The 576716-nt window shown below is 39.0% G+C and overlaps 3 protein-coding genes and 1 pseudogene across 4 annotated transcripts; 3 read left to right on the plus strand and 1 right to left on the minus strand.

The window, feature by feature from the left end:
* The first annotated feature begins 36197 nt into the window (after positions 1 to 36197).
* On the plus strand, positions 36198 to 36539 carry LOC136128747 (putative G antigen family E member 3). The gene is given in 1 exon segment (XM_065884631.1): positions 36198 to 36539. A coding segment is annotated over 1 exon segment (342 nt).
* Positions 36540 to 70645: 34106 nt separating this feature from the next.
* TM2D1 (TM2 domain containing 1) lies at positions 70646 to 122986 on the minus strand. The gene is made up of 7 exons (XM_065888402.1): positions 122799 to 122986; positions 120798 to 120871; positions 110807 to 110915; positions 100732 to 100823; positions 85570 to 85643; positions 72869 to 72998; positions 70646 to 70961 (listed from the first exon to the last, which is right to left on the minus strand). The coding sequence occupies exons 1-6, from the start codon at positions 122978 to 122980 to the stop codon at positions 72888 to 72890; spliced, it is 642 nt and encodes a 213-aa protein (XP_065744474.1). The 5' UTR covers positions 122981 to 122986; the 3' UTR covers positions 70646 to 70961; positions 72869 to 72887.
* An 18463-nt stretch (positions 122987 to 141449) lies between these two features.
* PATJ (PATJ crumbs cell polarity complex component) lies at positions 141450 to 481899 on the plus strand. Of its 2 annotated transcripts, XM_065889002.1 has the most exons (44): positions 141450 to 141471; positions 141570 to 141736; positions 143606 to 143800; positions 145119 to 145258; positions 150851 to 151046; positions 153053 to 153181; positions 171403 to 171621; positions 173819 to 173921; positions 176228 to 176319; positions 178244 to 178385; positions 182567 to 182710; positions 186167 to 186243; positions 188273 to 188329; positions 207840 to 207974; positions 212572 to 212733; positions 215975 to 216106; positions 236091 to 236300; positions 240190 to 240306; positions 242103 to 242498; positions 248692 to 248815; positions 254262 to 254436; positions 265387 to 265458; positions 266719 to 266896; positions 280333 to 280443; positions 285161 to 285238; positions 289241 to 289340; positions 338332 to 338528; positions 366227 to 366318; positions 384076 to 384148; positions 393430 to 393510; positions 419497 to 419611; positions 422685 to 422818; positions 441146 to 441229; positions 445892 to 446085; positions 448612 to 448759; positions 449867 to 449953; positions 451339 to 451347; positions 453579 to 453684; positions 454433 to 454470; positions 457563 to 457685; positions 458643 to 458747; positions 474369 to 474475; positions 477693 to 477816; positions 481753 to 481899. In XM_065889002.1, the coding sequence occupies exons 1-44, from the start codon at positions 141450 to 141452 to the stop codon at positions 481897 to 481899; spliced, it is 5637 nt and encodes a 1878-aa protein (XP_065745074.1). The 2 variants fall into 2 exon arrangements, with proteins under 2 accessions (XP_065745074.1, XP_065745083.1); XM_065889011.1 differs by lacking the exon at positions 477693 to 477816 and having other exon boundaries at positions 481753 to 481780.
* A 75613-nt stretch (positions 481900 to 557512) lies between these two features.
* LOC136134602 (phosphatidylinositol N-acetylglucosaminyltransferase subunit P-like) lies at positions 557513 to 557910 on the plus strand (annotated as a pseudogene).
* Positions 557911 to 576716: the final 18806 nt, after the last annotated feature.

The raw sequence follows: 576716 nt of genomic DNA on the forward strand, positions 1-576716 counted from the left end.
AAGATGTGGCACATATATACAATGGAATATTACTCAGCCATAAAAAGAAATGAAATTGAGCTATTTGTAATGAGGTGGATAGGCCTAGAATCTGTCATACAGAGTGAAGTAAGTCAGAAAGAGAAAGACAAATACCATATGCTAACACATATATATGGTATTTAAGAAAAAAAATGTCATGAAGAACCTAGGGGTAAGACAGGAATAAAGACACAGACCTAGTAGAGAATGGACTTGAGGATATGGGGAGGTGTAAGGGTAAGCTGTGACAAAGCGAGAGAGAGGCATGGACATATATACACTACCAAACATAAGGTAGATAGCTAGTGGGAAGCAGCCGCATAGCACAGGGAGATCAGCTCGGTGCTTTGTGATCGCCTGGAGGGGTAGGATAGGGAGGGTGGGAGGGAGGGAGACGCAAGAGGGAAGAGATATGGGAACATATGTATATATATAACTGATTCATTTTGTTGTAAAGCAGAAACTAATACACCATTGCAAAGCAATTATACTCCAATAAAGATGTTAAAAAAAAAAAAACTACAATGAGGTATCACCTCACACTGGTCAGAATGGCCATCATCAAAAATCTACAAACAATAAATGCTGGAGAGGGTGTGAAGAAAAGGGAACTCTCTTGCACTGTTGGTGGGAATGTAAATTGATTCAGCCACTAGGGAGAACAGTATGGAGGTTCCTTAAAAAACTAAAAATAGAACTACCATACGACCCAGCAATCCCACTACTGGGCATATACCCTGAGAAAACCATAATTCAAAAAGAGGCATGTACCACGATGTTCACTGCAGCTCTATTTACAATAGCCAGGACATGGAAGCAACCTAAGTGTCCATCATTGGATGAATGGATAAAGAAGATGTGGCACGTATATACAATGGAATATTACTCAGCCATTAAAGAAATGACATTGAGTTATTTGTAGTGAGGTGGATGGACATAGAGTCTGTCATACAGAGTGAAGTAAGTCAGAAAGAGAAAAAGAAATACCATATGCTAACACATATATATGGAATATAAAAAAAGAAGGTTCTGAAGAACCTAGGGGCAGGACAGGAATAAAGACTCAGACCTAGAGAATGGACTTGAGAACATAGGGAGGGGAAAGGGTAAGCTGGGACAAAGTGAGAGAGTGACATGGACATATATACACTACCAAATGTAAAATAGATAGCTAGTGGGAAGCAGCCGCATAGCACAGGGAGATCAGCTCGGTGCTTTGTGACCACCTAGAGGGGTGGGATAGGGAGGGTGGGAGGGAGACACAAGAGGGTGGAGATATGGGGATATATGTATAGCTGATTCATTTTGTTATAAAGCAGAAACTAACACACCATTGTAAAGCAATTATACTCCAATAAAGACGTTAAAAAAAAAAAGTATGACTGTAGAAATTGCCTCCTGAAAAACCAAAAAAAGATAATTCCATTCTTGTCCCTACCCTATTTGTGGAGGAAATGATTAAGCACCATTCCACTTTTTATATCACTAGGCTGCTCTCTCTAAAGTATGATGACTAAATCAATGATGCATAAGGTCTGAAATTCTCTCCTCTCTGTATGAGGTCCGCAGATATAGGAGCAAGCTGCATTAAAGCTGTATCAGAAATAACTAAAGTCACAGGAACTTCTGATAATAGGAAGGTAAACACAGTAGCCCCACTATCCATGGGACATATGTTCCAATACCCCCAGTGGATGCCTGAAACCGCAGATAGTACTAAACCCTATATTTACATACATACCTAGGATAAATTTAATTTATAAATTAGGCACAGTAAGAGATTAACAACAATAGCTAATAATAAAATAGAACAATTAAAACAATATATTGTAATAAAAGTTATGTGAGTGTGGTCTCTCTCACTCTCAAAATATCTTGTTGTACTGTACTCACTCTCCTTGTGATGATGTGAGATGACGAAAGGCCTCTGTGCTGAGGTGAAGTGAGGTGAGTGATGTAGGCACTGTGATGTGGAGTTAGGCTTTTACTGACCTTCTAACAATACGTCAGAAATAGGATCATCCGCTTCGGGTGATCCTGGATCATCGAGCTACAATGATGTCGATGCTTGGATGTCAGGAGCAGACGATGTTGGTGGTTGCCGAATCCCAGGAGGGACAGCATGGGAGGGCATGAGATTTCACAACAATGCAGAATTCTAAAACTTATGGATTGTTTATTCCTGGAATTTTCCTTTTAATATTTTCAGACTGTGGTTGACAAAGGTAACTGAAACTGCAGAAAGTAAAACCGTGGAGAAGGGGAGACTAGTGTGTGGTTAAAAATAATTAGATGGCTTCCCTGTTGGCGCAGTGGTTGAGAGTCCGCCTGCCGATGCGGGGGACACGGGTTCGCGCCCCGGTCTGCGAAGATCCCGCATGCCGCGGAGCGGCTGGGCCCGTGAGCCATGGCCGCTGAGCCTGCGTGTCCGGAGCCTGTGCTCTGCAAACGGAGAGGCCACAACAGTGAGAGGCCCACGTACCGCAAAAAAAAAAAAAAAACATTAGAGATCCCCTTTTTACTGGGGTGAGGCATAAGGCTCATGAAAAGTCACCTGTCCCCACCTTTGCTGCAGACAAAAATGTTTTCTGCAATATCTCTCATGAGTCCTTTAGCTTCAGGTTTGCATCATGAAGATGACTGTCCAAACCAAAATTCATGACCTTACCTAAAACTTCTGGTTGTTTATATTGGTGAATTACAGCACGTCCTAAACGAGTTTCCAAAGGTAGAAATCTTATAATCATCTCAGACTCCTCCCTTTCTCTCACTGACAATATCCAGTCAGTTGTCAAGTCCTATCAATAATATCTCCTAAATTTCATTACTTACTTAGGTGTTTACCATTCTTACTCAGGTTACTGCATTAGGTCTCTCCCTCAGTTCCTGTGCCTTTTAATCTATGCTCCACATGCTGCCATAAAAACACAAGCTTGGGACTTCCCTTGTGGCCCAGTGGTTAAGAATCCGCCTGCCAATGCAGGAGACATGGGTTCAATCCCTGGTCTGGGAAGATCTCACATGCGGAAGAGCAGCTAAGCCCGTGCACCGCAACTACTGAGACAGAGCTCTAGAGCCCGTGAGCCACAACTACTGAAGCCCGTGAGCCATAACTACTGAAGCCTGCATGCTTAGCCCATGCTCCACAACAAGAGAAGCCACTGAAATGAGAAGCCCGCGCACCACAACAAAGAGTAGTCCCTGCTCGTCGCAACTACAGAAAGTCCGCGTGCAGCAACGAAGACCCAAAGCAGCCAAAGATAAAAAGAAAACGAAAGAAAATTTATAAAAACAAAAACACGAGCTTGATCAAATAACTCTCTTACTTTAAATACCTTAGATCCTTTGTAGTCTTGTAGCTCCCTCATAGTGTAGCCCTGTATACTTTGTTAGACTTTTCTCCTGGAATTCCCTAGGAACTGCTGCCCTCCAGCCATTTCAAACTATTTCAAGTTCCTCAAACAGCCCTTATGCTCTGTCATCTCCCTGCTTTCGTTTGTGCTATTTCTACTGCCAAGAAATCTATTCTGCACTCCCCCATTCTCCTGATAAACCCTGTTTATTTGTCCATCAAGACTCAAACAAGAGGTGTACTATACAGGAAACAGTCACTGACTTCTGCAAATCTTGAGTTGTAGGTCCCCACTCTGTGTTCATATAGTACTCTGTGCTTATCTGTAGTGTATTAGCTTTCATCTCACCATTGCAGTTGTTTATATGCCCATCTCCATCATCATCCTCAGAGTTTCTTGAGGAAGGGACTAAGTCTTTTATTGTGGACATCAGTTCTGTCTTCCCAGGACCATTCTTTCCACTGGGGAAGTACCATGCCTTTATCCCATGTGCTTCTGCATAGACTGTTCTTCACAGTGGCCTGCAGGCGTGGGCATGTGATCCAGGGCTTGCAATTCCTGGTACCGTATAGCCTCTTGACGACAATGACTGATATTAAGCATAGGCATGTGATTGAACAGAGTCTTTCCATGATATTAATATATAAATCCTGGAAAGACAAGATTTCTCTTTTCCTTTTGGATTGAATACTATAATGATACAGGCCTTGGACGACCAACAGTCATCTTTCCCATTTCATGAAGAGAGCATGTCCGTGGAGTTGAGCTAACTCTAGAGAGGAATGCACAGTTAGAATATGGAACTAGAGCCCAAATAACATAATTCAGCCCCTGAATCTAATAAATGAGAAACAAGTGCATTCTGCATTTCCCAGTTATATAAGCTGATAAATTCCCATCTGCGCTTAAGGCAATTGAGTTATATTCTGATACTTGCACCCAAGAATCCTGATGAATACATCTTTAGAATTTATGTCCCCTCTGAATCACAGTAATTGGCACATAGGACTCAATAAAAACATGTTACATGGATGAACAAATAACAGCAAAAGGTTTAGGAGTTACCTCTGTGGAAAGTGAATTTCTTCTGTCCCCAAACTGCTTAGTGTGTGCTGTTCATCAACAGCACCCCCAGTTCCTGCATCTTGTTGTAGAGGCCACACCATCTGTGTCGACATGCGGTTTCTCCTTAAACAGTATTTGCCTAGTTAGCAAGTGCCTAAAATGTCTATTAATCTGTAAACACTCGGAAAGACTCCAGTTTGTATTCTTATTTTCCTAGTTTAACATGCTAAATGGACCTCAAGTTAGGAAAGCTCTTATCAGAAAAGCCATGACGCCTGGTCCAATTCACTGAACAAAAACGATTGAGGAGCCCTCTATATGACATTGGACTTTGTAAAAGGAGCCTTGACTTAAGTGTGCTTGAGCCTCGTGATTGTGGGTCATGGAGTCTGAGGAGTGATTTTCTCTCTTGTAGGAATCGATTGGGTATATCCTCCACTGCGTAGCTACTGAGGACTCTGCCTTAAAGGAAAGGAAGTAGAGCTTCTAAACCATTAGTAGAATAATCCCCTCTTTTGGTTTTTAGAGAATAAAAGACAGTGTTTTGTTAATGAGCAAACTTTATTTGATTTTGAAGCATTTTCTCCATATAAGGTAAATGTGCTATTCAAAGTTCTCTCCCCTTTTTTAAATATAGCAAATCTAATCCTCTTTCAACATACACGTGAAAGTCATAGCATTTTATATATTAAAAACAATTCAAGGTTCTTTGCATCAGAAACAATCCTGTTTGTATCCACTTAACTCATATAAATATTTAGCAAGGTCAGCAAGGATGCTTCTGAAATTTTTCCTTTCAATTATTTCTTAAGGTCAGTAATCTAAAATGCCCCAAATAGTGATGCACTTTTGCAGCAAAAGATAAGTACATAAAGAAAAATAAAAGCAAAAATTAGAACTGCCTTGTTCATGTGCTTTTGAGTGGTTAGGAAAATGTGTTAGGTTAGGAAAAGCATCTGATGGCTTCTGCCTGAAAAGTAAGTGTAATGAAAGAGCCAAAACCAGGCATGACCCATCCCCCAGCAGAGAATCAAAGAATACAGTGGTGTGGGTTCTTACATGCAGTGTAAGACGGAGTTCCTGCATTTACAAAGAAAAGGCAGGGATTGCGGGGATTTAGAGTAGGGTGAAGAGGGTTAGACTGCTCTGCATAGATGTTGGGAAGAATTTGAGAAAACCTTTTGTTCCTGAGAGGAAGGGGGAACAGGAGAATGCAGGGGATAATGGGCAAGGAGGTGGAGGGCTAGCAGAAAAACTTTTAAGAACAGGTCTAAGTTTACTTTTAATCTATCTACATTGCTCTATCTCCCATTTGTCTTAGTGAACTTGAGTTTGCCACATATACAGAGGTCTTTGGTGAATAATGGGTGTGTATATATATATATATATATATATATATACATTTGTGCATAGTATTCTATATACACACATATGTATATGTATTATATATGCACATGTAGATGTATACATATGTATGTATGTGGAAAAGAAAGTATATTTAAATTCCTTTGTGATCAATACCAAAGTGAAGGAGACAAATGACCAGCCACAAAGAGGCAGAATGGAAAATAAGAACTGAGTAGAAATATGTGACTGGATTCAAAGATGACTATAAGAAATTAAAGTCCCTGAGAATTTGCACAAATGCTGAGGAGGGCATTAGACTTTCCCATGAGGCATGGAATGTGGTTCAGGTTAATCTTAGGAAGATGTTAAGGGGTAAGGAAGCCCCAGGTAACAAAACATCTATATGATATGATTGCTCCCGAACCCTGAGATCTAAGCACTCAACTAACTAGGGATGGGTCACATTGATGATACAAAAGGAGGGTCTTTGTTGTATATTCTATGAATAACACAAGCAATAGAATTGACAGAAATAACCGAAGATGATTGAAGATAAGGCCAGAAAGCAGAGAGGCATGAAAGTGTGGAACAGCAGCCTTTCAAATCATGGTAGAAATAGAAAGGAAAGAGTCCATGAGGGTGATTGTGAAGGGTAATAAAAAACTGTAGATAGGCTTGGGCAAAGAAAGGCCAGATTGAAAAAAATCTACATATTCTGTATAGGAATGAAAATGGATTAATACCATATATTATTTCACTCTGCATGTAGACACATCCTTTGTAAATAGAGCTAGAAACTGTAATTATAGAAAACATCTCACATGGTCTTTAATATTTAAGTAGTCTCCCCACTGGAAATCAACCATGTAGAAAAGAAACGCTTTCTCAATAGGTTAATATTAATTACTTAACAACCCTGACATCGATATTTATGGAATACTTAAGAAACAAGCATTCGTGAAGTGGAAGCATGTTCATCCGTCTACTGGGAGGCTTACAGCATTTTTCAAAGTGTCGAATTCACTTTGTGCTCTGCCTCTTTATGTTGTGAAAATTTGAAATTACTGTTGATTTGAAGGCTGTTCAAAAGGCTCTTTTTTTATTCCTAGCTGAGAAAAAAAATCAAAACAGATTAATCTGGTATTCTTTAAGTATGTCATTTCTCAATCTTGCAAAAAGAAGATGACAACCATATGAGGAAAGGAAATCTAATAGAGTAGAAGAAACTAGAGAGGTAATAACATCCGTGTATGACAGTCAAAGACACAAAAGTAAAAATTATTTCAAGGCAGCAACACGCCTTAAGAAGAAATGGAGGAGGAAGGTATCTGATGTGATTTGAAGAATCTCAGAAAAGATGCTCACCAATAGAACAACCATGTCAGAACCACAAAAGGGTGATATTTAAGACTCTATCTCCTGGGGCTTCCCTGGTGGCACAGTGGTTGAGAATCTGCCTGCCAATGCAGGGAACACAGATTCAATTCCTGGTCCAGGAAGACCCCACATGCCACGGAGCAACTAAGTCTGTGCGCCACAACTATGGAGCCTGCGCTCTAGAGCCCATGAGCCACAACTACTGAGCCTGTGTGCCGCAACTACTGAAGCCTGAGTGCCTAGAGCCCATGCTCCACAACAAGAGAAGCCACCACAATGATAAGCCCAGGCACCACAACGAAGAGTAGCCCGCACTCACCACAACTAGAGAAAGCCCGCGCGCAGCAACAGACTCAACCCAGCCAAAAATAAATAAATAAAACAAATTTATTTTAAAAAAAAGACTCTATCTCCTGTGCCTGGCAATCATTCATTTGTTCATTCATTCTTTCAGCATTCGTTCGAATCCCCGCTCTGTCCTACCTTGGCCTGGGTGCTGGGATACAATAATAAATAAAGCCCAGTCCCCATCCTTAGGAGCTCAGAGTCCAGCTGGGGAGACACACGAGTAAGAAACAATTGTAGTTTTCTGTGCTAAGAGCACCACAGAGAGAAATACTGGTGAGAATAGGAATTCTAGGTAAGGAGTGATAACTTTGTATGCAAACGTATGTTGAATATTAAATAAATACACATCTCAAAATATTTTTCTCCCTTAGTACCTGAAAATTCTTTAATTATTTATGTTGTGAGAGCTTATGTGTAAGGGTGCAAGGTGCCCTAGACCCCAAAGCGGTTCCGGTTTTTGCTCTGCCCCTTACTAGCCCTGAGATCTCTAGCAAGTCCCGTGAGGCCTCAGAGCCTCAATGGCCTCCTTTGTAAAGTCAGAGCATTTGTCCTGATGATCTATAAGCTACTTGCTGAGCTTGACATCTAAGAAGCTTCATTTAAAATGCAAATGTTATCCTCAAGGAGTGATCCATGAAGCCAATGGGACTTTATCGTGCATTAGTTAATTAAATTTGCTAGCCAGTCACCTTGCAGAGCCCTGAGAGAAAGGGACACAGGTAGGATTCGTCTCAGAAATGGAAGAAAGGGCCCTAGATTTGGGTGGGTAAGACAATAAGAGATCTTGACAAATAGAGTCAGTGAAAGGCATTCGGGCTGAGGAGGATATATCAGGGAGAAAGGAGAATCATAGACAATATTTTTAATACGTTATAGGAAAGTGTTTTTCGATTTTGTTTTCAGGATAAAGCATTAGAACATGCATATATTCTATGTGATCAGACTATAGTAGCTGCAGATTATCTACATTGGAAGGACTTAGGGCAACTGCTGGTTGAAAAAGGTTGCTCAGGGACCTGTCTTCAGGGCATGCTGGCACTACATTTGCACAACCGCTCTTAACTGGATTGTGGGTTTATGTAGGATAATGGATGTGCAAGGGGCTGGGGATGAGATTATATGGGACAGTTTACGACCTAACCAAGTGACCTCTTGACACCAAGAGTAACCAAAGAAGAGGAAGAGGGAAACTGGAAATCCTCTTACGTCCCCTTGGAAAGCTCCCTCAAAATCACCACTCCCCTCAAACGTTCTGTTCAACCTTCACACCTCTGCTCCATCTGGGAAGACACGATCACATCATCTAGAGAGAAATGACTCACCCTAATTTCCTTACACACAAGAGCCCCCGTCCAGGTGTTTTATTTTTATTTATTTATTTATTATTATTTTTTGCGGTACGCGGGCCTCTCACTGTTGTGGCCTCTCCCGTTGCGGAGCACAGGCTCCAGACGCGCAAGCTCAGCGGCCATGACTCACAGGCCCAGCCGCTCCACGGCATGTGGGATCTTCCCGGACCGGGGCACGAACCCGTGTCCCCCACATCGGCAGGCGGACTCTCAACCACTGCGCCACCAGGGAAGCCCCTATTTTTATTTTTTGTCCAGGTGTGTTAGACCAGCAGTCCTAGCAAAAGACAAATGTGAAAGCAGGCTGCATTCTGCCCTAATCACCTGCTTTTGGTCTTCTTACATGACCTAATCCAAAATGTCTGTTCTTATCCCATCCACTCCTAATTTTTCTGTACATTTGTACAGTGGATATAACCTCATTGTTATATTATTGTATTTTTCTATAATATTGTATTATTTTTGCCAACTAAAACCAATTTACTTTTCACGGGCTTACAAAGGGCCACGCCCACCATGGTGAGAGTGAAGTGATGGAGACCCACTGACCAGCGGAATGGAGGACTGTGTGTAAGAGCCAGGCCTGAGCAGAGCAGTGTGGAGTCCTGACTGATCCGTTGATCCAGTGTCTGGCAGCAACACACATTCACGAGGAAAAACAAAGTGGTTGTGGAACAGTGCTCATATTTTACGTGATACAGGTTGGATTTGATCTGTCCTAAGTAAATATCTTGAGAACAAGCAGTTAAAAATATTCGAAAGATGGTTTGACCCCAAATAAGTTCTGCATTTCCAAAAACTGAAACTACATGCACATGCAATACTCGTATGACTGAAGTAAGCATGTGTTTGCCTATGATCAAGCTCCCTGATCTCTCACACCTGGAGGGTCCTTGCATGTGATAGATCTTTGTGTGTTCAAGGTCCTGGCATGACTCTGTGGAGTAAAGCTGCTTCTCTTTTTGGGGCCAACCCCAAAGCTTATAACCTTGATCCCTCCCTTCCCAACTCCTCCAGACCTTATTAGATCAATTGCCCCTGATGTCCTATTCTAAATCCTCAACAAATCTCTTCTCTACTCTTCTCTCCCCCTCCCCATTCCACTTCTTAAATCTCTTACTTCTAAATAGAAACTCTTTCCTCTGAACTCTCCCACTAATTACCATCTCATCTCTCACCTCTTCATACACAAATTCTTTAAAAGAGTATGCTATTTTTGCTGTTTATATTGCCTCCTTTCCATTAACTCTTCACCTCACTACAGTTTATCTCCGATTTTGCATAAAACGACAGAAACGGACTAACATATGCCAATTTTTTTTTTTTTTTAGTTTTTTGACATACTGAATAGTATCCATTCTAACCCCCTCAGAGACCTTAGAAAGTGAAAAACTATGTCTCCCAGACTCTTTTGCAGCTAGGGTTCTGTATGCAAATAAGCTTCTGCCAATTAATACATTCCCAAAATTTTGGAAGACAAATATGGAACAGAGGCACTCTTCTGTTGTTATTTCTTTTAACAAGCAAGCTCATGAAATGAAAACTTGCGTGTCAAGAAGCAGGAGGCAATGATGACCAGATTCAGTGTCTGGTTATCACCTTTATGGGTGGCAAGAAAGTTTCAACGGTGACAGAGGAAGTGGCTTCCTAACCCCAAATACCTGATCTCTGAATAGCATCTGTGATGATGAGCACTGAAATTAATAGTGCCAGTGGTGGTTTCCCAATTCATGATATTCTAGCATCTCCAACCGTTTTAAAAGCACCCAATTTCCTATATAAAATCCTTTTTTGTTTAAAATACCTAGGGTATTTTCTATCTCCCATACTGAGCCCTAGTATAGTTTGTGAAACTGGAAGTGGTTATAGATAACTGACTCTCAAAAACAAGAATTTGGGAGTGGTTATCTTGGTTTGGTTGGATGTGAAGGTAGAGATGATTCATTACCCACTGAGAAATGGGAACTGGCAGTCCATGAGAGTTGCAAGCAGAATTACTTAAATTATCACATTTTTGGACTTACATTAAGTACCTATTGAAGGCAAGCCTTTTGGTGGATTAGTATGGTAGAAATGGGGCAGACAAGGATGATGGTTCAAGCTGGACAATTCTGAATCCCTGGAGAGCTTAAAGAAAGGCACTATAAGCTCAGGCCTTACATTTCTTTGAATTCTACAATCTAGGCAAAATTAGAGGATTAGAAAGTTATTGTAACTGCCATCAAACAATATGTAATCTCTTAAAGGCAGTAGGCTGCCATGTCCAAATAAGATGTCAAGGCTGATCATGTGAGTTTTGAAATGAAATTGAATTCACAGCCTCACCATGTCTTTTATGGTCAAGACAGACTTTGATTAAGAAAGAGTTGGAGCCCCCCCCCCAAAAAAAACAAAAACAAAAACAAAAAAAGAGAGTGTACTCCTGAAAACTGAGATGGGAACATCTGAGTAAAATCAGATGAATATGAGTTCATGGAGCCCCCCAATACCCACTAAGCCTCACTTGCCAGAAGAAGCAGTCCTTCCTCCCCATTTGATGAAGTTGACTCTGCCTTGAGTGGAGACCCTGCACTGACCTTCCTTGAGCATCTAACTTCAGAAGGATGCCACATAACCTCATGTTCCACCATGACAATTTCCACTGTCTCTTGACTTATTAAAAAAAGAACAAACCAAACAAACAAAAAACCAATATCACATCTCTGGGTGAATTACATATAAATATCACAATCAAAGACTTGAAGGACTCACCTGTAGCTTGCTACAATCTGCATTTCCCAAACAGCAATTCCTCTGTTATTCTCCAATAAACTCAATTTATGATAATTTCGGGGAAAAAAGATTTGAATTGGGAAGATGGTGGCAGATCTTGTTGAATCCCCACAGAAAAACTGATATAAGACCAAATATAATCAATATTTACAAAAAAGCTAGATGATAAACCCCAAAATACAAATGCATGGGGGGAAAACACTAGTAAAATACTAACAACAGCAATAATGTCTGTATGTTATTGGTGTCTGTGTTGGAGAAATCAGAGAAAAGCAACAGTGAAACTGATAGACTTAAAAGCCTTACAAGAGGAAACTTGCACAAGCCTCTTAGATAGCCTCATCCACCAGAGGGCAGACAGCAGAAGCAAGAAGAACTACAACCTTGCAGCCTGTGGAACAAAAACCACATTCACAGAAGGATAGACAAGACGAAAAGGCAGAGGGCTATGTACCAGATGAAGGAACAAGATAAAACCCCAGAGAAACAACTAAATGAAGTGGAGATAGGCAACCTTCCAGAAAAAGAATTCAGAATAATGACAGTGAAGATGATCCAGGACCTTGGAAAAAGAACAGAGGAAAAGATCGATGAGATGCAAGAAATGTTTAACAAAGACCTAGAAGAATTAAAGAACAAACAGAGATGAACAATACAATAACTGAAATGAAAAATACACAGAAGGAATCAATAGCGGAATAACTGAGGCAGAAGAACAGATAAGTGACCTGGAAGACACATGGTGGAATTCACTGCTGTGGAACAGAACAAAGAAAAAAGAATGAAAAGAAATAAAGACAGCCTAAGAGACCTCTTGGACAACATTAAACACAACAACATTTGCATTATAGGGGTCCCAGAAGGAGAAGAGAGAGAAAAACGACCTGAGAAAATATTTGAAGAGATTATAGTCAAGAACTTCCCTAACATGGGAAAGGAAATAGCCACCCAAGTCCAGGAAGCACAGACCGTCCCATAAAGGATAAACTCAAGGAGAAACATGCCAAGACACAGAGTAATCAAATTGGCAAAAATTAAGGACAAAGAAAAATTATTGAAAACAGCAAGGGAAAAATGACAAATAACATACACGGGAACTCCCATAAGGTTAACAGCTGATTTCTCAGCAGAAACTCTACAAGTCAGAAGGGAGTGGCATCATATACTTAAAGTGATGAAAGGGAAGAACCTACAACCAAGATTACTCTACCCAGCAAGGATCTCATTCAGATTCGATGGAGAAATCAAAAGCTTTACAGAATAGCAAAAGCTAAGAGAATTCAGCACCAGCAAACCAGCTCTACAACAAATACTAAAGGAACTTCTCTAAGTGGGAAACGCAAGAGAAGAAAAGGACCTACAAAAAACAAACCCATAACAATTAAGAAAATGGTAATAGGAACATACATATCAATAATTACCTTAAACATGAATGGATTAAATGCTCCAGCCAAAGGACAGAGCGTTGCTGAATGGATACAGAAACAAGACCCATATATATTCTGTCTACAAGAGACCCACTTCAGACCTAGGAACACATACAGACTGAAAGTGAGGGGATGGAAAAAGATATTCCATGCAAACGGACATCAAAAGAAAGCTGGAGGGTTTCGCTGGTGGCGCAGTGGTTGAGAATCTGCCTGCCAATGCAGGGGACACAGGTTCGAGCCTTGGTCTGGGAAGATCCCACATGCCGTGGAGCAACTGGGCCCATGAGCCACAACTACTGAGGCTTCGTGTCTGGAGCTTGTGCTCCGCAACAAGAGAGGTCTCGACAGTGAGAGTCCCACGCACTGCGATGAAGAGTGGCCTCCACTTGCTGAACTAGAGAAAGCCCACACACAGAAATGAAGACCCAACACAGCCAAAAATAATTAAATAAATAAAAAAAAGAAAGCTGGAGTAGCAATACTCATATCAGACAAAATAGACTTTAAAATAAAGAATGTTGCAAGAGTCAAGGAAGACACTAGAAAATGATCAAGGGATCAATCCAAGCAGAAGATATAACAATTATAAATATATTTGGACCCAACGTAGGGGCACCTCAATACATAAGGCAACTGCTAACAGTTATAAAAGAGGAAATTGACAGTAACACAAAAAAAGTGGGGGACTCTAACACTTCACATACACCAATCGACAGATCATCCAAACAGAAAATTAATAAGGAAACACAAGCTTTAAATGACACAATAGACCAGATAGATTTAATTGATATTTATAGGACATTCCATCCTAAAACAGCAGATTACACTTTCTTCTCAAGTGTGCTCGGACCATTCTCCAGGATAGATCACGTCTTGGGTCACAAATCAAGCCTCAGTAAGTTTAAGAAAATTGAAATCATATCAAGCATCTTTTCTGACCACAACGCTATGAGATTAGAAATGAATTACAGGGAAAAACACGTAAAAAACACAAACACATGGAGGCTAAACAATACGTTACTAAATAACCAAGAGATCACTGAAGAAATCAAAGAGGAAATCAAAAAATACCTAGAGACAAAGGACCATGAAAACACGATGAGCCAAAACCTATGGGATGCAGCAAAAGCAGTTCTAAGAGGGAAATTTATATCTATACAAGTCTACCTCAAGAAACAAGAAAAATCTCAAATAAACAATGTAACCTTACACCAAAAGGAACTAGAGAAAGAAGAAAAAACAAAACCCAAAGTTAGCAGAAGGAAAGAAATCATAAAGATTAGAGCAGAAATAAATGAAATAGAAACAAAGAAAACAATAGCAAAGATCAATAAAACTAAAAGCTGGTTCTTTGAGAAGATAAACAAAATTGATAAACCATTAGCCAGACTCAAGAAAAACAGGGAGAGGGCTCAAATCAATAAAATTAGAAATGAAAAAGGAGAAGTTAAAACAGACACCACAGAAATACAAAGCAACCTAAGAGACCACTACAAGCAACTCTATGCCAATAAAATAGACAACCTGGAAGAAATGGACAAATTTTTAGAAAGGTATAACCTTCCAAGACTGAACCAGGAAGAAATAGAAACTATGAACATAACAAGTAATGAAATTGAAACTGTGATTAAAAATCTTTCAACAAATAAAAGTCCAGGACCAGATGGCTTCACAGGTGAATTCTATCAAACATTTAGAGAAGAGCTAACACCCATCCTTCTCAAACTCTTCCAAAAAACTGCAGAACAAGGAACACTCCCAAACTCATTCTATGAGGCCACCATCACCCTGATACCAAAACCAGACAAAGATACTACAAAAAAAGCAAATTACAGACCAATATCACTGATAAATATAGATGCAAAACTCCTCAACTAAATACTAGCAAACAGAATCCAACAACATATTAAAAGGATCATACACGATGATCAAGTGGGATTTATCTCAGGGATGCAAGGATTCTTCAATATACGCAAATCAAACAATGTGATACACCATATTAACAAACTGAAGAATAAAAACCAAATGATCATCTCAATAGATGCAGAAAAAGCTTTTGACAAAATTCAACACGAATTTATGATAAAAACTCTCCAGAAAGTGGGCACAGAGGGAACCTACGTCAACATAATAAAGGCCATATATGACAAACCCACAGCAAACCCACATCATTCTCAATGGTGAAAAACTGAAAGCATTTCCTCTAAGATCAGGAACAAGAGAAGGATGTCCACTCTCACCACCATTACTCAACATAGTTTTGGAAGTACTAACCATGGAAATCAGAGAAGAAAAAGAAATAAAATTAATACACTTTTGAAAAGAAGAAGTAAAACTGTCATTGTTTGCAGATGACATGATGCTATACATATAGAATCCTAAAGATGTCAGGAGAAAACTACTAGAGCTAATCAACGAATTTGGTAAAGTTGCAGGATACAAAATTAATGCACAGAAATCTTTTGTATTCCTATATAATAATGATGAAAAATCTGAAAAAGAAATTAAGGAAACACTCCCATTTACCATTGCAAGAAAAAGAAGAAAATACCTAGGAATAAACCTACCTAGGGAGACAAAAGACCTTTATGCAGAATATTATAAGAACTGATGAAAGAAATTAAAGATGATACCAACACATGGAGAGATATGCCATGTTCTTGGATTGGAAGAATCAATATTGTGAAAATGATATACTACCTGAAGCAATCTACAGATTCAATGCAATCCCTAGCAAATGACCAATGGCATTTTTTACAGAACTAGAACAAAGTCTTAAAATTTGTATGGAGACACAAAAGATCCCGAATAGCCAAAGCATCTTGAGGGAAAAAAGTGGAATTGGAGGAATCAGACTCCCTAACTTCAGACTATACTACAAAGCTACAGTAATCAAGACAATATGGTACTGGCACAAAAACAGAAATATAGATCAATGGAACAAGATAGAAAGCCCAGAGATAAACCCATACACCTATGGTCAACTAGTCTATGACAAAGGAGGCAAGGATATACAATGGAGAAAAGACAGTCTCTTCAATAAGTGGTGCTGGGAAAACTGGACAGCTACATGTAAAAGAATGAAATTAAAACACTCCCTAACCCCATACACAAAAATAAACTCAAAATGGATTAGAGACCTAAATGTAAGAGCAGACACTAAAAACCTCTTAGAGGAAAACATAGGAAGAACACTCTTTGACATAAATCACAGCAAGACCATTTTTGATCCACCTCCTAGAGTAAAGGAAATAAAAACAAAAATAAACAAATGGAACCTAATGAAACTTAAGCGTTTGCACAGCAAAGGAAACCATAAACAAAATGAAAAGACAACCCTCAGAATGGGATAAGATATTTGCAAATGAATCATTGGACATAGGGTTGATCTCCAAAATATATAAACAGCTCATGAAGCTCAATATTAAAAAAAAAAAAAACCGGTCTTCCCTGGTGGCGCAGTGGTTGAGAGTCTGCCTGCCGATGCAGGGGACATGGGTTCGTGCCCCGGTCTGGGAGGATCCCACATGCTGTGGAGCGGCTGGGCCCGTGAGCCATGGCCGCTGAGCCTGTGTGTCTGGAGCCCGTGCTCCGCAACACGAGAGGCCAGAATGGTGAATGGCCCGCGTACTGCAAAAAAAAAAAAAAAAAAAAAAACCCAATCAAAAAATGGGCAGAAAACCTAAATAGACAGTTCTCCAAAGAAGACATATAGATGGCCAAGAAGCACATGAAAAGCTGCTCAATATCACTAATTATTAGAAAAATGGAAATCAAAACTACAATGAGGTATCACCTCACACCAGTTAGAATGGGCATCATCAGAAAATATACAAACAAGAAATGCTGGAGAGAGTGTGGAGAAAAGGGAACCCTCCTGAACAGTTGGTGAGTATGTAAATTGATACAGCCAGTATGGAGAACAGTATGGAGGCTCCTTAAAAAACTAAAAATAGAACTACCATACTACCCAGCAATCCCACTACTGGGCATATACCCAGAGAAAACCCTAATCCAAAAAGACACATGTACCACAATCTTCACTGCAGCAGTATTTACAATAGCCAGGTCATGGAAGCAACCTAAATGCCCATCAACAGACGACTGGATAAAGAAGATGTGGTACATACATATATACAATGGAACACTACTCAGCCATAAAAAGAACGAAATTGGGACATTTGTAGAGACGTGGAGGGATCTAGAGACTGTCATACAGAGTGAGGTAAGTCAGAAAGAGAAAAACAAATATTGTATATTAATGCATATATGTGGAACCTAGAAAAATGGTACAGATGACCGGTTTGCAGGTCAGAAATTGAGACACAGATGTAGAGAACAAATGTATGGACACACCAAGGGGGGAAAGCGGCAGGGGGTGGGGGTAAAAAAAAAAAAGGATCCAGCATGCCACAACTAAGACCTGATGCAGCCAAAAATAATTAAATAAATAAATAGAAAGAAAATAGGATGTTAAGTAACCCATGGCATGCAATGGCATTCACAATTAATGAAATTACATACCATCTATGGTTGATTATGATGAAGTGTCTACACAAGCACTAAGACATATTCTAATAAAATTATTGAAATTTAAGGAAAAAAATCTTTCCACCATCTCGGCAAAAAGCATATATGACTTATAAGGGAAAAAATGATATTATCATCAGATTTTTCAACAGCAACATTTTATGCCAGAAGAAACTTGAGAAACAGACTTAAGATGCTCAAAGGAAGAAAATGTGAGCCAAAGAATTTTATATATAGTAAAACTGACCTACAGTTATAAAAGGTGCAGACTGTTATCAACATGCAAGAACTTGAGGAATATTGTTTTTATGAGCCCTTCCTAAAAATTCTACTTGAGCTGCCCTGAACAATATGGTAGCCACTAGGCACATGTGACTATTTTAATTTGAAACAATTACATGAAGTAAAAGTAAAAATTCAACTCTTCTTTTAAACTAGCTACATTTCAAGTGCTCAAGAACTGTGTGTGACTATAATATTGGATTGTGCAAATATACAACATTTCCATTGTCATGGAAAATTCTATGGGATGGTGCTGTCTTAGCCAATGAGCTTCAGGCAACCAAAATGACTTGGGAATCATTGACATAAAGACCAATTGTGGGTATTAAATAAATAGTTAACTGAATAAATAAGACTAAATGAGGCTTAAAAGGGAGAGGTTATGGTATACAAAACCTGCATAATTTGACAAGTTACATATAGTAAAAATGGGTGAGATGGAAATAGTTTATGCAAAATAAAATATTTTTAAGTTATATTCTCAGTATTAATAATTGCTGGTGGTAGTATTACTATTGCTATTCTGAGACTATTGTATATGTAATGTGGGACAAAGCAGATGAATAATTATGGGATATTCTAATTCTATCATGTCTTTGAAAAACAGGATTCCAGTGTGGAAGAAGGAGATGCAGATGTAATACAGAGGAGGTTAAGTGGAAGATCCTACAGCCTGAATTTAAATTGGAAATATTAGAATGAACTAGAACCCATGACTGACTTAGTAATAACGGGCATCCCTATGGCCCTGACTGTGGTTTTGAACTACCATTTCAAGATGATACAAATAGATGGAGAGATATACCATGTTCTTGGATTGGAAGAATCAACATTGTGAAAATGACTGTACTACCCAAAGCAATCTACACATTCAATGCAATCCTTATCAAACTACCAATGGCATTTTTCACAGAACTAGAACAAAACATTTCATAATTTGTATGGAAACACAAAAGACCCCAAATAGCCAAAGCAATCTTGAGAAAGAAAAACAGAGCTGGAGGAATCAGGTTCCCTGAATTCAGACTATACTACAAAGCTACAGTAATCAAGGCAGTATAGTACTGGCACAAAAACAGAAATATAGATCAATGGAACAGTTTAGAAAGCCCAGAGATAAACCCACGCACATATGGTTACCTTATTTTTGATAAAGGAGGCAAGAATATACAATGGAGAAAAGAGAGCCACTTCAATAAGTGGTGCTGGGAAAACTGGACAGCTGCATGTAAAAGAATGAAACTAGAACACTCCCTTACACCATACACAAAAAATAAACTGAAAATGGTTTAAAGACCTAAATGTAAGGCCAGACACTATAAAACTCTTAGAGGAAAACATAGGCATAACACTCTATGACATAAATCACAGCAAGATCCTTTTTGACCCACCTCCTAGAGAAATGGATATAAAAACAAAAATAAACAAATGGGACTGATGAAACTGAAAAACTTTTGCACAGTGAAGGAAACCATAAACAACACCAAAAGACAACCCTCAGAATGGGAGAAAATATTTACAAATGAAGCAACTGACAAAGGATTAACTTCCAAAATTTATAAGCAGCTCATGCAGCTCAATATCAAAAAAACAAACAACCCAATCCAAAAATGGGCAGAAGAACTAAATAGACATTTCTCCAAAGAAGATATACAGATTGCCAACAAACACATGAAAGGATACTCAACATGACTAATAATTAAAGAAATGCAAATCAAAACTACAGTGAGATATCATCTCACACCAGTCAGAATGGCCATCATCAAAACATCTAGAAACAATAAATGCTGGAGAGGGTGTGGAGAAAAGGGAACACTCTTGCACTGCTGGTGAGAATGTGAATTGGTACAGCCACTATGGAGAACAGTATGGAGGTTCCTTAAAAAACTACAAATAGAACTACCATATGACCCAGCAATCCCACTACTGGGCATATACCCTGAGAAAACCATAATTCAAAAAGAGTCATGTACCACAATGTTCATTGCAGCTCTATTTACAATAGCCAGGACATGGAAACCGCCTGTGTGTCCATGGACAGATGAATGGATAAAGAAAATGTGGCACAAAATATACAATGGAATATTACTCAGCCATAAAAAGAAACGAAATTGAGTTATTTGTAGTGAGGTGGATGGACATAGAGTCTGTCATACAGAGTGAAGTAAGTCAGAAAGTGAAAAACAAATACCATATGCTAACACATATATATGGAATCTAAAAAAAAAAAAAAAAAGGGTTCTGAAGAACCTAGGGGCAGGACAGGAATAAAGACTCAGACCTAGAGAATGGACTTGTGGACACGAGGAGGGGGAAGGGTAAGCTGGGATGAAGTGAGAGAGTGGCATGGACATATATACACTACCAAATGTAAAATAGATAGCTAGTGGAAAGTAGCTGCATAGCACAGGGAGATCAGCTCTGTGCTTTGTGACCACCTAGAGGGGTGGGATAGGGAGGTGGGAGGGAGACGCAAGAGGGAGGAGATATGGGGATATATGTATATGTATAGCTGATTCACTTTGTTATATAGCAGAAACTAACACACCATTGTAAAGCAATTTTCTCCAGTAAAGATGTTAAAAAAAAAAAAAGAAGAAACCAGGGGGAATTCTCCAGCAGTCCAGTTGTTAGGACTCCATGCTTTCACTGCCAAGGGTGCAGGCTGAATCCCTGGTGGGGGAACTAATATCCTGCAAGCTGCACGGCATGGCCAAATTTAAAAAAGAATAAAACGAAGAGGGAGGAGGAGAAGGAGAAGGAAAAGATGAAGATGAAGAAGAAGAAGAAGGAGAAGAAGCCAGTGATTTGGGGAGAAATGACTGATTCCAGGTCTGGGGTAGGATATATACAAGATGTGCCTGGAACATCATAACATACCAGATAGCAAGGAAACTCTCAAAGACCACACGGGTCATGTCAAAAAGACTCAGAAGCCAATTTAAAGAGGCTGTTATTGGCCGATGGGAAATTTTCAGTTTCAATAAAAATTGCAATAGATCGGAACTCCTCAAATATGTTTATTCTTTTAATAAATTTATTTATTTTTGGCTGCATTGGGTCTTCATTGCTGCGCTTGGGCCTTCTTTTTAGTTGTAGCGAGCGGGGGCTACCCTTTGTTGTGGTGCTCGGGCTTCTCATTGCAGTGGCTTCTCTTGTTGAGGAGCACGGGCTCTAGGCGCATGGGCTTCGGTAGTTGTGGCACCCGGGCTTAGTTGCTCCGTAGCATGTGGTATCTTCCCGGACCAGGGCTCGAACCCGTGTCTCTTGCATTGGTAGGTGGATTCTGAACCACTGCACCATCAGGGAAGCCCCTCAAATATGTTTAAATCCATGAGTTATTTATAATAGTAGTAAATGAAAAATCAACTTATTAGTCACCTTCTGAGGATGAAAAGGAACTCAACATACTTCCTTGAGAACTGGATAAATGAAAGGAAAGAATCGAGTATGTACCTTGCTTATTCTACATGAATAGGCTAACCAGTTAATACACATGGGCAAGTGTCCCTTTATAAAATTATTCCAGCTAATATGAAAACAAAATGATAAAATATCACAATTTTGAAACCTCCAGTAAGTAAGTAGGTATAGGCCTTGAGCTTCACCTGCAATTGAAATCATAAAAAAGTGAAAATAAGATATATATTGTTGTGTCTTCTAATGAAAGAACAAAACATCACCTATAGTATTGCCAAAGTGATTGAATCTGAGTCCAATCAGTCCTCTAGATCCAGCTGCTAATTTGCAGGAAATACAAAGGGGGAAGAAGCATGTTAAATTGCTCCACGAGGACACAATAAAAAAAAAAAAAAAATCCAGACTTTGGGAAACTCTACGGTTCCAATGGGCTGGGATAAATTGCAAAACTTCCAAATAGGCATGATAAAACTGTAATATTTAAGAATGCACACTTAGGTGACAAAAACATGAGAATTCAAGGAAGTGATAACTACATAGAAGTCAGGAAGGGAGGAAGACGGCTGTGATTGGGATGAGGCAGCTGTAGATGCTTCTGGGATGACTGGCCAAGTCCTATTTCTTGAGTCATGTGTTGGTTACAAAGATGTTCACCTTAAAGTAATTCAATAAACGATTTCAAAAATAAGATTTGAAAGATGCTGGGTGGTGATTTTTAACATAGCCCCATCTAATTCACCACTATAGCCGTGGCGGAAGATGTATGCGTTTTGGAGAATGACAATGGATTCTCTTAAATTTAGTCATTTGGCAGCACTTCAAATGCAACTGCTTTTTCAAAGATGATCTCTTTACTGGAGCAAATCAGCGCAGACCCTAGCGTTTGGTATGCAGTTATCAGTTGGATAAATTTTTCATTCTCTACACCAGTAAGCAGAGAATATCAAAAGAGTTTGATTCATCTGTCAGGAAAGCAATTCACCAGTACTGTTTTACCTCAGGGCTGTAGCAACTCTGACCCTCTGTCAAAATGTAGTTAACGGGACACTGATTGCCTCACCATCCCACTGGACAACACGGTAGTTCAGCACATTGATGATATCATATTCTTAAGACATAGTAAATAAGAAGCAGCTGTAATCCTAGACTCTTTGATAAAACACCTGTGCATGAAAGAGTGCGAGACAAACCTCATAAAAATCCAGGGCTCTGTCACCTCAGTATAGAGAAGCTTAGAAGATCTCTTCTTTAGAGGAAACTCATAACACATTTGGATAAACTGCTGGACACATTTACTAAGTGAGACCTAAGGACTGTCAACTTTGATTAGGTCCCAGAGCAAGCTATGATTCTCCAGCTGGTCCAGGTTGAGAAGCAAGCAGCTTGGACATATGGTGTAGCAGAATCATGGTGCTCAAAGTGTGTATGGCTGACGAGGAAACTAGACAGATGGTGCCAATAGAAGAATCAGAATACAAGCCCCTAGGGCTTGGGGCAAAGCCACCTACTCTTCCACAGGTACGTAGTCTCTTTTTGAGAAACATCTCCTGGCTGGTAGAGACTGAATGCTTGGCCATGAGACACCAAAGAACCATGTGACCTGAGCTGCCCATTATCAACTGTGTACTGTCTAATTCATCAAACCATAAAAGTGGGCATACATTGTAAGAGTCCAAAATCAAGAGGAAGTGTTAAATATGAAATTTTACTAATGCAGGTGGTAAAGGCAGTGTAAGCTGCTGCACGGGTGGGTCAACAACACTCCCCATGCACGTGCTCCAGTGGTACTGCCACCTCTTCTTCAACTCATTCGAATAGCTTTGTGGGACGTTGCTTATGAAAAGTGACCTGAAGAAGCCAAAAACATCTGCAGGAATATGAACTAGTTAAAAGTGGACTGTGGAAACAGTGTGACCTACTTAAGGACAATAAGGGAAGAATTCCTGCAGCAGGCAGAAACTCAAGCAGCACATATCATTGCCCCTTTGCCTGGAAGGAAAAAGAAGGGGTACAGATCTCTAGAAATTTGTGGGTAGTACTAAGTTGTTTAGCTAGATGGTCATAGACTTGGGTGGAACAAGATTGGAGGGTTGGTAAAACAAGGATGGATGGGAGACCTCACAGAATGGCCCCAGAAGGTGAGACTATTTGTGTTCTATGGGGATGCTCATCAGAGGGCACCCCACTGCAGAGAAGGCTCTCAATAACAGTAGAGAAAGATGATCTGATCTGTGAATATCAGCCAGCATCTTTCCTAGTAATGCCAGAGTTTGCTCGATGCGTACAAGAATAAAGTAATTGCCCTAGTGACAGAGACAGTTGTTATGTATGGGTCCAATAACAGAGAAAGACTTCTCACCATGTTGGATCTGGATGGCACTGCTCACTCTTCCAACAGTGGAGTCCCAAGCTTAGCCCCCTATCTGATACCATACTCTGGAAAGATCAGATAATTACCTGGTGGCAGATTAATTGGACCACTGCATAATGGAGGGGGCAACAATTTGTCCTCACTGGAACAGAAATTTGTTCTAGGTATTGTTTTACCTTTCCTGCCTGCAGTATGTAAGTATGTAAGTATGTAAGAGTATGGAAGTATCATCACCATACTCTACCTCAGGAAGAATAATTAGTGACGTAGAAAGGAGAGATTAGAGATGGGAAGATCAATTATCAATACCATTTAAAAAAAACAAAGCTACTCAAAGTCAGGTTATATCTGCCATGTGCTATCACAATCTCTGTAATTCCCCTGCTGTAGCACTTTTCATGCTTCATTACAACAAAAACTCATGAGAGCAGGGTGGTGTCTATGTTGCTCTCCATCATATTTCCAGCACCTAGCACTGTGCCTGGGACATCACAGAGCTCGACAGATATGTGTTAAATGTTTGTTGAATGTCTTCTACACTTTAATATTTATCAAAATGCCTTAAAAGTATTTTGGCCAAAGTAGGTGCTAAACAGACATTTGTTAAGTGAAAAAAAAATTATGCTCAGCTAGATCAGAAGCCAACCAACACCAGCCTGTGGGCCAAATCCAGCCTGCCACCTGGTATTGTATGGCCCATGAACACAGAATAATTTTTACATTTTTAGAGGGTTGGAAAGAACTAAAAGAAGAATAATATTTCATGACACATGAAAGGTATGTAAAATTCAGATTTCAGTGTCCATAGATAAACTTTTATTGGAGTACAGCCATGCTCATTTTTGTACATGTTGTCTGTGGTGCTTTCATGCTACCGCTTGAGTAGTTGTGACGGAGAACATATGTCCTGCAAAGCTGAGAGTATTTATTATCTGGCCCTTTACAGGAACAGTTTGCTGACCCCTGCACCAGACCTTGCAAAGTACAGAGCACACCAGTTTTTCAGACACTGGTTAATACGGTGCTTGGCACCTTCCTTGGCAGAGAACCACTGCTTCACTTCAATTTCTTCTAAAGAAAACAAACTGTGTTTCTTATACTTCATGGCTTCAGGGTGAGGCTTGTTCCAAGACTTGCCAGAGCCCTTAGACCCCTTCGTGCTATATTTGAAACACCAGATATATAGTAGCCAGGAGAGATAAATACACAGAGAGACATGGAAGAAGAGCCATAGAGAACATCAGAGGAAGAGACTTTGGCACACTGGCTCTGTAAGGGAAGCTTTACTCCCTGTCAGAATCGTTTCAGAACTGTGTAATGTGGCCTTTTCCAAAGCTTCATTCTATTTTTATTACAGTAAAATGTTTATTGTGATTGCTGAGAGAATTGCTGTCTTAAAACTGATGTTTTCTATGGTAGAGTTTGACCTGTATTTGCTGAAGCTATGTTTTAAAATAATACACTGAAGTTTATGAAGGAAACGTTGACTCTTCCCAAAGACAGAAACTAAAGAGTTTCTTCTCCTGAAATAATGATTTCATTAAATTAGAAAAGTGGACATATCTTTGTTATTTAACTTCTTCCTCACTCTCTATAAAATGCATGCCTCCATTTTATCTACTATTTATCTAGAATAACCACATGCTAGTAACTGACTTCCCTTTATTTTGCACTACACTCCAGCAATTCTTTATCATTTAAGTTTAATACAGGCAGGCAGAGCCTGATCCCGATTAGAATGACAAGGACTATTTCCTTAATTACTGTACATAGATAATAGCATTTATTCTGGCAATTCCCATGCTATTCAATCAGGCAAGATTCAATACAAAAAAAAGAAGAAGGAAGAGAAGGAGAAGGAGAAGCTGATTTGAAAAAAATCAGACATTTGTTAAGCGAAAAAAAAGTATGCAGTCACATTCTATTTTTTAAAGTTTACAGCTCTCAGGGAGCACTTCTTATTGGAAGTTCTATTTTAAAATTACGGAAGGGGCTTCCCTGGTGGCGCAGTGGTTGAGAGTCCGCCTGCCGATGCAGGGGACACGGGTTCCTGCCCCGGTCCGGGAGGATCCCACATGCTGCGGAACGGCTGGGCCCGTGAGCCATGGCCGCTGAGCCTGCGCGTCCGGAGCCTGTGCTCCGCAACGGGAGAGGCCGCAGCAGTGAGAGGCCCGCGTATAGCAAACAAATAAATAAATAAATTACGGAAGGATTACAGTACTAGCAACCACTGATACAGGAAAACGAGAAAGGCAAGTGGGCCATTTTAGAAATCTTTTTTTTTAAAAGAATTGTGTTGCATTCTTTTTTAAAATTAATTAATTAATTTTTGGCTGTGTTGGGTCTTCATTTCTGTGCGAGGGCTTTCTCTAGTTGGGGAGAGCGGGGGCCACTCTTCATCGCGGTGCGCGGGCCTCTCACTATCGCGGCCTCTCTTGTTGCGGAGCACAGGCTCCTGACGCGCAGGCTCAGTAATTGTGGCACACGGGCTTAGTTGCTCCGCGGCATGTGGGATCTTCCCAGACCAGGGCTCGAACCTATGTCCCCTACATTGGCAGGCAGATTCTCAACCACTGCGCCACCAGGGAAGCGCCCTAGAAATTACAACTTTTAAACTAATTGCAATTTCTAAAGTAAACCTAATGGTACTGCACAGAACAAAAACGTCTCTAATCTAATCTTGGCAGCATTGTGATTTCAAACTGCTAAACCACAAGGTATATTCACTTTTCCTTTGTGTGGGCTTGCATATTTACCTTCCCCAAAGATCTTTCTCTGTGTCCTGGTTGTGTATTGAAGCACTCATGATTGATGAATTATTGTCAAGAACAAACTAAGGCTCCTGCTTTTTACCAAAACAACTTTTTATGGAACACAAATTTTTTTTCCAGGGGAGACGTGCAGATTTACCACTATGTATTTTTGTTAACAGGTTAAAGAGGATGGTCTAATAGAAAATGGTGAACAAAATGAGAGTAAAGCTGGGAAAGCCACTGCTAGTGGGTGACTTGAATTAAAGGTAGATATATGTAAACTTTCCTGGCCTTAAAGCTCTCTTCTAAGGAAAATGCCAGTGCCACTGACTGTTTTTCAGAAATTAAGATGGCAATCAACCAATTGTTTTGTCCTTTACTGAGATCACTAGAAGGAAATACTTCTAACTCAACCAAAAATGTCACTTCTAAAGAAAAATTATGTATATATATATGCCCATGATGGCCACAGAGCATGGGAATATTTTGTTTCTGAACTGTTAAGACAATGTCTTGATCTCTCTCCCTATACCTCCAACAACCCTCGTCTGCTGTGGATCCTTGTAATCTCACCTACATTATAGACCAGGAATTTTCATTGAGTCCATTTCAACACCTGAAAAGACTTACAACTGACAGGTACTGTAATGCCTGTGATAAGATGCACATCCACTCAATTCAAGCGTGTTAGAGTATGTCAGGACTGAATTTATAAATCTCATGAACACCGTGATCTAATAAATGGTGGTCCAGCTTTGGTCCCAAGAAGCATGAGAAAGGATTCATAAAAAACAAAGACAGGGCTTCCCTGGTGGCGCAGTGGTTGAGAGTTCGCCTGCCGATGCAGGGGACACGGGTTCGTGCCCCGGTCCGGGAAGATCCCACATGCCGTGGAACGGCTGGGCCCGTGAGCCATGGCTGCCGAGCCTGCGCATCCGGAGCCTGTGCTCCGCAATGGGAGAGGCCACAACAGTGAGAGGCCCGCGTACCACACACACACACACACACACAAAAAAAAACAAAGACAAAAAATCTGATGGAAATAGGAAAAAAAATGATTATTTGTTAATTCTGAGTGGTGGGTACAAGGTTGTCTGAAGTTTGCTCTATTTTCCTATATTTGGAATGCTTCATAATTTTTTTTTATTGTTTTTCTATGGGAAAAAAAGAAAGCTAAAGAAATTCCCAGGTGCTCAAATTCTAAATGAAGAAGGGGAAAATTGCACAGCTTTTTTCTTTTTCAGGGGTAGTAAGTTGAAGAAAACTCTGAACTGCGATTGCATTGGAGGGACAGTGATCTAGGGGGTCCCTGGGAGCAATATTCCTATTCCAGTGAAGGAGGTGAGCCAAGATACTTATAAGCTCTAGAGAACCTTTAACACAGGAAGCTATTTATCATAACAAGCTTGGTTGATACTGTTCCCATACTGAACCAATTAGGTTCGCCTATTTCGTCATACTTCATAACTTGGGATGATAGGTTTCCAAGTATGGTACAGCGTAGTAATTGAATTTTGATCAAACACACATGGCCCATAACCCAGTATGTGAAATTTTCAGAACAGTTCACAGCTTTTAAATATCCAGTCAACATGTTGCCAAAAGTACAGGATGTACTTGATGCAAGGGGGAGAGAAAGGGGAGGGCTGAATCTTGGTAGAGCTGTAAAACAAATATTTTTGTTCTTGTTCTCTTCTTATTTTTCAAATGGCAGTGGAGAAGGACCATGGGACATCATATCATAACTCAAGTCTTCCCCTTGCTTGCTCCGTGTGCATAAACAGCTTTGAGTCTCACTGCAGATTACCATTTATTTTTTTGCATGAAACTGTTTTCATGTCACAGGCCTGTTACACATGACTTGCTACATTTCTCGTTGCAGCACTAGCCAGAATATTTCTTGACAACCTACTATATGTCAGGCACTGGGTATACAGGTCAACTCTTTTGAATAAAGAGACACGATCCCTGTCTTCATGTGATCTACTGTGGATGGGGAGATAAACATAAAATAAATAAAAACATCAGTAATTTTATCACTGTAACCTGTGATCCTTAACATGAAGGAAAAACAAGGCACCAGGAGGGACAAATAGTGAGTACCTAATGTATCCAGGGGAGAGGAAGAGGGGAGGAGAAGCAGAGAACACATCTCCAAGAAAGTGCCATTGAAATTGATTTCTGAAAGACGAGAGATCCAAGAGAGAGAATGAGTATTCCCAGGAGAAGTAAGCACAGGGATAAGCTTTGAAGTAGGCAGGACTCTGGCAAGTTCAAGGACCTGAAGGCTAGTATATTCAGTGAGAAAGAGGCTCAAAAGATAGGCGGGAGCCAGACCACACCAGGCCATATAAAGGATTATGCTAAGTGCAGCCATTGAAAAGTGGCTGGCCAGGGAGTGACATGACGGGAGTCAGGCAAGACAAGAAGCAGAAAGACTAACTAGAAGGCCTTGGCAGTTGTCCAGGTGGGAAGTGATAGTGGCTTGGAATGGCTCAATGGCAGAGATGAAGAACAGTGGACAAATCTGAGAGATATTTTGGAGAAGTGACATGACTTGGAGATAACTGGACGTGGGAAGTGATGGAGAAGGAGGTTTCTGGCTTGAGCAACTTAATGAATAAAGTCTAATAAATAACAGCTACTTAGTGTAACTCATAAGGCTACATTTAACGATAGAACTCCATCATTCTTACAAGCTCCTGTATCTGTGGTGATATTCTGCTCTCACCACAGACACCACAGATTTTGTAGGAACAGATGCGTTAATCAGATGGTGGGGATGTAGAAATTTTCCACCTACATGCATATCAAACTTTCCTTACCATAAGCAGAAGAATGTCTCTGAAATATTAAAATCAGACTTTAACATAAACCTAGAATTTTTACTCTCAGCTCTACAGACGCAGTCATAGATGTCTGGCCGTTGAAATAGAAGAACCTGAAAGGAAACAAATTTCCCCTTTGAAAATGTTTTAAAACCATGTCTTTATTCATTCACGAGATTTTTCTCCTAAGCATTTTTAGTGTGAGAGGTATGAGGTAAATAAGACGTATTTCCTGTCTTAGCAAAGAGTATATTCTATCAGGGGAGAAAGAGGCATAAAAAATATGCATAATACAGTGTAGTATGTTACATAGATCAAGCAATAGGATTATACTAAACAGACCACAGAATGATTAATTCTACGGGGGGACTGGCACAGGGGCATGGCTATGAAAGACTTCAGAGGGTTACATTTGAGAAGTCTTGAAAGACAAGAGTTTGCTAAGTAGAGCAGTGGATGGGGGAGAAATTCCAAGAGGAGGTAACAGCACAAGCCAAGGCATGAGGGTCCTAGAGAGGACGGAGTACTCAGAGCTAGAGTCCTCAGGGTGAAACCATAGGGTGTCTGACCCAGTCTGGAAAAGTCATCCTTCCATTACGAAGTCTGAAAAACACTACCAGTCTAGTCCGATTTATCTGCTCTCATTTGACCCAGGTAGAGAATTCTTTTGTGTGGGCCCCAACCAACAAAGACCTCTTACTGTGACTACTGCCTGAAGATTGCCCATGTTTACATATTGAGATGAGCGGTCCTCTCTCCCACAGTCATAATCAGTCCCATCACTGGGCCAAGGCTACAGGACACGTAGCTTCGAAAGTGCCTAGAAAGATGTGACCGTCAGACTTCCCTGGTAGTCCAGTGGTTAGGAATCGAGCCTCCACTTAAGGGGGCATGGGTTCAATCCCTGACTAAGATTCCCTCATGCCGTGTGGCCAAAAAAAACGAAAAGAAAAGAAAGAAAGATGTGGCCATGGCCCAAGGTAATGCTTCTGTGGACTGGAGAATACAGACAATAGAATGGCTGTGACTTCTAGTCTCAGTCTGGCTAATTGGTACAGCTGTCCCTACACAACAGTCAGATGTAGTGAGTGACCGCCACCAAAAAAAAAAATGTGTGTGTGTGTGTTTGTGTGTGATCTTTAAATTTTAATAGCTATTCAGACAGTCCTTAGAGAGAGAATTGGCAGCTTGGACCTGGAGGCTGCTCCCCCCACCTGTCTCCAGGCACCGCAAACACAGCTGTGTAAGAAGGAGACAAAGCTTCCAAGGAAAGAAATGATACAGTCTGGGGGGGAACAAACAATGGAAGTGCCTTTCTCACAAACCCACTTGGGACAAGGCCTGTCTAGCAACAACAAAAATGAGCAAGAAGGATATGATCAGGATTTTTTTTTTTTTTAAGAAAAAAACTTCACCGTGAAGTAAGACCATTCCAGACCCAACTCAGCGGCCACTTTAAAACCATTTTTTAAGGATGAGACAGATCACACCATTCAAGTTGAAGGGAGAACAAGGTAGCACGTGTTTCTGGCAAGTTTCACATTCAGGTGCTGTCCGCGCATGGAGACGAAATGAAAAGACGATTTATGCTCTGTCATAGAACTCGGAGTTCCCCACACGAAACGCAGGAGTCCCTGGGAAAGTGCCTAGAAACTTCTTTATCTGGATTTCTCCAGGCTGCAAAGCGCAGGCATTTTTAAAGTTCAACTCTTGAGAAAAAAGTCAGCAGAGGCAAGATTTCCACAGATGTTAACAGTTCTAGAGTGGTCAGGGGGCTGCGGCTCTCCGAAGAAAGGGAAATTCGAAGAGGGAAAGAAGTCGTTTTGGAAGAAGAAAACCCAAGCAAGGAGGTATTTTCGGTATCATTTAAATCACAAAATAGCACGAATGCGGTCTCTGCCTGTGCGCTACCCAAACGTCGAGCTGAATACCACTGAACGCTGGTTTGAAAATTTCCATTTTTGTAATTTGCTTTCCTTTGTTAAGCCAAGACTTGAGAGAAACCTGGCAGCCGTCTCCAAAGTCTGGCACGATTTCCCCTCCGACGCACTCGGTTGGTGGGGATGAGGAAGGGACCGCACAAGAGAGGAGAGAGAGGGAAGGAGGTGGATTGAGAAGTGCCCGCCGGGGGCTGCGGAGGGAGCGGGCCGCAGCCTCTCAGTCAGGGGGTTTGGCTCCACCTACAGGAAGCCGAAAGCGCTCGAAGCAGATCCCTCTGCTGCCACGGAAACCAGGGGTGTCGGCGACTTGGGCAACTGCTGGAGAATTTTCCAGCCAGTGGGAAAGGGGTGTAAGGAGCTGGCGGTAAGGAGTCGGGAGGTAGGGATCTCCATCACCAGGTCCACGGCGGCATATCAGATTCAGCACAGGGGTTCGTATTTGGAGGAAAAAAGACTCCATGCCTCCTCCTGTAACCTATGACTGATTTCACTGGTTACATGTAAGCCCCATTTGAGGACAAGGGCAGTTTCTATTCCCAGTCCAGGCCCATGACATAGCCAGTGTACTCAACTGCTCAATGAACAAATGAATCTAACCCACTGGATAAACACTCGGTTAAACAACAGCGATCTAATGTGATAACAATCATATACCCCCACCCCCCCCAGCTATATTTATGAGTTGTCAGGCATTTTGTTAATGGCTGTAATTGCTTAAAAAAAAAAAAATCCTGCACCATCTACACTATTCCAGTGTTCTACCTCCAATATAGGTAGCACTAATTAAGTACCACTCATTTCGTCTGATGCTCTGAATTTGAAATGAGTAAACAGAGGCTTGGAGAGGTTTTTTTCCCTGGGTCAACCAGTTTGTTGGTGATAGAACTGGTTCGGGGCTAAATTTTCCTGACCTTCTCTCTGGTGTTTGTTTTCTAAGGCAAGAGAATTATTCTGCCGGACTGTGGATTGACCTGCACGGATACGCTTAGCCGATTGGCTCGCTCAGGCGGAAATTGGCTTCCCCACCTGCCTGTTGTCCTGTCCCTCAGCTTCTGTCTCGGCTTCTGCGAGACGCCAAGGCAGCCGCTCGTGCTGCTTTACTCCAAAAATCAAGTGCTCCTGGAGCTGGTGCCCACTGGTTGCTAAACTTATGAATCCATTTTTTTTTAAAGCCTAAAGGACAGAATCTTTGAGCTTGCAGATTTGTAAGCTACAAACAGGCAGATGCTGTGTTTTAGCAAACCAGGTGTCTTATATCCAATATCTAGCACATCTACTTATCCAAAGTGCTTAATAAGCAGTTATTGAATTTCCCAATGATAGTTATAGACGAAGATAATATTTACCAATTGAAAAAGAATTTTTGCTGTAGGCAGTTAGCACTCAGTTTCCAAATTTAAAAAAAGTGAAGATTCTTCCTGTAAATGAGACTCCATTTGCATTGTGTCAGATAAATGATGATGTAGTGAAAGTTGGAGATCAGAAGATCCAGATTCTAACCACAAGCCATCTATAAGATGGAAATAAATAATACTGTCATGACCTCCAAAAGGATTAGACATGAATCATTATTACAATAATAATCACAGTATTAATAATAGTTTTTTGTGCTATTATTAAGTGCTTACTACATTCCAGGCTCTCTATTAACCACTTTAAGTGCATTATCTAATTTATCCTTGTAGCAACCCCATGAGGGTGACAATTATTATGCCCGTTTTACAGAATGAGAGAACAGAAGCTCATAAACATTAAGGTACTCACCTACAGTGACACAGTGGTGAGGCCAGTATTGGAACCCAACTCCTACCTGACTCCACACTCCTAAATGTTATGTTACACAATAGATACCTATTGGCTGATTCCATGCTGGTGGCATTCAAATCTCTATCTCTAGTTCTTAGTTCTCATGGGAACTCTATACTTTTATTTCCAATTACTGAAATAATACCATTAATTGTATGCTCCACTACTGTTTAAATTTAGAAGGACCTAAGCCAAACTCCTTCTTTTCTTTCATAAGCATTTACTCAGAGCCATCCATATTCAGGCCTCCAAGCTTGGTCTAAGGCAATGGTTCTCAACTGTGGTGGGGGGGGGGGGCGGTTTGCCCTCCAGGGGACATCTGGCAATGTCTGGAGATAATTCTGGTTGTCACAACCAGGGGTAGGGGGATGCTATTGGCATCTAGTGAGTGGAGGCCAGGGATGCTACTAAACAGCCTACAGTGCACGTGACGTTCCGCCACGACAAAGAATTATGTAGCCCAAAATGTCAATAGAAGTGAGTTTAAGAAACCTTGGCTTAGGAATATGGAGATGAATCAGGCAGATATCATCATTAATCATCTGCTATGGGAGATGTATGTATAAATTTGAGGCACAAAGTTTATGCAGATTCTCGTGTCATGACAAAGGATAAGTGCCCCAAAGCTCATAAAGAGTTATGGGGTTTACTAGGGGCTGGGGAAGGCTTGGTGGAGGAGGTGGCACTTGAGCCAAGTGCAAAGAAGAGAGAAGATCTGGATTCTGGATAAAAGGACAGTGTGCAGGGTGTGGGTGTATGTAAGGAGGTTATTTTAATTGAAGTGGAGGAGGTGTGAAGAGGTGTAGTGGAGAAAAGGAGGTAATGTTTTGTTGGGGCCAGATCAAAGCGCCTTGAGTGCAAAGACTTCAGTTGTAAGTAATGGGAAGCCATCTAACATTTTCACATGGGGGGATAATGTGATCAAAATGTTCTGGGGGGATGAATCTAGCAGCTGAATGGAATCGGATTGCAGAGAATAAGAAGCCGGAGGCAGGAAGACATGTTAAAACACTACTATCATATGTCTTGCTATTAAAAGGAAACCACTTAGCTCTTTTCGTTTTTATTAGTAGCAACCAATAACTGAGTGATTACTGTGATTCAAAGCCAAACACTATATATACAATCTTACTTAGTGCTGCCCTCTGTCACAAGGATCTCCCCATTTTACAGATAAGGGGATGGTCAGAGTGGATAAAAAGTGGCAGGGCCAGGATCTGGCTACCAAAGCCTGCACTCCTAACTGCTTTGTATGCTGGGTACAAGGTTGGGATTCTTAACCTCTTGACCAACCCAGACTGTCCTTTCTAAGGCAGACAATAAAACAAGCCAGCCCAGGCCCCACTGGGAATGGGAAGGTCTAGGACAAACAGCCTCAGGAAATCTGCTTCTTCTTGGCAGACAGAGCTGACGGTAGGGAGAAAGGGGGTGTTTCTCTGGGCTAATTTTGGGGGCATGGGGAGCATAGGCATATGCCTTATTACAAACACACCTACAGGATAGATTCCTTTAATTTATTTGGAGGTAAATTGGTTCCTCCGGGGGGGATGGTAAATGAGAGCAAAAATGGGGACGTCTGAAGCAAAGATCGAGCTTCTCATGTCAGGCATCTCTTGGCTGATGAGGTAGCAAGCAGAAGACATGAAGTGGGGGATAGAAAGGCTGTGACTCAGAAATTCCTTGTTTACTTGGCTCCTGAATAGATTGCTAACTGGATCCAGGTGTGTGCTCTGGTTTTGTTTTAGAGCCTCTTCGCCACAGGCAGGGAAGGAGAGGAAAGGTGTGGACCATATCCGTAGACAGAGTGGGTGGCAGCATTAGAATTGGTGGAGGTGCTGACAGAGGCATGGCCATATATACTAGCTGGCTATGTGGGCTTGTGGTGACCTGCAACTAGAGTGTCTTTGGTCACCCAGGGCATCAACTTTTGTCATGAAAAAAGATTCATAGCAGGAAGTTAGAGAAGGATACGACCAAAATGGTGGCCACCACCGAGTAGCCAAGGACCAGTAGGTAGAGTACATATGAGAACATCCTTGAAAACTTCCAGGTCTACCTGGAAGGAACTGAGATGGTGGAAACTCTCACAGAGCAGGCAGCGGAAGAGTCAGAGAGACTTCGATGGCCTTTGATGGCCATTCATTTCACGGTGACTCTCCATCGCAGGATAATCTTTAAACTATTTTGGAAAGTTTGTGATCTACAACTTAAAGGTCAAAGGCTCCAGGATTCCAGAGTTCCAGTTCTTCTTTCTAAAGTCCCACAGTGTTAAACAAACATAAATTCTTGCCACGATCGCTTAGATTTGACAGCTTAATAAATAGATTAAAAAAAAAATTCAAGACACAATCTCCTCTGTAGACCAAAACTCCTGAAGGTCAAAGATTGAATCTGCACCTTCAAACTCAAGAGGTGCTCAAGAAGTACCTGCTGAGTTAAACTCAGTGCAGTGTTCTCCTGAAACATCAAGAGTATCCACTAGACGCAATAATGTAATTTTTAAATCCAAATTTTATTTTCACCTCATTAAAAAAAAGCCTAACCTTATGTATCAATATGCCTGTTTTCACAAAGCCTTTGCCCACAGTCTGTAAGTTGTCCTAATACTAAGACCAAATGACAAAAAGCAAATGTGTTTTCCCCGGAGAAAATCTGGAAGAGGCAATTATACTAGACATACTACTCAGAAGGATCTGTTTCAGTGTTTTTGCTTTTGTAAGTAGCATCATTAGGCCTCTTCAAACCAAACAGTGACCTGAGAAAAGAGTGAAAGCCAGAAAGCAAAGTTCTCCAGCCTCTAGAGAGCTAAATGGCTCTAGCCTCTCCATTTTGTTACCCTACATGGGATGTTCCATATGGAGATGACGAATGAGACTCAAAGCACAGCTCTCTGGGCTTGAGGGTCTCACACAACTGAAAATGTCCCTGGTCATTTCACACACACCCCACCCTTCAAACCAGCTACCTTGAATCCAATCTGGTGGATGATGTATTACTTAACCTTGAAGTACCATGTTAGCTTCAAGTTTTTATTGAATACTTACCATGCATATGGTGCAGACTTAGAAGATATAGAGGTAAGAAAAAAGACCAACAGCAGCTGTGCAGGGCAGATCGTGTTCTTGCCATTTGGATTCTTCCTTGCTGAATGAAACTCAGCCAATAGATCCTCATAGCAATACTCCTGGGAGTTAAGTTGGGAAATATGAGTGGGCATGTCAGAACAAGATCCAAATCTGCAGGAAGAAGAAATGATGGAGAGTCTTCCCAGCCAGTTAGACCTCTGGTTGCTCAGCAGTCCAGTGATAAACAACCTCAACTAGAAGAACCACAAACTGAGAGTCAGGATATTATACCTGCTTATGACATTGAAGATGAAGGAGCATCTGTAGCTCAAAGGGCTGATATGGAAGCTGATCAGTAGAAACTGGTTCTCTTGAAGACTGTGGATGAGCCTGGAGGTGGTCCTGATGTCAAGAAGGAGATTCTACCAAGTCTAGAGCCTGTTAAAATGCCAGAAGCTGGTGAAGGACAACCACAGACTTAAACAGAGACAGACTGAAGCCAAGCATGCTGTCCTTGTGTCGGAAATTTGACTGCTAACCATCTCTCAATAAAGTTTTACAACTTAAAATAAAAGGAAAAAGGAAAAAAAGGCCAAAATAGGACCCTGGCCCCCAAAGTTTGGCTTATAAGCTAGTTGAAGAAAACACAGTGAATATGGATGAAGAGAAGAAAATATTTGTTCCTCAGACACTTACTGAGTGCCTTCTTTGAGCCAGGCTCTGTGCCAGACAACAGGGGTACCAAAGCTGAATTGGTTCCATTTTGTTCAGTTCAACACTTGTTATTCATTCACCAGGTATTTATTGAATGTATTTGTAGTAGACCACTGCTTTTCAAGCCTTAATGTGTATGGAGATCATCTGGAGATTCTGATTCCAAAGGTCTGGGGTAAGGCTTGAGATTCTACATCTCCAGCAAGCTCCCAAGGAATGCCAGTGCTGTTTGTCCCTGAACTACTCTTTGAATAGTAAAGGACCATACAATGTTTTAGTCCTTTGCTATACCGGGGAAAATAAGATAGCCATGGCCCCTGCCCTGATGAAGCTGATATTCTAACAATGAATATAAATATTAAACAAGGACTCACAGTGAAATACAATATTAATGGATGTTCAAAGTCTTTGGGGGAGCATTTTGTGAGGGGACCTAATTTCACCTAGGAATCAAAAAGAAAAAATAAAAAAGCTTTCCTGAGGAAGTGATGTTTAAGCTGATAGGAATTTGCAAACAATAAAGGAGGAAGAATATTTCAGGTAGAGGGAACAGCATGTTTGAAGGCCTGGAGGTGAGAGAAAGCTTAGATATTCAACAAATATTTTGAGTTTTACCATTTCCAGGCTCTGAGTGTAAGACCCTGCCCTGGACAAAAGCACAGTGGGAGAAACGGACATGGAAACAGATGACTTCAAAACAATGCAGCAAGAGTTCTAACAGTGGTGAGCACAGGGTGCCAGAGGAGTACTGAAGAGGATTTCCTAACCCAGCCCAGGAGAGAGAACATTTGAACGGAGCCCTTGCAGATGAGTGGGAATAAGGCAAGAGAAAAACATGTGGCAAGGTGGGAGATCTGGTCCTTGCTGCTGAGGACACACAGTCTAGTGGGGTAGTTGGCAAGTTGTGTCATATGATCCTGATTTTAATACAATTTAATCATTGTCTGGGAACAGTGCCTGGCACATAGTAGGCACTCATTAAATATGTATTGAAAGGATGAATATCTAAATGCCATGTAAGTGATAGACTCAGGATGTCCTAGACATAATTGGGTACTAAGTTGTTACCAACTCCAAGTGCCCTAAGAGTTCAGAGCACTAGGGTGTGAACAAGAACTGGGCTTGAAGGAAGATTAGAATCTGTGGGATGTAGGGGAGATCAGTAGACATCCATCCTGAAAAGGAAAAACTACCGGTTCATGGCTGGGAGTAAAGGATTAAAAAAAGAAAAGGGGGCTTGCCTGGTGGCACAGTGGTTGAGTCCGCCTGCTGATGCAGGGGACACAGGTTCGTGCCCCGGTCTGGGAAGATCCCACATGCCACGGAGCAGCTGGGCCCGTGAGCCATGGTCACTGAGCCTGCACGTCCGGAGCCTGTGCTCTGCAAAGGGAGAAGCCACAACAGTGAGAGGCCCGCGTACCGCAAAAAAAAAAAAAAAAAAAGCACAGAGCAGGGTTTCTTAATCCAGGGCCCATGGAGCTTCTGGGGCATCTATGAAGCCCCAAAGATTATATGCAAAGTCCTAGGTGAATATATATGTAGGACTATTTTTCTGGGCAAAGAGACTAGAACTTTATCAGATGGTCAAAGGAGTCCAGTGACCATTATTAGGTTAGGACCCTTGGGGAGAGAACAGGTAGCCTATTCTAGGTAGCCTCTGAACCACTTACTGATTACAAATAATTGTGTCAATGGAATTCCAACACAGAAAACCTCAGTCTGAGTGTGCTGGATGGTTGCAGCACTGCCTTTGAGTGGCATTTTAGCAATGTCCTTGCTGCTACTTATCTATCCAGACTTGTCCACATCGTCAGGGTATCCTCAGCAGCTGATGGAGGTGCCTCCTTCCAAAGGCTATTTATATGCACCCAAGTCCTTCCCCTTAATGAGTTTCCAGAGGGGACAATGGCCTCTTGTTAGATTGTCAACTGTTGACATTTCTCTGATCTTTTCTCACAGTTTCCGTTGAGCAGCAGTTGCTGCAGCCTCCTGAACATCGAACAGGCAATTAATTGGTACAGATTTAATAAATGTATTAGAGAAGGAAGCTGCATGTTTATGGACCACTTTCATGGTCATGCATACTGGACAAGGCATTTTTCCACCAACCTACTTATGCTACCACAGTGAACACAAAATTTACATATCTGGAAGAAAACAGTATTTTTCTGAAACATTAATAATAAATGCAGGAAATTTGTCTGTTATGGGTAAACGTCTCCATAGCTTAACTTTGCACCATTCTTTTTTGGCTAAAAATATCTACAGTGTTGCCCCTTATCATCTTCCTTCTAAAATATACTGGTAATTGAAATGGCCCTTCTTTCATCAAGAACTGGGGTTTTGCAAAATAGCAATGAGCAATCCCTCTGTTTGAGGATGCAGGCAATGTTTAAAGCTCTTAGAATAAAATAACCTTAGAGTAGAAACCTTAGCAACCAGGTTGTACTAATAGAAGTATAATGTTCAAAATGAGGGCAGCGATAGTCCCTGTCTCCCCAGGGCTAGACATACCATGTAAGAAATATTTTTTATTCAGTACTTAATGCTACATTAGAAGAGGCATAGCAATAGGCACATGAGGCTGGTGATCTTGAAATGAAGGCGAATGGCAGTAGCTAACATTCTCAGAGTCCTTACTAAGGGCTGGGCGCTGTGCTTTGCATTGTACATTTAATCTTCACAACCACTCTACTATTATACTACTATTAATAGTAGGGCACTACAATTATTATCTCCATTTTACAAATCAAGAAACTCAGGTCATGCAGATAGTAAGTGGTGGAGCCAGCATGACACTTGTTCTTTCTGACTCCAGTGGACCCTCAGCATAGGCAGCTGGTGTATTTTCAGTTAATCTTGCTAGAGATGATTGGTAATCATGAAAATAAAATCATTGCCACTGTGTGTGTGTGTGTGTGTGTGTGTGTGTGTGTGTATTAGTCGTTTCACTAGTCAGTACACACACACTGTGAGGGCAGTGACCATATTAATTATGCACATATTTACTTCTAAGGTTTAGCACAGAGCTGGGCACAAGGTAGGTCTTTCTTACATCTTTTACTGAATAAAATAACTAATTTCAACTATCACCCTGATACCAAAACCAAAGATGTCACAAAAAAAGAAAACTGGAGGCCAATATCACTGATGAACACAGATGCAAAACTCCTCAACAAAATACTAGCAAACAGAATCCAACAGCACATTAAAAGAATCATACACCATGATCAAGAGGGGTTTATCCCAGGAATGCAAGGATTCTTCAATATATGCACATCAAACAATGTGATACATCATATTAACAAATTGAAAGAGAAAAAACATATGATCATCTCAGTAGATGCAGAAAAAGCTTTTGACAAAATTCAACACCCACTTATGATAAAAACCCTCCAGAAAGTAGGCATAGAGGGAAATTACCTCAACATAATAAAGGCCATATATGACAAAGCCACAGCAAACATCATTCTCAATGGCGAAAAACTGAAAACATTTCCTCTAAAACCAGGAACAAAACAACGTAGTCCACTCTCACCACTACATTCAATATAGTTTTGGAAGTTTTAGCCACAGCAGTCAGACAAGAAAAAGAAATAAAAGGAATTCAAATCAGAAAAGAAGTAAAGCTGTCACTGTTTGCAGATGACATGATACTATACTTAGAAAATCCTAAAGGTGCTACCAGAAAACTACTAGAGCTAATCACTGAATTTGGTAAAGTTTCAGGATACAAAATTAATGCACAGAAATCTCCTGCATTCCTATACACTAATGATGAAAAATGTGAAAAAGAAATTAAGAAAACACTCCCATTTACCGTTGCAAAAAAAAGAATAAAATACCTAGGAATAAATCTACCTAGGAGAAAAAAGACTTGTATGCAGAAAACTATAAGACAATGATGAAAGAAATTAAAGATGATACAAACAGATGGAGAGATATACCATGTTCTTGGACTGGAAGAATCAACATTGTGAAAATGACTATAATACCCAAGGCAATTTACAGATTCAATGCAATCCCTATCAAACTACCAATGGCATTTTACACAGAACTAGAACAAAAAATTTCACAATTTGTATGAAAACTCAAAAGACCCTGAATAGCCAAAGCAATCTTGAGAAAAAAAAACGGAGCTAGAGGAATCAGGCTTCCTGACTTCAGACTATACTACAAAGCTACAGTAATCAAGACAGCATTGTACTGGCACAAAAACAGAAATATAAATCAATGGAACAGGATAGAAGGCTCAGAGATAAACCCACGCACATATGGTCACCTTATCTTTGATAAAGGAGGCAAGAATATACAATGGAGGAAAGACAGCCCCTTCCATAAGTGGTGCTGGGAAAACTGGACAGCTGCATGTAAAAGAATGAAACTAGAACACTCCCTTACACCATACATAAAAATAAACTCAAAATGGATTAAAGACCTAAATGTAAGGCCAGACACTATAAAACTCTTAGAGGAAAACATAGGAAGAACACTCTATGACATAAATCACAGCAAGATTTTTTTTTTTTTTTTTTTTTTGGCAGTACTCGGGCCTCTCACTGCTGCGGCCTCTCCCATTGCGGAGCACAGGCTCCGGACGCGCAGGCTCAGCAGCCATGGCTCACAGGCCCAGCCACTCCACGGCATGTGGGATCCTCCCAGACTGGGGCACAAACCCGTGTCCCCTGCATCGGCAGACGGACCCCCAATCACTGCGCCACCAGGGAAGCCCCAGCAAGATCTTTTTTGACCCACCTCCTAAAGAAATGGAAATAAAAACAAAAATAAATAAATGGGACCTAATGAAACTTAAAAGCTTTTGCACAGCAAAGGAAACCAGAAACAAGACGAAAAGACAACCCTCAGAATGGGAGAAAATATTTGCAAACAAAGCAACTGACAAAGGATTAGTCTCCAAAATATACAAGCAGCTCAGTATCAAAAAAACAAACAACCCAATGCAAAAATGGGCAGAAGACCTAAATAGACATTTCTCCAAAGAAGATATACAGATTGCCAACAAACACACGAAAGGATGCTCAACATCACTAATCATTAGAGAAATGCAAATCAAAACTACAATGAGGTATCACCTCACACCAGTCAGAATGGCCATCATCAAAAAATCTACAAACAATAAATGCTGGAGAGGGTGTGGAGAAAAGGGAACTCACTAATCATTAGAGAAATGCAAATCAAAACTACAATGAGGTATCACCTCACACCAGTCAGAATGGCCATCATCAAAAAATCTACAAACAATAAATGCTGGAGAGGGTGTGGAGAAAAGGGAACCCTCTTGCTCTGTTGGTGGTAATGTAAATTGATACAGCCAGTATGGAGAACAGTATGGAGGTTCCTTAAAAAGCTAAAAATATAACTACCATATGACCCAGCAATCCCACTACTGGGCATATACCCTGAGAAAACCATAATTCAAAAAGAGTCATGTACCACAATGTTCATCGCAGCACTATTTACAATAACCAGGACATGGAAACAACCTAAATGTTCACTGACAGATGAATGAATAAAGATATGGCATATATAAACAATGGAATATTACTCAGCCATAAAAAGAAATGAAATTGAGTTATTTGCAGTGAGGTGGATGGACCGAGAGTCTGTCATACAGAGTGAAGTAAGTCAGAAAGAGAAAAACAAATACCGTATGCTAACACATATATATGGAATCTTAAAAAAAAAAGGTTCTGATGAAACTAGGGGCAGGACAGGAATAGGGACGCATACATAGAGAATGGACTTGAGGACAAGGGGAGGGGAAAGGGTAAGCTGGGACAAAGTAAGAGAGTAGCATTAACATATATACACTACCAAACGTAAAATAGATAGCTAATGGGAAGCAGCTGCATAGCACAGGGAGATCAGCTCAGTGCTTTGTGACCACCTAGAGGGGTGGGTTAGGGAGGGTGGGAGGGATATGCAAGAGGGAGGGGATATGGGGATATATGTATACATATAGCTGATTCACTTTGTTATACAGCAGAAACTAACGTAACATTGTAAAGCAATTATACTCCAATAAAAATGTTAAAAAATAATAACTGATTTCAGAATGCTTCAAAAACCAATTCACCCATCAGATTATTGAGACTGTAGGGGAAAAGGACATTCTTGGGGGGTATAAATTGTTACAAGTCATTTTAGAGGACACTTTGGAAACAATGATCAAAATGTGAAATGTGTAAACCCTTGACCACAGCTATACATCTAGGAATCTATTCAAGCTATTCTATAGAAATACTGATACATATGTAAAAAGATTATGTGTGTGTACACACATACAAAGATATACATATAAATGCAAAGATATTTATGTATGTATGCATACAAACATTTATTTGCAAAGATACATATATATATACACACAAAGACATATACATTTATTTGCAAACATATATATATATATATATATACACAAAGATACGTGTGTATATATATACATTTATACTTGTGAGTGCACATTCATTACAGTTCTGTTTGTATTAGGAAAATAAAATGGAGACAACCTAAATGTCCATCAATATGCGAATGATTTTTTAAAATTATCATACAACCATACAATGCAATACTATGTAGACATTAAAATACTGGAGTAGATGTATTAGGTTAACTATATGAAACTGTCAATTCCTTCCTGTTTAGATCTACATAAATAGCAGTTTCACATGGTTCAACTTCATCTGTGTACAGATATGAACAATTTCTAAGCATATTAGAAACTGAAAAAGGCAAGTTGCAAAGCATGATGTATTTATGTTAAAATATAAGAAACAAAAATATAGAAAATAAATGAGAGATACTCACCAAAGAGTTAACATGATTATTTCTGGGCCTTTTACAATGAGAATTTTCTTTATAATTTCTTTTAAAAATATGTTTACCACAAGTAATCCCAAAGTGTTTCTATATTTTGTAAGCATTTTTTCTGATCTACAAATTCCAAAACCCATGAACTCACCATGTTTCTCCACTGGCACAGATGAGGAGAGTAATGAAGAATTAGCTTTAATTATTCAGGCAAAGAAACCCAGATTATTATGAGAACAAGGCAAAAAGCAGAACTTTGTCTTGGATTATCTCGAGACAATTGCCTGAAATTTTCCTGCTTATTTTTCCTGTTTGAACCTGGCTTTTCAGACTAATGTGAGGTGATCTGTTTTTCTGTGATTCAGAACCTCCCAGAACTTGGCAGGCAAAGAAATACAAAGAAAGGAAGAAAAGGAAAGGGAAAAAGTTGCGGGGGAGCGAAAGAAGATGGGCAGAACTTGAGAAGGCTTTATAAAGTAATACAACACACCCCATACCCTCTGGGAACAAAGGAACAAAGCTGATGGGAGACAACAGATGTTCTTCCCAAACCATGAAAGCATAACACTCTACACCCCAAACTCCTCATTCCAAGGAGTGGCTAATACCTCTTACTAGAATACCTGTACAACAAAGGATTTGTTTTTCCTTTTTCCTTAGATGATAGATGTGAAAGGTAAAATCACTGTTACCAGGTACTTATCAAGTGTGAGTTAGCCAAATTGTTGGTTTCTCTCGATTCTTATTTCTCTAAATCAGTTTTATTGAGGTAGAGTTGACATAAGGTAAAATGCAACCACTTTAATTTTACATATCCATGAGTTTTGACAAGTAATACACTCATAACCACCTCCAAAGTCCATTTTGGATGAGGTTCCATCATCCAAAAACGTTTCTTTATGCCGGTCAATCCCCACTCCCACCTCTGGCTCCGAACAGCCACTCTTCTGCTTCTATCATTACAGATTATATTTGTCTTCTCTAACATTTCGTATAAATAGAATCATACAGTATGTACCCTTTTGTGTGTGTGTCTTCTTTCACTCAACATAATGTTTTTGAGATTCACCCATCTTACTGTGTGCATTTATAGTTCATTCCTTTTTTTTTTTTTTTTTTTGTAGTTCATTCCTTTTAATTGCTGATTTCCATTGTATTCCATTGTCTGGCTACGCTATAACAACAGTTTATGCATTCACCTATTGAAGAACATTTTGATTACTTCTAGTCTTTGGCTATTATGAAGAAAGTTGCTGTGAACATTAGGTTGACTTACTTTTGCAGTAAGTAAGGGGTAGTTTTTTTCCAATATAAAGTCATTTGTTTTCAAATTAGCAATAAAATAAATCAACTTTACATTAAAAAATGAATAGACAACCAAAAACCCTTCAAATCTGATTTGAAACTGATTTGAAATTAATATCTGTCCATTTGGTTGGGCCATAGGGATGGGAGATAAAACTAATATATCTTAGACACCTACTAAGTGCTTATTAATATGCACAGATTATCTCTTAAATCTTCACAAGCACACTACACCGTGAGGTAGCTATTATTCTTATTTTACTAATAAGGAAATAGGGGCACCAAGAAGTTAAAGAACTTGCCCAAGGTCACAGAGCGACTAAGCAGTGAAACCAGGAATTTGCACACAGAACTGCCTGACTCCCATCTGATGCTCTGCAACCCTGCTTCTCATTGCTGCATCTCTGGCAGGAGGCGTGGTAAATAGACTCAAAGGCAGACAGATTTTGGGTTGAGGTATTGTATTGACCTAGATGGGGGAAGCAGAAGAGGGAAGATGGCAGTGACTGGGTAAAGAGAGAAAAGAAAGAGGAAAGAGGATAAAAGGAGAGGAGGGAAAGGAGCATTCTCTCCATTTTGATAGAATAAGAAGGAGTCTGAAGATCCAGCACGAAGCTGGACTCCCTGGAAACCGCCTAAGGCCTGAAACATTTCTGCTCACAATTGAAGGCAAAACCTTATCCAGCCTTGGCAGTTCCTTCCCTCTTCATCTGGGCTACACCTCTCAACCATGAAGCTCACAGAAAGCCAGGAGGGGGAGCACCTTTTCAGTTGGGTCGGCATTGCTATTTTGCATGGAGCAAATGCCACTCACATTTGTGTCTGAAGTCAAGAAAAAAGCCGTGCTTGGGATTAGAGAAACTGAAAACAAGTAAGATGACTCGTTTGAAACAGTCTGAAAAGTGTAGAAAGTTTAATGATTTAGCTCAAAATTAATTCAATGCTTACAAAGAGAGAAAGGAGACAAAGTAAAAGAAGAAATGCAGAAAGCGTTGTAGCCCTCAATATGTGTCAAACACCGAGCTAACAGCTTTGCCTGTATTAATTGAGTTGATCTTCATAATCCTATGAAGTATGTACTATTTTTATTTCTACTTCACACATGAGGAAATCATGCCCCAAAGAAGTTAAATATCCTGCCCAGGGTCACACAGTAAATGGCAGAGTCAGGACTCAAACTCACTAACTACTACTCTGTCCTATTCCCAGGGCCTATATGCCAGAGACTGTGTATACATTTATACAAAAATGTATAAAACATGGTCCTGACCTTTGGAGAGCTCATGGGTAAACACTGGACAATACTTTCACTTTGGGCAAGTGACCTAATATTTTTCATTAAAATAGGAATTAATAATCCCTTTCTTGCTCTCATTACAAAGTTCATTTATTCCAAAAATTTTTACTGAACATCTATTATGTGCCAGGCATAGTGCTGAAAGTCTCTCATGAAGCTTATATTTTAGAAGGAAGAGAAAGGAATAATTATGTAAAAAACAGATACGTAAGTAAGGAGAGAGAAAGGTAGAGGGAAGGAGAGGGAGGGAGGGTGGGTGGGAAGGTAGGAAGGAAGGAAAGAAGGAAGGAAGGAAGGGTGGGAGGGACGATGGGAGGGAGGGAGGAAGGGAGGAGATATTTTGTATAGTAATAAGCGCTATGAGAAAAAGGAAATCGAGTAATGAGATGAAGGATGATTTTAGACTGAGGGGTGGTTGTTATTTTGCAAAACGTGGTCAGGGATGTTCTTTGTAAAGTGATGACATGGAACTGAGACCTGAATAATAAAAAGCAGGCAGTCATGTGCAGGTCCAGGCACAGTGAGTTCACTCGGGGAAGTCAGTGTGGCCAAAAGTTCATGACCAGGAGGAAGAGTGGTAGGAAATAAAATCAGAAGTTAGCAGGGGCCAGATCATGGAAGGATAGGAATTTGGATTTTATTTCAATAATAGTGAGATGTCATGGGAAGATTTTGAGTAAGGAAGTGACATGACCTTATTTTCACCTTTAATAGACCATCCTGGCTGCTTAGTGGAGAATGGATTTGGGGAAGTCTAGAGGGGAAGCAGGAAGGGCAGTGAGAAGGGCATTGCAGTAGGCTTGGTGAGAGATGCCAGTGGCTTAGACAATGATGGTAACAGTGAAATGGAAACTAGTTATTGGATTCAGGATTTATTTTGGAGGTATAGGCCACAGGACTTGCTGATGAATTGAGAAATCAAGGGTGTCCTTCAGGATTTTGGTTTGGGCAACTGTTTGAATGATAAAACCCTTAGCTGAGAAGAGCATATTTGTGGTTAATTTTAGAATGGAAAAGCATTTGCAAACTACAAAGTGCTTTCCAAAAGCAAGCTGACACTGAAGAAAGAAGCCACCATGAGTCCTACAGCTGCAAGGAACCGAATTCTGTCGACAACCTGAATGAGCTTGGAAGTAGATTCTTCCCTGGTCCAGCCTCCAGATGAGAATGAAGCCCTGACGCCATCTTGATTGCAGTCTTGTGAGATCCTGAGCAAGGGAATCTACTAACCCATGCATGTACTCCAAACCCACAGAAACTGTGAGATAACAAATGGTGTTTGTTCAAGCCACTAAGCTTATGATAATTTGTTACACAGCAAGAGGAAGCTAATACAGGTGAAGAGTAAATTATCGACTGGCAGAAAGCCCCAAAGTGCTATTGATATAAACCTAAAAGACAGGGACAAATTTGATCCCAGCTGGGCCCAGTCACACCTGGCTCCCCATTCCTGGGCCATGAGCACTTTCACCTTTAGGGAAAGGGGATTTGATGATAATTTGATAATTAATCTTCATCATCCTCTCTTCCTTGCCTATAACAACAGTCTCCCAGTCTCACTGAGTTACTCTATTCTTTGTTCGATCACCACATTTGGTTTTGCTGAACTTGCAGAAATTTAAACTCAGAAAAAGCTGTATCTATAAGGCTGGCATCTCTTCTGCTATAGGAATAAGAAGGAGTTCCCTCAAAACTGAGACCACAACACCTACCTACTTCTTGAAATCCTCCCGGACCAGAGGACCCCAGGGTTGGGAGAGAGAGTGTTGGTCATGCAGTTAATTCTCCCAGCAGATGTCTGAATTCTCCACAGCCGGTCTGCCATGGCCTTCTGCTTGAATACCTCCAAGGAGGAAGTGTGGAGACAAAACTGATTCCAAATACTCACCCTGTTTCCTACTACCTGTTGATCATGGACAAGTTTCTCAACCTCCCTGAGCCTCAGTTTCTTCATCTGTAAACTGGGAATAGTATACCTTTACAGAGTTGTTTTGGTTGGTCTAATACATGTGAAGCGCTAACCCTTGCTTCTCTCTCTGTCTCCCTCTAGTGATGAAAAACCCCGGCTCAGTTCACTTTCTCCCTTTTCTGATTTCTTTTATCTTTTAGTCTCTTTACCAGCCATTTTGAACACCTAATCATTTTATTGTTTCTCAATTACTTTGTATGCATGAGTCATGACCTCCCAGGAGGCTGAGGACAGCCAGCCATATTTTATACTTCTGGGGGTCCCCCAAAGGAGTTAGGTCAATCCAGGGCATACAGCGAGCACACAGTAAACCAGTAAAACCTGCCAAATTAAATTAACAATCCATCATCATCAGAGTAACTTAAAACTGGCTATACACAATGAACTGTCATTTAATTGGAGCTTCTCGTAAAAGGGTCCCCTTTCTATAATATCCATTTTCAAGTTTAAAAAAAAATACTGACTGCAAAGACCTTTGCTTTTAAAAAGAAATCTTTTCATGCATCTCACGTTTGCATTTGAACTACAACTTCCTAACCAAGAAAAAAAAAAAAAGGAAAGAAACTAAAAATGAAGCATCCTAAATTGTACAATTCAGGCTTTGTTCCCTATCTTTAACACCCACGCATACTGAGCCTCAGATTCTCCCCTTTCCTTTCTCATATACTTATCCATTTTTGCATCCAAGAGTTAAGATTTTTAAAGGTTGATTTTTAAAAGAAATGAATCCCAAATCTCCGTATGAACTGTAAGGTTCTCATTTCAAGTGGATACAGGTTAGAATACATTTGACCATAAAAGTGGAAAGGCTGGAGGAAAGTGCCATGAAGAATCTACTGGAAGAAATGGGATCAGATAGATGTGGTACACTTAAGTGCATATCACTTAACTGCATAATCAGCTTGTGCTCCCAAGAATTATGCAGTCTCTGTCTGGCCCCCATTAGACTGAATGTGTTGCTACTCCAGTTAATTGAGTATCAGCAAATTGCAAAATTCAGCTATATGCACCCTGAAGCGAGTTCCAAATGCCATCCGGTACAATATAATCAAACTAGGGAAGTGAAGAGCTGGAATACTTATGAGATTCTGCCCATTTGTCACATTTGGTTTGGAGAGTCTGTGCTGTAAACAAGGCTGCCCACTAGTCATAGGGCTATGTACTTTGGATTCCTGTCCACCCCCTCTCCATCAAAACAGAACCTCATGTCCCCATCCAAAAATTAATTTTAAATGGGTCCAAAAGAAAACAGGATGTCAGCATGTGAAAATTTGATTAAAAAACAAAATATCTGACTCATAACTATGGTGCTCTACTTCCCAAGACTGATGTTATTTACATGGCAGAGCAGAAAAAGCAGGGACTAGTCTTAATTCTACCATTAACTAGCTGGGCAAGTCTTTTCGTCTCTCTTGGCCTCAGTTTCCTGTTCCGTATTACAGAAAGAGTATTACTAACCTTGTCAGCCTCAGTAAGCTGTTACGAGTGTTAAATGCAACGCTGCTTGGTGACCTACAAAGTAATGTGGGATTCTATTACTAGATGCAGCAGAGGGAGGAGAATGGGCTTTGTATCAAGAAATGCAGAGAGTCTATCAAGCTGACAGAAATCTTCAGTAAGGATCCAGGGCGGCAGAAAGTGGTAAAATAAAAATGAAAAGAAGGAAATGCTACCAACTCCATGGCAAACCCTTCAAGGGTCAGACATTGTCCTTGGTTTCAGTTCTGTTCTTACTCTGTAAAGATTCAGAGCTCTTTCTCATACATGGGTACACACGCCATGCAATGAGATCCTCGTTACATTGCCTGTTTAGCAGAAATGGCAGCATATCCACATTATCCAGGAATAACTATAGGGTCTAGTTGTAAAGAAACAAAGCACCCATCACACAATGCTCAAACCTATCCAACTATCACAAGGAGTTTGACCTGCAGGTGGCTACATCTTGGGATCTAGAGGAAATGCTCACATGCCAGCTTGTGATTGGAGGGCAGCCCAGAGACTTCAAAGGTCTCCTTTGCTCTTTGCAGATTTCCTTCCGTAGATGTTTTATCTGCAACTTGTATCTGTTAAGACTATGAGAAATATTTCTTAGCCGTCTTTCCTGCCTGTAAAATGGTCCTCCTGAGTCACTTGGAAGAGTCTTTAAGTCAACAGTTGCCAAACTCTAGAGTAGTTGGTGGCTCCTTTGCTGACCGTGGAGTGGTTAAGAGGAGGGGATGCTTAGCTTAGCCCCTTACTAGTTATATTATCCTGGGAAGGGAACTTAATCTCATTAAGTCTTGCTTTCCTTTTCTGCAAAATTGAGCTAATAGAAGCACCCACCATTCAGGGCTTCTGTGAGGGTGAAATGAGATCCTGTATGCCAAGAAAAGGTACAACGCTAAGCTGTGCTACACTTTACTAGCACACGGCCCGCGGATTACTCAAGATAAGTTAATGTGAATTATGCATCAACGTCTTCACAGAATTCTGAAATAACATTTATTTTAACAAACATGTAGTGGTTTTAGGCAATTTAATCTGCAGGTTTTTGTCTTACTTAAGTGCCTAATAAAGTATTTTTGCTGTGGAATGAGGACATCATAAAGTAAAATGTGAGCACAAATGATTCTAGAAAATTACCAGGGAAGGAAGTGACTCACACTTCTACTCTGATCAATATCATCAGGTTAAGGCACATTTCACAGTTTGAGAGGACAATGATACTGTGCCTGCGAGGAGCTTGCCCAGAGAAGGCGCATAAAGTGTTGGCTGAGTTGAATTAAGGGCAGAAATTCAACTGACCAGTTGTTCCAATTCGAAGAGTCTACTGTTTCTCAAGAGATGGGTCAAAAACTGAACAAGCGTTTTAGTCTAACATTCAAAACCTTCCAAAATCTGACTCTTTCATTCATCACTGTAGTCTTAGCACCTAGTACAGTGCCTGGCAGATAATATGTGCTCAATAAATAATGGTTGACTACATTAATGAGTTTGTTAATTAATGATTCCAATGTTTCTTTCTAGCCTCATCTTCTACTATCTTCTAGCATGAGCCCTTCACTATAACCAGGCTGATCTACTAGTGATTTCCTAAACACTAACTTACTCATTCCTACCTCCAAAACTTTGCTCACAAACCTTCCCCACAAGCAATGTTCACTCCTTCTCTTATGCAGATTTGTCCCACTTTTTGAGATGTGATATTTTGAACTGTGTAAACTTGGCTAAGCTAGAATAACATTTCCCAGGATCTCTTTTCCTGTATGTTTCCAGGTTAGAGTTGACCAAAAGAGGAATTTGCAAGAGTTCTAGAAGATTAAAGTCTTGATTAGATGTGGCAAGAGTCAAAAACAGTGGTGCTAGCAGGTTCAAATTTGTCTTATTTCCCCTGCTCCATGACCAGCTCTTCTTCCCAACTGCTGGCCCTGATGACCACCAGCCCACCACCAGATGCAGAGTCAACCACCTCCATGGGCTTCTCTATCAGTTCCCCTTGGTGGTCCCATCTCAGCAGCTAGATGTATCCTGGCTTCCCAGATTTCCCTTTCAATTCCTACTTATCTACCAGTGCCAGTGTTTCAGGAAGATTAGTTAGTGACTTTATCTCTGATCCTTCAGCTCCACTTTCTGGATTTTACTTCTCCAGATCCTCCCACAATTACATAATGTCTAATTGCTATAATAAATCCCTTATTCCATAACACTCATAGTGGTTCTGCTTCTCTGATGAAACCCTGACTGACACACAAGGCTCAGTTCATGTAACAGCTGTTCCTTGATGACTTCTTGACCATCCAGAGCATTTCCTCTACATTTCTCTGGTTCAATGTGTTGGTGGTCCTCCACTGGCATTACTCACACATTGCTTTGTATTGCATTTACATCCACATATGCCTTCATGGTGCTCAGAATATGGCTGGTATTCAGTAAGAGTTTAATGAATAAATGAAAGTTTACATGGCATATGTGTCACCATTCTCCTCTCTCACACTCACAGCAGACATTATTAATTGATCTTACTATGCTTTCTCATCATGCTTGAGCTTAGCCTCACAAACCTTCTCTATGCAGTGCTATAGATGGACAACTGGAGCTGGCCTAGAAGAAGAAACCTATCTGCCATACTGAAACCTTTGAGTCTAATGACTTATACTTCTTAGGCAAATTAAATAAGCATAGAAGGTTGCAGTGCATGCACATACTCAGCTCAGTAAATGTGAATTCCCTTCCCTACCTCCTGCCCCACTGCACCTGTCTTTCACACAGTAGGTACCCAATAAATATTTGTTGAATCAGAGAATGTCAGTGCAACCTTCACAAAATAAGCTGTATGATCTCTACAAACCAAAGCAACTCACACATATCTAACCTTTTAAAATAATGAATAAATAAAAGGGCAGCTAGAGTGAACTTCCTGCATTTTAAGAAGGCCACTCCCACCATTTATGGTACTTTCAGAGCTAAAGAAGACAAAATACAAACAAGCCCAGGCCGCAACCAACAAAAACATGTAACATGCTGTTAAGTACTTGGAAAGAAGGAAAACCCTTCTAGCTTCTGTCCTCCTGGTATGATTAGTTCACTTCTTAGTAGCCATAGAAGACTACATAAGAGAAAAGAAGTCTGGAGAGAAAGCTTGGGTTCAAAGGAGTCAGGTAGAATTATTAGACAGGAAATATAGGGGCTAGAGAGGAATATTTCTTGTACATTTCTGATAAGGGAATCAAAATAAGGACATGATTGACTTGACGCTTGGAAATATTATTTTTGGTTTTTTTTCTGTTTTCCTGGCTTTGCCTTGGTTCCAGGCTACAACCAAGGCCCATATCTCTAAGAATTCTGGCAGGTACTTTCCATCCCTGTGCTCATTCTTCCCATTCCATTTTCTATTTCTGTGTGTAGGATGTGATGATGTCCCTGGTCATCCTGGCAATCAATAATCGAAAGCATAGATGTGAAAGAAACAAAAACAAAACCAGCAGTGTGTTTATTCCAATGGGTGAGAAGGTAAATGAAATAAGCTTACTCTATTGGATAGACAATGTCCAAAGCAAATTTTTATCCCTAATCTTTGCAATGTACACATAAAGCCTTGGTGCTAAGTGGAAAACAAAATGCAATATTGTCCTTCCACATTCTTTTTCTCACTTGAAAATTGTGTGCCTGATTCCCATTGGTTTCTCATTAGGAGAGCAATTTCAAGACTACCTCAACTTAATTGGCATGGATTCACACACCCAAGCCTAGGGAATGCATACCTAACAAGTAACATGCTACATCCATTTTCTGCTTCTCCATCAATCAAAGTGGCACTAAGTTTTGGGTAACTGTTAAATGTGAGACATTCTCATTTCCCCTCCACATTTTGGGAAGTACCATCATAAGACAGAGCCACCGCCTTCAAGGTTTCCCTAGACTAAAAGCCATGTGAAGAATAGATATTGTTTTTATTTGTTTGCAACCCCTGGGACTGAAACAAGGCCTGGCACAGAGTATGTGATGAGTACATATGTGCAGAATGAATGAATGAGTTTTACTATATTGGTGTGGCAGGCAAAATAAATGCCCCCCAAAGGTGTCTCCATTGTAATTCCCAGAACCTTTTCATTATCTTACTGCAGAAGGGACTTTGCAGGTATGATTAAGTTAAGAATCTTGTGGGACTTCCCTGGCGACCCAGTGGTTAAGACTTTGCACTCCCAGTGCAGGAGGCCTCAGGTTCCATCTCTGGTCAGGGAACTGGATCCCACACGCCTCAACTAAGAGCCTGCATGCTGCAACTAAAGATCCTGCAGACTGCAACGAAGCTCCCGCATGCCGCAAGGAAGATCCCACCCGTCGCAACTAAGACCCAGCACAGCCAAATAAATAACTAAATAAATATCTATTTTTAAAGTTAAGAATTTGGGATGGGGAGATTATCCTGGATTATATGCGTGGGGCCCAGGGTACTCACAAGGGTTCTCATAAGGGAAAGAGAGAGAAGGGAAAGTGAGAGCCAGAGAAGGTGATGGGACGACAAAAGCAGAGGTCAGAGTGATGGAGGGCCATGAGCCAAGGAATGTGAACAAACTCTTGAAGATGGAAAAGGCAAGGAGACAGATTCTCCCCTAGATCCTCCAGAAGGACACAGTCATGCAGGTACTTTCATTTTAGTCCAGTGAGACCCAGTTTGGACTTCTGACCTCCAGAACTATAAGATAGTAAATGTGCATTGTTTTAAGCCAGAAGTTCGTGATGCTTTGTTACAGTGGCAATAGGAAACTAATGTATTAGCATTAACATTAATAAACCACAGCAGTCTATTTTAAAATTGAGATATAATTGACATATAACATTGCACTATTTAATGGACAATAATCATAATGACAGCCAGCATTTATTGAGCACTTAGGGAGAACCACAGTACAAGATACTTTCTAGACATATCTTATTAATTCTCAGAACTATATCATAAGGTAGGTATTAAATTCCACTCAATTTTCCGCTAAGGAAACGGAGGCCTAAAAAAGTGAAGTTACTTGATCAAGATCACATAGTTAGCAAGTGGCAGAACAAGGAGTTGAACTCAGGCAATCTGAGTCCATGTCATACTGAGGTAGGAGATAGATGGGCCCCTGGGATGGACAGCTGGTGTTTGTCAAATGGAGTAAAATTGAACTTTGTTCGCACCTAGGCACTCCAAAGACAAAGCTAGTGGCAGAAGCTGAGCTCTGCTGAAGTAAAGAGATAAGGTGCTCACTCCTGAGGTCAAGGAGGACTTCCCTGTCTGCACATGCGCAGGAAGTCTCCTTGGGGCTCAAAAAAGGAGGGAGCCCCCCATCCCATTAATAAGTGTGGACATGCACCCACAGGATCCTTTGCAGTGGGATCCAACTTGGCAAAAAGTTGTGCACGCATCTTGGGGAGGGTCCTAGGACCAGTCAGGTGTGAAAAAAGAAAGAAGATAATTGGCCAAATGTAAACAAAGACCTGGAAGGACTATCCTATGTAAGTGATTTAAATCACCTCCTTAAAATCACCTCCTTACTGTGCTCCTCATTCAGGATATCCCCACTCCTCTCCGGGTGTGTATTTCTGTCCTCCTTCTGACTTAAATAAACAAACTGTTTCTCTGTGTGCTGTGTCTCTAATAATACATTTTGAACCTATTTTTGCAGTTTTTGCCTCCTTGAAACATTCTTGCTTTCAAAGGGGGTTAGAATCAGGGAACTTTGCTTCTAGCCTCTAGCCCCTGGTGGACTGGTGGCTAGGTTCAATCCCTGGACAGGGAGATAAGATCCTCCTTCAAGACTACTGTCCCTCCAAGAACAATACCATCTTGTATGCTCATGCTGAGAAGTGTGGGAAATGATAGAGAACCATAAGACATAGCTCCAACCTTCAAGTAACTTATAGATAGAATAGGAAGGACGATTCCAACACAGATGCCATGTTAGAGAGAGTATATCACAGATGCTAAAGGATTTATGACCTACATTTAAGAAAGTAAAGAGGACAAGAAAGCTGGAATATTCAGGATTGGATACAGTTGTACCTTGTAGGGCACCTGGACCATGTCAGGCAGTACATGGTGGAGTTTCCTTCCAGTCTGGGGAAACGGAATGAAAAAAAGCATGTGAGCACAGAAATGGGGAAAGAAAATGGAAAGCCCTCAAGGGGGCAAATCTGAGAAAGAAAAACAAGAAGATAAAATACTTAATTATTTTTATGGGAATGGTACCACTTATTGAACACCTATTCCACCCTAAAGGGAACATTCACATTTGTTATTGTATTTAATCCTCATAAAACCTCTGCTAAATGAGTATTGTTAACCTCATTTTTACAAAAGAGGAAATTAAACATCCAGAGAGATTAAGTAATTGCTGAGAGGCAAGTACCCAGTAAGTTTCATTCCAAAATTCATGCTCTGTCCTTTGTTTCTTTCTGCCCCCAGTAATCTCAGCCCTTCTCTGAGGAGCAAATTTCCATTGAAGTGAGAATGACAGGTAGAGAGTTGTCTTGAAAAATGGAAAGAGCTGCTTCAGAAGGTGGCAAGTTGAGAGCAATCAAGCTGAGGCTAGTTTTATCCAGGCAGCTGTTGAACGAGCATTAGAGCATTATTCACAATCCTTGGGCTAAGCAAGGACAATAGAGAGATCACAGCAAAACGACACACATCTTCCCTGCCTGGCCTTATATTTAGCAAGGGAAACAGAAGAGTAAAAAGACTTTTCCACACCAACTTCAGGTTAGTATTTACTTTTAGGAAGGGTTTGGGAGGGGTGGAGCTTTAGTTATATCATAACTTCTTATTTCATAAAAGAAAAAAGAGAAATCTGAAACATGTTTGGCAAATTACTAACATGTATTTAATCTCAGTGCTGAGCACAGATATCTGTTACATTACTTTTCTTCATTAGTTTGTAATGTGTCACAATAAGGCTCAGATCAATGAACTTAAGAAGTATTGTCTTTAAAACAGATCATCATAATCATAAATCATTAGTGCCATGCTAGTGGGAAGCATAGGTTACTACAGAAGGACAACAGAGGGGCATCTAACCCAATTTAAAAAGAAGCTGGAAAAGCCAAGAAAATGGATTCTCCCCTAGAGTCTCCAGTAGGACACATCCCTGTGAATACTTTCATTTTAGCTTAGTGAGACCTGATGGGACTTCTGACCTCAGCCATGTCTTCAAGAACCTGTAAGAGATACTTGGAAGTGTGCGATCAGAGAGTTTCCAACAGCAGTAAGCAGACTTCTCAGAGTAAGGGAGAGCAGGGCACCTCTAGGGGTCAGCTCACAAGTCCTGACTGTGCAGGGAGAGGGGAGGGGAGGGGATCGATGATGGCTGGGACTCAATCAGGATAAACCTATGAAGCCAGGAAAAGGAATTTGGGTTTTATGGTAAATGAAATAGGGAGCTTCTGGGGAGTTTTAAGCCAGATAGAGATGATCAGATTTGCTTTTCAAAAAGATCATTCTGATGGGAATGAGAAGGTAAACTGAGAGGAAGGTGGGACTCAACCAGGTAGGCCAGGCAGGAGTTCATCACAAGATCCTAGATGTCCAGGGCTCTGAAATAACAAAGTTGCAGTAAGGATGAAGTAATGTTTACAGAGTATTTATGAGGCGGAATTTTAAAATTTGGTGATCCATCAGATGTAGGGAGGAGAGAGCATCGAAGGTAACTTCCGAGTCTCTTTCCTGGTAGATGTGCTGCTATTTTCTGTCATAAGGAACACAGGAGAAATAATTTTTTTAAATGAAGATGAATTTTCTACAAATGGTGCTGGAAAGACTAGACATCCATGTGCAAAAAAGTGAATCTTGACACAGAACTTACATCTTTCACAAAAATTAACATAAAATAGATCACAGAGCTAAATGTAAAATTCAAAATAAAACTCCTAGAAGATAACATAGGAGAACATCTAGATGACCTTGAGTTTGGTGATGACTTTTTAGATAAAACACCAAAGGCATGATCCATGAAGGAAATAATGATAAGCTGGACTTCATTAAAATTAAAAATTTCTGCTCTGCAAGACACTTTCAAGGGACTTCCCTGGTGGCGCAGTGGTTAAGAATCTGCCTGCCAATGCAGGGGACACAGGTTCGAGCCCTGGTCTGGGAAGATCCCATATGCCATGGAGCAACTAAGCCCATGCGCCACAACTACTAAGCCTGCATTCTAGAGCCCGCGAGCCACTACTACTGAGCCCAAGTGCCAAAATTACTGAAGCCTGCGTGCCTAGAGCCCGTGCTCCACAACAAGAGAAGCCACTGCAATGAGAAGCCTGCACACCACAATGGAGAGTAGCCCCTGCTCACTGCAACTGGAGAAAGCCCACACACAGCAATGAAGACCCAGTGCAGCCAAAGATAAATAAATTAAAAAAAAAGACACTTTCAAGAGAATGAGAAGACAAGCCACACACTAGGAGAAAATATTTGTGTAAGTCATATCTGATATAGGACTGTTATCTAAAATATGAACTCTTAAAACTCAACAGTAAGAAAAATAAAACCTCATTAAAAAAATGGGCCAACGACCTTAACAGATACTTCACCAAATAAGATATACATATGGCAAATAACCATACTAAAAGGTGCTCCATATCATATCTCATCAAGGAAATGCAAATTAAAACAGTAAGATACAACTATACACCTATTAGAATAGCCACAATCTAAAACACCGACAACACCAAATGCTGGTGAGGATGTGCAGCAACAGGACCTCTTATTCATTACTGGTGAAAATGTAAAATGATACATCCACTTTGGAAGACAGTTGAACAATTTCTTGCAAAACTAAACATACTCTTACTACAAAGTCCAGCGATCATGCACCTTGGTGTTTACCTAAAGGTGCTGAAAACATATGTCCACACAAAAACCTTCGCACATATGTCTATAGCAGCTTTATTCATAATTGCCAAAACTTAGAAACAATCACGATATCCTTCAGTAGGTGAATGGTTAAATAAATTGTGGTATATCCAGGCAATGGAATATTATTCAGCCCTAAAAAAGAAATAAGCTATAAAGTAATGAAAAGACATGGAGGAACCTTAAATGCATATTACTAAGTGAAAGAAGCCAATATGAAAAGGCTACATACTGTATGATTCCAATTGTGTAACATTCTGGAAAAGGCAAAACTATGGAGGGAGTAAAAAAATCAGTGGTTTCCAGGGGTTAGAGGGGAGGGAGGGATGAATAAGTGGAGCACAGAGGATTTTTAGGTCTGTGAAAATACTCTATGTGAGACCATAATGGTGGATACATGCCATTATACATTTGTCTAAACTCATAGAATGCACAACACCAAGACTGAACCCTAATGTAAACTATGGACTTTATGTGATAATGATGTGTCAGGGTAGGTTCATCAATTGTAACAAATATACCACTGTGGTAAGGGATGTTGATAATGGGGGAGGCTATGCATGTGTGGTGGCAGGGAGTGTATGGGAACTCTCTGTACCTTCTGGTCAATTTTGCTGTGAACCTGCTCTAAAAAATAAAGCCTATTACATTTTTAAAAAAATGAAAATGGGAACAATTTTGAGAATGTTGCATATAAGTTCTGAGAATATATAAGTAGAAAGGTTTTAATGGGTAGTTTAGTATTATTACTTTATCCTCAATTTATAGGAGGAAACTGAGGCTCAGAGGGGTAAAGAATCTTGCTCAAGGTCAAGCAGCACATTAAGTGCAGAAGGTAGAATTTGAACAGTTTAACTCCCAAGCTCACACGGGTAGCCATTGTGAAATGAGGTTTGAGGCCTATCTTAGTTTCTTATTGCTGTTGTACCATTTTAAAAGTGGGAAAAGTAAAGGGACCTAAATGGAAGTAAGCTTTCAATACTTTACTTAAAGGGGTAAAATGTTGATACCAATAGACCAAGATAAGTTATGTATGTATGTTATACATATGTTATATGTATATGTATGCATGTGTATAATTATGTGTGCACACACACACAATGCACATATGTAATGTATATATGTATATAAGCATACACATATGCGTATGTGCGTGCGTTATATGCATATGCATGTATGTGGACACACAAGTACATGCATGTATGTGCATGTATATGTGTGTATGCATGTTATATGATATGTATACATGTGTATGCATATTTATGTATAAATGTGCATGTATATTGTGTGTGTATGTATATTATAATTTCAATAGCAACCACTAAAGAAAATTATGCAGGGTGATGTATTCAAAAACATTGAAAATACAGGAAAATTGATTTTTTTAAAAGTTCAGGTAATACTCAGAGGCATAAAAGACAAAATGAGAAACAGAGGGAGAAAACAGAAAACAAATGATAAAATGGCAGAAGTAAGCCCTAACATATCAATAATTAATTTTAATGCAAATGGTCTAAATACTCCAATTAAAAGACAAAGATTAGGGACTTCCCTGGTGGTGCAGTGGTTAAGAATCCGCCTGCCAATGCAGGGGACACGGGTTCGATCCCTGGTCCCAGAAGATCTCACATGCTGCGGAACAACTAAGCCCATGCACCACAACTACTGAGCCGGTGCTCTAGAGCCTCTGAGCCACAACTACTGAGCCCATGTGCCACAACTATTGAAGCCCGCATGCCTAGAGCTCATGCTCTGCAACAAGAGAAGCCACTACAATGAGAAGCCCATGTATCACAACAAAGAGTAGCCCCCGCTTGCCGCAACTAGAGAAAGCCCGTGTGTGGCAATGAAGACCCAATACAGCCAAAAACAAATTAAAAAAAAAAAAAAAAGACAACGATTAGCAGAATAGAAAAAAGGTACGATCCAACAATATGCAGGCTGTAAGTAAGACACTTTTTTTTTTTTTTTTTTTTTTTTTTTGCGGTACGCGGGCCTCTCACTGTTGTGGCCTCTCCCATTGCGGAGCACAGGCTCCGGATGCACAGGCTTAGCGGCCATGGCTCACGGGCCCAGCTGCTCCGCGGCATGTGGGATCTTCCCAGACCGGGGCACGAACCCATGTCCCCTGCATCGGCAGGCAGACTCTCAACCACTGTGCCACCAGGGAAGCCCATGACACTTTAAATATAACAACTTATTAGTTTCCTATTGCTGCTGTAACAAATTACCATAAACTTAGTGGCCTAAAGCAACCCACACTTATAATCTTACAGTTCTGGATGTTATTAGTCTGCAGTCGGTCTTACCAGGCTAAAACCAAGGTATCAGCAGAGTCATGTTCCTCTGGAGGCCCCAGGGTAGAATCCCTTTCCTTCTTTTTCCAGCTTCTAGAGTCCATCTGCATTCCTTGGCTCATGGCCCCTTCCTCCATCTTCAAAGCCAGTGGCATAGAGTCTTCAAATATCTCTCCTCTCTGACCTCTGCTTCAGTCATCTCATCTTTGGCCTTCCTGCCTCCCTCTTTCCCTTATAAGGACTCTTGTGATTGTATTGAGCCCATTCAGACAATCCAAGATAACCTTCCCATCTAAAGATCCTTACTTTAGGGACTTCCCGGGTGGCGCAGTGATTAAGACTCCATGCTCCCAATGCAGGGGGCCCGGGTTTGATCCCTGGTCAGGGAACTAGATCCCACATGCATGCCACAACTAAGAGTTTGTATGCCACAACTAAGGAGTCCGTGTGCTGCAACTAAGGAGCTAGTGAGCTGTAACTAAGAAGCCCATGAGCCGCAACTAAGGAGACCACCTACCACAACTAAGACACGGCACAACCAAATAACAAATATTAAAAAAATAAAGATCCTTACTTTAATCACATATGCAAAGTCTTTGTTGTCATGCAAGATTCTGGGGATCAGGACATGGACATCTTGGGGGGGGGCTAGTATTCTGCCTTCCCCAAGTCTCTAGGCAGAAAAGACAGGCAGACGAATGATTCTTCACAAATACAGGCTCAGTAAGAAGGCTGTAGCCTGATGTGTCATTAGACCCTCCTGGGGCTAAATCCTTCCTAAGGACCAGTGTTCCCTGGGGATGTAAATAGTGGACATTTCCAGATTCCACTGTTTCTTAGGGAGAGGCCACTCTGCTTTCCAGGTCTGGTTCGTATTGACCCAGGGTTTGGGTGGGGTTGGACCTGCAAATGGCAGGTTTTACTACAGGTGGCAGATGCAAGCAGGGGCTAATACTCCTAAATTTAAAGTGAATGGACAGAGATGGGGAAAATCTGAAAAGGATGCTTGTCAGATATTCCTAAAAGGCTCTATGGAAAATTCCAGTGTGGGGAAAAGTCTATAAGAATTTAAGTTGAGTAACAGCAAAACAACAAACAAATAAATCAAATGACACCACATATATGCAACTCAGAACATGAAATAACTCACTTTGGAAACCACAAACTAATCTTTCCATAGGAGGCTAATCTAGGAGTCAGCTAGGCCAACAGGTCATTTTGACCTCTCAGAGGAAACTCTGTCTAAACTTTCCTTTAGGGAAAAAAATGCTTTTCATAATCAGTGAAGGGTATTATGGAAGTACAAGGCTAGGCATCAATAACTTGTATGAAACAAGGAAGAAGGCTGACTTACACATTTCTTCCAGCTCAAGGTTCTACTAGTCCAAGCTCAGAGTCAAAATAGTGTTACATTTGGGGCTTCACGGGTGGTGCAGTGATTGGGAGTCTGCCTGCCAATGCAGGGGACACAGGTTCGAGCCCTGGTCTGGGAGGATCCCACATGCCGCGGAGCGACTAGGCCCGTGAGCTACTGAGCCTGCACGTCTAGAGCCTGTGCTCCGCAATAAGAGAGGCCGCGATAGTGAGAGGCCTGCGCACCGCGATGAAGAGTGGCCCCTGCTTGCCGCAACTAGAGAAAGCCCTCGCACAGAAACGAAGACCCAACACAACCAAAAATAAAATAAATAAATAATTAAAAAAAAATAGTGTTACATTTGGATGGGCCCACAGAAGTCTTATAAACCAAACTTTCTTGATGCCAGGGAACCTCCCTAAATGGACCATAACAAATGGACCTCTGGCCTCTGCTTAAGAGAGAGAACCTATCTATCTATTTTATGGGCCACCTCATGGTAAGAGGGGTCTTCTATGCTGAACTGAAATTATTCTCCACACCAGTTAGTCTTGTTTTCCTCTTTAAGCTACACTGATAGCTACATTCCATCTTCTTTAAAAGTAGAAGCCAGTTAATGTAAAAAAGAACAACAATATCAAGTGTTGGAGAGGATATGGAACAACTGGAGTTCTCATGTTTTGCTGATGGGAGTGTCAACTGGTACAACCACTTTGGAAATCTGTTAGACAGCATCTACTCAAGTTAAAGACATGCCTTCACTGTAAGCCAAAGATTCCACTTCTGCACATATACACAAGAGAAGTAAGGGCATATTGCTTTAAATATATCTCTAACAAAAGACATGTGTAAGAATGTAAGAGTGTCCATCCATCTCAGCTCTATTTATAATAGCCCCAAACTGGAAACAAACTGACAACAGTAGGATAAATAATTTTTGGCATATTCATACAATGTAACACACCATAATAACGATGAGTAAAAGAAACCGATCACAGAAAAGGGCATACTATATGACTCCATTCATATGAAGTTGAAAAACAGGCAAAATTAAGCTATGGTGACAGAATCATAGAAGCATGGTTACCTGTAAGGGGTAGATACTGACTGGGAAGGAGTAAAAGGGAACCTTCTGGAGGGCTAAGAATATTCTTTATCTTCAACTGGGTGGTGGTTAAGTGGGTGTATACACATGTAAAAATTCATCAAGTTTTATACTTAAGATTTGGGCATTCTATGTATACCTCAATAGAATATTTTAAAAATGAAGTCATTAGACCCTTGTAATTTTGTTTCTTCTGTTTTGGTTAAAAAAAAAAAGGCTCCAGGGGGGCAGTTATAAAAGAAATAGATCTATGGTCAGTTGTCCACTCACATGGGATTAATAAGGAGGTAGAAGGTGTAGTGATTAGAACGGGCAATGGGCTTAGGAATCACAGACTTGGTTTCAAGCTTACTAGCTGTGTAAGGATAGTCGAGCCATTTAATCTCTCTAACCCTCAGTCTCATTATGCATAAAATGAGTACTAACCTTACAGAAGTGTTGTAAGTACTACAGGAGATAAGAAATATAAAAATCTTAAACAATCATCTGTCATTTATTAAATACATACTATGCACTACACACTATGAAATACCCTACAACAATCATATGAGGAAGATAATATCTCCATTTTAAGAATAAGGAAACTAAGATCCTAAGAGCTTGTCCATAATATGTGGCAGATTTATCTGATCCTGAAGTCCATGAGCTTAAAGCATTACCCTGTGTAGCCACTGGTATAATTGGATGGTGGGTGGATAGTGAAAAGTTGAATCAGAAACTAGCCCCAGTTCTGCAGAGGAGCACACTATTTAGCTAAAGCGTCCTGTTAACATCTTAGAGGCTGGCAATCTATACCTATAGCATAAAAGATCTTTATCACTGTAAGGGAAGCTAATTCCTTACAGGGTGACCATGAGGGTTAATGGAGATAATCAGGTCAGGAAAATATTGATACATAATGACACATCATAATATGACACATATTAGGTGATTGAGTAGCCCGCCTCTGCCCACTCCTTCCTATTCTTTCTAATAATCTCCTGGCTGGTCTTTTTTTGAGAACTACCTCCAGTAATTACCCAGTCCAAGGTAAGAATTCAATGTTTATAAAATTCTTATGTGGTGCCAGGCATTGTTCTAAGCACTGGGACCACTGAGGACATGAATAAATCAGCATAGACTCATTTCCTCACCCACCTCCTGAGACAAGAGTTAGGGTTAGAACCATGTTTGCATGACAACTCCTAAAGTAAATGACCTAAAGCAGATGGTTATTTAATCTCAGGTTAATTTATACTCCTGTTAACCCATCTAGTGTTCCCATTCACTCAAAAAACATTTTTTAAAGCGACTTTTATGTTCCAGGGACTGTTCTAAACACTGAGGATACAGTAATAGATGAAATAAAGTCCCTGCCCTCACCAAGCTTACATTCGAGTAGGGGAGGGAAAGGGAGAAAACATAAACATACGTAATTTCCAGTAGCAATAAATGCTGTGAAGAGAATGAAGCAGGATCAGGATTCAGAGAGTGACCAGTGGAGGGCTGGGGTAGTATTTTAGAAAGGATGGTCAGGGACAATACTTGAGCGGAGACCTGAACGAGTGAGGAACCAAGTCATGCAAAGAACTGGGAAAGAGTGCTCCAGGCGAAGGGAAAAGTCGGCATAAAAATCTTGAGGTGGGAACCAATTTGGCATATTTGAGGCACAACAGGAAGCCACTGGAGATTTGGCAGAAAAGTGACATGTTCTGATTTACTTTTATCATTTGGCTGCTGTGTGAAGAATATATAGTAGGAAGGCAGGAAGGCAAGAGCAGAAGGGGTACACAGTAGGTCAATAAATAATTAATAATTAATAAACAATAAATTCATTTTTGAACACCTTTTTAAAGACGTGCTACGTTTATTTAAAGCAATTTGTGTCGTGTCTCATGCAGACCACTCAACCATAAATCATATAAAGAAGACATGCCATTCTTTCTTGTGCTATAAAAGTGAATTTCATAATTCATTCAAATAAGTCATCAAATTTTGAGGTATATCTGAAAATCAAAGATGGGACCGTGAGCCTTCATAATCGTACCCTCTTAAATATAAAATTAGCTCACATGATTAAAAGTTCAAACACTACACACTTTCTAAAGTGTTCTGCTAAAACAACATTTTTCTTTGGCATATGCAGTGCAAATAGCTCTAGCCTTAATCATTTTTCAAGTTTTAATCTCCACATGTTTGGCATATTCTGATAACATTGACAGGTTAAAAGCAACATTCTGTTGTATGCATAGCGATTCCTTGCAATTAACCTTAATTTAGGCTGAAAGTAGATTGAACAGCTGCTTCATAGCAACATTTCTAAATTTATTAGATAAATATCTCCAGAAAACTTCGGATTAAAGAGCAACAAAAACAAAATCTGCAACATTGCAGCCTTCCCTTAGTAAGGAGAGTCTTAAAACATTGCAGGTACCAATAAAAATACGTTCTTGAGAAAAGTGACATTTTGGGCCCTTATTACACAGGGTAGCGAGAGATAACGATAACAGAGATAAGAAAAATGTAGGTAAACAATGTCCGAAGAACACATCCTACCTTCCTTCTGTAAAAGGAATTTTTGAGTCTACTGGAATTTTACTGAAGGTGTAACCACACTACAACCCCAGTGTGAGGAACCCCTTGCAAATCCCAGATGGTGTGAGGAACCTCTTGCAAATTCCAGATGGCACTCCTCAATGCCTAATGCCATCATTCCATTCCTTTAAAATGTTTAATAAATGGTGACTATTATCTATGTCATCTTAACCTCTCAACATTAACTGATATTATTATCCCCATTTATATGAAACAGAAGGGCTCAGAACTGTTACAGTAACAAAACAAGTGGCGAAGACAGGAGACAAACTCAGATCTGATTCCGAAGTCTGTGCTTTTCCCATCAAACTGTGCTGTCTGGATGAAAAACCTTTGATATGTGTTAGATCTGCCTTTTTCTTTCAAATGCATCTATCCTTTAAAGTCAGAATCATGTCAGAAATCGGGATAAATGTATCTTGAAGAGGAGGGCAGGGGAGAATAAAATTTTCTTGGGCTCTTTGTTCTAATTTAACCCATACTATTATTTATGGTGTCAAATACATGCATGTTTATTGTGGAAAAATTAGAAAGTTCAGATAAATAAACTGAAAGAAAAACTCATCAAATAAATATCACCTGCAATCCCACCACCCCACAGCACAGGTGTCTCTAGCTTCATTTGACCTCAGCAAGACGAAGCAGAGCATGACAGTATCATCCTACCTAACATCTCTCCTCTTGTCACACAAACATAATCAGACTTTGGTCTAGAAAGTGCTGCAAATGTCAGATGAGGTAACAGCAGAAAAGTCTTTAGGTTCTGACAATAATCACTGCTCTATCATAGTCTCATTTTAATATTCGTAAAACATTTTGGCATTTACATGATGTAAAGTTGAGAAGTTTGAATAAATAAATTCTTTTTTCCTTTTTAAAGCAGCAAACTATTTGTTAAGTAAAAAGACTCAGGATAGGCAGATAATTCCATCTTTACTGAAAACATTAAACAGCATACTAAAAAAAATCTCTAGTACACAATCATTAGCAGTATATTTCAAAGAATGAGATGATTCTAACTATCACAATGCAGGAGTATAGCAGTTAATAGACCTGGGTTTAAATCCTAGCCTCACCACTTATTTCATGAACTTTGGGCAAGTGACTCAATCTTTGTGGGACTCAATTTACTTATCTGTAAAGTGGGGATAATGATAGTGACTCTTTAGGAAGATGCTATAGAGCTTAACATCGTGTACATGAAGAGCAGTAAAAGGAAATTTTAACAAGTTCAAATCTTGAAAATTTAAGATTTTAAGCCTTAATTTTTTAATAAATATTTTTTCTTAAAAAATCTATTTTCTGGGCTTCTCTGGTGGCGCAGTGGTTGAGAGTCCGCCTGCCGATGCAGGGGACACGGGTTCATGCCCCGGTCCAGGAAGATCCCACATGCTGCGGAGCAGCTGGGCCCGTGAGCCATGGCCGCTGAGCCTGCACGTCCGGAGCCTGTGCTCTGCAACGGGAGAGGCCACAACAGTGAGAGGCCTGCGTACTGCAAAAAAAAAAAAAAAAAATCTATTTTCTAAGATAGTGAATACCAGTGTCTCATCATCAGACAATAACTAGCTTTAAGAGCATTGCTACATTTACTAAGAATTAAGATATTAGGCTCTATTTTAAAAGATATGGGAATGAGTACCATGATGATTAACTCAACTACAAATGTACTATTCTAGGGCTCCATTGGGTACTCAGAGCTGTATAGCATTTTTATTCATTTCTAACCAGCAACTTTTCTTATTTTCCAAATTTACCTCCCTCTTTCCCTCTCAGCAGCTCAGAATAAATACCATTATGAATGAGCTTCCGATGTACTCCTTAAAGCACTCCTCCTCTCATCTAAAAGATGGCAGTTAGATAATTAAACTATTTGACACTGTGCCAACTAACAGATATGCTATCATTCCCCGATACCCACAGCCAGCATCCTTTCTCTAGCAGCTATCCTGTTCTCAAAGTTTGGTTTTTCTTCTCCAGCCTGTGGGATGTGAGGAGCAGGAAAAGGCATGGTAAGCAGTGGTCTAACTGCAGAGCAAGGGGTAGTTGCAGGTCCCTGCAGCATTTTATCCGCAGTTCATCTGCACTGGAATAATTAAGAGTTGACTGTGGTTTTGTTTGGGTTTGGGCTATTATATTTCATTCTTTTTCTATTACCCTGGTTAACTAAGACTGTATGTATGTAGCAAAAACTTTAATATATGATTACTTTTTGACTAAGAATGATGATTCTTGAGAAAAAAATCAGAAATGTATGTTGTTCATTTATTAAAATAACTTAAATACCACATAACATTATTTATCATTACATAAATGATGATACAGACATGGAGTACCCAGCAGCCATTAAAAATAATTTTGTAAAAGATTATTGAAATAGAAAAACATTTACAATGTGAAGCAGGCTACAAAACAGTATGGAGAATATATCACTTTTGTGAAGAAAAATGAAAATACATGCATGGAAAAACTACTAGGACATACAATAAAATATTAACAATGTTATCTTAGAGCTGTGGAATAAATTTTTTTTCTTTGTACTTTTTGGTGTTTCCCCAAAATTTATGCATTAAGCTTGTATTAATTTTGTAAATAGAGAAAAGCAAAATGAATGCTGATTTAATGAGAGAAAGGAAGAAGGAAGGTGCCAGAACCCTGGGGAATATCTACATTTAAGGTATTTGAATGAGAAAGAGGAACCAACATCTTAGACTTGCACTTTTTAAGAACTAACCTTTCTCTTTTGCTAGTTTCTATCTATTTTAGCTTCCTAGCTGCCTATCAGTATAATAATACTTAACTAAGCCTTAAGCATCTAGGTTAAAATAAGGGGAAAAGACATAGAAAGTTTTTGTAAAACAAAACAAAAACAAAAAATACCCCCAAACTAATATTTCTTAGAGTCCTAGTGGTCCCATGAACAAATGCTGGCCATAGACATGACAGAATCTCTGAAATTTTAGAGAGGTCCTTTAGTTTAATACAGTGGAGGTAAGAAATCTTCCTGGGTAAAGAGGTACTTCTGGAAATTGTATTAATCCTTTCAGGCTAAAGTAGTACCATTTATAAATGCTTCTGTAGAACACTAACTGTTTCTATAGAACTGAAAGAATCCTTTCCATTTTACTCTAGAGGGTTTAGGAGTAATCCCAGGAATGACTGAGCTAATCCATCTTACAATTTTGGCCACTGTCCTAAAATCAGGGTTATCATATAAAACATCTCATACAGAGGCCTTAACATATAATTCCTACACACACTACTAACAAATAGCCATAATAATATAGTGCTCTATGAAACTAAAAAACAAAACCAAAACAAAACTGTATTCACATGCTTTAAACGTAGTCCCATAATAAATAAATAAAAAGACACAGAAAAACCATCTGTAAAAGAATTACATGTATTAGGCAACAGGGAATTACACAAATTGGAAAAATGAAAGCGTTTTTAGGAATTTAGGAAATTATAGTGAAAATTAAGTCTAAAGGTTTAAGAGTGTACTGTGAAGGGACTTTATTTCTAGATTTTACCAAAAACTCTTTCAGAGTACAGCTTATTTGAATAAATACTTTTGAGAAGCACCTGCTTGGAAACAGACTTCCCACCTGGTCAAGGTAACTGTAACAATTACATAGGAAGCAAGATTTGTTTCAAGATGTGACTGCAGGTATTTCTCATGTAATTGAAGTTACATAGCTGTGGAAACTTACAGACTTTTAAATCTGAGCTTAGGTAAGTAAACTTCAAAGCACTGTGAGCAACCAAAAGGAACTAGGGAATACTAGAAAATGGGCATCTAGCTTAACTGAGGCCAAAAATATCACTGTGAAAAAGTGGATCCCAAAGAAATATAAGCTCCTTAAGGACAGAGATGTTAGTGTTTTGTCCACTGCTGCATCCTAGAATCTAGAACAGTGCCTCCCAAATGATAGACACTCAGTATTTCCATTAATGAACAAATCAGAGACCCTTCCTGGTGTATATCAGGAATCAATCCAAATTCACTTCTTATATCAATACTTAATAATCTCCCATCAACTGGAGAAGCTGTTACTGAATGACTAACATACTATGAAGGTAACTGTACTATACTGTATATTTTTGAGTGAAATGAGTGATGAAAAATTATGGTTTTTTACTTTTGAAAAGCCCAGATCCCAGTAATTTTGAAATTGGTATGCCTGTTACTAAAGTAGGAGTATGACAGTATTTTGGGGATATAGCATTTCATGTATTTCCATCTTCTTAAAACCCTTCAAAACACGGCAAGAAAAACTAGTGCTAACGTACAGGTGCTGCTTCCTCCAGACACTGATGCATCACTTAAGACACTTGTGCCAGCATCTGCCAGGCAGTGCTAACAGATGGAAGACATTAATCATCTGGTTGGTGTTCCCACTTTGTCCATCCAGCTTCAAATACAACTGCACTGAGCTAGATGAGTCAGCATCTGGTCCACCAAAAGCTAGTGCATCACTCCCAAAGCAAAAAGGAGAAAGTTCACACTTCAGAGTCCTGAATCAATGCCAAGAGTATCTGCGTTGCCTCAAGGTTTCAGACTCTCTGATGATCTTTAGCTCCCTGGATACCAAGGCAAAGACAGATCTGAAAGCTCCAAAAAACAGGTAGGTTGTCATATACAAGACTGCAGCCCCAGGCAATATAGATGGTATTTGTTCGCACCATGGATTAACTGCTTTGAAGGATCAAAATGCAGAAGACAGAAACATTCAACATTTAAGACAGTTTTCTTAATAATAAAGCACTAAAAAATGTGAATAAGTCATGCTTTCATTTCTCAGAAGCGAAAAGGACAAGTGGCAACTTGCCTTTGGAAAACACATTAATATCAGAGTAATAAGCTATCTATCTCATAGAGACAGTAGCCTAAGAAAGACTATTATCATATAAATCTCAAAGTTCTATTAAATAAATATCAGAATAATGTTTTTAACTAAGACAACAAAACAAAAACATCAGCAACAACAAAAAATTAAACAGAATCTGTAAAGTGGTATATGAAGATGGAAAAAGGAAAATCTGGAAATCTACACACTGAGAGTTCTCTATTAAAATCAAGGAGGCCCAAATCCTAAAACAGAAAAAAGAAATATGTTAAAACACAATCTTTTAAGAGAATCCAATGAGGTTTTTATAGATACACATATTAATGCTTCATTTATTCAAGATATTTTTTTCTTACACTGGGAGCACTTCTGCAGGTATTGTAGGAGATTATATGAATGACAATGCAGAGATATGCCTTCTCAATAGGCCCTTCTAGTTTTAAATTTTAAATCTGAGTCTGGAATCCTAATTAAATGTTTATATAATAGGCTACAGATATTGTTTTTTAAATTACATTTGCTTATTTTTTATACATTATAGTTTTAAAACAATCTATATACTTTAAAAAGAGAAACAACAATTTACAGTGTGAAAATAAGGTTATGTAAAACTACACAACCCTTCTCATAAAGTTAGCAGTGACAATTTCCAAAATGAAGATACTTAATAAAAAACAAAGCAGTTAGTGGGGGTGGGGTAGAAGAGAACCAGTGGAGTGCACAGAAGACCTAGGTTCTAGATTCAGTTTTGTACTGATTGTGTACCTTAGTCTCAACTTCCTTAGGTCTTAATTTCTTCCCTAGTAAGAAGAGGCAGATGGATCTCTATGCTTCATTTCAATTTTAAACACAGAGACTCTTATGGTTTGTAAGAAAAGATCTGAAGAACTTTTTGGACAACGAGTTGAATACGTTCCTCAGATCTTAACAGGAAGGGCCTGTCACCATTCAACTCTCATGGCAATAACTATAAAGCATATCCTATAATTTTACTGTGAGAAAAGAAAAAAATCTACCCTAAGGGCAAAATTATACTTCATATCCTATTTATACATTAAACATAGAAAATGAATGCCTAGTCCCTTCCTGGACTCTAGAAGCACTCTCTGAGATAGAGTCAACTAAAAATCCTAGGATTATGATTGTGGCCAAAACATTCAGCCTATGTTTCTCTCTGTCTTCCCTGAAAGCTGCTAGACAGTTCTAAGGCCAATTAATAATTCTCATGGGCAGGGCCAAACTTCAGCTTAAAATAACTGCTTATAGTAGTTCAGGGTTGAAACTCTATCAACTTTCAGATTTAGGAAAAGAGAAGAGAAGGAGGTTTAAGGATCATACTGACCCTAAGAAGGATGGACAGTAGAAAAGATATGCTTTATCATCTATAACACATACTTTCATCATAACCATTATATAAAACTATGGGATATCTTTTTGCTTTGATGTTATTTTTTTCTTGTGAACCTTGTCCTTTAACTATATTCACTGCAAAGAGACAGTCTGAATTGAGAACTGCAGGAGCAATGAGCATATACAAAAATGCTTTATAGAAGATTAGAGACCTGCAAGACATGGATGGACCTATAGACTGTCATACAGATTGAAGCAAGTCAGAAAGAGAAAAACAAATATCGTATATTAACACATATGTGTGGAATCTAGAAAAATGGTATAGATGATCTTATTTGCAAAGCAAAAATAGAGACAGAGACATAGAGAACAAACGTATGGATACCAAGGGGGAAGGGGGGGATGCGATGAATCGCGAGACTGGGATTGACATATATACACTAGTAATACTATGTATAAGATAGATAACTAATGAGAACCTACTGTATAGCACAGGGAACTCTACTCAATGCTCTGTGGTGACCTAAATGGGAAGGAAATCCAAAAAAGAGGGGATATATGTATATGTATAGCTGATTCACTGTGTTGTACAGTAGAAACTAACACAACATTGTAAAGCAACTATACTCCAATAAAAATTTTAAAAAACAATAAAAAAAGATTAGAGACCTGCCTTTCCTGATAAGCAAAAAGACAGGTTTACAATACTAGATGATCTCTTAAATTTCCCCTGGTTCTCAAATTATCATAATTTTATACAGATAATATACTATAATTAAGATTACACATATGTATCACTTACTGTTTCTTTTAAACAATATTCATGGATATAACTGCGTTTTTCTAAATGTCTCATTGGTAATACTCAGTCTTGTAAGTCTGGTTCCATAATAATCTATAATGTAACTACTTCCATCTGAAGGTCCAACAATCTAGAAGAGAAAATTTTCCAAATTACCCATTTTACAAAAGATACTTTAAAAATACTTTGAGTTTACTTTTCTTAGGTGTTAATACAATTATTTCAGTAGCACCAGAAATACAACTCTAACTCAAGCAAAAAAAAGTAATTGTGGCTCATGTAGCTGAAAAGCACACTGGGGAAGCTCACAGAATCAAGAGAGCTGCAGGAACTAAGGGCCTCAACGACTGAAACCCCATGCCCCACAAGGCCCTTGGTTTGGCACCCCTGCCTCTTCGTGTAGCTCTGCCTGCCTTCTTTCTACAGACAGGCACCCTCAATTGGTTGCCAACAGTTCCAGATACACATCTTTGCAGCTCAGTAGCTCCCAACAGAAAGAAAGTTAAATTTTCTTCCTCAGTGTTTATATAACAATTTCAGGGAAGAATATTCATTGATCTGCTTGGTTTTTACACCTGTTGCAGAACAAATTACTGAATCCAGGGTAATAGGATTAATATTGGCCAGGCCAGGATCCCTCTGGGAGATGAGACAGGATGACTGACAGTCCTACCAGAACCACACGGAATGGAAAAGGAAGAGATTTAAAAAAAAAAAAAAAAAAAAGCTCATCCATGCTAATGACAATAATCTTGTCCATTTAATCACATTTGTGACAATTCACTTAACATGATCTCTCTATTATCCTTTAAGATAATAATCTTCACACTGTAGCCTTAGGGGTACACAAGGATTTACTAAGGTATATGTAGACCCAGATAGTTTCAAGGGAATTCATTTTGAGATCCTTAATTCAAGTAAATACTCTTTGTAAAACTGATCCAACTGATACCACACTAGACTTAAAATCAGCATGCTAGGTCCCCTGCCCACTTCTTTGCTTTCACTGTGGTCCCTTCTCCAACTTGACAACAGTAAAGCATACCTACAGTAAGGCACACCCTGATGGCACATTGCCATGAGGTATAAAAGTCTCTGATGTGTCAAAGAAGGGGATAATTCAACATATTGGATTTCAGGAAATCTCTTTTAAAATCAAGAATCCAAAAATATGCTCTGTCACATCTTGTTCAAAAGATGCAGTCCTAGTAAAACTTTACTTTTTTTTAGCTTAAAAATAATTTGCTAATATTTGTAACATGTTTATGCTATTTTGATCAACTGTATATCAGTAATTATAATGACAACCCAATCCAGAAATCACAGAACATTCTTTAATATTTTAATGAATGATATGATCAGTAGAAGAGTTTCAAGCATAAAAACATATGGGGGGTAGGGAGGGTGGTAGGGAGGGAGGGAGACGCAAGGGGGAAGAGATATGGGGACACATGTATATGTATAACAGATTCACTTTGTTATAAAGCAGAAACTAACACACCATTGTAAAGCAATTATACTCCAGTAAAGATGTTAAAAAAAAAACAAAAGAAGGGGCTTCCCTGGTGGCGCAGTGGTTGAGAGTCCGCCTGCCGATGCAGGGGACACAGGTTCATGCCCCGGTCCGGGAGGATCCCACATGCCGCGGAGCGGCTGGGCCCGTGGGCCATGGCCGCTGAGCCTATGTGTCCGGAGCCTGTGCTCCGTAATGGGAGAAGCCACAACAGTGAGAGGCCCGCGTACCGCAAAAAAAAAAAAAAAAAAAAAAAAAGAAATATATTTCTAATTTGTATGTAATGAATGTGCATTGTTTAAAATCTGAGTTACTTCTATTTAAAGTTTCTTCTTTCTTCAACTTGAATAGAATAATGTGTAGCAAAACTATGCCCTGAAATTATATTTAAAATAAGCTAACATTCATCATTTTTTTTTTCTAAAGAAGACCTGACATAGGAAACCAGTTGACTGGCCATGTTGCATTCTAACAGAAGAGAGGTTATTTGATTCTTTGCTCTTGGTTGAGCAACTCTCATGGTATTGAACATCTCAAGACATCGTAGAGAGATTATTTTAATGATAAAAATAGATGATTTTAAGGAAATTTATATTTTGTATGAGTTTGTGAAAATTTCAGTAGAGGCAATACTAAGAAAAATAAAATTTAAAGTGTATAATATACCGAGTAGAACAATGAAGAACCAAAAAAAACTGAAAAAAAACCCATATTGGGGGTACTTCCCTGGTGGTACAGTGGTTAGGAATCCACCTGCCAACGCAGGGGACATGGGTTCGAGCCCTGGTCCGGGAGGATCTCACATGGCACGGAGCAACTAAGCTCGCAAGCCACAACTACTGAACCCTCATGCCACAACTATTGAAGCCCGCGCACCTAGAGCCTGTGCTCCGCAAAAGAGAAGCCACTGCAATGAGAAGCCCGCGCACCGCAACGAAGAGTAGCCCCTGCTCGCCACAACTAGAGAAAGCCCGCGTGCAGCAACAAAGACCCAACACAGCCAAATATAAATTAATTAAATTAAAAAAAAAGATTAAAAGAAACATATTGGGGTAAAATTCTGTTGGAGAATGGGAATAGAAATAAAAATTCAAGGAGAAAAAGAAACAATGTAAAAATTATAATAGTGAAGGGTTCATTCATGTCTTTTTAAAGTCAATGATATTTTAAATTCTATGGTATTTATACTCTGTTGGATACATTTTAAAATTGATGTAACAGTTTTATTTAAATATGTCAATATTTGCAAACTAGAAATTATATCCTTTGCAACTATTTAAACTTATGACAAAACTTAAATGTCAACTTAAAACATGCAGAGGGTAGGGATTTAAAAAAATTTTCTTTTAGGGGTTATGCAACCAGAGTTTGAAGAACACTGCTGTAGCACATTCTTCACTTTAAAAATAAGTTTGGTTTTAAAAACTATTCAACAAATACTTAATTCCTACAGTCTATGCACTGTGCTAGGCATTATACACAGAACAGTGAATAAGATACAATCTGCCAACAGGGAGTTTATTCTAGTGAACTATAAATGTTAATATTCAAATAACACTTACAAAGCACTTATGTTCTAGATACCACGCTAGGTGCTGTCACGTACTTGGGGATTTCCTCCGAAGATCAAATTGCTTTGTCTTGACATTTATAAATGTTATTTATGAATTTAAGTATAAATTAAAACCTTTTTAATGGTAACGTCACAGACGAAACTACTATGAGTATTAAGCAAAGAAAGAAAAGAATGGGTGACTGGAATTTACATGTTTTGAGACCATTTAAGGAAACAAAGAAAAAGGAAAGCCCAGCCAGTAGAAATAAGTTAAGTCATATGGTAAAAACTTGCCTAATTTGGAATATGTGCACAGATTGGAACTGGGCCTTTTGTCCTATTATTTTTTTCTTCCTATGCCATCTCCTCTGACAATCTCACTTATCCCTGTTGAAAAAAAAAGTATTCAGAAGTTGGAAATAAGGAAAATATAAGACTGGATGGCCTTTTAATATCATGCATTTCTAATAAGCCCACCTGCAGCTCATTTGACTCTCAGGAAACAGAACTATTTAACTAAAAATTGATTAGGGCCCAGATGATTTACAATCTTGTCACATTACCAGTTAACATATAGAAAAATGATACAGTGTCGTTTTAGTCTTGTTTCTCCTATCCTGTAAATAGCCCCAAAGATTATAGTTTAATTACCTATTAATACATGATCCAATTTTGTATCTAATTTAGCAGTCTTATTACAGCATTTCTTACCCCTCAAATTATGTAATTCTGGCTCCTCAACACCTAGTTCTATGGTGGTAATTCCATCCTCTTTCCACGGGTTTGGTTCAGCCTGGGCATGTAATCAATCACCAATGAGATAATAATCTATGAGACAAGTTCAATGGGAGGCTTATCTGCTTTTAAGAATATACGTGTGAGAGAAAAAGAGATGTTTTTCCGCCTCTGAAAGTAACTACATAGCAAGTGGTGCTAACCAAAGGAACTGAAGATGGCAAAGAGAGGGAAGGAAGAAGGGAAGAAAGGAGGGAGAGAAGGAAGGGAAGGAGGGAATAATGAATTTGGATCTTTCACTTTGTCTTTAAGCTCTAAATTAACAAATCTTAGAACTACCATATCTCCAGATCCTTGGTATATAATATAACAAACTATCACGTTATTAAAGCCAATTTAAATTGAGGTTTCTGTTACTCATAGCCAAAACTCCAGATAATGCACTTGTCTTCAATGCCTCCTACACACCACTGCCAGATCACCAAAGCATAGCACTAGTTGCTATTCTCTGCTAAGACAATTTGAAGACCTGCTCCAAAGACAACCAAATTAAGTCAGTGTGGTAAAGTATTAGACAGAAAGGAAATCTTGAAGAGAAAACTGTCAATAACTAGTTGTAGGATTAATATTCTCTGGACCTCCGTTTTTCTTAGCTGTAAATTGAGGAATAGAATAAACGAATCTGTATGGTACTTTTAAAATTTTATATCTTGTTTGACTGACATTTAAATGCAAACAACTCTACAAGGTATTGTCAACATCCTTTTCTATCAATTATCCCAGCAAAGAAGAAACTGCTCTCCCTACTTAATTTTTAAGAAAACTATCAGCTGTAAAGGTTTCAATTATTTAAGTCCATATTCCCTCACCAAAATTAAAAATTAAACCTGTTTTTAAGCATCTATATTATACACTTATGTATAATACAGTGCCAATTATAAATTACTTTATTTATTTTTGAATTTTATTTTATTTTTTTATACAGCAGGTTCTTATTAGTCATCAATTTTATATACATCAGTGTATACATGTCAATCCCAGTCTCCCAATTCATCACACCACCACCCCCACTCCCCCCACTTTCTCCCATTGGTGTCCATATGTTTGTTCTCTACATCTGTGTCTCTATTTCTGCCCTGCAAACCGGTTCATCTGTACCATTTTTCTAGGTTCCACATATATGCGTTAATATACGATATATAAATTATTACAAGTATATTATTGTACTGTTAAATATAAAACTACAAATTTTAAAAAATATCTCATACTGAGAAATATTTTACTCAATTAAATATGCCTATGTCTACTTGTTCATTGACAATAGAGTATGAAACCTAAAATTATGTGTTTATTTCTCTCCTACAAAATAGCCTGAAGCCAAATTCTATAGCATGAAGTATTTGTTTGATAAGCTAGGGCAGATTTTTTGAAATCTATTGGGAAAAGAAAGACCACTTAACAATTAATGGACCAAGAGGTTACTACAGGTCTTCCAAGAGGGAAAACAGGAGGGCTACTACATTGTGGGAAGCTATTTTGTACAAAGGGTGTCAACGTCTCTTGTGTGAGAAGCCCTAAAACCACAAGAAAACAACTTCATATTTGTCTACATTAGTTTCCTGCAGCTACTGTAACAAATTACCACAAATTTAGTGGATTAAAACTAGAAATTTACTCTCACAGTTTTGGACGCCAGAAGTCTAGAATCAAGGTTATCAGTGCAGCCGTATGACCTACAGAGACTCTAGGGGAGAATCCATTCTAAGGTGCTCCTTTGGCATTGCTTGGCTTATGGCCACATCACCCCAATCTCTGCCTTTGTCTTCACACCACCTTGTTTTCTGTGTGGGTGTTTGTGTCTAATCTTTTGTCTCCTATAAGGATACTTGTCATTGGATTTAGGGCCCATCCAGATAATCTAGAATAATCTCTTCATATCAAGATACTTAATTTAATCACATCTGCAAAGACCCTTTTTCTAAGTAAGATAATATTCACAGGTTCCAGGGATTTGACGTATCTTTTGTCCTACCACACCCTTGTTCTGTGAAGATGGTTGGTGGTGGTTTGGAGGAATTGGGTGAAATTTAATTTCTCCTTTCCTGTCATTTCTGGTTGTTTTCACCATGAAATTTTATTTGCAGCCTAAATGCAAAAAATCTTGAATTGTTTACTTAAAGGAGTAGGCTTTTCTATAGGTGCAAAGTCTATAGCAGGAAAAGTAAATCAGAAAACTTTAGAAGTACACATTAAAGTCAGGAATGTTAAGCAGTGATCATCAAATTTCCTGTTTTCCTGTTCTTAATCTTTGATCTCCACTATAATTCTCCATAATCCCACTCACCCGCCCACAGGCACCACACAAATAATGGGCATATACTTAACTTGGTATATGACTTGGAAACATATTTATTCTTGAAAAACATGTGATGTTCTTTGAATAAATATGCATTTTAAATTTATCCAAGTGATACTGTTGGGGATCTTGTTCAATTTCAAACGATTTTCACAGTACACTAAGATTTTAAGACATTTCCATGTAGCTGTATGTACATCTAGGTAAGTGCCTGTAATTGTTGCCTAGTGTTACAGAAGATACATCCATTCTCCAATTAGTGTACACATCTAGGTTAATTCCAACTTCCTGCTACCACAAACAGTGCTATAAGAGACATATTTGTACAATGTCCCCTTGTGGACAGGAGTATGAGCATTTTGGGGTAAGTGCCCAGAAGTATCTCTTTATTTACACATTAGTTATTTGGGTGATTTTGTGAATCATCTTTAGTTTATGGTGCTCATTTAACTATTAAGTTCCCTATCATTTTCTTGTTGATTTGTATATTCCACATATCAATTCCTGTTGCTAGTATTCTTTAACTCAGTCTATTAACTGTTAACTTGGTCTATGATATTCTTTTTAGAAAAGAATTTCTTAATTTTAATGTATCAAATTCAATGATTTTTTTTTCCTTTATGGTTTATGTTTTTGAGATCTTGGTTAAGAAGACTTAACCCATCTAAAGTCATGAAAATATTTTCTTCAATTAGCTTTCTGTAAAAGTTTTCTTCTCCTAGATACATACCCCAAAGAATTGAAAAGGGGCTTAAACAGATACTTATACACAAATATTCATAGTAGCATTATTAACAATAGCCAAAACGTGCAAACAGCCCAAGTGTCCATCAACAGATGAATGGATAAAAGAAACGTGGTACATACATACAATGGAACATTATTATTCAGCCATAAAAAGGAATGAAATTCTGCAACATGCCACAATATCAATGAACCTTGAAAACATTATGCAAAGTGAAATAAACCAGACATAAAAAGACAAATATTGTATGATTCCAACTATATGAAATATCTATAAAGTAGGCAAATTCTTCAGGACAGAGTAGATTAGAGGTTACCAGGGACTGGGGGAGAGCAAAATAGGGAGTTACTGCCTAATTGGTACAGAGTTTCTGTTTTGGGTGATGAAAAAGTTTTCGAAGTAGTGGTGACAGTTGCACAACATTCTGAATGTAATTAATGCCAATGAACTGTATACTTACAAAAGGTTAAAATGGCAAATTTTGTATTGTATGTATACTTTACCACACAAAAAAGAGCTTACCTTATTTGAACTTTAACAGTGTTGTAGTTTTGTTTGTAATATATAAACTTTTGATTTTGTTAGTGGAAAACGTATTTTTGTTTGTATATATTTAAGTATCACTCTAGTAAAAATAAATTAAAGGAAAAAAGATGGTTACCAGTAACTACTTTAACACCTAAACTTTATCAACAGATGTGATCCCTCATTTACTGGCGCTTCCTTGTTGTTGAAGTCAGACTGCTTAAGTAACTCAAATATCTTATACATTTAAAACGTTATGAATGAATTCAGGAGTGAAGGGCAAAAGCTTACATTTTATGCAACTCTATCAATGTACCACTATCTAATCCACTTATGAGTTTCTTCATATAAAGAATGCAAATATTAAATTAAAAGGAATGCAAGATCATACCTCCTGAAGACTTGGTAAAAAGTAAAATGACACAGCTGCCTCCAATTAGAGGATAATGATGCAACCTGTGTCCACCCCAGTTCCCCAAAGAAGTAAATTCATATTCTCTTAAAAGTCAAATTACATGTTTGTGTCCAGAGCTGACTTCTGTATGTCGTTAATTTTAACATAAAACCATTAAAAACATCTAATTTGTCACATTTTAATTAAGCACCAAAATTCCCACACAATGCCAGAAGTTACACATTCAGATCCCCTGACTTCATTTGATTTAAAGACTGGTTAGTATTAATCCTTAATGACTGATATAAACATCATTCCTCAAGAAATGAATAGGATTCAGCATCCTATCTCCCCAGGAAAACCAGCGCTGGGCTCAGTTTCAGAACTACTTTGTCTTTTGAACATTCCTTTAATTCACTAAATAAAAATCTGCCCACAGGTAAGTGAACTAAGTGAAATCTACTGATACTTAATTGAGATGATGTGACAAAGCAGAGACTACCCAAATTATCATTCCCCTCCATTTTCCAGTTCATTTCCCCAGTAAATCACACCAGGGTTAAATAAATAATACAGAGAACTATTTGAAAGGCTTGATATCTAGTTTTTATATATTGCTGTCCTACGTCTAGTGAACTATCAAGGACTTTGACCAACTTTTCCACTACTGGAAATAGATTTAGGGTGATTACATGTTTAGTACTTTTGATCAATGGCATGTATTTCACGGAGCAAGGGCATAGGATATGTCTTTGACAAAACAAACTGGCTTACACAGAAGTGAACCTATTAACCTGAGCCTTATTTATGCTCTAAACTGAAAAGCCTAGGCTTTTAAAATTTTTAGTAAAATTCAAGAATTTAAACAAGATAAAATCAAGATAACTTCTTTTATTTTCAGCTTGCAGTTCCAAAGGACATATTTCTGATTATAAGTGGGATGTTATTCTCACACCACTTTGGGGAGGGTAAGATTCTAAGTTCCTTTAGGGCAAGGACCCCAACTTATACCTATTTCTACTTTATCATACCAACTTTTATTTTTGTTCATTACCTCTCAAGTGACCCACGAAATTTAGAACTTTAAAGCCCTAAAGAAGAGCAATCATTTTTTTTAAACTATGATTTTCAGCCTCTCATCTTCCCTGTAATTGGCACAAAGCCACACTTTTCACAAGGTATACTGCATTCAGCTTAAATCAGCAAAAATTTTGAGAGCATACTCTATGTTGAGCATACTATTAGTGCTACAGGAGATTAATAAAAATCTTTTTTTCTCAAGAAATTTATGTGTGAAAAATCAAACCTGGTGTGTAAAAGTTAAAAAAAAAATACAAAAGCAGTATATAACCCAGGGCTAAAATGAGTTACATATATTAAATGCCAAACTAATGAGATATTTAATAAATTTATTTATAAATTTATAAAATTAAAAAAATGTCTTGGAGACATTTATAAAATTAAAAAAATGTCTTGGAGACTACATTGCTTTGTGTATTTTGCTGCTTATATAGTTATTAGTTCTTTAAGGAACCTACTCTGCAATTTTTTTTTTTAAATTGGGGTATAGTTGTTTTACAAGATTGTGTCTGCAATGTTAATAGGAATGAAAATAAAAGTAATTTCTTCCACAATGCATAGAATTTTTTAAATTGTCACGAAGAACCCTGACATACTTCCTTCAACAACTTTCTACATTCCAATGCAAATTTCCATTTTCCCTGTACCCATCTTCATGTTTCTGATTTGTGGCTGTCTTGTCTCCACTGAACATAATCAATTTTCTTTCCTTTTTGTTGGTGGAGTACACATCAGTTGTTTTGGTATAATTAAAACTATTCATTGTGTGAGTGAGAAAAGAGATTTAAATGAAATCAAATATTCTCATATTTTTTCTGATAAAAGACCAAATTATCTAATCTATCCTTCATGATATATATAAATATAAGCACAAAACAATGAGTATTTTAAAATCTTCAGACCTGCCTTATGAATAACTATATATACAGCAACTATATATAGTTATATACAATGGTTGCCTATAATTGAAAAACTGTATGCTATCCATGCATCACTGATTTAGATTTTGTTGAATACACAAAAGAATTAATTCTATGTATTGTTTTATACCATTCATTCACACAGTGCCATCCGCATATTTTTTAAGAACAAAAAAACAAACAGAAGAAACTTCAAAAGTTTACTAACAGATAAATTCATGAAAGTGTTTTTAGTAAATATAGCTACATTTAAAGCTTACTTACTTTAGTAATACATGTGTTACACTTTATATTGTTTCAGTTCAAAGATGAAATAACTACAGCTTCCCTGGTGGAGCAGTGGTTAAGAATCCACCTGTCAATGCAGGGGACATGGGTTCAAGCCCTAGTCCAGGAAGATCCCACACGCTGTGGAGCAACTAAGGCCGTGCACCACAACTACTGAGCCTGCACTCTAGAGCCCGTGCTCCGCAACAAGAGAAGCCAAGACAATGAGAAGCCACGCACCGCAATGAAGAGTAGTCCCTGCTCACCACAACTAGAGAAAGCTCGGTGAAGCAACAAAGACCCAATGCAGCCAAAACAAAACAAAACAAAAAGAACAAATAAATAAATTTAGAAAAAAAATTACAGGGGCTTTCCTGGTGGCACAGTGGTTGAGAGTCCGCCTGCTGATGCAGGGAACATGGGTTCGTGCCCCGGTCTGGGAAGATCCCACATGCCATGGAGCGGCTGGTCCCGGGGGCCATGGCCGCTGGGCCTGCGCGTCCGGAGCCTGTGCTCCGCAACAGGAGAGGCCACAACAGTGAGAGGCCCGTGTACCGTAAAAAAAAAAAAAAAAAAAAAAAAATATATATATATATATATAAAAGAAATAACTAGGCCTATTTTTTTTAAAGAGGATTTTCCTGGATTTTTGTTATAAACACTGTGAAGCAAAGTATGTTTTTATAGGTCTTGAGTTCATGCACAATATGTTTCTGGGATCACAGCCCAAAAGAAAAACACTGCAACTCACTGGGGAATAATATTTAATGGCAAAAAGAAAAAAAAACTGGGGATGGAGAGAATGAGTAAGGAAAGAAGAATAAACAAAAAGATGATAGACAGAATGTAAAAGGTTTATGAGAAATTGAAAAATATATTTAGGACAAAAATATTAACATAGTTTATGATATTTATAGTAAAAACTTATTTGGCTGAAAAAAATTCTCTAAAATTAATGTAGTCAACATCACATGTTAAGTATATTAAACAACATGTAGAATAAGGATACATGTCTTATTTGGCTACTTTTGAAAAATGATTTATTTTTCCCCTAATCTGAAAGCAGTCTAAGGTAGCCATCCCTATTAAAATGTCTTATTTAGGGAAATATACTGTAGAAATTCAAACATTCTAATTCTACCTCAATAATTTGTTGATGTAATAGTCTCAATTCTAGATCTTTAAGAACTATTAGTTCTGAAAAGTTTAGGTATACATGTACTAGAAAATAGTGGCTGAATCAAATAAGCTCTGTAATTTGATATAAATAAAGCTACAAAGCACTGACATCACCAAAGAAAGAACGTAGTGTGAAATATTAACTAAATGGTTGGGTTTTAAAGATGTGGAATTCTGTATATCTCAAAGAATCCCAATAATACATTAAATTCCTTGGATCCTCAGAGAAACCCATTTCCAAGCATATGTGCACAAGTACCTTAGCCTCTTCATGCCTGCTTGCCTGTACCACAGTCAGAGAAGGCAGGATATTTGGTTAGGCATATGTTTATGAATAAAGACAGGAAAATTCCAACTTTAAAACCAAATATTTTCCTTGTTTAATTCTGATATCTTATTGGTCCATATGTTGCCTCCTCCTCACAGTATGGTCCCCTCCTCACAGTATGCTACCAAAAATCTAGATTTTGACTTTCTTTTAAAGCATAAGGATAACATCAAGCAGACAGAATTGAGGAGTGGAAATACTGTCTGAGAAAGAAGAGCAAAACTGATGATAATCTAAATACATACTGACACATTTACTGAAGACATTAGGTGCTCCATAAATGCTTACTGAAATGCTGTTTTGTGACATTTGTTGTGATAAATTCATCTCTTTAAGAATCCTCATGAGTTAACCACAACCAGTTCAGTATAATTTAATAGAAAACATCTGGTGGCACTTTTAAACGCGTAAGAAGAGCATTTCACAAACCACTGCAGCAGGAGAAAACGAGGCTAACACAGAGAAGCAGAGATGAAGAGCAGGAGAGTCCTGAACACATCATTTGATTATATGAATTGGGTCTTGCCTGAGACCAGCCCCTCTCCTAGATTTTCCAGAGTGCCCAGAAATTCCTTTTCTCTTTTTGGCTTAAGCTAGCTGCATTTCAGTTTCTACAATTTGCAACCAAGAGAACGCTAGTATAGAGTACCTGTCCAGTGCAAAAAAAATCTTGTTTCTGCCTCCATATATTCATATGTAAATATCAGATTCCCATCAGTATCCTATTATAGTAATTGACAATGTGGCTGTAATAGGAAAAGAAACAATAAGCCTGAAATATAACCTCAATCCCACTTAGAGATTCATAATACAAACTATAAAGATTCTGAGTTCTCCAGTAAAGAAATCTCTATAACTCAGCTGAACTCACATTTACAAATCATATTAGAGCACAGAATCCTTGTTAATGAAGCTCTTATGTCTTTTAGAACTGCTAATTGGCACAGGTTGGGAAATGCAACTTGAAAACATGGCCGTGAACCTTTAGATCTAGCATCTGAAGAAACATTGAAAAAGCATTCCTAACTGCTTTCTAACATACATATCACAGAAAGCAAATTTGAATGGAAAAGCAGTTCATCTTCTAGATTGAAACTAACTTACCTGCATTGAAATAAGAATGAAATCAATTAGGCTCCCAATTCCACAAAATCCTACAGTGCAAAACTTTAACAAACCTAGAAAAGAAGGTAAAGTCATTTACAACCTGGAAAGTCTTATAAATATTAATAAACTTTTCCATTTCCCAATAAACCATTATATATAACACAAATGCTTTACATCGACAATATAAAATTAACACTTTAAAAAAATCAAATCTTGGGCTTCCCTGGTGGCGCAGTGGTTGAGAATCTGCCTGCCAATGCAGGGGACGCGGGTTCGAGCCCTGGTCTGGGAAGATCCCACATGCCGCAGGGCACTAGGCCCATGAGCCACAACTACTGAGCCTGCGCGTCTGGAGCCCGTGCTCTGCAACAAGAGAGGCCGCGATAGTGAGCAGCCCCCGCTTGCCACAACCAGAGAAAGCCCTCACACAGAGACGAAGACACAACACAGCCATAAATAAATAAATAAATAAATAAAGCAAACTGTCAACAAGTAAAAATAAAGAAACACTATTTAAAAAAAATCAAATCTTCACCTAAAAATATGAGAAAAGTTTAAAGGGCCCTCTACATAGAAAAGCCAAAAAAAATTAATTCACTTAAATAAATAATAAGAACTGAAATAAAAACTCAATGTAATCTTACAAAACTTAAGAGAAAAGTTTTGTAATCTTACAAGACTTCTAAGAAAATAAATCTTTAAATCTCATTACACCACAGTTACAGAACATCTTTTAGTCTTAAAATCCTTATTTATTTATTTAGACTTAATACATTATGGATCCAAATTTTAATATGCATTTACAGTAGAAAGTTCAAATAGACAGACTGTCAAGGCACAGAAAAAATAATCAGAAAAAAACACTGATCTTGTAGTTAAACAGCAAAATTCTATCAGTAACCCAATTATCTTGAAGTTATCCTATACTGTACTTTTTCCCTAAGCATCTTATGTTTTTTATTAGCCCAATAGTCAAAATCAACAATTCTGTGAGCTATATACACCTGTCCTTGGTTCCAACCTTAAAGCTAAGGTACTAAAATAGATGATAATAGAGCATAGAATCTAGGACATATACAATGATATAACACAAAAATATAATGATGAAATTAGAAGAGGCAGATTGGGGGTGGGGGTGGGATGAGTAATCTCTCTTCTATATTTAAACTTGAGCTGCTTTCCAGATATCCCATTTGAGATATAAAAATGGTATGAAGCAAGACTCTTCGTGAAAGGGTAGTTCTAAGCATCAACTACAAATATATATCAGCTAAAATTGTAAGACTGGATGAGATCACCTCTTGCACACATTTGGAAATACATAAAAAAGACTGAAATATGTAGGCAAATTAGATGATTTCCACCCACCCCACCACCTCTTATTAGTATTAGATATACAGTAGAACAATGTTTTAAGTACTGCTATAACACATGTTGGAAATGATTTTAAAACTTAAAATATAGATACTATATAAAATTATGCACTTAGTTTTCTTCAAAATACTTATTACCTACCTAATATTTTATATTGTTTACTATCTGTCTCATGGAAGCCCTGTTAGGGGAGGGTCTTTTATGTCTTGTTCAATTCTGTGTCCTTATTACCTACAACATTGCCTGGCACATGGTAGATGCTCAATATTTGTTGAATAGATAAATTTTCTCAGCTTTTCTGTCTCCTAAAGACCCCTAACTTTTTATCCACTATCTTACATAACAACTCCTTTAATTATTTTTTTCATTCATTGCATTTTACTATATTTGCCCAAGGAACTTTATCCACTCACTCAGTACATGTACTATATCCATTCACTCACTTATTTTATTTCTAAAATGTATCCCTCTTCACAGAGCATTTTGGAAATACCACAGTTTCCCTTCCTTCAATTTGTTTACAAAAAGAATATTAAGAATGGTCAAAAAAAGTTTGTCTTTAATGAACTGCTACTCTATGAAAAAAATGTAACCATGTCAGAGCCTTTGCCCTTGTCATCCCATCTTCCAGTGATGTTCTTCCTGTAGCTCTTCTTCAGAGAAGTCTTTGTAACCCAGCGTGCTGCTCCCCGTAGCAGCCCCAGCACTGTTATCACATCTGCCCTATTTATTTCCGTCATGGTGCCGATCAGAAATCATTCATTGGTTTGTTCATTCATTCTCTTTCTTCCTATGCCATGTAAACTCTTAAAGGCAGGGTTCTTATTTGTCTTATTTAAGTCAATTCCTGGAACAGTACGTGACAGAAAGTAAGAGTTTAATAAATATCTGCTGTAAGACTATCAAAAAATTAGAAACAATCTAAGTATCTAACAGGGAGAAATTGTCTCAAGAAATTAAGATAGACCTATCAATAGGAGAAAATACTATGAAGTCATTTTAAAACAATGATATAGAAGTATATTTATTGGCAAAGTAATGATAACACACAAAACAGAGAAAGATGTGAGTCAATTAAAGTCTAGATATTCAGTTGCTAAACCCCTTCTGTAAGGATGTTTCAGAAGATTGAACACGAAAGGTTCTTGTTCAGATAAAATATTAGATAAATTAGATAAATATTAGATAAAATGTTAGATACATGTATTTGGAACTTTGGTAAATTTTACCTACTCCTGCAGTAACGCTTTTCAGAAACTATAGAACAGATCCAAGATGATATTTAAGCATTTAAGGAATCTGCAAACTAATCAATGATGGAAAGCAGGTGAGTGCTTGCTTGGGAAAAAGCAGGACAAGGAGGGCCAAGAGGCAGGGATTACAAATAGGCATGAGGACACTTTGGGGAGTGACAGGTATGGTCATTATCTTGATCATGGTGGTTGTTTCACAGGTGTATACATGTCTAACTTATAAAACTGTACATTTTAAATATGTGCACTTTAAGAGATAATGAGTCAAAGTAAAAACTTAGAATAGTACATGGTACATGGCAAACATATGATAAATGTTAGCCCAGCCGTTACTTGTGCTACCACTATTTCTATCATATTACAATTATTATTATAATTGAGAAATTTATACAGCATAAACCCACATCATTTACAGTAGCATCATCTAACCTAGCCTCACCTCTCGCAAATTCCTTCTGTCTGTGTTACATTCAAACTACCCGAAGTTCTCTTCCAATGGGCTGTGCTCTCATACCTGCATTTATAGGTGCTATGCTGTCTTCTGCCTTGCCTCCTCTGCTGACCCCCACTATTCCCAATCATCTAGCTAACTCTTTTTGGGCCTCTCACTGCTGCGGCCTCTCCTGTTGCGGAGCACAGGCTCCGGACGCGCAGGCTCAGTGGCCATGGCTCACGGGCCCAGCCGCTCCGCAGTATGTGGGATCTTCCCGGACCGGGGCACGAACCCGTGTTCCCTGCATCGGCAGGCGGACTCTCAACCACTGCGCCACCAGGGAAGCCCCCTAGCTAACTCTTAATAGTCTTTCTTAAAACTTCTGGAAAGTTTTCTCTAATGCTCCCAGGATGAATTTAATGCCATCCCTAGATGCTCCCTAGCACCCTGCCCTTAACTTTCAGCAGAGCACATATCCCATGGTATGATTTATTACATATTTATTTGTCTGACTTCCCCTATATCCTTCCTTCCACAAGCAACTTGAAGTCAGGGCTGTGTCATTTCTGTGCCTAGTCAATACGGCTACTGAAGGAATAAAATATATCAATAGTAAATTATCTTATTTGTAAACAAACACTGAGCAACTTGAAAAACACAAAGTAGCATACATTCTAAACAGCATTTATTAAAACTGAAAACGAGCAGAACCCTGTGGGGCCCCTGGGCACAGAAGTCTTTCTGTCCCCCGTTTTCTTGTTTGTAGGGAAGAGGATCCAGTCTCCATGACCTTCTCTGAGTTCCAAAGGGCAGACTCAAACAGTTGCTAATCAAGGGAGGAGCAGCCAAGAAACTACCTGAGGTCAGGAACCAGAGAAGCTCATCAAGATTATCTGAGACCAGATTAGAGAAGTGCAGGCCCTGTACGCACCCTAATCTTGTCAGCAACCCCACCCTCGAACTACTGCTATAAAACACCTCATCAAATCCTACTGGGTTGGGACACATAGTTTTCGACTGCAGGAGCCCGCTGTGTTCCCCTTTGGCTGGCAAAGCAATAAAGCTATTCTTTTCTACTTCACCCAAAACTCTGTCTCCGAGATTCAATTTGGCACCGGTGCACAGAGGCCAAGCTTTCGGCAAAAAACAATGCAAACCGTTACTCTTACAGATTTCATTATTTTGAGCACCAATACCAGTTTTTAAAAGATGGGGAGGTATTAGTGAACTACCAAAAGTAGACTGACTTTTTTGTCCAAGTAAAAATTTGTTAGGTCTCTTTGTACAGACCCTATTTACTTATCTTATTGTGGAAAGAAATATTATATTTAGATTTTAGAGATTGTTTTCAAATTCCAATTAACAATGTTTCCAATCAAGAAGGATCCATTTTTATCTTGAACCATTACTATTGTAGATTATTTTTCCAAAAAGATTCTGCTGCCAGATGACATTAATAAACCTCATGTTCTTAGTGTACTTTATTTATACTTCAGTAACTTAAACTTTACATTTAAAAGTACACAAATTCAGGGCTTCCCTGGTGGCGCAGTGGTTGAGAGTCCGCCTGCCTATGCAGGGGACACGGGTTCGTGCCCCTGTCCAGGAAGATCCCACATGCCGCGGAGCGGCTGGGCCCATGAGCCATGGCCGCTGAGCCTGCGCGTCCAGAGCCTGTGCTCCACAACGGGAGAGGCCACAACAGTGGGAGGCCCGCGTACCGAAAAAAAGAAAAAGAAAAAAAACAGTACACAAATTCAATAAAAGAATTTATTTGGGTATAAAATAAAAAGAACAGAGATTCATTTTTGGTATTCTAAAAAATTTTGGTATTTTTTCTTTTATTGCAGGTTGAATCTTGCAAATACTTTTGTTTCTGTATAACTATTTTAGAGAATGCAGATGATTATTTCATACTGAAGTTGCTGTTTGCCAAATCCCAAGCATTCTATAACGATTTGGTAATTAGTTATCACTATTCATTTTGTATCTATACCTATAAAGAAAAGCTTTCAAATCTTAGAAGAGTTTAACCTACAAATCCCTTTACCTTTATTTGTCCTACAATCTGTGGATATAATATGCCAGTACAAACTAGTAACTCCAAACTCAAGAAGAAAACAAGAATAATATAACCAAAGATTTATAAGTTTGGGGCTTAAAAACATGCAACATTTTGTTATTCTCGTAATAAGAAAACATTTACACTTAAAAGTAATACTACTATGAAAAGAGTATCTCTCCCCCATTAACTGCTCAAAAAGAGCTATTATCTTTGAGAATCCATAATCTTTTAATGCTACAATGGACAAAACATAATATACCAGTTACTGCATATTAAAAAAATCACAGGGCTTCCCTGGTGGCGCAGTGGTTGAGAGTCCGCCTGCCGATGCAGGGGACACGGGTTTGTGCCCCGGTCCGGGAAGATCCCACATGCCGCGGAGCAGCTAGGCCCACGAGCCATGGCTGCTGAGCCTGCATGTCCGGAGCCTGTGCTCCGCAACAGGAGAGGCCACAACAGTGAGAGGCCCACGTACCGCAAAAAAAAAAAAAAAAAACACAGATGTTAACATGGTTAAAAACACAAAGATGGAATATTAGAAAAATAAGGCTTCATGGTGAAAAAAGGCTTCCAGCTAAAGCAGCACTGGAATAATAAGTCAATTAAAGGAAATAAAGCTATACATAAAGTAATAGTTCTGGGCTAAAAAGAAATTTGAAATACCTAGAAAGAAAATTTTTCTTAAAGGAATGTTTGGATCTTATCAAATTTAAATTAATCTCACCCTCAACATATTTCCCTTACTTAATCCTAAAGTAAAATTTATATAACGAAGTATCACATTCAACACTAAATTACTTAAAAAGAAACCTACTGTATAGCATAGGGAACTAAATTCAATATCTTGTAATAACCTATAATGGAAAAGAAACTTTAAAAGAAAAAAATACATATATATTTATACATATACATATATATATGACTGAATCACGTTGCTGTACATCTGAAACATTGTAAATCAACTATACTTCAGTTAAAAAAAAAGAAAAAAAAAGAAATTACTTAAGAGCAAGCTTCATCATATCTGCATTATTTATTTGGTTCTTATAAAATTCCAGTGATCATAAATGGTATCGAAAAGGATTTTAAAAAGCTATCTATAAAGGAGCGGTGTCAAGATGGCATACTAGGAGGACGTGGAATTTGCGCCTCCTCACAACTAGAGCACCTACCAGGCACCGGTGGGGGACCACGGAAACCTAAGGGGACTGGAGGAACCCCAGTGACCGGACTGGGGTCTGTTTTACCTTGTTGATTCACTGTTGTTGATTCTTTTATATTTTTATTTTTCATAATAAATCTTTTATTTTTCTAATTTTATTTTATCCTTTATACTTTGTTATTGTTCTCTCTTTTTGGCTTATTTCCCCACCCCACCCTTTTTTTCTTTCTTTTTCTGTTGTGCTTTTAATTTGTTGTTTCAATTATAGTTTTATTTTTGCTAATATATATTTTATCTTTCTAATTTTATTTTGTTTTTTATTCTTTGATATTATACTGCTCCTTTTTTTCTTTCTTTTTCATTTATTTATTTTTTTAACCATGCCACAAAGCTTGCGGGATCTTGGTTCCCAGGCTGGAGGTCAGGCCTGAGCTCCTGTGGTGGGAGCTCTGAGTCCAAATTGCTGGAATAACAGAGAATCTCAGACATCAGAGAATATCAATCGGAGTGAGGCCTACCAGAGGTCCTCATCTCAGCAACAAGACCTCGCTCTATCCAACTGTCAGCAAGTTCCAGTGCTGTACGTCTCAGGCCATGCAACCGTAAGACAGGAATACAGCACCACCCATTAAAAAAAGTATGAAATGACAACAAACATGTCACAGACGAAGGAGCAAGGCAAAAACCTACAAGACCAACTAAATGAAGACAAAATACGCAACTTACCTGAAAAAGAATTCAGAGTAATGACAGTAAAGATGGGCCAAAATCTTGGAAAAAGAATGGAGAAAATAAAAGAAACATTTGACAAGGATCTAGAAGAGCTAAAGAGCAAACAAACAATGATGAACAACACAATTACTGAAATTGAAAATGCTCTAGAAGGAATCAATAACAGAATAACTGAGGCAGAAGAATGGATAAGTGAGCTGGGAGATAAAATAATGGAAATAACTGCCAGGGAGCAGTATAAAGAAAAAAGAATGAAAGGAATTGAGGACAGTCTCAGAGACCTCTGGGACAACATTAAATGCAACAACATTCGACTTATATGGGTCCCAGAAGAAGAAGAGAAAAAGAAAGGGTACAAGAAAATATTTGAAGAGATTATAGTCAAAAACTTCCCTAACATGGGAAAGGAAATAGCCACCCAAGTCCAGGAAGCGCAGTGAATCCCATACAGGATAAATCCAAGGAGAAACATGCCGAGACACATAGTAATCAAATTGGCAAAAATTAAAGACAAAGAAAAATTATTGAAAGCAGCAAGGGAAAAATGACAAATAACATACAATGGAGCTCCCATACAGTTAAGAGCTGATTTCTCAGCAGAAACTCTACAAGCCAGAAGGGAGTGGCATGATATACTTAAAGTGATGAAAGGTAAGAACCTACAACCAAGATTACTCTACCCCACAAGGATCTCATTCAGATTTGATGCAGAAATCAAAGGCTTTACAGACAAGCAAAAGCTAAGAGAATTCAGCACCACCAAACCAGCTCTACAACAAATGCTAAAGGAACTTCTCTAAGTGGGAAACACAAGAGAAAAAAAGGACCTACCAAAAAAACCCCAAAACAATTAAGAAAATAGTCATAGGAACATACATATCGATAATTACCTTCAACGTGAATGGATTAAATGCTCCAACCAAAAGACATAGGCTTGCTGAAGGGATACAAAAACAAGATCCATATATATGCTGTCTACAAGAGACCCAATTCAGACCTAGAGACACATACAGACTGAAAGTGAGGGGATGGAAAAAGATACTCCATGCAAATAGAAATCAAAGAAAGCTGGAGTAGCAAGTCTCATATCACACAAAATAGACTTCAAAATAAAGACTATTACAATAGACAAAGAAGGACACTACATAATGATCAAGGGGTCAATCCAAGAAGATATAACAATTGTAAATATTTACGCACCCAACACAGGAGCACCTCAATACATAAGGCAAATGCTAACAGCCATAAAAGGGGAAATCGACACTAACAATCATAGTAGGGGACTTTAACACCCTATTTTCACCAAAGGACAGATCATCCAAACTGAAAATAAATAAGGAAACACAAGCTTTAAATGACACATTAAACAGATGGACTTAATTGATATTTATAGGACATTCCATCCAAAAACAACAGAATACACTTTCTTCTCAAGTGCTCATGGAATATTCTCCAGGATAGACCATATCTTGGGGCACAAATCAAGCCTCAGTAAATTTAAGATAATTGAAATGGTATCAAGTATCTTTTCTGACCACAGTGCTATGAGACTAGATATCAATTACAGGAAAAAAACTATAAGAAATACAAACAAATGGAGGCTAAACAACATGCTACTAAATAACCAAGAGATCACTGAAGAAATCAAAGAGGAAATCAAAAAAATACCTAGAAACAAATGACAATGAAAACACAATGACCCAAAACCTATGGGATGCGGCAAAAGCAGTTCTAAGAGGGAAGTTTATAGCAATACAATCCTACCTCAAGAAAGAAGAAACATCTCAAATAAACAACATAACCTTACACCTAAAGCAATTAGAGAAAGAAGAACAAAAAACCCCCAAAGTTAGAAGGAAAGAAATCATAAAGATCAGATCAGAAATAAATGAAAAAGAAATGAAGGAAACGATAGCAAAGATCAGTAAAACTAAAAGCTAGCTCTTTGAGAAGATAAACAAAATTGATAAACCATTAGCCAGACTCATCAAGAAAAAAGGGAGAAGACAAATCAATGGAAGTAGAAATGAAAATGGAGAAGTAACAACTGACACTGCAGAAACACAAAGGACCATGAGAGATTACTACAAGCAACTATATGCCGATAAAATGGACAATCTGGAAGAAATGGACAAATTCTTAGAAAAGCACAACCTTCTGAGACTGAACCAGGAAGAAACAGAAAATAAAAACAAACCAGTCACAAGCACTGAAATTGAAACTGTGATTAAAAAGCTTCCAACAAATAAAAGCCCAGGACCAGATAGCTTCACAGGTGAATTCTATCAAACATTTAGAGAAGAGCTAACACCTATCCTTCTCAAACTCTTCCAAAATATAGCAGAGGGAGGAACACTCCCAAACACATTCTACAAGGCCACCATCACACTAATACCAAAACCAGACAAAGATGTCACAAAAAAAAGAAAACTACAGGCCACTATCTCTGATGAACATAGATGCAAAAATCCTCAACAAAATACTAGCAAACAGAATCCAACAGCACATTAAAAGGATCCTATACCACGATCAAGGGGGGTTTATCTCAGGAATGCAAGGATTCTTCAATATACGCAAGTCAATCAATGTGATAAACCATATTAACAAATTAGAGGATAAAAACCATATGATAATCTCAATAGATGTAGAAAATGCTTTTGACAAAATTCAAAACTCATTTATGATAAAAACTCTCCAGAAAGAAGGCATAAAGGGAACCCACCTCAACATTAACAAAGGCCATATATGACAAACCCACAGCCAACATCAATCTCAATGGTGAAAAACTGAAAGCATTTCCTCTAAGATCAGGAACAAGACAACGTTGCCCACTCTCACCGCTATTATTTAACATAATTTTGGAAGTTTCAGCCACAGCAATCAGAGAAGAAAAAGAAATAAAAGGAATCCAAATCGGAAAAGAAGTAAAACTGTCACCTTTGCATATGACATGATACTATACATAGAGAATTCTAAAGATGCTACCAGAAAACTACTAGAGCTAATCAATGAATTTGGTAAAGTAGCAGGATACAAAATTAATACACAGAAATCTGTTGCATTCCTATACACTAATGATGAAAAATCTGAAAGAGAAATTAAGGAAACACTCCCGTTTACCTGTGCAACAAAAAGAATAAAATACCTGGGAATAAACCTACCTAAGGAGACAAAAGACCTGTATGCAGAAAACTATAAGACATTGATGAAAGAGATTAAAGATGATACAAACAGATGGCGAGATATACCATGTTCTTGGACTGGAAGAATCAACATTGTGAAAATGACTATACTACTCAAAGCAGTCTACACATTCAATGCACTCCCCATCAAACTACCACTGGCATTTTTCACAGAACTAGAATAAAAAATTTCAAAACTTGTATGGAAACACAAAAGACTCCGAATAGCCAAAGAAATCTTGAGAAAGAAAAATGGAGCTGGAGGAATCAGGCTTCCTGACTTCAGACTATACTACAAAGCTATGGTAATCAAGACAGTATGGTACTGGCACAAAAACAGAAATAGAAATCAATGGAACAGGACAGAAACCCAGAGATAATCCCACGCACATATGGTCACCTTATCTTTGATAAAGGAGGCAAGAATATACAATGGAGAAAAGACAGCCACTTCAATAAGTAGTACTGGAAAAACTGGACAGCTACATGTAAAAGAATGAAACTAGAACACTTCCTTACACCATACACAAAAATAAACTCAAAATGGATTAAAGGCCTAAATGTAAGACCAGACACTATAAAACTCTTAGAGGAAAACATAGGAAGAACACTCTATGACATAAATCACAGCAAGACCTTTTTTTTTTTTTTGCGGTACACGGGCCTCTCACTCTTGTGGCCTCTCCCGTTGCAGAGCACAGGCTCCGGACGCGCAGGCTCAGCAGCCATGGCTCACGGGCCCAACCGCTCTGCGGCATGTGGGATCTTTCCAGACCAGGTCACGAACCCATGTCCCCTGTATCGGCAGGCGGACTCTCAACCACTGCGCCACCAGGGAAGCCCACATCAAGATCTTTTTTGACCCACACCCTAGAGAAATGGAAATAAAACCAAAAATAAACAAATGGGCCTAATGAAACTTAAAAGCTTTTGCCCAGCAAAGGAAACCACAAACAAGACGAAAAGACAACCCTCAGAATTGGAGAAAATATTTGCAAACAATGTAACTGACAAAGGATTAATCTCCAAAATATATAAGTAGCTCATGCAGCTGAATATGGAAAAACCAAAAACCCAATCCAAAAATGGGCAGAAGACCTAAACAGACATTTCTCCAAAGAAGATATACAGATTGCCAACAAACACATGAAAAGATGCTCGACATCACTAATCATTAGAGAAATGCAAATCAAAACTACAGTGAGGTATCACCTCACACTGGTCAGAGTGGCCATCACCAAAAAATCTACAAACAATAAATGCTGGAGAGGTTGTGGAGAAAAAGGAATCCTCTTGCGCTGTTGGTGGGAATGTAAATTGATACAGCCACTACGAAGAACAGTATGGAAGTTCCTTAAAAAACTAAAAATAGAACTACCATTGACCCAGCAATCCCACTACTGGGCAGATGCCCTGAGAAAACCACAATTCAAAAAGAGACATGTGCCACGATGTTCACTGTAGCACTATTTACAATAGCCAGGACATGGGAGCAACCTAAGTGTTCATCAACAGATGAATGGATAAAGAAGATGTAGCACATATATACAATGGAAAATTACTCAAGTATAAAAAGAAAAGAAATTGAGTTATTTGTAGTGAGGTGGATGGACCTAGAGTCTGTCATACAGAGTGAGTTAAGTCAGAAAGAGAAAAACAAATACCGTATGCTAACACATATATATGGAATCTAAAAAAAAAAAAAAGGTTCTGAAGAACCTAGCGTCAGGACAAGAATAAAGATGCAGACATAGAGAATGGACTTGAGGACACGGGGAAGGGGAAGGGTAAGCTGGGACAAAGTGAGAGAGTAGCACTGACATATATACACTACGAAATGTAAAACAGATAGCTAGTGGGAAGCAGCTGCATAGCACACGGAGATCATCTCAGTGCTTTGTGACCACCTAAAGGGGTGGGATAGGGAGGGTGGAAGGGAGACACAAGAGGGAGGGGATATAGGGATATACGTATGCACATAGCTGATTCACTTTGTAATACAGCAGAAAGTAACACACCATTGTAAAGCAATTATACTCCAACAAAGATGTTTAAAAAAAAGCTATCTATAAATATACTATCACTGCTTTTCATTACCATGAAGAAAGATTAAATAAGATTATAAGAAAAATAGTTTTAGACTCTACCTGTAACTATTTTCATACCAGTCAACATTGCATTCTCCATTTAAGAATTTTTTTAAAATGGCAGTAATCATTTTAATTGAATACCAAAATTCTTTAACCTTGGATTCTTAGTAAAAATTAAAACTTAATTAAAAACATTTAAATGTTTTAAGTTTACAAACACGGTAATTTTACATATTAGATTAGATTAAATTGATAAAACATCAAAATCCTTCACCTTTATATAGCTTAAATGTAAGTAAGATAGGGATAAAAATATTTGAATGCTTGAAGAGATATAAGAACTTTCAGTTAAAAATAATGTATTTGACATGCCCTCTTAACTCCTCTCACTCCAGGACCCCATTAAAGGATAGTAAAGGGATTTTAAAGCCATAAACCCAGCAGAATAAAGAGAATGGAAGAAAATTCAGAAGCAGATGAATGAGAAGTGACAGACTTAACAATCTTGAGAAAGTTGTATCTTAAGCCAACAGTCAAAAAACTTGTTGAATTAATGAACATCCAAAGGTTGTTGTAATAATAAAGTTACTTAAAGATTTTTACACTAAGAAATAAAGTCAAATGTAAAAATTACATTTGCAAGTTTATAGAATCTCAGCCTCAAACTGAAAGGTTCTCTTTGACTGAAATTAATTAATAGATTGGAGTAGCAGTGGTTGGAGAAAGGGAGCTCGTGGCAGGGAACTAAAATTCACGAACCAGAGTCACTATACAGAGCTTTATATGGAGCTTTATAACCTAGAGTTTTATTTTGTAGGAAAAGAAAATCATAATATACAAACCAACATGTTATTATGTGCTGCAATAAGTCAAAAAAATTAACTTAGACCATATGACATGACAGCTCATTTGACACACATCACAGGAAGCTAAAAAGTCACTCATTAAGCCAAATATTTTAAATATATTTACTATTCAAAATCATCATAGAATAAACTGTTCAAAGAAATAGTATTTCTCCTTCCCTCAGGCCAGACTGCATCCATCTCTTTTTAGCTTCCTCTGCCGCCAGTCTTTCTCCGTTCTAAGCCATTTCCCACAATTTCTCCAGTATCATCTTCCTGAAATATAAACCTGACCATGACACTCCTCTGATTAAAAACTTTTATGCCTTCTGATGTTTAAAGGGTAAAGTCCAAACTCCAGAACAAGACACTCAAAGCCTTTTTTTTTTTGGCCACACTGCACGGCTTGTGGGATCTTAGTTCCCTGACCAGGGATCGAACCTGGGCCCACAACACTGAAATCGCCGAGCCCTAACCACTAGACTACCAGGAAATTCCTTCTCAAAGCCTTTTATAATCTGACCACAAGCTACCTCTGCAATCACTTTTCATGTTCTGCCACATTTCTTCCTACACCATAGGCTAAATTATCCACCATTTTCTCAACACTGCACATATGCTCTTTCACACCCTATGCTTTTGCACATGCTGTTCTGTAATGCCCTAAATCTCTAATCTGTTCATCCTTAAAAACCTAGTGCAAATGTCCCCTCATCCAACAAGTTTTCCCTCAAATCCTAAGGCTGACTAAATCAGTCTTTCACTTTACTACAGTTCTGTAACAGTGCTGTAGCACAAATTGGCCTACCATTTATTACTTATTTTCTTCTAACCAGTATGAACTGTGATCTCCATCGTTATTTCCAGAGAACTTCATTACTTACTTAACAGCAAGTAAATTTTGAATAAATGTTTGTTAACTGAAAAAATTTCAGGTATATAGTATTTTAAACTATGACTTCTATTTATGACCTTCTAACACTGAGTTTCAGTTAAGGTTAACAGAAACATAATTCCCACCAACCCCACAGTGAAAATTCCTCTTTGATCTCTGGTGGGTAGCAACATGGAAAGAATAAGATTAGCTTTGCTAGCTAGAAAGCAGAGCATTCAGAAACTTTAAATTTGCTCAGTGAAGGGCTAATACAGAAGCAAAGTACTACAGTAAATAAAGCATGATCTCTTGAGCCAGAATATTTGGGTTCAAAGTCAGGTCACTAGCTGAGTGTCCTTGGGTAAATCTCTTAATCTCATGACAATTTCGCTATCCATAAAACAGTGATGATAACAACAAATATGTTACAGTATAAAGCAAGGCCTCCAGAGTCAGTAAATCCCTTAACCTCTCTGGTGACAATTTCCCTACCTGTTAAAGAAGATTTAAACTGGTGGATAAACTCAGAGAGTTTTAAGGCGTAAATAAGGGCAGGCATGTGAAAGTATTATTTAAACAAAAGCTATCATCAAATGTAAATAGTTTTCATAAGCCTTAGCAACTATGGTAAATGTAAAGATTATAGCTAGGAGGAAGGTATGGGGAGGGATGCTAAGGGTAATAACCAGGCTCCACACCAGCTCACGCTGGCTGCTGCAGTTCCAACACCAACTTCTCCTGAAAGAAGTAGTTTCTATTCCAAAATCAACACTTATAGAGGTTCAGATAGAAGGCAAACATTTTTTGGAGGGATAGGAGAAGATATGCATTTATTCATAAAACATTTATTGAACATCCACTCTGTGCCCAGCACTAGTATTGACAGCTCAAGTCTACTGTTCTAATTAGTGACTACACTATCTTGAGTGTGTGTTTTCATAAAGATGAAAACACAAGAAAAGTCAATTTCTTATCCAAGTTAACTACAGAGCTAATTGCTAGCTTTATACTCACACAAGAACACTGACCTTTCAACTCCAGCTACATGGAACTTGTAACTATTAATAGTATGCAGAGATTTAATCTATAAGAGTAGGTACATTAACCTACAAGTTTCACAAGAATTTTTTTTAAATGAAACATACTCACCCAAGGCAGGGTATCCAAGGTAAAATCGATCTGCTCCCAACCATCCAAGAAAAAGAGACAGTGCAACCGCCACCTTGTATGAATAGCCATTTCTGCACAGAATTGGAACATGAATGTCACATTCATATATTTCCAACATGTAAACATTTTAGAAAATAAAACTGTTAATTATTATTATTTGTTAACTGGTTCATTCATCCACTCAATTAATGCTTTTTGGGTGGCTACTGAGTGCCAGGCACTATCTTAGGCTATTGGAATATATTAATGAACAACAGAGACAAAGATCCCTGATGCCTAAAGAGCTTATAATCTAGAGTAAGTGACTTAACCATGCCATACCTCTGAGGGAAGAGTTCCAGCCAAAAATATCGCTGTTGCAAAGGCAGCATACCTGACAGTGCAGCAGGAGTGGAGTAAAAGAGGGGAAGAATAGTAGGAGACGAGGTCAGAGAGATAATAGGGGGCAAAGAAGGCAAATCACGCAAGGCCTTGAATATCATCATTAAGTAAAAACTCTGTCTTTTACTCTGAGAGATATGTGAAACTACTGCAGAGGTAAGTAGAGGTGTGGAGTGTGATCTGATTTAGATTTTAAAATAATCACTCTAGCTGCTGTGCTGAAGATGGACTGTAGGGGAGCATTTGTGAGCTATTGTCACAATAATGTACAACAAACCTTTCCATATCAAGCAGAGAAGAAACCATGAAGGAGCTAACAGTGAGGAAGAAGTAAAACCAAAAGAGTGTGGTATCTTGGAAAGTCAAGTGAAGACAGTGTATTAAGAACAGAGTGATCAACTGTGCCGAATGTGACTGATGAATGACATAAGAATGCCTGAGAATTTACTACTAAATTTAACCAAGAGGAGATCTTTAGTGACCTCAGCAAGAGCAATTCTGGTAACGATGAGGGCAAAAGACAGAACAGAACAGGCTTAAGAAAGACTGGGAGGGCCATAGTGGTACCTGTGACTCTACTCTCCCCCACAGCACACCCAAACCTGGCTCCTTCCCCCCATTCCCCCTTCCCTCACCGCTACAGCAGTGCCCACAACCCAGGCAACCCCACATATGGCAGAGGCACCCGCCACCTCAAGGCACCAGTAACCCCAGAGGAACAAGCAGTGATGATGAGGGCACTGACGACATCTCTGGCAAAGGTGATGGAGGGTGGAAAGTGCCAATTCTCAAATATAGCCAGAAGCACTCAGGTAAGAGAAACTAAGCTATAACTTATGCTATAGCGCCACCTACTGAAAAACAAAAGAAAGGACTCTAATTACCAACCTGTTGAACTGTTAGAATCAAAGTAAATAAAGGTTTACCTAAATAAGAAAGGTATTCACTACTTCAAACGTGCCAGCAAAGGAACAACTCACCAAGCACTATGAAAAAACACAGTAACACAGTATCAGAAAAAGAAAACGACAGTTCTCCAGAAACTAAAGTCACAGAAGACTGTGGTCTAACTGACAGAGAATTCAAAACAGGTATCAGAAAGAAACTCAACAAGCTATATGTAAGAAAACAGAAAAGACGGTTCAGTGAACTAAGGAATAAAATTAATGAACAGAAGGAATACTTTATCAAAGAGATTGAAACACTAAAAAAGAACCAAACAGAAGTTATGGAGCTGAAGAACTCAATAAACAACATGAAGAACGGCATTAGAAACTGTTGGAAATAGAGTAGAACACATGGAAGAGAGAATTAGCGAACTCAAAGACAGAAATTGAGAAACGATTCAGGTAAAAGAGGAGAGAGCTAAGATTTTTGTTTTAACTGAAGAAACTCTACAAGAACTATCCAACTCCATTAGAAAGGCAACATAAGGACAATGCGTATCCCAGAAAGAAAAGAGAGGAAGAAGGGAACGGAGAGCCTATTTAAGGAAATAATAGCTGAGAACTTCCGAAATCTGGGAATGGAACTAGATATACGAGCCCATGAAGCTAACAGAACACCTACTTATCTCAAAACAAGAAGACCTTCTCCAAGACACATCATATAAAATTGTCAAAAGTCAATGACAAAGAAAGAATTTTACAGGCAGCCAGGAAAGAAAAAAAAAAAAAGAAGAAGACAATAACCTACAAAGGTACCCACATGAGGCTATCAGCAGATTTCTCAGCAGAAACTCTACAGGCCAGAAGAGAGTTGAATGACAAACTCAGAATATTGAAAGATTAAAACTGTCAGCCAAGAATACTCTATACAGCAAAGGTATCATTCAGACAGAAAGGAGAAATAAAGGCATTCCCAGACAAACAAAAGTTGAGGAGTTTATCACCACTAGACCTGCCTAACAAGAAATGTTGAAAGCAGCTCTTCTACCTGAAATGAAAAGGCAAAAGTACACAAAACACTGAGTAAGGTAATAAATAGACAGAATCAGAAAATTGCAACTGTATATCAGAATAGGTTGTTAAACACTTAATTACAGCAAAGGTTAAAGGGTGGGGAAAAAAAGCACTAAAAATAACTACAGCTATGTCAATTTGGTAACAAACTCACAGCATTTTGTGTTGAGACATACTTGTGACAACAAAAACATAAAAGGAGAAGAGGAAAAGGATGAAACCTGTAGAGGCATATTAGGATAAGATACTACCAGCAGAAAAAGGACTATTTTATATTTAAAACATTTATACAAACCTCAGGATAACAAAACAAAAATCTAGTGCAGAGACACAAAACATAAAAAAAGATAAAACTAAGAAAAACATCATAGAAAACCACCAAACTAAAACAGCAGACAGAAATGCAAGGAAAAAGAAACAATGGAACTACTGAACAACCAGAAGAGAAAAGATAAAATGTCAATACCAAGTCCTCATATATCAATAATCACACTAAATGGGGACTTTCCTGGTGGTCCAGTGGTTAAGACTCCATGTTTCCACTTCAGGGGGCATGGGTTTGATCCCAGGTTGGGGAACTAAGATCATACGTGCTGCAGGGTGTGGCCAAAAAAAAAAAAAAAAAAAAATCACAATAAATGTAAATGGACTGAATTCACCAATCAAAAGACACAGAGTGGCTGGATGGATTAAAAAATAAGACCCAACTATATGCTGCCTCCAGGAGACACATCTCAGTTCTAAAGATAAATATAAGTGCAAAGTAAAGGGCTGTAAAATGATACTCTAAGCAAATGGCAGCCGAAAGAAAGCAGGTGTAGCCATACTCATATCAGACAAAACAGACTTCAAACCAAAAAAGTTAATAAGAGGCAAGGATGGACATTATATACTAATGATAAAGGGTACAACCCATCAAGAAGATATAACATTTATTAATATATATGCACCTAACAAAATAGCACCAAAATATATATAAAGCATTATTAACAGACCTAAAGGGAGAAACTGACAGCAACAGAGTAAGAACTTTAACACCCCTTGTATATCAAAAGACAGATCATCTAGACAGAAAGAGAAGACGGAAAAGTCAGTCTTAAATGAAACACTAGACCAAAGAGATTTAATAACAGATGTATGTATACAGAATATTCCATTCAAAATCTGCAGAATACACATGCTTAAGTGCACACAGAATGTTCTCAAGGATAAACCATACGCTGGGACACAAAACAAGTCTCAATAAGTTTAAGAAAACTGAAATCATATCAAGCATCTTTTCTGACCACAATGGTATGAAACTAGAAATCAATTATAAGAAGAAAACTGGAGAAATCACAAATATGTGGAAACTAAACAACATGCTACTGAACAACTAATGCATCAATGAAAAAAATTAAAGGAGAAATTTTAGGAGTACCTGAAGAGAAATGAAAATGAAAATATGAATGACATACTGAAAATCTAAGGGAAACACACTGCAAAATCAGTACTAAGAGGACAGTTTATAGAAATACAGGTCTACCTCAAGAAACACCACAAATAATGTAACCATACACCTAAAGTAACTAGAAAAAGGGGAAAAAAAAAAGCCCAAAGTCAGTAGAAGGAAGGAAAACATAAAAATCAGAGTGGAAATAAATGAAATAGAGACTAAAAAGAAAATAGAAAAGATCAATGAAACTAAGAGCTGGTTCTCTGAAAAGATAAACAAAGTTGACAAACCTTCAGCTAGACTCACAACAAAAAAAAAAGACAACTCAGATAAATAAAATCAGAAATGAAAGAGAAGTTACAATGGATACCAAAGAAACATGAAGGATTATAAGTGACTACTATGAATGGCTGTATGCCAGTAAATTGGACAACTTAGAAGAAATGGATAAATTCTTAGAATCATACCACTTTCCAAGACTGAATCAGTAAGAAATAGAAAATCTGAATAGACCTATCACTAGTAAAGAGATGAAACATTAACCAAAAACCTCCCCCAAAACAAAAGTCCAGGACCAGATGGCTTCACTGGTGAATTCTACCAAACATTCAAAGATTTAATACCTATCTTTTTCAACCTCTTTCAAAAAACTGAAGAGGAGGGGACGCTTCCTAACTTATTTTGCAAAACCAGCATTACCAAAACCAGACAAGGACACCACAAGAGGAGAAAATTACAACCCAATATCTCTGATGAACATAGATGCAAACATCCCTAACAAAAGATTAGTAAACCAAATACAACAATACATTAAAAGGATTATATGCCATAATCAAATGGGATTTATTGCAGGGATGCAAGGATGATTCATCCACAAATCAATCAATGTGACACACCATATTAACAAAATGAATAAAAACCATATGATCACCTCAAAAGACTCAGAAAAACATTTGACAAGATTCAAAATCCATTTATGATAAAAACTTTCAATAAAATGAGTACAGAAGGAATGTACCTCTGCATAGTAAAGACCATATGTAACAAACCCACAGCTATCATCATATTCAACAGTGACAAATTGAAAGCTATCCCTTTAAGATCAGGAACAAGACAAGGATGCCCACTCTCATCACTCTTATTCAACATAATATTGGAAGTCCTAGCCAGAGCAATTAGGCAAGAAAAAGAAATAAAAGGCAAGAAAGGAGTAAAACTGTCACTATTTGTGGATGACATAATTTTATATACAGAAAACCCTAAAGAGTCCACCAAAAACTATTAGAAATAATAAACAAATACAGTAAAACAGCAGGGTAAAAAAATCAATGTACAAAAATCTGTTGTGTTTCTATACACTAACAAACTAGCAGAAAAAGAAATTAAGAAAAGAATCCTATTTATAATTGCAACAAAAATAATAAAATACCTAGGAATAAGTTTAACCAAGGAGATCAAAAACCTGTATACTAAAAACTATAAGACATTATTGAAATAAATTGAAGAAAACACAAAGAAATGTAAAAATATCCCATGCTCATGGATTGGAAGAATTAACATTGTTAAAATACACATTACCTAAAGCAATTTACAGATTCAGTGTAATTCCTATCATACAACTCAATAAAAACAAAACAAACAACCTGATTAAAAAATGGACAGAGGATCTAAACAGACATTTTTCCATTTAAGACATGGCCAACAGGCACTTGAAAAGATGTTCAATCATCAGAGAGATGCAAATTAAAACCACAATGAGATATTACCTCACACATTAGAATGGCTATTATCATAAAAACAAGAAAAGACAAGATGTTGGAGAGGATGTGGAGAAAAGGGAACCCCCATATATTGTTGGTGGAAATGTAAATTAGAGCAGCCACTATGAAAAACAGTATGGATGGACTTCCCTGGTGGTGCAGTGGTTAAGAATCTGCCTGCCAATGCAGGGGACACAGGTTTGAGCCCGGTTTGGGAAGATCCCACATGCTGTGGAGCAACTAAGCCTGTGTGCCACAACTACTGAGCCTGCACTCTAGAGTCTGCAAGCCACAACTACTGAGCCCGTGAGCCACAACTACTGAGCCCGCATGCCACGACTACTGAAGCCCATGCACTTAGAACCTGTGCTTCACAACAAGAGAAGCCACCGCAATGAGAAGCCCATGCACCGCAATGAAGAGTAGCCCCTGCTCGCCACAACTAGAAAAAGCCCGCGCAGCAATGAATACCCAACACAGCCAAAAATAAATAAATAAATTTATTTTTAAAAAAGAAAAGAAAAGAAAAACAGTATGAAGAAAACTACCATATGATCCAGCTATTCCACTTCTGGGTATTTATCCAAAGAATAAGAAAACACTAATTCAAAAAGATATATGCATCCCAATGTTCACTGCAGCATTATTAACAATAGCCAAGATATGGAAACAACCTAAGTGCCCACCAATGAATGAGTGGATAAAGAAGATATGGTGTATATATATATACAAGAATATTAGTCAGCCATTAAAAAAAAAAAAGACAAAATCTTACTACTTGTGACAACATGCATAGACCTTGAGGTCTATGTGCTAAGTGCCATGTGCTAAGTGAAATAAGTCAGATGGAGAAAGATAAATATGACAAATACCATATGATTTCACTCATATGTGGAATATTAAAAAAAAGTAAATGAACAACAAAAAATAACAAAAACAAACACATAGAAACTGAGAACAGACTGGTAGACACAGAGGTGAAGGGGGGTGGGAGGTAGGCGAAATGGGTAAAAGGGATCAATTGTATGATGATGGATGGAAACTAGATGTGGTGAGAAGCACCCTGCAGTGTATACAGAAGTTGAATTATAATGCACACATGAAACTTATATGTTACAAACCTATGTTAACTCAATTAAAAAAAAAGGTTGGACAAAATTAAAGCAAAGAAGTATTAGGTAACTCTTTCAAGGAGTTGCTGCAAAGAGGAGTAAAGAAATAAAAAGGTAGCTGGAGTTATCATTTTAAAGTCAAATATGATTATGTCAGTCTCCTGCTTACGATCCTGTTTCTTGCATTGACTCACAATCAGGACATTTTCAGGGAGTTAGGGAAGATGGTAAACAACCCAGAGATTCTGTCTATGCATCTAATATTATAAGAACGTCAGATTTTACACTGAGGGGAGTAGTGCCCCTTCTACATTGCAATGGGTCACCAGACTAGGAGTAGAGAAATAAATTGGGAGACTTTGTAGAAACTCAAGCTATAACCTACTGGATAGTAGCAGTGGGAGAGAAAAGGAAACAAAATTAGGAAATACTAAGAAGGCAGAAGCAGCCAGAAGAAATGTGGGGAATGAGAGAATAGGAGAATGACTCCAAAAGGTTCTGCTTAAGAAAATGGGTAGAACAGCTGCATTCACTAATACAAAGGAGGAAATGATTTGAAGGAAAGGACCTTTATATAAAGATGGTGAGAGAAACCAAAGGGGTGGATGAATGAAGCAGAGAAAAGGACCAAGGACATAATCTTGGGAATATCAAGATTTAAGGAAGAAGGAAAGGAATAGGAATCAAAAGAAATAGAAGTGTGTTTTATACTGGAAGTTAAGGAAAGAAACTATTTTAAGAAAAGGGAATGCCAAATGCTGTAGAAGGATTAAGATATGGACTATAAATATCCATTTGATATAGCAACAAAGATGGCTAGCGAATTTCAGTATGGCCAAAAGCCATACTGCATTAGACTGAAAAATTCATAAAAGATAAATATTATAGAAACAAGCCTCTCAAAAATCTTGGCTGGTAAGGGGAATGAAATCAGAAAAGTAGTTACCTACATAAATAAATCATCCTAAAGGATAATCTAAAAACTGGTGGTGTAGAAGAGATTTGTCTAATTGTTTACCAAATCATTTCTCTTTTTCTCATGTACATACAACGAAACAACAGGCAGACCTTGTTTGGTGTGCTTTGCATTATTGTGCTTTACAGATAAACTGGGTTTTTTACAAGTTGAAGGTTTGTGGCAACCCTGCATCAAGCAAGTCTATCGGCACCATTTTTCCAACAGCATTATTTTAAAATTAAGGTATGGTTTTCTTAGACACAATGCTATCGCACACTTAATAGACTACATATAGTATAAACATAACTTTTATGTACACAGGGAAACCAAATGATTCATGTGACTTGCTTTATTGCACTGGTCTGCAACCAAACTCATGATATCTCTGAGATATGCCTTTGTTTACTGTAGCTAACTTTGCAGTTAAGTGCAGCCATCACTTAGTTTTGGCCAATGGAATGAGGACAGAAGTGATGTATGCCAACATTTTATGTCTGGCCAATAAAACATTCCTGCAGGGGTTTTTTCTCCACTTTCCATCTGCTGGGTGAATGGAAAGGACTCTAAGGACTAGAGGAAGCAAAGCTACAAGATGAAAGCACAAGAGCCTGCATGACTGCATGGAGCAACAATCACTCCCTTCACCCCATCCAGACCCCCAAGGCAACACAAATTGGACTATGATGTGAGTGAGAAATAACTTTTACTGTGTTAAGTCACTGAAATTCTTAAGACATTTGTTACAACAGGCTGCTCCAACTAATGCAGATGGCCAGTATAAATAGGTGTGTGAGTCGGTAACCAATCAGACATAGTTACTAGACTTCAGTTGCTGAAGAATACATTATAGAATGGCTATATCTGCAATACTGAGATGGAGTTCTAGTCAAGTATCAATATTATAAAAGGATATGCCTACAGGAGAAGGAAAATATGTAAACTGGAAAAGGGACACTCAATGAATTAAGAATTTGTCAGTGAGTCTTTACTCAGTAGCTAACTAGCAGCTGGCTGTTTGGTAGGCATGTACTGAATATCCTGATAAAGGAAAGTGATATATCAGGTTATGTTACTTTTGTGACTTATTAAAATTATCCATCAATCTAACTCCCCTTGTTCTGATTCAATGCTCATCAAGCAAATTCTATTTTGGAATTGTAGACTTTACTACAGGAGGGGAATAAGTTGGCCAGTAGACTTGGAGTATCTAGTTTCCTTGATAGTTATATTTCCTATCACAATTGAAACCAATGTCTTGTGAACATGATTAGTACAGCTCAGTTGCATTGAGCCTAACTACTCAGAGACAGTAAAAGGAAAATCAGAGTTGATTTGGAAATTAAGTGGCAGATCATTGTGGTGTGACCATTATAGGTAATATGAACCTGCAACATCCAACCTGAATGGTTAGCTGTTCTTAATGGATGATTTTCTTAGTTGTTGTATTATAACCTTGGACCAATACTTAACAAATCATTTGTCATTTGGAAACATCAATCTATAAATCTAAAAACTGACTAAACCATATCTAAGTACTTTGGAAATAATTCCCTTTAACAATTTTTACTTTACTTATGAGCAATCTTGGAACCCAAGAAGCTTAAAGTGATTGGATTACACAGCAAGATAGAATCTAAAGCCCCTCATTAACTCAGTGAAGTAGGGTCAAAAAAAAAAAAAAACTCTAATAGTAATTTCTAAGAATTCTAATAGAACTTGCAGAAACAGTCAAATAGTGGTTGTTTTTTGATATAATTGCAAAATAGGTGCCATCATATAAAATGCAACAACATACAGTAAAAGATAAAAATATAAGGCCAACAATTAATAAAAATGGGTAAAATTAAATCATGTTTTCAGGACAAAGCATTAACATAAGAATAAACTGTTAGCTTTACTGGAGCAAAAATAAATAGCAAACTTAAAAGTCCTTTAAACAAAGAATACTCCCAACAAAATAAAACCATTTGTCTTAATATACCAAACTAACTTTTGAATTCTGTTTAACATTACCATTTATCATCCAAACCTATTACAAATAATGAAACCAAGTTTCAAAATGCAAATGATTACTAATTAGCATTCTTTTAATACTATAGGTACACAATCCCTTATTTGCACTCGAGAAAGCCCCCAAATTTTGAAAACAGAATTTTTTCATAAGCCATTTGGTAGCAAAAACTGGCTGAACTGACATGGCATGAAGCCATTCATTCTATTTATCCCACATAGTGAACTACTGAGCTTTACTTGGTTGGTAAACTGCATATATATATAACAATATGCACACTTAAAATAGAGATTTTCTGACAAAAGCAAAAAGGTATAAATTATATTAGTGCAGGATTCTCCTTACAAATTAACTCTTTTCCTCTTCACTCCATTCAGTCAAGATACAACATAGGCAAGTAACCTGAAAATTTAGCTTCAGTAAGGTAGGTACTTACACATTTCGGCAAGATATGGGCTTGAGAAAACCAATTTCGTTTCCAGTAAAATGTGTTTCATTGCCGCCAGAATCCTTACAAGTTATGTTAGGTGCTGGAAAACATGGAACTAAAGGCAGAAAAAAGCAAAAATCCATTATTTTTTTTCTTGTGGAAAAGTATGTAATTATGTTTTTTCCTAAGGCTAGCAATACACACAAGAAAATATAATGTTAAAACAAACCACCTCCCAATATAACATGATATACTTTAATTTAGATAGGAAAAGCTACATTTTATATATATATATATATATATACACACACACACACACTCATGTACAAGGTAAGATACAGATAAAAAAATAAAAACAAAAAAAAGATACAGATAATATGATAGAGTAGTCTGAACACAAAAGCATAACAATTGCCACACTGAGTTAGATGCATGACCCATCAAGTTCAATCCCCTGCCTCTGACAAAGGTAACAAGGGAAGAATTGCACATTACTATCCTTTACTTCATCTCTAGGATAAAGAATACTTCTCGAATTTTTGTTGGTATCTCATTAGGTAATTCATTAAATTTAACATAATCTGATTTTATATTTTCAGTTTATAAAGTTCTTATAGATGATGGCTACAATAAACTAAGATTCCTCTTTATTCTAAATAAATTACTTTCATTTATTCTAAATGTATAGAATTTGTTTTTTGTTTCTCTATTCCCTCTAGGATTTGATGTAGTGTATTATCTCAGTATTTAGTAATTTTGATCTTTATTCATACCCGAAATGACATGATAATACGAGGCAGTAACACTTATAGAGCTTACTATGTGCTAGGCAGGCACTGTCCTGAAGTCTTTATGGCACATCATGTAAAGAGCTAGAACTCTGGGGACTTCCCTCGTGGCGCAGTGGTTAAGAATCCGCTTGCCAATGCAGGGGACACGGGTTCAATCCCTGGTCCGGGAAGACCCCACATGCCGCAGAGCAACTAAGCCCACGCGCCACAACTACTGAGCCTGTGCTCTAGAGCCCGCGAGCCACAGCTGCTGGGCCCGCGTGCCACAACTACTGTAGCCCGTGTGCTGAGTCCACGCCCCGCAACAAGAGAAGCCACCGCAATGAGAAGCCCATGTATTGCAACGAAGAGTAGCCCCCGCTCACCGCAACTGAGAAAGCCCACGCGCAGCAACAAAGATCCGACGCAGACAAAAATAAATAAACAAATTTATTTTAAAAAGGAAGAGCTAGAACTTTGGAATAAGAATGACCTATCTGTGCATTGCCTGTTTCAGAACCTTGGATTCCTTGTAGATAAAAATAGCACTAAGATCATAATAAGACTATTGTGGGGATTAAATGTGATACAGAATACCTAGTGTAAGGCCAGCATTTAGTAGGCATTCAATAAATGTTAGTGCCTTTTCCTCCTTCATTGTTTCTGACTAAAAGGTACTAATGTTTTTAGGCTAGTTTCAGTAAATGCTTATCTCTATGTTTAGCAACAATAATTACAGTGGGGTTTTTTTTTTTTTGAGAAAATGAAAACAGAACTTGGTCTAATAGTCTAAAACAAAAAAAAAAAAACACCCACAGACTCCAGAGTTTTATTATGAGAGAAAAATGGTATTTATTTTCTGTCTATAATTATCTTAAGATTTTCAACAAATCACTGTCCTTTTTTTATGCCAGAGTAGTATACTGAGAGAATGAGGCCAGGAAAAAAACTCTATAATGACTTTGCACCCTTCTGTGTGTTATTGATAGTTCAAACTATACCGTCCCATAAACTTTATTTATTTAATGTATTTACATTTCCAACACAAGGAGGTGCTTATGCTAAAAGGCATAGATAGGTTCAATACAACTGAGAACCATTTAAACAAGAAAAGAAGTAATAAGATTAAGGGAAGAGGGAGAGTGAAGAAATAATTATACTGTGAAACAACTAAGGGAAGACAGTATAACCGACCACCAATGTAGCTCAGAGATTCCTGGTAGTTAAGGCAAAAAGCTTTACAGAGCTACTGTGATATAACTGAAAGAAAGCATACCAATTCACCTCTAAACCACTGTGGGAATTTGGTTTGGTTCATGACACAAGGGTAAGAGAATGTAATAGAGAAGGTCCTCAACTAGAACTTTATTAGAACAGTAGAGAAAAGGTTTCCACATAGCCATTTCTCACACTGACTCCAGATATAAGAGCTTATAATGTTAAGATCTACAGAGATGGGGAAAAAGTTAACACATGATTTATATGTAGTTGTTTTGCCATCTGCCTTGATATAGGGATAAAACTTACTGACTTTTGTGAATGAATTATTATCATGTCCCTTAAGTTATATCTCTCAATCTGCCATCTTAGGTCATGCTTTTGACTGGAGCTATATAGTAGACAACTCAAAACCGAGATTAACATACATCTGAAATGCTAATATATATTCTATGTTACCAATTGAAAGGAGATCAGTATGCTCTATTTCTATGATGAGGGAATGATGGAAAGTAATTTTGCTTTCCAGGGGATATCTGGCAACATCTGGAAACATTTTTGGTTGTCACTACTGGGAAGCTCCTACTGGCATCTAGTGGGTAGAGGCCAGGGATGCTCCTAAACATCTTACAATGCACAAGACAGCCTTCTCACAATAAAGAATTATCTAGTCCCAAACATTAATAGTACTAAGGTTGAAAAACTGCTGTAGATCAGTGGTCTTCAAAAAATGTGGCTCACACGCTCCCTAAAATAACTTTTTAAAATTTTTCACCATGGGTTTAAATTGTTGGGAAAAATATTATTTCCAGCATACTGTAAATACTGCCCTTAGTATTGAAATATTATAGCATTCTTTAAAATGGAATCTAAATACCACAGCAATTTGATAGCCACTATGATCCAACCAAGAATATGAAAGGGCTCTTCTTTAAAATTCAGAAATTTTACATCAACTGTAGGAAAAAATACACATATAAAAACTGAGGATCTGGAAATTGATTATTTTAAAGACACGTTGTGGGCTGAATTGTACCCTCCCAAAAAGATATGTTGAAGTCCTAACCCTCAGTACCTCAGAATGTTACCCTGCTTAGAAATAGTCTGCAAATTTAACGAAGTTAAGGTGAGGTCATTAGGGTGGGCCCTAATGCAATAAGACTGGTATCCTTAAAAAAGGGAAAACTGAACATACACAGGGAGAAGATGATGTGAAGACATACAGGCAGAATGCAATGTGAAGACAGAAGCAGAGATTAGACTAATGTGGGGCATTCCCTGGTGGCCCAGTGGTTAGGACTCGAGGCTTTCACTGCCAAGGGCCCAGGTTCAATCACTGGTCGGGAACTAAGATCTCACAAGCTATGCAGCATGGCCAAAAAAAAAAAAAAAAAAAAAAAAAGAGAGAGAGAAACTAGGATTGATTAGGTTACAATCCGAGGACTGCCAAGGATTGCCAGCCACCCCTAGCAGCTCGAAAGAGGAAACAAAAAACTCTACCCGGAGTTTGAGAGGGAACATGGCCTTGCCAACACCTTGATTTCAGACTTCTAGCCTCCAGAGACAGTAAACATCTACTGTTTTAGGCCATCCAGTTTGTAACACTATTACTAACAGCCCTAGAAAACTAATTCATCTATATCTGTTTACCTCTTGGAAAGCTTTGTCCACCCCCAGGAGTACATGTACTCCAGTTAAGGCATCAGGCATGTAAATAAGTCAAAGCAATGTCTGGTTTAAAAAATTAAAGTTTCTTGCCTTGGTGAAGACCACTCCAGCTCCACAAAGAAGTGACCTGCAGGAAGATCTATAGATAGACGCAAGTTTTTCTTCAAATAACACCTTTAATTTTTTTTCAAATCCTCAAAGTAGTAAGTTCTGGATTGGAAAATTGTGCAATAAAACAGAATTCTATTACTAAATTTTGGGTAATTTTCCTCTAAGTGTATTACTACCTTGTACTTGCTCAGTTTGAAGCTGTCACTTTCCTGCCTTATAGCCTTGTTAGATCTTCCTGCAGACTATCTAAAATTAGATCTTAAAGAGATAGTTGCAATACAAAACACTATGATTCCCATTGGGGTTATTGTCCAATATACCTTGCCTAACAGAAATGTACTATTTTTTGAGATTACAGGTTCCTGTACAAAATTTGGAAGATCAAACATTTATAGGTGAGTTGTAAAAATGCTTTATAAAAATATTAAAAACTAAGAAATCATAGCTATTTTTTGGTTGGATACTATTGTTCAAACTCCTATATTTTGACAATTTTAGTTTTCAATGCTATTGTATCATTTCTAATATAAGAAATGATTTGTATTCAATATGAGCTGCTTTGTATTTAATGAGACAGATAAAGGAGAGAAAAATGCCCAACGATCTAGGCTTAGAACCTCAGGAAAGATACAAATAGTGGAAGTACCAGAGTGAAGGGGAAACCACATTGCTACAATAATTCTGGAGAAGTTTGACAGAAGTATGAGCTAATTATTTCAAGGGATGAAAATTATGTACTTTAATGAGGATGGATGAGCTGCTGCTCCCAGTATAGTGAGATAACATGAGAAAATATTAAAGAGCAACATTGAGACTGATCCGATTTGTTTCAACTGATAGAAAACTCCAAAAAGCAATACTTTAGAATGGGACAAATCTGTGCTTAAGTCCAAACTCTGTCACTTAACTAGTATGTTCTTTTGGGCAAATTACAAAACCTCACTGAACCTTGTTTTGTAATCTGTGAAATGGGAATAAGACCCTTGTAATGCTATTATACACATATTAAAAGCATATGGTATGTAAAGCATGATGCTTGGCTAGAGAAAGTGTTCAACTTCCTTACTCTAGGAAATTAGAGAACTTCAACACTGAGAAGACTAAGAGAATGAACCTGACACGAGGAATAAATATAACACGTGAGTGGCTGTAAATTTAATAGATTTTGTGAAATGAAATTAATCTATTCAATAGATGCCTACAACCCTAGAATTTAATCATTTTTACATATTTTATAATGATTTCATTTGACCCTTATTTTATTTTATTTTTTTTAAAGGAGTCCTTCCTTCCTTCCCGGCTGCGTTAGGTCTTTGTTGCTGTGCGTGGGCTTTCTCTAGTTGCGGCGAGTGAGGGCTGCTCTTTGTTGTGGTGAGCGGGCTCTAGGTGGGCACGGGCTTCAGTAATTGTGGCATGTGGGCTTAGTAGTTGTGGCTTGCAGGCTCTAGAGCACAGGCTCAGTAGTTGTGGCACACGAACTTAGCTGCTCCGCGGCATGTGGGATCTTCCCGAACCAGGACTTGAACCCGTGTCCCCTGCATTGGCAGGTGGACTCTTAACCACTGCGCCACCAGGGAAGCCCGACCCTTATTTATTAAAAAAAACTATTAAGTAGGCAGAACTAGTAATATGCTCCTTTTTCTTTTCTTCCTTTTGCAAACAGAAAAACTGAGGTTCCAAGAAATTAAATGAGCTCACCAGTGTCATAAATAGGTAATATTCTACAAGTCCTAGACTAACTCATCACTTTTAATCAGTACTCTTTTCATTACACCATGATAATGCCATGCTTACACTGATATCAGGAACAAGCAAAAATAAATCAATATGATGAGATTAAGGAAGCCAGTTACCAATAAATGTTAACTAGTTGACAAAATTAAGCAACATGCCAGAAGCTTGAAAACTATTCCATTTGCAGTTTTCTTGCAAAATGTTTGGCTCTGGCTAATGTCTAGGATTTAGATGGCATCAATTTAAGCATGGTACAGTTATTTCTCAATTATAAAAAGCAGCACCGTTTTTTAAATACGAAAAAGCTAAACTAGAAATAAAATAATGAAGTTTCATCACAGTAAAATGGACTGACCTAGAGAGGAGGTGGTTTGGGACCCTACTCCAGTTAACATCATGCCTCTGCACTCTGATCTGATCTGTCATATAAGAGGGTCAGACTCTTTTATTTATGATTTCTGTGTTATACTGTGTAATCACCGGATAATTAAATGTGTCAATCTAGAATTTGGGTGAAAGCAAAAGATAAAGTTGGTAAGAGCCAACCCTATCTTCATATTTCTAGTGTTAAAAGACACCTCTCCTCTGGAAGTGCTGGAATTGGAAAATCATCATTTTGCAACCATTACAGTAAAGAATGATTCGGAGGACTTCCTTGGCAGTCCAGTGGTTAAAATTCTGTGCTTCCACTGCAGGGGGCATGGTTCAACTCCTGGTCAGGGAACTAAGATCCTGCATGCCTTGCGGCGCAGCCAAAAAAAAAAGAATGATTCGGGCTAGAATCATCATGGATGCTAAGTCTAGGGGAAATTTTTGATGAGGGATAGGATATTTGCATGGTCTAAATGAGTCTCATCAAAGACTGTTTATTAGTTGCAAAGGAAAAAATATTTAATTGAAAAGACTGAGTGATCAACACTTAATATCATCAATGAGAGGCAGATGGGTATCACGTCCCTCAGCTGTGAGATGCAGAGGACACGCCATCACTTATGTAATTTTCCATCCTGGGATGCAGAACCTAAATCTAGTTGTAAGGAAATATCAGACAATCCCAAATGAGGAATATTCTATTAAAATAAAGGGGACTGTAGTCTTCAAACTTGTCAGTATCATGGAAGACAAAGCTGTGGAAATATTCCAAGTTAAGGAAAACTAAAGGCAAAACCTGATCTTGGGATCCTGTACTGGGGGAAAATGCTATAAAGGCTTTATTTGGGTCATTTGACAAAATCAGAACGTGGATGGTAAAGTATGTGCATTAACACTGAATTTACTCAAGTTTTACAACTGAACTGTGGTTATGTCAGGAGAATATCTCTATTCTTAGAAAACACACACAAACATATTTACGGACAAAACATATATACACAAATTCAGAGAGAGACAGAGAGCATGCATGAGTGCACAATGATAAAGCCAGAAGGATAATGTTTAACAATGGGTGAATCCGGGGAGAGGGTGTATGGGTGTTCTTTGTACTATTCTTGCAATTTTTCTGTAAGCTTGAAATTATCTCCAAATAAAAAGTTTAAAAATAACACACCCTTTGCATAACTAATTTATGCTATTAGAAGTTAGGATAATAATTATCATTAAGGCAGGGCAGTGGCTGTAAGAGAGCATGGGGCAGAGTCCCAGCATGTTGGTAAGGTTGTTTCTTAATCTGGAAGCATTCACAGGTGTGTTCAGTTTGTGAAAGTTTATTTGAGTTATATTTAAGTGTACTTTTCTGTATATATACTTCAATAACATCTTAATGAAAAAGACCTTCTGCCAAAGGACCAGAGCAAAATTTCTGGAAATGGAGTTTAAATACTTTTATATTTCACTACTCAGAAAATTAAAAACACTTGCTTATGTATGTCTTTATGTATATATATGTTCTAGACAGAACACTCCTTGAGGGCAGAGATTGTCTTCTTTTATGTATCATCTATACCATTTAGCAGAAGCCTCCCATATAATAACTTCTCAATAAATAAATTTCTCAATAATAAATAGTTTATAATACAAATGTTCACTGTTAGTTGTCTTGATCCATTTACTTATTTAAATTTAATTATTAAACTATTACAAATAATTTCTCAATAAATAAAGATGCGTGTTAACTGGTTGGGCTAACTGGTAACCATTTTAAGACCACACAGTTTATTGTCATAGTTGAATCTCCTTTGCCTTTGGTCCCAATTCTTACTCTCTACCTCCAAACTCCCCTCTCTGTAAAACATTCCACCCACTCATTCCTTACTAAAAAGTATAGTTTAAGAAAATTAAGCTTAGTTTGAGGATTCTGCAATAGTCCTTCATATACTCAAAAAGACAGAAGAAAAATTTTCGCTCGAGAAACGAGAGAGATCACACTTTTCACAACTCTAATATATTCCTATGTCAGGACCAAAAAGCATGTTTCAAGGGTCATTTTGATGTCCTCTCTGATCAGCACTCAGAAGTGACTCACCACAGCCACTCCACTAGTCTTGCATGTTCTAAAAAGGACAATTAAAAAAAGCATCCTGTGGACAGACATAGCCTCATGAGGGCTGGGCTGGTAGAACCTATCCCAGATCTTGGCTGAACACTTCTGGGTCATGCATAAATTATAATCCACATGCAGAAGCCCTGTAACTCATATTTGTCTCAGAAATGTATTTTCTTTTTAAAGTCATAATAATAATCTAAAGTCATTTATTTATTAATTTATAACATTTTATATGTATTTCCAGATTGTTAGGCACTTATGGTTTATTCTCTCCAAATGAATAACCATACCATTCCCGTACATAGAAAGCCTTCCTTTTATTTTTCTGCAGCTCTCCACTTACATCATCTATGATAACTTACCTGACAGGTCACAACGTGACCATAACACCTCCAAGGCCTTTTATACTTCCTAGCAGTCTGATCATTTGATTTTGTAGTTGTTTATAAACTTATTTAGCAATAATTACTTAAGTGGATTCAAACTTATTTTACAAAAGAGACACCTGACTGGAGGGCAGAGCTCTTTCTGGTCAGAAACTATTCTTTTTAGTTGTATAATTTCCTTCAAAATCCTCATACGTACAAAGAATTCTGCAGACAAGAAAAGGCTTTTTTGAGATGGCTGGCTGCCTGATTCCTAGTTTAAAGTGACCTCAGTCACAATAGTATTCACAGATTTCCAACATATTTCATATACGTGGTTGAATATCTGAAAGCTCATTGTTCTTTATGTGTGTTAACACTATTCTCTGTATTCTGAGAGCACAATATAAAAGACTGAACCGTAACACAGGCAAATCAGAATATACTTATAAAGCAATTTAAAAAGGAGGGGATTCCGTGCAAAGCTCCTCTAAGTCTAACACAACTAAATTAAATAAATGTACACATATTGAGCAATATTTACTATAAAAATCATATATATAACCTATTAGTGTTTATATGATAAAATTTCATTACTCCAGAATAGTAGCAAAACATCTGTTATAAAAGTTTAACACAAGTTACTTTCAAATATCTCTGCTGACTAGAATGGGGCTAACAGTGTGTCAAAATATAAAGGGATAAAAAAGAGAAGGGAGATCTTTTAAAAATATATACAAATTCATAACCAAGAGCTCAGTTATTTGACTATAAGATAATTTTGAAAAACTGGAAGTTTTTTGCAGTTAAAAAAATCCCTTTAATCTGGTTTCCAAAATGAATCTGTTTAGTAGCTTTCATTTATAAAGAAAACATCAATTATTGCCTTATTTCCTGTCTAAACAATAAAACAATCAGTATATATTCAATAGGTGTTCTTTTCTCAAAATAATACTAGGTATTGACCATCATTATGTACCATGTCAAATAAGAATGCCAAATCCAAATAGCTCCAACTTACATTTATCTGCCTCCTTTCCAACATATAACCCTTTAGAAGGCTAAACAACTTATTAATTTTTATCTAGCATTATGTATTTTTTGGAATAACAGAAGCTCCCCCAAATCATTAGGTTGAGGGTGTTATCCATTACCAAAACGTCTAAGAAAAAACTGATGCACACTTCAAATCTTTACCGTATTCTTTTCACACTTAGGATGTACCTAAGTATATTTTACAAGTGCATGATATGGGTGATATAGCGCCTCACTGTACCTTATTGGACTAAAAGTCTCATTTCAAGTTCTCTTTGAGTAATTAAAAGTCTAAAGAAGCATCTTTGTAAAACATAACTTGATAAATAAAGGGCAACAAGAAAGCTATATAAATTATTCTAAAGGTTTTTTAAAAAAATGAATGAAAATAAAAAACTCAGTTTATATAATTAATAGAATAAGATTATTTTTTAAATTAAACATTAACAACCCCTAGCCAGTTCTCCAATATTAAGTTGTTCTGAAAACTGAATAATAATAATGTTGTAAATCAAGAAAAAACACATTTATTAATTACTGTTAGCGATCACACATTCATCTATGAAATAATGTTTTTAAAATTATTTTAAAAAACATGTTTCTGCAAGTCTTACCATGAGCTGTGTAGTTTGTACAGTTAACTGGTTCTTGTGTAGCATCATTTATTTTTGGATCTTTACAAATATATGTAGAAAAGTTAAGGAAATATGAACTACATTCCAATACAAAACATTATCATCTTGTCTTTAACATGTCATCTTATATATTTATGATTATATTCACATGTAAAAAGAGGCTGTTAGTTTGTCCAAGTCAACAAGCACAGGTATACTTCTAGTGTCACTAAATAATACCTGAATATTAACTTATTACAGGAAAATTGTATTAAAAACTCTAGCAGAGGGTGCTATGCTTATGGAACATCAGTCAGGGTTTAAGCACAAAGCACACAAAAAAAAAGAAAATAAAAATCTTTACCAAATTATATAAGAGAACTTCAAGTTAAAAAAATCAGTTTCCAGATATCTCACTGAAATTATTCACAGGCCCCAAGTATTACCATATACATAATTTCATGTAACACAAATAACCCTGTGATGTAGATACTATTATCCCCACATTACTGAAGCAAACTGATGCTCAAGGTTTGAGTGATTTATCCAAAGTGGTATGAGTGATAGGTAGTAAAATCAGATTTCCTGATTCCAAGCCGAGGGTGCTTTCCATCAGACTGCGAGGAAGATGGTTGTTTTAGGCGGGTCTACATGGTCTCCCCAACAGGATTTTAAGGTTTTGTAAATGGATGTAATAATCATCTTCTCATAGATGTTCACAACACTTGTGGGTCGGGGTTCTGTTTCCTAAAAATTTTATTGACACTAATATAAGTAAGGTACTCACAGGATGTCTCTGGAGACAGAGTCTGACACCTCTTTAGGGTTTTTGAATCACTATTGGAAATCTCATCTTTATGCGAGGAAAACCATTTTCCAGTTAACATCATCTTGTATGCTCAGGCACTTCTAAGTTTCAAAAAGCACAACTCTTCATACTGCTCAATTATTTTATTAGAAATAATCACCCCGACATTTTTGCCAAGAAAGGGACTCAACTTACTAGGTCAATTCTCAAACTCCTAGCATAATGGTAATCAGCAAATTAGAGCTATTCTGTAAAAATTTAATAATGGCCTCTCCTCAACTCTTAAAAATACTATCGAATTTTCTTAATTTTAAGATTTCTTCTCATAGAATCTTTTTTATATCTCCGGCTTCTATTAATTTTTCTGTTCTACAACTTGTATGAAACTGTCTAATTTTGTACAAAATTACCTATTTTAATTTGAATGTAACTCCCATTTCATATCCTCCTCCACTTATCAGAGCTGCTGCTACGAACAGATCTACTTAACTCCTCCAGCCTGTTTTCTCATCAGTAAGCAAACAGCTAACACACATAGCCCCTACTATGTGCCAGGCATTGTTCTAAGTGACTTACCTGTACTAATTTATCACAACAGACCTTTAAGTTGGTAGCACTGTTATCTATATTTTTACTCATGATAAAACACAGTTCGAATAATTTGTCCACGGCTACAAAGTGGAGCAGGAATTTGCCCCCTTGCAGTCTGGGATCTCATGAAGGTCGAGATAGTATAAGGTAATAAATGTAAAGTTAACAATAAACGGGCAACATACATTGGCTATATCGTTATTAATTACTGTACTTGTCTTCCCCGAAGTCGGTAAATTTCCAGGGTAGGGTCCATCAACCTTTTAACTTAATTCCAATGCTTAAAAACATGGCCTAACATACTTCAGTGTCAATGTGTTTGAACAAATAAACCCACCGGTTAAAAAAATGAATTTTTAAAAAAGAAAGGGGGATCACAAGAGGAAGCATCAACGATCAGTAAAATCCCAAGGAAATTACACAGGATAGCCTCTGTCCGTCCCAGCCCCACATCTCTCTTCACCGCCTGAGGTCCCTCGGTCATTAAAGGACACAGGTCACCTTTCCTTTCAGTAAAACCTTAGCCCGTGCTGCGAGCCGCGACCCACTCTCGACCCCGAATCTACCTCGCCCCATGGGGGGGGGCTCCTCACAGAGGATATTGTCCCACTCTGAGGTCCTCGCACTTAAGTGACTCTTCGCCACCGCCGGCAGCAGCTCCCCAAGGTCCCGTAGTTACTGACACGACCCACAGTACAGCCAGGAGCCGAGCAGCAGCAGTCTCAGAAGCAACCGGCCCGGAGGGCCGAGAAGCCGCCATGCTGGGGACCGGCGCATCCCCCATAACTTCCGGTTCCGCCTTCGCCTAGGCGAAGCTGGGAGTCTGGCGGCGGCGGGAGTGAGGCTCTTAAAGGGACCGTGCATCCGTTAGAGGCAGGTCATCCCTCTAGGCCTACGGAATCACCTGGGAGAGCTTCGATTGGTCTTTGAGAATCAGAAGGAGGCAGCTCTCTTGGAGTATCAGCTGACCTCCGTCCACGGCTTCCTCCCAAGCTAATCCAGCTGTGGCTTTTCCATCAGCAAAAGTGCCAGCGGCGCCCGGCAATTCGATAAACCCTTTATAAACATTATCTCTGTTAGTCTGGTAGGATTTGGGTTTACAGATAACGAACCAGACTCAAAGACGCTAAAGAACATGTTGGCCTTAGTTACTGAGTTGGAATAGAATTGATGTTTGCCCGATTTCAGAAACTGTGCTCTTACTATGATATGATGGCCTCCTTGTTGTCTTAGAGAACTTTTTGGAAGGCTGGTACAAATTGATCTTGAGGACTGTATCACAAAAATAAGCATTACACCTTTTCTCTTCTAATTTTTTTCTTTTAAAAAATTATATATATATTTTTTAATTTATTCATTTTTACACCTTTATTTTTAACAGTGAAAATGTAGGTGAAGGAAAGGGCCTAAAACAAGAGGAGACCAAAGAGTTTACGACTAAACTAAGTGAAAGGTTGGAGGGTTTTTCCTCCATCTCTTCTTTCTAAATTTCTATGTATTCTAAAGTAACGGGGGTATATTTTATACAGAACAAAATGTGTACTATTTTTTAGTGAAATTTTAGTTGTTTTTCTCTAACGTAAAAATATTTGAGTTTGAGTGGTGCCTCTTCATCCACAGTAGGACTAATTTTCAACAATTGTGCTGTGCAGTGGTTCTCAAACTTTAGGGAGCATCAGTACCACCTGGAGTATTTGTTGAAACTCAGATGGTTGAGCCTCAGGTTCTGATTCTGAAGATCTAGGATAGGGCAGGATAATTTTCGTTTCTAATGAATTGCCAAGTGATGCTGATATTGCTGGTCCAGAGACCACACTTTGACAACCCTGAGATAATGTATTACAAGATGTATCATTTTTGAATGAGAAGACATGAAACTATTTGCAATAATATCTTAGTATTGTAACTACATTTAAAATTTTTCTTAAACCAACTTTGCAGCATTAGTATGCTATTTTAAAATTAAAACATTTATGCTTAAAGACTTAAGTGATAAGAAATTTACTAGTTCAATTTTTAAACTTCCCATTTTAATTGGACTTGCACCTTCTCTCCTTTTTTCCCCTTTTTCCTCCCTCCCTTCCTCCCTCTCCCACCCTCCTTTCCTTCCTTCCTCCCTCCTTTCCTTCCTTTTCTTTTCTCTCTCTTTCCCTCCTTCCCCTCCATAAAGATATTTATCAAGCATTTACTTTGTACCCAGCATAAGGTGAGACCCTACAGCCTCAAAAAATAAAGAGGCAAGAACCCAGTAGTTAAACACTTTGTGTTTGCTGGGGGAAAAGACAAACTGTTAAAATACTGCTTGGTAATTGTCACAATAGAAGCATGTATTAGTTGCTGTAGTAGGACAAGGGTTTTGATAAGATAATCCCCCAAACAGTATTTGGAACACAATATTTTGTCACTGACATCAAAATAATTCAAAATCCAGGCCAAACTGGAGGAACAGAGTTGGTTCTTCATAGGATGCATGACCACCTAAAAATGTACAACCTAGAAAATTAACCATTAACTTTGAGTTTTAAAAATTACCAATAATATGTATAACATACAGCTCAACACCATCCCTCATCCTCATCCTGAGATGAAATTTAGGAAAGGGGTTGGGGCCAAGGATTAGGTAAAATCCAGGGATAAGGATTCGAATATCTGTTACACGTAGTATCTGGTGATAAAAGATAGTGACTTTGCATTTTGACTACCATTTTGGCACTTTCAAAAAGTTCTGGTTTGATTTTCAAAATACAATCTAAAGAAAATCAGAAGGTGAAAGGAAGCAACTTTCTAGTTTGAGTTTATTGAAATTATGACAAAATTAGGTATTTTCCTGCTGACTGCAGGAATAATGCTGATATTTGTGTCATTTTTCATATAGATTCTGAACAATTAACTATTTGAAAATGCTTGTGCTTTGCTGATTAATCGCACTACAAAATCTGTTTTTATGGTTCTACTGATTATCTTTGTTCTCTCCTACAATGTATAAACTGAAAAGAACAAGAGTCTTCCCGTGAAAGTAAAGAAATACAAAATATTTGACTCTTGAAGTGATTCAGGTTCACTTTCTCTTCTTACTGCCCCTTAATCTATTTTCTCATGGCTCAGTAAAATATATTACCTTATACCTTTGCAAGTATACTCTCTGATAACAAGATACTACATTGTCTAATTTTAGTAAGAACGTTAAATCTCAATCTTAGGCATGTTTTCAATGCAAAGTTTCTTTGTCTCATAAAAATTCTATAGGATTCTATGGAAGTTCTATAGAAAGTAAAGGATATGAATAGCACAGCCCAATACAGAAATTGCTATGTAGAAACATTAGAAAGAGGTTTGCCAGTGAAGCCTGAAGCAAAGCTTCCTCTGGGATTCAAAGGCTCTGAACGTTGGATCTTTTCATTCCTAAAGTTCTAGTATACACCTAATTACATTAATAGATAGTTTTGTCCTGAGCAACCTAATCCCTGTTTCCATGATTAGAATAGAATCATTAAGAGATAAAAGATGGTTACTCTCCCCAAATTTCTTTTTTATTTGAGATGGGGATTTTTTTTCCTCTGGTGGTAAATTCATAGTATCAGGTCCTGGTAAATCTTTATTATAGTCTTCTGCACATTGGGAATTTTTCTACATCCATGCTGTCTCTCAGGTATTTCTGTGTCCTCTCTTTGGTGCACCAGTCTAACTGCCATCCAATTCAATTGACTCATCACTTAATAAGGCCTACTCTATGCCAAGTATATTTCATCGTGAATGTCAAATGTAGGATCTAAAACTGACTTTATCAGAATCTTACTTCTCAAAAAAACAAAACAGAATAAATTGGCTTTTCTAAGTTTCAATACCAACATCCATTTTATCAGTTTCAGAGCTTAGAATCATCTTCGCACTTCAGTTTTCTCCTTGTTCTTCTTTATCCCTTTTTCTAATCACTAAGCAACTGATATTTTTAAGTGCTCATTTTTTAAATCCTATATTTTCACCCTATTTCAGGTATATGACATTTCCTAGGTACCTTGCTATAGCAACTTCTTACTTCCTCTTTCTGATTCTAGGCCTTCTCCCCAACTTTGTCAGTCTATTTTTCACACTGCTTCCACATTAATCTTTCATTTAGGAAAACATAAAACCTATATCATATCTAAAATCTTATTCAAAATCCTATAAGCTCCTTGTATTTTACCCAAAGGAGTTGAAAATGTTTGTCCAGATAAAACCTGCACACATGGTCATAACAGCTTTATTCATAATTGACCAGACTGGGAAGCATAAGATGTCTTCTAGTAGGTGAACAGATAAGTAATCTGTGGTACATCCAGAAAATGGAATATTATTCAGTGCTAAAAGAATTGAGCTCTTAAACCGTGAGAAGACATGGCGGAAGCTTAAATGCATCTTACTAAAAAGCCAATCTGAAAAAGCTACATACTGTATGATTCCAACTATCTGACCTTCTGGAAAAGATGAAAATGTGGAGTTAACAAAACATAAGTGGTTGCCAGGAGTTGGGGAGGGAGGGCAGCAGCAGGGGGATGCATAGGCAGAGCACAGAGGGTTTTTGGGGCAGTGAAAGTATTCTGCATGATACTATAATGGTGAATACATGTCATTATACATTTATCCAAACCCATAGAATGCACAACACCAAGAGTGAACCATAATGTAAACCATGGACTTTGGGTGATTATGTGTCAATATAGGTTCATTAGTTGTAAGACATGTACCACTCTGGTGGGGGCTGTTGGTAAAGAGGGGGGCTATGAATATGTGGGAGAAGGGGGTACATAGGAAACCTGTAACTTCTGTTCAATATAGACCCTAAAACTGCTCTAAAGAAATCAAGCATTTTTAAAAATAAACACCAATCATTAAATGTTTTTTAAAAAGCAAAAAATAAAAATCTTATTCAGAAATTTTCAGTGGCTCTTTAATTTCTTAGAGATAAAGGATAAAGTCTTATAAAGTTCTCCGTAGTATTTTCAGGTCCTCCACCATCTGCTCTGGCCTCACTTTATTTACGACTACTCTTGGCTTTCTCTTTGCTGTCACAAGTATCTGTCATGTTCATGCCCATCTATGTGCTGCTTCATTTATTCAGTACTTTCTATGTGCCAGGTATATGAAATACATGTAATTTCTTCATTTAACCTTAAAAACTACCATATGAAGTATTGTAAGTACTGGCACTGAAATTTCACTAATGGGAGTTAGAAGGTTTAAATAACTTGTCAAAGTTGCATATTTTAAGAAATGGTGGAATTAGAATTCAAGCTCAGATCTTCTGACTTCAGAGATGTGTTCTTAAAAACTGTGTTCATCTTCATCATTCTGTGAATAAAATACTCTTGAGGGTTCTCAGAGGTTGAGAAAACAAAAAACCAAAAAAAACTCTGTGCCAGAAAATGTTTACCACAGAGTATGTGCCTTAAAAAATGTACTGAATAAGTCAAACATTTTTTAAAATTCCAGGTAAGAGCCAGAGGAAAGCAGAAATTAAAATAACCATACTAAAATATGGAGAAAATGGGATTAAATGTGGTGGAGATGGATGTTTTCTGGGAATGATCATTGAGGCCCTGGGGGAAGGGTAGGGCTCATAGGACATTCCAAGCATGGAAAAGGGGATGAGTAACCAACGGAAAAGTCATGGTGTGGTCATTCCAAGGTCATAGAGTAGACCAGACCATTTGGCCAGCATCTGATCTTGGAGAGTGAAATGGAAGAGTAGGTTGAAGAGGCAGCAAGGAGAGAGTTTAGAGGGCCTTGGATACTAAGAAAAGGAGTTTGAACTTTGTTTCACAGTCAATTAAAAGTCACATTGTTCTTGTTATTATTTTTACCCAAGCTACTTAGCCTGTGGGATCTTAGTTCCCCAACCAGGGATCAAACTAGGCCACTGCACTGAAAGCGCCACTGGACCACCAGGGAATTCCCCAAAGTCACATTATTTTTTGAGAAAGGGGGAATATGTTCATGACCATCATCAAATGTTAAAGTAAGAAGAGACCTTACTCTATGTTTGCAAGCTGATGCTTTCAGATAATTGGTCTCCACCTGTATGCTGCCCCTCCCCCCACCCCAATTTAGGAAGCATTTCCTTCTCCATTTTACCTTAAGCAAATCCCAAACACCTGTTAGACCTGTTTAAATCCTAAGAGATGCTTTCAGCAGGCGTAATAGATCTCTTTATTTTCTGAAAGTTCTGGTTTCATTATACATATTTGGTAATTTAAGTTGTTGTATAAGTTTATTTCCTTCGATAGTTTGTTCATTCTTAAGAGGTAGAGTCCATGCTGGAATTTTGTATCCTGTGTATCCTTTTACCAGGCCTAACAAGTGATAATTTCTTAAAAACAAGCAAACAAAAAAACAACTAACGATAACACTAAGAGGTGTCAAGTGCATGATCTTACAACAGATGTCCTTACATTGCCCCTGTCTTGTACATACCATCTTCCTCGAGGACAGGTAACCCTCATGTTTAACATTTTACAAAGTCAATCACAGTGCTTAACAAATACTATATTTAATGAACACAAACCTGAAGATTGATTCTGTTTACCGTTAATGTGTGGACTGTATTAGACAAAATAAAACGCCTATCATCAAAAACCTAGTTAGTTACTTTAGAGTCTAATAAAGCTGTTGTAGGTTCTACACAATCTTTCTCAAAGTCAAGTTATGATATCAAGAACAAAAATGTTAAAACATATAGGGAAGTCAACACTGGACTTATAGTCAGAAGATCCCATCTGGGTACCAAATTTTGGGCAAATTACTTAACCCTTAGGTGCGCAGTTTCTTCATCATTTTTTTCACAGGGCAAATGAGGTAATGTATATAAGTTAGCGCCCGGCATATCGCAGGCAAATACTGCTAGGTTGGTTTCTTTCCTTTCCTCAACTAAATGAGCAAAAAATAACCCCGTTATACTTAGAATTTAATGTGGGGTCAGCGGATGAAGACACAAGGAGGGATGACAGAACGGGAAAGGTAAGGGACAAAGAGAGACCAAGCAGATTTGACGAAATCCTTTTATCAATATCCTCCTTCAATTTCCATGATTTCAGGTCTCCTCTCAGCCCAGCCACCCTACACCTGTCCAGCCGGATCTCCCCACCACTTGGCTTTTCGTCTGCCTAATTGGCCCTCAGATCCCACCTTTTTCTGCCTCTTTAACCCTCCCTCGCCCAGTAGAACTTTACCTGCAGAAAGTGGAGAAGCCCACAGCCCCCGCGTCCCGCCCCCGCCCCCCCCCAGAGTCGGCCTCCCGCGGCCCCAGGCTCCCCCGCCCGCCCCTCCCGTGCCACCTCGGCGCCCCGCCCCGGCGGAGAGAGTAGGAGGGAGGGGAGGGCCTGCCAGGTGAGGCGCGGTCCTCCTGGGCCTCTCACTTCCGCCCAGGTGAGGGAGGGCTGACGCCGAGTCCGCCCGCCCGCTCCGGGCTCCCACCGGCGCCGCCGCCGGACCAGGTAAAGCAGGGGGCCGGGAGTGCGGGCGTGCGCTGCGCGGCGGGGACCCCTCGCCCCGCGTCAGAGCCTCCGCCGCTGCCCCGGCGCGCTCTCCGCCCGCCCTCCGGGAGGAGTGGGCACGGGAGACCCAGGACGCCGCCGGGCGCTCGGCCGGGCCCGCGGAGGGTGCGGGGCGCCGTTCGTCTGCTTCGGGCCCGGTGACCCCACCGTGGTCCCCGCCCCTCGGTGCAGGGCTTGCCGGAGGCCGCGGGCCACGGAGCCGCCCCTCTTCGGCAGGCCCTGGCGGCACTCAAATCTCGGCCCGGGTCTGTACCAGGAGTGGCGGAGATCAAACTTTGCACCCAAGTGGGTGCCTGTGCTTCGCCCCCAGAGCTGGGCGGAGTCTTTCCCCAACTGGTGACGGTGAAAGGAGTGACCAGGTGGTGGCCTGTTCGGGGTCCCGGAGGAGGGGGTACTCAGATCCCAGCTGAGGGGCCACTTGGCCCCAACCCTATCTGAGAGCCTGGTGGTCACGTAGACGAGTTCCCAGGCCGACGATCAGGCCTGGGCTCTGCTAGCCTCACTTTACAGATGGGGACGACCAGGCAGAGAGTGCTCTGGCTCCAGGCTTTGGGGAAATGGCTGGATTCCTGCTTTATGTCAAGCTCAGGAAAGCATTTTCAAATCCTTTCCCCCCACCCCCTCCAAAGCGCCTCAGCCCTCCTGAGACACTCTAGCAGGTCGAATTAATCTCCCCCTGGAGTGTTCTCTTGGCAGTTTGACATTATGTCCAGATGGCTCTTATCACTTTGGATTCGAATTAGTTGTTTACTGGTTTGCGCGATTGAGAGGGTGGCCTTTAAGGACCTTATTTCCCTAGGCTGCTTCTCAACTGCATTGAGAGTCTGGCCATGGGTAGGTGTGCAATAAACAAGTGTTTCTTAAAAGAACGAAGAAGCCTTCTGGAGACTTAGAAGAAAAATCTGTTACGCCGAGTATGGTAATACTACTAGGCCGTCTAAGCTCCTATTGGTTGCGAGTTCATTTGCGCGTAACTTTTTAAAAGTAAAGCTAGGGAGGAATGGAGGTAAAAACTCAAATTGGTTCATTTTGCAGCATCAGAAAAAGGTGAGGTCGGGGCTTTTAGCTAAAATGAGCTTGACGTTTCTAGGCCCCTAACAACCTTTATAAGGAGAGTTCAAAATTTAAAAGCATTAGAAAGTTAATAAATAACGGAGCTGGAAGGTACTTTACAGATAGAATTTGTAAACTGAGTTAAGACATTTGCCCTTTGCTAATTGAGGTCCTATTAACGGTCACATAAGGTGAGCTTGGTATATCAATAATAGTTGTGTTTAAGGTTGAAGGTAAATTGTATTAATCCGTCATTTGTGTTTAAAGATGCTTTATTAAGTTCAAGTCATGTATTCATATTTTTTATAACTATAAAACTAACATATTCATTGTAGAAAAATTGGAGAGAATTTCCAGAAAAGGAACTAAAAGCACACCCAGACCCACCTACCATTGAAAATAATCACTAATAAAATTATGGTATCTTGCCTTTCAGTTAGTATTCTTAAAAAGAAAAACCTGTATATTTTCCCATGATGAGTTCACTTTTAGAACCTTGTGATTGAGACAGAGGCTCAGCATTCAGTAATCCTTGTAATTGCATTTTTATTTAAAAGCACTTAATAATTATCCTTAAACTAAACAACCAAGCAGTCTGAATTTCCTTGCTTTGTTAAACTTTAACAAAAATCCATTAGTTTGGGGAAACTAAAGTGGGGTTTAATTTGTTTACTTAAGATTTTGCTCACCTTGGTAGTAGAGTAAAATTTTGAGAAACAGGACTATTCCACCTTAATTTTTGGGATCGCTTGACCATTGCTCTGTTTTTTTTCCCGTACTCTGATGTTTTTTAGTAGACTTGGATGCCTTTTATCAAAGTATTCATTCTAGGTTCTGGTGCAAATGGAGAGAGAAGACGGAAAGCCTGCTTATTTTTTGCATTTGTACAACTGTGTAGCCTGTGGAGTTTGGAGACATGGGATTAGGTCCACCTACTGTGTAACTCTTGGCAAGTCACTTGACTCTGCTTCTGTTTTCCCATTTGTAAATGATCTACCTCACTGAGTTTGGGGAAGTCAAAACGAAATAATGTTCAAGGATGAGTCTTGTAAACTGTAAGCCACTCTTCGCGCACTTTTTGCTCGTTCACTGAGATGTTTAATTCTGATAAAACTAAGGAGCTTTGCTGTTTTTATTGGGAAGAACTCAGATTTGGGAATGGTCTCATACTGATAGTTACTTTGATAAAAGGCATAAAGGCTGCATTAGCTGATAAACAGAAGTCTGCTAAAAACACTGTACAGGGCTCTTTCTGAAAAGGCCTAGGTTAAAACTGCACTGTCAACATGGTTAGCCAGTTGCCCCTGTGACTAGGCATTTGAAATAGGGCTAGTTGGGATTGAGATGTGCTGTAAATGTAAGTACACATCAAATTTTGAAGATTTAGTTTAAAAACCTAAATACCTTGTTATTTTTTATATTACTTACATATTGAAATGATAGTTTATATAAGGATAATTAAAATATATTATTTAAATTAATTTTACTTGTTTCTTTTTACTTTTCATGTGGTTACTAGAAACATTTTAAATTACATATGTGGCTCACATTTTATTTCTATTGAATAGCACTGGGTTAGGATTCAGTGTATATTTATCCTTAAGAGGGTTTGGTTTACTGAAGCCCTTACATTTCAATTTATAAACCAATTTTTTTTTTTAAAACTCCCAGCTTTATGCCTCCCCACTCCCACCTCCCTTGTATTCATTGCACTGGTGAAATTTTTTGTTCAGTCTTTTGAGAAGCAACCACTATTGATTACAAAGGGAAAATCTCTGCTAAAATAATTATTAGCTCTTTTGAAGCCCCCAAATGTCTTAAATAATTTTGATTGAAAAGAGTTATTAATGATAATAGTAGCTACCATTTATTGAATGTTCACTGTGTGCCAGGCTGCTTTATATCTTATTTAGTCCTTTCAACTGTAAATATTTAATATTTTTTATTAACTATTTTATAAATGAGGTAACTAAAATATAGGGAGATTTAAACAATTGACTGCAACAACACAGAGCTGGTCCCAGGAGTAGAACCCAGCTCTCTATGATTTCACAGCTTGTAAGCTATAGATTCTTCCATATTTCGAGAATTGGTTATTGAACCAACTGGAAAAATGTTGGTTATCAAAGTAGATATTTAGTTCTAATCCTGTTTTTGTGTTAGTGACCAATAGGAAATGCTCATCAACAGGAGATTAGCTGTGTATGTCATCATGACTAAATCTTAAAAATGTAAAGTTGAGTTAAAAAAAATTGCTGAGGGATATACAGTATAATTACCATTTATATAGTTTAAAAACCTGCCAAACAATAATATTGTAAACAAAGATAGTGTGTTTTAAGAATTTCAGATTTGAATTCTGTCTATATTGATTGCATGCATTTGTGAAGCTGCCTTGTGATTGAATGAAGTTAGTAAAATCTCTGTGAAATGAGCATTCTCTAATGTTGATCTTACTCTTAAAAGAACAAAACCAAACTGGTCTTGTTCTTTGCTTTGATGCTGTGCCCACGGTGTCTGGTTGGTAGATAGCTTTGAAGCCCAGGTCTGCAGCCTTTCTGGGACTGTCCTGTTTTCATTTAGCTTTAGCCTTTAATTGATGGGCGTGACTTTGTTAATTGGGGCTGGGTAAGGCTTCTGCCTTGAGAAAGGCAGTCCCTCTCCATATTTTCTGAAACTTGAAGCTCCAGGGCAGTGTGGTAGAAGAGGAAGATGAGTTAAGTAGATGTTGACAGTCAGGTTTACAAACATTCATTCCCTCTCTATTGAAAATTTGTAATATCTGACTCTCATTTTTAAAGTAGTTACCTGCTAAAAATGTCTTTAACCGTTTGCCGTCCCTCCCCGCAAGGTGAAATTAATTTCACTCCGTTGCACTGTCTTCCTGTCATTACCATTTTCAAAGTGCTTTTGTTTTTTTTGAAATTGTAAGAAGTTTAATGTATTTGTGAAATGGAGATTAGACATTTGTTAAGAAGATAAATGAGATATTATACAGAATGATCCTGCAATGCTCACAGTAGACACCAAAAAACTAGCTACTTGAATTAGTGACAGATAAAATGGATTCTGGGAAAAGACCAAGAGAAGGAAGAATGGTGAACATTAGTGGGAAGGGTGTCCAAAGCAGAGTTTGGCCTATTTGGCAATTTGTTAGGATTGTTTTGAATATCACAAGCATGCCAAAAGTGGCATGACTCTATTTCTGGAGAGAAGCTAAGGGCACACAGTTTGCAATGTGGGGAGAATTGAACAGAATATCTGAGGTGGAAACTGATCATTAGTGAGGAGTATGAATGCCTGGTTCTTTCAGTGAGTGACTGGCTACACATCAGAGATCCCTAAGTGTGAAAATTGCCCAGATTTGTATTTTTTGCTGATCATTGGAGAAAACTGCCACCAACAGGAAAACAAGAGCATATCATAAAACAGTTTAACTTTGTTCATACACAGTGGCCAAGTTACAGGCAGAAACTGATATGCATTGGTTAACTTTGAATAGTTCAATGAGAAAAATTAGTATTTAGCTAATTGGATTATTCTGATGAAGTGACTCAATTTTCAGTTCTGATTCTGAGTTTAACATGGTGTCTTTCAGCTTTGATGTCCTAAATGTCCAACATTAAGTGGACTTAAAAGTTGCCTATGGCTTAGGCACATGGCCCCAAAATATCAGGATGGCTTTGGAACTTATATATATATCTTTTTCCAAAATTCCAGGAGTACAGTGTTTTGGCAGCAGCCAAAACTATAGTATTCTTTACATCTAAGGGGTTTGGAAAAGGCCTTGCCATTTGATAGGGACACAAGGCCAGGACACCTGTCTTGACTATACATTAGGATGACAGCAGATGTGTTTATGTGGAGTTTGAGTGAAGAGCCACCATTTACTCTCTGGCAAGGTGAGTTTGTGTTCCATTTAATCAGTACCTCATAAATGCTGAGCTTTGAGGACAAAGCCATGGTAAGTAAACACAATCTGAGCTTTGCACTCCAAAGGAAGCAAAAGAAATTTAAAGTTGGTCATGGACTTCAATTTTTGAATAACTTCTGAAATCATGACTTCATCTACAGTTAATAGCACTTAGATTGTTCAGAGTCCCTAGTTCCCTTGAGCTCTGGGGAATTGCCCTTGAGGAGTTACATGTAGTCTAATTGTGATCTGCCCAATTCACACCTGCAGTTACAGGCTGACTACCTGTACTTCCCCAAACAGATTGCCAGTAATCTTTTCTCTCAATTTTTTAAGATAGAAGTATAAGATGTCTTGTTAAACCAGATTTTCAAGGTATAAGGTATCTTGTTCAGTTCAAGAAAGAAACATAAGATGTCTTAGGGAGTTACATTTTTGTGTGCTACTGGGAGTCTGAAGAGTGTGTTTCTCAGGGTCCTTAATTGGCCTACATTCTTGAACTGAGGAGGTTAATAAATCTTTTCAATAAGTTTCCTCCACCTAGAAATTTGAATTAAATTAAATTTCTAACTCTGCATCAGCTTTTCTCAAATATTGCATTAATTGGTGATGGCTGAGGGCATGGGTATTTTTTAAAAGCCACAATATTATAATAATTTCCTTCAATCAAATACCGCAGTGAACCAGACATGAAAAATTCATGGCACAAACTCTCTTGATCAATGATGGAGTGGAAGCTGTTAAACATAAAAAACTACTGGTTCTCTGGAGGCTGTGCAACTATGAGGACAGTGGCACACTGGCATTTTAATATCTAGGCTCTGAATGATTGTAGGTAGCCTATCTATGACAAGGTAGACTGAGCTAATTTACCATGTTTAAACAAACTTGAAATTCCTTGCTGTAAGACCTGTTAGTTTCTTAGCCAGGCCAAACAGGTCAAAATTGTTTGGTTGAAGATTTCCTATGACCATAAAATGAGTGAAACATAGGTTCCTTTTAGTGTACGTGTTACTTCCTGGATGTTCAGCTATAGAGTTAATTGCATTTCTTCTTCTGTCCTCATATACTCTGAAGGCCTTAGTGCCCTTCCCTAGATATTACCCAATGCCGTGAAATTGTAGTACTTTTCCAGGCCTGCTTTGTGGACATAGTTTAGCTTTTATTAAATATGAGTCATAGGGTTGGATGGCCAACCAGTTTCTAACCTTAACCCTTACTGAGAGACATCTACTACCATGGTTTCCAAAATGTGCAGGACAATCTACTGGGAGAGTAGGAGAATGACAATAAAATCTTGCTTTTTAGTTTTTACCTTACTCTCATGATGTTTCTATTTTATATGTTTTAAAACACATATGACATATAAATATATTAATATGTTTATAGTTATAAAAAATAAGGTGAGTGGTCAACATACATTTTTACTGCTAGGAATGTGTGTTTAAAAATGTTTGAAGACCACTAATCTATCCTGTTACCAGAATCACCTTTTTATTTTTTTAATCAATTTGCATTTTCTTTTTTTAATAAGCAGATATTCATTTTAAATTATTATTTATTTATTTTTGTCTGTGTTGGGTCTTCGTTTCTGTGCGAGGGCCTTCTCCAGTTGCGGCAGGCAGGGGCCACTCTTCCTCGCTGTGCGCGGGCCTCTCACGGTCGTGGCCTCTCGTTGCCGAGCACAGGCTCCAGACGTGCAGGCTCAGTAGTTGTGGCTCACGGGCCTACCTGCTCCACGGCATGTGGGATCTTCCCAGACCAGGGCTCGAACCCGTGTCCCCTGCATCAGCAGGCAGATTCTCAACCACTGTGCCACCAGGGAAGCCCCACCTTTTTAAATAGAAATCTGGACTCAATACTTCCCTACTTAAAAGCCTTTGATTACTTCCTGCTGCTTACAGGATAAAGACCAGTCTACTCAGCGTTGTTGATAAGAACCCTCTCAAAATAGTCTATCTAAACCAGTGTTTCTCAAACTGTCGGTGGTAAAAGATTATGGTTCCCCTCCCTCAGTCTTTCAAGGACTGACATTTTTATAAAATTATGAGAAAAATGAATTGCTGGAAAAATGAAATTACAAAAATAAGTACAATGTAAGTTGTGTTTTGTATTCCTAAATTTAATAGATCTACTTGACTCTGCCACATTCCACGATTTCTAAATGCTTATTCCCAGTTTTGGTACTTATCTCTTTGTGGATCGAGCATCAATCCAGTCCACATTTATAGTAACACTGGTCTAAATTACTTTTTTGCCCTTTCTGTTGCTTTTAGAGACCTTGTAACAGTTCATTTAGAGCTAGTTACTAGTTTCACTGACAGTCGTGCACTTCTACACCTTTATGCAGCAGTTCTCCAATTGTGGTCTCTAGACTAGCTGCACCAGGATCACAGGGGAACTCTGTTAGAGATGAGGTTCTCAGGGTTTACCTTAGAAGTACAGAATCAGAAACATTGGGAGCGGGCCCTGCAATTTGTGTTTTAGCAAGTCCTCAAGGTGATTCTGATGCACACTAAAATTTGAGAAGCACTAACTTAGGGCAGCCCTATATGTCATTCAAACTAGAACACTTTTGAGAGTGAAGTGGAGCACTATTAATAAGGATGCTGGGTAATCTGAGACTATTTTAGGCAAATGAGGACAAATGGTCACTCTGCTTTTACACTCCATTCTTTTTCTTTTACGAGAGAGGTCTCTACTGTGTTCTCATTCCAGCATTCCCAAACTTCCCCAGGCAGGGGAGTCACTCTGCTTTTATGATTTCTCTGAGCACATGGTACACACCTTTGCCATTGTACGTATGTGCCTTACAATATAATTATCCTATTGTGTTGTCATTATCTTGCTGTATATCTGTCTTGCTCTCTCATTAGGCCATCTTAGCCATTACCTTTTTGTCCCTTTTACCTTTCAAGTTATAAACATAATACATGCCTTTTAAATAAAATTCAAACACTAGTATCTACAAAGTAAAAGTCTAATTTTTTATTTCCCCATCCCCATTTCTACTTCCTGTAAGTTAGCAGTATTATTAAATTGACTATCTTTCTAAATCTAGAAACGTATGCACACACAAATATGTATTTTTTTCCTTGCAAAAAGGGGCAAATAATGCATATATCCTGAAACTTACTGTCTTCCCTGTTTGGTTGTATATATTAGATAATGTCCCTGTATTAACACAAAGGTTTGAATTGCCAAAGCATCCTCCTGTAAATGAGAGATCTTACCCAACACCAACCTTAGTCATGACTTGAATGTTACAGGCAGGAGGCTAACACAGGAGCTAGGCACCAACATTCCTTGCCGGAGGGGCCCCCAGCCAGTAGACACAGCTTCCAAAGAATGTCACTTTCTCATATAGGACATCTCAGCATGCTTAAAATACCTACTTATATATAGACTGACGTTAAGTCACTTATAAACATATTCATAACAGACTTTTACTGTGATTTTTAGTGTGTTTACAGGAGCAAAATTCAACCCTGGGACACATTTTTGTTTGTTTGTTTCGGGTTATCAGACAAGTTGTGAACAATATATACAGAAACATTTTCTTAAAGGAAGCCTCTTCTGTTTGGGGAATCCCAAGGTTTGTACTCCATTAGTTACCCAAATAGAAAATGTCTTTGTGATTACCTCCCATGTTCCAGCCAGCCAAGCTCTATAAATCCATGTTCTCAGATTATTTACAAAAGCAATTAAGATAGATCAGGTATTTCCTGACATTTTAAAATGAGGACTCTGTTATCTATTAAAAACCTTTAGCTTGTTTGCATGGAGGTCTGGTATCAAGCTGGGAATCCCCAGCTGAAGGATTGAGCCACAGGCTTGCTGTTAACCGTTTCCTACCCATTCCTGTTTCAGTACTTTCCGACCAACTTTATTATTTTAATGGCTGATTACGTTTGATAGTTGAATTTTTCCAGGAGTTTTGTTATTAAAAACAATGCAGTAAATATGCTTGTACACACATCTGTGTGCCTTTTTGCAAATACTTCTTTAGGAGAGACACTCAGAAGAGATATTCTGGGTAGAAGAGAATATAAATTTAATATATTGATAGATATTGCTCAGTTGCTCTCCTAAAAGAATGCAAATTTATATTCCCACCTGTTTTTCTGTGACATCTGGAGTACAGTCTATTATTAGAAAAAAATGCCAATCTAACAATAAAAAATAGCACCTCATAGTTTTAGCTTACCTGCTTTGATTTAGAGAGGCTGATGTATTAAATGATCACAGAACTGCTCTTGTCAGTCCTTTTAGTCTAGTGCTGCTACAGAAAAGGACATCGTGGCTGCCCTTCCATTATTCACAGTTACCTGTCAATGGGTAGTTTTAAGGGTTTCACAGTTGAGATGCTGAGCACATCAGAAGTGTTTCTGTGATGCTCTATTCAGCAGTTCTTTTGGTAGTTCTCATGGAACCCTATGAATATTTTGATGGAATACATGAACCTTTTATCAACGCCAAAGGCATTCCTTACTGGTTTTTAATATGCTTTCTTACTTAATGACCTTGAATTAGAAGGTAAAGATTGTGTTTAGCAACTGTATCCAGAGATGATGTAAGTGCCTTTTGACTGTACAGTGCTCATATTTCTTAGATGGTTTATTATAACAGTGTACCACTAGTGAAAATGACCACTGTGAAAGTGCCATTTTTGACACAGCAAAGGGTTTGCTAGCTTTTTGAGTTTTTTTTTAAATGAATTTATTTATTTATGTATTTTTGGCTGTGTTGTGTCTTTGTTGCTGCACGCAAGCTTTAGCTGCGGTGAGCGGGGGCTACTCTTCATGGTGGTGCGCAGGCTTCCCATTGCAGTGGCTTCTCTTGTTGCGGAGCACAGGCTATAGGCACGTTAGCTCAAGTGCAGGCTCAGCAGTGGTGCACGGGCTTAGTTGCTCCGTGGCATGTGGGATCTTCCCAGACCAGGGCTTGAACCTGTGTCCCCTGCATTGGCAGGTGGATTCTTAACCACTGCGCCACCAGGGAAGTCGCAGGTTTTTGAGTTTTGATTACATTTTAGGCTAGTTTTCAGCAAATCACTGGAATTAAAAAAAATCCATGGAAAATGCCATATTGGGTGATTACCTTTTGGAGACTCTCTCAGATGACTAGTTTGAGGGTTTTTTCCCCTAATCTCTCTAATATCTTCTTGATCCCTTATTTGTATATTCCTTTCCAGTCTAGAGTCTTTTTTTCTAAAAATTAACTTTATTAAAGTATAACTTACATACGATAAAACAATTAAAAATATATAGTTCAATGAAGTACAAATGTGTACATCTGTGTAAACAATACTCCTTTCAAAACATAGAACATTCCCATCACCCCAAAAATCTCCCTCAAATGTCTTCCCAGTCAACTCCTTTCCACCCTGCCCAGGTAAACTAATCTATGACTGTATATTCAACTTCATATGAATGGAATCATACAACTTACATCCATTTTGTCTGTTTTCTTTCCCTCAACATAGTTTTTGAGATTCACCCATGTTCTGTGTGTCAGTAATGTTTTCCCTCTTTATTTCTGGGTATTTTATTATGTTTACATACCATAACTGATTTATCCATTCATCTATTATTAGACATTTGGGTTTTTCTAGTTTGGTGCTTTTATAAATAAAAATTCTGTGAACATGTTTTTTTTTTTTTTGCGGTATGCGGGCCTTTCACTGTTGTGGCCTCTCCCATTGCGGAGCGCAGGCTCAGCAGCCATGGCTCACAGGCCTAGCCGCTCTGCGGCATGTGCGATCTTCCCGGACCGGGGCACGAACCCGCGTCCCCTGCGTCGGCAGACGGACTCTCAACCACTGCGCCACCAGGGAAGCCCACTTTTTTGTTTTTTTTGTTCCTTTTGTTTTTTTGGCCAAACCCTCTGGCTTACTGGATCTTAGTTCCCTGACCAGAGATTGAACTCAGGCCCTCGGCAGTGAAAGCGCCAAGTCCTAACCACTGGACCTCCAGTGAATTTCCTGAGCATTCTTTTGTAAGTCTTTTGCAGGCATATATTTTCATTTCTCTTGGGTAAGTATGTAGGAGTGGAAGTGCTGGGTCATATAGTAAGTGTAGTTATAACTTTCAAAAAACTGCCAAACAATTATTCAAAGTGTTTGTGCCATTTTACATTCCTACTAGCAGCGTATCAGAATTCCAGTTGCTTCACATCTTGGTCAACGCCTAGTATTAGATGTTGTTTTGGTTTTTAGCTATCTTAGTGGCTGTGTAGTGGCTTTTAATCTGAATTTCCTGAATGAAGTTTTTTTTTTTTTGGGTGGCTGCGTTGGGTCCTCGTTGCTGTGCCCGGGCTTTCTCTGGTTGCAGTGAGCGGAGGCAACTCTTTGTTGTGGTGCAGGGGCTTCTCATTGCAGTGACTTATCTTTGTAGAGCACGGGCTCTAGGCGCACGGGCTTCAGTAGTTGCAGCACGTGGGTTTCAGTAGTTGTGGCTCACAGGCTCTAGAGCGTAAGCTTGGTAGTTGTGGCACACAGGCTTAGTTGCTCTGCGGCATGTGGGATCTTCCCGGATCAGAGCTCAAACCCATGTTCCCTGTATTGGCAGGCGGATTCTTAACCACTATGGCACCAGGGAAGCCCTGAGTGAAGTCTTTTGATGGAGAATGTTCTTGAGGTTTTCTTTAATTTTTCTATAGGGCTATAGACTTGTATACACTAATGGTAAATCTTTTTTTTTTTATTTAAAATTTTTTCTTTAGGTTTCTTTAAAAGTGATTGAAGACAATAATTCAAAATGCCTGAAAATCCTGCTACAGGTAAACTAGTTATATACTTCTATCACTAAATTAATTATTCAAAAATGGAATATAAGATGGGATTTAACTTGTACTCTTATTATCCTTCTTCAAACAAGATAAATTGCAGGTCCTGCAAGTTCTTGATCGCTTGAAAATAAAATTGCAGGAGAAGGGTGATACTTCACAGAATGAGAAGCTCTCTATGTTTTATGAGACACTAAAGAGCCCTCTTTTCAACCAGATACTCACTCTTCAACAGTCCATCAAGCAATTGAAGGGGCAAGTAAGTTACCCATCAGGGTTTTACATGTTGATATATTCAAACCAGCAAAGAAATATAGAAGGAGATAGGTGCAAACTGTCTATTCTTTTTTTTTTTTTTTTTTGCGGTACGCGGGCTCCTCACCGCTGTGGCCTCTCCCGCTGCGGAGCACAGGCTCCGGACGCACAGGCCCAGCGGCCACGGCTCACGGGCCCAGCCGCTCCGCGGCATGCGGGATCCTCCCGGACCGGGGCACGAACCCGTGTCCCCTGCATTGGCAGGCGGACTCTCAACCACCGCGCCACCAGGGAAGCCCTGTCTACTCATAATTCAGCAAAGAGACTGTATTGGGACTTGTGACCTGTGGGTAGCATTGGCATGGATAGTTTAAAAATTTTGGTAATAAATTTTTTGTTTGGCTTTGGAATATGGTTTTTGTACTTATTTATGTAAAGGTCAGATGCTTTGAGAATTCTCAACATTTTCTTCAAGATTACAGGACTCATAGCACCTCTGCTTAGAGTGACCTAAATTAAGAGTTTTAACTGTCCTCTTGGTTGTTCTCTTTTGGGGTCAGGGATGGCAAATTGATTTTAAATCATCTATTCTAGAAGCTGAACTTGAATAGTAGCTATATTATAGATTAAATTTGGGCAGAATTTTAAATGTAATTGAAGATAATGTAGGAGAGTTGTTATGTGAAAATTAAAATTTAGAAAAAAATGCTTTTTGCTGATAAACCAAAATGCCTATCCATAAATATTTAGCAAGTGATTTTTGTATAACTAACTAAGGATTAAATTCTGCACATATGTCTTACAGTGAATTTCTGTCTTTAGATCAAAATTTATACCAGAATTTTAGCACTTCCCATATTGAAGTTTAGATTTCTGTATTCTCTGATCATGGAATGAGTACATCACAGCAATGAATGCTGTTGGTAGGAATAGAAATTGGGAAAGATTACTACAAATCAATCACTGTTACTGGACTAAGAGTGGACTTAACCAGCCTCTTCATCACAATAACAATCTTTTATATTTATATAGTTTGCAATTGTTATATAAGTAATCATATCGTATTCATTCAATTATAAAATCCCCGTGATTTTTTTCCTGTCATTGTTTTCGTAGAGTTTCTACGGGTGTTGATTTTTTCTATGAAGTCCTGTTGACATTTGTTCTTGATGTTACCTTTGTTCCATTGTGTTGGCACTTGTTTCAGCCAATGATATTTTAAAAATTAACTTCTGTTTTCCTTTTTCCATAATTACTGGATTCTCCCCCCATTTTTTTTTAAATTAGTGTTTAAGTGGCTCTGAAATTCATCTACTAATCTTGGGCAAGTTACTTAATCCCTGTGTGCCTCAGTTCTCATGTTCACAAAATGAAATAAGAATATCTCCTAGGGCTATTGTAAGGATTAAATGAGATATTACGTAAGAAAGTTTTAGTATAGTACTTTGCTTATAGAAGCACTTAATAAATACTGAGTTATTTTTGTTATATACCACCTGCAGATCTTTTGTGCCTCTCCACATGGAAATGTATAGATGAATGCAAAAGGGCTCAGTGTCTTACATGCATGTTTATATGACTGAATGTGTCTGTGTATCTGAAGTGTAATAAGCTGTTGAACGTGCTATTAACTTGAGGTAATCGTAGAAGGCAGGAAATGAGAACAAATTAAACATTTTGTGTAATACTAAATAAAAAATTTATAGCCTTATAAACACAGATTCATGTATCTGTATCTTATTTCTTTCGTGTGTATGTATTTAGCATGCCATTATTCATGTGATGAACAAAAATAATATTTAATAAATAGAAATATTTTTTGTCTGTAGATTTCTGTTGATAATTTTCTCTCTCTCTTTTTTTTCTCCAACAGCTCAGCCATCTCCCCTCAGATTGTTCAGCCAACTTTGATTTTTCTAGGAAAGGTTTATTGGTGTTCACGGATGGTGCCATTACTAATGGGAATGCCCATAGGTCCTCTAATAACTTGACTGTATCTGGGTTGTTTCCTTGGACCCCAATGTTGGGAAATGAAGATTTTAACTCAATCATGCAACAGATGGCTCAGGTAAAGTTATATCTTGTCATGGGAATATTTAGTTTTATTTCTCCTATTATAGGTTAAAAAAGAAACCTACACTCACTCTTTTTGCCTTTAAAATGTGTTAGTCTGTGTTTTGTTTGCTTGTGGTTTTATATTGTTAGGAGGAATTGATACTATTTTCTAATATGTGTGTTGGAAATTTATTTGTTTAAAATTACATAAGGAAAGTATCCATGTGTGTGGTGAGGAGAGTTTTCAAGACACGGACTCCAATTTGACACATCTGTACACTTGTAAGGAAAAAGATTCTTACGATTTTGCTCATAGGAGGAAAATTAATATGTCTACCAGAAGAGGTGTAACTCCTTTGAAACTATTTTATGTAAAAAAGAATTAGTGGGAGTTAGAACTAACATAATTTGGAAAATCTGGGGAAACATTTGAAAGAGTAATCCATTTTATTCTTAATACCTATTAAAAATTAAATAATAGACAGTTGAATTTTTGGATGTTAGTTTTCTGTTTGTTCACCATACCTTCTAACAAGTATCCAAAAAAATGAAACTTGAGTTTGAAAGTTAAAAAGGATCTGTTTAAGGTGTAATAGTTAAATAATATTCTATATACCTAATTCCTTTTTTGATCTTACTGCTCTATACCCTTAATTTGACTAATAATTATTTTTATGTGATGCTTTTATTAGTTGTTAACATTTATGATGTTTTCATGTCATAAGTGCAATTATTAGCCAAAGTAATAAAATACTTGTTTGTCACAGGTAAACCCATTTGAATGGTGGCCTTTCCATAATCTTTTGAATTAACCTAATAAAATGGAATATTAATTTATTATGATAGAATTAAAAACAGAACCCTAAAAAATGCATCTTCTTCTGACTTAGGGACCAACACTAGTATATTTTTGATAAATCTAATTTATTTTCCTCGTTTAAAAATTTATTTTGCTTCAAGAGAATTTGAGAAGTTCCGTGTACAAAGTAATTTAGAATTTACTGTGGGAAAAGACATTTGTCTCAGGAATTTTCATCCAGCTAGGAATTCATCTCATACTGTGAATGAAGTGTGAAAATACCTCTCCAATTCCCTGAGGTTGCAGAACACTGCCCATGCCCTCTTATGTTCTCCTGAAAATAATCAAGTGAGAGGAGTTCCATAAATAATTTATTACTGAAATGCTGAGTTTATTTGGTTTTCTAGAAATGACTTAGGAGAAGTTATTTTGGGGCTATTCACAAAATAGAAACTTCAGTTCTTCAGAAAAAGTGTGTTGGTTAAATGTAAACTTCTCTGACTTTTATTTTTTTTAAATCCCCCTTCATTAGGGCCGGCAACTTGAATATATAGATATAGAACGGCCCTCAACTGGAGGCCTTGGATTCAGTGTGGTGGCCTTCAGAGGTCAAAATCTGGGAGAAGTCGACATTTTCGTGAAGGAAGTGCAGCCGGGGAGTATAGCTAGCAGGTGAGGAAGGATGTTCATTTTGTGTTTTGCTAATTTTTTTTCTGACAATTCTGAAAACGTTATTATAAAGAGAATAAGAAACAAGTCATACAAAACAGTTAACAATAGCAGCTAACATTTTCTCTTCCTATGCAGTTTTTAGGCCTTTTGTAGGTATTCTCACATATACTTGTGGCAGCAGTCTAGCTAGTAGTATCATTAGTCCATTTTATAGATGAGAATGCTGAGTTTCAGAGTTTCAGTGGTTTACCTATAGTCACAGAGCTATTAATGCTGGAACCATGATGTGATTCCAAGATTGTCCAATGGCAAAGCTAGTGTTCTTTCTACTCCATCACACAGTCTCACAATTGAACATGATATTTTAGCTATGGTCTGATCAATAAGATAGGCATATTGAAATTCACGTTCTGCATACTATATTGTTTATTAAACTTGATATTACAACAGTTTTTTTGGTGGTCATAACACACTGTTGATTATTTCACTTATTGTCAATGAAAATCCCTCTCAAGTCTATATGACACCCCCACCCCCCCACCCCCACCCCCAGCCCATTGCACTTGTGTCTGGGCTGTATTTTTTTAAGGGTTGTGTGCAAGACTTGTATTTTGTTTCTATTTGATTTCAGACCTGTAGTTTATTACTCAGTTAAAAAGCACAGTATTCATTATATTACTGTTGCCTGTTAGAAAACTAGCAGCAGTAGCATAACTATTACAAAAAATTTCTCAGTTAATAATATATTTTTGAATTCACATTATCCATTCATGGGGATCAGAGTTATAGTCTCCCCAACTGAAAGTTCAGAAATAATGGATTTCCACGACTTTGTATTACTCTACCATCTAATGTAGCATTTCCTCAAGTTTCTTCTGAGGAGCCATAGCAATGGTCAACTATATCTGAGAAACTCCTGTTCTTGGAGATTGGTTATACATACTTAGGATAATCATATAATTTATTGTCCAAGTTGGGACAGTTTTGGGGTGAGAGGGTGTGCCATTAATAATGACACTAAGACAGCAGGTATAAACTAGGACTATTCTGGCAAACCTAGACAATCCAGGGTAAACCTGGACTTAGAGACACTTAATATTAGCTTCTTTAAGACTATGAAGTCCCTTGACAAAAAGCCTAGTTAACACTGATTGGCCCAAATTTTCTTTTTAATATTTTTACCTTAAAAATCATTATTGGGATATAATTCACATGACATAAATGTCACCATTTTAAGGTGTACAATTCAGTAGTTTTTAGTGTATTTTCAATGTTTCAACCTTTTTGTGGTCCATTCTTATGTCTCAGTTACTCTGTACTAATTGTTCTGTAAGTACAAATTGAGATGAGCACTTCCAAAAAGAGGAGTTTCATATTTGAGTATGCAAAGATGCTTGACCAAGGCTAAGGACTCAGGTGGCTTCCCATAGGCAGTGGTGCTTGAAGGGAAATTTGAGAGGTGATAGTGGAGTCCGCAGAGGGCAGAAGGTGTCAGGGTGAGGAATAGACGCTTTACTGGTAGCCCTGGTAAACTCCATCTTTGGAGTATGTCTGGCATTTACCTGGTGTGGGAGCTTAGTGCAAGGCAGTATAAGAAGGGGCTGGAGAGAGGAAGGGGCCAGCTATGCAGGACCTTCCAGATCATCTTAAATGGTCTTCCTTTCTTCTGAGGACTTTCCACATAGAACTGTGTTATTTTGAGCTTGCCTAACCCCTGTTGGCTCTCAAAGTCATGGAAATCCATCATTTCTGAATGTTGCAATGGAGAGACAAGAGCTGTTTTCCCCTTGAATGGAAAGTGTGAATTCAGTTATACATATAGTATGAGAGAGTTAAATTAGAAGTAGTAGTAGCAGTAAAATGAATACTATTCGGCTTTAGAATGCATCAAAATCATATTTTCCAGGAGACTTCTCCTCTGCAGCTTGTTTATTTTGGGTTGAGTTTATATTTCCTAGGCAGATACTAACTGGAAAGAAATTAGATGTTCTGGAAGTCTACTGGGTAGAGGGAAAGGTAGATTAAAATAGATTGATTCCCAGAAAATAGAAAATTTGAGTGTGAGTAAATTAAGGTCTGACTATGCAAAATGAGTTATATCAAGGTTAAAAAGTTTTAAGAGTAACTTATTCATTTGGGAATAAGAAATTTCCCTTAATGAACAAGCTGTGAATAGGAATTTAGGTGATGAAGTTAGAGAAAGGACAATGTAGGAGATGGGAAAATGGAAGGTATTCCTGGATATTGTCCTGTAGTGGTCACATTTAAAAATAAATGTTTCTGGGCTTCCCTGGTGGCGCAGTGGTTGAGAGTCCACCTGCCGATGCAGGGGACACGGGTTCGTGCCCCGGTCCGAGAAGATCCCACATGCCGCGGAGCGGCTGGGCCCGTGAGCCATGGCCGCTGAGCCTGTGCGTCCGGAGCCTGTGCTCCGCAACAGGAGAGGCCACAACAGTGAGAGGCCCGCGTAACACAAAAACAAAACAAAACAAAAAAAAATGTTTCTTGGCACAGTTCTTGAAGGCGCTAGCCTCCTGTGTTCCCTCTTTGCCTGGCAAAGAATACAACTACTCTTTCTCTTTCCTCCTTTAAAAAAATAATGTTTCTTAAAAAAAAAATAAAGCAGTTTCTTTAGGACTAGGGAAAAGTTCACAAGCAACATTTGCAATTTTAAAAATATATATTTCAAAATGATGAAAATCATTATGAAAATAATACATGACTATAATATAAAATATAGAAATATAATTACCCTGCCCCCCCCACCCCCCCAAAAAAAGCTCTTGGACTTTGACCACCCTGAGACAACTATAGGAAATACATTAGAAAGTTTTTTTGTTTGTTTGTTTATTTGGTTGCATCAGGTCTTAGTCGCGGCAGGTGTGTTCCTTAGTTGTGGCATGTGAACTCTTAGTTGCGGCATGCATGTGGGATCTAGTTCCCATGCCAGGGATCGAACCTGGGGCCCCTGCATTGGGAGCGTGGAGTCTTAACCACTGTGCCACCAGGGAAGTCCCTAGAAAGTTTTCTTTTCCTTTCTTCTTCTTTTTTTTTGGCCGTGCCGTGCAGCTTGTGGGATCTTAATTCCCCAACCAGGAACTGAACCTGGGCCACAGCAGTGAAAGCCCGGAGTCCTAAGCACTAGACAGCTAGGGAATTCCCTAGAATGTTTTCTTTTTATAAAGACAACATCTTAGAATATATGCAATTTTATATCATTCTTATTTTCTTATATAACATAAGCCTTTCCTAATAGTCATAAAAAGATATATAAGCAACATTTTTAATGCAACATGATCTATTGTGAGAGCCACCCACAATTTTGGCATAAAAAATTGAAATATCCAACTTAGTTCCAAAGGAGAATCTAAAATGTCTGAATCCCTGTCCTCAGAAAACTTAAAATCTAACGGTGAAGGATATAGTTAGCTCTGTGGACAGCATACTTAGTATAAATGGATGTTCAGTGAGTGATAAACAAGTGGCTCAGAGCACCATGATAATGAGGTAAGTGATGAAGGGAGAGAGAGACAGATGAGACACTCAGTTGCAACGTGGAGGGTGGATTGAATTTGGCTGAGCAGAGTGGAAGGGCATTAGAGATGGAGAAAACCATTTACACAAAAGCAGGAAATACCAGACGTGTTTGAGAGGGAAAGAGTAAATCAGGATAGTTGGAAAAGAGGTTTATATAGGGAGGAAGCCAAGTTGGAAGAGTACTTTGGGGCCAAATGTAGAGACCTTTGAATACCAACCAAGTTTACATTGTGTCCTAGAGGTCAGAAGTTAACCAAATTCTGGTCCATGATAAACTTTGCTGAATCTGCTGTGACCTGAGAAAAAATAAGGGCACTCTAATGGAATTTTCATAATTCTAAATTTATGAGTTAGACTGTTCTGAGATGAATCCCTTCTCAGGGAGATTTTTTTATAATGAAGGTTAAAGATATTCTTTTATAAAATAGTCATGACAAGCATTTGTTTACTTTCCTTTGACTCTCTCCTTATTGGTCAACAACTATAGATAATCATATACTTTCGAGTTGGGGAATACTAGCATGAAGAGAGCCTAGAAAAATAAACCTTGAGGAATTTTACAAGTTAGGTTTGAGGTATTCGATAAGGATCTCAGTTGGATGGTTGACATTGGGAATAGAAAGGAGGAGATGGGTGGTGCAAGAGAGATAAAGAAAGATAAGAAAGAATTGTGGTGATAATAAAGAAACAGGAAGAGCAGGAGGGGTGTATAGGAGATAATGAAGTCAAATACAGCAGACCAGAGTAAATCCTACTCTTAGTATGCACTTTAAGAAGTTAAAGAGTATGGTTTAGAGTCAGACTACTTAGATAAGATGCTAAGCTTGCTTTAATTTCTTGCAGGTCAAATTTAACTAAGTACTTTATTTATTTTTTTCGGAGTTACGCGCGGGTCTCTCACTGTTGTGTCCCTTGGGAGAGGACGCGCGCGCGCGGGTCTCTCACTGTTGTGGCCTCTCCCTTGGGAGAGGACACGCAGGCTCAGCGGCCATGGCTCAGGGGCCCAACTGCTCCGCGGCATGTGGGATCTTCCCATACCGGGGCATGAACCCGTGTCCCCTGCATTGGCAGGCGGACTCTCAACCACTGTGCCACCAGGGAAGCCCTTAACTAAGTACTTTAAAAGGTGATTGTGAGGAATAAAGGAGATAATGCCTATAAAGCATTTAGCACAGTTGCTAGCTCATAATAAGTGCTCAGTAAACGTTAACTATAATAGTAATTTTTTTCTTAAGATTTTGCTCATTTCTTTTAAAAATTTCTTTTAAAAAATCCTTTTTACATTGGTTAGCAGTTGGGAAATTTGTGATTGGGACAGTGAGAAGGGCTCAGATACAGATTTGGAAATAATCTCTATTGATTTTCATGGAGAGTTTGGCCTCTGTTGACAAATGTTGGAGAAGTAAAGGACAATGGGGATGGGATGAATCTGTTAGAGAGGAGGTTATTGGTGAACATATAGCCCTGTATGGTCCATGCAGAAGTCAGATTGGAAGGGGTTCAGGAGTACAGGTTTGGTGCCGCAATGAGGACAATGTCCATACTTGCAAAACCTTAGCAGTGGGGCCCTATACATTGTTTTTGCTTATTTTTCTAGCCATATGGCTTTTAAAATGTGTGTGTGGGGCTTCCCTGGTGGCACAGTGGTTGAGAGTCCGCCTGCCGATGCAGGGGACACGGGTTCGTGCCCTGGTCTGGGAAGATCCCACATGCCGCGGAGCGGCTGGGCCCATGAGCCATGGCCGCTGAGCCTGCGCGTCTGGAGCCTGTGCTCCGCAATGGGAGAGGCCACAACAGCGAGAGGCCCGCGTAACGCAAAAAAAAAAAAAAAAAAGTTAGAAAAAAAAAATGGGTGTGTGTAGGGATGCACTACTTAATTGGTTAATTAGTTAATAAGTGCTTTAATGAAAAGTCTGAAGAGCTCTTTTATATTATACAATTAAATATTTCAATAAATGTACTAAGTGAAATAATACCATAATATATAAACTACCTGAATAGTAGATTTTAAGAATCAGGCTATTATGTCACTTAAAATTTTCTTATTTCATCAAGGGATCAAAGGTTAAAGGAAAATGACCAAATACTGGCTATTAATCACACACCACTGGATCAGAACATTTCCCACCAGCAAGCAATTGCATTGTTACAACAAACCACTGGATCTTTGCATCTGGTTGTGGCCAGGGAACCAGTCCACACAAAAAGCAGCACTTCTACCAGCCTAACTGATGCAAGTCTGCCTGAAACAGTGAGTTGCAAATTTGGAAAAACACTTAATTTCGAATTATGCCTTTGATTTTAAGAAGTGTAAAGGTATTTAGAAAATGTCGTTTTATTTGTTGTAGTTCAAGAAAGATGATTATATCTCCAAATGCAGCATTAGCATGTTAAACAAGATATTTCATGGGGGGTTTCATTTTGTTTTTTCAATGTCCTATGATTCTCCTTGTTTAAGATTATTATTTAATATAGAGGGCAAATTGTAGTATTGGGTATAATTTGGTGAAGGAAGGAATTCCTTGGTGATGTAACCACTTAATTAAGCTGGGAGTTTTTATTAGAGATTTACTATTGAGTTTTTAAATTAAGATTTGGTTATTTGTTTCAAAAACATTTTTTAAAATTATATTGGGTGTTTATGACTAGATTATGGATACTGCACAATTATAGAAGTTTTTCTTCTTTTCATGTAAGGATGTATACTGAACAGTTTAAAAGAATAAAAGTTTATGTTCCGTTGGGAGTCTTTAAACTTGCTTTGTAACATTTTACAGGTTTTGGCCTGCATCTTCAAAATGCAAGCTAATAAATCTTATTTTCTTATAACACTAAGTGCTAGCTGATTTATTTAATTTCCATTCATTGGACAAAAGAAAAAATAGACTGAGTACAGTACAAGGTCACAACACTAATGTATAGACATTTTCCCTGTTGTAGTCAGTAATATTTATATAGCACAATTTACATAATAAATAGAATGAACAAAGTGGGAAGTTGCTTAGCATAGTGGTTAAGAGCAAGGGCTCTGGAGCCAGGCTAAGGTGGGTTCAGGTCCACTTCTTAACTTTCGTAGGTGAGTCTTACTGGGCAGATGCCTTGACTTCTCCATACCTCAGTTTTCTCATCTGTTGCTTGGAACTAATAACAGTTTCTAGTTCACAGAGATGTTGTGAGGATTAAGTGAGAATGCATGTGAAGAGCTAAACACAGTGCCTAGGGCAGAATAAATACTCTATGAATATTAATTGCTGTCCCTAATTTAGGCATTTTTAGCAAACATTGTTGCTTTCTGGATACTAGGTATTGTTCCAGGTGTGAATTTATTAAATAGTCCCAATATCTCTGGTTATTTTAACATTGCATAGTAACTTTCCAATTTAGTGTAATAGAAGAACTAAGTAATAAGTATGCCCTAATGTCTTAAGGGGGAGACTTTTGCTCTGCAGGCGTATTATGTGAATTTAATGCATACTTCTGATGGAGCCTGCTATTAGAGGAAAAATGCTTATGTCTCTTAGTCTGATTTGTATAATCCTATTGCTAATATCTTCAGTTAGGCCTACCTTTCCTCTCCTTCATCAGAGTCTCTTCAATTATTCTGGTCACTCTATGTCCTCACAATCGCATGCTTCATATTGCTGCTAGATTAATCTTTCTAAACCACTGCTTTGCTCCTGTCGTTCCCTCTTCTAAAACCTTCAGTTATTCCCACTTATCTGAGCCTAGCTGTGCTCTTAAAGTTCCCTTTTGCTTGAATGTCTTTTTTCTCTGTAGAGCAATTAAAATGCTACCTTTTCCTTGAAGCTTTCTATAAGTTTTCATTGGATTTGACCTCTTGTCTCTACATTCCTCCCATCTTTATAATATTTTATGATTCTCTTTTAATTCAAATAAACACATATTTATTGGTTCCTACTAGGTGCTTGGCGCTGTGCTAGGTATCAGGCATAGACTGGGGAATGAGACAGTGTGTTTCTGTCCTCTTAGAGCTACAGTGTCCTATGGTCCAATATTCTGTCTTATAGTTTAATTTTTTATGTTTTAGTTTATCTCTCTACCGGATTATAATATCTGTAAAGGCAGGGACCATATGATCATCTTTACGTATCTCTGAGCCTCTAGAAAGTTGACTTGATTAATTGTATGAATATTAAATTTTTTGTCTACCTGTTACCTTAGTAATTTCTGTATTGGTAAGCGATGAATGTATATGCTTTGCTAACACTTTGCTTCTTACTTGCTATTAATTTGTAGGTTAGTTGGGGCCATATTGAAGATGTTGAGCTCATTAATGATGGCTCTGGATTAGGTTTTGGAATAGTTGGAGGAAAATCGAGTGGTGTAGTTGTGAGGACTATAGTTCCTGGAGGATTAGCAGATCGAGTAAGTTGACCTTCTTTGATTTAATTTTGGTTTTATACAATTTAAATTGTATGGCTTGAAATGTAATTTTATAACATGGGTTACTAGGATATATGTTTCCATGACCAGAATTTAAGCATAGCTAAAAATGTTTTTTTCTGTAACTGTTAATATACACTCACTCTGCTTTATTTTAAAAAGCTCCTAAATCAATGTTTTTGGGGGTGGTTTTCTTTTTTTTTTGGCCTGTGATTGAAAGTCATCTTGATTCTATCAAAAGACAATATTTTTTATTGAAAGGAATCATTAATGGGTATTGTATTCTGAATATCTATGTTATTTTCTCCCAGTGTATCTTTCAAGGTCCTAAATGTTAAAATCAGATGGTACAGTGATTACAAACTTTTATCTCAATATTGTTTGTGGTAAATTTCACTAGAATTACAAATTTCTGGCATTATAAATAAAAATACTACCCTTCATTATTTAGCAGTTTTCAAACTGAAATTGGGCCATTTTAAAACTTATCAACTGTTGCTGATTAGTTTTACGTTGAAGAAAATGTTAAATACTACATTTAGTTTAAAAAAGTAGTTTAGAAATTTGAAACTACTTAATACAGTAATGAGTTCATATTATATAGACTGTCCATGATAATCAGAATGATTTGTAAATTTTACTGATTAATGTCTAGTCACATGTAAAAATTTATCCCTTCTAAAAAACATATAAAGTAAAACTGAACTTGCTGTGCACATGCAGCTTTGAGGCAAGTTCCTCAGCTCTCTATTTCTAGTCAAGATTGCTCCACCTTGGGTTAGGACTCCGTGCTTCCATTGCAGGGAGCACAGGTTCGATCCCTGGTCAGGGAACTAAGATTCCTCAAGCCACACGGCCAGGCCAAGAAAAAAAGAAAAAAGGTTGCTCTACCTTATACAAATTGTGGAGCTACTAATTTTCCTATTATCCTTTCAGCAGCTAAGTGTATTTATTTAGCATAATGCCTCTCAAAGTTCTGTCTGTGGGTCCCTGAGTCTTTTGCAGGGTGTGTACAAGATCAAAACGACTTACATAATAATACTAAGGTGTATTAGCCCTTTCACCATGTTGGCGTTTGCACTGATGACATGCAAGCAGTGGTAGGCTAAACCTGCTGGTGCCTTTGTGTGAAACAGGGCAGTGGCACACAACTGTACTAGTAGTCATTGCATTCTTCTCCACATGTGCTTGCCACTGCAACAGCAATAGCAACAGCAACAGCAACAATGCCAGTCTCACTTAAGAAAGTGCAGTAGGGCTTCCCTGGTGGCGCAGTGGTTGAGAGTCCGCCTGCCGATGCAGGGGACACGGGATCGTGCCCCGGTCTGGGAGGATCCCACATGCCGCGGAGTGGCTGGGCCCGTGAGCCATGGCCACTGGGCCTGCGCGTCCGGAGCCTGGGCTCCGCAGCGGGAGAGGCCACAACAGTGAGAGGCCCACGTACTGCAAAAAAAAAAAAAAAAAAAAAAAAAAGAAAGTGCAGTAAAAACGAATTTAAGTAAATATGACCTTTAAGCGCATGTCTTTTTAATACCATGAGACAAAATCGGATGTACTGTATAGCACTTCTGTCAGGTACTGAAGTATGGTGGTTTACTTGAGGGAAAACATTTGTGAGACAAACTAGCCACGTTTTAATATGGAACAGCATTTTAATTTTTTAAATTTATTTTTTAATTTTTTTGCTTTTTTCCCGAAAGTTTCTGAGATCTACTTTTTTGGAAATGCATTATTTTAGTTTCAGGATTACAGCATAATGACTTGATATTTCCATATATTATGAAATGATCACCACAATGCGTCTAGTTAACATCCATTATCTCATAGTTAGAAATTTTTTTTTCTTGTGATAAGAACTTTTGAGATCTCTCTTAGCAACTTTCAGGTATACAGTACAGTACTGTTAACTACAGTCACCATGCTGTGGTTTATATCCCTATGATTTACCTGTTTTATAGCTGAAAATTTGTACCTTTTGATCTTCTTCACCCATTTTGCCCACCCGCCACCCCCCTGCCTCTGGCAGCCACCAATCTAGAATACCATTTTTATTTTTGAAAGGATAACTGGCAGAAAAATTATGATTATTCAGACTTGGTTATTTGGTAGTTCCTTGAAATGAATGAAGCGAGCCTGTTACCTCAAGGAAAAACAACTGACAGCATTTGTTGCTGATGATGAAATTTGAACTTTCAAGCAAAAATTAGAATTTTGGAAAAATTTGTGTTTTACCATAAGCTTGAAATTTTCCAATATTTAAATACTTCTCTGATTAGATTGTTGGTGATATTAATAAATATGATTTTTTTAATATTGTATAATGTTATATGTCAATATTTAGAAAATCTACATAAATCTAGGAATCAGTATTTTCTGAAGATCAATGTGTAGTGTGGGAAAATAATATATAGGTAAAAAATCCATTCAGAATTCAAGATTGATCAATAGATTTTAATGAAATAGTATCTGAAAGTTTATTGATGTTGTTTCAGATTCCACATTGCAACTGATCTTTAAGAAATCACCACTTGTCAAGTTTTGGTGTGTTATCAAAGAATGGGCTGAAAGGGCTATTAAAATACTCCCCCATTTTCCAAATATATATCTGATTAAGACCAGATTTTCTTTATATACTTCAACCAAAGCAACATATTGCAATACACTGAATGCTGAAGCAGATATGAAAATTCAGCTGTCTTAAGTCAGCTATTAAAGAGATTTGTAACAATTTCTTTAAGAATACAACTCTTCTCACAATTTTTTTGTTTTAGAAAACATAACTTTTTAAAATAAAAAAATATCAATATGTAAAAAGTATATATTACTATATTACATATCTTAAATATTTAAAAAGTTTCTCAGTGTTGTTTCCCAATTCAGTTGATATCAGCAGATAACAACAGAGAGAACTACATAAACAAAAACTCTGAGATCTCAGTAATTTTTGAGATATAATTGACAAACAATAAATTGCACATATGTAAAGTATACAGTTTGACATGTTTGCTGGCGAGTCTGAAATCTGTAGGGCAGACCAGCAGGCTGGAAACTCAGGCAAGAGTTGACATTAAAGTCTGGACTCTGGGCTTCCCTGGTGGTGCAGTGGTTGAGAGTCCGCCTGCCGATGCAGGGGACACGGGTTCGTGCCCCGGTCCGGGAAGATCCCACATGCCGCGGAGCGGCTAGGCCCGTGAACCATGGCCACTGAGCCTGTGCGTCCGGAGCCTGTGCTCCGCAACGGGAGAGGCCACAACAGTGAGAGGCCCGCGTACCGCAAAGAAGAAAAAAAAATCTGGACTCTGAAATTTGTATGGCAAGTTGGCAGGGTTTCTGTTACAGTTTTAAGGCAGAATTCCTTTTCCAGGAAACCTCAGTTTTTGCTCATAAAGTCTTCAGCTGATTAGATGGAGCCTATCCATGTTATCAAGGGTAACATTCTTAAAGTCAACTGATTGTAGATATTAATTACATCGACAAAATACCTTCACAGTAACATCTAAACTAGTGTTTGACCAAACAACTGGGCACCAGAGCTTAGCCAAGGTGACATAAAATTTAACCATGATACCATCTATCACTACAGTCAAGAACATATTCATGACCCACAAAGATTTTCTGTGCCCTTTTGTAATCCCTATTCCTCCATCCTCAATTATTTTTAAGAATGTAAAGGAGTTCTGAGACCAAAAAGGTTGAGAATGCTTGTTATAGGTTCTTCAAAAGACATCTTCAGCACAAAACAAGTAATAATCTTTAAGGATTTTTTTGAAAAATTTTGAAACCTGGAAAGGGATGAGATATTGTGGAGTATTTTGGCGTTTTTTTCTCACCCCAACCCCCCTCCTTTAGCAATTTTAATAGACTTATTTGCTATAGTAGCATTTTTCAGGATGCAAAGTGGAGTAGTTGTTATGAAGAACAAAGGGTCAAATAAATTTGGAAAGCACCAAGTTAAGCAAAATCAAATAGATTACTGTACATTAATGTACATTATGAATTTTCACAAGAAGAATATGATGTGCAGAGTTTCCCTTTGTGACACTGTTGGTAAAACCCATGTCTGATTTTTCACCCTTTCCTGGAAGGGATTGTCACTGTTTCAGGTCTTCAGGATGGGGGGCATGTGCCTGTCAGAGTCATAATGGAGAAGCAAGTGTTTATGCCCGATATGGTCAACTGCCTAATACACATTATTCTCGTGTAATCCTCAGAACAGTCATAAATTTTATTCACAAATCATAGGTATGGAAACTTAAGAAATTGCCCAAGGCTATGCAACTAAAAAAAGACAAAGTCAGGATTGAGCCTACATCTGTTAGATTTACTGCTTAAATCTACTTATACAAAGTTGATCCCGATGTTTTCATTTTCCTGGTGTACACCTGTCCAGGGTTGGTCAAGCCTATGAGGGAACTGCCACCTCTAACAGCAACATTGCTATTGGTCCTTTCCTGTAGGGAATATGATGAGACCTAAACATAGGGGACAGAGCAGTATTCACTTCTCTCTTCTCCTCATCCCAGCCAAATGGCAGATAAAATCTCTTCAGCTAACTCTGCTTTGTTGCTAAATCTCTAGTGTTGTTGCTCACGTAGCCTGATCATAGCTTTAAAATTATTAAAGGGAATATTGCTTTTCATTTAAATGTACTCATATTTTGACTGTTAATGCTCACTGTTGACCATGGCAATCTTCATGGTAAGGGAATATGGATGTCTTAGGTCATTAGTTAGATGTGATTTAGATTGATCATAAAGTGATACTTACATTCTGCTAAAGGGGTTAACTAATACTACTTTCTTTAAAGACTATGAAATTGTATAACAGAAAGTTAGAAAAGCAAGTCAGTATTTCTTATTTAAAAGGGTTTCATAAAAGAGCCCCTTGTATTTTCTTTTGTGTACAGATAAGTCAATATGGGGTAGAGGTGAGGGGGCAAAGAATACCTAACTGAGCCTAAAGAAGTATCAGAAAAAAAAAAAAAAAAAAAAAAAAAAGAAGTATCGGAAATGGATGCATTTGAGGACTTGCTGTAAGGAAGGCACTAGGCTAAAGCTTTTACATATAGTATTTTTTAAGCTATTTATTTATTATATTTATGGACTTTATTTTTGACTGCATTCGGTCTTTGTTGCTGCATGTGGGCTTTCTCTAGTTGCGGCGAGCAGGGGCTACTCTTCCTTGCAGTGCGTGGGCTTCTCATTGCGGTGGCTTCTCTCGTGGAGCATGGGCTCTAGGTGCGTGGGCTTCAATAGTTGTGGCTCGTGGGCTCTAGAGCACAGGCTCAGTAGTTGTGGCGCACGGGCTTAGTTGCTTCGCGGTCTGTGGGATCTTCCCGGACCAGGGATCGAACCTGTGTCCCCTGCATTGGCAGGTGGAATCTTAACCACCGTGCCACCAGGGAAGTACCAAACGTATAGTATTGAGTTTAGTGCTCACAACTCAGTGAGAGAGGAATCTATCCCCATCTTACTTAAGAGGGATCTGAGATTTAGGTAGGATCAGTAACTGACCTATGGCCCTACAGCTTGATCAAAGTAGTGCCAGCATTTGAACTTGGGTGTGTCTGACTCCAAAGCCTTGTCATTCTGCTGTCTACTGCCTCTACTGTTGTAAAGTAAATGAAGTGGAAAAATATTGACTTATACGGGTTTTTTAGAAATGTTTATTGAGACCTAATTATAGTGAGCAATCAGTAAATGTAATCAGGGCCAATTCCCTGAATAGGGAAATTATATGGTATCGTGTAAGGGGAGCTAAAAGACCTATCTACCTGTAATCCTTAGGTACTCTCCAAAATTCACAGTGCCTGAAACATCTTCTGAGAATTCTGTTCAGCTATGGAAAAAAATTTCAGAATTTTTCAGCAGTTAGAGGTTTTGTTTTGTTTTGTTTTTGGTTTTTTGTTTGTTTGTTTTTAAATAAATTGATATGGGCAGTGTAAAACTTCTTTGTTTTGCAGAAATCTCTTTTATGTGGTCTGGAGGAATTCTAGGGAAATCAGGTACATTGAGTTACCCCGTTGTCTCCCAAAGGTGATTATTAAAGCACAACCTACTTAAAAGTTGTCATGAATTATTGACTTTTTGGTATCAGGCAATTGTAATATGAGTCCTATTACCTATCTAGTAAACTTTAATACTAAGAAGGAATGGAACCAACCAAAGATTGGAGAAGTAGGTGTGGACTATGAGGAATTTTTAGTCTAGAATAATAAAGGCCCAGCTTGAGGACACTGAACAGTTCGTTATTCCCAGTAATTTTGCTTTGAGTGTGTCTGTAAACTGGTAGTTTCCTTATCCTTAAAAATCATCGATGAGCGCTCTGGAAATATGAGAAGGATAGGATAGATGTACTTACACTTAGTACCTTTAATTCCTTGAGGGAAAGAGCATTTTTTTATGGTTCTAGTAATATAAATTATATCTTTATAAAAGGCTTGCAATATTCTTACTAGAAGTCAAGATAAAAGAATACCAAATCAAACTAGCCAAGGATCTAAGTAATCCATCTACTGATTTTTGGTCAAAATACAGGATTAGGATTATTTTCCTTTGGAGATTCAAACCTGAGACACTTGCCATGAGGTTGACATTTATTTATTTTTTTCTTTTCTATTTTTTTAATGTGTATTCTTATTATTTGTTTATTTATTTAACATCTTTATTGGAGTATAATTGCTTTACAGTGTTATTTTCTGCTGTATAACAAAGTGAATCAGCTATACATAGGCATACATCCCCATATCTCCTCCCTCTTGCATCTTCCTCCCACCCTCCCTATCCCACCCCTCTAGGTGGTCACAAAGCACCGAGCTGATCTCCCCCTGCAATGCAACTGCTTCCCACTAGCTATCTATTTTACACTAGTAGTGTATATATGTCAGTGCTACTCTCTCACTTCGTCCCAGCTGACCCTTCCCCCTCCCATGTCCTCAAGTCCAGTCTCTACATCTGAGTCCTGCCCCTGTCCTGCCCCTAGGTTCATTAGAACCATTTTTTAATTTTTAATTTTTTTTTAGATTCCATATATATGTGTTAGCATATGGTATTTGTTTTTCTCTTTTGCCTTTTGATTAAAGACCAATGGTAGAAATGTCCTGGAATCAGAAGTGGTAATAATTTCATTTTCTGAGTTGTGGAAGTATTTGGTACCATTTTTTAATTTTCAGAGAAACAAATTTGATTTCTTTCTTTTGTAGCTCAAGCCTGAAATCCTTTAGGTTTTCAAATATCTTTTGAATTGAAATTATCATCTACAACAGCCTATCAGAGAACTTAAAAGTGCAGAGTACTAAATGTTTTTTTAGCCAATAACTGCTAACTTGGATTAAAGTATTTTTTCTTTAAAAAAAAACTATATGAATGATACTGTTAGTGTTTTCACTGTAACAGTGTGTTACCCTGTTACATCAGCTATTTTAATTTTTTGCCTTCCATACTATCTTTTCCTGTATGCATATTTTTTTCTCTCTTTTGAAAGAATCTATGGGTTAATAAACTTTTATATTTCACTGTTAGATTAGCATGCTATGGCTTTGAATCTTGACATAGCTATTTGTTGGCTACCACTGACTTATGATTTCTATTAAAGAACTAAAAGGACTCTATACCTTTTAGTTTCCTTCCACAGTAGACAGGTTATGAAAGGAGAATATTGATCAGAAAGTATCAGTAAAATGCAACGTTTGGGGCTGCTGGACTTGTAAAAGCTAGCTGTCATTTTGGTGTCTTTCCTATCAATCTGATTATGATTGTTTTGCACTTATGAATTCCTTAGAACACCTGTTTACTTTCAGTGACAGGTGCAAATTATCTACATCATTTAAAATCGAGTTCAGGTAATATAGGAAAACAATAGTGCTTAGGAGGTGACTGTACTTACAGTGAAATGTCCTTTGCCCAAGCCAAGTATGAAAACACTCGCCATATTCTTTATTCTGTGGTCAGGCCAAAATTCTGTTCCAAGAATGGTTTATTCACAGAGGCATCTTACCCTTATTTTTCATCATGAACACTTGACTGTCTCTTAAGTAGGTGCTTGTTTTGTTTCAAGTTTGTTGCATTGATAAAAAAATAGAACATCAAATTAGCAGTGCTTAAAGTAGAAATCCAGCAATTCTTTGTTCCTTTTTCCACAGTAATTTCTTCCTTGCATCTATTTCTGTTCTAAGTCTTTCCAAATGTTTCTGACTTGAATTGCATTTCTGTTTCATGGCTCCTCTTTGCTTGCAGTAGCTTCTAGTGCCTTCTGCAGAATTCACAACAAAGCATATAGTTTTCTACTCACTGTTTTGATCTAACACCTTCTTTCATACAGGTTTCTGCAAAATTGGAGAAAAGGAAGGATGGGGAATCGACTTTTAGTTTTAAGGCCCTCTCTCTTTTGCTCTTTTCCATCCCTCCCTCCCTCCCTTCCTTCCTTTCCACTTTTTTTCTTCTGAGTTCCATCTGGAACTTACAGATGGTGCCTCCCTTAGCCAGGAGTATGAAGCTTAGAACTGTACTAGCCCAGTGGTCATGGCTCTATTCTCAGGTTGTCCTTCTCTCCCAGGTGCAAAATATCTATTTTCATCTTCATTTTATTTCAAGCTTTTTGACAGTTACAGGAAATTTCTTGGAGAATAGGAAACAGTATATTTATTATCTACTGATATTACTTTGGAGATATCAAAGTATAAGACAAATGATTAATAAGAACAGGTCTTCAGTGAGACAACTTGGGTTGAACTTTGGCCCTGCCACTTATTAGCTTTGTGATCTTGGTCAATTCAGTCAACCTTTTTGAATCTCGGTTTTCTCATTTTAAGGCTGTTCTTCACTGAAAGAGATGATATATGAAAAGTGACTTTTTCATCCTGTAAAGTGCTCTGGTGGTGTAATTTTTCATAACTGGTTCTGTTAACGTTTTGGAATCTTTAATATATTGTAGTAAAGATAAGTAAAGAGAATTCAGACTTTCTGATGAAACAAATTTAGTGAAAATGAAGTGGATCAACTATTCAAAAATTTCACAAACAAAGGTAGAATGGAACTGATATACTTTGAAAAAAATTTTTTTTATTTTTTAAATTAATTAATTTATTGTTGGCTCTGTTGGGTCTTCGTTTCTGTGTAAGGGCTTTCTCTAGTTGCGGCAAGTGGGGGCCACTCTTCATCGCGGTGCGAGGGCCTCTCACTGTCGTGGCCTTTCTTGTTGCGGAGCACAAGCTCCAGACGTGCAGGCTCAGTAGTTGTGGCTCAAGGGCCTAGTTGCTCCGCGGCATGTGGGATCTTCCCAGACCAGGGCTTGAATCCGTGTCCCCTCCATTGGAAGGCAGACTCTCAACCACTGCGCCACCAGGGAAGCCCTGATATACTTTTTTTTTTCTTTTATCTAATCTATATGCCTTTAATTTCTTTCTGTTTTTTTTTTTAAAATCTTTATTGGAGTATAATTGCTTTACAGTGCTGTGTTAGCTTCTGCTTTATAACAAAGGGAATCAGTTATACATATACATATGTTCCCATATCTCTTCTGTCTTGCGTCTCCCTCCCTCCCACCCCTCTAGGTGGTCACAAAGCACCAAGCTGATCTCCCTGTGCTATGCGGCTGCTTCCCACTAGCTATTTTACATTTGGTAGTGTATATATGTCCATGCCACTCTCTCACTTTGTCACAGCTTATCCTTCCCCCTCCCCATATCCTCAAGTCCATTCTCTAGTAGGTCTGTGTCTTTATTCCTGTCTTACCCCTAGGTTCTTCATGACCTTTTTTTTTTTTTCTTAGATTCCATATATATGTGTTAGCATACGGTATTTGTTTTTCTCTTTCTGACTTACTTCACTCTGTATGACAGACTCTGGGTCCATCCACCTCACTACAAATAACTCAATTTCGTTTCTTTTTATGGCTGAGTAATATTCCATTGTATATATGTGCCACATCTTCTTTATCCATTTATCCGATGATGGACACTTGGGTTGCTTCCATCTCCTGGCTATTGTAAATAGAGCTGCAATGAACATTTTGGTACATGAGTCTTTTTGAATTATGGTTTTCTCAGGGTATATGCCCAGTAGTGGGATTACTGGGTCATATGGTAGTTCTGTTTGTGGTTTTTTAAGGAACCTCCATACTGTTCTCCATGGTGGCTGTACCAATTCACATTCCCACCAGCAGTGCAAGAGGGTTCCCTTTTCTCCACACCCTCTCCAGCATTTATTGTTTCTAGACGTTTTGATGATGGCCATTCTGACTGGTGTGAGATGATATCTCATAGTAGTTTGATTTGCATTTCTCTAATGATTAATGATATTGAGCATACTTTCATGTGTTTGTTGGCAGTCTGTATATCTTCTTTGGAGAAATGTCTATTTAGTTCTTCTGCCCATTTTTGGATTGGGTTGTTTTTTTGATATTGAGCTGCATGAGCTGCTTGTAAATTTTGTAGATTAATCCTTTGTCAGTTTCTTCATTTGCAAATATTTTCTCCCATTCTGAGGGTTGTCTTTTGGTCTTGTTTATGGTTTCCTTTGCTGTGCCAAAGCTTTGAAGTTTCATTAGGTCTCACTTGTTTATTTTTGTTTTTATTTCCATTTCTCTAGGAGGTGGGTCAAAAAGGACCTTGCTGTGATTTATGTCATAGAGTGTTCTGCCTATGTTTTCCTGTAACAGTTTGATAGTTTCTGGCCTTACATTTAAGTTTTTAATCTATTCTGAGCTTACTGTTGTGTATGGTGTTAGGGAGTGTTCTAATCTCATACTTTTACATGTAGCTGTCCAGTTTTCCCAGCACCACTTATTGAAGAGGCTGTCCTTTCTCCACTGTACATTCCTGCCTCCTCTATCAAAGATAAGGTGACCGTATGTGTGTGGGTTTATCTCTGGGCTTTCTATCCTGTTCCATTGATCTGTATTTTTTTTTTGTGCCAGTACCATACTGTCTTGATTACTGTAGCTTTGTAGTATAGTCTGAAGTCAGGGAGCCTGATTTCTCCAGCTCCATTTCTCATTCTCAAGACTGCTTTGGCTATTCGGGGTCTTTTGTGTTTCCATACAAATTGTGAAATTTTTTGTTTTAGTTGTGTGAAAAATGCCAGTGGTAGTTTGATAGGGATTGCATTGAATCTGTAGATTGCTTTGGGTAGTAGAGTCATTTTCACAATGTTGATTCTTCCAATCCAAGAACATGGTATAGCTCTCCATCTATTTGTATCATCTTTAATTTCTTTCATCAGTGTCTTATAGTTTTCTGCATACAGGTCTTTTGTCTCCTTAGGTAGGTTTATTCCTAGATATTTTATTCTTTTTGTTGCACAGGTAAATGGGAGTGTTTTCTTAATTTCACTTTCAGATTTTTCATCATTATCGTATAGGAAGGCCAGAGATTTCTGTGCATTAATTTTGTATCTTGCTACTTTACCAAATTCATTGATTAGCTCTAGTAGTTTTCTGGTAGCATCTTTAGGATTTTCTATGTATAGTATCATGTCATCTGCAAACAGTGACAGCTTTACATCTTCTTTCCTAATTTGGATTCCTTTTATTTCCTTTTCTTCTCTGATTGCTGTGGCTAAAACTTCCAAAACTGTGTTGAATAAGAGTGGTGAGAGTGTGCAACCTTGTCTTGTTCCTGATCTTAGTGGAAATGCTTTCAGTTTTTCACCATTGAGGACGATATTGGCTGTGAGTTTGTCATATATGGCCTTTATTATTATGTTGAGGACAGTTCCCTCTATGCCTACTTTCTGCAGGGTTTTTATCATAAATGGGTGCTGAATTTTGTCGAAAGCTTTCTCTGCATCTATTGAGATGATCATATGGTTTTTCTCCTTCAATTTGTTAATATGGTGTATCACGTTGATTGATTTGTGTATATTGAAGAATCCTTGCATTCCTGGAATAAACCCCACTTGATCATGGTGTATGATCCTCTTAATGTGCTGCTGGATTCTGTTTGCTAGTATTTTGTTGAGGATTTTTGCATCTATGTTCATCAGTGATATTGGCCTGTAGTTTTCTTTCTTTGTGACATCCTTGTCTGTTTTGGTATCAGGGTAATGGTGGCCTCGTAGAATGAATTTGGGAGTGTTCCTCCCTCTGCTATATTTTGGAAGTTTGAGAAGGATAAGTGTTAGCTCTTCTCTAAATGTTTAATAGAATTCGCCTGTGAAGCCATCTGGTCCTGGGCTTTTGTTTGTTGGAAGATTTTTAATCACAGTTTCAATTTCAGTATTTGTGATTGGTCTGTTCATATTTTCTGTTTCTTCCTGATTCAGTCTTGGCAGGTTTCTAAGAATTTGTCCATTTCTTCCAGGTTGTCCATTTTATTGGCATAGAGTTGCTTGTAGTAATCTCTCATGATCTTTTGTGTTTCTGCAGTGTCAGTTGTTACTTCTCCTTTTTCATTTCTAATTCTATTGATTTGAGTCTTCTTCCTTTTTTTCTTTGTGAGTCTGGCTAATGGTTTATCAATTTTGTTTATCTTCTCAAAGAACCAGCATTTTGTTTTATTGATCTTTGCTATCGTTTCCTTCATTTCTTTTTCACATCTTTCTGATCTGATCTTTATGATATCTTTCCTTCTGCTAGCTTTGGGGTTTTTTTGTTCTTCTTTCTGTAATTGCTTTAGGTGCAAGGTTAGGTTGTTTATTCGAGATGTTTCCTGTTTCTTAAGGTAGGAATGTATTGCTATAACCTTCCCTGTTAGAACTGCTTTTGCTGCATCCCATAGGTTTTGGGTCGTCATGTCTCCATTGTCATTTGTTTCTAGGTATTTTTTGATTTCCTCTTTGATTTCTTCAGTGATCACTTCATTATTAAGTAGTGTATTGTTTAGCCTCTATGTGTTTGTATTTTTTTACTGATCTTTTTCTGTAATTGACATCTAGTCTCAAGGCGTTGTGGTCGGAAAAGATACTTGATACAATTTCAATTTTCTTAAATTTACCAAGGCTTGATTTGTGACCCAAGATATGATTTATCCTGGAGAATGTTCCATGAGTACTTGAGAAAAATGTGTATTCTGTTGTTTTTGGATGGAAAGTCGTATAAATATCAATTAAGTCCATCTTGTTTAATGTATCATTTAAAGCTTCTGTTTCCTTATGTATGTTCATTTTGGATGGTCTGTCCATTGGTGAAAGTGAGATGTTAATGTCCCCTACTATGAATGTGTTACTGTTGATTTCCCCTTTTATGGCTGTTAGTATTTGCCTTATATATTGAGGTACTCCTATGTTGGGTGCATAAATATTTACAATTGTTATATCTTCTTCTTGGATCGATCCCTTGATCATTATGTAGTGTCCTTCTTTGTCTCTTGTAATAGTGTTTATTTTAAAGTCTATTCTGTCTGATTTGAGAATTGCTACTCCATCTTTCTTTCTTCTGATTTTCATTTGCAAGGAATATCTTTTTCCATCCCTTCACTTTCAGTCTGTATGTGTCCCTATGTCTGAAGTGGGTCTCTTGTAGACAGCATATATATGGGTCTTGTTTTTGTATCCATTCAGCCAGTCTGTGTCTTTTAGTGGGAGCATTTAATCCATTTACATTTAAGGTAATTATCGATATGTATGTTCCTATTCCCATTTTCTTAATTGTTTTGGGTTTGTTATTGTAGATCTTTTCCTTCTCTTGTGTTTCTTGGCTAGAGAAGTTCCTTTACCATTTGTTGTAAAGCTGGTTTGGTGGTGCTGAACTCTCTCAGCTTTTGTTTCTCTGTAAAGGTTCTCCATCAAATCTGAATGAGATCCTTGCTGTGTAGAGTAATCTTGGTTGTAGGTTTTTCTCCTTCATCACTTTAAATATGTCCTGCCAGTCCCTCTGGCTTGCAGTGTTTCTGCTGAAAGATTGCTGTTAACCTTATGGGGATTTCTTTGTGTGTTATTTGTTGTTTTTCCCTTGCTGCTTTTAATATGTTTTCTTTGTATTTAATTTTTGACAGTTTGATTAATATGTGTCTTGGCGTGTTTCTCCTTGGATTTATCCTGTATGGGACTCTCTGTGCTTCCTGGACTTGATTAACTATTTCCTTTTCCATAGTAGGGAAGTTTTCAAGTATAATCTCTTCACATATTTTCTCAGTCCCTTTCTTTTCCTCTTGTTCTTCTGGGACCACTATAATTCGAATGTTGGTGCGTTTAATGTTTTCCCAGGGGTCTCTGAGACTGTCCTCAGTTCTTTTCATTCTTTTTTCTTTATTCCACTCTGCAGTAGTTATTTCCATTATTTTATCTTCCAGGTCACTTATCCGTTCTTCTGCCTCAGTTATTCTGCTATTGATCCCTTCTACAGTATTTTAATTTCATGTTTTGTGTTGTTCATTGTTGCTTGTTTCAACTTTAGTTCTTCTAGGTCCTTGTTAAATGTTTCTTGCATTTTGTCTATTCTATTTCCAAGATTTTGAATCATCTTTACTATCATTATTCTGAATTCTTTTTCAGGTAGACTGCCTATTTCCTCTTCATTTGTTAGGTCTGGTGGGTTTTTATCTTGCTCCTTCATGTGCTTTGTGTTTTTCTGTCTTCTCATTTTGCTTATCTTACTGTGTTTGGGGTCTCCTTTTTGCAGGCTGCAGGTTCGTAGTTCCCGTTGTTTTTGGTGTCTGTCCCCAGTGGCTAAAGTTGGTTCACTGGGCTGTATAGGCTTCCTGGTGGAGGGTACTAGTGCCTGTGTTCTGGTGGATGAGGCTGGATGTTGTCTTTCTGGTGGGCAGGTCCACGTCTGGTGGTGTGTTTTGGGGTGTCTGTGGACTTATTATGATTTTAGGCAGCTTCTCTGCTAATGGGTGGGTTTGTGTTCCTGTCTTGCTGGTTATTTGGCATAGGTTGTCCAGCAGTGTAGCTTGCTGGTCATTGAGTGAAGCTGGGTGTTGGTGTCGAGGTGGAGATCTCTGGGAGATTTTCTCCGTTTGATATTACATGGAGCTGGGAGGTCTGTTGTGGACTTGTGTCCTGAAGTTGGGTCTCCCACCTCAGAGGTACAGCACTGACTCCTGGCTGCAGCGCCAAGAGCCTTTCATCCACACAGCTCAGAATAAAAGGGAGAAAAAGTAGAAAGAAAGGAAGAGGATAAAATAAAATAAAGTAAGATAAAATAAAATAAATGTATTAAAATAAAAAATAACTATTAAGAAGAAATTTTTTTTAAAGTAGAAAAACAAAACAAAAAAAACACGGACAGACAGAACCCTATGACAAACGGTGAAAGCAAAGCTATACAGACAAAATCTCACACAGAAGCATACACATACTCACAGAAAGAGGAAAAGGGGAAAAAATAATAAATCTTGCTCTCAAGGTCCACCTCCTCAATTCGGGATGATTCGTTGTCTATTCATGTATTCCACCGATGCAGGGTACATCAAGTTGATTGTGGAGATATAGTCTGCTGCTTCTGAGGCTGCTGGGAGGGATTTCCCTTTCTCTTCTTTGTTCGTACAGCTCCCGCGGCTCAGCTTTGGATTTGGCCCCGCCTCTGCGTGTAGGTCGCAGGAGGGCATCTGTTCTTCGGTCAGACAGGATGGGGTTAAAGGAGCCACTGCTTCGGTGGCTCTTGTTCACTCAGGCTGGGGGTAGGGAGGGGTGCGGATGTGTGGCAAGCCTGCGGCGGCAGACGTCAGCATGACTTGGCACCAGCCTGAGGCGCGCCATGCGTTCTCCTGGGGAAGTTGTCCCTGAATCCCGGGACCCTGGCAGTGGCAGGCTGCACAGTCTCCCGGAAGCGAGGTGTGGAGAGTGACCTGTGCTCGCACACAGGTTTCTTGGTGTCGGCAGCAGCGGACTTAGCGTCTCATGCTCGTCTCTGGGGTTCGCGCTTTTAGCCGCGGCTCGCGCCCGTCTCTGGAGTTCCTTTAAGCAGCGCTCTTAATCCCCTCTCCTCGCGCACCAGGAAGCAGAGGGAAGAAAAAGTCTCTTGCCTCTTTGGCAGGTCCAGACTTTTCCCCCGACTCCCTCCTGGCTAGACGTGGTGCATTAACCCCTTTGGGCTGTGTTCACGCTGCCAGTCCTCTCCCTGCGATCCGACCAAAACCTGAGCCTCAGCTCCCAGCCCCCGCCCGCCCCGGCGGGTGAGCAGACAAGCCTCTTGGGCTGGTGAGTGCCGGTCGGCACCGATCCTCTGTGAGGGAATCTCTCCGCTTTTCCCTCTGCACCCCTGTTGCTGCACTCTCATCCACAGCCCCGAAGCTGCCCCCCTCCGCCACCTGCAGTCTCCGCCCGAGAAGGGGCTTCTAGTGTGTGGAAACCTTTCCTCCTTCACGGCTCCCTCCCACTGGTGCAGGTCCCGTCCCTATTCTTTTGTTTCTGTTTATTCTTTTTTCTTTTGCCCTAGCCAGGTACGTGTGGAGTTTCTTGCCTTTTGGGAGGTCTGAGGTCTTCTGCCAGCGTTCAGTAGGTGTTCTGTAGGAGTTGTTCCACGTGTAGATGTATTTCTGGTGTATCTGTGGGGAGGAAGGTGATCTCCGTGTTTTACTCTTCTGCCATCTTCTTCCTCCTCCCTGATATACTTTTTGATGTATTATGTTTTAAACTTTACAATGAGTGAAATATACAAACATAAAAGTATATATAAATGTCTGTGCACATTTTAAATAATAATCACCAATGCACCTATAATCCAGTTTATGAAATAGATCGTGTTAAATAATAATAATAATGATTACCCATATATACATATATATCACCAGCTTAAGAAACAGAAGATTGCATATCCTTCTTCTAAACTCATCCAGAGTCATGATGTTAAATACCTTCTATATGCTCATGACTCCCAAATTTAAATGTGTAGTCTGGACTTCTCTCCTGAACTCCAGACTTGTATATCCAGCTGCGTATCTGATATATCCACTTGCAGTGTCTAATAGGCATCTCAGACTAGACATCTCTAAAACTGAACTCCTGATTTCTGTTCCCACACACCTGTTCCTCTGTAATCTTTTTTTTTTTTTCTTTTCAATCTCAATAGCAACTCTATCTTTCCAGCTGCTTAGGCTAAAACCTTAGAGTTTTGATTCCATTTTCCCCTCACACCCCATGTAGAAGCTATCAGCAGAGCCTGTTGACAGTTCATTAGAAATACATCTAGAATCTCACTTCTGAACACCCCAACTACTAACCTAGTCCAGGCTCTTGTTGTCTCTTTCTAGATTATTGCATTAGCCTCCCAACTGGTATATCTGCTTCTATTGTTTTCTCTCCTTTAGTCTATTTTCAGCTTAAAGGCTGGAGTGATCTTGATAAAATAAGTCAGATCATGTCACTCCACTGCTCAAAACCGTCCAATGACTTCCCTTCCCCCTGGCTCAGAGCAGATGCTCTATACTGCTGACCCCCTGGTAATGCTCACACCGATTCTTTTTTTTAAAAATAAATTTATTTATTTATTTATTTTTGGCTGTGTTGGCTCTTTGTTGCTGTGTGCGGGCTTTCTCTAGTTGAGGTGAGTGGGGGCTACTCTTCATTGCAGTGCATGGGCTTCTCATTGTCGTGGCTTCTCTTGTTGCGGAGCACGGGTTCTAGGCGCGCAGGCTTCAGTAGTTGTGGCACATGGGCTCAGTAGTTGTGGCTTGCAGGCTCTAGAGCTCAAGCTTAGTAGTTTTGATGCACGGGCTTAGTTGCTCCGAGGCATGTGGGATCTTCCCGGGACAGGGCACGAATCTGTGTCCCTTGCATTGGCAGGCAGATTCTTAACCACTGTGCCACGAGGGAAGCCCTCCCATCGGTTCTTGACTACTCTCCTCTTTGCTCATTCTCTTCCAGCCACACTGACATCTTGCTGTTCCTCAAATGTGTCACTGGGCTTGTCGGCCCTTAGGGTTCTTCACTTTTTGTCGGTGGCCTCTGATCTGACTTTCTTCCTTTCCTAATGCCCAGGGCTTTCAGGTCACTTCCTTACGTATGTGGCTATTTTTACCTGGCTCTAGGCCATTAGGCATGAAGTGATACCCTCAAGCAAATGGCCATTTTAAAAATCTGGTTGCTCTTTTCCTTTTGAACTCTCCCCCTGTGCCCCCTCCCCTTCTTTTTTTGTTTTACAAGGACTTCCTTTTCTCTGTTGCCAATTCAGCTGTTCATTAAAAGTATTATATTTTATTCAGCATTTTTAGATGGCTTCTTTATCAACCATTTTGCCACGACTCAAGGTCTGATGAATTGTTATTAACTAGTGAAGTTAGAGCAATGATTTCTCATAATAATTTTTTTTTCCTTGGATTAAAGGATGGAAGACTCCAGACAGGGGATCACATCTTGAAGATTGGTAGCACAAATGTGCAGGGAATGACCAGTGAGCAAGTTGCACAAGTGCTGAGGAACTGTGGGAATTCTGTCAGGATGCTTGTTGCAAGAGACCCAGTTGGTGAAATTTCCATAGCCCCTCCTACCCCTGCAGCCTTACCTGTTGCCCTGCCTGCTGTGGCCAACAGGAGCCCTAGTTCTGTGAGTATACAAATTACTCTTTCATGGTAAATTCAGTACTGGGTGTGATTTACTGCAGGATTAGAAATGTTTTCCACTCCACGTGTTGCATGGGTGTGAGTTGTGTCTCAGTGCTCAACAGGGAAGCAGAGGAGAGCCCAATTTGTAGACACTAGACAAGTTTGATTTTCTTTTTTTTTGCCATTTCTCAGGGTTAAGTCATTCAACTTCCCTGAGCCTGAGCTACTCATCTGTAAATTGGAGAATAATAATACCTGCATTTCTATTTCATAAGATTGGTGAACAGATATCCAGATAGTGGAGGGGAAACTGTAAATACTGGTCAGCGTATGTGTGTTATCACTGATAAGAACAGACTGGCCAAAGGGAATAGACATTAATAATAATAATTTTTATTTTGATTATTAACAATCATTACAGTTATATAATAATCATTACCATTAATCATTATCAAGCACCTGGAATTGTCTAAGTCATCTGAATTTTTCATAAGAATTCTGCAAGATAGGTCTTATCATCCACTTAATAGATGAGGAAATGGAAGTCCAAATAACTTGTTTTAAAGGTCATATAGGTAGTAATTTGCAAAGCTGGGGTTTGAATTTAGATCTTTCTGGTCCATTCCAAGTTCTTTTTTTGGTTTTTGTCTTTCAGTCTTATTAAGATAAAATAGACATACAGCACTTTATAAGTTTAAGGTGTACAGCCTAGTGATTTAATTTACATACATCATGAAGTGATTATCAAAATAAGTTTAGTGAACATCCATCACCTCATATACAATTAAAGAAATAGAAAAAAATTTTTCTTGTGATGAGAACCCGGGATTTATTCTCTTAACTTTCATACCTAACATACAGTGCTAATTATATTTATCATGTTGTATATTACATCTCTAGTACATATTCATCTTATAATACAAGGTACAAATGGAAGTTTGTACCTTTTGACTGCCTCAATCTGGTCCCCCCATCCCTCAGTCCCAAGTTCTTTCCATCCATCTCACAGGCTCTGAATCAAGAGATAATAAGGCAAAAGGAAAGAAATAGTTTTTAAAAGGACAAGCCAGGAAGAAGAAAAGAGAAGTGATTATGGTGAGAAGGGGGTGGGAAGCCACCTTTCAAATTCATTTGAGGAACCATTCGGTGTCTTCTGGAAAGCCTTTCCCTACTTGGAACCATGTGAGTGGAAGTTTTCTGTCGGAGATATTAGAATCATTTTTCTTTTCTTCTCCAAACTAGTTAGAACCATTTTCTTTTCCATCCATTCTTCTGGTTTGCTGAAGCCTTCTACTTTGTAGTGAGGAAGCAGTGTAGCTGTGTGATAAGTGAGAATTTGATGCAATCAGTTATTTACTTTCTATTATTAATGTTTTGAATTGAAAGCAAGGTATTATGTTTTTAGACACCTTACTCTTTTACAGAAATATTTTAAATTAGAAGACAAGAATGATAATCAGTTTTAGGTCAATATTTTTTGCTTACAATGGTTAGGCTTACCATTTGTTTCTTTTTCTTTAAATTCTTTCAGATACAAATTTACGCTGAGCTTTTTCTAAGTGGCTGTATTAGTTTTCTCTTGTTGTATAACAAATGATCACAAACGTTGTGGCTTGAAGCAGTACCCTTTTTTGGTCCACAGTTCTGCAGGTCTGAAGTCTGGGTGAGCTCTGTTGGGCTCTTCTTAGAGTCTTACAAAGCCTAAATCAAGGTGTTGGCCTGGCTGGGCTCTTATCTGGATGCTCTGGGAACAGTCCATTTCCAAGCTCTATCATATTGTTGGCAGAATAGTTTCTTGTAGCTGTAGGACTGAAGTCTCTGTATTAATGGCTGTCAGCTAAGGACCTCTTTCAGCTCCTTAAGTCCCCCTGTGTTCCTTCTCACATGACCCCTCCTTCTTCAAACCACAAGTCCAGTCCTTATGCTTCAAATCTTTTTCACTTCCCTTTCTGCCATCAATAGGAGAAAACTCTCTGCTTTTGAAGGGTGCCTGCTTAGATTAGGCTTACCTGGATAATCTCCCTTTTCCGTGATATAAACACAGGAATGGCACCAGGGATCAGAAGTCAGAGACAGTCTTAAAATTCTGCGTACCACAGGCGCTCAGAAAATACTTGACAAACCATACACAAATTGACTATGTACACAAGCTAGATAACTAAACGTTATATATAATTAAAATTATTTTTTCCTTTCAGGACAATTCTACTCTTTTTGAAACTTATGATGTTGAACTCATTAAAAAAGATGGACAGAGTCTTGGAATTAGAATTGTTGGTTATGTTGGAACCGCTCAGACAGGTAAATGAATCATTTCTATTTTACATTTGGAAATAATTGTAAAGGATGTTAAGGTTTCTAGAGAGTAAAATTAAATATCTGCAGATTTTAATTTAAACATTGAACAATAAAACCATGAATCTGTAATAGCAACCACTTACAAAAAATGATTAGAGATTCACAGTTTTATCTGAGTAGTTTTATAGCTGACTCAATAGTCATTAACAAAAGAATTTAATTTATCCAACATAGTGTATAACATTTGAATTGTACCTCCTCTTGTTTCTAAGATAGATATATTTTGAATATTGAGACTTGCATATTATGACATTTTACATGTGATAAAGTAAAATGATTACTGCATATATTTCATATTGTGAATGTCAAAAAAGTATTACTATTAATTATCAAAAGAAGATAAAACAAATGCTTTAATTAGAATTATTTTTCTTTCATATAAAGGGAATACATTGTAAGAATAAATGCATGGCCTAAGTATCTCTGAATAATACTCCCTGAACTCGAAAATGCAAAGCTTTGGTAACTTTCACTGTAAGAGTTACTCTATTATGATAAGAAATCACTACAGTAAGGAAAAATAAATCTTTTTCACAAATATTTGCTAGTAAGATGAAAAGTTAAAGTTATTAAATGTTCTAGTTTTTTAAAAATTGCAAGGTTACAGAGTTAATTTTTTTAAAGTTATTATTTTGCATATTTACAGCAGGTGGAAAGATTAAAAGTGCTAATATATTCAAAGTCCTGAATGAAATTCATGTCAGACCACCTTGTGCTATTTTAGCCTAATGAAATAACTGTTTTCCCTTTAGATTTTTCTAAGTGCCACCATTTTTAGGTTCAGAATTTAAATGAGTTCTAAAGAGCTAAGTATGGATTGTATAATAATGTTGCAAAAAAAAATGTACTGAGTAGCTCTTAATATGCTGTCTGGTTATAGAAATCATAAACTTGTGGTTTATGAACCTTTATTACATTAAGTTTTCAAGTTGTAAACCTAGTGATATACATGCAGAGTAAAATGAAGTGAATGATAGATAACTGAGAAAATTTGATGTTTATGTTACTGAATAAGAAAAGAATCATTTTACTTCTTTACCCTCAAAAGAAGCTTTTGGGACTGGAGCAAGGGCTGGGGTAGCAGTGTTGAATCCAAACACTAGAACATTTTATAACTCAGTATGCTTTTTAAACATGTAGTCTTTCAAAATAGTTTTCGCTTTATTCCATTCATTGGAACTTTTGAGCAGTTGCTCTGCTTAGTTTTGGAGGGAGTAGAAAAATGAATATAAGAAAAATTATTCAGGGCGATAAGCATGTAAATAGCTGTCAGTTGTTTGAGGATAAATGAAGCGTATGTGTTATCAGAAATGCAAGCAAACTATCATCATATAGCAGATGAAAGACTCATTATGACAGAGGGAAATGGAGAATTCACAAAGAAAGGCATTTGTACTAAGCACGGAAAAGGAGAAGGATTTAGATAGAAGGGTCAAGATCGGCAGGAATAAAAAATGAGAAAAGGGATAGTGTATAGAAAATACTTGGTGTTTTGGTGGAACATCATGAGTCTTGTGTGTCTGGACTTTTGTCTTATTGGAGCGGTAGTTGGAAGATGAAGTAAAACAAGAAGTTTGGGGCAAATTATGGAGGTCCTTGAATGTGATTCTATGAAATTTACATTTTATCATGTAGGCTATAGGAATCCATTGTTGTTTATATTCCTTCTACAGACAATATTTTAAGTTCATTTGAAATTGAGATAAAAATATAAAATCTTCCAGAGCTATGGTCTTTCTTTTTCTAACTTTTCTTCCAGCCCTTGCCCATAGGCATGCATACTTTTTATATAGTTGTAATTTTTATATACATTTTACGATATATATATAGATGCTAACATGAGCAGTGAACTAAATGTAGGAAGACCTGTTAGGACCCTCTTGTCTTAGTGCTGCTGAGAAATGATGAAGGTTTATGGCAAGTCAGCAGTGAAAAGGGAGACGGACCAAGAGAAGAGAGTGAGACTTAACCTGAGCTCTCCTGAATTCCAGCTGATACTGGAATGCATTTCATCAAGGTTCCATTACTGATTATTTCCAAAAATAGGCATCAATCAAATCATTTCAAATTTGGGTCACTTGTTATGGTGACAGTTTGAAATAATCCATCAGTTTCTCTGCTTGCATTCAGAATAGTATTTATCAAGCCTTCAGTCAGCCCCTTTAGCTAATTAACCTCTTGATATGAATTTTGCAATCAAGGCCTAATTAGAGCTTTCTTCCTTTTTCCGTATGTTTTGTGCACCGTAGGAGAAGCTTCAGGGATTTATGTGAAAAGTATAATACCTGGCAGCGCTGCATACCACAATGGTCAAATTCAAGTGAATGACCAAATAGTTGCTGTAAGTAACTGCCCTCTGTTTTAGAACTGAATCAAGTTGGGGGAAAAAGTTATCATTATTATAATATATATGCAATGGGAATGGCTTAATATAGTCTCATAATGTTTTTAAAAAATTAAGTTCGTTAGTGCAGTGAAATCTCATTAATTTGGACTCTCATGGTCCTAAATTTTTTTTAATTAAAAAGAAATTGTTTTTAATTGAAATATAAGTTGATTTACAACATTGTGCCAATCTCTGCCATACAGTAAAGTGACTCAGTTTTACACATATATACCTTCATTTTTTAGTATTCTTTTCCATTATGGTTTATCCCAGGAGATTGGATATAGCTCCCTGTGCCATGCAGCAGGACCTTGTTGTTTGTCCGTTCTAATTTTTTTTTTTAACTGCCTGTGAAGAAAGGAGTCACTAATGATATTGGCAGGAAAAAAAAATACTGTATACATATGTATATTATAGTATACATACACATATATTTGAAAGATGCTCTAGCATTCTCTTACAAAACATTTCAAGCACCTCTTTGTGTTCTTTAAATTCATCAGTTTTATATGTAATTAATAGGCCATTTACTAGAACTATTTATCTCTTTGTGAAAGTAGTTTTTCTATTAATAGTAATTTTGAGTATATACAAAATTGAGATATTTTTTGTTTTTGAGAATGCAGTCATTGCCTTTTATCAATTCAGATTGTAATTTCCTCCATTTAGTAGAAATTAGTTAAATTTTGCAGTTTATTTTCTTTTTCTTTTATAAATTTATTTTATTTTTGTCTCTATTGGGTCTTCGTTGCTGTGCACGGGCTTTTCTCTGGTTGCGGCCAGCAGGGGCTACTCTTTGTTGCGGTGTGTGGGCTTCTCATTGCGGTGGCTTCTCTTGTTGCGGAGCACGGGCTCTAGGCGTGTGGGCTTCAGTAGTTGTGGCTTGCAGGCTCAGTAGTTGTGGCGCACAGGCTCTAGAGTGCAGGCTCAGTAGTTGTGGTGCATGGGCTTAGTTGCTCTGCGGCATGTGGCATCTTCCTGGACCAGGGCTCGAACCCATGTCCCCTGCATTGGCAGGTGAATTCTTAACCACTTCACCAGCAGGGAAACCCTACAGTTTATTTTCATAATAATTTTGAAGCATGTATACACACACATACACACACATTTAATTTATTGATTTATACAGAAACAAATGTTTGTTGGTATAATTTGAATGTTTGTCCTTCAAGTCCATCTAAGGAAACACCTTTCATGACCCTTGGCTTTTCTATTATTGGGCTTAGGAAATGTCTTGTGATTGGCAGTTTGCAGATGAGTCATAAAACTTTGGAGAAGATATTAGGGGGAAAGCTATAGCAGTGGTTTGGCTAGCTTGAAGAAGATTGAGCGAGGAGGCCTGTTGGTCATGATGGACTTAATAAGAATGTGTCATTGGACTTGACTGAGATTAGTAAATACCTTTCTTGCATGTGCTTTTTCAGAATACTAGAAAACCTAATGGAGGGAGATCAGTTTCTTCTGGAAAATATCACATAATGATATATGGTAGAGGGGTGAAGTATTGGATGGCCTCTTCACTTTTAGTAATAATGGCTTCTAGTAATACGTCTTGAGAGCTCTGTATAACAACTGACCACCTTTTATGGCACTTTGAATTTTGAATAGCATCAGAGATTAAGACCCCCTACCTTTCTCAGGCTGTAAGTTAAATGTATGACTTAGGAATACAAGTTTCAGTTTGCTTTCTAGTTTCTCAGAAAATTTGTCAGCATGTTTTACTACTAATTTTTCATCCTTATTCACAAATACTTTCTTAGGTCTAATACAAATTATTTTGGGGATGAAATGAATTGCCTAACTTTATACTGCCTTGCCAGAATTAAAAGTGGTAGCTAACTTGGAACTTCTGTTTAATGTATCTTTTTTAATGTTTTAGGTTGATGGTGTGAATATTCAGGGTTTTGCCAACCAGGATGTTGTTGAAGTGTTAAGAAATGCAGGGCAAGTGGTACACCTAACCCTAGTTCGAAGGAAAACATCCTCATCTGCTTCTCCGCGTGAAGGGCCCTCTGACAGAGGTAATTAATTCCTCTGTCCCTCCCCCTACCTTGTCTGGGTTTGGAAGATCAACTCATTTACGGAAGTTGTTCTATAAGTCTGGGAAGGAAAAACTGCCCACCTTGTGAAAAGCAGCAGTGGAGAAGTGAATCAATGCATTTATGCCTTGAAGAGTTTCCTTTGCCTGTTATAACGTGCCAGTCCAAATGTTAGAATGTGAACACTGACATGCATTAAGCTCTGAGAGCTTCTCTAAATGGAGATGGAAATCATTTTCCCAAAAACCTTCCAAATTTCATTTATTTCTTATATTTGAATAATAAAGCTTTGCCACATTTTGTTCCAGGGGCTCTCAGTTGTCTAATGCTTTGACATTTTGCAAACTTCAGGTTTCATATTACCTCTAATGATGTATTTGATTCTAATATTTCTTGATTTACTTTGTGAACTATAGCAAGAGAAAATAAAATATGGATTTCTATTAAGGACACTTTTATTTATAAAATAATATTTGTTACTTTGATTATAAGAATAGTATAGTTTCATTATGGAACAAATGCATAATTGTATGCATGACAATTTTTAATTATCAACTTATAAATGTAGATAGATCAACAAAATTTGGCAATCATGGGAACACATTCAATTTAAAATGAATGACTGGGGCTTCCCTGGTGGTGCAGTGGTTAAGAATCCACCTGCCAATGCAGGGGATCTGGGTTCGAGCCCTGGTCCGGGAAGATCCCACATGCCATGGAGCGGCTGGGCCCATGTGCCACAACTACTGAGCCTGCACTCTAGAGCCCTTGAGCCACAATTACTGATCCCATGTGCCACAACTACTGAGGCCCACGCACCTGGAGCCCATGCTCCACAACAAGAGAAGCCACCTTAATGAGAGGTCTGCACACCGTGGTGAAGAGTAGCTCCCGCTCGCTGCAACTAAAAAGAAAGCCCGTGCACAGCAACGAGGACCCAACACAGCCAAAAATAAATAAATAAATAAATAAATAAATTTATTAAAAAAAAAAAAGATTGACTGGCAGGTCTGGGGCCCCGCCCCTTACACTTCTCAGGCCTGACCTTCTGGCAGCCGGGCTGCACGCTGAGCTGACATTGTCAGGTCCTCGTGATGTGGCCGGACGTGCCCCCTCTCGTGAAATCATGGTGGCATACTGGCGACAAGCTGGACTCAGCTACATCCGATACTCCCAGATCTATACAAAAGCAGTGAGGGATGCATTGAAGACAGGATTCAAAGCAAATGCCAAGAAGACTTCTGGCAGTGGCATAAAAATTGTGAAAGCGTAAAAGGAATAATTTACTCTGACTACAGCTTGAAATGTTGGATGTTCAAGGTGAAGATGTGTGGGCACATGTTATGGCAGATTGAAAACAATCTCCCTTCATGGAAAGAAAAAATCCTGTCTTGTTCATAGATTGACAATGCCAATAAATTAAAGTACGGTTCAAAAAAAAATAAAATGAATGACTAATCATATAACTAGTGGGTAAGAAATAATTCCATTAGAATTTGTCAATCATTGAGTACATATTTTTCCTCTCCTCTGAAGATATAACGAGCCTAGAAATGTTTGCTTTCAAGTGATACTAAATTGTATTTACATTGGAACTTTTTTTTAAATTTTATTTTTCATTTATTTATTTGGTTGCACAGGGTCTTAGTTGTGGCAGGTGGGCTCCTCAGTTGCAGCTCGTGAGCTCCTTAGTTACGGCTCATCAGTTCCTTAGTTGTGGTATGCGAACTCTTAGTCACGGCATTCATGTGGGATCTAGTTCCCCAACGAGGGATCAAACCCGGGCCCCCTGCATTGGGAGCACGGAGTCTTAACAACTTCGCCACCAGGGAAGTCCCTGTGTTGGAACTTTTTAAGTTTTATGTGGTAGTGGAAATTCTGCTGCTGAAAGATAGATGCCCTGTCAACTGCATTGTGTGTATGAAATTTAAAATTGCCTAAATAGTACAGAATGTACAAATGCTGTATTGACCTTAAAGGTGCACATAAATATTTATACCATTATAATGGTTTTTAGTAGCTCTGATAGAGCCTTTGGCTTTAGTCTGCTGTATCAAATGAACTATGTCATCTGCGAATTAGCAATTCTTTACTGGGCGTGCCTACATTTTAAATTTGTATTGGAATAGGTTTTGACTCTAAATCTGCACTTCTTCCATGGTTTGGGTGTCCTTCCTGTGTGTTTCACTAGCACCCTTTGAAGAGCACTCTACTGTAGCATTTTTCACACAGTGTTGTAATCACCTGTTTTGTGTGTGGCCACTATAATGTAGGGGAGTGGTTATGCCTGTGTCCCCTGCCCCATTGAACACATCTCTGTGTGTCTTCCTCATAGTCAGCATTTAAGTTTGTTTTACTGAAACAAATTGCATGGCTTCTAGGTCTTGTGCAGTACCTTCCTCTGCCATTCAAAATCTTACTGTCTTTTTCTCCTCTAAACTCTTATTTGCATACCTTGTATATACTTATTTGTGTACCAATTTGTATACTACTTGTAGCGTACAACCAATCATGTATTGCTTTGTACTCTGCACACTGTTTAGTGAGTAACTCTTCTCCCCAAGCTACATTAGCAGCTTCTGGCTGGCATTTGTCTTGCTGGCACTGGGCAGTGCATTTAGTGTGTATCAAGAGATTAATGTTCTAAAAAATCCTGTGTGGTTTAAAATGTCATGTTAAGATCATAGGAACTTTTAACTGGTTATATTTTTAAACTTTTTATTATAAAATTTTTTGAACATACAGGAAAATTGAAAACTAATGTAACAGATACCCACAAACCCACCATTTAGATTCAGCAGTTAACATTTTTTCATGTTTGCATCATCTCTTTACCTTTTTCTGAACCATTTAAGAGTGAGTAGTAGATATCACGACAGTTTAGCCCTACATACTTCAGTTATAGCTTCTAAAAATAGTCATGATATCATTATCACACCAAAGAAAATTAATAGTCCCTAATATCAAATACCCAACACATACTTAAATTTTCCCAATTGCTCCCAAATGTCTTTTGTAGCTCCTTTTTCCACTTCCCTTTCTTCCCCTCTAAAGCCTCATAAAATCAATTATGCATTGAGCCTATTGCATTGTATTATGCTTCTTTGGTTTCTTAATCTAGAAGAATCCCTTGCCCCTGCCTCCATGGCATAGACTTTTTGAAGGGATTTGGCCATTTGTCACTAGAATGGTACATTCAGAATTTGATTGTTTCCTTGTGGTGTCATTTGACTTGTTCCTCTATCCTCTATGTTTCTTGTGAGCTAGGAGCTAGAGCCTTAAATTCAGGTTCAGTATTTTTTTTTTCTTTTTTTTTTTTGCCGTACGCGGGCCTCTCACTGCTGTGGCCTCTTCCGTTGGGGAGCACAGGCTCCGGACGCGCAGGCTCAGCGGCCACGGCTCACGGGCCCAGCTGCTCCGCGGCATGTGGGATCTTCCCGGACCGGGGCACGAATCCGTGTCCGCTGCATCGGCAGGCGGACTCTCAACCACTGCGCCACCAGGCAAGCCCAGGTTTAATATTTTTGATAAGAATACTTTATAAGTTACATGTGGTTATTTAAAAATAATGTAAAATGATTCTTGTTCAACCTTTCTTGTGTTTAAGAGATACATAGTGACTGGCATGCTTGAGATTGAACGCTTACTTAACTCAATTTAGCTAAGGAAGGAAACTCTGCAACCAGGGGAATACTCTCCCCTTTCCTTCCCATTCACAAGATTACTTATGTAGAGTTGTTTGTGAAACTCATGATGATGTCATGCTAGAACCTAGGATTGCCCAGAGCAACGGAACCGGCTTCTTCTGCATATTTTGCTCCCTGCCCACCACAGCAGCAAGAACATATGGCCCCCAGTGTTCTCCTCCTTCCCCCCACCCCCCAAGGCTATATTGAAAAGCATCTCCTCCTGCTTTGTCATTGACTTTATCTTGCTTTTCTCTTCCCATTGCCTAGTTCCTTATTCTTTTCAATAATACTACAAGTGTATTTTTTAATGAATTGAGTGGTTATCACAAGTGGCATTTTAACTAAAGGAATCATATGTGTAAGTTACCTGAAAAGTTTATAAGGAGGTTGTGAAATGGGACAATAGAGTGGAATAAGCTTACTTAAATATGGCCTTCATCTGATAGTGATTCAAATTAACAATTCTTATTTTAGGAACTGTGGTAGAACCACCGAAAACACCAGCCCTCTTTCTGACTGGAGCAGTGGAAAAGGAAACTAATTTCAGTGAAGATGAGGAAACTGAAGAAAGAATGGATAATCTAAAAAATGACAATATACAAGCCTTAGAAAAACTGGGTAGGCACGAAGCATTCAATTCAAAGCTTTCTCTCTTTATAGTTAATATAATATGAGGAATTTTAGAGGCATTTTTAGAGATATAAAATAAGATATTCTTAATATCAACATCTTAACACTTGTGGCAGTTGAGAATCGAGCATACTGTTGTTTAATCATTGTTTAATTATGTTGATTTTTTTTTTTTTTTTTTGCGGTACGCGGGCCCCTCACTGTTGTGGCCTCTCCCGTTGTGGAGCACAGGCTCTGGACGCGCAGGCTCAGTGGCCATGGCTCACGGGCCCAGCCGCTCTGCAGCATGTGGGATCCTCCCAGACTGGGGCACGAACCTGTGTCCCCTGCATTGGCAGGTGGACACTCAACCACTGCACCACCAGGGAAGCCCAATTATGTTGATTTTGAATACATTTTATTAGTGTGATAACTTTTAATCTTGTCGGCATTTTTAATTACTGCATACTTTAGCTTGTATTATTATCATCGATATAGCTATAGATATACAGCTGTCTGTATACATAGAGCAGTATTTCCTTTTCACCATAACAATATTGTATACATTTTTATATATTTTATCAAATTTCCAGGTTGCTATATATTTATTGTTTAATTTTCTTTTTAATTGATGTGCAACTTTGTCCTTGTGCTTTGTTCTTTGACACCTTGTCTACTCTAGTTGACTGTATTCTGTAAGCATGTTGAGTAACAGTCCCACACAGTTTCCTGTACAAAGGCACTCAGGGAAGCCTTGCTAGTTGGATGAAATGGACTAAAACTTCATCCATGTCCACGTTGGCTTTGATTGCCTTCTCTTGGGAAAGAATGGCCTGAAGGAAGGAGTAAACCCCTCATTCAAGTTTTAAAATTTCCTATAGTTTGGAAATTTAACTTGTTCTTTTTGACCCAAGTAGATTGCAGTTAATTTTTGCTCTTTAAATTCATGTGAACCCAGAGAGATGTACAATGAACTATTAGGTGAAAATCAAATACATTCTAAAGTTAGAAATATTTTTAGAAATATCTGCTCTTTTTGGATCAACCTCACTACCTTTTTTTTTTTTTTTTTTTTCCTGAATGTGTATAATTTCAGCTAGAGAGTTAGACCAAATTCTTCCATCTGTTACGAAGTTAACTCTCTTTTTGCTGTAGGGGCAGAACTGTTTTCCCTTCTTCTCGTCTAATTCTTTTGGCTGGTCTAATAATTAAATCGACATAAGACAGATTAACACAGGAGAAAAACTAATTTCCTATGTGTAAGAGTCGCATAAAAATATGAGCCCCAAGGGCAAGTTGGGCAATTGAAGCTTCTGTGCTATCCTGACTTAAGGAATGGGATAGGGGCCTGGGCCTTCCAAGGGGAGGAGAGTAATTTACAGGATGATAAGAAGAGCAGATGTTTGGTAATTAGAAGTTTGCCCAGCCATGCAGATAGGTCTTTCAAATAAAAAAGTTATCTCTGGTAATAACTGTCTTTCTGGTACAGGTTCTCTATCTAAATTCTTTTAGGTAGTTAAGGGAGAGGTGAAAGTTTCTCCTGAGTCTGCAGGGTCTTCATTGCCTTCAGCTGAAAATAATCTGCATGCCAAAGTGACAGTATTTGGGGTGGCATATTCTGCTCCCCTTCATTGCCATTGGAGTAATCGTTTCAGAGCATCATAATATTCATTTTTGTGTGTGATCATTGTGTGTAGCCAAGGATTTATTGAGCTGCTTAAAATAAATCTCTTTCCTCTGGTACTTAGGCCTTTGTGCTGTGCTTTAACACTCATGACTATGATTTCATTGTATGACTGAAAGGTACAAATATAGTCAAAAGAATTGTAGGTGAAATATCGACATTATTTTATATGTGTGTAAAATATCTTTAAATATCATGTTTTTAAGCTTACAGTTCAACCAATACATTGCAGATTTGATTCAAATTAGCCTACCACACAGGAAACTGCTGTCTGTAAGAAATTTAATAGAACTCTTAGTGTAATTTCTTATGGAAGTGTTAACAGAGTAGGAACAAAGGTGCAGAGCCTACCTGAATGATACTTTGTTTTTAATAGGATCTTCAGTTAGTTATCCTCGAAATGTAATCTAGCATATCAGTTAATATAGTTACTTTATGGATATGCTTTTGTAAATCTAGTAATTCTAAGTCCTTTAGTGTTCATCAGTCCTAGTCTCTGATTTTTGAGGTTAGCCTGTTTTACTTAATGATTTGTATTCTGTAATTAAGCATGATATGCATCCGAGATTAGATGTCTGCTGAAGGCTTGAAAAAACTGATACTGCAAGTTATGTTTGGTTTTAGGCAGATGGTTATATCAGGTGTGGTGTTTTGCGACTTGTCCAATCTTGTGACAAAATTGAGTTTTTCTTAAAGAAAAAAGCTGGAGGTTTGTTTATTTTCTGCTGCTACTGTGGATCTAAATTGAAATTACAGTTTTAGTACTTTGATTTTTGTCTATTAGGCATCATTCAGACTACAGACTTCTGGCTAAGATCATACGGACAGGCAGGACACTTAAAATCTGTCTGCACTCTTTAAAATCATCTGACCCATGCAAAAAAGGCAATATTACCCTTAAGTAAGAAAGTTATAAAGATATGATAGGGCTTCCCTGGTGGCACAGTGGTTGAGAGTCCGCCTGCCGATGCAGGGGATGCGAGTTTGTGACCCGGTCCGGGAAGATCCCACGTGCGGCGGAGCGGCTGGACCTGTGAGCCATGGCCCCTGAGCCTGTGCGTCCGGAGCCTGTGCTCTGCAATGGGAGAGGCCACAGTAGTGAGAGGTCAACGTACCGCAAAAAGAAAAAAAAAAAAAAAAAATGATAACCATGTAGCCACAAAAGACCAAAGTAAAACAAAATTTCTATTATATTAAACCTCATGCAACTCACTGGTTGAATTAAACCAGAAAAGCTTTTATATATGCCCAAGTGAAAAGTTTGATTGGGTCATGTTGATATGCCTTGTTTATAGTAAAGATATTTTGTTAAGTTTTTACTTTTCCTATGGGTGAGTGGAAGGTACTACTCTGAAGTGATTAACATTCACCTTAAATCCTTGTTTGTCCTAACATAGCATAAACCAAAGCCAGATGCATTTTACTTGTAAGCCACAGGATGTTTGTATACAAACTATATAATTCAAATTTCATTTATAACTCATCATTTCCTCTTCCCTTTAAAATATTCCTTAACAGCAAAAGCCCCATCATAATTTGGTCATAGACCAAATTTACATTTTACATTTTTACATTAGTAAAACGTAAAATTTTACATTCTACATTAGTCTTACAAGTCACCTCTGATTTACTTTACCTAATAGACCTAAGTTAATGCACTTTCCTTTTTATTTATTCCCCTTTTACTTACTGAAGCTGTGCTGTTATGGAAGAATTTAGTAGTTTAGTGTGTTTAGCTCACAGTAGTTTCAATGTTTTCTTTATTTATTTTTTTAATCCAGAAGGAGTCCCAGCCTCTTTAGAAAATGAGCTGAAATCCAGATGGGAAAACCTACTGGGCCCTGATTATGAAGTAATGGTATGTTAAAATCTTTTAATAAAAAACACTCATGTCTCATCTCATGTCAATGAAATGTAGCTCTGAATGCTACAATTGAAAGAAATGGGAGAGTCAAAGAATAGCTGGCCCGGCCTTTATTTTTTCCTCCTGTGTTTCTTCCGTACTGGATCAATTAATTGATTTTTTTTTTTTTTTTCATTTTAAGCTGCAAGGACAGTTAAGGACTGCAGATAAGTTTCAGTTACAATTAGCAGACAGTTCATGTGGAAACAATTTAAGTCAACAATAGGCAGAAAAATGTTAGGAGAGAAAGGACTTGCCTTTAAATTTATAACCTGTATCAGCTGCTTAAAATTGCTGGCATTTTTATGATTGCTTTTATGATCTGTTTGTTTTATTATACACTGAAAGGGCTGTGGATATTAGTCCTGTGTTTCACAGAGAATCTTACAGTTTTATGAGAAAAATGAAAGAATGCTTATCAAATGTATTTGGGAGAACAGGAAGTAATTTAGGTTAGGTATAAGTTTATATGCCAGTGGTCCATTAGGCTTCCTTTCACCTGTTAATAGATTCACTGAGTAAGGGATTGATTACATTTCCCCATCTGAATCCACATGAAAACAGAAAGCTGCACTTAGAAAAGCCTCTACAGTGTTCACTAAATGTGTTAGTAATAAAGTATTCTATTAAATTTCTTTTGTCTTTCACATTTTCTTACATATGTTTGTCATTAGTACTTGTTGGCTGGTTGGAGATTTTTTTTTTTTCTCTTCTAGCCACTATCTATTGTTAGACATTTTCCAATGTCATTAAGATGAGTCAAAACAGTGCATACTTCCTCTTCTTACTTGTTTTGTACTTGCATGTCGGTCCTCATGAACTGCTGCTTCTTTACTTCATAGATTTCAAAGCTGTTTTTTCATTACGTTATCACCTAGCAAGTGACCTTTTCTGCTATCCTAAGTGGTTGATATTTAAAGTAGTTTGGTGTACCAGTATTTTTAAATGGTCTGTTTTGCGATGATCTCTTTTCGGTTAAAAATATATCCTCTTTATAACCACCTTTCCAAATTTTATTTATCATGTGGTGAGGTCATAACAGAGGGGCTAGAAAGAGGAGACAGAATTTGAAGTTGGAAATTTAAAGTGACAGTTTATTCATTAAGAGTTGTAACATGTTCTGAGGGACGAGGCGACAAAAGGAGAAGCCAGGCAAGATGGATGAATGAATGCATACATGCAAATATGCGTATATACATTCATGCATGTGCTCCAGTGTTTCTTACTTTATTTTCTTCCAGAATCTACTTATCTGAAGTGCAGTACTTTTAGAAGCCTTAGTTGGACCACTGTTTAACTTATCCCCTCCCTCCAGATGCACCATATTCTATTAACAACTTACAGATGCAAATCATCAGTGCAGTATTTTGCTTGCACGGAATTCACTTCTGTGGATGTCCACCATTGAAGCTCAGAACAATAGTTTTAGGCCAGGATTAAAAGCTTTCAGTATTCCACGATCTTTCCACCAGTCCAGGTCTTTTGTTTGTGTCCTTGCCAGCTCTTTCTCCTAGGGAAATGGTTTGAGCTTTCTGTAGAAAGTCAGATGCTTCAGTTTTTCCAAACTTCTCTGATTTTTCTGACCTTGAAAACTTTGTTTCAAGGCCTGGGTTTAGAAGTATAAATGACCATACTCTTGGTTTTGTCAAAAGAATAAATTTTTTATGGCTTTAATACAATGGAGGATTATATTAAAATTTTAGGGGCTATGGATTTAAAAAAATAGTACATGTATTTGCCCATCACCTTCTAGTTCAACTTTTGCATAATTTATGAAAAAAGATTGCTGTGGAGAACAATAACAACAAAAAAGCGAATATACTCTGAAATTTTACATTATGTGTTAATGGATTTCAGAAATGTGGAAAAGAATTTAGATGGAGTTATCAATGTATAGGTTTTATACAGATTTTTTCAGAAAGCCTAGGAAGAAATAAAGTTATGCTTTTACAAATATTGGAAATATTTTTTCTTGTGAATTTAGATTGCTACTTTGGACACACAGATTGCAGACGATGCTGAGTTACAGAAATATTCAAAGGTAAGCATTATTTTTATTTTTTATAAATTTATTTATTTATTTTTGGCTGTGTTGGGTCTTTGTTGCTGCGCGCGGGCTTCTCTAGTTGCAGCAAGCGGGGGCTACTCTTCCTTGTGCTTCGCATGCTTCTGATTGCGGTGGCTTTTCTTGCTGTGGAGCATGGGCTCTAGGTGCACGGGCTTCAGTAGTTGTGGCACCTGAGCTCAGTAGTTGTAGCTTGTGGGCTCTAGAGAGCAGGCTCAGTAGTTGTGGCACATAGGCTTAGTTGCTCTGAAGCACGTGGTATCTTCCTGGACCAGGGCCCCAACCCGTGTCCCCTGCATTGGCAGGCGGATCCTTAACCACTGCGCCACCAGGGAAGTCCCTATTTTTTAAACTGTTGCCAGTTTTTTGTTGTTTGAAGAACTTTCTCTAAGTTCTTGTCAAAGAAACTAGATTAGTGCTGTGATCTAAAGTTTTCAGAAGTTAGTTTTAGAGGTTTTCTGGAAATGTAGTAGGTTCTGACGGTTATGAAACGTGATGGTTAGATATGCCTGGGAAGAATGTGGGCCACTTCCAGAAGCCAAAATCCCTGGTGTGACTGCTTTGCCCACCTTAAAGGTAGTATGCAGACCGGCCTTGTGCAGAGCGTGTTAGCTTTTCAGATATTGTAAGTCCTTTTAAAATGTTTCCTAAAATTCAAGACCATGATATAGACTTAAAAAAAAAAATCTTCCCAGTCCAGATGTTTAAGAACAAAAAAGTGGCTTATCTTTTGAGATAGGCAATGCTTCTTCTTGTACTTAAAAAATTTTGTATTGAGACTTTTATTTCTAATGGCAAAATGCCAGAAGGTAACTTTTACAGGTTTTCCTAACATTTTTAGTGACCTCTCACTGCAAATTAATTTCATAGTCCCCACTCTGGATCATCAAAGGCCAGGGTAATTGAAACTTAGAGAAGCCTTCCAGGTGGCTTTCTCAATAAATGATGAGAAAGGAAAGTTTTCTTGTCCGAATAGTTTCAGAAATTATACTGTTATCCCACCTGAGGTATATGAGCTAAGCCCAGCTTAAACTCTGCTGTCATATGCAGTATTCAGAATGAGTTTTCTGTGTCCCGTGTGGGTTTTGTAAGAAGTCATCTCTTTAGATAGTTCTACCATTTCCTTCTTTGGGTATTTGTGACGAATATTTTCCTTCTAAAATTTTATGTTACATGTGCTGTTATTTTTAGGTTGGAATTTTCACAGCCGATGCTGTGGAGAGTATTTCTTTCCTTGTAAGCTAGCCTGCATTTGGAGTCATTTCCTTGCTGGGCTGTGTGGGCCAGCTGACCAGGCTTTCCTCAGATGTGCAATATGAAAGAACACGCACAGCTTGTACTTAAAATTATTTACAGTATCATATTTAGGTTAGATTAGTCACTGATTACTAATTCCATCTAAATTTGTTGAGAGGAGTTTAATTCAAAATAAGAGTAAGAAATATAAATCCCTCATCAAACTTCACATGTTATTAATTACTGCAGTATAGTTGATTGGTGACATGGACTCTGGCGTCAAACTGCCTGGGTTCGGATTCTGGCTTATCCATTTACTAGCTTGTAAAATTATCTAGACTCTATGTTTCAGTTTTGTTGTCTGTAAAAGGAAGATATTAATAGATTAGTACCTATCTCATGGGTTGTATAGGAATTAAATTTAATGTGCCTAGAGTATTTGCAAGCACATAGGATATTGTTAATATTTTTACTGTCATTCATAAAAATCAATGATGCTTTTCCTGAAAATTGTTCTTTAATTTACACTAAACTCTTAGATAGTAGATATTTTCTATTTACCAGTCTTCCACTTAACTGAATTTCCTGTGCCTAATCTGCCCCTCTATTGAGTCCTTAATTTTAGGTGTTACATTTTTCTATTCTAGAATTTATTTTATCCCTTTTTAGATCATAATTCTTTTGGAGGAGTTCTCAATTTTAAAAAATCTGTAGTTGCCATCTTTTTCTCTATTTCTTGAACATATTAATCATAGCTTATAAGGACTTAAAATAATTAATTCCAATATGTGGATCAACTTTAGATGTGTTTCTGTGGTTTGATGTTTTTCTCTCATTATAGTTATTTGGTTGTATATCTCGTCATGCCATAATTTGACTGAATGTTCGATATTATGTACGCCAGCTACGAAAAGCGTCAGGTGATGTCGTCTCCATCCAGAAGAGTCACTGTTTCTTCTAATAAGGAGATACTCTGTGTGTGTGGGGGGGGGAGGGTACAGGTGGGCGATCATCTCTGAGGCGAGGCAGAGGTACCTTTCGGGTAAGGTTCAGACTCTCTTATTGTCTTTGCTCCTAACACATGGCCTTCCAGGTATTCCAGTGAGTCTGCGGTGTTTACCAATTCCTTCTCCCTGGTGGGACCTGAACTCCAATTCTCCCTTAGTACTTTGGGACTGTAGAAATCTTTGCTTAGCTCTTCAGAGGTTTCCTGAGGAACTTTTAGCCTCCTTGCCCATTAGAACTCCAGAGATGTCCTCGGAGGAGAACATGTCCTTGCTCAGGCTCAGTTCATCGTGCAGTTCAGCTTTAGTTGTCCTTACATGTTCCAAGCCGTAAGACCCTGTATCATCGGATTCTATAATGAGAAAAAAGGATCATAACCACACACGGTACATCTTAAAGAATGGCATTGTCTTTCTCCAGCCAGAACATGTTCTCTTTCACCTTCATCCCTAGTTCCTTGCCACCAGTCTAACTTTATCTTCTTCCTGATCAGCTTCTATGAATTATGTCTACTTGTACTCGGTTACTCTGGTGTAATGATGTGGAAAGTCTTCGAGTCAAACAGACTTACAGAACCACCTCACCAGTACATTCAACTGTTCATTCATTCATCAATTATTTATTGATATCTACTCAGTGCCAAGTCCTCTACTGGGTGCTGGGGTTTCAGAAGAGAACAGGAAAAAAAAAATCGCTGTCCTGTAGAACTTACATTTTAGTAGGGGGAGATACAAAATAAGTCATAATTTCTGTAGTATAGATGATGTGTGCCATGCAGGGAAAATGGATAAGGAATTCAGGAGAGAGTGTGGGTTTGCAATTTTAGATAGGTTGACCAGGAAAAGCCTCCTTAAGAAGGTAACATCTGAGGAAATACTTTAGGATGTGAAATAAGCAGCCTAATTTTTCTTCTACATAATAGGAACAATAGTACCTATGTTGTAGAAGGTTAAATATAAATATATTTAATACATGCCCTAATTAATATAGCTCAATGCCAACATGTAAGAACCGTTTGATAAATGGTGGTTTTGTTTCCCAGTTGTATACTTCTAGTACTTTTAGTCTCTGACCTTCTAAAGGCTCCTTAAAAAAAAAAAAAAGCTATTTTAAAACATTTAATTGAAATTTTGTTGTAGCAAGTTTTTTTTTTTTGCACTAGAAGAGTCAGCCATAATTGCACTATTCTCTTTTCATATTTAGTTGTTGCCTATATATGTTTACATATCTGTAGTTGGTATACCCATTCTTTTGTGTAACATACATGTCAGAGAAGGGATGTATGCTTTTTCTATGTAAAATTATCACACTTATTTACTCTTTTTTTTTGCGGTACGCAGGGCTCTCACTGTTGTGGCCTCTCCCGTTGCGGAGCACAGCCTCCGGACGCGCAGGCTCAGCGGCCATGGCTCACGGGCCCAGCCGCTCTGCGGCATGTGGGATCTTCCCGGACTGGGGCACGAACCCGTGTCCCCTGCATCAGCAGGCGGACTCTCAACCACTGTGCCACCAGGGAAGCCCCATATTTACTCTTTTGTACATTGATTTCTTAATTACAAATGTCCACAGATTGATTTTTTGTTGTTGTTTTTTTTTGAGCCATGATGTGCAGCTTGTGGGATCTTAGTTCCCCAACCAGGGATTGAACCCGGGTCATGGCAGTGAAAGTGCCGAGTCCTAACCACTGGACTCCACAGATTGATTATTCTGATGAACTATCATTTTAAAAAATCCTCTTAAAATTGGAAGTTTAGTTCCTAATTCAGTAGCTTCTAATTTCTCCCTACAATATGTAAAGAAGACTGGCCTGTCCAAACCCATTTCACATGTGGGGATGCTGAAGTTTGCATAGGTCGAATGAATCACCTTAAATTACACAACTGGATAGTAGCAGAGGCAGCTTGCAGCTTAGAGAGCTTTCTTTCCTTCCTGAAATATTTACGGAGCTCCTACTCTACGCCAGACACTGCACTACCAACTGTGGGAAGCAAAATAGAAAAGGTCCTTGCTCTCCTAGAGTCTGGGTTCTGGGCTTTGGTCAGGGCATGATAATAAACAAGTAAAAAATAACCTGAGAAGATAGTTGTAAACTGTAAAAAGTGATGCAAAGAAGTGCTTGTAAGAAGTGATGATGATTCAAGAAGCATAAACAGGGTGATGAGAATATAACTGGGGGGCACCTTAGAGAGAGAGCTGGGGAAGGCCTTTCCGAGTTTAGGCTTGAAGGGTAAGAATGTGGTGAACGGCAGGTACAGGTGGAAAAGAGCTGTCCTGTGGGAGGAATGGAAGTTGTTTGTTCAGAGTGTCTCAGTCAAATTAAATGAAGAGTAGGATGTTGTTAGGTGAGGAAGACCAGGTGCTTACAGGGCCTCGAGATCCATGCTGGTAAGCCTGGGTTTTATTCTCAGTGCCAGGTAATACTGGTGGAAGGTTCTAAGCAGGGTAGTGTCAATGCTCTGAGGTCAAGGATGTAGGGTTTTTGTTTGTTTGTTTGCCTTAAAATATTTATCTATTTGGTTGTGCCAGGTCTTAGCTGTGGCTTCTGGGCTCCTTGGTTGCGGCATGCACGTGGGATCTAGTTCCCTGACCAGGGATCGAACCCGGGCCCCCAGCATTGGGAGCGTGGAGTCTTAACCACTGCACCACCAGGGAAGTCCCAAGGCTGTAGGTTTTTCCTCTGTCCCGACAGATTTCTGATTAGGAAAATCATGTTTCACAGCTATAGCTGGTGTTTCTAAGGGTTTAACTGTCTTTAGTTGGTCACTCCAGTTCCCACCTCATAGCCGCTTCTCTTGAAGAGATGCTGATTCAAGAAGCATCTTCCTATTTGACAAGCCAGTGTTAATAGACAAGATTTTCTTTTGAGGTGGATGCAGTTGTACGGAAAGAGAGAGGTGAAAGCAATTTACAGTGGTTTGAACATTAGCTGCACTGCTTCTAGGAAGCTGTTAATCATGACACAAGAAGTTTCCCTGCGTCTGGGGAGACTTGCACTTTTAGGGGTGGCTTTCTTGGCAAGTGTTTACTATTAAGATAATCAAGACTCTATGAGGGAGAAGCATTATGCTCATGCCAGTGACCTTTCTGCTGGCCGTCAACTGTAATATGAAGTGAGCATTAGTAAGATCTGTGGTATGGGAAACAAAAGACCAGGCCCTGTTCTCTGGTTTTGACAAGACAGACTGACAAATTTCACTTTATTTCCTTCTTGAATTACATTCTCTGAGCCAAAGGGCATTAAGATGTGAGTTCACCTCTCACTCTGTTTCAGCAAGTAGAATTGTGAAGGCAGTGGGATGTACTGGGCCCCCACTCAGCGACCAGGGTCAGTGCTTTGCGTTAAAGACATTTTCTCCTTTATTTCCCACAATAACCCTATTGGTCAGCAGCTACTTCCAACTCTCCATTTTTACTATGTGAAAATGGAGAGGTAGGTAAAGTGACTTGCCCAAGATCATACACAGCTAGTAAGTGACAAAATTTAGGAAGCAAATCAGGGTTATCTGACTCTTAAGTCTGTGCCATTCTTTATGTTTTTCCTTTTGAATAGATAATACATGGACAAGACACAAAATTTAAAAGTTACAGAAGGAAGTACGGCAAAAAATGTTTCCCTCCTACCCTAGTCCCTTTGTTCTCCTCCCCAGTGGCAACCAACCACAGTCACCAATTCTTCAGTGTATAATTTTATACTTTTCTGGTCTCTCTTTTGAGTGGAGAACATAAGATACAGAATCAAATAACTGTAGTGACAGTGGTTATCCACTAGGGCAGATGGCTTTTCAGAAATATCAGAGGGGCCTTTTCAAAATACACATGCCCTATTTTGTTCCTCCTGACTAATATTCTGATTTTGTAGGTTTGGGATGAGGTCTCTAAAGGAAACTGTGATTGTTTCCTTGCCTCGCTTCATTGAGAATTACTGTTCTGGTATTGCTAACATGCCTTATATGTACAGTTGACCCTTGAACAACATGGGTTTGGACTGCATGGGTGCACTTATACACAGATTTCTTTCAGTAGTAAATACTACAGTACTACACCATCCTCAGATACGGAGGAACCTCAGATATGGAGGGCTGACAGATTTTTGACTGTGGAGGGTCAGTGCCTCTAACCCTGAATTATAAATGGTCAACTGTATTCAAGGAGGGAGGGGTTTCTTCCGCAAGACAGATGAAGGAGGCTTATTGGGAGGATGAACTATATACTCTTATTGGAGAAATAAGAACAGTGGATATTCCAGGTGGAGGAAATACAATGAGCAAAGGTAGAGAAAGAGTCATAAGTGCAAAGTGTTAGGTTAGGTGTCAGAAGCTCAAGTAGGGATCTAAGGAGCTCTCAGGGAGCCAGCAGGGGAATCCTGGAAAGAGAAAGTCAGGGCTGCCATTGCTGCCCACATCCTGGGGTCTCAGAGTTCTCTGTGACGAGTGTGGCTCACGTCACCTATCAAGCAAACCCCAAACCTCCTCAGTGTGACACCAGTCCCCCTACCTTCCCTGCTCAGAGTCACAGTGAAGTGGTGCCTAGCTCCAGAGGCCTGGCCAGGTTGGGGAATGGAGCTCTGGCCCAAAGGCTTTGCAGGGGTGTGATGTCTTGAACCTTAAGGTAGTTTATTCTGATTTCTGCCTGAAGGCTCTTTCATCAGCCACCTGCCAAAGATTGAGAATCGCACAAAGAAGACTGTCTCAGAGCCCCATGGAAAAGGACTATACCAGGATGTTTCCTTAGCAATACCTGAAGATGCTTCTGTGTAGAAACAAGAGACCTGAAATGATCTCAAAGGTTGTTATTTTTCATTTGTTGGAGATAATGCCCACTTTTGTGAATGAAGAGGATAGAATTTCAATGGGAAGAATGAGAAAATGAAAATGCTGTACTCAGAAAAACCTGAGGATTATGCACCAGGTTTGTAAAGTGCCTCTGCTTCAGTAATCCTTGCAGTGCTATACTTCTGTGATGATGCTAGAGGCTTGTGTCAGCTTCTGTTAAAGGACTGTTGTTACCATACCCAGCTATCTCCATTCCTTTTCTCTTCATTCTCAGGTTGACTACTAAAATTTGTGAACATCTCCCATGTCGTGTGGCTGACAGGATCTTGGTGCTCCAGCCAGGTGTCAGGCCTGAGTCTCTGAGGTGGGAGAGCTGCATTCAGGACATTGCTCCACCAGAGACTTCCCAGCCTCACATAATATCACATGGTGAAAGCTCTCCCAGATATCTCCATCTCAATGCTAAGACCCAGCTCCTCTCAATGACCAGCAAACCACAGTGCTGGACACGCTATGCCAAACAACTAGCAAGACAGGAACACAACCCCACCTGTTAGCAGAGAGGCTGCCTAAAATCATAATAAGTTCACAGACACTCCAAAACACACCACCGGCCGTGGTCCTGCCCACCAGAAAGACAAGATCCAGCCTCATCCAGAACACAGGCACCAGTCCCCTCCACCGGGAAGCCTACACACCCACTGAACCAACCTTACCCACTGGGAGCAGACACCAAAAACAATAGGAACTATGAACCTGCAGTCTGTGAAAAGGAGACCCCAGATACAGTAACTCAAGCAAAATGAGAAGACAGAGAAACAAACAGCAGATGAAGGAGCAAGGTAAAAACCCACCAGACCAAACAAATGAAGAGGAAATAGGCAGTCTACCTGAAAAAGAATTCAGAGTAATCATAGTAAAGATGATCCAAAATCTTGGAAATAGAATGGAGAAAATACAAGAAATGTTTAAACTAGAAGAACTAAAGAGCAAACAAACAATGATGAACAACACAATAATGAAAATAAAAATTCTCTAGAAGGAATCAATAGCAGAATACCTGAGGGGGAAGAACGGGTAAGTGACCTGGAAGATAAAATAGTGGAAATAACAACCGCAGAGCAGAATAAAGAAAAAGGAATGAAAAGAATTGAGAACCGTCTTAGACAACTCAGGGACAACAACATTAAAAGCACCCACATTCAAACTATAGGAGTCCCAGAAGAAGAAGAGAAAAAAAGGGACTGAGAAAATATTTGAAGAGATTATAATTGAAAACTTCTCTGATATGGGAGAGGAAATAGTCAATCAAGTCCAGGAAGCACAGAGAGTCCCATACAGGATAAATCCAAGGGGAAACATGCCAAGACACATATTAATCAAACTACCAAAAATTAAATACAAAGAAAAAATATTAAAAGCAGCAAGGGAAAAGCAAAAAAATAACATACAAGGGAATCCCCGTAAGGTTAACAGCTGATCTTTCAGCAGAAACTCTGCAAGCCAGAAGGGAGTGGCAGGACATATTTAAAGTGATGAAAGGGAAAAACCTACAACCAAGATTACTCTACCCGACAAGGATCTCATTCAGATTTGACAGAGAAATTAAAACCTTTACAGACAAGCAAAAGCTAAGAGAATTCAGCACCACCAAACCAGCTTTACAACAAATGCTAAAGGAATTTCTCTAGGCAGGACACACAAGAGAAGGAAAAACACACCCAAAACAATTAAGAAAATGGTAATAGGAACATAGATATTGATAACTACCTTAAGTGTAAATGGATTAAATGCTCCAACCAAAAGACATAGACTGACTGAATGGATACAAAAATAAGACCCGTATATATGCTGTCTGCAGGAGACCCACTTCAGACCTAGGAACACATACAGACTGAAAGTGACAGGATGGAAAAAGATATTCCATGCAAATGGAAATCAAAAGAAAGCTGGAGTAGCAGTTCTCATATCAGACAAAATAGACTTTAAAATAAAGACTATTACAAGAGACAAAGAAGGACACTACATAATGATCAAGGGGTTAATCCAAGAAGAAGGTATAACAATTGTAAATATTTATGCACCCAACATAGGAGTACCTCAATACATAAGGCAAATGCTAAAAGCCATAAAAGGGGAAATTGACAGTAACAATCATAGTAGGGGAATTTAACACCCCACTTTCACCAATGGACAGATCATCCAAAATGAAAATAAATAAGGAAACACAAGCTTTAAATGACACATTAAACAGATGGACTTAATTGATATTTAAATGACATTCCATCCAAAAACAACAGAATACACTTTCTTCACAAGTGCTCATGGAACAATCTCCAGGATAGACCATATCTTGGGTCACAAATCAAGCCTCGGTAAATTTAAGATAATTGAAATTGTATCAAGTATCTTTTCCGACCACAATGCTGTGAGACTAGATATCACTTACAGGAAAAACACTGTAAAAAAATACAAACACATGGAGTTAAATAATGCACTAATAACCAAGAGATCACTGAAGAAATCAAAGAGGATATAAAAAAATACCTAGAAACAAATGACAATGAACATGATGACCCAAAACCTATGGGATGGAGCAAAAGCAGTTCTAAGAGGGAAGTTTACAGCAATACAATCCTACCTCAAGAAACAAGAAACATCTCAAATAAACAACCTAACCTTACACCTAAAGCAATTTGAGAAGGAAGAACAGAAAATCCCAAAGTTAGCAAAAGAAATCATAAAGATCAGATCAGAAATAAATGAAAAAGAAATGAAGGAAATGATAGCAAAGATCAATAAAACTAAAAGCTGGTTCTTTGAGAAGATAAACAAAATTGATCAACCATTAGCCAGACTCATCAAGAAAAAAAGGGAGAAGACTCAACTCAATAGAATTAGAAATGAAAAAGGAGAAGTAACAAGTGACACTGCAGAAATACAAAAGATCATGAGTCATTGTACAAGCAACTATATGCTTATTGGACAACCAGGAAGAAATGGACAAATTCTTAGGAAAGCACAGCCTTCTGAGGCTGAACCAGGAAGGAATAGAAAATACAAACAGACCAATCACAAGCACTGAAATTGAGACTGTGATTAAAAATATTCCAACAAACAAAAGCCCATGACCACCGGGCTTCACAGGCAAATTCTATCAAACATTTAGAGAAGAGTTAACACCTATACTTCTCAAACTCTTCCAAAATATAGCAGAGGGAGGAACACTCGCTCCCAAGCTCATTCTACAAGGCCACCATCACCCTGATACCAAAACCAGACAAAGATGTCACAAAGAAAGAAAACTACAGGCCAATATCACTGATGAACATAGATGCAAAAATCCTCAACAAAATACTTGCAAACAGAATCCAACAGCACATTAAACAGATCGTACACCATGATCAAGTGGGGTTTATTCCAGGAATGAAAGGATTTTTCAAATACACAAATAACTGTGATAAGCCATATTAACAAATTGAAGGAGAAAAACCATATGATCATGTCAATAGATGCAGAAAAAGCTTTTGACAAAATTCATCACCCATGTATGATAAAAACCCTCCAGAAAGTAGACATAGAGGGGACTTACCTCAACATATTATAAAGGCCATATATGAGAAACCCACAGCCAACATCATTCTCAATGGTGAAAAACTGAAACCATTTCCAGTAAGATCAGGAACAAGACAAGGTTGCCCACTCTCACCACTGTTATGCAAGATAGATTTGGAGGTTTTATCCATAGCAATCAGAGGAGAAAAGAAATAAAAGGAATGCAAACTGGGAAAGAAGAAGTAAAACTGTCACTGTTTGTAGATGACATGATACTATACATAGAGAATTCTAAAGATGCTACCAGAAAACTACTAGAGCTAAACAATGAATTTGGTAACGTAGCAGGATACAAAATTAATGCACAGAAATCTCTTGCATTCCTATATACTAACGTTGAAAAATCTGAAAAAGAAATTAAGGAAACGCTCCCATTTACCATTGCAACAAATGGAGTAAAATACCTAGGAATAAACCTTTCTAAGGAGACAAAAGGCCTGTATGCAGAAAACTATAAGACACTGATGAAAGAAAATAAAGATGATACAAACAGGTGGAGCGATATACCACGTTCTTGGATTGGAAGAATGAACATTGTGAAAATAACTATACTACTCAAAGCAATCTACAGATTCAATGCAATCCCTATCAAACTACCAATAGCATTTTTCGCAGAACTAGAACAAAAAAATTGCCCAGTTTGTATGGAGACAGACCCAAAAGATCCTGAATAGCCAAAGCAATCTTGAGAAAGGAAATTGGAGCTGGAGGAATCAGGCTCCCTGACTTCAGACTATACTACAAAGCTACAATAATCAAGACAGTATGGTATTGGCACAAAAACAGAACTATAGATCAGTGGAACAGGATAGAAAGCCCAGAGATAAATCCACACACCTATGGTTACCTAATCTTTCAGAAAGGAGGCAAGAATATACAATGGAGAAAAGACAGCCCCTTCCATAAGTGGTGCTGGGAAAACTGGACAGCTGCATGTAAAAGAATGAAACTAGAACACTCCCTTACACCATACATAAAAATAAACTCAAAATGGATTAAAGACCTAAATGTAAGGCCAGAAACTATAAAACTCTTAGAGGAAAACATAGGCAGAACACTCTATGACATAAATCACAGCAAGATCCTTTTTGACCCACCTCCTAGAGAAGTGGAAGCAAAAACAAAAATAAACAAATGGGACCTAATGAAACTTAAAAGCTTTTGCATAGCCAAGTAAACCATAAACAAGATGAAAAGACAGCCCTCAGAATGAGAGAAAATACTTGCAAATGTAGCCACTGACAAAGGATTAGTCTCTAAAATATACAAGCAGCTCATGCAGCTTAATATCAAAGAAACAAACAACCCAATCCAAAAATGGGCAGAAGACCTAAATAGACATTTCTCCAAAGAAGATATACAGATTGTCAACAAACACATGAAAGGATGCTCAACATCACTAATCATTAGAGAAATGCAAATCAAAACTACAATGAGGTATCACCTCGAGCTTCCCTGGTGGAGCAGTGGTTAAGAATCTGCCTGCCAATCCAGGGGAAACAGGTTTGAGCCCTGGTCTGGGAAGTTCCCACATGCCTCGGAGCAGCTAAGCCCGTTCACCACAACTACTGAGCCTGTGCTCTAGAGCCTGCGAGCCACAACTACTGAGCCGGCATGCCACAACTACTGAAGCCTGTGCACCTAGAACCCGTGATCTGCAACGAGAGAAGCCACAGCAGTGAGAAGCCCATGCACTGCAATGAAGAGTAGCCCCCGCTCGCTGCAACTAGAGAAAGCCTGCGTGCAGCAGTGAAGACCCAATGCAGCAAAAAATAAATAAATTAAATAACTTAAATAAATTTAAAAAAAGAATGAGGTATCACCTCACACCAGTCAGAATGGGTATCATCAAGAAATATACAAACAGTAAATGCTGGAGAGGGTGTGGGGGAATCCTCTTGCATCATTGGTGGGAATGTAAATTGCTACAGTCATTGTGGAGAACAGTATGGGGGTTCCTTAAGAAACTAAAAATAGAGCTACCATATGACTCAGCATTCCCACTACTGGACATATACCCTGAGAAAACCATAATTCAAAAAGAGTTATGTAACACAGTGTTCATTGCAGCACTATTTACATTAGCCAGGACATGGAAGCAACCTAGGTGTCCATCGACAGGTGAATGGATCAAAGGATGTGGCATATATATATAATGGAATATTACTCAGCCATAAAAAGAAACTAAATTGAATTATTTGTAGTGAGCTGTATGGACCTAGAGACTGTTGTACAGAGTGAAGTAAGTCAGAAAGAGAAGAACAAATACCGTATGCTAACACATATGTATGGAATCTAAAAGAAAAAAAAAAGATTCTGAGGACCCTAGGGGTAGGACAGGGATAAAGATGCAGACATAGAGAATGGGCTTAAAGACACAGGAAGGGGGAAGGGTAAGCTGGGACGAAGTGAGAGAGTGGCATGGGCATAATATACACTCTCAAATGTAAAATAGATAGCTAGTGGGAAGCAGCCGCATGGCACAGGGAGTTTAGCTGGGTGATTTGTGACCACCTAGAGGGGTGGGATAGGGAGGGTGGGAGGGAGACGCAAGAGGGAGGAGACATGGGGATATATGTATACGTATAGCTGATGCACTTTGTTATACAGTAGCAACTAACACACCATTGTAAAGCAATTATACTCCGATAAAGATGTTAAAAAAAAAAAGTTCAAATATCACATGGGCCAGACAGGTAACATCAATGATATCCGAAATGAAAAAATGACAACTGATGCTTGACCTTGGTGTTAGGTAGCTGAAGCGATCCTTCAAGATATTTCTGTACAACGGAGTGTGTAATGTGTGTTTTATTTATTTATTTTTTTTTAGTTTTTTGCGGTACGCGGGCCTCTCACTGTTGTGGCCTCTCCCGTTGCGGAGCACAGGCTCCAGAAGCGCAGGCTCAGCGGCCATGGCTCACGGGCCCAGCCGCTCTGCGGCATGTGGGATCTTCCCGGACCGGGGCACGAATCAGTGTCCCCTGCATCGGTAGGCAGACTCTCACCCACTGTGCCACCAGGGAAGACCGTAATGTGTGTTTTTTAAAGACTCAGGATTAAAATTTTATTTTTATTTTTTTTGGATGTGCCTTGAGGCTTGTGGGATCTAGTTCCCGCACCAGGAACTGGACCTGGGCCCTCAGCAGTGAAAGCGTGGAGTCCTAACCACTGGACCACCAGGGAATTCCCCAGAATTAAAATTTTAGTTGGGTGAGAAAAACTAATATAAATCAAGCTTTACTAGATTGTTTGATTGTCTTGCATAACCTCTGCGTGAACATACCTAACTTTTGAGGGTATTATCCTGTGTTTCACCATTAGTTTAAAAGTTGTAGCCTCATTCTTGAAAAGTTTGTGTTTTTTTTGTGGTAAGTTTAGTAACTCTTTGTACCTAATCTTTAAACATAAATGATTATTTAATATCTCCATTGAAAGAGAGAGAGGATGTGTGTGTGTGTGTGTGTGTGTGTGTGTGTGTGTGTGTGTGTTATAAGAACCAGTTATAGGGTTCTTTCTGTTGTGTTTTATTTTTTGTTCAGATTTTTTAGAAGCATCCTCCCCCATCCCACTGACATAGCTATTCCTCTCCGGAAGTTTTTTTCCCCCTGGAGCAACATCATTTATATTCCTAGTTGAGCATTTTGATATCTTGTTTGAGGGACCTAAAGGTAGAGCTTCTAGTGAAATGAATGAGCTGTAGCTTGTTTCCTGACAGGTCTCTCCACTCATAGGTTCAAGGCCTCTAGCTTGCTTTCTTTTTTAAAAAAATAAATGAATAAATTTATTTATTTTGCCTGTGTTGAGTCTTCGTTGCTGCACATGGGCCCTCTCTAGTTGTGGCGTACGGGGGCTGCTCTTCCTTGGGCTGTGCGTGCTTCTTATTGCAGTGGCCTCTCGTTGCAGAGCACGGGCTCTAGGTGCGTGGGATTCAGTAGTTGTGGCGCTCAGGCTTAGTTGCTCCACGCATGTGGGATCTTCCCAGACCAGGGCTTGAACCTGTGTCGCCTGTATTGGCAGGCAGATTTTTAACCACTGCGCTGTCAGGGAAGTCCTCCTCTAGCTTTCTTGATCTCATTTGATCTTCATCATTTTAGTGCTGATAGTAAATCACACAGTGGTCACACTTTCCTTGGATATATTTCCTTGTATCCTTTACTTGTCACGTCAGGATCATGAAAATCCCGCTTCTCATTAACTTTGTAGATTTAAATAGGACCCCTTGCAAAGAACATTGAATAAGCATCAAAAAGCATAACGTGCTCTGTGTGTGAAGGCATCAATCATCTCTCTGTTGCAACCACTCCTGTCATTTTAGCCCTTTCTGTTCTCAGAATTGCGAAAGGGTGGAAAACCGAAAGAGACAGATGAAACGGTTGATTTGTTTAGTTGCAAAATGCAGCTGGGACAGGTAATTAAACAGCCCTGCTCCCACAGAGAAACCTGCAGCCATGTAACATGAAGTCTCAGAAACCCAGCTGTACTCAGATTTAGATGCAGAATGAATATTAGGTAGGCGTCTTTTAGATTGACAGATTTTGTAAACATCATTTCTGGCTTATTTGTTCAGTCTGATTGAAGATGGGGCACGTGTGTTCCGTTCATGGCGCACATTTTTAGGGAGCATGTGGTGTTAATAGATATCAGGGGGAATAGCCTAGAAGGGCATCCTGTATCTGGTGGGCAAGGGATTCCATGGGTGAGCCTCTGATGCTCTTCAGTGCTCCAACCTGTTCCTGACATCAGCTGTTCCATAGATGTGGGGAATAGAGCAGGATTGATTAGTAAGGGGCTGGCAGGGGAGACTGGAATCAGTTCCCTCCTTAATCCTTTTATTTTTTTATGAGGGCATGCTATTATATAAGTAGCAAATTGTGTGTACAGCAATGTCTTTTAATTTGGACACTTATTTCGATGCAGAAATTGCTACCACCATCTACTCAGTTGCTCAAACCAAAAATTTTGAAATTACCTTTTTCACTAACCTCCCACAAGCAGTCCCCAAGCAGGCTCTTTGTAGGGCTGACTCATTTTTTTTTTTTTATCTTTGTTCACCTTTATATCAGTTGAGATGAACTTTTCCCCCTTAATTAAAAAAAGTTTTTTAATTATTATTTTTCATATGCTTATTTTCCATCTGCATCTTTTTTTAACATCTTTATTGGAGTATAATTTTTTTAAGGGCTTCAAATACTTGGCTTTTTATTTATTTACTTATTTATTTTTGGCTGTGTTGGGTCTTCATTTCTGTGCGAGGGCTTTCTCTAGTTGTGGCAAGCGGGGGCCACTCTTCATCGCGGTGCGTGGGCCGCTCAGTAAGGCGGCCTCTTTTGTTGCGGAGCACAAACTCCAGACGCGCAGGCTCAGTAGTTGTGGCTCACGGGCCTAGTTGCTCTGCGGCATGTGGGATCTTCCCAGACCAGGGCTCGAATCCATGTCCCCTGCATTAGCAGGCAGATTCTCAACCACTGTGCCACCAGGAAAGGCCTATTGGAGTATAATTGCTTTACTATGGTGTGTTAGTTTCTGCTTTATAACGAAGTGAATCAGTTATACGTATGTTCCCATATCTCTTCCCTCTTGAGTCTCCCTCCCTCCCACCCTCCCTATCCCACCCCTCTAGGTGGTCACAAAGCACCGAGCTGATCTCCCTGTGCTATGCGGCTGCTTCCCACTAGCTATCTATTTTACATTTGGTAGTGTATATATGTCCATGCCACTCTCTCACTTCGTCCCAGCTTACCCTTCCCCCTCCCCATGTTCTCAAGTCCATTCTCTTGTAGGTCTGCGTCTTTATTCCCGTCTTGCCCCTAGGTTCTTCATGACCCTGTTTTTTTCTTTTATATTCCATATATGTGTGTTCTCACCTTAAATGTCCCCATCTCTGTGAAACCTACTCTGACCAACTTTTCAGACAGCCTCCACAGTTGTGTCTGATGTCCTGACCCTGATTAGCTCCTTCATAGAACTTATCACAGTTGGTAACTTGGGGTTTATCTTTCACTTGTTTGTTGGTGCATTGTTTATTGGCTTACTTGTTTTGCTTGTCTCTACTCACTCTCTTGATTATTTATATTGTCTGTCTTCCATCCTAGATGTTAGTTCCGGAGGGTAGAAACTGTTTCTTTTGTTCATCCTGTAATTCCAGCCCAAAGCTCAAATCCTTGCACATAGTTTACATTCTATAAATATATGCTGGGTATCATGTCCAAACTAGATTGTAAATCAGTGTTATGGGGGGAAATGTCTAGCCCTCAAAAAAAGGAAAAAAAGGCAACCCTAATTTGTAGCATTTACCAATACCTGTGGTATAAATAGTTCCACCGTGGCAGATTTCAAGCAACCAAAATGACAGCAGTGAACACTGAGTTAGGTAATGATTCACAGTTGCACTTCATTGATGCAGGTTTCTCCATGGGAGCAGGACTATATTGTTACCTGACCTACCTGCATTTAGCGCTAGACAAATCAACCATTTCATCTGTCTTTTTCAGTTGTTCATCCCTTTGGTATTCCCTAAATTCTTAGATAGAGAGTGTTTCCACCATACATGTATAACAGATAAAAGTCACTTCAAGAACATAGATAAAATGTGGTCAAAATAATTAGGAAGTGATGGATTTTCAGTACTTACTACATTTATTTTATTATTATTATTATTATTATTTGTGGTACGCGGGCTTCTCACTGTTGTGGCCTCTCCCGTTGCGGAGCACAGGCTCCGGACGCGCAGGCTCAGCGGCCATGGCTCACGGGCCCAGCCGCTCCGTGGCATGTGGGATCTTCCTGGACCGGGGCACGAACCCGTGTCCTCTGCATCAGCAGGTGGACTCTCAACGACTGCGCCACCAGGGAAGCCCAGTACATTTATTTTTAATATTATTTATTTAATTGTAATCTTACAATTTCATATTTAATAATGGCTGTCATTAACAACTGGCTTGCAGAATTCCTGAAAATTGAAAAATCTGCTCTTGCAAGCATACTTTAGCACAGCACTGGGGATGACCTACAGGTGGACCCACTGACCACTCCCTGCCGTAGTGTTTGGCTCATAAACAAAGGAAGGAAGAGAGTTGGCAGAGATGGATGGGTAAGGTGTTATTACAGAAACATTTCTCAGAGTTTTTATTCACCTTTTAGTGCTAAAGAAACTGACCCTAATGTCTCCTAGCTTGATATACAGGATTTGGTACAATGACTAAACAGAATGAGGTGGCAACAGTGAGAAATAAAGAGATCACAGAGAGGCAACAAGAGTAAAAGCAGTCTTACCCTCGCATTGCTAGAATGTCTTATTGCCAGAGATGGCTGTAGATCCTGAAGTGCTTGCTGGTCAGGAGCACTTAATTTTCAGAAAATTAGCCCAAGACCAGGAATCCCTCCTGCCTGTTTTAAGCCATTGAGGCCTTAGTCAGCTGGACGCCTTGCCACTTCACATTTGTCTGTTTGTCTGTAGTGGGATGGAAATGAGCCCCAGGTGGTGTCTGAAGCAAGGCCTGTGGAACTCTGAGGACTCAGAGCAGATGACTAAGGGCAGGTGACAAGCTCCAGGATAAGTGATCGCAGAGGAAAGGAAATACGGAAAGAGCCATGTTGTGGATGCATTGCCACCTTGTGTAGGGTTTTCTCCTTAGCAAATATACAGTTAGAGATGGGCCTGGTATTTTGGATAAACAAACTATTGTAGTATCATTTACCATGTTTGAGTTTATATATCCACAATGAGAAATCATTAGTTCCAATTTTGAAAGTCAGGGGAATAGAGTTTGGTGAATGCCTTTGACTTTTAAAGCCAACAACACTAAGACACTCATCTTTTTACCTTGACATTGGCTGGAATTTCTTAATGCTTGGCTCATATCTGAACCTATACGAATCCTTCTCAGTCAACAGAACCAATCCTAGAGTAGAATAATGATTGCCTTTCTTATTATACACCCATACCTCCCCCAAATCAGAAATTGTTCTCTCTTAAGCTGGTGAGATGGAAAAAGACATCTTGAAAGAGGTACCATCTTTCATGGATTAGTTCAGATAACATGTAATGAGCCCGTGTTCAGATGCCTGGTACTATTCTAGGGCCTGAGATTATAGAGAGAAAAGATACCCTCAAGCAATCGGGGGGCGGTTAAGAAAATAGGAATTTTTTTTTTTTTTTTTTTTTGCGGTATGCGGGCCTCTCACTGTTGTGGCTTCTCCCGTGGTGGAGCACAGGCTCTGGACGCGCAGGCCCAGTGGCCATGGCTCACGGGCCCAGCCGCTCCGCGGCATGTGGGATCTTCCCGGACCGGGGCATGAACCCGTGTCCCCTGCATCGGCAGGCGGACTCCCAACCACTGCGCCACCAGGGAAGCCCAGAAAATAGGAATGTTAAAAGCAGTGTATTGAGAGCTGTGATGGAGATGTGTACAGTGTGATCTTGGACCCCAGATGGAAGCAGATTAGCTCAGATATCAGGAAGGGCTTCCTGGAATTGATACTGCTTTAGTACTGAAGTGTGAGTGGAACTTAGGTAATATAAAGGAGCTGGATGTCCTGAGGGATGGGAAGCCCTGCAGAAAAGTGAAACACAGAATACATACTGGGAACTATAGGAAGTTTGGAGCTTAGAACTGGAGACTTTGTACGTCTGTCTCTCCATTCCCAAGGAATCTGAGAGGACAAGAGTGAGAACAAGATGACAAATGACTTCATGTTTTACTTGAGGCTAGTTTTCCCCTTATTGTCTCTTTTGGGATTTTGGTGATCTGATTCAGGGGATGGGGCTTCTGTGTCAAAAAAAAATACTTGATAGAGAATTAACAGCCAGATGTGTCCTTGTTGTGTTTATATTACTGTTCTGTGTTTTGTTGCAGCTGCTGCCCATTCACACTCTGAGGCTTGGCATGGAGGTGGATTCCTTTGATGGGCACCATTATATCTCTTCAATTGCTCCAGGTGGTCCTCTTGATACACTGAACCTCCTACAGCCAGAAGATGAGCTTCTTGAGGTAAAATTTTTGAGGGGAAAAAGACACAGGGCAGGAATTTTTAAGTTGTAGGAGAATGTGTTCTCACCAGAAATCCACAGAGTTACATCATCAATACCAATGTAATGTGAACTACTTATATTGGAAAATAATTGGTGACTGTACTTAACAAAACTGTGTTGTGTACTTGAAAGTTGCTGAAAGAGTAGATCTTAAGAGTTCTTACCACACACATAAACAGACACACACACACACAAACTATGGTAACTATGTGAGGTGATAGAAGTGTTAACTAACCTCATTGTGGTAATGATTTCACAATATATATATCAAATCATCACACTGTACACCTTAAACTTTTACATGTTATATGTCAATTATATTTCAGTAAAGCTGGGAAGGTTAAAGATGAGGAAAAATACTAACGACTTATGTAATGATAAGTGAAGTAGATAGCGTACTTTCAGTTCATTTTCCCCATCTTTTGGGACTCCTGAGATGTCCTTTTGAGTGCTTATTTAAATGATTAACTAAGAAAGAAGCTAATGTCCTGTTTTCGTTTGATAGCATAATTAGTATTTTTTTTTTTTCAAAATTCTTTTTAAGAATCTAACCCCTGACCCTTGTTTGGAACATGTAGTCACATTTATTTGCAGGTTTTGTTGGTTAGTTCTGGTAAGGCTTAGAGCTGGATTACCTCAGGCTTATGTGTTACTGACTAGATTTCAGATTGTCTGCTTGGGACTCCCTTCCCGCCATGATGGCAGCCTCTACTGGGCTCACTCAGGCTTCTCAGCCTCTCTTCAGTCAGAGCAATTCTAGAGCACTTCTGCTGTGACATGACTGCCTTGAGAGATTTTGTTAGATTGGAAAGTTCTGTAGCCAACACAGCAGACAAACCAAGCAACAACGCTTAATTTTACAGATACAAAACCAAGGCATTGATTTCCCCTAACTTTATACACTGGTAGAGTGATGACTTTAGTTCATGTTTTCTAACTCCCATTTCACTGGTTTTTCAATACATCACACTACTTTCTAAGCTTCTAAAAAAGATACGGGGAATGGTTAAACTTTGAGAAGGCTGTGTAGAAGAGGGTTCTCTCAAGTGTTAGATCCACAGGAAGTCCTAGGTTGGGTTTGATAGAGTCAATCAACCTAGTTGCTTGAGCCAAGATTAGAATCCCATGGGCCTTGAAGTAGAGATTTCTTTCTAAAATTTATATTTGCTTAAAGTGGGATGGCAAGAATAGCAAATAGGTTTCTTGTTGGGTTTTTTAAGTAGTGTTCAGTCACCTGGAGGAGTATGTTGAGAATTCCGAGTTGAATTTTGAGGTTGGAGAGAAAAATGCTGTGACTATTGGCAAATTTTATCATAAGCATGGGAGGCCAGGTCCTGTTTTAAGATGTAGTAAATGGCTTATTTTTAGAGGTGTTCAAGTAATGATATTGGAATGCTTATTGTGGATTAATGCCCTAGAATTTACGCTGTCACTTAACGGGTTTTTTGGTGCCGAATCATGTCTTTCTCTTCTTATTTGCAGAGTATATGACATAATTTTTGGTGTCACACATGATAATCTGCAGATTGGAGACCATTTGGAAAACATTGCCATAACATGTAGCTATTAGGTATTGAGAAATGAGATATATTTATTTGAGAGAGTTGGAAATATGAGTAAAAACCAGTTTAGTTTACTTTTTTGTGGTAAATAAACATAACATAAACTGTATCGTTTAAAGCATTTTTAGTCTACAGCTCAGTAGCATTAAGTATAATTCACTACTGGTACCTGGTAGGTGATAAAGAAATGTTGGCTGGATCTGAGTAGAGCAAGTGTAGGTGATCTCAGCCATCAACGGAGTCCTTTGTGCCTTAGCCGAGATTGGAATTCCATGGGCCTTCTCCCTTGTAATAGAATGTGATGTAATGAGGTAGCATGAAGACTGGTTGAATTCACAAGTATAGATTTCTAGTGAAAGAACTTGGGATAGGGAAAGAAGCACAGGTTTGCAAGTCAGAGCTGCTTTTGGTTCTGAGTTTGCCACAGCTGAACCGTATGTCCTAGCATGTCACTTTTTTTGAGAATCATTTTCTTCATCAATAAATGCCTACTTCACTCTATGTTTGTGAGGATCTAATGGAATATTGTCCATGTAAAGATAATGCTTTATCATATCTCACTGTGAGATACTGGCAACATGACCACCGTGAAAACACATAAGCAACCTTTATAGGATAGGATTGAATGGGGATTGAATGAAGTAGTGGGACAATACTTGTCTAGTATTATGTACTTTGCAGATGAATACATGTGTATGAGTTTTCCAGTCACAAAGTCTGAATAATTGAGACTTGACAGTACTTGAGAGGTTTGAAGAGTCTAGAAAAATATTGTGAACTCTAAAATAAAAATTGGCTTCTTCCAGCCACATAGCACAGGGAGATCAACATGGTGCTTTGTGACCACCTAGAGGGGTGGCATAGGGAGGGAGGGAGGGAGACGCAAGAGGGAGGGGATATGGGGATATATGTATATGCATAGCTGATTCACTTTGTTATACAGCAGAAACTAACACACCACTGTAAAGCAGTTATACTCCAATAAAGGTGTTAAAAAAATTGGCTGCTTCTGAGCAACTGAATACAGAAATTAAAAAGTCTCTGTAAAGTTAGCCAAATAAACTCCTGAACTGTATGTGTGTGTGTGTGTGTGTGTCTGTCTGTCTGTCAAATGTACTCCTTAGAGCTTAAAACTAGGAACACAAATATGCTTCAGGGTTAGAACATTGTGCCAAGTCTCAGCCCAGAGCAGCTATTTACAGCAGCCATAAATCCCCTTAGATAGGAGTTGCTAATGGGAAATGTGACCAATCCCTTTAGCCATATAGAGTGGTGAGGAGGACTACCAGACATTGCTATAATAATTGGAGACAATTCAAATGAATAAATAATGAGCGAAATAAATATTTAAATGTACACCAAGATAAAAACCTGAAAAGTGATTTTCAAATTTGTTGAAGTAATGTGAAACAGAAGCTAAAATACTTGTGCATGAGTAGCATTCCTGCTTTGATTGTATCTATCCGCTTGCTCTATTTTCAGTATGTTACTCCCCATTTGGTTGATTTTAGAACTTTCTGTGCTCATGGCACTGGTTGGCACCATGGACATGGTGTGACCAGTGGCAAGTACCTCCCTCCCCATTTTTGTGTGAAGATTGACTTGCAGTTCTTCCAGGAAGAACCTTTCATGTGCCGCTGAACTTGCTATCTGCTGGACCCCTTCCTCAGTCATAAAGTCCTGGGAGACAATGTTTACTTTTTAGGACTAGCTCCCTGAAACACATGTGGGCCTCTTTACTATGTGGTGATTTCTTTGTAAATAATTAAAAGGCAGGCAGATTATGTCTGGTCTGATGGCTAAGTGCTGGGTATGTTACAGGTGAGAGTGGTTCCAAGGAATAAATGACTCTGGGCTCAGACCACTGTTGATGGGATGCTTCCAAAAACCCACTGTGCTCTTATTCTCTGAGCAATTTTGACAGATTTAGTGGAAACGTTCCTCCCAGGAAAGTCAACCCTGCACCTGTCAGAAATTAAGGGCAGACCGGAAATACTTTTAAAACTAATAATGCTGCTGAACCCTGCCAGGAAGGTAGGAGTCAGAAGTGAAAAGATTATATGTTGCCTGGATTGTGTTTATGCTTCAGCTTTTTGGGAGTGGCAGACAGATGAGAGAGCTCCTTGAGCTAAAGTCATATATATAAAAAATTAGAATAGACATGTGTCTAAATCATCTTTGGTGCAAAGAATTGTTACTATGCACTATATATAATGTGAAATTTAGATAATCTTTTGGCGATAAGCATTAATCATTAATAAGGAATAGTTGATTATCTTTTTGTTATTCTAAACACGTGGGACCCCTGTATAAAACAATTTGAAAATCTGACACACTTCTTACACTTGATGGCTGTGTCAGCAGAGTATGTAAGAGTGGATCTGAGGCAAAGTTATGTGTATTTCTTTTCTACAGATGTGATTTTTCTAGGATGGTATTAAGAGTTTATGGGATGTGAAAGAAAATTGTGAACTGATGCTAAATTTTGACGGCCAAGTATCCTAGATTTTGTTACCTACACATTGTAAGTTGAGCAGTTTTTAACAGCCTTAAAAATTAGTGTTAATATCTCTATTGATATGCTTACAAAATGAAAAGCAAAAGGAAGCGGTCTTAAGAAGGCTATCAGTGATATTTAGTGTGTTTAAGGAGAGATGGGGAGTAGATGAGAGAATACAACATTGTAGTATAGAAAGGACAAAGCAGGGAGGTGTGAAAAATTAGGCAAATCACATACCCAGTAATAGTTGTACTCTGAGCACATTTTATACTTTATTCACCCAATTTCAGTTAAACTTTAACCTTAATTTTTATAAATTTTAGGGATTTCTGTTTTTTTGTACTACTAAAATGATTAAATTTAGGCCCTTTGTTTACAGGGAAAATAAAACGATTATCCTGTTTTCACTTTGATAAGATTGACGTAAGCAAGAGATTTTTGGTTTTTTTTCATTTGGGGCCTCCTCAATTCTGACTTATCCCTTATCCTTCTAGGTCAATGGAGTGCAGCTCTATGGGAAATCTCGCCGAGAAGCAGTCTCCTTTCTAAAAGAAGTGCCGCCCCCCTTTACCTTGGTTTGCTGTCGACGGTTGTTTGATGATGAAGCCTCTGTAGATGAACCAAGGACCACTGAAACCTCCCTTCCTGAAATGGAGGTACTAAATGAATACTCGCACTGTGGTTCCCATAGGCATGCCCCTTCATCAGGGATGTCCTGAGAGTGTACTGTGATATGAAGGGGGAGGGAAAAACCTTCCTCTTTTGTTTGACAACAGTAGCTCTCAAAGGCAACAATGCATAGCTTTTCAAATTGTTACTATTCTTTAATGTCATGAAACTTTACTCTTTTTTTTGGTAACTTGAAAGGTTGGTAACATTAATGTGCATGCACTTTGATTTTAGAAAACCTTTTTTTAGTAATTACCTGAGCTCCTTACTTTTGGCTCCCAGTTCAACTCAGTTCATCTTAACAAGTTTAAGATGTTGGTAAGTATTGAATATCTAATGGGCTTCCCTTTTTCAGAGCTTTAAAAACATGAATATCTATGACCAATTTTGAAATGAGTAAAAATTGCTGTAAGAGCCTTCAGAAGGTCAGAGAATAAAATGACACTTTCTGTGCTCCCGGTAGTTTTTTTTTTTTTTTTTTTAAAGAGCATTGTAATTATGAAAACAGATTTAAGCACATGCTTTTCCAAATTATGTTTTCGTAACTTTTATGTCACTTTTCCCCTTTCCAGACTCTTTTAGATTATAGTTCCATTAACACCAGTTTTGATACACAGGGGCTTCCCTTTTGCCTACCTACGGTCTGATTTTCAAGGTACATAGACCCTAATGTTGCCTCTGCCACTTAATGATTTGAATGATTGAGCAAATAACTTGACTTTCTGTTGATCTTCTTCCTCTGAAAAATGAAGATACTTATTGTACTTACCTCATCTGTGGTGAGAGAAGGAAATGAAGTAATGTGTGCAAAGTTCTTAGCACAATGCCTTGCATAAGGACGGTGCTCAGTAAAAATTAGCTATGGCTGTTCTCAACTCCTCCTGTCCACCTGTCCTTTTTTGTGATTTCCTAAAATACAAGAGTGTAGCACTGTCCTGTAGTCACAGATACTTTAGTGTGTATTAAGTTTGTTTTTTCAAGAAGACCGTCAGCTCCTGTGGGCAGAGGCCAAATCTTAGAATTATTTTGTATCTCTTGGTGTTTTTATTCTTTACTGAACATATACAAAGTGCTTAGTAAATTATTGATTGTTGAGTGATAATTTTTTTTAATGCTTATCTTTGGTAAACATGTTTCAAGGAAGGGACTCAAATGCCACGCTTTTATGATTCTTGCAATCTTTACTAAAATTAAATGTGGGTGATAGCTTACCTCTATTGATAAAAATGCCGTTAATCTAATCTTACAGGGTGTGTAAATCACCAACTCCGCTTGCTGACTCTGTGCTCCCATCTGTCATACTTTACCACAATGGGTAAACAACAGCTTTGAATTATGCTCAATGTCATCCTTGCTGCCCATTAGTTGATTGCTTTCTATTCTGTAAATACAGGAGTTATGCAGAATTGATTGTATCAAAGTGATATATTTCTGGTTGGAGTATAATATCTTATATATGTTGGATGCCTTGGAATTTCTATAAACTTGGGTTTTAAAATTATATGTGGTTTCTTAAAATCCTGGCTCTCTTTTCTGTCTCTCTTTTTTCATTTATCTCAATACGATCTTAGGTTCTTAGACCCTATATTGTTACGCAGCTCAGACAAAATTCTAATGCTTATTAATCCGTAAAGGTATTAAATGCCTCAGTAGAACATCAATCGTATTGTATTACCATTGTAACTTTACTTTTTATTGGAAAGTATGTGTTTTCTTTTTAAATCTATCAGTTCCTCACATCAGACTGATATAAACAGATGTTTATTGATCCAGAACGTTCCCACTAATTTCAAGTTCTGTAATTCAAGAACTAGGAAATCTTTCCCATGTTTAGATTTAATCCACCATGTCCTGCAGGGACAGTTTGAGATCTGGTCCAGCCCTCATTTCAAGATGTTTTTGTATTAGCTATGGTACCTTACTCTTCCATAATAGAGGGGTCCCTCTGCCTGCCACATCTGCCAGCTTTGATTCCGTTAAATGGGTTTTCTTATACATGTCACTCAAAATTATATTCATAGGAAGTACATCATTTTACTTTATTTACTTCCATTTTATTTACTAAGATCGTTCAAAGTTTTTAGAAGTAGACTTCTTAAAGACTATTATTTAGTCTATAGCTTTATTTAAAAAGAGTTTCAAGGGAAGGCCACTCAAAGGTGGGTGATTGATTCATTATGTGTCGAACAAACATTTATGGAGCACCTACTATAAGCCGTGCACTGTTGCGGGTTGAGGGGATCACCATGGTAAACTCTATGACAGCCCACACCATTCTAGCCTAGAAGCCAGGCATTTTGTTAATTGTTAGGGCCACAAAGAAAAAGAAGATAATTCTTGAGCCTCAGATGGAAGTTCAGAGTATTTGGGGAAGATAAATCACATGAATATAATCCAATACTATAAATAGTATAAAAGCAAAAAGTTGGAGCAGCTATTCTCCTTCTGCGTAGTCGACCCATTGACCGTCTGTCATTTAGCTTCCTAGAATTCCATGTGTCAGTGACTCTTTTCCCTGAAAGGAGGGAGCTTGGAATAGGGGATGTGCGGGTGTGGAGTCAGGGAAAGCAGCTAAGGATCTGTGTACTGAGTAGTTGTGTTGACCTCCTCCCTCCAAGATCAGGTTTTCATTATTTCAACTCTGATTTTTACCTGTTTTTAGACTTACATGATTCCCAAAGACTTGGATTTTTTTTCACCTTACTTTTCTAGTAAAGTTTTTCTTGAAAACTTGGAGCCAACAGAAGTGGTATCTCTCTGTCCTGTCCTGGCCTCTGTGTCGGTGTCTTTCTCTCTGTCTCTCACTGTAATTATGAATTCAGGTATTGCTACTTAAATATCTTAAAAGCTTTGATTTTGTGTGATGTTTTCATATCTTCTTAAATTGCATATTTTTCCTTTTATGCTTCTACTGGGATGACAGAACTCATTTTAGTATAAGAGGTCAGTGTTAATACTTTGAATGAAACAGACACTTTAACGTAAAAAAAAAAAACCAAAAACTATATGAACAACCTGTTTTTTTAAGTGCTTGAATTTTCATGAAGGTTTTATACTAAAGTATATGTGCCCCAGTGCATGCCCCTTTTAAAAAGATTAAAAAGAAAAACTATGCATGCCAAAGAGTATCCTCATTTTGAGAAGAAGCTATGAGATTCCTGATACATTAATTCTTTTCAAACTTGAAAGGACAGTGTATTGAAGCATTTATGTTCTTTGGTATTTCAGGCTGACCACAACATAGATGTCAGTACTGAAGAAGATGATGATGGGGAATTAGCCCTGTGGTCTCCTGAAGTCAAGATTGTTGAACTTGTAAAAGATCATAAAGGCTTGGGATTCAGCATTTTGGATTACCAGGTATAAGAACCTGTTCAGAGCTTTTTGGAGCAATTAGTTTGTATTAAAGTTATATGAAGTAGTAATTGTTTAAGACATCCACTGACTTAGGCAAAACTGAATTATTTGATGTATAATGCTACTGTCCGAAGGTGGGGTGTTATAATTTCCGTTGTTACCATTACAATTGATAGCTCCCTTAGTGAAGAAAATGATAGATGATGTAATAAGTGAACATAAGGGAAGGAATAGTTTTATACCCAGGGATGCTTTTAGAGACTGAAACTTGATGAATTTTTTTATATGGAGGATTTTTTCCTCCAGCTTTATTGAGATATATTTCGCATACCATAAAGTTCACTCATTTAAAGCATACAGTTCGGTTGTTTCTAGTATATTTGGAATTGTGCAACCATCACCACAGTCTAATTTAAGAACATTTTCATCACCCAAGAAAGAAACCCCATACATATTAGCAGTCATTCCCAATTCTCACTCTCTTCTCCCTTCCCTTAACGTGAAGGTTTTTATAGTTTTGCTGACCTATTAATCTCAATGAGTGTAACTGAGTAGAAATGTTCTTGGTGAAGCTTATATTTATATTTAATATAGAACATATAATATTTATGTATTTATGTGTACCCCAATTATAACTACGGTAAAGTTACTGATGCATTTGGTTTGGAGGTGGCAATGTGAAAGGTCACAGTAAGACATCTATATGTTATACCAGTTTACCAGTTATAGTATTTTTAGACCATCTGACTATCATGGGGAATTAAAACTGTTGGCAAGAAATCTCTTCACTTTTAAGATGCATATTTTAATACATTAGTGCTGCCTAAAGACACTGTGGTTTAATAAAGCAAAATGTACTCTATCAAAGCACATAAAATGCCAAGTGATATAAAAATCAATTTTTTTAATAAGGCAATCAGGAATAGATTGAAAGAAAAATACTTTGAGCATTATGTAAGAACATTAAATTCCATATTTTGGCAGTGTGCTTTAAGATTACTGAAATAGATTATATCTATTTTATTTTTGCTGGCATATTTCTGTGCCAGATAACCCTCTTCGTTATTGGAAATTCTCTTTGGAATATTATTGAATTATGAGTTGTTGATTCCAAAAAATGCATATTTGGGGAAATATCTTTTTCAAGGAATATTAATACTGTAAGATTCTGGAAGTTTATATATTGGTTAATTATTAGGGCATATAAATATAAAGCAAATGGCACATATTGATACTTTTTTTTCCCTCTCCAGTGTTGCTCTATTACCTAGCACATAGTAGGTGATTGATAAACATTTGCAGAATGATTGAATAAAGTTTAGGCTAGCCAAAATTAATTGGGACTAAATGAATATATTCAATGGGTTTTTTTGGGTTAACATGTTGATAACTGGAATTTAGTTTAGAAAACACTTTTCAGATGTGGTTTTAGATATTTAGATATACAGCTACATTTTCATTATCAATCTGTATGTTTTTGCATTCTTATAAATATATCATAATGATTGCTCTTACCCTCTTAAAAAAACATTATGTGCAAGTTTTATATTTTGAATATTGCACATGTTAGAGAAGTGCTTCAGAAATTAAAAAGAAAAACAAAAAGTTCAGTAAAAGATGGAAAGAAAAACTTGATAGTCTTTAACAGTGTAATCCCTGCTTAAGAGAAAAATTCCTTTATCAGTTCTGAGTTTTACACTTAAAAAAAAAAAAGTATATATGCATTGAAACATACCTTTGGTTTTTTTTGGATCTTATTTTTATTTGTAAAATTTTAGATGTCCCCCTATCCCATCTTCCTCACAATCACCATTACACATACTGATGTTTATTTCTGCACAAATTATATGAAGCAATTTTGCTGCAAAAAAAGTGTTAGATATTCTTCTTGCTTTTGTGCTTATTGGAGAACTGATAGAAAAAAACTTCATTTTCTAAATGCTACTTTGATTCACATTAAAGGGCTCAGCTTATTTATTTCTGCAGCTAAACCTTGGAAGAAAAAACATTCAGTCTTAAACTGAATATTTTTCTTAAGTCAATCTTAAATACACTTATAGTTGTACACAGCACGTTTTCACCATTTGTCAGTGGTATGTAGAACTGTTATTCCCGTGACATTTAGGTGACACGTAAACACAATTTAAAATTTGGTTTTGGGCAAGTTAATTAATTGGTTATACCACCTCTTGTTGTAATTAGGTAATAAATTCTAAAGTTCAGAAATATTTTTTGCAAGGCCAGGTGAAGTTTTAGCAGAAGCCATGAAAGGCCACGTTCCTGGTTATTATTGAATTTGATGCTTCTTGTATGAATTTATTAGGCATCTGAGTAGGGCTGATTCAGAGCTTCACGCTCACCCCCAAGCTTAGAATAGTTTGTATAAGAAGTGCTGTAGAAACATCTTAGCCACAGTGAAAAGATTTTAGTATAGTGGGAGAGTTTCCAGGTTATAAAGGACCTGTATTAGCAGTATTGAAGAGATTGCAAATTTACTTTGGTATTTTAATTTCAGTTAACCACTTTTCTCACTACTGAGTTTTTCTCTAGAAAAATAAGAACTCTGTCAAGAGCCTGACAAAATTATATACAATATATATTTTGTAGGTGCTTTTACAATTTCTTCATCTATGAAATGGGGATAATAATGTTTAGCTCAAAGGATTATTGTGGTTTAAGTAAATTAACATGTAAAGAAGTGGGAAATGTTAGATTATTATGGAAATGTATTATTAGTAATAATCTAATTTAGAAAATAAACACAAAAAGTCTTGATATTGTCCTCAAAGATGGAGCCATACTACAATATGTTTGTGTTCTATCAATTTTTAACTAGATTAGGAAAATTAATAAGTAGATGCTTTTAATTAGTAGATGTTTAGTGAAGTCTAAATTTAATTGTGAAATTACGTTCTAAAATGCAGCCAACTCTTGATGAGCCATATGTGAATTACCCATTTGTGGATTATTGGCCAGAAATTTGCTTTTTATGTAAATTGAGCCAAGCTTTAGGAAGAGATGAGTGAGAACATAAAGGATCTTGAATTGGCCATGGAACGATGGGATGGCAGTCTGGATAGGGGATTCAGTGATTCACCAGTGATGGAAATTGTGTAGTTGAGCAGAGAAAATAAGCAGGTCTTTGTACCTGCAATGAAAGAGCTGAATCTGATATACAGTTCTACAGCTCAGTCGTATGGCCAAAGAGGAACGTGTGGCAATTCATTTTCATGAAAGGCATTTTAAATAAATTGGGGCAAAGGAAGAGGAGAAAGCAACAGGGAAGACTTAGTAAATATGATTCAGGTTGTTAGTCTCATTAAATTTTAGGGTGAAGTGATTGTAGCTTTTTTGGCTGTGATTTGAAAGGAGGTAGGATATTTGTTAGTCTCAACTGTGCCTAGGCATTGCTTCATGTCATGGCTCGTTAAAATCTGGCCCTGTAAGTATACCATATTAGAAGAGTCCTTGGTCACTGTAACGTCATGCCTTATAAGATCATGTCATAGAAAACAGAGATGTGCATAGTTTGTCAAAAGCATGAATATTATGGCTTAATTGTGTACTCTGTTTCTAAGCAATATAGAACTCTTCAGAAATTTGGTTATAAGTTTTCTTAGTATAGTTTTTTGCCAGTTTCTAGGTATGATTACATACTGTGCCCTAGTTATCTTTGTCTTGATTCCCCATTATTTATGTGTAATGTCTTTATTCCTTGGAATATCACTAATGCTCATATTGATACTCATCCTAATATTAATCCAAATAATTAATACAAATCCAATAATAATAGCTAACATAGAGTATCTGCTGTTTGCTAGGCACTGTTCTAATTACTTAATGTTTTCCTCACAAGAACCATATGAAATATGTGCTATCATTATCCTCATTTTAGAAGTGAGGAACCTGAGGCACAGAGAGGTTAAGTAACTCGTCCAAATTCACACAGCTAGTATATGGCAGAAATAGAGTTTGAACTCAAGCAGTTAGCTGCCAGAATCTAGGCTTTTAACCACCACACATACTGCTTCTTTACTTATGAGTGGTATTTCCTTGGGTATTTTATTACAGTGAGTCCCTGTAATAAATTTATTGCAGCAGATCTTCCTGTTTTTTCAGCTTGCAGAACCATTTCATATCTTAAAGACAAGCTGCTAGATACTATCTCATTTTCAATGCTTATACGAAAGTTTAGTAAGTATTAAAAATTAATATAGTTTGCTTATATGCACTGTGCAAGAGCTAGCGTTTATTGCTTTAAATGAAAATAATTACAAATTTGAGTCCTAAATTCGTACAAGTAATTTGTTGTGGGCTAATGTTCAGTAATGAAGCAACTGTTAGGTAGTCTGATAATCTGTAATTTTTAATTCCTACCAAAAAGCTTGAAATAAATTTGTAACTATGTGGATTTTACCTTCATTTGACCTTTTAAGTTAAACATCGCAAGTGGATATTTTCTGGTGTTTTGATTTATGTTGAACTTTGAATAACCCCTCATGATTATAATTCACTGGAAATGTTTAACGTTATCCAATTTTTGAACATTAGCCATGATATTGCCATTCTTGATACTTTTGAATTTCAGTGATTTAGCAGGTAAAATTTATTAACCAGTAATTCTCCTCCCTCCCACATCCCATTCCTCAGTTCTCTCCCTTCCCGATATGGGGACTGAACTCAATTTTTGTTAAAGCAGATATTTTCGAAAGGCTTTGGGTTTATCTCAGACACTGAGAGAGATAAAAATAGAAAGCATAATAGCACAGCCATTGAGAGGTGATTCATATATAAATACTCTTAGTAATACTTTAAAAAGCTGTTTGAAAGACCAAAGGCAAAAGATGGCTGACTAAAAATAATAGTGAAAATATTCCTCCCTATAAAAATTAACAGTGATTAATGTTTCTTAGAAGAAATGGGTTATAAAACTTAAATAGTATGAATATAAAAAATTGCAGTATTGCTGAGTCTTGGATATGTTATGCCTCAGTATTTGTGAGAAGAACCTAGTGTGCAGTTTCTGCCTGACTACTCTGTTAAATGGAATTCTCCTTAAAAGATTTTTAAACATTATATGAAGGGAGTGTATACATTTCATGCATGTGGTTTGAGTTGGCTTTTTTCTTATCATATGTGCAACAGAATGACTTTGTGTACATTAGAAATGTTTTAAAAATAAGTAATATATACATAGGGCATAAAAATTCAAAGTACATAATGGTATCCTGTGATGAGTATATCTACCTCTGACCATAATCCCTCATTTTTAATCTCCCAGATAAAAACTCCTGTTTTTCTTGTCTATCCTCCCAGAGATATTTTATACAGACACGATTATATAAGTGGTAGTTTGCTGGTTGTTTATTTTTTAATACATAAATGGAATATGTCATACACGCTTTCAGCATATTGCTTTTTTCCCCTCAATTATATGTTCTTTCATTTTGGTATTTATAGAGCTATCTAGTTCTTTTTAATGACTGCGTAGTATATTATTGTTGTTGTACAATAATTTATTTAACCAAGCTCCTGTACCCAGTTGGTGGGTATTTCAAATGAGGCTGTATTGGATATCCTTGTCATATTCTTTTATAAAAAGGTACGAATAAATCTTGTGATAACTTCCTAGAAGAGGAATTGCTCATCAAAAGAACATTTATCTTTTAAATTTTGGTACATTTTTACCAAACTGCTTGCACATAAATGTTTGTCAGACTCATGTATTTAGACTACTTAAAATTGATGCCTTCTTATATAATTTCCTTGTTTAGATAATTCTCCTGAAAAATAAAGTGTAAGTAAGTGCATAATTCATGGTTTTGCTAATGGTTTTCCATGATATAGACAGATTAAATGATAGTGATATACAACTATCAACTTTGTTTCAACTTTATATTGTCAGTAATTAATTTATTGACCTTTATAGTTAAGAGAGGGCATAAACTATTTATATTGAGACTATGATATTAGTGCCCCAAAATCTATTCCTATTTTTTCCATCAGTTTTAATCTTCTTTATCAGAAGATTGAGTTTAAAAATGGAAGAAATTAAGGACTCTAATTTTGCCACAAGATTTGAGATTTTGGGTGAATGCTACTATCATTATAGTCTTTAGTAACTTGTGGAAGCCCAGTATCTTTACGTTCATGCCAACTGATTAGTTTATAGAAACTGGGATATAGAATTTGATAGGTATTGATATAATTTTAAAATGTAGTAGTACCTATATTATTAACATTATTAAGTTGGGTTCAGAATCTAAGATCTACAGGACAGTAATATATTGTAAGTTATTATATAGTTCCACTTTAATGCTCATGGGATCTCATAACATGGCCACCAGTATCTGTTCTTTGGGTTTTTTTCTTTTGTTGCTGTTTTTATCTTCTTCTTTTTTGTTTTAAAGGAGCTCTGGTTCCAGTTCATCTGTGTATGATTAAGATATTGGTACTGAGCAAAATGTAGTCAGTCTGCTACTAATGGCAGTATCCATGTTCTTGGAAATATATTCTGTACAAACCACACAGCTGCATTTAAAGGTCACTTTTGCTTAATGGAACTTGGGACTGATAAAGTCCCAATCTTTGCCCATCCCTGAATCCTATCCACATTTATTTTTATTAACATCAAAGTACTGTAAGCTCCAGTGCCAACTGGGCTGAAGATTTCTTTTCACAGAGGATTTGCTTCCTTTCCCTCTATGGGAAAGTTCTGTATCCTTTAAATCATTTTAAGCTGCTTCATTTGAAAAATAATTCTTAGTAGTGTGTTCATGGAGTGGATTGATTGTGGCTACTGGGGAAATTCTCTCATGGCTTAAAGATTGCTTTTCAAGCCTGCGAAGTGGGTGAATGAAGGGGGCCCGCTCCTGGTGTGTGGAGTTTGTAGGATGATGACTGACTTCCAAACACCGCAGTGCAGCAAGACTAAAGGCATCAGGAGACCAGAAGCCACTTAATAAGAGATCAAAGAGGCTGTGTGTATATCAGCTTGAAATCCAGATAGTACAGATCAAAAGCTCGCCTTAGTGAGGCAGCTGCAGGGGGATGATATTAGCAGGAGGCCTCAAAGATCTTAAGTCAGGCCTGATGTTGAACTTTGAGGGAATTTCATGGCTCCTCTGGAATACGAATTTGGCCAAAAAATCCCATTGTGTCTAATGGGGGGAGAGAGAGAATAGAGGGCAAGCGGCAAATGCTTGTCAGCCGGTGGTGCTTTCTCCTAGGGTAGCTCTCCTTTTCACAAATGTTTCATAAGGACTGTTTCTGCATCACACTAGAAGGCATTGCTGAGGAGGAGAGTCTGAAAATGATACATTTGTTATATTACCGTTAGTGAGTATTCCAGAGATGGCCAAACAGTATATATTAGTGTTTATGAAACGACCATGGAGAGCTAAAATATAGGCATAAAGGTGCTCAGGTTTACTGCAATACCGGTACTTCTGTCTCTCCTATGAAATGCTCAAGATATTCCAGGAAGTTAGTGAATGTCAGGCCGGCTATGCATCTGTCTCCCATGTAAGGAAAAACAGAACAATAACTTTTTTTTTTTTTTTAAAAGGAGTTGGTCTAAAGAGGAAACAGTCTCCAGAGGTGTTTCATCACCAGTGTTCCTCTATCTCTAGGTGTGGGTGTGTTTTGAAAGTCCCCACTGGATTCTGGTGTCAACGTTGAGAACCGTGCTAGTAAATGAAAGTCATAGCCCTTCCTAGAGTATGGCAGAAAGATGGAATCAGATCCACCAACAGGTATTGAGAACCTGTTTTCCTAAGGCGTGTTTTTTTGTACGGCTCTGACCTGTTTGTGGGTGTCGTTTGGAGCCAGACAGTGATCCAGAGGAGCCTTGCTTTCCCCAGTGAGCGCCAGGAAGTGGTGTTGCCTCCTTCTGGTACCAAAGGCCTAATTTGTTAACAATGCATGAAAGGAGATTGGCTGCCTGATCTGGACACACGACTTTCTAGGGCTCAGGTTCCCCTTTCAGCTCTTCCCTCTGTGTTTTATTTTAATCAGATATTTTGTTCACCAATATGGCACTTTGAACATAGAGTCAGAAAGGACCAGGATTTGCCTTCTGGCTATGACACCCTACTAGGACTTCGGACATGCCTATTAGTCTTTCTTATATAATAATCTCTAAAATAGAAATAATATTTTCCTTATAAAGTTATAAAGACTAAATAAAAGATGTATATAAATGCCCACACTTTTCTGGGCATAAAATAATGTGTTACTAGTTACTGAAAAATGATGATGGTGATGATGATTTTTAAAAATAGAATCTGAGCACAGACTTGCTATACCTGTTATTATTTCCCTCCAAAAAATTATTGATCACTTATGAGCTAGTATGCAGGATTAAAGATGAAAAGATATACTACCTTTCAAGTGTGTATTTAACAAATGTGTATTGGGCATCTTCTGTGTCAGGCACTGTTCCAGACACTGGGAATATAGCAATAAACAAAATAGACAATAGACCCTGTGTCCTCATGGAATTTAAATTCAATTGGGAGTAGAGAGACAGTGGATAAATAAGCATATGTTAAAATATAATAGATGAAACAGACTTGGGAACAACTCTCTATAATACATTATGATTTTAGCGGTGGTAGAAGTAAGACTAAGAGATTTCGTGATGATTGTTTCTTAAGACCCAGAGAGTCCTGATGGGGAACTGAGGCATGACTTGCACACAAACAGGTAGTGGACATTCCAGGAACGGAAGTGTCCTGGAATTGATAACTTGGCCCTGATTTTATGTCTTGACTTTCTTTAGTAGCTGTGAACTGTTTAATATTAATCTATCTAAGCTTTCATATTTTATTCCTTTTAATGAAAAATCCTTTGAGAAATTTTCGGATCTAACATTTATAAAATATGACCACCATTTCCCATGATAATAATAGCTAGTAATTATGTACTGCTCACACACACTGGTTTAATTATCTCTACAACCTCACGAGGTAGGTCCTATAATCATCTTCATTTTATAGATGAGGAACCTGATGATAAGAGGTTAAGGAATTTGCTCAGGATTATCCAGTTGTTTAGTGGAACTGGGCTCCTAAGTCTGTCCTCAAACACATATGTCATTTCAAATTCTTTTCCATTATCTTCATAGTAACAGAAACAGAAGGAGTAATAGCAAGAATAAGAGTAAAAGCACTTATGGAGTCATGACTATGGGCTTTCCGAGCACGTATCATGCCTTATCTCATTTAATGATTTTAACAACTTTACAAAATCTGTATTATTGTTATTTCCACTTACAATGAGAAACTCGAGTCTCAGAGATTAAACAACTTGAACAGTACCACTCAGCTGGTTTTTTTTTTTTTAATTCATTTTTGGCTGCATTGGGTCTTGGTTGCTGCACGCGGACTTTCTCTAGTTGCGGTGAGCAGGGGCTACTCTTTATTACAATGCTCGTGCTTCTCATTGCGGTGGCTTCTCTTGTTGTGGAGCATGGGTTCTAGGCACGCAGGCTTCAGTAGTTGTGGCACAAGGGCTCGGTAGTTGTGGCTCGCGGGCTCTAGAGCACAGGCTCAGTAGTTGTGTCACACCGGCTCAGTTGCTCCGTGGCTTGTGGGATCTTCCCGGACCAGGGCTTGAACCCGTGTCCCCTGCATTGGCAGGCGGATTCTTAACCACTGCTCCACCAGGGAAGTTGCTCAGCTGGTATTTGTAACTGTTTAGCTTAAGTTGAGAGTGATTTCTTTGGAAAATTAAAATAAATTCCAAAACTAATATTTAAAAAGCTTTTAAAAGTTTTGTGTGTCTATACTTTCCTTGCATCATCATAATAACTTTCAACTAATATAGTTTTTTTCTGGAAGATAATGGGATATTTCTTATTTATAAATTGATTTTCTTCTTACAATTTTTTTGGGTAAAATACACGTAACACAAAATTTACCATCTTAATTTTTAAGTGCATAGTTTGGTCGTGTTGGGTATACTCACATTTCAACTAATGTAATTTTAATAGAGAGTGTGACTTTGTCCTTGAGTAGTACTACCATCAGCCTGGTGGAACCCCAGCCATTTCAGCCAGGTGATGGGACTTTGAGATAAAGGACAGTTGTGTGGTTTGGTTTGTTTTGTTTTCCTCACAGCTAGCGAAAGTCCTGGGCCAGGAGTGAACAGTAAGTACGTAAACAATTACAGCATGACATAAAATTTTCAGGAGATGAAACATCCAAAGATAATGTTTAGTATCCAAGGAGAATGTCAACTAGGAGACTAGAAGGGGATGAGAGAAAGTCGTGGGCCTCTGCTTGAACCAATTATTATGATGTTTAAAATAGATTTTTAAAGCATGAAATTATACAGAATAAAATTATGTGCAAGCTTATGTATTTTTCCTCCATTTTAGACTATATTTTGATCTTTTAGCAAGTTTCTCTATGCACCTCTTTTCCATTGTACTTTTAAAATTTTATTTAAATTTATTTATTTTTGGCTGTGTTGGGTCTTCATTGCTGGGCATGGGCTTTTCTAGTTGCGGCGAGCGGGGGCTACTCTGTTGTGGTGCGCAGGCTTCTCATTGCAGTGGCTTCTCTTGTTGTGGAGCACGGGCTCTAGGCGTGCAGGCTTCAGTAGTTGTGGCATGCGGGCTCAGTAGTTGTGGCTCGTGGGCTCTAAAGCACAGGCTCAGTAGTTGCTCCACGGCATGTGGGATCTTCCTGGACCAGGGCTCGAACCCGTGTCCCCTGCATTGGCAGGTGGATTCTTAACCACTGTGCCACCAGGGAAGCCCTCCATTGCACCTTTAATTGCCTTGTGTGCTGTACTTACTGTGCTACTCAGAGACTGTTTCGTTCTATGTATGATGTGTGGAAAAATCTATTCTTAATGTCTAATAGTATTAAGGAAGTAATAAGACACAAGGAGCCAGGAACCATATCAGTTTAATTTATCTTGAGTGCACTGAAAGTATTTTGTGGGCACTTACTTTGAACATGATGGTGTTGTGGTAATTGGTATGATTTGTGTAAAACTTGGCTATACTATAAAATAGTAAAAAATGGGGTTAGATTCTGATAAGATAGCTTAGTCATTATTCATTAGAATCATTTACTTATTGCCTTGCATTCACTATAAATACATTTATTTCTCTTTCCTAAAAGTAAATGCTTAGCTTGTTGGTCAAATCAGAAGATGCTCATTTAGTATAAATAATTACATCCTGCATTCTTAAACCAGAACTGTTCTAGTGATTTAAATTCAAGTAATAGTCTCTGACTTGTCTTTGTTGCTGTCTAAAAATGGCAAAAAAGTTGTTTTAATATTCCTTTTATGAAAAAGAGTACATGTATATATTTTGTTATATCTTTTGTTTTGATGGTAGAATACTCAGAAGTTAGATATTGCGTAGTTAGTGGCATTTTTATGAGTTCTTAAAAGACATCACTAACTACAATTATACCATATTTGTGACCAAAGTGTAGTCTTTTTCATTGCTGATGCTGTGTTTTGAATTAACTTCTGTCATTCCCTACTTTTTATAGTGGTTTTGTGAATGTTTTGGTAGAAATTAATGACAAATTTGACTCAAGATATTCTGTCAAATTTAGTTACAGAATTTTGGAGTTAGGGGAACAGATCACAACTGTCATGTATCCAACTTTCTCATTTTACAATTGAAGAAACTGACTCAGAAAAATGAAGAACTTGTGAAACTACACAGTCAGGCTGGGGGCTCAAAACTTGTTCCTTGACTTCTAATCGACACCCATCCTACCACTAGTGGATTGAATGGCTGTCTTCCTTGTCTCTCTTATGTATATTTTCTTCTTTTTAGAAAAATCTTTGGATTCCTGTTTTCTGACTGACATCGTTCACAGTGGACATTTTATTCATGCCAGCTGTGCATCAGTCCTTCTGCAGATCATTGTTTTTTCCTTAAGATGTGTACGTCTCTGTGTGTGTGTGTGTAAAAGAACATTTGCTTTGCCCTTCTTTGTACTCAATTCCTTCTTCTGCCTACCTCCATGATGAAATAGCTAGCTGTCTCCCTTTTAAACTTAATGGTTTCTTTCTGTGTTCTCCATTTCAGTAACTTCCTTGGGATCTTATTTTAAAAATTATTTAGCTGTTAATTCATTTAGATTTTAACTTACTACTCTTTAGTTCAAAAAGTAATTGCCACATTTAAGAGTATAGTCTTCAAACCTAGAACAAATTCATAGAGATAGAAAGCAAAATAGTCATTGTGGGGAAATGGGGACTCACTTAATGGATATAGAGTTTCAGTATGGGAGCATGAAAAATTTCTGGAGTTGAATAGTGAAATGGGGGAATTCCCTGGCAGTCCAGCAGTTAGAACTTGGAGCTTTCTCTGCGGTGGCCTGGGTTCAATCCCTGGTCAGGGAACTAAGATCCTGCAAGCTGCTCAGTGCAGCCAAAAAAAAAAAAAAAAAAAGTGGTGACGGTAGTACAACAATGTGAATGTACTTGCCACTGAACTGTACGCTTAAAAATGGTTAAAATGTAATAAGAACCTGCTGTATAAAAAATAAAATAAAATTCAAAAATAAATGGTTAAAATGGTAAATTTTGTTATATTGGGCTCCTTGCTGCTTTCATAGTTTTCCCTCAGTTAACCATTATTAAGTTGGAGCAATTCTCTTATCAAATAGTATGTGCTAGCTGCCTCATGTTATCCAGAAATTTATGTAGATCCTTTCAAATTATCTTTGAAACATAATTCCTCACACTAATGTGAATAACTGTTTGTAGAGTGAAGCTCAGTAGCCCAGTTCTGTAATAATGTCACCACAACATTGAATTCATTGGTTAGGAGATCTGATTTGTAGAGCGCTTTCTGTTTCACAGTTGTTTGAAGTTGTTTTTTCTAGTCATTCTTTGGAATCATTTCACTTTGGGGAAGGACTCCTGTAATACAGGAGAGCAGGTATTTTGGTGTGGTGAGCTGTCTAACAGCACAGAACTTTAATGACATAGAATTAAGGCTGTATGAATGAACCGTATTTCCTCTCATGAGTTTACTGTAGGCCAACTTTGTTTTATTGTACTCACTTGTCAATAAGTGTCAACATTATCAAAGGTAAATAATTTGTACCCAAGTTTTTATCTGAAATAAACTATTGTCTATCTCTTTGCCATCCTATTGTGGTCACTACATTCTTATTCCATTATTTTTTTTAAAAGTGAAAATAAGCCTTTTTAAAAATTTAATTAATTTATTAAAAAATTTTTTTTGACTGCATTGGGTCTTCATTGTTGTGTGTGGGCTTTCTCTAGTTGCTGCAGGCAGGGACTTCTCTTCGTTGTGGTGCACGGGTTTCTCATTGTGGTGGCTTCTCTTGTTGCGGAGCACGGGCTCTTGGCACTTGGGCTTCAGTAGTTGTGGCTTGTGGACTCTAGAGTGCAGGCTCAGTAGTTGTGGCGCACGGGCTTAGTTGCTCCGAGGCATGTGGGATCTTCCTGGACCAGGGATCGAACCCGTGTCCCCTGCATTGGCAGGTGGATTCTCAACCACTGCGCCACCAGGGAAGTCCTCTTATTCCATTATTTAACATTTTTAAAAGTTTGGGTGATAGAATAGATTTTTAAAACAAGAACAACCCAAAAGTTATCCTTTATTTTATTTTTTGTTTGTCTTTATTTTTTTAAATTTTCATTTTAAAAATTTTTTATCTTTATTTTTATTTTTTGGCTGTGTCATGCAGCATGCGGGATCTTAGTTCCCTGACCAGGGATCGAACCCACACCCCCTGTAGTGGAAGCGTGGAGTTTTAACCACCGGACCGCCAGGGAAGTCCTAGTTATCCTTTATTTTGAATCCATGTAGTCAAGTCCTTGTAACACCTTGATTTTTGTTTTCCTTTATTGGAGTAATACTGCAAACATATAAATGTTGAATGTCAGAATTGTCCTTGGTGTATGTCTCATATTCCTCTTATTTTAAAAAATGCCTTTTACTGAGGCATTGGCCAATTTATTAAATGTGAGCGCTTCATGTTCATTTCCTCTGTCTCCTCTTTATGTAGCATTTTCTGCTTCATGCCTTTCCACTGAGTTTGCCATGGTTGCTTACCTGTATTTGTAGTTTTAGTTTTGGAGCAGCTTTAAGACTAGAGCTCTCTACATCTTCTGGTTGATATCCTTGTCTCTGAGAGAGCCCAGTTTCAACTGAACCACCTCTCTGCCCCAGGTGACACCGCTGTACAGTGCTTTAGTTTATGTAAACCCTGGTCTCTTTGATCTGTGGGAATGTACACAAATATTCATATAATACATTTTATAGACACTTCTGAACTTTGAATTCCATCCATTTGGGAACAAGGATTGTAACATGTTTGTATATGTTCATGTGAAGGTGTCCAAAGGACACCAAAGGAATGGATTCTTGGGAACGTTAAGTGTGAATTAAAATCTGGCAAACAAATGCATGTTTTAGCTGTCCATGGAGGCACGCTGCACATTCTGTTCTAACTTTCATCAACTAGGTACCAACATATAAACCTCTAGTGGCCAAGTGTGGTACTTTAGGGACTCAGTTTTATACACTTTGGCAAAGTAATAAATATATATTCTAACAATTTGCCTTCTTTCAACATTCATTCATTTAGCAAACACCTTAAGAAGCTGCATGACATAGTGGCTAACAGCATGAACTCTGGGGCTTAACTGGCTGGTTTAAATTCTGGTTCTACTACTTATCAACTGTGTGTTTTGGTTAAGTTATTTAATTTTCCTCTGCCTTAGTTTTCTCATCTGGAAATTAGGGATAATAATGGAACCTACCTCATGTTGGTGTGAGGATTAATTAAATAGGTTCAATGAAGTAAGATATTTAGATCATGCCTGGCATGGCAAGACCTCAGTAAGTGTTAACAGTTGTTGTTGTTATTCACATATGACGGGATGTAGCCTTTGCCTTATAGCTGTACTTAAAGTCCAGCAAGGAGAGAGAACCTAAATAGATTCAGTCATTTGATATTTCAGCTATTATTCAGTCCCTTCTCTGTGGCAGGCACTGTAGTCGGCCCAGGAAATAAAGTAGCAAATAAGCAAACATATCCTTGCTCTCATGAAGCTTAGTTTTAGTAGGGAAGATGGTTAAAATAATTTCAGTAGAATGTCAAAAGAGTTGTAATAGGAAAAATGCAACATGCTGTGTATACATCTAGCAGGAGGGCCTAACTTATTCTAAAAGGTCAAGGACAGTGAGGAAACTATATTATGACAAATGCTATAATGGAAGGTCTTTTTTTAGGTTTAGAGATAACCACAGAGTAGGAAGTGCTTGAGTCTTCTTCGGGAAGTCAGGGAAAGCTTCTCATTGGAGGAAACATGTGAGTTGACTCTGGTGGCAAAGATACAGATAAGTGGCAATGTGGCAGGAAGAACATTCCTGGCAGATGGAATGGTTTGTAGAATATCGTGAAGCATACCAAAGCCTTCCACAGTCCTGAACTTCAGTAGTTCTGGATTGTTGGGACAATGTGTGGGGCAGATTGGGCGTGAGCAGTGGTACATGTGGGAAGAGCAAGGGGAGATGAGACTAAACTGCAGATCTGAAGGAATTTTTCTGCCAAAGAGCACTTTATCGTGAAGGCAGTGGGTGTCACTGAAATATTTTATGCAGGGGAGGAATTGTAATCCCATTTTTATCTTTAAAAATCATTATTTTCTCTCTGTAGACAATAGACTGAAGAGGGTAAGATTGGAGACAGGTAGACCTTTGGGAAGACTGAAGCAGTTGCATAGGAGAGAAATAATGAGAAGCTGCACCAAGGCAGTGCAGCAGGAATGGAGAGAAAGGATCGGATAGAAGAGACAGAAGGTCAGTTGACATGCCTTAGCCAGCAACCCAGTGAAAAGGTGAGAGAGAGTGAGTGAGTGCTTGGGTGTATGGCAGTGCCACTCAGGGACTATGGGAGGAGAGAAGTCTGTTTGTCACCTTGGATTTCCCCCAACATTGAAACTTCTTGTGTTTATAATAACTATCAAACATTAGTATCACTTCAAGAGACCTCAAAAATCCTCATATGAGCTTTTCTTCAGGCACTTTATTCACCTGTGAGACGGAGCAGTTAGATTGGTTCTCTTCGGATTTCATAGCTAAGTAGCGAGGAGAATTCAGGTTTAGAGCTCCTGTCTTCCCACGTAGCATTCTGATGAAATTTGGCTGTGCCTAATTGATTGTAGGAGTTTTTAAGAGCTGTAGGGAATGACTTTCATAAATGGTTGAGTTAAAGCAGACATACAGGATACTGTTAGAACATGTGTAAGAATATAAGGATTTTGAATAAATAGGAAAAAACATCTTTCAGAAGAGGAGAATGGCTTGAATAGTAAAAGATGATATATCTTGTGTTCTGTGGTTGGTATTTAGTACCCCCTGTTGGCTGTTTAGCCTAAAACAACATCTTGATTCTTGAATACAATGTTCCTTACAGTGTTGTTTACCAAAATAAGAAAAATTAGAGATTTTAAAATTATGATAAAAGTTGAGAAAAACTGATGGGGACTTGAAAAAATCTGGATAGGGTCTAGAAGTTGGGTAGAGGTCTCGAGAAATATCTTTATAACATTTTGTTGGATTTAACATGGGTATGATATTGTAGACTACATTTTCAGAAAACAGACTTTTCTGATGAGAAGCAGCCTGGTTTTTAAGCATGTCGTATGTGACAAAGCCTCAAGAATAGTAGCCACCCTGGTAGGCAGTAGCAGCTGCTGTTCTTCCATAGGGTGGCTACTACATGTGATGACCATGAAAGGAAATGACTGTTACTCATTAAAGCAACTCCATTTAGCTACGTGAGAGATTACCTGGTCAGAAAATTCATCATGGAAAATGCAGTGGTGATTATCCGTAATGGGGTATCTTCAGTAGTGGGTGGTTTGTCTTTTTTTAAGTGACAAAGAAGCTGCCGTTGGCTTCTTTCCTCCAGGAAAAGGGATGGTAGATTGGATTTAGTGTTTAGAATAACTAGGAAGTCCAAGCCTGAATAAATTTTAGTAAGCAGGCACACCTGGTACTAGTTTGCGGTCTAAAGAAGGTTGCATTTTGTATAAATAAATGCTCACCATGATTTTTCTATAATAAGGGAAATCTATTAATCTATTTTCTATTTCCATTATTTCCTGGTAATCTTTCTTTGAAATGTTTCTAATTATCATTTCAACTGGTTGCATTTTGAAAACCAGTTCACTATTTATTTGGGTAAAAAATAGTACTTTTTGCTTAGGTGTTATATGAAACTGCAGAGATGGCTCACACCCACCCAGTGAAATAATTTATTTGCTTTTGGTGTATTTCACTGTTGCAGTTTTCTCTAAGAAAGTTTAGTAATTACTAATATGAAGTAATGCTAGCTGCTTTCTGTGCATTTCATGAAGGGAATAAGCTGTTTTATAGTTTCCCTCCCCCCCCAATAAAAAAGCCTTCCATCAGAACCTGACAGCCTAAATGAAGGACATAATTGTACAGCTTATTTATTAGTGTGTCAAACTTCAAATGTAATGGTTTCATATTTCAGAATGAAAAAGTGTGTTGTGATTCATGGTTGCTGGTGACAAAATAGATAGCTCTTTTATATTACTGCACTGATCGCTGCTGATATCCCACTGTACTCTTTTTTTTTTTTTTTTTGGGCGGTCCCTTATTCTCTTCCTATGCAATAGCTCCCTCTACTTGAAAATATTGGTGTCATTATAGTTTAACACGGTACTTTATTAGTGAGTTCCCATGACTATTTTTACTTTCAATTCTCTTTATTAGTATGTGGTGTTATTACAACAGAGCATGTGAGAAATTTACCAAGAATCTCTTGACTTGGTAGTGGAAAAGCAAGATTTAGTTAAGGAAAGTCAAGTTGTTTGAAGGCATTTTTCAAGGAATTTGCTCTATAGCCTCTGTTGATTTAAATATGGTATATTTGGTTAAGATTCCATGCAGTGTTGAAAATAAGCTTTGATGTCTACAACAGAGAGGTATAGAAAACTGCAGCAGAAACCTTCCAAAGAACCATCAGCCACTTCAAACAGACATAGCCTGGAACTTGGCAAATTCTCACTTTACTAATTCCAAAGTCTTACCGTTCTAACACAAAACGTGGTAGTTTCTACTTTCTCAGGAAGGGTTTAATAGAAAGTAACAGTAGTAGAATCTCATGCTACTACATTTTGCCTTTATGGAACAGTATGTACATAATGAAGCAGTAGGAGCAAAATAGACAAACCAAGCGAGTGATGTTAAGGGTGAGATTTATTTTTTTTCTCTCCCTTACGAAGTTTGAGGTTTAGTAATTGTATCATATACCTCCACCATTAGGACAAGTAAGAGATTCTATTCAACCATAAGATTTCCACATGGATGTTTCTTTTCCATTCATAACTCTTTATTTCCAATTTGTTCTGATTATTATTATGGTGCAGAGCACAATGGTTAAGAGAAGGGCTTAGGAGCCAGACTGAGTTTGAATCCTGGCTCTGCCACTCACCAGCTGGGTGATCTTGGCAAGTTTCCTTAACTTTCTGACCTTCAGCGTCCTCATTTGTAAAATACAGACAATAAATCTACCCACATCCTGGAATTTGTTGTAAGGATTAGCTGCATTAATGATTGTCAAGCACTTAGAACAGAGCCTGACACATAGTAAGTGCTATATATCAGTGTTTGGTGAACAAAATAAAAAATAATAGTGTGGCTATAAATTGGTTTTTATTAGCCAAATGTATTTATAGAGTGTCAGTGTTATCTTCCGTGCTTAATGAAAAGAAATATGGGGCCCTCCCAGTGGATGAGAGGGATTTGCACAATGATTTTGTTCATGAATTGATATTCAGTTCCTCTGTATTAGAATAATTCTCACCTAGGGGTACCTATACCATCTCATAATTTTAGGTTATGTTATTTTTAAACATACTTTTTAAAGGCAGTGGTATATGCCATGGTTTCCATGTCTTTTTGGAACTTAAGTGATTTAGCAAGAAGATTTTATACTGGTGAAATGCCTAAGAATGCAGTATCATTTCCCATAGTACACTACTTTTGGAGCCTACTTATTGCCCAAGAGCAGTAATAGATGGGCTTGTCTTTGGTCCATAGTATGACTATGCTTAAGGATGTCAGAGATTCTTTTCCAACTCTCCCCAGATCTCATGTGGTCCAACAAAATATCGATCATCAAAACTTTAAAAAAGAAATTTATATGTATTGAGCACTCAGACATGCAATGAAGTTGTTAAGGTTATGTCTTTATCTTGATACAAGCTGATATTTGTGTGGATGTATAGAGTGATTTTTTTTTTTTTTTTTTTTTTTTTGGTACGCGAGCCCCTCACTGTTGTGGCCTCTCCTGTTGTGGAGCACAGGCTCTGGACGCGCAGGCTCAGCGGCCATGGCTCACGGGCCCAGCCGCTCCGCGGCATGTGGGATCTTCCCGGACCAGGGCACGAACCCGTGTCCACTGCATCGGCAGGTGGACTCTCAACCACTGCGCCACCAGGGAAGCCCTAGAGTGATATTTTAATAGATTTTGTTTTTGGAAGAATACTACCAGAATACTGGACACATAAAGTAAATAGTCAAATGAGATTCATGAGTCAGACATACCCTTTTCTATTGTGCTTAGCTTTATTTGCACTTCGCAGATATTGCATTTTTTACAGATTGAAGGTTTGCAGCAACCCTGTGTCATTAGATGATGGTTAGCATTTTTTAGTAATAATGTATTTTTAAATTAAGGTATGACATTGTTTTTTTAGACATAATGTTATTGCACACTTTGTAGACTACAGTATTGTGTAAACATAACTGTTATATGCACTGGGGAAACCAAAAAACTTATGTGACTCACTTTATTGTGATATTCGCTTTATTGTAGTTGTCTGGAACCAAACCCACAATATCGCTGAGGTATAACTGTCCACATACTTGTCTTAAGGCTATATATTTGTTTTTAGGGAACTGACTCATCTTTCTTTTTTGCTTGATCCTTAGGACCCCTTAGATCCCACAAGATCAGTCATTGTGATTCGCTCCCTGGTGGCAGATGGTGTGGCAGAAAGAGGCAGAGAACTATTACCTGGAGACCGCCTGGTCTCAGTCAATGAATACTGTTTGGACAACACCACACTTGCTGAAGCTGTGGAAGTGTTGAAAGCTGTGCCACCAGGCATTGTACACCTTGGCATCTGTAAACCTTTGGTGGTAAGTGTCGAATTTTGTTAATATAGGAAATGATAATACTATATCATTATAGGATATTGATAATATCAGTAGTTAAGAACATGGATTTTGCAGACAAATACACCTGGCTTCGAATCCCTGTTCCACTGCTTACTATACATGTGTCTGTGCAAGTTTCTTAACGTCCTTGACTTAATTTTCAGAAAAAAAATGTCTACCCCATAGGATTTTGAGGATTAAAGATGATATTTGTTAAGTGCTTATTAGCACATGACTACATCAGTGCTAGCTGCCAACATTACTAGTCCTACTGCTACTACTTTTATCTTTATACTTTTAACACAGACTTCTAAGTTCTCATTACATTCCTTATGTTATAAATTAAAATAAGTATGTTTATGTGTTTTAACTTTCATTTGGGCATGATGTCGAGATGGCTTGGTAAGTTGAAATCTAGTTAACCATATCTCAGTAAGATTTTAATATGCTTTTCTGACCATCAATGTGCCTTGTAACCCCTAGCATCTAAACTCCGATATGGTCAAGCCATCCTGAAGTCATCTTATTGTTTAATCTCATGTGCTGTGTCAGATCACTGTTTGTTTTTCTTTTTCTTTTTTCCTGCAACTTCCCTAGATCACTCTTTCTGACTGAAGTATTATTAGTTATGGTGCTATTGAGGTTCCCCAATGTAAAAAAAATACTTGATGATAATTTTTAAGTGGCATTAAAGTATTATTGAGTGCTTATATATGTCACTCAGTATTTTAGGCTCTTTACATGCACTAATTTAGTCATCATAGGAACTTTAAGAGGAGGTAGTCCTCTTATTACCACTACTATGTATTGAGTTAGTCAAGACACAGAGCTGAGTAACTTATGCAAGGTAATATAACTAGTAAGGGGGAGAGTTGGAATATAAACTCAGCAGAGTGGCTTCATACCCTGTACTCTTAGCCACAATGCTATATGTTCCTATTCTAATTTGTTGTCACAAGTTTAGTTTCATGCCGCCTGTCTGAAACAGATAGCATGGTTGTAGTAGAGTGTTGGACTGGATTTCAAGAAATCTGGGCTCTGTTTCTAACTTTGCTACAAGTTAGCCCAGTGGGTCTCAAATTCAATGATATGTGATACACGTAAGAATCACCTTGGAGATGGTTAAAATGCAGTTTCCCAGGTCCTACTCTCGGAGATTCTGATTTAGTGATTCTCGTGTGCTGTTCAGGAATCTGCCTCTTCAGTGAGTCACTGGCGTAGTTCTGATGCAGAAGTTTTGCCCTTTGAGAAGCACTATACCAGTAATTCGATCATAGGTACAGCACTTTTCTGAGCCTACTTTTTCATTTCTGAAAAGACTTAAAAAGGCTAGAGAATTCATAAGATCTTTCTTAACTCTAAAATTCTTTTATTCTGTGAAATATATTAGCACACTACAAGTGTTCATATAGATAAATAGGTATATAGCTAGAGATCTGTCTATATAGATATTGTTACATATGTTCATTTATAGACATAGATAGAGTCATGTATTACACGTAGTATTTTTGCATTGGGGAACCTCACGTGACCTTCATATATTACTTTATTATTCTTCACATATTATACATCAAGATGCCTATATATTACACCTATCAGATACTTTAAACATGTTGAAATGGAATATAGCACATAGCTAAGTCAAGTTCTTGACTTTATATTGTGTATTTGGTGTGTGAGTGTTGCCATAGTCAGTATATACCATGAGATACCCAGTTTGATTTTTGGACAAATTAAGGAGGGGAAACATTATTTTTATGGGACCTCATATTGGTAGTTTGGATTGTGGCAAGAGCTTTGTCTAGATTTTCCCTGATGATTATTTGCCTGATTATTTGGGTTACCAGAGAAAGTCCCAACTATTTATGATCTATAGGACCTAAGCAGTGTGACTTTACTTTGAAGCAATTGAAGGAAGTCTCAGGCAGTGTAAAGAACAGAACTTAGTAACAACTGGCTGTGGATTCCTGTGCTATTTCTGGCAGAGGTAGAGCTGCACAAACCTCGGGACCTTGGAGCCTTGCTCTGAGAGGATTTTGGAACGCAGTAATTGTGAGGTGGACCTTTGCCTAGGCTTCCCTCAGTGAGTAGAAGGCTGCCAGGATGCTGGGGAGTTGGGAGGCCAGTGAAGGAATTCGAGAAAAGGTCACTTTCAACACTTAGTGATGATTCCACTAAAAATTTCTAAGTAATTCCTTCTTTAACATCTGGGTTCTTTTAGCAAAACTGTCTGTGAGCTGTAAATAGTGATGCATGGATATTCTCTGAGGTCTCTCTATTTCTCTGTCTCTCTCTCTCATGGTCCAGTTGGTGGCCACTTATCTCATCACTTAATGTTTGCTGAGCATTTGCTCAGTCCTCAGGAGAACCGAAGAGAGTATGAATAAGAAGATCCAAAGTCAATTTGGTGCAAAAAGACTATGAATATGTAACAGGAGAATAGAATTATTTTTTATTAAGTCTTGTACCATATAGATATATACTATCTATATAATATAGGTATTCTATAATCTTGCATTATAGTCTTATGTAGAAAGTTATTATCTGTATAGTTTCATGTTAACCAGAAATGTGACTTAACTTTCTCTTTTCCACAAACTCACCTCAGATGTCACAGATAAAAAATGAGTGAACTGACTTTAAAAAGTACATTGTATCTTCAGAACCCACAGGACAGAGCTGGCATTGGAGTTCTTGAGCCAGACATCTGTGGGATTTTGCTTAGTTCTGTGATTTGCAAAGCTGTGTGTCCTTGGGCCAGTTATTTAACCTCACCAGCTCCCACTTGGGATCACAAATCATGGTAGCCGAGATCACAGGCTCTAGAGCCAGACAGCCAGGGCTCACATTCTGGGAGTGTAACTGACTAGTTATGTACCTTTGAGCAAATTACTGTGCCTGTGTTACTCATCTGTAAAATGAGGTTAATAAGAGCACCTACTTCTTAGAATATGTATTAATATATTAATAAATATATTAAATGAATTGATATATTTAAAGTGCTAAAACCTGTGCCTGTGAGATATATATCTATTTGATGTTATTTTCATGTAAATCTGAAAATCCTGACCTAATAGAATTGCTATAAAGATTAAGCTGAGACAAAGCACGTAAAAGTGTTTACCATAGATTTTGATATATAGCTAGGACTTGATAAATTGTAGCTGTGTTATTACCTGGGACTGATGCTGAGCTGGTAGGAACCATGATGATTGTCCCTCTTCTGACGGAGAGTGGCTACCCTGTACCATTGTTAAATATTTTTGAGTATCACCCTGTATAAACTTAGGCGTTTCTTAATATTAAGGTCTCTTCCTGGGAAAGTGATTTTTTTCTTTAAGGAATACCTAAAAAGAATAAAAAGTTTGAGAAGCTTTGACCTGAACATGGCTTTTTTTGGTTATTAAAGAAAATTTTGGTCTAATAAAACAATTTACATAAATTTTATCGTGTACTTGCATTTAATGGAAAGATAAGAATTAATCTGAAAAGCGTTTGAAACTAAGATATTTTCTTCATTACAAAAGTACTTCTTTGGTTGCCAGAGTTGGGGGCTGGGGGTGGGCAAAATAGGTGAAGGTGGTCAAAAGATACAAATCTCCAGTTATAAGTCCTAAGGATGTAAGGTATAGCATGGTGACTATAGTTAACAACACTGTATTGTATATTTGAAATTTGAGTTATTAACTAAACTTATCGTGGTGATTATTTTGCAACATATACATCTACCAAATCATTATGTTGTACACTTAAAACTAATATAATGTTTTATGTCAATTAGAACTCAATAAAAAAAAAGTTTCATGGTTGACAAAAACAGTTCTTCAGTCATGCTAAAATAATTAAAAATTAAAAGTGCTTCTATTTTCAGGAAGGTGATAAAGAGGAAGAAAATCATATTTTACATTCAAACAATAATGAAGACAAGACTGACATTTCAGGAACAGTTCATGATATAAATTCATCTTTAATACTTGAAGCACCCAAGGTATTTAGTACATTTATTTCCCAAGTAAACAGTTGCTATTATAAAGAAGACAAAAGCTTGTTCTCACTCTCATTTCTTGGCTAAATAGATACAAATTAAATAATCCCCCCCTTATTAATTTTTTTAATCACAGATATTTATTTATTTATTTATTTATTTATTTATTTATTTTTGGCTGCAATGCGTGACACGCTGGATCTTAGATCCCTGACCGGGGTCAAACCCATGTCCCCTGCAGTGGAAGTGCAGATTCTTAACCCCTGGACCACCAGGGAAGTCCCTATTAATTTTTTTTAAACTGAAATCTTTTCTCTCTTATATCACATTGCCTCCATAAATGGCATAGCCCAGGTATAAGGCATTTTCAAAGAACAAGCATACCTCATTTTATATCACTAATATACTCTTAAAATTTTGAGGGTAGAACATATTTTTGAAAATAGACCTGCATTAAAAAAAAATGCTGTAGAATAAGAGCTATACAGAACTTCTTATTGAGTACTTTCTAAAGAAAAGAGTTATTTAGTCAAACCTTACTTTATGCTTTAGTATTAGAAAGTATATTTTGAAGCTTTTCCCTTTTTATTCTTAAAATGAATTGTGTTTATTTTGCTTCTTGCAGTTAGAGTATGGTTTTGCTTTACTTGATAACAACTGTCTTTTGATATTCTTTACATAGTTTGTTGACAGTGTCTAAAGCTGATATGTAGTCCTATAATGTCCATTATATTTTTTTAGTTTAAACATTTTTTGTTACAGTTTCATAACTGTGTGACATGTTTAAATATGCCTTCTAAATGCAGTTTTTTTCTTTTTTTGAAATAACTAGGTTACAGTATTTGGTATAGTATATTAATTTAAAAGTGTCACTGCAATGATGTCTAGCTGCAAGTGAGGAAGCAATGGGAAGGAATAGATTCATTTCAGGAATTTGCATTTATTGATACTTAATGAATAGGACTTAAAATAGGAAATGTCGTTGATCCCTTAGAGGGAATTGGGCCTCATTGTGCCCAGCACCCTAAGGTGCTTTGGAGTTAGGTCAAAGGCTCAGCAGATCCATATATTCCTCAAGCATTACCTAGGAACTCAACAGAGTTTCTGCTCATGCATGACTATCTAGCTTCAGTTTTATGTACTTGCTTTTCTGATTAGTGAAGTATGAATTAATTGAAGAGCATACTGTATTCATTCCTTTTGTTTTATATTATTAATGCAGATGCGAAAATAAATTTCTATTAAGTGGTATATTATAAAAGAGTCATACTCAAAGTAGTTGAGACATATTCCCCATATCTTCAGTTTATAGAGAATGTTTTGTAAACATTCAAATAACCATTAATTTCTTTTTAGTTACATAAACCTGAAAATCCTGACCTTTTAAGTCTTTGCTTTCTTAAGTGATAGTATGAAGCGCATCCATGTTTATGTATTAGTTTTTATATGAGATGCAGGAGTTAAATATTCAGTGTAGCAATTTAACAAAATTCCTATTTCTGACTGAGAATTTTAAGGCAGTTGATGTATAGTGAACCTTTCAGACTAGTCAGTCACCTTGCCAAAGGCAGATTTTTGCCTCTTGTCGTTTGTTTCTTTTCAGGGTTGAGGCTTGAGGCTTGTGTGGCAGTGAGATTGTATTTCTTCTCATTTGTAATGGAGAGCTGTCAGGTTAACCATGCATTGTCATGTAATACCGTCATTGCAGTTATGTCAGGGGTTAATTTTCCAGTTAATGTGTAGGGTGCAGCTTTAATACAGACGTAGTTTAAAGTTTTTTTTACAATTTTTATTCACAGGGATTTAGAGATGAGCCCTATTTTAAAGAAGAGCTTGTGGATGAGCCATTTCTAGATTTGGGAAAGGCTTTCCAGTCCCAACAAAAAGAGATAGACAATAGTAAGGAGGCCTGGGAAATGCTTGAATTTATGGCGCCTAGATTGCAGGAAATGGGTGAAGAAAGAGAAATGCTTGTTGATGAAGAATATGAGCTCTATCAAAACCACTTTCAGTCCATGGAATCGTATGCCTCATCTCACATTCAAGAGGCTGCTCCTGTTCCATCCATGAAGGAGCTTCACTTTGGTACACAGTGGTACCAGGATTGTGAACTGCCTGAGCCTCAAGAAGCCAGGTCCATGATGAGCGTGTATTCCCAGGAGATGCAGCAGTGTGGCTATAGCACTGAAAACATGGTAAGGGATTAGAACACATCTTCCACATCCTCCCTGACTCCCCCTGAACAAAATTCAATGGATCTTTTCATCATTAATCATTTTTTCCAAAATGTACCATACAGTATGTTGCTTTAAGTAAACCTCATCATTTCTGTATTATGTAACTTCTGGCTGGAGTCAATAAACTGTAGTTGCCTTGCTTTTATGGTGGGTTTTATTTCTTTTACCTTGATTTTTTTAGTGATGTTTTTCTCCTAATTACCGATTTCAAGGAAGAGTTCTTTTGCCATTTGTGATTTTTTAAAAAAAAATTCTCTCAGGGAGACACAGCTCTGTATTTCTCACATAACGTATTTGTCAAGGAAAATCAAGGCAAAATTGATTAAAGATTTATTGTTGTTTCTGTCTTGCTTATCCACACTGTTCTCTGTATTATATATGATACTAAATAGAAAGTCACTGAACTCTAGAAGATTATCTTTACATTTGTGATACTACCTGTTGACAACTTTGCAGGAAAGCATTATATTTTAATAGGTTTGCCCTCACTATTAAATCACCAATAAGTTTTTAAAAAAATCAAATTAGAGTTAACTGGTCACCAGTTGGAATCTTTCATTAGGGATATTTTTAATGTTTTATTTTTGTTTGTTTATTTCTTTCCCCAAATTAACTTCCAAGCAAATGAAAAGAAAGTTTTTGTATGGGTCACATAGCAGTGTGTTCAGGTGCAGTACGGTGCCCTCCTCACTGAAGTCACCAACTTCCCTGCAGTGATGTGCAAAGTAGCCTTCATTTGCTCTCTCACAGCCAGATAGAGCTGGGTTTTTTCCTTGCCTCCCTTAGATCTTCCTACATTTATCCTTTTTGCAAATGCCTGTGGGTCCCTCTGCTGTGCAAGATGCTGTATTTATATATTTAAGGAACCCCAGAGGATTACCCCTGGTAGTGGACTCTGGGCAGTCTACAAGCGAACAGATATTTGGGATTATGTGACTAATGTGGGAACAGGTGACATCGAATCACCTGGTATGTTGCCACTGACATTGGTTCTTTCTACCTCTGCCAGTCCCACTCCTGTGTCTGTAAGTGCTTGACCTCAAAGAGAATAGTCAGTTATATGGAGCAAGTTAGTAATTGCAGATTATTGAATATTCATAAATGCTGCCTTGTTATGGTGTTTTCTTCCATAAAAATAAATTTTTCTATTTATCCCAATATAAGGCAACCTAAAATATAGGCCCATTTTTTTTTTTTTTTTGCGGTACGCGGGCCTCTCACTGTTGTGGCCTCTCCCTTTGCGGAGCACAGGCTCCGGACGCGCAGGCCCAGCGGCCATGGCTCACCCGCCCAGCCGCTCCGTGGCATGTGGGATCTTCCCAGACCGGGGCACGAACCCGTGTCCCCTGCATCGGCAGGCGGACTCTCAACCACTGTGCCACCAGGGAAGCCCAGGCCCATTTTAATATACAAACTTGTAGAGCTATAGATGAAATAGTCAAATGTATATTAATAATATTTACTTTATAAATTTAGTTAAGCCTTCCTCTTTTAAAGCCTATAAAATATCAATTTTTTTGCCTGTTCTCACATTTAATGATAGAATTTTATTCAAATTCTTTCAATGCATATTAATGCCAGAATCTATATTATTACTAGAATCACGTTTTGATCTTTCAACACTGTTCTTCAACTGTACCATCTTCATTTTCATCTAGGTTGTTTCAGATACAGTAATTTTTGAATCCACGTTGTCAGTCAGAATTTTATTCTGGGGCTTCCCCGGTGGCGCAGTGGTTGAGAGTCCGCCTGCCGATGCAGGGGGCATGGGTTCGTGCCCCGGTCCGGGAAGATCCCACATGCCCCGCGCCGTGGAGCGGCTGGGCCCGTGAACCATGGCCGCTGAACCTGCACGTCCGGAGCCTCAGCTCCGCAACGGGAGAGGCCACAACAGTGAGAGGCCCGCGCACCGCAAAAAAAAAAAAAAAAATTATTCTGATCTCAGACATCATTTGCATAATATTAGGTTTTTAAAAAATCCCTCTTCTAAGTTTATATTGATGATTTTCACAGTGTAACCACTGCCTCTATTGTTAATCAAAGTGCTCTTCATAAAGCTTGTTTAAACAGCATTCAGTGCTCACAGTGTGAAGGGCATACGTCTTAATTACTAACTGTTAAATTTCCCAGCTTTCTTATTCTGTGAGGTAACATGTATAGGCTCCCTAAACTGGCATTGATTAAGATTGTTTCAGCCCTAATGTGTCTTACCTAAACAGTGTTTTATTTTCTTTAATTATATGTTCTTGCTTTGAGCATTAACTCTTTTTAATTTTTATTGAAGTATAGTTGATTTACAATGTGTTAATTACTGCTGTATAGCAAAGTGATTCAGCTATACATATATATACACATTTTTTTTTTTTTTTTTTGCGGTACGCGGGCCTCTCACTGTTGTGGCCTCTGCCGTTGTGGAGCACAGGCTCCGGACGCGCAGGCTCAGCGGCCATGACTCACGGGCCCAGCTGCTCCGCGGCATGTGGGATCTTCCCTGACCGGGGCACGAACCCGTGTCCCCCACATCGGCAGGCGGACTCTCAACCACTGTACCACCAGGGAAGCACCTATATACACATTTTTTAATATTCCTTTCCATTATGGAAAAGAATATAAAATATCATCATAAGATATTGAGTCTAGTTCTCTGTGCTATACAGTAGGACCTTGTTGTTTATCCATTCTATATATAAAAGCTTACGTCTGCTAACCCCCGCCTTCCACTCCATCTCTCCTACAAACCCCTCCCCTTTGGCAACCACGAGTCTGTTCTCTATGTTCGTGATTCTGTTTCTATTTCATAGATAGGTTCATTTGTGTCGTATTTTAGATTCCACATATAAGTGATATACGGTATTTGTCTTTCTCTTTCTGACTTAGTTCACTTAGTATGATAATCTCTAGGTCCATCCATGTTGCTGCAAATGGCATTATTTCATTCTTTTTTATGGCTGACTAACATTCCATTGTATATATGTGCCACATCTTCTCTATCCATTCATCTGTTGATAGACATTTAGGTTGTTTCCATGTCTTGGCTACTGTGAATCGTGCTGCTGTGAACATAGGGGTTCATGCATCTTTTTGAATTAGAGTTTTGCCCGGATATATGGGCATTAGCTCTTTTCCTCCCTTCCCTACACCCAGCAGTGATGACAGTATATGGGAGGTAAAACCCTTTTTCCTCTACCCTCCTAGTTTCCTCTGGCTGGGGCCCTGGAAATTAAACTGACAAAAGACAGATTAAGAAAAGAAAAACCATTTATTAACACCTGCATCATGCATATACACAGGAGAAACTCAGTGATGATTCACTCAAAGGAGGGGTTAGAACTTGGGCTTATACAGCATCTTAACAAAGAACAGTGAATTTGTAGAGAAGTAACAAGACAAAGGAAAAGGGATTTAGGCTTTTAGGGTCAGCATAGTGTGGGAAGGGAAATATATGGGGGGGAATTGATGGAAGATAAGGATTGTTTTAGTAAGGTTTGTCATATACATCTCTCTTAGTGCCATCTCTGAGCTGAAGAGTCTAGAGTTGTCTCTGGTGATTGAGAATCAGGGGAGGAGAGGAAGCTTTTCTGAGTTCACTCTTTTTCTTCAGTTCAAAATAATCCTTATGCCAAAGTGGCATATTTCTGGGTGGAATATTCTGATCCCCTGTAACAGTTGTACCCACATGATCAGGATGGGCTTAGATCTTTATTTGCCTTTCTCTCATTATGGTGGATCCAGTGACGATACTTTATTATCTAATATAATAAGTCCTGAGTGGGTGGATTTTAAAAACACAGTGAAATACCTTACAAATATGTAATTCCCAATGCTTTTCTATTTAGAGGGTGCCCTCCAAAAAGGTAGAGGAACATTATCACTTCTGTCTTCATTGTAATATCCATTTTGGGTTACAGATATAGCTATATTTGTGGAGTGCAAATAGTACCCAACTACTTATAGGTTTATCATTCTCTACCACCCTGTTACTCCATTTTAGTTGAAGGGTGAAGCCATCAAGATTTATAGATCTGGTTCTTTATTTTTAATTGTGATAAAATACACATTACATAAAATTGACCTTTTAAGCATTTTTAGGCTTATAGTTCCTGTGGCATTAATACACTCACATTATTGTACAACCATTACCACCATCCGTCTCCAGAACTTTTTCATCTTCCCAAGTTGAAACTCTGTACACGCTAAGAAATAACTTCTCATTCTCACCTTCCCTCCTCCTCTGGCAACCAACCACAATTCTACTTTCTGTCTCTAAAAATTTGACTACTCAAAGCGCCTCATGTAAGTGGAATCATACAATATTTATCCTTTTGCGTCTGGCTTATTTCACTTAGCATGATGTCTTCAAGGTTCATACATGTATCGTGTCAGCGTTTTCTCACTTTTTGAGCCTGAATAACATTCCACTGAAGGTCTATATACCACCTTTTGTTTACTCATTCATCAGCTGATGGACATCTGGGCTGTTTCTATCTTTGGCTATTGTGAACAATGCTGCTGTGGACACTGGTATACAAATATTTGTTCAAAAACCAGATTTTGGGTGCTCTACACCCAGAAGTGAAATTGCAAGATCATATGGTAATTCTGTTTAATTTTTTTAGGAATCATTGTACTGTTTTCCATAGAAGCTGTACCATTTTCATTTCTGCCGGCAATGTACAAGTTTTCTCATTTCTCCACATGCTCACCAACACTTGTTTTCTGTTTTTTAAATAGGTGTGAAGTGGTAGCTCACTGTGGTTTTGATTTGTATTTCTCTATTAGTGACCTTGAGCAGCTTTTCATATGCTTATTGGCGATCTTCAAATATCCTTTGGAGAAATGTCTAAGTCCTTTGCCCTTTTTTAAAATATCTGATTCTTTTTGCCTGAGGATTAGTTACCTGAGAATAATTTTATGTTTTTATTTTTTTCTCTATTTAGAAAAAAAACTGAATTGATTTTTCTAAAGATTTAACCTTTCATACCTACTGTATTGAAAGCTCAGATTTAGGCATCAATTCTTATTCCTCAGTTACATAATTGCCATTCACTTAAAAAAAAAATCCAGACAGTTCAAAAATTGTTGTAAAATTTCTTCTTTTTAAGTAGTCAGTGGCTGCCATCTCCTCCTGACTCCTTTCTCTAATAAGTTCTTCTTGTTTTATTCTAGGCAACTAAGTGGTCATATTTCCTTTCTCACCTCTTTTTTAATATTTGAGTTGAACTCTTTGTACTGTAGCCTCCTTTGGGTATCTGATACAGTTATATACTCAATTATATTCATAATCTATTTGATAAAATCTAGCAGTATTTGGTACATCAGTTCATGAGAGGTCCTTTTCTTATCATTGAAGTATGACCAGTACAACCATGAAAAAACATGGACTGTTGTAAAAAATATAATTCATATTTTTGTTTCGAACAACCTAAATTTCCAACAATAGAGAATAACATAGTGTTATTCACATTAAATGAGTTAAGGTAAATGCCTACGGTGACCATAATGTTGTCCTTTAATTTCATGCATATAAATGTTTTTTAAATATCATAATAAAATACATCAATGAAAATTGTATGTTCTGGAAGATTGTAACTTTGGAAAACCATAAATGACGTGTGTAAAAGGAAGACAAGGAAAGTGTAATAACTTTTGACTGTGCTTACCTGTAGGTTTTAGGTTTGGGGAACAGGTTGTTCACTAGGCAGATAAGAGTGTCAGGGAGGGCATAGCAAAGGCTTAGAGCTATGAAAATTCACTGGGTGTGTCCAGATCAGCAATGAAGCTATTTAAGTTGTGATCCAGCATGATCCAGAGCATAATGAGTCTCAACTGTTGACCTTGCTTAACTTGATAGATCTTTTATTCCTCTGCCTTGGTGAATGTTTATTTAAATCTACTTATTAATGTTTATAAAACAATTTTTTTTTTGGTAAAAAATCCAGTGTTTGGAAAAAACAGATTTTACTAGCCTGTACTCTTACAGATATTAAGTTACTAACATTTGTTACTGCTTACCACAGTATAAACCGTTACTTGAGAAGGCTTGTTTGCAGGGCCAGTTTTCCGCTATCATTATGATCTGGATTGAACAACATTATGGTGTTCTACATTTTGTCATAAAGTACTAATGCATTTCTGTTTTCTTCCTCTTGAGATGAAAGAAAACTTTGGCATCGATTCCCTATCCTCCATACCCTCAACTGAAGGAAACAGTCAACAAAGCAGATTTGATGATCTGGAAAATCTTAATTCGTTAACGAAAAGTAGTCTGGATTTAGGTTTGTGATTTTCGTTTCTCATAAACACAAATTACATTATTTTGCAATCTTTCAGTTTTATTTGTATATATGATGAATTTGACTGTCACATTTTCATTCATTATAATGTTTTGAATTGAAATCTACTTATTAATTAATCTGCTTCAAAATATCTGGAAAAATAACGTGAGTCATATTTCAACTTACAGCTTTCAGATTCTGTTTTCTGAGAGAGCTGCATTTTCCCTGCCTCATTTTGCTTTTTATTAGCTTCATGGATTAAAACTAAAACTACTGCCTTATGCCAAATCTGAAATAAGTCTCTAGTAATATATATTAAAATCTCTGATGCTATTAAGTGATACTGTTAGCTCATTGAATGGAGTTGTTAAATATTAATAAAGAGAGACAGATTTTAAACATTTATGAAACATTTTTGTAGCCATATATTACAGTCAATTTTGGTACATTAATAACTTAGTTTCCATTAAAGAATCCTAAAAGTATAGTGCTTCTCCTTGCCTCTTCCCATATTGATTCTTATATATTTTTGAAAACTTGACTTTAAAAAATGATCTTTCCTCATCTAACACTGCAATATTTAATGTCATAATATTAAGATCCTTAGATGAACCTGGTTAGGTCTTTCATAGCATTGGGATTTATAGAGCCATTGTTCAGGATTTATGCTGTCCTTCACCTGTTTTGACTCTACTTATAGGAAAAGTCTTTCTCTGTGGGCAGTTCTTGTGTTGTATGGTAATATGCTATTAGGAGAGAGAGAGAGCTATAGAAAAGTTATGTAAGCGTTTTTTATGAATTCAACATTCTGTCAGGTAAAAGTCTAAAGAATGGGATTCTTCATGTGGTGAAAGATTGAAGGCACCTACGAAATGATAACAGTTGCCAGTTCCCTGCAGGTCAGAACACATCATGAATAGTTAATTTAAAAAGAAAATTAGGATAGTCAATTTTGAATATCTAAGATTAAATGAGTCTATTCAATTTTTCATAAGGTATAACTGATTGTGACTAGGAGAAAAATGGGATTTTTCACCAAAACTCTCCTGGTATACTATTTTTTTTTTAATTCACCACATTTCTGTATCCTCTGACTATTAAATACTTAGAGATTTATGGCACAAATGAATTCATAAATGAATTAATGGTCCATATCTGTTTGATTACAGTTGATACTTTATAGCCATATAAGCACTATTTTGGGCCACATAATTCTGTTGTAGAGGGCTTACCTGTGCATTGTAAGATGTTCACAGCCTCCCTGCCTTCTAACCCTAGATTCAGTGGTATTCCCAGTCATGATCAAAATCAAAATGTCTTCAGACATTGGCCAATGTCCCTTGGGAGACAAAATTGCCCTGGTTGAGAACCATTTACTGTTTCATACTGTCAGGATTGAAAGGAATAGACTAGAAATATGGGGAGGGTGTTTGTGAGGAAGGGCAGTGGAGTTGGGAAAAAGATAGGCAAAGGGATTTTGTCCTCATGGGATGATCCAGTCTTCCTCTGAGCCCTGCTCTGGGTATCATCTAAGTGACTCCAAAGTTATTTCCTCTGCCTTCTGCTGCCTATATGAGTTTCCTAGGGCTGTTGTCACAAAGAGCCACAAACTTGGTGGCTTAAAACAGCAGAAGTTAATTCTCTCACTGTTCTGGAGTCCAGAAGTCCTAAACTAAGATTCTGTGCTCCTTCCGAGAGCTCTAGGGAAGAATCTGTTCTTTTCCTTGTCCAGCTTCAGGTGGCTCCAGCATCCTTTGGCTTGCAGTTGCAGCGTTCTAATCTCTGCCTCCGTCCTCACGTGGCTCTCTCCCCTTCTCCCTATTCATGTCTTCTCTTCTTCTCTCTCTTATAAGGACACCTGCTGTTGGATTTAGGGCCCACTTGGATAATCCAGGATGGTCTCCTTTCAAGATACTTAATTTAATTACATCTGCAAAGCCCTTTTTTCCATATAAGTTCTCATTTATAGGTTCTGTGGCAGGGATATACATATTTTAGTTGGGCCATCATTCAACCCACCATACTGCCTTAATCTAATATTTGACAAGGCCCTGGGAATTTATTTTTGGAGATTATAGCTTTAGGAATTAAGCTACGCTTGTATACCTTAGGCCTGTCCTCACTAGAAGAGTGTTCATAACCACGTGCTTTTTGGAAAAATTTTTGAGAACTGCCAGAATGCTGTGGGGCAGGTGTGAGTACTTGGGTTAGTGCTAACCATGGGCAGATTAAGAAATTATTGGTACAGAGTCAGTATAATTTCAGTCCCAGGCCCCTGAGTACTAAGCCATTAACCTGCTGTGTCACCAGGCGAGCTGCCCGCTTCTCCAAGCCCCTCTACTTCTTCAGCTGTAAAATGATGGAATTGGGCTAAGTGTTCTGTGAGGCCTCTTTCAAATCTGTAGCCCTTTGACCACTCTGTTAGTAACAGACAATTTTCGATTTACTTATGAGCAATTGCATTAAAAATTATTTTTGAGAACCTATGTGTAAAGGGCTATTTTTGACCCTGTACTTGATCTAAAAGTAGGTTTCCTCAAAGAGCCTATGCTCTTCATGGGCTGTGAAACTAAACCTAGAAATTAGCATAATTAATAATGTAAAGCATACAAGATAAATGTCAAATCAGTAATACATTTCGTGTTAAGAGATCTCAGAAGATTTCAGACAGAAAGTAGTTCTGTTTCCCAGTCTTTGACTGGCCCAGCCTGGAATGGGCCTCCAGTGAACCTGGATGAATTTCTGTCATTGCACAACAGCGTCAGGCACACTCGCGTATTTGCATGCCTGTCTATAACCATAAGCTTCTGGAGGGCAAGGCTTATACCTGATTATGTTACCATAGTGGGTGCTCAAGAAATATTTCTTGAAGGAGAAGGTGATGTGCTGCTCCTGGGTGGTGATTTAACAGCATGCCGATTCCCTACTTTTTTTTTTTCCAGTTGCTAAGTTGTGTAGTAACGCCCTCTCTTCTCTACTTGCATTCTTCTTGCCTTTACTTTGCTTATCTTTCTATTCGTGCACCTCACTAAGTATAAACCTTTTGGAAATTTCCCCCATTTCTCTCCTATAAGCTTTAACTTCCATTTGTCTAGGAACCTTTTTTTTAAACTTCCCTGGGGACTTCTTTCGTGGTCCAGTGGTTAAGAATCCGCTTTCCAAAGCAGGGGACGCAGGTTTGATCCCTGGTTGGGGAACTGAGATCTCATATGCCGCGAGGCAACTAAGCCTGCACGCTCTAGAGCCCGCGCGCCACAACTAGAAAGGAACCCGTGTGCCGCTATGAAAGATTGTGCATACCGCAATGAAGATCCCTCAGCTAAGACCCGATGCAGTCAAATAAATAAATATTAAAAAAAGTAAATAAGTAAACTTCCCTGTTTTCCTAACCTGTGTGCTTCTGTTGTGGCTGTTACCTAACAACGGCATAGGCCCCGAGGGATGCGATTTATTTTATGGGCTCCCAGGTACCGTGGTGCACTTGATGAACAGCTCTGTAAGTCTGCCTGTGTCAAGCACGGTGAGAGAGGAGAGATGTGTACCTGAGCACTGCCAAGGTGTCCGTGGAGGAGGAGTGGGCAAAGGGTATGGGCAGCCTTGTGTGGAGCAGGTAATGAAAAGTTTTAAAGAAACTGAAGCAACCTATGAAACCCAGTGCCGCAATTTAATAGGCTGCTTTAGCTGCATAGCTGGATGGGAAATAGCTCTGCAAATAGAGCCGGTTCTCTGTTCTTTCAACTCCCGTGTTAGGCCGTTCGTGCCAGAATTACCATCCCATCCCTGGCCCCTTCTCAAGGGAAGGTAGACACAGGCAAAGCTAGAGCAGTGCGGTACTGGTATGGATTTGACCGTGCAGGAATGTAGGCCCAGGGGATGGGAGTGAAGCATGTCTGAGGTACCGGAGACTTCCTTTGATGCCACCTGAGCATTACAGTTACTTTCACCCCCTCTTCAGATTCTCTGCTGATTAGATCCTGATTCCAGTGTGTCTAGACAAGACAAAAAGCAGAAGTAGAAGTGAGTTTACTAGAAAATTTGTTCAATATGAAGAAATGGAAAGTTTAGGTGATGCTTATAGGAAAAGTTTTAGAAGAGTGTCTATATCTCTTAGTGATCATTTCTAATATTCTGATGAGCCAAGTCTCAAAAATATACCATAAATGTATGGATTTAAGGGAGGCATTTGATTTACTCTTCATCATATTTGTATAACATGATGAAGAAAGATTGGCTGGGAATTTATAATGGATGAGATATAATGGATACTGAGGTATATCTTAAGAGTAATTAATGGGTTTATGCCAGTCTGGGTGCAGGTCTCTAAACATGTGCTGTAGGACTGCATGCACAGCTCTGCTCTTTTTACTCCTTTTTTCAGTAAATGGGAAAATGACACAGGTGATGTGTCAGGTAAATTTGTACATTCTTTTTTGTTTTGGCTGTGCCACGTGGCATGCGGGATCTTAGTTCCCTGACCAGGGATCAGACCCATGCCCCCTGCAGTGGAAGCACGGAGTCTTAACCATTGGACCTCCAGGGAAGTCCCAATTTGTTCCTTCTAATTAGTAAAAATTCCTTGACCTGGAATTCCCCACCTATAAAATATGGTTGCTATTATCTTTTCTAACTCATAGTTTAATGTGAGAATTAAATAAGGTAACAAATGTAAAAGAATCCTGGAATTTATAAACAAAGCCCCTTTAAAAATGTAAGTGTTTTTATTTGGTTATTTGTTATTCTGTAGAATTTTTTTTTTTTAATCAGTGAAATGTCAGTATGCCTGTAATTGAGACAGCCTAGGTTGATAAAGGGAAAATTTAGTAAAGTAAGAATACCATCGTAGAGGGGATTCTTAATTGAATGAAAGATTCTTTAAATTCTGCAGTGCTTTATGATTTTCAGACGTTTCACATACATGATTTCATATAAGTCCATAATAACTTTTTTTTCTCCCTACCCCTATATTACCCTTCCCCACTTCCCTCTCCCCACTGGTAACCACTAGATTGTTCTCTGTATCTGTAAGTCTGTTTCTTTTTTGTTTTATTCACTAGTTTGTTGTATTTTTTAGATTCCACATATAAGTGATACCATATAGTATTTGTCTTTCTCTTTCTGACTTATAAGGGGGATTCTTTTGATAAAAGATTCATATTGCTAAAATAACATCTTTTCAGTGAGACCATGCTTAAAATTGTAACCCTCTTTCACTGAGCAACCCCTATCCCCCTTCCTTGCAGAATTTTTTTTTACCATAGTACTGTCACCATCTGACATATTAAATGTTTTACTTATTTAGTTTAGTATAAATAAGTCTTCTCTCTGGAAGGGGCCTGCCTGTAGTAGATATCCATGACTATTTATTGAATTAATGAAGAATGAATGAGTATAATGAAGAATGAATGAGTATATCGTGTGCTCACTATCATCTGGGTTTACTCTTTAGGCATGATGATTCCAAATGACGTTCAAGGTCCTGGCTTGCTTGTTGAACTTCCTGCTGTGGCTCAAACAAGGGAGCAAGAAGACTTGCCTCTATACCAGCTCCCCAGGGCTCTAGCTGTTTCCAAGGCCTCAGCATACATAGGAATGTTGTCTTCTAGACATGCCACTGATGCATGGTATGATATTATTTCTCTTTGTTTTCGCATTATAAAATAGCTTTCTTTTTGCTTCTATTAAAAAAAAAAACATTGTAAAGCAATTATACTCCAATAAAGATGTTTAAAAAAAAAACAAAAAAACCCGAAAACAACCGGGCATGATTATGGTGGAACATTTGGAAAATGCAAGGAAATATTATGAATAAAACCCACCATACAAAACAATTACTGTGAGAATTTCACATACTTAAAATTGTACCATATATATAATTTCTTTTATATATATACAATTTTGTATTCTTGCAGTTGTCTGCAAAATAGATTATGGGAGTATTTACTTAGAGAATGGAAGGTTAATTAAGAATTTAACAACTCAAGCAAGAAGTACTCGAGGACAAATTAGGGAGGGACTGGACTTAAGAGTTAGAGCAGCTGTAGGAATTGGTGACTGATAACATGCTGGGAGTGAGAAGGAGTAGGAGGACGACCTGTGTGTCTGAATGGGGCAACTAGATGGATAGTGGGACCATTGATTCTTTGGCATAAGATTATAAGAGCATGAACAGGTTGAAGAGGAAAATGATGAGTTCTGTTTGGGACATGTTGAGGGTTCAGGTATCCATAGGACAATAAAGTGAAATGGAGTTAATTAAATACATGACTCTGGGGACTAGTGTTGAGGTCTATCCTGATATGGATAATTGGGAACAAGATCAAGTGTAGCTGAAACTCCTGGATTTGAATAGTCATCCAGGGGAGGCTCAAGTGATAAAAGAACAGGGCCAAAATTGGAGTCCTGCAAAGCAGCAATATTAAGGGCATGGACTGAGGAAGAAAATAATGAAGTGGAACGAACAAAAGGTAGAAGGCAATTGATGAACTAGAGGTTGATATAGAAACCAAGGGAAGAGAGCATTTTACCAAAAGGATCATTGCAGACTATTGTTACATGCTACGGAGAAGTCAAGGTAGATAAAATGGAAGCGTTTTCGTGGGGCTTGATCACATGGTTGCCCTTGGTAAGCTTAGAACAGTTTCATTAGAGTGGAAATCAGAGAGTAGTGAGTTGAGAATTGAACAGGTCAGATATTGGACAAAGTAAGAGCAGACTAGTGTTTTGAGGAACCTGATCATGAAAAGAGGCAGAAAGAACACATGTTACCTAGACAACTGAAGGGCACTGTGGAAATGGGACAAGGGGGCAGATATATATATATATATATATATATATATATATCTACATATGCATCTATATATGCATCTACATATATATAGATACACATACACACACACACATGCACACACACATAGATTGTGAAAGATCCAGAAAAGGAATATGTAGATGCTAGAAAGTGGGTGATTAAGTGTAGTCCCTGGAGAGGATGGAGGGAGAGGACACCGCACACCTAGAGAGATTAACTTCTAATAGTTTGATAGGAGGAAGCTCATCTCCTCCATGGACACATGTGCCAGGAATGAAAGGAAGGTACAAATGCAGTACTATTAGTACCTTGAGGACTGGAATCCAAGGGGGTTCTTGTCCAATGACCTTGATTTTTTTTTTCTGTCATTTAGGAGAAAGGTTATTTACTCAGAATGATGGGGTGCTAGTCAAGTGGGCCATAAAAGGAGAGGTGTGAGAGTAGAGATTAGCTTTAGAAACAAGGGTAGGAAAGTAATGGCCTAGTGGTGGGAAGGAATTTAGAAAAATATTGACTCCGTTTTCCCAGCTTGGCAGGGAGTGAGAGAGTGAGTGTCACCCACTCAAGTGTGGCATCCATGGCAGAGAAGCGGAAGCTGTTGACAGAACAGAGGAGGTTGAGAGAACACTGAGGGAAGAAGTTAGCATGTGGGGTGGCTTCTTTACAATTCAAGGAGATTCCTTGGAGTGTGACAGGTAGTTTGGCTGGGGGCGGGCCTTGGGGGGGGTATGGGAACAGAAGCACCTCTGAAAGAAACACCAGAACCGTGTAGCACTGTGAGTACAGGACAGGAGAGGCAAACGAAGGAGTTGGAGGTGTTGCAAAGCATAACAGAGATGAGAAAGGGGTGGGATTAATTGGCCTTATTGCTTTATTTATTTATTTATTTTTATTGGAGTATAGCTCACTTACAATGTTGTGTTAGTTTCAGGTGTACAACAGGTGAATCAGTTATACGTATATAGATATATATCATCCTAAGTGAAGTAAGTCAGACAGAGAAAGACAAATATCATAGGATATCACTTATTTGTGGAATCTAATTTTAAAAATGATACAAATGAACTTATTTACAAAACAGAAACAGACTCACAGATCTTGAAATCAAACTTATGCTTACCAAAGGGGAAACGTGGGGGGAAGTGATAAATTGGGAGACTGGGATTAACATATGCATAGAATAGATAACTAATAGGGACCTACTGTATAACCCAGGAAACTCTACTCAATGTTCTGTGATAACCTATATGGGAAAAGAATCTTAATGCTTTTATTGAAACCTTAGTCCAAGAAAGATTTTGTGTTATATGAAGTGTCTCAGACTTATATCACTTCTCTGTTCAGCGACCTGTGGCCTTTGCCTAGAGTTTTAGATAGAACCTTAGTAAAAAGTTGTCTGGCTTCTGTGTAGCTCATCTCTGAGTGGAAAGGGAAGACCCATAGGCCCAACTAGTTGGAGGAATCTGGTGGCTTTTCACTCAGCAGACCTGGACCAGGGTGTAGAGGGGAGGAGCTGACAGGCCCAGGGTCCTCGTGCGAGGGATCTAAGCAGCTCCCAGAGGAACGGAATGCAGTGTCAAACAGCCAGGGTTTGTTTTTTAATACTTTTTTTTTAATTAAGGGTACTTTAATTAATTAATTTATTTATTTATTTTTGGCTGTGTTGGATCTTCGTTTCTGTGCGAGGGCTTTCTCTAGTTGTGGCAAGTGGGTGCCACTCTTCATCGCGGTGCGCGGGCCTCTCACTATCGCGGCCTCTCTTGTTGCGGAGCACAGGCTCCAGACGCTCAGGCTCAGTAGTTGTGGCTTACGGGCCTAGTTGCTACGCGGCATGTGGGATCTTCCCAGGCCAGGGCTCGAACCCATGTGCCCTGCATTAGCAGGCAGATTCTCAACCACTGCGCCACCAGGGAAGCCCCAGGGTTTTTTTGTTTGTTTGTTTTTTTGTTTTTTGCGGTATGCGGGCTTCCCACCGCTGCGGCTTCTCCCGTTGCGCAGCACAGGCTCCGGACGCGCAGGCTCAGCGGCCATGGCTCACGGGCCCAGCCGCTCCGCGGCATGTGGGATCCTCCCGGACCGGGGTACGAACCCGCGTCCCCTGCATCGGCAGGCGGACTCTCAACCACTGCGCCACCAGGGAAGACCGGGAAGCCCCTAAGGTTTGTTTTTTTAAGAGAAAGGCTTGGCAGTGGAAGTGCTGGAGGCGTTAGGAACATGTTTCCACTTTTTTATGTGATCAAATTACTTTTCAAACGAGACACTTTTATTTTTTAAATTTCTCTTGTGCTGAGTGTTAATAATTGAATCTGGCCAAAGAATTCAGAAATGAGGCTGCATTTCAGGCTATAGAACTGTAACTGTAGATTGGAAAAGATTTAAACAAATTTCCAAGCCCACCCCCTCCTTCCTTCTGCAGAAAGTGAAACATGCTATCAGTGGTGTCTTACTCAATTCTCCCAGCTTCAGAGAGAGCAGATAACACTTTACTCCTGAAGTGAGTACTTTGACAGGCTGTTTTCTTGTGCTGGCGCAGACATTTAAGGGCTCCAGCCTAATCTTTGTCTTGGGAGATCAGTCTTGCATTTGAATGCTGTTTTTTTGGCTTGCTGTCATAGATTTAGGATATATTTAAATCTCAGCGGGCTTCAGAAGAGTTCCTGTAAATCATACTCCCCATTTTAATCTTTCAGGGTATGCCCCATGGAGTTAGGTTCATAGGTGAATATTTATTGCTACTCAGGAGACTTCCAGAGTAATGCATAGATTCTTTTCATAATATAGTCTTTCAGATCATCAGGGTGTCATCTAGTGCTAAATGCTGTATGTTCTTTTACAGTTTCTTCTTTGCATTAATTTTTGTGTAGGGCCCAGCAGAGTTGTTCAGTGTGCACTGTGCTTTTGCATCAAGACAATTTCTCCTTACCTTTGGAGGCAGGACTGATGTTAAGAGGTTAGATGCACCCTGAAACTAGGGATCTCTAGGAAGGGAGGACGATGGGTAGACAGAGCATGATAACTCTGAAAGGGATCTAAGTGATCTTGTTCTGAGTATCCTTCTTTCTTCATAACGTCACTTGAGATCAAGTTTTCAGAATTCACTTCGTTTTAGTCTTTTTCTAACTCACTTCTGTCATCACCTGCTGCCTGAAGACATGGGTGTGCCCATCAGTGGGGGGATGGCATTTCTCAGACTAATAGGAGATTTGCAGTATAGATATATTTTGGTGCTGTTCAAATATGCTCTTTTTTATTTATGACTTCGTGAGCCTGAGAGGGTTTCCCTTGTGTCTGTATTTCCTCACTTGTAAAGTAGGTAGTTCTAAGGTTCAGTTAGAGTGAATATAAAGGGCTTCGTATAATGCCTTGAACATAGTAAATGTTTAATGAAAGGCGGCTGGCAGTGATGCTGGATGACAGTGATAGGATCATGGGCCCTGAGGTGTATCTAGGGTATTCATTGTTGCTGAATTTATTAAAACACTCAAGGAGATTGTAGAGGTTTTTTTTTGTTTGTTTGTTTTTTTAAAGAAATAAAATAGAATCAAGTCACAGTAAGTAAAACAAGGAAGGTGTCAGAGGCTAAAGCCTGGTAGGATGATGAACTTGAGGTGAAAGGTGAAAAAAAAATTCTAAATTGAAAAAAAAAAATCATGTTGTAGTTATAATACAATGCAAATGAAAAGAAATAATTTCAGGTATTGGATACTTTGTTTTGAATAGTGGGAGGTGAAATAGGAGGCGGAGCGTCATAGCTGGGGAAAGGATTAAGTGAGTTAATGTGATATTTTAAGTCCCCAGCACTGCCTGGCATTTAGTGCCTTCTAAGTAAATGGTGAGTATCTAATAGTTTTACCTTTGAGTTCTACTGCCCAAAACTATGTGTAAATTCAGAATACTGGTAGAAGACCGAGAGTAAGGGAGAGAATAAATGTGTTCATTTGAGAGAGGACTACTCTGGAATGTTTGAGTTGGGAGTAAAAAGGGGAAGTTTCCAAGGAGTTTGTGGCCTCATGTATGTGACACTTTCCTGTTTTAACCATGCTGTTGCATGCTGTTGCAGACGCCAGTCACTGCAGGTGAAGATGAATGTGAGAAATTAGGACAAGAGGCACATAGGAATATTACATTAATGCCTATGAAAATATAATTAGATATTTGATTGCTAACCCTGGCTCTACAGGTTAGAAGAGAAAAGGGAGAGACCTAAGGAAGTAACTTACCCTTTATGGCTTAAACTTCTATTTCTTTTTTTAATTTTTTATTTATTTTATTTATTTTTGGCTGCATTGGGTCTTCGCTGCTGTGCGCGGGCTTTCTCCAGTTGTGGCGAGCGGGGACCACTCTTCACTGCGGCGCACAGGCTTCTCCCTGCGGTGGCTTCTCTTGTAGCGGAGCACAGGCTCCAGGCTCAAGAGCTTCAGTAGTTGCAGCTCGTGGGCTCCAGAATGCAGGCTCAGCAGTTGTGGCACACAGGCTTAGTTGCTCCGCGGCATGTGGGATCTTCCTGGACCAGGGCTTGAACCCGTGTCCCCTGCATTGGCAGGCAGATTCCCAATCACTGCGCCACCAGGGAAGCCCTAAACTTCTCTTTCTTAAAAAATGTCTTAAATGCAATTTTACAGGACAATTTTTAAAATTTTGATAAATGTATACATTCATGTTACCAACACCCCAATCAAGATATTGAACATTTCCATCCACCCAGAAAGTTCCCCCTTGCCCCTGACTTCTAATACTGTAAATTATTTTTTCTGTTCTAGAACTCATGTAAATGTTATCATGCAGTAGGTACTTTTTTGTATATGGCTTCTTTTACTGAGCACCATGTCTGTGTCATTTTAAACTTTCATGTACAAGAATGCCTAATTTTTTATGTATGCTGGTATCAGGTAATACTTTGCTTTGTAATTTCAAAGTCATAGTGTAACATTTGTATAACTAGCCCTACTAGTTTGGAAAACACTAGTGCCTATTCTGCCTGGTTCCAAATGCTCACACTCCCTGTGGTGTGTCACAGAAAATTGCCATATAGAATCTATATTTTAAGAGGAAAAAGAAATCTTGAGATAGGTACAACCATAACCCTTCCTGCTTACATCATTTTGGGGTGCCAAGTTTGCTTGACCCTCATATGGTTTAGTGTATAGAAGTTTCACATGAAAAAAAGGTATATTCTTGCCATCATTTTGAAATTGTTAAACTGGGCATAGTTCAGAAAGCAAACCTGATGCCTTTATGGGAGATGGAGCCACATTCGTGCTCTGGGTGGGATCGCCTCTGCAGGAGAACAGTACATTTTCTCATAAAGGCAAAATGCTTGTAGATTTTGCCTCTACCCTGTATTTACTTTTAAAGTTGCACTTGTTCACCTACCAGTGTTTACGAAATCCTATATTTGGGATGCTTTTTCTACAATAAAATATTATCATTTGTGGAAAAATAAAGGAAAGGTCACCTTGGCCATCTAGATTCATCTGATTTTTGTATGATGTTGAAAATTTTATTCTCAAAGACATTGTATATTATGATGAAGTCTTACTATTAATATCCACTTGTTCATTAATGGGGCACTCCATCTTTCCTCCCAAATCTGTAATGAATTATAACTTTGGGCATTTGTTATAAAGGACTGAACTAAAAATAAAAAGCATTGTTTCTATTAGATGGTTAATTCCTTTAGGGAAAAAGTGGTTATAAAACTCTGGTTAAATGCAAAAGTTCAGTTGTTTTAAGATTTGAGATTCTAACTGATTGAGCTATTGACCATGTCTAATCAAAGTGCAAATTATAAAATTAGAGGTTAGAATTCTCTTGTGAAAGATTCAAGTACATTTGTGCAAATTTACACCTTAATATGTGCAGTAAAAGTATTTTACTTTCTCAGTTAAATTTTACTTTGGGTTGAAAGGTATATGCATTTATCAGTGTAAAGTGACTACATTATTTTGTATAGTTGCTTGTCTCCTGTGACTGTATTTCTAAAACTAATCACACTATGATTTTGAAAGTTTTATCCCTCTTTAGGTATGAAATAATGTAAACAAAATATGTGTTTATCAATTTCCTGAAAAAGGATAATATGCTTAGAAAAAGTCTCTTCTAACAGAATAAATCCTTTTGTCGTACATTTTCTTAAAGAAAATAAAATTGTCCAGATTTTAGACAAAAATTTTCCCCCTTTGCTTAATATTGTATGTGAAAGCCAGCAGTTTAGGATATTTTTTATTTAATTTTTTTAATAGAAAAGCATATAGCCCATACTAATGTTAAGGCTTGGTTTCCATTCTATTTTAGGTAATTTTAAATTTAAGAATTTAATTCTTATGATGATATTATACATGTGCCATAATAAAAATACTTACTTTATTTTTCTTAATACCTATCATGAACTCTTTTTGCTCACAAACTGTTGACACCAAATGTGTGAGTTTTTTCCTCCACCCAACAACCAATTCTCTGATTCTCTGGACACTGTGTACCCTAAAATTCATTTCAATTCTGACATAGCTACCTGGAGTTAGTGCAGTCCCCACAGGTGAAGGGCTCAGTCCCGTAAGACTGCCCCAACTTCAGATGCCAGTCACAAATTCCAGGTTGCCAACTCTACTTCTGACCAACTGGCTATAAATTGAGGGTTCCCATAACACCTTCCTAAGGTTTGATAATTTGCTAGGATGGCTCACAGAACTCAGGAAAGTACTTCACTATTACTGGTTTATTACAAAGGGTGCAACTCTGGAATAGCCAAGTGGAAGAGATGCATAAGCCAGGGAAGGGGGTGTGTGGGATGCAAGAGCTTCCATGCTCTCTTGGGTCACATCACCCTCCCAGCACTTTAATGTGTCCTCCAACCTGCAGGCTCTCTCAACCCTGTTGTTTGGAGGGGCTGGGGTGGTGGGGTGGGGGGTGGTTTATGGTGGCTCCATTATGCAGGCATGATTGATTACATCATTGGCCATTGGTGACTGAGCTCCATCTCTAGCCCCTTTCCCCTTCCCAGAGGTGGGGGTAGGGCTGAAAGTTCTAACTCTAATCACACAACTGCTTCTCTGGCAATCAACCCCCATCCTGAAACTGTCTGTAGTCCTACCTAGAGACACCTTATTAACATCAACTCAGGTACGGTTGAGAGGGGCTTGTTATGAATAACAAAAAATGCTCCTGTCACCCCTATCGTTTGGAAAACTCCAAGGGTTTTAGAAGCTCTGTGGCAGGAACCAGGGACAAGGACCAAATATTTATTTCATATTATCACACCTGTCACAATTTGGGTACAGGAAAGTAGAAAATGGAGAGGAGGAAGGTTTCAGTGTTGGTTTGGTTTTTAGATTTCAATCTTACTTCAATTAATATCTACTTAAAGGAGAATATTAAAATACAGCAGAGCATGAAGATATTCCTTGCATTAATGTCTATATTCCATATAAACAAGACATAATCTAAGTGCATTATATTTTGGGATAGCAGACAAATTACATCAATACCATGGACTATTAAGATGCTATTAAATAAGAAATGATGAAGATTATGATAATCTTGGGGAAAATTTTGATTTAAATTCAAGTGAAAAAATTGTTAAGGAAATACATATTGGTTGAGCCTCAGTTAAATGCCAGTCATATCTCATTTAATCCTTGTTACTATTATAAGATAATCAAAATATGAAAGTTTATGCTACGATTACAATTATCCAATGAACATATATGCATACGTGCCAAGAATAATAATGTGATATGATAAAGTGAAGACTTCACTTAAATTGGTGGAATCATGTGTGTATCATTTAGCGATGGCATTTAGCAGCTTATAAACTGAATCCCCTGCCCCCATCTCCCCACACACACTTATGGTGTGGCTTAACTCAACTAGGGCTTAGTTTTTTTCATGTAAAAAAGTCCTGAAGAAGTCCTGTCAGGGTCTTAGACATCTTCTTTCTGCTCTGCTGTCGTCAATGTATTGCTTTAGTCCTCATGGTTTCTTCATGATTTTAAGATGGATACTTAACCACCAATAATCACCTCTGCCTTCTAGGCAAGAAGAAGGGGAAGAGCATAGAGCAAAAGGCTCCTGTCAGCTGATTCTCCCTCCATTTAGTGAGTTTTCCTGGAAATCTCATCTGGGGACTTTTGCTTCCTTGTTGCTGATCAGAGCTATGGCACACAGTTACCATTAGCTAAAGGGAAGTCCAGAAAATTTATTTTTTTAAAGCTGGGCATAGTGCCACCTGGAATAAAGGGGGGTTATGTTGTTGGGTAAGGAAGATGGGGAGAGAAGACATTAGATAAGTAACTGGCAAGTATCTGCCAAGTTGTTTTTCCTTGAATTCTATGATGCTTTTAATCATAAAAAAATAGACTGGCTAAGGCAAGAGGGCTGTCTGCAGTGGGTGAGATGTCAGTGATCCCTAATGATCTCAATTCCTTAACTGATTTTTAGATTGTCCAAATTTTTGCACTTTCTCCTTTTCACACAGCCTTAGACCATTATATCCTAGAAAGTTGTAGAGTGGCAAGTAGCTGGAGTTTTATACTTTTTATAGGACTTATTTGAGAGCTCAGAGGAGAATGGAGCATTGAAACTTCATGCTGAAAGAAAGATTTGGATACCGTGGAGAGATTGTGTAGTACATCTGAGCCTTCTCTGAGCCTCATGGGGAAAATATAGTAATATGACCTGTTGTGCTTACTTCACAGGGTTTTTGTGAAAATGAAATGGAAGAGGTAGTCCCTACATTTTTGCGTAGAGTAATACAACTGACAGTATCACATAAGTCATTTCATTTGGTGGTCCAAAGGCACACACCTATTTTGTGGTACAGGTTAGACTGGAGCTTAGAAATCCTGACTTCTCTTCCAGATAATAGATGGTAGTGTCTCTACCCTATTAGATAACATTACTTTTATAACTACTCTGTAATTCAGCATTTTACAGTATCCCGCTAGGCAGTTCCATATTAACATAACTTGATGGGTGAAAGTATGGTGGTGGTAGGTGGGAGAATCTCATTGTTTAAGAAATCTCTGTAAACTGAAAAGTGCTGTGTAACTACACAAAGTATTTATGGAATACAGATGACAGGGAAATTATTTAGGGTTAGAGAGACAGAAAAATCTAGAAAGAACGATCATGTTTACTGACTGTTTAATCATTTCAGCAGTTTGTGTAAGTTTATACTAGACTGTTAGCTGGTCAATCACACCAAATTTTAAAAAATATATTTTATAATATTTAAATGCTGTTATAGAAACAAATGTGAAATCATACAAGTTCAAACACAGATTTTTAGAAAATAACATCTAGAGTGTCACCAATAAAAGTGTTTATAATCAATGATTTTCTGGTGCTGGGTAGATATTTGTTAAGTTGAATGCTAAAGCAGTATATCTTTGTATGGATAGTTAATTATTGATGTAAATTTTTTTTTTTTTGCGGTACGCGGGCCTCTCACTGCTGTGGCCTCTCCCGTCGCGGAGCACAGGCTCCGGATGCGCAGGCTCAGCGGCCATGGCTCACGGGCCCAGCCGCTCCGCGGCATGGGGGATATTACTGGACCAGGGCACGAACCCGTGTCCCCTGCATTGGCAGGCGGACTCCCAACCACTGCGCCACCAGGGAAGCCCTGATGTAAATATTTTTAAAGCTTAGAAATTATGAACAATTTAACTACATATAGATTGTGTAATGTAAAACTTTTCAAGAACCTTTAATAATAAGAAGTGTGTTGTAAGTTATATGTGTGTGTGTTTTTTCCTTTCTTTCTCCTCAGTGAATTACCTGAGAGAGAAGAAGGTGAAGGAGAAGAAACTCCAAACTTCAGCCACTGGGGACCACCAAGAATGTATGTTGATGACATTATTGGCTTTCTCAATAGGACAATGCAATTAGTTGCTCTTTTCTTTAACTTCATAGTGTCATTCAGTCATTCTCTAATGATTGCCATAGTTCACACGTACGCTGGCCTAAATTTTAGTTTCATTTTGTCTTATCTAGAGATTTTTAGCCAGCAAAATGACTGAAACCAATATTAGGAAAATCTTTGTCGTACTCTTTCAGAGAAAGCAACTTACAAATGTCCATCTGTGTTGGATTAAGTATACTTTCTCACTGTATCACTAAGCAAAGCAGGTAGGCCTGCCTTGAATGCAGTAAAGAAGCTCTTTTTTTCAAACAACAATAGTTAAGGCTTCTATCACATATCACCCTCCTCCTCTTGTGTTAGTCCAAGTTTATGTCTCGTTTGCACTAACAGAGTGTGTTGGGCCCATGCTCCCTTGGATACTCTCATGGTTTTAGGTAGTCACCAGGGCTGCACTTTATTAAGGTTATAAAAGTCTTCCTTTAGCTGCTGTCTCTATCTTCATGCATTATGAATTCCACCATGCCACCCAAATTGTTCTTTTCTTGCACTTTTGAGTTTTGTCTTAAAAACTCTTAGGAGCTGTTTTCTGAGTTACTTTTTGGAATTAATTATTGGCCATGTCTGTGCAGTTTGAACAAAATTCATAATATTTTGAGGGGCAAGTTTTATTCTATACTTTATGAAAATGATGTGGATGTAGGAAGAAGAGAAAACCTTTCCAGCCTTTGGAACTATTAAATCTGTCCTCCATGTAGAGAACCACAGGTTAAAACGGGTGACTGGGAAAAGCAGTATGGGCAATAAGCCTGTCAGTGGCAAGTTTATTTTTTTCTGAAGGTTTCTGCTTTTTGCCAAAATGATACATGTAACTTTCTTGATTTTTTTTCCCACCCATTAGTTATTTCCTTAATTCATTCTTTGCTAATGTTATGATATAGATGAAAGGGACTCATCACAGAAAATATATGGTGGTGGGAGATGAGAACATTAAGTCCTTGCTAAATCTCTCAATATTAAGAGTTGTATTTGTTGTTTTGGAAATCTTTTTCAGAATTTACACTTTCACGTATGCCATGAATTATTGTTAGAACCTTATAATTTTGGAGCTAGGTATAACTTCTATAACATTTGTGAAAATATATAGAATATGAGTCACAAGGATATGGTACACATAAAACACAGTGACAGTATAATAGATTACCTTCTTCATGAGTGAATTTTGTTTTTTTGTTTTTACAGTGTTGAGATTTTTAGAGAACCAGATGTATCTCTTGGTATTAGTATTGTTGGTGGACAAACTGTTATAAAACGCCTGAAGAATGGAGAGGAGCTTAAAGGTATATTTATCAAACAAGTTTTGGAAGACAGTCCAGCAGGAAAAACAAATGCTCTTAAAACTGGAGATAAAATACTTGAGGTAAATAGTGTTAAAATTTTGTTTTTGTTTGAAATGTACTGTAAGACGGTAAAATGATCATTTAACCGGAAGTCCTTCCTTTATGTGTTGGGGTATATGTGCGTACAATTGGTGTATTTTATTCAGATGCTTTAGTTTGCATGTTTGCACAATTGCTGAGCTGATAGCATATAAAATGATAAAACAAAAAGCCTCAGCTGACTGAAAAAACACAATTTGACAGAATGAGGCAGATGGTGGACATCATGCTTCTCCCACAGTCTTTAACAAACTCTGAATTGTATATGTCAGTGGGATAGCCGTGCTGTCCTCCCAGAGTTGACCCTGAAAGTGGAAGACTGTACTGGGGGAGAGGTGAATCCATCCCTTATACGTGGCTGGCTTTGCAGAGTGGAGTTTTAAGGGTACATCAAGGCACTAAGAAGTCTGAATCTGATACATTTCTTTGCATTAGGTTTATTGGATGACATCATATTGAATATTTCAAATCCCAGAATCTGCTTGGTGATTCATGCTTTATGATGCTAAACATCAGCTGTGGTGTTTTAGCTCTGAAAGAATGAAAAGAGCTCTGGAGATCATGGGTTAAAGTCTAGATTGTCCTGTTTGTTTTTTCCTTGTTCTTGGACAAATTATGAAACCTATTTTATTTTCAGTTTCCAAATAAAATGGAAATGAGATTTCAAAATCCATAGAATCATTGTGAGGATTAAATCAAAGAATTGCATAAAACTACTCTGTGTATACAAACTTGAGGTTATATTTATGTTTGTGAAATTAAAAAAAATTTTTTAAACATACTAGGGATATGGCAATGAAGCAAATGACCAAAAATCCCTTCCCTTATGGCGTTTATATGACAGCGGGGTAGATAGACAATGCACAAAATAAGTAATATATAGAATGTTAGATTGTTATAAGTAACTATGGAGAAAAATAACAGGGAGGAGGATAAGGAATGATGTGTCCTTGCTAAGTGATGGCAGTAGTTGCAATGAATAGATTTGTTATGGAAGATGATATTGGGACAAATATAAGAAATGAGAGACTGAGCAATATGGACACATGGAGGAAGAGGGCTCCAGACAGAGTGAACTGAAGTGTGAAAGCTCTGAGGTGGGAGCTTGCCTGGATGTGTTAAAGGAACAGAAAGAAATCCAGCGCTGCTAATATAGGTAGAGTGAACAAGAGAGAGGGTGAAAGAGAAAAGGTCTGAGAGGTAATGGGAAGCCACATCATGTAGAGATTAGAAGGTTGTCTACTCTGAACGGATGAGAGTCCATTAGAGAATTCTGAACGCATACATTTTTGAAAAGGATTATTCTGGCTTTTGGGGCAGGTGTGGTTTCTTTTACTTAGCATTTGCATGGTACATTGTTTTTTTTTTTTCCTTCTTTTTCATCCTTATTTGTGATTTTGTTTTAGTTGTATTTTAAGCAAATAATAACTGGATACTGCCTTTTAAAAATCTAAATTGATAATCTTCATCTAATAAATAAGAATCATTTATCTTTTATTTTGATTACTGATACATTTGAACTTAGAACAAAATACAAAAGACATATTTAAAATTATATATTTTTCTTTATATTTTGAAATAGTTGTAGGTTCATAGGACGTTGCAAACAAATGTACAAGGAAGTCCCTCTTATCCTTCCCTCAGCCTCACCCAGTGTTAACATCTTATACAACTGTAGTTCAATAGCAAAATCAAAATACTGATATTGGCACAATTCGTAGACCTTATTAAGATTTCACGAGTTATACATGTACCATTTGTGTGTGTGTGATTATAGCTCTACAGTTTTATCACATGTGTAGCCTTACATAACCCACACAGCAATCGAGAAACTCAATTGAATCATCACCACAAGACTCCCTTGTCTGACCCCTTTATAGCCACTCCTCTCCCATCCCCTCCACCCCCATCCCTAGCCTCTGGCCACCACTATTCTGTTTCTCCGTAATTATACTTATGTTATTTTACAAATTGTTACATAAATGGAATTATGCATTTTGTATCTTTTTTTTTTTTTTGCGGAACGCGGGCCTCTCACTGTTGTGGCCTCTCCCGTTGCGGAGCACAGGCTCCAGACGCGCAGGCTCAGCGGCCATGGCTCACGGGCCCAGCTGCTCCTCAGCATGTGGGATCTTCCCGGACTGGGGCATGAACCCACGTCCCCTGCATCGGCAGGCGGACTCTCAACCACTGCGCCACCAGGGAAGCCCTGTATCTTTTTGACATTGGTTTTCTTCACTCAGTGTAATTTCATTGAAGTTCATTCAATTTCTTGTGTCTATCAATAGTTCATCGCTTTTAAAAAATTTATTTATTTTTAACATCTTTATTGGAGTATAATTGCTTTACAATGGTGTGCTAGTTTCTGCTGTATGACAAAGTGAATCAGCTATATATATACATATATCCCCATATCTCCTCCCTCTTGTGTATCCCTCCCACCATCCCTATCTCACCCCTCTAGGTGGTCACAAGCACCGAGCTGATCTCCCTGTGCTATGCGGCTGCTTCCCACTAGCAACCTATTTTACATTTGGTAGTGTATATATGTCCATGCTACTCTCTCACTTCATCCCAGCTTACCTTTCCCCCTCCTTGTGTCCTGAAGTCCATTCTATATGTCCGTATCTTTATTCCTGTCCTGCCCCTAAATTCTTCAGAACCATTGTTTGTCTGTTTTTTTAGATTCCATATATATGTGTTAGCATACAGTATTTGTTTTTCTCTTTCTGACTTACTTCACTCTGTATGACAGTCTCTAGGTCCATCCACCTCACTACAAATAACTCAATTTCTATTCTTTTTATGGCTGAGTAATATTCCATTGTATATAAATGCCACATCTTCTTTATCCGTTCATCTCTCGATGGACACTTAGGTTGCTTCCATGTTCTGGCTATCGTAAATAGTGCTGCAATGAACATAGTGGTACATGACTCTTTTTGACGTATGGTTTGCTCAGGGTATATGCCCAGTAGTGGGATTGCTGGGTCATATGGTAGTTATACTTTTTATTTTTTATTTATTTAAAAAAAATTTTTTTTGCGGTACGCGGGCCTCTCACTGTTGTGGCCTTTCCCGTTGCAGAGCACAGGCTCCGGGCGCGCAGGCTTAGTGACCATGGCTCACGGGCCTAGCCGCTCTGCGGCATATGGGATCTTCCCAGACCGGGGCACGAACCCGTGTCCCCTGCATTGGCAGGCGGACTCTCAACCAGTGCGCCACCAGGGAAGCCCTATACTTTTTATTTTTAAATTAATTAATTTTATTTATTTTTGGCTGGGTTGGCTCTTTGTTGCTGCACGTGGGCTTTCTCTAGTTGCAGTGAGAGGGGTCTACTCTTCATTGCAGTGTGCAGGTGTGTCATTGCAGTGGCTTCTCTTGTTGCAGAGCACAGACTCTGTGGCACACAGGCTTCAGTAGTTGTGGCACACGGGCTCAGTAGTGGGTACGGGCTCTAGATCGCAGGCTCATTAGTTGTGGCACATGGGCTTAGTTGCTCCGCGGCATGTGGGATCTTCCCAGAACAGGTCTCAAACCCGTGTCTCCTGCATTGCAGGTTGATCCTTAACCACTGCGCCACCAGGGAAGCCCTATTTTTAGTTTTTTAAAGAACCTCCATATTGTTCTCCATAGTGGCTATATCAATTTACATTCCCACCAACAGTGCAAGAGGTTTCTGTTTTCTCCACACACTCTCCAGCATTTATTGTTTGTAGATTTTTTGATGATGGCCATTCTGACCAGTGTGAGGTGATACTTCATTGTAGTTTTGAATTGCATTTCTCTAATGATTAGTAATGTTGAGCATCCTTTCATGTGTTTCTTTGCAATCTGTATCTTCTTTGGAGAAATGTCTATTTAGGTCTTCTGCCCATTTTTGGATTGGGTTGTTTGTTTATTTGATATTGAGCTGCATGAGCTGCTTGTATATTTTGGAGACTAATCCTTTGTCAGTGGCTCCATTCGCAAATATTTTCTCTCATTCTGAGGGTTGTGTTTTGGTCTTGTTTATGGTTTCCTTTGCTGTGCAAAAGCTTTTAAGTTTCATTAGGTCCTATTTGTTTACTTTTATATTTACTTCCACTCCTCTAGGAGGTGGGTCAAAAAGGATCTTGCTGTGATTTATGTCAGAGTGTTCTGCCTATGTTTTCCTCTAAGAGTTTTATAGTGTCTGGCCTTAGATTTAGGTCTTTAATCCATTTTGAGTTTATTTTTGTATATGGTGTTAAGGAGTGTTCTAATTTCATTCTTTTACATGTAACTGTCGAATTTTCCCAGCACCACTTATTGAAGAGGCTGTCTTTTCTCCATTGTATATTCTTGACTCCTTTATCAAAGATAAAGTGACCATATGTGCATGGGTTTTTCTCTGGGCTCTCTATCCTGTTCCATTGATCTATATTTCTGTTTTTGTGCCAGTACAATGCTGTCTTGATTACTGTAGCTTTGTAGTGTAGTCTGAACTCAGGAAGCCTGATTCCTCCAGCTCCATTTTTCTTTCTCAAGATTGCTTTGGCTATTCGGGGTCTTTTGTGTTTTGATACAAATTGTGAAATTTTTTGTTCTAGTTTTGGGAAAATTACATTGGTAGTTTGATAGGGATTACATTGAATCTGTAAATTGCTTTGGGTAGTATAGTCATTTTCACAATGTTGATTCTTCCAATCCAAGAACATGGTATATCTCTCCATCTGTCTGTATCATCTTTAATTTCTTTCATCAGTGTCTTATAGTTTTCTGCATACAGATCTTTTGTCTCCTTAGGTAGATTTATTCCTAAGTATTTTATTCTTTCTGTTGCACTAGTTAATGGGAGTATTTCCCTAGTTTCTCTTTAAGATTTTTCATCATTAGTGTATAGGAATGTGAGAGATTTCTGTGCATTAATTTTGTATCCTGCTACTTTACCAAATTCATTGATTAGCTCTAGTAGTTTTCTGGTAGAGTCTTTAGGATTCTCTATGTATAGTATCATGTCATCTGCAAACAGTGACAGTTTTACTTCTTTTCCAGTTTGGATTACTTTTATTTCTTTTCTTCTCTGATTGCTGTGCTTAAAACTTCCAAATCTATTTTGCATAACTGGAGAGAGTGGGCAACCTTGTCTTGTTCGTGATCTTAATGGAAATGGTTTCAGTTTTTCACCATTGAGAATGATGTTGGCTGTAGGTTTCACATATATGGCCTTTATTATGTTGAGGTAAGTTCCCTCTATGCCTACTTTCTAGAGGGCTTTTATCATAAATGGGTGTTGAATTTTGTCAAAAGCTTTTTCTGCATCTATTGAGATGATCATATGGTTTTTCTCCTTCAATTTGTTAATATGGTGTATCACATTGATTGATTTTCATATATTGAAGAATCCTTGCATTCCTGGGATAAACCCCACTTGCTCATGGTGTATGATCCTTTTAATGTGCTGTTGGATTCCGTTTGCCAGTATTCTGTTGAGGATTTTTGCATCTATGTTCATCAGTGATACTGGCTTATAGTTTTCTTGTTTTGTGACGTCTTTGTCTGGTTTTGGAATCAGGGTGATGGTGGCCTCGTAGGTTGAGTTTGGGAGTTTTCCTTCCTCTGTTATATTTTGGAAGAGTTTCAGAAGTATAGGTGTTAGTTCTTCTCTAAATGTTTGATAGAATTCACCTGTGAAGCCATCTGGTCCTGGGCTTTTGTTTGTTGGAAGATTTTTAATCCCAGTTTCAATTTCAGTGCTTGTGATTGCTCTGCTTATATTTTCTATTTCTTCCTTCCAGTCTCAGAAGGTTGTGCTTTCCTAAGAATTTGTGCATTTCTTCTTGGTTGTCCAATAAGCATATAGTTGCTTGTAGTAATTGCTCATGATCCTTTGTATTTCTGCAGTCAGTTGTTACTTCTTCTTTTTCAGTTCTAATTCTATTGATGCGAGTCTCCTCCCTTTTTTTCTTGATGAGTCTGGCTAATGGTATTTCAATTTTGTTTATCTTCTCAAAGAACCAGCTTTTACTTTTATTGATCTTTGCTATCATTTCCTTCATTTCTTTTTCATTTATTTCTGATCTGATTTTTATGATTTCTTTCCTTCTGCTAACTATGGGTTTTTTGTTCTTCTTTCTCAAAATGCTTTAGGTGTAAGGTTAGGTTGTTTATTTGAGATGTTTCTTGTTTCTTGAGGTGGGATTGTATTGCTGTAAACTTCCCTGTTAGAACTGCTTTTGCTGCTTCCCGTAAGTTTTGGGTCTTTGTGTTTTCATTTTCATTTGTTTCTAGGTATTTTTTGATTTCCTCTGATTTCTTCAATGATCCCTTGGTTATTTTATAGTGTATTGTTTACCCTCTATGTGTTTGTATTTTATACAGATTTTTTCCTGTAATTATATCTACTCTCATAGCGTTGTGGTCCATAAAGATACTTGATACGATTTCAGTTTCCTTAAATTTACCAAGGCTTGATTTGTGACCCAAGATATGATCTGTCCTGAAGAATGTTCCATGAGCACTTGAGAAGAAAGTGTATTCTGTTGTTTTTGGATGGAATGTCCTGTAAATATCAATTAAGTCCATCTTGTTTAATGTATCATTTAAATCTTGTGTTTCCTTATTTATTTTCATTTTGGTTGATCTGTCTATTGGTGAAAGTGGGGTGTTAAAGTCCCCTACTATGACTGTGTTACTGTTGATTTCCGCTTTTATGGCTTTTAGCATTTGCCTTATGTATTGAGGTGCTCCTATGTTGGGTGCATAAATATTTACAATTGTTATACCTTCTTCTTGGATTGATCCCTTGATCATTATGTAGTGTCCTTTGTCTGTTGTAATAGTCTTTATTTTGAAGTCTATTTTGTCTGATATTTGAATTGTTGCTCCAGCTTTCTTTTGATTTTCGTTTGCATGGAATATCTTTTTCCATCCCCTCACTTTCAGTCTGTATGTGTCCCTAGGTCTGAAGTGCGTCTCTTGTAGACAGCATATATATGGGTCTTTTTTAGTATCCATTCAGCCATTCTGTATCTTTTGGTTGGAGTATTTAATCCATTTACATTTACGACAGTTATCAATATGTATGTTCCTTTTACCATTTTCTTAATTGTTTTGGGTTTGTTATTGTAGATCTTTTCCTTCTTTTGTGTTTCCTGCCTAGAGAAGTTCCTTTAGCATTTGTTGTAAAGCTCATTTGGTGGTGCTGGATTCTCGTAGTATTTGCTTGTCTGTAAATGTTTCAATTTCTCTGGCAAGTCTGAATGAGATCCTTGCTGGGTCAGGTGATCTTGGTTATAGGTTTTTCCCATTTATGACTTTAAATATGTCCTGCCACTCCCTTCTGGCTTGGAGAGTTTCTGCTGAAAGATCAGCTGTTAACATTATGGGGATTCCCTTGTGTGTTATTTGTTGCTTTTCCCTTGCTGCTTTTAATATTTTTTCTTGGTATTTAATTTTTTATAGTTTGATTAATATGTGTCTTGGCATGTTTCTCCTTGGATTTATTATGTATGGGACTCTCTGTGCTTCCTGGACTTGAGCATTTCCTTTCCCATATTAGAGTAATTTTCAACTATAATCTCTTCATATATTTTCTCAGTCCCTTTTTTTTCTCTTCTTCTGGGAGCCCTGTAATTCGAATGTTGGTGAGTTTAATGTTGTCCCAGCTGTCTCCGAGACTGTCCTCAATTCTTTTCATTCTTTTTTCTTTATTCTGCTCTGCAGTATTTATTTTCACTATTTTATCTTCCAGGTCACTTATCCATTCTTATGCCTCAGTTATTCTGCTATTGATTCCTTCCAGAGAATTTTTAATTTCATTTTTTGTGTTGTTCATCATTGTTCGTTTGCTCTTTAGTTCTTCGAGGTCTTTGTAAACATTTCTTGTATTTTCTCCATTATGTTCCCAAGGTTTTTGATCATCTTTACTATGATTACTCTGAATGCTTTTTCAGGTCGACTGCCTCTTTCCTCTTCATTTGTTTGGTCCAGTGGGTTTTCCCCTTCCTCCTTCATCTGCTGTGTATTTCTCTTTCTTCTCATTTTTCTTAACTTACTGTGTTTGGGGTCTCCTTTTCACAGGCTGCAGGTTTGTAGTTCCTGTTGTTTTTGGTGTTCTCACAGTGGGTAAGGTTGGTTCAGTGGGTTGTGTAGGTTTCCTGGTGGAGGGTACTTGTGCCTGTGTTCTGGTGGATAAGGTTGGATCTTGTCTTTCTGGTGGGCAGGACCACGTCCGGTGGTGTGTTTTGGGGTGTCTGTGACCTTAGTATGATTTTAGCTGCCTCTCTGCTAATGGGTGGGGTTGTGTTCCTGTCTTGCTAGTTGTTTGACATAGGATGTCCAGCACTGTAGCTTGCTGGTCGTTGAGTGGAGCTGGGTCTTAGCATTGAGATGGAGAACTCTGGGAGCGCGTTTGCCATTTGATATTATGTGGGGCCGGGAGGTCTGTGGTGGACCAGTGTCCTCAACTTGGCTCTCCCACCTCAGAGGCTCAGGCTTGACACCTGGCCAGAGCACCAAGACCCTGTCAGCCACATGGCTCAGAAGAAAAGGGAGAAAAAAAAGAAAGAAAGAAAAGAAAATATAGTTATTAAAATAAAAATTAACAATTTAAAAAATTAAAAGTAATTAAGAAAGAAAGAGAGAGAGCAACCAAACCAAGAAACAAATCCACCAATGATAACAAGCACTAAACACTATACTAACAAAAAAACCAAAAAACAAGTACAGACAGAACCCTAGGCAAATGGGAAAAGCAAAGCTATACAGACTAAATCACACAAAGAAGCATACACATACACACTCACAAAAAGAGAAAAAGGAAAAAGAAAAAAAATATATATATATAAAAAGGAAGAGAGCAGCCCAATCAATAAAAGAAATCTACTATTGGTAATTAGCTGTAAATACTAAACCAAGATAAACGTAAAACCAGAAACAAATTAGATGCAGAAAGCAAACCCTAAGGCTACAGTTGCTCCTAACGTCCACTGCCTGAATTTTGGGATGATTCATTGTCTATTCAGGTATTCCAGAGATGAAGGGTACATCACATTTATTGTGGAGATTTAATCTGCTGCTCCTGAGGCTGCTGGGAGAGATTTCCCTTACCCTTCTTTGTTTGCATAGCTCCTGGGGTTCAGCTTTGGATTTGACCCCGCCTCCGTGTGTAGGTCGCCTGAGGGCATATGTTCCCCGCCCAGACAGGACGGGGTTAAAGTAGCAGTTGATTGGGGGACTCTGGCTCACTCAGTCGGGGACGGAGGGGTACAGAATGCGGGGCGAGCCTGCCGTGGCAGAGGCCGATGTGATGTTGCAACAGCCTGCGGCGCTCCGTATGTTCTCCCGTGGAAGTTGTCCCTGGATCTCAGGACCCTGGCAGTGGTGGGCGGCACAGGCTCCCAGGAGGGGAGGTGTGGATAGTGATCTGTGCTTGCACACAGGATTCTTGCTGGCTGCAGCAGCAGCCTTAGCTTAGCGTCTCATGCCCGTCTCTGGGGTACACTCTGATAGCCACAGCTCGTGCCCGTCTCTGGAGCTCATTTAGGCGGTGCTCTGAATCCCGTCTCCTTGTGCACCCCGAAAAAAATTGCCTCTTGCCTCTTAGGCAGTTCCAGACTTTTTCCCGGACTCCCTCCCGTCTAGCTGTGGCGCACTAGACCCCTTCAGGCCGTGTTCACTCAGCCAACCCCAGTCCTCTCCCTGGGATCCGACCTCTGAAGCCCGAGCCTCAGCTCCCAGCCCCCGCCCTCCCCGGCAGCTGAGCAGACAAGCCTCTCGGGCTGGTGAGTGCCGGTCAGCACCGATCCTCTGTGCGGGAATCTCTCCGCTTTGCCCTCTGCACCCCTGTTCCTGCGCTCTCCTCCTTGGCTCTGAAGCTTCCCCTCTGCCCAGCCCCCATCTCCACCGGTGAAGGAGCTTCCCGGTGTGTGGAAACTTTTCCTCCTTCACAGCTCCCTCCCACTGGTGCAGGTCCCGTCCCTATTCTTTTGTTTCTGTTTATTCTTTTTTCTTTTGCCCTACCCAGGTACGTGGGGAGTTTCTTGCCTTTTGGGAAGTCTGAGGTTTTCTGCCAGTGTTCAGTAGGTGTTCTGTAAGGGTTGTTTCACATGTAGATGTAGTTTTGATGTATTTGTGGGGAGGAAGGTGATCTCCGCGTCTTACTCCTCTGCCAACTTGAAGGCGCCTCCTCGTTCATCCCTTTTTATGGATGAGTAGTATTCCATGGTATGGAGGTACCACCGTTTAACCATTCACCCATTGAAAGACACTTTGGTAGTTTCCAGTTCTTGGCTATTATGAATAAAGCTCCTATAAACATTTGTATACAAGTTCCTGAGTGAAAATAAGTCTTTGTGTCTCTGGGATAGATGCCCAAGAGTGTAACTGCTGGGTTGTATGTTAAGTTCCTTTTTAGTTTTAAGAAACTGTCAAACTATTTTCCAGAATGGCTGTACTATTTTGTATTTCCACCAGCAATGTATGAGTGATTCAGTTTCTCTGCATCCTCATCAACATTTGGTGTTGTCACTGTTTTTCATTTTACCCATTCTTGATAGGTATATAGTGATATCATTGTTGTTTTAATTTGCGGTTCCCTAATGGCTAATGAGAAAGAACTTTTCATGTACTTGATTGCCATCCAATACCCTCTCTGGTGAAATGTTTGTTTGTGTTTTTGCCTGTTTTCTAATTGGATTGTTTACTTTTTAAATCTTTTTGAATTTTGTTTCTTTTTCTCATCTTTCTCTGTGCTCAGTTGAATATAAAGTATTCTCTCATTTAATCATCATCACTCATACACATACTAAGAGTCCACTGTTTTATCTCATATTTAATAATTTATATTTCTTCAAATTCACAACAGCCCTGAAATGTTACACTCTAATATATATTTTGTGAAGCATAATGAGTCATTTGTTTACTTTTTTCTATGAAAAGCATTGCTTGTTTGTTTTGTTAGTGAAGTTTAATAATCATTTCTCTTTGTCTTGAAACAATTGCATGAAAGGTTTAGGTCCGTATAAAGAAGAGTTTTTTAAACTAGGAAGTTAGAATTTAATGTAATTTTTAGAAATAGGTCTTCATCTGTGTGAATGAACATACTCTTATAATTTTAAAGCTGAGAAAAACTAAGATTATTTTTGTGTTGTAATATGACAGAATACTGTTTTTTTCCTACCTTCCCGACTTCGGTGATTCGCATTTAGCAATGTGGAAATCTCTGTTAGGGAAACAAAAACTGATTATTACTAGAGGAGGAAGTAGTTCTCATATAGCCTCTACTTCTCTTACTGTTGAATATATTGGGGATCAGGTTATTTGAAAGAAGCTCCATCAAACTGTTGTGACAGCTTTTATGTGTCGCTTTAATTTTTGTCTGTATTTTTTTCATTTACTATTATTTGTATCCTTCCTCAACTCATATGGGAAAAGAGCTTTCACAGAGCATTAAAATCTTCATTGATACCTATTAGAATAAAAAGCCAAAGTTCTTGCCATGGCCTTTTGGATTTTGCAGGTGGCTTTGGCTGCCTCCCTGGCCTCACCTCTTTCCGCTCTCTCCTCTTTCTCTGTACTTTAGACTCCACTTGGCTTTAAACCCCTCTAACACACTGGGCTTGTATCTCCTACCTTAGAACCCTCGCTTCTGTCTCTCGGCTTCTGGCATGCTCACTTTCTTCCTCACTCTGCTCAGATTCAGTGACTTATCATCCTATCACTCCCTTGCATATACTTCCAACTCCTTTGATCCTCTTTCCTTTCACTGAACTTGCCTGGGAGAACCAACCACATCCTACTTAAGTGCAACTTTTTGCTTATTTCAGATCTCTAGCACCGCTGGAGAAAATAACCACCCATGCTGTCTGGTCTCATTTAAAATTCATGACCACCCCCTCAAGTGAGTCTTTAATTCTGCCCTGTAGCCCTGTAATATTTCCCGAGTTGTTCCATTCTTCTACTTTCAGAGGTAACTACTTCAAACCTCCTATACCTCCTGCTGCAGGCTTAATCTCTGTTTAAGGTCCTTGTTTCTTATTTCATTGAGAAAATAGAAGCAGTCAAAAGAGAGTTTCCCCTTGCTCCCACTGCATACCAAAGCTTTTTTCTGACTGTATTTGGCACAGCAAATGAACTATTTATGTTTCTTCTATCCAGAGCCAGTCTAACTTGTACAGTGGAAGTCATTCCCTCTTCACTGTCTAAGGATTTGCTTCCACGGTCATCACTCCTCTCTACCCTTCATTTTTCCTCTCCACTGCATCATTATTACTGTAATCTATCCCATCTTAAAAACAAAAACCAAACTTGATCCCACATCCCTCTTCACTTACATTCCTATTTCTTTGATCCCCTTACGGCAAAACAATATTCACAAATTGTCGCTATCAACTGACTGTAAACCACCTCAACTTTTACCAAGGCTTCCTTACATTATCAGTTTCAAAAATTGGTTCTTGTAAATATGTTTGATAAATACAGAATGCTCTTTGAGATTATGGGCATGTTCACAAGTTGTGTTCTCCCAGACTTATATAATAAGGAGATGTTTACACTTGCCCCAGTTTTTTAAATTAATTTTTATTGGAGTATAGTTGCTTTACAATGTTGGTTAGTTTCTTGCTGTATAGCAAAGTGAATCAGTTATATGTATGCATATATCCACTCTTTTTTAGATTTCCTTCCCATTTAGATCACCACAGAGCATTGAGTAGAGTTCCCTGTGCTATACAGTAGGTTCTCATTAGTTATCTATTTTATACATAGTAGTGTATATATGTCATTCCCAATATCCCAATTCATCTAACCCCCCTCCCTTCCCCCCTTGGTAACTGTAAATTTGTTCTCTACATCTGTGACTCGATTTCTGCTTTGCAAATAAGTTCATCTCTACCATTTTTCTAGATTCCACATACTCAAATTTGTTGAACACAGAACTCTTTTAGAAAGAACCTATGGGTGTTTTCATACTTCTTTTTTGATATAATTTGAGAAATGTTCAGCTTCTCAACTGTGATAATGGGCAATTTGCTTAAAATGTCATTCTTCTCAGTTTACTTGAGAGAAGGTGAGTCCAGAGAGATCCCCACCCCCTGCCCCCACTCAGAATTGTGTACTGTGATAGTGGCAGAGATGACATTACAAGTTCAGAAGCTTTTTAAGGTTCTGTTACTGACTGAGCTATCTACTTTGGATAATTATATTTAATCAGGGCCATTGTTATTAAGATATTTACCTTACTTACTTTTCTTGAAGGTGAAACATTAATATCCTTAAACATGATCTCCTAAAACAGCAAAGCTTGTTTGGGTCAATCTTATTTTTTTCTGGCTTTGGTATAATTCATTCAACTCTGGCTCTTCTTGTAACTAGATAATACGCATGAACTTTGAATTAACCTATCCACAAGATCTGCTGCCCTTCTAATTGAAATAAATTGCTTCTGTGTTTTTAGGTGTCTGGAGTAGATTTGCAGAATGCCTCTCACAGAGAAGCGGTTGAGGCCATTAAGAATGCAGGAAACCCTGTGGTGTTTGTTGTTCAGAGCTTGTCATCCACTCCAAGAGTAAGCTACTTAAAAAATATTCTCTATATCTGTGGACCAGGCTTTTTCGAATATATTTTTACTGTTATTCTACTATTACGTAAAGGAAGCATTAACTTCATTAAAATTTAGTTATTAACCTCAATTTTCCCTTTTTTCCTCTGATTTTGATTTCCTGGTCAAATTTGAGTTATTCCAGTGTGCAGTGGAGTCTAACAGACCCATTTTTGATTCCTTGATTGCCTGTTTACCATTTTTGCTAATTTGGAGGCAAGTTACCTAACCTTTCTGAACCAGTTACTTTGTTTATAAAATACTTTGAATACAGAGTAGGTCAGGGTTAAAAACATTCTAGAGGGACCACCAAATGGTATTTTTACAGGCATGTAAAAATTCAGACGTGTTGCATTGTTATATGTTCTGTTAACGATTCTGAATTCGCAAAGAGCAGTATTTAATCGTAGAATTTTTTTTCTATAATAAATTACTTATTTGGTATGGAATTAGAACTCTGATACACAGATGTTAGTGGCAGGATGTGTATTTTATATTGCAATATGCAGCCCCGTAAGCCCTGTACCTGGAAGCAATGTTTATTTTTCTTTATTTTATAATGGAAGGCAGCTGTTCAAAACATAGACACTTATGAACAGTAGAAAAACTCTGCATATTTTTTAAAAATTTGCTTTTCAATTCGCTAATGCAGTGCCTTTCAACCTTTTTTTATGTCAGGGAATACAGAAAATAATATTTGTATGGCAAACTGTGTAAACAGATGTCTGGCTGTCCCAAGGGCGAAGGCATCAACATGCTATTTCAGCACGCTTGTAGCCTGCCTGCACACAGTGGGTTGCAGCCTCACCCCACCTGGGCAGCTCTGCTGTAGTGCACTGCACTGCAGCACAGTCCTTTCTAGTCTTAGTGCTCCGTTTATACCATCAAGACTAATTGAGAGAAGTAAACTGAATAATGTCTTCACATTTTTATACAACTTGAAATTCTAGATTTATTGGAATCCACCTTTTAACTTATAATATTGAGAAAGTCATTGAGGCCATCACTTTTATTTCTGGAAACTGAATTCTGTAGGAAAATTGGCCAGATTATTCCCTGCCAAATGACACTTCCAGAGAAATAGTTTTGAGCGAGAATGAACCAAGCAGATTATACATTTATGTGGCCACTTGCAAATGCCCCTCTGAAAAATATTTAAAGCATTTTAATAGGTTATAAAGTCAGCCAAAACGGCCAAGATTTTAATCCAGCCTTCGTTGGTGAGCTGAGGTCGAAATTTTCATTTGGAGGACATAAACAGTACAATTTCTTTCAACTGTTCAAAACAAGGGAAAATGTCTTCAGCATCGCCCGATGTTCAAGTTACTTAACCCTCAGGCAGCATCACAGACTGTTACATTGTGCATTGGGTTCATCAAGCATTGAACTATCTGTGATTCTAGCCAAGGGATGGCGATGATATTAGTGTCCATGATTTGTTCCTTTTTTTTTTTTTAAGAACAAAATGATTCCAGTTGAATAAGGAAATGAAAGGAATCAAGTTTCAAATCTTTGCCAAACGGTGCTCTCTTCGGCTTACTTATTCTTGCAAGTTATATTGGTCATCATAGGAATAGAAAACATAGCCAAATTCTTAATTATTTTTGATCAGCTTACATTAAACTTTGAGACTTTCTTCAAAACCCCCAAATAAGTCATTTCCATCAAGGTCCTGTGTTTAAACATGCCTTGGTTACATGGAAATTCTCATCAACACCATGAATTGAGCAGTGGTGTTTATATTTGTACCTTTTTTTTGAGTTGTATTTTATTTTTTTATATTTGTGCTTTTAGCAGGTGGTTTAGGAGGATCAACAACACATTACTTTTTTAAGCTTTTCCTCCTGAATTTCTCAACTATTTTTTCAGCCTGCTAGAAAGAAATGTGTGTATCTGCTTAGATTTACTTGGTAAATGCTTATTTGAGAGCAAAATTCATGATTTATACTGTACACCTCTATAGAAAGCTTTTATGCGAAGGTAACATTTTCCAGTTAAAATTACATTTCACAGTAGCATTAGGGTTCTTTTTTTTTTATACATTAAAAAACAAACCCGGGCTTTCCCGGCGGCTCAGTGGTTGAGCGTCCGCCTGCCGATGCAGGGGACACGGGTTCGTGCCCCGGTCCGGGAAGATCCCACATGCCGCGGAGCGGCTGGGCCCGTGAGCCATGGCCGCTGAGCCTGCGCGTCCGGAGCCCGTGCTCTGCAACGGGAGAGGCCACAGCAGTGAGAGGCCCGCGTACAGCAAATAAATAAATAAAGACTTTTAAAAAAAAAAAAAAAAAAAAAAAAACCCTTTTGAAATTGGCATCATGCCTTCAGTTCATTAAATTTATTATCATGTGTTGTTTTATTTTTTCCTGTATTCTGTTTGTATTTCCCTAATGTCATTGTTTCATAATGGCACCTAAATTTTTTGGACATGTGTCCATTTTGTGTATTAGTCGTATAGAAATATATTTTTTACTTTCATAAGAAACCTGTGCTGTCCTACTTTTCTTAAAGATATAGTCTTTTTGGTGGGCCTTTGGTCTTCCAAATTTTGCTAATCGTATGCATACAGAAAGATATTTCTCTGCTCTTTGAAAAGCAAACATTGCAAACTTTGTGAATGGCAGCTAACATTTGGTCCCATCACGAAGCTTCTGCCATTCAGTTTCAGCTGTTTTTTTCAGAGGAGAAAGTAGGTCCAGGGTAGGCAGATATTATAACTTTCTAGAGAGACAAAGTATTTGTTTTAAAATTCTATTTATTTATTTATTTATCTATGGCTGCGTTGGGTCTTCGTTGCTGCGTGTGGGCTTGCTCTAGTTGCTGTGAGCGGGGGCTACTCTTTGTTGCCGTGTGTGGGCTTCTCATTGCAGTGGCTTCTCTTGTTGCAGAGCACAGGCTCTAGGCGCGTGGGCTTCAGTAATTATGGCACGCGGGCTCAGTAGTTGTGGCTCGTGGCCTCTAGAGCGCAGGCTCAGTAGATGTGGTGCACGGGCTTAGTTGCTCCACAGCACGTGGGATCTTCCCGGACCAGGGCTCGAACCCGTTTACCCTTCATTGGCAGGCGGATTCTTAACCACTGCACCACAAGGGAAGCTCCTGTTTTAAAATTCTTTAGGGCAAGAAACATATACCTGTAGACCCACTAGTTTTTGAACTCTGACTTAGGTTGTTGTATATATTAAGCAGAGAACTTCCCTGATGGTCCAGTGGCTAAGACTCCACACTCCCAGTGCAGGGAGCCCAGGTTCGATCCCTGGTCGGGAAACTAGATCCGTCTTGCTGCAACTAAAGGAGTCCGCATGCCACAACTGATCCCGCATGCTGCATAGAAGATCCTGTGTGCCGCAACTAAGACCTGGCTCAGCCAAATAAATATTAAAAATAAATAAATAGAGAAATAAGTATTAAGTATAGTGTCTATTTACATAGGAAGCACCAAAAACATGTTGCTTTATCACTACTGTTGTTTTTTACTTAAGTGAAACATTCCTGAGACTTTATTCCAAAATTAATTTCCTTAGACTCTAATTTAAAAGTAAAGAAGAATTAATCTTAAATTGCCTTTATTTTTTATTCTTTTTAAAGATTTTTTTTTGATGTGGACCATATTTAAAGTCTTTATTGAATTTGTTACAATATTGCTTCTGTTTTTTGTTTTGATTTTTTGGCCATGAAGCATGTTGGATCTTAGCTCCCTGACCAGGGATTGAACCCGCACCCCCTGCATTGGAAGGTGAAGTCTTAACCACTGGACTGCCAGGGAAGTCCCTTAAATTGCCTTTAGAGAGAAGTGTTTTTTTGGTTTTGTTTTCTAAATTATCCCTAGGCAGGAAGTTCCTTTAATTTTCTGAGAAAGGATATTTATTTTTCCTTTTAATTTGCATGTCTGTCATCAGATTTCATGCCAACATTATTTGTGTTAGCTATTTAAGGATCCTTTTAAAAAAATCACTAACAGTTTTGTATTTTCCTAAGATGTTTTATAGATAGTTTTACAAAAAGAAATGAGTCAAAAAGTAATCTATGATGTTGGCACCATTAAGAATTAAAATTATTTCTATGAAATTGAGCTGTTTGACTCATTTATAAACATTTATTCAACACTGCTATGTATTAGGCTTTTTCTGAGCAACAGGGTTATAGCTCTCATTGACCTCTTATCCAGGAGTGTAAATAGCTTTATAATTTATTTATATGCTAGCAGTGATAGTGAAATATTTATTGAATGTGCACAGTGTGCTAGATATCATACTTGAACTGGGGTACAGTGATGAACAAGGTAGATCTATGAAATAAATGTTGCATTCAGCGTTCTAGGAATTAACTTTGCTTACCCTTAAAAGTGTATTTCGCAAAATGAGATGTTTGGATGACAGTAAGTATTGTGACCTTCTTAGTCTTCATCTTCACCTTCTGGATCTACACAAGCCTGTGAATTTATTGCCCCTTGATGCTACACACACACACACACACACACACGCACGCACGCACATTTTGGGTTTTATAGCTTGTTAGATTTCCCAAGTAGTATTGCTTGCCTTGAATTATACTTCTCGTGTCTTTACTTTTAGGTGAAGTTAGAGAGTTAAGTAGGATTTTAATTGTTTTTTAAAAAAATTAAAGCCACGTAATGATTGTGACATTTAAATGTTTTCCTCTTCCCCCTTCCTTGTTTTTGTGGTGGTAGGTCATTCCTAGTGCACATAACAAGGCCAAAAAGATCACTAATAACGAGGACCAAGACACCCAAGAAAAAAAAGAAAAGGTAACCTAACCTTGCAAGCTTTTAAAAAATGTTTCTGGTTTCTTTTTGCATATCTGAGCTGCAATTAATAAGTGTTTTTTTGATGAGTATCAAGATAGAAGTACTGTAGTTATAATATTTCCCTTGTGTGAACATGACTGATTCTGGCCTGGATGAAGGCCTAGTGGAGTATAGGTGTAAAAATGTCATGACGCACCAATCAGCCATCATCATCTTTCTCTGTCTTTCCTGTTCAGCTGGGCTGGTTGTCTGTCTATTCCCAGAAAGTTTCTCAGACTTTGATCTTGCTGCTCCCTCAGCCTGGAAGTCCATTTTCCACATTGCTCTTCCTTTTCATTCTCGAAGGAGCAGGTCAAAGGTCATCTCTCCTGAGAAAACGTTTCTTACTGTCAATCAGAGTTAATCCTCCACTCCTGTTTCCCCACCTCTATTCTAGTAGAATTAGTTGATATTAAGTTTATCTTAGGGTATGGTGTCAGGTAGGATGGATTTTCATTTTTCCCCATAAAGGTAAATAATTATCCCACTCTTTTAAATAGGCCCTCCTTGCACCACAACCTCTGTCATATCTCAGGTTATCAGGGGAAGATTGTTTCTGAGCGTTCTCTTTGTTCCATTTGTTTATCCCAGCACAAATGCTGCCCTGCCTAAATTATTAAAGTCTAATAATAAATCTTGTTTTCTAGTAGAGCAATCTCCTTTACGTATTTCTTTTTCTTTAGAAGTGTATTACCTATTTGTGTCCTTTTTCTTTTCCATTTAATTTTATAATTAGCTTGTCAAATTCTACCAAAAACTCTCTTTGACAATTTTGATTGGAGTTGTGTCAGATCTATAAATTGTAAAGAATTTACATCTTTATGATATTGAGCGTTCTTAACCATTAACCTGGTATGTCTTTCTATTTATTAAATTCCTCTTTTATTTCTTACAATTAATTGTTATCATTTTCTTCAGAAAGGCATTGTAAATCTTTGGTTTATTCCTAGAAATCCTTATATTTTGTGTTGCTTTTAAATATTTTTTTTTTTTTTTTGCTTTTAAATTGCATTTTCTGTTGCTAGTATGTAGATATGAAATTGAATTTTATATATTTTTTGACATCTTGTAACATTATTCTCTTATTCTTTTATAAAATAATCTGGTTCAGGACACTGGGAAAACCAAAATGCTGAAATAAAAAAGTTAAAATCTCTCATAAACCCACTATCTAAAGATAAACTTATTAAATATTTTATGTAGAAGCTTTTAGTGTCTTGATGTATGCTTTTAGTGTCTTGGTGTATGTACTTCACATATACATATATATATATATATATATATATATATAATTTTTAATAAGAATATGAATCCCAAATTCTAGTACTATGTAGATTTTCATTTCTGAATTTTCTATATGGATAATAATAACCACTTTGGATAAAGGCAGTTTTCTTCTTCCCTTTCCAGTATTTTATCCCTTGTTTTATTATATCTGCTAAGATCTCTGTGGTGTTTAATGGAGGTAATAAGAGCTAACATTCTTATTGTTTTACCTCCTGGTAGTTAGGAAATTGCTTTCAATATTTAACCATTAAATATGATGTGTGCTGTAAGTTTTTATAGATTATCCTTTGGTTATGGAAGTATTCCCTTTCATTCTTATTTTGCTAAGAATTTTTATGACGAATGGGATTGATATTGAATTTTATCAAATGTATTATCTACATTCACTGAAATAATTTGTATGTGATTTTTTTTTTCTCCTTGAATTCCTTAATGTGGTGAATTATATTAATAGATTCTGTAATGTTAAACCAATCTTAAATTAATTTGGTCATGATCTTTTTTGCCTGTTTGCTAGTATTATTTCTTTTAGAATTTTTACATCTGTGATTTTGAACAAGTTTGGCCTGGAATTTTCCGTTTATATACTATCCTGTCTGGTTTTGGTTATAGAAGACTACTAAAATGAATAGTAGGAGTACTTCTTCTTTTCAGTTCTCTGAGAGTTTGTGTAAAATAGTAATTATCCATGCCTTACATGTTTGGTCAGATTAGCTTATGAAGCCATCAAGGGCCTGTGTTACTGAGCTATTCAGATTTTCTGTTGCTTTTAGAGTCAGTTTTGATTACTGACTCTTTTCTAGGAATATTGATGTCACCTAAATTTTGCATTTGTTGGTATAAAGTTGTTTATTCTCTTAACATGTATTATCTGTGTTCTCTTCAAAGTAGTTCTTTTTCATTATGAATATAGTTTATTTTTTTATTAATCTTGAAAGTAATTTTTCATTTAATTCCTCATTTTGAAGAATTAAGTTTTGAGCTGTTAGTCTTCTCTGTTATATCTTTATTCTGCTTAATTAATTTTGTTCTCATTTTTTATATTGTCTTATTTGGGTTTATTTCCTTCCCCCCACCTGATAATCTTTAGATAGTTGTAGAATTTATTGTTTTAACCATTCTTTTTTTCTAAAATAGTCATTTCAGACCATAAATTTCCTTCTAAGGTCCTTTTTTTTTTTTTTTTTGGTGATACACGGGCCTCTCACTGCTGTGGCCTCTCCCGCTGCGGAGCGCAGGCTCAGCGGCCATGGCTCATGGGCCCAGCCTCTCCGCGGCATGTGGGATCTTCCCGGACCAGGGCATGAACCCGTGTCCCCTGCATCGGCAGACGGACTCTCAACCACTGCACCACCAGGGAAGCCCCCTTAATACTATTTTAAAAGCTGGCTGTCCTTGTTCTGAGCATTGTCTTTCACTTAGAATGATCTGGTCTGAGGAAAAGTTTTGCTGAAAATTCATTTGCCTTTATTATTCTTCATTTAACTCACTTTTAAGTTTTTTCAAACAAGAATTAAAGAGACACCATGATCACATTTTTGAATTCTTTTGTTGCTTAACAAGTACTTTGTATTTGGCATCTTCTCTTCCTTCATCACTCTTGCATTTTATTGATTTTTGGATTTTCTATAAATGTACAAAGTACTGTTTTGGTTAGACATTATCTTAAATAAATTTGGGTGTGTGTTTTTCTTTACGGATCCCAAATATTGTTTTCTATTTTGGAGGAATTTATTTTATGCCTGCTTTCTGTAATGGACCAGTCATTGTCCATTTACTGATGTGTATCCTGCCATTAGTGGCTTTGTCCTATAAAGCATAATTGATTGTACTTTATTGAAATCCTGTAGCAAAACAAATCTTAATCTGGTTATTTTGGCTTTTGTGGAGTGCTTGGGTGTATCGGCTCCCATTCTTTCCAGCAGCTTGGATCTCTCCATAGTTGGGCATGTTTTATTTTTCCCAGCGTTCAAGAAAATGTCAACATTCTGTGAAGGTAATCTGATCATAAAGTCTACTTTAATTAAGCCTATTTGAACCAAATATTGATGTGCTGTATCATTTGGTGTGTAAATTTAAAGAATACTTATACAGAAATACAAAAAATATTCATCATAAAGCTTTCTCTTTCTTTTTTAAAACATTAAAATGTGTGTTGACTCTTTATAAATTGTAGATGAATACCTCTTTGGTTAGAAAATCTTGGTATTTCAAGTAGTTTTTAAAGAATGAAATCTTTACCTTCTACAATTGAATAAAAAGTTTAAATAATTGTAGGATTAACACATTGGGTAGTTTTTACATTTAGACTTAATTTTGAAATGTTTTTCATTTGAGTTATTTGGTCAGAAATAAAGAAAACTAAGCCTCAACAGTGTAAAGAAAGTACATATAGTTGACTTTCTCACTGGAGAAAGGAATTCATTCTTCTGGGTAGGTTAACAGTCTTAAAAGCTGTGCCTTTGAATTCTTGTTTTCTGTATTACATCACAGAGTCACTTTTACATAATAACATAAACATAAGAGAATGAATTGTATTTATTTTACAATCCTGGTGGTGTGATGGAAGTTGGATAGAGTCAAAATATTTACAGATTATCTTTTTTATCCTGTTTGTCATTGAGGAAGAGGTTATACAAAGACAATTAACGCTTCTCTCAAATTTTGCATCTTCAGAAGCGAGGAACTGCTCCACCTCCAATGAAACTGCCGCCTCCTTATAAAGCTCCATCTGATGACAGCGATGAAACTGAAGAAGAATATGCATTTACCAACAGTGAGTTCCTTTTCATTATTTGGGGTGGATGCAGAATTTATTATATTATGCTTTAATGATTGTTGTAAATTGTCAAATACAGTGGTATAACTTCTTAGAAAATGTGCATTAACATATCTTGCTGAAAAAGAAAGTTTACATCTCCAAAACTTCTGTGACTTTATTTTCCTAAGTTTTTGTCTTTGACACTAATATAACAGAGTGAGTATCAAAGGCAGCTGGGTGGTAAACTTTTATCTACATTCCCTCCTAGTCTTACTATTTGGTTATGATTACACAAATGCTAAGAAGTCCTTGAAATTGGAGTTTGACCCATAATAATAAGAGTTGAATGTAGATTTTAGGCCTTGATTACGTGCCCTACTCAAGTGGATGGTGATATTGTCAATGCAAAATTACAGAGGGCCAACGAAGTCATAATTTTTCCTTTAGATGTCATTTCATGACGCCCTTTTGTATTAGTTGTATCAAATATACATTCACACATATATTTAATGAAGGCTTTATTTAAAAGAATTTATATATCTTATATGTATGTAAATTATATGTAGTTTAGATCTGATTGCTGTTGTGTATGGAATTTATTTTGGGGTGATGAAAATGTTCTAAAATTAGATTGTGATGATGGTTGCATAATTTGTGACTATACTGAAACCTACAGGATTATACATTTGAATGGGTGAATTTCATGGTTTTTGAAATTTACATATTTTAAAATAATATTTTTCCTTCTATAATATAGAAAAGGAGTCTGATACAGAAATTGAAAGAGTTAAAATTCTGGCTCCAGTACTTCCTAGTGTGTGACCTTAAGCATGCCCTCTTCTATGAAAATAATGATACCTACTTAAAAGGGGTTGTGATGAAGATTAAAATAAGGCGATAAGGACTTTAGCCTGGCGTATTGTGAATCTTCAACAAGTATTATAAAGTTGACTATAACTTTATATTTTTCTAAATATAATATATAAATGAAATATAAAAATAAATATAACTATAAAGCAAGTTGACTTTATAAAAACTTGGTTTGTACTTTGTGATTTTACAGAACGCTTTCTCATGCATTTTCATTTGTTCAACAATCTCTGTTGAAAACCAACTGCTTTTCACTAACAGTGCTAAGTGAGTCTTCTGTGAGATAAATGAAACATAGCTCCTTGTTTTCTCTGTGAGGTTACCAGCCTGGAAGGCAGGATACAAAGGCATGGAAACAAAATTTCGTAAAGGTACTGCAGTGCCTTGGTTCTCAACCTCTTTGGAAGAGCAACACGTGATGGATACGATTGATATATGTGTGCGTTTGTGTAATGTAATCCCTTGTTTTGATATAGTTATTAGGGCAGCTGCAGCAGAGTGGAGATAGCTTGTTGATTAATCATAATTTCTGGGATACTAGAATGCCTATATCTGCATGGTTGTTAGGAAACCTGGTTTAAGCATGTGACTAAGATTACATTCTAATCCTAGCTCTACCACTTAGTTGTGAATACATGGACAAGTTTCTTAACCTCTTCATGGCTCACGCTTTCCTATCAATATGGAAGAGAGGGGATGTCTTATAATAATCTGCCTCACAGGACCGCTATGAGCATTAGAGGAAAAAGCATTTAAAGAACTTAGTATAAGGATTGTGATACCTAGTAAACACTCTGGTTTACCATGTGCCAGGTCTTCATATGTGTTAATAACTCTATCAAAATAATAACTTTGTGAGGTCTCTAAATGTACAAATAAACAGGCTCAGAGAAATTAAGGAATATGTCAAAAATTACACAGCTAATAAATAGTGGACATGGAGTTTAAATCCAGGCACTCTGACTCCAGAGTTGGTACTGTCTGTCATCTACTCTTCCCATTACTTAAAACATTACTATCCCAGAAATAGGAACAAAGTGACTTGGGGTTATCTAGTGAATATCACTTTGATACCATTAGATAAGCAGAACAGTTCCCCAGAGTTCCAAGACCATGTGTACATGTGTGTTCACAGCACACATTCACAGCGTTAGAGGGGTTCAGGAAGGGCATTGATTTACACTGAAAGCTGATACAGTAAGTCCCCTACATACAAATGAGTTCCATTCTCAGAGCACATTTGTTAAGTCCAATTTGTTCGTTAAGTCCAGCAAAGTTAGCCTAGGTACCCAACTAACACAATCAGCTTATATAGTACTGTACTGTAATAGGTTTATAATACTTTTCACACAAATAATACATAAAAAACAAACACAAAAAATAAACATTTTTAATCTTACAGTACCGTACCTTGAAAAGCACAGTAGTGTGCAGTACAACAGCCGGCATCCAGGGGCTGCCATCGAGTGAACAGGCAAGAAGAGTTACTGACTGGAGGAGGGAGAGGAGGTGGGAGATGGTAGAGCTGAAGGATCATCAGCGATAGGAGACAGAGGGCAAGCTGCAATTTCACTCAGGCCTGACGTTGACGGCACAGGTTCTGGTTCCTTGCTGGATTCAATTCTATCTAACCTCTTGAAAAAAGATCCAGCCTTGCTGGATTCAATTCTATCTAACCTCTTGAAAAAAGATCCAGTGATGTCTGGGTAGTAGCTCTTTTTTTCTTGTCATAGATGACACAGTAGCACTGGATTGCATTCTGAACGGCTGCTGCAACCTTCGTGTACCAGTCTACGTTTGGGTCCTGTGCCTCAAAACTAACAGTGCCTCCTCAAATAAAGAAAATCCCCTTGCCATTTCCTGCGTCGTGAATCTCTTCGGTTCTTCAGTTACTTCTTCCTCTTGTCTCTCTTCATCCTTTCTCTGGGCTTCCAATTCCATCGGGTCTTCATTAGTAAACTCCTTGTGGTTCACAGCGAGGAATTCAAAGAAGTCGTCCTCTTACAGATCTAGTTTGAAATACAGATACTGTACTACTGTAGCCTATACAGTACCTTTCAGTAAAGTACAGAAAAGCACAACCACTTGTGGAGGATGCACACAGGTGACAATGTACACAACACACATGAACTAACTTACGTGATTGGACATGCAAATGCATGTTCACATCTTTGAAAGCTGGCAGCTTGAAGGTTCATATGTAGGGGACTTACTGTATAGACTTCTAGTATCAAATTCATCTCCTAACTATGACATTTCACAAATTCTCCAGCAAATCTGGGCTGTGAATATGACTTTCCATTCATTTTGCTCCCCATTTTTTCCCTTCCCATTGAATTTTCTGTTAACCTGCTCCAGAAGGGTTTGAACCGTCTGGAGCTGTGAGATGGTTCACATTTAAAATGTAGATGAACCTAAAGCCTCTAGCTTTCCTGTATTTCTCCTGATATGGATCTGGTGAATTTTTCTTTGCTCCTCAACTCTTATTAAATGAATACTCCGCTCATCTTTCCAAAACTAAAAGCAAATTTGTTCACTGTTTTATCAGATTCTTATTGTCCCAAAACTAAGCATTTCTTTTTACAGTGGTGAAAGTATGATTACATAACTTCCCCATGGTCCAGGACTAGGAAGTGCAAGGCTGGAATCCAAGCCGTAGGCCTACCAGGAAGTGATGATTATATCAGAGAGATCACCGACGTGAGATACTCATGATTCTAAAGTGTAGTTTAATCTGACTTAGGTGAGCTTTGGCAAGTTACGCATTTACAAATTCATCTGGTCAAGAAATACTTATTGAGTGGGTATTTTAGGTGGGCAGACACTGTTTTAGGTGTCGGGAACAAGATCTCTCATTAACTTATATTCTAGAGGGGGAGAAAGCTTATAAACAATAAGATAGTTTAAATATTGATAAGTACTGTAAATAACTAAATAAAGCAAGGTAGTATGAGAATAAATCCCTTGGAGGAGGCAACATTAAGTGGAATGGGTAAGGAAGGCCAAGCAAGGTAGGACCGAAATGACAAGAAGCAACAACAGAGCTGACTTTTTAGTCATCATATCGATCAGATTTTTTTTCAGACTGTGATCCACAGTAACATATATTTTATTTAACAACCGAATATAGATGTGCGCGTACACATGGACACACACACTAACATGCATATATAATTGAAACAAAAGTTTCATGAAATATAACTTACCTTTATAACATATGAAGAAATTATTCTTTTTCTATACTATTTTTTCTTTTTTGGCCGCACCACGTGGCTTGTCGGATCTTAGTTCCCTGACCAGGGATTAGAACCTGGGCCCATGGCATTGAAAGCGCTGAGTCCTAACCACTGGACCACCAGGGAATTCCCTCTGTACTGTTTTATTTCACTTTTTAAAATGCTGTTTGCAACTTGTTTTTTTTCTTGATCGACTAATGAGTCACAACCTGCCGTATGAAAAGCACAAATCTGTGGTTTTCAAACTTCAGTGTACCTCAGAAGCACCTGTTTAGCTTGTTCAAACACTAATTGCTGACCCCCTACCCCCAGTTTCTAAGTTCTTACATCTGGGAGCACCCAGTAATTTGCATTTCTAGGTGATGCTGATACTTCTGATTCAGGGCCGACCTTCTGAAAACCGCTGATCTGGATGGTATTAAACTCACGGGAGCAGATGAGGTAGAGAAGTGTGTATAGACAGCAGCAAGAAGGGAACCCAGCACATGCCTAGCATAAGAGCATCCTAGCATAAGAACACTCTGAGGAGATTGTAGAATTAAGTAGTTTAAGAGAATGTGTTTCAAGAAAGGTTCTGTCAGTGAACCTCAGTGGTCAACTGTGGAATGATTCCGAGAGGTTGGAGACAGAATAGTAACCGTTGAACTTAGCAACATGGGGTTGCTGAGGAAGAACAGAAAGAGGATACTTGGTAAAGTAACCAAGGGAGTTATTGTTCAGGTTGTTGTGAGAATTCAGTGTTACAGCCAGCGCAGGCATGCCTCCTTTTATTGTGATTCGCTTGATTGTCCTTCACAAATGATTGTGTCTCTTACTAATTGGTTTGCGGCAGCCCTGCATTGTCAGATGATAGCATTTTTTAGCAATAAAATGTTTTTTAATTAAGTATGTACATTGCTTTTTAGACATAATGCTATTGCTTACTTCGTAGATTGCGGTGTAGTGTAAACATAACTTTTATATGCATTGGGAAACCAAAAAATTGGTGTGACTCACTTTATTGCGGTGATCTGGAACCGAACACGCAACGTCTCCCACGTATACCCGTATAGACAGGGTGTTACATAACGGGCATTTATATTATAGATCACTCATCTTGCATAGTTGAACATATGACATTCTAGTGTCTAATTTCCATGAGAAGTCTTACAACCATCTTAATAATGAAAATTTCTTGAACTTTAATTAAGAATTATGAAACAGTTAAAAATTAAGAAACAATATCCACATAGATGCTTAGCTGTTGACCAAACTACTATTGTCAGACCTGCAGGATTTGTCAAAGGGAGGTATCAGTGGTGCAGAACTTTTAACTTTATGATATAGTCTTTAATACCTAAATTTAAAGCTTGATTGCCCTGTCAGAGGTTTAAGATCATTGAGTGCATGAAATGATCACTCAGTTCACTATCACATGGTGACTTTCTAATCTTTGTTTCTAGCCTTAAACTCACTCTGATATCCTGACCCAAATTTTCAGTTGGCTGTTGGAAAGATGCCATATCTTTATTATCGTTCTTTGTACAATGGATCAACAAATGTAGATGAATCTTCTTTCCCAATCTCTTCTCATATTTGTAGTTTCCTTTGTTTTTGTTTTTGTTTTTGTTTTTTTGCGGTACACGGGCCTCTCACTGTTGTGGCCTCTCCCATTGCAGAGCGCAGGCTCCGGACGCGCAGACTTAGCGACCATGGCTCACAGGCCCAGCCGCTCCGCGGCATGTGGGATCTTCCCGGACCGGGGCACAAACCCGCGTCCCCTGCATCGGCAGGCAGACTCTCAACCACTGCGCCACCAGGGAAGCCCTCCTTTGTATTTTTATTACCACAATTTTAGTAACTATATGGTAGTAGTTACTAAATTCTCCATAAATTCTCCCCAGATCTTTAAGTGCATTCTCAGAAGAGCCTTTGAAAGGAGATACCTCTTCTGCTGATTTCAGCTTCATGTCGCATTATTTGGAAAACCTTGCCCGACTCCTTCTTCTAATACCTATTCCTGTATTTTTCTTTCATCGTATTAACAAAATGTAATTATTTATATATTTATTAGATTAATCTGTCTCCCCCACCAAATCTCTAAGTTCCATGAGGCTAGTTACCCTCTGTTTTGGCCTGGCACATTATAGAAATTCAGTATTTGGGGCAAATTAATGAAAGAAGGTATGTGACTCACATAGTTACATGGGGGTGCACTGAAAACCCGGGTGTGCTTCTGGTGCCTCGGAGGTACCCTTTCTCCTGAACTGTACCATCGCAGTTTCAGAGCATCCTGTCCAGAACAGCTTGACATCTCTTTCTCAATATGCCACCCATTACTTTATCAAAAAGCTTCGATCCCCAGGGGGATTTGCCACAGTCTCCAGAAAGTCTTGCTTTGTTCACCTTCGATCCCAGAAGTTAAATGCTTTTATATCACTTGGGTGATTCTAACCTGTTGGCGTTCACTCTTTCAATTATGGTTTTAAACTGCAGGGAGCAGAAGGTTTGGAATGACTTTCTGTAACATAAGAGAGTGAAGCAATGAGAATCATAAAATAGACATGTCTCTTTTTTTTTTTTTTGCGGTATGTGGGCCTCTCACTGTGTGGCCTCTCCCGCTGTGGAGCACAGGCTCCGGACGCACAGGCTCAGCGGCCAAGGCTCATGGGCCCAGCCGCTCCGTGACATGTGGGATCTTCCCGGACCGGGGCACGAACCCGTGTCCCCTGCATCGGCAGGCAGACTCTCAAGCACTGCGCCACCAGGGAAGCCCAGACATGTCTCTTGATGTCTATTGAATCCTCGGAATTCAGAATATAATTGACTTATTTGACACCTGGCTTTTTAGTGCTGTAACAGAGATGTGAATGGAACCTCATGCGGACGGTCTCTTAAAGCCCTTTTTTAATCCTTTAAATCCAGAATAGCATACTCTCCTGAGGTATTTTGTTTTTCCACCTTTTTTTTTTTCCTCAATAAGGATCTCGTTTAATTATGACAGTGATACATCTTTATGGCATTTTGCTCCGATTCCTCCCTCCCCCCAATTATATGTCATAATATAATATTTGGTATAAGAAATATGTTTGGGTTATGAAGCATAATAAAATTAGCCCATGAACCACACCATGCAAATAAAAATTAGATTACAGATACCTTGCATCTTTGTGTTTTACTTTAATTCTTTTTGTTTTTATTTCAGTTGTTTTTAAGGATAGGATACTAGCTAAGACCTTCTGAAATGTGATTTATTAGCAAATCGCTCACAGTCACACTATGTGTAAGTTTAGAGCTTTTTAAAAAACAGGAACTTTATTGAGATATAATCCACATTACCATACATCTACTTAAAGTGTCCAATTCAGTAGCTTGTCGTATATTTAGAGTTGTTGAACCATCACCACTATCAGCCACCCCCCAAACCCTGCTCATTGGACGTCACTCTTCTTTACCATATTTATTCAAAAATTCCTTACATTCATGTATAAAATACACAAACACATATTTTAATTTTTTTAAAAGACTTCATAAATAATCTTCCTGTGTTCCCATGGAATGGTCTGGGGAACCTGTCCCAAACCTCACTTCCTCTTACAAAATATGCCCCCAAAACTGCATTTAAATTTGGAAGAAGACAAAGATGCCTGCTAGTCCCACTGTCCTCAAGAATCTAGCAGTGCAGTAAGATCACCTCTTCTTCCCAGCTCAAAAAACAAACAAAAAGACAAAACCAGAAAGAGGAAAACAATATTATTCACAGATAATACAGTTGTCAATCTCAAAAATTCAAAACCTAAAATAATCTTTTAGCAAGAGTAAGTCAGGCTATATATTAATTGCACATATGAAAAAAATCTTCTAATCAGTATTATCTACTTAGGAAATATGATAGAAATTTCCTAATAGAAATAACAGAGAAACTTTTTAAAAACCCAGTAATAATACAATTAGAAATGCAAATCATGGCAATGACCCATAACTTTTGAGTCATTTACTGTTTGGCAATGTGATAAAAGCTATAAACCTACCCTCAAGAAATATGTATGCAGGTACACAGAAACATTGTCACCCACAACCCCTCCCCGCCTCCCCAACACACAATTTTAAATAGGCATCATTTTGCCTATTTAGTGCAAGTCCTGAAGCCCATTTAAGGTAATTCGAATCTAAATCCTAAGAGTGTATAGGCATTTTTTTTAAATATGAGAATTTCATTGAACACTGATTTGGAAATGAAATGCTAGGCAATTTTGGAAAAGAAAAATATTGAGAGGAGGGGACACATACTTCCCTAGTATCTGAATATATTCTAAACTGGTGTTTTTCAAGCTCAATCTGGAGCTTTTAGAAATGAGTGGGAGAGTTTTGACCTGTCTGAAACAATTTTTCTCAACCTTGATTACTGACATTTTAACCTTTAATTCTTTGCTGTGGGGGACTGACCCTTGCCTTGTAGGATGTTTAACAGCATCCTTGATCTCTACTCACTAGACGCTAGTAGCCTCTTCCTCCCACCCCAGTTGTGACAACCAAAAATGCCTTCACACATTGCCAAGTGTCCCCTGGTCTAAATGGATGGGATATTCTACTGTTATTTATTAGTTGGGGTGCCAAGGGCACTGCATTGTATGGGATAATCTTGTACAGTAAAGAATTCTCCTGCTCAGAGTACCAGTAGCACTTCAGATTAGAAATATTCTTTAAAACTACAGTAATTAAATCAGTTTAGTATTTGCATTTGAAATGATCCTGAAATAGACCCAGGTGTCTTATAAAAAGTCTAAGATTTTAAAAAATATACTCTTGGTACAGAGAAAGGGTTTCCATATTATTATAATAACACTGTAAAAGAAAATAGTAAGCTGGCTTATATAAAAATTAAAATATATACACCCATATTTTTGTATACATATATATTCAGACGAGAAAAACATGTACAACAATACAAACACAAGCAAATATCAGCCATTGTGTAATAGATTCGAGCAACAAGTACAAAAAGTCTGTTCAGCCTCACTAACAATGAGAGATATGAAAATTAATAAAAAATCAGATTTTTTATCCCATCAAATTACTTAAGATTTTAAAAATTACTGTTGCTCATTGTTGGAGAGGTTGCAGAAAAAAGGAGTTGTTTTATACTGTTGGTAGGAATTTGAATTCATGTTATCTCTTTCTAGAGACTCATTTGGCGGCACATATAAAAAATTTAAGTGTGCATATTCTTTGAATAATCTAACTTCCAGTGACATATCTTAAGGAATTTGTTGCCCATGTGAATGTGTCTGTGTGTACATATACCTACAAAGAAGTTTGCTGCTGCATTTTTCACTAGTAGCAATTAGATCAGTACATGTTATATGAAATTAATACATACTATAGCCTTAAGTCAGTTAATCTCTAAGCATTTCTAGCCATTTGACCTGGAACAAGTTGCATATCTTTTCCTTAGTTTCCTCATTCGTAAGATGGGGATGATAATAGTACTCCTTTCACTGGGTGCTTGTGAGAGACTAGAAGAAATGATGTATATAACATGCTTATATGGGAAGTGACACATACATAGGAGGTACTCCAGAATGTTAGCTGCTACCTTTTATTATTATCAATAGCAATACAACATTCTTCAGTGTTTGCCAAATATTGCCATTACAGAATGAAATTCTGGCATAAATATATATTAAAAATTTTATCCAGAAGTTTTTATATATTTTTTTAATTTTGGAAATCAGTCTTTTGAAGTTTAACATTATTATGTCGGAACATTACTTTATTAACACTGTGTACTACTGACGGTTCCTTGATCACTGTTGACTATTGTGACATGTTATGCTTTCACTTTCAATGGAGATCATTAGAAGAGAAAGATATTTTGGAGTACTTCATTTTTCTTTGATACTTTGTGTCATTCTTTATTTTCCCTGGACCAAAGGTGGAATTATCATAGAAGGATTTATTTCTGATTTTGTAATTTTTCCTTCCCTTGGAATTTCAATGGGGTAAGGTTGGCATTTTACTTTCATTTCATTCCTCCCAGTGTGGGAAGAATACACAGGAGAAATTTTTGAGAAAAATTCATGGATCAAAATGAATGAATATAACAAAACAGACTCTCAGATATAGAGAATAAGCTAGTGGTTCCCAGTGGGGAGAGGAAAGATAAGGGTAGGGGATAAAGAGGTACAAACTAATAGATGTAAAATGAATAAACTGTTACAAGGATATACTGCACAGCACAGGGAATATAGCCAGTATTTTTATTAACTTTAAGTAGAGTATAATCTATAAGAATATTGAATCACTAAGTTGTACACCTGAAACTAATAGAATATTGTAAATCAACTATACTTTAATAAATTTTTTTAAAAATTCATGGTCAAATAGAATTTAAAAACTAAAAATACAGCTTTTATTTATTTAATAAATTATTTATTTTTGGCTGCATTGGGTCTTTCGTTGCTGCATGTGGACTTTCTCTAGTTGTGGCGAGCAAGGGCTACTCTTCCTTGAGGTGCGCGAGCTTCTCATTGCGGAGGCTTTTCTTGTTGCACAGCATGGGCTCTAGGCACGCGGGCTTCAGTAGTTGTCACACATGGGCTCAGTAGTTGTGGCTCTTGAGCTCTAGAGTTCAGGCTCAGTAGTTGTGGCGCACGGGCTTAGTTGTTCTGCGGCATGTGGGATCTTCCTGGACCAGGGATCAAACCCGTGTCCCCTGTATTGGCAGGCAGATTCTTAACCACTGCGCCACCAGGTAAGTCCCTAAAAATACAGCTTTTAAAGGTTACTTTGTTTAATATGAGTGCTAGTTTGCTGAACAACCCTACAAAGTTTATGACATAATTTAATCTCATGCTTTGTAGTATTTAAATATTTTAAAAATCAACAAAATCAACATTTGTTGATTCACAAAGGTTATAATCTTTGTAGAGGTAATTCTCAATATTCATATAACTGTCAATATATTTTTCTACTTAACCTTTTAAAAAATTCAATAATTTTAATACAAAAATCAGCTTTTATCCTTATCTTTATTTGTGGTATTTTACTCTTGTAATAGTAAACAAACATTTATACTTTGGTAAGCTGATAAAATTTCAACATGTCAAGCATACAAAGAAAGTTTTCATTCCAACTTACATCAAGAATGCTAACCTAGCGTTTCTATTCTAGTGAATAGCCTTGTTTGAATCACTGCCATTAATACACAGTTTTTTATTGTTAATCCATGTTGCCCCAGGATCATTGATCTTTCACTGGTTCAGAGGTGCCTGAATGATACCCAAGTGTCTCTCAGATCTTTGGCCTTCTGGAAGCAAAGCCAAATCGCAGATTTCAGTCAAATTCTAAGGCCAAAGCTGAACTTTGTAGAATCCCTAGTATTTTTTCATCAAAAAAAGTCCAGAAGCATGCAGGTCAAACTGCTTCGAGAGGGGAGTTTTGAGAAGAAGCTTCTACTATTTATTTGATCCACTTGAATTTTGTATAACAAAATATGTTTATTTGGAAGAAAAAAAGCATTTTGTCTTACAGCTCAATAATAAGAAAACAAGCAACCCAGTTTTTTAAAATGGGCAAAACTTGAAATGACATTTCACCAAAGAAGATATATAAATGGCTAATAAGCACTCGAAAAGGTGCTCAACATCATTAATTTATTAGGGAAATGCAAGTTAAGCCACTACATCCACCAGAAGGATTTTAGTTAAAAAAAACAGACATACAGCTAGAACCCTCATACACAGCTGGTGGAAATGTAAATTGATACAGCCACTTTGGAAAATGGTTTGACACTTTCTTAAAAAGTTGAACATAAGTTTACCATAGAACCCAGCAATTCTGCTTCCAGGTATACACCTAAGAGAAATGAAAACCTATGTCCACGCAAAGACTCCTACATGAATGTTCACAGCAACATCATTCATAGAAGCCAAGAACTGCAAATAGCCAAATGTCCGTCAACTGGTGAATGCATAAACAAAATGTTGTATATCGATACAGTGGAATATACTCTTCAGTAACAAAAAGGAGCAAAATACTGATACATGCTCATTATCCTAAGTAAAGGAAGCCTGATGCAGAAGACTACATACTATATGATTACATTTCTATAAAATAAACAAATTTTTAGGACAGAAAGCAGGCCAGTGGTTGCCTAGAGTTTGAGTTGTGTTTGGGCTTGAAGGAATTTTTTAGTAGAATGTTCTGAAACTGGATTGTGGTGATGGTTGCACAGCTCTATGAGTTTACTAAAAACATTGAATTGTGTGCTTGAGTGAATTTTATGTTGTGTAAATTATACTAAATAAAGCTGTTAAAATTATTTCAAAGTTAAGCATCATCTTACACTAAAGAACCACATCTGTAAAGGATAGTTAAAACTTATTAATTATCAAAAGGTCTCTGTTAAAGGAAGAGGGCAAACAAATAGCAAATTACTATAAAGAAGGGAGCAGAGGTATCTTAATCAATGGGTTCCTTGATGGTGATGGCATTTAAGAACCATCAAGTTCAACTGGTCTAACTAATTTTACAGTCCAGAATCCTAAGACCCAGAGCAATTAATTTGCCCCGGGTCACAGAATTAGTTATTGTTGAGGTCAGTACTGGAATCTAGGTCTTATTTCCGGGCCACATTTAGGCTCTCCCTTCAGTGCCTTCCTATGTGCCCATGCTAATTTTTTAAATTATTTATTTATTTATTTATTATTATTATTTTGGCTGTGCTGGGTCTTCATTGCTGTGCGCGGGCTTTCTCTAGCTGCGGAGAGCGGGGGCTACTCTTTGCTGTGGTGTGTGGGCTTCTCATTGCGGTGGCTTCTCTTGTTGCAGAGCACAGGCTTTAGGCACGTGGGCTTCAGTAGTTGTGGCTCGTGGGTTCTAGAGCGCGGGCTCAGTAGTTGTGGCGCATGGGCTTAGTTGCTCTGCGGCATGTGGCATCTTCCTGGACCAGGGCTCGAACCCATGTCCCCTGCATTGGTAGGCAGATTCTTAACCGCTATGCCACCAGGGAAGTCCCCATGCTAATTTTTAACATGAAGTATACTCATGATTAATGAAGATTTGTTGAGCAACTAGTCATTCTTTCTGTTAAAAAAATTTTTTTGTTTGTTTCCTTGTGGGCTCTGTAGTTGATCTCTACCTGGCCTATAGATGTCACTACAGTCAACAACAGTTATTACCAAGGATTTAAAGAATGTTAAGAATACTCACCTCATACGCAAACAGCGTTCATTAGTGGCTTCTAGTGGTCTTTCCATGTTCATTTTACTACTAAATATATGAATGTATTTGCTCTCTCCTTTTTTTTTTTTTGACACTGCAAAGTAGGATGGGAAAGATTAAGACATAAAAGCTAAAATTTAAGTTTTCTGTTTTCTATAAATTATTTTTCTCATTTCCTATAATTAATTATCCTTTTCTGGACCCTTCTCTTTATAATTAAGTAAAATAAATAGAATTCTTATTCTAGCCCCATAATTGGAGACTGGTGAATACTGCTTTCTATTTCAGTTGATTTTTTATTCTGAAAACTTCTGAAGCTTCAGTCCTTGAAATAATTTGGATGCATTTATGGGAACTATAATTAAAAAAATGTATTGTTTTAAGATCTCTTGAAAACCATTTAAATTATGTCCAGGTGTTCTTGACCTTATATTACCCATCCACTTATTTAATCAGTGATCAGATAGATGACTTCTTATTCCACATTTTACAAAGGAAGGTCAGAAGATACTGTAGTGATTGATAGAAAGGTAATCCTGAAGCAATTGCGGTTGGTTATATGATTATATTAAGGTCTGCTGGAGTTGGGGTGGGACAGGCGATGCAGTGTAGCATTTTAAGTGAAGTTGAAGAAACCTCAACCATTTCTCTAGTGATTTCTCTGAAGCTTCTGGGGTTTTTTTTTCCCCCATAATTTTTTTTTTTTCCCTCAGAAAGCTAACTTGAAGACTTGACTGCTTAAATAGAATCTTTACTGCACGTTTAGAATGTTACTGAGACACAAATGAATCTCACTAGGGGATATGCATGTTCAATGTGGTTCACCAGTTTCTTTGTTATAAAAATGATTTGGTGCTGTGAGCAATAGGAGAAAGTTGATGACCGACTCTTCCCTTCACTTCAGAAAGGCTAAATCGACTGCTGTTTCCTTTTCATCTGCATTAGAAAGATGCAACTAATGTGAAGAACTATTTCTCAGCAGGAAAACCGGGTCATTAAAATGATATTAATTGAAGCTGGCCACAAAATAAATGGTTGCGTTTATATTGCCTCCTGCTCTGGAATAGAGCTATCATCCTGATGCGAACAGGGTAACCGAGTGCCACAGTCGACAGCGTGAAGCATCCGAGGGTCAGATGTTGGAAACCCGGGATTTTGCTTCTCCCGGCAGACTTTCCTAGGCAGCTCACCTGCTTGACAGATGTGACTGTTAGCTTGAGGGGTAGCTGGAAATTAGCTTAATTGATTGCTTCTCGTGATAGAAATAGACTGACAACTTGCCCTGAAGGAGAATAAAATCTGAGGGGGAAAAGAAAATAGGCCCAAGGTCGACAGAAGAGAGAGCACAGAGTCCGTGGTGAGGATTTGAGCTGCTTCCAGCACTGAATGTTTATCAGGAATGCAGATACCCTGAAGGGAACACTGGTGCAGCAATGGTCCAAGGGGGTTTCCCAGGTAAGAGATCTGTGCCTCTGTGATCTGGGGTTCTTTTGGAATGCAGTCTTCAGCCGTTTTAGTATTGATGCAGAATGTTGTTTTAAAGGTTTGAACAACCGTAAGCTAAGGCATTTATCTTCAGTCAGAGAGTGAGGGTACATATGCATGTGCAAAGCAATTGTATATTAGAAACAAACCTTTAAAAATATCCTTTCATGTGTGTTGTAACTGGAATCGTCCCTATAATGTTTTTGAAAAGTGGAACAATTTATCAGACTGTCAGGAATATACTAGTAGTTTCAGTGCCAAAATTCTTAACACTGTGTTCATGCAGTATCCTCTCAGAATTGTAACTGAGAAGTAGATCTTGTGGACATTTATTATTGTTGTTATTTGTGACTTCACCATAATCAAAGGGGATGCTTTACATTAGAACAAGGTTATTCTGATTAATTTTTTAAAAGCTGATCATTCAGCATTTTGTTATAGATAAAAGCAAAATATCATTAAGAAATCCCAGTAGTAAACAAAAGGCTGCTTTTTCTTAATTGTAAGCTAGCACCTTAAATAAGTGTTATTTGCTAATTGTGATTGAGGTCCCATTCATCGAAACGTACAAATTCAAATTCATAGGGGTGGGGGCTTAGCACTTGGAAGTATTATCAGGAACTTCCTTGTTAGCATATGGTTCTTGGAATCATTGCTAGGTTGGTAATATAATTACATGCAGTAACATGCTCTCTTTAGTGGATGCTTTTGTCCTGACTTTTGAAAATTAATTTATTAACATCAGAGCTCCTTTTTTTATCCAAGTAAGATATGGACTGTTTAGACATAATAGGGGTCTTCTTGTCTAAGCATTTATCGCCTAAGGGAGGCAGTTGTAAACTCAAAACATTAGACATCACGTTGTAGCCTTTTCCTTTTCAGCAGTGCACACGCAAATTAGGTTATTTCTACTGCAACAGCAGGATACGTGCTATATTCCTGATGTAAGCTAGCAAGCCTTATTCCTGGCTATGCTGTCAGAATAACTGAGCCAGAACTTTTCTTTTGTCTAAAATATAATTTAGTGTTGAAGTCCTGAGCTATTTAGTATCCAATTTTGTGATTTTGGTTTAGAGGAAAGGTTATAGCTCTTAAATGGATGCGTCACAGATTCCTTGTAGTGACAACTGTCCATAGTGTGTTTCTTCCCATTCTATAGTTGGAATTCCTTTCAAGTATCTAAATGTCATCTTTTTAATACTATTTCTCAAACTTGTATTGACAAGGCAGCTGTAGGAATGATCCTGAATATCTGTGGACCCTCCCTGCTTTTCATCAGAGTCCCTAGAGCAGTTTGTTCATTTTCCTTTTGTTTTAGGATGTTTCTTTATTTTTAAAAAATTTTTATTTTATATTGGAGTACAGTTGATTTACAATGTTGTGTTAATTTCAGGTATACAGCAAAGTGATTCAGTTATACATATCATATATCTGTTCCTTTTCAAATTTTTTTCCCATTTAGGTTATTATGGAATATTGAGTAGAGTTCCCTGTGCTATGCAGTAGGTCCTTGTTGATGATCTATTTTATATATAGTAGTGTGTATATGTTAATCCCAAACTCTTATTTCTCCAGATTGAAAATACATGAGTGTTTTAGTTTTCTCAGTGTAACCTGCTATCCCTGATAATTTCCTTAATTTCTATCTCATCATTGCGAAGTTGCCACTGTCTAGGCTTCATAAACCCCAGTAGAACCCTCAGGATTCCCCACAGTGGGTTTTCCGGAAATTGAAGAGTACATCTAGTCAGTAGGAATTTCTGCGTCTTTTGCATTTTATTCAAAAAATATATAACTCAATTTTTAAAGAATGTTATTCACTATAAATATGTCTTATAAATAGACATATGTTTGTGTTATATGTGTTACTTTTCCAGGGTTCCTGCCCAGGATTAACTGTTCTTGATTTTCATAATAAATATATTCAGCATTTATTAAAGGTTCCTATTTCTGTATACACTTTTAACTCCAAAGTATTTTAATGCTTTGTAATAGTCTTGATATTACTTTCACTGCTCAGCATTCAGTTAATTTCAAAAGCATCTTTCTATTTCATGTGTCTTTTGACATGTTCTACAAAAAGTTATACCTAGGATGATAAATAAAGGATGAGGCCTCAGTCTGTAGAGAATTTACTTTTTCTTTTGTACTTACGTAGAAACGTTATTTTAAATGGGTTTGTGCTGCTTTGATATCAGTGGTTTCATTTTGCTTTAAAATATTTCAAGTTTGCATATATGAATTTAGGTTATACACTCATCCTTTTAATCAATCCAGTTTGAACAAAGAAAGTATTATAATTTTAATTAGAGAGAGAGTGTGTCAAAAATTAAGTAGTATTTAAAGTTATTTCCTTGAGAGACTGCCTCTGTTTTGGTGAATATAATGGGAGGGAAGCTAAGAAATATTACTCTTAGGTTTCTATTATATTCTCTTTAGATAGTTACGTGTTTTTTTTTTTTTATGTCACATTTATCTCTTTTCCTTTACATTTACGATATGTCAAGACTCTTAAGATACTTACATAGTGTGAAGGATTCATTTTGTATATTCTGAACATATCCCAAGTCAGTTAGTCTTATTATTCCCATTTTTTTTTTTTTTTTTTTATTATTCCCATTTTATACATAGTAAAACTTAGGGCTTGGAGTGGTTTATCCATGGGTTGGTAGAAGTATGACATAGCCTCAGTTACTATGATGATATAACATTAAAAAATTTTGGAGCCCAATTCAGTCCTAAGCCTATGGGGAGAAACACACTAATCTGATCTCTGCCCTCAAGAAGTTTATGATCTTCCTAAAAAAAGAAAATGTGGATAGGTGCAGAAGCAGATGTATTGGAAGGCCCTCAGGAAGAGACTGAGCTTGAGAAGTGGGTAGGATTGGCAGGAGTGTGGCAGCTGCAGACTTGAGAGTCCACTAAAAGGTGAAGAAATATTCCAAGCTAGGTACGTAGGAGGGAGAGGGCAAAGACGATCTGTACCAAGAGGGGATACACGCAGGAAAGCAGAATGGGTGAATCAAGATCAGATGTTAGAGGAATAAGAGTGCTAAAACTTAAAGCACAAGAATTTGCTGTTTTCTGAAGTGTGAATTATAGTGATAGCTAACCCATGGAGACTATATTTCAGAATGGTGACATAAAATTTCATTTTATTTATTTACTTTTTTTTGCATACTTAAGTTCTAGGCACTGTTCTGAATGCTTTACATATATTATTTTCTTCAATCCATATACTTTTATGAGTTTCTTTTTCGAAGTCTCATTTTATAGGTGAAGTGCAAATCCTGTACTTTTAACAATTTTTTTTTTTTTTTTTTTTTTGTGGTACGTGGGCCTCTCACTGTTGTGGCCTCTCCCGTTGCGGAGCACAGGCTCTGGACGCGCAGGCTCAGTGGCCATGGCTCACGGGCCCAGCCGCTCCACGGCATGTGGGATCTTCCCGGACCGGGGCACGAACCTGTGTCCTCTGCATCAGCAGGCGGACTCTCAACCAGTGCGCCACCAGGGAAGCCCAACAAGGTTTAATTTTACATATTTTCGAGGATCTTCTCAAGTAATCCATTGCATTGGCAAAGACAAATTGATTACTATCATTCTTTTCAGTGATTGGGCAAAAGACATGTAAGTGGAAATCCAAAAAAATAAAAAAGAAGTTCCAAATTCTTAAAAATGTTTATTGTATTCTTCAGCAAACCACATTTTAATGTTGAAAGTTCCAATTTAAAAGAAAAAGTCACAAACCAAATGAAGCTGAATTGGGGAAAAATACAGTAATGGAGGCGTGCCATTAGTCTTCAGGGTATACCTCACCATGGCATCACACACAGCACGGCATGAATCAGGCTTCTCAGCTAAACAAATTTCTTTTCCATTACTGAAAAATTTCTACATTTGGAGAAGAAATAGCAAGTCTCCTGATGCTGACAAGAAGGGAATGGGTAAGTATCTAAGGTTAATCAGATGTTTAGATGAAATTTTAAAAAATTTATGAGTCGTTCAGTATTTTCATGTTCATCCTAGGTGAGATGGGAATGTATTAGCATTTTGGTAAATGTTTTGAATTGCATTTGGGTTTTGGTTCAGTGTTGCCTGTACCTGTTTCAGGTTTTCAATATTTGCTCTCTCAAGTCTTTCAAAAGCCAATACAGATATAAGAGCATGCTGGGAATGAGAGGGTAGCATTTTTTAGCTTCATGAAGCAAAATATCATGAGGTTTAAAAGGTTAAAAAAAATAAATTTACTTTTAATGGACAGTTTATGAGCTTCCCATCTAGGTGTTTCCTTGAATATATCTGATGTTTCTTGGAAACATTTTGATTATACCTGCAGGGATAAAACATGTATGTAGTGATAGTCTAATAACAAAGAAAATTATATTGGTTATGGCTGTTCATCCATGCCATGTGAAATCTCTGACAATAGCTCTCTGCTTCTGTGCAAAATTAAGTTAAATGCTTTGGTTCCTCAAATGACAGTCGTTGCATTTGATTGATTGCCAAGGCACATTTATATAATACTTTGCAAGTTGTTTAGTCTCATGTTTTGATTGTTCTTCAAGAAGACTTTTTTTTGGCAGATAGATAATCTGTGTTTTCACAGATCACAGAACCTACAAAAACTAGCTTCCAACTCTTCAGTTCCTATGGAGTCTGTAACCTTCATAATATGTCTGTGCTCTTATTTCATTCAGTTTGTGCTTAAATAATATCACTTGCCCCATATGAATATGGCTCTTAATGCATTTACAGTGCTGTGTTGAGATTAGGTGTTTAGGTGTTAATCTCCTCCATAGCCAAAGCTTAGGTCATTGTTGATGTTCAGTAAATGCTTTTTGAACTGATGTAGAAAAGCCATTTTTGCATGTAACCTAATGAATATGCATGAAAGAATGGCCAGATCTATGCAATTTGTAAAGTGGGCATTCTCCTGGAACCGTGAATCACTAAAGAAAATGAAATAATTCTACCATCTACATGTATTACTAGAAGGTTCTTTTTATGGGCCGCATAGTGCAATGATAGTATATAAGAAAAGGACATTTTCACCCAGTGGAACAATGGATTTTCTTGAAAAAATTTTTTCAATAATCACAAAGAAGTTCTTAGGTTGGGCACAAGAGTAATGAGCAGACCAGTTTATTTTCCTACTGTCAGTCTTTTTTTCTTTTAATTGATCAATCCATCGTGTTTGCTTCTTCAGTGATTTCTGAATAAATCGGTAATATGATTTATACATTGTAATGTGTTCAGGGCAAGTAACAGAATAGTTTCCTGGTCAAGCAGGAAAAAGTAGCAACTTTTCCATTTTGTAACCAGCAAAGCTTTGGTGCAGGGTGAGCTAATTTTAAATTAATCATTTATTCCAGGATTCAGCAAACTATAGCCTTGTGCCAGATTTGGCCTGCTGCATTTTTCTGTAAATAAAGTTTTATTGGAACACAAACATACCCATTTATTTACATACTGTCTCTAGCACTTTCGAAATACAAAACCCAGCAGAGTTGATCGGTTGTAACAGAGACATATGGCCCACAAAGCATAAAATTTTTACTGTCTAGCTCTTTCCAGAAAGTTTGCCAAACTTCAACTTACTCCATAGAAGTTAAAGCTTTGAATCAGGTGTGGATTCAAATTCTGCCTTACAGCTTGCTACCTGTGTAGCCTTGAGCAAATTACTTATTACAAAATTGTTTGAGCTTTGATTTCCTTTTTTATAAATGAGGACGATAACACCTACCCCATATGTTTTTCCTGGTGATTATATGGCATAAAATATATAAAGTTTTTAATGTGCTGATTTTTAACCAGTAAGCACTCTGAAAAAGTTAGCTACATATAAAAAATATGTATTTGTACATTATTTTTCCTTTGTGCAAGGTTGAAAGTTAACTTTACTGTGGTACACTCTTACTGTGAAAAAATTGTTTACATGCTTATTGTGTTATATTTTTATCATATGGATACAATTGGTGATATACTCACTATTTCTAACTCTCTGTACTTGATGGCATAAATTTTGTCAACCAAGTTAGTTATTTAGATTTTTCCCATGCTGTAAAAAAGTCAACTGTACAAACCTTAAATTAACTTGCAGTTAAAACATGGCCCTAATTCTTCTGGTAAATGGTGCTTCTGTCATTAGGGTCCCAACATAGTCCTTTGCACATAATAATTGCTTAATGTTCTGTGAAATAATAATGTTTTGAAGTTATTTATTCAATATCAATGTTCGTTGTATATTGTTATGAAAGTCTAATATCTTCAACCGTATATAATTTTATATAACCCGTAAGTTAGTGGTTAAAAGCCTGGGATTTGGAGCGTCATAATTTTAGTCCCAACTCATTATTAATCTCTCTGAAGCTCTTTCCTTAACTGTAAACTGAAGACAAAAGCACCTACCTCATTGGATTGTTTATAAGACTAAGTGACATCATGTATATAAAATGCATAGCCTCGTGCCTGCATGGAGCAGATATCCTGCACATGGTAGTTTTTTTTTTTTTTTTTTTTTTTTTTTTTTTTTTGTGGTACACGGGCCTCTCACTGTTGTGGCCTCTCCCGCTGCGGAGCACAGGCTCCCGACGCGCAGGCTCTGCGGTCATGGCTCACGGGCCCAGCCGCTCCGCGGCATGTGGGATCTTCCCGGACCGGGGCACGAAGCCGTGTCCCCTGCATCGGCAAGCAGACTCTCAACCACTGCGCCACCAGGGAAGCCCACATGGTAGTTTTTATCGTCATGATCATCCTTTCCCTTGTGCCATCCTATTATATAAATCTAAGCTCATCATAAACAATTGTTTTAGTATAATTTTTATGGAGAACATTTCATATACCTCTTGATTCTTTAAAAATTTCTCCAAATCTTGATGCCAATTAGTACTCTAGAAAAGGTAATTTTATGGAGCATTTTTCTCAGTGTTCTGGGTTTCATTCACAGTTCCAGATGGGGGAGACACTGATTTCTGATGTTTTGGTTTTAACAGGATGGATCTTCACTGAAGGGGGCAGAGTTAAAGATGGAAGCATTGATATCTTGTTAGCAATACCTAAACATTCAGATGAAAAAAGATGGAATGATAAATGAGGGTCTAAGGATATGGTTAAGCTCTCAAAATGGGCCTGAAAAGAAGACTAAAGTTCTCTTTCCTGTCATGTGGAACATCTAGAACTCTGTATGCCTTTGTGTGAATTGGGAATAGCCCTCCCTTTTGGGAAAACACTGGCTTAGAAGCAGGCAGATGACTTAGCGAGGTGAAGGCCTTTGAGCAAAGGAAAAAGGAATCCCTTAATACTTTGTATACAATCTCTCACGGGATGGGAACTCCGTGAGTGGTGCACGGATCAGAAATCAGCCTCTACTTACTATCTTAGGCACTCTTGTGCAGTGCACATATTGTACAATGAAACATGGATGCTTCTGTCACTCAAGTTTCTGAAACTTAGCTTTCCGGCATCCTGACCATTCCTAGCCTAAGCACAAAGCCACGAAAGAAATGATTAGAAGTGGTTTCCAGAGGCCAAAATGAATATGAGTACATTTGCACTCAGCTCATTTTCTGTACTCAAAAATGAATCCGTGACTTGAAGATCTTGTTAGCTACCAATTTGCAGATAAAATTTTTACTTACAACCTATCATATTTTGCATTCATATAGAATGAGACAAAAACTACTTGGCAAAGAGACTTTAGACAGGCCTGCTGACTGCAGGATTCACAAATAAAAAGTATCAACCTGACAGCAAAAGAGGTAGAAAAACTAAAGATACAAGAAATATGAATACAGCAGACTCTATTTAATTGGACAGCAAGCAGCCTTTCACATCAAAGCTCAAACACTACTTACTGTCTTTTCTTCTTGTTGGGAAACCTTTCCTGATCGTCTCTGCTGAAAGTGTTGTCTTCTATAGCTATTTCTATTGGTTCTTCTCTTATTTCACTTTTATTTTCACAACCTACAGTGATATTATAGTTATTCATATATGGTTATTCATTGTATTTATAGCTTCAAGAGAATAGCATGTCTTGATGTACGTTTAATTCAGGATGTCTTGTCCATGCCTTGGACAGAGGACACTCTCAATAAATCTTAACTGAACGAGTGAATGGGTAAACATCAGAATATGTAAAATTATTCAGAAGGCATGTGAATGGAAAGGGTTTGGGCATTGACTATATTCTATATTTTTTTAATATTTTTCTCTTCTTGAAATATTCATTTCAAATACCCTGTCTGGAGTTTAGTTTTGAGTTACTGGTACAAAACAGTTCTATAGTTGACAAAGCAGATACAAGGCAAATCAACCTGCATGTGTAGAGGAATTGGATAAAGTTTGTGGTGTGATGCTGCAGGGCTTGGGATGAGGGGAGACTTGTGCTTATAGTCAGGAGAGGACTGTTAAAGCTATTAAGGCCGAGAAAAAATCTTCTGACCATAATGTTAAAGGAGAATTAACTTGATAGTTTACAATGAAAGAAGATAGAGAACTACTTAGAAGATACATTAGTCTGTATGAAGTTCCAACTGTGAGCAAAGAAACCCCCCAAATAACAGTTATTCTAGAGGAAAGAAGTTAATTTTTCTCACAGGTCTGCATCTGGAAATGGGCACTGCCTGGTGTCTTGGACCCAAGCTCCTTTCCTGTTGTTGCTCTTCAATGTGGGAGCTCCATTCCGTGCATCACTTCAGGGCCTGGGGGACACTAACTTCAGCTGTCAGAGCTTATTCCAGCTGCCAGGAAGGAGAAAAGAGAAGGGAAGGGCAACCTTCTTCCTTTTAATGATAATTTCTAGAAAGTTACACTTACAGCTTATATTTCATTATCCAGAGCTTAGTAGTACAACTAGCTACAAATGAGGCTGAGAAATGTTATTTTTATTCTAGACAAATAGCTAAAAGTATTCGCTTCTGTTATTCAAAAAGAAAGGAATAATGGATATCAGACCTTATTAACAGAGTTTTTAATGGTGAGGGTTTTTTAATATTCTAGGAAATATGGAGAGAAAGCCATAAGCTAGTGTAAGTAGAACTCTTCTTAGAAGATAAGTCATGCATGCATTCAGTTATTCAACAAGCATTTATTGAGAGTTGTCCTGAGAGCCTAGAGTAGTTCAAGGTGTAAAGGGAGTTATCGGTGTGAGTCAGTGATCAAAGCTGTGAGATCAGCTGTGATGGTCAGGGAGAGAGTGTAAAGGCCTGGCACAAGACCCCTGAGGAGCATCAGAAGGAACCTTTAAGAGCAGTGTCCAGGCAGTGCGGGAGAGGTGGAGCATTTAACCTTAGGTAGGATGAAAAGCACCTCTTCCAGTTTCACAAGAGACACTAAAAACCTTAGGCCTGTGGACACCTCAGAGAGAGCCCAGCACCTTCACTCTTCTGCCCCATCAGCCTTATAATAACTTCTTTTCTGTTCCATTCTGGCCTTAACCATCATTTTATGTGTATGTTATAGATTTAAAACTTTGGAAATAAGAGTAGGGAAGAGTCTACGGTATAATATTATGTTTCCTCTGCACACTTTCATTATTTGTAGAATGCGACCCAAATATACTTTCTACATAGTACTTGAAGAGCTTTAAGAATAGAATAAAGAGCAGCATACCTTATCCCTTTTTAAAATGTGTGTATTTGCTTGCTTGTACTTATCTATACAAACTAGAAGAGAGTGAAAATTTTGGCCTGTATAGTATGTTTTTTTAAAGCTTTCTTTTTTGTGGTTCTATAATTTATTTTATAATCAGCTGTTAGTCCTCATCCACATTGGCTGTAGATTTTTTTCTTTTTTGGCCCTGCTGCACACAGCCTATTGGATCTTAGTTCCCCAACTATGGATTGAACCCGTGCCCCCTGCATTGGAAGCACGGCGTCTTATCCACTGCACTGCTAGGGAAGTCCCTGGCCTGTATAGTATTTTATATCTCTTGGAGCTATTTCTAAAGGTTTATGATTTTAGTTGAATGTTGTTTATTCTAATATAATGATTTCTAAAGGTAATATGTATTTCATTATTGTTTATTACAGTTTATATTAAGGTATATTAAAAAGCAATATGATTTCTTATGTGTTCTTGACTATTCTTAAAATAGCCAGTAATATAAAAATGTGACATATTGGCTGATTGAAACTTTCAGAGGAGATTTCTTTGGCATATAGAAAAGATATTTAAATTCTACCTAAGTTGTAATTTGAAAAGAAAATAAGGTAGCATTTACTCTTAATGGAGTTTGTAAGTTAGAGCTAAAAGCAAATCATGTATAAGCCCCCTACTTACATACACTACCTGATCATTTGATTATATATCCTTAGAAGCATATAAAAATGAATAGGATATTAGAAAACAATTTTATAATTAAAAAAAATTTAAAAAACCTCTACTCTGTGGCTGCATGTATAAATAGGGTTTTATATCTATGCCTGAGTATTAAAACGTGCTGTGCTGGTGAATTCTTTTTTCCTTTTTTCTTCTTCCGTTTGTTTGTTTGTTGTTTTTTGTTTGTTTTTTGTCTGCTACAAAATCTACATTTGCCTGCTTCTTTGGAAATTAACATTATAGTGTTTTTTATACTTAATTTAATTGTAGTCTTTAAGAAAGCTTTCACTTTCACTTATGACATGGTTGTTCATTTGGATACCTTCATAGATAAGTCATTCATCCTGTTTGGCTGACAATCCCTGCCCCCAGTTCGGTGACTTCCCATTGTAATTGTCTAAGGGTTCTCATGGTCTTGCCCTGATCTCTTTACACATCCCCCGATGTCTTCTGTGCCCCTTACCCTCTGGGTTCCCCCTGTAGTGGTAGTTCCTCCAGAACACCATCCTCTTCCTTGCCTCAGAACCTTTGCACACAGTTTTCCCCTGCCTAATAATACTTTCTCCATTCTCTTAACTCAGACCTTACTTCCTTAAGGAAGACCTCCTTGATGTCCAGTTCAGATACAGATACTTTTACTATACATGCTCTGTGATGCTTTTTCTTTATACCTTTTACCTGAGTTTGTCTTATGATTATTAGATTAATTCTTTCTCTTCCACTAGGTGATAACTTTCCAGGCCGGGTCTCCACTGTCCATCAGCACCTAGCACCATGCTTGTCAAGTGATAAGTATCACTGAAAACTTTTTCGAGTGAGTGAATGAGTAAGCATAATTTTCAGCCTTTATACTTCGTACTGGAGACCTAAGCAAAGTTCACTTTTATATTACTGATTCTAATCAAGAAAAATACATAAATTTAACTCACTCTTATCTTTGGAATTAAAAAACCCATATAGTGTAATCAAAAGCACCTTTTTATATAGAGTCAGAAGATCTGTATTCAAATTTGAGCTCAATCCCTTTCTAGTTGTTGTGCTGTCTCAGTCAAGCCACTTAAACTTTCTGGACTTCAGGTTATTCTTCTTCAATATACACAGCTAATGCCTACCTTGAATATTAGTTTGAGGATTAAATGAAAAAAACATATATGAAGGAGCCTGTTGCAGTGCCTAATAGAAAACTCATTCTCAATAAATATTATTTGCATTGGAGTATAATTAGTCGTTATTATCGTCTGTGTTCATCATAACTGTTTTTGATAGCTCTAAGCTAAAAGTCAAATAATTATTTAAGTGAACCCAGTGGTTCTGAGAGTGCAACCCCCCACCGCCACCCACTCTCCCCCCCCTCCCGCATGTCAGTCAATGGAACCTTTTTTTTTTTCTATTCTTCTATCTCATGGGATAGAATTGGGGACCAGGGAGTTAAGGATTTCAGTTGACCAGGGGCAGAGTAAACCAGTGACAAGGGCAGAAATTGAGGAGTAGAAAGGGCACAGCAGTCTGTGGGCTATAAGTAGCCTTATTTTCATGTGGAAAAATTTCAGATGTGGGACGCTCTGGGATTCTGCAAAGTAAAGAAAGTGGAGTGAAAGTGGGAAGTAGGACCAGGTGTTGTGTTATGCTTCAAATGCATTATCTTACATAGTCCCCCAAACGACTCAAACACGTGGTTACCGTAATAATTCTCACTTTATGCATGAGGTGACTGAGAGAAGTAGGAGATTAAGCAGCCCAAGGTTTCCCAACTGCAAGTGACAGAAGCAGGATCGGAATGCACAGTCTGATTCCAGAGCCCACACTCTTAGTCACTAGGTTTTATTGCCCAATTTACTGAGGAGGCATTGCTTTGCATAGTCAAGAGTACCAGGGATTTGTACCAGGAGTGTTTGGGAGAGTAACACGGGAAGATGCAAGCTCCCCAGGAGCGCTCACCTGAGAATTCACCCAGGAAACTGTTTTATAGGGTTTAAAGCGCATTTTCAGTGGCCTTTGTACCAGGTCGCTTGGATTTTCTCCTGCCAGTGCCCCATTGTTTTTATTTATTTACTTATTTACTTACTTATTTATTTATTTTGCGGTACGTGGGCCTCTCACTGTTGTGGCCTCTCCATTGCGGAGCACAGGCTCCGGACGCGCAGGCTCAGCGGCCACGGCTCACGGGTCCAGCCTCTCCGCGGCATGTGGGATCTTCCCGGACCGGGGCACAAACCCATGTCCCCTGCATCGGCAGGCGGACTCGCAACCACTGTGCCACCAGGGAAGCCCTGTCTTTATTTTTGAATGATAATCTCTTAGGGCCAAAGAACTCCATCAAGATTTAAGCAAAAGTGAATTACCAGGAAAGACAAACCTGAGAAAATACTCAGTCTCTCATCCTTAAGTTCTTTGAGGCTGAAAATCAAGTAGTAATCATTTAACTGAGTGCTTACTATGTGTCAGATTCCATGATAGGTGTTGGGTACAAAAATGAGTCAAACACAGGTCTGGTTCTCAAGGAGCCCCAGTCCTATGAGGAAGATGAAGTCAGTCAGTTTTCACAGTGGAGGGAGAGCTTTGATAGAGGAAGGCTCAAAGTACCTTGGAAATAAGAAAAGGAAATCCTGCCTGAGGAGTCATAGAATGCTTCTCTGAGCATTGTGCAAAGTCACTAAGGCATGGAAAGACAGAGGAGCCATGATTAGGGTTCATCCTGCAAGGGAGCATGACAGAAAATGGAGCTTCACAGGAGTATTTACTGAGCATTTTCATGTGTTATGGCCTACCCTGTGTTAATAAGGCTATCAAAAATATAAGGGGTCATTTTATTTTTAGCTGGCTATACTAAATTAAGAACTCTCCTTTTAGTCCTAAAATCTATTTTTTTAGAATTTTTTTTCTAAACTTTTGATATTTTTTGTTTTACTAATTTTACCTTAAATTATCTCTTAAGAGTTGAACTTCCTGTTCAAGGAAAGATACTTTAACAAGCATTCAGTACCTGCTCTTTATAGGGTTGACTTGACTACACATTAGAAAAAAGTTGAGTATTAGATACAGTTTCGTATTACCTTTTAAAGAAACATGGTGGTTTATTATTTATAAAAGAGATAGTGATTTATGTTAAAATATTGACTCTGCCCTTTGCTAGCTAATGTTTTGGGGCAGTTCAATTAATCCCCCCAAGTTTCAGTGCCTCTCATTTCTAGAAAGGACAATCGAAGTATTAAACAAGACCATTTATTTGGAGGTAACTGTCCCTCAAAAGGCAGCATTTGTTATTGTTATAAATTTGAGTTCAGAATTGCTCTTAAGAGATTTTAGATTAGTCTTCAGCAGATGTTTCCTTGCTTGCTTTCCTCCTGTGCCATTGCTTTTGCTTTTCTATTATTCTTGTTTCTTACTCGCAGGTCTGTCCCCTCTCATTTATCTTTTATCTTGTGAGAAAGCGATTGCTCAGTGACGTGCAAGATCCCATTCAGGTTCTGACTGTCAGCTGCTTTCAGAGTGTGATCAGTCTAAAGACGAGACACATGAGAACAGACTAGCTACAATGCTTGAAACAGTTCCTTTTTCATGTTATCATCTTCACTGCCTCAAAAAGAGCCCAAAAGATATCAAAGCCCAAGGGGTAAAGTATAAAATGGTGCAGAAATACCAGCACCAGAGAAAGAAACAGGTATCAATTCCTCTGTGGGAAGGAGATGAATGGCAAATGTTGTCAGTTTATTTTGACAGTCTCTGGTATCTTTCCTGTATTTTTATTATAATCATCTTAGCTACCAGTTTTTTAGAACTTAATCTTTTTGGTTTTAAATTTATTTATTTGTTTATTTATTTATTTACTTATGGCTGTGTTGGGTCTTCATTGCTGTGCGCAGGCTTTCTCTAGTTGCGGCAAGCAGGGGCTGCTCTTCCTTGCGGTGCGCGGGCTTCTTACTGCAGTGGCTTCTCTTGTTGTGGCTCGCAGGCTTTAGGGCTCGGGCTCAGTAGTTGTGGCGCATGGGCTTAGTTGTTCTGTGGTATGTGGGATCTTCCCAGACCAGGGATCAAACCTGTGTCCCCTGCATTGGCAGGCGGATTCTTAACCACTGCAACACCGGGGAAATCCTAGAACTTAAATTTTTTTGTTGGCGTCTTCAGGTATGTGGAATACATGCTTCCTTTCATCAGCAGCTTTCCTACAGAATATTTATGTGGTTTCCTTCCTAAATCTCAGGTGTTGTTTTGGCAAATGCAGATCTCCATCACAACATAACTTTGAATAAATTTTCACGGGCTAACTTTTAAAAAAAAATAGACTATCTTATTTATTTATTTTTTATTGTGGTAAAAAAGTATTGTGAATAGTGCTGCTATGAACATGGGTATACAAATATCTCTTCAGTACTCTAGTTTAAATCCTTCTGGCAGGAGTGGGATTGCTGGATCATATGGTAGTTTTATTTTTAATTTTTTGAAGAAGCTCCGTACTGTTTTCCATATCGGTTGCTCCATTTTACAGTCCCACCGACAGTGGACAGGCTTCCAACTTATTCACATCCTTGCTGACACTTCTTATTTGTGGTTTTTGATAGTAACCATCCTAATGGGTGTGAAGTGATATTTCATTATAGGTTTGATTTTCAGTCCTCTGAGATTGGTGATGTCGAACATCTTTTCATATGCTCGTAGGCCATTTGTGTATCATCTTTGGAGAAAAGTCTATTCAAGTCCTTTGTCCATTTTTAAACTGGGTTATTTAATTTCTTGTTGTTGGGTTGTAGGAGTTCTTTACATATTCTGGATATGAATCCCTTATCAGATTTATGATTTGCAAATATTTTCTCCCATTTCATAGCTTGCCTTTCCACATTGTTGATTGTGTCCTTTGATGAACAAAAGTTTTAAATTTTGATGCAGTCCCATTTGTCTATTTTTGTTTTTGTTACCTGTGCTTTTGGTGTTATATCCAGGAAGTCATTGACAAGTCCAAAGTCATGAAGCTTTCCCTTGTGTTTTCTTCTAGAAATTTTATAGTTTTTGATTAAATACTTATATATGTATTTGTTTAAGACTTTTTTATTCAGAGCAGTTTTAGGTTCACAGCATAATTGAGCAGGAAGTTAACAGTTACCATATGCTTCCTGCATGACCCATTCCCCCCCCCTCCACGTACAACTGCCTGCACTATCAACATCCTCCACCAGAGTGATACATTTGTTACAATTGATGAACCTACATTGACATGTCGTTATCACACAAAGTCTGTAATTTACATTAGGGTTCACTCTTGGAGTTGTGCATTCTATGGCTTTGGGCAAATGTATAATGACATGTATCCATCATTATAGTATCATACAGAATAGTTTCACTTCCCTAAAAAGTTCTCTGTGCTCTACACATTTATCTCACCCTCCCCAGTAAGGAGTTAACTTTTAATCAGGAAAATTTTGAACTGTTCAGAAGATACCACCATCAAAGTATTCATTGTCCAAACTGCAGAACTACAAGACACTGATGAAATTTTCAGTCACCTGGTTTAGTAGTCATTGAAGTAAGAATTTAATCAGCACAGTGTTCCCTTTTTGTCAATAAATCTTTGTTAACAAAAGCTTCAAAGCTAAAAACTTTAAGAGCTAAAACTTCTTTACATTATTTTAGAGGATGACACTTTTTTAGGGTAGTTTCACAAGTACTCTTTATTTGATCATTTTAAAGATACTGTGAGACAGTTAAGGCAGGCAAGATTACTTTCATTTAACTCATGACCAGACTGAGGCTGGACAAAGGTAAATGATTCGCCCAAGATTTCATGGTTAGAAAGTAGAGTCCTGGGAATTCCCTGGCGGTCCAGTGGTTAGGACTCCTTGCTTTTGCTGCCAAGGGCCTGGGTTCGATCCCTGGTCAGGGGACTAAGATCCCACAAGCTGTGCGGCACAGCCAAAGGGAAAAAAAAAGAAAGAAAGCAGAGTCCAGGTTCTTAACCCCAGGTCTGATTTTTTCCCTCCACTACACCATGTTGCCTCTCCTCTTGGACTTGGAAACGAATGTGAATATGCTATCAGCCTATCGCAGAAGTAAGTGAAATCTTTCTAGTGACTGGTTTCTTTGCCTAAACTCTGTTTAAAACATCACAGCAAGGGGCTTCCCTGGTGGCGCAGTGGTTGAGAGTCTGCCTGCCGATGCAGGGGACACGAGTTCGTGCCCCGGTCGGGGAAGATCCCACATGCCACCGAGTGGCTTGGCCCGTGAGCCATGGCCGCTGAGCCTGCGCATCCGGAGCCTATACTCCGAAACGGGAGAGGCCACAACAGTGAGAGGCCCGTGTACCGCAAAAAAAAAAAAAAAAAAATCACAGCATCTGACGTGCTCTGGGATGAAATTGTTAAACAGAAGTTTTGCTATTGTTTAAAATTACATGAGCAAAATTAATTATGTATAAATCATTATGACAAATTATAGAATTAGTCTTCTTTCTCATAAAACCTCTGAAAGTGTCATGGGATACTATCTTGTCATTATTTAAAAATTAAATATTAAAATATACAATGTACTTTACAACCTTATGCCTGTTACTTAAACTCTCTTAGCCTGTTTATTTTTAAAATAAAGACAATGATAATAATTTTAGAAAGCAACGCTATGTAATTAAAACTGGTTTGTGTGGTACTTTAAGCAGCTCTCCAACTGCAAGAGCTAAGGGAGGAAAGTTATAGCTGGTTAGGAAACAAAACTCAGGTACAATTCCTACTATTGTATTAAACTAGCCACTTTATATATACTCTTTAATTCTATCTTCTCAAATTCGTGGGACAAGTGATTGTTCTTCTTTTAAACATGGGAATGTGAAGTTGAGTGACTTGCAGGTCAACAGATGCAGTGTGGCATCGGTGGAATTCTAACAATACTTGTTTTTTGACTTCACCACGTGAAGATCTTTCTAAAGCTTGTGTACTTTTTTTTGATTGACTCTGTCTCCATATACCTAAAAGATAGTGTTTCTAATAATATTAAAACATGAATTACCCAAAAAGTTGTTCTCAGCTTAATTTTGGAGTCTTTTATTACAATTTAATTCTTAGGGAAAATAAAACTCTGTGTTTATTAGAAATTTTGATTAACCTAAATAACCTGTTTCTCGACTAATTCAGATAATGAAGAATTTGTAAGTTCGTGTTTCCATAATTTATTCATACGTTTATGTTGCACCTCCTCTGGGCCAGTAACTCTTCGACAAAGCAGGTAGTTTCTCCCCTTATGATAGCAGAGGGCACAAACAATAAACAACTGAAGACACCTACACAAAATACTGTCAACTCTCAGCTAGAATTCCAGTTCTTCCCTGAATCTTGCTCTGATGGTTATTGGAACTAATATGTATGTACAGGGCCCTGGGCAAACATAACCAGATGGTTTCCTAAGCAGGTAAGCAGAGGGAAATTTGCTTCCAAAGTATCAGTTCCTAAGGGGGCCAGGTAAACTTGGCAAATACTATGTTATATCCCTTTTTCTGCATTCTACTACAGTTTGATTTAATTATTGGAAACCCATTTCCCCCCCTCCAGAAAATATAATTAAACTCTTTAATGCTGTCAGTGCCACTGTTGATCACCGTGATCTGTTGCCAGTGTGGAGCTTTTGTTGAGCATTATTGCATGACTAGGTAACGACCAAGAAGCAAAATCAGCCCAACTCTAACACAGTTCTACCATGCTATAACCATAATGAACTTGCAACTCTGAGCTTTTATAGTGATTAAAGAACCATATTCTATGTTCTCTTGATATTTAAAATGTACAACAAATGATTGTAAAGAGTGCTTTTTTTTCCTTTTTTTGCGGTACGCGGGCCTCTCACTGTTGTGGCCTCTCCCGTTGTGGAGCACAGGCTCCGGACACGCAGGCCCAGCAGCCATGGCTCACGGGCCCAGCTGCTCCGTGGCATGTGGGATATTCCCGGACCGGGGCACGAACCCGTGTCTCCTGCATCGGCAGGTGGACTCTCAACCACTGCGCCACCAGGGAAGCCCAAGAGTGCTTTTTTAAAATTAATTTTTATTGGAGTATAGTTGTTTTACAATGTTGTGTTAGTTTTTACTGTATAGCAAAGTGAATCAGCTATACATATACATTTATCCCCTCTTTTTTGGATTTCCTTCCCATTTAGTTTGCCACAGAGCAATGAGTAGAGTTCCTTGTGCTATACAGTAGGTTCTCATTAGTTATCTATTTTTTACATAGTATCAGTGTATATATGTCAATCCCAATCTCCCAATTCATCCCACCCTTCTTTCCCCCGTGTATCCATACGTTTGTTCTCTATGTCTCTGTCTCTATTTCTGCTTTGCAAATAAGATCATCTATACCATTTTTCTAGATTCCACATATATGCGTTAATATACGATATTTGTTTTTCTCTTTCTGACTTAATTCACTCTGTATGGCAGTCTCTAGGTCCATCCACATCTCTACAAATGAACCAGTTTCGTTCCTTTTTATGGCTGAGTAATATTCCACTGCATATATGTACCACATCTTCTTTATCCATTCCTCTGTTGATGGGCATTTAGGTTGCTTCCCTGTCCTGGCTATTGTAAATAGTGCTGCAGTGAACATTGGGGTGCAGGTGTCTCTTTGAATTATGTTTTTCTCTGGGTATATGTCCAGTAGTGGGATTGCTGGGTAATATGGTAGTTCTGTTTTTAGTTTTTTAAGGAACCTCCATACTGTTCTCCTTAGTGGCTGTATCAATTTACATTCCCACCAACAGAGCAAGAGGGTTTCCCTTTTCTCCACACCCTCTCCAGAATTTATTGTTTGTAGACTTATTTTTAAATTACTTTTGGCTTTTCTCAGTGCTGTTTTCAAAATCAAAACATTACTGGTTTGTCTCAAGACTTAGTAAAAATCTAAGGTCAGTAACAAACTCTTTCTATACCTTGTTTTCCAGCATCTCTAAGGGTCATTAAGGCGTTTTGAGCTTGGTTGGAGACTTCTCTTGGTTTTTAGACATTTTTCTTTAATGTGTTTAAGAATTACATAGAGATATGTTTATTTTAAAAAAAGTGATGACTCCTTGGCTGTATCACAAGATTTAGATTTTGTAGATGTGACATGGAGCCCAGTCAACTGCATTTTATACACAACTACCTTGGGTGATCTGTGGACCACACTTTGGGAAACACTGGTTTGGGTGTAATGGTGCTGTTGCAGAAAGGCCTCACTGGGCATATCCATCAAGACTGATGATGTGTGATACAGCCACTATGGAGAACAGTATGGAGGTTCCTTAAAAAACTAAAAACAGGGCTTCCCTGGTGGCGCAGTGGTTGAGAGTCCGCCTGCTGATGCAGGGGACACGGGTTCATGCCCCGGTCTGGGAAGATCCCACATGCCTCGGAGCGGCTGGGCCCGTGAACCATGGCCGCTGAGCCTGCGCGTCCGGAGCCTGTGCTCCGCAACGGGAGAGGCCACAACAGTGAGAGGCCCGCGTACAGCAAAAAAAAAAAAAAAAAAAAAAAAAACAACTAAAAACAGAACTACCATATGACCCAGCAATCCCACTACTGGGCATATACCCTGAGAAAACTATAATTTAAAAAGAGTCATGTACCAAAATGTTCATCACAGCACTGTTTACAATAGCCAGGACATGGAAGCAACCTAAGTGTCCATCAACAGATGAATGGTTAAAGAAGATGTGGCACATATATACCATGGAATATTACTCAGCCATAAGAAGGAACGAAACAGTTATTTGTAGTGAGGTGAATGGACCTAGAGACTGTCATACAGCGTGAAGTAAGTCGGAAAGAGAAAAACAAATACCGTATGCTAACACATAAATATGGAATCTAAAAAAAAAAGGAAAGAAAGAAAAAAAATGGTCAGAAGAACCTAGGGGCAAGACGGGAATAAAGATGCAAACCTACTAGAGAATGGACTTGAGGATATGGGGAGGGGGAAGGGTAAGCTGGGACAAAGTGAGAAAGTGGCATGGACATATATACACTACCAAATGTAAAATAGATAGTTAGTGGAAAGCAGCCGCATAGCACAGGGAGATCAGCTCAGTGCTTTGTGACCACCTAGAGGGGTGGGATAGGGAGGGTGGGAGGGAAACGCAAGAGAGAGGAGATATGGGGACATATGTATATGTATAACTGATTCACTTTGTTATAAAGCAGAAACTGACACACCACTGTAAAGCAATTATACTCTAATAAAGATGTTAAAAAAAAAGATTTATGATATGAACCTATATGTTTGAGCATGGGTGCAAATGTAACCATCTTCCTTAATTAGGGTGGATTAACTTTCCTGCAAGCTAATTTCATTTTATATTTTAAGCCTAAAGGTAGTCAGTGAGCTTGCACTTTGCCTTTGTAGATAGATATTTGTCAACTGCCTCTGCCTCCCTGAATGATTGTCTTGCCCCACATCCCTCATTATCGGAGGGATTTAGCAGACTGGTCAGTTTTATCATAGCATGAAATAAGGAATTGGGATGAGATTTGTTAAAATGAGAGGCAAAGATAGCCCACCTACAACTTCAGTTTAAACCTGGCCTAATTGCCCCAGTATCTGAGACTTAGAATAGTGAATCTGACCTAATTAATGAGGACTTTGGATTCCATTCCTGGTTTTGCTGTTTGTTTCCAATTGACCTCTCTCATCCTTGGTGTCCTTGATCATGAATGCCCTGGACTGGTTTGTTTCCTTCTCCAAACTAAATGTGTTTCTTAAGAGTTTAGATAGTGATTACGGAAGTCAGATCGTTCTTTGCCTGTTAGTGATGGAAAGAAACAGCCCAATCATATTTGGAATTTCTTATGCTTTTGATAGTACCTCATTCAATCTTTATTCCTTTCTCTTTTAATTCACCCTTATATCCTTAGCAGGTAGCCTAATGCCTGGCCCAGAGCAGGCATTCAATATATTTTTTTTTTAGGAATAAATAGAGTGGAGTCGCTCCTTTCTCTGATTCCTTAAGTTCCCTTTTCTATTCCAGCTGGCACCTTAACCCAGTTTATATCCATTTCCTGTCACTCTTGGGTTGCATAGTAATGGCCTCCTAAATGGTCAGGTTCCCCATTCCTCTCCTCTGAGCCATCCTCCCCAGAGTTGAGTGCTAATTCATCCTCAAAGAGTGTTCAAAGTGTTTCATCCCTCTCTGCCTTATCTAGCAGCAGTTCCAGGCTTACTTCCCCTTCATTCTTGAGCTCCAGGCCGAATTCAGCTGCTCTCTGTTGTTGATACCACAAACCAGCCCATTTAAACTAAATCGTCACCTCCTTGTGCTTCACTCCTTGTCTTCAAGGATCAGACCTTAGTTTCCTTGTTCTTCTTAACCTTCCTTTACCTCAGATATCCAAACAGTTCATAAGCCTTAGTGATTTTTTTCTTTCGAATTATTTCCTACCACCACATGCGAGCTGAATTCTAATTTTTTCTCCACCATTTTTTTTTTATAGTCTTTCTCTTGGTCTTCCTCTTTTCTCATCTCTCCTCTTCAAGTTGTCCTATGTGTACTGCTGCAAATTAATCTTCCAAAGCCTAGACTATGGCGATTGCCTGTGTGTGTTCTAGGTCTCCCCCTAAATCATCAATTCCAAAAGGACTGAGGCAGGTTTCAGAGTTCACTTCTGTCACTGTACCACATGTGGACACAACATACTTCTCGATCTTTCTTATGTGGTGGGTAAGCATATGGGATTTGGAGTGAGGCAGACCTGAATCTGAACTCTAGGTCTGCCAATCCCTAAATGCGAGTTTGGGCAAGCTCCATAACCTCCATGATCCTCAGTTTCATCATCTGTAAGATGGGATGATTATACCTTATAGGATTGTTAGGAGGGTTTTATTTTGCTTTTCTTGTGGTTGTGAAAATTTTCAAACATTTGCAAACCTGAAGGAGAGCAGTGAGTGAATTCCTATATATTGTTCTCCTGGACTTAGTAATTAACCAGGTTTTGCTGTAGTATTTGTTTTACCTACCATTTATTTTTCTTTTATTTTTCTTTATTGAAATAGTTTAAAACCATTCTCAGACTTGTTATTTCATTCATACATATACATCTCTAAAAGTACAACCATGATATTGTGCAATGTATATTATACAATTTGTATAATTGTGTATATATACAATACATATACACACAGTATAACCCAATAATTGTTTGGTTTTATCTGATATATAATCCATAATCAAATTTCTTTATTGTCTCAAAATGTAGTTGGCTTGTTCAAATCAGAATTCAAACAAGAGTCTCACATCACATTATTTTATTAAGTCTCTTTTTAAAAACTAAGTTTATTGAAATATATACAAACAGAAAACTGTACCACAGTTTGATGAATTTTCACCCACCAAACAGAACATTGCTACCACCCAGAATCACCTCATGCCCCCCTTTGATTCACTGTTTCTTCTCTCTTCCCCAAAGGTCAACACTGTCACTGTCTTGACTTCTAAAACCATAGATTAGTTTTGCCTGTTTTTAAATTTGATAAAAATGGTATCGTGTGGTGTATACACTTTTCTTTCTTGGTTTCTTTCACTCAACAGTATGTTTCTAATATTCAAACATGTTGTTGCCTATAGCAGTACTTGTTTGTTTTCATTATTGAATAAAGTTCCACTGTATGGATGTGCCACAATTCGTTTATCCAATTTACTGAGAATGGATGTCTTGAGGACTATATTTCATAATACCAGATACACAAAGGGATCAACATAGTGTCTAACAGAGAAAGTTCAATTGATATTAATACGGTGCCTTATGTTTAAAATTTGCTCATTGCATATTGATTCATTTGAATTTTGTTTCATCTAATGGGAAAATTTTCGATTTTCACTATTGAGTATTTTTTTCTCACACTATGGTCTCCTAAGGAAATAATTGTAATGATTCTTGTTCTAATTGACAGCCTGAATTATGTCACTTTAAAATTATGGTTGCTTTCCTTTTCCATTCTTGTATCTAAAATGGATTGAATTTTTGTGAATGAAAGGAAGGAAATGACTTAACTTTTCTGTTTTCCTTCCGAGTTCTGTATATTTTTTGTTTAATTCTAGCCCTGACTCTCACCTGAGATTATTGACTCCAGAGCCGAAGTCTTTGGTTTCAGATCCCTATTTTACCACTCACTAGCTGTGTAACTGTGCAGGTTACCTATCCTCTCTGTGCCTTTGTTTTCTCTTCTGTAAATTTGGGGATAATAATACCTATATTACAGGGTTTTCATAAAAATTAAATGAGTTAAACTATAGTAAAGTGCTTAGAACAAGGTCTAGCTGTTATTTTCATGCTTAACTGTAGTTCTCATGTTTTGTGTCTCAGTTATTAATTTCTAACTGTAGGTCCACATGATATTATCAAATTTATATACTGGCAAAAACATCTATATTTAAGAGGAAAGTTTGTTTATTAGTCACGTCAAATATGGTTTCTTTACGCCGACACATTTTCATTATTTTCTTTATTTGGTCTGGAGTTTCACTTGACATTTGCTCCTTCCTGCTAGAGTTCACGTGCTGTTTCTTCTGATTGGTTATGAGGGTTTTTTCCATATGTTTTTACTTCTTAAATCTGCATGTACTAACAGAGAACTGAAAATTGGTTACTGTGTAAGAAAATTAGATTAAGAGATGCTTCTCATAACCTGATTATTTAAAAGTGGAAAGGTTGTATTTAATGTATAAGAAACATATTTAAGTATTTCCTCTGTATTAAATTATTTTGTGTTGTTTGGAAACAGACCAGGTAACTAAATGCTTCTAAAATTGTACTGGATCATTATTCTGGTGCATTGAACATTTGTTATTAAAATACTGGGCAGTGACTTGAATTGTTTCTTTCCTGGGAGAAAGGCTCTGTTACCTAGCAACACCTAATATCCTATGATGATATGAAAACACCCTGAGACCATACTGGAGAAATCTTATTGGCTTTTGTGGACAAGGAAAAATGCTGATGCTTTGATACAGAATTCTGAGCAAATTGGGATTCCTTTCTTCAGATAACATTGTCACAGGGCTGGAAAATCCATGTTTAAAGCAAGTGTGCCTATTCAGCTGAGTCAAAAGACTCTTCTCTCTCTCTAGTTATTCTAGTCTGATGTTCATTCAGAAGTACTTGAGTAAAGCCTGATGCCAAAAGAAGTGGATTACTTATCTCCTAATCTCTGATTTGTATTTAGAAATGGAAGGCATCTAGGTTATTTGGGATAGGAACTACTACCACATGACTAACACACTGTGGAAGTCAATGAAAGTCAATATAAAGGTTGGCTGTTTGTTACAAATATTCCTAGGAAATACCAGTAACAGGTATATTACTAAAAGCTAGTACTTACATGATGTGTGTGTGTGTGGAGGGGGGTGGGTGTTTGTGTATAGGAAACAAAGTATGGGTTCTTTGTATTTTTTTTCCCTTAATTTTAGAGAAAAAACTCATTGGCTTCAAATATTATTTTATTATTTTTAATAGTAGTATTATTTTACTCTTTACCCTACCTCTTCAATTTTTTTTAGTGAAATCAAAATTAATAAGTTTTAGGAAAATTGTTCTCTTTATACCTTTTCCCCCCACATATCCTTTTCCTCACTCACTGGTTGCCATGGAAACAACTCCCTGCAGCTCTTAGAGCAAATGCCAGGCAGTGTGGGTTTCCCCTGTAGTGGGATCACATGTCTGAGGCTGTAGAGCAGTTTGTGCTGACTCAGCCATGCACCAGATGACCTCAGCTATGATTTCTCTCTTAAATGCTGAGTGAGCAAACTTGCTTGTGGTGTCTTGATTTTTCCAGATATGAGAGTTCAGGTCTGCTTTCCCCGCACACACTAATTTTGTTTTCCTTCTCCCCTTTTGAAATCTTAGATCACCTTTTTTTTATACCCACAGAGTAGAAGCAATTGGTAATGGAAGTTACGGAAAACATCTGAAATTGGAGAAGGAGAGGTGCAGCCTAAGGAGGAAGGGAGATAGAGGGAGAAAGACTGAGATTGAGATTTCAAAGTAATCTATTGTATAGTCAAGATAAATCTCTTATTTAATCCTGAGGTATGATTATGGAGCCAGATATAATCTCCATATCAGATTAGTTTTGTGTCAGGCATATTTAAAGCCTGCCTTAAATTTGGTATCTGTGAACTTTATGGTTGACTGTCATGTCCGCTGTAGAAAAAAATTTTTGCATTGCATGGGAGATTAGTCTGTTATTTACAGACCCAGCTGCCCCATGAGAATAATCTAAGGACCTTGTTACAAAGAAAACTTTACCCTGTTTCTAAATTTTCCCCCAGACTTAGTGGCTCAGGACCTGCTGGTGGAGCCCAGTCATGATTCTGTTTTATAGGCTCTAAGGGTAATTTTTAGGTAGCCAGCCTGGCAGGTAATCTAAGGAGACTAAGCCTGGGAACCACTGTTTGAGTTCCCCTAAGTGAACTTATTATTATTTAAAATTCTACCAGTCTAAGAGATAGCTGTGATGTGAGAGTACAAAGCTCTTAGGTTCAGCAGACCTGGCCCAAACACTGGCCAAATCACCTTAACTCTCTGTCAGTCCACTCACCTGCAAAAGGAGGTGTTTACAAAGATGTGGGAAAGATTCAATGACATGATGAACTGCGAAATGTTTTTTCATGTAAGGAGATAAACGATAATATGAGTATTCCAAAGATAGCTTCTTTTACTGAGGGAGAAATTGGAAATCATTTTTGTTCTTTGAGGTGTTATTGGGGAAATTTAACATGATTTGGTAAAGAAAAATTGAACTACAAACTAGAAGATCTTAGTTTCTAGCTATAAATTAGCATTATAGCATTATATTCATTTCTTCAGTCTTATTTTTATTTATAAATTGGGGAGGCGGTGCGTGCTGTAAGAGAAGGTAGCTTTACACGATACCTTAGTTTCTTTCGCTTGATTTAAAAGTCTCTGGTTTTATGATATGGTGAAAACATGGCATTTAATTTATCTGAAGAGCTGGACCTGTCATCTTTTAAGTCCCTTGTAGTTATGGGTTTGAATCAACATTGTAGGATAACTCAAATTCTGAGGCCTGAAAATCATAATACAAATTTAACTGAAAATTAATGATCATATGTGTTACAGAGCATTTGGCATTTTTTGTGTGTGCATGACCACAATCTCCTTTATTACACTTACAAATAAAATACTTGTCCACAACATTTTCTTAAGACTTCATTTTTTTAGAGTAGTTTAGGTTCATAGCAAAATTGAAAAGGAGGTGCAGAATTTTCCATATACCCCCTGCCCTACACATACATAGCCTCCACTGTTATAAAAATCTCCCACCAAAGTGGTACATTTGTCACAATTGATTAACCCACATTGACACATCATATTCACCCAAAGTCAGTAGTTTACCTTAGCATTCACTCTTGGTGTTGTATATTCTAAGAGCTTGGAAAAATGTATAATGACATGTATGTATCATTATAGTATCACACAGAGTACTTTCGCTGTTCCAAAAATCCTCTGCACTCTGCATCTACATTATATTGAAACTGGAATGCAAAGTTGTCTCCGTTACTAACATATATTATTATTATTTTTTAACATCTTTATTGGGGTATAATTGCTTTACAATGCTGTGTTAGTTTATGCTGTATGACAAAGTGAATCAGCTATACGTATACATATATCCCCATATCCCCTCCCTCTTGCGTCTCCCTCCGACCCTCCCTATCCCACCCCTCTAGGTGGTCACAAAGCACCAAGCTGATCTCCCTGTGCTATGCGGCTGCTTCCCACTAGCCATCTGTTTTACATTTGGTAGTGTATATATGTCCATGCCACTCTCACTTCGTCCCAGCTTATGCTTCCCCCTCTCTGTGTCCTCAAGTCCATTCTCTAGGTCTGCATCTTTATTCCTGTCCTGCCCCTAGGTTCTTCAGAACCATTTTTCTTTTTTTTAGATTCCATATATGTGTTAGCATACAGTATTTGTTTTTCTCTTTTTGACTTACTTCACTCTGTGTGACAGACTCTCGGTCCATCCACCTCACTGCAAATAACTCAATTTCATTTCTTTTTATGGCTGAGTAATATTCCATTGTATATATGTGGTATCTGGCATTTTTATTGTCTTACTGCTCTTCCTGTTTCATGATGCACCAAAAAAAAAAAAAAAGAGAGAGAGAGAGAGAGAGAGAAAGAAAGAAAAGATAAAGTATCAATCTCTTTGCTTTTCAAGTTTCTTCAGTTTAATAGAGTTGATTTTTAAAAGATATTGTATACATAGTCCTAATGGATTTTGTTACTTTTGAATACAAATCCAAAGAAGAAACAAACCATTTTTCTACTTCCTTTAACTGAAAGAATGCATTGTCTTTGAAACAAATTGCATGTGTCTAATGGTTTTAGGTCTCAGATGGCTTTTATGTAGCATTGTTTGGGGTATTGGCAGAAATGTAGGCAGAGCAATTGAAGAAGACCTTAGAAATCATCTGTCTATGCTTCCAACAGGCATATATTGTATATATTAACCACCTAATATATTGTCAGGCACTGTTAAGTGCAGAAGACAGCAGTGTGCTACATGTACAAGGAACTTCGTGGAGTTTATATTATAGGATAGGGCAATAGAAAGAAAGCAGAAATCTAAAAAGATACTTTCAGATAGTACTGTGAAGACAGACAAAACTGGGTTTGCATCCTTATTATATCAGTTTCTAGCTGGGTGACCTTTGGCAAGGTCAGAGTCTTATTTCCCACATCTAGATGCAGTGATGATAATTTCTACCTGATAGGGTGTTTCTTTAGCATCAATGGAGAAAATTTATTGGACGATTTTAGTGCAGTTTCTGCAACTTAGCAGGTCCCCAATAAATTATTACTGAAACTTCATAACTATTCAAGGATACTCAGCTCTTAATTGTTCTAGGATTTGCTTCTTTGCTGAGCTCTGTTCTGTTGAGCTTACCCCCTTCTCCTATTTAAAAAAAAAAAAAAGATAATTTTAAAAGTCAAGGAAAGCTGAATAACCCATGTTTAGGTAAATAAAGTTGGAAGAAGTTGGATGCAGGATTATTGGAAATGTCAGCTAAAATGAGTTTTGAGCATTATGCAGGAGAAGTTATATATGACCAGTAGAATGAGAGTTGGCTAGAATATCTATGATATTCAGTGTAGTTTGCAGACATTAATTGGTTTTCCTGACGACACAGTGAAATGGATGGGTGACTTCAGCTGCTGGCATTTTTCTCATAGTTTTTCTCTCTCTGAATTAGAATTATTGATATGTATGCTTGTCTTCAATGATAGATTTTAAGGTCCTTGGAAACAAATTCAGTAGTGTGCCCTTCACATCACAAGCCTGACATGAATTTGGATTCAATCAATATTTGTTAATTGAAAAGATGGGAAAATGCCAGTGTCATAACAAAACAATTGGCCAGAAAAATAGGGCTGGAGGTTTCAAAAGTTCGGGATAACAAATCTACAACTTAGTCCCTTGGTGGAATGTTGATAAGGGAACCAATTTTTTGAAGGGTCTTTTAAGCCTATAGATAGGGTCTTGTTTTTTTTTTTTTTTTTAAATAATTGTCATAAAATATACATAACAAATACACCATTTTAACTACTTTTTTTTTTTTTTTTCCGGTACGCGGGCCTCTCACTGTTGTGGCCTCTCCCATTGCGGAGCACAGGCTCCGGACGCACAGGCTCAGTGGCCATGGCTCACGGGCCCAGCCGCTCCGCGGCACGTGGGATCTTCCCGGACCGGGGCACGAACCCGTGTCCCCTGCATCGGCAGGCGGACTCTCAACCACTGCGCCACCAGGGAAGCCCCTTAACTACTTTTAAGCGTACAGTTCAGTGGCATTAAGTACATTCACATTGTTGTGCCACTGTGACCACCATCCACCTCCAAAACATTTTCATCTTCCCAAACTGAAACTATGGAAAGGGTTTTAATTCCACACTTGGCTGGCACACAATTTTAAAGCCACCTCAATGACCTATGAACCATGGGACAGTCACTTGAAACAGTGCTGTTGTTCCTTTGCTCCTCAAGAAGTTGTCCTTGGGACTCCTCAATATAAGTAACTCAAAGAAGAGAATCCGAGGAATAATGATGCTAGAGCCCCTTCCTCTCCTGATTCCCACTGGAGGACTGTGTGCCTGCTTCCTTCATGCCATCATGGGGAACCACTGTTTCCTTTCACAAGTCTCAGTTTTCCTCAAGATAGACAAGGTTAAAGAAGAAAAAAGTAGCTTTGTCACCAATTTTAACTTAAAACCTCAATATAAGTAACTGATGAAAATGAAATCATGGTTGTGTTGTTCCCCTAACACTTGGACCCTATGTCCTAGGAATTTTTAGTTAACATCCATTTTAAGGTAACAACCCTATTTTACAAATAAGTTAGTAGAGGTTCAGTATTTGGTCCAAGGAACCAGTGGTGTTAAGTGCCTCAGCTAGGACTTGAACCAAATTCTGACCCTTTAGCCCTTGCTGTTTCTATTCAGCCACAAGAATGCATTGATAGAGATTCACCTTTTGTAGCACAATTTGTGTTGTTCATCATTTGTGATAGAGCCACATTTTACCAAAGGAGGATCCCTCGTGTCATTAATCATTTACATGTCTAAGCAGTTGAATGTATAGTTAATGGCCATAAAGGTTATTTTTTTTCTCTGAAGGTTGAACAAGTCAGACACATTGTGGAACCTGCAAGTCTTTTTATATTAATTTAACACTAAAACCTTTCTCAGCTCATTCTTTTTTTCAGTCCCCAGGGGCAGAAGATTGCACTAAATATAATCCTTCATTACATGTTACCATCATTGGCCATCTGAGAGTCCCTGTTTGGTTTTCTTTGCTCCCTTGTATTTCCTGTCTGCTTACACCAGTATAATTCTAATGTGTTAAATATTTGTGACTTTGTATGTGCGCTTGCAAAATATGTGTTGTGGTTTTTGTGCAGCATGTTAATTTGCATAAATATTATTACATAATGATGTTGACCCCATTCTGTTTTTTCCCCATTTCATTCAGCACTATTTTGAAAATATCTTTATGTTAATACTAACATTAATTTATTATTAACTATTAATTTATGTCAAACACAAGAGAGCTTTAAAGTTATTTTATTTTATTTATTTATTTTTTTTCGGCACGCGGGCCTCTCACTGTCGCGGCCTCTCCCGCCGCGGAGCACAGGCTCCGGACGCGCAGGCTCAGCAGCCATGGCTCACGGGCCCAGCCGCTCCGCGGCACGCGGGATCCTCCCGGACCGGGGCACGAACCATGCCCCCTGCATCAGCAGGCGGACTCTCAACCACTGTGCCACCAGGGAAGCCCTGAAGTTATTTTTTGTCATTATAGTTTTTCATAGTTTTATTGCACTATGTCCAAAGGCACAGCCTGTATGATATTGATTTTTTTAAGACATATTGAAGTTTCTTTTATGATCCAATACACAGTCTGTTTCTGTAATTGTTCTGTGTGTGCCTCCCCCAAAATGTGTACTTTCTGTCTGTCAGATGTCACAGTCTCTTACATATAGTACCTTGAGCTTACTATGTTGTTAGTCTTCAGTTTCTTTTTTTTTAAATCTTTTTCTGCTTTATTATTTTCTGAGAAGGATGCGTTAAAATTTTGTTCTATTTGTTTCCTTAACTGTGGTATCATTTCTTAACCATCTTACCCTATAAATCCTGTAAACAATACAGGTGAAAGTATAATTGCTCTGGTTGAATCTGGGAGAACAGGTCTTAAATCGAGTGTCCCCTCAAGGCCCCATCCCCAGAGTACCTCAAGGCATCTCTGCAGAGTCCCTAAACTGGAATTAAAAAAAAAAAAATTATTTATTTACTTTATTTATTTTTGGCTGCATTGGGTCTTTGTTGCTGCACGCAGGCTTTCTCTAGTTGCAGCAAGCGGAGGCTACTCTTCATTGTGCGGGCTTCTCACCGCCGTGGCTTTTCTTGTTGCAGAGCATGGGTTCTAGGTACGCGGGCTTCAGTAGTGTGGCACACGGGCTCAGTAGTTGTGGCTTACGGGCTCTAAAGCACAGTCTCAGTTGTTGTGGCGCACAGGCTTAGTTACTCCGTGGCATGTGGGATCTTCCCGGACCAGGGCTCGAACCCGTGTCCCCTGCGTTGGCAGGCGGATTCTTTACCACTGCACCACCAGGGAAGCCCTGGAATATTACTTCTGTAAACAAACTGTCAATTAATCTTTTAACCTTGTACTCTTATTTCTTGTCACCCACCCACTAACCCAAACAATTTCCATTCAAAGCTAGATGGGCTTTCACATTCTCTTCCTCACCCACCTGCATAGATGCTTTTCCCCTTGTCATACATCTACCAGGACTCTTCTTCACATAATCAAACTCTGTACCTTATTCAAAACACTTCTTGTTTATGTAAACAATGAAAACAGCAACTCGAAAAGATATACACACCCCAGTGTTCATAGAAGCATTATTTACAATAGCCAAACAACCTAAGTGTCCATCCATAGATGAATGGGTAAGAGATGTGGTGTATATATATATATATATATATATATATACACACACACACACACACACACACACACACACACACACACACACACACACAGTGGAATACTACTCAGCCATAAAAAAGAAGATCTTGCCATTTGTGACAACACAGGTGGACCTGGAAGGTATTACACCAAGTCAGATAGAGAAAGATAAATACTGTATGATTTCCCATAAATGTGAAATCTAAAAAATAAAACAAATGAACAAACTAAATAAAACAGAAGCAGACTCATAGATACAGAGAATAAACTGGTGGTTGCCAGAGGTGGGTGGTGGTTGGGCAAAATAAGTGAAGGGGATTAAGAGGTACAAACTTCCAGTTATAAGTAAGTCATGGGACGCAATGTACAGCATAGGGAATATGGTCAATAATATTGTAATAACTTTGTGTGGTGATAGGTGGTTACCAGACTTATTATGATGATCAATTTGTAATGTATATAAATGTTGAATCACTCTGTTGTACACCTGAAACTAATATAATATTGTATGTCAGCTATACTTTAATTAAAAAAATAAGAGAAAAAAATTCTCAAATTCTGCTTCTTCCATAAAATCTCTTCTAGCCATATCAATTCTTAGAACTCTAAAAGCAATTATTTCTAGTGCAATTAATTTAATGTTTTTTCACTGACCTAATTCACTAATCATTTAGTATTTATTCAGTGACCAGCACTTGTAGTGGTTGGAATTTCTATTTACATAACTGTAGTTGTTTAATATTTGTTGTATTTGTTTGCTTCCCCTATTTTGCTGTGAAAGCATCTTGAGGGTACCATGTGTTTTGTATGCTCTGTTAAGGTACCCACATAGTGGCTTGTTCTTGGTAGTTGACCAACAAATATACTTTGAGTTTATTTACTTCAGTGTTGATGTGAATAATTTTATTTCTAATTAGAGGACAGTTTTATTACATTGCAAGTTCTTTGTTTTATTGTATTTTGCTAAATGTGTTCTTTATTATTAATAATAAGCATTATCAGTGAAAGTTCTTTAAGATTCTCTTCAAAATCCTTGTAAAGCCGGCAGATTTAACCTCTTTATAAAATGAGCAGTCATTAAAAAATAAATAAATGAATAAATAAGCAGTCATTTATCATTCTTTCAATATAAATTTATGCATAAAATAGCTTTTATGGGTTTAAATTTATCTACTCTTATAAGGCAATGTTATATCTGGTAAAGTGATGAAATGGACTAGGCTGTCTTCCTTCCCCTACCCCTTAACACTAATTATTCGAGTTAAGTTTTCAACTTGGAAGGTTCCCTCTAAGGACAATGATCTTAAGTCAAGTGTTAGAGCGTAGAGAGTTTCAGGATAGTCACAAGCTACTGCTTGGTTATTCAGCTGATAAGATGATTACATCACACGATGGATTAGTCAGCAAACCTCTGAGCCCTGGCAGCACACCTGGCCTGAGCTGGTGCTGTGTGGGGTACAAGGCATGTCTAAAGCAGTATCATTCCCAGCACTGACCTGCCAGCGTGGTTTCGTTGCACAGAATCGACACAAGTGAAGTGTAACCAGCCAAATCCTAAAATAGGTAATTTAGAGCATAAGTGGAGATTGCGAGGTGAGACAGGAGATCAAATAAAAGAATTATAAAATACCTGTAAGTCATGAGCCGTTAAGTTCTTTAACGTGTATTTTATTTTTACCCAACTTCCATGAAGTGGGTATTATCATACCCATTTTAAAGAGGAACAAGTGGAATTCCATAGAGGTAATATAATGTATTAATTATTGGACATTGAGTAAGTGGTAGATTTGTGTATTGAATTCAGATCTGACAAGTAAATCAACATCCTTAATTCCCCTTGTTTTTACTCACATAACACCCAATATTGTTTTGTACCCTTTGTATACTTTAAAGAAATATAATTATTTAGAATTAATTGTTGATTTCCTTTCCTACTGGACTGCAAGTCCATGAGAATAGAACCTGTCTGTTTTGTTCAGCAAGATATCTCCAAGACCAAACACTTTGCTTGTTAACACAGCTGGTGATCGGTATATATTCTTTGTTTCCCTTTTTCTTTTTTTGGAAGTTGGGGGGTGGCGGGGTAGTGCAGGGAGACTAGGGTTTCCACCACATTGTGTTGACTCTCTTAGGTAAGAAAATAATATGTAGAAAGTCTAGGCCAGTGTGAACCTGAACAATCAGGGAAGGTTTTATGGGTGAGCCAGCCTTGTTAGATGGAGATGAAATAATTTTTAACTGTAACCTATATATAAGGCTTTGAATGACCTCAAGTACTTCGCTCTTAAGAAGGGACAGTTCTTTGTAGAGGCATCGTCAAAGATGGGGAAATGCCAGTATCTTGCTAATATAGATTCAAGTGCTCTATTTAAATTTTTTTAACCTTTTTTTTTTTAATAGAAAAAATCAGGCAAAGATATGCAGACCTGCCTGGAGAATTGCACATTATTGAACTTGAAAAGGATAAGAATGGACTTGGACTCAGCCTTGCTGGTAACAAAGACAGGTCACGCATGAGCATATTTGTGGTGGGAATTAACCCCGAAGGACCTGCTGCCACGGACGGGCGAATGCGTATTGGAGATGAACTGTTGGAGGTGAGGGGCATATATTCTTTTTGTTTTTTCCTGTTAGGCTCATTTGATTCTTCTAATAAAATCTGTCCAGTTACTTTCATTATAATGATCCCATAAGGGCAAAATCCATCCATATATTTATATATACTCTGTATCTAATATATCCATCCATCTAGGGGCATATATCCTGAATTTCTGTTCTGGTGAGATGAAGGGGTATAGAGGATATTGTATAGGAAAGTGAAGTGAAGAGGAAGAATGTTATAAATTACATTTTCGTCAACTATTTATTATCAGTTTCCCAAGCGAGAACAAAAATCATATTGTTGCTTACAGTTGCTGTTTGCTGCTTGAGTAAAAACTAATCTCACGGGGACTTCCCTAGCGGTCCAGTGGTTAAGACTTCCTGCTTCCACTGCAGGGAGCACGGGTTCAATCCCTGGTCAGGGAACTGCACGCTGTGTGGCATGGTCAAAAACCAAAACAACACCAAAACAAACAAAAACAAAAAAACTAATCTCACAGAATAATTTAGGGGTCCTTAAGTAAAATCTCATGGAAACACATTAAAAGAATAGGGCTTGTTTTTAAAAATAAATTCCAAAAGGTTCAAAACTAATTTGTGTGTTAATCTAATGTTACTAGTGTTTATCAAAATCCTCTTCAGCTTCTGAATTAACCGTAAGTATGACATTTCTTTTTGTTATTGTTGTCAGTTAGTTTTTTGTGAAGGTGTTATAGCCGACAAAACTCTAGGAACTGGTTGTCAGGGACTGGTTAATATCTGTGAAGTTGGTGATGTGGTTAAGGCCACAGGTTAAGGAATAAGATTTCTTATTTAGGAATAGGAGAAAGATAAGAGAAGCTCAGAAGATGACTTCCTCTGCTACTGCTCTGGATGATTTCATCAATAGTCTGAAAAGGTTCCCTTTTCAGAAACCTTAAATAAGGTTTCCCTCATTTTCTAAGCTTAAAGTCAGGGTTTCTGCTCTGAATTTATCTTAGTCTGATATTTGTTTGCATGTTCCTCATTCAGCTAACAGTTTTTTGAGCGTCTCTTAAGACTGGACACAAAAAAAGAGATGAATACATCCAGTCCCTTCATTCAAGTAGCTCACATTCTCGAGGAAGAAAAGAGACATAAAAAGATTGTTGCATAACAAAAATGAAAAAAATAATTATAACAACCATCGTAACGAGCAATCTGTACTTGGTACTAGACATAGCTTTACTGCTGAAGTCACAACGTAAATGAGGTGCTGGGATTCAGTATCAGGCCGTTTGACTTCTTAGCTCTTTGTTAACCAGTGTGCTCTAAGGCCTCTTGGATAAAATGCTCCAACACGTGGACATTTGGGGGAGCTGAATCACAGAGGTACCGAGTGTCAGACTGCTTACTTAAAATGAGGCCTTTACTAATTTTTCATTTTACAGTTTCGTCTTCAGACTCGGAATAGAATTCATAGTCATCCACAGTGTGACTTGCCTAATAATATCTACAGCTAAAGCTGATCAGACACAACTGTGGGGACACTAGTATCGCCCTCTGTCTTCTAAGCCCCAGTAGTTTCTCCCCATCTAAAACCTGTTTTCACAAAGAAGTCACTTCTGGAATTACTTTTCTTTGCTTGTTCTTTTGTAATATGGCATCATGAAAGGGACCCACATCGGGTAGTAGCACTGATTAGCATAATCATTATGTAAATAAAAATCAAAGGTGACAGTGTGTATTAACCAATATAATTCATTGCTTCACGTTCATTTCCTTTGGCTTATGTTTAGAGATTTCTTCGTAAACGAAACTGAAGTGATAATGGTGGTAATAAGATGAAAGTAAAAGCTAATTTACTGAGTTGCTCCTAGCATTTTACCTATGTGCTCGCACATTTGTATTCAGTATTCTTAAGAGCCCTATATGGTATGTACTGTTGTTATCCCCATTTTGTGGATAAGAAAACTGCATAAGTAACTTACAGAAATAAGTTACTAAGAACCCAGGCTTGCCAGGCTCCAAGAACCATGCTCTAGCCACTGAAGTATACTGCGTTCTCCATGGTGCTTCAACCAAACCCAATCTGTTTAGATCCACGAGAATCCTGATTTATGATGCCCTAGGCTTTAGGAAATCATGTATATTAAATCATTCTGTTGTATTATATGTACCTAAACACATACTTCCTGTCTCATGTGGTACATGGAAATGTTCCAAAAGCTATACTTTGGAACATGAAGATTCTAGTTCTATTCTCTCTGTGTTCTTAAGACTCAAGATGGAATGGCCGATGTGATCCAGACCAACAGGAGAACTGGTATTTTATTTCTCTGTCTGACATTTTATTAGATAGAGGTAACAGACGAACTGTGGCTGCACTGAGAGTGTTTTACAGGCCATACAGAAAAGTCCACAGTAAGCACTGGACTAGGAAGACCTACTTTATCTTTTGTTTGTTTGTTTGTTTTGCGGTACACAGGCCTGTCACTGTTGTGGCTTCTCCCACTGCGGAGCACAGGCTCCGGACGCGCAGGCTCAGCGGCCATGGCTCATGGGCCCAGATGCTCCGCGGCATGTGGGATCTTCCCGGACCGGGGCACGAACCCATGTCCCCTGCATCGGCAGGCGGACTCTCAACCACTGCGCCACCAGGGAAGCCCCCTACTTTATCTTATCCCAGTTCTTTCAGTTATTAGTTGCATCTCAGAAGGGGCTTAAAGTACATGGCACGTGGTTGACTGTTAATTAGATCACATTTCCTTCCTTAAAGACAGAAACTTTAGGTATTTGTTTTCTAGGCTAGAGGCTAGAAGAGCTCTCCTGACTGAAAAAGAATATTAACATCTTGCTATTTCAGGGCCCTCCTATTCCTTCCTTTGACTTTCTGGATTTGGTCTTCTGTTGCTATTCAGTAACTTCATCTTCGTTCAGAGATGAAAAGAACAAGATTAAATATGGTAATAAGTTAATCGCCCTGCACTCTCCTCTGATTCTCTTATTTAAATAAAATAAAATATGTTGGAACACAGATTCTAGCATCACAGACCTTTGGCTAGTTATTTATTTTCTCTAACCCTCAGTTACCTCCTTTATCAATTGGACCTTTTTCATTTATTCAGCAAGAACTTTACTGTGCATCTGTTGTGTAGGAGGAAGTATGTGAACACGGTGCGATTTTTTCTTTGGTGAACAAAATCCATGGTGCTGTTCTCATAGAGCTTACAGTCTAGTGGTGGTATAGCCTCAACCTCAGAGGGTGTTATGAGAATTAATGAGAGAAGATATGTCAAGTTTTGCCACAGTATCTGGCACCTGGTAATACCATAATGAATTTCAGATGATAATACTTATAAAATAATATTTTCATGTGGATTTGTGTATTTCGGTTCCTTTTAGCTTGTTTATATTAATACATTTGTCTCTGAAAGTATGTTCCAGAGGGAAGCCACCTTCTTTTTCTTCCACAGCTCCAGGCAGCATCTTGAAAAGCTGAGAGAGTAAAACAGTGCACATACTGAATTCTTATGCAGTTATAAGTCATCTTCTCATATGCTTCTGGCTCTAGGTCAGGGATGAAAGGAAAAAATTCATGTGGGAAATATTTTCCTGGTTTCTTTTTAGGGCTGAGAAAAACTTTCAATCATTTCTCTATGATATGTGAAGAATTTGTATATAGCATAATATCAAATCCAGTGTGCTTCTGAACTGAGAATAAGACATTGATTTAACAATGAGTACCAGGAAAGCTGGAAGCAGTGTTACAATAGCCGTTCTTTGGATAAGCAGTGTATTAGATTGCAGAAGGACACTGCATCACGAAGGAGGCATTTACAATGGGCTTTTAGATTATGCTTACGAGATTTCTGGGCTAGAGCAAACCTTCTGTATTTGCTTACCCATTCACACTCCATTTATTTTTGTCAAATGAGGTCAAGTTATCCATGTCTTCATTATTCTTCCAACTCCACCATTTGCTCATGTTGTTTCTCATAATTGCTTTGTTTTTATCATTATGTTATTACTTTGCTCACAGCTTCTTTTATTTATAGTTGATCTAACTTCTTTTAGACCCTCAGATGAGGCTAATTTATAGAAAGTAGAAACGAGAATGGTCAAACACACACTGTAGCTTCTCTGAAGTGAGAAACTCTGCATCTCTACTCGAGCCCCATCTGTGACTGATTTTTGGCATGACACCTGCCAGCAGTTTTGTTGCTGTGGGACTGCATCGTTACAGTGCTAGAGCAGTCCGCGAGTTCTGTCGATTTATGGCTCATGTATAAAAGAAATCTTACATTGAGCTCCCAGAAGACAATGTGATTAAATCTCAGCTTCTTTCCCCTTTAGTGTGATGCTGGTGTAGGGGTTCTGAATTAATTTCAAAAGGCATTAGCATATAATTACCACGTAGACTGGAATGAGACTTTCAGTAGATTATTGGCTTTCCCTCAGCAATTAGTCCCAGAAAATACACAGGCCTGGGCATGGTGTTTTCATATGGATATAGGATTTATTTATAACCTTCCCTACAGTGAAAGTGTGGGGATAGAGAGCTGATCGTGCCCTGTGGGGAATTGGTGTGACTTGTCAGGTGACAGAGGCAGCCAGAAGGAACAGTGTGGTGGCACAAGAAGTGCACAGTGGATGGGGCTAGCATGTCTGGCTCCCACACCCTTCAAGACAGAGGAGGAAGTTCGTTCCCTTTATAACATTTACCTGCGGCATAGTCTAAATTAAATCTTGTTAATTTTGCACGTGTATAATAGGTTTATTTAAGAACCATTAAAAATTAAAAGTATGAATACTTTCCATATTTGCCAGAGATAAAGACCTAGAACTACAGGTAAACTCAGATCTTTTTGTCTAGTAATACTTATTTTATAAGAGGAAAAAACTGAAACCGTAAAAATTAAATGACTGACCCAGGTAGCTGTAGCTGCTTTATGACAAAACTCCTGTCTGAGGGTCCCTACCACCACACCAGTCCCAAAGGTTGAGCCTTCACTCTCTGCTTGTTGCCAGTGAATTATATTAGGAAGACTTAGATGCGATTTAGAAGTACACTACAGTAGTGAATAAATCACCAGCTCTTAGGCATCCATAGATAAGATTCTAATTTACAGTCAAACGTTTCTATCATCCTAGATTGGCTCTTTTAGATTACCATACATGGATGTAATTTTATAAAGTACGCTTCTTAATGAAGTAATTATTCCCTAAGAGACCTCATGGAATAAAATATTCCATTGTGGAAACACTAGTTTGAGGAGAAGAAAGAACAGTAAAGGATTTCAAAATTGCAATAAAATTATTTTTCCTATGTTTTATTAACAAAGATAGGTTTATAATAGCTAAAAGTGCAAAAATAAATTGATTGACCAAATTTTTAATTGTGTCAAAACATATCAAATTTTACATTTTAAATAAGTGATTTATTGTATGTCTATTATATCTCAATAAAGCTGCTAAAAAATGAGTTGATCAAACCTGACAAAAACCGTGAGCAGGTCCTGAATATGACCTTCCTATATACAAAGCTAAAGTCACCCCATTTTCTGCCTCTCAAAATAGTCTCCAGCCTAATTCACAGCTCTGAAAGTCAAAAGAAGAATGTGGTGCTGGCTGAGTGGTCAGCCTCACACAGAAAACTGTCCTGGGACCCCTGATGTGTATACATTTTTCCTTTCTTCCAAGTGCAGTCTCCCTGGTCATTATAGCATTATAACCAATAGCTGTCTGCGTTTTGCTGAATCATCTTCCTTAAGTAATCCATTGCATTACATTCAATTTGAGTTACAAAAAGATGAGATTATTGAAAGAAATCAGGGGTAGGGGAGCTCTATTGGGAATTGAGCTAACATTGAACACTTACTATTTGCTAGGCAGTGCTAAATTCTTTACATGCATTCTCTTTCATAACAAATGTAGGTGCTATTTTAATACCCATTTTACAGATAAGGAAACTGAAACATGAGGGGCAGAATCAACATGTAGACACTGGCTTTTCTGGCTCTAAAGGCTATGCTCTTGAGTTTAGTTCTGGATTGATAATGATTCTAGACAATAACCAGTGAATTTCTCATCATTTTGTAGTTTTGGTAGATCTAGATTAATGCAGTTAATCCAATGCCAGTTTAAAATATCTGAGATAGGACTTGGTGGTGCAGCGGTTAAGACTCCACGCTTCTACTGCAGGGGGCGCGGGTTCGATCCCTGGTCTGGGGAACTAGGATCCCACATGCCATGCAGCGTGGCCAAAAGAAAAAAAAAGATTACATAAACAAATAAATTTTCTATTAAAAAAAAAAAAATCTGAGATCGTTTCTCACAGTGCAATACCCTGTTAGTCTTTTTATCTTCAAATTTAATGCCACTTGGATTCACTAAAAGAAGAATGCAGTCAGTGAAGTTACAGGCATCTCTTAAGAACCAAAGAAGAAGAAGAATGTTTTTTTTGTTTTGAGATTGTTCTTGCCCAAGTTGAGAGCTTTCCCCTTCAGTGCCATTAGAGTTCAGATTTTATTTCAGGCCGTAGGAAATATTATGGAAAACCTTGCTCATATAGTTTGGCCTGATTCTTTTCTGTGTTTCCCGGAGTGAAGTCTTTGGGCTCTACTCTTGGCCGTTTCTGTTTCTGTCTTTGGCTTGTCGGGGGAAGTGTTTTGATTTATTCGGTCACACATCATTATCTTTATGCTCCTGAAATATTTAGGCTAAAAATCTATTTTGTTACTGTTCTTTTGGAGGAATGGCAATCACTTAATTTTTATTATTGCAGTCCTCGTTATTGCTCCCCAAAAGCTTTGTATGGGATCGCTACAGTGAGCCACGTTGTCTTAAAATCATGGAGAGAAAGTGGCATGAAAGAGAAAGTAAAAATGAGGATATTCGAAGGAACTCAATTACAGTGGAAGATTATAAAAAATAGGCATAGGAATGTATGCAGGGGACGAAACATGCCATTTGGAAGGAATCAGTGGATTTCAGCAGTGCCTCTCAAGACTCTCCTTAATGCAGTTTTCCCTCGGACCCTTACATGACATATTGGGATAGTTGTCCAGGCCTCTGCTCTCTCCTTTTTCCAATTGCTTGCCCACTCCCTTCCAGCCCCACTCATTGTCATACTGAAACGCAGGCTGGAAAGACATGCTCTTCGGTTATGGAAGAGTGTTTCCTTATGTCATCCTCATCATATAATTTATTTCTATATTTTGCTTTATTTGCACAATAGAAATTTCTTACAGTCACCATGCAATCTTAAAACACAAAGCCTGAAAGAGAAGTGTTAATGAAATTCTTATTCCAAGTTTGACTTACTAACAGTATCAAACACCTGCTTAAACTCATCACAGACATGGGTCCTGTATGTGTGTTTTAATTACAGTTTTTAAGAGACAGGCCTAAAATCAGTAATCCAACCAGAAAAGCAGGTGTTCCACCCAAAGCAGTAAGCATATGCCAATTTCTCATTAAGTCAGGAAAAATTATGCATTACATGTCAACCCCAGACCACACATCAGTTTCCTAAAATGCAACTAAGACACAGTAAAGATATTGTATATAGGTAACACATAATTATGTTAGGATGTAAAGCGTCTGATATTGCTTCAGAATCACAAAATAATATGATGCTAACACACAGTTGCTTTGTATGCAGTAACATGGCTTCTGTTAACTCTGCCAGCATCTAAGCTGTACATCCTCCTTGTTGACACTGAGTTTGTGTCTCAAAATATCTTCCTGTGATCCTGTACTTGAAATACAGCTCTGATCTTTCCCTCACAATGTTTTGTTTAAAATCTTTTGCTTTGTATTGGGAGTATAGATATAAATTTTTCCTTTATAAGCATTTATTGAAAAATATTGTATTGAGAGAGATGTAGATTCTATGAAGTTTGAGTATTAAAAATCAAAAGGTATGGGAAAATGTTAACTGGGGAGGTATACCCTTATATGTTTTCTGCCCTTTTAAAAAAGCTTTATTATGGAGTTTTTTTTTTTTTAATCTACAAAATAAACAGAATAACATAATGAAATTCTCTTGTTAGCCATCACATTGCTCAACAATTACCAATACTGTCATTTGTGTATCACCTGTACCTCCATATACCCACCCCTACTCAGAAAATATTATTTTTATAGTCCTGTGTGTATATGTATGTGTGTTATAATTTACATAAAATGAAATGCACAGATTTTATCTGTACAATTTTGACAACTGTGTACACCTGTATAACCCAAACACCTATCATTTCCATCTCCCCAGAAACTTTTGTGGAGTATCAATTCAAGTCTTCTCCTCATTTTTAATTATTTGTCTTTTTATAACTGAATTGAATGTAGGAGTTCTTTATATATTCTGGAATATATTCTGGATACTAGTTCTTTATCAGATATATGGTTTATGGATCTTTTTTCAATCTGTGGCTTGCCTACTTATATTCTTAATGGTATCTTTAATGTATAGAAGTTCTTAGTTTTGATAAAATCTTTATTCATTTTTTTCTTTTATAGTTGTTGTCTTAGCTAAGAATCTTTGCCATCCTTCAGGTTGCAACACTATTGTCCTATATAGGCTTTATAATTTTAGCTTTTATATTTAGTTCTATGATTCATCTTGAGTTACTCTGTGTATGTGGTGTGAGATAGGGGGTGGGGCTTATTTTTTCCCCAGCTGAATATCCACTTGTTTCAGCACCATTTGTGAAAGACTTTTCTTTCCCATTGAATTCCTTTGCACCTTTGTCAAGAATGAGATGACCATGTAACTATACATCTATTTTCAGGCTCTCAGTTCTCTTCTATTAATCTGTTTATCATTTATGCCATTACTGCATTGCCTTGATTAAAATGTATCTTTATAGCAAGTCTCTAATTCAGGTTGTGCTAAGTCCTTTGTTCTTTTTAAAAATTTTTTATAGTTGATGTAAAATTATGTATAGTCGATTGTAAAATATTACATAAGTACAGGTGTATAATATAATGATTCACAATTTTAAAGGTTATACTCTATAGTTATTATATAAAGTACTGGCTATATTCACTGTGCTGTGTAATATATATTGGTGGCTTATTTTATTTTTAATTTTTGGCTGTGTTGGGTCCTCGTTGCTGCGCGCGGACTTTCTCCGGTTGAGGCGAGTGGGGACTACTCTTCCTTGTGGTGCTCGAGCTTCTCATTGCGGTGGCTTCTCTTGTTGCAGAGAACAGGCTCCAGGCATGTGGACTTCAGTAGTTGTGGCACATAAGCTCTAGAGCGCAGGCTCACTAGTTGTGGCGTACAGGCTTAGTTCCTCTGCGGCATGTGGGATCGTCCTGGACCGGGGCTCGAACCCGTGTCCCCTGCATCGGCAGGCGGATTCTCAACCACTGCGCCACCAGGGGAGCCCGGTAGCTTATTTTATACCTAATAGTTTGTACCTCTTAATCCCCTATTTCTATATCACCCCTCCCCCTTTTCTTCTCCCCACTGGTAACCACTAGTTTGTTTTCTATATCTGTGAGTGCACTTCTTTTTTGTTATATTTACTAGTTTGTTGTATCCTTTAGATTCCACGTATAAGTGATATACCATATTTGTCTCTCTGACTTATTTCACTTAGCATGATACCCTCCATGTCCATCCATGTTGCTGCAAATGGCAAAATTTCTTTTTTTATGGTTGAATAGTATTTCATTGTGTATATATACCACATCTTCTTTTCCATTCATCTGTTGATGGACACTTAGGTTGCTTCCATATCTTGGCAATTGTAAATAGTGCTACTATGAACATTCGGGTGTATGTATCTTTTCAGATTAGTATTTTGTTTCTTTCAGGTATATACCCAGGAGTGGAATTGCTTGGTCATATGGTAATTCTATTTTAAGTTTTTTGAGAAATCTACATATGATTTTCCATGGTGGCTGCACCAGTTTACATTCCCACCAACAGTATTTGAGGGTTCCATTTTCTCCGCATCCTTGCCAACGTTTGTTATTTGTGTTCTTTTTGATGATAGCCATTCTGACAGATTTGAGGTCATACTTGACTTTGTTGTTTTCTTTTAAATTATTTATTGAATTATTTTTATTGAAGTATAGTTGATTTACAATATTATGCCAATCTCTGCTGTACAGCAGAGTGACTCAGTTTTACACATAGGTACATTCTTTTTTAAATATTCCTTTCCATTATGGTTTATCCCAAGAGAATGGATATAGTTCCCTGTGCTGTACAGTAGGACAAATGTTGTTTATCCATTTATTATTCTAAATGTAAGAGTTTGCATGTACCAACCCCAAATTCTCAGTCCATCCCTCTCCCTCCCCCACCCCCATTGGCAACTACAAGTCTGATCTCTATGTCTGTGACTCTGTTTCTGTTTTGTAGATAGGTTCATTCATGTCATATTTTAGATTCCACATATAAGTGATATCATATGGTGTTTGTCTTTCTGTTTCTGACTTACTTAGTATGATAATCTCTCGTTGCATCCATGTTGCTGCAAATGGCATTACTTTGTAACTTTTTATGGCTGAGTAGTATTCCATTATATATATGTGCCACATCTTCTTTATCCATTCATCTGTTGATGGACATTTAGGTTGTTTCCATGTTTTGGCTATTGTGAATAGCACTGCTATGAACATAGGGGTGCATGTATCTTTTTGAATTATTTCAATAATTTTGTCCATACTTCACTTTGTTCTTATTCATCAAAATTGATTTTGGCTACTCTAGGTCATTTGAATTTCCATATGAATCTTAGAGCCAACTTGTAAATTTCTATTTAAAAAAAAAAGCCAACTAGAATTTTTATTGAGATTATATTGAATCTATAGTTTAATTTAGGAGCACTAGACATCTTAACAGTACTGAGTCTTCCAAATTATGAATGTGATATCTCTCCATTTAATTACTTATCTGCAGTGTTGCATAACTTTTGGTGTAGAACCTTTCCATTTTCAGTTAAGTGTATTCTTATGTATTTTATATTCTCCAGTTCTCTTATTGCTAGTACATATATAGAAATACAATTGATTTTCATATATCTGTATATTGACCTTGTATCCTATAATCATGCTTAACTAACTTGTTGTAGTAGTTTTTATTGCTATCTTAGCATTTTCTAGAGGTAAACAATCGTGCCATCTGTGTATAGGGAGTTTTATTTCTTCCTTTTCAAGCTTTATGATCTTTTATTTTTCCTTCTTTCCTTCCTGCCTGCCTTCATTCCTTTCCCTCCTCCTTCCCCAACCCCTCCTCCTCTTTTTCCTTTTTAAATCATAATTTGACATTGTTTTTTTGTCAATTACTTTTTCTGCACCTATTTAACTTATTTGTGCATGTTTTAAAATGATATTTAAATATAACACAAAAGGACACACTTGTGGGATAGTCAAAACTCTTTACCATAATATTCAAAGCCTTTCAAAAGATATCTTTAGGGCTTCCCTGGTGGCGCAGTGGTTGAGAATCCAACTGCTGATGCAGGGGGCATGGGTTCGTGCCCAGGTCCGGGAGGATCCCACATGCCACGGAGCGGCTGGGCCCGTGAGCCATGGCCGCTGAGCCTGCGTGTCCGGAGCCTGTGCTCCGCAACGGGAGAGGCCTGCATACCACAAAAAAAAAAAAAGCTATCTTAACCTACCTTTCCAGCTTCTGCCACTACGTCATCATTCTATGATCCCACTACATTGAACCATTTAAATAAGTTCTCGGTACAGATGTGCATTTCTCTCATTCCATTCTTTTGCCCATGTATTTTATTCAGTGTACTTTGGCATTTTTAAGACCTAGCTAAACTGTTTTAGCATAAGCTTACGAAATTATTTTTGTTATTATCCTAAATAAAAATCGCCTGCCAATGCAGGGGACACGGGTTCGACCCCTGGTCCGGAAAGATCCCACTTGCCACAGAGCAGCTAAGCCTGCGTGCCACAACTACTGAGCCTGCACTCTAGAGCCTGCGAGCTACAACTATGGAGCCCACGTGCCACAACTACTGAAGCCTGTGCGCCTAGAGCCCATGCTCCGCAACAAGAGAAGCCACCACAATGAGAAGCCCGTGTACTGCAACAAAGAGTAGCCCCTGCTTGCCACACCTAGAGGAATCCCGTGCGCAGCAATGAAGACCCAACTCAGCCAAAAATAAATAAATAAAATTTTTAAAAAGAAAAAAAACACCTTTAGATCTGATATCTCTTCTTAATATAGAGGGTTTTTCTTTTAATATTTTTTAACTTTAGGTAATTGTCTTGAAATTCAATGGTAAAGATTACAGAATGGAGAAACAGGTATTATTAGTTATTATTTGTTGAAAATGTACTTTTTTTTTAATGAGAGATGGCTTCTAGTACTAGATATATTTTTAAGTAACTCTCTTTCTTGTATAAGTCCCTTAATCTCTCTGATCATCACTTAACTAGAAGGAGAGTCAATAATATCATCGAGAAACTTTCAAACTTAATGTTTTGTGATTCTGGGATCTAAATTTTTGCTTCTCAAATTTCAGCATATAATTTAGCCTAAGGTATTTCTTATCTCTATTCTGGGGAACATAAAAGCTGTAAATCAAAAAAAAAAGAAAGCTGTAAATCCCTTCTCAAAAGGTTTGCAAAATAAATCTCTTTAACTATTTAAGTTGCTCTCAACTGAGGTTGTGTATCAGAATCATGGGACAGTTTCACCTAAATAACAACCCTTCACCCCAGCCTACTAGATGAGAATCTCTGATGTTGAAGGCCGAGGTGTGCTTTTTGTAAGTTACCTAATTGATATATGGTATAAATATAATCAGGAGTCTAGATGTGAATTTTTGCTCTTCTTATAGAACACTGACAAAATACCAGGAACCTCTGTAACCTCACTGTAGAAAATATAACCATTTGCTCCTCAGTTCAGATTCCGTACCAGTTGCATGAAATAAAATGGTGTACTCAGTGATGGGACTAGCAATTTCGACAACCAATTCAAGTAGCATTGAATGTGTCCTTGAATCTGCAAAGGACAAAGGAGAGATCCCTACATGGTCCATAGTACTTCCTGCCCTTCATTTTGAGTCTCTGTCTCCATCCATTTACTCTAAATGCCAAGAGAAGCAGGACTGATCTAGACATAGGGGCTGTGGCTGGAAAAATGAGGGCAGGAGAGCTGAAGGCTCAAAATTTTGCACAATGTTTAAATATAATTTTAAATTATTTTGACTAAATTTTATTGCCCATCCTTGTTTCTGGCTATGAGTCAAAAATATTAGGTTAGCAAATATTAAAAAATAGAAAAAACTCTAATGGATTCCCTAACATACTGAGTTGTAAAGGTTTTGCTTCTTATTATTGTTTTTCTCTTTTTTAACTTAGAGAAACTTAACTTTTTTTTTTTCTTTTTGCGGTACGCGGGCCTCTCACTGCTGTGGCCTCTCCCGTTGCGGAGCACAGGCTCCGGACACGCAGGCTCAGCGGCCATGGCTCATGGGCCCAGCCGCTCCGCGGCATGTGGGATCTTCCCGGACCGGGGCACAAACCCCTGTCCCCTGCATCGGCAGGCGGACTCTCAACCACTGCGCCACCAGAGAAGCCTGAGAAACTTAACTTTTTGACATGTTTTTAAAGTAACATGTAATCATAAAAAATTGTAATTGTACAGGTAAAAGTAATAATCTTCCCTCTTCTACTACTCCTCCAGAAGAAACCACTGTCAGTTTACCATCCTTCCTACCGGTCTCATGCATGGTCATACACATTTGTGCAAATATAGATTTTATAGTTAATAACCACAAATAGAATCATATTGTACATACCTTTTTTAATGAATGATGTATCATTTTCCATATCAGTACAAATAATACTATAACATACTGGTGTATATGGCTTTGTGCAATTCCTGTGGCATAAATATACCAAATCATCTTTCTTTAGTGTTATACAAATTTTCCACCCCACTACCAGTATGTGAGAGAGTGTTTCCCACCCCCCAAATCTGGCAAAACATTGAATATAATCAGACCTTAGCCAACCTGCCAGGTGCAGTCTTTTTCATTGAAAAAATTCTTCACACATATATCATACACATAAGGAAGTGACTGAGAAGATAGTCCTATACTCTGGTGAGGCAGAGTTTTTAAAGTTGACACTTGAACTGAATTTTTCTAGGCTTTCACCACTGTACAGAGTTTGGAATGAGACTTGGGTGCTGGGAATTATTTTGGACAAGGAGGGAGGTGGTTGGGGATGGCATATGGGTGATTAAGATGAGTATTAAGTAAAGTAGCAGGAGTCCCATGGCATCAAGTTGAATATACATTTCACCCGTACCAAAGGCTGCATCCTCACTGGAAAGAGGCTTTGGGATGGGAAGACTTGAGTTTGGATTCTGAACTCTGCCACTACCTCACCTAGAACCCTTGCACTAGTTACTGAGCTTGTGAGTCTCAGTGTCCTCGTTAAAAAAGTACAGGAGTACCTATCTTGCCTACCTGTCACACTGAGCAGTGTGGCAGTGCTGGACTCTATGAGGTATGCTTCAAAAGCGATAAAATGTGTATGATGGAATCCTGCCTCTACAACACTGATTCGCTGATGAGATTTGTGTTTAAAAAAAAAAACAAACTGTGGCTTGAAGGAGGAGAGTTGGGGACTTTGATAAGGTCCTTTGATTACTGATTTTGTGGCTGTCTGTAGACACAGCAAGAAAAATGTTTTGAAGTCAAGAGAAAAAAATTCTGGTAGCAGAAGGAATTGGAGTTGAGTGCTAATCAGATCATTTGTTTGAAAGAAGCAACTATTAATCTGGATCTTACTAGTCTGGGGGAAGTCTTGACTCCTAGTATGGATTGATGTTCTTAGAAGAGGAATTCCAGGTCACTATTCACCTGAGATCCTATTTACTTATTTGAGTAACAATACCATTAATAGAGGTAGGCTGTAATGCCTCAACCTCCTAGGAAAGCATGATTCCTCTGCAATATTAATGAGCTGTTCAGAGGTAGATTATACTTATGACTCCATTCACTTATTCCTTTCTATTCCCTGCATGTAATAGGAAACTCCACAGGCACCCTATTTCATTTGGTCAAGTGAACCAACCTATAGCAGTTGGGGCTATTTCCACAGAAACACTAAGAATCAGAGCAACACAAAAACATATTTCTCTGCTCACTTCCTTGAAGTTGATATTTTTCAATAGTGTCAGGGTTTAGAATTCAAAGGAATATCTTACTATTTTCCTAATATATCAAATTTGGAGAGATGTGAGCTGCATACTCTTACTTTGCCTTCAGAAGGTATTTCAGTTTAATTCGTTTTGTTTGAGAGAAAATAAATCTCTCACGCTTAAGCCTTGTAAATTAATGTCTTCCTTTGGGAACAATGTATTTCACAAGAAATAAATGAAGTTACAGAAGACCTTATTTCAACACTGTTTATTAAATTTAGTTCTTAAAACCTGCTCTTTTACACAACTATTAAGTTATTAGAGGTTGAAGTATATTATTTTGTCTCTTGAGAAAAAAATTAATGTGAAAATGTATCCAGAAATACCTTTCTGTTATAGTGAAATTTTGTTTTCATGTGAGTCTCAGTCATCTTCCCTGTTCCATCCCTGCCTTGGTGCCTCTTTCTTCCCTTCATTTCTCCGATGTGCAGAACTGAAGGCAGAGGTTTGGAAACTGAGGATTGTTTTTCATGGGGGCTGGTGCCCAAGATTTTTGGAAAGGGAAAATATTCTACGAAGTCTTCTTTGAACAGGATCTGGGTATCTTTATTCTGTTAGTCTATACTCTAACCCCCAAAGCTATACCTGTGGATCCTAGGAAGAGAGCTGCAGTTTCCTACCTACATATCTTTTATTTTTAAATTTAATTTTATTTTTTTATACAGCAGGTTCTTATTAGTTATCCATTTTATACATATTAGTGTACACACATCAATCCCAGTCTCCCAACTCATCACACACACACACACACACACACACACACACACACACACAACACCACCACCACCACCACCACCACCACCACCACCACCACCACCACTTCCCCCCACCTTGGTGTCCATACGTTTGTTCTCTACATCTGTATCTCAATTTCTGACCTGCAAACCGGTTCATCTGTACTATTTTTCTAGGTTCCACATATATGCGTTAATATACGATATTTGTTTTTCTCTATCTGACTTACTTCACTCTGTATGACAGTCTCTAGATCCATCCACATACCTACAAATGACTCAGTTTCATTCCTTTTTATGGCTGAATAATATTCCATTATATATATGTACCACATCTTCTTTATCCATTCATCTCTCGATGGGCATTTAGGTTGCTTCCATGACCTGGCTATTGTAAATAGTGCTGCAATGAAAATAGGGTGCATGTGTATTTTTGAATTATGGTTTTCTCTGGGTATGTGCCCAGTAGTGGGATTGCTGGGTCATATTGTAGTTCTATTTTCAGTATTTTAAGGAACCTCCATACTGTTCTCCATAGTGGCTGTATCAATTTACATTCGCACCAACAGTGCAAGAGGGTTCCATTTTCTCCATACCCTCTCCAGTATTTGTTGTCTGTAGATTTTCTGGTGATGCCCATTCTAACTGGTGTGAGGTGATACCTCATTGTAGTTTTGATTTGCATTTCTCTAATAATTAGTGATGTTGAGCAGCTTTTCATGTGCTCCTTGGCCATCTGTATGTCTTCTTTGGAGAAATGTCTACTTAGGTCTTCTGCCCATTTTTGGATTGGGTTGCTTGTTTTTTTAATATTGAGCTGCATGAGCTGTTTATATATTTTGAAGATTACCCCTTTGTCCGTAGATTCGTTCGCAAGTATTTTCTCCCATTCTGAGGGTTGTCTTTTCGTCTTGTTTATGGTTTCCTTTGCTGTGCAAAAGCTTTGAAGTTTCATTAGGAACCATTTGTTTATTTTTGTTTTTATTTCCATTACTGTAGGAGGTGGATCAGAAAAGATCTTGCTGTCATTTGTGGCAAAGAGTGTTCTTCCTATGTTTTCCTCTAAGAGTTCTATAGTGTCCGGTCTTACATTTAGGTCTCTAATCCATTTTGAGTTTATTTTTGTGTATGGTGTTAGGGAGTGTTCTAATTTCATTCTTTTACATGTAGCTGTCCAGTTTTCCCAGTACCACTTATTGAAGAGACTATCTTTTCTCCATTGTATATCCTTGCCTCCTTTGTCATAGATGAGTTGACCATAGGTGTGTGGGTTTATCTCTGGGCTTTCTATCCTGTTCCATTGATCTATATTTCTGTTTTTGTGCCAGTACCATATTGTCTTGATTACTGTAGCTTTGTACTATAGTCTGAAGTCAGGAAGCCTGATTCCTCCAGTTCCATTTTTTTCCCTCAAGACTGCTTTGGCTATTCGGGGTCTTTTGTGTCTCCATACAAATTTTAAGATTTTTTGTTCTAGTTCTGTAAAAAATGCCATTGGTAATTTGATAGGGATTGCATTGAATATATTGATGGTTTTGCATAGTATAGTCATTTTCACAATATTGTTTCTTCCAACCCAAGAACATGGTATATCTCCATCTGTTGGTATCATCTTTAATTTCTTTCATCAGTGTCTTATAGTTTTCTGCATACAGGTCTTTTGTCTCCCTAGGTAGGTTAATTCCTAGGTATTTATTCTTTTTGTTGCAGTGGTAAATGGAAGTGTTTCCTTAATTTCTCTTTCAGATTTTTCATCACTAGTGTATAAGAATGCAAGAGATTTCTGTGCATTAATTTTGTATCCTGAAACTTTACCAAATTCATTGATTAGCTCTAGTAGTTTTCTGGTGACATCTTTAGGATTCTCTATGTATAGTATCATGTCATCTGCAAGCAGTGACAGTTTTACTACTACTTTTCCAGTTTGTATTCCTCTTATTTCTTCTCTGATTGTTGTGGCTAGGACTTCCAAAACTATGTTGAATAATAGTGGTGAGAGTGGACACCCTTGTCTTGTTCCTGATCTTAGAGGAAATGGTTTCAGTTTTTCACCATTGAGAATGATGTTGACTGTGGGTTTGTCATATATAGCCTTTATGATGTTGAGGTAGGTTCCCTCTATGCCCACCTTCTGGAGAGTTTTTATCATAAATGGGTGTTGAATTTTGTCAAAATCTTTTCCTGCCTCTACTGAGATGATCATATGGTTTTTCTTCTTCAGTTTGTTAATATGGTGTGTCACATTGATTGGTTTGCATATATTGAAGAATCCCTACATCCCTGGGATAAATCCCACTTGATCATGGTGTATGATCCTTTTAATGTGTTGTTGGATTCTGTTTGCTAGTATTTTGTTGAGGATTTTTGCATCTATATTCATCAGTGAGATTGGTCTGTAATTTTCTTTTTTTGTAGTATCTTTGGTTTTGGTATCATGGTGATGGTGGCCTTGTAGAATGAATTTGGGAGTGTTCCTTCCTCTGCAATTTTTTGGAAGAGTTTGAGAAGGATGGGTGTTAGCTCTTCTCTAAATGTTTGATTGAATTCGCCTGTGAAGCCACCTGGTCCTGGACTTTTGTTTGTTGGAAGATTTTTAATCATAGTTTCAATTTCATTACTTGTTATTGTTCTGTTCATATTTTCCATTTCTTCCTGGTTCAGTCTTGGAAGGTTATACCTTTCTAAGAATTTGTCCATTTCTTCCAGGTTGTCTATTTTATTGGCATAGAGTTGCTTGTAGTAGTCTTAGGATGCTTTGTATTTCTGCAGTGTCTCTTGTAACTTCTCCTTTTTCATTTCTAATTTTATTGATTTGAGTCCTCTCCCTCTTTTTCTTGATAAGTGTGGCTAATGGTTTATCAATTTTGTTTATCTTCTCAAAGAACCAGCTTTTACTTTTATTGATCTTTGCTATGTTTTCTTTGTTTCTATTTCATTTTTTTCTGCTCTGATCTTTATGATTTCTTTCCTTCTGCTAACTTAGGTTTTTGTTTCTTCTTCTTTCTCTAGCTCCTTTAGGTGTAAGGTTAGATTGTTTATTTGAGATTTTTCTTGTTTCTTGAGGTAGGCTTGTATAGCTACAAACTTCCCTCTTATGACTGCTTTTGCTGCATCCCATAGGTTTTGGATCACCATATTTTCATTGTTATTTGCCTCTAGGTATTTTTTGATTTCCTCTTTGATTTCTTCCGTGATCTCTTGGTTATTAGTAATGTATTGTTTAGCCTCCATGTGTATGTGTTTTTTACTTTTTTTCCCCTGTGGTTGATTTCTAATCTCATAGTGTTGTGGTCAGAAAAGATGCTTGATATGATTTCAGTTTTCTTAAATTTACTGAGGCTTGATTTGTGACCCAAGATGTGATCTATCCTGGAGAATGTTTCATGCGCACTTGAGAAGAAAGTGTAATCTGCTGTTTTTGGATGGAATGTCCTATAAATATCAATTAAATCTATCTGGTCTATTGTGTCATTTAAAGCTTCTGTTTCCTTAGGAATTTTCTGTTTGGATGATCTGTCCATTGATGTAAGTGAGGTGTTAAAGTCCCCCAATATCATTGTGTTATTGTCGATATCCTCTTTTATAGCTGTTAGCAGCTGCCTTATGTATTGGGGTTCTCCTGTGTTGGGTGCTGTTATATTTATAATTGGTATATCTTCTTCTTGGATTGATCCCTTGATCATTATGTAGTGTCCTTCCTTCTCTCTTGTAACATTCTTTATTTTAAAGTCTATTTTATCTGGTATGAGTATTGCTACTCCAGCTTTCTTTTGATTTCCATTTGAATGGAATATCTTTTTCCATCCCCTCACTTTCAGTGTGCATGTGTCTCTGGGTCTGAAGTGGGTCTCCTGTAGACAGCATATATATGGGTCTTGTTTTTGTATCCATTCAGTGAGTCTGTGTCTTTTGGTTGGAGCATTTAATCTATTCACATTTAAGGTAATTATCAATATGTATGTTCCTGTTACCATTTTCTTAGTTGTTTTGGGTTTGTTTTTGTAGGTCCTTTTCTTCTCTTGTGTTTCCCACTTAGAGAAGTTCCTTTAGCATTTGTTGTAGAGCTGGTTTGGTGGTGCTGAATTCTTTTAGCTTTTGCCTGTGGGTAAAGCTTTTGATTTCTCCATCGAATCTGAATGAGATCTTTGCTGGGTAGAGTAATCTTGGTTGTAGGTTCTTTCCTTTCATCACTTTAAATATGTCATGCCACTCCCTTCTGGCTTGTAGAGTTTCTGCTGAGAAATCAGCTGTTAACCTTATGAGAGTTCCCTTGTATGTTACTTGTCATTTTTCCCTTGCTGCTCTCAATAATTTTTCTTTGTCTTTAATTTTTGCCAATTTGATTACTATGTCTCTTGGCCTGTTTCTCCTTGGGTTTATCCTGTATGGGACTCTCTGCACTTCCTGGACTTGGGTGGCTATTTCCTTTCCCACGTTAGGGAAGTTTTCAACTATAATCTCTTCCAGTGTTTACCTGGGTCCTTTCTCTTTCTTCTCCTTCTGCGACCACTATATTGCAAATGTTGTTGCATTTAATGTTGTCTGAGAGCTCTCTTAGGCTGTCTTCATTTCTTTTCATTCTTTTTTCTTTATTCTGTTCCTCAGCAGTGAATTCCACCGTTCTGTCTTCTAGGTCATTTATCCGTCCTTCTGCCTCAGTTATTCTGCTGTTGATTCCTCTAGGGTAGTTTTCATTTAAGTTATTGTATTGTTCATCTCTGTTTGTTTGTTCTTTAATTCTTCTAGGTCTTTTTTAAACATTTCTTGCATCTTCTTTTTTTAAATTTATTTATTTTTGGCTGTGGTGGGTCTTCGTTTCTGTTCGAGGGCTTTCTCTAGTTGTGGCAAGCGGGGGCCACTCTTCATTGTGGTGTGCAGGCCTCTCACTGTGTGGCCTCTCCCGTTGTGGAGCACAGGCTCTGGACGCACAGGCTCAGTGGCCATGGCTCACGGGCCCAGCCACTCCGCAGCGTGTGGGATCCTCCTGGACCGGGGCACGAACCCGTGTCCCCCGCATCGGCAGGCGGACTGTCAACCACTGCGCTACCAGGGAAGCCCTCCTTCACCTTTTAATAGCACAATTTTCCACTTATTGTTGTATTAAGGCAACTATAATAAACCTTTTGTTGATGAATGTATAGTTTTTTTCTATTTTTTTCCATTATAAGTTATAGCCACGATAGGCGTTTTGACACCTTAATTTATTTCTTTTTTTTTTTTTTTTTGCGGTACGCTGGCCTCTCACTGTTGTGGCCTCTCCCACTGTGGAGCATAGGCCCCGGACACACAGGCTCAGCGGCCATGGTTCATGGGCCCAACCGCTCCACGACATGTGGGATCTTCCCGGACCGGGGCACGAACCTGTGTCCCCTGCATCGGCAGGCGGACTCTCAACTACTGTGCCACCAGGGAAGCCCGCACCTTGATTTTTAATCTTTATAGGATAAATTCTTAGAAGTGGAATTGTAATTAAAATTTTTTTTTTTTTTGGTTGCGTTGGGTCTTTGTTGCTGCTTGTGGGCTTTCTCTAGTTGCAGTGAGTGGGGGCTACTGTTTGTTGAGGTGCCCAGGCTTCTCATTGTGGTGGCTTCTCATTGTGGTGGCTTCTCTTGTTGCAAAGCACGGGCTTTAGGCACATGGGCTCAGTAGTTGTGGGCCGCAGGCTCAATAGTTGTGGCACACGGGCTTGGTTTCTCCATGGCATGTGGGATCTTCCTGGACCAGGGCTCGAACCCACGTCCCCTGCATTGGCAGGAGGATTCTTAACCACTGCACCACCAGGGAAGTCCTTGGAATCTTTAGATTAAAAAATAAAGTGTAAGAAGATCCATCAAGTTATAAAACTTATGATTTGGTTTTTCTTCTCTACATGTGTGTTGTAGTCAGTGAGAGAGTTAATTTAAGAAAAACGTTAACCTGTAGATTCTAATGTCTTGAAATGTAAAGTTTAGAATATATTTAGAAGTGAATTAGGGAGGACTCTCAGATTTCATCAGCAATTTCAGTTACCTGAATTCTAACTCAATTTTTTAATTATAATTTATTACTGTTCATAATAAATCATCCTGTTTAATAAAAGCATGGGCCAAGGGTGTGTTTTTGAGCATAATATATTTTAACATATTCAAACCTCAGGCAAATCTGTTGCTTGAACTAAATTTTAATTTTTGTATAATTAATATTTCTAATCTAAGCTTAAGTTAATTAACTTTTACTTCCAATTTGGTACATTTTTGAGTAAATTTAATTGAGCTGCTCTCCAGCATAAATTTATATTCATGTTCAGTTTAACTATGGAAAATTAAGAATAGTTGAAAAGCTACCTCTTCATGATATTTTTGCATAATTAATTTTATTGAAACAAATCTCATTAAGGACTTCTAAAGTGAAAGTTTATGTAGTATAACAAAAGGATTTATATCTGTTTACTTTTGCTGAATCATTGCTAGATTAACCCAATTCTACTTCTTCTACAAACTATAAAATATTGCAGTTAAATATTCCATCTCTGTACCTGAATAGAGAGGGTTTACCTCAAATCAGTGTTTTTTGTTTTTTGTTCCCCCCCCCGCCCTGAGTAGCAGAAACCAACCCCTGAGGGGAAATATGGATCAAAATGAAAACCCGTTATAATATGATGTAAGTTTTCCAAATACAGATGTTTCTTATTTGGAGCTATTGTCTTCAGTATGTAGAACTGCTGTAAGTTGCTCCTGAATGACATTTCATTCAGTTGGAAATTCAGAACTTTGGAAAAGATGAGCTAACTTACCCATGATAAAATATTAGTGTCATTCAGGACCAGAGATCATAGAGCTGAGATAGAAGTTACTGACCTTGTGGAGGATCTCAGAAAGGCCTTTTTTTGTCAGTAATCAGAAGAGGAAGCCAAACACAGATAAGAAAACAAGAATTGTAGATCAAGAGTATAAAAAGCTCCTTCATACAGAAAGTATATAAAGCTCCTTTAAACCCCCAAAAAAGAGAGAATCTTGATGGTCCCAGTCTGTGTCACATGTCCTCCAGCTTCAGCCTGGAGTGGCACGACAAACAATACTAACTTGGCTGTCAATCATTATGGATGGCGTTTGTGATGGGAAGGTTGGAAGGACCATCCCTGGTAAAGGAAGTGGTTGTGTGCTAGCAACAATCCCCAAAGTCTCTACTACATCTTTTCTCATGTAGTAATATGGAAATCAAGATGGAGTATCATAAAATACACCTCCCATAGTCATGGCTGGGTGAACGTGGGAAAAGATATTATTTATCACCCAAACTGGGTTACTTTTGAGAGGGAGCATTATAAATAATGGGAACAACGTGCATAAACTGGACTGTCCCAGACTTAGAATATATATGGTTACCCTTTAATGGAAGAGTTGTACATCTCAGATTTTAAGATAATAAATAGACTATTTGAGGGGAGTTGGAATAACAAGTCAGGACTAAGGATAGTTCTTCTTGCAATTATTAGATAGTATCAAAGATAAGGATATATCTAAATAATTTATTATTTTTTCTGTATATCATTGAGTTGCCTTTGAAAGGAGAAACTTTGGGCAAGCACCTAGTTTCTCTACTTCTCAGTTCATTGGAAGTATATGGAAAATAATAATGTGTTTTCCAATCTCTAGATAATCTGAGTGATCACATATTCTGAAAGGATGAAATATTTTAACTGTTTTCCTTTGGCTTGGGTCAGAAAAAAACTTAAAAGTTAGTCAATCTTTGTCTATTTGTATAATGAGGAAAAAGTGAAATAAGTATATATTATTGTCCAGGGTGTAGCTTGTTTGCTCAAAAGGAAAGGTGCAGTCTTACAGAACTGCATACTGCATTAGGGATTTCCAAAGCCTATCAGGTCTTGCCTCTCTGCATTGTGGTAAAATGCTTGATTCTGACTTGTGTATCTCAAAATTCCAGGACCTAAGATGGTAGGTGTTCAGCTCAGAGTTTATTTAATAGACACCTTTACAAAGATGACTTTAGAAATCAGCTGATTTTTTTTGTGTGTGTGTGATACGCGGGCCTCTCACTGTTGTGGCCTCTCCCGTTGCGTAGCACAGGCTCCGGACATGCAGGCTTAGCGGCCATGGCTCACGGGCCCAGTGGCTCCGCGGCATGTGGGATCTTCCCGGACCGGGGCACGAACCCGTGTCCCCTGCATCGGCAGGCGGACTCTCAACCACTGCGCCACCAGGGAAGCCCGACATCAGCTGATTTTTATGTGCACCATACGGATGATAATACCTATAGGTGTGCCTTAGGAAAACAGGGTTTTCAACTAATAGCTAAATCACCTTGGGCAAATTACTCAAGGTGTTGGAGTACCAGTGTCATAATCTGGTGAAAGTACATAACACCTGGTTATTCTGAGATTTAACTGAGATCCTGTGCGTCAAGAGCTTTGCAGAGTGTTTGGCACGGAGAAAACACTCAGTGGCTGGTAGTTATTATTAATTAGAATTAACCTGAAAAACTTCCAGGAGGTACAAAATGCTTTCTTTCTGTCTATGCTATACTTAGAAGATGTCCTCCATCTGTTGTTTAAACAATAGTGCCCTCAGAAAACAGCACCTTCTCAGAAATAGGAAAAGTGACAGTCTGAAGTTAATTTGCATAAAATGCATCATATTCTTTCTAATTACTTACTGAATTTTCTCTGGAATGGGTGTCCTTAGAAATGAAGAAATATAAAAAACCTGCTTATGTCATTGGAAGCTATATACCTTTTGTTTAAATAGTGAAATTGTTTTGTATACAATAAGATCTAAGAAAACACAGAAGAGATCTTCCTCTCCTGAAACTCAGAGGGCTGCTTATGTGTCATTTCTGAAGCCAGAAAAGAGACTTTGTCTTGGATTATTTTTATCCGGAGATCTGCATTTTTCCTTTTAGATTTAATCCAGTAAAATAAGGTTTCACTCTTTCTTGAGTTTCCTGTTCTGTTCCCAGTTTTCCACTGAGTAGCAGAGTCTCTCTAGAGGCCCCTGATCATTGGCAGGGAGCAGCTGCCTTAGCAGTAAATGCCACAGTTGTTGGCACTGGAAAAAACATTACCAGCAAGCAAGCTGCCTCGCCTTTCTACTGCCAGGGCCTCTGAATATTCAGAAACAGCACCAGGAGACTTATAACTTGAGCTTTACTCTTAGGTAAATTGAAATTAATGACTTGCTTTCTTCATTTGGGCTATGATTTTTGTCCTCTTAGAATAATACTGCCATGGATTCTATTCTATCAAAATGGAGGATCACAGCTAAAAGACAGGCATATCCATAAACATGAAACAGCTCAATTTTCTATACGTTCAAGCTTTTGCTAATCAAAAAAACTTTTTTTTTTTTTTAAACTTCAATCACTTTGAAGGCTGGAGCCCACCTCAGAGAAAGCATACCAGCAGTTGATTAACGGAAATGTTACTTCTATTCAGGGCTCTGTGATTCAGTGCATCCTCACTGAGCACCATTGTATGCAAGCTGTGTATGAAGGCTGGGGAATACCAAGAAGAGGACACCAGTTCCTGCCCTCAAGGAGTGTAGCTCTGTTCAATAAATGTTATATGCCTGCATGGATGCTTTCCACCTGACAGGGGTTGACTTTACCATGTGGGTGAGGTGCAAATGGAATAAGAGGAATTTTTTTAAACCTAGTGCCATAGAATTCAAAGACAAGAAGGTTTGATAGGTCGTGGTTGAGGAAAGACTTTCTTAAAGCAGAGGCCAGGCACTGTGGGGAAGATATTCACACATAATCACCTGAGTGCCAGGCGTTGGATCAAGCACAGTCCATGCATCGTCTCATTTTAAAATTGTGATTTAAACTTTCTGATTTGCAGTTCATTATCCGTTAAAGAGATTGAAAATTATGGTTAGCAAAAAAGGTGATCATGCTAGACATACTATGTTGTAGCCAGGCTTTGTCACTTAATACATTTTTGGTATTTCTTATGTCATTAAGTATGCTTTTTCACATCACTCTTAATGACTACATGACTTTAACTATTTCCCTTATAACTAAGTTAGGTAAGAAGATGTAAATATAAGAAAAATAAAACCATAAAAGTATTAGGAGAAAATATGCTATCTAGAGGGTGGGTGCTTAAAAAATGATTTTTATTTTAGAGCAGGAAAATTGAGAGGAAGGTAAAGAGATTTCCTATGGACCCCCATATCCCCAAACATGCACAACCTCCCTCATTACCAACATCCCCTTCCAGAGTGGTGCATTCATTACAACTGATGAACCTATATTGACCCATCGTAATCACTCAAAGTCCGTAAGTTTACATTAGCACTTACTCTGGGTGTTGTACATTCTGTAGGTTTGGACAAATGTATAATGGCATATATCCATCATCATAGTACCATACAGAGGGTGGGCACATTTTTAAATACATCATGTTAAAAAGGCAGAAATCTTAACAGAAAAATGAGTAGTTTTAACACATAAAAATTAAAAATCATTTGGGTATCAAGATTACTGTAAATAAAATTTAAAGACATTATTTAATTCTCACAATAGTTTTATGAAATAGGTGCTTAGATTCCTTTTAAAGAAGAAGAAACTGAGACGCAGAGAAATGACAGTGTGGAGATCAGTGGATTTCTGGGAGATTGATTATCTTGGTGAAGAACAAAAGCTGATAAAATGAGAGGCATAGTGAAGCAGTGGTTCAAGTTTAGTCTCTGCAATAGCCTTTGATATGAGTACCAGCTTTATCACTTTGAGGTGATGGATGAGCTACATTTTAGACAGTTAAAAATATTATATTTTCATTCCATCCTTTGAAGTGTTTATTTCCAAATACTTTCTCATTATAGCTGTTATGACAAAAATGATACCTTTTCCAGATGTCTTCAAATGCAAAAGTTCAGAGACATCAAGGACAGACAAATTAGATGCTAGCTTCATAAAGCATAAATTCCTTTTTACTATCCCTTATATAGTGTACTATACTATCCCTTAAATAATAGAAATTATCAAGGCCTCAGTTAAAAAGGGACAGTATGACATAGATCATTACTTATTGAAGAGACAAGAGAGAAAAAGCCCAAACTGTGTGAGCTCTTATCAAATGGCTGAAATAAAATAAAAGATTGATTATGACTACCATCATACTTCAGCAGTGGGAAAATCTGGAGTGAAAAAATTTAGAATATAAATGTTTTTAGATCATATTTAGGTGAATTCAATCAAGTTAAAAATCCCACCACATCTTAGATAAGAGTGGATGCCTCATTGATTGGGTACAGTAAAATGTTTCAGTGCAATTGCTCTAATATTTGACTTAAAATGGGGATGTAATATTTACATCCTCTGGAGTAACAAGATTTATGCTATGTAATAACCTTGACACGTTTACAGAATCATATTTAATGGACACTCCAGAGCTCTGATGAATACCACAGTTTGGTCTGTTTTCTGCATTTTTTAGGAGTCTGGAAAAGCTGTAGGAAATGAAATATCTATCATAAGGTTTTTGCATCTAGCTCAACTGCTGCTGTCAAGTTTAGCAAAAGGGTCAAAAACTGTATGTTCTTTATTAACTGCATTCAAATTAGAATTTAAGAGATTTTAGCAGCTGCTTGGAATTAGTGTTTGAATCTATACTCTGAAGAATGTTAAGAGTTTTAGCATTAAAGAGTCCTACATCTACCTACTTAAAAATGAATGAACTTCATTTTCTAATTCCAAGTACATACACATATACTTGTATACATGTATATATACATATATAGTTTCATACAAAATATATATATATTACAATTTTACAAGTGCATTTGATTTTTTTCCCCTACAGATAAACAATCAGATCCTGTATGGAAGAAGTCATCAAAATGCATCTGCCATTATTAAGACTGCCCCGTCAAAGGTCAAGCTTGTTTTCATCAGGTAGGATAGATACATCTGGTTTTCTAAAACTTAAGATCTCCTCTTGAGATGTTATCATTTGTGTAAGACTATTTCATCTTTCGTCTGTTTAACAAAATCACTGTATTCTAAAAATGTATTTCCCTCTTGTGACTGTCACTTCAAGAAAAGTATAGATCGTTTCGATTGTGATGTGTTCTTGTTATTTATGTTTCACATGATAGAAGTGGTAATTGAGGCTTGTACTTTTATTTCCATTTAAAAAAAATTCTTCCTGATTATCCTCTTTATAAATATGATAGAATATTCTAGCTTCTCATCCTACTGTCACCATCATTTGGTAATTTGCTGAATCATTAATGCCTTCATCAAAGAATATGCAGGAAAAAAAGAACCAGGAAAATTTTAGAAGCTTCGTATTAACAGTGCTTGTGAGAAATACAGAGGGGAGGAGATGTGAGCTCTGCTGTCTGGAGTCGTGTGGTCCGTTTGGGGCTCTGCATTTGCCCACACCTCATCTGCTAGCTGACTGAGCCCTTTTGGCTTAAATGAGTCAGAATTGGGACTCCTCATTGGTGGTGGCCATCACCAGCAGTGGAAGGAAGCTTGATTCCCTGTTATTGGACTGAAATGACAGATGAGTCTGAATTATTCTTGGGGATGTAACTAACCCTGTATGTTAACTGTCATGCTGTTTCTTTTTGCTTTGGGCTTCAGTTATTATCTGTAAAATGGGGGCTATAATGCACTTACCTCACTCGTTGTGGTGTTTCAAAAATTAGAAATGCTTACCACAGTGCCCAGCATGGAGTAAAGGCTTGAAAAAATGTTAGCTGGTCCTTTATGATGGTGATGATCATTGTTTTTCTCCCCCTTCTCTATAGTTACCTGTTAGTAAGACCCGTCCACTCCCAGGAGATGGCTGGGATTAAGGGGGAGTTTTATTCCCAGATATGGGCACTAATGTAGGTGATTGAAATATTCCTTCCCATGCCATCACTTCAGCCTCACAGGCGTTGCTGCTTTGCTCCTGAAGAAATCCTACATTGATGCCCTTTTCTCTTGCTCAGTAACACTTTCTGGATTTCCAGGGGTTTTTACCCTTGTTTCTAGGGGGAGAAACCTTCCTCCTCTCATCTGTCTTTATGTATTTATTAAGACGACCACCTCTGGCTTACTCACCTTGAAGTCCTCTGTCAGACACCAATCTCTTTTCTGGGGTTTCTTGGCCCTTGCCGTTGCCAGAGGTTACAAAATTAGGTGAAAACATGAACAGACTTGAGGAAAGGTCAGCCCCTCAAAAATTTAAGATGTCCATCAAGAGAAGTGCATACAAGTAAAGAGGTGAAGCCATTTAGGCTTTAGAACTTTATGTAAAGCTGTGTGAGGATCACATGAGAAGACGTTAGATAGCACTCAGTGGAGTCTGCACATCAGTGCTCGGCACATGGTGGTGACTGCTGCAAGGGACATTATTAATGATTAACATTACTGTTACCTCTTCAGCGTTTGTGGGGCCTTTATTACTCATGCCAGGTCATCCCATTTTAAAGAGAGCAAAAGAAAATTGAGTGGGATCCAAAGGAAATCATTTAATGCAATTAAGTAGTTGGGAAATAGAACCCCCCTCTTTCAAGAAAGAAAGGTTAAACGAACTGAAATTATTTAGAGTACAGAAGAGAAAGCTGAGTAGAATTTTAATAATAGTAATATACTCCCATTAATTTAGTGTCTGGTGGTTTCAATTTTGATCAGAATCAAGAAAAAAATTTGTTCAGGAAATTAATGGTGTAAGCGTGATTGAGGATGCTGCTGCATACTTATTTACTGGAAGTGATTTTAAGAAATTTAGAAGGATCAAACTACATTCAAAATATGTCACCTAATTATGAGCCTTTCTTACATGCCTAGCACACAGTGGGCACTCAGAAGGCTTTATTGAATAAATTTCCTTTCAGCTCCTACTGAGTAATCCAGATTATTTATTTTCCAAAGGCAGCAATCATAGTAAGTTAGTGTGACTTATTTTGGGGATTCAAAAATGCATATAGACATATAACTCATATTTTACAAAATTCCTCATACTTCAGTCCCTCTCCCTACTACTTTCTCAAATAATCTAACTTAGGAAGAGTTTCTATATCTTCTTTTATAGGGGGAAAAATGATGTGGGCTTGATTCTGAACAATCTAGTCATATCCACTTTTAGACTATCTAAAGGGAAATGAGCTTGAATTGTATCAAGAGAGATGTATGCGCTGCTTACAACCTTTTGTTTTATTCAATAGATATGTATCTAATAATTTGTGTGCCAGCATTTTATTAATTAATTAACGCTTCAGTGTCCATAGGGAAGGAACTAGTCATTTGACAAAGAACTCTTACCTAAAGTCATTTGACTAAGAACTCTTACCTTGTTTTCTAAAACAAGACTGAACTCTAAGGCTTAGTGATTAAAAAAAGAAACCACAGTTCACCCTGCCTGGGCTTGAAACCTACTCTGTGATATCCCAGCTTTGTGAGCTTGGTCAGTTTCCTGAGCTTTGGTATGGGGATAATATAGCTAACTCTATATTTATAATGTATTTATACATGTCTAATGTATTTATACATGTAAATTGCCTGGCAATATGGACTCAACAATGGTGGCTGCTATAGTGATGAAGGTGCTGGTGATGATGTTGATGGCAGAAGAAGGCGGGGAGGGAGGGAGGACAGAGGTAAAAGAGAAGGAAAGAAGTATTTAGGGAGAAGGGAAGAGGAGGGGTAAAAAGAAGAACCACTTCTCATATATACTTTGTCTCATTCCAGAATCTTGACCAGTTTTTGAGTGAAGCGCATTCACAGTTTTAGAATGCTTTAATTAACATCATAATGATTAAGCCCTAGAAGAGATAGGTACGGACATTATATACAACCATTTCTGGTACATGTTAGAATAAGAGACAAGGACACAGCCTGCCTAAAATGTCTTTTATTTCCCTGTCTGTTGTTGTTGAGCTGCTGCTGCTTCTGCTTCTGTTTCTTCTCCGTGGTCTTCTTTTTTAAATGATGACCTGATCCTCCAACAAGGAGTAGAACGCTCTTTAATTGAGGACTGTATAAAGAGAAATCTAATTAACATCAATTAATCCCCATGTCAATAAAATGTATTAAATAGATTTTACTGAGGTAAGTGATATCAAGTAGGGTCGGAATTTAAAGCACTTAAGGAAATCAAAAAAGAAAATACTTCATTGCTTATCAGCTCTTTACATCACCAATAAGGGTATCGTGGTAGATTGGTGTCCTATTCATGTGTAGTAATAACCTGTGCATTTTAGGTGCTATCCAACACATCATCCTCGCTTTTTCAGGCTGATTGTCTAGTTCATTACTCATTTAGATACATCTTTCAGCCTCTGCCTATAAATTGCCTCTTTCAGGCTATTGTTACAAGGACTCTAATTTTGCTTATTTTGGAACCAAATCCTGAAACAATTAAATATTGATTTGTTACCAAGTTTCAGGAATTTAGCACTTAAATCATCTCAGTACAACAGACGCAATTGTACTTTTCCTTAAAACGGCATAACTGCTTTGTGTGATATAATGTTACTTTAAAAACTGATTTTTATAAATTGTATTTCTTTGATTAGTGCTTCTCTTTGGCAGTATTTCCTTCCTTAGTTGAAATTAGTGATTCCCTGTGCATTTCCATTATACAGAAAATTTTGGCTTTTATACCTGAGCAACTCTTTTTCAAATTTATTGACAATTGAGATAAAAATGGGAACTGGCCACAGGTTTGGGAGAATGATTAGTAGTAATCACAGAAAGCTGTTAAAATATGCTGCAGGCAACATTTTAATTAACTAGGGTCTTTAACCTGTAGTGATGTACATTTGTGTGATCACGTCCTTATATTCTTTTAACACTTGTCTTTATTCATATACTAATTGATCTGTAATTCACAAAAGGGGTGTGTGAGTCATCAAGGAAAATTAGCAAGTTGCTGCTGTGTATATATGACTTACATAATCACTTTTTGCCCTTTTCTCCCTACATTGCTAGATTTTGGACAATTCTGTAATCATGTAATTGTGCCCAATGCACATATAGACTCTGGTATACTAAATTATTCTACTCTAGATCATCTAGATGTATATTACAATCTGGGGGCTTACTGTGTAGCACACATTCAATTCTGTGAGTTTTCCTATCCCACATGAGCCCCTCTACACAAGCGCTCCAATTTCAGTACAGGAGGAACTCTGTGTTAATACGATCAAGAATGAATTGCTGTATGTGGCAGTGCAGGGATCCAAGAAGATTAATGATCTCGCCTGCAGCTCTTGTCATACCTTCCCCCACTATCGAAAATTAAATGTCATGTATAACAACTCACTCTCCATTACTTAATTACATGTGGAAAATGCGTACTGTTAAAAACTGCTGGGGCTAAAGGAGGCCAAATGAAACTGAAACCCTTGGAAAGATTTAGTGCTAGCTGTCAAGCCCTAACAAGTGAAAGGGGACTCGCCATGGGATCCACCTTACTGTATCCACTGAACATGTCTTGTTTCTGTAATTAAAAATATGGTGTGGCCTGTTATCCTCTAGCCATGTCCCTAAAAGATGAAGTTGATTTGAAATTAATGTGAATGTCGGAGTAAGTCCATCTGAATTAACAAATTGAAAGCCTGTTTTTAAGACCTTTATTGTGCTCTTGATTCTTTACATCTAGTTTTGATCAATAGGAGGGAAAAAAGATTGTGGGAACAAGTATGAATTTGACTTAAGAAACATTCATGCATTTGTTTGACAAGTATTTGCACAGTGCCTACTTGTGCTAGTGTTGTGGAGCGAGTGACACAGAGAACACAGTCTCTGCCCTAAGAGAGGACACAGAGAGTAAAACAGTCCAGTACCTTATCCAGTGGTGTAAGTGCTGTGATACTATAGGAACATATAAGAGAGACACCTAGCCTGGTCTTTGAAGCCTGTGGGAGGGTGTCACAGAGAAAGACGTTTAACCCCAGACCAGAAGGATAAGTAAGCAAAGTCATAGTATGTATAGAAAGCGAAAGATTTCTAGAATTGGATGTTATGCCCAATATACCTGAATATTACTTCTAGAAGAAAAGCAGTCCTTCTTTAGGAAAGTATCATTGGATGAACACAGCTATGTGTGTCATTTGATTTGATTTCTGTAAGCAAGCATCTTTCTCACTCTCATAGACCATTAAAGGACATTAAAGAATGTAAGGCCCCTTTTCAAGTGCACAATAAAATATCATCCATGGCATATATGACAAGAAGGTTTGAGGAGGAGGCCTGTCATTAGCACTGAACCATGTTAGCAGTTGTAGGAAGTAGAGACTCTCCTGTAGTTTCAAGGCTCTTCTGTTTCTTTGTTTAGTTGGACCGTGTGGTAGATCCATATAAGTCTCTCAGGTGCTCTGAAATGATGACTCTTGCTTATTTCTTCCATACTTGTGTCCTGTACTATCCATTTTAAATAGTAATTTTAAATTCATAAGTAGAATTTATAAGACTTTTGGTTCAAGAACAAGGTGAAATTAGAGTGTGTTGTGTTTTGATCTTTTGTCAAAAACATTGGAATTTATATATTGCTCCCTTTGACAGACTGTGGTAACCTTGGGAAGCTGTATATTTAATCCAGTTATCATTCCATCGGGTCATACATTTCTGGAAACATCATGACAGCCTATGACATATTCTTTTGAATATCCACAGTAGCCATAAATGTTTCTCTTTTGAGGGTGGCTGTAGCTAGGTAGTCTGAAGTAACCAAATATTTTACAGGGCCATTCGTGAATTCTGATGAATTTAGTCAATTAGGTAAAGTGCTGCTACCAAACAAGCCCATCTTTCTTGTATGACTTGTAAAGTATCTTTGAAAACCACTGTTATTATTGCGTGAATAGAATTGCTAACTTTTTCTTTGCTGCTCCTATTTCTTAATACCAGCTTGTGGGAATCATGACTATATTTGTTTCACTTCTTTTGGCACTCAGCTAGTTGTGATAGTCACAGGGATGATGGGATTTATTTTTTTTTTTGGCAGTATTTTTACACCTTTCTACACAGTAGAATGCCTGTTTCCTTTGATAGACTCCTCTCCCCCAAACACACACACACATGCACACAATGTATATAGTATGATGGAACAGTAAAAACAGTAAATCTAGATACCTGTCTCCCTCTGTAGAAGCTGAAATAGATCTCTCTTTCACTGCCAAGGTGTGGCCAGTGGGTGGTCATGCAACCTAAGTTTGGGCAGTATGATACCTTAGGCTTAGAACAGGAAGCAAGTAATGTGAGTGACTTTACATGTACAGTGTTTATTCATGGAGCCACAGGGCCTTGATCAGAGGCTCCTGCTATGACATCATTCTGCATCCTGCTTCCTTGTCCTCTGGAAGTCTCTTAGTTCCTGGTCTGTTCCAAGTCTGGTCATATAGCCTGCCTATGTTTTGAGAGATTCCAATATCCCTCTAATAAATTACCTTTTGCTTAAGGTGGCCTAAATTCATTTCTATTGCTTGCTGCCAAAGAATCCTAATGAATGGGAAGGATGCTAAAAGTAGAGCTCTCTGAACAAATCATGAGCAACCAGAGTGAGTTCTCTCTGCACATATGCTTGTCACATGTAGGCTCTAAGCCTGGATCCTGAGAAGGTTTTATCTTTCAGACTTCTTTAGCAGAGCACAAGACCTCTGAACAAGTCTCTACTGAGGATCTCCAGTATGACAGGTTTCCATTGCCATTGGCTCTTGAAATGAGATTACCACGATGATTTCAGAGAAATCAGGCAAGATTTTTCCCAGATTTATACCTGCAGGAAGAGTCACCTTTCCTAGCACATGGCCTTCCGGTGAGGGCTGGATACCTGAACAACATTTGGGCTTTGCCAGCCGGAATAAAGAGGAGAATGGCTGTGGATATCTACTGTACTATCTTTAGAAAGAGTCTCTATGAGAAACTTGGTAGGCTGTCATTTATCCCATCCAGTCCTAAAGCTCCCCATAGTAACTCTCCTGCCAACCTTCACTGCCAAATATTTTATGAGTCAACTTTTCCTCTGTACAAATGGCAACCATTATTTAGAACTTACCTGGGGCCACCTTTGTAAAATGTGGGTCTAGATGCTGAGTTACTCCCAGCAGCCCTCAGTTAGTGATTGACATTGTTAGGAATGCCAAAAATGGAGTTCATAATTCCACTCACTAGGCATTTATTTCAGATTCAGCATATTTAGCTATTTTGGTGGTTTTTCCAGTTGGAAATTGGAAGCTATTTAGTGTATTCATATAGTTAGAAATACCTCCTGGAATCTTTTCAGAAAGGAGTTTTGCTCCCACTGAGATATAATGATTTGCTTTGTTTTATGTGTTACTTCTGGTTCATTTACATGGAGCTTTCCTGGCTGAATGTTAATTCAATGTCATGTTCCAATTAATATAGCAAATGTAGAGTTTATTTTCAAGTGTCTCACATCACTGTACTTATTGATAATACAGTCAGAAAAAATTATCTAGGCCTGTTTAGTTGTGTTCATGTGTTCATTTATTCAGCTTTTTGTATGTGTACACCTAAACAATGTGCTAGCCACTAGATTGTAGTTATAATCATTTTAGAACAGGTTGCAAAAAATTAAATCAACGTACTCAGCACTCCTGGTTGAATTCAGGCACATAACTTCTACTTTTGATATAATGCTGTTTTGTGGACATAAAATAAGATTTATAGGTTTAGTGAAAGTGAATTTTCAAGTGGTAAGACCAGAGCAGTCCTGAAGACAAAATGGTTTTAAGTGATATTCTAAATAATTCAAATGTATTCTCATCACACTTGTACTTTGTTTGGTCTTAGTTAATTTTTTTAATTGTGGTAAAATATGCATAACATAAAATCTACCTTATTAACCATTTTTAAGTGTACAGTTAAAGTAGAATTAAGTATATTCACATTGTTGTACTGCCATCACCGCCATCTATCTCCAAAACTTTTTACATCTTGCAGAACTGCAACTCTATACCCATTGACAAATAATACCCCATTCTGTCCTCTCCGCCCCCACCTCCAAGCTCCTGGCAACTATCTTTCTACTTTCTCTCTCTCAATTTAACTACACTAGGTATCTCATAAAAGTGGACTCATACAGTATTTGTCCTTTTGTTACTGGCTTATTTCGCTTACCATAATGTTTTCAAGGTTCATCCATGTTGTAGCATGTGTCAGAATTGCCTTCCTTTTTAAAACTGAATGATATTCCATTGTATGTTTATCCATTCATCTGTTGAGAAACACTTGGTTTGCTTCTACCTTTTGACTATTGTGAATAATGCTAGTATGAACATGAGTGTACAAATGTCCGTTTGAGACTCTCAATTCTTTTCCATATATACCCGGAAGTGGAATTGCTGAATTATAGGGCAATTCTATTTTCAGTTTTTTGAAGAACCACTATAGTTTCCATAGCAGCTACACCATATTACATTCCTACCAACAGTGGACAAGGGTTCCAGTTTCTCTACAACCTCACCAACTCTTATTGTTTTCCATTTTTTTGATAGTAGTTATCCTATTGGGTATGAGGTGGTATCTCATTGTGGTTTTGATGTGCATTTCTCTGATGATTAGTGATATTGAGCATTTTTTATGTGTTTATTGGCCATTTGTATAACTTCTTTGGAGAGTTGTCTTTTCAAGTCTTTTTCCTGTTTTTTAATCAGGTTGTTTGTTTTGTTGTTGAGTGGCAGGAATTCTTTATGTATTCTGGATATTAACTCATTATCAGATATACGATTTGCAAAAGTTCTCTCTCCCATTCCATAGGTTGCCTTTTCACTCTGTTGATTGTGTCCTTTGATCCACGGAAGTTTTTCATTTTAATATAGTCCAATTTATCTATTTGTTGTTGCTTGGGCTTTTGGTGTCAAATCCAAGATATCATTGCCAAATCCAATGTCATGAAGTTTGTCCCCTATGTTTTCTTTAACAGTTTTATAGTTTTAGCTCTTATGTTCAGGTCTTTGATCTATTTTGAGTTAATTTCTGTATATGGTATAGGGGAAGGATCCAACTTCATTCTTTTGCATGTGGATATCCAGGTTTCCCTGTACAATTTGTTGAAAAGATCATCCTTGCCCCCGTTGAATGGTCTTGGCACCCTTGTTGAAATCATTTGACCCTACACTGAGGGTTTACTTCAGGGTTTTCTTTCTATTCTATTCCATCGGTCTATATGTCTGTTCTTAAGCTAGTACAACATTGTTTTGATTGCTATAGCATTGTAGTACATTGTGAAATCAGGAAGCGTGAGACCTCCAACTTTGTTCTTCTTTTTCAAGATTGTTTTGGCTATTCCGTATAAATTTTAGGATGCAACACACTTTCACTTTTAAAAGAAGGAGAAATGCTCCTTGGAGATATCTCAGACCCTGATAAATGAAAAGTTATGTAATTCTACAAATACACACACACACACACACACACACACACACACAGCCCATTACATCAGATGTCTTTTTTTTTTCCTCATTCAGAAACTGTTGTCATGGGCTCAGTGTGCTTTCCTGAAGATAAGTATGTTCTCCTCATATCTCACTAATCTTTCTTTTAACCACAATTTGTAGCATTCTTTTAGAGTTTACATTAGAGAGAGAATCTCATATTTAATCCTAAGGAATTAGTCAATGATTACTGGATTGATGCTTTAAATAACATGTTATTGAAATCTCTTACTACAACTTAATTATAGTTACAACTTTGATGGGTAAGGAATAAACATAAAGGGTTTTATCAACAAATCCGTGTATGTGACATGTATATGCTTCTACGAATGCAGTGAAGTATTCTTTGAAGAATAGAAAGAAGTTGCTGAGAAAAGCCATGTTAGTAGTTTAGAAATTCAGAAGAGAGAGAGATTACTGTTGTGACAGTGGTACAGCAAGAGCTAGTTAATGCTACCTGGGCAGATTTACATAGGAAAAAATTAAGTCTAAACTGCATGAACAAATTTAATTCAAGTATTTATTGAGTACCTACTGTATCTCAGATACTATATAAGACCACGGAGTTAAGTAAGAAGTTATTCAAGAACTTCTAAGACATGCAGATAAATAACTATACATCAGGCAAAACTAACACCAATAGAGCGAACTCTATGATGCTGGGTTATTTAGAGTGCATTTGCAGGCTTGGTTGCAGAGAGGGGATTTCACAGTTGAGAGGGGAGTGATTTGGATTGACTGAGACACAGAGAAAGCTGTTGTCACAGTATAGATGATGTGAAAAGTGCATGAATTAGGATGGGGACATTGAACTAGAAGAAAAGAGAAAAAAGGATGAAATCTTTAGAATGAGACCTTTAGACTGAATGCTTTCTTTGGGTGTAAGAGTTGATGGGTGAATGAATCAAGAGTAACTGAGGACTTAGCACCTGAAGATGTAAGCATCTGAGACTGAACATCATAAAACATTAACTGTTAACTATTGTTCCTATGCTTTAGTGTTATGACATTTATGTTATCTCTCAATTCTGTTAGAAGATATTATCCTAATTTTATAGATTAAGAAGTAAGATCTTTTAAAAGTTGCATAGTATCTTGCATCTTACTGGTAGAACTGCAGATGGAACTGTACATTTACCTAGGTCTGCTTAGGACTAAGCACATAGATGTCTTACACATTATATAATCATGAATTCATTTTTAAACTGGGGTATGATTTATACTCAATGCAATAGATTTTAAGTGTTCAGTTTGTTGAGTTTTGATAATACAAAGCATACACCTGTGTAGCCATCACCCAAAACAAAAATGTAAGAAATTCATTCACCCAGAAAGCTCCCTGGTGCTCCTTTCCAGTCAGTCCCTCCCTGCAGAGCCAACACTTCTGATTTCTGTCACCACAGATTAGTTTTAACTATTCTTGAGCTTTGTGTAAATAGAATCAAGCAACATCTATCATTCTGTGTCTGGTTTCTTTCATTTTACATATTTTTTTTGAGTTTTATCCTTGTTGTCCTATATATCAATAGTTCCTTTAATTACTGAGGAATATTCCAATCTATGAAGATACCACAATTTTTTGATCCATTCTCCTGAAAGTGGACATTTGGGTTGTTTCCAGTTTTTAGCTATTCTGATTAAGGTACAAGCATGACTTTTTGGAAAAAAATTTTTATAGAATAAACTTGTTTAGAACATCTTTGAGTCAGGGTAGACTCAATAATGCTTCAAACATTAACTAAGAGCCCAAATGTCAGTCGCTTAAAACGACACAGTGTTTCTTTCTTTCTCATTTTACAGGTCTACAGGGGCTCAGCAAGGGGGCCTCTCTGCTCCCTATGGTCAGTTAGGTACCCAGGCAACAGAGGTTCCATCTCAGCCTGTGTTTCCATGATCACCAAGGCAGAAAAGGAAACGTAGTTAATCGAGAACTGGCTCAACTTTAAAGGTGAAGAAAACTACCAGCCAGAGGATTTAGGAACAGCCCTACTCACTGTCAGAGAAGAGTACTGAGGGAATTACACTCCATCATATTATTCACCATCCTACCTGCACTATCAAGCACAATGAGTATTTTAAAGCATTTTACAGTCGTTATATTTATTTGAGGGATGAGTAATGTAGCTGTGATACTCTGAACTTAATTATGAAAAGTTGATCGAGTCAGAGTGCGCAAACTTAGAACCCTGCATGCATCTTTACCCTGAGGAAAATTGTGAAATAGCTTTAAGAGTAGATTGTGACAGGACTTCCCTGGTGGCACAGTGGTTGAGAGTCTGCTTGCCGATGCAGGGGACGTGGGTTCGTGCCCTGGTCCGGGAAGATCCTACATGCTGCGGAGCAACTGGGCCCGCGAGCCATGGCTGCTGAGCCTGTGCGTCCAGAGCCTGTGCTCCACAACGGGAGAGGCCCGCGTACCGCAAAAAAAAAAAAAGTAAATTGTGACCTAGTAGAATTTTTCCCCAAGATGGATCTGGGGATATTAGCTTGCATATATGAGAGAAGATATTTGTGGCTTTGGGTCAGGCTATTGAAATGGAAAACACTGTAATATAATAGTTAAAAGAGTAGGTTTTGAAACCAGGTGGCTGGATTTTAATCTCAGCTTGCTATTTATTAGCTTTGTGACTTTGGTCAGGTAGCTTAACCTCTGTGTAAAATGAAGAAAATAATTATAACTACTACGTAGAATTGTTATGAAGGTTAAATGAGTTAACACATAAAAAGCATCAAAACAGCAGTACATGGTAAGAACTCAAAAGTTATGTTTCTGGTGATCGTGTTTTCCAAATCAAAAAGTTTTGTTAGGTATTACTTTTCTCTTGCTGTGTAACAAGCTACCACAAATTTAATGGCTTAGAACAACACCCATGTATTAGCTGACAGTTCTGTAGGTCAGAAGTCTGGCACAGAGGGGCTGGGCTCTTTGCTTAGGATATCATGAAGCAGAAATCAAGATGTTGGCCATACTGAGCGCTTTTCTGGAGCCTTGGGTAAAAATCTACTTCCAAGCTCATTCTTGTTAAAGTCTATTTCCTTGTTGGTTCTTAGATGGAGACTTTTCTTAGCTTTTAGAGGCCATTCACATTCTTTACCATGAGGCCCCTTTCACGCTCAAGACAGAGATGGTACTTCTAATCTCTGACTTTCTATCTCTGACCTCCAGGCATTCCTTAAAATTCATGTAGGTCAACCTACTAATTTCAGAGATCAGGACAATGAGGCTCTAAGAAGTGAAATCTCCAGATTTAAAGGGCCCATGTGATTAGGTCTTGCCCAGTCTGGTAATCTGCCTTTATCTTAAGGTCAGCTATGCTGTATAATTTAACCTAATCATGGAAGGGAATTCATCCTACTCACAACCTGTAAACCAGGGAGCAGGAATCTTGGGAGCCTTCTTAGAATTCTGCCTAACACATGTTTTGCACGATTTTTACCAATATGAATATATTTTTAACAAGATTGAATTGAAATGTGGATCCAGAATGTGTCTTTGTCATAAATATAAATATTCTACAAACAAAAAAGCTGAATTGGGTGTGTTCTAGCATCCTTTTGGAGAAAAACTAAATTGACAGTCCCTAGATAGAAATTCCACTATTGTAATTGTCTGTTTACCCTAGCTGTGTTCCTCACTAATTGCTAATATCATCAAAGGCAGGAATCATGTTTTATTCATTTTTGTATTCATAGTATAAATATTTGTTAAACAAATGAATATATTCAAAATGAAATCAGAGCTATATTATTGAGTTTCAACCAATTGAAGTAAACTCTAGCCAGCTTAAATTAAAAGGAGAATGTATTGTAAGAATACAGGGATATCTTGTGGACTCTTAAGAAGAAGCCATACAGCTAAGACTCTGAAGAGAAGGAAGTAGGGCGACTTCAGAGACATCAGCAGAAGGGAGTTCCGAAGCCCCTGTTTAGCCTTGAGCATTTCCATTAGTATTGTCTAGATACCACACTCTTGATCTCTATGAGTCTGTTCTAGATTTTGAGTCCCTGGGAGAGATAATTGATGGGCTCAAAATGTGGCTGGCGTCTGCCCCCTACATCCACTGAGGTTGAGGCCAGCTGTCAGTGTTACACAGTATATCCCATCCATGGAATCACTGTGAGCTGGGCAGACACTCTGAGAAATGTCCATTAATGTAAAATACCAATAGCTGGCTGACTGCGGCAGCACATCTTCTCTAACTCGTGAAGTAGCTTGGAAAGCATAGAGCACACTCTTGATAGTTCTACTTCATATCTTTTTCTGCTTTGTTAAGACCCCTTTCACTCAATAGACATTTATAGTACACCTACTCTCGCTGAGGTATCCTGCTACAAGCTGGGGATATAAAGAAATAAGATCCCATCTCTGTGTTTAGAGAGGGAGAAACAGCAGCACAAATAATCTTTTTTTTTTGCGGTACGCGGGCCTCTCGCTGTCGGGGCCCCTCCCATTGAGGAGCACAGGCTCCGGACGCGCAGGCTCAGTGGCCATGGCTCACGGGCCCAGCCGCTCCGCGGCATGTGAGATCTTCCCGGACCGGGGCACGAACCCGTGTCCCCTGCATCGGCAGGCGGACTCTCAACTACTGCGCCACCAGGGGAGCCCACAAATAATCTTAATAGAGCACGGCAAGTCCAGTGATAAGGACATACCTACACAGTGTTCCAAGGTACCCTGGAAACCTTCTCACATTTATCCATGGTAGAATTCCACTCTCTCTCTCCCAACAGCTGTTAAAAAGAATTACAGGGCTTCCCTGGTGGCGCAGTGGTTGAGAGTCCGCCTGCCGATGCAGGGGACACGGGTTCGTGCCCCGGTCTGGGAAGATCCCACATGCCGCGGAGCGGCTGGGCCCGTGAGCCATGGCCGCTGAGCCTGCGAGTCCGGAGCCTGTCCTCCGCAACGGGAGAGGCCACGACAGTGAGAGGCCCGCGTAACGCATAAAAAAAAAAAAAAAAAAAAAAAAAAAGAATTACAAAAACACCAACAAACAATTACAATTCCTGATTGTGTACCGTGTGGGGCACCAGGACCTAAGAAACTTATGTTGATTATACTGGGAAGAAAAGGTTAATTATGAAGCAAACAGATTTCATTCCTTATGAGAATCATGGACTCTGAGGGGTCAGAGGGTCCCCAGAAGTCTTTCAGGTTAACTGTTTGTGTGAAGTGTAATTATCTTCTCTCCTTTGGTTTCCCTCTTCCCATTTCTTTCTCTTTAAAATCGCTGCCCTGTCAGGTCTCCACTTGCTTAATGCTGAGGTGTGTGAACACTCACTCACTAGTGGATTATAACGGATTATGAACTGTAAATTTTTATAGCAGCTTTCTTCACTCCACTGAGGTTTTCTGTACTGTTCTGTTTTTAAAAAATTAATATGGACTTTAAAGCCCAGTAAAGTCATACTAATTTGGGGAAAATTGTTAAATTATGAGGGGATAACTTGGTCCAGCTAATCATAATTTCTCAATAAGAATTTATGTGTAGCTATGTTTTTTAATGCCGGTAACCTTTGAAAGAGATATGAAAAGCCATCTGCTTAATTACTGCCAAATACGCTCTGCCCCACGGGCTCTGAATCTGGAGCAGATATGTCCTATTGGCTTTCAGCTCTAAGCCAGAGCTGAGCTCTATTGTGTTATTCCATGGGGGAGATTGAATGGGAAAGGGAATCACCACTGGGAAAATGCTGTTACTTACCCATGGGTAATTGATTACTTCTTCTGTGTATGAGCAAATTGCTGAGGAATGGATTGTACTCCCTGAAAAACAATAGCCATCTCTTAACATAATAGTGCATGCTCAGGGCATCTATAATAATGTCAGAAGAAGCAGACATGTTCTTCATGCTTTGTGTCACTTTGTGATTTTAGTTTTTCTCCCTTTGCTTTGGTTTGGCTGGCGTGCTAGATAATCTAAGAATTTAAGAAGGTTAGAGCAAGAAATGGTACCTAGACTTCATCTCTTAATTTATACTCTGCCTTATTCCACAAGAATTTATATCAACTTAGAATTCTTACAGTTCAGCCTACTTATTACTTAAGAGATCAGGAGACGGATTCTCTTGGAAGTGATTTCCCCCAAATCCCACAGCTAGTTTAATGGTAGTTCTAGAACTGAAACTGCCTCTGTCTCTTTAATGAAGTGAGTGATCGTTGCATTTTTAAAAATAACTATGTTAAGTACAGACTATTTTCCAGGCAATGTGTTTGCCCTAGATGATGTAATAGAGAGTAGGAAGGACATGAGTTCTGTCCTTGGAGTGCTTACCATTTGAGGGGAAGACAGATTTGAAGCAGGTGTGCATACAAATCAGGTACATTTTGAAAGAAAACAGATTTATGATCATTGACAGGTGCTGTGAGCATATAGTAGAGGTCCTGGAAAGCTTGTTTCAGGAGATGACATTTATGGTGAGCTATGAAGGAGAAATAGGAAAAAATCAGACAAAAGATTTGGGCATGAAGCATGCAGAGCAGAAGAGAAGATAAGAGAAGGCCATGAGGTGGATGGAGCTTGGCTCAGCTGAGAAATGGAGAGGAGGCCTGTGTAACTGGGTTGGATCAGAGTGAGAAAGAGAAGGGAGAACCAGAAAAGGCCAGAGGTGGGAGCTGGGGCCAGATTGCTCAAGGCCTTATAGCCTCCCTAACAATTTTGAACTTGATCCTAAGTGCAGTAAGGAGCCATAGGAGGATTTTAAGCAGGAGAAAGAAATATAATCAGATTTATGTTTTAGAACCATAATGACTGCTGGGTGAAGAATGGATTGAACAGAGGATGAAGAGTGTAAGTAGGGAGACCAAATAGGATGTTCTTAAATATATTAATTCAGGTGAGAAATGATGATCACTTGTACTAGGATAGGATGGAAAGAAGTGCAAAGATTCAAGATACGTTTTGAAGGTAGGATCAGTAAGACTTCTTGATGGATTAGGTATACAGTTGAGCAGTGAGAGGCTTCAAAAATGACTTTTAGGTTCCTAGTTAAACAACTGGGTGAATACTGTTGATATTTACTAAGGTGGAGAGGAAGTTGACTGTGGAACCCTCTGGGAACTGAGCGGGATAAAGAGCTTTATTTTATTTGAGATGCATCTAAGACATCTAGTGGAGATGTAAAGTGGGAGTTGGATATGCAGATCCTAGGCTCAGAAAAAGATCCAGGCTAACTGTGAATTTGGAAGACATCAATATATAGTCTTTGAACTCAAGGGAATAATTCATGTAGTTGAGGTTATTGAACTCACACTGGAGGAGAAGGATGGGTGGGGTATAAATTTTAAAAAGAAAGGCATTTCAGGTAAAGGCAGTGATATGATTAAAGCCTCAAAGTAGGAAAGACATCGACTGATGGGTCTTTTTCCAATTGGTGAGACATACAAAATAAAATGGGGTAAAATAGATTTGAGTGCCCTCCTAAGTCAGATAGTGGCTATCCTATGTACACCGGACAAGAGATCTGTGAACAGTCTTAAATCTTTGCACACCAGTAAGAAGCTTCTTTGGTTTATATTGTGAAACCTAAAGTCAAACTTCACATAAATCTTGAGATAACTATTTTGGTTGTGTGTCACGAATGAACAGTAAAGGATAGATTTCCCACAGAAACACTGCTTACCTACCATTTGCTAGTAACATAGTGGAAATAGCCCAAATCACCAGAACTGGTATTCTAGGAGCTGTTCTGTGCCTGTCCTCCTGGTAATGAAGTTTTAGCTCCCACCTCCTCTGCTCCAATTAGACTCCTTCTCACACAGTCCGCCCATGCGGGGACTGTCATATACATCCCATCATCCTTCATCTGGCAGAACAAATTTAGAAGGCAAATGAGGAGGCTGGGAACCTTTCCAGTTCAAAGAACAAAATGCTCCAGACATTAATGGGACCTAGAGGTTGCACACCCCATATGAAAAATTTATACCCCTCGGTGTTGAAAGAGTTGATGCCTTTCCAAAAGTATCCTCTGCAGCACCTGACTTACTAAGCAGAAGTTGGCCAACTTCTAGCATCATCACTCTTTGTCACTAATTGTATCTTAGTATCCCTTGCGTAATACATCTGTTTTTGTACCTAATGGCTTTGCATGCTCAAAACCAGTGTATATTTACATTTTTTTTAAATTCTGTGGTGCTGTGAGTGCATTTTCAACTGAGAACTTAGGAAGTGATTCTAATTTGAGCCAAGAACTTAGCGTTTACCGTGTACTGATACTGCCTTTTACTGTGTACTGATTCTGCCTATTTTAACATCCACAGAAATGAAGATGCAGTCAGTCAGATGGCCGTTACTCCCTTTCCATTACCATCAAGTTCCCCATCTTCTACTGAGGTAAGATGGCTCCTAATTAGCTTAGTGAATGAATTACATGGACTTTCAGTATCTGGTATTCCAAACTCAGAATTTATTAGCTAGGGTATTTCCCTAATTAAAATAGGAAGTATTTGAGGCACTGATTATAAAGTAATATAACAATGTTAAAGAAACAAATTCGAACTTAACCATATGAGTACTGCCTTCCTCAAAGTTCCTTAAGGTTCATTCTAGATATGCAATTTGTCCTAACAAGGCATTTCAGAATTTATTAGAAAATTCTCTTTTTTAATGACTGAATCATACCTTTCTTTATGGTATAAAAACACTTTAATACTATGATTGCTGGTGTCTTTAAACATTTTCATCTATTGGTGAAGAAATTACTAGTACAACAAGATTGCTAACATAGTAATATGCTTCTAGAGATGGATGGATAGATAGATAGGTAGCTGGCTATATAAATAATCAGCTGAGGGATTCCCAGCTGAGGAACGTTACATTCTCTTCTCATTTTTTACTTATTAAGTTATTTTTAATTCCCTAAAATACTCATTTATTATAACTAATCAAACAATGCAGTTATTAGAAAATTTTATTTTCCTTTCCGTACCTCCTCAAGGAAGTTAAGTTTTATTGTTTAGTATCTTTCTATACTTTTTCCTTTGCTTCTATAACAAAAATAAACTATTTGAATAGCGTCTCTTTTAGTAAATATTTGATCACATGATACGTATTCTTTCCATTCAACAAGTATTCGATGAATGCATATTACGCGCCAGGTACTATTTTGGGTATTTAAAGATACAGGCATCAATAAAACAGATAAGTCTCCCTGACATGGTTCAGCTTACCTTCTAATGAGGAAATTAACTAGCAAATGCATAAATAAACTAAGAGAATTATCAATAGTGTTCAGTGTCTTACAGATAATTAAAATAGGGAATGTGGCTTGTGACTACTTTGATTGGTTATAGGGAAAGCCTCTTGGACAAGGTGAAATTTAAACAAGATCAAAATGATAAGAAGGAGCCAGACATGCAAAAATAAGGGGGAAGAGCTTTCTCTGCAGAAAGGACAAAAATAGCTCTCAAGCAAGAATAAGCTCGGGGCGCGTATTGGGAGCCCTGGAGAGTAGTGGGATAAAATGCAAGAGAGAGGGAGGGAATGTGACGTGGGAGGGAGAGAGGAGCTTTGTGAGTCAGAGTAAGAAGTTCAGGTTTTAGTCTGTGTGCAGTAGAAGCCACTGGAAGGTTTTTAATAGGGGAGTGAGGTGACCTGATAATATAGTCTACCAGGTGGAGAATGGACTAAAGGAAGGTAAAAGTAATACACCAGACGGCAGAAGCCCAGGCAAGACCTGATTGTGGTTAGATGAGGTTTTGGGGTTGGAAGCAAAGAAAAGTGAGCTGATGATTCTTGATGTTTTGGATGTTGAATCAGACTTGATTAAATGTGGGAGCCGAAGGGAACTAGAGAATCGTGGATAGACCTAGATTTTTGGCTTGAGCAACTAGGTAGATGGTGGTGCCATTTACATTTAGGCAGAAATTAAGAGGTCATTGTAGACTGGTTAAGCTTGAGGTGCATATTATGCATTCTTCTGGAATAGATTCTATACATTAAAAAGAGAAAAGGTGCTTTATTTTGCTTAATCTAATAGTCATATTTAATATGCTGTATTATATATTTTTTCCAATTGACAGACATTCAGATTGCTTTCCAATTTTTTGCCAGTAAAAGAATACCAAAATAAACATACATGTGTGATGTGCACACCTGCACACATGTGTATGTCAATCATTTGGTACTGGTGCTTGTATTTCTATAGCGTAGATTTCCCCAATGTACAATTGCTGAGGCAAAAAGTACACAAGTTCAAAATTTTAATCTGTAGCTACTAGTTACTATCAGAAAAGATTGTAGTGATATTGACTGCCCACTGATAGCCATTTAGCCACACCTTTGCTGGCACTGGGTATTTTCATTCTAACTGAGACTAGAGTAGGCAGTTAGCAGTGGTGGAAATGAGGGGCCCCAGAGGGGTGCTACTTCAGTTCAAATCCTAGCACAACCATACACCAGACATGTGAACTTGGATAGTTACAGTAACTTCTGTCCCCACTTATCTGTAGGGAGATAACAACAATAGTTCCTAATTCGTAAGGTTGTTAAGATTAAATGAGAGAGGGAGAGGAGAAGATATCTATATCTATCTATCTAGATCTAGTTATTTTGTGCCAGGCACATGGTAGCTACCCAATAAGTGTTAGTACTTAATTCCTAATTCTTTTGCGTTTATAGAATGTCATATAAATCCTTTTTGTTTTGGATGGGTGGGGGTCAGTATTTTAGAATAATTTTTTCTATAGTACTCTTAGTTATGAATGTTCCCATCAAAATAGCATCCGCTTGGAACTGAATTTTTCTTTCATTGCCCATATTTTTTTTCAGTTCAGTGAGCAACAAAACTAGCCTAGCATCAAATTGTAAATCTGCTATGAGATCCCACTTTTGTGTTTTAGAGTGAGTAAAGGTGTAGTGTTGGTGTCAACATTTAGTTTGAGAAGACCATTTCTGGGGTCCTGTTTGGTTTCTTTTGTTTACTTTCTGTCAGGAATGACTTCTAATATTAACTGTGTATTTTCTCTAGTTTATACCCAGCCAGCTGGTTTCTGCTGCCTTCCTGCTGACAGGACAGCAACTTAGAAAAGGATGATTGAATATAGTATATACTGTGTCCACTATCTTGGATGCATTGTCCCAAGTCCTATTTACATCCATACCTCTGAGAGACAGTATTTTTATTACCACTTTACAGAAGAGACTGGGGTCTAGAGCGGCTATGTAGCATACGCATATGCCCAGAGGCAGCTGTGTTATTCAGCATTACAGTGTATTAACGTGCTGTGCGCTCCACATACATCTGTTGATTTTCCCCCTTATGCCTTTGTTCCTATTGTTTCTTCCACTTGGGTTGCCTCCCCACTTCCTCTTTGTTAATTCATAACCACTAAGTCCATGGACAATTGCTTTTTGGAAGCCTCCTCCAAGTTTTCAATGACTCAAAATGAATAAAATAATGTATACAGATTAATAAGCCTAGTGCCTGAAATATAAGTGCTCAAAAATGTGAGATACTATTCTGATGACCAACTTCATCCTACACTGTTCCCTTTAATAATCTTTACTCTCAAAAAAAAAAAAATAATAATCTTTACTCTCTTCATAGTTAAATAATACTCGTGATTCATTTCAAAAGTGAAAATTGCCCTTGGTCCTTTATGTGATATCACTTGGGCCTATAGAAAAAGAGGGACCCATTTCTAAATGGGGTTATCAACTAGGATTCTGTCACTTTTCCTTCCCTCGTTATCTCCATGTTTTAATAATGTAGGACTGTGAACTCCACACTAAATTGTATGCTTTTATAGGGCCAGACTTACTGTCCTCCTGACCACTGAGTCCTCAGTGCTTAGCATATAGTACTTGCTTAATAAATACTTGTGGAATAAGTGAATGGCTTTTCTGCTGTATCCTTGATGCTTCATTTCACTGTTGCATACTTACTTCTTATTGATTCAGTTCATTCTGCCATTATTTACCAAATACCTGCTTTGCAAAACATAAAAAGATTAATTGCACATAGTCTTTACCCTCAAGAGCTTGTAGTCTTATAGGGGAAATAAGACATGTATGTTACTAGAACAAGGTGTCCTAAGAGATAAAGCTTTAGGAGGAGTTCACAGAAGGTGGATAGTATTTCCTAGTAGGAGAACAGCTACTTCTGATGGATATATTGTATTTTAAAATATGAATATGGTTAGATAAGAATGTAGGAATAGCACAAACAAAAGCACAGAAGTAAGAAAAATCTGGGTGTGGAATGGGGAGAAGAATATAATGGGTATGTGAAAGAGAGTAATAGAAGATGGGGTTGGAAAAATAAATTGAGGTCAAATGAGAGAGTCTTGAATTTAAATCTCGGAAGGTTTGGATGTCAGGCATTAGGCACTTGGAGCTGTTGAAGGCATTTTGAATAATGAAATTGTGTGATCAGGGCTCTACTTCACATAGATTAGTGTAATAGCAAAGTCAAAAATGTCTTGAAGTTGGAAACCCAATTAGGAAGTTACTGCTATGGTATCTCCTGAGAGGTATGAGGGCTCAAGTATACTTGGGAGGCAAGATATTTATTCCATTACTCGATAAGGCAGGCTGAATCTTTTAGAATATCTTTATAGAAGTAAGAACGTTCATTTTTTTCTTTTTTCAGAAGTTGTGCTTTTTTGAATACTAAGTGAAATGGAGCAGGCCTCATACAGAATGGAGAGGTTGATTACCCAAGGATTCCTATTAGATAATTTCCATTTTATCTTTACTTGTGCATTGCCTTTCTGGAATTCTGAATAGCCTTCAAGATATGCTGATAATTGGGAGTAGGAGAAAGAAATTTAATTTGTCACATCAAGTAAACATGACTTTGCAGAAAGAAATATTTGTGAACTTAGGCTGGCAATGAAACTAATAAATCATTTTGTGGGTTTTTTTTTTTTTTTTGGTTGGTGGGTGGTTACACCGGCCTCTCACTGTTGTGGCCTCTCCCGTTGCGGAGCACAGGCTCCGGACGCGCAGGCTCAGTGGCCATGGCTCACGGGCCCAGCTGCTCCATGGCATGTGGGATCTTCCCATACCGGGGCACGAACCCATGTCCCCTGCATCGGCAGGCGGACTCTCAACCACTGCGCCACCAGGGAAGCCCCATTTTGTGGTTTTTTGAAGAGAGTGTTGGTTTTACGACATATGGGGATGACAAAATTTAAACCAACATAAGTTTTATTTTGAAAAAGAATTTTCAATTATGTCAGAGAGGTATAGTTGCTGGGGATTTTTTGTAATTAATTTTGCTTAGTAAAATCTTAAAAGGAAAACAGTTGTATTTACTCTTTTGTCATGTTAAATGAGGAGAGAGGGTAGGGAACAACACTATGGAATGTTTATCTGATCAGAAGTGTTTTTCCAAACCACAATAACATCCTTAACTAATTTAACTTTTATTGATAGCCTACTCTCAAGTAAAACCTAAATTCCTACTGTCAATGTTCTCACTGTCTAGTTGGAGAAAACTATAGACAAATACTGGGTATGAAAAAAATAAAGCAGTACAAAAATAAAATAAAATTTATTATCACTTTATGTTGAAGATATTGGAGGAACCCAGCAGAGGAAGTTTAAAACTTTCAGAGGCTTTGGAAGAGACTTCTCAGTAGGGATTGAGTAGCATTTCTTATCAGTCCTTTTGTGGGGGAGAAGGGGGTAAAGTCTGTGTTAAATGTACAATCATGAGCCATGCCTTTTCCTTTCATTATCTGTAAAGCATAATTCACTGTGGAATGTACTGACCACAGTCTTCATGAGGAAAGGTCGTTCTCTTTGAGCAGCCTTGGCTGAGCTGGCAGCTTTGGACAGGTGGTTTGAAGATCAGCAACAGAGGAAGGGAACCCAGCCATCCAGATTAGCTGAATCATCTTGGGTGTCAGTGGGCCACCGTCCATCAGCCAGATGGTCTTCAAGCCACCATGATGCAATTGTGCTTTGGAAATCATGCCTGCTGACCTGTTTTTCCCTTTCCATCTGACTGATTCCTGTTTTTTAAGCTTCTAGTCAGCAGGGTATTTTATATATACGAGCCATTCTATTCTCAGAACAGAACCCACATTGTTTTTGTTCTGTGCTTCATTTAAGCATGAAAACTCTTTTATAAACGTTGGCTCTCCTAGGAAAGTAAATACTTTATCGCTAACCTCTTTCAAGTCCAACTTCCTTTTTACCTGACTCTTCTCTCCATCTAGATTTTGACTTTAAACCCTCCTTATGGAGCTATCTCAGACTAAACAAGTAACTAAAAACAGAAGAAACGCTTTAGAAGGGTCTCAAGGTACAGTTAAAAAGAGCATCAACTTTGAAATGAGACAGACCTAGGATGAATATAAAAATGAATCAGACCAAGGAGATGAATGAGGCTCAGATGGCAGTGTCAGGCATCTTTCCGTCTCATCAGGGAGATCAATTCTGTACATACATAATTAGGATACAAATGAGATGATGTATGTGACATAAGGAATTCAGGTAAACTGTTAGGTAAGCTTAGAGGAAGAAGAGACATCTTCCAGCTAAGAAGAAGGAAAGGATTTATGGAGTAAGGGGCATTTGAGACATGGCTTTGTATGATAAATTCTGTGGATGTAGATGTAAAGGGTATTCTTTTTTTGTTTTTATTCAAATCTTAAAGGATATGTAGATCATGTGCAACCTAGACTGCCTTCCCCATGTTTTCTTAAATTTTCTAAGTAAAAGCGTCAAGCAGCTCTTTTCTTTCCCACTTTTGTATTCATTTTATAAAGACCAAGAAGATCTCATCTCTTTTACTCACTTTGCTGAGAACTGTAAAGACTTCTCTGATTTTTTTAAACATCACTTTCCTTTCCCCAAGGAGACATATATTTAATTAGATGAATGGCATCAGCTAACCACCACCCTGGTGAAAAATCTCCTCTCATCTGGGACAGAGGAGTTGGCCATTTGCAGTGTTACTAGAGAAGCCACCTGTGGATTTGTTTTACAATCCAGTGCTACAGTTACAAGCATTGTTTCCATTATATCCTCCAGTTAGATAGCATAGCCTCCCCAGGGTCTCTTCAGGGCTTCCCACAGCTTACAGAACTAGACACACAAAGTAATCAAGGCATTAAAGGTTTTTCATCGATTATATACTGATTTTTAAAAGTATAATTTGTTTCTTCAGAATTTTTCTGTCTCTAGAACTTACCCACTGTCTAAAACACTGAAAATCTATATATTTTCAAGCTTTGTTTTTTAACTTCGGCATGTTTATATTATATGGTAATTTCTTGATTACCCAAAATTCATGGAGAGGAGGATGTATCTACTGAAATTTTCTGGTTAACAAATGCTAAAATGCTTTTTGTTAAAACCATGGTCTAATGACAGTGATTTTTTTTTTTTTAAGATTATGAATCCTGTCTTCCATAAGATTAGTTACCAACACTGAGTACTGAAAAGAAAAAATAAGAGAGAAACAAGAGAATCATTTACTTAGGGCCTGGAGCATAGTTACCAAGAGCATGGCCTTTGATGGTACTCTTACCTAGCTGTGAATCCTGGATCCGCCTCTTACTGGCTAGGAGTTCTTTAACATGTTATTTTAAATGTATCATTTTTATCATCCTTGAATTGGGATTACAGTGGTACACACTTATTTAGCCTTTTTATGGTGACTACTTGAAACAGGTCATGGACAAAGAACCTGTCTCAACAAAAAGCTAGAAACAAAATTAACTGTACCTGGTGTTGTGCTGATAGACATTTTACATGTTAGTGCATTAATCTTCAAGGCAACCTGATGGGGTAGTATTTTTAATTTGATATTTTTATCTGTACTTTAAAAACAAGCACAAGTTGACCCTTGTAAAACATGGTTTAAACTGTATGGAACCACCTATATGCAGATTTCTTTCAATAGTAAATACTATAGTACTACCCAATCTGCGGTTGGATGCCAAGGGACCACAGATACAGAGGGCCAACTATAAATTATACACAGATTTTCAACTGTGGGGAGGATCTGTGCCCCTAATCCTCACATTAGGGTCAACTGTACTCAGATTTAGAAAGTAATTTGCAGAAAATCTCATAATTCTAATTCTAATGTCAAAGTTGAGATTTGAGTTCAGATCTGACCAATTCTAAAGCCCATGCTACTTACTTTCTTGGATTTTTTTCCTTTTAGATATTTCTCATGTCTCTCCTTTATTGTTTTTAACATGCAGTAATACACACTAATTCTTCTATAATCGAACACTGTAGAAATAACTAATGCAAAAATTCCCTAATCCCTCGTCCTACTCTCCAGAAGTATGCAACTTAAAAAGTTTGTTCTATGTGCTTGCACATATTTTCCCTGCATTTATATCTACATGATGTATGGGGCTTTTTTCTGAAAAGATTGTGCTAATTTACATTTTTCAACGGTGTGTAAAAATTCCTGTTTCCCTACAACGTTATTAATACTGAATGTTCTTTCTATTCTCTTGTCCATTTGATAGATGAAAAAATGCTGTATCTTTGCTTTATTTTGCACTTCTTAAATTACCAGATTGAATGTCTCAAAATCAAAACCATTTCTCTACTAACAACCCCACCTGAATTTGTACTAATCCCAGATGGTGGTGTTTTAAAATAAAAATCCATATAAATACAATGCAAATACTCCATTTATTATCCTTATTCTCCTCTATGTGTCCTCAGAAAGCAAAGAAAGTAACTATAATATATAATATATCATAATTCAATTGAGGAGATGCCTAATGTGTTTTAGAATTTTAATGTGGCTTATTATTACCAGATGTCTCATTTACATTAAATAAATATTTTTAGGAATCTGCAGGAAAAAAGTCATCAAGAAAGCAAGTACTGCATTTATTGGTTCAGCCAGTATTTATCAAGTGTTTTCCATGTGCCAGGCAGGGTGCTAGGTACCTGAGTTTCACAAATAAACAAGATAAACATAGTCTCCCATCAAACAGTTTAACCTTGTGCAGAAGATAAACAAATGTCTGAGAAAGTTTTGGCTGGAGGGAACAGAGCAGCTAACTCAGACTGACTGAAAAAAAAAGTAAGTAGATTAGCTCTCCTCAGAAGATTGCTAAGAATAAGGCTGGGCTTCAGGTTTGGTTGGTCCAGTGGCCCCATTTTGTCATCAGAGAACCAGTTCTTCCATCTCTGCCTTTGCTCTGTCATTCACAGGCTGCTTTCCTTCTGGTTGTGGGATGGCTGCCCATGGCTATTTGCACTTCATGCTCTCTTGTTAACTTGGGAGGTATGGGGACTTCTTGCGGTTCTTTTAAGATCTACGAAGGACCTTTCCAGAAGTCTCCAGCAAACCTCTCTTGGTGTCTCATTGACCAGAACTGGATCACGTACCCATTCCTGACAAAATCATTGGCAAAAAGAATAAGATTAGCCTTAAGGCAATCAGGCCTTCTCTTGGGGCAGAGAGTAGGGATCAGCTTTCTCTAAGGTGTATCTCTGAGCAACAGGTTATTGTAGATACCATGGGAAAAAAAAAAAAAAAAAGACCTACTGGAAAGGAAGAAAAGAAGAAACAATATCCGCTACAACAATAAAACAAGCAACTATGATTGAGTATCTGTACTACAATTCAAGTCAGTGCAAGTGAAGAATGACATCTTTGCCATTTTCTTTTTAATGTCTCGTAGGATCAGAGTGTCACCAGCGAGGAAGACAGCAGTCTCGAAGCTTGTATCAAACAATTGCCTAAAAGTGAAAGCTCCAAACTGGTGAGAATACTGGGTGTTTTATCCAATGTTCTTTTTAGGGATGAACTGTGTATATTTTGGATCAGTTGTGTTTGCTTCTCTAGGAATCTTGATCTCTGAGACAGGGGAAGCTATTCCATATAGCAAATGACCCAAAGAACAGTGTATTCTCCTACTTTCTTCATATTTGAATTGTGCCGTCTGGGACTAAAGAAGCAATCTCTTTTAAATCTTGTTTAATATTGGGTTTCTTTAAGGCTAGGGTGGTGCTGAATTAGTTCTAGAGGCATGAAAAGAGATGTTAAATGGGTTCCTGTGTTCATAATAAAAGATACTTAAACTTACCCAAGGGCTAGAGCATTAGGAGAGAGGCAGTTTTAGAGAACTCTTCCTCCTTATGTGTCCTAACATTTCATATCTTGTTATTTAATATTTATGGAACTTTTACTGGGTACCACGTGCTATCCTGTGCTCTACATTCATTTTCTGATCCTCACGGCTGTAGGTGGCAATATTTTTCTTTTACGTGTGCAGAAACTGAAGGCTTGCTTAGAGATGTTAACTAACTTGCGAAAGGCCACTCACTAGTATGTTCTAGTCCTGGAGATTGATCTCATTCGGTCTGACTCCCAAGCCTTTGCTCATAATCTACCTTTCTGTTTTGCAGCCTAGCACTTCCAGGGTTAGACTGCAAGTGCTAGAAAGAAATGTGGGCTTTTTTTTCCCCTCTGTTTCAAAATATCTTAAGAGTCTCAAAGAATTAATCACTTAGGTGGGTCACTGTGATTTTATGACAGCACAGAGTCGTTCATTTTACTTCAGGGAGTTTGAAAAATCATCCATTTATCTTCTTTCAACTTTTATATATATATCAGGACTGGCTTAGATTCCATATCCTAGAAAATGGACTGATTCTTTCAGGCTGAAGGAAAAGGACATTTCAGCAAGAGTGGAAATTATAATGGTCCGCTCTTACACAAACCTTATGTGAGGCATCAAGAATAGTGGGACCAACAGATTATGACCATTGTTCTTGAACAAGACGTGCCAAAGTTACACTGTTCCCTTTCCAAAAGACAAACTGCATCTTCGCACTGAAGAGGAATGAGGAACATCAACAAATTTCAAACTCCAGCTCCTTCGTTCATTTAAAAATACTACTGAGACTTCCCTGTTGGTGCAGTGGTTAAGAATCCGCCTGCTCATGCAGTGGACGTGGGTTCGAGCCCTAGTCCGGGAAGATCCCACAAGCCACGGAGCAACTAAGCCCATGCGCCACAACTACTGAGCCTGCGCTCTAGAGCCCACGAGCCACAACTACTGAACCCATGTGCCGCAACTACTGAAGCCCACACGCCTAGAGCCCGTGCTCCGCAACAAGGGATGCCACCGCAATGAGAAGCCCGCACACTGTAACGAAGAGTAGCCCCCGCTCGCCGCAACTAGAAAAGCCCGAGCGCAGCAATGAAGACCCAATGCAGCCAAAAATTAATTAATTAATTAAAAAAGAAATTTAAAAAACCCCTACTAACTGGTTCTTTTTGGCACTGTTTCTCCAAAGATAGATCAAGGAAAAATATTTTAAAGCAACAGGGCTTTGCAAGTAGAGGCCCCTGATTTCATCCACAGAGGAAATGGTAAAAAGAGTGAGAACACTCCCTTGCTTGTTGGGAGAGGCAGGTAGTCCCACAGAGGCTCACTTATAGGCTGCAGGCAAAAGCCACCTGTCATCCACCCTCTATTCCCAAGAAGGCAACACCAGTGATGGGGCTCCAAGTGCCAAAATAATTGAAGAGCCCTACCCTCAGGCAGAGGACCTGAAAGACTAAGGATAATTTTTAGATTCTTTCAGACTGCATTTTAATAAGAATAAAAGCTTCCCCAAACCCATTGACTGGTATTTTTCTTTCTCCCCCGCCCCCCACCTCCTTCTCTTTTTGGTATTCTACAATTTCTTTGTCACCATTTCCAATAGAATATCCATTGTCTAGTCAACTGAGGAAAGATAGCCAAATTTGAACAACTTTTATAGCATAAATATAAATATAAGTGGCCTAGCATTGCTTAAGAGTATGTCTAACTTGAGCAAGTTAGACCTCACCAAACCTCAGTTTACTCATCTGAAGGATGGGAGTAACCAGGATGTTATGAGAAACAAATAGGCAATAAAGTATAAACATGTAGTAGAGTATAAGGTACATAGTTGGTGCTTAGCAAGTTCATGCATTAATTCAGAAAATATTTGCCAAATGCCACTATGTTCCAGGCACCGGAGACACAAAAGTGAACAAAATGTACCAGAATGCGTGCCTTCATGGAGACTCATTCATGGGTAGATGGGGGAAGGGAGATAGATAATGCATAAATTAGCAAATTATATTAAATCATGAAACTGCTGTTCTTGAGGGTAAAAATTTCATCTGGCTCAACCTAACATATTCATTATTGTCTCATCATAAAGTACAGTTGACTCTTGAAAAATGCATTGGTTAGGGATTCTGACCTTCTGCACAGTGGAAAATCCATGTATAGCTTATAAGGCCCCCTGTGTTCTGGGTTCCTCCACATCCACGGCTCCAACCAACCTCAGATGGCAGATTGTGTAGTATTGTATTTACTATTGAAAAAAATCCGTGTGTAAGTGGACCCACGTGGTTCAAACCAATGTAGTTCAAGGGTCAACTGTATTAATAACAGTTCCTCATCACTAGTCATCATTTGCTTGTTTCTATTGTGAGACTGGCACCAGCTCCCCTGCATTGCTGCACCATTCTAGGATGGTTGCTGGATGCACCTCGTCAGAGGACAGCATGTGATCTGTATGGGCCTTGACTCCTGTTACCTTAGTTTATGTCCGTTGGAAACAGTAAGCTCTAACCCTTTAAAGGTTGAATTTCTTGCTTCCTGTGGGAGCATATATCTCATCAGACACTGCTGGCCCCTACAGGAGAGACCAGGAGGAAAATACAGGTCTTGCTCTTAAGCAGCTTACCCTCAAGCATCAATGAGGATAACAGAATTTGTACCTGGAAAATCAGACCAGGCAGAAGTGTATTAAAGAGAGAGAAAAAAAATGTTACAGGAGTTCAAAAGTGAAAGGAAAACCATCTCGTTCAGGGATTAGGGACGGTTTCTTAGACTCTTGGCCTTTAAGGTGAACCTTTAAAGATGAGAAGGCGATTGACTACTGAGGGGTTCACCAGGTGAATCAAACAGTGTGGGTGATGTACAGTGTGCAAAGTTGAACGGTAGAATCACAGAACTGAAGGGACTATATGCTATGAATTATAGATTAACATATTCATCTTTTTATGTTCAGTGCTCAATAAATGTCTCCTTAACTACATGGATACACATATATACAAGGTGCTACCTATGAGAAACTATACTCCAAAGGGCTATTAAAGTGCTTCTCCAAGATTACCTGTTTTCCGAGCTAAGACTAAGCCATGAGTCTACATATATTCCAGTGCTTATTTCCACTATCCAGTGATGATTGGCTTTCGTCCATATCTCAGTAGTCCCCAGATTCACAGCCAAGGAGTTTATAATAACTTCAGTAGATATTAGATTTCTCTAAAATATTTTTTAAAAGGAGAATGACTTGTTTTTAGACAACTGATCAGGTGATGGTTGGTGAAGCATAGATTCCAATTGTGAGAGACTGGAGACAGGGAAGTGTCTGGAATCTATTTCAGAAGTCTAGGTGAGAGCCTGTTAAGACTGTTTTTTAAGCCTTTTGAAAGGAGCTTAAAAAAAAATTTTGCACAGAGCTTTGCAATTTGCAAAACTGCCTCATCTATTATCTCGTTAGCTTAAATATTTTAATATCTATTTTTTCTAACATGATATTAGTTCATGATTTTATTCAATTTTATCCCCAAAATAACCCTATGTAAGAAGTAGGGCAGGAGTTATTTAATCACTGACTTACAGATGAGATCTTAAGCTGCTTAGTGAAAGACCACAAAACTAGAAATTAGAAGAGCTGCACCTCATCCTGAAGGGTCCTTGTCTCCCTGGTATCTTGACATAGAAAAGCATGAATCCCTAAAATAAGTATTTTAATCTTTTGGGTATAAACCTATGTTTTTATCATGTTGGGGATATCTGTGTTAATATAATACACTCTTTTGGGGCAGTATAGCTAAATCATTAAGAGTGCAAAGATTGGAGCCATTCTACTTAGATTCAAATCCTGGTTCCACCATTTACTAGCCATACAACCTTAGGCAAACAGCTTAACCTCTCTGTGCCTCAGTTTTTGCATCTGTAAAATGGGAGAAAGAAACAAAGGGTTATTGTGAGAGAAAGGAGTTAATAACTATAAAGTACTAGGTAGAACCATGCCAGAGTACCCGGAATGACTGTGTAAGGGGGAGTTGTTGTTAATGATGATGATGATGTTATGCTGATTAAAGCATTAAGCGTCAGCCAGATGAGGATTAGCTGTTCTGAGTGAAGCATTACGTGTAACTTGGAAAACTGAAGTGAATTTTTTCAAACCCCAAAATGCAACTGCTGATAATAGATAGCATCTATTGAATGCCTGTGTGCCAGGCATTATTCTAACATCATTCACATAACAATCGTATGAAGTTAGTACTAGTATCATCTCCATTTAAGAGATGAGGAAACTGAGATACTGAAATGTTAAGTTGCCTAAATAATCACCTGGTGAAGCCAGGATCCAGGTCCATGCACTGTGAGGCTGGAGGCTGCATTCTAAACCACTATGCAGTACTGCTTCTCGGAGAGATACAGGTATAGAACAAAACTGAAGTCAAGGGACAGCAAGAGAGTTACACTGGGATCTGAACTTTGTGATTTTCATTCCCTAAATATAGAAAATTATAACATAGAAACAGGTAGATACTGAAATTTACCTTTCACATTGGTAAATGAAGTGATATAGACCTCCACGCCGGTGTTTCGTAAAATGGGGGAAACTAAAGCATTTCAGGAAGCTAACCTGTGCCAGGCATTTTCATACTGATTATCTTATTTAACCCAATGATGCACATGTTTTTAGCCCTACTTTACTGATAAGGTACTGAGGCTAAGAGATGTCAAGTCTGTTCCTAAGGTCTCACAGCTGGTGGGTGCTATGGCTGGGACTCAAACCCAGTTCCCTTTGCCTCTAAACGCCATCTTCTCTTCACTGTGCAGTTCACATAGCCTTTCTTGGAATATCAGAAGTATCACCGTGTGATCTATTTGTTCAAACAACGGCTCTTCATTGAGTATCTCTTGAATGTCAGACAATGTTGTGTACAGGGGATTCAGTGATGAGCAAAACTATTAGCACTTCTTAAAGGGCTTGAGATGTTCAAGGACAGGTGTTCACATCAGCTTGCAGTCTTTAGAAGCTCAGTATTTAGGTGGGGAGGAAGGAGCAAGAGAAGGAAAGGAAGAGATAGTACTGTGTTGTTCCTTTTTTTTTTATTTTTCCGGTACGCGGGCCTCTCACTGTTATGGCCTCTCCTGTTGCGGAGCACAGGCTCCGGACGCGCAGGCTCAGCGGCCATGGCCCACGGGCCCAGCCACTCCGCGGCATGTGGGATCTTCCCAGACAGGGGCACGAACCCGTGTCCCCTGCATCAGCAGGCGGACTCTCAACCACTGCGCCACTAGGGGAGCCCCTGTGTTGTTCTTATAAATATCTAACCTCTGTTCTTGCTACCACCTTTGGATCTCTAGCCTTGTCTGATTCTATAGTTTTCTGCCTTGATGTAAAACCAATTTATGTTTTCTTTGGTTCTTGTCTGTCTCCTTCTCCATGTTGTTATAGATACTAATAGCCAGTAAAATAATTTCAGAGCTACTAGCTTACAACAAAATAATAAAAGGACAAATAACTCAATTAAAAGATGGGTAGGGATCTGAACAGGCATTTCTCCATACAAATGGCCAATAAGCACATAAAAAGATGGTCAGCCTCATTAACCATTAGAGAAATGCACATCAAAACCACAGTGAGGAGATGGATAGACCTAGAGTCTGTCATACAGAGTGAAGTAAGTCAGAAAGAAAAAGACAAATACCGTATGCTAACACATATATATGGAATTTAAGGGGAAAAAATGTCATGAAGAACCTAGGGGTAAGATAGGAATAAAGACGCAGACCTACTGGAGAACGAACTTGAGGATATGGGGAGGGGGAAGGGTGAGTTTTGACAGGGCGAGAGAGAGTCATGGACATATACACACTAACAAACGTAGTAAGGTAGATAGCTGGGGGGAAGCAGCCGCAAGGCACAGGGATATTAGCTCGGTGCTTTGTGACAGCCTGGAAGGGTGGGATGGGGAGAGTGGGAGGGAGGGAGACGCAAGAGGGAAGACATATGGGAACATATGTATATGTATAGCTGATTCACTTTGTTATAAAGCAGAAACTAACACACCATTGTAAAGCAATTATACCCCAATAAAGATGTTTAAAACAAAAACAAACAAAAAAAAAAAAACAAAAATAAACAAGTGGGACCTAATGACACTTAAAAGCTTTTGCACAGCAAAGGAAACCATAAAAAAGATGAAAAGACAGCCCTCAGAATGGGAGAAGATATTTGAAAATGAAGCAGCTGACAAAGGATTAATTTCCAAAATATACAAGCAGCTCATGAAGCTCAATATCAAAGAAACATACAACCCAATCCAAAAATGGGCAGAAGACCTAAGTAGACATTTCTCCAAAGAAGATATACAGATTGCCAACACACCCATGAAAGGATGCTCAACATTACTAATCATTAGAGAAATGCAAATCAAAACTACAATGAGGTATCACCTCACACCGGTCACAATGGCCATCATCAAAAAATCTACAAACAATAAATGCTGGAGAGGGTGTGGAGAAAAGGGAACCCTCCTGCACTGTTGGTGGGAATGTAAATTGATACAGCCACTATGGAGAACAGTATGGAGGTTCCTTAAAAAACTACAAATAGAATTACCATATGACCCAGCAATCCCACTACTGGGCATATACCCTGAGAAAAACAAAATTCAAAAAGAGTCATGTACCAAAATGTTCATTGCAGCTCTATTTACAATAGCCCGGAGATGGAAACAACCTAAACGCCCATCATCGGATGAATGGATAAAGAAGATGTGGCACATATATACAATGGAATATTACTCAGCCATAAAAAGAAATGAAATTGAGTTATTTGTAGTGAGGTGGGTGGACCTAGAGTCTGTCATACAGAGTGAAGTAAGTCAGAAAGAGAAAAACAAATACCGTATGCTAACACATATATATGGAATCTAAAAAAAAAAAAAAGGTTCTGATGAACCTAGAGGCAGGACAGGAATAAAGATGCAGATGTAGAGAATGGACTTGAGGACACAGGGAGGGGGATGGGTAAGCTGGGACAAAGTGAGAGAGTGGCATTGACATATATACACTACCAAATGTAAAACAGATAGCTAGTGGGAAGCAGCCGCATAGCACAGGAAGATCAGCTGGGTGCTTTGTGACCATCTAGAGGGGTGGGATAGCGAGGGTGGGAGGGAGAAGCAAGAGGGAGGAGATGTGGGGACATATGTATATGTATAGCTGATTCACTTTGTTATAAAGCAGAAACTAACACACCATTGTAAAGCAATTGTACTCCAATAAAGTTGTTTAAAAAAAAAAAAAAAAAAAACCACAGTGAGGTACCACTTCATACCTGCTAGGAGATTATAGTCAAATACACAGATAATATAAGTGCTGACAAGGATATGGAGAAATTGGAACTCTCATACATTGCTGCTACAGGCAGTTTGGAAAACAGTTTGCAGTTCCTCAAAATATTAACAGAATTACCATATGACCTAGCAGTTTTACTCCTAGGTATATACCCAAGAGAAGTGAAAATACACATCACACAAGAACTTGTAAACAATTGTTTACAGAAGCATTATGAATAATAGGCCCCAAATGGAAACAACCTAAATGTCCACCAATGGATGAACGAATAAATAAAATATGGTCTACCCATACAGTAGACTATTATTTAGCAATGAAAGATAAAGAAATACTGATACATGATGCTATAAGGATCAAAATCTGCAGCGTGGCTTCACTCCTATTAATAGGGCTATTATTAGGGCTATTATTAGGGCTACTAATAGGGCTATTATTAGGGCTACTAATAGGGCTATTAGGGCTATTATTAGGGCTATTAATAGGGCTATTATTAGGGCTATTATTAGGGCTATTAATAGGGCTATTATTAGGGCTATTAATAGGGCTATTATTAATAATGCTGCTGTAAACAATTGTTTACAAATTTTTGTGTGATGTGTATTTTCATTTCTCTTGGGTATATACCTAGGAGTAAAACTGCTGTGTCATACGGTAATTCTGTTAATATGGGCGCACTTGCCCAGTTTTACTTCAAACTCTTACATTTAAGCACCATTATTTATAGGGAAACTGAGAGCCAAATATGGTAATGGAGGTTCCAAATGATTATGTGCACTTTGCACTAGAAGACTTGTTAGGAAATTACTAATAAGCTTGCCACAGACATAACAGCAGAAGTGCTTCAGCCACTCACGTGTTCTTGTGATTTTAGGTTGCTGTAGATTGTTTAAGACAGCTTATTTTAAAAGTAGAAAAACAGATTTTGTAAGTGCTTGCCATTAACTTGCTACTAAATTCCCAATGTATTGATTGAATCAATAAAAAGTCAGATGTTACCCCCCCCAAAAAAAACAGAACCAAAATCTATAGACAGAAAGTAAATTAGTGGTTGCCTATGGCTGGGGGATAGAAAGTGACCCTAATGGGTACAAGGTTTCTTTCAGAGATTATGAAATGCTCTAAACTTTGATTATGATGACACTTGTATAATTCTGAATGGTAAAACCATTGTATTGTACACTTTAGATGGATGAATGTTATGATATGTTAATTATATCTCAGTAAAGATGTTTTAAAAAATTACAGGAGGAAGAAGAGGGGAAGACAGAATATAGACAATCCACAAACTGAAACCAAATCAGAAATTTAATTCTAGGTAACCTCTACACTGGAAATTCTGTGATTCTGTTAAAGAACTATAATATGATCCTATGCGAGGAACTTTTAATGTAGTCTCTCCACATTTTGGAATCTTTTTGCAAGTGTTTAATATAATCTGCACTCAAGTAAAAAAAGCCCCACTTCTTTGTCCATCACAATTAAAGCTTGACTTTACCTTGTAAATTCCTGTGTTCAGCCTGTCGCTACACTCTGTGCTAGTTCCTGGGAAGATGCTACCAAAGGTAAACAGACATAGTCTCTCTTCTTGTGTTGCTTACAGTCTTCATGGGAGAGTGACATCGTGTAATGTTACATATAGCTTGAAATCTCAACTTTGATAAAAGCTAAGAACTAGAGGCGCTTGGTGCTAAGAGAGCACAGAATAGGGGGGTTTGACCTTATCAGGGAGGGCTCTCCCAGTGAAAATTGAACTGAGATCTGAAGAAGCTGGCGCTACCCGGCAGTGGGGCAAAGAAGAAACGAAGGAGGGAGCTGGGCAACCTTAGAGCCTCTGGGAGTTTGGGGAACTGAAATTCTGAATGTTCACGGTCGCCAGAACTGGTGAGATGGGAACTAAACTGGAGTGGCTGACAGGGGCCAGGCCACGCTGATGAGATGATCTCTATGCTAAGGGTAGTGGGAAGCCACGGAGGGCTTTCAGAGGTGACTCTAAACTGTAGCTGTAATGTAGCGATCAGGTTGGACAGGGGCCAGAGTGGATACTGATGGGCTGGCTGGGAGTTTACTGCGACAGAGGCAATGGCAGTCTGCAAGAGATGGCAGTGGCAGGATATATTCTCATATTTTGTCTTTGCAAAAATTATAATAAAATAAACAACAAGGTAATATACCTGAAAGAAAGAATTTCTTTCTTGCTCCCAGTATGCAAACCTTCTGCTGGACACGTGCTTTAAAGCTTTCGTCTGAACGCAGGTTTGGAGCTATTAAAATGGCAGTTGTTACACCATCTGCATCATCCCAAGGCTTGGCCAGCAGCCCAAGATAACCTTGCTAGGAAATGCCCCCAGCAGATGTGCCCGGCATTCTAGCCCCACTCTATGACTCTGCTTAGCAGCAGTGCATGCAGTCTGTGTATCAAGTGATCCCTGTCATTACAGACCTACTTCGTGTGCAGCAGCCTCAAGAACATTTAGACTTTTCAAAATTTTTCAAAATGTTTAGGTTTTTTCACACGGTCTGCCGTGTTTGTCTTTACTGTTGTCTTTCATTATGAAATGTAATTTCTGACCCTTAGGGCAACGATAGAAAAATGAGAGTATTCCAGTCAGCTCGAGGTGGCATTCAACCTGTAGTTTCTTTGTGGAGATTTTAGAATTTACAGGGTAGCAAGATGCCTGGGGAAGCATGAATTGTTTCTGAATTAACTATCATTAACTTAAACGGGCTGTGACGTGGAAATTCACGCGACAGCTGACAGTGCGTTTTACCATTTCAGAGTCCCCACCAGCCAGAATAGCAACATTTTAGGAACACTTTTTACTCTTTCCCTTCATACACTTGATCCACGTAAAGTTTTCAAATGTACCTACTGAAAAATCAGTGTTAAGTGTTACAAATAATACCTGTATCTCCAAATGGTCTGATAGTACTTGCTTTCTCAGATGAAAAAGGCTGTCAGATATAAATCGTGGGCTCTGATATCTGAATGGACATAAACATCCCCTCTGCCGTCACTAGCTCTGACCTAGAAAGTGACTTATCCTGTCTGCCTTCATTTCTCCACCCAAAAATGGGGGAGGAGGAGACCCTCCTGTTTTCTGTGAAGATGAAGTGTGATTTTACATGTGAAACTCTTAATAGTGCTTGGAATGCAGTAAGGGCTCAGTAACTGTAGCTATTGTTAACACCAGATTTTGTCTATATAAAATCAACGTGTGCTAGAACTCTCCTTATTCAGTACACGTTTCCCGAGAACTTGTGATGTATCGAGCTCTAGGAATGTAAAGATAAATAAGACATCTTTCATCTAGGAGTTCACCACATTAGGTCTAATGCAAAGGTTACAAACTGGTTGTCAGGAGATTTTTACATTAAAAATCCTGGTTTCTATTTTCTACTGAAAACAGACCAGCATTCCAAGCTGTCCCTTTCATCAATTATGTACTTATAGTTTATTTCAGTCCCTACCTTTCCACCATTCTCTAACCCCTGCTTAGAGAATGCCTGCTTCCCCATCACCTGTAAGTACTTGAGTACCTACATCATCCCCATCACCTGTGTGTACCTGAGGCTGCATCCCAGGTCTACCAGCTGTGGCCATGCAGGTGGACCTGGCAGAAGGTGAAAGCCGAGCAGTAGACAGGAGCTGGGTGGTGGAGGGCCTTGTGGACCAGGAGAAAGGTCTTTATACCAACAGAAGCCTTTGGAATGGTTTTTAAAGGGGGATTATAATGATGAGATTAGCCTGTTGATAAGATCCTTTTGAGCTCCCTGTGAGGAATCTGCTAGCAGATGTCCAAACTAAAGGCAGGGAGTTTAAAAAGCTGCTAGAGGAAATGAGATGAAAGTCGACAGCGGCCTAAACTAGGGGGTCTGTCAGTGAGTGCAGATATTCAATAAATACAGGAGTTAGAGTTGATAGACTTGATGATTGTGTGAATGTCAAAGTTGAAGAAGAAGCGGGGTGAGGCAAGCATTCTCGGATTACATCATGGGCAGCTGGCTGACTGGTTGGTTGATGCCATTCACTGGTAAAAGAATGAGGAGGAGGGGAATTCCCCGGTGCTCCAATGGTTAGGACTTGGCACTTTCACTGCTGCAGACCTGGGTTCAGTCCCTGGCCAGGGAACTAAGATCCCGCAAGCCACTTGGAGTGGCCAAAACAAAACAAAAAGCAAACAAAAAAAACAGGAGGAAAAGAAGATTTGTGGGGAAAGATGATTTGTTCCTTCTTGTCTACTGAGTTTTAGGTGTCTCTGGAAGACAGGAAAACTGTTATTTATTTTATTTAATTTTATTTATTTATTTATTTTTTTGCGGTACGCGGGCCTCTCACTGTTGTGGCCTCTCCCATTGCGGAGCACAGGCTCCGGACGCGCAGGCTCAGCAACCATGGCTCATGGGCCTAGCCGCTCCGCAGCACGTGGGATCTTCCCGGACCGGGGCACGAACCTGTGTCCCCTGCATCGGCAGGCGGACTCTCAACCACTGCGCCACCAGGGAAGCCCGAAACTGTTATTTAATGACTACTTATTAGGTACCTGTCCCTGTAGTAGGCACTTTAAAAGATTATCTTATTTATCCCAACAAAAACAGTAGTAGTAACAATAGTAATAATAATACCATCCACCATTTATTGAGCACTTATCATTTGTTAGGAATTGAACACAGTGTATTATCTCCATCCTCCCCATCATGGAGCATTATTCCCTCCATTTGGCAGATGAGGGACCTGAGTATTCCAGAAGTTGATGCACTTGGGGCAGTAAGTGCCACAGTAAGGATTCAAAACCTTATGTTTGACTCATAACCTTACATGCCTGACTCGTGCCAGACTGCCTCTCCAAGAGGTATTTGGTATTAACCCATAAAGAAGCTGAAGTTTAGGAAGTCTAATTTGTCATATGGCTTGTAACCTATAAGTAGAAAAACCAGGACATGACCACTGTCAGACACCAAAGTCCAAGCTTTCTTCTTTATCCAGATAATACTAAAGAGTTATTAATTAGACCCATGTGGGTCTGTGACGGTTCTCACTGGTCAGTGGGAAATATGAAAAATAATAACCATGTGGAGAGTTCTTCATAAAGCTAAATTTATTCAGTTTAAAGGACTGTCCTTTAAGAGTGTGTCCTACCTAACTTTTTAGTGTTAAAATGGCTCTTCCTACATGACACTGTGGTGGTAATACATGGTGATAGTTGTGGGGAGAGGACTCTAATAGGTTGACCCCTCTTAAATCACTGATATTTGACCATTTCTTGACTCATAAATTAGCAAATTCATATACTCCAACCTAATATTCCCTTGCTTTCAATTACCTGGCCAAAAAAAGAGGTAACTCTATAACCTCAAAGTCCTTTTGAAAAATTTCTGGTCTTTGAAATCCCAAAGTCTAAGAAAACTCTATTTTGCTTCATGTTGTGATCCTGGAATCAGGAGTACTTTGGAAATGATTAGATGAAAGCAGGCAAAGACAGAGATTAATAAAGGCTGGCTGTGGTTTTATTTATTTATCTATTAAGTAATGTATTTTTGGCTGTGTTGGGTCTTCGTTGCTGCATGCGGGCTTTCTCTAGTTGCGGTGAGCGGGGGCTATTCTTTGTTGTCATGCGAGGGCTTCTCATTGCGGTGACTTCTCTTGTTGCGGAGCATGGACTCTAGGTGAGCAGGCTTCAGTGGTTGCAGCACGCGGGCTCAGTAGTTGTGGCGCACGGGCTTAGTTGCTCCACGGCATGTGGGATCTTCCCCGACCAGGGCTCGAACACATGTCCCTTGCATTGGCAGGCGGATTCTTAACCACCGCGCCACGAGGGAAGTCCCTGGCTGTGGTTTTAAACCTGATAACTGGGAGGCTGATATTGTCACTAATTTTTAAAAAAAAGAGAGAAAAAAATATCTGTGGGAGAAGATAATGAGTTCAGTGTAGAATTTTAAAGGAATAATATACCACATGACTTCTGATACAGGTTCAGTTTATCAATTTTGACTGCTGTGCTTGATTAAAAATTATTCCTAAGTGTTTTTAAAGTGCTGGCATCCAAGTTTGGGGAAAAAAATAGTTTAAAATGTGTTTCTGATGACTATAGGCTTCTTGCTAAGTCTTACATCCAGGCTGGAATTCTCAGGTGTAATATCCTGCTCATTTTTTTAAAATTTATTTTTATTTATTTATTTATCTTTTCGGTACGCGGGCCTCTCACTGCTGTGGCCTCTCCCGTTGCAGAGCACAGGCTCCGGACGCGCAGGCTCAGCGGCCATGGCTCATGGGCCCAGCCGCTCCGCGGCACGTGGGATCTTCCCGGACCGGGGCACGAACCCATGTCCCCTGCATCGGCAGGCGGACTCTCAATCACTGCGCCACCAGGGAAGCCCTCCTGCTCATTTTTAAAGCAAGGTCCTGAACTGTGTGCTTAAAATCCATTTTCATCCCCAGTTTGCTGTCCATCAAGAACTGTAGGATTTCTGGTTCAGCTACGGAAGCCGATGCCACTGTGTGAATACTATTTTCTGTTTCAGATCCAATAAGAAAATAGCATCTATAGCAGGAGTGTAGGTGTTCCCTACAGAAGAATGTGTCTGAGTCAGCGCTGGCCTCTCTTTTGTGACAGTATGCAAATTGCCAATGGCAGAGTTCAATTACATTGAAATATGTGCCATTTTTCACAGCTCATTGTACTTTATGTCTTGTATTTCTGAAAATCACTTGAGATTTGCCTACATGATAAATTTCCCTTTCCCAGTCATAAAAAAAGACAGTAGATCTACAGTCAAGTCTACTTCACGAAAGTCACGAGAGAAAAGCTTTTGGCTTTTCCTTCCATTCTCTTCCCCTCTGCATCATAATGAAGATAATATAGAGATGTGAGTGTAGCCAGTAAAGTAACCTCATGAACTCAAAAAAAGCAGAAATATAGGTACACATTTTTAATACAAATTCACATCTTGGACGTCTGCTAGCTTTCTTTCACTCCCAGCCAATTTAATGGCCTGCTCTGGAGACTTGTTATTCAACCTGGAATTTCATCTTGCCTAGAAGGAAGCTATTGCTTACCAGATATTTCTAAATTGAGAAAGTAATCTTATAATTATTCAGCAAGCATGATGGGCCCAGAGAAGCTCTTAGTTGTGACAGCTCAGAGCCCTGAACTCATACTTTCTTACCTGTGTTCGGTGCCCCATCATCTGAATCCCAGAGCTTCTCAGAAATGTTACGATGTTCTTCGCATCTGTAAAGTTTTCACTTCTCTGGGGAGGGCTTATTTGCTGACATAATTTTAAGATCATATAACCTAAAACCTATGTTGATTATCTTATCTTTCAAAGAAAGCAGAAAATAAGTGAGTTTATATTGAAGGCCTGTTATATCCCCAGCACTGTGCAAGCCACAGGGCATATCCCAGTGAGCATGACACATAAGTCTTCCCTTCAGAAAGCTTTCAGAACTGCTGAGAATAATGGCAGCTAACTCTGTCACTGCATTTACTATGTGCTCCAAAAGGCATCATTCTAAGTGTATTAATTCATATTTTATATGAGATCAAGCCTATTATTATCCTCATTTTATGGATTAGGAAACTGAGGCACGGAGACACTCAACTAATAAGTGTCACAGCCTGGATTTGAATCTGACTTTAAATAAATGACTTAGTGTTGATGAGTACTGTTGAAGGGAAAGTTAAGATACTGTGAGAGCTTTTGCTAATGTGGTTTCACCTGATCCAGGTGGGTAGATGAGTGGGTAAGAATTAGGGTGGGGGCTTCCCTGGTGGCGCAGTGGTTGAGAGTCCGCCTGCCGATGCAGGGGACACGGGTTCGTGCCCCGGGCCGGGAAGATCCCATATGCCGCGGAGCAGCTGGGCCCGTGAACCATGGCCGCTGAGCCTGCGCGTCCGGAGCCTGTGCTCCGCAACGGGAGAGGCCACAGCGGTGAGAGGCCTGTGTACTGCAAAAAAAAAAAAAAAAAAAAAATTAGGATGGGACTGATCTAGGCAAAAGTTGTCCTTTGACTACTTTTAGGCTGAGCAGCTTTCTTTAGTTTGTTGTCTTGTACTCAGTTCACTTCATCTCTATTTACAGACTCAACTCCAGTGAGTTTGTTATTCTGATCGTTTCTGGGCTCCACCTCATTTTAATCAGAAGTCTCTTGGTTGCAAGTGATAAAACCTCAACTTGTTCTTATAGACAGAAGGGGAAGTTCACTGATAGGCTACAGGTTCTTTTTACATAACTGCAGGAAGGGACAGTTGGAACCAGAGACCTGGTGCTGGCAGAGGTGACTCTGTACATTTGTCTGACTCTCTTCTACTTCAAACTGGCTTCCTCATGGTATGAGCATGGCTGTCCATAGCTCCTAAGCCTCTCTGCCAGAAAGGGGCTGGCTCTGTGCCCTTGGGTCCACTTTGGAAAATCTATAGGATGTTCTTGTGCGGTTCGGGTGTCCACACTTGGACCAGTTACCGTGGCCAGACAGACAGACATGTTGAGTACCCAGCCTTGGGACAGAAGTCAGCCAGCTTTGGTGATTGTAAGCTGGATATCATTCCATTATTATCTATTATAAAGAACATTCCCAGTGTTGCCTTTTATGTCCAGCCCTCTGAAGCTCCTTCTCTTATCAGAGTAATTTGCCTGGCCCACCAAGCATTTTCTTTCAGGGGCGCATAGTGCTGTGCTGAGGATTATAACATAATGCACACAGAATGTGTCGTATCAGTATGTTTCATGAAATGAGAAGATCTTTCCACACTCCTTCCTCAGTCTTCTTATTTAGAGGTCCCCTGTGCAAAGTCAACACCTTAAAATGTCCCAGAACCTCATCTTTGAAGGCACTAAGAGCTCCCTTGGAGCAATAGCTGAGAGATTAGTAAGTTCTAAATTTAATTGTAAACACGAAGGAAAGTGACTCACCCAAGGTCACTGCAGTGGCAAGTGCCACGAATTTTGTTTTTCCTGCCCAGGCTCGAAATAAGCAGGCATGCCTTGTTCCGACTTGTTGAATCTAAAAATGGAATCATTATGTTGAGGCCAACTCCTGGGAACCTTGTAGGAATTGTTGGGAGGAACAACAATTTTCCCTGTCCCTTTCCCTGTCCCTGTGGTTTACCGCTCGGTTAAGGGCAGGGACTTTGGAACAAGATGTGTCTGTGTTAAGTGCTGGCCTGACGTATACTTTGTTTTGTTTTTTTAAAAATTTTATTTTGATTTTATTTATTTTTACTTTTGGCCGTGTTGGGTCTTCGTTGCTGCGTGTGGGCTTTCTCTAGTCGAGGCGAGCGGGAGCTACTCTTCATTGCGGTGCGCAGGCTTCTCATTGTGGTGGCTTCTCTTGTTGGGAGCGTGGGCTCTAGGCACATGGGCTTCAGTGGTTGTGGCACACAGGCTCAGTACTTGTGGCACATGGGCTCAGTACTTGTGACTCACGTGCTCTAGAGTTCAGGCTCAGTAGTATGGTGTACGGGCTTAGTTGCTCCGTGGCATGTGGGATCTTCCCGGACCAGGGCTCAAACCCATGTCCCCTGAATTGGCAGGTGGATTCTTAGCCACTGTGCCACCAGAGAAGCCCCCTGGCATATACTTTGGATTCTCTGTACCTCCATTACTTCAACTCTAAAATGATGATAGAAGTACCTAACACGTAGGTCTGTAGTGTACATCGATATCTAAAATATGTAACCTGGGCTTCCCTGGTGGTGCAGTGGTTTGGAATCTGCCTGCCAATGCAGGGGATATGGGTTCGAGCCCTGGTCTGGGAAGGCCTCACATGCCACGGAGCAACTAAGCCCATGTGCCACAACTACTGAAGCCCACGCGTCTAGAGCCCATGCTCCGCAACAAGAGAAGCCACCGCAGTGAGAAGCCCGCGCACCGCAACGAAGAGTAGCCCCCGCTCGCTGCAACTAGAGAAAGCCTGCATGCAGCAATGAAGATCCAACGCAGCCAAAAATAAATAAATAAAAATAAATAATTTTTTTAAAAATCCCCAGAAAATTGGGGAAAAAAAAATAACCTACCTGGCTTGGTAACTGGCAACCACGCTCTGTAAGTTCTAACGATTGTTTTATCACCATCATGTACTGGCTCCGTCCCTTGGACCAGAGGTTTAAGGGTAATCAGTATAAGAGATGGGACACTGTGGTGGGCCAGATGCTTTTCAGAGCTCTGATTTCATCCTTCCACATTTTTGAGGACAAGATAAGAGAAAGGGAAGGAAATTAATACCTCTTGGGCACTTGCTCTCTGCCACATACCTTCACACATATATCTCTCAGTTGTAATTCAATATTTCCATAATTATTTCTCTAGTTTCTGTCTCACCAGATATGTACATGTCATAAGTGCAAGGCTCCATTAGTCTTTTCTCACAGCACAGAGCAGGTGCTCAGCAAGCATATGTTGAACTCAACTTTGATGGCAACGCTTCATTCAGGTAGCAGTTACTGCATTCTCACTGTTGGGAGAAATGAAGGTTTCTAAGCACTACTGCTGCTAGTAAGTAGTGGAACCAATCTGAACCCAGATTTTTCTCGCCGCTATTCCAGTGCCCTTTCTTTTCATTTACAAGTGCAAATGATGAGGACAAGTTCTACAATTAGTAGTACCCTGTGTCACATGCAAATTGGGTTTTAAAGTGTTTAGCTGGGGAAGTCAGCTCTTCTGTCACATTGCTGGTTAATCTGGGTTTAAACAAAGGTAGACTTGCAGACCTTTGCATTATCATTTTCAAATAGAGACACTTTTTGCTCTTCCTAAGGCCATTTGATCCACACTAGAGGGAGCAACACCAGTGGTTTCTGTTTATAAGGTAGTTTAGAGTTCTTATTCTGAAAATTCCCATGAGCACCATTTACTGACTTTCCCATGTCTTTCTTCTCTGTTTTCAGCTATGATCCTTTAAAAATAGAGGCCACAGGGTCACCTTCACTGTGTGCCCTTCCTTTCATGGCTGGCTCTGAAATCCATCCAGGTGCATTTAAGATTTAAGTTCCTGAACTTTGATTCATTTAGCACTAGCCCTTTATCAAGCTTATATTCTATTCTGCCATATGTTTAAGAAACAAATAAGACAAACTCAATGATATTAGTATATGAGAGACAAACACATAAGATTTTTAAATATATATAATGTTACAAAAAATAGTGATAAAATAAATTGGTCATGCTGTGAAGGGGCACCACCCAGGGGCTCAGGGAAGAATTAAGGGAAGAGGTAATTTTAAAATTCTTTTTATGTCACATAATCTGTTTAGGAGCAAAGTTAAAAAAAAAAAAAGAAAGAAAAAGCTAGGAATGAGGGAGAGGAGTTCTAGGATCTTCCTTCCATATGGGGGAAATAAGAGAGAATCTAAATGAGAGATAGTTCTGGTCCTAAAAAATGTTACAAGTAAGCAGCTAGGGGTACTCACAGTCATCCAGGGATCCTAGGCTGTAGTCTCAGGATATTACGTGGTGGGGTTAAATCTCTCAGCTTAGAAACTAATAGGGAATTGAGGAGACAAAAATGAAATTATAACGTAATCTAGTAATAATGAACGGCTGGGCATAGTCTGATCATTATCTATTGTATTGTTGCAAATCTGATGGGAGCCTGTTGAAGAAAGAGTATATCAGGGCTTCCCTGGTGGCGCAGTGGTTAAGAATCTGTGTGCCAATGCAGGGGACACGAGTTCGAGCCCTGGTCCGGGAAGATCCCACATGCCACGGAGCAACTAAGCCCGTGCGCCACAACTACTGAAGCCCGCGCACCGCAACAAAGAGTAGCCCCTGCTCACTGCAACTACAGAAAAGCCCGCGTGCAGTAGCAAAGACCCAATGCAGCCAAAAAAAGAGTATATCAATATGCCCAGAAAAGAAACCAGGGTGGGGGTGGGAGTGGTGGTGTCAAATAGTACACCAGTGTTCCCCAAAGGAGAAAGTGTCCTGTCCAGGTAATTGTTTTCACCAACCCCATAGCAGAGTTAGGAACGTAGGTTTATCATAGGTTGATTTCATCTATCATCATTAGCATCTTTATTAAATACCTGCTATTTGCCAGGTACCATGCTTAGTGCTTTTCATGTATTGCTCCATTTAATCCTTTCAACATCCCTAGTGTATAACTGCTCTTATTTTTTTCTCATTTTATATACGAAGAAACTCAGGCTTGGAAAGGTCAGATAACCTGCTCAGGATTTCAGAGCTTTTAAGTTGAGGAGCTAGGGTCACAAACTCCTAACACTCTACTATACAAGTCACACCTTTCCTCTCACCTTGAGATAGATTACCTATCTGCCAACTGTGTACTAGACCCTCTGCCTGGGTGTCTCTCAGACATTTACCAATGGCCAAGTAAACCCATCCTTTCTCCTATCCAGATCAGTCTCTCTCTGTGTTCTCTGCCTTGTCCAAGCAAAATGCATGAGTTCATGCCTTAGAGTAAACCATCATTTAATAATTTCCCCTGTAAATTGCCTGTAAAAAAGGATGGGATATGGTGGGAGGCAGACAAGCGTTCTGGTCAATTTATCACTGTCATCATTTATTTCAACTAACTGTCCTTTAACTATGCATCAGTTTCATATGTGTTTTGATAGTTTGCGTCTCTCCTAAGTCTGAAGTCTGCACTTCTCCATAGAGTTCAGCCTAACTTTTATCTCCCAGTGTCTTTAGTGAGTGTACATTTTTGCCTCTAATTGGATATTTTAAGGGGAAAGAAATTCTAATATCAGGACTTGAACGCTGAAAGGGTTCAAGAAGAAAAAACTCTGGCTGAAATGACCATCAAAAGATATCTGATAGGCTTAAAGCCTGACAGACCTGAAAGGGCAAAAAAGCATTTGGAAATGACAAGCCTGTGTTCATTTCTGAGAGTTAGTCCAGGTGGATGAATAGAACTCTCCTGCCTGGTGTGTTGGTCATTTATGTAGTAGCTTCAAGCCCCATTAAATGGTGCTTGACTGCTGAATTTGGAGAGTACAGTTGAGTCTACAGTTGTAATACTGATAACTGGCCATATCTTTTACATTTTAGGAAGACATCTCCCAAGTGGTTGGTCAAGGTGTGGTGGCAGGTCAGCAGAAGGCACTGGAATGTCCAACTGACAGCGTATGTAACTGACCCTTTATGTTTGCTCTACTCGGATGGTGTGTGTTATAAATGGGTTCCAGAAAAAAAGGAGATGGTTGCAATGAATTCTGATCCTTTATTACTTGGCAGGAAGTTAAGGTATGTCTTTCAACCTGAAGTCAACCCACAACTGTATCACCGATCCTGTGCGGGATGTGTGGAAATATCCTTTGTATGTCTTCCTGTACCAACACCCTAAGCAGGTGTTTAAAAGTGAGGCATCTCTGAAAACATACTTGCGCCTAAATTCTGAGAGCCCCATGCCTTACATAATGTCATGAATAAAAATTTTAAGGAGAGTTTGTAGTTTTATAGAATTATAAATGCAATAACAAGTGTTCCTTGTATTTATATAGTTTTTCTTCTTAAAAAACTATAAATTTCTATCTGTCAAATTTTTGTCCTATTTTTGCCATTGAACTTTTTTTTGTGCTGCTAAAATCTATATTAACTATTTTTATGTTTAAGGAACTATAGATTACTAGAGCTTACAGGAAATATATATTTCAAACATTGCCAAAGAAAATGCCTTTGTAATTAATTTCCAAAATTTACAAGCAGCTCATGCAGCTCAATAACAAAAAAACAAACAACCCAATCCAAAACTGGGCAGAAGACCTAAATAGACATTTCTCCAAAGAAGATATACAGACTGCCAAGAGACACATGAAAGAATTCTCAACATCATTAATCATTAGAGAAATGCAAATCAAAATTACAATGAGATATCATCTCACACCAGTCAGAGTGGCCATCATCAAAACATCTAGAAACAATAAATGCTGGAGAGGGTGTGGAGAAAAGGGAACACTCCTGCACTGCTTGTGGGAATGTGAATTGATGCAGCCACTATGGAGAACAGTATGGAGGTTCCTTAAAAATCTAAAAATAGAACTACCATATGACCCAGCAATCCCACTACTGGGCATATACCCTGAGAAAACCATAATTCAAAAAAAGTCATGTACCAAAATGTTCATTGCAGCTCTATTTACAATAGCCCGAAGATGGAAACAACCTAAGTGCCCATCATTGGATGAATGGATAAAGAAGATGTGGCACATATATACAATGGAATATTACTCAGCCATAAAAAGAAACAAAATTGAGCTGTTTGTAATGAGGTGGATAGACCTAGAGTCTGTCATACAGAGTGAAGTAAGTCAGAAAGAGAAAGACAAATACCATATGCTAACACATATATATGGAATTTAAGGGGAAAAAAATGTCATGAAGAACCTAGGGGTTAGACAGGAATAAAGACACAGACCTACTGGAGAATGGACTTGAGGAGATGGGGAGGGGGAAGGGTGAGCTGTGACAAAGTGAGAGAGAGGCATGGACATATATACACTACCAAATGTAAGGTAGATAGCTAGTGGGAAGCAGCCACATAGCACAGGAATATCAGCTCGGTGCTTTGTGACTGCCTGGAGGGGTGAGATAGGGAGGGTGAGATAGGGAGGGTGGGAGGGAGGGAGATGCAATAGGGAAGAGATATGGGAACATATGTATATGTATGACTGATTCACTTTGTTATAAAGCAGAAACTAACACACCATTGTAAAGCAATTATACCCCAATAAAGATGTTTAAAAAAAAAAAAAAAGAAAATGCCTTTGTAAAGTATCCAAAATTATATGCTAAAAACCTAAATAAAAACAAGTAGGTGTAGCAAGAACCTTAAAAATAAGGTTCAACTGAAAACAATTCACTTCAACTGAAAGTTGTAAGCAATTTTTAAAAATTTAGAACCATATTTTTTTTTTACTTTATGTAATATATTTGCAAATAATATTAATGTGCTAGTACTTTACATACTGCCACTTATCTCAAGACATATATCAAACATCTCTAACATTTTACAACCATAGAATTTTAGAACTGGGGTGAATCCAAACATTCTCTGGCCTTTCTTTTCCCTGCTGAAAAGTGAGCACTTAAATATCTAAGTCATTCTCCTTTCAGAAAGTGATTATTACCCTTTTCTATAGCTGCAGAAGAGAAATGACCCAGAGATCATTGGGCAACATCTGCAGTGAAGCTGTGTCAGCTCATCATAAACAGCTTCCCAACCATTTGAGCTATGACAAAAGGAATGAGATTCCTTGTGGAAATGGAATTTTTCATCCCTGAAGGTTTTCAGTCAGAAGCTGGCTGATCATTTATTAATATGTTATCAAAGGACATAAAAACATTAGTAGCTATTATTAATTGAACTCCTAAGTTGTTCCTGGAATAGTGATAGGTTTATTTATGTACTTTTATCTTCAGTCTCTACAACAACCTTGCAAGGTATAGAGGTATCACCACCAATTTACAGATGAGGACATTTAGGAGGTTGAGTGGCTTGCCTGTGATCACACAGCTAATTAGTAATAGAAAACTCAGTCTGTCTTCTTTTGAGTAGTGATTTTTTTTTTCTTATCATGAAGATCTGATGAAGTATAGACTCTTTCCCCAGAAAAACACTGGTAAGTTTAACTTTGATACAACCGCAGCGGTTTTATAGTTCCTAGAATTCCCTCTATAAATCTCTTAGAAACCCATTTATCTTGTGTTAAGAATCCATGATTTAACTAAAAAGTAAGTTTCAACTTAAAAAAACAAACACCCGCCCCAAAAGAAAAACACACTTGACTGAGCTCCACACCCCTAGTGCCAATTTCTTTGGTCTAGAATGGGGGTTCCAGCATTCATAAATTTTAAAGGCTCCCTAGCAGTTTCTGTTATGAAGACAGGGTTGAGAACCCCTGGTTTAGTTAGGCTGGATGACTTATAAAGTCCACTCCAACTCTGATGTTCAAATACAGTGACATTCAACAACAAATCCAATCTGTCTTCTTTTTTAAAAAAATTTTTTTTGAATTTTATTTTATTTACTTTTTTATACAGCAGGTTCTTATTAGTTATCCATTTTATACACATCAGTGTATACATGTCAATCCCAATTGCCCAATTCATTACACCACCACCCCCAACCCCTGCCGCTTTCCCCCCTTGGTGTCCATACATTTGTTCTCTACATCTGTGTCTCAATTTCTGCCCTGCAAACTGGTTCATCTGTACCATTTTTCTAGGTTCCACATATATGTGTTAATATATGATATTTGTTTTTCTCTTTCTGACTTACTTCATTCAGTATGATAGTCTCTAGATCCATCCACATCTCTACAAATGACCCAATTAAAAAAATTTTTTTTACATAATTTTTAAAGGTTAGAGTCCACAAATCCAAGTTTTCTAATCTTTCATACTTGGTAGTTTGGTTTTATGTCAATGGATGAGTCGTGGGAGCTACGTTCATCCATCACCACATCTACCAACAAGTGGTCTGCCTCTAAACATATGTTTGTTTCACTTGGTTTCTATGGACTACTTCCTTATTTTTTCAACCCATATCTATTAGAAACCTACCTAGTATGCACAATGAAATGGATGCTACATGAACTGGGAAATAAAGATGAGCAACAAACATTCTCTGCTGTTAATAAAAGTCATGATGTAGTGATGACTGTCTCTTGTGCTTTTCTGTTTTAAAATTCACACCATTTTTCATAAAAGAGCTCTGTAGCTGGCATTTAGCTTTATTATCAATTTTTCTTTCTTGAGATTATACAAAGGAAAGGTGACATAAGTACTGTGAGTTAAGATTATGTTCAATTGCTGCAAGAAGTTTCTCTTTTACCTAACGGTGTGGCTGTGATCAGTTTGAGGATGACATGGTATCTCCATGGTGTCACGGACCCAAGCACCTCTTATCTGATTACTGTACCATTATTTGATTACTCTACCATCCTCAAACTATAGCATCCATTTTTTTGGTCTAAGACTGCTGCTCCAGTTATTACCATTGCATCCACATTTCGTCTAAAGAAGGGGAAGGCAAGATTGTTCTCCTTAAGAAAATGACCTGAAAACTGTACAGTTCATGTTTGTTTACATTCCATTGATCATAGACTAGTCTGTGGTCATGTCTGGCTTCAAGGAGGCTGGGAAGTGTGGTCTTTAGAGTAATTGGATATTTAGGTGGTTCCATTGTTCAGTTTTCTCATAGTAACCCCTAGTTTGTCATTGTTTCACTTTCTTCTTTTTAAAATCACTGAAAATATATATTCAAAAAAGTCTTTTTAAATAAGTGAATGGTCATTATTAAATGATGGTGATAGAAAAACTGCAGAGAAAAAAAAAAGAACACCAGTAGAATCATAACCTAGCAACTGTTTGATAAACACTTTAAACTTGCAACATTCTTCAAATGCCGACTTTTAGTCCTACTTCTTCCTCTCATTAGCTGTATGATTTCAGATGTCACTTGACATTTGTGTCTTGGTTTCTTTATCTGTATCTTCCAGCTGGGGATGGGTTTCCTGGCTAACTACAAATCCAGAAGGCAGGCCAGGTCACTACCTATATTTCTTAACTGCCTGTTAAGCAAGCATGGAGTCCTTTTGGTTTTTCTTAGTTTTCTAATACTAATATTCATTAGAGATATTATCAACAAAAATTCAGAATTACAAGTTAATTTTCCAAAGCTTGCACAGCAAAGGTCTCTGTACCTTCAATGAATTACAGATTTATTTCCTACTCTGAGTTTCCATGTCTTCAGTTTTTCTCTCTGCATTCATTCATTCATTCATCAAACATTTATTGAGGCCCTACTATGTTCCAGGCACTGGGAATCAAAGGTGAATAAGCATTCTTTTAGGTGAATTGAAGTGTAATGATGTACCTGGGTTTGTTGTCTCTTCCTAACCCTAATGCTCAATTAACCTACCTCATGCATCTTTGACTCTGTTAATATGTCCAGAAAAGTTGGGCAGTGTCATGTGCTGAGAACATCTGCAGCACAGATGTTTTTCACTAAGCACAGCACAGATATACAGACTTCACACTGATTTCATCATGTAAAAATGCTTCCTGGCCCCAGCTTCATACACAAACCACAAAGATAGCTTCTATCCTTCTTCCCTTCCTTGATCCATCCTTCACCGAAGCATTTTAGATATAAAGTTAAATAGAGAAGCATGGGGAATGGGACAAAAATCATCCTAACTTCCCCATGCCACCTCTCCAACTCCAAATTTTCAAGAGGCATTATTGGAGTGCACCATTGTTTTGGTAACAATACACCAATTTTAAAGTCTTCTCCTCTTGTTACCTTTCTCCTCTCTGACGTTCATCTAATTTTCCTTTCTTTTGTAGGCCGGCAGCCAAATGAAACAGCAAAAATATTCAACGAAAGTCTCATTCAGTTCACAAGAGATCCCTTTAGCACCATCTTCATACCATTCAGCAGATGCAGACTTCACAGGCTATGGTATGAGTCTTTCTCTGAGCAGAATTGAATCCACTCATCAAACCTTAGAAAAAGAAGGGATTGTGATGTCCTGAAGAGAGCACTGGACCAAGAGTCAGGAAGCCTGGCTGGCATCCCTGCTCTGCTTCCTGGGCTTTGGGACTTGGGCAGGTCACTTTACTTCCAAAATCATTTTTTCTCATCTCCACTAGTGGGATTGCCTATTACTTATTGAATATAAAAGTAGTAGCACAAAAAAGGCCCTCACTAAATGCTACTTGAATCTGAGTCTTGCAGATTATTCTCTAGTCTCTCCAAAATATTGTGTTTAGTTTATGAGTAATGTCTCTTAAAAATCACATTGAACCAAATTGTAGCCTTGCGTATGTCGATGTAAGCTATTTAAAGACTTGATTTTCAGTGCTTAAAGAAATTGATAATCACTTTCTCTCTTTGAATTCCTGGATTGAATTATGCTGACTAATGGTTGAAAATAGACCTTCAAAATGAATAATGAGTATTTCCATTTTGCTTTTATGCAATGTAAGTCAGTTTTAAAAGAAGGACTATTTAAAACACATGCTCACCAATGGTAAAGCGTAACCCTGCGTGAATTTAGCAGACCTGACACCTTTATGGTATTTGCATTTTACATATCTTTTCATGAATATTAACTCATAAAAAATTTATGAGCAGGTATTATTCTAAAGCACTAGATTTTTTACTAAAATACTTGATGGATGTGGTCAGCAAACTATGACCCCTGGGTCACAGTTGGCCCACCATCTGTTTTTATATGGTCTGCAAGCTAAAAATGGTTTTCACATTTTTAAAAGGTTGAAAAAAATCAAAAGAATGTTTCATGAAAATTATATGAAATTCAGACTTCAGTGTCCATAAATAAAATTTTATTGGAATACTCACTTGTTTAGGTATTGTCTATGGCTGCTTTCACACCATAAGGGTAGAGTTGAGTAGCGGCACCAGAGCCTGTATGGCCTGTAAAGTTCCATGTGGCCTCTTACCAAAAAAGTTTCATGACTCCAATGTAGACCAATTGAGTTTTGATAATATATATCCCATACCTTTACCTCTATAGCAGAAATTAATCATCCCACAATTTAATCTGTGGAAATTGTGTTCATTCAGCCACCCACTTACCAAACATTGATTGGGGGCTTGGTAGGAGTCAGGCTTTGGGCCAGATTCTATGAGAGAAATAAATACCAAGACTGACTCAGGACTGGCTATAGGGTAGCCAGAGGCAGAAGCAGAGGAGGGAAAGAAATGCCTTCTCCAGTATCTCTTACTATGTTTTCTCTCCTCACTCAAGAGACTAAGCTAGTGATTTACATAAGGAGTATAAACTATTTAAAGCATCCATGAAACTATGACACTGTCATACATTGTTTTTATTGGAAATTAGTGAACAATGTAGCATGAAATACGTATGTTGCCAAAAGATCTCGAGTCAAATTAGGTTTACGATTTACTAGCCTTCTGATATGGCCTTTTAAAATTGTTGCGAGGTTGTGTCATTGTTACACAAGAGGCCATTCGATTAATAAATTCCACGTGGTCAGGAGCGGTACCTATATGAAAGCCGCACAGTGCCAGTCCCTGGGCTGGGCACCTCAGGCACCTTGTTTCTTTAATTCCTCAGACAGCCTCCTGGATAATGATTACGTGCATTTTTCTGATGACGAATGATCCTCAGCTCCACCCACTATTAATGTCCTTCTTGGGAGCTCACATCCACTTCGGTAGCACCCCGAAACTTGTGCCCTTTGGTCCTGAAGGCAATGATTATCGCTGAGTCAGAGCAGAGCCCTCACAGGCTTATTTAGGGCCTGTGTTCTTTTGTTTTCTACCAAGTGTCAGCAGACTTCTTCTGTAAGGAGTCAAGGAGTAAATATAAGGCTTGCGGGCCACGTGGTCTCTCTGTTGCAGCTACTCAACTCTGCTGTTAGCAGCCGTAGACTAGATGTAAATGAATTAGCAGGGCTGTGTTCCAGTAAAACTTTATTTATAGACATTAAAATTTTAATTTCATATAATTTTCACATGTGTTGAAATGTTATTTTTCCTTGGATTTTTGTTTTTCAACCTTCTGAAATAAAAACCATTCTTGATCCTCAGGCCATAGTGTACTGGCCCCAGCTTGTACAGAGGTCTGTGGATCTCAGCTTGGCCCCTGTGCATTAGCAGCAGCTGACCAGCAGATGGGGCCCTTTATTATCAGACCTTTACCAAATTATATCACTGTGTAAGAATCAGTACTCATGATGATCAAGACTAGTTATCAAAAAAGATGACGTTCTCTAGAAAATATTATTTGTAGAAGAGTCTCTTGAAACTAACATTTTGAATGTTCGGATTCTTCAGTGGAGCTAGGTTTGACTGAAGATGTATATGTGTTAATATTTCTTCTCCCCCAGTTTTTAGAAAAACCCAGTCTAAAACAATGATTTTTAAAAGTAAAACAGCAATAACTCTTTTCACAAGCCTTTTCAGTTATGGACCCAGCAATTCATTCTACAGTGTTGTGTTTATAACACTTTTTTTTTTTTACTGTGTATATTTATATTTGGGGATCATTTTTAGGTGATGTTATTTTCAGTTGTGCCATACTTTATTGATTAGATACTTTATACATTTTAATTCATATGATATGCTCTAATTGAAAGTACTTAAGCACTATTTCTTAATTAGTATTTTATAACTGTAGCTCAGCATTTATACCAGTCTTTATTCTCATTATAACATCTACCTATATGTACTTAATCATTTAATCAACTTAAATTTTTCCATACCAGTTTTCATGGTATATATTAAGATTTTAAAAATTTCAAGTATAACTAAAATGGTTGATCGTGTGGGTTGGTGGTAGCTATTGTTTTAATCTCAAAAATGTCATAGGACCGTCATGTTTCATCCCCGGGTGAATGGGCAGTAGTGACCCAGCTTTTCATTTCATGGTGCTTGGGAGGAAAAGATAAACACATATAAACGCTGCACTCCCCGAGCAGTGGAGTGTGCAAGCAGAGCTGCATCTCCTACTTGCCAGTCATTCTTGTGTTCACTCCTTCTTCAGGTGGTTTCCATGCTCCTATGTCAGTGGACCCTGCCACATGTCCCATTGTTCCTGGCCAGGAAATGATTATAGAAATATCCAAGGGGCGTTCAGGGCTTGGTCTCAGCATTGTGGGAGGAAAAGACACACCCTTGGTAAGTTTCTAGAAGTGAACTATATCCACTGGCACAGAGTTAGATGCTGAGCCTTATTATGGCCTTGGGTCACTTCTGTGGAAGACTTCGCTTTTTCATAAAATTACGTAAGTATATGAACTATTGTTATTATGATCATTATCATCATTATTATATAGTGGACTGCTACATAAAAGTGTACATCACTTACTCCACTCCCAAAATTTAGGCTTGGCTTTATTTTATTTATTTATTTATTGCGGTACGCGGGCCTCTCACCACCATGGCCTCTCCCGTTGCAGAGCACAGGCTCTGGACGCACAGGCTCAGCAGCCATGGCTCACGGGCCCAGCCGTTCCGCGGCATGTGGGATCTTCCCGGACCGGGGCACGAACCCGTGTCCCCTGCATTGGCAGGTGGACTCTCAACCACTACGCCACCAGGGAAGCCTGGCCTGGCTTCATTTTGACCATGTTCACGTCTACTCGTAATTTTTTTTAATTGGTCTAGAGCGTTAATTTTTACTTGAATTATGGATCTTTGATTATTCAGTATTTTGATTATCACTGATCAACAGTGCCATTAAAATGTAAAAGTTCCTGGGTTTTGATTTACAAAAATGTGATTAATCAATGTGCATGTATTACTTGAATAAGTAATACATGCACATTATTCGAAGTTAAACTGACACAGAGGATATAAAGTGAATGGTAAATCTCCCTCCTATCCTTTTGCCCTAGCCTTGCCCTTCAACCCCACCCCCGATCCCAACCAGGGCCTCCCCCTAGAGACAACCACTCTTACTAATGAATATGCTTTTAAATGAACATTTTGGTATTTCTTTTGCTCATTTTATTTGGTAAGAAGTAAATTGTATATGCCGTATTTACAGTTAAAACAAGTATAGTATCAATAAAATAATTCTTTCCATTTTTGACAGAAATATGTTTCTGTGTTAGTACTGTTGGAGGGGGCAGGGAATCCTGTTCTATTTTTCTGTAATGAATATTAGTCCCCCAAGGCACTAGGCAACTCAAGAACAGCATAGGCTGCAGAAACCAGGGTCTTACTGCCTTCTACATGTTTCCTTGTCATGTTCCTCCTCTCTCCTGCTATCCGGACTGATCTAGAGAATCCTATGTTTAGTTTGACCCTACTAGTGAGCCACCTGAACCTGAATGTGCGCAGAGGCTGGTGTTTATTTATTAAAGGATTTTATTTCCTTCAGCTCAATTAAAGTATCGTTAAAACTTTTCTCCAGGGTTCAGAATAATTTATTTCCTGAATTACTCTGCCTTGGCCTGTGCAGGCAGGAACTGCTGTGTGTAGCGTCCAGCGTGCACTGTGACGTCTTCATCAGGTTGGGTGGAATACTGTGTACATTTGTGCTGCTGGCCACCAGCTTGAGGGCTTCCACTTCTTGACATCACCTTCCGCATCCTGCATGAGAGGCTGTTTGAGAAATACTGTGCTCTGCTTCTCTTGCTACCATGAGGCAGCCGAAAAATATTCTTTAAGAGCATCTTGAGGTTCATAATATATGGTTCTGCCTTTTGAGACTGCAAATCCCATTGTCCTTGGAAGGATAAGCACCACTTAAAAATGAGAAATGAGACACAGCTTTTATTTCCTAACCTCAGGTACCTCATCAAAAGCTGTAAGTTAGACTCACAATATATAGGCATGATATTTTGGTGAGGCTGAACAGGAGGTGGGTGGAAGGTGCTTTAACAAATAAAACCATTGTTTACCACAGTGAGGGTCTCTCTTTTTTCCTTTCCCCCCCCCGCCTGGCTCCAAATTCTGATATGGGACACATAGCCTAATTGACACTCCAGGTCACTTTATCCAATCAGGTCCTGGGAGTGCATCCAGCCAGCAGGAAGTTAGCAAACAAAGATGAGAGCATATTAAAGGAAATCTTGGACAATGTTGAGATCCACTGACAGAAGCACCTTTGCACTTGCTTATTTGCATCCTGATATGCATCCTTATTTTAGCTCTGGTGCTGGGAAAGAGCACATTCTAAGGGCTGGTGATCCTTCTTAAGCATTTGCCCCAAACCACCGCCCCCTTCCCCACGCCCAATTAGGGTTTCTGTGCCCTCTTTGTTGTGTGTCCAATAGATTTTTTTTTGCCATCTTTAGAGGAATTAAGCCTCTGGGACTTGGTCTTGACACCACATCAGTTCTATCTGCTATAAATAGTTTCTCTGGATCCAAGACAGGTGGTTTCTGAGATCACAGAGGGAGGTCTCACTTAGCATCTCATTGTATTTGCACCCAGTCTAAGAGGTTTAAGAGGTCTAAATAGACCTCTTAAAATACCAAGGTAGTGCCGAGGGTGACCCCCTTGGGAAGGTTGAGGAGCACACCTGGACCCAATCCTCAATGACAACCTTTTCTTCTGTTGTTTTAACCATATGATGTGTCCCCAGGTCTGCTTTTGGTGAGTGTGGCTCCTCTGATAGGAAGCGTGTGTTTGCTCAAAGGCTGCCCTTTGCTTACTGCTGAGGATACAAAATTGAATGAAATAACCCTGCCCTTAAAGAGCTCACACACTCATTTAAGTTGATTCTACTGCCTTTAATGTTTGTGGTCTATATAGGGGATCAACCAATGAAAAATCCTAATAGGAACTGTTAAAATAGGGAATTTCTCTGGAAAGTGGAAAAAAGTAAATCTGTAGTATGAACTTTCTAGATTTAATTAATACAGGCTAATTTTTATGTGTTTCTTGTAAGCAGGTGTCTTAGTCTGTTCAGGCTGCTGTAACAAAATACCACAGACTGAGTGGCTTACAAACAACAGAAATTTATTTCTCACAGTTCTGGAGGCTGGAAGTCCAAGATCAGGGTGCCAGCATGGTCGGATGAAGGCCCTCTTCTAAGTTGCAGGTTTCTTGTATCCTTCCATGGTGAAAGGAGCAAGGGAGCTCTGCAAGGGGGCCTCTTTTCTTTTTTGCATTTTTTGTGTGTGTGTGTGTGTGTTTTTTTTGCGGTACGCGGGTCTCTCACTGTTGTGGCCTTTCCCGTTGCGGAGCACAGGCTCCGGACGCGCAGGCTCAGCGGCCATGGCTCACGGGCCCAGCCACTCCGCGGCATGTGGGATCCTCCCGGACCAGGGCACGTACCCATGTCCCCTTGCATCGGCAGGCGGACCCTCAACCACTGCGCCACCAGGGAAGCCCAGGGGGCCTCTTTTATAAGGGAACTCATCCCATTCATGAGGGCTTTGCCCTCATGACCTTATCACCTCTCAAAGACCCCTGCCTCCTTTGAGCAGGGGCACTAGGATTTCAACAATTGCATTTGAGGGAGGCACGCAGCCAGGAAACCAGATAAGGCACACTACATAAAAGAGATCGTATATTAATTAATATTTTTAAAATTTCCTTCCATCCATCTATCTAGCCATCTTTTCATCCTGTCTCCCTCCCGCCCCCTTTTTGGTCTTGGAGTGGTAATTTGCATGAAATCCTGTGGCTCAGAAGACTTGGCATATTCTGCCAAATGGAAGACCATGGACTCTTACCTCTTATGATGCTTGCATCATATTTCGTACACCTGTCCTGGAATCCCTCAATGCCCCCTTCTCAGAAACGTTTGCTTACTGACTAGAAGTTTTATTTGCAGTGTCCTCAGAAGAACTAAAATATAGCTCTCCAGTGTCATTTATTGGGGTTATTCTATTATCAGTCTTGGGAATTCTAGAGAAGAGAAAGAAAAACTTAAATGTTTTATTTAAGCATATTGGCAGACTTGAACTGTTCTTGGGATTGAGCAAATGAAGTGAAGAAAGAATGAGAGTTGCTCCAGAGCCCTCACTCTGCATTTTCCTTTCTCTGCGTACCATTGTCAGAGGTCCCAGACTATAGCCAGTGTTTCTATTAAACCTAACAGGCAGCATAGCAGAGTAATGATGCTGATCCTGCAGTATCAGAATCCCAGAACTTTAACTGTGGTGGGACCTTGGACAAGAGACTTAACCCTTCTGAGTTAAATCTGCTTCTTCCTTTGTAAAACAGTGGTGATGACCACCAAATCTACCTCTTAAGGTTGGAAGGTTGGCATGGAGATTAATTAAGATAAAGAATATTAAGGACTTTTCCCAGTGCCTGTCTACACTGACTTCAGTTCTTATTAATTATCGTTAAACATTCGTCTTAAAGTAGATCCTTTGCTCCCTTCATCTGTGTGTCTTTAGTATGTTTCCTGCATATTGAGAAACATGACTCTGTTTCTAGATAATTAGCCATTTGTTTTTCAGCATCCAACTTTTAAAAAGTGATGCAGTTACTGTTCTTAATACATAATTGATAAACATCATCTCATTTAACCTTCACAACGATCCTATAGGAGAAGTAGTAGCATTATCCCCATTTTATAAGTGAGGAAACCGAGACACAGGTAAGCGAGGTAACTTCTCCAAGGACACAGTACTAGCAGTTGGTCCGGTTGGAGTTTAATTAGACAGTCTGACTCAAAAGCCGCACTGTTGGGACCCCTTTTCTAGCACTACCACTCTGTGTCATCAACCTGCACCTGGGAAAGGGAGTTATCCATCTCACCCACCAGACCCTAAGCTTCTTGAGAACACACCTGTTGATTTTGTGTCTTTGGTACCCCATATAGAGCCTTGCACACTTAAAAATATGACTCTAACCAGCCTCGTTGTACTCACTCTGAATTCCAGCCATGCCAGCCTTTTGCAGTTCCTTTAATGAGCCTTGTTCCCACCTGATGCAAGGCTTTGGCACATGCTGTTAGATCTGTCTGGAGTGCTTCTCTGACCGGTTTTAGCTATAGCTAGAGTATTCTGTTCATTTCTGGGCATAATTATGTGGTTGACAAGAACATTGTTGGAACCACGTTATCTCAGGTAGAATTGAACAGACTGGAAAAGGGAAGACCAGGAAGGACAACAATGACTTTCTGCAAGCATGTAAGGTTATCTTCTTGTGGATGAAGGATGAGAACAATTCAGGTGCTCCCAAGGTGCCCAGTGAAAAACACGTTTCACATTATTTTAAGGAAGAACTTCCTAAACATCAGCTGACCAAAGATGGCATGAACTGCCTGGGGATAGCGAGTGCCCCATCTCAGGAAATATTTTGACAGAGGCAGGCAGCCACTCTGCAAGGATATTATTAGACTTTGTTTTTTAATCAAGGAGCAACATTTACATTTATAAATCTCTTTTTCAAAATGATAGTATAAGAAAATTCATTCTCCTCCCACCCCCTTTGCCTTCCTATCTCACAAATCTCTTAAAACTTCAAAGTCCTGAGTTTTTTAAAGTAGAGAATAAGGCATAATTATTGTTCTGTTGTTTTGTTTTAGGGAAGCTATTAATTGTTATCACTTTTGGAAAGGAAAGTTCATAAATATAAGTCCTAGTTGCTATACTGGTATTCTTCTGGGTCCGGAGATAAGCTTATCTCTTTGCAAGAGGAATACAGTTAGACTGAGGGCAATTGTTTTATCTTTATATTCTTGGTACCATCCTGTTGTAAATGAGGTCAGTGGATTCCCTGGATAGATTGTAAAATTTAGATATTCGTAGTATTAAAAAGGCCTGGGAATGTCATATTCAGAATCTTGTCATTTCTCTCCAAGTTGCACACCTGTAACTTTTTCACCACCTGATTTAGTACCAGTTTAATTCATTCTTATTAAACAGAAGTTCTCTAGGGCAGGTCCATTAGCAAGAAGCATCAAGAGAGAAGGACTCTCCCATTTGGACACTATGTGGCGAAGTTCTTCCATCTAGAAATTGACGTGAAGAATATCTGTCCTTTAGCTATAACCATGTGTCAGGTTCTGAAGTGACCTGATTTCACACTTCACCATGCTGCATACCATTGTTTAGCTGTTACAGCTTCTGAGCATTTAACTGTAGGACTGTGGCAACTTAAAGCACTAGATATTTTTTAAAGTAAGCAGAGTAGAAAACTATTTTACATTTGATTAAGTGTTTTATCTTGCTGTTCTCCTTCAAATGAACTTTGCACAGTCTGTTTCATGAGGAGCGTGGTTTGCTTTGGCGTGTGAACCCCCAAAGCCAAGTTCCTTTTACTGTTATTGCTTAAGTCATATATTTTTATACAAAACATCTTATTACCTTAGTTTTATTTTAAATCGAAGCAGAGTTTTCAAAAAGTCCATGAATCACACTGAAAGAATGTTAACGAATAGTACCTCTGAATTTCCAGATTTGGGCATTTCTGATCTTAAAGGATATGACTATAAGCAAAAATATTATGCAAGCTGAGTAAAATTTAGATAAATAAGTACCAGATGGAACTATAGGGACTTATAAACTATAATGCAAATATTATCCCATTTCCTTAAACCTGTATTTCAGTATGAAAAATAATATTCATATTGATAAGTATCAACTTTTTGCTAAATCAGACTTGGCAGAGGAACTCCATTTTAAGTAAATATAAAACAGTTTCTTTTCTGAGCTTGAAGAGAAAGCTTTTCAAAGTCTTAAAATGTGAAACATTTTTATATATTCAGAGCAATTTTTCTTTTTTTGGCCGCGTTGGGTCTGCGTGACTGCACACGGGCTTGCTCTAGTTGCGGCAGGCGGGGGCTACTCTTCGTTGTGGTGCGCGGGCTTCTCATTGCGGTGGCTTCTCTTGTTGTGGAACACAAGCTCTAGGCACGTGGGCTTCAGTAATTGTGGCACGTGGGCTCAGTAGTTGTGGCTCATGGGCTCTAGAGAGCAGGATCAGTAGTTGTGGCACACAGGCTTAGTTGCTCCGCGGCATGTGGGATCTTCCTGGACCAGGACTCAAACCCGTGTCCCCTGCATTGGCAGGAGGATTCTTAACCACTGTGCCACCAGGGAAGCCCTCAGAGCAATTCTTATATTAGCTGTTTTATTGCTGTGATTTTCATTCCACAGTTTAGTTACATATAGATAGTGTGCAAGAATTTGCAATCCCTGAGTTTGAGTTTTAGGATAGCTTACCTAGTCCATTACTTTGACACACACACACACACACACACAGAGAGGTTGCTTCCTGTGTAACTGATCATTTAATCCTTACTTTTAAAAAAATTTTATTTATTTATTTTTGGCCGCGTTGGGTCTTTGTTGCTGCGCACGGGCTTTCCCTAGTTGCGGCAAGTGGGGGCTACACTTCGTTGGGGTGCACGGGCTTCTCATTGGGATGGCTTGTCTTTGTTGAGGAGCACAGGCTCTAGGCATGTGGGCTTCAGTAGTTGTGGTGCACGGGCTTAGTTGCTCCGCAACATGTGGGATCTTCTCAGACAAGACTTGAACCCATGTCCCCTGCATTGGTAGGCGGATTCCTAACAACTGCGCCACCAGGGAAGTCCCTAATCCTTACTTTTACTTTTATGTCAAAACAGCCTCTATGTCTATTGCTGATTTAATGCTTATTTATGTTATCTATAGTTTATTACGTGAGAATATTTCAGTATTCCAAAATTATAGGTACTGGACACTGTGATCCATTTTCCTTCTCTTTGAAATGTTTGGTAGGTGCAAGTCTTCATACCCTACCCCAAGCATATTAGAATAGATGAACAAATTGAGATAAGGATATATATAGACTCTGTTTCTTTTGTAGCAGAGTTTTATGGAGATTAATTGGAGTCTTGACTGTGTTCTGAGATTCTTAGAAAATCTGTGTTGTGAACTCTGTTTAAAAGGGAGCAGAATAGAGAATCCAGATTTTAAAAACTGTGATTCCCAGTATGATAGATAAGGTCCTTTGACTCTTGCTGACTTCCCTTCTATAACTATAGCCCCTTCAGGTTTTCTGAACAGAAACAATTATATATTCAATCTATGAAGTTGGCAAGCAAAACTACATCAATTTGATAAATACTATACTTCTTCTTAAGTAATAATCTTATTGTATTCATGGTGGGAAAGCAGTACATTAAATGTACTCCAAATTATAAAATTGTTAAATGAGAAAAAAATCATCTTAGAACAAAGGAAATAAGATAATTATTGACTACATTCTGCCTCGGGTCCTGCATGTTCTTATGAAATATTGAAAGTAACCTCTTAACCTTTTGCTTCTTATGAATCGATGAGGGTATGCCAAATACTTTTTGCATCAAAGAAGGGGAAAAAGGTTCTTGGTCTGAAAGTAGGGAAGATTAGCTACTTTGCAACTTGTCTTGGATCATCTTTGCATTTTACCCTTGTAATTGGTTCAAAAAATATAGATCCACAAAACACATTGAGTATAAGCATAATAACACATGCCACAGCATAAGAAAAATGCATTGATTTTTCTCACCCTGGGTTAATCAACCCACTGCCTCAGTGTACCAAGGACAGCCAAGAGCTGCCTTTGGCCACATGAGTCCTGCTATCTCTATTACAGATAGCATATGTCTGCATTTCTACCTTTATCAGCTTTCACATTAGGTTTTCCAGTTTTGTTGTAGTCAAGTAACACCGGGGAAAAGCAACAAGAGGAAGTACAGTCAGTTCTTATTCATGGTAATTATGTTATATAAAGTTGCAGCAAACACTGAATTAATGAATACTAAACCATTGCTTCTAGAGGAAAGACAGGATTAGATTCCTTCTCCAAACCTCTGGTCACAACATTTTTAACCAATGATAAATATATAACCTTGTTTTATGTGTGTTTCTGATTAAAGATACTTTATTCAGTACATATTGTTGATTCATTAACATTGAATGGCCAACAGCTCTATAACTCATAATCGAATGAAGGTTGTCTACCACATGTAATTTCTCGGTAAGGCACATAACAGCACAAAAATGTGAAACATGTGGCACTAAGAAGACCCTTTAAGGGAAGCTTGTTTCCAGTATGAGAGTTGAAACAAGAAAGCATAATGTTGCCTTGTTCTACCTCAGCTAGGAACCAGTGAATCAAGCAACTCAAATTTTTCACCACTCTGCTCATGTCTGCAAATTACCATGAAGGCATCAAGAGCATTGATTTGGGGAAGCAGGGGAATTTACAAATACAGAATCCACAAACAATATGTTTCAACTTGATTGAAACAGAAAAATCAAAATATTTGGGAACAGGACTCTTGTAGTCTGGTTTACATCTTGTTGGCATCTGGATGGTCTATTGGACTTAGCCCTGACCTGTCCGTGACTTGAGAAAAAATAACCTAAAATGTCCTTGTTGCATAATCTTTCTTGAAAAGAAGCAATCAGTTATATTGTAGGATCAGCATTGTAACAGGAAAATTAGAAATAAAAAAAAAATGGACCAAGACTGGTGTCATTCATCCTCAGAGTTGTGAATTTTGATCACTCTGACATATATGTATTCCTTCCTTTATGTGCCACATGTGCCTCTTAAACCTTAGGTATATATGTATTGGGAGCCCTCATTAGCAGTTATTTAAAATCTCTTTGGCTGACACTTTGTTTGACATTACATATATAATCTTATTTCATCCTCAAACTCTAACAGGTAGGATTTCTGAGTTCTGTTTTACAGAGACAGAAACACTGGTTCCGACAGTGTTAACTTAATAGAAATAATAAGTTGTGATAGAAATATCACAAACCTATAAGTGTTAGAGCTAAAATCTGAACACAGGTTTATGTGGCCATAGCCAGTACCATTCCCACCATGTGTTGCTGCCTTCCATTGTTGACAGGCTGGAAGATTCCTCTGGCTGACTTGATAAAATCTGTAGTAGATTAAAATTGACCATAGGGCTTCCCTGGTGGCGCAGTGGTTGAGGGTCCGCCTGCCGATGCAGGGGATACGGGTTCGTGCCCCGGTCCGGGAAGATCCCACGTGCCGCGGAGCGGCAGGGCCCGTGAGCCATGGCTGCTGAGCCTGCGCGTCCAGAGCCTGTGCTCCGCAACAGGAGAGGCCACAACAGTGAGAGGCCCGCGTACCGCAAAAAAAAAAAAAAAAAAATTGACCATAAATTTTGTGCAGTTTTTTCAGATCCCTCGAATCTGAGCTGACCCATTGACTTGCTTTGACCAGTAGTAGTGAAAGTGGCATTGTGTGGCTTCGAGAGGCCTTACAGCTTAGCTCTTGTCCTCTTGAAATACTGCCACCTTGAGAACAAGCCGGGAGTGTTCTCCTGGAGGATGACATACACCATACGGAGAGAGCACTTGGAGGGAGAGGGAGAGGGACCCAGCCATCCCAGCTGAGGCCCCCGCCAACGTAACTGCAACCTCATAGGACAGCCCAACTGACACAACGTAGAGCGCAAGAACTGCCCTGCTGAGGCCAGCCCAGAGTGCCACCCTACAGAATTATGAACAAACAAATGGTTTTAAGCCACTACATTTTGCAGCAAAAGATAACTAATACAGTCCGACCCAGCCCCCATATCTTTCTGATCTCTCTTAGCCTATGAGAGTGGCTATTCTTCTGTTCTGTCATTTGGAAGGAGGTCTTGGGCTTCCCTGGTGGCACGGTGGTTAGGAACCCGCCTGCCAATACAGGGGACACGGGTTCAAGCCCTGGTCTGGGAAGATCCCACATGCTGCGGAACAACTAAGCCCGTGTGCCACAACTACTGACCCTGTGCTCTAGTGCCTGCGAATCACAACTACTGAGCCCATGTGCCACAACTACTGATCCTGCGCACCTAGAGCCCGTGCTCCACAACGAGAGAAGCCACTGAAATGAGAACCCCACACACCGCAACAAAGAGTAGCCCCCGCTCACCACAACTAGAGAAAGCCCACGCAGGAATGAAGACCTAACGCAGCCAAAGATAAATAAGTAAAATAAATTAAAAAAATAATAATAGAAGGAGGTCTTATTCCTAGGCAGGGCCTAAGCATCTGTGTAAAACAGAGGCTTTCTCTGCTTTGCTCTGCACACGGTATGGGTTCATCAAGGTCTAAAGTTTTGGAGCTAGAATGACTTTAGAAGTCACATAGTTCAGCTCTGTGCTTTACTGATGATGATAAGTATCATGAACAAAGGGGTTCATGCAGAACCCCTTGTAGAATTGGCTACTGCAGAGCTGTCAGAAAATTGAACCCCTCTCACTCCTAGTCCTGGGTCCTTCTTCCACACCCTACTGCCTTTTTTTTTTTTCAAACCACTTTTTGCATCAAAGTGCAAATCACATTCTAATTGAAATATAATAGGGAAGCTAGGTTTTTAAAGATGTGGTCACAAAGGATTTGGGATAGAAAAAAAGCATATTCTAAGACACTCCATTTATTTATATAAATACAGTTTGGAGCCCTTCAATTTTGCTAAAGGTGAGATATACTTTAGCAGTTGTAACCCACACTTTCTTTTTAAACTGTCTAATGGCAGTAGACATCACAAATCAGTAACTTAATACATCTACATGTGTTTTTCAGCGTAGAGTTGAATGTAGTTTTGGTTTGCACATTTTACTACCCCCACTGTATTATCACCTCTCATTGGTTTGGCTTTCCTGCTGAGAAAGTGGTCTACTGTATAGAAGACATGTCTGTGTGATTTCTGAGCAGTGACAGCCATAAAGGGGAGCTTTATTAAATGACGTTTAAAAGTAGCATTGGGCTTCCCTGGTGGCGCAGTGGTTGAGAGTCCGCCTGCCGATGCAGGGGACGCGGGTTCGTGCCCCGGTCCGGGAAGATCCCACATGCCGCGGAGCGGCTGGGCCCGTGAGCCATGGCCGCTGAGCCTGCACGTCCGGAGCCTGTGCTCCGCGACGGGAGAAGCCACAGCAGTGAGAGGCCCGCGTACCACAAAAAAAAAAAAAAAAAAAAAAAAAAGTAGCATTAATCCTGTAAGGCTGCAGATCTGAACCACAGTTTCTTCCACAGGGACAAAAAAATGCCCGTTTTATACATAACATTTTAAATTCTTCTTTTAGTCCTCATAGGTCTTTCTTGTTAGGAGGGATTTTTTTTTCCTGTAAAGCAGGAAAACAGGATGTAACACTCTTTTTGTATCATCAGTAAATGTTTTCCACCTAAATGTGAAATTTAATGGGAAACTTTTATGTGGTTAAAATGACGCTTAGGAGTGGGTGCGGGGGCTTTTATGAGTAGGACAAAAATTGCGTTTAATTCCAGAGCAATCCAAATTAAGTAAAATGTGCCTTCAAGCAGTAAAATTAAGCCATATATACGTAGTCCTTTATAATAATGTCTATTATATAATTCTTTATCAAAGGTTTGCCCTAAAATGCTTGTTAAAACAATCCACTGAATATCTAGAAATGAAAACTATAAAATCTCTTCACCCACACTGCTTATTAGTATCCTTCAGGAGCATCCTTAGTTAATATTTCTAACACATGGCTTCTTAAAGTGTTATAGGCCTATTGTGACAGCAATAAAATTTCCTTTTGCTGAATGGTTGGTGTGTTTATGAGTTACTCTATCTACTTGTTGGCAGCTTGAACAGTAAAGAAAATGGTGATTGATGGGCTGAAGTGTCTGATGACTCTGACACTGTCTAAGGATACATTACCACGTGTTGTGAAATTCTTTTCCAGCAATTCAGAGTTTAAATCCCCCTGGAGGTGTTTGTGGTTTTTGTGGGGCTCCATGATAATTAATCCCTCATACTTGGCCTTTTAAAATTGCTCTCCAAGCTAAAGTAAATCCTCTGGAAATTCAGATGGATTTAATATCCATGTGTGATGGGTATTTTGGTTGTATATCACTTTTACCATCAGAAACTTGTTTTGATTACGGTAAGATTATGAAATACTAACCCTGCCAGCTTCCTCTTTCTGGGTCATTTTGATGCCTTTTTCTATCTCCAGCAAATTTCTTGATGATCATTTAGCAAACATTTATTGAGCAGGATACATGAGCAAACACGTATCCTGCTCAGCACCAGGATACAAGGAGGAGTTGGGAACAGTTCCTGTCTGGAAGGGTTCCACTGAGGGCAGGAGGTGGTATAGGAGCTAGATCCATGAACAAGCTATCGTGATACTGTGAGTTCAATAATGCTAAGATATAGTAGTGACCCACAGGACAGGTTGGTCCACTCTACCAGGGAAGAGAGTCAAAGAAGGTTTCATAGAAGAGGTGATGCTTACCTGGCTCCAGTAGAATTTCATGAAACAAAGTAGGTAGCAGATAAAAGAAGGCAAGACCTTCAAATATTTCGTGCCCTTAGTACTTTCCAAATATAGATATATAGACTAACTCTGTAAAAATATACAAGAAACTTAATACTGTATGTTTCTGATTAGGGAAATTGAGTGAAGGACAGGTGCTGGAGAGAAACTTCTCAGTGTATACTGTTTTGAATCTAATACCATGTGCATATTTTATCTATATCTTAAAATAAATAAATACTTATTCTTTTAGGAATGCGGACATTAAGACAGTGGTTCCTTAAACAATATGATGAATTGGCTAGCCAGCTACTTCTTCCTGGCTCTCTATTTTTTTTTACTTGTCCTTAATTGTGGAATAAAGAAATATTTTTCAAGTTAAACATGTTTCAGATATAGACTGGTGAGGGAGAAGTTTTTAAGCAGAAGATTTTCCTACATCTCTGAAATCCTGCCTTACCCTTCTGCTTAGGGAAAACCCATTGTTTGAGAAACTCTCCAACTCACTGATCAAATTCTTCTCTGGCTCTAGAGTTGGCAAGTAAAATGAGTATTAGAGTTTCTAGGGGACACAATTGGTCTTACCTCAGGCGGTAAGTAAACAGACCATCTTACTCAAATTCCTATTGTCCCAGTGAAAGTCACACAACTACCAAGAGGAAATTACTTTTTTATTATATGTCAGTCTTGTTCATCTATAAATGAGTCTCAGGTCTGCCATTAGGAGAAATTAATCTGTTTGATTGAACACTTTTTATTTTAAACATCAATTTATCACTTGTATATAATGTTGTTCTATTTCTGCTCCTGTAGAAAAAAATAATTCAGTGAATCATATGGGTACACAGAAAGAGGACTGAAAAGGTGAAAGGAAGGAAAGAAGGAGATAAGAATAACAAGTGGAGTTAAGGAAGACTTTATATCTGGTGGAGAGAGGGCCTCCCCATCATGCTTTGTGTCGTGCAAACCCCTAATCAGGTACCAGCACTAGCAGCTGAGACCCATAGATCATCACCCCACCTCTAAAGCCTAAGGCTTCAATTTTTACTTCAACACTTGTCTGTTCACTGTCTATAAAATGATCGGCTCATGCCCTCAAGGTTTTTGCTGTGGAGCTGAGGAGACAGTATTTCAACAGAATTGATGCCATATGGAAAATCCCAAGTTTTATTTTGCACTTGTCTTTATACAAGTGCAAAATAAAATATTTAAAGCAGATGAGAAGCTTGCAATAGTGATAGGAACACAGGCTTTGGTGTTAAACAGCCCCAAGCTGGAATTTCATCTTTTCTACTTAGTAGCTGCAAAGACCTGGTCAAATCTGACCCTTCTGAACCACCTTTTCCCTAACTGTACGTGAGACTAATAACACTGAACTTGCTTAGTTGTTATGAGGACTAAATGGCACCAATGGGCAGTATGTGGCCTCTTTGGCACAGAGATGTTAAATAAGTGAGATGTTATCACTTCCTTACTATGTGCTGGCATTGTACATGAAGCTTTATGTGTAGATAATATTGTTAGAACCATATAAAGACGGGGAAGCTGAGAGGTTAACAGTCTTCCCATGGCCAGAAGTAGCAGGGCCAGGATTTGGATTGAGAAGTCTGATTCCAGAAGCCTAGCTCATAATCATTTGCCTCTACAGCCTCTGTTCAGCATAAGCCAGCAACCCACCCACAGGGAAATGATTAATAGATTGCTTCTAGAAGAGATGGGTTTTAAAAGAAGTCATTGGTACTGGTAGACAGAGTCACTGAGTTATTCAGGGTGGAGTGTTATTTATTTGTTTATTTTTATTTTTTAAATGAAAGCTTCTTTCTTTTCTTTTCTTTTCTTTTCTTTCTTTCTTTCTTGCTGTGTTGGGTCTTCGTTTCTGTGCGAGGGCTTTCTCCAGTTGCGGCAAGTGGGGGCCACTCTTCATCGCGGTGCGCAGGCCTCTCACTGTCGCGGCCTCTTGACACAACTACCAAGAGGAAATTACTTTTTTATTAGTCTGAGGCTCCAGACGCGCAGGCTCAGTAGTTGTGGCTCACAGGCCCAGTTGCTCCGCGGCATTTGGGATCTTCCCAGACCAGGGCTCGAATCCTGGCAGGCAGATTCTCAACCACTGCGCCACCAGGGAAGCCTGAGTGTTATTTAAATACACAAAGATATGAATGTGGGAGGGAGTTGGTGGAGGAGAAGGCACTCAAAACTGTGCCAACAAGCAGGTATTTTAAAAAAAGATTTATTATTTATTTCTTTATGTAATTTATTTTTGGCCGCATCGGGTCTTAGTTGCAGCACATGGGATCTTCGTTGAGGCGTGTGGGATCTTCGTTATCATACGCGAGCTCTTCACTGTGGTGCGGGGGTTTCTCTCTAGTTGTGGCATACAGGTTTTCTCTTCTCTAGTTATGGTGTGTAGGCTCCAGGGTGTGTGGGCTCTGTAGTTTCTGGCACGTGGGCTCTAGTTGGGGCATGTATGCTCAGTAGTTGTGGCACACAGGCTTAGTTGCCTTGCGGCATGTGGGATCTTAGTTCCCTGACCAGGGATCGAACCAGCGTCCCCTGCATTGTAAGGCAGATTCTTTATCACTGGACCACCAGGGAAGTCCCTAACAAGCAATTTTGCTTGAATAAATAGCTCAAGTGCATTAAAATTAGGAGGATACAATGAGCAGATGAGAATCATGTGTATAATCAACTCCAAATTTTTATTTGAAATAGTAAAGGTCAGTCTTTCATCAATGACCCACTATTTCAACTAATCGCAATTTTTTTCAAACCAAGAAAGAAGTAAAATTTCAATATAGCCTTGTCAAATAGATGTCTAAAATATCCCAAACCAGTGTCTATTTTACTATCCTGTTCTATGCTATGAACTATATGTTTTGAAAAATAAATCTTTTTTTTCCCAATTCACTAGCCCACATTTCTAATTTGGTCCCTACCTCGCACCTCTATCACCCCCAGTTAATGCGACTGTCCAGAACCACAGTTTCATAGAGCACTTTGGGCACACGAGGGCACATGGTAAGAAATGTGACCTTCTTCTATTGACAGGTCAGAGTGCCTCATCACATTTTCTTGTATTTTCACTGATGACTTTAAGAGAAGCCACAACTGTAGTCGAGTAAAAGGAAAGAAAGAAATGGAGTTTTCCATCTAGAAAGACTCATGGACCAAAAATAGATCATTGGCAGTGAATTCAGCATTTATTTGAGCCTATTAACAGTATATTTATTTTATGTATGATAGTTCATTGAGCACCCAGAAAGTATCTAAGAGTTTTGGATTCAGGCTACTTTTACTGATTAAAAACTCCAGTGGGTCTTTTCCTTCCCTTTGAGTATGAACGAAGAGAAATTTCCCATTTGACTTTTGTAATGTTCCAAGATCAAAGGAGTTTATGCTGAAAATTCAGCTCTGTAAAAGCCATGTGTAGCATAAGTTCAGTCTAACTCTCCCAAATTCAGTGAAAACGGGGCATTTGGCCACCAAGCTTTGAAAACCAGCATTACAGAGGGTGTAACCAAGAGCTTGCATTAATTTCTTCCTGAACTAGCTTCATGAAAATGGCCCTTAGTGTCATCTTGGCAGTGTTGTTGGGATCGCCTGAAGCCACTGACCCAGCAAATTTCCTTGAAATCATTCCCCTGAAACAGTGCAGAGAAACAAGCTCTTGGCAGTATAAATGCTCCCTGGGTCTGGAAATTTCATAAGTCAGAGTTAAAGCAAAGAATGGTCTGAAATCTATTGCTGGTACAGAATCTGAAATGTAAATTGTCTGGATCAAGGAACCCTTCCCGGCTCTTTGCAGCTGCCTCTCTAATTGCTATAATAATAAAGAATGTTTTCAGAACTGTGTGGTGATCAAATGAAAGCATTTATTATTGGGAAGATATTTGGAATCCAGATGGGTCATCTGGTTAAAGACCTCTGATTTTCTTTGGTTGTTTCTCTACTAGAGCATTTGTACAGGAAACTTTTCTTTGAAACGTAGGTTTGGTTTGGAGGTCTTTACCTATCTTATATTTTTGCAAGAAATATTTCATTTATTTACTTCAAGTCAATTTAATTCTAATTCTGATACTCCATGCTTCTGGACTGAGGTGGAATCAACCTCAGTCATTTTGGAGGTCCATTGGCTCTCAGGGTTCTGGTTCTGTCTCAAAGCTCCCCAACACTGGGGCCCCTGCGGTCATTGTCATCAGTCCACCCTGGTAATCACCAAGCCCATGCTTACCCAGGCCTGCATGATCTCTTCACATCCGAATTCCTGCCGCTTCCAGGCCCCAATGCTTGGGACTCAGGACTTCTTTCAAGGTGGGATCCATTACGCCTGTAGGCCGCAGCCCTTGACCATTGTCTGCAGGGTCTTGCAACCTGTGTGTGGGCTGGAGGGGCAGGAAATGGGAGGGCACTGGGCAGTACAGGGCTCAAATCCTCACTTCTCAGGGACCCACAGATCTCTGTTTCTAGTCTCCATTCAAAAGTGCTTTTCCTCTCCAGTGGCCCGCCAAGACGCCTAGCATCTCCATTACCACCGTCATTTCAGTGCCCTTCAGTTTTTTTTGGTTTTTGTTTTTGCTTTTTTTGCGGTATGCGGGCCTCTCACTGTTATGGCCTCTCCCGCTGCGGAGCACAGGCTCCGGACGCGCAGGCTTAGCGGCCACAGCTCACGGGCCCAGCCGCTCCGCGGCATGTGGGATCTTCCCGGACCGGGGCACGAACCCGTGTCCCCTGCATCGGCAGGCGGACTCTCAACCACTGCGCCACCAGGGAAGCCCCAGAGTCAGGATTTGAAACCACAGTGTCTTACACTTAGGTCTGTGAATGCCCTTTCCCCTACTCCATGCTCTGTCCTCCAGGGCCAGTTCATTCCCCTAAGTTCTTACCTTTCATTGCCCAAGTAATGAGGCCTGACAAACCCCCTTCATCAGGCCACACTTCTATGCCAAATCTTTGAATACCAATAAATACCTGAAACCATGTTTCAAAATATACCATAAAATGTAAATAAGAATGAGACATCGTTCACCTCAAGTGTATACACAGCATCAGTGTACACAGTTAACAGTAAAACACATGGGGAAGCTTAACTTGAAATATTAGGCAACACCAGTCCTAAAAGAATGAAATAATAAACTTAGGAAAAATTGATTATACCTCTGAATATACCAAAACTGTGTATTTTGTTTAGGTCAAATAAAATATGGCTTTATTAACAAATAGCAAACTATGGGTTGCTGCCTATGGTTTGGTTGCTGGCTTAAGGAAGCATTTATGGTTGTTAAAAATTAAGAAGGATTTTTTTTTTATAGGATGCTATAGTTATACATGAAGTCTATGAAGAAGGGGCAGCAGCCCGAGATGGTAGACTTTGGGCTGGTGACCAGATATTAGAGGTATGTGATTATGAATTCTATTTTATACCAGCAAATATGGTTCCTTTAGTGACCTTGATCCACAGTCAGTTTACCTATTCACTGTCTTCTAGTCAACTATATCCTTATTATTTCTTTCCCAGTGTAACAAAACATGTACTTTATTGTTTTTTCTTTTTTTGATGTACATCAAATAACTGTCATTAGAATCATGACAGATTACCAACCTAAATCTGTCTGTGAAAACTTTCTTTAATTAAAGGGGAAAGTACAACTAAAGGTTCTATAATCAAACGAAACTGTATAGTATTGCAATTTGATCTTTTTGCCTCTCCACCTTACTAAATGCCCTTCTAAAAACATATATGTATAGACATACACATAAACATGCACACCTGATATTTTAAAAGACTTTATAGCAGCTTTAAGTATTATTTTCTTATCCCTAATAAGTATATTTATGTCAAATGGAGGTCCACGCCATGGTACCTTTGTTTCAAAGCTGATGAAAACGTAGAATCTTCTTCCTTTAGGTGGTATATGGTACTTATTAAAAATTGAAATGCTTAACTTGCCTCTTTTAAAAGGACTCTCATTTAAGCAAAGGTGTTAAAGCCTTTTAAAAAGAGCCAAGGCAGGCAGTGTCTGAACTAGGAAACGGATGAATGGAAAGTCAATGCCAGGCATTCTGGTAGGTGGAACTAAAGAGCTTTTTCAATGGTGTGAAACCTTTAGGCAACATTTATTTCTTTCATTGGATGAATTTAATTGAATAGTTAACATTTTATGGTGGGCATGTGCATTTTTGCTTTGCAGCTTTAATGTAGCACATTATGAATGACATCATAGAATTTTATTTTTCCCTTTGGTGGTTCAAGTCTGCCTCCCAAGATGAAACCAGAGTTATAATTAAAGGTAGAAAACATAGGCAAGAAGGGGTTAAAGGAGAGGCCAGGCTGAGTGCAAATTAAATTCAGGGCAAGTTATAGGGTTTCTCTGCAGGCCTTTACTGTGCTTCATCATTGGATTAGGACATATTCCCAGCGCATTCATTAAGGTGCAAGTGTATGAGGTTAGAAAAATAAATGTAGCCTCTTTGGGAATGGACTTGACTGTTTTAGCATACAACACCATTTTTTAGTGGTCAGGAGTTTTGAGGGGGTTTTTTTCCTCCCTAGATTTTCTAATTAACTGGTGCTATCATAATTGGCTTTATAGAGGAATAGATTGAGCATTCAGAAGAGTACAGATGCATACATGTCTTGATAGTTAACATAATTTGTAAGCCCACAGATTTTTCTGTAATGGACACGTGGACCTAAATCTAATATGTGCATTTCTTGTTTATGGCGATGTTTGCGCAGGTGTAAATTCACATAAATTCACAGTATAAATCTTTAAATATGTAGTGTTTATTTTATATCAGTTATACCTCAATAAAAGAAAAAAATTTAATTTATCTATCTGTATTGAATAGACCCTCAGCTGTAGCTGCTGTCTTCCATAAAATATATTCATGTATAAGTGAACACTCAGGACAGATAAGCATGAAGAAAGCAAATTTGTTTTAACTGCAAGGAGAATTTGAAAGGTCAACTAAACCATTTCCTGGCATCTGGCCGAATTGTATTACCCAGTGTGGATGGATGGTCTACACTACACTTCTCATTAAAGATAGCCAGACAGGCTCTTCTCTTGCCCCAGACAGGATCTTGTCCACAAAAGCATACTGTGTGTCTAGTTAAGAAATGTAGCTCTCAGGTTGGTCAAGGAACATGTTTCCCTTCTAAGCAGCTTTAGATTCCACATTTGAACTTGTTCCAATTGTGGCTGCTGTGTACAGATGCGTAATGACGTGTAGTCAGCCTGGGGCCTGCAGGTTGCCTCGAGAAGAAGACAGGCCAGCTTTGGTGATACATTTCGAGACTGTACTTTTTCCAAACAATGGCTTTTCTGCTCATGAGAGTCCTCTGCCTGGTGCAGGCTGGCCTTCCATGGTTTTATACTATCCTCATGTTAAATGAGGACAAGCCAGGTTTTGCTTACAAAGATATAGTCAAATAATCTTTTAGCCTGGTAAGATTTATAATTCTATGATTAACATGGACTGTCTTCTTTCTGGTTCTTTTTTTAAGGTTCAGACCCTCCTCTTACCCTACACCTATTCCCATTATCCCCTTCTATTTTTGTGCAGGTGGGAGAAGAAGGAGTAGAGGGCTAATGCCTGGTTTTCCCTGTGGGGTAAAATAGTAAGAACTGCTGCCCTAGTTTGGTTATTCTTTCCTTCCAAAGCAGCACTTCACCCATTTCCCCGAATGCCTGTCCTCCCCAAGGGACATGATATACTCCCATTGACAGCTTGGGCTCCCTATGGCCCTTCTCAAATAGGGAACCCTGCTATTACCACTCCTACCCCTCTACAATCAATGTTCTAAATAATGCATCTGGTGCTTATGTAAGGCACTTAAGGTAATACATCACTGCACAATATTCTAGCCACACAGCAATATTTCTCTTACAATTATTGGTACATTTAATGGTGTCTCTTGATAAGCAGAGGAGAGAATGAAAACTGTGAACTTGGAACAGATCACTTTGATTTGAGCAGACATCTTGATGCTGGCATTTCGTGTGAATTGCTTTTGTAATATTAGAGTTCATGACAATGCTTTTAATTAAAAGCATAATGGTTAGGGCCTTTCAAAGGGTATTTTAGAGGCTTGGAGAATTCACCTTCAATCATGGAGGTAACTTTTTCTCAGTTGAGTAGCAGAAGTGGTCTTGTGTGCCATCTGTTGGAATACAGGAAAAGAATCAGCTCAGGCCACATTTTCTGGAGACATTCTTTCCCCCTTTGTCTGTGGGTTTACCTCACAAACAATGAAAGCGCATTCGTGGGCCTGAAGTGCATTCGTGCACCTAAAGTAACAGTGAATGCTGGCACTGAGAAAATACAGCCCTGACTGCAGTTACTTCAGTTCCTTTTAAAAATATCAATTCCTAACTTCTGTCAAGCTTAACTTTATGCCAAGCCCTGTGCCGAATGTACTACAGGGTTTATTTCATTTAATCTTCACAACACTACATGGATACTATGATTATTGTTATTATTATTATCTCCAATTTGTGGAAGACGGAGTTGAAGCTGGCCTTGAGTAATCTATGTAAGGTTTCACATAGTAAGTTAAAATCAGCACTCAAACCGAATTCCATCTATATCCAAACGCCTGCTTAAACACTGTTATTCTGGGTGTAGTTAATCTAAGTGAGTTCCCAGACCCACCAAGATATATCAGAAAATAAAGAGCAGCTTGAAAATTAGGCTTTTAAACAATTTCTTGACTCATAGCATCAGCTTTAAATAATAGCTCAAAAGTCACCTTCTCCAAGAAGGGCTCATTCTTCTCTTCTCCCTTCTCTGTAACCATTCTTTATGCATGAGTCCTGAGTCTTTGGAATGTTAGAACTGGAAGAGCCTTAGACCAGCCCCTCATTGTACAGATGAAGGAATGGAGGTCCAGAGGTAGGCTTGACCTGCCCAGGACACCCAGGGATGGACCAAAACACAGGCTGAAACCAACATCTTGAGAGAACTCTGTCACCCACCTGGCCATGGCCTAGGCCCATCCTTCCCTTGGTTTGCCTCTTTTCCTGGCTGGGACCTTGAAGCAGTGACCCATGATTCCCTTCATTTGAGCCTAGTCTACTCTGCCTCTTAATTTCCCCCTTGTGTCATTGAGTTACCAACATCAATACTTGATTTTTGCTGTGTCAGGGAGCTCCAAAAACCCATTCTAAGAATAAGATGAGGCAGCATGGTATAGAGACCAAGGGTGGAAAGATAATCTGGGTTCAAATTGTGGCTCCTCCATGTACTAGCTTTGTAACCTTGGTCAAGTCACTTAACCTCTCCATGCTTCAGTTTCCTCATCTGTAAAATGGTAATAGTGTCAGACAGTTAGTGTAAGATTGAATGAGGAAATTCTCATAAAGGGCTAATACACAAGCATTTATTAAGTAAATAAATAAGTTGGCTATGATTTTGCCATTTAACAGACAAGGAAATGGAAGCTCACAGAGTTTACATGACCTGCCCAAATTCACATGATTTTCTAGAAACGGGACCATGGTTTTACTCAGTGCTGCTTCCAGTATAGTCTGCTGTCTAATGCATGGTCCTGTCTGTGCTCACTCAGATACAGATTCAGATGAGTGGACTTCAGGGAGTCTTTGACGCTGTCAGAAATACCAGTCCCTCATTTCCTTCTGGCCTGTTCTGAAGTAGTCACGATGTTAGCAATTAAGAGTGAGGATGTCAAATTCAATCAGCAAACTGAGTCCAAGAAATGATGACCAAATACTAATGTTTATTTCCCCTTTGACCTCAATTAAATGAGCCAAGTAGTCCCTGCTGTCTCATGTTGAGTTCACGGTAAAGTTCACAGCCACCTAAAATTGCATTATCATGTGTACTAACCCACCCTCTATGCTTATTTGGGGTGGAGGTGTGTAAGGATTACAGCCTTTGTATCTGAAGCAGCTATGACTGCTAGTGGTCACTCCCTGTGTGCTTTGGGAATGGCTGGACATTTCTGGAGGTTTTTCACTGGTTGGGTCAAGGAGCTGCCCCAGACAGAGAGGCCTCTGCTGTCAGCAGCGCATCTTGGATGCCCGTCGTTCCAGGTTAATGGGATTGACCTGCGGAGCGCCAGCCACGAAGAAGCCATCACGGCCCTGAGGCAGACCCCCCAGAAGGTGCGATTGGTGGTGTATAGAGACGAGGCGTACTACAGGGATGAGGAGAACTTGGAGGTTTTTCCCGTGGATCTGCAGAAGAAGGCTGGCCGAGGCCTGGGCCTGAGCATCGTTGGGAAGCGGTAAGGAAATGCTGTGAAGGTCAGGATTGATTGGCCTCCTTCCTTCGGAGTTTTAGGGGCTAAAGCCTATAAACACTGAAAGATAAAGCTTAGTATAAACTAATGATATGATTTCTAAAATTAACATTTTTATGAATACTTGAACGAGATAGGTCATGTTTCTGAGCAAGCCCAAAAATGTGTCATATAAAGATAGAACTCTAAGCCCAGTCGACCCAGACTGTTCAGAATTTTATCCCCATGGAGAGTAAGAATAGAGTTTCTAAGCTTCTTTCAACTTGGAGTCACTTAGATCTGAGGCTTGCAGGGGTTAATTAAAGCAACCGTACCCAAGAAACAGCTGATATCAAGAAAGAGATTTATATATACAATGTTGGGTTAGGAAAATTGCTTTGCCATAGAGTACCGTGTTAATTTCATACTCTCTTAAACTAGTTGAGTAGTTCCTGAGACTAGCTGAGTTGACATAGTCGACAGACATAGATTCTTCATGACTACAGTTTTCTATTAAGACAGATGTCCCCAAAATAATAGCTTGCAGCAAAAATGTAGGTAGATCCTCGTGGCTAGGCTACTCTTTTGAGACCTTTGCTACTTACCCGTGTGATAGGAATTGCAGTAATTACTCCAGAATAATATTAACAGATTAGAGAAGTAAGTAAGATTTTGAAACTGCAATTCTAGCTTCCACAGTTTACTGGCTTTAGATATCTAGTGTGTATTTATTCCAACAGGGCTGCAGGATTTTCATGTGACACCCCAATATAGCCTTAAATGGCATCAAACATATTCTTAGGAAGAATTGAATTTGGTTTTACATATATCGTGTCATGTGCCCTCACAGACCTCTGATGACTAGCCTAGTGGCTTTTTCCAACAGTCCAAGCTGTTACTAAGATACTAGCTACCATTTTTGAGCACTGATTTTTGCACCACGTACTGTGCTCTCATGATCTCTTTTTTACTTCAGCACCATAAAACCGTCAATTTGGAAATGCATTATGAAACAAAGGAGCTGAGACTCATATTTCTAAGCAAACTCAGTGGACATCTGGGTACAGAGCAACTGACAGAGCCCATGTTGAAGTTTCCCTTCTTGCTGTGATGCATACACGTGCCTGGAGAGATTCCATTTAGAGTAGTGGTTTTTCCTTTATTGTCTCGTAGTGGATTGATGAAATAATCTTCATACAACACCAGCATTTTAGATTAAGTTTGTAAGGAACATTTACATTCCTTAGCACAAAAGGTTTCATTATAAAAGATAAGATGTAGGGGCTTCCCTGGTGGTACAGTGGTTAAGAATCTGCCTGCTAATGCGGGGAACACAGGTTCAAGCCCTGGTCCGGGAAGATCCCACATGCTGCGGCCCGTGCGCCACAACTTCTGAGCCCGCATGCCACAACTACTGAAGCCCGTGTGCCCAGAACCCGAGCTCCGCAACAAGAGAAGCCACTGCAGTGAGAAGCCCATGCACCGCAATGAAGAGTAGCCCCTGCTCACCGCAACTAGAGAAAGCCCACACGCAGCAAGGAAGACCCAAAGCGGCCAAAAATAATACATAAATAAAATAAAAAAACAAAAGCCCATCTGAGCTAGAATGAGTTCATCTTTAAAAAAAAAAAAAGACAAGATGTATAAGCTCTCAAAATTCACAATTCTTTGCCTAGCAGTTCCACGACTAGGAATTTATCCTAACCATATGCTTGTAGATATGTTATTCACTGCACATAGTTTGCAGTAGATAAAGAATGGAAATAACCTACTGATATATGTCCACCAATAGTTTACTAATAAATGAAATTAAGGAACATTCATAGAATAGTATGTAGCCATAGAAAGAAAACATTGAGGAAGCTCCAAGTGCTAATAAAGACCAGTTGCTAAGGCATTAACTGAAAAAAGAAAAGTTAAAGAAAACAAAACTGGAGGGAAAAAAGGAGTGTATGTGCATGTATACCCATTTACAAGCATGTGTACTATACCCACGTGCATTTGCTTACGTATACACAGAATATCTCTTGGAGATACCCAAGAAATGAGTAACATTGGTTACCTCTGAGAGGGAAACTTGTGGACAGGTGAACAGAGGTGAGAGGTGAACTTCCCCCCCACCCCTTTTTAACCTCTTGTATTTTGAGACATTTATTTGTTCATCAAATAAATAAACATAATTAAAACCTTAAAGTAATGAAGGCAGGGAAAGAGAGGGAGAGTGAGAAAGAGACTAGAAATAGATCATGTGATAATAATTGAGCTGATCTCTAAGGAAATAACCTGTACATTTTAATAGTACTTAATTCTACTTTTTAAAGTATATTTCCATTTTATTTCACTAAAATTATCCTCTTGCAGAAATTATGCCCTTGGGCCAATGAAAGTGAATATTACAGGCAGCATAAATAGGTATAAGCTATTTAAAGGGCAAGCACTCTGAGGTTTATCATTTGGGAAGAATATCAGTAGTCTCAGATTTAACATAGAAATATTAGGTTGTGCCACTACACTGCTTTATGATATTCACAGAAATGGAAGTGGAGTGTTTATTTCTGACATCGTGAAAGGTGGAGCCGCAGACCTTGATGGGAGATTGATTCAGGGAGACCAGATCTTATCTGTGAATGGGGAGGACATGAGAAGTGCCTCCCAGGAAACGGTGGCCACTATCCTCAAGGTGAGTCCCTAGCTGCTTTCTGTGTGGCTGGTATAACTCAAGTCCACTGGGAACGGTTCTAATCTGGCTTGTTTATAAAATGTGTTGAATTTTATGCTGATTCTAATTTTTTACTAGAGACCTAATACCCGATTATTTTAACCAATCAGGAATAGCCCTAAAAGAAAGCTATTATACTGACTAACAGGATTGAAGGGAACCCTATTTGGGGATTTAAGCTAGTTTTTCATACTTGTGAGAATTCCAAGTATCCTCAATTGTCCTCTAAATGCATTTGATGGGACAGATTCTCCTGGAGTCACAGAATGTATCCTCCTCCCTCTTGGGCTATATTAACATGAATTCATCAAATCCAGTGTTTATTGCTTGAAAGAACATTAAAGATTGTTAAAGACCAAGTCCTTCATCTCACAGTGAAGTCTGAGAAAGTAGAAGGGCGTGCCCAAGATTTCAGAGCTGCACTTGAGGGGTTTTCCTGCCACCCAAACTGTCTCTCACTGAAGTTGCTGTGAGGCTAAGGCTCAAGGTTCCCTTCCAAGTGTCTTTGCCACATGGACCCTACCTTCCTTGAAAGAAACTGGTTAATAAAAATCCTTGTAAATTGCCATTCAACTATAACCAGGTGTATCTTACTCTGTTTCAGAAATACTATAGCTGTAGGAGCTTTTGCAAAGATAAATGAATTTTATTTTAAAATCCTGCTTTCCTAAAATAGTCAACTATCAGTTATTACTCAACAGAGGACTTGTATTAGATTACGTCTGTGTTTGATTTTTCTGTCCTCCTTTTCACCACTTTTTCTTAATCATTTCACTGCTCGCAAATACTTTCATCAGAAGGGAAAAGGAAGAGAAAGGAGGTGAATTGAAATGTAATCCTTTTAACGTGTTTAAAGAAGTCGCAAAATCATGAGATGAATAGCATTGAGCTGATAAATTTTTATGACCTTGTGTGATTTTTTTGATAACTGAATTTCCTTTCTACCTGCAGCCTTCATCAGCCATTTACAGTTCTTGGCTGCAGAGAGATGAGTGGAGGCACTGCCACAAGAATTTAGAACACACATCCTACTGTTTTTCACCTCTGTTCTTTTCTTGTCTTCCCAAGTGTGCACAGGGGCTTGTGCAGCTAGAGATTGGAAGACTCCGAGCTGGTTCCTGGACCTCCTCGAGGAAGACATCACAGAACAGTCAGGTTGTTGATGGCTTCCCGTTAGACTGGCTCACCTGTCCCAATTGGGAGAAAGTTCCCCATTTCATAAATGATTGTTTGGAAACAATGTGTAATATACAGCATATTCACAACACCAAGTTCGGTGTACTTTAATGTGTTTGAAATAAAAAGTGAAAGGTGGGGTGGGAATTCATTAATCCCTAGATTTTTCTCTCCTTTATTGCCTGCAAATGTTTTCTTAGAACCCCTTTTCTCTCCCACTATTAGTTCTATATTACCTAGGCATTGCATGTACACAGCTGTGTTTATTAAAAAAAAGAAAGAAGTAACATCTGGTGGCAATTTGACCCTCATTAGCACAACATTGTTCTATTCATTCAATTAAATATTGCTATAAAGTTAACTTGTGAATAGCCACTCACACATGCTGAGAGCAATTAATGGTATATTCCTGGGCGAGCAAAGTGGGGGGTGGTTTCTCCTGTGGGAGGGAGGCCTTAGTGGGTGATATTTTGTGGGTTAGCAAACATCTCATGTTTATTTGCAAGGCTGAGGTAAGTGCCACTTTTTTTTCAACGAAGTATATTTCACTGTGTTTTTTTTTTCACTGTAGTGGCTGACAAAATCAAGACAGTAGAGGATATGTTAAGTCCCATTTGGTACATAATGAAACTATAGAAACTTACATGTGACCCCCAATCCCTTTTGTGGGTTATTAGATGGGCCTTTGTCTGAGGTTAAAAGCATGACTTTTGGTCTCCTTCCTAATTTCCTTAAAGCCACTCCAAGGCCTTTGTTTAGATGATGTTCTGATTTTATGGTTAGCACACAGGTGCTTCTGGAATTAAGTTAGCTGCCCCTTTTGCCTCACTGGTGTTAGAAAATGAGTGAATAAATAACAACATTGTTCAGATAGGTTCACAGATTAGCTGGCTTCTTTTAGATAATCATCGGAGCAATCAAACCCAATAAACATCATGTTAAGTTTGGAACGTTGTTTTTTTTTTTTTTTTTGCATTTCTGGTTTATGTAATGGGCAGCAAATATCATGTGTACTAAGAGACAGTGGTGCATTAGGATTCTAGAGGTCAATAGTTGGTGAGGACTCTGACCAGACTTGTATCAAAAGTGGGAACTTGAGATGCAAAATAGTTGTCTTGGCTTCTTCCTTAATGGAAGATTCAACTTGAGTGATTTCATTGAAGCCCTATTGTACATAGGGGTTAGAATGCAGAATGAACAATACTGGAGATGAAATTTTTCTTCCTGGAGAGTATGGGAGGGCAACACAGAAGGGGTTCAATTGGGTCTCACTCCAAAAGGAGTTTGATAGATTGAAAAGAGAGAAAAGGTATCCCAGGGCTTCCCTGGTGGTGCAGTGGTTGAGAGTCCACCTGCCGATGCAGGGGACACAGGTCCGTGCCCCAGTCCGGGAAGATCCCACATGCCACGGAGCACCTGGGCCCGTGAGCCATGGCCGCTGAGCCTGCGTGTCCGGAGCCTGTGCTCCGCAACGGGAGAGGCCACAACAGTGAGAGGCCTGCTTACCACAAAAAAAAAAAAAAAAAAAAAGGTATTCCAGACAGAGGGTGTAGCATAGGCAAGGGCACAGAGGGGTATAAGGAATTCCAGTGTTTTAAGAAAATTTTGGACTGACAGGTAAGGTGGTAGGTAGAACTGGATTTCTGTCCTTGAGGAATGTATATGTGCATCTTAGTGATGAATAAAGTTTACACTCAGGTTAAATACAAAACTAACAAATTTAGAGGCTCTATTATTAAAGGTCAAAAACCCACCATGACCATTTATCTGTTATGTAAATGTGAGCTGTCATATTTCAGAAACCTGGGACGAAGTATCAAATGCTTTTCTTTAACCTCTTTGCACAGCATTTTTATTCAGAGGGTAGAAGTTTAATTCAATTTTAAGCAAAGCAGAAAATATATTTTATCCTTACTTTGTCCTTAAAATTATGACCTAGATGATATGAGAGTCTGTACTGATATGTAGCTAATGGGAAGAAGGCTTGTAGCAGGCTGTAAAAAGGAAGTGTCCTCCTTCTTCAAGAATTGAATATCAGCCCATGACCCAGATGGAGAAAAAGAGGAACCCATTCCCAAACATTTCCCCTCCAAACCTTTTTAAAGCAGTCAGTACTCTCTAGGGGCACAGATTTCCTTCTGGGCAATTATAAGATAGGGAGACAGATGCCTCCTTTTGAGGGTCTGGGAGAATTTTAACTCGTTGACTTGGCCTAGAGAAAGTGAGTTCATTAAGAGAGATCTTCTAGCCATGGGGCTACCAAGCCTCTTTTGAAAAAAAGTGTTTTCCTACCAACCAGGAAAGAGTATCCTTACTCTGCAGAGGAAAATGTATAATGGTAAAAACACTTGAGAAATCTTTTCCTCAGGTAACTGAGGGAGTACTTCCAGGCAAAGTTCATATTTCTAAAGGCCTTGACAAACACAAAGTTCTGAGATTTTGTTTAGGCAAAGGTTATAATATGCTATACTTCCTCATTTCTGAGTAGTTATCTATTATAGCACCATTGATTCAAATCATATCCTTTCAGGAAAATATAAAAACACTCCTTTATATATATATATATATCCACTGTGAAGTGTACTGATGTCTGCAACTTACTCTGAAATGAATTTTTTTTTAAAGGCAAACTGAGTGATGAATAGATATGTAACAAAAAAATAGTAAAATATTAATTGTGGAATCTAGGTGGTGTGTCTACTGTATCATTCAACTTTTCTGTATATTTGAAATTTTTCATATTTAAGGAATGTTAAAATATTAAACAACTTTCATCATACTAAGGAAATGGATCGAATTATCATTTTTCAGGTAATAATTATGGTCTTAGGTTTACCTCCAAATTTTGAGGCAGTTAAAGCATAACCGTGAGAATTTGGTAGAAAAAATTCTTTATTCACTAGTGGTATCATTGTTTTCTGCATTGGAAAGACCCTTCACTGTGCATATGATTTTCGTTGAATAGCCACTAGCCAAACATGACTATACATTATCTAAATTTATTTAAATAAACGTTAGATTTATTTTAAAATGATAGTAATGGAGGTATAGCAGATTGAGCTGAATTATTACCAACTCTAGGAAAATCTTTGAGGAAAATATATTTTAATATTCCTAAACTAATATATTCCCCTGATATTTACTGCTTTTTCTTACAGTTCAGGGTTCTTTCTATTTTATGGAGTTCCTATAAATCTAGATTTTATTATATTTGTTTTAGCAAAATAGATCAGTAATTTAGATAAAAAGAAAATAAATTTTGCCTGTAGTCCCAAATGACACTTAGTGGCATTAACTGATCATATGTAAACACTGTAACAGGCTAGGAAAATGTTTCTGATTTCATGTGGAGCACAAAAAGCTTAAATTACTGCACGTTTTCTACCTTGATGATTGAAACCACATATAAAAGCACATACAATGGAGAAAGCAGTGTAGCAAAAGTTAAATGGGATTGTTTAGGGTGATAAGAGAGGGAGTGTGAGTAATTTTTGTTTTCTGGCCTCCACAGAATTTTCTATTACATGGTTATGGTTACTTCAGTAAGTAAAATAGTAATAATAAATATGAATTTCTAAGACTGACCACTGAGTTTGCTTTTCAGCAGAGTCAGCACAGCAGCCTTCATCCTTCCCTTGCTCCTGTTATCACCAGCCTGCAAAACCTGGTCGGCACAAAAAGAGCTTTGGATCCTTCCCCAACAAACTCAGGTATTACTTGAGACACACCCTCAGCAAAACGATCCTGTTACCTAATTAAAAAAAAATTTTTTTTTAATTTTTCTTGGAGTATAGTTGATCTACAATGTTGTGTTAGTTTCAGGTGTACAGCAAAAAATATTTTTAAATCTTTGAACATGGCCACATAAGCCCCAAGCTTTCTGAAAGGCCTGTTCTAAAGGAAGGAAAGCCATAGAGATTCGTTTTTGGAATATGCCTTTAACTTTACACATGAAAAAGAGAAAAGCAGAAATCTAAAGTACTTCATAAAGTAAAACCATTTCCAGAGAGAAAATTTTTAAATTACAGGTCCCTCGAGGAAGGTCAGAAGTGCATATCCCATCATGGGTGGGGTGGGGAAGGCATCTTTTTAAGCCCTTCCTTGGGTAAGGTTATCATTGATTAAGGTGGAAAAATGTTCAGTGAAACAAAAATGGCTCACCCTCCAAGCCATTTAATCACCATATTCCAGGCAGCGGCTGCTACAGGCCATCAGCTTTTGTCAGACCAAATGATTATAGCCACATCTATCTCAAACAGAGAGGACTTGTTTAAAATAGAGGACATAGCCCCTGATTGATGGTCACCAGTTTGAATTTTGAGAAAGGGTATAATGCCTGCTTGCCTCAGTATTCCCTCCTGAAAGACCTAGAAAATGATACTCTTTTCATGGGGTAATATTATATCCTAAATATATTGTCTCTTACTTTTAAAAGGTTAATTTGTTGTTTCTTCATAGGCACAGATGTGGGACTAAGGACCATTGAGATAATCAGGGTAAGTCAGTTATTTTGCTTTTTTTCTAATTTGTGTTGCATAATATGTACATCTTTCCCTCAATACAATATATTGGATTGTTAGTGTGTTCTTTTAAGTTACTGAAGGCAACATATGGTCTATGTAACACAAGCAGTCTTAGGAAAATATAGTAAAGCACGTACATGACCACCGTGAACTTTTTGGTGTACCACATTCACTTCATTTTGTGCACTGTGTTTAAGTTTTAAGAAACAAAAACTGGTATCACATTAGACATACTCTTGTAGCTTGTCTTTTTTACTTTAAAGCACGGACTTTTAGCCATGTGAATAACTATTTTTTGACAGCAGATGGCATGATTTTTGTCAGTTACATAGTATTCCATTGTATGAATGTGCTGTAATTTTTCTTAACCGATGTCCTCTTATTAAACAATTAGCATATTTCCCAACTTTTGCCATCTTTTATAGCAAAATGTCTTTGTATTTTCTTTTTGGCTCACATCATGGGTGATTTCTTTAGGATTAATTCTTAGAAATGAATTGTTGAGTCAAAATCCACACTTGTTTAAAGGCTTTTATATATAATGCCAAATTGCCCTCCTGAGAAGATTGTGTAAAATGCATTTCATTTCATAAAGTTGTCAAATCCTGAGTCTCAGACTCCTGATAATCCTGTGCGATTTTTCAGATTCCTGTGTGATATCCAGAATATTGGCAAGCAGTTTTATTTTCCTTATTCTTACCATTAAATTTGGGATTCAAGCAATAGTGAAAAAAATTATGACCTTGTTGTAATCATGGATCAACTTCAGTAAAGTGATATCCAGCTTAACTTAGTTCTCTGGACTCAATTATAGCTGTGTTTAAAGACACTGTACCATTTATTAACTCTATGACCTTTGTCAAGTTACTTAACCTCAATTTGCTTATCTGTAGATTGGAGGTGATAACCCTTGCCTCACAAGGTAAATCTTGTTGTGTGGATTAAATGAGGTGTAATGCATACAGTATACTTAGCATAGTACCTAGTTCATCATGAATGTCTAGGAATTCATTATTATTAACTACAGCTTTGACTAAATCTGCCTTATTTGTTCCCAGTGTCTTTCCACCAGCATGGCAACTCAGATGTTCCTCGTATGGGGAAGTTAAATGTACCAACATGTGCATAATTATGGATAAATTAAGGAAACATCACAATGGATTTGAACAAAGCCAAATTATTCCATAAATTTCTCCTCATTCCAAGATTTATAACATATCACTTTATGTTTCCTTAGTCATTTCAGCTGCTTGTTTTTACAGGCTTTTATAAAAAGGCCTGTTCCTACCCACCCTGTTCTCCCACATACGGTCAGAGCAGAAACTTCATAATGAAATGCATCTTACCATTTGCATGTAGGGTTTTACTATTGATGCATTCAGAAAATAGAAGCTAGACACAAACACTTTGGAAAACAGAATATTAAAGTTTCTGTCATTTTGTTCTTTTTCCTTTGTCCAACTTTATCAAGGTCAAATTGAAACACACTAACCTGTGTATATTTTTAAGTGATCAGGTAAAACTGCAGAAGCCTTGCAAGCCTGTAGGCCCGTTTTCTGCAACCACTCCCCTAACATTTATGTCATTGTTGTCATATGTTTACATCTACATAAATTGAGAACCCCACCAGACAATGGTATCATCTTGGCTTTAAACTGTCCTGCATATTTGAAAAAACTTAACAAGAAATTGATCGCATTTTACTGGTTCTTTGCACATTGAGTAACTTAGGGGTTTTTCCCAGCCCTGGTGAATGTTAATGCTGTGTAGACTCTGAAGAATGCTGGTGTTTATGTTTTAGCAGGCATCCACCCAGTTAGGCTCAGACTGAAAGTTATGTCACCTTTTGTAAGTGGTAGTTCAAAACTCAGTTCAGTTCCCGAGTGTGGGTCTGTCCCTCATCTGCGTGGCTTAGACTGAACCTGAGAATTCTGTGGATGCACTCACAGAGGGACAGGATCCCCTTCTCTGACTCTGTCTACTCTAGTTTTCTTCCTTCATTCTCCAGCCATCAGGGCTCCTTTTCCTGGTTCCTCTGACCAGAAAGATGGGAGTTAACATCAAAGTTTTAGCAGTTTGCCCCACCTTTACAGCTCCTTGACTGGGACTTGTCTTCAGGACAAAGCTGCCAGGAAAACTACCGGGAGATACACCCTCTGCTGTCGTTTCTCCAAGTTTTGGCTCTCCACCACAATTTCTTTGAGTTTCTTTACTTTTCAGAAGTCTTGGGTAATTGTACTTTAAATTTTGACAAGAGGTCTTCATTTTCATCAGTAGGAGAAAGATGTTATAGAGTGTACATGCCACCGTGCTGAAACTGGAACTTGTCCTTTATTCTTTTAGTGATTTTTAAAATGTTAACCCTGGGATATAAATATGGGGGAAACCTGCACAAAGGCCAGAATCTCTTCACCAGGGCTGGAGTGAACAAACGGCCTCATCTCAATCTCAGAGAACATTTTCGGTCGCATGTTACTTCTCTCTCCAAACTCTGTACTCACTACAGTGGGTATCTTCAAAGATCCTTTGTTCTGGCATAGTCCTGCAGCTCTTTCAGAGCCAAGTGTGTTTGTTCACACCCAGAAGAGCATGAGATGTGCAGTAATTTAATTGTAAACACCATATGAGGACATACTTGCCAAGTTCTGCATCAGAATTGGCCACTAAACCGAGCAGTAGCACAGGGTTGTTTTTCTTTGTTATTTTTGTTTTTACTCCTCCTGTTGCCTTTTACTGAGCCCTTTCTGTGGGCCAGGACTGCACTATATCACCTCATTTAATCCTCAGATCAACACTGTGAGGTAGGTGGTTTTCTTCCCACTTTATGCGTAGGGATGGAAGCTCTAAGACGTTATGGAACTTCTTTAGCACCCCCAGCTAATTAAGTACTCCAGCTAATTAAGAGCTGAAACACTGGCCTTTCTGACTTCAAAGGCGCTATGCTTAACTCCTGTGGTACCGTAGCCTCCTGCGTCAGGGGGGGATTTTATTCAACAGCTATCTGGGGACAGTCAGGTTGTGGCTCTTTGTTAAACATATAAGCCTTGTTTTCCTTTGTTTTTTAGGAGCTCAGTGATGCCCTTGGAATCAGTATTGCTGGAGGAAAAGGAAGTCCCTTAGGAGATATCCCAATATTTATCGCCATGATTCAGGCCAGCGGTGTGGCCGCACGTACACAGAAGCTTAAAGTAAACAAAGGGGATGGTGAAGTGCTCTCAGCATGTGATGCGGTGGGTGGGAGAGGACGAGGCAGCCAGGGGCACTGTGTTTAAAACTGGAATTCCAGCAGCTATCAGAGACCCACACTGAGGGCAAAATGCATTGGAGAAAGTTTATACCTGAAATTCATTATGTCCCTGAACATATAAAAATAGTATCGTTTGTGTCAAAGCTTCTCAATGAAAGAAGAAATGGCAGCTCATTTGCAAAGCCTCCCATATCATTTTTAGCACCTCATTTCACCCAAAATTGATTTTCACCTGAGAGATTTGACCTTAGACTCTTCCTTCCATCAAAAGAATCAACATCCATGGGCTTCTCTGGTGGCGCAATGGTTGAGAGTCCACCTGCCAGTGCAGGGGACACGGGTTCGTGCCCTGGTCCGGGAAGATCCCACATGCCGCGGAGCGGCTGGGCCCGTGAGCCATGGCCGCTGAGCCTGCGCGTCCGGAGCCTGTGCTCCGCAACAGGAGAGGCCACAGCAGTGAGAGGCCCGCATACCGCAAAAAAAAAAAAAAAGAATCAACATCCTTATGAATTTTTTTCCCCCATCGCTCCTTAATCTTAACTTAGGTAGAAAAAATAAAGCAGAAAACATTTGGCTTCCTCAGTAGAGCTTTATTGAACAGGTAATTTGTACACCCCACTATTACTGGCAAATGGATGTATGCAACACTACCATTACCAAGGTACAAAAGGACTTTTAATAATCAAATCTGACCCCTTTCTCGTTTCTCTGATTGGTCTGTATTTGGGGAAAGCCATAAAAATTCCTTATGCTTCTGGAACACGCATATACAATAGAGACACAGAATCTTCACAATAGCCACAAATGGGAAATATGACTTACAAAGAATTTTAAGCATTCTTCTCAAGTTTAATTTTTCTTAATGATAGTGATTTTTCTCCCACTTTTGTACCTCCAGGTTGGAGATCGGATTGTCAGCATTAATGGGCAACCTTTGGATGGGCTGTCTCACGCGGACGTGGTTAATCTGCTGAAGAACGCCTACGGGCGCATTATCCTGCAGGTATTGCGATCAATGGAACTCGCAGCTGCGAGAGGCAGATAAGTGGTGTGCAAAAAAGATTGAGCGTCACTGGCAGGAGGCATCACCGTCCAGCAGGGTGCCTGCCACTGTGAATTATGAAGGTTGAAAGCAAGAAATTATTATTTGTATTCAGAAATTCTTTAATGCCACCCATACAGGCAGTGAACATGATTATATGAAAGCATAACAAGGGGAGAAAAATTACCCTTTGCTTCACATGATAAATCAACAAGGCTTTTAGCTTCTGGTGTTCTTTTGTAAATCAGAGTTTGCAAGGAATAGAAAATGATTTCTTTTCTTATGCCCCAAAACTGTGTCTGAACTGCCCAAGTGCACTCCTTTTAAAGGAAGGGAAAAGTAACAATGCTCTTTCTCCTGTAGCATAAATGATTGCCAACACTGCTAAATGCTCACCACATAGTAGTCATCGACTAAGGCAGACAATCATATTTCAGCTGTGGTCCCCAAGAGTATTGTCCAGAGGCACAGGGAAATATACCAGGAAGTAAAAACGAGGTGTGCTGTTAATCACCCCTCCTTCGATTTCAGCACTTTGAATATCTCTGAGATTGATATCGTGTAGTGAGTGAGAGGCAGCGTACTGGCAGCAAGTTTTGTTAGTGAGTTCCCCCCAAAACGTATGATTATAATCACCATACTTCTGCAGGGGTAGTATTAAATGGTTTATAGGTAAAAAGAATAAAACCCACCATTTTGTATCTCAGAGAGAGGGCAAGCCAGCCCCTCCAATCATTCTAGCCTTTAAATAATCAGTTCGAATTGAAAAACCATAACTTTAGGGAGGACCAATTTGTGGTGCTTAACTCTCACATCTCAAATGTCTAAGTCCAAAGTGCGGAAACAGACATTTAAGTAAAAGTCAATGGCTTTCAGTACGTAGGAAGGGAATCGTAAAGTACTGCCAGTGGTTTCAAGGGAGTTTATGTGGTAGGCAACATGTTATTCAGTGATCTGGGTCCCCAAGTTTCTGTTGAACACAAACAGGAACGCTGTGTGGACTGGCTGTAGAGTCGACTTCCTTTGTCATCCTCAGGGGTTACCTCTTGTTCCACCTTCCACTGCTCCGTCATCCTCAGAACCTGCAAATCCTTGCTTTTTCTTGTTTGCAGCCCTTGCTCTTCCTTCGAGTTATGCTGACCCCTAGAGGCCATACAAGTGCAACTCTTCAATCGCAGAGCTGTGGCCCATTAGTTATACAGAATTTTACCAGGAAGTTATTGAATGATAACTATGTCAAGAAAAAAACAGTGTTTCCCTTAGCAGAATCTAGTATTATTAACATTTTTATATACCAGTATAATTTGTTCAGCTCCACCTTCTTCACAAAGAATTGAGAAGACACAGTGTAAAAGTGTAACATTACGTAAAGTACTTTAAGTGGAAATGAACTCATGCTCTCCCATGAAGAATTAACCCTTCATTCAGCCAAATTTGACACTATTCACATACTTTTGAAGGGATTCCTTATTTTTCCTATTTCTGCATTTTAAGAAAATGACTTTTGGTTTCAGAATGTTCTCGTGTTAATCACATTGGTGGTGTTATTTTGTAACAGGTGCTGTTAAAAACTTAATGGAATCCTTTGGGATTTTGACAGTTGTGATCTACACAACTCTGGGTATGGAGCACATGTGCTCTCAAAGGCTTTAAACACAGAACTCAGGAAATTCTTATGCCCTGCAACAGACACCTTTCAGTTGCATAGTCGTATTCCCTTTAATTAAAACAATGTGCATGGAATGGTACCAGCAATACAATTATCACAGCTGAGTTGTCAGTAGGTAATCATTTTTATTATCAGGTGAGCCAGCCCATTGTCAGAGTAGTAGAGAAGGTCAGATAGTTGTGTCTGATGATGTGGAAAAGACTTATTGTCGGTGCACATGGGAAGCGGTCAGCAAGTGCTGATGGCACAGGGAAGATTAGGTCTGGGTCAGTGGACTGGAGGGTGCAGAAGGGGAAGAGAGTGGAGGAGACAACTTCTGGAAGCTTCTCCCCATAGTTTAACTTGCTATTGCTAAGTATAGTAAGGAAGTAGGTATTTCTGCCCTTAAAGTCTGATGGTTTCTTACTGTCAATTATAGATTGGTCAGTGGGGATTGATTTGGGTATGGGGTCATTTCAAATGTTCTCAACTATATTTGCTTCTGTAGTCTGATAGTTTGCCTGGTTTAGTGCTTTTGTCTATGAACTACCACAAAACCGTTTTGGACAAAATCAGGTAACCCAGACTCTCTTCTAGAAAATTTTGTTTTTACCTCTTTCTTTGACAATATAGAAGATAAAAAGAGCACATCAGGGATTTTTGTCACTAAATGAACTTGTGGGGCTTGTTCTGGATCCAAACATTTTAGAATGTAGAATGTGGATGGAGGCAGCACTAACTAAACCAGGGAATATAGGAAGGGCATGTTGGGAGAGAACATTGTATTTTGAGGCATCCAGGTGGAGATATCCAGCAGGCAGAGGAAATGGGCTACCAATACTTGGGGAGACTTCAGTGCTGAAAACAGGATAAATAAAGCCATCTGAGGCTTCTTGGGGTCGACATCCCCACTGCCTGGCACATTATACTTCATAGATATTGGTTGAATAAGTGAATGTAAACAGTGGAGACAAAGACAGAGGATCAAGGCTTGGAGTCAGCAGCAACTAGGGAGAGCAGGAAAAGAGAGTCTGAAGTCAGGGAGATTAACTAAGGGTCTGTCTACAAAGTAGTTTGGAGGTCTTTGGGGACACCCTCCAAAACACAAAAAACCTGATGTAAGAGGGCCCAACTGCTGGTTAGGAGAGAGAGATGTGTCATGTTCAAGATAATATAGAGAAAACAGGGACTTCTCTTGTGCGCCCTCTTTAGAAAATGGAAGAGAATAAATAAGATACAGGATTAATTCAGGAAGTCCAATATCCAACAACCAGGAGTTTAAAAAAGAAATGAAATAAATTTAACTTAAGGTCCATTAATCAGTGAGCAAAATAAATAAAAGAATAATACCTGTATACTACATTCTAAAACTTTCAAAGAGAAAAGTATAAGCTACTTAGAAAAGAACAAGAGATTCAAATGTCACCTGACTCTTTTTCAGCAATATATTTCTGAGAAAATTACTTTAGGATATACTCCAACAAAAGAGGAAAGTAAGAGAGAGGGAAGCAGGTGGATCCAACGCTAAGGAGCATGGAAGTCCCAGGACAGCTGTGCAGCAGGCAGAGAGAATAACTTGTCCAAATCGGAGCAGGAGAAGAGGGCTCTAAGAGAAACGCCTCTGAATGAAAAAAAGAGGAACAGATAGATTACCTTGTACGTTTAACTGAATTGGAGGTTTAAGATCCAATTAAGTTGGAAAGTTTGGGGCTGAATTAGTGATAAGTATATACAAATTAAACAAAATAAGATCATTATTGACCTTGAGGACAATAAACTTATACCAAAAAAAGAGAGAGAAATGTAATCCTAGTATAGTAGTTGGCTCAGTATGAATAACATTTATATAAACACAAGTCATAATAAAAGTGATAGAACGAAACATTGTGATGCATGAAATATTAGTAGCATGAGAGTTTGCGATGTGTTCATGGAGAGGAAAATATAAGAGAGTTAAATCTTTAAAGTTGAAATAAGAGTTTCGGAAATCATTAAAACTACAAAGGTTTAAGTATATCTAAAGTAACATAAGAAAGAAGTAGAACTTAAAAATATAAAAGTTAAGTGTAAGATTTTGGCCAGCTAAATTTTCATCTGTTGGAATAGGGAGTCTATTGATGTCATCAAGATGGTAAATTTCAAAATAGTTTTATAAAGTGTATTATTTAACTTACACCTCTAGAATTGAAAAGAGAAATGTTCAGTGTGTATCTAGGGAATGAGAGTGTTGAATTTTTTTTATCATGTACTGTAATACTTAATTTTTAATCATGTGAACACAAAAGGAAATATACTAGAAAAATCTAATAGAAAAGAACCAGGAGTTAAGAATACAGTTGCTAGACCCTAACGGAGAAAAGAATTTTAAGAATAGCACACTTGAGCAGAAGCAAGAAGAACTACAATCCTGCAGCCTGTGGAACAAAAACTACATTCACAGAAAGATACACAAGATGAAAAGGCAGAGGGCTATGTACCAGATGAAGGAACAAGATAAAACCCCAGAAAAACAACTAAATGAAGTGGAGATAGGCAACCTTCCAGAAAAAGAATTCAGAATAATGAAGTGAAGATGATCCAGGACCTTGGAAAAAGAATGGAGGCAAAGATCGAGAAGATGCAAGAAATGTTTAACAAACAGCTAGAAGAATTAAAGAACAAACAAACAGAGATGAACAATACAATAACTGAAATGAAAACTACCCTAGAAGGAATCAATAGAAGAATAATTGAGGCAGAATGGATAAGTGACCTGGAAGACAGAATGGTGGAATTCACTGCTGTGGAACAGAATAAAGAAAAAAGAATGAAAAGAAATGAAGACCGCCTAAGAGACCTCTGGGATAACATTAAATGCAACAACATTCGCATTATAGGGGTCCCAGAAGGAGAAGAGAGAGAGAAAGGACCCAAGAAAATATTTGAAGAGATTGTAGTCGAAAACTTCCCTAACATGGGAAACGAAATAGCCACCCAAGTCCAGGAAGCACAGTGAGTCCCATACAGGATAAACCCAAAGAGAAACACACCGAGACACATAGTAATCAAATTGGCAAAAATTAAAGACAAAGAAAAATTATCCAAAGCAGCAAGGGAAAAATGACAAATAACATACAAGGGAACTCCCATAAGGTTAACAGCTGATTTCTCAGCAGAAACTCTACAAGCCAGAAGGGAGTGGCATGATATACTTAAAGTGATGAAAGGGAAGAACCTACAACCAAGATTACTCTACCCAGCACGGATCTTATTCAGATTCGATGGAGAAATCAAAAGCTTTACAGACAAATGAAAGCTAAGAGAATTCAGCACCACCAAACCATCTTTACAACAAATGCTAAAGGCACTTCTCTAAGTGGGAAAAACAAGAGAAGAAAAGGACCTACAAAAACAAACCCAAAACAATTAAGAAAATGGTCATAGGAACATACATATCGATAATTACCTTAAACATGAATGGATTAAATGCTCCAACCAAAAGACACAGGCTTGCTGAATGGATACAAAAACAAGACCCATATATATGCTGTCTACAAGAGACCCACTTCAGACCTAGGGACACATACAGACTGAAAGTGAGGGGATGGAAAAAGATATTCCATGCAAATGGAAATCAAAAGAAAGCTGGAGTAGCAATACTCATATCAGATAAAATAGACTTTAAAATAAAGAATGTTACAAGGGACAAGGAAGGATAGTACATAATGATCAAGGGATCAATCCAAGAAGAAGATATAACAATTATAAATATATATGCACCCAACATAGGAGCATCTCAATATATAAGGCAACTGCTAACTGCTATAAAAGAGGAAATTGACAGTAACACAATAATAGTGGGGGACTTTAACCACCTCAGTTACACCAATGGACAGATCATCCACAATAAGAATAAATAAGGAAACAGAAGCTTTAAATGACACAATAGACCAGAGAGATATAATTGATATTTATAGGACATTCCATCCAAAAACAGCAGATTACACTTTCTTCTCAAGTGTGCATGGAACATTCTCCAGGATAGATCACATCTTGGGTCACAAATGAAGCCTCAGTAAATTTAAGAAAACTGAAATCATATCAAGCATCTTTTCTGACCACAATGCTATGAGATTAGAAATCAGTTACAGGGAAGAAATCATAAAAAATCACAAACACATGGAGGCTAAACAATACGTTACTAAATAACCAAGAGATCACTGAAGAAATCAAAGAGGAAATCAGAAAATACCTAGAGACAAATGACAATGAAAACACGACGATCCAAAACCTATGGGTTGCAGCAAAAGCAGTTCTAAGAGGGAAGTTTATAGCTATACAAGCCTACCTCATGAAACAAGAAAAATCTCAAATAAACAATGTAACCTTACACCTAAAGGAACTAGAGAAAGAAGAACAAACAAAACCCAAAGTTAGCAGAAGGAAAGAAATCATAAAGATCAGAGCAGAAATAAATAGAAACAAAGAAAACAATAGGAAAGATCAATAAAACTAAAAGCTGTTCTTTGAGAAGATAAAATTGATAAACCATTAGCCAGACTCATCAAGAAAAAGAGGGAGAAGACTCAAATCAATAAAATTAGAAGTGAAAAAGGAGAAGTTACAACAGACACCGCAGAAATACAAAGCATCCTAAGAGACTACTACAAGCAACTCTATGCCAATAAAATGGACAACATGGAAGAACTGGACAAATTCTTAGAAAGGTATAACCTTCCAAGACTGAACCAGGAAAAAATAGAAACTATGAACAGACCAATCACAAGAATGAATTGAAACTGTGATTAAAAATCTTCCAACAAACAAAATTCCAGGACCAGATGGCCTCACAGGTGAATTCTATCAAACATTTAGAGAAGAGCTAACACCCATCTTTCTCAAACTCTTCCAGAAAATTGCAGCGCAAGGAACACTCCCAAACTCATTCTATGAGGCCATCATCACCCTGATACCAAAACCAGACAAAGATACTACAAAAAAAGAAAATTACAGACCAATATCACTCATGAATATAGATGCAAAAATCCTCAACAAAATATTAGCAAACAGAGTCCAACAACACATTAAAAGGATCATACACCATGATCAAGTGGGATTTATCCCAGGGATGCAAGGATTCTTCAATATACGCATATCAATCAATGATACACCATATTAACAAATTGAAGAAGAAAAACCATATGATCATCTCGATAGATGCAGAAAAAGCTTTTGACAAAATTCAACACCCATTTATGGGTAAAAACTCTCCAGAAGGTGGGCATAGAGGGAACCTACCTCAACATCATAAAGGCCATATACAACAAACCCACAGCAAACATCATTCTCAATGGTGAAAAACTGAAACCATTTCCTCTAGATCAGGAACAAGACAAGGATGTCCACTCTCACCACTGTTATTCAAAATAGTTTTGGAAGTCCTAGCCATGGCAATCAGAGAAGAAAAAGGAATACACATTGGAAAAAAAGAAATAAAACTCTCACTGTTTGCAGATGACATACTATACATAGAGAATCCTAAAGATGCTACCAGAAAACTATTGGAGCTAATCAATGAATTTGGTAAAGTTGCAGGATACAAAATTAATGCACAGAAATCTCTTGCATTCCTATACACTAATGATGAAAAATCTGAAAGAGAAATTAAGGAAACACTCCCATTTACCACTGCAACAAAAAGAATAAAATACCTAGGAATAAACCTACCTAGGGAGACAAAAGAGCTGTATGCAGAAAACTATAAGACACTAATGAAAGAAATTAAAGATGATACCAACAGATGGAGAGATATACCATGTTCTTGGATTGGAAGAATCAATATTGTGAAAATGACTGTACTACCCAAAGCAATCTACAGATTCAGTGCAATCCCTGTGAAATTACCAATGGCATTTTTTACAGAACTAGAACAAAAAATCTTAACATTTGTATGGAGCTACAACAGACCCCGAATAGCCAAAGCAGTCTTGAGGGAGAAAAACGGAGCTGGAGGAGTCAGACTCCCTGACTTCAGACTATACTACAAAGCTACAGTAATCAAGACATTATGGTACTGGCACAAAAACAGAAACATAGATCAATGGAACGAGATAGAAAGCCCAGAGATAAACCTATGCACCTATGGTCAACTCATCTTTGACAAAGGAGGCAAGGGTATACAGTGGAGAAAAGACAGTCTCTTCAATAAGTGGTGCTGGGAAAACTGTACAGCTACATGTAAAAGAATGAAATTAGAACACTCTCTGACACCATACACAAAAATAAACTCAAAACGGATTAAAAACCAAAATGTAAAGCCAGACACTATTAAACTCTTAGAGGAAAACATAGGAAGAACACTCTCTGACATAAATCACAGCAAGATCTTTTTTGATCCACCTCCTAGAGTAATGGAAATAAAAACAAAAATAAACAAATGGGACCTAATGAAACTTCAGAGGTTTTGCACAGCAAAGGAAACCATAAACAAGATGAAAAGACAACCCTCAGAATGGGAGAAAATATTTGCAAATGAATCAATGGACAAAGGATTAATCTCCCGAATATATAAACAGCTCATGCAGCTCAATATTAAAAAAACAAACAACCCAATCCAAAAATGGACAGAAGACCTAAATAGACATTTCTCCAAAGAAGACATACAGATGGCCAAGAGGCATATGAAAAGCTGCTCAACATCACTAATTATTAGAGAAATGCAAATCAAAGCTACAATGAGGTGTCACCTCACACCAGTTAGAATGGGCATCATCAGAAAATCTACAAACAACTAATGCTGGAAAGGGTGTGGAGAAAAGGGAACCCTCTTGCACTGTTGGTGGGAATGTAAATTGATACAGCCACTATGGAGAACAGTGTGGAGGTTCCTTAAAATACTGAAAATAGAACTACCATATGACCCAGCCATGCCACTACTGCACATATACCCAGAGGAAACCATAATTCAAAAAGACACATGCGGGCTTCCCTGGTGGCGCAGTGGTTGAGTTGAGAGTCCACCTGCCAACGCAGGGGACACAGGTTTGTGCCCCAGTCCGGGAAGATCCCACATGCCGCGGAGCAGCTAGGCCCGTGAGCCATGGCTGCTGAGCCTGTGCGTCCGGAGCCTGTACTCTGCAACAGGAGAGGCCACAACAGTGAGAGGCCCACGTACCCCCCCAAAATAGAAGACACATGCACCCCAATGTTCATTACAGCACTAGTTACAATAGCCAGGTCATGGAAGCAACCTAAATGCCCATCGACAGATGAATGGATAAAGAAGATGTGGTACATATATACAATGGAATATTACTCAGCCATAAAAAGGAACGAAATTGGGTCATTTGTTGAGACATGGATGGATGTAGAGACTGTCATACAGAATGAAGTAAGTCAGAAAGAGAAAAACAAATATAGTATCTTAACACATATATGTGGAACCTAGAAAAATGGTACAGATGAACCAGTTTACAGGGCAGAAATTTAGACACAGATGTAGAGAACAAACGTATGGACACCAAGGGGGGGAAGTGCGAGGGGGGTGGGGACGGTGGTGGGTTGAATTGGGCCATTGGGATTGACATGTATACACTGCTGTGTATAAAATGGATGACTAATAAGAGACTGCTGTATAAAAAAATAAAATTAAAAAAATAAAAAACAAATTTATAGAAATTTGTAAAAAGAACTACCTCAAACCAAACTACATCTAGAAATTAAACAATTGGGGATATTGAAATAATTTTTTTTAAAAAGAAGGTTGATGCAAATGCCTTCGGGCTGTAGTTATCCTGGGGGTGATGGGTTTGTCTCCTTGCTTCCCTGCAAAAGACCAAACTATCAGTGAAACTGCTTCACATTTCCCATCCAGCCCTTTGTATTCCACTCCTACAAAATGGGCAGGAGCTCAGGGATCCTAGGTTTTAATATTGTCCGTTATTGTGAGGCCCATCTTATTTCAGGGTTGGGAGTGAGCAAGAAGCCTTCAGGTTTTAGAGGGATATGAGTTTTTCTGTAAGTTTTTCTATATTAGTGTTTTTACATTTTCTAGCTAGATAAATTTATTTTTTACCCAAATAGAACTATGGCTTTGGTTTTACAGTTTATATGGACTCCTGAAAGTTTATTAAAGTTCAAAAGTTTTTTTCCTAGAACATCCATGGGGTGTATATCTCCTACCTCCCAACCCCTCTCCTTGTAGTACTGGGGGGAGGGATGAGTTTTTCCCACCTGTTGCCAAGCACAGCCATGAAGATCACCTCTACTTGCAGCTGCTTGTTTGACTCTCTGCCCCTCTTTCTTCCCAGCTCCATGTCTAGACTGTACTTCATTATATGCAGGGTGAAGCATATCTCTAGGTGTGAGGGTCCAAGACCAGGTCTGTACCCTCTCACTAGGCGATTTGCCTCACACTGAATTCAATTAAGAGCACAGGGTTCCAAAAAAAGAAGAAAGAAAAAGGGCACAGGATTCTAGAGTAAAATGGCGTGGGTTTGAATCCAGCCTTCACTCCTTAGCTGAACTTGAGAAAGTTACTTAACCTCTCTGCTCCAGGTTCCTCTGTCTGTAGTATGGGAATAATTATGGTACCTACGTCTGTAGGGACTCAGAAGAGTGCTTAGCATAGAGGAAGTGCTCAGTTTATATTCAGTATCATGGTGCTGTTATATGTTGAATAAATGAGCCAGTAAAGAAAGGAGCAGGTTGCCATCAAGTCTTGGCTTTTGAAGGTATCTTAGAAAAAGTAATATTTTACTGACTTTCTTCTTCAGCCCCATAACAGATGGTCTGGTTCATGGACAGCTGAGAGTACATGTCCAGATTCCCATCAAGTATAGGAATCCCCCCTCACCATATCCCAAATCGGTAGAGTTTTGAGTCTCTGAGTCCTTGCTTTGTGGGGGGCTCATGTCCTAACAAGTTGAGCCATTCCATTCTGTAACTGCCTTAGTTATTAGATTTTTTTCTTCTTAAAAAGACCCAGAACCAATCTCCTTGTAACCTCTATCAATCTCACTCTGTTCCATGGAAATTCAGAATATTGAACCCTGTACGCCCTATTCCTTAGGAAGGTTTTAGCTTCATTCATTTATTCATTCCACAAATGCTTATTAAGCAGTTGTGTGCCAGGCACCTTCACATTGAGAAGCTGTCCTTATCCTCATGAATCCTGTGATTGGGTGGGAAAGACAGCTAACAGTCACACAAATACGTGTCATGACGATTTGTAAGGAATACTTAGAGCGCTACGGAAAGGAAAACGGGAAATTAATTTGAACATGGGTAGTCAAAGAAGGCTTGTATAATGGAAGTGACCAACTGGTTTGGTGGAGGGGAGGGGGCGGGACTCCATGCAGAAAGAACTGTGGAATGTGGGGTGGAGTGGAAGACATAGATGGGATTAGAGGGGTAGGCTAGGAAGGACATGTGTGTGTATAGTTAGGGAGTCTTAATTTTATTCCAGGTACAAAGAAAGACCACTGAAAGGTTTTAAGCAGGGGAGGGCCATTATCCATTTTATATTTAAAAAGATAACTGGCTGTTGTGTGGAAGAGAGATTAGAAGAGGGTGAGTGGGGATTCCAGGTAAAAGACAGCTGATGATGATTGATTGAATTAGGATGGTCACCAGAGAGATGAAAAGGAAACAAACTTGAGAAGTATATTGGAGGTAGAGTCCAGAGGATTTGGTGGTAGATTATTCAGAATAAGCATCAGTTAGGTTAGCATTCTAGTACCTTTCCAGCTGGGCAGTCACCAGCCAACAATCGGGTATTTTCAATATAATACCTAGTGGGTTTCTAATTAGGCAGCTGGAGGTGCCATCTATTAAGAAGAGGAAACCTAGAGGGAAAATGAATAGAAGGGATTTGGTTGTTGGATCAAGAATTTGGATTCGGTTGTGTTAAATTAGGCTTTGAGATATTAAAATGCAGATGTTGAGTTGGCAAATTGGATATAACAGACTAAGCTGGGAATTGTTAGCACGTTGTTGGAATTTAAAGCTGTGGGAATGTGTATGCTGTGACCTAGACCCTGAGTGTGCAAGTGGGAAGTGGGCCAGGACTGAGCCACGAGGGGTGAGTAGAATAGCAGAGATGGAAGCTGCAGGAGAAAGGCCGGAGAGTGGGTCATGGGAGTCTGGGTCTGGCAACAGGGATGGAAAGTGGAATGGATTGGGGTTTTGAAAATGATGTAGGCTGAGAGTAGGTAGGATTACATAGGTCACATGCAAAGACAACTCCTCCACTACATTTGCTGGGGAGGAGAGGAAAAAAAAACAGAAACTGGTGGTAAGTGCAGAGGAGAGTCTATCATTTTCTTTTTTGTTGTTTATCCTAAATATTCCCCCAATTTGTTCATTCTTTAGATTATAGTATTTCCAGAAGATCCTAAAACTTATAGATAGAAATGTTTTCCCCCAGCATAGGATGCTTCACCCAAAATGTGTTCTGATCCAGCCAGGGCTGGGGCCAGGGCCAGCCTGTGGCTTCCTTGTCTAAATACTCTATTAATAGATGCAACTAAGCTTAACTATTTAGGTAGTCATGCCCTCTGTCGGCTTATTCTGAAACTGCAATCAAATCAAGGTCTTGCATTGTTGTCAAGCTAAGTCCCTTCACTCTGTACTTGAGTGCTCTTATCTGGAAGAACTGTCAATCAGAAGCAGGGGAAGACCAGGAGTTCTTGAGAAAGAATCTCTGATAACTAGTTGAGGTGGAAGACAACTCCAGGATAAGCAGACAAGGCAGGCTATTTATGATTCCTCTTTAACAGATGAAGAAACTGAAACTCAAGCCACAGTATCATTTAAGTGGCAAAAACTGAACTTCAGATCTTCATTCTGTCAGAGCTATACCATATTTCTTCTTAATTCTTTGGAATGTTTTTGCAGAATAGAAATATAAGTAAATGTTTAAATGTTGGTTGTTCTATACTTTTGTTTGGGACCCTCTAAAAGGCAAATCATAGGAAGTAAGAGATATTCTTTCTTTCATTCACCAAATATTAATTGAACACCTACTATATGCTAGACATGTTCTACATAAGGGGCATACAGTAGTGAATAAAACAGACAAACTTCATGCCCTCACATTCTAATATGAAGTGGTAAGACAATAAATAAGGCAAGATATATAATTAATTAGATAGTAATGGTAGTAAGAAGGAAATATAAAGCGGAGAAGGAAGATGTTGTTAAACAAAATGCAGCTGAGTGAGTTTGAAGATCTATTTGGCTTTATCCAATGATTCATGAATTGGGCAGCATCCCATTTAACAAGTAGAATGGAACTCCAAGGATCTATACAATATAGAAGGCTTTTATAGGGAGACGGAGGGTGGGACAAGGAAGTTAAAAAGTGGATTATTTCAGGCAAGGTCACCTTCCCTTCCTGGGAAGGCAGGGGGTCTTATCAAGCAGATCCCCTCACTGGTGTTGATGAGGAAATTCCAGACTGATTGTTTTAAAATTCCACTCCAAGGAGGGGCTGAAACTGCAGTTAGGTTAGGTGTTAATTCCTAGTAGGGCTTAGCATACATGACTATTTTGGGCCTGTTTCTTTTCTTTTTTTTCTTAATTAATCTTTTAATTAAAGTATAGTTGATTTACAATGTTATATTAGTTTCAGGTGTACAACATAGTACTTCAATATTTTATGGATTATACTCCATTTAAAGTTATTATATAATATTAGCTATATTCCCTGTGCTGTACATTACATCCTTGTATTTTATTTATTTTGTACCCAGTAGAGTGTGCTTCTTAATCCCCTTCCCCTCTCTTGCCCCTTCCCACTTCCCTCTCCCCACTGATAACCACTAGTTTGTTCTCTGTATCTATGAGTCTGTTTCTGTTTTGTTATATCCATTCATTTACTTTATTTTTTAGATTCCGCATGTAAGTGAAAACATACAGTATTTGTTTTTTCTCTGTCTGCTTACTCCACTCAGCATAATTCCCTCCAGTTCCATCCATGTTCTTGCAAATGGCAAATTTCTTTTTATGGCTGAGTAATATTCCGCTGTATATAGCCACCACACCTTCTTTATCCATTCATCTGTTGATGGTCACTTGTGTTGTTCTGTACTGTTTTCCATTACGGCTGCACCAATTTGCATTCCAGCCAGCAGTGTACTAGGGTTCCCTTTTCTCCACATCCTTACCAATTTATTATTTGTGGTCTTTTTAACAATAGCCAGCCTGACAGGTGTGAGGTGATATCTCATTCAGTAGGTTGTTTTTTTTTATTTTGTTGATGGTTTCCTTCACTGTGCAAAAACTTTTTAATTGCTTCCCATTTGTTTATTTTTGCTTTTTGTTTCCCTTGCCTGAGGAGACAGATTCAAAAAAATATTGCTAAGACTTATGTCAGTGAGTTTACTGCTCATGTTTTCCTCTAGGAGTTTTATGGTTTCCAGTCTTGCATTTAGGTCTTTAATTCATTCTGAGTTTATTTTTGTATGTGGGGTGTGAAAAAAATGTTCTACTTTCATTCTTTTACATGTTCTTGTCCAGTTTTCACAGCATCACTTATTGAAGACACTGCCTCTTCCCCATTGCATATTTTTGCCTCCTTTGTCATAGATTAATTGACCATAAGTGTGTGGGTTTATTTCTGGTTTCTCTATTCTGTTCCAGTGACCTATGCATCTGTTTTTGTGCTAGGGGCCTGTTGTTTCTTTGTAAGCAATATAAAATGTTGGGCTGGGGTGTTGGTGTGGGACTTTTGGTTAGGGTGGCCAAGGACGGTGACTTCAGAGTACAGACCTGAGGGAAGTGAAGGAGCTGCGGGCAGAGCATTCCAGGCAGAATGCACAGCACTCACAAAGCGCCAAGGTGGAGATGTCTCTGGCATGTTAGAGGAACAGCCAGGGGCCAGCATGGCTGGAGCAGGGTGAACACAGGGGAGAATGTTTGGAGACGAAAGTGGAGACATAACCGGGCAGATCACCTATAGATGACCTTATAGACCATCTAAGAACTCCAGCATGTGATCCAGGGGGCTCCAGATTTCCCTTGGATGGTTTTAAGCAGAGGACTGAAATAATCTTCTGTATTTTAACAGGAACATTCTAGCTGCTATAGACTGAGTGGGGGAGGGGCTGAAGCAGGGAGATGAGTAAGGAGGCTTTTGTAAAACTCCAAGCAAGAGATGATTTTATAGAGACTTCCCTGGAGGTCCAGTGGTTAAGACACCTCGCTTCCACTGCTGGGGGCATGGTTTTGATCCCTGGTTGGGGAACTAAGATCCTACATGCCACGTGGCACGGCCAAAGAACAGAAAAAAAAGAGAGAGAGAGAGAAAAAGAGATGATTTTATAGAAAGACCAGTTGAATTTTTTGAGGATTGAAAGTGGGTTGTGAAAGGAAGAGTCGTCAAGGATGACACCAAGGTGTTTGCTGAGACTGGAAGAATGAAGTTGCATTACCTGAGATGAGGAAGGCCAGGGAGCAGAGGAGGGGTGGCGGAGTGGCTCAGTGCTGGACACGTTAGATTTGAGATACCTGCTGGGCATCCCATTAGGGATGTCAAATTGGTGATTGGGTGTGTCGGTCTGGAGTTAAGTAAGAGGTGGTGCTGGAGAGACAGATTCGGGAATTCTCATTACATAGATGATATTTAAATTCATAAAGGAGTATGAGGTGAGATGACCAAGGGGATGTTGAGATGGAAAGATAAGAAGCTCCAGGAGTGAGCCCTGTGGCACTCTGATAGAGTTTGGGGAGCTATGAAAAAAATGGCCAGAAGGTGGAAAGGAAACTAGTAAAGTGTAGTGTCATAGAAGCCAAATGAAGAAAATAGTTTGAGAAAGAATAATCCATTGTGTCAAATTCTGTAAATAGATTAAATAAGACTGAGAACTGACCATTGGATAGAGTATGGTTTCTCTAATTCTTCCCTGACTTATAATGGATTGTCTTGTTCTGACTCCCCCCGCTCCCCCGCCCAGGTTGTGGCAGATACCAATATCAGTGGCATAGCAACTCAGCTTGAGAACATGTCTACGGGCTACCCCCTTGGTTCACCCACTGCCAAGCACCATCTGGAGGACACAGAGTGAGTATTCTAGATGCAGAGTGCCTCTTATGTGTGTGGGCAAAGCTCAGTGAGACCTTTTCCAGATTGTAGAGTGTGCTCCCTAAAGGAGAGGAATGGGAAAGTACACGTTACCCTCTCTGACTCCTAGGGAATCTCCAAGAAAGCAACCGGGTTGCCCTACTTCTCACAAGGCTTTGCTCCACCACGTGAGTTCTTCACAGACTGTTAGCACAGGGCCTGCACACACCGCACCTGGCCACTGGAACTGGTGCCTGTGCCCTCTCCCCTCAGAATCCTCAGATTTATAGCCCAGATGCGCCCTTCTTCATTATGCAAGGAACCAGGTTTCCTCAGTTTTCTAAGCTAAAATCTTGTTCTGAGGTTAAATCTTCTCGTCATACTTGCTGGCATTTTTTACTAAAACCTGTCACTGCAGTTAAAGTTGCTCATTAAAGCAGTGTTTCTCAAACTAGAATGTCCATAAGAATAACTCAAACAGCATATTTAAATATGCTAATTCCTCTGGCCCATTCTCAGAGATTCTGAGTAGGTGGTCTAGGGTGAGTTCTCCAGGACAGTGTTGCTGCAGATAAGCCGAGGACCCACACTTTGAGAAATGCTGCCCAAAGTTATTCGTCTCGACTCTACCAGTGCCTGGTCACCAGCTGGTGCTCAATAAATGTTTGTTGGCTGATCCGAACCCTTTATTGGAAGAATCTGATGGTCACAGCCATTCCCAACTTTTTCCTGATTGCTCATTAACTTAAATGACAGCTTTGAGTTTGTCTTTCTTGAGGAAAGAATATTAAACTAGGCTCATTTTACTTTTTTCTCATTATGAAAGTAATGAACACTTGCTATTAAAATGTGACAAATACATGAAAGTATAACATTTTCAGGCTAGAATGACCATTTATTTAAAAAACAAAAAAAGAAATCAGGACTCTTATATGAAGAATAGTATACACTTAGCATCCTTCAACATGTCCATGGAACTACTGAGATGCCCTGTGATCTTGGGTCTTTTGCTATGATTCCACAGCTCCTGGCAGGTTGGGAACTACTAGGATAAAAGAATTTAAAAATCACTTATAATCTGACCACTGTTAACATTTGGAGTTTTTGTGTTTTTTTTTTACTAGTCTTCTAAGCGAAAGTAAATTAAAACTAACTAGCAGTGTGAGATAAATGGAGGTAAACTCCATCTAATGCTGCCAGTGGAGGAGTGAAGCTGCATTCCTCCCTCTCCCGGAGAAAACAGACTCTAATTGTGAATAGGTACAATTATGAAGGTCTCTAATGATTCGGTGGCCCCCAGGGGCTAGCTCTAAAACAATGGCCTTGGACATCTAGGTTCCCATTTCAATATCCTCGGAAATAGGGCTGGCTGTGTTTGAAAGAGGAGACATGAATCAAGTTCATGTCTAGCCAGTGGCCTATTACTGAGGGTGCTTGTAAGGCCACAAAGTGATGAAACGTAGAGCCTTATTCATGACGTCATTACCATTCAGCCACAGGGGATAATACTTCATTATTTCAGCAGATATTTATTGAGTGCCTTCCTAAGGCTAGACACTACAAGTGCTGGGTCCTGCGGACTCAAACTTAGAAACGTAGGTGAAGGCATTGCCCCAGTCCTCATAGAACTGCCAGAGGATTGGAAAAACAGACCCATAAATCCATGGTTATAAAAGAGTTAGTAGGTGTTGGAGAGCTTTGTTCAGTGAGAGAGAGAAGTAAGCACAGAGTCCTGTGAAGCCATGGAAGAGAGGCATAACTCAGCTAGGGAGGGTACTTGGAGGCACTAATGCTTAACCTGAGTTTTTAAATAATTGGAAAAACCAGGAGTGGCATTCAAAAGAGGTAATAATATATACGGTATAGACATTCAGCAATTACTATGGATGCCTGCTGTAAACAACCAGCAAGTGCATAGCAAACAACTGGTATCAGTGGGAAGCAGCTGAAAATCAAGCTTAAAATAAGCCAGGCAGAATCGAGGAGGAGGAGAGGGAAGAATATTCTAGTCAGACAGAACAGCATATTCAAAGGTTGCTCATATCTCAGTTTCGCAAATTTCTCCGAGTACACGAATGGCTGCATTTATATCAGGTGGCTCTGCCTCTCGGATGTGCGTGCTGCCGCAAAACAAGTGGCCCTGCCAGGATACGCATATGAACCTCCTGCCGATAAGACGACAGGGCCCAGGTACCATAGTTCCTTTAGGTCTTTACCGTTTGGACAACCACGTATGGGAATAAGAAATTGGCATTAGTTAAGCTTAGCTTTAACTCCTTGAGCCCACACGTGTAATTTAATTTTTACCCATGTTGTTTCTGAGAGAGATGACTTCCACACTGGACAAAGCTTTGAAAATCTAAATTATACATTTGAAACAAATTGTCTTTATCCATTTTGCTTCACCTTGGTTTCTCTCTTCTCTCCTGGATTTCAGTTCTCATTTACGTAGTCGTGATTCTGAGGGTGTGATAGGCACAGCGCTTGGTGCTGGGAATGCCCAGAGGGCGGAGGCTTAAGGAGTTGATAATCTGGTAGAGGAGAAAGATGGTTAAGAAATCATGATACAGTATGACAAGTGCTGTATGGACATCTGGACCAAGAACAAAGGGAGCACAGAGAAGGTGGGGGTGAATGCTTCCAAGGGGGTCAGGAAAGCATCGCATTGGAGATTGGAGGTGGGTTTTGAAGAATGAGTTCCCACACTCAGTGGAAGTGGGGATCAGGTGCAGCGAGGATATTCAAGCAGAATAACAGCAGCCATTACTGAGCTCTAGGGCTGCCGTCACCTGTTCTGATCAGAGGTCCACCTGTGGGCTGTGGTGTACACCAAGTTCAGGTGATACCCCGCCTCTCCATCTCCATGCATGTTCTTCAAAGATGTAAAGACAGTTCCATTCAGCTCTAGACAGTAAGTTAAAAAGTTAAAAACTAAGCAAAAAAAAGAGTGCTTTGACAACTTCAGCATCATGACTTTATTTACAGTTAAAAAACAGTGGGTTTTATGAAAGAGAAACCTCTAAAACATCAAAATATTGGCATGATATAGGAAATTCAAAACTAAGTTTCTAGATTGCTTTCTGACAGTTTGATTTGATAAACTGACCATCATCATTTCGCAGTATGAAAGTCTCTCTCAAATCTGTGTTCTTCCATTAAAATGAAATTCCCTCTCAATATCTATTCTTGAATTAAACAGCGTGCATTGTGTTTTCAGAACACCTCCACCTAAGATTATTACTTTGGAGAAAGGCTCTGAAGGATTGGGGTTTAGTATTGTAGGGGGTTATGGAAGTCCCCATGGAGACCTGCCAATTTATGTCAAGACTATATTTGCAAAGGTATTTTTTTCCTTTTTACTGTACTTTTTTTTTTTTTTTAAATAAAACTTAGGTGAGATTTTTTTTGTGTTTTGCTTTGCTTTACTTTGGGTGATACCTGAATGTGTGCATGTATGCTTGTTTCATTTTCATCTTATAGGAAATTCCCACACCACACTAGTGCAAGAAGTGTTCTTTTATAAAAGTGGAGTCACAAGAAGTGTAATATTCTTTAGACCCTTTTACAAAAGCAGATGCTAACAGATTTTAAAGAGTGTCTTCTTTCAACAACCAGTGTAAGGAATATGGCATGCTCTTTGCAAGAGCTCTTTGGCCTTGGAAGTATTGTTCTTGCGAAAACAAAGATTTAGCTTTCTACTTTAAGATATTGCAGAGGGCCATGGCATAAAGCTTTGTACAAGCCTGGGATCAGTGCAGCATTAATGGCTGCCCAACCTCAGGATGCTTTAGCTGCAGGTGGTTTCTCTCTTCCAATAGTCTGCCAAGTACTTGCAGGATTAACCCAGTGAGTTAGGCTAAGACTGGATAACAAGGGACTTCCCTGGCAGCGCAGTGGTTAAGAATCCGCCTGCCAATGCAGGGGACATGGGTTCGAGCCCTGGTATGGGAAGATCCCACATGCTGCAGAGCAACTAAGCCCGCATGCCACAACCACTGAAGCCCGTGCACCTAGAGCCTATGCTCCACAACAAGAGAAGCCACTGCAATGAGAAGCCTGTGCAGTGCAACGAAGAGTAGCCCCTGCTCACCGCAACTAGAGGAAAGCCCACGCACAGCAACGAAGACCCAACGCAGCCAAAAATTAAATAAATAAATTTATAAAAAGAAAAAAAAAGGGTGGATAACGGTATCTTTCAAGAATTAAGTAGTCCAATTCATCCTACTTAATACACAGGTCATAGTGTAGGTTTCTACTGCTGCCACTAGATAGCTCTTAGATAAGTTTTTAATTTCATTATTAAAGTTGGAATTTTAATTTGTTATAAACTTTTAAGATCTCTGAAAGTATTTAGTTTTGATACTACAACTTTATTCTTCATTGCCTTTATCACAATCATTTATTAATTGATCCAATTGCCTCCTAGTTCTTTATTTTCCTAAAAAAATAAAGGCCTTTCACAGAAGAAATAAGACAGATTCTTTCTCTTTCCAGAAAGCTGTACTATACACTATATACAAGTTTGCTTTTACCTATGCAGAAGTTATCACCTGTTAATTGGGTGTAACCGTGACCTGACATAAGCCTCAAGTTGTTTGGCGTTTGCTTTTGGAACGCATTAGGCAGCTACAGATTTTTTTTTTTTTTTTTTTTTCCGCGGTACGCGGGCTTCCCACTGTTGTGGCCTCTCCCGTTGTGGATCACAGGCTCCGGACGCGCAGGCTCAGTGGCCATAGCTCATGGGCCCAGCTGCTCCACGGCATGTGGGATCTTCCCGGACCGGGGCACGAACCCGTGTCCCCTGCATCGGCAGGCGGACTCTCAACCACTGCACCACCAGGGAAGCCCAAGCAGCTACAGATTTACACACCTGTTTCCATCTTGCTAGGATGCCTGTTAAGGGGGCATGTTATTCCCATACACACATCTGTTGACCTGATGATGGATGAACAGGGAAAGGAAAGGCAGATCAGAAACGTTCTGGATGACAGTGCTGCCCCAGTCTGATAATTCCCAAGGTGGATAAACCACCTACAAACCCTCCTTTTCCTAGGATAACACCTTAAGTAGCTATGATAATGATTCTTTGGGAGGATTGTTATACTTTGCATTTAAAAGAGCCAGCTATGGAGATAATGACAGTGGAATGGCTGCAAAGTGAGCCCCCACTAAGCTAAAGATTCCCCCCATAGGAGTTTTGATCTAGGAACTACAGCTATATGTTTTCCTTTTTTTATTTTAAACACTGAACATACATTCTTTAAAATGTTTATCTCTGATTCAGGTTTCTGGACCTCAGATGTCCGCAGGCTGGACACAGGGTGTGGATTATTACGTGACCTTTTTGGTGTCCTAAGCATCTTTTAACAGTTCTCTTGCTCAACTAAGAAATTATTGTGGCCCATCCAGATCTTTTCTTCCCCTCCAGAAGCAGGAAGCATCACAGACACTTAGGGTGTGTAGGATTTGCCAGGCTTAATCCGTCTGATTAACTGGCCGGCAGGGCCTTCCATTTTCTTTCAGGTGTTTGGTTGGAAACTTCAGAATCAAAGCCAACTTTAGATCTTAGTCCCTTCAGCAGCCGAATTTTACCATAAGCCAACAAGAGATTGGCCTAAAGACTTCAACAGCCCTGAAAATGGAGGGAGCAGTTTTTTGGAGCCTGTGAAATCTGAAAACATGAGTTTGATCATCATTCGTTTCATTTTATTATACTACCGCCATGATTGAGTAAATACGGTGTGCCGTACACTTAATCCTTGGAACAGGGTGAAAGATAGATAATAGAGCCTATATAACAGTGTAGGGAAGGCGAAGTGACCAAACTTGGACACAGCAAGTGGGTAAGGCCACGTTTCCAAGCTAGATGGAGGTCTGTCCGTGAGCCATTTATTTCTTCCTTCCCTTGTTTAGTCTACAGATGCCACATTAATAACGTAGGAGAGGAGATTCAGGTCAGTGTAATTATCAGGTAAGCATGGCAATACCTGAAATAGTGTACACATCCTAGAAAGCCGAAAAATCGACCTTTTTTGCATTAGTGAAAATGAAAACTTGAAGAGCTTAATGTGCTCTTTAAAGAACTAATTACACAGGTATCTGAGGTTAACTGAAACCCTTAAATCTCAGCATGTAAAATTTATTAAAATCGAGTTAGATTTATCCATTAGCACTACGTGTTTAATCCTGTCTTTGGTGCAGTTAACACACTTTCTTAAAAGAAAAGAAAATTTTGAATAAAGCTGCAAATTATTTAATCTTGATATTTTCCCCCCAGTATAGTCCTGGTTTTGAATATTCTTTATTACATTTTTTACAGGAATTCCATCCTTTTCACGGCTTTGAAATTCTAGATAATTCACCCACCACCTCAGGACCTCCATGCTGTAGGACACAGGTCTCTGGAGTGTTAGTGCCTCTTAGCTGGGCTTCTGCAGGAGGCCATCAGCGGCCAGGTGCCCACAGGCCTTGGTTAATTTCCCCAGTAGTTCCACATCATTTAGAGGACTCTTTTGGCACTAACTTTTCCAGGAGTTCTCACAATTACTCCAACAGATGGAGAAAGCTTCCTGTGAATCATTTTCTAGGTCTTTTATTTCCTTACTCATCCAAAGTATTTCTAGTAATATCATGGCGTTTTTGATACTCAGCTTTGGAAGGAAGAAAAGCCCAAGTTTCACTTGCTTTGTGCCATTCTGAAGAACCATGCATGACTGAAATATGTAATGAAAGTAGTCATTTAGAAACCTATTTAGATGGATCAAAGGTAAAGTTGAAGCTATTGAATATATTACAAAATTTTAGAAATGCTCCACTTCTGTGTATTTTTATATTTATATATATATGTATATAGAACAGCTTTATCGAGATATGTTCACATACCATAAAATTCACCCATTTAGAGGATAAAACTAATACCAGATTCAGTTCTGCCTTTGTATGCTACATATTCATGAATGTGACATGATATGACATTCAAATTCCATTCAGTACTGAATATTGAAATAAGGTCCTACTGGTATTAAAAGAAATGTGAACGTCAGGACATTTCTACTAGTATGTTATGTAAACAATGCATAATTATGTACTATTCAACCATTATTCAAATAACATATCCTACATTTTTCTTAGTTTTCTTAATTTAAACATATTACCTAGAAATAACTTTAATTGGTAGTTTTAAAAGTTTTTCTTTTAATAGGCACACCATAATATTAATATTATTTGAATATTAATTGCATCATCCTAGATTAAACTGGAATGTTTCTTGTTTGCAGGGAGCAGCTGCAGATGACGGCCGATTGAAGCGAGGTGATCAGATTTTAGCTGTTAATGGTGAGACTCTGGAAGGTGTTACACATGAGGAAGCTGTGGCCATTCTAAAACACCAGAGAGGAACTGTAGTCTTAACTGTGCTGTCCTGAGCCTTGGGTCCTGATCCCAAGATAGATGTGGTTGTAGAATATCCATAGGAAGACAAAGTTCTGAGGATGAAAAGCAGCCTCAGCTAAAACCCACCTTCATTCTTACCATCTCAACCTCTCTGCTTGGGAGAGATGGCCTAGGTTTCACGTGAATTTCCCAAGTTGACAATCTAATGTTTCCCAGATTCTCTCACCTCTTGGTGAGGTTAATTTCTAACAGCTGAGTCTTATGCATTTTGCATTTAACATCAATGTTTATCAACTAGTAGTAAGTGGTTCTGATTATATTTGCTGAAATGGAAGTTAACAACCTCTCATTCCTTATGTCCTTCTCTCCCCGTCCTGACTCATGGAGGCTAAACAGCAACCAGATCGCATCCGATGAACAGAAACAAATGTTAAGCAACTTGTCATCTCACTCATGATTTACGTATGCTAATTGTCTCTTCAGATACACCAGAAAACATTAGCAGTGTAATTAACTTAGCAGTGATGCCCATGATGAAATACCAGATTCTCCTGTGGGAAATTACTGTGCTCTTTTCTGTACGACTTATCATCAAATAAGCCGCAGATTCATTTCTCTGGGTAGATCTTCATAAGTTAGTCATTGGTGATTATGATGAGTCAATTTGCAGACTGTAATCTAAAAATTCTGAATGGCTTTCTAATTGTTTTCTTAGCTACATAAGTGCATACTACTGAGAAAATGCACCTTCTTCTCAGCAAGAACAATTAGCATCCATGTTCTGAATTCTAACAATGCTAAGTTATGCTCAAGTCTGGGAAGTTCATCTGGAGTTAACAGCATTTCAGTAGGCAGGCATCATTCCCACACCTTAGGCTTCAGACGAGGAGGTGGAAGCCCCAGAACCACACTGCAGAGGTCAGCAAGTTTTTACTAAAGACAGCCAAGGTCTGGATGGCCTTGGCATTGTGCAAAGTGGAGTGACAAATTTGAGTATCCCTCCGCTTGGCTCCGTGCCTGTCTGTCGAGCAGCACACAGTGTAGGAACATAGATGGAGCAGCGCACTTAGCCACAGAGTGACTGAACAAGTGGACTGAGCCTAGGAATCAGTGATGGCTCCCTGGAGACTGTTTCCTGGTCTCCAGGCAGCCTCCCGTTTGCTGAAGTGTTCATGCTAAGAAAGCAACTACAGCAGAAAATACAAGAATACCTTTAAAGTTGGTTAGGGGCCTTCTTATTCAGGTATTAGCAGGAAAAGGGTGGGGGGAGATGCTTATCAATGAATGTTATAGGTTCTTCTTCTGTGAAAAAATGCACCACAAAAGATGAGTACCAGAATGGGTAATAGAAGTAGTGTGGCATTATTTAACTAAAACACAGTGCTGCAAATGGTTCACAATAATTATCAAAATGTAATGGGCTCCAATTTAAAATGTTATTTAATAAGTATAGATTTTAATTGAGAACTATCTTTCAGTAGATGTAATCACAAAGTGCATTAACTCTTGTTGGAATATTTTATGGCTATTCCAAAGTGTAGAGTGCCTAAATTTCATGTTGAAAATGTCTTTCATTACTGGTATTAAGATTTCTGAATTTACACATGGCTTTTGAAATGTCTGATGTATCCCGAGATACGCAGTGCTGTTAGAAATTATTTTTCAATGCATGAGAACCTATCAGCCTCAGAACGTTCTCTGTTAATTGTATCTGCAAGAACACCTCAAGCAGCCAAGAAGAAATAAAGCCCAAATAAAACTTGAAAATGCACCTTAAAAAAAATACATACATATGTTATATATATATACTTTTGAAATGTGATTCTGCTTGATTTTGATGGAATGGCCATTAAATACACATTTTGAAGTAACATATCATTGTTTTGTTTCTTTACACATTATCCTTTTAGGACATGCTACAACAAGTCTCTTGATAAAGGAATTGTGGTGCTTTATGCTCCTTGCTGCAGTAAATTGATATAACTATTGCTTCTCATAACTGGTTCTGTCTCTGCTTGCATGACTAGTAAATAAGTGCCTTCCTCAAAACATTTTTTTTTTTTTGCATCAGAACTTACCAAGCTAAGAGGATATGAAGAAGGGAATTTGTGAAAGGAGTAGTTCTCTCACAGCCACATATATTGTTTTAGCCTCATCATTTGGGCCATTTAAGTATAGTAATGATACCATTTATTAGAGTTAGCATGAGAGGGAAGTAAACCAGGAAAGGTAAAACTGCTGAAAGTTTGTATGTATAAGATATTTCCAAAAATTCTAAATAAATGTAGTTACCAAGGAGCAAATGGAGTTTTATTATATATGAAAAAGTTTAATTTCTGCATCTTGTTTTGTGTTTTCATCAGCTATTTTGTTCCCTAATAGAAAAAGAATCAACTTTTCCCAAAGTCTAGTATCCTATTAATATCTAGGATCCATTAATAGCTGTCTCGTATTAATTGCTGCTGTGTTGTCAGGCATTAGAAGAGACGCTTTTCAAAGGAGGCCGTATAGCAGTCCAGAAGGTGAGTCTTGGCATCACACTGCCTCAGTTTGAATCTTGATGTAGTAGCCATGTGACCTTGTCCAAGTTATTTAGTTTCTTCAATCAGAAAGGGAGGAGAGGAGAGTTCAAAGCACTATAATGAATAAAATCCAAGTAGAACTCTTAATCTAGTGCCTGGATCATAGTAAGTACTACATAAATAAATATTAACAATAAACCTCTTATCCCATTTATGGAGATGGTCTGAAATTAGACACATGCTGGAGATTAGTGGTTTCAATCAGTAACGACCTTTAAAAAGAAAATATTTCCGAGAGTGGCTTAGCTCTGAATTGTTGCCCCAAGTCAGATAACAAAGTGTGTAACTGATTAAAATGCTGTGAGCTTGTGTAACTAGAGCTTGTGTTATCAAAAAGCTGAAACCAAGGCTTCCATTGTCAGCCATGCCACTGGGATATAGCTGGATGGGGAGTAATACCAACTCCATACGCCTGCTGCCCACCTCCGGAACCAGGCAAGGCACTTCAATTACCATCAACCCTCGGCAAGCAATTTTAACCTGGTACGTTCCAGGAATTTGGAATTGTAAACTGTTGTTTTATTAACCCAACCACACTCCCTTTCTTCCCTTCTTCATACCCATCCACTGTCAAAGAAGTCAGCCCCCCCCCCCGCCCCCACCAGATGAGAGCTTCTTTGAAAACAGGGACTAGGTCACATTCACCTTCATGTTAATTTCATCCAGTGTACTTTTCAAATTCTGTATGTCCCATCTTTAGATGTTTTATTTGGGTCTTTTTAAAATATCTTCCATTTCCCTCCTCATGGCCATGTTTTCCTTTACATCAGAGGTTAACAAACTTTTGATGTGAAGAACCAGATAATACATATTTTAGGCTTTTCAGGCCTTTGTAATCTTCGTCATAAGTACTCAACTTTGCCATTGTAGCATGCAAGCAGCGGTAGACAAAACATAAATGAACAAGCTGGCTGTGTTCTAATAAAGCTTTATTTACACACACAGGCAGTGAGCCAACTTTGGCCCACAGGCTATACTTTGCCCCTGCTTTATATACGTGAATATATTTTAAGACTATAGTAGTTAAGATCCTTTTCTACTATAGTATTCCATCTTTGCTATTCCTAGAGTGTTCTGTTGATTGAATTTTCTTTCCTGATTATGGATGGGTCTTATCTTTTGGCTTCGCGTGTCTGATAATTTTTTATTGGATGCAAGCATTGTAAAATTTACATTGTTGGGTGATGGATTCCATTGTATTCCTTTAAATGGTAGTGGACTGTTCTGGCGTGCAGTTATGTTAACTCATAATCAGTTTGATCCTTTCAACTCTTGTTCTCAGGCTTTCCTAGGGCAGATCTAATGCAGCCTTTAGAGCTAATTTTGTCCCACTGTTAAGGCATTCTGAAATTTCTATCCAATGCGTGTATATCATGAGGTCTTTCCACTCTGACAGGTGGAAACCATCCACAGCCCTGTCTGAACTCCAGGTGATTCTTTCCTTGAAGAGTTCCCTCTCGTGCATGTGCAGATTCATATTCCAACCAAGACTTAAGGGCCTCTATAGCTGCAGGGCTCTAAGCTCTTACTCCATGCAGCTCCCTCCTGGCCAGCACTCTGCCTTACAGCTCACCCACCATGGCCTCCCTGAACTTTGATCTCTCTCTGCAACTCATGGAGTCTATTTGGTTCCCCTTCCTTGGGTCGTAGCCTAGGTACTGCCTCCAGGCAGTAAACCGGGGCACTTGTAGACCTTCCCTTGTTTCCCTTCTTTTGGGCGTTAAAATCCTGTGCTACCTGTTGTACAATGTCTGAAAACTGTTCTTTCATATATTATGTCCACTCTTCCATTGTTTACTACAGCAGGTGCTAAGGGCAATTCCCATAGCACTTAATTCATGGACAGAAGCAAAAGTCCTTTATTCTTGATCTAATCAAAAGGATTTGAGATGGTAATAATAAGAATCAATTTCTCACAATATGATGATTCAATTTTCTGTAAGCATTTTGCACTTAAAGGAGCACTATCCCAGTAAGCCCCCTTGGTTTCTCCCAGTTTCTGGAATTGACAGCCTATTTGACTCAGTCCTTGGGTTCCTTCTCCCACCCCTGCCCACAGCCACCCCTTCCCAGGTGATCTAGGGAGGATATCCCTCTTCAGGAACACACTTTTTCAGGATGAGGACTCCCACCATCTTATCTTGGGAGATGGAGCCACATTGCCTTTCCTTAGTGTTGGTTTTCAAACTTTATAAGAAACTGAAACTTTTTGTCCCCAATTCCTCTTCCCAATTTTATACTTTATTTATACTTCTGTTTTCCTATTAAAGTCAATCAGAATAGTGAGACATTTTTGAACACACAATTTTAAATTTAGGTAATAGTTCCAGTTTTATGTCAGCCTCCTGCAAATGTAAAATTTTTGACAGCTTGACTCTCAGACTTCAAATTCTCTATATTTAAGTAAAGATGAAAAAAGAAACATTTCACTCTCTGCATAACACCAAGATAAACTGAAATTTGGAAGAGTTCTCTGTGTGTGTGTGTGTGTGTGTGTGTGTGTGTGTAAGAGTCTGTAACCTGCACCCATTCTGAGCAGTGCTTCCATTTCCAGTCACTTTAAGGAGGAAGAAGCTGCTTTGGTCTTGAGTCCCTGAGATGCTGCTGTCAAGTATCAGGACCTGTGCTGGGCAAAGCTATATAGGAGCAAATATTTTTTCTGATCCTCCTTCTAGAATCAGATTTTAGAAATTGTGACAGCCTCAGAATTGGAGTCTGTCCTGCTTGCCACAATGCCACTCTCATTTCACAGGTGGGAAAAACATGGCAAAGGGAGTAAGTGGCTTGCCCAGTCCATTCAGCTAATTTGCAGGCAGAAGAGTCTTCAGTAAATCTCGGTGGAAATTCATCAATTTAGCAAACTGTCGTAGAGCGCCCACACATGGCTTCTAAATTAGCCCCAAATTTTTAAAGCTTATTTCAGTTCTCCCTAACTTAGCTCCACAACACAAGGCACTTGCAAGACAAAAATAAAGGCTAGGAGACCAAGAAAAATAGACGTATCTTTTGGATGTTGACAAAGAAGACCCAGTCTGTCAACTCCCCATACAGCTCTACATTCTGGGAGGAATTCCCATAGCAGTTTAGGCATTCTTCTCAAGGCAGCCATAGCTGATGACAGGTGCAGTGTCACCTGCCCCTCCTGCCTAATGTCTTGACTGGGCACGTGCCCTGCTTTCCTCTCCTGGGAGAGCAGAAGAAATGTGATGGAGTGAGGGGTACCAGCCACTCCAGAAACATTTTATTTCCTGGGAACTTCAGGATAGCTGTTTGAAAACAGATTCCAAGGACCCCCACACCCTGAGGGATGGGATTCATCTGTTTGTAAAGGTTAGGAGCAGAAATTTCCTGTCTGACATTTTATTGGTCAGGGTTCTCCAGAGAAATAGAACCAATAGGATGTGTGTGGAAGGAGATTTATTGTAAGGAAATGGCTTATGCAATTATGGAAGCTGGCAAGTCCAAAATCTTCAGTGTGGGCTGGCAGGCTCACAACCCAGGAGAGCTGATGGTGCAGATGAGGTCTGAAGGCTGCAGGAGAATTTTCTCCTGCTCAGAGAGGCCAGTCTTTTTGTTCTATTCAGGCCTTCAACTGATTGGATGAGGCCCACCCATGTTACAGAAGACAATCTGCTGACTCAAAGTCTACTGATTTAAATGTTGGTCTCCACACTATGGTGCCTGCAGCACCGCCCTCCTCACGGTAGAATCAGCTCCTAGAAATGGATGCTGCCGGTGTGTATGCCCCCAGGGTGAGCTGCAGCAGCCCCCCCCTTCCCTAAAAGACTCTCCAAGACCAGCAGCCATGTGGCTGGCAGGGTCTTGGTGCTCTGGCCTGGTGTCAGGCCTGAGCCTCTGAGGTAGGAGAGCCAAGTTCATGACACTAGACCGCAAAAGACCTCCCAGCCCCATGTAATATCAATTGGCAAGAGCTCTCCCAGAGATCTCCATCTCAACGCTAAGACCCGGCACCACCCAACGGCCAGCAAGCTCCAGTGCTGGACACCCCATGCCAAGCAAATAGCAAGACAGGAACACAACCTCACCCATTAGTGGAGAGGCTGCCTAAAATCATACTAAGTTCACAGACACCCTAAAACATACCACCGGATGCAGCCCTGCCCACCAAAAAGACAAGATCCAGCTGCACCCACCAGAACACAAGCACCAGCCCGCTCCACCAGAAAGCCTACACAAGCCACTGAACCATCCTACCCACTGGGGGCAGACACCAAAGCCAACAGGAACTACAAACCTGCAGCCTGCAAAAAGGAGACCCCAAACAGAGTGAGTTAAGCAAAATGAGAAGACAGAGAAATATGCAGCAGATGAAGGAGCAAGGTAAAAACCCACCAGAGCAAACAAATGAGGAAATAGGCAGTCTGCCTGAAAAAGAATTCAGAGTAATGATAGTAAAGATAATCCAAAACCTTGGAAATAGAATGGAGAAAATACAAGAACTGTTTAACAAGGACCTAGAAGAACTAAAGAGCAAGCAAACAATGAAAAACACAATAAATGAAATTTAAAATTCTCTAGAAGGAATCAGTGGCAGAATGGCTGAGGCAGACGAACAGGTAAGTGACCTGGAAGATAAAATAGTGGAAATAACTATCACAGAGCAGAATAAAGAAAAAAGAATTAAAAGAATTGAGGGCAGTCACAGAGACCTCTGGGACAACATTAAACACACCAACATTCGAATTATAGGGGTGCCAGAAGAACAAGAGAAAAAGGGGTCTGAAAAAATATTTGAAGGGATCACAGTTGAAATTTTCCCTAACATGGGAAAAGAAAGAATTAATCAAGCCCAGGAAGCACAGAGAGTCCCATACAGGGTAAATCAAAGGAGAAACACACCAAGACACATATTAATCAAACTATCAAAAATTAAATTCAAAGAAACAATATTAAAAGCAGCAAGGGAAAAGCAACAAATAACATACAAGGGAATCCCCATAAGGTTAACAGCTGATCTTTCAGCAAAAACTCTGAAAGCCAGAAGGGAGTGGCAGGACATATTTAAAGTGATGAAAGGGAACAACCTACAACCAAGATTACTCTACCCAGCAAGGATCTCATTCAGATTTGATGGAGAAATTAAAACCTTTACAGACAAGCAAAAATTAAGAGAATGCACCACCACCAAACCAGCTTTACAACAAAAGCTAAAGGAACTTTTCTAGGCAGGAAACACAAGAGAAGGAAAAGACCTACAATAACAAACCCAAAGCAATTAAGAAAACGGTAACAGGAACATAAATGTCGATAACTTCCTTAGATGTAAATTGATGAAATGCTCCAACCAAAAGACATAGACTGGCTGAATGGATACAAAAACAAGACCCATATATATGCTGTCTACAAGAGACCCACTTCAGACCTAGGGACACATACAGACTGAAAGTGAGGGGATGGAAAAAGATATTCCATGCAAATGGAAATCAAAAGAAAGCTGGAGTAGCAATTCTCATATCAGACAAAATAGACTTTAAAATAAAGACTATTACAAGAGATAAGAAAGACACTACATAATGATCAAGGGATCAATCCAAGAAGAAGATATAACAATGGTAAATATTTATGTAACCACCATAGGAGCACCTCAATACATAAGGCAAATGCTAACAGCCATAAAAGGGGAAATTGACAGTAACACAATAATAGTAGGGAACTTTAACACCCCACTTTCACTAATGGACAGATCATCCAAAATGAAAATAAATAAGGCAGCACAAGCTTTAAATGACACGTTAGACAAGACGGACTTAATATTTATAGGACATTCCATTCAAAAACAACAGAATGCACTTTCTTCTCAAGTGCTCATGGAACATTCTCCAGGATAGACCATATCTTGGGTCACAAATCAAGCCTTGGTAACTAAGAAAATTGAAATCGTATCAAGTATCTTTTCTGACCACAACACTATGAGACTAGATATCAATTACAGGGAAAAAAACTGTAAAAATTACAAACACAAGGAGGCTAAACAATACACTACTAAATAACCAAGAGATCACTGAAGAAATCAAAGAGGAGATCAAAAAATAGAGCAAATGGGGCTTCCCTGGTGGCGCAGTGGTTGAGAGTCTGCCTGCCGATGCAGGGGACACGGGTTCATGCCCCAGTCCAGGAGGATCCCACATGCCGCAGGGCGGCTAGGCCTGTGAGCCATGGCCGCTGAGCCTGCGCGTCCAGAGCCTGTGCTCCGCAACAGGAGAGGCCACAACAGTGAGAGGCCCACGTACCGCAAAAAAAAAAAAAAAAAAAAAAAATAGAGCAAATGACAATGAAAACACGATGACACAAAACCTATGGGATGCAGCAAAAGCAGTTTTAAAAGGGAAGTTCATAGCAATACAATCCTACCTCAAGAAACAAGAAATATCTCAAATTAACAACCTAACCCTACACCTAAAGCAATTAGAGAAAAAAGAACAACCACCACAAAAAAAACCCAAAGTTAGCAGAAGGAAAGAAATCATAAATATCCGATCAGAAATAAATGAAAAAGAAATTAAGGAAGCAATAGCAAAGATCAATAAAACTAAAAGCTGGCTCTTTGAGAAGATAAACAAAATTGATAAACCACCTGCCAGAATCATCAAGCAAAAAAGGGAGAAGACTCAAATCAATAAAATTAGAAATGAAGAAGTAACAACTGGCACTGCAAAAATACAAAAAAAATCATGAGAGATTACTACAAGCAACTCTATGCCAATAAAATGGACAACCTGGAAGAAATGGACAAATTCTTAGAAAAGCACAACCTTCTGAGACTGAACAAGAAGAAATAGAAAATATAAACAGACCAATCACAAGCACTGAAATTGAAACTATGATTAAAAATGTTCCAACAAACAAAAGCCCAGGACCAGATGGCTTCACAGGTGAATTCTATCAAACATTTAGAGAAGAGCTAACACCTATCCTCAAACTCTTTCAAAATATAGCAGTGGGAGGAACACTCCCAAACTCATTCTACGAGACCACCATCACTCTGATACCAAAACCAGACAAAGATGTCACAAAGAAAACTACAGGCCAATATCACTAATGAACATAGATGAAAAATCCTCAACAAAATACTAGCAAACAGAATCCAACAGCACATTAAAAGGATCATACGGCATGATCAAGTGGGGTTTATCCCAGGAATGCAAGGATTCTTCAATATATGCAAATCAATCAATGTGATACACCATATTAACAAACTGAAGGATAGAAACCATATAATAATCTCAATAGATGCAGAAAAAGCTTTTGACAAAATTTAACACCCACTTATGATAAAAACTCTTCAGAAAGTAGGCACACAGGGAATTTACATCAACATAATAAAGGCCATATATGACAAACCCACAGCCAACATCATTCTCAATGGTGAAAAACTGAAACAATTTCCTCTAAGATCAGGAACAAGACAAAGATACCTACTCTCACCACTATTATTCACATAGTTTCAGAAGTTTTAGCCATAGCATATCAGAGATGGAAAAGAAATAGAAGGAATCCAAATTGGAAAAGAAGTCAAACTGTCACTGTTTGCAGATGACATGATATTATACATAGAGAATCCTAAAGATGCTACCAGAAAACTACTAGAGCTAATCAATGAATTTGGTAGAGTAGCAGGATATAAAATTAATGCACAGAAATCTCTTGCATTCCTATACACTAATGATGAAAAATCTGAAAGAGAAATTAAGGAAACACTCCTGTTTACCACTGCAACAAAAAGAATAAAATACCTAGGAATAAACCTACCTAAGGAGACAAAAGACCTGTATGCAGAAAACTATAAGACACTGATGAAAGAAATCAAAGATGATAGTAACAGATGGAGAGATATACCATGTTCTTGTATTGGAAGAATCAACATTGTGAAAATGACTCTGCTACCCAAAGAAATCTACAGATTGAGTGCAATCCCTGGCAAACTACCAATGGCATTTTTCACAGAACTAGAACAAAAAATTTCACAGTTTGTATGGAAACACAAAAGACCCCAAATAGCCAAAGCCATCTTGAGAAAGAAAAAAGGAGCTGGAGGAATCAGGCTCCCTGGCTTCAGACTATACTACAAAGCTACAGTAATCAAGACAGTATGGTACTGGCACAAAAACAGAAATATAGATCAATGGCTCAGGATAGAAAGCCCAGAGATAAACCCATGCACATATAGTCACCTTATCTTTGATAAAGGAGGCAAGAATATACAATGGAGAAAAGACAGCCTTTTCAATAAGTGGTTCTGGGAAAACTGGACAGCTACATGTAAAAGAATGAAATTAGAACACTCCCTAACACCATACACAAAAAGAAACTCAAAATGGATTAAAAACCAAAATGTAAGGCCGGACACTATTAAACTCTTAGAGGAAGACATAGGCAAAACACTATGACATAAACCACAGCAAGATCCTTTTTGACCCACCTCCTAGAGTAATGGAAATAAAAACAAAAATAAACAAATGGGACCTAATGAAACAAAAACTTTTGCACAGCAAAGGAAACCACAAACAAGACAAAAAGACAACCCTCAGAACTGGAGAAAATATTTGCAAATGAAGCAACTGACAAAGGATTAATCTCCAAAATATACAAGCAGCTCATGCAGCTCAATACCAAAGAAACAAACAACCCAATCCAAAAATGGGCAGAAGAACTAAATAGACATTTCTCCAAAGAAGATATACAGATTACCAATAAACACAGGAAAGGATGCTCAACATCACTCATCATTAGAGAAATGCAAATCAAAACTACAATGAGGTATCATCTTACATCAGTCAGAATGGCCATCGCCAAAAAATCTACAAAAAATAAATACTGGAGAGGGTTTGGAGAAAAGGGAACCCTCTTGCATTGTTTGTGGGCATGTAAATTGATACAGCCACTATGGAGAACAGTATGGAAATTCCTTAAAAAACTACAAATAGAACTACCATATGACCCAGCAATCCCACTACTGGGCATATACCCTGAGTAAACCATAATTCAAAAAGAGTCATGTACCACAATGTTCACTTCAGCACTCTTTACAATAGCCAGGATATGGAAGCAACCTAAGCGTCCACCAACAGGTGAGTGGATAAAGATGTGGCACATATATACAATGGAATATTACTCGGCCATAAAAAGAAAAGAAATTGAGTTATTTGTAGTGAGGTGGATGGACCTAGAGTCTGTCATACAGAGTGAAGTAAGTCAGAAAGAGAAAAACAAATACCATATGCTAACAGATATATATGGAATCTAAAAAAACAAAAAAAGGTTCTGAAGAACCTAGGGGCAGGACAGGAATAAAGACGCAGATGTAGAGAATGGACTTGAGGACATGGGGAAGGGGAAGGGTAAGCTGGGACGAAGTGAGAGAGTAGCATTGATATATATACACTACCAAATGTAAAATAGACAGCTAGTGGGAAGCTGCTGCATAGCACAGGGAGATCAGCTAGGTGCTTTGTGACCACCTAGAGGGGTGGGATAGGGAGGGTGGGAGGGAGACGCAAGAGGGAGGGGATATGGGGATATACGTATATGTATAGCTGATTCACTTTGTTATACAGCAGAAGCTAACACACCATTGTAAAGCAATTATACTCCAATAATGATGTTACATATATATATATATATATATATATATATATATATATTTGTTCAACAACAAAAAATGTTAGTCATCCAAAAACACCCTCAAAGTTGGCACATAACAATAACTATCACTGACATTATGGGACACTGAACTGCAGCTCCCCCAGGGACTGCCTTGCCTTACAGTAAGCACGGTAGTGTTCTCCGTCCTTGTTCTCAACACTTTTCTGCCTCCTGCCCCTCTGGTGTCCACAGCTGTGGTGCCATTTCCATCACCACTATCACCTTCCCAGAAGCCCAGGAGCAGACAGCTGAGGCCTTGCCCCTGCCACCCTGCGGCCAGGGACCCCCTAGGTATTCATACCTAATTAGGTAGCTTCTCATTGCAGTGAGGGTAAAGTCCAAACTCAGCATGTTTTTGAGGCACTTCATGATTTAGTGTCTATCTAAATGTCCAGCAATAGTATTAACACTAGTGACACCACATACCTCCCAGGATAAGCCAAGCTCTCTCGCCCTTAGGCCTTTGCACACGGTGTTCATTAGCACAGCGAGCAATGCTGCTCAAGGTTTAACCACTGACAGGCATCAATAGCATTGCCTGGGAGAGATGCAAATGTGTGCTCTGCCCTGGACCAACTGAATCAGGATCTCTGGGGTGAGGCCCAGCAACCTGTGTTTTAATGGACTCTCCATTTGACTCTGATACACACTAAAGTTAGAGAATGGACTAGGCTGGAGCACTCACCTCCCTTTTTCTTCTGATCTGTGGTCAGTTACAATTGCGAAGTTCTTTTTGGTAAATATCAGCGGCCTCCAACTGTTACCAGCAGACAGGAAGACAGGCCTCCTCCCTCACCGCCTTGCTATCTGAGGTATGTTACACTGAGACAAGTCTGTGAGTTGGCCACCTGTATAAACATTCATCAGCGGGCAACACAACACACAGCCCCACCTGTCCAGAAAGCTCGGTGAGCTGCCTTCTCTTTTTAAGCCAATGGTTCTGAACTTTGGCTGTACATTAAAATCACCTGGGGATATTTTAAATGCCCAATGCCTGGGCTACACCCCAGACCAATTAAATGGAGACTGGGTGGAGAAAGGGTGGGATCCAAGAATTTTTTTTTAAAGCTCCCCAGAGGATTCTAATGTGCAGACAGGGTTAAGAACAAATGTTTTAGGTCCTCCCACAAACACCTGGTTTGAAAAGTTTCAATCCCAGGCAACTGCAACAACATTCAGACTTTCTGTCCCACCAGATAAACCCTTCCTGAGGAGGGGGTGGAGGTGGGAAGGGACATGCAGAACTGAGGGTTCCAGACCTAGAAGGCTTCCCTGAAGATGTTGGGCTTTAGATCACTAGGTCCTGTTTAAGCAAGGGGAGAGGGGGTGCCTCTTCCATCCTCCTACCAACCACAGACTTGTACACATTCATTTCATTAACTTAAAAATTAACCCTAGGTAATGAATGCACTCTTTAGTGTAGTTTTTAGATGATGATATTTGAAGCCATTCTGGAAGTATGTCATCTTTCCATTGCTGTTGAAGCCATTCCAGAAATATATGGTGTTTCAAATACTAATTCTCCATCTTTGGACATAAGATTTCCACTATGGGTACAACTTCAGTGTTAATTAACCACCCTGAGGTGTAGAGTAAAGATAGTTTATGTGTGCATTACACTGTATTACAGTAGTTGTAGAGGCTATCATAAAGTCTCCTTTGAAATGTCACTTCCTCCAGAAAGACTTCCCCGACCTCACAGACCAGGATAAGTCTCTCTCCTCTGCTTGGGGTTCACACTGAGCTTCCCCTATCATGTCAACTATGGGAGAGTTGGTATCTGTTAACCTGTCTCTGTTCATGCCAAATTCTGAACACCCTGAGGACAGAAACAGTGTCTTTCAGACTTGTATCCCCAGCACCTAGCACAGTACTGGCACAACATAAGTGTTCAAATACTTGTTGAATGGAAATATCCAGGCACTGTGCCAGACACAATTTTTTTTTTAATCTCTCTGCAATTTACTTTGAAATGCATTTTTGAAAAGATGGATTCATGGGTGAATAGATGGACAGATACATGGACAGCTGTGTGATAAAACGTTTTAGTAAAATGTTAACAACAATCTTGGTGGTGGATGTTCTCTGTGAAATTTTTCAACTCTACTGTATGTTTGAAATTTTGCATAATAAAATATTGTGGGGGGGGGAACCCAGTGAACCGTCATAGTCCTTCAGGATAGGTATTGTTGTCCCCACTGTTTACAGAAGGTGGAAACTAACCAAGTAAATTAGAAATCTGCTCAAGGTCACACAACGGGGGCGGGGATTGGTGGGGGGGACAAGCAAAAATCGCATCGTCTCTTCCAAGCCACCTCCCCATCTGCTCTGGGACAGAATCCCTTTCTGGCTGCCAAATAGAATGCGGATCCCAGGGCCAGATAGACCAGTACGAACCCATGAATTAAACAGAAGTGTTTGGTTTCCAGGACTGGGAAAGCCACAACATGCTTGTTTCCGACCAAGGCAGAGAGTGGGGCTGGGGCTCCCTGATTCCTTAGGGGCTAGAAGACTCCCTTCCCCGATCCCCTTCCCGGAAGTGTCCTGACTGCTCAGTGGACAATACCTTACCTGAAAGTTCTGCAGCCACAGCGCAGGCTTCACAAAGCCATTATGTGTGATCTCCTGACACGACAAAGATGCGTTAATTAAATGTGGCTTAGAGAGCACAGCAGGGGATCAAGGGCTTGAAACACTACTGTGACTTCTCTCCCACAGCTTCGAAAATTTATGTCCATAGTTGAAATACCAGTATAATTACTCCTTTCAAACCCTTCCTTGATCACTCGTTTTCTAGTGACATGTGAAGATTCTAACCAGGTAGCTTTGCCAGGCGTTTGGTTTGTCGCACGCTGGTGAGGACAGGAGACTCGCTTCCCTGGCACTTTGATTCTCTTTCACCTGCAGAGGCTGGAAATGAAATCCTGGCTCCGGGCCAAGTGCACCCAAACTTGCTCTTGTCCAACTCCGTGCACACCTCAGTCGGCGGCAGCCTGCGAAAGCGCAGATGGGCACGCGGGGGCGCACGAGAGACACTGCGAATCCCAGGAGTCTATGCAATCCCAGGAGTCTATGCAATCCACTCATTTTCCAGTTTGGAAAAATGTACATGTAGGGCTTGGCTGAAAGATACTGGGGTTTGCTCAGTTGCAGGAGACTGAGTGGCCTGCGCTGAGTGGTTAGGTAAGAGGCAGATCTGATGCTTTCCCTCATTTCAGCTGCCTTAATAGAATTTGTCGGGATAAAAGTGAAGATATTACATGAGAGCTTTTGCTCCGAAGGACAGGGGAAAGACTCCTCCCGCAGCATACGGCTTTCTCAGGCGACTGAGAAATATACGGGAGTGGTGAAGGCAGAGTCCTCATACCGTGCAGTGAGTGGTCCCATAGGGAAATCCACGCGTTAATTAAAACACTTGCTTGACTGGGGGTCGTGGATAAGAATTGGCCATTCAGCAATCCGAGCACCCACGGTGGTCTTAGACCCCCCAAGGGAGAGAAACCAAGACACGTAAGAGGGCTGAAATGACCCCAAGGTGATGCCTAGAGGAGTTACGCGCACCAGCAGCACTCGGGCCCACCACACAGTTTCACTAGTAAATTTTATCCCTGAAAAATTCAACTTTAAAATGCGGAATAGAGCCTCTCAAACACAGAAACTAGGGACGTCAGAAAACCAGCCTCTGACCAACACCTCAGTCAGGTTTATACTTGCAAATACCTACTTAATTGGGGAAATTATACTAGAGGAGATCTCAACCTAAAATGGCCAAATTGGGGTCTTCTGATATTCCAAAATTGCTATTTTTGTGCACACAGTTAGAAAAAGCCGACTGGAATGCTTACTTTGATTGGTACTAGGAGCTTCTAAATGAAAAAAAGGCTGCTAGCGCTCTCTGACTCTGTCTTTCCCTTCTATCTGAACCGCCTGGCCCAGATGCTATCTCTTCTCTCCCAACTCTTCTGCTTCCAGCTGCTCCCCTTTCCCCAGCAAAGGAGGATAAAAAATCAGAAGTGATTATAGTTCCCTTTAAGGAGAAACCTATTACAGGGAGAGATGAACCATCCTTGGTGTTTATGTACACACCTTGGACCCAAGCAGAACTTAGAGCTGTGACTAAGGAATTTCCCAATCCAAGTCAGGATCCATTGGGATTTATATCTCTGATGGAGTTAACCATCGGAGATATAAGCTCAGTTTTCAGGTCTATGTCAATTAATACAGCTATTAGTTTCTGAAAGCAAAGCAAGGGAATGGATAAAGAAAGCTGAATAGAAACAAACACCCTTTAGTGGATTTTGAATCATAGGCTCACACTGAATGCAAGGAATTAGCTCAGAAATAACTCGAAGTTATCCCAGAGCTTTTCCCAAACAAACCGTACACTGGACAGAGATTCAACAGTGCAAGCAAAGATCGGATGAATAAATTCTGGACTGTTATGAAAGGTTAGAAAAAATCTTTCCAGCGATATTCTGGCTTGACACCTGAGTCATTCTCTAATGACCAAAAAGATCCTTTGCTTAACTCTGCCTTTTTAGAAGGCTTAGACGAGGATTTAGCTACTCTAGTCAAAAGACACAATCTAGGTTGGTCCACATTACATACAAACACCCTTGTTACACTGGCTGACCAACTTTTCAAGACCATAAAAAAAATTTTTTTAAAAAAGAAGAAGAAAGAAAAGGGGCTATCTACGAAAATTATGAACCTTCAATTGTGCCAATTAACTACCCAATGCCAGTTGAAGTTTAACCGACCCCTGTTTAATTCCCAACCAGTAGAGAAAGCTATCTTGAAGGAGAAGATAAATAAATTAAATTAAATTAAAAAAAATTTCTTCAGAATTCTAACCCTGAGGGAACAAGTCCTACTAGGAGAACCTGATTTTCTCTCCCTGTGCCTTGAGACCAGAGCTCTAAGGATTACTTATCTTTTCTAGATCATCTCTAATTCCTGAGACCGAGGGGAAAAAAAAAAAGGATAGAAAAAATTCTTTAACTTATTCCAACTGTTATTTATAACTAGTGAGTTTTATATTGTGATATCTGGTTCATGACAGTTTAGAAAATGAAGTTATGAGATCTTTCATTGTGTCTGTCTATATGTTTATGTGTGCATTATTTTTGTTTTTACCTTTGGATGGTATTATCAGAATTAAATTGTGAGTTCTACTTAATTGGACTAAAGGAAATTGTTTATATAAATTCTCAAAAAAAAAAAATGCAGGAGGTAAATGGCCAGAATTAGTTTCAGTTTCATGTGAACTGGGAAATATTCAGTATTAAATTAATACCTGGTATTAATGTTTAAGTTTGTTGATCTAATTAACATAGACATGTCTTTAGAGTCATCAACACTAAATGTAATACTTTTATTGCACTTAGGTCTAATATAAGTTAAATAAAATCTTGTTATATCTGTAGCAAATTTGTCAGCAAGGAAAGTAACTTGATGTGAAGAAACTTTTAAGGAAAGAAAATGTAAATGAGATAAGAGATTTTTAGATAAACGCCGTTAAGAATAATTTTGTCTTAGGAATGTCTGTCTAAAATAGTCTCTCCAGATTTTGGTAACTTGAAATTCTAGAGTTGTGCTAAGTTAAGTGATGGAAGTTTGTTGAACAGTTAGGTCATTCCCAGATAAAATAAGATACTGAAACATTAATTACTGAACATTGGCTTCCTTTTACAGAGAAACAAAAGGTTTAGAACTATTAATAAATATGTTTGGAGCCACACTGAGGTATTTTCTATAAGAAAGCACATTTTTCAAGAAATTATTATTTGGATTTATGTTTACCAATCTACAGAGTGCTGATATAGAGGACAATTCATGGTTGCTTAAGGAAAGTAGGATGTGTGTTTTCAGTAAAGAACGCATGAGGAATGGAATTGCAGTTTATCAAATGAAAAGGAAATAGGTCTGATTCACAGCTATCTGTTTCTGGATGGAAAAAAAATAAAGTGATGGTACAGAACGTCATGAAAGGTTTATGGAAAGTGGACCCCAAGAAAAGAGTTTTGTGCATGGTCAGGATTGACTAAGTTTAAAATTAATTGAGTAAGTGAATTTTAAAAGTAAGCTGGTGCAAAACTTGAATTTGGCTTTTTCTCTCTAGAGGACAAGATTTCTTAAAATGTTGAAATGCCTTTGATAACAGATTTCAAGTTTCTTTACCTTTTAAGTGACCTGTTCTGTATTTGCCTTTGAAATCTTTTACTGTTACTTTGGCTAAGTGAATAACTATTGTTTCACAGCGACCTGTGATCCTATCTGACTGAATGTTCTAAACCCTTTTGATATATTTTTTTTTTGACAAAACTTCCTAAATCAAATTCTAATGAAGTCCTCTTGACCTCTAGCTAACTTTGGGATGCTTCAAGGGGCCTCTGAAACATCCCAAAGAGAGATATTAAACTAATTAGGTTCATTTGGTGTGTTAAATTACATGGGAACTATTGTCAAATGAGTCATAAATCTTCTTAGGTTATATTGTATGGTAAATGTTACTAACATAGATATCCTAGAAATTATATAGAGTTCCTAAAGTTCTGACATATCCTGGTAAAATGTTATCAGTCATAATTCTAGTTATTATCTTAAAGTGTTGTATGTCATAACAGCAACCAAGCTTCTCAGTTAATTGCATTTAATCAGATTTTAAATGTGCCTTCTTAAGTCTTTTGTTATTATAGACAGTTGTGGTTTTATTCTGAGGCCTTTGCAAAAATGCTTCCTCTTCAAGAAGATTTATAGAAAGGACCTTTGGATAAATACAAATTTCTGACTTTCAGACCATAATGCTGAACTGGGTAAGAAATCAAAGAATTCTAATGGGAAACCTGATGGCTTCATAAAACTGTTAACAAAAAGGATTAGTTACATAGGACTGAATGCATTGCTGAATATGGTTATAATTCTTATGGTCTATCTGGAAAATTACTGGTTTAAATCTGTGTTTTCCAGGTTTAAGGAAATCTTCCCCTCAAACTAATTATGACTTACAGTAATTGGGTAAATGATACCTTTGTAAGCAGAATTGAAACATTTATCTTTTCTCTCTATCTGCTCCCTCCAGAGACTGGAAACTCTTTGGTTCCCAGCAGCTTTATCAGATAAATTAGGAAGGCTACCTCACTAACAGGTAAAGAAATCTCAAGGTATTTCGGGAACCTTGAAAAGGGAAGAATTCACCTAAATATGGGGGGAATTCACCTAGATAAATCTGTGATAAGCCCTTGTCATGACTTTCCAAGCCCTGAGAGGTCTTTCAAAAGTTCAGTCTGGGACTCCTTATAAAAATTTCAGCAAAGCAAAAAAGTCTATGTGATCAATTATAGTCACATAAATCATCAGGCCAAGTTTTTTTGTTTTGGTTTGGTTTTTTTACATCTTTATTGGAGTATAGTTGCTTTACAATGGTGTGCCAAGGCCAAGTTTTTGAGACCAGATTTATTTTGCAAACAAATTAGTCTTAATTTGGTTATATTTGGTAGAAATGAGGATAATTTTAGAGAGAAAAAGATGTTTCAATGAGTGTTAAATCCCAGTTTTGTTAATGAAGGTCTGTATTTACTAAGGCTCGCTTCCTGGATAGTTCCTTACTGTTACATTATATTAATGTAAAGTTTAATTGAATTATTAAAAGGACACTGTAAGTTTGTTCCTGAAGCTTATCTCAGTAATCTATCTTTGGATGAAGATCAGATGCTCCATGATCTGCAACCAGGGGATTATGCATACTGGAAAAGACATAATTTAAAGGACTATCTCCAACCTAGATGGAAGGACCCTTATCAGGTACTTTTAACTAGCTCAGGCACAGTGAAACCAAGGGGAATTGACTCTTGGATTAATTTCCACTCACAAAGGGCCCCTGCACTGGATTGGCCTATAAAGAGGACAGCTCACCTCAAAATCACTTTAAAACAACACTCAAACAGAGGAAAAACTACACTCACACCAGGACGAGAAGAAGACGACATCAGAAGTAGACAGCTAGCCCAAGATCCTGGACCTGAGTCGTATGATCATTTATAATGTTTTCTTGACTTCCTGGACCTTTGCATATAAATCAAATATTTTTCTATCATGGGCATAATCCTATGCTAGTTTTAAAAATCAATCCAATTCTTGGGTTTGTAGCCAAGTACCTGTGTCTAGTACTTCTGGGTTACCTTGGTGAATTTCTTCCCTCAAGGTTCTGATTGGTTGGCCCTTGGGAAATTTATTTTAAAAGAAAAAGTTTATAGTCCTGTTCAGGCCACTACTGACGTTACTAGATGGGATAATTTCACCTGGCCAATTAATAATACCTGCTCTGACCCTGGCCATAAATATGAATTCTCCTTGAAAGTTACTCAAGCTCAATCAGAGCAACAAGCAAATTTCAGCCAAGGCATAAAACCTCCCACAGTTATGGGATGGATTTATGTGGTTAACACCAGGCTATGGTCATTTAAGTTTAAAAGCTCCTCTATGTTGGGAACAAATGAATCATACTAAGGATGATCAGCCTAGTAACATTAGGAAATTAGGCTGGGTGCCTTATGAACAAGGCCTACATATTCTTACCCTTAGAGACAGTGATTAGTATGGAACTGACTGGGTCAGAGGATCAGAGATTCACTGGGTTGAACCTAATGGAACTCAATGGATTTGTGGTGCTAATTTATGGCCTTGGCTTACCCCAGGATGGATAGGAAAATGTACCCTGGGATTCCCCTGGAGTCAAGGTCATATACATAACAATTTAGAGATGACCCCAGCCAATCTACCATTGGTATGAGCCCAATGGGTCAAGAGATCTGTATTATGATGGCATGACCATTTAACAACAATTTTTGTGCCTTCAAGAGGATTGGAGAATGTAATTCGCCATATTGAAGCCTTAACAAAATTCACTCAACAGCCTTTAAATGATAGTTACCAGGCTATTAGCCTACTGAATTCTGAGGTCTCCATGATGAGAAGAGCAGTGCTACAAGACTGCATGGCCCTTGACATCCTTACAGCATCTCAGGGGAGGCACCCGTGCCATAATTCAAACTGAATGCTGTGTTTTCATACCTGATGGATCCTCTAATGTAACACGTTTAATGAAGCATATGAAAAATCAGATTTCTGCCTTAAGGGACCCACTCCCTAGTCTTGACGAACTCTTCAAAAACTGGTTTGGCGTAGGAAGCTCTTGGCTTAAATATTTACTTATAACTCTATTAATGTTATTAGCTATGTTATTTGTATTTTGCCTGTTTTACAAGATTGTTGTTTCTTGCATTACCAAATGTGTGACTGAGCCACTGACAAAAATATGTGGTTCTGTGTGAGATCAATGATTGCAGTAGTGTAGCTCTAGATATGGGAAGATGCAACAAGAGGGAATTGTTTCCTGGATCATAACAGACTAGTAAATAAGAGAGGTGGTCCAGAGACCTTTGACTATTGTTTACAAGGTCTAGTCTAGTAATAGCACATTGAGTGGGCTATCAGAAAAATCTTCATTAGACCTAGGAATGAGCCTTCCTACCACCGAGGGATGAAATGGTCATGAAATGGCTCCCAAAGCATGGTCGAAATTATGACCATGAGGGGGCCCTATCAACTACAAATTGACACTTGCCGTCTCCCTCTACAACGATTAAATCATGTGCTGCTGCAGCTACTGATTTTCAACACCTCCCTGGAAGGAGTTCAATGTGGAGCGCTAACATGAGGCACTCTGTGCTCTGAGAAAGAACTGGCAGAACAGGTCTTCAGATAGATATTTTCAGGAGCTGATTTTTTTTTTAAATAAATTTATTTATTTATTTATTTTTGGCTGTGTTGGGTCCTTGTTGCTGCGTGGGCTTTCTCTAGTTGCGGTGAGTGGGGGCTACTCTTCGTTGCGGTGCGCGGGCTTCTCATTGCAGTGGCTTCTCTTGTTGCGGAGCACGGGCTCTAGGTGCGTGCGCTCAGTAGTTGTGGCTCGTGGGCTCTAGAGCGCAGGCTCAGTAGTTTTGGCTCCCGGGCTTAGTTGCTCCGCGGCATGTGGGATCTTCTCACACCAGGGCTTGAACCCAGGTCCCCTGCATTGGCAGGCAGATTCTTAACCACTGCGCCACCAGGGAAGCCCTCAGGAGCTGATTTTATGAGCCCAATTCTTGCATCTCCTCATATTTGGAAAATAACTAAAATCCTTCATGGTGACATCTGTTTCTCATGACTAGCAGAAACCTTCTGCAAAAATATGTGCTTGATTGCATGAACTTGCCCTTCACCAAAATCACATATACTGACCTTCCTCCCTACCTCTTTGAGCAATGTCTCAGAGCTATCTGAGATGCTGTCTCCTGGGCTGCAGCCCTCATTTTGCCCCAAATAAAACTTAACTCGCAATTCTCACATTATGCATTTTTTTAAGTTGACCACTTCTTCCATTTGGTGTGGGTTTTAGCATCTGTAAAACAGTTCAGGAAATGTGCATCAAATACTGTTCTCTAGGTACTTCAGAGAGGAACTAAAGCAGGGGACAAGTTGGGAGAGTTCTGTTCTGGAAGGCCGCACAGAGTCCAGCATGGTTACAGAGCCACGGAGAGAGAAAGAAGTGGACAAATCCAAGGGTTTGGGAATGATTAAATGTGGGGATTGAAGGAAGGAGAGAAATCAAGGTTGACACCTGGGGTTATGTCTGAATAACAGGGCAATTAGTGGTGCCTTTATTGCCTCGAGAGCCTGGAGTCCTGGCGGTGGGGTGAGCGTAGGACACGCTCAGCCGGAGGTGCCCGAGAATCGGAGCTGGAGGTGGAGCTCAGGAGGTTACTGGATCGGAAGTCAGCAGTGGCTTCAGGCCTGCATGAGATGTTCGGAGAGGCAGCGAAGGGGTGCAGATTGAAAAGGGATTGGGCCTAGGAATTTGCAAACTCTGCAAGGGGAGGGAGGAGCCAGCAAAGACTGGGTCAGTCCTCCAGCCTCCTTCCTCACTTTGCTCAGGGCTGCATCTCAGGCTGGAGCCCCTCTCCAGGTAAGGCTGGCAGAAGCGTGGGGCACGGGGTGGGCGCTGTCCTGGGGCCCCCTAGCTTTACAACCTGCTCTGTCCCTCACTGGCCCGCGAGAAAGGCACCTTCCTAGGCATCCCTTACCCTGAAACTGGGGACATTAAAATAGTAGGGCCATGAGAAGAAAATGAAGACCAGGAGGAAATGAGGAAGGACTTAGGTACTAACTTTCAAAACAGAGTCGGGAGGTGAAATTGACAGTGTCTTTTGGAAGCAATGGTATAAGTGAGAGCTTTAGGTCTTAGGGGACCTTCTCCTCCATTCCCTAGATGTGAGGTCTTGAACTTTATCTCCAAAGTATTTCTTAAGAGTATTTCTGACTGGGGATAGATTTGGAAGTAGTAACTTTTTCTGCATTTCCTTCGTTGTTAGAACAATTGATTGGACTCCTTTTTTAAACCACAAAAGGAATAACATGTTTACTGTTATAATCATATAAATTTAAGCAAACACATAGCTAGAGAAGTATCTTTGTGTGTGTGTGTGTGAGTGCAACATGGGATACTTTTCTACATACTAAACCTTAAATTTCGAATTCTGTATCATGGGCTTTGCTTGAATTCTAGACCCTGAAAGCAGCTGCACGGGAGACCAAGTCCTGCTCTGCAGAGAACTCATCCTCCTTCCAGGACAAGGACCCTCAGTGGGTGAGCGGTGGTAAAAAAGAAAATTCAACCAATTTGAAGGTTGAATTGGACAGCATCCCATCTAGCAACTAGAAGGGTGCTCCCAGCGATTACACAAAATGGAAGGTTTTTAAATAAGAAGAAGGGTGGGACAAGGCAGCCATTAGGGAAAGAAGAGATTATTTTTAGGCCAGATCATCTTTTGAGGAGAAGGGAATGTCAGTTTTATCATGCAGACTGCTTCTTCCTCTGGGGGTCAGGCTATGGAGAGGACCCACAGGACAGATGACCACCTTGTTGCCAGTCAGAAAATTCCGAACTGGTTGGCTAAGATTACATTTCTGGGGAAGGTAGAAACTGCAAGTAAGTCAAGTATTAAGTCTAGGTTGGGAGTTCTGGGCTTTAGCATAAGTGATGCCATTTGGGGCCTGTGGTTTTTCTTTAGCAGCAGCTAAGACTTGGTAGTTGAGTGGCTTGGTAACTGGAGAAGTGGAGAGGGGTGTGGGAACACGCATATTTTACAGTGAAATCAGGGGAATTGACCTTCTGAACACATGAGGAATGATTCTAGGGTGGGCACCCTTAACCTGGAGCTTTGGTAGTCTGATATTATTAGCAGAATCCATGACTTTGTCACCACTAGAAATCACAGGTATTTTCATTTCATGTTACAGTTTTGCAGGTATCATGGAACACAGTTTTATACTCTAAGTCAAAACTCAACTATAGTTTAGATCTGCCACTCAATCTTGTCAAATAATAGATTAAGAAGCTCACATATTCTATATCTCAAATTATTGTTTTGATAACTGTGTCATGCTAAATTCCATTCATATATGAATGAAAACAAATGTGGTCTCTTTCCTGCCCAAGATCCTAGATACCCTGAAATTCTATCCACTCCGGGTTCAGAATCCCTAAATTAAGGTGGAAAGAAAGGTTTAAACACCCAGGCTGGACCAGACTTGGCAAGTTTCAGGCCAGGCTTCAGGATCATCAAAAGGGGGTTCACATTTAGGAAGACTCCAGAGTGTCGACCTAAAATAAAGGCACAACGTGAAAGTTGCGAGTTAAGTTTTATTTGTGGCAAAATGAGGACTGCAGCCCAGAAGACAGCATTTCAGAGAGCTCTGAGACACTGCTCCAAAGAGGTAGGGAGGAAGGGTCAGTATATATGTGATTTTGGCGAAGGGGGAGTACATGCAATCAAGCACATATTTTTTTGCAGAAGGTTTCTGCTAGTCATGAGGAGCAGATGTCACCATGAAGGATTTTTGTGCTTTTCTACATATGAGGAGATGAAAGAATTGGGCTTATAAAATGAGCTCCTGAAAATACACAACTGTCTGAAGATCTGTTCTGCCAGTTTTCCCCAGAGCAGAGTGCCTCATGTTAGCTCTCCACCTTGAACTCCTTTCAGGGGGAATGTTGAAAGTCAGCAGCTCCAGCAGCACATGATTTAATCCTTGTAGAGGTAGATGGCAAGTGCCAATTTGTACTTGACAAGAGGCTTTTAATCAGTGCGGTGATGAGTGTGGCTTTATGCTCTAACAAAATACAGCAGGAGGGCGAAATTTGGAGACAGGAATCGGGAAGGGTGAGAAACGCTGAGCAATTCACGCACCCAAGGCATTGCGGGTGGGGAGGGTTGGCGGGTGGTAAATGTTTTGGTGTGCCTTTTAATCGTGTGACTCCTACTCATCTTGTACGACTTTAGGCTGTGTGAAGTAGTTCAAAATGGAGTCACAGTGGCCAATGGGCGCCTCCATGATGATTATTCTTAATCGATGTTAGACTGTGAGTGTTTAAGTGTGACGTTTTAGGAGTGTTAATGTGGATACGGAATTTGTTTGGTAAGGCCCAAGGAGAGACATCACTGGAACAGGAGCCACTGATGTAGTTAAGACCCCCTCAGCCCCACCCAGGGCTTAACTGGTACTCCCTACTGGCTGCTCCTTACAAATGAGACCACTGGGCTGAGCAGCTGGAAGGCTCCTCTCTGGGGACTGAGTCTGTGCGGCTGGAGGCTCTGTGACTTCCTGCTCACCCTAGTCTTAAGACCCGTTGTTTGGGGGCGCCACTCATGAGTGCTGCCTCCTTCCGGATCCCTCTTCTGTCTTACTTGCATGACTAACTTATGGTGCGTGTGTGATTGTGTGCAATAAATGTGATCTCGGGTGGCCTCAACCTGCAGTGGCTTGAAACGGGGTTTCAGTCCCCCGCCAGAGATTGAGGTCAGGTCGCAGCGGTGACAGCACCGAACCCGAGCCACTAGACCAGTGGTCAGTGACAAGGCCCTGGCCCTTTTGGCTTTGCAGAAAAAGAATTTCCACAAAGACGGAAAGTAGTGAAACAAGTAAAGTATTTATTAGGAGGAAAAAGGGTACAGTACCTGTGGATAGACACGCGGGCGGACTCAGAGACAGAGAGAGAGATTTATATGGGAGATTTCTTCCGGGTTTCCTTTGGCTAATCATTTTGATTTGCCTTGTTCAAAGTCCCTCTTTGGTATATCTCAGGATCCTCCCATGTATGTGTGCACATCTCTTAGCCAAGACGGATTTCACTAAAGAGGCCTATGGGGAGACTTGGCATCACTTACTATGGGGTGGAGCCCCCTCCCTTTTGACCTCCAGGGAGCCTTTCTGCACATGTGTAGCCAGGAAGGTCGCCTGACTTCAAGAATGAGAAATATGTGGTCTCTTATCTTCTCTCTGGGCAGGGCCCGGCCTCCTCTCTCAATTGTCCTGTTATTCTCCTCTTGGAGTATCGGTCCACAGGGAAAGAATCTCCAACCGTTTGCCCTGGGGGCCCATCTGTCTCCTGCCTCAAATGGAGCAAATCATAAATTGAATTTGGCTGTGTTTCGTAGTCTCCAATTCCGGTACTCACCTGGCCTTCCTGCAAGGCCGGGCCACCATAAACCAATTTCCCCTTAATCAGGGGTGGAAAACAGCTTGCTTTGATTTTCTTGGCTTGTGACTGCCATCACTTCATATGTTTATTATCTACTTGCATTTCCTCTATGCTGAATTAACTTTTCAGAATAGGCAGGCTGTTCTTAGTGTGATGTGTTTTTTTGTTTTTTTTTTTTCTGAATTTGCTGGCGGTTTTGTGGACTCCCTTTTCTCCAGAGAAAGAACAGTTCATCTTCCCACCCCGCTCTCTGTGACCACCCAGCGTTTGACATTACTGTATACTTTTCACATTTTAATTACCCGAAAGGTCTAACAGTTCCTGCTGCCCCTCTCAAGGTGGAGAGGGGGGATATTTGGCCCAGAACTGGCCATCATCAGCTTTCTCCAACACTGGAACCAGTTTTGTTAGCATTCCCTTGACTGCTAAAACTGAGCATGTTTTTATCTGTTTACTGCCCATTCTCATTCTGTGGTTTTTTGTCTATTTACAAAAATGGGACTGTCCTATCTGCATTTTCTGCAGCTTGTTTTTCCTCTGCTATATCCAGGACATCCCTAACCAGTGCATTGTGTCTCTGATATAGTCACTAATAGTCACCTACCTCTGACTCCTGAGTGGGCATAGGGCTTCTTTGGCTCAATCCTTCTCTTATTAAAGGGCATTGATTTCTGAGTTTTTGTCACAAAAAGCTCGGTGCTAAACCTTTTTTTGTGTACTGTTAAGTCTAGGTGGTTTTACTCCTGGTGTAGATTCTCGAGGGGAGAGTATATGTATTGTTTCTGATTTTAATACGTGTTCCAAGTCCCTGAAAAGTTATAACCATTCCCACTCCAGATGGGTAAAATGATCCTATTTATTTCAATTATAGCCACAGTTTCTGGGTTTGGGCAACTCTTCAGGTTTAGTATTCATTGCTTTCCAATTCCCTCTTTTTTAAATTTTAGTTTATCAATTTACATAAACTTTTACTATAAGAAACATTAATGATTTTTGTGGTGATTTAGAATTTGTTATTCTCTCTTCTGTGAAATACTTCCCTGTTTTAGCTTTTTTGCAGTTCACAACTCTTTAATGAAAACTGTCTGTTCTATATGGTTAAATGGAAAGTTCTGGACATGGAACCTCTTATTAAGTGTTGAGCATTTTATTGACTTTTCTTTATACTCATCTGACGAGGACTTTGTGTTTGTTTTTACTTTTTGGATCAATATTTGATTATTTTACAGTTTTGCTAGGATATTTATTTCATCTAGATTTTTTTCTATACTACTATACATTTGCAAATTTATCTTTTAAAATCCTCACACTGGGTCCTTTTTCATGCTTAACTTTGCACGTTGTAATTTTCTTCTCTTTAAGGAAAATTCTTACTTGGTTTTTTATTTTATTCTTTACAACTTTCTTTTAAATTTCTACTTTTATTGCAACCTTTTGTCTTTTCTTTGTCTTAGCCATGTTGTTTGGAGCACAAAGATATTTATATTTGGAGATTACTGTAACTGAAAATTTTTTCTTTGCTTCATTTCATACTTTTGACCTGAATTATGCTTTATTGGTCAGTACTACCTTCTTTGTGCTTTATTTTTGTCAGCATTTATCTGTACAACTTTGCCCTTATTTTCAGTTTTCCTTGGTATTTTGCTTTAATAGTATTTGTAGGACATTTAGAGCAGTCTTGTTACTGAACAGAACTTGGGTTCATTCACCTAACACACAGCAGTCAATCTACTGACACTGGGTTGTGGTGAAGGAAAGAACAGCATTTATTTGCAGGGCACCAAGCAAGGAGAATAGGTAGCTAGTGCTCAAAGGACCTGAATTATTTGCTTGGCACCCTGCAAATAAACACTGTACTTTTCCTTCACCATGACCTGGTGTCAATAGATTGACTTTGTTGCAAGCGAACCTGAGTTCAATTATGTAAAAATTTCGGTGACCATGAAAGGACCATAATCCCAGCTGGGTGTCTTGACTGTGGCACATTGGTCCCTGACAGGAGGTGGCTCTAAGATTCTGTCCAACAGCTTTCTGAGCACCTTTGTCTCAGGGACAGCCCTTAGCATCTGCCACCACCTGGGTGTCGATGGTCCTCAGTGCTTTCATGGTGAAGGAAACAAGGCACTTGCTTGAGATGTCTCTGCTAAATAGCAGAGCTCATGTGTGATGGAACCAGGGTAATTTTTCTTTAGGCGCTTGGCTCTGTCTGTGGCAGGGCATTGATTTTGGGGATTTTCTGTATTGGACTAAGGAATCTGTAACCTTGAGAGCTGCCTTGTGTTTGCTTGCTGGCCTCCTTGATATTTGACAGCAAGAGCTGTGAACAACTAAAGATGGGTAATCAGAGCTCTGTTCCATCTTGTAGCCTGTTAGGGTATACTCAGCAGATTTGGGAAATTTTTAGTTATGCACCTCTGAAAAGAAAAAAAAAATGGTGTTCTATAGTAACATTCCTTGGCCTCAGTACTCTTTAGGATCTGGAGAACACTGGCCCCCAAAGTCTCTCTAAATTATGACACTACCTTTCAACTAGAACTATACTGTGAAAGGGGAGTATAGTATATAATGTGAAAATGGGATGATGTTTCTTAGGAAGAGGCTTTTATACTATTGTATCAAAGTGAGCCTCAGAGAAAAATGTATCATGCATAGAATTATGATACACAAAGGAATTTCTTCCAGTAAGGTGATATTAAAATCTTTACCAGATTCTCAGAAATTAAGAGACAAGGAATTAATTCAACAAATAAATGCTCCTAGAGTTCTGCCACCACTACCCCTGTATGGCGGGCAGAATGGGGAAGCAGCCACTAGGCTCCTATATTCCACGGTAGCGAACTCACCCCCACCTGCTCTGGCAGGAGCTGAGGAAAACAGACTGGTGTCCTTCTTGTACCCGACAGGGCACCAGTTTTGGCCAGGGAACTACTATTGTTCAGGCAAAGCATTTCCCACTGAGGCAGATTCCATTTGGAGGAATAAATGCCCAAGATCGGCCGGCAGGATTCATGTGGATACACTCTCCCTTTTCAACCTCAGGTTTGTTTAACTGGAAAAATAATATACCAACCTATTGGGAAGACACTACCAGGATGGAAAATCTATTCTCCATCTTGGCCACCCACAACCCAAATTGGGCTGACGTTCAGAGTTTGCTAGTTACCCTGTTGGCTGAGGAAGAGAGGAGGATGGTGATAGAAAAGGCTAGAGAAGAGGCAGATAGAATGAATGCTTCTGCCCCTAACAAACCCATCCAAGCACCAACAGCAAATGCGATTCCGACCACAGATCCAGGAAGGGATGAGAATGACATAGGAGATAAAGCTCAAAATGAGCATTACACAGAGTGCATCTTAGCAGGGCTCCAAAAGGGAGAGCCAACACAGGAGGTTTCATAAGGTGCAAGGAGTGTGCCAGCCGCCACAGGAGAACCCCTGAGTCTTTGGAGAGAATGTATAGGGCATATTGCCAAAATATAGATGTGGATGCCGATAATCCAGAGAATTTCACGTTCATTAATCAGACTTTACGGCTCAGAGTGCCCCAGCTGCAGAACATAGAAGGGCTTTTTGGCCGGCCCATATCTCATTTGGTAGAAATTGCTTTCAGTTTTTCACAGTCGGGAGGAAATACAGACCAAAAAGAGACCCGTTAAATGAAGCGGCAGATGGCCCTTTTGGAGGTGACACTCACGGGAGAAAGGGAGAACAAGACATCTGAGCGGAGGGTAAGATCCCAGGGAACCAAGAGAGTGAAGGGTGGCCCCCAGAAAGGAGACCCCAAAAAGGGACATGTTAAAGTGGGTCCCCAGCAGTGCCTATTGTAAGCCAAGAAGGAAATTTTCCCCAGCTCAGAAAAGAAACTGGAGGAGGAAAAAGCATTTTTCATGCTGTGGATAACCAAAAGTGACAGTGAGGAAGGCCTGGCAGGGAGTCTGCTTGGGGAAACAGGCTCCTTCCCGCTTCCCAAGAGGAGCCCTGGGTAACCCATTTGTGGGAAATGAACAAATTGACTTTGCGATTGATACTGGAGCCACTTACTCTGTTTTGGACACTTGATTAACTAGTTAAACCCAAAAACGCAATGGCGAGAGGAGTCTCCAGGAAGCCTCTCCAAAAACTGCTTGTGCAACCTCTAGACTGTCAGATTGAGGCTACTAACTTAAAACACAGTTTTTGTACATGCCAGAGTGCCCAGTCCCATTGCTGGGGTGAGACTTATTAAGTAAATTCAATACTAAATTGACTTTCACACCTGGACAACTGGATATACAGGTACCACCGGAACAAGCCTGTGCCTTGCAGGCAGCGCTCTTCTGTCAAGGTATGGAGGAGTTACCACCAGCATTCATTCCTGAAGACATCTTGCAGCAGGGAAGCCTGGGACCATGGGCTACTGTAGGCCAGGGAGAGCCATTAGATCTGTAGAGTAAAGGTGAAACTGAAGCCAGACACTCAGGCTCTGAGCTTAAGGCAATACCCCTTAAAGGAGCAAGCAAAACAGTGATCCCGGCTTTTATAATTGCCTTTTTGAAATGCAAGCTTATTTGCCCCCCTGTCACCATATAATGCTCCCATCCTGCCTTTAAGGACCTACAAGCCATAAATCAGATAGTGGAAGATATTCACCCTGTTGTCCCAAATCCCTATATTCTGCTCATTGTCTTACCCGGAGACATTTGTTGGTTCACTGTGCTAGGCTTAACAGATGTCTCTTCCTGTGTCCCTGGGAGTCCTAAATCCCAAGAGTCATTTGCATTTGAATGGGAAAATCTAGAAAACAAAAGCAAGCAACAATACTGCTGGACAGTATTGCAAGGACTTTAAACCCCACCCCACCCCATGCTGTTCACGAAAGTGCTAGCTAAAAACGTAATGGAGCTCCAGCTACAGGAGGGAACTCTGCTCACATATGTGGATACCTTCACAACTAGCAAGATGAAGAACTCTGGTAAAAACACTGGGACTACTTTAAACTCTCTGGCCAAATGACGCTATAAAGTCTCAGGGAAACAAGCCCAAATTTCCCAACCATCTGTGAAATATCTAGGATTCAAACTGACAAAAGGCCAGAGGAATTTGCTCCAGGACTGCCAGCAGACAGCAGCCTGGGTGACGGTGCCCACCACCCAAAGACAGTTGCGTGGGTTCCTGGAATGGCAGGATTCTGCTGCATTTGGATCCCCAACTTAAGTTAATAGGTAAGCCACTGTATGAGGCCCTAAAAGGGGCTGACAATAAGCCCTTAGTGGGGACGGGAGAATGTCAAAGACCTTCCAAACAATGAAGAAAAAACTACTGACTGCCCCTGTTCTGGGTTTGCCAGATTTGAAAAAGCCATTAGATCTTTTTAAACATGAAAAACAAGTAGTGAGACTGGAGTCATTGACGCAGAATCTGAGAAACACAAAATGCCCAGTATCCTATTTCTCAAAAGACTTCGGACATTATGATCCAGAGATGGTCAACATATTTGAGTGTCATAGCTGCTCCTCGAGATTTGTTGCAAGACGCAGAGGATTTCACTCCAGAACAGCCAAGCAGGGTGCATATGTCCCAGTATGTGCTGCCACCATTGGAACAAAAGGATGGATATTGGCTCACATCAGTCCACCTGGGAGGATATCAGGCCATTTTACTTGATAATCCTAATGTGATTCAAAAGGCTGTGTCTTCCTTGAACTCAGCCACTCTGCTCCCCACCCCTTTGGGTGGCCCATGCTTGCAGGCCCATGTATGATTTATGCAGGTCATTGAGCAGCTGCTCAGACTTGATTAATGTTGGCGAGATCCAGACTTGGAGGTGTTCACAGATGGAAGTAGCTTCATGGACCACCAACACTAAAAGACCAGATACTCAGAGGTAACCCTTCAGGAGATCCTAGCAGCAGAAACTTTGTCATCAGGTACCTTGGCCCAAAAGGCTAAAATTATTGCCCTTACTTGACCTTTACATCTCAGTGAAGATAAGAAAGTTAACATCTATACTGACTCAAAATATGCCTTTTCAGTTGTGAATGAACATGGGGCAATTTGGAAAGAGAGATTGCTCACTTCTGAGGGAAAAGAAATCAAACATGCCCCCAAGAAGTTTTGAAACTGCTAGACACAGTGCTCAAGCCAAAGGAGGTGGCAGTGGTGCATTGCCCAGGACAGCCAGGACCAAAACACCTTTGGTTATAGTTCTGTTCCTAAGTATACACCTGACCCAATTTAGCCTGACATACTCACCTGAGAACTTCGAAAGTTCACAGAATTGGGATTTGATTTTACCCTTCTAGGATCAAATGGTAAATGATCAAAGAGTGTTTTCAATTCCTGAATATCTAATGGAGGAAATAATTGGATCAATATACCTGAGCACCGATTATGGGTATCCAGTGGATTCAGGAGTACATTTAAAGACCAAATACGCAAAGGACAATTCAAAGAATATTACGAAAATGTAAGATTTGTGCTAAAAATAATTCCAGCACTGGCACTCCCCCACCCTGCATGGAGTCCAAGTTAGAGGGGAGAGCCTGAGAGAAGTTTGGCAAGTAGACTTTACAGTCATGCCCAAAGTTAAAGGAAACTTTCACTATGTACTAGTGATGACGGACACCTTTATAGGCTGGCTACAAGCATTCCTTTGCTAGAGTGAAAAAACTTCAGAGGTAGTAAAGGTCTTGCTCCAGGAGATAATTCCTAGATTTGGGCTACCCAGCTCAATTCAGAGTGAGAATGGAGGTGCCTTTATTGATAATGTGATTCAGGAGGTATCTAAAATATGTGGAATATAATGGAATTTGCATGCATCTTGGAGGCCTTGATCGATAAGAACCACACCTTAAAAAGGATGATAGCTAAAATCTGCCAAGAAACTAATTTAACCTGGGATAGAGTGTTGCTGGTTGAACTGCTTAGAATTAGAATGGGTCCTAGAAGTAGACTCCAAGTGAGTCTTTATGAAATATTGTATGGGAGACCCTTCCTCTATTCTGAGCAGTTTGGTGGCCAGACATCTGACCAAAAGGTAAAAGAAGTAGACACTGTAAGATACGTGCAAGCACTGGGGTTAGTTTTAAATGCTATTCTTAAATTTGCTACTAAAAAAAATGATGATTCCCACAGATGTCCCCCTCCAGTGTTTTATTTATTTATTTTAATTAATTAATTAATTTATTTATTTATTTTTCTGGCCAGGAATATCATCCATTTATTCATTCTACAAATGGGATACGTAAGCAAAACAAGTACATATAAATCCTTGCATTCTTGGAATTTGTATTGGTGGAATGGATGGAAGACAGGCAATAAATAATAAACAGAGCAAATAAGTAAAATATATGACATACTACATGGTGATAAGTGCTACAGAAAAAAACCAGCAGAGTCAGCAATATTGGGAAGCAGGAAGTGGTTTGTGGTTTTAAATAGGGTAGTTGGGTGAGCTTTATTCAGACAGCAATATTTAAGGAAACATTTAAAGCAGGTGCACATACAACCAGGTGGGTGTCTGAAGGAAGAGCACGGAAAACGGCATCTGCCTCTAGTGGATCAGGTAGCCAATGCCAAGGTCCTCAAGCAGGAGGTGCCTGTTGAACAGGAGAAAGATCAAGGAATCCAGAGTGAACAAGGGAAGACTAATAGGGAACAATGCCAGAAAGACAGAAGTGCCTCCAGTGTTTTAGACCTGGAGACTGGGTGCTCTTCATAACGTGGGAGGATGTACCCCCAAAGAACCAACTCCAGCCACGGTGGGTGGGGCCTTACCAGGTTCTGCTAGTAACTTGCTCATCTGTTAAATCAACAGGAGTCAAGCCGTGGATCTGCTGCATACGGTTGAAGCTGGCTTCTGACCCAACTACAAGTCCACAGTCCTCGGCAGTTACAGAAAAGACAACAACAATGCTGACTGAAAGCTAGTGCTCCTTCCTACAAGTCTAGACTGGGGCTTCAGTTAAAATTAAAGAACGTATCTTAGATAAGTAGTGAATGAATTGTGGCCATTCATAATAACATTTGTAATTGGCTGGAGCATTTTTCTGATTTATTATTTGCTTATATCCCTGTGCTTGTTTCTTGATTCATCTAATCATTTTACCTGTGATTATATTGCAGTCAATCAAACCTGTAATTTGTTGTGATATTACATAACGCTTGCTCTATTTTAATTTAACCCTTGTGATAATAGGGTTAATACCAAAGTTTAGGGTTACTGCTATTTTCCCAGACAAGCTGTTGGCCCGAACTCTAATGATGGCTCTTGCTTTTCTTTCCTGTCTCATCCCACTGGTGTCTGCTGCTTCCTGGGAGGAAAATACTCTCATTAGGTTGTCTCAGAGTTTAGCCAGAGGTAGTAATTTAAGTAATTGCTGGATATGTCATTTGAAATCTGAAACCATCAAGGAAAACTATGTCCCATATGTGATCCCTGTAACTGAGTTTTATACTGTGCCAGACCCCATAACCTACTATAATCTTCCTCCTTCAGGCCTCACATTCCAAGTTCATCTAATTCAGGAAATTCAGAATATCCCAACACCTTGCTTCAACCTGTCTGAAGTAATTTCCGTTGGAGGGCAAGTTACTACAGGTCCCCCACGTTCCCTCGAATTTCTCCTGAAAAAATGTGATGACCAAAATCCCCTGAATTGTACACTTAACAAATGTGTAAGAGCTAAAAATGACACGAATTTATGCCAGAAAGCCAGACAAGTTGGATATCATGTAAACGGAATATGGAAGGCTTGCAGTGCCACTGACCCCTGGCTTGATAACATAATCTCTGCACTCCCTAAAAATGAAAGAATTGATGACACTACCATGGGAGGCATAACTTGCTCCCCTCCAGGATATATCTTTGTCTGTGGCACAGGGAGTGACTCACCAACGCAAGGATGGGCATTTCGCTGCTTAGACAGCTGGGAAATTGAAGGTTCATGCCTACTGGGATATTTTAGGATCCCTTTCTCCTTGCACAGCGTGGAGAGCATCACTTCCCTCTCTAAATCAAACACACATCTTAAAAGAGAGATATTGGAAGGGTATGAGGACAATATAGGACAAAGTATTTTTGGCAGCCCCATACCATCTGCCAGACTTTATGTCAATAGAGATATGATTCATAACCTATCTGCCACAATTGGGCAAATTGCTGAGGACATAGCTAAAAGTATTGCAGCCCAACAAACATCTTTGAACTCATTGGCTCGAGTGGTCCTGGATAATAGAATAGCCCTTGACTTCTTGTTGGCAAAACAAGGAGGAGTATGTGCAGTGGCTCATACCACATGCTGTACATATGTCAATACCTCTGGAGAAGTTGAAACCCGAGCCAACAGAATAATTCAAAAGGCTACCTGGTTACAAGATGTACGTAAATAGGACATGCACCAGGGCTTATTTTCCTGGGTACTATCTGGAATAGGGGGACTCCTTTGAGTACTGTTCCAAGGCTCCATTTGATCATCATCCTCTTTTCAATGTGTTTATTAATTTTCAAATATTTGTCCAGATGCTATGGCAAAGTGGTCAAAGAGAGAGATAATGTGTTCATAATGCAAAATACTTATGCTAGGCCTGGGACTTGAGAATTCTTTGAAAACAAGGTCCAAGACTTTCTCTCCTCTAATCCTGAAGAATTGACATCGCCCCTGTTCAGCAGGAAGTAGCCAGAGCGGTCGTCGCCCCGTTCCCCTCAGGATTGAGGAGTATCGAAGAGAAGAGGGAACTGAAACGGAGTAGGAACCTGCAGGGCCTTCCTGGGTATAATCCCCTCTTGTCCCCACTTCATGTTTGTAGAAAAACCTTGAGTTTTTGAGGCCTTCCCAGAGTTCTAAAGAGCAGACTCAAGCAGTTAATGATTACAGAAGTGAGGAAATGCAGAAACAAAGGAAAAGCAATCAAGCAAGAAAAGCTCAGCTATAAAACAGAATCATGGGACTCCTAGTTCCTCCTCAAGGGATATAGATAACAATCTGATGCAACATATCTCTGAGTTATTTTACAGAAACCAAGACCCCATGATGAAACCTGATGACCACAGCTAAGGAGACCTAGACAAGTTGGAGCCAGAAGAGTGATGATCAAGATGCCGGATATCACTTTGTTGCTTAATACCCAACCAATCAGAAGAATCCATGAGCTAATCACATGCTTAAGACCCTTATCCTTAATTTTAGTCTTTAAAAACACTTGCCTGAAAGCCATCAGGGAGTTCAGGTCCTTTAAGCATTAGCTGCCCATTCTTCTTGCTTGGCACCCTGCAAATAAATGCTGTACTTTCCTTCATCACAACCCTGTGTCAGGAGATTGACTTTGCTGTGCCTCAGGTGAGCAAACCAAAGTTTGGTTCAGTAACAACCTGTGTTTCAATTGGGAGAGCTCAGTGGTTTTTCTTAATGATTTTTCAGTTTTTATGAATGTTAGGAGCACTTTGAAGCATACAAAAGAGTAAACTCTCATACCCATCACACAGATTCAAGAACAAGCATCTTCCTCATTTACCTCATGTATTTTCTTTTTTTTTTTTTTTTTGCCGTACGTGGGACTCTCACTGTTGTGGCCTCTCCCGTTGCAGAGCACAGGCTCCAGATGCACAGGATCAGCGGCCATGGCTCACGGGCCCAGCCACTCCACGGCATGTGGGATCCTCCCAGACCGTGGCATGAACCCGTGTCCCCTGCATCGGCAGGCGGACTCTCAACCACTGCATCACCAGGGAAGCCCTTGCTGAAATATTTTAAAGTAAATCCCAGACATCATGCCATTTCACCCTTAAAAACTTCAGTACCTATCTCTTAAAACATAAGGGTGTTTTCTCAAATAATCACAATATTATTATCCCAGTTAATAATGTTAGGGAATATCATATTCCCTAATACTTAATACTCAGTCCATATTCAAAATTTCTTGTTCTTCAACAACTGATTTATTCAATCCAGGATCTAAATAAGGGGCACACAGTTCTCTCCATCTGCTAAAGTAGAACAACACCTTATTCCCCAAGGCATTAAAGTATTGGAGCCCTGTTGAAAGTGCTATCCAGTGGACTTTTCCTGTCGCTTCCTCATAGTCACCTGGACAGCTTCAGGTACAACTCCTGTTTTTAAATAGTTTGTTCCATTAAGAGGGATAAAACTAATACTGATCACTTTTTTATTAGTAGTCATTTTTATGCTTTCTCTTTTGACTTTTTCTCTGACTTAAGATCTTTAGTGTACATTTTTTCTTCACCTCCTGTCACTCATAAATTGAGTTATTTTATCATAAATGAATGCTAAATTTAAGGCTTTTTAATAACCACTATAGGTTTTAAATGTAGTTAATGTAGTGAATTATGTTTATAAAGTATTTGCTTTTAAACTTCTTGCATTTTTTTAATGTGGTAAAGTATACATAACACAAAATTTACCACAACTATTTTTAAGTATACAGTTCAGTGGCAGTAAATATATTCCCATTCATGAAACCATCACCATCACCCATCTCACAAGTTTTCCATCTTTCCAAACTGAAACTCTACCCATTAAACACTATCTCCCTATTCCCCTCCTCCCCCCAGCCCCTGGTAATACCATTCTATTTTCTTTCTCTCTGAAGTTGACTATTTTAGGTACCTCATATAAGTGGACTCACACAATACTGGTCCTTTTGTGACTGGCTTATTTCACTAGCATAATGTCTTCAAGGTTCATCAATGTGGCAGCATGTGTCATATTTTCCTTCCTTTTTAAGGCTGAATAATACATTATACGTATATAACACACTTTGCTTATCCATTCATCCTGTGAAGGACACTTGGGTTGCTTCCACCTTTTGGCTAATGTGAATAATGCTGCTGTGAACATGGGTGTACAAATGAATAACTTAGTCCCTGTTTTAAATTCTTTGGGGTATATACCCAGAAGTGGAATTGCTGGAACATATGACAATTTTATAGTTAATTTTTTTAGGAACTCCCTTATTTTCCATAGTGACTCTCTTTGCACTCCTGAATAAACCAACTCAATCTTGGTGTACCTTTTTAAATAACTGTTGAGTTTGATTTGCTATTATTTTTAAAAGATTTTTGCATCTCTACATATTTCTGAGTTGTTTTCCATGGTCCTCTGGTTTGTTATTGAAGTTAGCTAGCCTTCTGGAGCATATTGAAATATTCCCTTTTTTGCTGTTCTCTAGAGGAGTCTGGGTACTACTAAGATAAAAGTTGTGTCTCAATTTTTAAGTTTAATTGTGAAAGTTTGATAATATTCCTGTTTTGTTTACCTGTGCCTGTATCCCCTTTTTGTTCATAGTGTTATTTATTTGTACCTTTTTTTCTAGCTAGGTCAATGCCACCCAGAGGTTCAATGTTTTCAACTTTCTGGGTCCATTTTGTTTGTTTGTTTCTCTCGCAATTTAACTCAATTTTCACCTATTCTACTTTTCTAATATTTTAAGTCTATAAATTTCCCTTATTTCACCACTTTTACCACAAGTAATTACGATTGATATCCAATATTTTCAAATTTCCCTTATTTTTGGCTGATGAGTTATTGTAGAATTTAAATAACTGTATCTTTTAGTATTTAAATACCAAACATAGAAACCTTTATCTTTTAATTTTGTGCTTTCTTAATTTTTCCTGGTTCAGTTTTTATGCGATGAGAAATTTTGAACTTCTTGATTGTAAGTATGCATCTTTCCTTTGCCCTGACATTAATGTTGTGTTAGCTGTTCCTATGAGTCTTACATCACAATCTTTTTTTTTTAACATCTTTATTGGGGTATAATTGCTTTAATCACAATCTCTTTGTAATAGAGTAAGTTCCCTACATACAAACGAGTTCCATTCCGAGAGCACATTGTTAAGTCCAATTTGTTCGTAAGTCCAACAAAGTTAGCCTAGGTACCCAACTAACACAATCAGCTATATAGTACTGTACTGTAATGGGTTTATAATACTTTTCACACAAATAATACATAAAAAACAGACACAAAAAATAAAGAAAACATTTTTAATCTTACAGTACAGTACCTGGAAATGTACAGTAGTACAGTACAACAGCTGGCATACAGGGACTGGCATCGAGTAAACAGGCAAGAAGAGTTACTGACTGGAGGAAGGAGAGGAGGTCGGAGATGGTAGAGCTGAAGGGTCATCAGCAGTAAGTGGTGGAGGGCAAGCTGCAATTTCACTCATGCCTGATATTGATGGCACAGGTTCTGTTTCCTTGCAGGATTTGATTCTATCTGCTTGCTTGAAAAAACAATCCCATGATGTCTGAGTAGTAGCTCTTTTTTTCTCTCGTCATGTATGACACAGTAGCACTGGATTGCATTCTGAATGGCTGCTTCAACCTTCATGTACCATTCTATGTTCGGGTCCTGTGCCTCCTCAAATAAAGAAAATCCTCTTGCCTTTTCTTGTGTCATGAATCTCTTTGGTTCTTCAGTTAGTTCTTCGTCCTCTTGTCTCTCTTCGTCCTTTCTCTGGGCCTCCAGTTCCATCAGGTCTTCATTAGTAAGGTCCTTGTGTTGCATGGCAAGGAGTTCAATGAAGTCATCCTCTTGCAGATCTAGCTTGAAATAAAGATACTGTGCTACTGTACTCTATACAGTACTGTACAGTAAAGTACACAAAAGCACAACCACTTGTAGAGGGTGCATGCACGTGACAATGTACACAACACATGTGAACTAACTTACATGATTGGACATGCAAATACACGTTCATATCTTTGAAAGTTAGCAACTTGAAGGTTCGTATGTAGGGGGCTCACTGTAGTCTCTAAAGTTCCATTTTCTAGGCTTCAGCATTGCAGGTAAGATATACTGATTCTTAAAAAATTAATAAAGTTAATTTTTTAGAGCAGCTTAGGTTTACAGCAAATTGAGTGAAAAGTATAGAGAATTCCCATATACTCCAAGCCTCTACACAAGCACAGTCCATCCTACAAGAATCACGTTCGTTACAAGCAGTGAACTTACATGATACATCTTATCACCCAAAGTCTCTAGTTTACACTAGTGCTCACTCTTCATGTTGTACATTCTGAGTTTTGGCAAATGTGTGACATGTATCCACCATTGTACCATACAGAATGGTTTCACTGTCCTAAAAATCTTCTGTGCTCTGCCTATTCATTCCTCTCCCCACAGTCCCTGTGAAGGACTGATCTTTTTACTGTCTCCACAGATTTGTCTTTTCCAGAATATCGTATAGTTGGAATCATACAGTATGTAGCCATTTCAGATTGGCTTCTTTCACTTACTAACGTGCATTTCACTTCCACGATGTAATGTAGTCTGTCTTTGATGAAATGGCCTCTAATGAATGACTGGTGTCTTTATAAGAAAACAGAGGACATAGGCACACACACAGTGGGAAGGCTATATGAAGACAAGGCAGAGGTTGGAGTGATGCATCTACATGCCAAGAAAGACCATGTATTTCTGGCAACCATCAGAAGCTAGAGGAGACAAGGAAAGATTCTTCCATAGATCCTTTGGAGGGAGGATGATCCTGCCTATACCTTGATGTCAGACTTCTACCCTGCAGAGTTGTGAGAATGTGTTTTTGTTTTAAGCCACCTAGTTTGTGGTACTTTGTTATGGCAGCTCTAGGAAACTTAATATAGTAGTCATGAACCCATGTCAGCTCCCAAGTTAGTGTTGTCCCTTAGACTAATAACCCATTCCTGTGTAGATATGACAGGTGAAGGATTGAAGGAGGTCTAGCCACAGGAGTCTGCTGACATATTTATTTACAGTGACTAGATTGAGAGACAAGCCTGCACTTCTGCAGCGTCCTCCAACAGGGATGCTTACATTGATATAGCCACACAAACTCAAGCCTCCCTGTCCTGTGGGATTTACCTGGGGATAGTAATTAAGGTGGTTTTTTTCCAAGGCTGGGGGAGAGGTAAGAATCTCTACTGTAAAAAGTAAACAGTGGATAGTATCCTGTAGTCTCTGCTCCTCTATCATCAAGTCTACACAAGGTCCCTCTCCATTTCCACTTTTATCCACTGTCCTCACTTGTACTCCCCATCCTCAGAATTCACCCACTCTAATGTGTGTCACGTAAGTCCTTGGATATATGTGTTCCTTCTAAAATATATTATTTTGTGGATGATTATGTCCTTAGTTTATGTAAATAGAATTATGCTTTAGACCTCATTTATTTTCTACAATTTATACTCGACATCCTTTATTAAAAGATCTGTGCTGGTTGTCATGCACGTAGAATTCACTGTTTCTAACGTGAATTTCACTGTATGCACCCACCATATTTTATTTATCAGTTTCTCTAGTGATGAACACCAAGCTGCCTCCAACTTCCCACCACTACAAACAATGCTGCCGATGACCATTCTCACCCCTGTCCCTTTAGGGACCTGGGTGAGAGTCCCTCTGCTGGCTCCTAAAGTAAGCTTATGTTTAATTCTGCTGAGTATTGCCAGTTTGTTCAGAGTGGTTCTAGTATTGTGAAAATGAAGAAGCACCACCCAAATAACTTCTAGCTGTGCCATCTTGGGGAGAGGTTTGCCTCTGCCAGGTCCAAGTCACCCACTGCCCTGCTCCTCTCCATTTCCACAGGCTTGAGCCATTCAGGGAAACTGCAGGTCCCTAAATTTCTCTGTTTTTGTGCTCAGTGAAGTATGTGTAGACTCTTAGTAATGGTTACATTTATGACCTAGAAGGTTGTTAGCTTAAATACAACAATGTTATTCTTAAATATATATATATATCTATTGTACATATATATATACACACACACACTATATACACACACACACACACACACACACACACACACACACAAATGCCTCCATTGTTGTAGATTTGATAAAAGGAAAATATTCATTTCCCATCCATAAATTTTGTTTACTGTGCTTGTAAAGTAAAAAACATGTCATATGAGTGACATCATCAGTATTTATCCTTTTGTAACTGGCTTAATTCACTTAGTAAAGTATCCTTGAAGTTCATCCATATTGTAGCATATGACAGGATCTCCCTTTTCAAGACTGCATAATATTCCACTGAATGAATAGGTAATATACCACATATTCTTTATCCATCTGTCAATGGACATTTGGGTTATTTATATCTCTTAGCTATGAATAACGTGGAATGAACATTACTGTGTAAATATCTCTTTGAGATACTGTTTTGAATTTTTTGGGATATGTACCTAGAGGTGGGATTGCTGGTTAATATAGTAATTGTATTAAAAAATTTTTTCCGGAAGCTCGGTACTGTTTTATATAGCAGGTGTACCATTTTACATTTCCAACTACCTCCAGAGTTTTAAAGAAATATGAACACCTTAGGGGCTAAATCCCCACACACAAGCTTATGAAGAGAGTTAGAAGGTACCTGTGGGTCTGAGCATCATCGAATGGTTTGCATCCATTCTCAGAAATTCATTGTTCCCCGCAAATTTGCACAGTCTCGGGAGTCAAAGAAGACTTAAAGGACGTGATATCCACACTGAGCCATGAAGGGTCCTAAGAGTTAGCTGGGGCAAGACAGGAAGAAGGGCTTTCAGGTAGATAGCGCAGCCTGGAAAAACCCAGAGAAAAGAGGACTGGACTCATGCAGAGAATTCCTGTCCCTTCAGTATAGCTGGGGCTTAGAGATCTTATAAAAATCTGCATTTTTGACTTTCTGTTTAATTGTTAGTTTTTCTTTGGGAGTGTGCAGACGTTTAAACTTTTTATGTGGTAATCACCCCAGGCAGGCAGCAAAGGCCAGCCTGTTAGAGACCATCATGTCCATCTTTCTTTTCATTGCAACAACAGAAGATGCTAACTGAATACCAAGGGTCTGAACATCTTCTTTACTCTAAGAGGCACTCCTTGACCTCATAGAGTTTATGGTCGTAGTGGGAAAGCCAGGCATTAAAAAAGGAATTGCGAGTTATATAAAGGGAAATACTGTGTGCTCTGGGAACCTGTAGAAAGGGGATAGAGGAGGCTCAGAAGGTTTATCTGAAGAAATGGAGGCAGATAGGGTAGGGGATCCTCAGAGGAAAAGAACCTGGTAAATCTTTCTGACATATGAGAAGCCATTTTACGGCTCAAGCCATTTTGTGATCGAAGCCTGACCACAGTGCTTGCCTTTAAACAGGTCTCAGTAACAATGATTTTAGGGGAACAAAACAAACCACTATTACCAGGCAAGAGAAGTAAAAATAGCAAAGACAACAGATTAGTTTTAAAGACTCCCAGTTGTGTTTCAACGGTAAAGATTAGCCTGAAGCACTTTCCTGAGCTTTGTTGTGGAATTTTAACCCCCCTCCAGCGGTCAACCACTAGATCCATAGGAACCTAAGAGATGGTGATGTTGACCTTTCCTGACCTTTGTGACTTCAATCAACTAAAGCTTGGGACTCTGTCAACCTTTGCCCCAATTCTATGTCGAATTCTCCTCTGTCCAATCCCCTTCGTGAATATGCATGTACCCTTACTTAAACCTTCCCGAATTTTGCTTTTCCTGGAGACACTGCTTTGGGAAAGATCCATGGTGTTCTCCTTATTTGCTTCAAGTAACAAATCCTTCCTTCTCCTGACCTCTGTTTCGTTGTGTCTTTTTGCTCGAAATCCACCAAGAGGCAAACCCAGTTTTGGAGGTAACAAAGGGAAGGGGGAATAACCCCTTATTTACCACTGAAACATCACAGCTGTTATTAGAACATTAAGTTTTTAAAAAATGATTTGCCTTATATACCTTGTATAATTTTAGAGCATAGTGAATTTTATTTTTTCATATGTCCCTTAATAAATGGTATCTTGGGACTTCCCTGGTGGTACAGTGGTTAAGAATCCGCCTGCCAATGCAGGGGACACAGGTTTGAGCCCTGGTTCGGGAAGATCCCACATGCCACAGAGCAATTAATCCCATGTGCCACAACTACTGAGCCCATGTGCCACAACTACTGAAGGCTGTACACCTAGAGCCCGTGCTCCGCAACAAGAGAAGCCACCGCAGTGAGAAACCTGTGCACCACAACGAAGAGTAGGCCCTACTTGTTGCAACTGGAGAAAGCCTGCATGCAGCAGTGAAGACCCAACGCAGCCAAAAACAAATAAATTAAATAAATAAATAAAATGGTATCTTTTCATTAAAAGGCTTTATAACCATCATTTTAATTGCTGCATAATTCCTCAAATAAATGCACCATGATGTGTTAAATCTTTCTCCTACCTGTGGACATTTGATTGTTTTAAGTTTCTAACCAACATAAATACAAAGACAGAAAAATTTATGGATAGTGTAGGGGAGCAAATTGTGCCACTGCAAAATGTCTCTTTTGGGCATGAGGATTAATTTAGGCTGATTACTTTTAAGGCCCAAAAGACCAGGAAGAACCTTTTGTCACAGGAAAAAGTGGGGCAAGAGAGGATGGTCACATCCCAGATCTCTGGTGAGTCCCTGAACAGGCTGCCAAGGATGGGTCCTTGGCTTTGCTCAGGAAAGAATTCAAGAGCAAGACAGTAAAGTGAAAGCAGGTTGTTTAGAGAGATACACTTTACATAGATAGAATGAGGTCAGTCTCAGAGTGAGAGCAGCCTTGTGAGAAACCTGTTCCACAGGAAGAGTGTGGACCATCTCAGAAAGCGAGAGGCCCCGAAAGGTGGGGTGGTTAGTTTTTATGGGCTGGGTACCTTCATAGGCTAATGAGTGGGACGATTATTCCAACTATTTTGGAGAAGGGGTGGAGATCGACAGGAATTGGGTCACCACCCACTTTTTGACCTTTTTTGGTCAGCCTTGAAACTGTCATGGTGCCTGTGGGTGTGTCATTTAGCAGCTGATGTATTACAATGACTGTATACTGGGGCTCAAGGTCTAGTGGAAGTTGACTTGTCCACCATCTTGGGCCTAGTTGGTTCTAACCAGTTTATGTTGTGTCTTCAAGGTCTATGTCCTTCTTTTCTTTTTTTTTTTTTGCGGTACGCAGGCCTCTCACTGTTGTGGCCTCTCCCGTTGCGGAGCACAGGCTCCGGACGCACAGGATCAACGGCCATGGCTCACGGGCCCAGCCGCTCCGCGGCATGTGGGATCTTCCTGGACCAGGGCACGAACCTGTGTCCCCTGCATCGGCAGGCAGACTCTCAATCACTGCACCACCAGGGAAGCCCTCTATGTCATTCTTTTAAAGGTTTTGCCCTGCCCCCTTCCTGTCTCACTTTGACTTTCCCCCTGACTGCCTTAAAGAATGTAGATAGAGGGTAATTCCCTGGTGGTCCAGTGGTTTGGACTCTGCCCTTCCATTTCAGGGGGCACAGGTTCAATCTCTGGTCAGGGAACTAAGATCTCACAAGTTACGTGGATTAAAAAAAAAAAAAAATGTGGATAGGGGAGCTATTCCAGGAAGGGAGCTGTCACCATACATAAAACTATAGTGTGAACTAAGTGTGTAGACAGGGAGGGACCTAGTAAATTCTGTTAAAATTTCGCTCTGTGTCCCACTGTCTCCAAAAGGCCCAGCAAACATTTGTTTGCCAAATATTTGCTTTCCTTCTCCATGTCAATTGCCTTCCTTGCCTTTGAAATTCCAATGCAATCCCCCTAACATCCTCTTCTGTCTTCAGCTGAAGATGATATTTAATGTGATGGTTTTGGCCATTTTGGTGAGTTACTCAGCTTTTCTGGGTTTCTCTCATGTATACATATCACTAAATTTTTTTTAATTGGGGTATAGTTGCTTTACAATGTCGCTGTACAGTGTACAGCGTTAGTTTCTGCTGTACAATGAAGCGAATCAGCTATATGTATTCATATATCCCCTCTCTTTTGGACCTCCCTCCCACCCCACCTCCATCCCACCCTTCTAGGTCACCATAGAGCACAGAGCTGAGCTCCCTGTGCTATACACCAGGTTCCCACTAGCTACCTATTTTACACACGGTAGTGTATATATGCCAAACCTAATCTCCCAATTCATCCTACACTCCCTTCCCCGCCCTGTGTCCACATGTCCATTGTCTACGTCTGCGTCTCTATTCCTGCCCTGCTAATAGGTTTGTTAAACTTCTGTTTCATTTTCTCCCGTTAATCTGTCTCACGTCAATTTAATTCTTAGAAGAGCCAGAAGCACCTAGAAGGGTAGAGGAAATTTCTTCCTCCCCATCAATAAGCATGTGTCCTTTGTTCAACCCTACCCCCTTCACCACAGAACTCCTACCATAGGACAGTCTAGCAGGAATGGAATGAATGCATCAAAAATCATGGTCATGTTATGGCTTTTGCTAAATATTACTCACATAACTTTCAATAACTGTTAACGATTTAGATTGCCTTGACTGAGAGGGCCAGCTTCTGGCCTCTGCCTGCCAACAAGGGTGTACAGTAGTCCCCCTTATCCATGGGCAATACGTTCCAAGACCCCCAGTGGGTGCCTGAAACTGTAGATAGTGAAACTGTGCCCCGTAGAGTTAACAGAAGCTGATAACTAATAGGAATTCTTGAACTTGTCTTCCAGAACAATATATAAGGGAACAGCTTGTTAAAACTCCTTTGCTTGTAAATGGCCTTCCCAGATTCATGCAGCTCAGTTGCTTTACAGGATCTTGGAGTCAATTCCTGCCCAGTTTGAGCCAGCTGGGGCTTGTTCAGACCACCAAACCTAAAACTGGGCCTGGGCAGCTGTCCAAAGACTAGAAAACTCCACCCTCAGATCAGCTGAGAGCCTCCATTTTGAATATTCAGAAGTTGTAACCCAGAGGCACCTGCACAGAACACTGATTCCCTCGCCTTTTTCCTGCCTCCAATCACCTTTCTGCTCACCTAACACCGTCATGAGTATCCCATAAACCTCCAACTCCTTTGCCTTCAGGAGCGGGTTTGAGAATTATTTCTACCTTCTCCTTGCTTGGCTGCCTTGTGAATAACTCTCTTGGCTGTAAACCTCGGCATCTCAGCGTTTGGCTTGCTGCAAGGTGGGTACATTGACCTGGTTTGGTAACAACAGTACTAAACCCTATATATACACTTAACCCTTAAACAGCACAGGTTTGAGCTGCACGGATCCACCTATACATTTTTGTCAGTAGTAAATACTACAGTACTGTACAATCGTCGTGTTGAATCTGTGGATGTGGAGCTTCGGATACGGAGGAACTGCAGATAGAGAGGGCTTGACTGCAAGTTATACTTTGATTTTCGACTATGTGGAGGTGCCCCTAACCCCCACGTTATTCAAGGATCAACTGCATTGTTTTTTTTGATATGATAAAGTTTATAATTTAGGCACAGTAAATAATAATAAAAGAGAACAATAACAATATACTGTAATAAAGTATATGATCGTGTTTTTTTTCTCTCTCCAAATATTTTATTGTACAAATTTAATGCCTTTACCATCTTAACTATGCACTTACCATGCACTGTGGCTATAACTTTTGTAATTTGAGGTGCAAAAGCCAAACTAGCACAAATTTCTCGTTCTTTCTTTACAATTACATGGATAAAAGATTCGTTCTTACTATAGATCTTAGGAACTTCAGCGTATGGAGTTTTTTCCTTTCCTTATCCAGTCAAGAACTTTCACCTTTTCACTTAAAGGAAGCACTTTATGACTTCTCTTTGGCGTATCCAAATGGCCAGCAGCACCACTCTAATTTGGGGGACATTATTACATAAAATAGGGTCCCTTAAACACAAGCACTGCAATACTGCAGCCAGCTATCTGATAACCTAGACGGCTTCTAAGTGGCTAACAGACAGGATACACTGGACAAAGGGATGATTCATGTCCCGAGTATGACAGAGCAGGACGCACGAGATTTCATCACGTTACTCAGAACAGTGTGCGATTTAAAACTTATGAATTGTTTATTTCTGGAAACTTCCATTTAATCTTTTTGGATTGAGGTTGACCATGGGTAACTAAAACCATGGAGAGAGAAACCATGGATTAAGGGGTGCGGGGAGGACTATTGTAATTAAAAACACATTTTAATAAGAAAAAAGTTGTGCCTTGTAACATAACTTTCAATGTTGACATCTACTGAGATGACAACAGTTCTGTTGGCATTATTTCACTGGGAATTATGTTCAGGCACTGCACCCATTTATTTACTTGTAGACTGTGCTTTTACTTTTATAAATTTAAGAGCTCTTTATCTCATTTCTCCTTGTAGGACTAAAGAGCTGGGGCAGTCGTCTTATCTTTCTACCCACTAAATCTTTTATCCCCTCTAGTTTTGTGTTTTTCACTTCTTGTATTGGTTTTAGCCTTTGAATCACTTATGTTAAATATCCTTTATCATATATCCTTGGGGTTTCCAGTGCTAATTTTTGAATTTTGTTTCTTTTACCAATATTTACCTTTTTCTTATTCTAAATGTAGTTAGTTTTAAGTCACTTCTTTCCTTTTACCCTCATTCTCTACTTCACTTTAGAGTTGTATTTGATTATGTGTTTGTTCCCTTGCTCTCCTGTGTTTCATTTTAGTTTGTGTTTAGAGCAAGGGCTAGGGAAACAGTTCCCCAAGGAAGAAGTATAGAGAGGACCCAGTGTGTTCACAAGCAAACTTGGAGGCCACCACTGTCCTAAAACTCCCCCTAATCTAAATCCCTGTCCCACTGGGTTCTCCAAAGCTCCTCACCCCTTGGACCCTCCTCCCACCCACAGGAGGAGTCCAAGGACCTGAGGGAGAGGCCCACATAGAGAGTCTGCTCCTCCCCCCACTGTCTAGCCAAGCTCCAAGAATTTCCAGGCCAAGCAGCATGGATCCCCCTGTTAGGGCTTTCCAGAATCACTTACCCACCTAACCTCTGGAGCATAGACAGCCGGTGTGAGCATCCCTGGGCCCTAAAGTTGGCTGAGGGCTGACTTTTTGAGTGGAGCTCCTTGGGGAGACGTGTGGATGAGTCTGGATGTCCGCCAGTGTATTATGAGAATCCTCCAAATTGAAGAATGAACATGGGGTAGGAAGAGAAAGAGATAGGCTGTGGGCCAGAGATGACCCTCTCCCTGTCTCCAGATTCTAATATGGAACTGTGGGGGATCTGAGAACTCTGAATTTGAACTTGGCATTCTATGTCCTCATGAAGGCACATTTGTAGTAGCTTGTAAGCTTTATAATTTTTAGGTGTTTAGGTAGGATAGTGGGCCTCCATTTTTACTCTTGCTCCAGAGTTAGGAATGAGCCATTCTGATTTACTGGAACCTGGGAGCTTTTGAGGGCTTATTTCAGGGGAATGTCATGATGAAAGCTATGCTCAAAGATTTAGGTGGTAAATTTTTTAAAATATGGGATCAAATGAGAATTTATCAGGCAGGATGAAGAAGGAGGTGGTTAAAACTTAGGGGAAGCAGAATCCATAAAAAAGATACAAAGTCCTTTTACCTTTAATTAAATTAAAATACAAACCAATTATTTTTACCTTTAGTCAGAGGAAAAAAGAGAGTAAGAAAACAAAGGTAGACGTTTAGAGATTAAGAGGACAAAAAGATGTACACAAACTTATACACAATATATACATAAAATGACATTGTATATGTCATATATTGTATACACATTATACAAATATAATGACACATATGTCATTATATCACAATAAATTTTTTTGTCCTGAAAATGGTAAGAAAGAAATAACTTTTTAAAAAGGACAAAGTTCAACTGAAATAGAGTTAGAAATAGAATGCATCAAGGTAATGCACTGTGATGCAGTGCATTACCTGCATTCCTGGAGTTCAATCCACCAACTACCAAGCTTTTCCCTGAGCCACTGTGTGACCTGACCTAACAGGGTTTTAGGCTGCTGTAAAAATCGAGGTCTTAGTATGTAACACTGGGGAGGGTAGGTATTGCTAGTAAGTTTTATATGCTAATGAGATTTTGAGTTCATCTTATAAATGATGCTGTCACCAACAAAGCCTATTAACAATTCCCGGGAAATAAAAATAGAATCTGGTAATAAAATAAGGTCTAAGCTTTTTCTCTATGCTTCATCTGGTGTCACTTGCTCATGGGAGGCTGCGTGCAGAGGCCTTGCACCCAGCATTTCAGACCAGAGTTCCTGGTGCAAAACACCTGCACAGAGACCTCAGCTCTGCAGGCCGTGTGCATGTGTGGAAGTGACGCCCATGACACCTCAGATCAAGATGGTGATGATGGGCCGTGTGCAGGGATGCCGCGCCCGCCCCTCGAGAGCTCTTCCCCCTGCCCCAACCAGATCTCTATAAAGCAGCCCCGCCCACAGCCTCAGGGAGAGGGTGTTCTCTACGGCTTGAGCTCCCACCTCTCTGTTCTTTGATGGAAGATTAAAACTTTCCTTTGCTTCTGAACTGAACCATTCTATTGGCGGGAGGGACACCAGGCAGAAGGACCTTAATTGGGGGCTTATTCAGGAGGGTTGGTAACAATGTAAGTACAGATACTCTGCTTTGGAAAAGAGAAAGGACTTGGATGTCACAGGGAAAACAAAAAGAAAATCAAAACCGAGATTATTATTGTTGTATCCTTGTGGGGGGATAAAGAGCTAGCTTATTACTTGTAACAGTGCGTTGGGTGCGAGCTGCTCCTGGAAGACCCGGCATGCTTCCTTGCCAGCCAGCCCCGCCCCCCCACGCTCCACCCCCAGCCCCATAACTGTGCCCGGAAGCTCGCATTCGATTGATGGTTGGATGGAGCTAAGTTTGAACCTATGGCGCTTTTATACTAAAATATTGCTGAGGGGCAGTTGGGGGATGAGGAAGAAGAACATTTAAAACAGAGGGGAAAATGTGGACATCTTTGGAGAGGAACTGGTCCATTTCTCAGTGGAAATGGCTTTCCTGAGAAAATACTTTTCCTCTCACAGCCAGATCCTGGAAGATTGGGCCCAGCCTTGTGTGATCCATCACTGCTCAAAATCAGCCTGCTTGTAACTAAGCCATTATCAGCTGTTTCACCAAAAAAACCACACTGGGATTTGAAAGGTGCAATGTGTGGGCAGCCCAGAGTTTGGGGCCAGATTCTGCTTCTCCAGGGTTCTGGCTACAAGGAGACCATGAGTCTCGGGCCATCCACCCAAGGATCCCCACCGTGGCCTCTCTTAGAGGGGACCTGCATGGGCACACACTTCCCTATCAGCCTCTAGAGATGGTTGTCATATTTGGGCCTTGGAAAAGGTGAGGTCGAGGTAACGTGGGCATGCAAGGTAGGGCCAGGTGGCCACCTAGACTCAGGCCCCCAAACCAACAGCGTGTCATGAGGTCTGATCAGCAGCCCCCACCTCCTCAAAGCCAAAGGCCTCACACGCCCGACTTCTTTTCAAGAAAACGATTTTTATAAAATTTCCTGTTATAAAGTTACCTATGCCGAGCTTTGTGCATATTTAAACTCCTTGGGCTTACAGCTCCTATACAAGTATAAAATGGAAACAGACGTACATCTGAATTACAAATAAAGCTGAAAAGCCAATGACATTCAAAACATTAATATAACCCTATCCACAGTGTTGTTTTTCCGGAATAGAGTAATTGCTCACAGCACGAAGATAGTCCCGCCCTCTGCAGAACAGGCTCTCTTGAATCTACCTGTTTTGTGGAGACAATCCTCACAGGACATTTCTCTCTTCAGACCAGCTGGGAACCCTTCCTTCCCCCAGGGGGCCAAGGCAGAAGCAGCTCTGACAGTGTAAGGCAAAGACCCAGAAGATGCTTAGAGCAAGCTTTGTCCTTATCCTCTCCAAATAAAAACAGAGAATCAAATTGTTCCTGAGACCACATGGATTTCTCCAAACACATTGTTTGAAAAATTCTGAATTCTGCTGCCAAATTTTCAAAAACTTAACACAGCAACTTCTGACACAGGAAGTGATCTTCTCAAAAGCAATATCCTTGCTGTGTCACCCAGAGTGAGGGGTTTGGGGCTATCCCCTCTCCCTCCCCATAGCCCCTCTCTTCTCTGCCAGGGACTTAAGAGCAGAAGCCTCTGTGTTCTAAGCCGAGCCCATGTAAACCAGGGGCAGAAAACTTACTGCTCTTTAGGACATTTATTATTATGTGTTCATCCTTCTGATGATTTCAAATTTGGGCATGGCTGCCTGGCAATAGGTCTCTCCAGACTAGGATAGGGCTCTTCTGGGAAGAAAGGTATATGTCAAACTCTCTGCCATCTAAGAATTTATACTCTAATTAGGGAAATTTTAATTTAGAAAATTATATGTGCTCAAGAGACAGCCAAAGGAAATTTAAAAATTAAGACAACAGGGCTTCCCTGGTGGCGCAGTGGTTGAGAGTCCGCCTGCCTATGCAGGGGACACGGCTTCGTGCCCCGGTCCGGGAAGATCCCACATGCTGCGGAGCGGCTGGGCCCGTGAGCCATGGCCGCTGAGCCTGCGCGTCCAGAGCCTGTGCTCCGCAACGGGAGAGGCCACAACAGTGAGAGGCCCGCGCACCGCAAAAAAAAAAAAAAAAATTAAGACAACAGAGATTTAAAGCGAATACCCGGTCTCTCCATTCCCTCCCTGCACTTCTCCATCCAGCTGTTACAGGAACGAAAGTCGGACGTGAGAGGATGGTCACATCCCAGGTCTCAGGCGAGTCCCTGGGATTCCCGCCAATTGTGGGTTCTTGGCTTCACGCAGGAAAGAATTCAAGAATGAGCCATAGTAAAGTGAAAGAAGTTTTAATCAGGGAGATACACGCTCCATACACAGAGTGTAGGCCATCTCAGAAGGGAAGAGGTGCCAGGGTTCGGGGTTGTCAGTTTTTATAGGGGTGGGTAATTTCATAGGCTAATGAGTGGGAGGAGTATTCCAGTTATTTGGGGGAAAAGGGCAGGGATTTCCAGGATTTGGGCCATCGCCCACTTTTTGACCTTTTATGGTCAGCCTTGGAACTGTCATGGTGCCTGTGGGTGTGTCACTTAGCATGCTGATGTGCTACAGTGAGCGTATACTGAGGCTCAAGGTCTAGTGGAAACTGACTTGTCTGCTATCTCGGACCTAGTTGGTTCTAACCAGTTTATGTTGTGTCTTCAACGGCTATGTTGTTCTTTTGAAGGTTGTGCCCTGCCCCCTTTCTGTCTCACAACCTCTTGGGACCATCAGTTCTCTGTATGTGCTGTGTTCTCTTTTCCTCTGCCTATCCATCTGCAATTCCCACTCCCGCAAAAGTATTCTCCTTGTCATGTCCCACTTACGAGTCAGCTTTGCCCCCTCCAGGAAGCTGTACCTGTAGCCGAAGGCCTGAGACCATACGGCCCTTTCATTCTCTTTAAGCCCCTGGTTGGAAGCAAATACTTAATGTTGGGGCTCAGCGTGGGCCACCCCAAAATCTGCCACAATGGCATATTGATTATTTTGAATAGGAGTTGCTTGAGAAGCAGCCAATGCAAGAAGGAATCTCTGACCCTTCTCTGTCTCCCTGAAAAGCAAGAGATAAACCTCCCACGGGAAAGGTGCACTCCCTGCATCTGGAGGTAAGAGGACACCCTTATCATCAGAGATAGGGAATTCGTAGCTGAGAAGCTTGTATAAACACACCTTGTTACCTCTTTTAATTTACTATCCCAAGCCCAAACTCCGTTCAGATTCTTCACTAATTAAGCACCCAAAGCCTGTTTCTTTGTTCTGTCAATTCCTCACAAATTTATTGTTTCTCTGTCTGAAAAGTCTGAAAGCTGCCTGCTTTGGCCACTTCTTAGGTCCCTTGTCTGTGAGACTTCCATGTGCATGAATTAAAATTTGTTTCTTTTTCTCCTGTGAATCTGTCTTGTGTCAATTTTATTAATCGCCCAGCTGTAAGAACCCAGGAAGAGTGGAAGGGGAAATTTCCCTTTCCCTGGCATCAGTAATGGAAGGGCCATGTTGGCAAGCCGTGAAAGATTGACAGTCCCTTTTAGACAGCAGGATACTTAGCTGGAGCTTCTTAATGCTGCCTGAGGTCAGGAATGGCCTCAACCTGGCAAGTTGCTGAGATGGCAGGTGAGAGTCAGTTGGACCAACCAAAAGCCTGCCAGCTAAGTGGGGTCTGATAGCTATCAATTTCCTAGAGAAGCACTTAAAAATGTAGATTCTGAAAATGGAAAGTCCGTACTCTCACCCACACTTCCAACCTGATTTCTCCAAATTCCACCAGAAAAAAGAACAAATTCAAAAAGTCCTAGGTGTTTTAGGGAGTATTCAAATTTAAAAAAATTTTTTGAGGGACAAGGACAATTTTTAAAGTTTGTATTGAATTTGGTACAATATTCCGTCTGTGTTATGTTTTTTGTATTTTGGCCAAGAAGCATGTGGAATTTTAGCTCCCTGACCAGAGATCAAACCCACACCCCCTGCATTGGAAGGCAAAGTCTTAATCACTGGACTGCCTGGGAAGTCCTTTAAAATGTCACTGTTTTTTTATGTTTTTTTTTGGTTTGTTTGCTTTTTGCTGCTGGATCTCAGTTCCCCAGACCAGGGACTGACCCGTGTCCCCTGCATTGGAAACACAGAATCTTAACCCCTGGACCACCAGGGAAGTCCTGGGGAGTGCTCAGTTTTCTTGAGCAATGACTTTGTCCCTGACTCGTGAGACTGTGTAGTCCCCTCACAGCTTCTGTGTCTTTGCCCCTCTCCCCACCTCCCGGCTTAGCCTTAATTCCATCTCACGGAGCCAGAGCAAGAAACTAAAATCAGATTCACTCAGCGTAAAGTGTCACAGCAGAATCTGTGTACTCTGTGTGCCCGATGAGGCAGTTGTAGGCGGGGACACTGGTGACCTTTTCCAAACCTGCTGCTTGTCAGGGAAACCAGCAGGCCTGGCTGGGGTGAACGCTAATGAATGCTGGAAAGGTCAAGCTGACCCAGCAGCACACACATGACATCGGGGGCGCTGGACATCCTGGGCTTGAATAAAAGCACCGAGACAATTTTCCAGCAGAAAGCCCCCAATTCAGTAAAGCTGGAGTGAGGCGGGCTTTGCCTGGCTGTGGGTTCCCAGGAATTGGAAAGTGCTTGGGCACAATGGGTCTGAGCCCAGCCTGCATAGCTGGATCCTTGTGCCAGTGCTGGGAGCAGAACTGTGGCTCCCCCAAGTCAGTGGATAATACCACGCCATTCTTGATTTTGCAAGGCAGACTGTTAGGTTTTAGGCACTAGGTTTACTATTGTATATTTTTCTAGAAAATTAAAATAAGTTTGTCTTCCCAGTTCCTGGTATGCAGAAATGTGTACCCAAATTAAATACTCATATATGCAAATTATTCTGCATACTAAATTGGGTTTGAATTTATAAACAAAATGTAAAGGATGGCTGTTGAGTTGGAATTTTAAAAACAACAGCAGACAAATCGGGAAGCAATTCACCATGGAAAAGGCCCTGGGCAGCCTTGAGGGAAGGGTGTAATAGAACTTTTTCTGTGTTTGCATTAAGGTGGTTGCCCCTTCCAGCTATCCCTTCGTCTGCTGAGCTCTGGATGGAGGGGGCAGGGTGGCTTAAGGAAACAAGGATCTTCTAGGTAGAAATGGATTGAGACACTTCTACAACCTTTCTATTAGAAATTCATATTTAGGAAGTGCTGTTGGAGTGGATGATGGCACCTTGACATCCAGGTATCCCAAGGGGGAAATTGCATCAAATGGGCAGGGGGAGGTGGGGCCGTGGAGGTGGGTCCACGGGGATCTCGTCTAGAAGATTGTTGGAGAGAACAGATTCTGGCAGAGCAAGTGACTAAGGCTGGAAGCCTTACTGGCTTGAGTCATGCTGGTAGAGCGTCACCTCCTATTTATGCTTAACGGTGCTATTCTTTCTTTATTCACACATCTCACGTGTATTTTAATTTCTCTTTTAGATTGTTCTAGTAGCTTTACTTCTTCAGGAATGTGTAGATTGTACTTAAATGGCATTGCTTCCTCACATGTATAATTCTTGCCCAAGAGATTTCTACTCGTGTGACTTGGCTTGTGGGGGTCTCCATTTGGGGCAACTCCATTTGGTTGCCTCTGCTTGGGTCCTATTCTGGATCGCCTGACCCTAGATAATTTTTTTTTTTTTTATGTTAGTGGATTGGCTTCAATTTTGCTACTTTGAGAATACAGCTCCCACATTTATATGGCGCAGACCCAAGTTTCCAATTTCATGATTCCAGTCTCAGAAGACTAACTCTCTTTTCTTGCTGAGAACTTGGGTGAGTGGAAGGACATTCAGATTCCTGTTTGTGGATGGGCAGCTTGGTCCTGGCTCCAGCTCCAAGTCCTCATTAAATGCCAGGCCTGTGGGCATTTTAACCCCAGCTCCTACAGCCTGTCTCTCTGTCCCTGGTCCTTCTGAGAGCTATACACCCTCAGTTACTGCTGTATATATCCGAAACCTAGGGAATCCCCTTTTCTTGCCTTTGAGACATGTATCTTAAACTATTTTAATATTCAAATATTTTAAATAATATTCTGTCTAGCATTTCTAGGTTTTAGGAATAGAAGGGAGTGTTTTAGAATGTGCCCAATCTACCATCTTGGCCTAAAATTTTAATAGAAGTTATTTTTCTAGCAGGTTTAAGCTGTTTTTCTGTTTTTTTTCTTTTTATGTACAATCATATGATCTCTAAATAATGACAGTTTGCAACCTCTTTTTTATTAATTACACACTTAAATCCCAACGTTGTCTAGCTGCACTGGCAGGAACTTCTAGAACAATATCCAATAATGATGGTACTATCAGGCCCCCTCTTGTATCTGAGTTTATTAGAAATGCTTCTAGTGTTTTAATATTAAACACATCCTGGCTTTGATTTTGAGAAATGTTTTCCTTAAGATAAGGGAATACCCCTACATTTTCATTTTATTAAGAGGTTTTTAAGAAATGGGTGTAGGAATTTCATTACCTGCATTTTCAACACTTATGAAGGCATTCCTATGGTTTTTCTCTTTTGACTTATTTAAAATTAATTTATGTTATTAAATTTCTTGACATGCAACCATGCTTAATTTCTTGATTCCTGAGATGAACCTCACTTGGAATTGGTGTATTACTCTTTTAATGTATTTCTGGTTTGATTTGATATATATGATTTGTAGGTGGAGCTATATATTTTTAGGCTTTTTTTTCTTTTTCATTTCTATTCACAAGTAAAATTATTTTGTAGCTTTGTTTTCATTAGGTTAGTAGATTAATGATTTGTTAATTTTTTAAAAATGTATTAAGATAGTACCTATATTTCTCTGTGCTCTTGAATAGTTTAAACAGCATCAGAAACATCTGTTTGTTTAATAGTTGAAAGATTCACATGTGAAATGATCTGGGACTAGAGTTTCTAAGAATTTTCTTAATTTCTTCTATGTTATTAACTTCTTTAGGTTTTCCATCTCTTTCCAATCCAATTTTGGTAATATGTATTTTCATAGAGGAGCATCAATTTTATTTGTGTTTTCAAATAGACTAATTATAATAGTATATGATAGTCTTACACCTATCTATATTTCCTCTGTATATGGGGGCAAGTCTCTCTTTATCATAATTTTGTGCTTTTTCTTCTTTCTGTTTCTTCTTTAAACCTAGCTACAGAGACACCCATATTTTTTGGCAATCCAGCTGTTAGAGTTACACATCTATTTTTTTGGTTGTTTCCTTAATCATTAATTTCTGATTTTACCTTACTGGTTCCTTATTCTACTTTCTTTGGGTTTATTTTACTGCTTTTCTAACTTCTTGAAATAGGTGAGTCCTCATGTATTTTTTCTTTATTTTTATTTTTTATTTTTGGTCGCACCGTGTGGCATGCAGGATCTTAGTTCCCCAGCCAGGGATCGAACCATGCCCCATGCAATGGGAGCATGGAGTCTTAACCACTGGAGCGCCAGGGAAGTTCCCCTCATGTATTTTTTCTGTAATGGCAGTTAACATAACTGGGCTTTCCTCTGAAGTAGTGAATACGTGTCATCTGTTGACCTTCCAGGATATTGCACACACTGGAGATGGCCTTTTGGGATTTCTGTACTTTCCAAGAGATTTTGGTACCTTAAACCAGCAGTCCCCAACCTTTTTGTCACCATGGACCGGTTTCAAGGAACACAATTTTTCAGTGGAGGGGGAGGAGGTGGTTTAGGTTGTAATGCTGGGCTGGGGGTGGGGGGGGCTGGGGGTGGGGGTTCCGGGGGGGCTGGGGGGGCTTGGGATCCGGGGGGCTGGGAGGTGGGAGGGCCGGGGGGGCTGGGGGGAGCTGGGGGAACGAGGGTGAGGGGGGCGGGGCTGGGCAGTAGCTGGGGGAACGGGGGTGAGGGGGGCCGGGGGGGGCTGGTTCAGACAGTAATGAGAGCAATGGGGAGCAGCAGATGAAGCTTCGATCACTGGCCGCCGCTCACCTCCTGCAGTGTGGCCTTGTTCCTAACAGGCTGAGAACCGGTACCAGTCCGCAGCCTGGGGATTGCGGACCCCTGCCTTAAACCCAAAGGACTAGATAAGAACCCTGGATGAGGACTGAATATGTAGAAATTGGTCAAGAAAAGGTTGTAATAGCTGAGGAAACACTTTAAGAAGTTCTCAGAGGTAGGGAGAGAATAGAGGTGTTGTCTAGCTGGAGGGTATGACAGATAGGGTAGACCTTTTGGAAGCCAGACCACATTGAATCTTGAATCTTGAATACGAGGCTAAATTAGAGAATTTCTATAGGCTCTGGGGAGCCCTTGATGGACTCTTTTAGGGTAGAATGCCATGAGCTCAGAAGATGCCAGGACCAGGGTGTCAGACACAGTGAACAGGGCAGGACAACAGACACACCTGCACGATCTGAACTCAAGTCAGGTGGGATGAATGGAGCTCAAAGGGGTCAGGGAAGACATGCAGGATGGAAGTGGTTTGCATGGAAGTAATCATAGAAGTCCTGAGTGTTCTAAGGGAGAGGGGGGAAGAGAGGAAGAGTCACGGATGAATCTTTCTTTAAAGGGATTTGAAGAGCGGAGCCCGGCATGGGGATCTGGAGAGGAGAACCAGGGAGAGCAGTCATACGAGCCAAGGGGCAGAGCCACGCTGAGCTACAGGGAATCACGAGGGCGAAAAGCTGCCAGCAGGAGGAGGAGGGGCGAACCTCGGTGAAGACTCCTCGATCTAGAGGGCGCCCTCATTGCTAATACTAAACCAGTGAGTGTTACAGAGCAGAATGGAAGCGCTGATGGGACGTAGGTTCTGGAGTGAATGGGCTCTTCACCCTTCAGATCTTTTCATGTTATTCACAATTAATAAAAGGAAATATTAGACAATTGTGGTTTCTGTTGTTGGGACCGGGAGGTCAAATTTAACCTTATCTATCTGGGTAGCATGTATTCAGCAGAAAATGCTAACTGGTGCTTTTTTCAGATAACAGCTTTTGTCAGAGAGAAGTCCACTAGAGGACAAAACAAGGACAGGGGATGTAGCCTTCAGTTTAGAGAAGATTTGCTACAAATTTCTTTTAAAGAGAGGTCTCTCTTAGAGTACTGAAAATATTATTCAATTTGCTAAGATTGAGGATATACTGAGCTTTCCCATGAAATGATGTGTAAAAAATGCCTTGCAGGCCCTCAATAAATGTTAGTTATCATCCCCACCTCCCACTCCCAATACATTTCTAGGCAAATCAGGCCTGGTGTTCCATCACAGGGAGCTATGTTCTTCCAGCTTAGGAGTTAGATCAGGTCTTGTCTGAGGCCAGCCGTGCCTGTCTTTCCCAGCCAGAGACTGTGTGCCCACCAGCATTGCTTGACCTTTCCGACATGCATCAGCATTCACTCCCACCAGGCCTGCTCATTTTTCCGGGTGTCTGCAATAGGATAATCACTTTGGAAGCTGCTGGGCGGGTCTCCTGCTTCCAGAGGGGTGTGGAAAAGGTCACCCATGCGGTCATATGTGACTGGCCTACCAACAAGTGCTCACACTGGCCATGGTGGGCTCTGGGAGAAAAGGGGAGCCTAACCAGATTTTCGGCACCTAGTCTAGCCCCATGATTGAGTCAAGGCTATGCCAGGGCCAGAAGGAGAGGGAAGGTGGAGGAGAAAGACCAAAGGGCTTCCCCTGGGGTCAATGACGAAAAGTCAATGCCAAGAGAACAGTGAGCGTGCATACAAATGACATTATTGTGTTATGTGGTTATGAGGGACAGGAGTTTCTCCTTGCAGAATTATTTTTTAGCATCCTGATAAGCAGTTGATAGATGTCTGGGCCCACCAGCTCTGAGCATCCTCCACTCTCTCCTCCCTCAGTTGGGCTGCCTGACTTGTGAGAACTTAAACCATCTCCACCCACACATTGAATGTGTACGTTCACATGACTTTCCTATTCCAGTCTCTGCGTCACTGTAACTTGACTATTTCACGAAAGTCTTGCCCAGAAGATGAAAGTTGAAGTAACTATTGTTTACTCCTGGAAGTTTCCAAAAAACTATTGAAATGGTCATTCAATTGTTCAGCTCTTCAACAGAAAACATCAACTGACAATTTACTCCCCAAGATTCTTTGAACCCTTGCTGCTTCCCTTAGTGGCTATCAATCTCAAACTCGTAATTCATGATCCTTACCCAATCCTAATCAAGCACCTCATTGAAAGAGCTTCTGAAACCAGACTCCAAAACCTTGTAGGTCTCCCAATTTTGCCTTCCCCTCTGCAAGACACTACTAAGAATCCGTCTTACTGAGAAAGAATGAACTCAGTCTTGTCTTAACAACAGGTTGTCCTGGTGCTATCTGGGGGAAAGGCAGCATTCAATGAAAATCTTATTTGTCATCTCAACCTTCCCCGAGTTCTGGAATCCATTCAGACTTCAGACAAAAGGGATATGGGTTAGAGGGAGCTCAGTAGTTGTGGCTCGTGGGCTTAGTTGCCCCGCGGCATATGGGATCTTAGTTCCCCGACCAGGGATCGAACCCGCGTCCCCTGCAGTGGAAGTGGATTCTTTATCACTGGACCACCAGGGAAGTCTCTTGCCATCCTAATTTAATCACATCTGCAAAGACTCTTTTTCCAAATAAGGTCAGATTCACAGGTTCCAAGAGAATAGGAGAAGGACATCTCTTTGAGGGCCACCATTCAACCCACAGCATCCATAAAAATGAATAAGTAGGACAATGAAATTAAAAACAAACACAGTAGAAGCCCTTTGATGGAAAAATGTCAAATTACTGTAAAGTTTCTAGCCACAGGTTGAGTGACACTGACGTGGAGTGTACCAGGGCTTCACATCATCCCTCCAGCTGTGTGGGTATCTGTAGTGGGGCTGGGGGCAGAGGTCACAGAATGCTTCCCAGAGGAGGTTACGATGAGTTGCAACTTAAAGGAAAGGTAGGCATTAGCTGTGAGGAAGGGTGAAAGATAGCGGGAAGAGCATCTTAAGAAGAGAGGAACAAAAGCATGTGTTATGGGTTGAAATGTGTCTCCCTCCCGCCCCCCCCAAAAGATATATTGAAGTCCTAACCTCTAGTATTTGAGAATGTGATCTTATTTGGAAACAGAGTCTTTACAGAGGTAATCCAGTTAAAATAAGGTATTTAGGGGGGCCCTAATCCAGTGTGACTGGCATCCTTATACAAGAAGGAAGACGATGTGAAGACACACACAGGGAGAAGGCGGCCACACGAAGGTGGAGGCAGCGACTGCAGTTATGCTGCCACAGGCCAAGAAGTGCCTGGGGCCACCAGGAGACGGCAGAGAGGCCCCGGCTGAGCTGATCCCTCAGGCCCCACGTCTGCTCCCTGCTGGGCTGTGAGTGCTTTTAAGCCTAGATCGTGTCGATTGGGGGTGGCACTCGGGTGGCTTTATAATTGTGCCATCCTGAATTGTCACCTTCTTTCCTCCCTGGCTGGGCCCCTCCTTGGACCACTGACTCCCTCCTCCTGATTCCTGGATGAGCTCCTGGTGTGTACACCTTGCCCCTTGGTGCGGTCTTATTTACTTGCATGTCCGTCCACCTGCCTGCCTGACCAGACCTCTGAACCGTGAGACCTGGATGCCCCAAATTCCCTCTAAATGAGGCCCTGTCCTACCTCACCCTAACCCAGGGCACCCTGTTCCAGCCCTATCACGGGCACCATTGTGCCATCTGTGAATGGCAGTTCCTGGACACAACTGCAGAAGGTGATGTTCACGAGAATACAGTGAGATGGCGCCCCCGGAGTTGTGCAAGTGAAGTGACTAGTATCACTGCAGGCTCAAACAGACTTTGGGTCTGGCAGTGCCCCCTTCAGGCAAGATCCCTTCGTCTGCCTGTATCTGCCCCCCACCTCTCTTTTCCACCCCACTTCACCAATAAGACTGGGCCTCATCCACAAGATCAATGTGCTGACCAGGGAGTGTGGGGGACCTGGGGGAGGAGTTCGGGGACAATAAATACTGTTACTTTTCTCATTTCCAAAGCTGGGAAACCACTGCGAGATGAGACACCAGAGATGTCAACTTTATTACTGATCACAGCTGGAAAGAAGGATGTGGCTTAAATGTACACAGCGAGTATCTCGCACCTGAGCCCAGAATCACAGGTTCACTCTGGTCACAGGCAGAGCCGCAGTGCCCCCTGCAGTGTCCCTGTGATATTGTGATTAATAATAAGAAATATATATTTGAATTTTGTCCTGTTTTTGGCACAGAGCGCCTAAAACCCTTGGAATCTCCTAAGCGATGAGAGCCATAAAGGTGTCTTTTGTTATGTTGAGGACTGACTTTGGACAGCACCTAAGGTTGGGGACTGATTGCCAGAAGAACCGACCATGGGATTAAAGTGTTGGAACTTTCGGTCTCACTCCTCTGACCTCCAAGGAGGCGAGAGGGGCTGGAGATTGAGATCAATCACCAGTGGCCAGTGATTTAATCAGTCATGGTTGTGTAGTGAAGCCTCCATAAAAACCCAAGGACCAGGGTTCAGAGAGCTTTCCTGTTGGTGAACACGTGGAAATGCAGAGAGTTGCATGCTCTGGGAGGATGAGGAAGCTCCTCCCCCTTTTCCCACACCTTACCCTATGCATCTCTTCCATCTAGCTGTTCCTGAGTTATGTCCTTTGTTGATAAACTTGTGGTCTAGTAAGTAAATATTTCTCTGAGTTCTGGAGCTGCTCTAGCAAATTAATCGAACCAAAGGAGGAGGTCATGGGAACTTCTAATCTATAGCCTGTCCATCAAAAACACAGGTGACAACCTGAGCTTGTGATTGGCAACTGAAGTGCAGGGCAGTATTGTGGGACTGAGCCCTTAACTTGTGGAATCGGATGCTCTTTCCAGGTACATAATGTCAGAATTAAGTTGAAAGGTAGGACGCCCAACTGGTATCCAAGAATGGCTTGGATGTGGGGAAAACCCCACACACTGGACTTGGTGATCAGAATCTCAATTGCCTAATGAGGCATGGCCAAGCCAGTCCTGCTGAGCCAGCAGGGCGGTGGAAAGCAGACCTGCATGCATTCTCTCTGTGGGCAGGCAGAGCACAGATGGGGCCTGGGCTTTGCTCCCATCCTGCTCCAGATCTATAGTTACCTGTGCTATACAGTAGGACCTTGTTTTTTATCCATCCTATATATAATAGCTTGCACCTACTAATCCAAAACTCCCAATTCTTCCCTCCCCCACCCCCTCCCCCTTGGCAACCACAAATCTGTTTTCTATGAGTGTGTTTCTGTTTCTTAGATACTTTCATTTGTGTCACATTTTAGGTTCTACATATGAGTGATATCATATAGTGTTTGTCTTCCTCTTTCTGACTTACTTTGCTTAATATAATTTCTAGGCAGCCATGTTGCTGCATATGACATTATTTCATTCATTTTTATAGCTGAGTAGTAGTCCATTGTGTGTGTGTGTGTGTGTGTATATATAAATATACCACATTTTCTTTAGCCATTCATCTGTTGATGTACATTTAGTTTGGTTCCATGTCTTGGTTATTGTAAATAGTGCTGCTATGAACATAGGGGTGCACATATCTTTTCGAATTATAGTTTTGTCTCGCTATATGCCCAGGAGTGGGATTGCTAGATCATATAGCAACTCTATTTTTAGTTTTTTGAGGAACCTCCATACTGTTCTCCATAGTGACTGCACCAGTTCATATTCCCAACCACAGTGTAGGAGGGTTCCGTTTTCTCCACACCCTGCCCAACATTTGTTATTTGTAGACTTTTTAATGATGGCCATTCTGACCAGTGTGAGGTGGTACCTCACTGTAGTTTTGATTTGAATCTTTCTAATAATTAGTGATGATGAGCATTTTTTCATGTGCCTATTGGCCATCTGTATGTCTTCTTTGGAGAAATGTGCCTTTAGGGCTTCTGCCCATTTTTCAATTGGGATTTTTGCTTTTTTGTTATTGAGTTGTATGTGCTATTTGTATATTTTGGAAATTAAGCCCTTGTTGGTCACGTCATTTGCAAATATTTTCTCTCAGCACTTATAACCTCAGCTTTAGACACTTGAGACTGTCATGGGACGCTGAGTGCATTTGTCCAGCTCCTCCTGCAACAGATATCCCAAATGTACAATGGTGTAAACAAGTTAGAGAATTATTTCTTGCTCACATATCAAATGGGGAATAAACAGTCAGGGGCAGATTTGATGGCTTTACAGTGTTGGGGGCCTAAACTCTTTCTGCCTTCTTATTCTGTGATCCCTAGAGAGCTGGCCTCATCTTCATGGATCAACATTTATCACTACCACATTCCAGCCAGTGGGAAGGGAGAAATGCACTTTTTCCTTCTTTAAATGCAGGAGCCAGAGTTTGCACACATCGCTTCACTCACATCTCAGTAGCCAGAACTTAGTTATGTGGCCACATCAAGCTATAAGGGAGGCTGGGAGATGGAGTCTCTACTCTGGGTAGTGATGTGTCCAGCTAAAAGTTGGGGATTCTATTACTAAGGATGATGGGAAGAACAGATATTAGGGACAGCGACACCATCATTTTCCTGTCACTCATTTTAGACCCTTCTCCACCATCCAGTCTGTCATCACATCCTGGCCCATGCCCATTCCTGATGCCTTTCCCATAGGGCCCTATTCTTTATCCCTACTGACACCAGGACGAACGGCTTTATACCTCGTGTCTTATGAGAACTTTTAGCACACCTTTTTGCCTCCAGTCTCTTTCCACCCTCCCCCTGTGATCATTCTAAAGTGCAAATCTGATCGTGTGGCTCCACCGTTTAGAAATTCTTCAGTGGCTGCCCACTGCCCAGAGCAGTGAGATTTTAACTGCAGATTTCGGAACCCCTGAAATTACATGCATATTTGGCACATATGTGCATTTTCCCAAAGAGAGCTTCAGAGTGTCCAAGGACTCTGTGATTTCCCCTCAAGTTACAGGCTCAAGTTCAAACCCCTAATGTCAACATACATGTCAACAAGTGAGATGTGTCTACCGACCTTCTTCTCGAATCTCCTCTCCAGTCATTCCCCCGTGCATCCTAAACCCAAGTCATCGTGAAATGACTCTGAAAGAACAGGCCGTGCTCTTTCACACTCCACATCTTTACACCTGCTGTTCTATCTAGAATGCCTGGGCAAACTCCTATGCATCCCGCTGGCTTAGCTCAAAAGCCACCTCCTCTGAAGGCTTCCCTGACTCCCTCTGGCCGAGTCAGTCTCTTCAGCACGACTCAGACTTCCATTATTCATCCTATCGCCTAGCTGCTGTCAGCCTATGCCTGTCTCCTCCACCAAACCATGAACTCTGGAACCTAGGACCCAGAATAGATAGTCCACAGATGCTTGTTGAATAAATGTCACTCATGGCCCCCAAAACTCTAGTGTTATTTCTGAAATGTAAATCTGAGCATCGCTTACTATATTCCTATTTCCTTCAAGTCTTGTTACAGTGGATTTCTCCCTGGTCTCATCTTGCCATCCTTCCTTTTTTCTATTCCAGGAACACTGGAGTTCTTCTAATGCTCCAAGTCAGTGTTCTCCCTTGTCTTGAGGCTTTATGCATGCTTCCTCAGCTCCTCTTTGCCTGGCTAATGCCTATTCATCCTTCAGATAGCTTAAACATTCCTTGGGAAGCCTTCCTCGACTCCCTCCCAACCTTCTGACTAGGCTGAGGGTCCCACCTATGTGTCTCCATCACACCTTGTACTTTCCCAGTTGCAACATGCATCATTCTGGACCAGAAGGAATTGTTTGTCTGTCTTCCCTGCTAAACTGTGTGTTCTGTGCCTAACTTGCCTACCAGCATGTCCCCATCCCCAAACACAGTACTTGGAAAGGAGTAAGTCCCTGACAAATCTGTGTTAAATGAAAGTTAGTTAAATGAATTTTTCAACCATAAATCAATAGCTTTTCATTGCCTTTAGAGCAAAGACTTGTCACAGCTTTAGGGCCCTTTATGATCTGGTCCCCATATAATTTCAGTCTCATCTCTTCCAAACCCAAACAGCATCTCTCTCAAACTCTACATGGCAGTTCTATCTAATTGAATGAAGGCCCCCAAATGCCGGCTCTCAAATCTTTCAGCCTTTGCAACACTGTTCTCTCTGCCTGACACACTGTTTTCTCCTCACCTCTCAGTATTCTTCCTTTTCTGGCTAACATCCACTAATCTTTACATTTTCTTTTTTTTTGTTTATAAATTTAGTTTATTTATTTATTTTTTGCCTGTGTTGGGTCTTCGTTGCTATGTGCGGGCTTTCTCTAGTTGCGGCGAGCGGGGGTCACTCCTACTTGCGGTGCACAAGCTTCTCATTGCGGTGGCTTCTCTTGTTGTGGAGCATGGGCTCTAGGTGCGTGGGCTTCAGTAGCTGTGGCTTGTGGGCTCTAAACCACAGGCTCAGTAGTTGTGGTGCACGGGCTTAGTTGCTCTGCAGTGTGTGGGATCTTCCCAGACGAGGGATCGAACCATGTCCCTTGCATTGGCAGGCGGATTCTTAACCACTGGGCCACCAGGGAAGTCCCCTTACATTTTCAGTTAGACCCCTCTTTCTCTAGTAGCCTCCCTTGACTTCCTAAGACCATCTCTGGTGCACTTTGTTGGTACGCCTGTAGTATTCTAGGCTTCCTTCTTACCATTCTGTTTCCGCAAGTAGATGAAGTGGCCATCTGAACTGTGTCACTGTGATGTTTCTAATTCAAGCCCAGCACCTGCACACAGTGGGTACTCCAGAAATATCTGTGGAATGAACTGTGTTATCTGATCTTATTCTTTACTGTTAGAAAGTGTGTCTTGTCTTCCTAAAACTGATTGCAAGTTTCCATGCAGGCAGTGAAGGAAGTTAAAATACCTGTGGGTCTCTCCCCAGGCCTGAGCTTAATTCCTGTCTCCAGTGAGCTTGATTTATGTTCCTTGGCAGCTGTGCTGTCAGGCACTTGATAAATGTATTAATCAGTGGAAACTTGGCTTAAAGTCCTGGAAAGCCTGGGATTGGGATCATGGTAACCTTAGACACTGGTTTTCTAGAGAGGACCACAGCTGCTTTCCAAAAGCCAGTGCTGGGAAAAGTGTCAGGCACCGGGCCGGTTTCAGCAGATTTTTGTGGAATGAATTCTAGAGCAGTGACAATGACAGGGAGGCAGGCTGTGCTTGTTCATCTCACCATGCTCTGGGCTCAGACATTCCAATGGAATGGAATGGTTAAGTGATGAGATCATGTATTCACGTTCCAAACTCAACATGAAAAGAAATATTTAAAATCTCAGAAAGGGTGGAAAAGTCTTTCTGATAATGACTCAGTGGCTTCAAACCCTAGGAAAACCAGTTTGCCTTCTCTGGTCAATAAGCAGTTTTTAATAGCTGGATTCGAATGAGATAATTATAAGAAATATGACCAAATAAAATTTGCCACCCTAACATGAGATGCAGAGATAGACCCTAAATTGGCAACACAGGACATGGACCCCCTTAATGCTCTCTGCAGAACCATAATAGAAAATAATTTGCAATGATTGCAAATTCACCAGAGCTGAGAGCAGAGAAATGCAAAGAAACTTTGAGACAGAATATCGAGAGGCAGCATTTTAATATATAAAAGGTCAGGATGGGCCAGAGTCTTGCTACTGCACGTGTGGTGTGGCCCTGCAGCGTCAGCATCCCCTGGGAACTGGTTAGAAATGTAGACTCTCCAGCCCCTTCCCTCGCAGACTGACTGTGTTCCAACAAGCTCTCCAGGTGATTTGTATGCACATCAAAGTTTGAGAAGCACCCGGCTGGAACATTTATTAATGTGGGGTTCTGCTCTTAAAATGTGCTGTGAGGTCAAAATAAACCCATTTAAAGCATTTTAGATCATTATTTGCTCCATTCTCTCTGAGCAACACAGTCCCACTTCGATATCCTGCTCTAGGACTCTGAGCCTCTCTTTTAAATTACAACGTTGTACTGAAGTTTGTTGTGCCATTTCAGTAGACAGTCTTTATGGATTACAAATTGGATTCCAAAACTTCCATCAACTGTTCCTTGCTCAGCACCCCCAGGAGGTAGGTTGTATGATGATTTCCTTTTTTAGAGGTGATGAAACTGGAGCCCGGGGAGGTTCCATGACTCACCCACGGGGCAACAAGCAAATTGGTATCTGAGACAATTGAGAACTCAAGCTTTTGAGCTGTCAATGTGAGGCTCACCCAACGTTGACGTCTTTCTTTTTTATACAAGAGGGATTTTTTTTTTTTTTTGCGGTACGCGGGCCTCTCACTGCTGTGGTCTCTCCCGTTGCGGAGCACAGGCTCCGGACGCGCAGGCTCAGCGGCCACGGCTCACGGGCCCAGCTGCTCTGCGGCATGTGGGGTCTTCCCGGACCGGGACACGAACCTGTGTCTCCTGCATCGGCAGGCGGACTCTCAACCACTGTGCCACCAGGGAAGCCCGGGGGTCACTCTTCATCGCGGTGCTAGGGCCTCTCACTATCGCGGCCTCTCTTGCTGCGGAGCACAGGCTCCGAACGTGCAGGCTCAGCAGCCATGGCTCACGGGTCCAGTTGCCCCGTAGCATGCAGGATCTTCCCAGACCAGGGCTCGAACCCGTGTCCCCTGCACCAGCAGGCAGACTCCCAACCACTGCACCACCAGGGAAGCCCTCTTCCCACTTTTGTGCCTAACTCCTCTTCTTCCTTCAGCCCCAGACTTTTTGTTTCCTCAGAGAGGTCATTCATGACACCACCATAACCGAGTACCCCCTGCTCATCCTGGTGTTAGTATTTTTGTATTATTACTTGGTGCTTTGCCTTCATGACACGTAGGCAATTGTGTATTCATTTGTGTTTTTGTTTGTTTACTCTATGGCTGCCCCTCTAAATTGCAAGTGTAAAACAAAGAATGTTGCCCACTCTCCAGTTCTACAAGGATCATCAAATCATTAGCTACTGCAGTCACTGACCAACTGAGTCACGCTGAGAGGAATTCAGGACGAAGAACAGGATGTGGCACTCTGTGCTTTGGAAATAAACCCTTAGAAAATTATATATATATTTTTTAATATTTTTATAAAATTTTTATGAACTCTTGCATCTTCCCAAACATACAAAAGCACTAAAATCATTAACTAAGATGCTGTCCCTCATGACTGGCAGTAACCTTTTGTTGAGACGTATGGTTGACTGCACATGTTCCCCAGCCAAAATCATATTTATGCTGGCCTCTTCCCTTCCTCTTTGGAGCAGTTCCTCAGAGCTATTTGAGGAACTTTTCTCAGGCTATAGTCCTCAGTAAGGTCCCAGAATAAAACTGAACCTCGCAACTCTTATGTTGTGTGTCTTTCTTTATATTGGCACAAGCTTCAAGAAGACAGGGACCATGACTATCTTTTTCAGCATTGTATGTCCATCCAGCTCTTTGCACATTGCTTGACATCTAGTAGTTGCTCAATTAACATTGGTTGAAAGTATTAATTTTTTTAATTGTTCTTGATCCTCCAGAGTTATAATCCTTCCCTCCTTGCTATTACAGATAGACGTTATTGTTTAGCGGTTACATGCATGGACTTTGGAGCACGATCACCTAGATTCAAATGCTGGCTCTTCGAACTTTGGGCAAGTTACTCTGCCTTAGTATCCCCATCTGTAAAGTAGGGAAGATGATGATAAGAATAATACCTACTTTATAGGCTAACATAACATAGGATGATTAAATGAATTGACATAGATATAAAAACAGCAGTGCTTGGCACATAGTAAAATTAACTATTATTACTATAACCGTATCTTGTGCATTGCTTTATTAGTGCATGTATCACTCCTTTTTGTAATTATTTTCATACCTATGTCACTCTCTAGGTCATGAATTAGATCGTTACTTACTTCACACTCATGAGGTCTTAACACAGTGCCTGGTCAAGTCAACACTCAATAACGTTGAACTTAACTTGGTATATTACATAACATTCAATTATGAAAATGTGTATTATTTCTTTTTCTCACCACATTCTTCTATTATTGTATCTCTTCATTAAAATTAGACTAATAATGGGCTTCCCTGGTGGCGCAGTGGTTGGGAGTCCGCCTGCCGATGCAGGGGACACAGGTTCGTGCCCCGGTCCGGGAGGATCTCACATACCGCGGAACGGCTGGGCCCGTGAGCCATGGCCGCTGACCCTGCGCGTCCGGAGCCTGTTCTCCGCAGCGGGAGAGGCCACAGCAGTGGGAGGCCCTCACACCGCAAAAAAAAAAAGGCTAATAATGAATAACAAATCATTGAAATTGAAGATTTTCTTTAGCTTGGGGAAAAGGAAAATGGAAAACAAAGAAAAGAAGTAAAACACATACCTGGAGAGGAAATATCTCTTGGGTTGCAAAATCCGGAAACCATTTGGAGGGAGAGGCTTTATGACTCTACTTAGAGGCCGTTATGTTTGTAGAGGAACTGACTTCTTTCATCTCTGCAATCCATGCTTTGGACATTCTACCTAACATATTAAGTCAGGAAACAATGAGCCGGCAATATTATCAAGAATCAATCTGTACCACAGTCATTCCTAGTATACCCGAAAGAAATAATCAAAGTTGTACACAAAGATTAATGTAAATGGATGGTCATACCAATGCCATACTATGATTTATCATAGTGTAAACAGCCTAAAGGTCTTCCATAACCGATGTGGGAACAGTTAAACATGATATGGCACAGAGCCACCCAGTCGAAAATGATGCAGCTAGTTCAAACCATATTTTCAAAGAAATTTTTGTTGGAGACACAAAATTGAAAGGCACAAAAAGTCGATTATAAAATGGTGCTTTACATGGGATTATATATGTTTTTAATTTTCATCTCTAATATTTCTGTACTTTCCAAACTTTTACACTTTAACGGAAACGTGGTTTCTTTTTCTTTTCTTTTTTTTTTTTTTGGCCATGCCTTGTAGCTTGCGGGATCTTAGTTCCCCGACCAGGGACCAGTCCCAGGCCCACAGCAGTGAAAGCGCTGAGTCCTAGCCACTGCATTTCCCGGGAATTCCCAAAAAGTGATTTCTTTTTAAATCATAAAATAATTTTAAAAACCCATTATCCATTTTATATTTTGGCATTCATCCCATTATTTTTACTGTTTCTCAAGAGTGTGGGCCATGAACAGTTTACATCAGGATCCTGGTGCAGGCAGGTGCACACTTAGGTATCAGAATCTGCGTTTTCACCTAACTGCTCAGGTGAGTCTTCATTGAATACATGCTAACGTTGGCAAAACTTCAGATTTAGCAACTAGGGAAGAGGAGAAAAACCTGTGTTTAATATTAAAGAATTATAAATGGAGTATAACCTTTAAAATTGTGAATCACTATGCTGTATGCTTGTAACTTACAGAATATTGTACATCAACTATACTTCAATAAAAATGTTTTTACAAGAACAATGTCTCAAGAAAGCTACTCAAACACATGGCCAGAAGATGGTGCAGGTTTTCCATTTACCTGATCCATGTCATCAGAATGAAATCTTGTTCAAAAGAAATTGCTTGATTTCATTAAGTAAATCCAGGAGAGTGTCCTCACCCTGAAATGAGAAACTAGAATCTTTACTATGGGATGGGATTAGACATCCTTTCTTCATAGAAACCACTGTCTTCTAGAGAAGGATGCTAGGTTAGGATATGTCCTCTGGGCTAGAACAGTATTACACCCCAAAGGAAAGCTCTACCCAACCCCTTGTTTTATCTTGGCTGCAAAGTCAGGTTGGGTTAAGTTAGGTTGGGTCTCTGTGGAATTTAGGAACAACAGGAGTGAAAAGCAAAGGGAGAGGGTCTCTAATTCCAGGGCAGGTAGAGATGGATGCAACAGACTCCCCAGCCTCTTCTCTTCTTTTGCCTCCACTTTGAGTCCCGGCATCAGCGGGAGAGCCCACCACCTTGGCACCTCCACTGAAGTAGTGATGGGAGCACCAACTACAGGTGCAAAATGCCTCGTCTTTCAACACCCAGCTCCCTATGACAGCTTCCAAGAAACCTTGACCAGACCTTCCCTGCAAGCGTGGCTGACAGCCTTCCCTGTCATTCCTAGAACCCATGCTTGCCTTTACCTTTTCAATAACATGTTATGTTAAAATTAATCTGTTTACAAGATCTGTCTTTCCCAGGAGATGCTAGACTATGAGCTACTAGCCATAGGCTATCAGCTACTGCTTTCCTTCATACCAGCCATAGACTGGGGGGAAAATATCATTCACATTGGTGGTGAAAATAATTATTACCCAGGAATAATATTAACCAAAGGAAGAAAAAAAAAAGGAAAAAGAAAATGTGTAAGACCTATTTGAGAGAAAAAAAAATGCCAAAAGTTTAAACAAATGATAATAACAATATTAAGAGCAAACGTTTATAGGAGTCTTACCATAACACTATTCTAAGCATTTTTTCATATTTTACTCCATTTAATCAACAATCTATGAGGTAGGTAGCACTCATTCTGCAGGAAATGGAGGTACAAAGAGGTTAAGAAACTTGCCTGATGAGATTTCATCTTCTCGGCTGGAAAGCTTGAATAATACATGATTCTTCCCCAACTGTTTTTATTTTTAACTCACATCTCATCAAAATCCCTAAGGAATGAAAGTTCACTGCTGTAAGAGGTTCATATTTTATGTAAGTACATAAATCCTAGAAAAAAATCTGAAAGATTGTGCATCAAATGTGGGAGGTCTCTTTGATTCTTTACACTTTCACGTATTTAACAAACTTGTTGCAATATGCATGTATTACTGAATTCTAAGCACTGTGAAAGGCACTTCAACTGAACGATCTCAAGTTCTCCCAACACCATGAGGTAGATACTATTTTGCACACTTTATAAATTTTAGAAATGCAAGCACAGAGGAGTTTGCTAACTTACTCTAGGTCACACAGCTGGTAAAGTGGTGGTCTCAACCCAACAGCCCGAATCTGGAGGGATGAGGGCCTTAATAGCAGAAGTCCCAGGACTCTGGGACTCAGAAGAGTTCCTAATTCAGGCTAGAGCGTCAAGCAAGGCTTCCTCTCAGAGAAGCAGAGGGTCATCAAAGCAGAACTTAGAAAGAACAGTGCTTGGCACATAGTATGTACACACTAAATGTTTGACAAATGAGTTGATTAACCTAGCAAAGTGAGTAGAATTAGGGTGAGGAAGGGCATCCCAGGAAGAATAAGTCTTAACTCCAGCTCCAAGCTGGGTTTCTTCAACATTCTGGTGCTGCAAGTCCATAAATGACTCTCCTTTTCAGGTCTAGGGTGTCCTGGCAGGTGCCAGGGGTGTCAACTTGATAATCAAGCTGGAACCAGACAAAATCTTCATTTCTGACAGTCCAGACAAGGCTGAAGAGCTGCTCAGACTCAAAGATGAACCAGTGCCAGACAAGAAGCCCAGCGCCAGGCTCAGCCTGTTTGCTCAAACCCCTTGGGAAGCTCATCCTCTACTTCCAAAGTGATTCCCTAGGATCATTCTGGACCAGGTAGGGGCTTAAGGGGCAGTGGTTTTCTAGGACTTTTTGCTCATATTCCTCACAAAACACATTTTTAGGTTGACATCTAAAATGTTTCAATCATAAATTTAAATATTGATAGTTTCAAAGGTTATATTTTCGGGCATCCCTGGTGGCACAGTGGTTGAGGGTCCGCCTGCCGATGCAGGGGACATGGGTTTGTGCCCCGGTCAGAGGGGATCCCACATGCCGCGGAGCGGCTGGGCCCGTGAGCCATGCCCGCTGGGCCTGTGCGTCCGGAGCCTGTGCTCCGCAATGGGAGAGGCCACAGCAGTGAGAGGCCCATGTACCACACACACACACACAAAAAAGTTACATTTTCTAGTGTTTTTGTATTCTGAACATACCTTAGGTGTATTTTTTGTCAAAAACAGATTTAGTTCTTCCAGTTTATGGAAAGTGTTCTCCTTACAACCTAACTGGCAAAGCCAGTCCCATGAGACAAATCATAATTTCTATCAGGAAACATTGGAGTTCACATTTCAGTTCAAATAATGGTGTTAACGTATATCCTGGAGACATGTATCTCACTTCTGATTCTCAGACCAGTAGAGACAGGGTGTGTCGGAGGGAGGGAGGGAGAGACGGAGGGAAGGGTGGGTGGATAGATGAAAGGAATGGATGGATGAGTGGATGGATGGATCGATGGCTGGATGGAGAGGCTTGTTGCCTGGATGAGATGAAGTACCTCCCCTTTCAATATTTCTCATGGAAGCCTACAGGTTGAACTTAGGGATTTCTACTTAGAAGCCGGCACCCTCAACCAGATTTTTATGCCAAGCAGAAATGTCGCCATAATGAATCTAGTAATCTTTTTGCAAAGAGAGAAAAGAAAGATTGAGAAAGAGAGAGGGGAAGGTCATACCTCAGCCACCTTCTCAAGGAGATCAGCTTTAGATACACATGGAAGCTGAGACCCTGGAAACCAAGTCTCTTAAAACTCTTCGGGAGCCACAGCATGTGGGTGGGGGTCTGTGGCTCCATGGTCTTTCCCTCGGGTTTTTCCTCTCTCACCCTCTTGCACAGACACAACACTGAGAATGTGCAAAGCCACGGGGAAAATGGTAGAAACTTCACCATGGCTATTGCTGGGAAGAGCAATTCATAAATGCTCTGTTCTTTTTTTAACCCTCCAATTTGGCATCATACTATATCTCGTGTAGGCTTTTATTCCTGAATGCCGGCTAAACTTCTTAGGCTTAAACTTTCGGCCTCAAAAATACTGGGCAGATGCATTACCTGTCTATTGTAACTATAAAGCCATTACCTGTCTTTATAACAATCGGCTGTGTGCTCTTTTTTAGATTAACATGATGAGTACCTCGCCACTCAACTCCATTCATACAATCACAGAAGAAATACCAAGAAGAAGCCGTCTCAGCATTAAGATCTAATTCCTATCGATGGAGTGAACCATATGTTCTTTCCTACAGCCGAGGAACTTTACAACAAAAACTGAATGTAGATATATGAACAGTAAGCAGTTATAAGTTTTTGGCCTTATAATTTTGACCATGGTTAATCTGACTGTCTCTCTTATTGAGATGTAAAGCAAAATGTAAATTGAACTTCTTAGATTAAGTACCATTAATATTATAAATGTTCTCAAATATTAGTTATAAATGTTATAATATGACTTCTTTTGTGTTAGGATCCCTACTCATCTTGTGTGACACTTGAAGGATTTAAGCTAAGATATGTAAAATTGTTCAAAATGGAGTCCCAGTGGTCTCAGTGTGAACTTCCATATTGGTTGTCTTGAAAAGTCTGCTGGAGGACTGAGGATGTCTTAGAGGGATAAACGAAGAGAAGTTTGATGGGTGACGTAAGTCACTGGAACAGAAGGAACAACTGATGAGCCAGGGCCCCCTCCCCTAGGGTAAATGTTATTCCTTCAAATGAGACGCTTCACTGAGGACCTGACTCCACCTGCTGAGAGCTGTTGCAGAGGGACGCTGCCAGAGGCCATCTCAGAGCAGAGGGCCACTTCCCACTCCCACTTGTTTGGAGACCCATTGTGGACTGGAGACCGCTGCTCCTGCTGAGATGTCTCCTGCCCAGGCTTTTCCTTGGAAAGGTCCTTACCCCCTTTTCTATTTTCCCTACTTTGACTAAGGCGTCTTGTGTGCTAACTGCATGCAATAAATCGAGTGACTGGTGAATTGAATTTTGGCCACGTTTCATCTATCTCCAAGCCATGAGGCATGCCTGCCCTTACTGCTGGGCCCTGTGACAAACGTTGGGATCTGTTACCGACCAAACTTGGGTCGACTCGCCTGCCTGCAGTAAAGCCAATCCACTGACACCGGGTTGTGGTGAAGCAAAGTGCAGGGCGCCAAGCAAGGAGTCCAGGGCCGCTAGTACTCAGAACACCTGAACTCTCAATGGCTTTCAGGAAAGCTTGTTTTTTTAGAAAAGCATTTTTAAATGCAGGTGAGGGAGTGGAGTCACAGGGTATATGATCAGCTCGTGCACAATTCTCTGATGGGTTGGTGGTGAGGTACAGGGCAGTGTCACTTTATCAGTCCTCAGGTACCAGGGGACTATGTGTTCATGGTCATCAGGACTTTAACTTCTTCCATTTGGTGGGGGTTTAGCATCTGTAAAACAGCTCGGGGAAAGTGCATCAAATACTGTTATCTAGGTACTTCAGAGAGGAACTTAAGCAGAGGACAAGTTGGGAGGGTTCTGTTCTGGAAGGCCACACAGAGTCCAGCATGGTTACAGAGCCACGGAGAGAGAAAGAAGTGGACAAATCCAAGGGTTTGGGAATGATTAAATGTGGGGATTGAAGGAAGGAGAGAAATTAAGATTGACACCTGGGGTTATGTCTGAATAACAGGGTAATTAGTGGTACCTTTATTGCCTCGAGAGCCTGGAGTCGTGGCGGTGGGGTGAGCGTCAGACACCCTCAGCCGGAGGCGCCCGAGAATCGGAGCTGGAGGTGGAGCTCAGGAGGTTACTGGATCGGAAGTCAGCAGTGGCTTCAGGCCTGCATGAGATGTTCGGAGAGGCAGCGAAGGGGTGCAGATTGAAAAGGGATTGGGCCTAGGAATTTGCAAACTCTGCAAGGGGAGGGAGGAGCCAGCAAAGACTGGGTCAGTCCTCCAGCCTCCTTCCTCACTTTGCTCAGGGCTGCATCTCAGGCTGGAGCCCCTCTCCAGGTAAGGCTGGCAGAAGCGTGGGGCATGGGGTGGGCACTGTCCTGGGGCCCCCTAGCTTTACAACCTGCTCTGTCCCTCACTGGCCCGCGAGAAAGGCACCTTCCTAGGCATCCCTTACCCTGAAACTGGGAACATTAAAATAGTAGGGCCATGAGAAGAAAATGAAGACCAGGAGGAAATGAGGAAGGACTTAGGTACTAACTTTCAAAACAGAGTCGGGAGGTGAAATTGACAGTGTCTTTTGGAAGCAACGGTATAAGTGAGAGCTTTAGGTCTTAGGGGACCTTCTCCTCCATTCCCTAGATGTGAGGTCTTGAACTTTATCTCCAAAGTATTTCTTAAGAGTATTTCTGCATTTCCTTCATTGTTAGAACAATTGATTGAATTCTTTTTTCAAACAACAAAAGGAATAACATGTTTACTATTATAATCATATAAATATAAGCAAACACATAACTAGAAAAGTATCTTTTTGTGTGTGTGTGTGAGTACAAGATGGGGTACTTTTCTACATACTAAACCTTAAATTTTGAATTCTGTATCATGGGCTTTGCTTGATTTCTAGACCCTGAACACAGCTGCACGGGAGACCAAGTCCTGCTCTGCAGAGAACTCATCCTCCTTCTAGGACGAGGACCCTCAGTGGGTGAGCGGTGGTAAAAAAGAAAATTCAACCAATTTGAAAGTCGAACTGGGCAGCATCCATTCTAGCAACTAGAAGTGTGCTCCCAGCAATTACACAAAATGGAAGGTTTTTAATAAGAAGAAGCGAGGGCAAGGGAGTCATTAGGGAAAGAAAAGATTACTTTTTCAGGGAACTCTACCTAACGCACTGTGGTAACCTAGATGGGTGGAAAGTCCAAAAGGGAGGGAATATCTGTATGTGTATAGCTGATTCATTTTGTTGTGCAGTGGAGGCTAACACGACATTGTAAAGCAACCATACTCCAATAAAAGTTAATAAAAACAAAAGAAAGAAAGTATTACTTTTAGGTCAGAGCATCTTTTAGGGGAAGGCAATGGCAGTTTTATCATGCAGACTGCTTCTTCCTCTGGGGGTCAGGCTATAGAGAGGACCCACATAACAGATGACCTCCTTGGTGCCAGTCAGAAAATTCCAAACTGGTTGGCTAAGACTGCATTTCTGGGGAAGGTGGAAACTGCAAGTAAGTCGAGTACTAAGTCTAGGTTTTGTGTTCTGGGCTTTAGCATAAGTGATGCCATTTGGGGCCTGTGGTTTTTTCTTTAGCAGCAGCTAAGACTTGGTAGTTGAGTGGCTTGGTAACTGGAGAAGTGGAGAGGGGTGTGGGAACACACATATTTTTAGAGTGATCCAGGGGAATTGACCTTCTGAACACATGAGGAATGATTCTAGGGTGGGCACCCTTAACCTGGAGCTTTGGTAGTCTGATATTATTAGCAGAATCCATGACTTTGTCACCACTAGAAATCACAGGTATTTTCATTTCATGTTACAGTTTTGCAGGTATCATGGAACACAGTTTTACACTTTAAGTCAAAATTCAAAAATAGGTTAGATCTGCTGCTCGATCTTGTTAAATAATAGGTTAAGAAGCTCACATATTCTATATCTCAAATTATTGTTTTGATAACTGTGTCATGCTAAATTCCATTCAGATAGGAAAGAAAACAAATGTGGTCTCTTTCCTGCCCAAGATGCTAGACACCCTGAAACTCTATCCTGAACTCTGGGTTCAGAATCCCTAAATCAGGGTGGAAAACAAGATTTAAACACTGAGGCTGGAGCAAACTTGTTAAGTTTCAGGTCAGGCTTGGGGGGCCATCAAAAGGGGTTTGGCACAGGAGGACTCCAGGGGCTTTTAATCAGTGCGGTGATGAGTGCGGCTTTATGTTCTAAGGAACTTGCTCTAACAAAATACAGCAGGAGGGTGAAATTTGGAGGCAGGAATCAGGAAGGGTGAGAAACGCTGAGCAATTCACGCACCCAAGGCATTGCTGGTGGGGAGGGTTGGCGGGTGGTAAATGTTTTGGTGTGCCTTTTAATCGTGTGACTCCTACTCATCTTGTACGACTTTAGGCTGTGTGAAGTAGTTCAAAATGGAGTCACAGTGGCCAATGGGCGCCTCCATGATGATTATTCTTAATCAATGTTAGACTGTGAGTGTTTAAGTGTGACATTTTAGGAGTGTTAATGTGGATACGGAATCTGTTTGGTAAGGCCCAAGGAGAGACATCACTGGAACAGGAGCCACTGATGTAGATAAGACCCACCACCAGGGCTTAACTAACTTATGATGCATGTGTGATTGTGTGCAATATGTGGAGAGAATCATAAATTGAACTTTGGTTTGTTTCGTCGTCTCCAATTCCGGGACTCACCTGGCCTTCCTGCAAGGCTAGGCCACCTTAAACCAATTTCCTCTTAATCTGGGGTGAAAAACAGCTTGTTTTGATTTGCATTTTCTTGGCTTGTGACTGCCATCACTTCATATATTTATTATCTACTTGCATTTCCTCTTTACTGAATTAACTTTTCAGAATAGGCAGCCTGTTCTTAGTGTGCTTTTTTGTTTGTTTCTCTGAATTTACTGGCGGTTTTGTGGACTCCCTTTTCTCGAGAGAAAGAACAGTTCATCTTCCCACCCCGCTCTCTGTGACCACCCAGCGTTTGACATTACTGTATACTTTTCACATTTTAATTACCCAAAAGGTCTAACAGTTCCTGCTGCCCCTCTCAAGGTGGAGAGGGGGTTATTTGACCCAGAACTGACCATCATCAGCTTTCTCCAACACTGGAACCAGTTTTGTTAGCATTCCCTTGACTGCTAAAACTGAGCATGTTTTTATCTGTTTACTCCCCATTCTCATTTCTGTGGTTTTGTGTCTATTTACAAAAACGGGACTGTCCTATCTGCATTTTCTGCAGCTTGTTTTTCCTCTGCTATATCCAGGACATCCCTAACCAGTGCACTGTGTCTCTGATATAGTCACTAATAGTCACCTACCTCTGACTCCTGAGTGGGCATAGGGCTTCTTTGGCTCAATCCTTCTCTTATTAAAGGGTATTGTTTTCTGAGTTTTTGTCACAAAAAGCTCAATACTAAACATTTTGTTCGTGTATTGTTAAGTCCAGGTGATTTTACACCTGGTGTAGATTCTCGAGTGGAGAGTATATGTATTATTTCTGATTTTAATAGGTGTTCCAAGTTCCTGAAAAGTTATAATTATTCCCACTCCAGATACATAAAAGTGATCCTAAATTTTTCTATTATAACCACAAAATCTGGGCTTGGCAACTTTTCATGCTTAGTATTCATTGCTTTCCAATTCCCTCTTTTTTAAATTTTAGTTTATCATTATACATGAACTTTTAATATAAGAAACATTAATGATTTTTGTGGTGGTTTAGAATTTGTTATTCTCTCTTCTGTGAAGTACTTCCCTATTTCACCTTTCTTGCAGTTCAGAACTGTTTAATGAAAATTGTCTGTTCTATATTATTAAATGGAAAGTTCTGGACACGGAAACTTTTTTAAGATGTTGAACATTTTATTGATTTTTCTTTATACTCATCTGATGAAGATTTTGTGTTTGTTTTTACTTTTGGATCAATATTTGATTATTTTAAAGTTTTGCTAGGATAGCATTAATTTAATCTAGAGTTTTCTTAATTACCGTACATTTGCAAATTTATCTTTTAAAATCCTCACACTAGGTCCTTTTCCACGCTTAACTTTGCACATTGTAATTTTTTTCTGTTTAAGGAAAATTCTTACTTGGCCTGTGATTTTATTGTTTACAGTTTTCTTTTAAATTTCTACTTTTATTTGAGCCTTTTGTCTTTTCTTTCCTTGGTTTAACTTAACCATGTTGTTTGAGGCACAAAGATACTTATATTTTTGGATTATCATAACTGAAAATTTTTCTTTGCTTCATTTCATACTTTTGACCTGAATTATGCTTTATTGGTCAGTACTGCCTTCTTTGTGCTTTAATTTTGTCAGCATTTATCCGTACAACTTTGCCCTTATTTTCAATTTTCACTGGTGTTTTGCTTTAATAGTATTTGTAGGACATATAGAGCAGTCTTGTTACTGAACTGAACTTGGGTTCACTCACCTAACACAAAGGAGTCAATCTACTGACACTGGGTTGTAGTGAAGGAAAGTACAGCATGTATTTGCAGGGCACCAATCAAGAAAAATGGGCAGCTAGTGCTCAAAGGACCTGAATTATTTGCTTGGCACCCTGCAGATAAACACTTTACTTTTCCTTCACCACAGCCTGGTGTCAATAGATTGACTTTGTTGCAAGTGAACCTGAGTTTGATTTTGTAACAATTTTGGTGACCATGAAGGAACCACCATCCCAAGTGGGTGTCTTACTTGTGGCATATTGGCCCCTGACAGGAGGTGGCTATAAGATTCTGTCCAACAGCTTCCTGAGCACCTTTGTCTCAGGGACAGCCCTGAGCATCTGCCACCAACTGGGTGTCAGTGACCCTCACAGATTTCATGGTGAAGGAAACAAGACACTTGCTTGAGATGTCCCTGCTAAATAGCAGAGCTCGTGTGTGATGTGACCAGGGTAATTTTTCTTTTAGCCACTTGACTCTGTCTGTGGTGGGGCATTAATTTTGGGGATTTTCTGCATTGGACTAAGGAATCTGAAACACTGAGCAATGCCTTGTGTTTACTGGCTGACCTCCTTGATATTTGACAGCACCAGCTATGAACAACTAAAGATGGATAATCAGAGCTCTGTTCCAACTTGTAGCCCATGAGGGTATATTCCGCAGAATAGGGAAATTTTTAGTTATGCACCTCTGAGAAGAAAAAAAAAATGGGGTTCTATTGTGACACTGCTTGGTCTCATTACTCTTTAGGATCTGGGGAACACTAGCCCCCTAATGGCTGTCTAAATTATAAAACTATCTTTCAACTAGAACTATTCTGTGAAAGGGGAGGAAAATGGGATGACGTTTCTTATGGATAGCCTTTTATGTTATTGTATCAAAGTGACACTTATTCAGAGAAAAATGTAACATGCATAGACTTATGATACACAAAGAAATTTCCTCCAATAAGGAGATATTAAAAGCTTTACCCGATTCTCCGGAATGAAAAAATGAGGGATTAATTCAACAAATAAATGCTCCTACAGTTCCGCCACCTCTGCCCCTGTATGGCGGGCAGAATGGGGAAGCAATCACCAGGGTCCTATATCCCACAGGAGCCAACTCACCCCCACCTGCTCTGGCAGGAGCTGAGGGAAGCACACTGGTGTCCTTACTGTTACCTGACAGGAAACCAATTTTGGCCAGGGAACTACTATTGTTCAGGCAAAGCATTTCCCACTGAGGCAGATTCCATTTGGAGGAATAAATGCCCAAGATCGGCCAGCAGGTTTCGTGTGGATACACTCTCACTTTTCAACCTCAGACTTGTTTAATTGGAAAAATAATATACCAACCTATTGGGAAGACACTACCAGGATGGAAAATCTATTCTTCTCCATCTTGGCCACCCACAACCCAAATTGGGCTGATGTTCAGAGTTTGCTAACTCTCCTGTTGGCTGAGGAAGAGAGGAGGATGGTGATAGAAAAGGCTAGAGAAGAGGCAGACAGAATGAATGCTTCTGCCCCTAACAAACCCATCCAAGCACCAGCAGCAAATGCGATTCCCACCACAGATCCAGGAAGGGATTGAGAATGACCTGGGAGATAAAGCTCGAATTGAGCATGGCAGGGAGTGCAACTTAGCAGGGCTCTAAAATGGAGAGCCAACACAGGAGGTTTCATAAGGTGCAAGGAGTGTGCCAGCCGCCACAGGAGAACCCCTGAGTCTTTGGAGAGAATGTATAGGGCATATTGCCAAAATATAGATGTGGATGCCGATAATCCAGAGAATTTCACGTTAGTTAATCAGACCTTGTGGCTCAGAGTACCCCAGCTGCAGAAGATAGAAGGGCTTTTTGGCCTGCCCATATCTCATTTGGTAGAAATTACTTTCAGTTTTTCACAGTCGGGAGGAAATACAGACCAAAAAGAGACCCGTTAAATGAAGCAGCAGATGGCCCTTTTGGAGGTGACACTCACGGGAGAAAGGGAGAACAAGACATCTGAACAGAGGGTAAGATCCCAGGGAACCAAGAGAGTGAAGGGTGACGCCCAGAAAGGAGACCCCAAAAAGGGACATGTTAAAGTGGGTCCCCAGCAGTGCCTATTGTAAGCCAAGAAAGAAATTTGCCCAGCTCAAAAAAGAAACTGGAAGAGGAGGAAAAAGCATTGTTCATGCTGTGGATAAACGAAAATGACAGAGTGAGGAAGGCCTGGCAGGGAGTCTGCTTGGGGAAACAGGCTCCTTCCCACTTCCCAAGAGGAGCCCTGGGTAACCCATTTGTGGGAAACGAACAAATTGACTTTCTGATTGATACTGGAGCCACTTACTCTGTTTTGGACACTTGATTAACTAGTTAAACCCAAAAAACGCAATGGCAAGAGGAGTCTCCAGGAAGCCTCTCCAAAAACTGCTTGTGCAACCTCTCAACTGTCAGATTGAGGCTACTAACTTAAAACACAGCTTTTTGTACATGCCGTTTGATCCTTTTGAACATGAAAGACAAGTAGTGAGACTGGAGGTATTGACCCAGAATCTAAGAAACACAAAATGCCCAGTATCCTATTTCTCAAAGACTTCGGACATTATAATCCAGGGATGGTCAACATATTTGAGTGTCATAGCTGCTCCTCGAGATTTGTTGCAAGACGCAGAGGATTTCACTCCAGAACAGCCAAGCAGGGTGCATATGTCCCAGTATGTGCTGCCACCATTGGAACAAAAGGATGGATATTGGCTCACATCAGGCCACCTGGGAGGATATCAGGCCATTTTACTTGATAATCCTAATGTGATTCGAAAGGCTATGTCTTCCTTGAACTCAGCCACTCTGCTCCCCACCCCTTTGGGTGGCCCATGCTTGCAGGCCCATGTATGATTTATGCAGGTCATTGAGCAGCTGCTCAGACTTGATTAATGTTCCCTTGGGAGATCCAGACTTGGAGGTGTTCACAGATGGAAGTAGCTTCATGGACCACCAACACTAAAAGACCAGATACTCAGAGGTAACCCTTCAGGAGATCCTAGCAGCAGAAGCTTTGTCATCAGGTGCCTTGGCCCAAAAGGCTAAAATTATTGCCCTTACTTGACCTTTACATCTCAGTGAAGGTATGAAAGTTAACATCTATACTGACTCAAAATATGCCTTTTCAGTTGTGAATGAACATGGGGCAATTTGGAAAGAGAGATTGCTCACTTCTGAGGGAAAAGAAATCAAACATGCCCCCAAGAAGTTTTGAAACTGCTAGACACAGTGCTCAAGCCAAAGGATGCGGCAGTGGTACATTGCCCAGGACAGCCAGGACCAAAACACCTTCGGTTATAGCTCTGTTCCTAAGTATACACCTGACTCAATTTAGCCCGACATACTCACCTGAGAACTTCGAAATGTCACGAAAATGTGGATTTGACCTTACCCATCTAGGAACAAATGGTAAATGACCAAGGAGTGTTTGCAATTCCTGAATATCTAATGGAGGAAGCAATTGGATCAATATACCTGGGCACCGATTATGGGTATCCAGTGTATACAGGACTATATTAAAGACCAAATATGCAAAGGACAATACAAAGAGTATTATGAAAATGTATGATTTGGGCTAAAAATAATTCCAAGACTGGGGACTCCCCCACTCTGCATGGAGTCCAAGCTAGAGGAGAGGGCCTGAGAGAAGTTTGGTAAGTAGGCTTTACAGTCATGCCCAAAGTTAAAGGAAACTTTCACTATGTACTAGTGATGGCAGACACCTTTACAGGCTGGGTAGAAGCATTCCCTTGCTGGATTGAAAAAGTTCCAGAGGTAGTAAAGGTCTTGCTCCAGGAGATAGTTCCTAGTTTTGGGCTACCCAGCTCAATTCAGAGTGAGAATGGAGGTGCCTTTATGATAATGTGATTCAGGAGGTATCTAAAATATATGGAATATAATGGAATTTGCATGCATCTTGGAGGCCTTGACCGACAAGAACCACACCTTAAAAAGGATGATAGCTAAAATCTGTCAAGACACTAACTAAACCTGGGACAGAGTGTTGCTGGTTGCACTGCTTAGAATCAGAGTGGGTCCTAGAAGTAGACTCCAGCTCTGTCCTTATGAAATATTTTATGGGAGACCCTTCCTCTATTCTGAGCAGTTTGGTGGCCAGACATCTGATCAAAAGGTAAAAGAAGTAGACTCTGTAAGATATGTGCAAACACTGGGGTTAGTTTTCAATGCTACTCCTAAATTTGTTACTAAAAATATGATGTTTCCCACAGATGTCCCCCTCTGGTGTTTTAGACCTGGAGACTGGGTGTTCCTCGTAACGTGGAACACTGTACACCCAAAGAACCAACTCTAGCCACAGTGAGTGGGGCCTTACCAGGTTCTGCTAGTAACTTGCTCTTCTGTTAAATTGACAGGAGTCAAGCCGTAGATCTGCTACACATGGTTGAGGCTGGCTTCTGATCCAACTACAAGTCCACGGTCCTCGGCAGTTTCAGAAAAGACAACCACAATGCTGACTGAAAGCCAGTACTCCTTCCTGCAAGTCTGGACCAGGGCTTCAGTTAAAATTAAAGGAAGTATCTTAGATAAGTAGTGAATGACTTGTGGCCATTCATAATAACATTTGTAATTGGCTGGAGCATTTTTCTGATTTATTATTTGCTTAGATCCCTTTGCTTGCTTCTTGATTCATGTAATCATTTTACCTGTGATTATATTGCAGTCAATCAAACCTGTAATTTGTTGTGATATTGACAATAGGAGATACTTCATCCTTGCTCTATTTTAATTTAACCCTTGTGATAATAGAGTTTGTACCAAAGTTTAGGGCCAGTGCTATTTGCCCATATGAGCTGTTGGCCCCAGCTGTAATAATGCCTCTTGCTTTTCTTTACTGTCTCATCCCACTGGTGTCTGCTGCTTCCTGGAAGGAAAATACTCTCATTAGGTTGTCTCAGAGTATACTCAGAGGTGGGAATTTAAGTAATTGTTGGATATGTCATTTGAAATCACAAACTATTCGTGAACAGTATATCCCATCAGTGGTTCCTATAACTAATTTTGATACTGTGCCAGACCCCTTAACCTTCTATAATCTTCCTTCTTCAAGCTTCACATTCCAAGTTCAGATAACCAAGGGACCTCAGAATATCCCAATCCCTTGCTTCAACCTGTCTGAAGTAATTTCCATTGGAGGAAAAGTTACTACCGGTCCCCCATGGTCCCTCAAATTTCTCCTGAAGAAATGTGATGCCCAAAATCCCCTGAAATATACACTTGACAAATGTGTAATGACTAAAAGTGACACGAATTTATGCCAGATAGCCAGACAAGTTGGATATCATGTAAATGGACTATGGAAGGCTTGCAGTGGCTCTCACCCCTGGCTTGATAACATAATCTCTGAACTCCCCAAAAATGAAAAAATCAATGACATGACCCTGGGAGGTATAACTTGCTCCCCTCCAGGATATATCTTTTTCTGTGGCATAGGGAGTGACTCACCAACACAAGGATGGGCACATCGCTGCTTAGACAGCTGGCAAATGGAAGGGTCATGCCTATTGGGATATTTTAGGATCCCTTTTAATGTGCATAGCTTGGAGAGCATGACTTCTCTCTCTAAATCAAACACCCGTCTTAAAAGAGAGATATTGGCAGGGTAGGAGGACAATATAGGACAAAGTATTTTTGCCAAACTCACACCAATTGCCAGAGTTTATGTCAAGAGAGATATGGTTCATAACCTATCTGCCACAATTGGGCAAATTGCTGGACATAGCTAAAAGTATTGCAGCCCAACAAACATCTTTGAAATCATTGACTCGAGTGGTCCTGGATAATAGAATAGCCCTTGATTTCTTATTGGCAAAACAAAGATTATGTGCAGTGGCTCATCCCACATGCTGTACATATGTCAATACCTCTGGAGAAGTTGAAACCCAAGTAAACAGAATAATTGAAAAGGCCACCTGGTTATAGGATGTTTGTAAAGAGGACACGTACCAGGACTTATTTTTGTGGTAACAATCTGGAATAGGGGGACTATTCTGAGTACTGTTACAAGGCTCCATCTGACCATCATCCTCTTTGTAATGTGTTCATTAATTTTCACATATTTGTCGAGATACTATGACAAAGTGATCAAAGAGAGAGATAATGTTTCATAATGCAAAATACTGATGCTACATCTGGAACTTGAGAATTCTTAGAAAAGAAGGTCCAAGACTTTCTCTCCTCTAATCCTGAAGAATTGACATCGCCCCTGTTCAGCAGGAAGTAGCCAGAGTGGTCGTCGCCCCATTCCCCTCAGGATTGAGGAGTATCGAAGAGAAGAGGGAACTGAAATGGAGCAGGATCCTGCAGGGCCTTCCTGGGTATAATCCCCTCTGTCCCCACTTCTTGTTTGTAGAAAAAGCTTGAGTTTTTGAGGCCTTCCCGGAGTTCTAAAGAGCAGACTCAAGCAGTTAATGATTACAGAAGTGAGGAAATGCAGAAACAAAGGAAAAGCAACCAAGCAAGAAAAGTTCAGCCATAAAACAGAGTCACAGGACTCCTAGGTCCTCCTCAAGGGATATAAATAACAATCTGATTCAACATATCCTTGAGTTGTTTTACAGAAACCAGGACCCTGTGATCAAACCTGCTGACCACAGCCAAGGAGACTCAGAGAAGTTGGAGCCAGACAAGTGATGACCAGCATGCCAGATATCACTTTGTTGCTTAACACCCATCCAATCAGAAGAATCCATGAGCTAATCACATGTTTCAGATCCTTACCCTTAATTTTAATCTTTAAAATTGCTTGCCTGAAAGCTGTCAGGGAGTTCAGGTCCTTTAAGCATTAGCTGCCCATTCTCCCTTCTTGGTGCCCTGCAAATAAATGATGAACTTTCCTTCACCACAACCCTGTGTCAGTAGACTGACTTTCTTGTGCATTGGGTGAGCAAACACAAGTTTGGTTCAGTAACAAGCTGTGTTTCGGTTGGGAGAGATCAGTGGTTTTCCTTAATGACTTTTCAGTTTTTTGAATATTAGAAGCACTTTCAAATACACAAAAGAATAAACTCTCACAGCCATCACCCAGATTCATGAACAAGCTTCTTCCTCATTTGCCTTATCTATTTTTATTTTTATTTTTTTGCTGTAATATTTTAAAGTAAATCCCAGACATCATTCTGTTTCACCCTTAAAATTTCAGTATCTCTCTCCTAAAACAGAAGGGTGTTTTCTTATATAACACAATATTATTGTCTCAGCTAATAAATTTCACATTCCCTAATATTTAATGCTCTGTACATATTCAAAATTTACTGCTCTTCTACAGTTGATTTATTGAAGCCAGGATCTAAGTAAGGGGCACACAATTTTCTCCATCTGCTAAACTAGAACAGCACCTCATTCCCCAAGCCATTAAAGTGTTGAAGCCCTGTTGAAGGTCCTGTCTTGTGGACTTGTTTGGTTGCTTCATCATAGTCACCTTGATAGCTTCAGGTACAACCCTATTTATTAAATAGTTTGTTGTGCTAAGAGGAATAAAACATGTGTGTAACTAATATTGATCAGTTTTTTTATTCATAGTCATTTTTATGCTTTCTCTTTTGACATTTTCTCTTACTTCAGCTCTTTCATATACATTGATTCTTCACTTCCTGTCACTCATAATTTGAATTATTTTTATCATAAATGAATGCTAAAGTTAAGGCTTTTTAATAACCACTGTGGGTTTTTATGTGTAATGTAGTTAATTATGTTTATAAATTGTTTGCTTTTAAACTCTTCTTGCATTTTTAATGTGGTAAAGTGTACATAACACAAAGTTTACCACAACTATTTTTAAGTGTACAGTTCAGAGACAGTAAATACATTCACATTGTAATGCAACCCTCACCACCACCCATCTCACAAGTTTTTCATCTTTCCAAACTGAAAATCTACCCATTAAACACTATCTCCCTATTCTTCTCCTCCCGCCAGCCCCTGGCAATACCATTCTACTTTCTTTCTCTTGAAGTTGACTATTTTAGGTATGTCATATAAGTGGACTCACACACTACTGGTCCTTTTGTGACTGGCTTATTTCACTTAGCATAATGCCTTCAAGTTTCATCCATGTGGCAGCATATGTCATATTTTCCTTCCTTTTTAAGGGTGAATAATGGTTTGTACATTTGTACCACGTTTTGCTTATCCATTCATCCTGTGAAGGACACTTGGGTTGCTTCCAGCTTTTGGCTACTGTGATGCTGCTGTGAACGTGGGTGTACAAATAAATAACTTAGTCCCTGTTTTCAGTTCTTTGGGGGTATATACCCAGAAGTGGAATTGCTGGAACATATGACAATTCTGTAGTTAATTTTTTGAGCAACCCCCTTATTTTCCATAGTGAATCCCCTTGCACTCTTGAATAAACCAACTTGGTCTTGTTGTATCCTTTTAAATAATCGCTGAATTTGATTTGCTACTATTTTCTTTAAGGTTTTCACATCTATATATATTTATGAGTTTGAGGATAATAATTTTGTTTTGCGTTGTCCTCTAGTTTGTTATTGAAGTTTTCTAGCCTCCTGGAGCATATTGAAATACTCCCTTTTTGCCATTCTCTAGAAGAATCTGGATACTACTAAGATAAATGTTGTGTCTCTAATTTTCAATTTTAATTGTGAAAGTTTGATAATATTGCTGTTTTGTTTACGTGTGGTTGTATCTCCTTATTGTTCATAGTGTTATTTATTTGTACCTTTTTTTCTAGCTAGGTCAATGCCATCCAGAGTTTCAATGTTTTCAACTTTCTGGGTCCATTTTGTTTGTTTGTTTCTCTCACAATTTAACTTAATTTTCACCTATTCTACTTTTCTAATATTTTAAGCCAGTAAATTTCCCTCAATTCATCACTTTTACCACAAGTAGTTATTATGATTGATATCCAATATTTTCAAACTTCCCTTATTTTTGGCTGATGAGTCATTGTAGAATTTAAATAGCTGTGTCTTTTAGTATTCAAATGCCAAACATAGAAATCTTTATCTTTTAATTTTATGCTCTCTTAATTTTTCCTGGTTCAGTTTTTATGTAATGAGAAAATTTTGAACTTCTTGATTGTAAGTATACATCTTTCCTTTGCCCTGACATTAATGTTGTGTTAGCTGCTCATATGAGTCTTATATTGCAGTCTTTTTGTAATACAGTAAGTCCCCTACATATGAACAAGTTCCATTCCGAGAGTGTGTTGGTAAGTCTAATTTGTTCGTAAGTCCAAACAAGTTAGCCTAGGTACCCAACTAACACAATCAGCTATATAGTACTGTACCATAATAGGTTTACAATACTTTTCAAACAAATAATACATAAAAAACAAACAAACAAAAAATAAAGAAAACATTTTTAATCTTACAGTACAGTACCTGGAAATGTACAGTAGTATAGTACAACAGCTAGCATACAGGGGCTGGCATCGAGTGAACAGGCAAGAAGTGTTACTGACTGGAGGAAGGAGAGGAGGTCGGAGGTGGTAGAGCTGAAGGATCATCAGCAATAGTAGATGGAGGGCAAGCTACGATTTCACTCATGCCTGACACTGATGGCACAGGTCTGGTTCCTTGCTGGATTTTTTTTTTTTTTTTTTTTTTTTTGCGGTACGCGGGCCTCTCACTGTTGTGGCTTTTCCCGTTGCGGAGCACAGGCTCCGGACGCGCAGGCTCAGCGGCCATGGCTCATGGGCCCAGCCGCTCAGCGGCATGTGGGATCTTCCCGGACCGGGGCACGAAACCGTGTCCCCTGCATTGGCAGGCAGACTCTCAACCACTGTGCCACCAGGGAAGCCCCTGCATGATACATCTTATCACCTAAAGTCTATAGATTACACTAGGGCTCACTCTTCATGATGTACATTCAGAGTTTTGACAAATGTGTGACATGTATCCACCATTTTACCATACAGAATCGTTTCACTGTCCTAAAAATCCTCTGTACTCTGCCTATTCATTCCTCTCCCTCCAGTTCCTGTGAAGGACTGATCTTTTTACCGTCTCCACAGATTTGCCTTTTCCATAATGTCATATAGTTGGAATCATACAGCGTGTAGCCTTTTCAGATTAGCTTCTTTCACTTAGTAATGTGCATTTCACTTACCTCCATGTAATGTAGTTTGTCTTCTATGAAATGGCCTCTAATCCAATGACTGGTGTCTTTATAAGAAAAGAAAACAGAAGACATAGGCACACACACAGCGGGGACTCCTCGTGAAGACAAGGCAGAGGCTGGAGTGATGAATCTACATGCCAAGAAAGACCATGTATTCCTGGCAACCACCAGAAGCTAGAGGAGACAAGGAAGGATTCTTCCCTAGATCCTTTGGACGGATCATGATCCTTGATGTCAGACTTCTACCTTGCAGAGTTGTGAGAGAATATCTTTCTGGTTTAAGCCACCTAGTTTGTGGTACTTTGTTATGGCAGCCCTAGGAAACTTAATACAGTGGTCATGAACCCACCTCAGCCCCCAAGCTAGTGCTGTCCCTTAGACTAATAACCCATTCCTGCCTAAATATGAGAGGTGAAGGATTGGAGGAGGTCAAGCCACAAGAGTCTGCTCACACGTTTATTTTCATTGACCAGATTGAGAGACAAGCCTGCAGCACCCTGCAACAGGGATGCTTACACTGACATAGACACACAAACTCAAGCCTTCCTGTCCTGTGGAATTTACTTCGGGATAGTAATTAAGTTGGTTTTTTTCCAAGGCTGGGGGAGAAGTAAGAATCTCTACTATAAAAAGTAAACAGTGGATAGTATCCTTTAGTCTCTGCTACTTTATCATCAAGTGTACACAAGTTCCCTCTCCATTTTCCCTTTTATCCTCTGTCCTCACTTGTACTTCACATCCCCCAGTATTCACTCACTCTAATGTGTGCTGTGTAAGTCCTTGGATATATGTGTTCCTTCTAAAATATATCAATTTGTGGATGATTGTGTCCTTAGTTTATGTGCATAGACTTATGCTTTAGACCTCATTTATTTTCTACAATTTATACTTGACATCCTTTATTAAAAGATCTGTGCTGGTTGTCATGCACGTAGAATTCACTGTTTCTAACGTGAATTTCACTGTATGCACCCACCATATTTGATTTATCAGTTTCTCTAGTGATGAACACCAAGCTGCCTCCAACTTCCCACCACTACAAACAATGCTGCCGATGACCATTCTCACCCTTGTCCCTTTAGGGACCTGGGTGAGAGTCCCTCTGTTGGCTCCTAAAGTAAGCTTATGTTTAATTCTGCTGAGTATTGCCAGTTTGTTCAGAGTGGTTCTAGTATTGTGAAAATGAAGAAGCACCACCCAAATAACTTCTAGCTGTGCCATCTTGGGGAGAGGTTTGCCTCTGCCAGGTCCAAGTCACCCACTGCCCTGCTCCTCTCCATTTCCACAGGCTTGAGCCATTCAGGGAAACTGCAGGTCCCTCAATTTCTCTGTTTTTGTGCTCAGTGAAGTATGTGTAGACTCTTATTGATGGTTACATTTATGACTTAGAAGGTTGTTCGTTTAAATACAACAAAGCTCTTCTTAAAAAAAATACACACACACACTATATACACACACACACACACACACACACACACACAAACGCCTCCATTGTTGTAGATTTGTTAAAAGGAGAATATTCCTTTCTCCATCCATAAACTCTTTTACTGGGCTTTTAAAATAAAAAGCATGACTTTAATGCTATTGTATGTCATATTATTTGTGAAACCAATCTGCCATTATTGGACATTTGGGTTGTTTCTTCTTTGGAGTCAGCTGAGCACGTGGGCAGCCTGGTGAGGACCAGGGAGGGGAAGAGTGATGACAGCTGAACCTCTGCTCTGTGGTAGACATCAGGGTGCTTTTCATACACACATAGTCTCCTTTATCATCACTAAAATCTTCTGTGCTATTATACCCCATTTTATAGACGACAAAATGAAAAATCATGCAGATTATCTAATTCTTCACGGTTACAGAAGTAGGTAGTAATATGAATAATGTGAAATTCTCAATGGTCATCCAAATATATATTCTTTTTTTAAAATTTATTTATTTGGTTGCACCAGGTCTTATTTGCAGCAAGCAGGTGGGCTCCTTAGTTGTGGCTCACTGGCTCCTTAGTTGTGGTGTGCTATTAGTTGCAGCATCCATGTGGGATCCAGTTCCCTGACCAGAGATTGAACATGGGCCCCCTGCATTGGGACCACGGAGTTTTAACCTCTGTGCCACAAGGGAAGTACCTATATATTTTTTTCAAACTTACACTTTTTGTATTTTAGCAAATTGCCTCCAGGGTTTAAAATGTTATTTTATTTTATTTTTAATTGCAGTTTAAATTGCATAACATTATATTTACCATCTTAAATGTTTTAAAGTGTACAGTTAGGTAGTGTTAAGTATATTCATACTGTTTCCCAATCTATCTCTAGAACTTTTCATCTTGCGAAACTGAAACTCAATGACCATTAATTCCCTTTCCCCCTCTACCTTTGTACTTCCTGTCACTGTGAATGGACTACTTTAGATCCCTCATATGAGTGACATCATCAGTATATACCCTTTTGTAACTGGCTTACTTCACTTAGTATAGTATCCTTGAAGTTCATCCGTATTGTAGCATATGACAGGATTTCCCTTTTCAAGGCCTCATAATATTCCATTGAATGTATATATCACATATCCTTTAATCCTCTGTCAACAGACATTTGCGTTTTTTATACCTCATGGCTATTGTGAATAATGTTGCAATTAACATTATTGTGTAAATATCTCTTAGAGATACTGCTATGAATTTTTTTTGGATATCTACCTAAAAGTGAGATTACTGGATGATATAGCAATTGTATTAAAATTTTTCTTCAGGAAGCTTGGTACTGTTTTACATAGCAGGTGTATCATTTTACATTCACAACAACCTCCAGATTTTTAAAGGAGTATGAACACCCTAGGGACTAAATCCCCCCACACAAGGTGTCCTTGTCTTTACAGGC

This window comes from Phocoena phocoena, chromosome 1 (genome assembly GCF_963924675.1).
Source record: "Phocoena phocoena chromosome 1, mPhoPho1.1, whole genome shotgun sequence".
Lineage (NCBI taxonomy): Eukaryota > Metazoa > Chordata > Mammalia > Artiodactyla > Phocoenidae > Phocoena > Phocoena phocoena.

Excerpts from the sequence above, each read along its gene's own strand:
- PATJ (XM_065889002.1), top strand. The coding sequence starts at position 141,450 with ATGCCTGAAAATCCTGCTACAG. Across the intron at positions 207,975-212,571 it reads CAGAAGATGAGCTTCTTGAG|GTCAATGGAGTGCAGCTCTA; the intron begins GTAAAATTTTTG and ends TTATCCTTCTAG. Across the intron at positions 280,444-285,160 it reads GCTTGTCATCCACTCCAAGA|GTCATTCCTAGTGCACATAA; the intron begins GTAAGCTACTTA and ends TTGTGGTGGTAG.
- TM2D1 (XM_065888402.1), bottom strand. The coding sequence starts at position 122,980 with ATGGGGGATGCGCCGGTCCCCAGCATGGCGGCTTCTCGGCCCTCCGGG. Across the intron at positions 120,872-122,798 it reads GAGGACCTCAGAGTGGGACA|ATATATTTGTAAAGATCCAA; the intron begins ATATCCTCTGTG and ends TAACTTTTCTAC. Across the intron at positions 72,999-85,569 it reads TCATTCTTATTTCAATGCAG|ATTGTTGGACCTTCAGATGG; the intron begins GTAAGTTAGTTT and ends TTTCTCTTCTAG.